This window comes from Myiozetetes cayanensis, unplaced genomic scaffold (assembly GCF_022539395.1).
Source record: "Myiozetetes cayanensis isolate MyiCay16 unplaced genomic scaffold, myiCay2020 scf9, whole genome shotgun sequence".
Taxonomy (NCBI): domain Eukaryota; kingdom Metazoa; phylum Chordata; class Aves; order Passeriformes; family Tyrannidae; genus Myiozetetes; species Myiozetetes cayanensis.
Window position 1 is genome coordinate 23,907,345 of NW_026088185.1, and position 576,716 is coordinate 24,484,060.

General features: G+C 42.0%; 9 protein-coding genes and 1 long non-coding RNA gene across 33 annotated transcripts; 7 read left to right on the forward strand and 3 right to left on the reverse strand.

Moving 5' to 3' along the window:
- Positions 1 to 1,571: 1,571 nt before the first annotated feature.
- Positions 1,572 to 40,941, reverse strand: SMARCAL1 (SWI/SNF related, matrix associated, actin dependent regulator of chromatin, subfamily a like 1). Of its 4 annotated transcripts, none has more exons than XM_050339765.1 (17): positions 40,819 to 40,941; positions 36,269 to 37,229; positions 35,542 to 35,592; positions 33,067 to 33,321; positions 31,824 to 31,874; positions 27,604 to 27,784; positions 26,535 to 26,685; positions 23,567 to 23,725; positions 21,787 to 21,852; positions 14,449 to 14,589; positions 8,865 to 9,083; positions 8,047 to 8,117; positions 5,767 to 5,869; positions 4,529 to 4,711; positions 3,932 to 4,032; positions 2,281 to 2,377; positions 1,572 to 1,891 (listed from the first exon to the last, which is right to left on the reverse strand). In XM_050339765.1, exons 2-17 carry the CDS (start codon positions 37,137 to 37,139, stop codon positions 1,685 to 1,687), a joined length of 2,907 nt encoding a protein of 968 aa, XP_050195722.1. In that variant the 5' UTR covers positions 37,140 to 37,229; positions 40,819 to 40,941; the 3' UTR covers positions 1,572 to 1,684. The 4 variants fall into 4 exon arrangements, with proteins under 4 accessions (XP_050195722.1, XP_050195724.1, XP_050195723.1 ...); XM_050339767.1 differs by lacking the exon at positions 40,819 to 40,941 and adding an exon at positions 38,150 to 38,207 and having other exon boundaries at positions 36,269 to 37,232; XM_050339766.1 differs by lacking the exon at positions 40,819 to 40,941 and adding an exon at positions 38,150 to 38,168.
- A 15,026-nt stretch (positions 40,942 to 55,967) lies between these two features.
- Positions 55,968 to 164,165, forward strand: MARCHF4 (membrane associated ring-CH-type finger 4). 3 transcript variants are annotated; one of them, XM_050339447.1, is made up of 5 exons: positions 55,968 to 56,870; positions 56,987 to 58,196; positions 127,674 to 127,835; positions 136,825 to 137,017; positions 155,680 to 164,165. In XM_050339447.1, exons 2-5 carry the CDS (start codon positions 57,741 to 57,743, stop codon positions 156,039 to 156,041), a joined length of 1,173 nt encoding a protein of 390 aa, XP_050195404.1. In that variant the 5' UTR covers positions 55,968 to 56,870; positions 56,987 to 57,740; the 3' UTR covers positions 156,042 to 164,165. The 3 variants fall into 3 exon arrangements, with proteins under 3 accessions (XP_050195404.1, XP_050195403.1, XP_050195405.1); XM_050339446.1 differs by having other exon boundaries at positions 55,968 to 56,314; positions 56,436 to 58,196; XM_050339448.1 differs by having other exon boundaries at positions 55,968 to 58,196; positions 127,674 to 127,829.
- Positions 164,166 to 172,753: 8,588 nt separating this feature from the next.
- LOC126652738 (uncharacterized) lies at positions 172,754 to 187,432 on the forward strand. Its single transcript, XR_007632036.1, has 2 exons — positions 172,754 to 173,119; positions 183,743 to 187,432. It is a non-coding gene; the product is annotated as an uncharacterized LOC126652738 (long non-coding RNA).
- On the reverse strand, positions 186,525 to 237,180 carry XRCC5 (X-ray repair cross complementing 5). Its single transcript, XM_050339826.1, has 21 exons — positions 237,117 to 237,180; positions 234,728 to 234,841; positions 233,991 to 234,174; positions 232,267 to 232,315; positions 230,633 to 230,755; positions 227,567 to 227,755; positions 224,571 to 224,685; positions 223,057 to 223,195; positions 220,951 to 221,063; positions 217,408 to 217,470; positions 216,574 to 216,711; positions 215,825 to 215,915; positions 214,543 to 214,670; positions 209,588 to 209,784; positions 205,219 to 205,312; positions 203,702 to 203,771; positions 196,632 to 196,741; positions 196,024 to 196,120; positions 193,956 to 194,023; positions 188,482 to 188,553; positions 186,525 to 187,685 (listed from the first exon to the last, which is right to left on the reverse strand). Exons 1-21 carry the CDS (start codon positions 237,132 to 237,134, stop codon positions 187,671 to 187,673), a joined length of 2,187 nt encoding a protein of 728 aa, XP_050195783.1. The 5' UTR covers positions 237,135 to 237,180; the 3' UTR covers positions 186,525 to 187,670.
- Positions 237,181 to 248,171: 10,991 nt separating this feature from the next.
- Positions 248,172 to 265,164, reverse strand: TMEM169 (transmembrane protein 169). Of its 6 annotated transcripts, XM_050339511.1 has the most exons (6): positions 265,019 to 265,128; positions 264,380 to 264,481; positions 261,547 to 261,660; positions 256,779 to 257,393; positions 253,567 to 256,685; positions 248,172 to 252,088 (listed from the first exon to the last, which is right to left on the reverse strand). In XM_050339511.1, exons 5-6 carry the CDS (start codon positions 253,868 to 253,870, stop codon positions 251,469 to 251,471), a joined length of 924 nt encoding a protein of 307 aa, XP_050195468.1. In that variant the 5' UTR covers positions 253,871 to 256,685; positions 256,779 to 257,393; positions 261,547 to 261,660; positions 264,380 to 264,481; positions 265,019 to 265,128; the 3' UTR covers positions 248,172 to 251,468. The 6 variants fall into 6 exon arrangements, with proteins under 6 accessions (XP_050195468.1, XP_050195465.1, XP_050195466.1 ...); XM_050339508.1 differs by lacking the exon at positions 256,779 to 257,393 and having other exon boundaries at positions 253,567 to 254,001; XM_050339509.1 differs by lacking the exons at positions 256,779 to 257,393; positions 264,380 to 264,481 and having other exon boundaries at positions 253,567 to 254,001; positions 265,019 to 265,164.
- On the forward strand, positions 265,162 to 282,338 carry PECR (peroxisomal trans-2-enoyl-CoA reductase). Its single transcript, XM_050339514.1, has 8 exons — positions 265,162 to 265,288; positions 267,460 to 267,593; positions 274,137 to 274,302; positions 274,978 to 275,059; positions 277,294 to 277,390; positions 279,582 to 279,692; positions 280,276 to 280,387; positions 280,510 to 282,338. Exons 1-8 carry the CDS (start codon positions 265,171 to 265,173, stop codon positions 280,596 to 280,598), a joined length of 909 nt encoding a protein of 302 aa, XP_050195471.1. The 5' UTR covers positions 265,162 to 265,170; the 3' UTR covers positions 280,599 to 282,338.
- Positions 282,339 to 287,338: 5,000 nt separating this feature from the next.
- MAP3K2 (mitogen-activated protein kinase kinase kinase 2) lies at positions 287,339 to 339,890 on the forward strand. 3 transcript variants are annotated; one of them, XM_050339428.1, is made up of 17 exons: positions 287,339 to 287,478; positions 306,918 to 306,987; positions 309,334 to 309,452; positions 311,039 to 311,079; positions 313,551 to 313,650; positions 315,486 to 315,599; positions 316,223 to 316,322; positions 317,261 to 317,391; positions 319,443 to 319,522; positions 321,427 to 321,494; positions 324,433 to 324,525; positions 326,982 to 327,188; positions 327,935 to 328,083; positions 329,719 to 329,850; positions 330,854 to 330,983; positions 332,067 to 332,244; positions 333,970 to 339,890. In XM_050339428.1, the coding sequence occupies exons 2-17, from the start codon at positions 306,984 to 306,986 to the stop codon at positions 334,193 to 334,195; spliced, it is 1,872 nt and encodes a 623-aa protein (XP_050195385.1). In that variant the 5' UTR covers positions 287,339 to 287,478; positions 306,918 to 306,983; the 3' UTR covers positions 334,196 to 339,890. The 3 variants fall into 3 exon arrangements, with proteins under 3 accessions (XP_050195385.1, XP_050195382.1, XP_050195384.1); XM_050339425.1 differs by having other exon boundaries at positions 287,340 to 287,478; positions 324,430 to 324,525; XM_050339427.1 differs by lacking the exon at positions 287,339 to 287,478 and having other exon boundaries at positions 304,693 to 306,987; positions 324,430 to 324,525.
- Positions 339,891 to 340,842: 952 nt separating this feature from the next.
- Positions 340,843 to 361,358, forward strand: ERCC3 (ERCC excision repair 3, TFIIH core complex helicase subunit). Its single transcript, XM_050339424.1, has 15 exons — positions 340,843 to 340,934; positions 341,031 to 341,236; positions 342,270 to 342,506; positions 343,148 to 343,197; positions 344,506 to 344,641; positions 344,855 to 345,019; positions 346,032 to 346,236; positions 347,249 to 347,563; positions 348,719 to 348,903; positions 351,687 to 351,889; positions 354,394 to 354,490; positions 354,666 to 354,783; positions 355,946 to 356,064; positions 359,828 to 359,980; positions 360,543 to 361,358. Exons 1-15 carry the CDS (start codon positions 340,916 to 340,918, stop codon positions 360,675 to 360,677), a joined length of 2,343 nt encoding a protein of 780 aa, XP_050195381.1. The 5' UTR covers positions 340,843 to 340,915; the 3' UTR covers positions 360,678 to 361,358.
- Positions 361,359 to 366,188: 4,830 nt separating this feature from the next.
- Positions 366,189 to 386,563, forward strand: LOC126652971 (cytochrome P450 27C1). The gene is made up of 9 exons (XM_050340281.1): positions 366,189 to 366,572; positions 370,989 to 371,179; positions 372,552 to 372,751; positions 375,044 to 375,253; positions 376,519 to 376,682; positions 378,600 to 378,766; positions 379,548 to 379,626; positions 380,635 to 380,838; positions 384,164 to 386,563. Exons 1-9 carry the CDS (start codon positions 366,255 to 366,257, stop codon positions 384,278 to 384,280), a joined length of 1,650 nt encoding a protein of 549 aa, XP_050196238.1. The 5' UTR covers positions 366,189 to 366,254; the 3' UTR covers positions 384,281 to 386,563.
- A 12,916-nt stretch (positions 386,564 to 399,479) lies between these two features.
- Positions 399,480 to 496,544, forward strand: BIN1 (bridging integrator 1). Of its 12 annotated transcripts, none has more exons than XM_050339432.1 (19): positions 399,480 to 399,646; positions 439,882 to 439,962; positions 446,858 to 446,912; positions 447,338 to 447,432; positions 449,244 to 449,339; positions 453,556 to 453,663; positions 456,250 to 456,342; positions 461,470 to 461,555; positions 462,861 to 462,936; positions 464,951 to 465,033; positions 467,719 to 467,769; positions 472,504 to 472,654; positions 476,747 to 476,875; positions 479,736 to 479,843; positions 481,811 to 481,834; positions 485,467 to 485,553; positions 486,328 to 486,438; positions 487,817 to 487,918; positions 490,908 to 496,544. In XM_050339432.1, the coding sequence occupies exons 1-19, from the start codon at positions 399,563 to 399,565 to the stop codon at positions 491,013 to 491,015; spliced, it is 1,728 nt and encodes a 575-aa protein (XP_050195389.1). In that variant the 5' UTR covers positions 399,480 to 399,562; the 3' UTR covers positions 491,016 to 496,544. The 12 variants fall into 12 exon arrangements, with proteins under 12 accessions (XP_050195389.1, XP_050195390.1, XP_050195391.1 ...); XM_050339433.1 differs by having other exon boundaries at positions 467,719 to 467,763; XM_050339434.1 differs by lacking the exon at positions 481,811 to 481,834.
- The last annotated feature ends 80,172 nt before the right edge of the window (positions 496,545 to 576,716 follow it).

Below are 576,716 nucleotides of genomic sequence, written 5' to 3' on the forward strand. Positions count from 1 at the left end.
CACCCAGCACAACTGCATACGCAGCCTGTGGGGCATTTCCATGACGACAACTGCTGAAAATGGAATAATCAAACCCTTCAATGTAGGAAAAAATATCTATTATTACCAGGTTGATCTTGCAGCACAAACATTTTTCTCCTCTGCTGTGGAAGAGAGATCTTTTTATCAGTGTCTGGTACCTGCACAGAGCCAAGCATGCCACCTGCACAGCATATTAGCTCCTGGTCTCCAGGAGCTAAGTGTAAGCCTTTAGTTTGCTTTTCCCCCATACCTCTCTACAGATTATGGCTGTAAAACATAGATAACTGATACATTTGTGAAATTATATCTTCTCCTGTACTCCCTGATCACACTGGCTTAACACTAGCCCATCTCCAAGTATCTTCTAGGACTAAGACCAGAAGCATGAAAGACATTATTCTGGGGATCATGCTACACCACACTGCCAATGATACACACCCAAAAAAATAAAGACAACCATGCAGAGATGCCTGAGAAGACCAGTTGTGATAAACAAAGCCACTTGCCTTTACATCAAGCCCACGTCAAAAGTGGCCTCTAGAGTTTTTGCAGAGGCATCACCTCTGTGGAGATTCACCTATAAGCAAGGTATCATGGGAGTTTTCCATTTGAAAGTTGATGTCTTTTAGAAAGCACAAAAAGGACATATCTTTCAGACACTGTAAGTACTTTTAAAAAAAAGTTAATATTTCCACTGCATCACATACTTCTCAAGCTTAAGGTCCAAATGGGAGATGAAATGCTAAAACAGAAAAAGTATCCAAAGCTTGGGAACCACAATTTAAAAAACCTTTTTATTTAAACAGCTCAGTCCAGAATCAGTTTCTTACAAAACAAGAGCAAAACTCTGCACGTCCCCCTGTCCTCACTCACCTGTAGAAATTAGTCTTGACTCTTGAAGACATCACACAACCCCTCCCTGAGAGGCTTAATCCCTGGCAGTTAGCACAAGCTTTACTCTCTCCTGACACAAGAAGCAAATGCCATGGACCACCTCTTAAGATTCAGCAGATGAGGTCAGAAATGAGAGTGCTCAGGCAGGTCTGCCTATCAGGCAATGCGCACTCCTGGCACACAGTTACACTGTTTAGTTTCAAGGTACTGACTGCTCTTTTCCCTTGTCTTCCCCACCTCCACAAAACATCAAGATCTGTCTGAATCTTTTTCCCTCATGGCCAAACAGAGTATCAGAAAGCCAGTTTGTGAGTGACCCAAGTAGAAGCTAAGTTTGCCAGTAAACCAACTCCTACAAACACAGGCTAGAACTCTTGGAGATGGAAGACTGATTGTTAAAAGCACTCTGCAGCTGCTGAGGACTTGGTTTTTGCAACAGTTCTGCCTTGTGGACAGACAGCCATTACGTGCTTTTTAAACCAAACAGCTGTGGAAGCCAACATGCTGAAACACAGCAGCATGCTACTTGCACATGGCCATTCAGTCATTAGCAAACCCAGACTGCAAGCCCTGCAGGCTGCCAGGTGTGCACTGCACATCTGTCACACAGTCAGACTGCCTCCTCATCGTTTGAGATGAAACATGCTAGACATACAGAAAACTTGAAGTCTTTTATTTTTGAAAACTGAAAAATAAAACCTGATTGGTTTTGGTTTTTCTTTTTTAATTAAAAAAGATCTCTTAGCTGCTGTCTCTTTTGCTGTCACCATTACACTTTAAAAAACTCCTCAATACGCCGCTTTTTTTGGGGACTCGCTGAACATGTTTCTGCTTCTCTATCTTGCAAGACACTGTCAGAGTCAAACTCACAGCCAGCATCAGCTGCCTCCAAAAGCAAAGCATCATCAGCGTCATCTCTGCTCTCCGAGAAGGTCCTCTGGAAAAGGTCATAGATGGTCTGCTGCTTTGGATCAGGCTGAGAAAACAGAACAGAAAGAGTCTGCATGGACATTGGCATGTAAAACCTAATGAGCAACAATCACAGGATGTTCCCCCCGAGACAGCGCATTTATGTGTATAGATTGTACCATGTATGATACACACACACATATATCTCATACATATGTATACACTCAAAGACATACAAATGCCATGGAGGCCAACATGTCTCCTTGCAAGCAGCAGGTTTGGAACATCTCTGTGGAGAGTCCAAGTCAAGGCATGGATCCTGGGAGGAGTTGGAGAATCTGCTCTGTGGCATTAAAGGCAGAACAGGTGTAAGGTCAGCCTGCCAATGTAAATGACACAAGCCAAAGACCATTCAGCCTCTCCCAGGGACCACCAATATTCTTTCAGGTCAATTACCTTAGGACAGTAATTAGTGGACTCAGCTGTTTCAGAGAAATTGGTTTCTGAAAGACCAGCTTCGCCCAGCACTTTGATCTTCTCTTGAATCATTGGCCTAGGAGAGATAAATGGATTATTATCGAAAGGAAAAATGTATCATCAAGAACACTGTCATTTAATATGTGTAGACGAAAAAAAGATATAACCAGGTATAAAGATGTTTCTTCTACCAATGCCTGTTAGTTCCTTAACCGGTCCTGCTCCTGTTTATGATGACTATGCTATCTTGGGGTATCAGCCAATGCAGTTTAAACAAGTATCAATCAATTAAATAAGTAACAAGAAGAGGATTTAGGGCTACAAATATTTGGAGAACGCACATATCTAATAGGGAAACTAGTTGACTAAAGCAACACTAATGGTATGAAGCCAGAACAAGAAGATGCAGCTAAAGGGACTCTCAACAGTCTGTGTGTTCAGTCTCCAAGGCAAGCAGTGGTAATCCCCAACAACAGACACATCAGCATTTCAAGGATAACTCCCAATGTAAAGCAGGAGGAAGAATCCGTCACTGGCCCAAGAGGCAGAGAGGTCCCAGCTGCACCTGCAGACTGGACACTTTGAAAGGCACAAAGGCCATGGCACAATTAATGCATTAACCAAATAGCCTTGTTGTCTTGATCTTTTTCTCATCTTTAAAAAGAATGCCACTGTCCTTTCAAGAGCCATATTTCCTTCCCATTAAGCACTAATAATGACTGCACAGACAGCATTTCACAAATAAAGGCAGAATTACTGTCATTAACTTTCCATGAAATTTGGGCAATGTATCAGTTTCCAGATCCCTGCATTGTAGGGTTATAATTATTTGCCATCATGATATTCTGGGAACTGCACAAGTTCACTGAGTTCATTTGTTCCTTTAAACAAGGTAATAAAGATGTAATTTTGGACTTTAAATGAACCAGCTGGTGGATAATTTCTTTTCATCGTTTGCAGGTCAGTTCCCTTGCAGCACTGAAGATTCCTCAGATCCTCCCCACCCCCAGATGTCAGCTTCCCCAGCCCTAAGGACTTGTGTCCACTGATGACCCTCACAGCAGCCAAAAAGACTCATCCCACAACTATCTAGAGGTGGGTCAGTAGCACTTTTTTAATCCATCTGAAGGGCTCTCTGAAGAGCAAGAGGATAGCAACAGTACAGTCCTTCTCCACAGCTCCCTGTCCAAGCACTCAGAAGCCAAGTTGCTCCTCAGACCGAATCTGCAATACACTGAACCATCTCCGGTGTCTGCTGACTTTGCTTGAAAATACTCAGCACTTTACAGTGCCCTAGCATAGGAATGTTCTGGGCTGTTATCTAAGACAAGTCCTTCTCCTTACACAGAGGCTGTAACGGTTTTAGATGCATCAGCTCCTCCAGAATTTCTCTTAAGAGCCTTTTCCTTGTGAGGTAACTACTTTTATTCCTCCTGCTTGTCAGCCACTTAGTCATGTCCACTGCAACCAGGCCATGTCACCAGCTCACAGCAGACCCGACTGGCACTTTTTGCTCCTCCCTTCACAGGCTGTGGAAATCAGCACTAACGTTAAGCACCTCAGATCACATATGTGACAAACAGCGGAAAGCAGGTGGCAGGAGAACCAAAGTGTCTTTCTCACTTCTTACCATAAGTAGTCATCTGCTGTGCCTCTGGCCACCAGGTAGTGAACGTTAACGGAGCTGGTCTGTCCAATTCGATGTGCCCGATCTTCTGCTTGGATCAAAATCTTAACATAAAAACATGACAAGTACCAAGTGAGAACTGCAACATCTAAGAAATAGTGTAAGCACCATAGGACGGGAAGATCTCATTTCTTGTGCTTAGCAACTGTTTCTTATCTGGATCCTGTTAACACCTGTATCCTCAAACACAGACTAAGCCAAGAAGTGATCTAGTACACCAGCTTCCCAGCATCTTTCAAAAGTAGAGGGTCAGCACTGATGATGGACCCTTTCAGGTCTTGGTTTGGTGAGCTATTAAGAGCTCAGTCAAATTAAGAAACAGGAACATGTTTCCCTTTCATGCTATCTTCTCCAAGCCAGCAAGCTGTGTAACCAGCTCTCACTGGTTCAAGCCCAGGCACCTGGGGTAGCAGAGATAGAAGACATCAGAGAAAGCAAGAGAAAAACCCTAGAGGAAGTCCCCTGCCCATTATATCTCCTAATCAGCAATGTGTCTGCTCTCCAGGGAGCATCCAACCCCTGTCCCTGCAGGACGCTTACCCCTGGGTTCCAGAAGAGCTCTGCAAACACCACCAGGTCTGCAGCAGACAACGTAAGGCCCATATTTGCAGCAGTGAGGGAAAGGACAGCCACAACCTGCTTCTCTGAGAACTGGAACTTTTGGCACAGAGACTGACGCTCGACTGAAGGAGTGGAGCCATCGATGCGAATGTAGTCAACGTGCTGTGAAAAGGCACAAGGTACTGTTTAGAGACTTTCTGTCCCCTTTCCCGTATACTCCTTCCATGTCTTAGTGGATACCATTTCCCTTCCTCATGGCAGAACCAGAAAAGTAAAAAGGCAACAGTTATATTTTTAAGACCTTTCCTCATCTTTCAGGCAGAAGCACTGTAGCTCAGTATATACAACACACCTCCCCCTCTGTCCAGTGCGTGACTTGCTCCCATGCCCATTCCTCTCCCACAGTCCAGCACAACAGCAACAACAGCAACAACCTCAGATACAGCGGAAAGGCAACTAGCTTAATACAAAGCTAAACACTGTCTCTGCACTGAAGTTGCAGCTGGTACCATGTCCCCAAACTCCCTAAATATTCCCCTATTTGCAGTGGGAGGAGATGTGAAGATATCTCAGTTGCTCCGTGGCAGGCTCAGGACAGGCATGGCAAACCTGTGTGATGCAGGGCCGTAACTCTTCAGTGTCCAATGCTGTCATAGAGCAAAGTCACCACTGCCACTGTGGTTTACAGTTTGGAATATTATCTTAAACCATTCTTCACACTGCCCCAGCAGGACCCACAACTCTTTAGGAGCATCCATGGAAGTCTCAAATGAAAAACTAGCCAAAGAACTTTGGAGTCAAGAGTGATGAGTTGCAGGTCTGCTGAGTCTCCCTACAGTGTTCCAGTTCAAAAACATAAGAGCACCACAGAGGTAAAGGCAGGAGCCATAGTGGGCTCAGGATGTCGCATTCTCCCTTCTGAGGGAAGCCTAGAGGACAAAGCAGAGAGTGCCACACAAGACGATAGTCCTCCAGGAATTCACAAGGTCCAGGGAAGATGATGGAGATTAAAGAACATTAATACAAAGTGCATTCTGTGAGGCATTCACCCTGACAGCTCAGCACCCTTGGTGAAGGGCACATTCAGATGCCCAGCAAGTAGAAATTATCTCTGCTACTAACTTTCATAAACTATCTGACCAGCCATAACTCCAGGGAGCTCTTAAACAGCTCTGAGGCTGGAACAATGATAAAGTTAAGGCAACTCAGTCACTTACTTTCTTCTCCAGCTCTGCAACTACTGCATCCAGCATTATCTTGTGATGAGCAAACACCAGGAATTTATTATTCCCACTTTCCAGTAACTCCAGGATGTATTCTCTACATGAAAGAGGAAAAATATGAAAACTCTATAAAATTATGTGCTGAGAGAATACAGACCTGGCTCACAACAAATTTTGAAGATACTACTCATCTACACACAGGCACTAGGACACCGTCTAGCATAAAGAAAGCCGCAGTAAAGTGCAAGTAGCAAGTCAAGTCTCCTATAGATTAAAAATGACATTGAAGGAAAATTCACTCATTTTTTGATCACCACACCTGAACAGCTGCCTACATTTATACTTGGGGATTAATGAGAATCAGTTTATTATATCCTACTTGAAACGTGACATCCCAGACCAATCAACTGAAGGTCATCTATACTTAATGACAATCTCACTCATCCATCTGTATTTCTAATTTTTAAACAATCACAATACAGTAAAATATGCTATATGCAATTATACTTTCTGTGTTTAGTAAGGATTGTTTTTATTTTAGAAGAAAAGATCTCTAAGCACATAGATCGGAATATCCTAAAAGTACCCTTCTCGCAAGGGTTCACACTGACAATTTACTCCAGCTTAACAATCTAAATACATCATCTATTTCTAGGAGTTATCCATATGCATATAGGCTAATGGCCAATGAAAGCCAACAAGTCTCCTTTTAAATGCAGTTAAGAGGTGTTAATTAAATGAAAACATCTGGCTTTTCCCATGGACTAACAGCAAATCTATAGAACCCATGTGGTAGCCTGTGTTGCAATCAGGTCAGCTGGAGCCTGTACAGATGGCACAAATGTCATCGTTTTTCTGGAATAGCAAAACTGTTAGGAAGATCAGGAATAGCGAGCTCTTTGCTATATACAACACAACTCAGGTCAGCAGCAACTGTCAGAAAGCACCAAGCAGGATTTCCAGTGCTGTATTAAGATTTATCAGTTCTTTCCAGACAACCCCCACGGTTCATGATGTTCAGATCCCAGTTACTGACAGCATCATTTAACAAAGAAGTCTGGGAGGGAAGTGGGACTGCTGGATTTTAAAACAAACATCAAAGCAAACATTCAGTGCAGTAAGCAGATGCCAACCAACACATCACAATTATTTTATACCTCATTCCCATATTCCATTTAACAAATGGCAAGTCATTTCAATGGAGGCAATGGAAGACCTGTCAGCAAGGGTAAAATACGGGAAGTGCTGATGATCATAGGACAGTACCATTACCTAGATGGTACTATTATCTTAGTATTAGCAGCTTATAGTAAGTGATATTTTAAATGCTCCTAAACCCCAGAAAAAAATGGACAAGTTCCTACCAGAGAGCCAAGTAAACAACACTTCATGGTTTTACATTCAGTTCATATTTGAAACTGAAATAAAAAGAAGAAAGTCTTCTAACTGTTCACTAACATAAAAGGAAGAAACTCTTCTACAGAAATGAGCACTGGGACACTGAAGTGCAGTTCTGTGCCAAACAGGCAAATTTTGCAACAAGGTCTGAGACTGTGAAACCACACAGTGCACATCAGCTGGTCCTTACATTCAGAGAGCTGTGGAAAGTAAACTGTTTTCACGTTATTATCATACTGCTTATTAGAAAGTTACACTAAATGACCTAAAGCAACTCCTTTGCATCCCCCGCAGAAAGGCTAAGGATGAATGGGCACAGAAAGTCACAGAAGGAAATTACTCCTAGGGAAGAGAGTTAAAAGCACACCTATGGTACAAAACTTGCTGCTGAGGTCCCATGTGAGCACTGTGGAACAGCCAAGAATTTCAGTAGGGGCTGTGAGATTCTTCGAGCACATTCCAGCTTCAGTTCAATCTATCTCAGAAGCTTTTTGATTCAGGGTTCCTGCTGCAGCAGGACTGCAGCATTTGTTTCCTCAAATTATTCTGTTGATATTTAAGTTTCATTGCTCCCTCCCTCCTTAAACTGAAATAGGGTCCGGATCAGGGAACTTGATCCAAGTCCCAAACACCAAGTAATTTTAGATGGTTCAAATGACAGTTTAGATCCATATCTGGAATGAAATCAGAAGACTTAGCCTAGGAACTCTGAGAGGAGAAAATGTTTAGTGCATTGTAATTAAAATCAATTTTTTCTAGGCTGACTTCAGGCTATGCTTCATGTCCCTGTACTGTTATCTCTAAGGCACTGTTTCCTGTTCTCAGCAGACAAACACATTTCACGAGGCAGGAATGGAGCAGTGACACACAGCTTACATGACTGAGCGGATTTTAGCTTCTGCCGTTCTGTTGAAGAAGACGAGAAGAGCTTCCGTCTCCTGTTGTTTCTGTAAAGAGAAAAGAAACGAATACAAGTCTCAAAAATGCCTTTTCTCCTACTTGCTTACAGATCTGGGATGTCTGCTGCTGCCAATAAACACTTTGCTAGGAAAAAAAAATCAACATAAAATGCACAACAATAGAAGCCTGGAGGGGGAAGTCTCCTACTCGCCTCTGGGTATGGCAGATACTCACACATTCCTGACACCTCCCTTTCTACCTCCTACTCAACTCCTACAAGTTGCATGACAAGTATATCACAAATGCAGCAAGGAAAAACTCCTAAGTTCTTACAGAACTGTATTAGCAACCTAGGAGCCTAGGACATGCATTTACCATCCATACTCGGAGAACAAACGAGAAGTAAAAACACACTCTTCACATTTTTGGCTACTGCTCTGTTCACAACACAGCTTTAACAAGGCTGTGTTTTGATAGGCTGAATGAGATGACAGGGCTAGACAGAAGAGTAAGTACGGATGCAAAAGATATGAAAGACAATTAGAAGTTATTAACAACAGAGAAAAAAAGGGAGGAAATGGTATTTCACACAAAGGGACAAAGCAGAACACTTACATCAAAAGCAAACCAAGATGAACAGTTTTGATTGTGCTGTACATTCACTTGAAACTGTGCCTTCAGAGAAGGTGTGGCCCTGACCTTCTTTGGAACTCAGGTACTGTTTTTAACTGATGTTTTTGAATTAAGGTACCTGAAATAGCAATGGCTCATCACAAAAATAGTTTCTGACTTACACTTTTATAGCCTTTGGCCATCTTCTTTGCTTCAGCTTCCAAGACAGCTTTGGTCTTTGCACTAAGGCCCTCAGGAGCCACCACAACCATTTTGCGTTGCTTTGCTGGAAGCTGGGAAAGCACATCTGATTTCAGACGTCGGATCATGATGGACTCTTCCAGCAAAATTTTCAGTTCAGTTAAGTTGGATGATCCAGAGTAGTCCCAACCCCATGGCATCTGGAAAAGATCAAAGCAGTTATCAGTGTCAAGCTTACAAGAGACTGGTCTGCAAGCAATCCAAAAGCAGAATAAATATCCAACTGGACAAGGCCACCCAAGGTGAAAAGGTTACTTACAAATTCCCCTATCTAAAAGTGCTCAGGGAGGTGCAGGGAAGAGGACTACACAGAAAGGTGGCAGGGATCCCTACTGCAGCACTATGCCCGGGTATTCATCCTCACACAGCAAGGTGCTGCTCTCCACTTGCAGCTTTGAGCAGGCCAGGAGAACTCACTGCAGTTCTGTGCATGCACATTAACCTCAGCTTTAAGCAGAGAGACACGTAGAAACCACCTCTAACAGCATGAGGACAAACATCCTTAACCCAGATGCCTTCACAGAGTTGTTACACTTGTCTGCCGTGCCAGGTCAGAATTGCCTATATTCCACTGTGACCTGACTCTTCATCCACTTCCTGATATGCTCTGTTTCTGCCATTACATGTCTGGTTCAAACTCAAGCAAAACCATAAATAAACTGTGGCCCAAAATACATCACTCCAAACATTGTCTCTTCAAAGTATCATCACCTCAAAGCTCCTCTGAACAAGCCCTTCATTTACTCCTTGAAACACTCCCCTCTGAACATGCCCTATCCTCTAAGATCCTGTCTGCAGGCAATACACATCTGTTCAATTAATCTCAGCTCATCACTTCTCCTACTTGTAATTCCACAGTCTATCATTTGTTCTCTGAGAAAGAACAACTAAGCTGACACACAGTGGCATCAAAATTGGTACATTTCCCAAAAGAAGCATCTGTAAACAACTTTCTTTTGGAGAAGAGGCCCATAAAGTTTTAATGCTCAAGCAAAGGCAAAAGAAAAGCCTTACTGCTGAAATTTCACAAGTAAGGGCAGGAAATACAGCTTTGGTAATACTAAAAACCAAGGTGGGGAAGGAGGTGAAATCTTCCTCACAGCTCTAATTCCAAGCCATACTGACAGTGTCCAAAAATACAACCTCTGGTCTTGGAATAACAATCCAAAGTAAACCACTGCATATGGATGCAAATTTGCTCCTGAAATGCATACAACGGAGGTGTGGGGAGCCTCAGCACCGACCCCTTTGATCTACTGCTCTACTCTTATTGTGTCACATTAATTGCTAAAACAGATTTAACCTTAAAAATCTATATCTCTTCTATTTGTTTTCCCCAAAAGAAACCTGCTGCAACACAGAAACGGAAGTAAACTCTGAAGTGTTCGCTGCACCCTCCGTCCTCTCACAGAATGTGTGAGACAAAAACCAAATCATACTAACCATGGGGTTAATCACATTTCTGACTGTATTAAGAGGTGGTGCTTTGATGAAACAGGGATGAGAATATGCTGTGGGACAGGAAGAGGACGAATCCAATAGCTTATAGGCAAGTAAGACCTCTCTGATATCTGGAAGTGAACATTTCTACTTCAGGTTGAGATAAAACAGGACAATCTGCAATTCTATTGCCAAGTTGTACTGATGAGAACCATTAACTGACTTCAGATTCTGGAACTTATGGCCACCATTAAAACTCATTTGACTTAATCTATTCCTACATAATTATGGTACCATCTGATTAGCTACAGTTGGTTCATTAAAGCAAGAAACAATTCAAACCCCAGACACAAAGCCATTTTAAATCTTGTAGAATTAAAACTTTGGCTCTGACAACAGCACAGTGGTTACAGTGAGAGGTAATAAACCCACCTGGATCTCAGCCAACCCCTCAAAAAGCCAACATGGGTATCCCTGCTCTGCTTCCCTGAAACCAGAAGTGCAAGATACATCCCTCAGGCCTGTGAAGAGCCAGCTCAAGTCTAGCTGGGCTTATTACCTTTAGGCACTCTGCAGGAAAGCTGACATTGCTAAGCCACAGTCTTTGTGCTCCTTTTCTGCATTTCTTCAGGCTCCACGGGCCCAGCAGAGCAGCTGTACAGAGCCAAGGAGGAACCCCCTGCACTGTGCCCAGCCCCCTAAGCCCACTGCCCACACTGCTCAGTGCACTGGGAGCTACATTGTAGAGATCACCTCAGATTAGGCTACTCAGCAAGACCTACTGTGGGGTCTGGACACTCCTCAGGCTGCCTCATTCTACTCATACAGCTCATATTTGTCCACTTTCCACTTCCATAACAAGCAAGTTAATACATATGCTTTGTGTCCATGTAGCCCAATTCATTTCAGAAGAGCAACATCATTGTCACAGAAAGAACAAGGCAAACACAGAGCCAATATACCATCTACTGAGATATTAAAAAGCACATACAGGCAGAGTCCCTACAGTACATTCAGATTATATATTTCTTTTATGGTCTGGAACAACTTGCAAACAAGGAAACATGCTAGCTCTGTGCTGCACCTAGCTAGTGGTAAAAAGATAATTATTTTTGGAATTATTAGAATTAAGTTTAGTATACCCTATTGTGGAAAAGAGGAAAAAAAGAGGGACATGTATTTTGCCAAAATACACATCTGGCTTTGATCCATAACATTCCAGAACACATGCTTCCAACTGTGATTTTCTTACCAAACTGTTACAGCATCTTACATGAGTCAGTAAACTTATTACAGTGTTAGCAGAAGCTGCCAAACTTACAAATTCAGAGCATGTGCTCAGATAGAAATTATTTAATATTCGCCAACATCACCCAGTTCGAAAAATGAATTCAGAGCATGTATTTTGGGAAACAGACTTGAGATAGTTTGTAAATAACAGGTGACGTTTCACTTGCTGTATTTTTAAGAATACAGATGCTGGGGGGTTGAATTACAAAATTATAAACTTCTGTATCTTTTCTAATAAAATCTGCCAGATATTTGTAATTTTCTGTCGTAAAATCTATTATCTTGAAACAGGAACCAGTCAGGCTTTAGTTTTAAGTTGAATGGTTCAGGTTCGCCAATTTTTCTTTAACCTTATAATGCAATCGGATTTATTATTAATACCAAAACATTTTTACATAGCACCTTTCATCCTGACAGATCTTCAAAAGCTTTGCAAAACCTCTCTGGCTCTGTGCAATTCCATCTCCACTCATAAAGCTGCTATTTTCAGGACAGAAAGAAGGACATATTTAAGTAATGACAGCAGAAATACCACAACAGTTCTACAGAGAGGATGTAACTCCTAACACAGTTTCAGGTTAGAGCTGCAAAAAGGAACGTGAGGGACACCCTACTACAGTCATGAAAGAACAACTCCAGTCATCAAAACACCTTTTAAATTTATTCATTGCTGAGTGGATCTATGGCAATCCAATATTCAGCAGTCCCATTTTTTCCTCTTCATTCCCACCAGCCCCACTTCTCCAAATAACCAAATTCTTTCAGTGTTCACTCTATCATTTACTGGCATTAACTGCAGAAAAATATCCCAGATGAGCATGGAGAAGACCAGCAACGTTCAACTGTCTAGCAGAGACAGGTCAAACAGAGAAACAAAATTGTACTAGAAACCCTGCAGAGGTTTTGAAGGGAGGCTGATACAGACTGTGACCTCTCCATGCTGCGTTTCACCACAGGTTGAAAACTCATTTACACAGAGTACACTGTTACAACCTGCATCACGTAAAACTATTTTATTTCTTATGTCCAATATCCTACCTGAGGTCTGTGTGCCTTATAACTGAAGAAACAAGTAGTCATGCAGAACTTTACCCTTAAAGGATTTATGAAACTCCAAACCTATTCAGACTCACATGCTGCAAATCAGCTTTCCTTTTTACTGCAGAAACCCAACAAGATTGAACTGTATCTCTTCATTTTCCTCTAGGAAGCATTCTGAACACTACTCAGGAATCTTTCAATAAAGACAATGAAGCTCAGCAGAAGATGTGACCCTCTCTCTCCATATGATTCCTACTGTGGATGGAGTCTAGGAACTCCACCTCTGTATCCATGATCGTGCATGCTAATGGCCTTAATCTAATAAACAGCATCAGCACACAAGTACCAAAGCCAATTAATTGCTCCTCTGGGTTGCACATTTGGACATACATAGAACAACACTACACTAGCTATGAAAGCAAAAGTAAGTGGGCATTCAGACCTAGGAAAAAAGGAACTCAAGAATTTTATATGGGACTGCAATAAGAATCTTCTTGAGGGAAACTTGGTATATGTTAGCTACCCCAAACAGAAAAGAAAACGAACACAAAAGCCCTACAAATAGCTGTAACTATTTTCATGGCATACACTGATGATGTTCAGTTCTTCAGTAAAAATTTTTGAACATGAAATGGTCATTCAGTGTTTCCAGCCACTCTGCTGAAAATTGTTTCCCAGTCTTACAGACAGTGAGGCACAAGAAGTTAAATGGATTACTCAAGAAAAAAGCAGAGTGTGCAAGTTTGTGCTACAGGTGCATCCTCACGCTGCCAAGCCATTCTGTGCCATGTGCTAACTACTCGATGTTTGTCCTGGAGGAACTGGAGAGCAAGACAGATTAGAGGGCTCTTGTTCCAAATCAGAACTCAGGGGAACTTTGGTTTCCTTTTTGTGTCTGTGCAACCAGCACAGAAGATCCCAGAGCCTCCTTGTACAACAAGCAGCAGCAGAAGCTGTTTTTTTAGCAGTGTGTGTTCCAATACACACAGCAGCCCTAGAGATGGAAATCCAAGCACAGCTGAGTTGCCCATACACTGGCAGCAAGGCAGACACCTGCCATCATGGCTGCAAATGCTGGCTTCCTGCAAAACCAAGATCTTGCAGTGGTTGAACTCAATGACTCTATGGAAACTACTGCTGAGCAACTAGCAGAGGAGTTATTTTCAAGATATGCTGGGGATCACACCCATTTCCTGAATTAGAAGAGCAGAATACAAAGGTGGACTAGAACTCCTCTTTTTTTAATTACTTAGAGGTATAAAATCCAAAATCCCAGGCAACACAGGCCTTTATCAAAGTGACTAAAGCAGACTAGAAACTGGAATTTTGGTTTTCTGATTTTTAACCAATTAGCCCAAACCTGCAGCTGCTTAGAGGCTCCATATTACTCTGCACATTTAAAACACTCTGGGGGCAAGATTTTATCAGAATAGGCTCCTTTCACCAGTTATGGCTGTATTTGCTTCTTTCTTCCAACCTTTTATTTCCATGGCTTCCATGGCAGATTTTGACAAGAAACATCACTGCCTCTGTGTCTCAGGCCCACCACTGCAAGTTCTAGATCTTCTCAGCTTAAGAGCTTTTAAAATGTTACTCTGCAGCGAGGATTTCACAAAAGAAAAGATGTAACATCAGGCAGAAAGAAGAAGGAAGAAAAGAAAAAGCCTCCACATTTTGAATAAAATACAGTGCTGTTTGCAGAGTCCCAGTCTGCCACTTTCCCCACTGAAGTACCTTTCTGGCATCACAGTAGCGTAGCCCAAAGGAGTGGAATTGTGGGAAAAAGGATGGCTGGACAGCCGCGATCTGCGTGTAGAGCTCCACTGGCCGTGACATGGCAGGGGTTCCTGAAAGCAGGATCACTCTCTTGGCAGCCTGGGAAAGCAAAGCAGCATCATTTTCATACAGCTTACAATATAAGGCAAATCTAAGTAATGACCCCAGTCCCCAAAAACCCCCAGACCCCTGTTCAAGGACGCTAAATGGAAGAGTATTTCACCTTCCACAGATACTTTCAGCCATCACTACCTGCAGACACTCAAGGACAGTGCTTCAAACTTCTAGGGAGCAGGACAAACCATACAGTTTCTTATTAAACATCCACATGCTGTTAGGGAAGGGGACATTCCATTTTTATTACAGTACTTTCTGAACTGTCCTTTACCCACTAAACACATTAATATCTTAAGCCTGGCTGAACATTTAATTTGGCATCAGATGTCATAGGAACATGACACACCCTCTCAGGTACATCCCCACCCCCAAAATAAATTCTCTCATAATAACGTTGCCACAGCAAGCCATAAGCAGACTGTCTTTCTAACAAAAGCAGAAGAGATACAAAGAGATAGGATTTTTTTTCTTACTTCTTTTTTCATTTTTTAAAATTCTACTACAAGGAGAAAAAGATGAAGCTGTCTGAAGCAGGACGAGAAGATCTGACAGCCATGATGAGTCCAGGCACAGTTGGCTGTGTGCTAGAATATGACTCAATAAACACAAATCATGCAAGAAGATTGTAAAACATGCTGTAGGGGAGACAGGAAGAAGGTGGGAAACCTGTACGTAAAGTAGGTGCTCCTAAAAAGTGAAGGAAAAAAATTACACTATAGACATGAAAGTCTCCAAGATGCACTTCTACTTTCATACTTTCACTATTACCTAATTCTATTATTAGATGAGAGCTATGAATTTCTACTGCTGTAAATTCACATATAATACTTAAATATATGCCTTGCAATTTCCTGCATGGTTTAATGCAGGTTCATTAAAATAACAAAGAAATTCTTGAGTGACATCTGTACCAACAGCTCATTCACATTTAAATGAAAAGGAAAATGAAATTCTTTTATCACTTCACTGAGATCAACAAGTCACCCAGCTCTATTCAGCTGTTTCATCCACTTGCCAACCCAATTTGGTGGAAAAAGAGTTCACAGATCAGCTACCGGAAATTAATTTCAGAACTCTATCTGCTATTTATATATAGGTTATGATCAATGTGGGACTTGCCTTCTCCAGTCATCTCTATTAAACAGATCAGAAAGAAATGTGACCACCACCAGGATCAGACAATTCCCATGAACATTAAAAAAAGGAGGATGTTTATTGAACTGAGTAAGAGAGGTCAAACCTCTGGACATGTCAGAAGGTAAGAGTTAGTTTGCCCAAGACAGAGGTGCCTATGCTACTCAAAGGAGGAAGGACTCACAGAGACCAGAGATATCAGATGCCACGAGGAAACAAAACGATCAGGCAGAAATTAGGTCAGTTTTTAAAATTAAGGTAACTCTGGAAAACAACTGAACAGAACCTAGACAATATCTGATGCCTCGCAGAAGCCTTTGAAGAGCAAACTGATACCACCCTGAGAAATCTGCTGAAACACAAGACAAGCGAGTCCCACGAGTACAACAAAAACCCCAACAATAACAAAAAAATGAACAAAACCCCCAAAAGAGAGTGACTCTACATGAGCTGGGAAGAAGTTGAGAAATTAATTCCAGAAAACTCTGCAACATAGGTGGTCTAACTCATTATCCCAAAGGTACCTTTCAGTTTTAAAACCCATGACAGATGGAGCTCAAGAAAGAACAGGAGAAAATAAATCCTAGGAAGACAAATTTCCAAGTGCTAAAGGCTGACTTAAATTTTGGATGAAAGAAATGGCTTTGATTCCCTTTTTTTTTCTAGTGGAAACTCATTTTGAATAGATGTCAATAAAAATCTGCCCTGGCAGAAAAGTCTCTGCTGATCACTGCTTAATTCTTGTTTCCTGCTGAACCTTCTGGGCTGCCAAGAGTGAGAGCTTAGCCTGTTCCTTCTCAGGTCCGTAAGAATAATATGGAACACCACCACAGAAAGTAAGATTGCAGGGACCAGAAAAGACTTTCTAGGAAAATCAGATCTGTAAGCAATTGATATGTATTTCTACATAGAAGAACTAACATTAGCTGCTCAGCTGAATTTAGGTATGGAGTTCACGGAGCTAGTGGAGACCTGGTCTGCAGAAAAATATGGCTTTGTAGCATTACACAATACATCAGCAAGAATTAATTCCACAAGTGTGAGAACATTTACAAAAGTCATTTTTGAAAGGCAAAGAATAATTCGTAAAATGATGGCACTTACTTTAGAGGTCAAAACGCAGCAATCAACCAATCTGAAACGGAATAGGTGAGGAGAAGGGGCTATTCGACAAACAAATAATTGAACATGCAAAGAGCCTCGTTAACATACAATGACTGTCTCTGTGTTAAATGAATTTCACAGCATGAGCTCTGCCATATGCTAAAAGACTGACATTTTTTTAAGTAAGTGTGTTGGGTTCTGGCTGTACAATAACTAATGTCCCCAGTTTTTGCTTATTGTGTCATTTTGAACTATTTAGCATAAGAATAGCTTATCCTCTGAAAAGAAATATCTGAGGGGGGCCATAATATAATAGAGATAATCACCTGATGAAGTAGAAGATTTGATAAAGGGAAAAAGTAGCAGCTGTTTTGAGGAATCTGTTTCTGTACTTGGGCAAGGTAGATAGGGCTGTGGATTTCATAAGATAATCCTACAGTAGTTATTCCAAAAAATATAAATACTTTTCCCTATTCTTAAGTGACATCTAGACAGACAATGTGTGTCAAACAGCAGTGATAAGCTATGACTGAAGCAAATTACACTACCTTCTTATTCCAAGAAGAAAGGGAAATTGCAGGGTAAGAGCAGATCTGAAGATGCAGCCCTGAGGGCTTCTTCAGTTTCAAGATGAAGTTCTTTCTCTCAGCAGGTGACAAGGAAAGGCTTATTTATCTAATCCATACAGATATGTAAGACTTAAAGACAACTGCTGTTTATTTCCCACTGGAGAGGGAAATTTGTGTTTTCTCCTCACCTTCTACCTTTAACACTGACCTGTTTCCCTTCATCATTTTTAAGTTGCTCTATTGAAACAAGCACAAAGGGTGCATTTGACTCCCATAACAAAACCAAGGACCTTTAACACTGCAAACATCAGGATGCACATCATGCTATTACCTAGAACAGCAGCTCAGTGGGAACAGTCACATTATTAATATTACTCAAATGTTGGAGAACAATGCCCATAGAGAGCACAATGGGAATAAGAATATTTAATGCTACTGGAATTTTTTATTAGATATTACCTTTTATTTCTCAATTTATATCCCAGTTCTTCACTAGTTACTGTCACGCTTCCATAAAACTCAGCCATTTTCCATTGGGACCTTCCCCAGTTTCCACTGCATTGCAGTACTCCATGCAACTACAGAAGAATAAAGGCCATGCAGCACTTTGGCTGGTCAGAAGAGGTAGAAAGAATCCTTTTCAATCTGGTCCCTAAGAGATCCCACTACAGACCAATGAAAAACTTCTGTTTTGCTATTTCTTCTCCATCTACATTGTTGAGGCTTTGCTGTTTTAAGAGACTGGTAGCACATATGCTCCCTCTCCTATGTTCATGTCTCTGGGTCAGTCTAATCTTGGAAGGAAAAAACAAAATACTTACAAAAGGTGTAACACCACTGTCACTCTCTGCCTCTGAAGGAGGCAGATGCAGGGCAGAGGTGAAGGGAGCAACCAGTATTGTCAGTATATCCAGGAGAATTTAGTCACAAACATGAGACTACAGAAAACAGCAAGATGACAAGTAGGTCCTATTACCAATTGCCATAGCTTTCAAAAGGGGCAAGAACAATCCAGGCCTAACCAGGCCTTTTGATGACTTAGCCAAAGCCCAACAGGATGAAGCCATTCTCACTCTGATGTCCATGGAAACAGGACAAAAGGACCACTTGGAGCACAGTAACTTCTAGCCCTCTTGAGAGCTGTGAGAGGTGCTGCAGCTGAGGACAGATCTCACACAGCTGCTGGAACAGACCAGCCAGTGTGAAAGCTGGCTGACCTTGAAAGCAGGGGTTTTGCCACACGATCAAAGGACTTTTTTCTACTACAGCTTTCAAACCATCCTGCTCCATAATTTCGCAGGGATGCACACAGACCGTGTACAAACTCTGCCACCTGCTTCCACGCAGGCAGATGAAGCATTCTCCCCCACGTACGAGTCTGCACACCCACAAGTTTGCACATCCACTGGGAACATGAAGGGAGTAAGAAATCTGGCCTAAACATCTTGCTGCTCCTGCTATTTCACCTTCTCTTACTGTTTGTGCAATTAAAAGTTCCTCTCAAAGTTCTGTCCAGTAACAATAAATTGGGCACAGCATGTCTGTCTACTTTCTAAACTAATGACAGCCTGGGGCAGGCTGAGGCAGTGAGCATGGCCACTGCAAACATCCAGTCATTATGAAAGTTCTTCTGGTCATAGCTCCCATTGTCTCAAGCAAAACTGTTCTAGATCTCTGTCAGGGTAGCAACCAAGTACGTCAGAAAAGATACAGAGTACTGCACACGCAGAGTTTGTGGCTTTTGTTAGTATTAAAAAAAATGTCCAGAAGTCCCCAACTGACAAACTTAGGTCACAGGTTTAATACATGGCTTTGCTTGAGAATTCCATACCACACTTTTACTGCAATATATACAAGAGAGCAGGAAAAGATGAATTATTATTGAATTTCATTTTGAATTCAATTATTATTGAATTTCATTTTGAAAACGGGTCAATGTCAGATATTAAAACTATAATGAGGCTTTAAATGCTGTAACCATGGGTTAAATACTTCAGAGGTGGAGGTTCAGTTTGGCTTTCTAACAAGACAGATTTGAAATTAGTATCCAAGGTAAGTCATCTTTATTACGAATGTACTGATTTAATCTGATTACTGCAAAGTTCTGTATGAACACTTACAACAACTTATGTATTTTATTTATTATTCAAATGGAGAAGTCATAAGAGCAAATTCTATCAGGATAACAAGTATGGATGGAAGTGACAGAAATATTTCTGGCTCAAAAACATTTTAACTTAGATCTGTCCAGTGTCATTATGGACTCATAAGTCTTTGTAGCGTGTAAGAACCAAGGATCACATTTCTTAGGTGTGGTTTTTTTTCTGTCCCTAAAAGTCAGTTCAAGGCTACGCTTTCATGCTTTAGGATGTGGGGAACCTCATAGGAATAGAAAGCAACTAAGGCAATTTCAGACAGTTTAAAGTAGTAAAATGCTAACAACAGTTAAAAGTAGCAATGCTTAAAAGGCAGACAGACAAGGCAGGAGATAGCTCCAGGGGCTCTGGATACAGCACTGGCACAGCTTCACATCAGGACCTTAAGGTAGGGATGAGGTGCTAGAAGCAGTTTACTTATCAAGGACTTGCCTATGGATATCCCTTTTTTTGGTCTCTTCTAAGAGCCCCAGTACTGCTCTAATCCTTTTAACATAAAGAAGGAAAGCAAGAATATTATCCACAGCAGCATGTTTATCAATGCTTCTTCTTCAATAATCTCAAAGAATCATGTAAAATACTGAAAATACTTCCATAGTTAACCCATTGTCAAATGAGAGTATAGTTGTTAAATCTAGTATTCAAGTGATGAAAGCTCCTGATATTTTGGCAGTTCTTTATAAACAAAAGCATTGGTGTGATGTGCTGTGCCAGTAGTGAACACAGCATCACTCCCTAGGAGCTGAAGACAAAGCTGCCAAAGGGGCTAGTTTTAGAGCAAAATCCCTATGTTGGAAAGGAAGGAGGGCAGAAAAGTGACTATTACAGCAAATACTCAGGTCAGAAGTTATTGTCAGCAAGCAGGAGAATAAAATTTACCTGAACATCTAACACAAAATATCTGGTACTGCATGCTGAGTGCAGGTGAGATAATGCATGATACGAACATGAAACTCAGTTTTGGAAGCATCAGTTCTCAATTCTTTAAGACCAGTGATGTGACAGCATAAAACTGTAAATTCTCAGTAAGTGCATATAGGCAATTAACCTCTGCCTAACAGCTACCATCTTTCACTCTCATATCTTGCAGCCTGCAAATAATTCTGACAAGCTGATCCTAACAAAGCTTCATGTAGGAAAGGATGAGGCAGCTTTTTGAGCATTTTGCAATGAGGCACATTTGTTATTTTCCACCACTTTCAGACAGATACCTTAATTACTGTATTTCAAACTGCTCTTAAAATTCGACCTCCTACTTAGTTTCCAAACATTAAAAGCCTTGAAGTGATTTGAAAACCAAGAGAAGACAAGAGTCAGGCCTTTAAGGAGAACAAAGAAATTATTCAAGGACAACCACCTTCAGTTTACCATTAAGAATCTTGCATATGAAAGTTGGTTGCTATAAAGCCATCACAGATCGAATCTTCTCTTTATACATACTTGCTGATTAATTGCTGAAGAGGAACTGCATGTACCTTCTTCTAATGTACAGACTCTGCAGTGTCTAGAAACTACTCATAACTTTAATCTGTATCTGTTAGAGGCTACCGGGGAGAGTTTGATTCTTTGATCCCAGGACAACAGGAAAACATTAGAACTTGCATTTCTTCTGTTATCACATAATTGACTATTGCCTCCCTTCTGTGGGCCACTTGTCTTGCTAACCTCACATTTTGCCATTTCCTAGTAGTTCTGTACGTGTAAGCAGCAGGAATGATCCTGAGCCCCAGCCATACAAATACATTGGAAGCTTGCAGTAACAGACTAGAGCCCTAAACCAAAGCCTAGGAAGGGACCTAGGCAATGTCATTCTTATAAACAGAAGCAATTTGTGTGCTAAGAAGTAACTGATGATTATTTTCATTAAACAAGCTGTGTTGACATCACTAGATTCTTTCTGCTCTCTCTGAATATATTCGGTAAGTTTTGATATTCCCTTTCTCCTGTCATAAAACTCATCAGTGGCAGTACCACAATGAGATCAAGGGAGCTTCTGAAGTTGTTTTGTTACGTCTTGCCATCTCATATTTGTATAGAAACAAGTAGTAAAGCCAGAGACAAATTTTGCTTTTGGATCTACACTATTAGCTGGATTTCCCCTTGAACAATGCAAGAATTCAGCTGCTGGCTCCTAAACCTGGTAAATGGAGCAACACTGCCTCAGGAGCCTGACCTCAGCAGTTTGACCCTTAGAGGTTTGGCACCAGCACACGCACCTTGAGTAGAGGCATGGCAGCTCGGCACCGTGCAGTTTTTACGTTCTTCAGGAAATGAGATTCATCCTGAAACAAAACAAGCAGGAAAGCAAAGTCAGTTCTGATCCATAGTCCAACTGCAGGTTACAGAACAAATTCCCAGTATTCTCAGCTATCTAGCGTTACAAGCCTCTCATGTCAGAGGATATTTCAGGCATTGGGATAGTCACATCAAATTCTAAACAAAAAGGCAGGATGGAGAGTAGCAGGCTTCCTACATTCAAAACTGCAAGCAAATGGAACAGAAACCAAACCTGGTAGCCATGAATCATAAATGACCACAAAAAAACATGTGAGCAGAGGGGGCTGGAGAGGGAAGGAGAAAGGAATATTATTTCCACCACTGGTACTCATTTGCCCCTATGTATCCTTTAAATGCAGCAAACATAGAAGGCCTCTACAGTGCCAGTTCCCTTAATAAGGGGTGAATGAAATTGATAAGGAAAAAAAAGAAATCCAATTAAGACCCAACTGTTCTGCTGATAGGGCTCACCAGGTGGGTAATAGTTTCCTACTTGAGACATCACCCTCAAACAGGCTTCATTTCTACTGCTGTAGCAAGGCAGAACTTAGACACAAAAAATAATCAGTGTCCTCCAAAGGTACATTCTCATCTTTCCACGTGTGTAGAGGCAAGCAACCATGAATGTAAAAACTGCTTAGCCTCTCAGGCACAGGTTTCTCCCCCGATTAATAAATAAGCTACATTAATGTTCCCAACCATCAATAAAAGATTGGAAATAAAAACGGGAAAGCTCAGTACTCAGTAGGACTATTCTCTTCTGTAAAAACATACACAAGGTCCAAATTTGAACATATTAACACAGAGAAAGAACATTCAGGGCTGGTAAAAAGTTCCAGGGCAGTAGAGCCCAATTCCACCCCCGGCCTACAAAAGCAATGTAATTTCTTGTCAGAGAGTGTGTGAGGAAAAAACGTAAAAGTGAAGTGAAAAAATCAATTCCCTCATGAGTAGTTTGGTCTCCAGAGAACTCCACCTATTACCACATTCTCATCTAATGCTGAGAAACAAAAGGATTACCATGTTCCAATTGTCATGATCTTTGGACAGGTGCATGTGTGCTGAAAACTAGACTAAGAACATCAAACACTCATAGTAAGCTACCTATACACTTTTGCTCTCTATTGATCCAAGCTGGATTTGAAACACTAGATGTTTCGAATTTTTAGTAACTGAAATTCAGAAAAACGCCTTTTACTGTGGCTCTGTAAAAGGATAAAAAATGGATTTTGAAGTAATTTACAAAAGAAATGATACAAGTGATCAAAGAAGGCTTAATGCAGATTGTCAGTGGAACACAAGCAAAGGGAGATTTTTTTAGACATTTATGCACATACTGATGTTGAGAAGTTATCTGGTTTACTGGATAAACAGTAACACCACCCTGAAGTCCAATCCCATTAAGAAGATACAATTCCAGGGCTATTGTATTGACACACCATATTAAACACCTTTCTCTCCAGCAGAGGACATGACAACCACAATGAGAGGCACCAGAACCAGTAAAAAATCAGGAATCAGAAAAAAAATTAAACTCCACTAGTTATTTCAAAAAATTTCAGAGAAACCTCCCTGTACTCATGAAGACAGCTATGATCAATGGAACAATTACAAGATAGTTTCAGTCTTAAATAAGGCCCACTTCACACTTCTCTGCTGTACAAAGGTCACCCCATTTGCAGCATACAATTAACTTGGAAATTTTAGTGTACCACTTACAACAATAACTACTTGGAATGTGCTCTCAAGTTGCTTGTCCATCTTGCTGAGAAGGTCAAAACTGATGATGTTGATCAAGCTTCCTGTTAGGTTGTCTTTGCCAGTCACTATGACATTAGTGCTATCTGGACTCAAGGACGGAAGCCACCTGTGAAATGCCTGGAGGATGAGGAAAGAAATTAATTGCATTCTGGTGCTTATCTTCTTTTTCAAGATCCCAAAGCACTTCACAGAATATCCTCATGAGTACTTAGAACTTGGAGCCACCCCATCCACCACAAGACATCACCTGGGAGCACAGTAAGGGTAAGCAGCCTTCCCCCAACCACCCTAGTAAAGGGAAGATCAAGACCAGAACTCAGGCTATAAGGCAAAATCTACCTTCCACAGCTAGGAAACCTCAAACATGCTCTAGTTCTTTCTTTTTACTGAAAAAATAAAAAGCAAGACAAACAAAAGAAAAAGAAACAAACAAAAAAATCCCAATAAAACAAACAAACAAAGCCCCTGATCTGTAGTAGAAATGTGAATAACCTCCTGACAATGTTACCTGCTATGCTCAGAGCCAGAGAATGATGCAACCACTACTTACAGGGAAATTTAGTTTTCCTACTCAACAGGAAACCTCAGGCTGTGAAACACAGACTTCTGAGCAGTAAACATCTATTACTATAGTAATGTTTACTCCACAGTGACGATAAAGTACAACTCAGCCAGATCAACAAAACTCTTCCACTACCTCTTCTTAAAAAGTCTACAGAAAAAAAAATTTAAAATTGCCAAACAAAAATAAAAAATGAAAAGATCGAGTTGACAACACACCAGATGCTCTATGACAGCAGCTGAAATACATGTGGTAATAGTCATTCAATCAACCTCTTGAAATGCTCCACACACCAGAGCAAGATATCCTCCCCCAAACCCATCTGTTAGCCACAGACCACCCACCATTTATTTCCCTTGTAATTTTGTCCCAAATGACACCAAGCTCTCTGCAACATTTGAGTTCTGCTGATGTTGCTCTGCAGAAAACTGTCTGAGACTTTGGCCATCAGAATCTGGTCCCTACAGAAATGTAACGAAGTGGTGATGAGAAATGGCATCTCTGTCTCTAGGCCCTCTGCCTGTGGAAATACCACAACCACCGTTCCCCTCCACTGTTCAGCAATCATTTGCAGCAGCAAAAGGAATTAGTTAGATGAGAGCTTCTCACATTTCTCAGTGTGTGAAAAAGTAACAATTAACTATGCTTCACCACTTACTGTAAGCACCACAACCAAAACAAGCCAACACAGAGGTTAGATCCCAACCAAAAAACATGTGGCTGGCGCCAAGTCAAAACTTAGACAAAGGCGGCAGCAAGAGGAAAGTATCCAGAAGCTCCTAATTGTACTGCCCTCTCCTTTCATAAAGGGTATGTGACTAATTCACACCACAAAAGTGACGCTGACCTTGGTCCACAAGAGGTGCTTCGAAACTGCCCTGACCATTAAATAATGAAGTTTCAGTACCGTAACTCTAAATGCACATGGCTGCAGCACTTCTCACCCAAGAGTACCTTGCATCTCCCCACTAGCTTCCTATGGCACCCCGAGTATGAAGTCACTGCGTGGCCTGAGCCCAGAAAACCAAAATAAACCACTGATAACTCTAAGATGAAGAAAATTTCTGCCAGTTTGGCTCCAGCGAGCTTCTACCATTACAGTAAAACACATCTGTGCAAGAATGAACTGAGTAGATTACAGACTATAATAAATCTCACCTATTTCCACTTTCTGTGACACATTTTTCTTACACCTGCATCCTTTGCATACTCAAAAAGCAATACATCTAAAGCAAATGACCTAACAAAACATCTACAACAGCCTCCTGGGGAGTCAGGACTAGGGAAAGGAAGAAGAAATCAAGCACTCAAACAAACAAACAAAAATGCCTCATATTGCTTAAATCTTTTGAAGCAGAGTGTAGAAATTTAGTTGCAGGTGCCCAATACTTCAGGAAACCAAGCCTCAAATTGTTCCTGGTAGATATCCCACAGAAGCGATGGATTCAGATTAGGTGTTGTCTCAGAGGTCTACAGGCCTTGAAATTTCAAGTCTGATGAGCATCACTCCCTTCTCCCATTTCCTTTTCTTTTCACCCTACATTTTGTTGCACTACTGGATGTGAAAACACCCACCAGGATGCTCTGACAACCTGGTTACAGCACAAAAACAGCAAATCCCAACCAATACTCTTCTCATCAATGCAATATTCCAGGAAAAGCTGAACTCCCATCCCCTCCTGCTCTGGCATGAATTTACTGACCTAAAACCTCTGGCTCACCTTCTTCTCCCACAGTGAGCATCTCACTAGCCTATGGCAACCCAACAGTGTACAGGCCATGGCAGTGATTTATTTCATGACACATTCCCAACTATCCAAGCTTTCTTGGGCTCTGATCAACATTAATTAAGGACTCAGAGAAGTCAGCAGCCTACAGTGGACAGGCCAAAAGACGTAATATGACACACACTTAATGATGGTGATAATGGGGCCTTTTGAACAGAGCAGAGAATCCCAGCATCTGGGCCCCTGTTCCAGAATGGGCGAATACTGCTACAATGGGCTTGAATACAAGACAATTGCTTGAATGTAACTATTATCTTTGACACTGATGAGTAAAATGCCCCCTTGGAGCCAGCTGACTCGTAGGAACAAAGTTAACAGAGGGTCAGAGGAGATACTTTCTCTAGTTCTCCCTCTTTCCAACAGATCAGCTGGACAACAAGAAGAAAAACGGACAATAAAACAAAATAGGCATATACCATATAGTCAAAATTCCCCCACTTCAAGTTTCTAAATTGGTATAATTTTTAGTTTCTTTGCCTTAATGCTTTCAAAAATGTAACTTGTACAAAGGGCAATACAGTATAACCATCACACAGGCCCTTTGCTGGCCACCTGCCCATGCTTGAGCTCACAGTACCTCTGCCCATGTAAACCTCACGGAAGAAGGAGTCACCACCAGCAAGGGCCATTCCTTTCGGTAATAGGCAGCAATGCAGATCGCCTGGATGGTCTTGCCCAAGCCCATGTCATCCGCAAGGAGTAAACGTCCGTTTCTCAAAATTGCACGACTGGGGAAAATAGAGGGAAATAAGGGTCAAGAACTGGGTCACTATCTGGCAACCAGGATAAGCACAAGTCATCACCAAGCCTCTAATGTGGATCACCTGGAAGTGATCTGGGTTCTTCAGTAAACCTGGATTTTCTCCCTTAGTCTTAACACACATGAGCGACTCTCACAGATCTCTCACAGCTTGGAAGCTCCTGAACAGAGTGGTTCAGCCCAGTCCTTAGAGACTTTGATTTCATATGAGAAGTAGTGTCAAGACCATACAGTTATTTAAAGCATATTCTTTGCATGGTATTACATTCTGTCCTAGAGGTCATCCTGGCTGAGCTAAGAAGTCATTACCAATAACAATGTCAATTTAAGGCCACTAAGAACAGACTTTCCTGGACTGGATATTGAAGTCAACAACAAACTATCGTATATGATCAGGACAGGGTCATTTAAAGAGTTTATCTTTACATACAAGTAGTCATTTTGAATCTGTCAAGGCCTAGGTCCCGTTTCCTGGTCCCTTCCCCTGTGTAGTTAATATTCAAAAAACAACAACAACAAAAATTATGCACTCATAAAAAAATATTTTACCTTACAAAATAAAAAATCATATGACAATTATGTACATACTGAATCACAAGAGGGGAATCAGAGATGTATCATTTGAACAATTTTTTCAGACTAGCAAAATGCTACTTTGCTCCTGACTCATGATGAATTTTATCTAGAAACAAAACAGATGTGTCACTCAAAAATTCCACAAAAATAAAGTCCCAACAAAATAAACCATACTATACCAAACAACCAAAAGCCCAGAATGCCAGAGTATAAGAGACCAAGACTGGAAGAGAATGCAACCTGGGCACCAATATCAACTAGGCAATTTTAGGCAAGGACAAGCCCTTAACAGCATGCAAAAAGGACATACTTCACACCTTCCCGCTGAAAGGGCATGAGGCTTGTCACAATTTTGGAGTCCACTACTGAAAGGTCGGCATCGGGAATGTCTGTGTGTGACTGGGAACTCTGAAGCTGAGCAGCAAAGGTCTGTATTACTGCCTGGGGCAGTGGCTCCACTTCTACTGACACGAGGCTCTGTAACACTTCCACTGCAAAGAACAGAGCAGTTTATTATTGGAAGGGGCAACATACACACAACTTACATTATGGATGTCAGGGCACAACCCTCAACCTCATCAGCAGTATTATCTCCTGTCCTGAAACAGCTCACAGAAATCACTGCATCATGCACAGGTGTTATCCTGGCCTCTTCCCTGAAGTCTATTTCAGAACCATATGATGAGTCACATCTCCTCCCCTCGTATTCAGACTTGGTTATAAAAAAAAAAAAAGAAACTCTGATGCCATCATTCAGAGATGATTGCTACTAATACAGCTGGAGCTGGATTATTCACACTGAGGGCAGCTTAGGGCACACTTTACAAAGAAATCAAAGTATGGATTTGAACAAAAGAGCTCCTGAAACCCAGAAGGCAGGGGCATGTTTATCTTGACCTTGGGATTCTGCATTAAACACCTCTGAGGTTTCCACCATGTCCAAATCACCAGGAGTGACCCCAGACAGTTACTTAAAAAAATATCATATGCGTTCAGCTTTGAAAACTCTCTTCTCCTCCTGTTCCCCAAATCCACACAGGTTGGGTTCTGTCTCCACTTTATCCCCCTCATTTACTACATTTGGGTAAGAAAACAGGAATTACCCCAAGAATCAGAGAAACTGCTCTTGTACCACTGTCAGCAGCACTCTAACAGCCATCCTTCAGTAACAACAGCACCTCCCTGCTCAGCTGGAGTCCACTGCTGTTCTCCTGGACAGAAGCAGCTTGCAGGTCAGAACCAGCCCACAGGCAGTCACTTGAGTTCTTCAATACTTTCATTGTTTCACCCATGAAACCCCTGAACTTTACCTTCCCAGCTGAACTAAAGGGATCCCCAGCCTCCATTATTCCACGACCTTGAGGCCTTCACCCATGCATCATAACAAACAAAGCATCTAGGCAATCTTCCTCCTGGATAACCTTATTTCAGTCCCTTCCAGCAGCCTCTCTATCCACACACCCCACCCCACCCCCCCAGATAAAAGTATTTCTTTTTAATCCAACAGTGAATTTCCATGAAAATAAATACCTGTTTAAAACATGCAGTGAACTGTGACCAGAAAAACATATTTAGTAATTTTTGACCAGTGACTATGAAACAAAAGATACCTCTACACTAGGAACACAAATGCATGTGCAGAGATCTTCACTGAAGGAAGCAACTTTCTTTTTTATTTAGTGGTTGGTTTGTATATGAAGTCCAGAAGACATTAAAAAAAACTGTTTGGAAAAACAACTGAAACAAGAACTCACTATACCAGCAGTAAACGCGTCAGAATTCAGTTAGGTATTTTTGTTTCAGTTATCTCCAAGAGGAAAGCAGCAGGATGGACCCCTGCCATATAAAGGGGAAAAGCAATTCCAAGAAATATACATATGAAAAGATTTCCATTTGTGGTTGGGCAATGACCAAACTTTTTAAACTCTGCAGTTTAATTTATACTTCTTCAATAGCAGGAACTCTCTCCACCCGAAGTACAGCAGAAGCTTGTTATTACACTCACAGACCGAGCTGTGTGTTAGCGTAATTGCTACAATTTGCTCACTGATAATTCTGTTGCTATTGTTCTGTACATGAGCTGGGAGAGTGATTAAGATATATCTGCCACCAGCATGATTCATCCAACATTTTTTAGTGAAGTGACCTTTATATAAAGATGATTGAGCAACTAGGCAAAGAGACATTAACCTCTACAAACAGTTCCCAGCTAACAGATCTCTCTGCTGGAAATGGCAACCAGCCTTTTTAAATTCTCTCCTCTTTTTTTATTCTGATGTAGGCAAATGAACAGGCAACAAAGCAAATGCTGCTTCTCTAAAAGGCACGTGCTAGAAGCCTCAAATGCCCTCACAAATTACACCCTGCAAGATTCACGGAATGTTTTTTTTTTTCTTTCCTCAAATCTGTGGGATTCTCAATGCTTCATGTAATGTATACAACTGCCAGCCAGCATGACTGAGACTGTGACAGACTGTGAGGTGATGTGTTTGCTCAGACTGCCTAGCGTGTGCTACAGGTTCAGGCCCTTTGCATGTACAGAAGGCCTTTTTAGCAAATTGTGAGTGAACACCAGCTCTCACTGAAATCAGGACCTGTCAGCATCCCAACCCTGCAGTTTCATAATAGTCTCCACCACAACACACTCTCTTGTTTTCAAGACCTGGCATTCCTACACAGCCCCACCGCAAGGCTTTCATCCCTACAGCCATTACTAATGTTATTAAGACATGCATCATAGAAGCATGCATATACTCAATTATTAAACATGCTTTGGAATCCCGTGGAAGGAGGAGCCCACGCTGGAGAAAAACTACTCTAAGCAACAGCCTTTCATCTCTGAAATGCTCAGTCACACTTTCTAAGGATGTGTGTAGAGCACCTTGCTTATTGTCTTCCTGAAGCTTACCCCAACCAAATTCCACAGCCACATACCTTCATACGAGTACCAAGGCAAACACAGCAGGTCGACTGGGATGAAAAATAGTAATTTAACACTTGGGACTTGTGTAATGCTATTCATCTCAAAGCACTCTATAAACCTAACTAAACACAGAAGACTAAGAAGCAGATGTGCTGGAAGCATGCTGCTGAGACTGGATTATTCTGCAAAGTTGCATCCATTAAAAAAATAAAAGAACACTGCAACACAAGGAACCACAGTCCTACATTTCAGTTCACCAAGTCACAGTTTCAGCAGGATTACACAGATGCATAAAGGCAAAACGCAGTGGGCAGAAACTGATGCACAGGAAGTTCCACCTGAATATGAGGAAGAACTTCTTAACTGTGCGAGTGACCAAGAGGTTGTAGAGTCTTCCTCGCTGGAGATATCCAAGAACCATCCAGACACCAATCCTGTGCCATGTGCTTTAGGATGACCCTGCCTGAGGGAGGCTGGACCAGATGACTCACGGTGTTTCCTTCTAACCCGACCCATTCTGTGATTCTGAGTCTACTGATCAACTTCTACCAAGACATTAACTCTGTAGTGACACTATGTGCTTAGATTCTACTTGAAAGGAAAAATATGATGCTCTCTTAAAAAGACTTTTTTTATTGCTAAGCTTTCTTTTAAGCATCCAAACAGTATCAAAACATTTTAGGAGAGTATGAAATTCAGCTTCAAGAATGCCTCTGCTTCAAGCAGATCTGCACAATTCTGCAAGAGCAGAATCTTCTTGTTTGCCTCAGAATCGACTCATCTATCGAAGCAATCCAAATTCTAACCTGCTGCAGACATCAATTAAAAACTTAATAATTGTGTGCTGCCTGCAAAGCCATTATTACCAGCAGTAATATATGAGGCTTAACAAAATCAACTAGACAGCACTCAGACTGTAACTGTGGATGAACTGGTCATTACAGAAGTCATCATCTGACTTGAAAACCTAGTGCTCTGACCTGAAAAACCAAATTTACTGGGTGTGAAATTAACTAGCACACCACCATGCAGATTACTAAGGAAATGGAAGCAGAACTGCCTGATACACGATTGTTTTCTAAGCCAGGGGTGGCTGTGACAGTGTATGAATTTATATACACACAGAAGGGTGCAAGGTGAGCTGGCACAGAGGGTAAGGGGAGCACAGCTAAAACAAGTCAGTTTGACAGAATTTCTGTAAGGACAGGTAGGCCTGGCAGCCGCCATGTCAACCTCTTCAAATGTGGTAAATGGAAACAAAGGAATCCATTCTCCCGTAACTCCTTAGTTCAATAGAGCTGCTTTACATTATAAGCAATAAAAATAACTGTGATAAGGAATAAGAAGTGGTCCACAAATTCAGTGCAAAATCTGACAAAAACTAAAGCTACATTCCCAATGGGCCCCTAAAGCACTGTCATGAATAGCACACATTAATAAAGTTTTGAGTCTGGGCAAAAAGTGTAAATATTTGACAAAACAGGACACACTGGCCTCACAGTTCATTAGCAACTTGTCTTCCCAGAGTGAAAATAAAGAACAAATAAAGTTAGAATTAATTTACCTCCCCAGACGATAGCCCTTACCAGGGAGACGCGGCTACTCACTTAGTTTGGGGTAATCCTCCAGCAGGAAATTCCACTTTCTGGTGTTCACATCTGCAATAGTTACAGCAAACACTGTCATAAGTATCTTTGAAAAAAGACGAAATTCTCTGTCCGTAAGAACCTGTCTATTCATCCACATTTTCTGATACAGATTTCAGAACTGCTTCAGAAGAATTGTTACCTTCTTCAAAATCAATTGTCCGCTGTTTGCATTCATGTTAAGCAAACAGTTTGGAGAAGATTTAAAATTATGAGCACACATCTAGAACTGGTATCACCAGAGCAAGCCAAGGTCAGCTCTCCAAATGAACCACTGTAATGAACCCATCTGCCCAAGGATTTTGGCAACCCCTTTCCTTTCACTGCAAGAAGGGATGGAGAATGTGCATGAAGGTTCCCATTTGTTAACAAACTCTGGCTTCAGTCAGTAAAACAATCACTTTCAGTTGTACATCTGTACCCTAGAGTCCCTAGATGCGCTCAGAAGGGTACAAAGGAAATTCACCAATTCATCAATATCCAAAATGTAACATCATGCCAGACCTATCTGGCAGGTTTATCCCTGGGTAGCACCTGCCTACAACATCCAGGGAAACAGAGTGAATCCGGAGTCAGCTGAACAGTGAGCCAGGTGAGGCCCTGCCCAAAGAACAAGCAATCCAGAATTGGTTCTCTATGCTGTCAGTGACCTGCTGTGACACTGTGCAGGTCACCTCATCACTCTGTGCCTCATTTCCCAAATTACAAGGGGAAAAGAATTATATTTACCATTGAAATCTGAATGCCAACATAAAAAGTGCTCTACAGTTACACTTGCCTCAAAAATACTGGTAAAACTGTGGGCAAACTAAATCTGCCCAGGCAGTTGCAGCCATTATACACCACAGTAAAGCAGGAGAAATAAGAGAATGTCCAACTGCATTTGATAATAAAGATGAGAACTTCACATGGTCTCTGCACTTTTGGCAAATTATCAGCACATCCCACCTCAACAGTAAATGTCATCATGCTGGGTTCTGAAATATCACCTTGGCTAACAGGCCCAGCAGACACGTTCTGCCATGGGATAAAGTGCTGGACACAGATACAGCACAATAACAGAACTACAAGAGCTCTCAAAATCTTCACCAAAGCACAATCTCATGCTCTTTCAGAGGGATATACTCTCACAATCTGTCTTCTCTGAAGCAAGAGCAGCCCCAACAAGGTAATTAAAAAAAGGCAGAAAAAACATGAGACTCACCATAATTTCTGGAATCCATCTGTTTGAACACTCCGATCACTTCTGCAGCATACCCAATATCAACCTCAAATCGCAAGCGAGAGATCAGCACACATTTCCCTTTGACAAGGGCTGAGGGTTTCTTCCAGTTCTTACACATCTCCAAGAGGGATTTCACATCAACCCCACTGCCAACAAAATGAGAGCCTGAGCCAACTGCATTTTCTCCTTCCAGTGGTGCCAGAACCACTGACGAAAGTTGATTAGCTGCTTTCACTAGGGATAGAAACATGAGATACAGAAAAGAATGAATAACAAAGAACATTGATAAGTTAAAGATGCACAGAATACTTAGGGAAGAAAAGGAACAAGAGGATAACAAACCATGCACCTTCAAGTTGAAAAGGAAACACGATTCCCTCCTTTCACTCGCAGGGTCAAAGACTAGAGAGAGGAATGGCCTGGAGGAGCAGGTTGGTGGGATTTTCCACAGAGAATGCAGTTGTGGCAAAGGGAACACGTGATAGTAGATGAACAAGGCCCTGTCCAGCATTGTTAGTGCATTAGGCTCCTTCTCTGTCAGCAATCCTAACAGGTGGCTTACTAAGCCAGGGCAACCAATCTGCAGAACTACATTTAGCAGTAAATTGCACACAGCCATACAGCGTTTTCACTTACAAAATCAGAGACAGGGGCATGGTGATCAATGATATGTGCCTGAAAAGATGGGAAGGTGCTTCTGTAAACAGTAAAGGAGAAAGACCTAAAAATACCTGCCTTGGGCCTCATGTCAATGCCTGATAGGCAATCTCATCTAGGAGGTAGTAGTGGATCAAGGGTTGGACTTGATGATCCCAGAGGTCTTTTCCAACCCAGCTGATTCTATGATTCTGTTCTATGAATGCTGCATATTCACAGTGCTGTAGGAAGGAAACTAGTCCAAGTTCCTAAATCTCTTTTATTACAACTTAAGTTCATCTCCCTTTATTCTACTGTGTCCGGCTAACTGATATGCAACAAAGTGTACAACATTTAAGTTCAGTGGTCAAGATCTGAAAAGGGAGAAGGAAATTCAGACAGTTTCTTCCTAACCAGTTAATAAATATACCATTTGTGTTTAGTCCAATCTTATTTTAAGATAAATTACTTCCAAAATAAATCCAAGTATTTGAGATTTCTACTCTAAATAAAAAGTTTAAGAGCATCCTATGAAAGTAATTCTTAAAGTAGAGGAATAGGAAACCACCAATTTAGACTTTCTCCCCCAGATGCACCAAGCAAAATATTTCCGATGCTACTGTTAGATCTCATCTCTACAAATAATACTGAAAGAAATTGGGAGGGAAAAAAAGCATATTTTATTCTTATTTCAACTAGGCTTGAGTTTCTAGGCTTGAGTGAGTTTTTAATTTATAGCACAAAGAAAGAAAGGTGATACAAGACCACATTATTCAGAACAACTAAATTAACAGTGGGAACTTCTAAAATAATTGTTTTACACTGTCATGACTTCAAGGCCCTTTTAATTCAGTTCCCTTTTCTCAGGCTATTTTTCCACAATTTCACTGCCCAAGATTGATCACGTTATTGTCTTCACATGTAAACAGGAACTTTCCACAGAGTACTCATATATTTGATTGCTTTAAAGAAAAATACCTGACTTCTAAAAACCATCCTCTTCATTTGCAAGCTCCTTGGTGCAGACTTTGCTCTCATCTGTACTTGATACACTTCAAGCAAACCAGCAGCATTTAAATTATAAATGTGTGGCAACCCACATGGGAAGCTAAAATACCAGCACTCAACTGTGGTTTTTCAAAGTGCTCAACACAGGCCTAATTCTGTTCCCACTGAAATCAATAGTGATTTATCACTCACTTCAATACAGTGTGCTTTTGAAAAGCTCACCTGAAGTGTTTGCCTCTATCATCTCTCAATCTTTCCAGAACAAAATGACAGAAGAGGGGAAAAAAGATAAAGCCATCCTTGTTATGCCCAAAAAAAGGCAAATCCATTTTCAGTCTCACTCAAAGCTCTGGAGAGTTACCCTTTATCCTTTTATGACACACAAAATTAAGAGGAAAAATGTTTCAAAAAGAGCTATTTAAAAAGAAAATACATGAATGGATGCAGAAATTAAGCATTAGCCACTGGAACACACTCAATTCTCAATACAAATTCAAATGAAGTACCAGCACAGCAGATAATTTTCCTACGATCTTCTTGGCTGCTGAAGAATTCAGCAATGGCAGAATAAGTTTAACCTGTGCTTGGTATTTAGATTACATGAAAAATGAAATTATTTCTAATCAACTACAAAGTGTTAGAAAAACGCTATGAGCTAGATGCCTGAAAGATAGGCATTACCTTTGAGCAGGACTACTTTTATTATCCGAGACAATAACAAAGCTGAATAATAACTATGGAAGGCAGGGGAAGGGGGGGTGGTGTCAAGATTTCCATCCTTTTTTACCATTAAACAACCAATTTACTTACTGAGACTGCTGTAATCTCTCAAGCTGAAATTCCATTTTTTCATAGCAGGATCTAAAACAGGGCAGAATATGAATCATTTGGGGTAGAAAAAAGTGCCAGTGTGCAATGTTCATGTGAGGTAAGAGAATTAAATCTACTCATGCAAACTTTTGCCACACATCTGAAAAACAGTTATACCCATGTTTGTAGCTGTGGGACACCAAAAAAACCGTAAGGCATATCAATATCAAAACATGAAGAATGCAGCTGCCATTCACAGGGATCAGCAACACGTGGGGGAAACAAAAGTAGAATGTAACAAATAAAGGCAGGGCAAAAGATCAGAAGCAAGCCAAAAGGTGGAGATTCCACTGCTCTCAGTAACCCAGTTAACAGAATCAGCTTATCAACTCTGAACTACAGCAGAAGTGACCCATTTTCCCATATCAATTTATGAATAACTTCCTTCACTCCCTAAAGACTCTGACCAGCTGCTGCCACTAAATTTCTCAGAGCACTGTTCATAAAGCAAGGCTTCTGATTTCTTTTCTAAATCCAAGCTCAAGCTATTTATACCCAGGATTTCTATCCCATTTCATCTGTTTTTACCTTTTTTATGCCCCATTAATACCATCTATTGCACCCCAGCAAGAGCTGCACTGGTAGGGGCATATAGCAACTACAGTTGCAGCAGATGCCAGAACTTCAATCCAGTGTAACATAGAGATAACAAACAATCAATTCTTACCATAGGCTTTGCTTGGTACCTTCTTAAACACAGCAATAAGTTCAGCATTATACCCTATTTCGACCTGGAATCGGTCTTCCCCATATTTCACACATTTTCCTTTTGTAACATTATTTGCTTTCTTGCCACAGGCAGCTTCAAAGGTAGAGCCCACACCAGCAGAGCTGGTTAGCTTCTGCATCCTACCAGTGGCCTGAGACACAAAACCTTCCCCTTTTCTTTCTGCCAGTCTGCTTGTGTTTATCAGCATTTCTGAATCACTTGGGGTGGCACTGCTTGATGGTAGAATATATTTTATGGCAGATTTGTTCAGACGTTGTAAAGTTTTACCACTCTCAGGGTGCTCGTTATCAATTAATCTAGGATGAGATGGTTCTGTGGAGTTTTTGAAAGCTGGGTTGCATTTGGACTGCCGGAAGGTTCCAAGATTAATTAAAGCTTGTTGTCCATGTTCCTGACCACCAGCATCCAAGTAATGTTTATGGGAATAACTCAGAGAATTTGAGATCATTGTAGAGAAATGCTTAAGGCCACTTGCTTGTTCCGAGTCCTCTGAACAATTCTTTTGCTGCTCCCTTTGTGAACCAGCCATCTGTTGGTTTGCAGTGTAATGGTTATAACCTTTCTGAAGATAGCTCTTCTGCTCCACAGGATTGTTTGGATTCTGTTGGTGCTGGCTGGTGAACCTGGCATGGTTGTCTTCTTCCTTCGAGTTGCCCTGATTGCCTGGACTCTGTTCTTTCACCTGAGGTGCAGCAATCCCCACCTGCCCAGCTCTCTGGACTGCCAGCCTCTCTGCTCTCCGAGCCAAAGCTATCCGCCGGTTCTCTTCAATCCTCCTCTTTTGCTCCTCCGTAAGGCCTGATGACATCTTCAACAATTCAAATAATAAATCTGCACCAACACCACATCGGGAATTAATCACAGAGGCACCTGCTTCTTTACAGGAACAGAGGCCAGTCTACTAAAAAAAAAAAAAAAAAAAGAACACCAACAAATAGAGACAGGACATTTCAGCTCAGTTCCCTCAAATGATTATTGTATTGAAAACTCAGTATTATTAGTGATTGAGCATTACTGTATCTGATCCTACACAAATATCTGGTAGTACAGCAAAGCTGTCAGACCAAGGCTGAGCCATTATCAGCAAGTAGATGGTGACAACCATTGCTGGGGCTTTGCATGCCAGCCCCACGTAGATAAAACATACAGAAAAAGGAGAAAACTCCTATCCCACTACAGTTCTGAGCACTCTTCTCTGCAAATCCCAGCAGAACTGATGAAACAGCAAAGCACAGGGCCACTCTGCACTGCAGAGCCAGCTCTGCAAAGGCAAACGCAGGCAAAGCAATACATCTCTGCACAGTGTTTGTGGAAGAGTGTTCTATTTCGGGTACCCATCAGCAAAGATGGAAAGATGGCCATCCTCCCTGTTCACCTTCGGCTCTTTGGGCACCTAAAAGAGCATGGCAGACACATACTGAACCCCAAAGGGCAGTCGGCTCCTGCCTTGAGAAAGGTCGGCCCGCAGGTCACGGATAGAAGCGAAGACGCGGCTCCCGCCCCATCCCCAGGAGCCGGCCTCGCTCCATCTCCTCCCCGCTTCTCGCCCTCCAGCCCTGCATTCCCGCACATTCCTCACCACCCTGGGGAGGGGAGGTCGCTCCCTGCCCGCCCCCTCCCACGCGCCGGGCGGGCTCCCGTCCCAAACTCCACGAAGGTCCCGGCCCGCGCCCCGCTCCGCGCCCCCCTTTCCCCATCCCTGCCGCCAGGGTCCCCCCCGCGGCCCCGCGGGGTCCCGGCACTGCCGCCCGGCCCCGGGAGCGGGGGCCGCGCCGCGGTGCCCGCCCGGCCCCGGGGGCTCCGCCGCCCCCCGCTCACCCGCCGGCGGACGAAGCCCGGGGACCCGCCGAGGGACTACAGCTCCCAGCAGCCCCCGCGCACCGCCCGGCGGCACCGAGCAACTGACCGCGCGCGGCACGACGGGAGATACAAGCGCGCGAGGAGCTGGGAAATGTAGTCTTGTGCTCACTGCGCCATACCGGGGGCGGTGCTGCGGTCCCGCCGGAGCAGGCAGGGGTCCGGGGGCCGCCCCCGCCACCCACTTGCCCCTTTTCGGTTCAGGGCCACATAGGGGGTGCGGGAACTCTGCTGCTGGCCACAGGCTGGCTGTTTGCCCCAGCCAGCACCTGGTGCTGCACGGGCGGGGCAGGGCACCCTCGCTGGCTGCCCCTGCTGTGTGGGTCTGGCACACCGGCTGTGTGGCCCTCAGCTGGAGTCTGAGTGGGGAGTAAAACCTGGAGTGATGTGTGAGAAGGGTGTGTGACAGCGCTTGTCAGCACTGAGGAGGGAGTCCACCCCTGGGTGTTAGGAGCAGCAGCTGACATTTGTGCAAGGCCACTCTGACATTTTTAAACAGTGGTGATCACAGAATCAGTTAGGTTGGAAAACATCTCTGGGATCATCAAGTCCAACCTATGACCAAACACCACCGTGTCAACTAGACCACAGCACCATGTGCCACATCCAGTCTTTCCTTAAACACTTTCAGGGACGGTGACTCCGCCACTTCCTTTGGCAGTCCATTCCAATATCTAATCACCCTTTCTGTAAATAAATTGTTCCTATGTCCAATCTAAACCTCTTGTGACACAGCTTAAGACTCTGTTCTCTTGTCCTGTTGCTAGTTGCCTGAGAGAAGAGGCTGAAGCACACCTGGGTACAACATCTTTTCAAGTAGTTGTAGAGAGTGATAAGGTCATCCTTGAGCCTCCTTTTCTCCAGATGGAACATATCCAGTTCCCTCCTCTGCTCCTCACAGGACATGTGTTACAGACCCTTCACCAGCTCTGTTGGTCTTCTCTGGACATGCTGCAGCACCTCAGTGCTCTGCCTGAATTGAGGGGCCCAGAACTGGACACAGGACTTGAGGTGTGGCTTCACCAGTGCTGAGTAAAAGGGGCAATCACTTCCCTAGTCTTGTTGGCCACACTGTTCCTAATAAGGGCCAGGATGCTACTGGCCTTCTTGGCCGTGTGGGCATACACACTGGCTCATGTTCACCTGCTGTCAGGTGAAAAAGGACCAACAGGTCCTTTTCCACTGGGCTGCTTTCCAGCAGCCCCAGCCTGTTCCCCCAGCCTGTAGTGCTACCTGGGGGTTATTGTGGCCAAAGTCGGTCTTGTTCAACCTCATGCTGTTGGACTCAGCCGATCGATCCAGCCTGTCCAGATTCCTCTGCAGAGCCTTGCCTGCCCTCCAGCAGAGCGGCACGCTGACTCAACTTGGTGTTGTCCACAAATTTGCTAATGGTCAGCTTGATCCCCAGATCATCGATAAAGCCCAACACTGATCCCTTGGGGACATCACCAGTGACTGGACAGATGAGGGGATATGCCTGGAGCTTGGAAGAGCTATCTACAAGCAAAGGAGAACACAGGAAACTACAGATCCATTAGTCTTACTCCAGATCCTGGGAAAGTAGTAGAGTGAGTCTTCTGAGAAACTGTCGCAAACCAAGTGAAGCAGGTGACTGGGAAGGCCAGCACAGATTTACTAAAGGTGAATCATGGCAGACTAACCTGATCACATACAGCAAAATAACATTTTCTGTCTACCTGGGGAAGTAGCCTCCTCATGGATGAACTGACCAGATACAGACTGGAGGGGTGGTCTGTGAGATGGATAGGAAATTGGCTCACAGGCTACATGCAAAAGGCAGCAATCAATGGGTTTTATTCAGGCTGGCAACCTGTCACAAGTGGGGTCCCTCAGGGATCAATATTGGTCCTACACTGTTCAACAAATTGCACTGGAAGAGGTTTCATCTTGATGTGAGACAGGAACTTTTTTCATTGAGAATAATCAATCACTGAAACAACCTCCCCAGGGACATGGTGTAGTAGTCCTCATCACTGGAGGTTTTCAAGATCCAATGGACAAGGTGATAGATAACCTCATCTAGGCTCTCTTTCCCACAAAAGGTTAGACCAGATGGTCTTTTGAGGTCCCATTCAACCTGGGCTCATTTATGATTCTGTAAACACCTTCATAATAAGGTACTTTCACTCATATTTACTTCAAAGTTAAAATAAAAGGGTCTCCCAGGGTTTTAATTATACATGGGGCTTGATTATACACAGCAAGATGCCCTTCCTGAACAGTCATGATCCCCATGTGCATGACCAGAGCAATAACTGGGGAGAAAGCAGAGAAAAGGCCCTGGGGAGCACCAGAACCCCCTCCCATCTCAGAATTTTACTACTCTGCCCAGTGGCAGGTCCAAAGCTGCTATCCCTGTCCCCAGATACCATTGTCTTCCACCTGACAGACCCTTTGGCTGGAGACACTGAAGCCAGCTGGCTGTTTCACAGTTTATTCATTCTTCTCTTTGCTAGTTAATTAGAAAAGGTTATCATTAAATTGCTTCCTGATTAAGCAGCAGTGACTGCCATTAGTCAGGAGCTTGTCAGCCCGAGAAAAACAAGGCAGGCAGCAAGAACGAGGTGCGACTCGACACACGCCACAACACTGGGAGTGCTGTTACTCACCTGGGAATTGCATACTCAGACGTGAGCACGTCACATCCACAGGGGCACTTGCAAACACACTGCTTTTAAAGAAAACCATAAGCTAAAGAGAGATTGGGTCCAAGGTTTCGTCCCAGCTTCACTTAAGAAAAAAGTCAAACCTTTTTGCAGGTTCCAGGTCCCCTCACTGCAGAACAGTTTGCTAGAAAATGATGCTCAGCCCCATGGTCTCTGTTCAGATCTTCCTCCTTTGCCCTTTCTTCCTGTGCAGACTTCAGCTGGCTACACAGCAGAGAGAGAAAGGAACGGACAAGAGACCTTTTTTTTTCTCCTTCTTGTCGCATTTTTAACTGCCCAAAGCTAAACCAGATCCCAGTGTCACATATGGGCGAGAGAGAGAACATGCAGAGCATAATCCTGCAACTGTTTCCAGCCACCTTTTCCCTGCCAGCAGCTATCGAGTTCCAGGTCTCTGTTGATGGCTCCTTATGCTTTGGGAGATTTACAGGGTGAAAAAAATAAACTTGGGAAAAGTGGAGAAAAGCCCCTGCTGGGGACTGTCCCCAACTCATGAAAATGTTGAGAGCAGAGCATCATTTGCAGAGAGCCCTTGGGTTGCACGGTCAGGCAGACACAGACAGACGTTGAAGCATTTGCTCCATATGGCACAACTTCAGCAAGACACAAGGAACAGCCCGGCCATGCAGAGAACAGACCTACAAAATGAGAGGCCATTTGTGAGCAGTTTGCTGGTAGCACTCCAGGTGTCCCTTCAGTCAGAACATGCTTCCAGCAGTGGCTTGGACTCACCTTCCACATACTGGGTCAGGGAGCAGAGATGCAGGGTGAAAATCCTGGGAAGACTAGGAGGGTTACTGCACCCCAGCTCTGCTGCAGAGGAAATGGTTCACCCCCGTGTGAAGAAATGCTCCCACCAACTTAAGGAAACAATATTCTCAGTGCAGTTCTTACCAGGATCTTGCTATCACTTGGATCATGCTCTAAACATCCCCTCTTGGGCTGGGCTGGCTTGAAATGAGCCAGAACTGCCTGTGTTGTACATCTTATTGTTGTACATCTTGCAGCAGCTAGTGTCTGGAATACAAGTCACCCAGGACTCCAGAGCTATTCTGGAATTTCATGGATTGTCCTTTGAGGGGTTTTGAGCTACTCTTTGAAGGTTCTCCTGCTGTCGTATTGAATGTATTTGCCCCACTTCACCACCTTGCCAACACACATTGGTGGTTCTCCACATGAACAGGGCTGACTTCCTTTCTCCTGGATGTGTGGCCAGCCGGCACTCTCTGCTGGGGCTGAATTGCATGCAGAGCTGCTGTCTGTAGCAAAGAGAGAACTGGAAATCAGCCCAGGCTAACGGCCCTGAGATGCCCCAGCTTCTTGCAGGGTTTTGTTGGCCCAAACCGAGCTCAGAGACACCATAACTGGTGCCCAAACGTACCAGTCTTTGACGAACTGTGGAGAACCTGTAGCTACACTTTCTAAAATAAATTCATCCCATGCTCTTGAGCCTTATAAGTTTCTTCCCAGCTAAAACCAGTCAAGTGGCTGGACTGGGGACATGCAGGTCAGCTCTTCAGAGAAGGTCTTGGGGCAGGAGGGTCAGAGAAAAGCCATTGGACTGGCAGAGCTGCTTCTGGTTGGAGAAGCCTTTCTTTTGGGCTTCTACTCTTTACAGGACCTGTCTTCTGTAGGCTATGGGCTTGTGCTTCCTCTACTCTGGTTTGGGATCCTCAGCAGGGTCTGAGCTGCCTAATGGGCAGAGCCTAATGGGCTCGGAGGGCCAGGACGTGCTTTGTTTTAGGAGATGCGGCCGCTGCATCCTCTGCCATTCCCTGGATTTCTTTTCTTGCATAACTCTTAATTCTTTCTACTTTCCCCCCTGCCACCGAGGAACATCAAGGACCATGGTCTGCTGGCCCATCTGACAGCCAAGGCCCTTTCCCTGAGCATCTTTGTAGAACCAAAGACAAAATGTGGAGTTTGCTGAATCCTACTGCTCTTGAAACTCTGATGAAAGAGGATCTGCAGAGGCTTTTCTGTGAGTTTTTCTAGCATGAGAAGGTTGCTCCCCTCCCCTGACTGCCAGCTCAGTGAAGACCACTTCTTTTCCCCTGCTTTCTGGCCACCCAGTGCAAGCAAAATTAGTCACCCTCCATTCTTTTGAAACAGCCTCTTTTATCTACACAGCTTGTTCTTCTCTGGCATGCTGAAACCTTCCTGCTCTTGTTTATAGTACAACCCCTCCAACAGATTGCAGGGTCTCTTTTCTGCCTTCTGTCCTTTTTGGCTGGATTCCTTTCCACAGCTCCAGTCCAGAGCAATGGTCTGCACAGCACATGGCCCTGCTTTGCTGCCAGGCCACTGCTTCCCTCACAGAGCTACTGCAAAGCTGAGCCGACTTGTGATCTTTTGTGTGATGCAGCCCAGGTGTGGGGGGCAGTTCACTGGCACCCAGAACAAAGATTTAAAAGAGAAAAAACCCCACATCCTACAGTGAGATGCAAGCAGTGTTCCCAAACCTTCTGTGTTGCCAGCATTTAACACAATGTGTGATCCAGCTGGGGTGAGGGCACTGGCAAATGTGGACTCTCTGATATCTTATGCTTAAGATGAGGGCAGAGCACGCCCCTGTGCTCCACACAACTGGTTGGGTTTTTTTGTCCAGATGCTGAACAGAACTTTATCTTTGTGAAACGCAGTTGAACTGGCAGAAGGATCCAAAGTTAGAGGGAAAGACTTGTGTGCACACAGAGACAATTTAACTGTATGGGCTGTATTTCTTTAGGAAATGAAGTTAAACAAAGCAACGTTGCATTCCTAGTTCTATTCTGGAGCTTAAATTACTAGACTAGTTTTCAAGCTCGGAACGAGCAGCTAATCCTATGGCCTCAGTATTGATATGAAGTCAACTTTTGAGGTCCTGTTTGGTAAAGCTAGCCACAGTTCTCCTCCCTTTCTTCTCCTGGTGCATGAGAGACCCGGAGCTGCAGAGAAATCATTTAAGCAGTAGAATCAGAGGTCACTGATAGTAAATAATTAACACCAATGTAATATTAATGGTCCTTTGCCCTTTCACAGGAGCAGCATCTTTCCATGAAGGATCTCAACGCACGCTCCAGACCAAGAGGAGTTGGCAAAGCAGCTCTGGAGTTGTGTGATGCAGAGTCTGATGACAAGGCTTCCAAGAGACAGACCCAGGCTTGTGGCATGCTCAAGATTTTCCTAAAAGCCCCAAGCTTACAGTGGGTTCTGATACAGTTGTTTGCCATCCTCTGCTGTGACTTAGATGGGAGCAACATAAGACCACTGCTTAGATTAGAAATGCAGAATCAGTGCAGGACTCTATTCTACCCCAGACTTCACTCAACTGGTGATGCAGGAAGGGTTGCTCTCATCTTAGAAACCACCATGAATGCAGCGCTTGGAAAGTGAGCCAGAATCTGGCCTTGACAAACAGCGCTCTTAAGCACATGCTCAACTTGAAGTGTGTGCTCAAGCTTGTTAAGCTTGCTCCTTCAACAGAGAAGACTTTCCTTTATGTTGGGAGTCTCATCTGCTACAGAAGGGGGAAGTCACAAGGTGATTTGTTTGTTACATTTTGTATAGCAGCCTCATCTAGAAAACACTTGCTGTCAGCTGCAGTATTTTGCTACCAGCTTGTCTCAGTGCATTCCACTGGGCTCCATGGGATAGCAATTATTCCACAACAGGGAGTGCTCTTGAAGTGTCAGGGCAGTGCACTCTCAAGGTGCTGCTGCAGTTGCCTGTACGTCTGTTATTATAAATAACAAGGGTCATAGGCAATGGGAATGCATGTGCTTTGTGTAGGGAACGTATTTCCCTGTTTTGATCACAGTAAAAATCGTGATAGCCAAATCTTGAGAAGCAGTTATAAAGGTTCTGTTTAAAAGAATGTGACTACAGAAAGCAGATGCCCATCAAGTTAAATAAGGAATTTAATTAGCCAGCATTTTATCTTGTTTTCAGTAATCTGATGACAAATATCATCTTAATAAAATAACATTAGGGAGCAGCACAATTCCAGTGCTTCAGGAAGTGAGAAGCAGTATAACTTCCCACCAGAGAAGTCATTCTCATTCAGAAATCTGACATGCTGTTAAGATGGATAGTGTTTTAGCAATATGGTCCTCTGGCATTTAGAAAGATTTACACTACTTTTGGCTTTAAAAGGCTTAATACAGTGTGGTGAGGGAGAAGGAGTGGCATGAATAGCTCAAGGGACTGATGGTGCAATTAATTTTTTTTATTCCTGTGGTGGCACAGGTATGCAGGGTTTTCACAGGTGAGTAGAACAAAGCTGGACTTTCCCCAGTGAAGTTATAACTAAACATAGATTTTATACATTATACAACAAGTTTAGTGTTTGCCATGTAGGACCAAAATTCAACTATAAGCTCACATGTTTTGTTGATGTTGATGTTGATGCTTTGTGTAACATCCATAGGACAGTTCTTGCCTAAGCTTGAGAAGGGTTCATGAAGGATCCACAGAAAGTTTGCTTATGTCGTGGTTTGAGAAAGTTTGTCTAAGTTCAACTTCTGGGACTCAAGAAACTACTGTTGTTTGGAATATTTATATCCAGTAAAAAGGATTACAAAGCACAAGAATTACAACACTAAAAGATGAGGAGATTTAGCTTAATAATACAAGAATAAAGGAAATACTTGTCCCATTCAGTATGGTTGTCCACTGAATCCTTTCTTTTATCTGTACTAGGCATCAGACTCAGGTTTTAGGTAATAGATCATGTGATCATGTGATTATCACATAGCTGTCCACTATAAAATGCACATTTTTATTCTGTGTGATATTGTGGGGCAATACATTTCCCTTGCTGATCAGATGTTTCAACAACAATTATTTCTAATGGTCTTTTTGACATTTTCCATCTTTCATATTCAGTGGTTGCTCCATAGCTCTTGTATTAGGAAAGGAGAAAAGTGCGAGAGTTGTCTGATTGGATCTCCTGTCATGCGAGGGTATCCTAAGTCATGAACCCAGGAGATTACTCTTCAGCAAGTTCATTTATCTGTATATACATAATATGTGCATGTGTATAAACTCAGTGTGCCTTCTGTTTGTGTAAGTGTGTACTAATCTGAAATTTTGCTGCTATTGCTGAGGACAGAAATGTCTCCAAAGTTTGTTGATGAACTGGGAGTTTTCTGCAGAAACTTGGCCTGCATTTAGTTGGGATGAGGGTCGAGAGCTGTTGCTCTCAGACAGCTGTTCATTCATGTATGTGAAATGAGTTTGTGATTCTTGATCCAGGTTCCAGAAAACAGGTGTCCATGCTGCAAACCCCACCTTTGGTATTTAGACCCTTACTGTCTAGAGGGATGGTGATGAAGCTCTGCTCATTGCTATGGGGCAGAATTGAATCAGAAGATAGTCAGTGCAGAAGTGTGGGTTGGGAGTGGGTCTCCTCTTTCAACAGACAAAAAATTCTTTTAAAGATTATCTTGCAGGAGCCTGATTTAAGGCTGACTGTGGAAGAGTAAGGTTTTTTTGTTCACTCTGTCGGGGAAAAAATTTTGAAATGTATTGACCTGGAAAATCCAAGCTCAGAAGCAGCAGCTGGGTTTTCAGCAAGTCCCTTGATTCCTTCCCTGTTGTCCATCTGGATTCACTGTAACGCAGAGAAATCAAGCATTGCCTCTGAGGTCAAGTGAAGTTTGGAAATGGCCACCATTTCCATGTAATTTTGCCAGGATGGGTGGTGCTGTCCCATGCTCTGAGAGTGCTGCTGCCTGTCAAGGTCTATAAGCAGTGGTAGGGATGACTTTTCTCATTTGCAGAGCTGTTTGCAGAATGGGACCCTGAGCCCTCCTGGAGCGAATTGTGAAGTAATGCACAAATCAAATCAAGATGCTGACTGAGGTTGCATCACGGCACAATATCGTGCTGACAGAATTTGAGGCTAAAAGCACTGACATTCATGTCTAGCAATGTCTAATGCATCATATGGTTGTAAAGTGACAACTGAGTCCTGGAGGACAAAGACTAACCCCCATATGCCCTGCAAATACTTTCCAGTCCACAGACAACTTAAAGACTGGGTCTTGAAAATCATTTGATCAGTGCCTGAACTTGATCTTTTAACACAGAACAGGTAGTTCCCTCTGAATTTGCAGATGCTGTCAGGTTTTATTCATGGGCATGACACCTTGCAGTATTAATGTTCCCTGTGGATGCAACCAACTTTTTTAAATAGATTTTCCAGACTTCCATTAATTACTTAATTGGCACACAGTGGTATAAGAATTGAAGTGTATTCCTATAGGGCAGTCATACTTGAGACAGGCACCAAGCTGTTTACAAGCAGAATTAAAAACAACTGGGAAAAACATTTCCAGTTGTCCCTGCTTCATCCCTGATTTCAGCAACAAACCTGATATATTGCCAGGTACTGATCCAACTACCTGGGATTTGTCCAGGTTGAGAACTTATTAGTGCTTATTTGAGGGAAGAGGGAGAGAGAGGGAGAACACAGCTTGTATAAATCAGATTAAAGTATTGACAACTCTTAAGTAATGCTCATTCCAAGAACAAGCTCACTGTGTGATACACCACTGCTGTAAAAGAAGTGCATTTTGAATGTATGCCACTCCACAAATACCTGGTGTTTGAGTTCTTGAGGCTTAGGTCCTAGAAGAGGAAACAGGATTGCTGAAAAAGTTAAGTACTCTAGATGGAGATTATCTGAATGATTTAGTATCTGAGAGACTTAACAGCCATTGGATCTTGCTTGTAGTTGATGATTCAGAACCATCTTGGATCACAGTAGAGTACAAATTATTACAGCTGATACAGACTAAATGAAAAAATCTGGGTCTTGGCCCAAGCCTAGTGAGCAAAGAACTCCCCTGTGTGCCATGATTAACCTTGGCTCACACATTCAGTGGGAAGGCATGGTTAAATGCAAACCTAGAACAAACTCCTGTTTCTCCTCACAGTGTGGTTGCTGGATGTCACGACCATGAAATATTAATAGTCAGTGTGTGTTAAGAGTCCCCCTCTCTGCCTGATCCACAGATGATGTGCATCTGTCTTTGATTTCAGCCACTGAGCTCGGCTCAGGCTGTGGACACAGGTGCTTTTCACTTGGGAGCCCCCAATGCACCCGGCAGCAGGGCAGCCTCGCCACTGGTGTTGAGTCTGGGCTTGGCAGATGGCTCCAGCTTCCTGACTGTAACCCTGGCATCTTGCAACAGCCTTAAAAAGCCCTGTGTTATTTTTATTTGATACGTTAGTAGTTTGTTTGGGTTTTTTTCTCCCACAAAGCAGAAGATGAGCAATGGATAGAGCAAGGTAGTAGGAAAGAAAGCGAACAGTTACAGTTGCAAGCAGAGAGCATTTCAGTGGCTCTACCAGTATCCCAACTCCTTTTCCTCATCCTTCTTTCACACACACACACACACACACACACACAGAGGGAGTTGAGCAGTGGCAGATGGGGAAAGAAAATAGATAAATAAAAGTGTCAGTAGGATGGATTGGTTTGCACTTGGTCTCCTCTCATCTCCCTGCATATGTCTGCTGGTATGTAAAGATCACACAACCAAGGGACTTAGCACTGACCTGGAAAATTTATACCACTGAACATAAAAATTAATCAAAAAGAAAAATGTAGGAAGGAGGTGGTCAGGGAAGAGAACAAAAGGAGATGATTTTTTTTCCTGTGTACATCAGGATTTCACTGGGACAGCAAATTTGTAGGAGCGTGTAGTGCCAATGCTACTGCAGGATCAGCTCTGCCTAAGAGAAAAGAGACTGGATGGGCAGTATCCTGTGCTGAGATCCCTCATGGTTTTCATTCTTATCTGCCTAAATGAAGGCTCCCCAAAGGGCGCCAGAACCAGACAGGCCTGAGCTCAGCAGAGTCCTAGCACATGATGGCTTCAGATAGAAAAGATGCCATTGCTGTCTTCAAGTTCTCCTGATACCACATATCCAAACCACTTCAGGAAGGGCAGGAGGATGTATCTCACGGTACTCTGGTCCAGTTCTCCTGTGATTTTCCATTTTTCCAGTAAGCCTTGATGCCTGGCATGGAAGCCTTATCCAGGACCACAGGCAGATTCAAGAGTGGAATGAGGTTCAAATTTGACCTGTGTTTTATGCGTGGAAACCCTTCTCTTTAGAACATGCTGGAAACTTTTTTTCTAAGGCACTATCTATCCTCCAGGGCATCCTTACCTCCTTCTCATTGCTAGTTTCTACACAAATGCAGGATCTTTGGTGCTTAGTCACTCTACTGTTCCTGCTGTTTATTGCCTCCAACGGGCATAATTCTCTGCTTAGGAGACCTTTGCGAGTTGCCGTGGAGGAGCCGTGGGCTGTTGTCATTCCGTTTCCAGGGGGCAATAAACAGCAGCAGTCAAATTTCCATGGAACAAAGATTGTGTGATTATTCAGTCATAAAGAGAGGGAAGAAAAATAGATATATACTGCATGTGTGCTTATTTGCACATCACACAAGGATGTGCAAATTGCTCTCAGAAGAGAGTCTTGCTATGAGGTAAAATAGATCCCCATGTGGCACTTCAATGCTGACTTGAATGGGGGAATTGTCCTGCCTGTGCCTCAGTTTCCCTATGGAAATCAAAGCTCTTCCCATCTAGCTTAAGTGCTTTCAGGGCCAGGAATTTATTTGTGCCCTTACAGGGCAGGTCAGAAAGGCAGGGATGTGCGTTTGGGGATGACACACAGAGACAGGTGTTTCCTGGGGTTAATGGCTTGTGTTTTCCCCCTCTTCTTGAATGAGAGCAAGCATTTGACTGGGAGGAAGATCCAGAGAAACCACATTAGACTTAAGATGGAAAGGACTGGTATTAGAGTCAGCCTATCAACACAGTCAGATGCCTCTGACGTGAGGGTTAAAAAAATCACCAGAGAGAGCCAAAGCCTGTTGGGAGGGAAACCCCTTTAACAGTGGGGAATTACTGCCTACATGCAGACACTGGCTCAGAAGCCAGTTATTCTGGGGTCTGTGAGACTGAATACTTCAGTCTAGTGGGACCAAGTCATTAGAAGCTGCATGACCCCAAGGACCAGAGGAGATTTTCAGATCACCAGCACTGAGGGTTCAACCCACTGGGAAACCCAGGCACTCAGCACCTCACGAAGGTGTTCTGTGCGTGGCAACATCCATCCCTAAAATACTCCCCCACAATAAAATGTAATTACAAAACTCTTTAACTACATAAGCTGCTAAATCAATTAAGTATCTTGGCAAGAAAATGTGTATGGATTTGAAATCTTCCTTTAATTAACATAAAGTACGTTAGGAAGCAGTAGATCTAGGCCATCACTTGGATGTAACAGTCTCTCATTTCATGTGCTCCTGAGGCCTTGGGAGAGTGTGTCAATGTGATGCTTAAGCTCCCTTTCAAATGCTGTGTCTGGGCCACATGCAAGGCCAAGACTTCCCTTTCAAAACAAGATTTCCATTCTGATGTACTATTGGGAGACCCTCCTTAGAAATGCAATGGTCAAAAATCAAGTCCTGTTCCCATAGGTGTAAATCCACTAACTTTTCCCACTCACAGTTCTTTAATTTCTCTCTGCTTTAATTCCCAGCAGCACTCCATCTCCAACAGCCCTGCCTTTAAATCCACACTCTCTTCCTGATGGAGCCTTCAGTTCATTCATCAACAAACATCGCACTTGTCCTTTGTGCAGAGGTCCAGGGTGAAGTCACCAAGGAGAGGGATACCTGCCAGTGAAATCTTTGTGTACTTTTTAGAGACAGCTGTGAGCTTTCCTGTATTTCTGGTATGCAGTGGAAGATATTCAGGGCAAGACAGAGAGTTGACATGGTATCTTAACAGGCTCTGGGTCAGCCCTGTGTTTTGTACCTGACATTTCCCAGCAGATCTGGAAGTCTACTGACTGCTCCTGCTGTGAAAATTATGTGGAGCTGGTGCATGTGGTGGGTGCTTCTTCAGCACAGGGAGACACTAGGATGTCCTCCTACAGCGTACTTCAGAGTGTTTCTTTCTCTGGTCTCCAGTGTCCCCTCCTTTCTGAAGTCTCACTATATGCAATGAAGGTCAGTTAGGAGACATGTAAAATGGTCTTCTTCTCATGTGTGGATTTTGGCCTCTGCCAACATGGAAATTCATCTACTACTGATGAAACTAAGAGGATTATCTGGCTTGTGACTTTACTGCCTGCATTGTATGTATGCAACACGTGTATATCTGCCTGCTGATCCAGAAACAAGCTGCCGTAGTTGAGGAAGTTACCTGGGCAGCCTAACATGTAAAATCCTAAGATATGTATTGGTAAGAATTTGGGGAAGCAGTCTCAAATGTCCAAGATGTTTATTATACTGAAGCAGATTTTTAGCTCGAGAGGGATCTCAGCTTATCAGAGGATTCACAGGATTCATCTCCTGGATATCCTGGCGTAATGTCACCACACGTGGCCCCCTTTATACCAGGAATGGGTCCTGCCAAGGACACACGTCCAGTCTTCCCATACAAAATTGCTCTTTTTTTCTGAAGTTGAGTGTGGCAGTGTTATGCTGCATGATGGTCCTAAGGGAAATCCTCAGTGTTACTGTGTCTGATCATGAATCCTTGTAACTAAGCAAATGCCTGATGACACACACCCTTTCCATTCACCTGGATTTGGAAAGCACGGCATATTTCTCAGGATCAGCCCCTACTGGGCTTGTTTAACAGCATCGTTTTTTCTCTAAATCTCCTGTCAGACAAGTGAGAGCTAGTTCTAGAGCTGTTGCATGTCGCTAAAATAACGTACATCTGAGAATGCAATTAGAGACTTGAAACAAATTTGACTTGACTTAGGAGAATAGTGGAAATATCCAAGGGATCTGTGAGTATATACTTTCTCTTTTTTTTTTTTTTTAATGTCTAATTTCCAGGTTCTTTTAGGTTTGGGATTTCATGACAATTACTACATTCCTGGATAGTTAAAACCACTCAACATTTGGCTAAATGCCTTCTGAAGATATCCTGAAACACACCATCTATTGCAGCTGCTCTATTCCAGTCACAGTTCTGACTAGTCATCCAAGGGGAGAAGGAATTCCTTTTGTAGGAGGTAGTGTAGGACTTGTTACCAGGAAAGCTCCATGTTTGAGGTTGTCTAGTCCTGAAGAGAATTGCTGTGGCATTGCAAGTTTGAATTTTAAATCCAGCGACTAAAGCAGGAAAGGTGGGGGCTGTCCTCATAAGCAATAGTATCCTCTTACTCACATTCTCCTGCACATTGACTAGCCTCAAGCCTGCTTGTAGAGAAGGCTCAATAAAATAAAGACCCAAATTTCTTCCTGAACACAAATAAAATGATGTGCAATTGTGCTGCTTTGCTTTGGATCCTGTTGCTGGACATGCCTGATTTTTCAAAAAAGAACCAGTCCTTTACTTCCCTTTGTAGAGAGCAAGCTGCCATGGAAGTAGAAAAATTTGCTCTCTGTCAACTCAGAGACAGACCATGATTCTTGCAGGAAGAGAGTGAGTGGATGTTCAGTCTTTGCTTGGGGAAAAAGCAGTAGCACAGAAACTCCCTATGTGCAGAGTGCCATGATTTTTGCTCCAAGGCAAGAGTCCAAGGCAGCAGATATACCAAGGCACAGCACTCCAGAAATTATTTCTGATGTCCTTTGAGAAGATCATTCCAATCAATACAAGGATTATTTCTGAATGCTGGGAGGATGCATAACCCCCATCTGATCAGCCTGGCTTCCCAGCAGCAATATCCTTTGCACCAGCACATTTGCAACTGCCCAGAAAGAAAGAAAGACCAAAGAAAACGTGACAGAGCTCCCTCCAGCACCTGGCTCCATCTGCCCACAAGCTTCCTCAACTGAGTTATGATAATTACATCACTTGAGATTTATTTAATATCTCCATCCGGGAAAAAGAACTCAGAAGTCTGGTTGTGACAAGCAATCAGAGGGTACTCAGCTGATGAGCAGCTCCCCATCAGTGAGAGAGCGGTATTAACCTTCGATGTATTGGATTTAAGTAATGGTTTGCCAGAGGGACAGGGCCCACGCCACGGCAATCAAAGCTCCTCTGCACCATTAAGGAGCTGTAAGTGGAGCAGGAGGCGCAGTGCAGCTATTGACCGAGTAGGTGGGCAAGAAAATGGGTTTAGGTAACTGTTTACTTCCTGAGAGATGGAAAACACAAAGGAATGTTTCTCTGGCAGCTTTCTGGCTCCCTGATCCTCACTGTCCAAATCAGCATTTATATTGTCTGTCTATCACATACTTGTGCACAATGACCAGTATGCTGTGTTCAGGCTGTTCTGCTGCAGTCCGCACAGTGCTTTCCTGCTTGCATTTGCCCTCTCACTATCTCTGCCATTTTTTTTAAATCCCTGACCTAACAACATTTAAAAAAATAGAAATTGCTGGTATGATTTTATATCAGGCTGTCACATAGGTGGATCAAGTATTGCTGCAGCTCTAGCCACCCTCTTTCTTCCTTCCTCCACCCCCTCTGCACTGAGTGATGACTTGTACAGAGAGGTGAAGCGGAGGCACATGAATAGCAATACTTCCTCCTTGTTGAGGCAGTAGCTGAGGGCCAATAGGCCCACACTCTGCTTTAGAAAGAGTTAGAAAGCATTAGAATGTCTGCTGTGAGACCAACCTGCAGCCTGACACCTGAATCCTTCCACAACAAACAGGCCTGCAGGTCTGTGCTGAGATGCCTGGGCATCTCCCCTTCTGATTTCCCAGTCAGTACCTTGGATGTAACCAACCAAGAGGAATCAGTTCTCCACTCTTAGCTGATCGATCCATGTCTTTTTGTTCCTCTTTCTGTACCTGAGGAGGACAGAGGTAGTGTGTGCCAGAGCTGATGTCTCCTATATGTTTCTTTCCTATGTTAACCTCTTGACTGTTAGTGGGCTCAAGAGACATAGCATCAAAACTCCCAGAAACAGGCCCTCCTGCAAAAGGAGAAGGCACTGCCCATTATTCGTTGCACATTGCTCCTTGTGGAGCAAATTTAGGAAGGCTGCACTCGCGTCCTGACAGCCCCTGACTCTCACTGGAACCTTGCCAAAGTGTCTAGGGCCAGCTCCTTCCAGTATTTTATTTCCAGAGAGCATTTTAAGCAAGGTGCCTTGATCCATACCAAGGGACCTGAATGCTGCATCCAAGTGTGAAAACATTGGCAGTTGTCCCATTTACTGAAACAGGAATAATAGTAGCCACTCACCTCTGGGAAGCATATGGAGCACCCCTGGTCTATTATTTGTTTTATTTATTTCATCACACTTATCAGCCATTCAACTCTCTGGGCATACAGCCCATATATTAAAATCCAGAGTGTAACACAAAGATCTCCTCTACCCTGAGCAGATCCTTTTTGTAAAACCAGGCGTGGGCAGGAGGGAAGGATGGAAGATACTTTACACAAGCAAAGGATGACAACAATATATTTTTCTCCAATTCTGTTATTGATGGAACCATTTTGAAAATGTTGGTGACATCAAGACAAGAAGATGGAAGCAATAAGAAGCAGGGGTGGGGTGATTGGTGGGAGCATGGACACAGAGACTCGGCCTCTAGCCAGCCTGTCGCACGCTCAGGAAGTCTCTAAAATGCTCTTTCCATTATTATTTCTCTAATGACCCCATTAGACACGTGTGAAATTCTGAGAAGCCTTAAATGTATTGTAGAGAGCCACACCAGTAAATCTGCCCAGCTTTTCTGAGGAATGGCAGGCTGCATTGATGAATGTTTTAGAGCATCCCAATGTGTAATTTATTTCCTGGAAATTAATTGCATGTGCTGGTTTCATTTTCCTGTAGTGAATAATCAGTTTTGCTCCCTTTTTAATTAGGTAACAACATAGATTCCTCTGCTAATCATGACACAGTGGTTTATGCATGTCACGTCTTTTTCTACGGGGAAACAATTTCAAATAATTGTCTAGGGCCCAGCACAACTTTTAAGAGACATGAAATTTTGTATCAGTGGTAATGCTTAGGTCACTGCCATTGAAGACCTCATGCACAAGACCAGTGAGAGAACCCAGACTGGGCACTGGTATCTGCTATGGCCTCCTGAAGCAGAAGTTTAAGGAAATCCTATGGAGAAACCAAATTAAGGAGCCTGAAGTTTCAAGATGTTGACATGATGTCAGACCCAGGCATGCCATCTGGAGAGCGTTCACTGGTCCCTGAGCTGAGACACTGCACTGGCACTAGCCATAATGCATACACTAGAAGCCTTCAGACCTTCTTTATCATTGAATACTTTTGGTCCTCATCAAACGCAGCACCTTTGTCAACTGTTTCTCCTGGGATGGCAAATATGAAGTCCCAGTGAGAACCTTAGTTTCTCCTTGTATTCAGAGGCTGGATGGGTCTGGACATATACAGGAGGACAATGTAGAGAAAGCCTCTTCTGTTGATGATTGCAGGGAAAAGCTAATGGCCTCCAGCAGCTGCTACTTGAAATTTTCAAGCAGGCTAAGTAAAAATTATCGGCCTTGGCATCAATTCGTTACTTGCAGCAAAACTCTTCTAATTAAGCAATAGTGTTCAGTCATATTTACCCTTCATTGGGCTACAAGGAACCCATATTTCTACTGCAATACGTGCTACTGAAAAAAACCACAAATTATCAGCCAGGAAACGCTGCTGGAGTAAAATGAAAAAATAATATCATATCTATTAGACCATAAAATCCTCCGTAACTAATTAATCTGTCAGGCAAAAGTTTGTTGGTGGGATTTCGGCTTCCTGCTGGGAACCTGTAAAGCCGGCACCACTGCCCGGCACATCACCGAACGCGCGGCCGCCGCCACCTGCCCCTGGAAGTTCCCGTGTTTCACAGGTCCCCCGCAGCGGCCGGTGGGAGGTGGAAACCAGCCTGGAACACGCCGGGGCGCAGCGGCTTCGCTGCCTTCCGGCTCCCCCGGGGCGGCGGGGCCGCGTCCCGCAGTGCCGCGCTCGGCGGGGCCGGTGCGGGGCTGCGGGGCCGCCGCGGGCGCGGTGCGGGCGGGGCGCGGGCCGGGGGCGCAGCGCAGCGCGGAGCCGCCGCGCCCCGCCCGGCGGAGCTGTCCGCGCCCCGTGGTGCTGAAGCCGCAGCGCCCGCCCAGCCCCTTCCCCCGCCCCGCCTCTCCTTCCTCCCCGGCGTCGTGGGCTTTCGCAGGCAGCCGACAGCCCGGGGCATCAAAGGCTGGGAAGGGCCCCATTCCTCTCTTGATTCTCCCCCTCCTCACCCTACCTTTTTGCTTCTTCTTGCCTTTTTTTTTTTTTTTTTTTTTTTTGAACCGGGGAGGGAGGAGAGCGCGGCCACGTTCCACCCCTCCCTTCCTGCAAATCCCCGCTCGCACTGCAAACAATCTGCCTTCCCCATTGCATCCAAGGGAGATAGCAACAGCAACATCATCACGGCAAGCCGGATGGGAGAGCGGAGAGGAGGCTGCTGCTGAGGGAGGAAGGCATACACGCACACCAGCTCGATGTTGCCAAAGCGGTAGGAGCCGCACGAAAAATAAGCCATGCTGCCCCATGTGTCTGGCGCATTGTGCTTTATCCGAGCCTTTTAGGAGGAAGAAGAGAATTATCTGCTCCGATTTTTTTTTTTTTCCTGACAGCGAGAGTGCGACAGACTTGCGATGGTTGAATGTCAATGCCTGTGAGAGAGAGCAACAGTCAGAGGAGGAGGACAGAAGGGGAGGAAAATGAAGGTGGGGACGGTGGTGGAGAGAAAGAAGGAGCCTCGTCCAATGCATCAAAAGGAGGTTCCTGCAATTGCTGATAGCGTCCTGGCCGCCTCGCCATCCACAATGGTCTGTACAAGCTGCCAATGCGTTTGATGACGTTCCTGTTTTGTGAAAGGAGGAAAGGAAACGTGACCATGTAAGATCCACGTTTCCCCGGTCAATTACATGCGAAGAATAGATTCGATTTCGACGGGTTTTTTTGGTCCAGGATGGTAACAGCTTAGGGAATAATACAGCCGCCTTCCCTCACCAATTTCGCTCTGATTTTTTTTGTGTGTGGTCCAGGCAGCTGCTGGAATAGAGAAGGTCAGAATATATAAATATATATAAAATATATATGATATATATATTATATATATAAAAATATATTTGTCTCAGTACATCTGGGATTAAGCTCATTGAATGCTAATTATTTCTTTCAGGACTTTTAATAATTACAATGAAATCTTTTAAAGGCAACAGTAAAATCTGAAGCCACCTGGGAGTACAGTGTTGGAAACGTAGGGTGTTTTCCCACAAACAATGTGAAGGTCTTTTTTGTCAAAGAGGCAATTTTGATAATAACAACAGCTACCAATTTTGCATTTTGATAGCCAGACCAGCTGCTATTTTGTCTGGGTTCACACCAGGATTCGTGTGATCAGGTTTTATTTTTTAATTGAAAGAAAAATAAATTACAAAATAGAAGAAAAAGGAAAATTACTTGAGATGCCAAATACTGTCGAGAGAACCATATTCTCCCTCCTCCCCACACCCACCGGAGACGTGGACCCTTCTTTTTTACAGGCTTAGGAGTTGCGAGAGCTGATCGGTGGCTTTTCTCCCGAGTCCGCTGCCTGCGCCCCTGGACCCTCGGGCGTGGGAGATTTATTTCCTCCTCCTCCCGCTGATTTCTAAGCAAACTTGTGGAGGGGGGCAAAGGATCCCCGAGCAGCACAGAGTCTGTTTTTTTTTCTGGTGTGGATTTTTCTTTCAGTGGCTATCCCCGCCGGGTTGCAGCGGGCTGCCGGGGATTCCGCCCCCTCGCCCTCCGGCTCTGCTTTTGTCCCTTCCCCGGCGGCCAGCGCAGCCCCCCCCCCGGCACTGCGGCCGCCGCGGAGCCCCCCGGCCGCGGGGAGCCCGGCTCCTGCCCCTTTTTTCTTTTCCCCCCCGCGCCCGCCTGCCAAGGAAAGGCACATGTTAATACCACCCGGCGCGGGCATTTTCTGCTACTGCTGCTGCGGGCTCCTCCGTCCGAGACAGATGTTGCGAAACCAAGGCCTCCTCAAGTGCCGCTGCCGCATGCTCTTCAATGACCTGAAGGTCTTCCTGCTGCGGAGACCCCCCGCGCCGCCGCCGCCCTCCCCGCCGCCGCCGCTCCCCATGCCCGGCGGCGCAGAGGCGGCGGCGGGGCCGCTCCGCCTGGGGCGCGGGCCCGGCTGGCGGGCGGCGGGCGGCGGCGGCGGCGCGGGCAGCCCGGCCGCCGAGGAGTGGGGCAGCCCCGCCGGGGAGCCGCCCGCCTCCCTGCCCAGCAGCACCTCCTCGGATGACTTCGGCAAGGGCAAGGCCGAGGACCGCTACTCGCTGGGCAGCAGCGTCGACAGCGGCATCCGCACACCGCTCTGCAGGATCTGCTTCCAGGGGCCCGAGCAGGTGAGCGGCCGCGGGCGGTGGGCGCCGGGGCAGGGGGGACCGGTGGCGGCGATGCCCCAGCCTGCGGGACACGGGGCCTGCTGCTTGCAGGGGTGTCACTGGTGCCCGGAGCAGGACCCAAAACCCACGGAGCCTCTGCCCTCTGCCCAGGCCCTGGGCTTTAGGATTTTGCACCTCGGTAGTGTTTCCCAGGGAAGTGTGGGGTGGAGGCCTGCTCCATCCCTCTCTGCTGCCCGGCAGCCCTGTCCCGGGAGCCCATGCCCAGCCTTAGAGCTGTACAGCTGTGGCATGGGAGGGACGCGCTGACGCCTTCATGAAGCAGAGTGGAGCTCAGCGAGGGGGGCTTTTCGTTGCTTTGTGGGTACCCAGCTGCAGTGATACCAGAAGTGATGCAGAGGACGAGTTTAATGTGCTGTTTGCTTTTGCTTTTAAAAATACAGCTTCAGTCTGTACAAAGACACGTGGCAGGAGACAGCCCCACTTCAGTGGTTCCCAGGGAACAGCTAGTAGGAGATCTGCAGGTGCTCCCCTGCTCCCATGCTCCCAATTGCATTAGCTGGAGGAGAAAACTGGCTGGTTACAACTCTAGCTGTTGAAGCTGCAGCCTTGAGATGCTCTTTGGAACAGACTGAAGTTAGGCCAGTCAAGTTTCCCTACACCACACAGGAGAATGAAATAAATGCAACCATGCTAGAACATCAGATGCCACCTTGGGACATTATTCTCCATATTTAATGACAATTTAAAGCAGCTCATGTATTTTCAGGCTGGCAACTTCCTTATAGTGATGTACCCAGCAACATTTGTACCTAACATGGCACAGCTTGCAGGTGGCAAGGAAGGCTGCAGACCTCTGTTTGTGGGATCAAGCCCATATATGGTGATAGCCTTTACTACTTGGGATAGTCCCATTAACTGTCTTAATAGGGGATCTTTGCATGGGAAAGGGTTAAGAGGTTCGGCTCTCCTGATGCTATTTCCATTTTGGGCACAGAATATGGCATGTAAGGTAATACATTGAAATCTTGAGCAGAATGGGGTTTGCCCCATGCCTTCTTTCCCCTTCATGGACCTGTGTGCTCTGCTAAGGAAAGCCAGTTCTCACCTGAGAGTGGCCACGCTCTGGCACACATCCTGCATTTCCCAGAGCTACCTATATGTGTAATGCAGTGATCATGCCTTCCCTTTTCTTGGTCTGAGGATGGTGGTGGTGGGGGCTGGGAGGTGCGGAATGGGCTTCCATTCTTCTCTGGGAGAAGCAGGGCCTGCCACCAACCCATCACCATATTCACAGCCTTGCTGCATGTGTCGTACCAAGGGTCCCATAGGTCACAGCTCAGTGCTCAGTACCCTTCTCTAACGGTTTATGCAGGTGATAGTTGAGACAGTTTTGACCATAGGCTTTTAGATGGGGATGGGAAAAATAATTCCTTTTTGGAGATACCATATGCCCTCCTCACTTATTTGTCTTCTTCGTGTCTCTTCTAAAAGTTGGAAGCCGTGCAATTGACTCCCTGAGAATTTGCATTATTCCACATTTCTAGTACTCTTCCCTGGCTTGCCATTCTGCCTGTGTACATGAGACGTAGCACCTGCAAGATTGGCTTACGTGTCAGAGCAAATAGAACCTAAGCAGAATTAAAATAAAGGTAGCTTGCTTCCTTGGAGAACATTAATGCTTGAAAATAATTGGATGCTAATTTTCACACTGAAAACCAGTGTAGGTTGCATTGTAAAAGTGAGACTATTTGCTGACCATCTGCCAGCCTACCTGAGTGAGAAGCTGAGCAGACGTGACTGGCATCTAATAGAGTTTCACCAGGATTTCTCTGTTTTTTGCTTCTCAGAGTTTCTGACCAATATAATAAGACACTTATGGCTGGATTCTGCCACTCATCCTTGAGCTTTACCTTATTCTGTAAATAATTTTTTCTTCACCAGCATAGCTTGAGGAGTATCTGAAACCCTTTGCCCTGCAGCAGCTGGGAAACACAAATCATTATGGAGGCCCAAAACATGGGGTTTTAAAGCACAGCCAGATCCCCAGATCCTGACACAGCTTCCTGGAAGCATGTTTCAGAATAACTGAGTGCTGAATCCATGCAGATGATGTCAAGACCTGCAATTTGGTTTACTTGGCCCTTATGTCAATAAAAATCCAACAAGGCTAGTTCCCAAATTCCTTTTCTTTGTTATTATGGTTGGTTACTACTGGTTTAGTCTTTATTTCCCATTTGTTTTCCAGCTCAACAGCTGAGCAAAGACTCTTCATGTTTTGGACTCTCGCAACTATAAAAGTCATAGATGCACATTATTTTATACCACCTCTGCCAAGACCATCATGAAAATTTATCTGCTTGGAAACAAAATATAATTGCTAGTTCTTTACTCTGTAGATTAATGACAATGACAGATATAAACAGTGTTTTATTTACCTGTCAAAACCATCTGAAACTGCTGCAGCTGTGGGCAAATTTGCAGGGTGGCATCACGCTACCAAGAACAAAAGGCATCATTATAAATTGACTGTTAGGCACTCTAAGCTTATTTACCCAGATAAAATGACAGTGAATCTCCAAAAGAAGTTTTAATCCTGTTTTGATATAAAAAAAAACCCCAACCAAAACAACAGCCAAAAAGGTTTCTTAGTAATCTGGCTTTGCAGTAGGTTTTACTTAATATCTAATGCAAAACAAAATCAGTAGGGATTTTCACTTTAAATTTATGATTGCCCAACATGCATGATATTTCAGGCTACTGAATTGCTTATATCTTAAGCTCCTCATGTTTGTTTGTGGCTCTTATGGGTAAGCTGATTCTTTCATTTGAAAATGTGCTGAGGACTGTAGGAAGGAGGACAGCTCATTATTGTGAAACTGTTCTGATCCTTGCATGTTACTCGAGAGAAATGCGAGTTGCAGACAAGAAAGAGTGGATCTGGTGACCAGGGGATCACAGCAGCTGGGCTCCCATTTGGGGGCACGACCAGCAAGCTCTACTCAGGTCTGGCAGTTGAAAAAGGCAACTACTTTCATTGAAAATGAGAGCTTAACATCATGAAAGCTGAGAGACTGAACTCTGCACTTGGTAATGGCATTGCCTTTCGGGGACTTGCTTGGCATTTTCGAAGGTTTCAATGACTGAACGTCCTGCACCGTTGTGTCAGGAAATTCTGAGAGTCTGGATTGAACGGCAAAGCTCTGGGGAGAAAGTGAGAAAGAAAAATGCTGGAGTATTTTCTTCTGTTTTGGGTAATGCTCAGTGTTTGCAGAATTTTGTCTGCTTTCCTGGATCTCTGACAATGTTCTGCAAGAGAAAGAAACGAAGATGAGCTCTGCTCTCACAAATGTTTCACAGTATTTGGTACAGTTCCAAGCTGAGAGCAAGTCATGGAGATGAGCAGGAAAAAACATGGGTGAAAAGTCCCTTCACATCAGCAGATAAACTGTTTGCCCATGTCACAAGGAGTTAGCAGTCCTGCAGAGTTTGGGATCTCAGAAGTGGTGCTAGCGGTGCTGAAAATAAATACAAAAGCATTCTTAAATAAAAATGAGATAATTTGGAAATCCAGATGTCTCAAGGATTGCTTGTTAGATTGTCAGCTAGAGTGTGTGTACATCTTTTCTTACATATCAGTTTCAGTCTTCATTTCTCTATTTCTCTGTTCTGGGGAAAGATGCTATAAAGACGGAGATTTGAAAAGTCAGTGCAGATAGATTTGGTTGGCTAAGGAGGATCAGAGAGACCAGTCTGTGGACTCTTTTACTTGCAGGCTTGGACTTAGCTCAGTATTCGGTAGAAATGCTTGAAAATAGACTATCCTTCCCACCATTGTTCCCTGTAGACTTTTGGGACACCAACTCCTTAATATGAGAACATGAAGACCTTCAAGGAAATTGGAAGGGAAGACAACTTACAATGGATATTAGGGCATACATTTCCATGTGATATGTAATTAGGCTGTGGAGCTCCTTGCTGCAGGACATCAGCAAGACAAGGAGCTAAAGTTTAATGAGTGATTGTAAAGCCATGTGGTTATTAAGAATACTTAGTGTCAGTACAATTAATGATAACACTTCTGAAAGTAAAATTCACACATCACATCTGAAGCCAATCTAGAGATCAGGGCAAGACTGAAGAGCAAAGCCTTGGGGCTGGTCTCTAGCCCCACAGCTCACCAGCCTCTTGTGCGTAACCAGTGAGATCCATGTCTGGATTTCATGCACATGTAATGTAATATCTTCATCATCAAGGCACCTGCCATGTCCAGGACTTCTATAGAGCTAAGATGATTCTAAATGACTCGGTCTGTATTAACACACATTCTTGAGGCCCTAGGTAAGATCAGTGAATGGTCAGTACTGTTGAATGGCTGGTCATTAGCATATTGAAATAAGCACTTGAAATAACCACTGGGAATCTCAGCCCCATTTCTGTTCCAAGCAGAGGCAAAAGGCCTCTTTAGCCCCCTGCCTAGTAGGATTTGCAGAAAAGGCATGAGCTAAGCCAGGAAATATTGCCAGTCTACAGACTGGTCTCTCAGCAGCACAGAGGAGTGCAGAAGGTCTCTGGGATGCCTGATTTCTGATTTACAACATTGTAAGATCAAGGAGAATCAGGTGCATGTTTTCTGGAGTGAGACAAAGAGGAAAAGAGGCAGACTGTGGCATAATGCAAGGCACAAGTGTGATAGTGAATGAGTGGAAGAAGAAACAACAGTGCAGCCATCATCACAAGCATGTCCAAAGCCAGGAAAACTTGGGAATGGAGATGCTGGTATTTCATGGGGTCTGTCCTAACTGGCTAGACCATCAGGATGCTCTTTTCAAACATTAAATCACAGAGTGACAGTGCAGGGTTCCCATCCATGTCCTTTCATAGGTGTATTCCCACAGGGTTCATTAACTTGGTGTTAGAAAGAGAATCATTCATTGGAAAACAGCCAGTTCTGCTAAAACTGAAGACTAAGAGATTCTGGGATGCAGCTGTTTAGATTTCAATCTGTATATTGTAATTTATGACAGAAAGGAAGAGAAGATGCTTCCTGTGACATTCAGTCCACCTCCCTGCCTTCCCATCTTTGAATCTTAATACCTCTGTAGTTAATTCTCCTGTTTCATCTGTCCCAGGATCAAATCTGTGCTGTGCAAGCAGAACATTCTTGGCTTTGGCAAAAGCTTTGCTTGAGCCATCAACTGAATGGAGCCCAGGATGCCATCTATTTTAGATTTAGATGCTGTTGCCACAGAGTTGATTGGCAAAGCTCCCATTAACTTCAACAGCAAAAGTGTAGGCATCCAGTAACAGAGACCTGACCCCTGTATTTCAATAATGTTGTGCACACAGCGGGGTTTCTATAAATAATAGTGAAAGCCACTAATCCCATTGACTTTTAATTGCTCCAGAAGACAGGGTTTTCACCTTGTGTGCTTGCTGAAACTCTGATTCCTGACCCATTTATTTTGGTGCCACTAGCTAGCCTGAGCAGCAGTTTTTCTTTTCTTCCACTTTTCCCCATATAAAAGGCTTCATGAAGGAACTTGTCTGTGTTTGTGTCACTGTTTCTTAAATATACATTTCAGGCCATGATTACCAGTGGCTGATGTCAGTTAGTGACAGAACAAGCAATGCAAAAGCGTGTAGCTCCATTGTTTGCATCTATAGAGTCACTGTTATTTCCACAAAGGCAACACTTGCTTCTGGAAGGGCTCTGTTCATACAAAACTGAATTGCATTCAGGTTGTCTTTCAAGCAAAAATTCATTCTCAGCAAGGGCCTCCTCTGTGGCAGCCTTTTGCTCTCACTTGTGTTTTTCCATTCAAGGCTGGCCCAGTCCTGAAGTCAGAAATGTGGTTGTGCCAAAAATCTGTGATTCTGTGTGTCCTGTGTGTCTGCTGCACGCGTCTCCAACACTCCTAGGCCAAGTAAGATAATAAGATAGACTACAGTTGTTACTGGTCTATATCTTTGGCCATCCCACAGGTAGCTGATTGCTAAAGGAATAAAGCCATGTGGTAGCTGTTAGTTTATGCTCATCAGCCCTTCTCTAAACCTACTGGCTAATTTCAGCCAATTTGGCAGAGAATAGAGATCTGAAAGGGATTAAATTCCTGTAAGTTTCATGAAAACTAGCTGGATGAAGAAGAGGAAAGCCAGAAATGTCCTGTTGTGGGAGAGATGATAGCATTTTCTGTGCTAGACACTATAGGACATGGAGGACAAAGCTTCAGATGGAACAACTGCTTTAACAGGAATGTGTATCCCATTAGACAAAAAAAGAACAACCCCATCATCATATGGTTTCCATGGGAAACCAGACTTACAGAATAGCTTGTTAACTTTTTATCTTTCTCCTTTTCCTTTGTTAATCAAGATTGCTTACCTAAAATGAATTGCTTGATGCTGAAGACTTTCTTATCTTCCCCCATCTTTTCACAACCTACCTTTTATCCTTTTCTGATTTATCACTGGTTGCAGTAGAACAGATTACATTCTTGGCAGTGGAGAGTGATGAGTGATGACTTTCTTCTGATGAAGAAAATAACAGCAAGACCTGGAAATGTATGTAGATTATAAATGGGCTGTCCCCATGCCCCTCTGTGAGAAAGGGTAAGGCAAAATCATGGTGGGCAGACTGATTCCAGTGGCCGGGCCCATACCCTGAAATCCTCACACATATTTTCTTCTCTCATGTCATTTCTCATTTACGCTCTTTGGTGGTTTTCTCTCACCTCCTCTTCTTTCTCTTCTTCTTGGCTAAAGTCAATTCACGCATCAGATCTTGGCCACACCCATCCTATCTGATTCTACTCTACACAGGTTTTCCTATGGCCTATTTACCATCATATCCAAGCCTCCTCTGTGTGCAGCTTGAACACTGATGATATGACTATGTTTTATTCTTACCTGCATCTAGTGCCTTGTATTTGTTGGAGAAACCAGGCTGTGCTTGGGGAAAATTGTGTAAACTCCATGGAGGATGGGGTAGCTCAATCTTGAAAGGAACCCTGAAAAAGCTTTGTCTCCTCTGTAGAAGAACTTCCTGACGAACTTCCATTATGGTTGGAGAATTGGACTGACTTACTCTTTACCATGGAATCACAGGATTTAGACCAGCAAGTCCACATACAAAACAATTTTGCAGAACAGGAGAGAAAATAACAGTTTGGAGGCCAGAGACTGCTACTGTCTTTGTGGTGTCCTTGCATGTTGTTCTTAGCAGAAGCTTATCACGGATTGCTTGACTGACCGTGTGTTTACGTTTAAGGTAAGGCTGTGGGGTCACCTTTCCCTGCAAAAGTATGTGCCATTAGCTAAGAGATGAGTGTTAGAGGCACCTTTAAGGCTTATAGTGCATAAGCATTTGGAGGTGTTTGCCCTCATGCCTGAAGAGTCCTGTGGCTGCAGCCTCTGTGAAGTTGTTCCTTGTGACTGCTGTTGTACCCCTGGTGCTATGTGGGTTTAGCTTCTGTTTTTTAATCCATGCACTGATCATGTCCAAGCACAGGGCATTGCCCAGGTCTCAAGAGAATGAGTCCACCCATCCAAAATCCTGAGGCTAATCTAACCAGTTCTTAAGGATGAGTATGGTTGGAGAATCCATCTTTCCTGCTGAAGCTCCTTTCTTCTTGCCCTCCCATTAGGAGAACAACTCATTATTTTTACCTTTACTTATTTTCCAAGAAGTAAGTAACTGAAGGCATTTTCCAGTCGGTACACAGTGAAAATTCATCCTTTCAGGACAAGTTCAGGTGACAATTGAAGCCATAACACTCCCTGTTCTTCTCTAGGCCAAACAATTCCAATTCTGCCTTTGCTCTTATGACCCGTTTTCTAGACTGCTAATCATCCTTGGTGTTATCCTCTGGACTCTCACCCAGTAGTCCATATTTTGTTTTAAATGCACTGGAAACAATTCTCCAGCTGAATCCTCGTCAGTGCTGAGCAGTGCAGAAAGGTCTTGAATCTTGTTTAACAAGTAACAGAAGTCATCCATTCGAGGGTAATGTTTGCTCTATTTATTTATTAATTTACTTGTTTATTTATTTATTTGTTTATGGAACAGCAGAAGATTATTGATCGTTACTCAACTCATGATCCCATATGGTCTCCACGTCCTTCAGAGCTGCTTCTTGGGCAGTTCTCCACCCTGGCTCTGTGCACTTGGCATCACTGTCTCAGTGGAGTAGCTGTATTTGGCCTTACTGAATTGTATCCCTTTTTCCCCAGTAGCAGCCCCTTCCAGGAGGGCCTGCGGATGCGCTGAGCATTAAGTCTGTTGAATCTTTCAGGTCATTAATGACTTGAGCTCTTCTGCCTTGCCTCCTGAGGAGACTTGGGAGGAAAAGCCTGGAGGAGCAACTGTGCTTTTCTTTAAGGATCCCTTGACTGCCGTAGATAAGACTTATGGCTGGGGCTGGTCCTGTCCCTGCCCGTTTATAGCCACCTGGAAGAGGAGCAGTGGATCCTCACTGCTTCAGTTTAGGTGTCTGCTCTCTGCCCCAGTTAAAGCCTCTCTCAGCAAGGCTGAATATGGCTTTCCTGACAGATTTAGGGCTCTTGCCAGTCCTGTTTGAAATGTTGCCCCCCACTTATCTCCTGCCTCTCCAATCACTTTATGGTTTGGGTGGCTCACATTTCCTCCACCGTCTTGTACTAATAGTGTCACTTGGGCATTAACCGTACCCCCAGCTTGAGATTCTTTTCTCTCATTTCCCTGTTCTGTATTCATGTTGTGCCTAGGTCTTCATTTGCTTACTTTGAGGTTTCACATATACTTTATCAGATCCTCGTTTCTTGCCTTCATTTCTGTGATCCCTCTTTCTCCAACTTTCTGGCACAGGCATTGCCCTGCTTCCCCTGAGTCAAAACCAAGCAGCTCCCTTCTTTGACTGGTATCTTGATGGAAGAAGTGGTTTTCCAAGAACTTCCATGTGCATGTCCCTGCCCATCAGTGTTCCCTGTCCTTACCAAGACAGATCCTGTATAGTTTTTTACTCCAATTCTCAGTCTTTGGGAAAGCTAAGAAAGCTGTGTGGAAGAATCTGTTGAAGACATAACACACAGTATCAGCACACAGGAATCCTGCTGACACTTCACCCACATCACATCAGCACCTACCCAGCAGTTTCATGCAGGTGGTGAACTAAAGCTCAATGGATGGTTTGCCCTTTCTGCAAGTTGGGGGGTGATGGGCTAAAGCTGCCCCTCCAAACACCCCACTGCTTTTTCTTGTATCAGGTGTTCTTCTCAGCTTGACTGATATGTTGCATGACCTTGCACCGTCTGATGAATGAAGCACTTCCCTCTTCTCCTTGTTAAGCACACTAGGACCTGTCAGGATTTAAAGTGCTGGAAAAGTACAAGAATATTATTATCCCATTCCAAGCGATATTAAAAGAACATTAAGACGGATCAGATGAGCATTCAAGAAAAGTAGGTAATAATAAAATACTGTATTGGAGAGAAATAGCAGTTAAGTAATTAAAGAGAGGGTTTGCACAAGAGGCAGAAGGAGAGTTATGGGTGCTCCTGGTCTCTAGACCATTCTTTATTTTAATACTATGGTAACCTTTACAGGATGTCAGTATGTCAAGCATTGCACCAAGAAGTGAAGCAAAGGCTTTTCTTGCCCTAAAGAGTTCACATTCAGGACATAAAAACCCAACATTTCCTTAACGTTGAAGAGACATGCAATCGTACAAGATTTAGGGCCAGAGGGAGTTATTGGGCCAGTCTAGTCTGAACCTCTCTATAATAGCAGTGAAATAAGTTCCCTGAATGAAATTCCTGCTTGAAGGTTAATAGCTGTACAAGGACTGGAGAAGAAATACCCCATCTTGATTTTCAGGTCTCCCAACAATGGGATATTGTTGCAGTGCCCAAGGAGAAAATCTGGGAAAACAAGAGAACTGAAACTGTCTTTGCATATCAACTTTTGTCTTTTCTGTCACAGAAAGTACTGTGTACTGTGTGCATCCTTAGAAACCAGCTTCAAAAACCCTTGGGCTAGCTGGCAGAGAAGATTTCCCTCATGGAAGAAGTTCTGTGTTTGAAGACAGTTTTATTCCACATCAGATTAAAAGCAAGAAACTTTCAGCCTGGAAAAACACTCATGGGATTCAGCTAGTTAGGAAAAACACAGTTCATAGCCTCCTCTGACATATGAGAGCAGAAGTGCTGTCACCTACATTTAACCCACATTTGGAAAATTTTCTTCATAGGTGAGATGGCTACATCATTTCTAAGAAAAACATTTCTACAGCCCCCATAGCCTGCAGTGAGGACTTCTACATAAAGTCCAGCTTGCTAAATTGTCATGACCTGGCCCAGCTGCCATCGTTATTCTCTTTCCTACTCCTTATGGTTAATTTCTTACCCTTCTTGCAGACACATGAAATCTGCAGGAGAGTCCCTGGCCTTCCCAACCTGCATCTATTCATAAGATTTCTTCTTTCACCTCTCTCTTGGCGACACCAGACAAGAGCCTCATCTCTTTGAAGGTGTGCTCAGGCATGTGATGCGAATGTCAGGTGATGATGACAATTCTGAGTATTGTAGCTCAGATCAAACAAAATCACACAACCCCAGAATAATTTCGGATGCAGAAACCTTAGGAGGTCATCTTGTTCAATGCCTACTCGAGCAGATCTGACCAGATCAGATACCCAGATACCCAGAGCTGGATAGCTCCAAAGACAATTATTCCATGCACCGCTCAGGCTCCTGGTTTAATGTTTGACCTCCCTTATGGTGAAAGTGTGAGGATTCTATTTTTTATTTATAATCATATTTCTTATGTTTCAAATTGTATGTTTCCTCTTGTCTTGTAACCATGCAGCTTGGAGAAGAGCCTGGCTTTCTTGCTGTACCTTTCTATGACGTGGCTGAAGACAGCAGTAAGATCTCCCCTTAGCTTTTACAGTGATTTTAGGAAGAGCTTGTGCGAAAGATAGGATTAAATGTATGCTCTAATTCCCCAGGATGGATTTGGACAGGGGCTGAGATTTTTGTAATGGTAGTCAGATAAATAACAAGGGAAAATAGCTTCCCCTCTATAGCTTGAAGAATGAGAACAAACATCGCTAATAATAGCAAAGGCTCAGATATTTCTCTTTGTCATAGCCAGGACACTTCTTGATCCAATAATGACTAAACCTCCAAGAGGTGATACTATTTCAAATCTGAGTCTTATAGAAATGCTGGCTGTAGAAAAGCTTGATTGAGCAAGAACTGTTTCTGTTTAAATTGAACAGAAGGATAAGCAAAAAGAGATCTGTAACTAAGGTTTTCAACTTTACAAAAGCAGATCTTGAAAAATTATGAATCCTCAAAAATATGCAATATAACTGAAATTTATTATACAATGTCTAATTACTGCAAAAACAGCCATTAGCCTCTTAATAACAAACAGAAGCATTATGTTTCATTTGCTGCTTTCTGGAAGCTTACAGCCGTTCTCCTTTCTACAGCCATTTTTGCCTTCTGCCTTCAATTAATTTGCCTGGAAAGCTGTTCAAAACCTATCCCAAGATGTGCTTTAATAAAAATGAAAAATATTCTTTTCTCTTTTTTCTTACTTACTTCCCTAAGCATCAGTACTTATCCGTGTCAGTTCTGTTTATAAATCCACAAGATACACTCTGTGACATTTAAGCTCCTCTGCCAGATTCACCCACCTTTGATAAATAAAGGCTGCAGAACCCCTAAGCTCTTATGAGGTACATGAAAATGTGTGGCCAAGGGGGCATACCCCCCCATATTGGGTTTGTGATGCTAGGGAGGGGAACTGTCATAAGAGGTCCACAGCTACTAGACATCAAAGAAGCCACTTTACTCCCAAGTTCAATTCAGGGGGAACCTACACATTATTTGGCTCCATTGCTCTGAGAACTTCTGGTTTTGCTGTTGTCTTTGTTCTTAATTCTCTTTACAAAAAGGCAGGAAAAAGATCCATCTGCCAGCAGAAGGTGAACTAGCAAGTTTGAACGCAGTACTGTAGTATTTCAGAAAACTGTACACTTTGGAAAACAAAGGAACTGCATAATAAAAGTTTTAGAGGCTTCTCCACTGACCCCAGTTCAAGATCTGTTAGTTCAGTCCGCCTCTTTCAAGGGCACTTCCCAACAGGGCAGTCACACACAGCTGAATGGTACTTGCCCTTCAGGCAGCACAGGCATGGAGGAGGCTGATGCAGCACTACTTGGGATGACATGAAAGCATGAACCAGTATCTTTGGTAATTGGTAGTTGATAGCAACACCTCTTCCCCAAGCCTGCAGAACCCTACGTGTTGCTCCATCACTGTAGCAAACTCAGCTGGATTGGAGAGCCAGGTGACCAGGGGAACAATTGTAGACCAGTTAAGTGATCATGAATGGCAGAGAGAATATCAGAAATAATTCTGTGCAACTTAACAAGAGGAGGAATTTCAATCAGAGGCATCCAAAATGCATCTGTCAGTAGGAAAGCGAGCTAAGCTGCTGGGACTCTTCAGAAGTTCTTATTGCTGTAGTAAGCCAAAGGGGATGCAGGTACTGCTGCAGGCTTATGGGTTTCTAAGGAGCACTCTGAGAGGCCCCACATCAGAGATGATTTGCAAAGGCATACAAATGTGTGTGTGTGTAACTGAGCTGCTCTGCGTGTGTTTGGGAGGATCAGAAACATATGGGGCAAATGTCGCAATCTCTGAAGCTGGCAGGAGGTTTGCTACCATAGCGTGGCTCTGTTTTCTGTTTGGGTTGGATCCAGCTATTTTTCCTTGTAATGGATGTGAGAAGGCTACTGAGATTGGGTTTCTGTGATGAAACAGAAGATGCAGGGGAATGATCTTGGGACAGACGAAGCTGGAAAACACATGCTCTGCTTCTCTGATCAGCACAAGGCCGTGTTGTATCTCATGGAGCCTCACTCATTCATTCCCATGGGCTATCCCACTGCCACCAAAAAAGCCCAATGCCATTCATCAGCTCCTTGCTTCTTTGTATCCCAGTTCAGCTTCTCCCCACATTTGTGTCTCCTTCAAATGGGGGTCAGGGATCTGTAACTCATCCCCTTCAGGTGATGTGTCTCCAACGGGGAATGTAACTGCCTTTTCTCACCAGATAATCCTCTACCCCTAAGCAATGTGATTGGAGCAGCGATACCAGCCCTCCTAGGCTACAGGGGGGATTTTCACCTTCTCTCAAATACATCCTGAATGTTCCCAGTTTCAGCATGCTCTGCATTTTGGCCTGATTAGGCTGTTTGTTCTGTTGTATTGCAGAGACAAGGAGTGGTGCTTAGGCACAAGAGAGTATGTTCTTTCTGTATCCTGTAAAATAAGAGAAAATGTGCTCAGCTGGAAATGAAACAACTTGGAGTTCAAAACTCACTTCCACTGACAGCTGTTTTGCATTTTCATACAGTCACCAACCACCAGTACAGGCCAAGGTCTTTACCCCTAGGTAAATGCTCCTAAGGTCCTTAGCTGTTTGTATGCTGGAGGTGCTGATGAGTCAAAAAGAGGCTGCACAAATGCATGGAGATTGGGAAAACCATCCAGATCCCTCCCATTTGGCCTGCTTTAACCATGTTTGGAACAAACATTCACCCACTGAGTCACCTTTCTCAGACTGCCCTGTAGTATGTGTTCCCAGGGTGAGGTAAAACCCATGAGTCCTTCTGGTCAGCACTGTTTGGTACCCTCTGACACAGCTTCACATCTAACGGGTGGGCTGCATCATGAATAATAGCCCTTCCTGTGATTTGTATCCTGTCAAGGGAGAGAGAGGGATTTTTGCCAGATACCTAACTACCTGTAAATGCTTATGGCACAACTTCTGGGACACATCTGCACTCATGTGACCATCTTTAATATGTTTCCTTTTAAATCACTGTGTCTACATTGCCTTGAGCTGTCTTCCTTCACTCCTGAAATGTGCAGAGCAGCATTGGAGGTAGGTATCTCCAGTGCATTGCTCTGCTTCTGGGCTTCAGGGCTTGTATGGGATGGTCAGAACACCATGAGGGTCAGGAACCTGAGTTCCCACCAGCACACTCCACAACCCCTCTGTCTTCGGAGGTTCTTCACAATCTCCAGGCAGCAGCCAGCCCCCAGGCACTGCTGCAGCATGTGCTGATCCCAGCGCTCACTGTGGAGCAGGGACTGGCTCTAAGTGTTTGTGGCAGTGTGGGAGAAGGCAGATGCCACATGGCTGAGCCAAATTGGATTGAGAAGGGGATTAAGTGGTCATTTGAGGGTCACGTTTTCCTGCAGAGGGCAGATTGATGGCATGGTGCACATCTGGGCTGTGGAGCAGATGCAGCAGAGTTTCAGCTGCTGCCAGGCATTTTCCTGGAGGACTCTGCTGAGCTCACTACAGGGTTGGAGACACAACACAGCAGCCAAGAGCTCCCCCATCCAGGGATGTCGCTGTGAGGAAAGTGTTCTTTTGGAATATGACTACTCTTCGCTGTTAGTGGTACATTTCCAGTTACAGATCTGCACTTTGGCTGTTCCTCCCAGTAATATGTGCATGGCATGTCCAGTGCTGTGTGGTGATTAGCAGTGCATCACAACTGTGCTGAATCACAATGGCTCACAGATCAGGCCTGCGTGTGTTCTGTTGTTTCAATCCTCTTATCATTGCTCAGTGTTCATCCATTGAAAAAGATCTTTCCATCTGACTGACCATCCAGGAAGTTCAGCAAGTCATGAAAGCAGGCTGACCTGGAAAGATCCAAGATACAAGGATGTTTCAGAACTTGATTTAGGCTTGAGCACTTTCTGACACTAGGATGTCAGGGCTGTGACCGTGAAAGAGTAGTGAGCCCTTGCTGGACAGTACAAGTGGCAAAGAAAAGTTCCTAGGCAGGATGGTATTCACCTCATGTTAGAAGATATCCAGGCAATAGCACAGTGTGATATGGAGGAAAACCACATGGCCTGCCTCCATGAGTGCTCGGAGGGGGCCGTCTCTGCTTCCTGCAGAGCCAGGGTTTGCCCTCCTGCTAGAGAAAAAGGACTAGAACAGTGTGGGGAACTGAGCAGCAAACACAGTCCTCTCAGGTGAGAGCTAACCCAGAGATCAGTACTAAAAACCTCCAGATTTTAGAATCAAGAGGGCAGCTTGGTCACTGGATAACAGGTGCCAACCAAGGTAGAGGGTTGCTCTCTGGCTCTAAGAGGAAACTTTTGGAGCAGTTCCCCCGTGGTGTTGGCTTGACTAGAGGAAGTTCCTCTTCCAGTTCAAGCGGATGAAAGAGGATGAAGAGCAACCAGAGATCTCAGCTTCTTCTCTGAGCTTTGTAAATAAGCCATGATTATGGTCACATCACCGAGGTGGGACACGGATCTGAATTGCAGACACCTCAATGTGAGTGTCGCAACGTAGGTGTCTGCATGTGGACTGGATGTCTAGGCAGTGAAAAATCAAGAGCTTGACTCATGCCTACGCAATGATTTCTGAGTGGAAAACATCTTGAGGTAGGTAATTGTGCCCCTAGTCAATACAGTCAGTGGAGCTGGAGAGCTAGACACCTACATTTGCTTAGCTGACTCACTCCCGGGGCTCTGCTGTCAACATTGACTAGACCTCCATCAATTATATGGGGACAAGGACATCCAGTGGGCACATAGCTGCTACATCTAGATATAGTCTCTCTGGACCTGGATTCACCTGTGGTGATACAAAGGACCCTTTCATGCCACCATGAAGCAGGACTGGAGATCTTCACTTCCTTCTAGGAATGCTGTAAGGGGTCCTTGCTCAACTGTGAAACACTGAAACCTCTTCAAAGCTAGGTGCTCTGCAAATGCTGACTGTTCACATTATTATAAGTAAACAGCAATTCAGAAATGCATGCATAACATCGAAGAGTAGTAAACAGATGGGAGAAGTTGCCAAGTAAGGCCACGCTGAAGCGGCGAGCAAAAATAAGTGTTAGAGACAGTCTGACATTTTTATAGCAAGACAGACGCAGCCAGGATTTGCAGCATATAGCAATGAAATGGGGTCAGGGAGGTGAGCTGCCTTTTCTTGGCCAAGTTCTTCTCCTGTTGGGCAGTCCCTTCTGTGATCAGACAGCAAACCCTACTTGTTGCTGGCCTGGCTGGGTGAAACACAGCTCCATGGGGCAACACAGCTCCAGTGGAAGAGGCAGGAAAAGTGATACTGTTTGTGGTGAGCTGCTGTGTGGGAGAAAAGAGACTTTAAACACAGCTTTGAAGTCACTGAGTTACACCAGCACTGGTCTGAGTTGAACTGACAACTACTAATTACTGAGAGAAAAATGACTCACTAAAAAACAATAATAATTGTCCTACATCTAATGGATGACTTACAGTCAAATAGAAAACTACAGTCTTGGCACAGGGGACACGCATAATGTGACAGACAGCCTGCAGCCTCACGTATCTCTTACAGAAATAGAGTTCAAAAGTTGTGCAAGACGTGCTGTATTTTAATTAACCAAAGCCCAGAAAAGCTATTCTGCAAACCTAGGCAGAAGCTGCACGAGGATACCTTTCTCCTGGCAAAACACTGGAAGTCTGGCTTCTGAGAAGTTCCTATTTTCCCTTTTCCAATATCCAACTGGAATTTCTTCTGGAAACTCTCCCATAGGGAGGAGAGAGCAGCAGCAGAGGGGGTCTCCATAGAGAAATAATGCAAGGGAGCAATTCTTGGAGACTGATGTAGTAAACGTGTGACAGGCACTCCTGAAAATTCATGTGTCTGTCAGAGATGATAGGACTATTTCCCATTGGTGTGATAAGAATGTATTAAATATTTGTCTGGGTTTACACAAGCATAGATTATAAGGAAAGCTCTTGTATTTTAAGGGATTACATACTTTACTACTGTATATGCTACCTAAGCGGTACTGAGAGCAGTTCTCATATGAGTCTGTGCTGCAAGGGAACAGTAAGCAAAATGGTTGATTGTTGTCTTAAGTGTAATTTGGATCAACTGACACAGTTTTCCTATTTTTGGCATTCAAAATGATCTTTCCACCTCCATGAAGTGGTCTGAAGTCTGTCTGGAACCTGAGCTGGTGCTGAGGCCCTCTTCATTTGGCTCTAAGTGGCTCCATGATGCTTCTTGGGCATAGGAGCATGGGGGATCTGTCTCTGGCTCTCAGCTCACTTTTTAACCAGCAGGTCATTTGGAATCTCCGTTTTGGGAGGGACAGTTCAGCAGACCTTGGCTCTGAATTTCAGACTACTGGGCCTTCTCAGCAGACAGAGATGTCTGCTGGGGAACAAGGCTCGCCGCTTCTCTGGAAACAGCACCATCAGTTCAATGTAATCTTTATTTTTTGAAGAAAAAGTTGGCTTGGTTGGCCTTTGAGTTACTGTTTGTTATTTTCCCATGCGTATGTTGATAATTCTTGTTATTGGGTCATTTCTCTTTGTAAAGCACTTCAAGTACAGTTCAACACCAGTGTGCAACATGCAACTCCCTAAGATGGTGGTGGCCTCCTGTTCGCCTCTCCTTCTCTTTTTCTCTCTCTCTTGCAATCACTTGAAAGTTCCCTTGAGCCCTTGCTTAGCTTGTTCACCCTGGACTCTAAATAGTAACATCCTTAATCCAGGGGACTTCTCTAATCCTGGGGTCAGAGTGGGAGGCATGAGTGATTGCTCTGAGCAGCAAACCCATTTATGCAAAGTGCTTCACTCTCAGCATCGTTGAGGAAGGATGAGATTAGAAGGATATCACTGGCAAAGTGACTAAGAGATTTATCTTATTCATAGGCTTGGCTTGTACTTAAGGAATTTACATTATTGGGATTTTTTAAAATCCGAGCTGGCTGAATCTATCCGTCTTCCAGCAGTGCCATAGATATCAAAGGCTTGTTGTTTCCTTCCTCGTTTGTACCTTGCAGTAGCTACACATTGCTCTCACTGCTTTCTCCACTGCTTTTCTACACCTGTTTCCACATGCCAGGAGTATTACCGCCACCCCCAAGTCCCTAAGAGATTATCATAAGGCAACTCAATGTCAAGACATTTTCCCAGGTATTCAGTCTGCTTTTTCTTTTGCTTAATTAATTTATTCATGATTTGTCTAGTTAACACTTGGGAAGGATTAAGAGGGGTGCATCTCCCTGCGACGCTGACATGTCTGGGTATTTATAATAAAGAGGAGTTAGATCTCCTTGCAACTTCTAAGTCAGAGATCCCCTCTAGAGAGGGAGTTGGACTGGGTCATAAAATGGAGATAAGTATTTCTGTGCATCTGTCCTGAGAGAAAACCCTTGGGAGCTCAGACCTCAGGGAGCCCCTACCCTGCCTGAGATCAGGGATACCAGCAGGAGAGCCCTGCCAGCACCAGGGCCCCAGCTCACAACACTGAGCCAAGGCCTGGAGTGCCTTTGCTCCACTGGGACTGTGTATTCAGCCAGACTACTTGGGAAAATTATATCAGCTAAACCCCACACTCCTCTGCTAATGAAGACTGACACCTTGCTGAGGACTGATTGGGGGGGGGTGATGGCTGGCACAAATGAGGTGCTCTGGGTAAAGGCTACATGAAACAAGACATGTAATGCTGGAAGGCAAAATATCCACCGTGAGCATAGTCAGGCTAAGGTCGGTTCAGAAACTGTATCCTCCCACCATGGTGTCTCCCTGCACAGCAATTCAGCCAGGAGCAACAGGGATATTCCCACTGGAAAGAAAAAGGTGTCACTGAAGTTGAAGAAGAGGTTGGTGTCACTGAAAGAAGGTGAAGTCTTATCTACAGACTTTTCTTCAGAGTAAGAGTGACTGTCCAGTCTCTTGGTGATGTGTGGTCATGAGCAAGCTGAGCCAGTCTAAGTCCTTGCAGCTATAGTGAGCAGCAGTCTCAGCTCTGCATTTCCACCCTTTCCAAGCCCTAGCAGCAGTCTCCATGCAACCAGGGACTTGATCCAACAAGAATCAACTTTTTAAAAATTTTAACTGACTTTCTGTTGAATCAGTTCCTCGGTCTGACCACCTGGTCACCAACACAGCACTGGTGAACAGGCAGGGCAGCACATCTGGCAGGGCAAGGGGAAGATGGCAGCACAGACTTAGCATAAACTTTGCATGGAATTGCATCCAGATACCAATTCCCTTCTAGCAACAATGAAGTATAAGGCATTTGAAGATATACTGCACCAATTTCAAGGGGATTATTCTATATTCAGCTCAGTGAGATAAAGCAAATTTTGGGCTCAGCTTTTTAAGAAAACAAGTTCCTTGCCTGGCCTGATATCTGAGTATCTATCCCAGGAGGGAGTCCCTTTTACCTCTGTAAAAGGACAGAGAAAGTCAGTGGCACTTTTAGGCACGGAGCATGCCATTTTTTATTCTTATACTTTTTGCTGTTTTTCCCAAGTGACACTGAAATCCAGAGACCTCCCAGCCTAAATACTGTGACCCTATGAAAACCACAGGATGAGAGGATTGAAAAGTGGTTGCAGCATCACTGCTCATAGGTTTTAACCCCTCTTGTTCTGGAGAAGGGTGTGGAGGGGAGAAGGTTCTTACACACGCAGAGATGTGAGCCCACCCACTTGCCTGCCTTCAGACGTGGATGTTCCTGCAGCCATCTCAGTGGTGTTCCAAATTCTGTCCTATTGACCTTTAAATGACTGAGCTGGCCCAGGATGAGAGCCTGCCCTAATGAGCACAGCAAAGCCATGGCCTCTTGAACTGGTGGCAGCAGTTGGCACATGACTGATGCCCAGAGGGTTCCTGTGCTTCCCACTCAAGTCAGGGAGGTTGGTATTGCCATCCTGCACTTGCTGCACTTTAGAGATCAAATGAACATAGAACCAGTGAAAATTTGGGCTGGAAAAGCCTGTACAGATATGCTGTCTATGCCCACCACCTGCCTTACCTGTACCTCTGACATAGCTCCTGCTCTATCCCTGCATCACCACCAATCTCCCATATCATCCTGTTTCTCTCCACCTTGTGGCCCCCTGCTGATTCCCGCACCTCTCACTCTTCTACTTGTTTCCTCTCCTTTTTCCTCCTCTCTCCTTCAGATCTGATACTCTGACCTGGACAGAAGGTCCCTTCTGTCCTCCTTGGGAACAGCAATTCCTTGAGCAGTTTCTAGCAGCAGAGTGGGACTATGGACAGAGCCACACTCCAGTGTCCACTTAGCTCCCATAGAGAGACCACCCTCTGGTGAGCATGAGACCAGGTTTGGTGCCTCTTCTTCCTCATCCCCTCCCTCTCAGCAGAGATGGAAATAATGTCCTCCAAGCCGGTGTTGCTTATGGGACCCTGGAGTGCCTGGACAAACTGTGTGTCTGTGCCTGTCCCAGCACTGCTGCTGCCATTTCTTCATCACAGAACAAACAGGGGAAAGCAGCCAGGAATGAGAAAGCCCTTCTTGGCCCAGCCTGGTTTACTGCAGGTTACACCAGGTCACTCCAGTGTAACATCAGACCCCACAGATTATCAATCACTCTACTTTCAGTATTATTCCCCAGCCCATCTTGCTAGGTTACCAGTGACTGTCGCCTTAGAACCACACTTACACCTCCACTTCCCAGAGCCCTTCCAAGCTCAGTACTGCAAAGTCATCACATTTGTGATCATCCTCACGCAGGGCTCTTTCTCTTTTGGCACATCCCCATCATATGCACATCTCCCCTTTCCCAGCCCAGCCTCCAGAAATGGTCTTGCTGGGTGCCTCCTTCATCTTCACCTTCCTCCCTGGCAGGAGTGTGGGTGGAGAAGGCAGGCAAAACCTCTCCCTTAGAGTGGGTGTGCTTCATTTGGTGTTTGTTTTCAGTGCTGTCTGCTCATCACTGCTTAATGGATTTCATTTGTGATGCTGAAAGAAAGAAAAAAAGAGATATGTCCCTGTCTCACTAGAGCACCTTCTTTCAAGGGAAAATAGCTTCCCTGTTTGCCCTTTGATGGTTGTTTGTGTCTGCAGGGTTCAGCTATCAAAAGGCATGAGCGTAGTCACCTGAAGCATGCATTGAAATGCTGCTTATTTTCTTCCTCATGGGAGTAGGTGAAAGGTTTTAAGTCTGGTCCTGTTCTGCCAAGAGAAAAAGCAATGCTAAAATGCAGCCTGCCCCAGTGGAGGAGCCAACTGAAGAGGGTGGCTCTGGACAGGCATGGGCTCACCTGAACAGGTCTGTTTACCACAGGAAACCTACGTGTCTTCTGAGCATAGCCAGCACCAGCAGGCCAGGACTTTCTTCCCTACCTGCTTTTTCTTGGGACAGACCCAGAGCATCTCTGCACTGGGGATGTCTGGGAAATCTTGACCAATTTCTAGACTGCCTTCAAATCCAGGCTACTTGAGACCTTTTTGGTTTTGTGTCAACAAAGTCCTTTATTTAACCAAAATCAGGCCTTTGCCCTCCAAACTTGTGAAATAATTGATTCATATTCCTTTAAATATTTACTAATTTCCTCTTTTAAAATTTCCCTCCTGTTCTCCTACACTGAGTTTGGATGAAGTGTCGTAATCAGCCTCTCTGTCCCTGGACAGGGTCAGCTTTCCTGGTCTCTGTGTGGTGTTTGGTATCATGCTGCTGTTTTGCAGAGGACCCATTTTCCCAATCGTGGCACTGGCTCTGACTCTTATTTAAGTTGCTGTGAAAGGAGAGGCCTTAGGGAACGGCTACCAGGCCTCCAGAGAGCCAGACCCAACCAGAAGTGTGAAACGTCACTGTGCCTGTGGGTGAGAAGGAAGAAAGTGTGTTAATGCTTTCGAGAAGCACCATCAGGCCACAGACTTTATTTCTCAGCCATCTACCTCACAGTCCTCTTGGCAAACCGCAAATAGTAACACCTCCCTCCATCCTTTCCTCCTTCCCTCCCAGGAGCTGGGAGGCAAAATTAACTATTGCAAAGCCCTCTGGGTGCATGAAACAGAGTCCAAAGTGTGTATGAAAAAGCCTTTCCACAATGCAAATCCTCACTCGTGACGTATTTTAGGCCTTTCATAGGATTAAAAATAAAGCGAGACGAGCCTCCTCCCAGCACTCAGAGCCAGGGATGTGTGCAAGGCGGATTTGGGCTCAAAGCAGGCTCTGCTTTCCACAGCACAAGTGACTTGAAGGAGCAAGCCTGGCCTCATGTTGTGCTTTTAGCACAAAAGGATGGATTTTGAGGCTCACTGGCAAGGAGTAGCACTGCCTTCCCCTGCCACTGTGCTCCTGCCTTCATTACGGCAGAGTGCGCTGCCAGCATCAATTAGGCAGAACGAGTTTTGTTCTCTCTAAGAGCAAGAACTCTCTCGTGGAGAGGTTGCTTCTCGCTGCTAAAAGATGGGTTAGCTCAGGAATTTGCCGTGGTTTTTGAGGGGGTGTTGCTGGGCAGGGTAGGACCAACTGGTTTCATTAGAAAGGGGCTGAATGCAAAGCCACAGAGGGACACCGAGGCCAGAAGGAAGGATGGTGCCAATGTGAAACCTCTCACCTGGCATTTGGAAGCCTGTGGCATAGATCTCTGCAAAGACCTCCTGTGTGTCCTCCAATGAGTCTTCGGCCTCACACCAGCTCCTGCCTGGGCACTGGGGACACTGTGTGCTGTCCCTTTTCCCCAGGGAAATATCAGGGTAAAAGGCATCAACAATTATACAGCCCTCAGACTACTGAAAGAAGGAGGCAGAGGCACACATGCCCAAGATAGCCACTATTAACCTTGCCTCATTTTATATATTTTTGCAGCTGCTGCAGATGTCTCAGTGTCTCCCTGGAGGGACGTTAGGTACTTACAGCCCTTTCAGCTCAGATAGAGCTGCCTTCAGGAGCTGACGGCTTTGGCCCTGGCTCCATGGGGCTCCCTCATCACAGGCAGGCTGATTGAAGTCAGTTGAATTGTCCCTGCTCTGAAAGGGACTTGCCTGTGAGAGTGTGGCTGGGTTTGGACAGCTGGGTCAGTGCTGACTGCCACTAACACAGATCTAATTGCAAGCTCGGGATGTAAATAAGACAGAGGATAAAAAAGAAAGGATGTGCTGGGAAGCCCCACAAGAGGAAATAAGGATATTATTATTGATTAATAAAGGTAACAACAGTAGTAGCTATTGACTTGATCTTGCAGCACCGGGTGCACCAGCCATGTTGTGCTAATGCAGGAGAAGCGAGAGGTGCAGCAACCCCTGCATGCGTCACACAGCTCGTTTGCTCCCAAGCTGAGCCAGAGAGAGCACGTTTGTAAAATGTAGCCTGAATATCATGAGCTAAAGTGACCTGTAGGATTTTCCCACTACAGTCAACAAGGGGAGCTGTTGACAGCAGTAGTCCAGAAGTATTTTTCCATGGCATTAGCCGAGAGGGTGGTGGCATTGCTGGGAAATGTGCTGCGTTTGGGGAGCTTTGGAACTCACTGGAGAGTTTTGCAGAAGATATTAGAGGAATTGGTGTTTGGATTCATGGCAGTGCTGGTTCCCAGTCTCAGGCTCTGTAGCAAAATGGTTTCCCTCTTTAAGCCATCTCTGGGCTCACTTTATCTCCCTGGGTTCAGGACTGGCACAGCCATCTGTGGAAATGCTGCCTGGTGGGATGTATTCACCCTGACTGGGCTCAGTGGGAATATCCAACACCCAGCCTTAGTGCCATGGCAGGGGATGCTCTCCATGGAGCTAAACACTAAACATATTAGTTGTCCTCCAGTTACCTCTCCACTGGCCCCTTTGCAAGACAAGTAACTTCTAACTGGGAAAAGAGCTTCCAGGATGTTGCAGTTGCTGCATCCCAAGTGGGAAAATGCAGAGCTCAAGTGACCCTCACCCACCCACAGGGCTGTGAGGTGGACGCAGCCCTGACCTGGGTAAGAGGCATATATTTGTTACGGTGAAGATGTGCCACTCTGCGCTGGAACAGCTCACATTTGCTTTGTCCTCTCACCCTCTAAATCTCATTTAGGGTGGCCTTGTCTGCGAGGCCTCCTGTTCCTTCAGTCTGTTTCCAATCACCCTGCTGGCCACCCTGCTGGTGGATGTATGTGTGTGTAGCGGCGTGTTAAGCCCTTTAGAGCATGAAATGCGATAGCTGTCCCTGCACGCAGTGAACTGGGGCTGCAAAGGGAGATGGAATTAATTGCACCAGCAAGTAGAAGTTGACTGACAGTCAGCATCACGACAGTGGGGAGGTGAGTCTGCAAAGTGCTGGGAATCGGCTTAATCAGGAAGAGTTTTCTTCAGCTGGTATCTGGGCAGAAAACACATCTGTTGGCATTAGTGCCTGAAAGGTATCCTTTGGGTTGGAGGAGTGCAGTGGGGGACCATGGTAGACACCTGGGGGCCAGGCTCCCCGAGCCTGAGGAGAAGGGATCCCAGGACAGTAGTTGGGATGTGATGCATGAGAAACCTGGTTTGATGTGACCACAGGAAAGAAGCCACAGACTAATTCATGGGATGTAGGCTGTCAGTGAGGGCTCGGGACTGATCTGAAATGCTAGATTTAAAAGTGAATTTTGGAGCTAGCAATTTTCAGAAGTAGCTGTCCCTTGCAACTGAGTCGGAGAATAAGGGACATTTAGCTGCTTATCCTGCCTGAGATTCAGCCTGGCATTTCTGCTTCCTGAGCATGGAGCTGCCATGAAACCGCTGTGCCAGGGCAGAGTAAAGCACAGTGGTAGTCAAAGTTGGTTTTACTGTATCATAGGCGGCACTGAGGCTAATCTTGAACCCCCTAGCTCATCTTCATAACCCTAAAACCAAAACTTTGTACAGAGTCCCCACTAGGGCCAGATCCTCAGTGATTCCAACTTGGCGTCTCTCCCTCCTCGGTGCCATGGAGAGGTTTTATTGCAGGCGTTGGAGATGTGAGCACCCAGGCTGATCAGTCCAAGGCTGATAGTCACCATAATGACAAATTACCCCATGGCTCTGCCTTTTGTTACAGGGCTATTGCTACCGTGTCTGTGACATAGAGATGAATCATTCTGCCCAGCGGTAGCACACGGCCTCCTCCAGAATGGCTGCTGGTTACTCATGCACAGCGCCAATACGTGCTGGCTTACTGCTCCAGGAGGGTCATCTCCAGCTGCCTCTTCAAAATGCAAGAAGGGAGTAATATAGACCCGCTCTGTGCCACAGCTGAGTAGGGCTGAGTCCCTAGATGGGCAAAAAGAGAGGCAGCAAATTGTCCCCGTCCTTCTGTGGGGAACAGAGTTATACAGAGTGTCTTCTGAGCATAAGGAAGAAGCAGAATTTCCATCCTTCCATTAGAGTCATTTGAGCTGATCTCAGTGAGAGGCAGGGCTGGGTAGAAGGGCCTCTGAGCCCTGTGTTCAGGTCGTAGCTGATTCCCTGCCTGACACAGGAGAATGAACTAGGGCTTGTCTGCACCAGAGAACTTCCCCCCTGCACTAATCTGGTCTGGCAGAGGAGTCAGAGTGAGGTGCCAAAATGCTTTTTTTTCCTTTCCTTTTCATCCTCTTTTTAAATAGCAGTTCAGCTGATGGGCAAAACACGATCTAGAGTAGCATTTCAGGCAGCAGAAAATTAGTTCAGCTTTTACCCTCATTAGCTGATTGCCAGTAATTAACATTTTGTCATTAGCTACAGATGTTTAGGGCCTGGAAGAGAAGTTTGGGTGTCTCCACACTAGCTCTCAGATGTGCACTGATTATCTCCATTTAATTGGCTGCCTGTGCCTCAGTTTCCTTATCCACTAAGGGGAAAAAAAGGTCATAATGACTCACCACCATCCTCTACTTTACATCCCAGCCTATAAGGGCTGTCAAAGGAAAATGTGTTGTCTTCAGATGTGGGTCTTTTTAGGGAGCTCAGCTTCAGGAAATGCAGTTTTTCGCTCTGCTTGCCAGCCCTTCCTGTTAATGAGCCTCATTGTCCAATAGATCATAATATCCTTGGCATTAAGTGACTTTTCATTGTGTCCTGGAGCTTTATTCAAACTATTATCTTCAAATAAGCATGGATGTGCACAAGTGCATTCATGCCTGTTTTTTGTTGGCACCTGGTTCTTTTGCAGCTGGTTATGCTAAGGTATCTCATAGAACCATGGCTGGGGATGAGGTGGAACACCCCACCCTGAAGACCCAGCTCCTGGTCTGAAAAAGCAGTCACAGCCCAGCACTTGAGTCTCAAACCCAACTGTGGATGGCTAGCACTCGTTCACACGATGCCTCTTACACAAGCTGCTGTATCTCCCTGGGTTTCAGAACAAATCCTTCCAAAGCACTTGTCTTCTCATTAAAATAAATGCATTTATGTAGAAACCTCTTCTGGAGGAGCAACCCCACAGTAGCAAATTCATGTGTGCAGCCTGGGATTTCAGAGAACATGATGTAACCAGAAATAAAGCCAGCTGGAGTTTCACCAGGAGAGCCAAAAGAAAGCTCCCTCTCTCCTCTCCCCACTCCTCATGCCTGGGGTGCTTAGCAGGGCCCCACACTGACCTGGCTGTGGCTCTTCTCCTTTCCTGTTCCCACTGCAGCTGCCATGGCCCTGGAAAACATGAAAGGCAGAAGCACTCGGTGCAAAAATGTCTTTCCAGGAGACTGCTCTAAGTGTCACTGAGTGAACAGAGAGCCTGGATAGGTAGGAAAAACTGGAAAATCATACACAGTACCCTGCCAGCTTCCCTTTGAAAGTCATTGCTGTTTATGTCCCCAGCATCCCCCTCTCCACTCCTCCTGCTGTGCTGGGAACCTCAGCGCTCTCTGCTTCCCAACCCTTCCTCCTCCTCTGCCTACGTAGCCCTCTACACCATTTGATGCTCTTTCTCCGAGCGGGAGGGCACAAAGCAGGGATTGACAACAGAGTTCAAAGGCCCTGGGGATGAAGCAGTGATGCTTCTCGCTTCTCGTTGCCGCAGTGACTCTGAGTCTCTTCCTGGTGGTTCCGTGCAGGGTTGTACACCAGTGCCTCTCCCAGGTACAGCTACAGTCTCTGCAGGTTGAAACAAAGGCTCTGGCCGTATCTGGAATCAGTGTCAGTCTTCAACAGGAGGGAAATATAGGTTTTCAGCAGAGCTAAAGGCATCTAGGTGATTTCTGGTTCACACAGCAGGCCCAGAGCTCAGCTGCTCTCTGCACAGGCAGAGAGAGTTTGCCTGTGCCAGCAAAATGCACATTGATGCAGCCTCACACACCAACCCCTCCCGTGCAGCAGCATTGGCTGCCGATGGTCCCCGTCGCTGTATTTATATCCCAGCCACGCTGTGAATTGGTGTCAGCACCAGCACCAGCAGATTTGATGGTCCCCAGGGAGAACTCATCTGAAGGATAGGGACATGAGGACATCACAGTAGCACAGGCTGGGGCTGCTAAAGCACAGGATGGGAATACTGGTGAGGGAGCCCGCAGACAGGCTGTCACACTGAGGGGAGGAGGTAGGAGAAATGGGGTTTATGCAGCACTTGCATTTTCTTGCCCTTACACCTCTTTAGTTTCCTCTCTTCCTCTAAGGATGTCACGTGTTGAGTTGTTAGCTCTGCTTTTCTGTGTGGCATGTCCCAGGTTTTCACAGATTAAATCCAAATGGGGCTGACAACCCATGGGGCAGCACTGGGAAAGCATGACAGCACAAAGCATGCCTTCTAGGAGCAGCCAAGACAAGTGAATTACTGGGCATCTGGATAAATCCAAGGGAGAGTCCAAGGATTGTCCTCAAGCAGGACAGAAGCCACGTCACAGCCACATGTAACACCAGCTCATTATGAAGGAGCAGGACCCCAGTGTCTGTCCAAGCTGTGCAGAGCATGTTTGCACACAGCAGGAGCTGTGTGTCTCAGAGCACTCTGCTCTCTGCATCCCAGTCAGGCTGGGGGCATGGGACAGTCATGGGCACCAGAGCAGTGACCCCACTGGGATGACTTCTAAGTCCCAATGGCTGTATTAGCTCTTGCTGGACCCCTTGCTCACTTTCCAGCTCTGCCTTGAGAGTGCTGTTCTGCTGGGGTGATTTTGCACAAGGCGGGAATCCCAGTCCCTGGATTTCCCTCTGCTCTTGGCAGACAGGCTTTTCTCCTGTAGTAAAACCCCCAAACACCCACAGGCTCCCTGTGGAGAGAAAACTCCCAGTCTGTCTTTTGGTGAAGTCTCTGCCTTCTCTGCTCCTCAGCACATCACTCGGTCACACAGAGTGACATAGCTGCCTTGCAGGCAGAGAGGGAACTCCAGAGAAGCCTGGAAAATGTGTTCTTCCTGCTTGTTAGATGTCTTCAAGATGGAGGGATCCTCCACCAAACAGCTTCAGAAAACATTGTCTCTAGTGCTGGCACCTGGTCCTAGCTCTGTGGTTTCCAGGAGAAAAACCCTGAGTCTTCAGGAAGATCTTGAAGAAAAGGTGGATCAAGGCAGATTAAGACTGCTTTCCTCTGTGCCTTCCAGTCAAACTCTCTGGTGTTCTAACCATGTGAACTAAAGCAATTTTCAGGACAGCAGGGCATTTCTGAACCTGTCTTTGTGTCCTCTCCACCTTGCGTGGGTACTCCAGAGTCTAATAAGGAATTCAGCTCAGTCCATTGATTTTCCTACTCTGACATTTTTTAATAAGGTTTCTGTCTTCTATGCATCCCCCTATTTTCAAGACACATAAGCAGTTTTATTTTAGAACCCTCCTATCCTTGCCAGGTTTGGCTGAAAGTGGCCAGTGATTAAAAAATGAGTTATCAGGGGGTATACACAGGCCCATGTATTACCAACTCTGCAGTCTTGTAAGTCTCATTTCCATTACAAACCATGATACAAAGGGGAGGAGCAAAACCTGGTAAGACTCTGTGATATCTGATGAGATGAAACAAGTCATAGTGGGGGAAGATGCAAAACTGTAGAGATGGCAGTGATGACAGAGGTGGGGTAGCTCTGACTGCAGAAGAGAGGAAAGAATTACATTCAGCAGTGCTGCTGATATAATTGGATGTATTTGACATGTGTTGGGATGATCCAGCAGTTCTGGCCAAAGGCTGATACTTCAGGTGTGGCTGAACATTGTTTTCAATTCCCCTGTGCTAAGTTCTTGTAGATTTCACAGAATTGAGCTAGAGAACTGGATGAACTGTTGGGGGACACTGGGAAAACTGGGGCAGGTAGGAACTCGTGTATACCTTTCTGCCTGCAATAGTGCACAAGCACGTTGTGTCCCCAAGGAAGGGCTTCAGGGCTGGGCTGCCAAAGCGTCTCAGAGGGTTGGACAAGAAGGTCTCTGGCAAGTGCTCAGTGTGCCACTGAAAATGGAAAAAGCCTATGGGACATGTCATTGCCATGAGTGCGGTAAGTAGGAAAGAAAGTCCTTGATTTTCTCGACAGTGCCCATGTGGCCCTTTGGTCACCAGATGGATACCTTTTTGCTTGTGGAACTTTTTCTGTTATTCAGAGTGTAGCAGCTTGGCCAGAAAAACTGCTTCCACGTGGGGGATGGAAAGGCATCTGGAACTCGGTGTGAGCCTGAGCAGCACAGAGCTCCTCCACATGCCCCAGCAAGCACAAAAACAGGGAGAAACACATTCCAAACTGGGAGCCAGATGTTCTGGCTGGGTCAAGATGCATTTGCAGCCTCTGAGAGCATCTGGGGGAGAGACAGGGAGTGCTTATGCCCAAGGAATTCAGGGAGAAAACAGTGCAAGATTTCAGCAGGGCAGTGGGCTGCAAGAGGAGGCAGAATATTCTGGTCATCTGCAGAAGTGGAGCAGAGGTCATGGTTACTTTAGGGCTCTTGAAAATTGAAGCAGGATAGGAGGAGTATGTGCAAGTGATTAAGAGCCTGATTAACGTTCTCCTGTGGAGAATGTGTGTAACTTCACAATGCACAACTCATGGGTGGAAGGCGACAGTTGTTAAACAGACATGCAGAAGCCTTTAGGAAGCAAAGGTAAATTTGTGTATTTTTTTAAAACAGTCTTTTATAAAGCAGCTATCCTGGTTTGTCTGAGTTGTGAAATTCTGTTAGGTTTCCCCTATTTCAGACCCAATGACACCTATAATTTCAAACATAACTAGGTCTTGATTAAGACTTCAGGAGTTGGGGGACCTAGTGCATCTCTCTATAGGTTCTTTAATATCTAATTGCTTTCACTGTTTCAAAAAAAAAAAGCATTTTATTTATAGACTGTATCTGCTCACCTTCATCTTCCATCTACTGGATCTCATTCTGTCTGTCTACTGGATTAAAAAGCCCTTCACTTTTAAAAGCCTTCTCCCAGTGGTAGTACTTAACAGATTACAGTCGCATCACGTCTTCACCTTCTCTTCATTAAGCTAAGCAGATTAAGCTTCTCTCTCTACTCACTAGAGAGACAGGTTTTCCCAAACACAGACTCACAGTTCTGATTTTCACCTCTGAAATTGTAGGAGGGTTGTGGGGTGTCAGGGTACTCTCCTGATGGTCCAGATGACCAGACTAACCTCAAGGCATGAGGATAAGGCGTAGACTGTGTTTGAGAGGCTGAACACACTGTCTGAGATGCTGATTTGCCAGACTCTGGTCCATGGATATGCAGTATGGTCTTGGAGACCTCTCCTCTCCACCGTATCCTCTTCCAGGTGTATTTACAGGAATTGGAGATGAAAGAACATTTTTCAACTTATTCTACTTAGAGCAGCTCCTCTCTGCATCTGTCAGTCCTTGGGTTAATCTTCCACTTGAAAGTTTACTGGTTTGCAGAAATCTCCCATGTATTTCTTGTGTGCACTTTGTTAAGGATAGGCCCATATGTCTTGTCTGCTCATCTAGTATGAAGAGGATTGACACAAAGGAATGGTGCCATCCACAGCCTGATCATATTTGGCATCTTTGAATTTGGCAGAGACTGTGGAGTTAGTTTAAAAAAGAAGAAAGAAGAAAAAAACTGTAAGATGCTGTCAACTCTGCTTTCCTAAACGGTTTATTAGAAAGCACAGTGTAAGAATCTGCTCAGCATTTTTGTGATTTGATCAAGAGTACCCAGGAGGGATGAGTGAAGCAATCTGGAAGGAATAAGAATTGATCCAAAGCTCAGCCTGAAACTTATTAGAAGTTTGTAAGTTTAAGCAGCTTCATATAACTGTTCTCATTGCTACTTTCATGATCTCTTACTTTGCTAACATTGGGACCAAGGTTCCATATAACAACTGTTCTAAAGTCAGGACATGTCCTGCCTGACCAGACATGCCAAGTCTTGAAGAGGATCTCTGTCTCTGGATTTCTGGTCAAGCCACACTCCTCAACTGCATGTTCCTGCCTCAGTGTAAATGCACCATTTTTCATCCTGGCAGTGTGAGGACATTCTGTCATTGATGTCACTCAGGAGCGGTGGGTGGGATAGGCCTCTGAGCTGGAGACTGAAAGATGTCCAATCCCCTGTCTTTGTATGCTGTTTTGTTGTGTTGTCTGTGAAACATGAATTCCTTACTAGCTGATTTGGTTTAATGTACTCGTTAATAATGAGTGCATTTGGTTTAATGTACTCAGATTGTTTTGTGTCAGGTCCCCAGAGACTTTCCTGTCCTCTTCACTCTGGTTTGTGGAATCAGGAAAGGGGTGTCCAGCTTTTCCAAGGACTGAAGAGTCCTTAAGACTCAGAAGTCCTCAGTGTGACACAGAAAGATTTAGTGTGGAGAAGACTAAGCAGAAAACAGCTCCAAGCTTCACAGGGGATAGAAGGAAGAGTAATTGTTGGAACTGATCCCAGTGTCACCACAATGACTCTGCTTGTGGGTTGGGGACTTTTCCATTCCAGACCCAATAGACTGCCTGAAGCAGTGTTACTGGGTTAAGGAGATATCTCCCACCTTCCTCTGGTCCCCAGTGTGATGTTAAAGTTTGTGTTTATCTCAAAAACTTGCTTTCAATCAGAATGGCAGTGCCTGTTCTCACTGGTGGGCATGAAAGTTCTCATGATGCTTTTGGAAAGGGCATCCAAAAAACAGTATCTTGGTGAAAGGGCATCCAAAAAACAGTGTCTTGGTGAAAGGGCATCCAAACAAGTGTCTGGGCCACTTGCCAGGCTGGGGAAATCACTGCTCCTGCCGTCTGCCTAGATCTCTCCTCAGGATTATGAAATTGTGGTAGGCCTGCCAACACTAGTGGCATTGAGGATAAATTACTACTTTTAGTCTCAGTCTACTGCCTCCCTGCCTGATCTCCCACATTTCCCGTTACCTGTACGTACACTTGCTCTACATGTGTCAGGTAGGTTAGTTGGACATTGAGCAGTACAATTGATGCCTTTAGGTGGCACCAGACTTCCCAGAGCAACAGGACTTCTCCAGAGGAAGAATCTGCTTTCCCAGGAAGGTGATATGGTGGTGGTTGGGCGGACACAAAAATGCCTCCAGTGTGTTGCAGTGGGGAAGTGGTTTTGTGCCTAATGGCTGAAGCTTAGCAGATAAACATACATGTTAATTGTGAAGTTGTGCAAATAATAGGGACCCAGTTCTCTTTCTGTCCTGTGAAAGGTCTTAAGTAGCAGATACACTCAGTGTTCAGACTAAAAATAATTAATCCTTATAAATGCTGAGAAAGAGTTTAAGGATCTGCCTGTCATTTTTGTTATAAATCCCAGCTAAATGCGTTTACCACAGTCAATCAAATGTGTAACTTAACACTGATTAAATTTCGTAGCAAGCAAGGAGATTATTAGGTGGCCAGGCAGGGAGACTGGATCAGAGTACTGACCTCTTGAAGTCAGTGTCCCTGTGGTGGTTAAAATGTCCCCTCACTGTCCCCTGAACTTCCACAAAACACACAAGATAGGGTGTTCAACCACTTGTACTAAAGGTCATGGGTGGTAACATCAAGCCTCAGGAATGCTAATCCCACTAAGACTACAAAAGGGACTGTTCAACACTGAGAAGATGTCTCATGCAAAAATCCTTTTCCATGCAGCAATCATGGGTGTTCACAGTATAGAATCATAGAATGATTTGGTTGGAAGAGACCTTAAAGATCATCTAGTTTCCAATGCCACTGCCATGGCCAGGAGTACCTCCCACTGCACCAGGTTGCTCAGTGCCCCATCCAGCCTGGCCTTGAACACTGACAGGGATGGGGCATCCACAACTTCTCTGGGCAGGGTATACATGTATGGATTCACATTTCTTTTTACACCTTAATAAACAAAGAGCATGAGAAGGTTGGGAAAACATGAGATGTAAAACTACAAGATAAGAAAAAAGGCAAAGAAAACAAAATTATGTGTAACTGAGAAAGAGCTGCAATCTCTTCAGCTTTGTCCATTTCTGAACACTTCCAGAATAAGCACCAGAACTGCAGCCCCCACACTGCTAGCAGAGCCCTAGCCATGACTGCTGGCACGGTGGGTTTTGCTTATCAGGTTTCCTGAGGGGCAGGAAAAGCCTAAGTGAAGGACAGAGTGGTTTGGTGGGCTGTCACTGGAATGCACTAATGAAATCTGCTGATGGCATGAGGTTCAGGACTTGTTTGTGGAGAGGAGAGTCGGAACCTCAGCTTTGGGTTGCTCTGAGTAATAGGAATGATGTGAAATGTATTTAGGGGTACAGGGAATAACAACCTGGACTTGCAGTGTTGCAGCTGGAAAGGGCAGTGCTGGACCTAGCAGACCAGGTGTTTCATGCAGACAGGGAAATCATGACCATGGCATTGGCAAGCTCTCCTGGCTCTCCAGGGCAGAGGAGGGTTTCTGAGTTGGCCACAAGCATGAAGACCCATTGGATGAGACAAAAACACCAGCCATGTGTTTAGCCTAAGAAGGCAAAGTCTGAAGGAGAAATGCTGGACTATTCCAGCTCTGCTGGAGGTGGGAGACCACAGCATATAAGAGCAAAGTACTCTCGCGGTCAGTGTGGCTCTCAAAGGACAGAAATTCAGAAACAGCTTTTCAAAAGGAATGACATGAAGAGAAAAACTACTTGTAAAAGACTGAGTCCTTTACTTAGGATTGAGGCTTGCCATGAGATCATGCAACTTAATCTATCCAAGTTCAAATCACCCCTGTAATAACAGTCAGTTCAGAAAAGTCTCATGTAAATCACCCACCATTTTATGTCCCCAAGTCTGTAATCCTACTGTTCTTCACACACCCAATGCTCATTTGCCAAAAATATAAATAAGGTGGTTACAGGTAAGAAGAAGGTGGCATGAAGCTTTATCTGGGAGTAAAGGACTTGAGATTCCAACAGTAGGTACACAGTTCTCTATGTGCAGTTTGTTAATCCCAGCTGGATTTGTTTGTTTCAGTCATTTGAGACTCAGTCTCTAGGAAACTAAAAATAACTTTGAACTTATGACTATTTCGTCATCTCTAGTTTCTTCTCCCTGCTCAAAAACTAGAACTATAAATCAGACAGTTCATCTTTGTAATCTACATCCAGTTAAAGAAATGTATGTTAGTCAGAGTAAAGCTTCCTCTGAATTCAGAATATTGAATTCTGAAATGTTTAGATCTCCACTCACACTTTTCATCCCACCTAAGTATCCAGGTCAGCTGTCAGGAGGTATAGAGAGGAGTTTTGCTCTGTCCAGCTCCTGCTCTCATAAGCAAGAACACAGCAGGCACAGACACCAAGACCTTGTCACGGCTTTGTCTCAGCTCACACAGCCTTGTAGTGAGAAGAGAGATAAGAGGTAGATCATTCAGGTTGGTATTTAAACTTCTGTTGGATTGGTGGATGTCCAGCGTGGCTATCTGAGGACAAACCCAACTGAACGGAAGGCAACTGGGATTGGCACTGGCCATAGCTCATTACCTGTAGCTAATACAGGCTGGTAATGACGGTCCCATTGTATCTCAGCCATCTGTGCCAGGCAGTGCAACCTCTCCAGCACCTGAATTTATCAACATACCTAATGCTCTCTGCTAGGAAAAGGCTCAGACACTACCAAGAAGTGCAGCTGGGGCTCAGGCTCCCTCCTGGGCCTGACCAAGGGGCAACAGGCTTTCCAGCTTGTGTTCAGAGGACTGTGAGAGACTATTTTTCCACTGAGAAATTGCAAGGTCTGCTTTAAATTGATAGCCTCAGCTTTCCTGAGACCTCATGAAAACATGGAAAGTACAAGTTGAGACAGTCATCAGGGTGGGTGGTCACTGCGGAAAGCAGTGTCCTGTCACCCCACACAATTTGTCAGACCTCTCCATCTAGAAGTATATCTACAGCCCTACAAATCAGGGTCTGAGAAAGGTGGCAAGAGGGCACCTGAGCAAGGAGGAGTTTGGCCATGCTTCCTGTTCCATCCCAGAGTGACTGCTTTGCATTTCTTCACTCAGAGGAGAATGCTGGCCTTCATCAACCCCAAGCAAACTTTGTATACAATTATTCCTTCAGCCTTCACGTGTAGTAGGACTCTTCAAATGCCCCCCATTCACTGTTCTCACGTAACAGCCTTTCTCCTGGTCCTGTTTACACTCTGCACATGAGAGTCCCAGCTCCTGCTGGGGGTCTCCAGCCTGCTCCTGCCCTGCTGGCACTGCCATCCTGGGGAACAGCAGACCTGCTGCAGAAGCTGCTTTGTCACAGCCCCAGTGCAGGTAGAAAACCTCCCTCAAGCCCGAGTGAGCCCAGGAAGCGGCCTCTTGTTCTTCACAACTGAAAACATGGTGGGTTTGAACACACCCTTCCTGAGCAACCTGCCCCGAGACCATGCTGTGAAGAAGCATAAATTACCCAGCCAGTAATGCCACCTGCATGGAGAGTATTAAATGACTCACTAGGCTTTTCTGCCAATTTGTTAGGGGGGTTAAAATGTTTTTACTATTATTTAGCTTCCAAAAGCATTTTTCATATTCTCTCATCTGCTTTTAATGGAATGCATTTAGTTTTCTTTTTTAACCGAAGATTAAGGCATCATTTTCTGTTTTAAAACCTGGGCTGGTCATTAACTCTGTCAAAGTTTTTGGTATGTCTGGGGTTTCATTTCTATGTTGTTAGAGAGAGCAGGACTTGAAGCAAGAATAGACATCTTACATTTATTCACTGTGCCTGCCATGAAAACCATTCCTGTTTGAAATGAAGTCTTGTTATCTCAAACATGCCTCTTATGTCTGTGGTGGCAGCTGCCAGAGAAAATGCATTACCCTTCCAGCTTCTGCAGAGAGGTTGTGGCTGTGTGTGTGGGAAGGGAGGAGTGTTTTTTCTGGAAGGACCCTTTACCCAAGTGCAGATGCCTTTCCATCACAAAATTCCTGCTCCTGGGCCGAGGGACACCAGGAGAAGAGAACATGGAGTTTGTTCCTCAGGAAAACATGGGAAGAGCAGTTGAGATGAATGGTGTGATCGTGTTGCATTTTTAGGCAGCCTCTACTGTCACTTAGCTCTGGCAAAGGTTAACGTGCTTTTCTGGTGGAGCAGAGGGCCTCTGAGAGGAGCAGCACAGCCCTCACTGCCCACCTACACAACAGCACATCAAGGTCTCAATCCCATCCTTTCCCAAAGCTTTTGCCAGCTCTGGAGATGGAGGCGTGTGTGGATGAGACAAGTGCCTCTCAGAGCAGCTCTCCAAGTTACGTCATGGGAGAAAAACAAGGAATGCAGGCAGGACTGAGGGAAGAGGGAGGGAGACAGACTGAAAGGGTGAACCCAGAGGCAAACAGGGGAGAGTAGAATGACAGGATCCCAGAAGCAGAGGCAAAAAGAGAGCTTGATGCTGTAAGCAAGCCAGGAGGATCAGGCGAAGAGCGTGGACATGCCAAGGACTGTGTGTGGCTGTGCTGAGATGTGTGGGTGTGTTCACTATCTGACAGAGATTGCAAAGCATCTTCATCATCCCTATCTAATATATTGATTGTGATTAATGCTATTACACGGCGTATCTGATTAATTAACAATGGCTTCCCACTTGCGACTGCTCGTAGCCCAGCAAGTGCATCAGCTTACTCGGCAGATGCTGGCACTGGTATTCCTGGTCCCCACAGTGGGCTCCCCACTGCACACCGTGGGAGCACAGTGGCCAGGGTACTAACAAGAGGGCTGCAGGGGATGTGCAAAAGCACCCTGTTGGTGGCAAACCAAGCTTTGCCACAGGAAGAGCAGGGTGGCTCATTGTGACAACAGAAATTATAGCAAAGGGGAGGATGTTCATCTGGTCTGATGGAGGAGGAGGCTTGGAGAAGTCAGAGTTGCCTATGTGCAGGGCCTTCAACTCCTCACAGACCCAGCTGCCATCTCTCCTTGTGACACTTTATTCATGGATGGTTTTTGATAGCTGATAACCTGTTTCCATGACAACCGGCCTCTGTTGTGACATCAGTCTTGAAACAAGCCTAGGTTGATGTTTTCAAAGTTCCCGCATGTCTCGAGCAGTCAGAGGGCTGTCTTTGTGCTCTCTGTTCATCACTGGCATACCTCTGGGGCCGAGAGGAGGAGGGTAAAGTTTCCCTTTAATGAGGGCAGTGGGTGCCTGGCTATATTTTCATGCATTAGTGAACCAGAGAGAGATTAAAGGAAAGAGGCTCCGCTAAAGGATTAGCAGATTTGGTTATTCAACTATCTCTTTAAATTATTATCCCTAATTATGAGTATGATGAAAGTCCACTTGGTGAGGGATTAGAAAAGAGCTGGATGCAGCTCTTGGGGCTCTTGTGCTAGAGCCTGGCTCTGGGGAAGATCTCCACGTCGTGCTTTTGTGTGCTCTACTCTGTTCTTTCTTGTTTGGTTGAAGAACAACTCCCTTAAAGGAGCGCTGCAGTCCTGGAGTTCTCTTTCCTCCCTTCTGAAGCCAGTGAGATGTCCCATGTGTAGGAGAAGCCAAAGGCAAGCAGGACCCCTGTCCCCTTTTTAGCTCTTCACCATCTCCATTTGCTTCCATTTCTGATTGCACATGGTTTCTTTGTGTTCCCACCTCACGACATGATCAGAACCTCCCCATTGTGTTGAAAACCCTTTGGTGTCCTCACGTGTGCTCCAGACAGAGAAATTATCAGTATTTTAAATCCACTCAGTCTTTTCTTCATACAGGTCTTTTGCATCTGCAATGTTACTTTCCACTTAAAGGGCTCCGAAGCGGTTTGCAGGGACAAGGCTTGGGATCCTGCTGCTGCTGGAACTTGTGGTGGGAGGGGAGAAGGTCACTGCCATCAAAGGCACAACAGATTAAAATGGGGCCAGGCACTCAAAGTCCTCTGGAAATAAAAATGAGCTGAAGAACAGGGACTTCTTCCTAGGAAGAAAGCTGAAATTTGGGCAGATGATAGGGACTGATCCACCTGTGCCTGGAAAGTGCACAGAGAGAGGGTTTAGGTCATTTTGGCTCATTTTGGGGGTGCTGAACCCTCATTTTCCTGGCAAGCTAGCTCGCTGTTTCTTGGCAGCCTGCAGGGCCTGGACTGAGAGTCTGGATTGAGGGCCTGGATTCAGAGCTGAGCACTGGGGACCAGAAGGGAGTCTAAGGTTGTCCTATTAAGCTCAAACACCCTCTGGGGAAGGGTGAAGCTGAGCAGGACTGGGGAGGGGGAGAAGCATCTGGCATACATGAGCCTGGGTTTTGTCTATCTTGAAGGTACTAATCCTGTGGGAGGAGCAGACCTTGCCAACAGCTGGGAGAAGGACCCTACAAGCCCATGTGAATTATGCATCAGGACAGCTCTTTGGGAGCCCCAAACCCAGCTGCAGCTGTCTGTGTTCTCTTGTGGCTGTGGTGTTCTGCTACAGATTTGATTGAATAATTTCTTTTTTGGGTGTTGGGTCTTTGGGGGTGGGAGAGAGTAAATTGCTGGCAAGAATTCGAAACATGGCAATTAATAGGCTTAAAGTGTCATGTTTTACAAGACTGTGTACACAACTTACAATAATGGGAAGTGTAATTATAAATTCTCCCAAATGACGAGGAAGGCGCAGCTTTGAGAGTTGAAGTGCCTTATCCAGCCCACCCCACAGCATCTCTTTGGGAAGAAATGAGCAGCAGAGCTTGGGAATGGCATTATTTGGGGGGAGGAGTTGTTATATAGGCTTGTAGAGGAAACCTGAGTAGTCTCAGGTGGGGGTTGGAAACCATATCCAAAACAGACATCATTATCACTGTGAGGGTCACAGACCTCCAAGTGACATGCTAGTAAACCACCCCAGTATTACCCCCAAACAGTGATAACTGTGGCTTTTCTGAGCTTCTTGCTGAGGAGAGAGGAGAAGGAAATCAGAGGGGAGGTGAGAAACTCTGTGTGCTCTGCCAGTTTGTGCATCTGGTAGAGTAAGATTGACTGACATGCAAGAAGATCTACATCATGGGGACAGCAGGGGTAGGGCCAGTGCCCCAGACATATGCCCACCTCTGTCACTGCCCTGTCACAAGGCATGGTAACAGAACGGTCCATGTGTCAAGGGGAAGATCTTTGTCGCATGCTCAAGGTGGTTAATTAGTAACATCATAATCATGAGCTAAGAGATGTCAGTAATTGAACTCTGCCATTTCATTTCATCTGCTGCAGGTAAATTTGGGGCTTCCTGGCACAGGGAGGTGCCCAGGAAAGCTGGGTTTTTGGAGGGTTTCAGTGTTGGAGGCCTCTCTGAGGTTGGCTGCAACTTGAACTCTTTTGGGATCCTGCAAGTGGCTGGCACCCAGAACTGGTTCTCCCGCACTGTCAAGGCCATGGGCTCAGTTGCTTCCCAGAAGGCTGTAGGAGACCCAGGCTCTGCATCATTCCCGGGTAAATGGCACATCCTGAGCAATGGTGTGTTGTCCCCAGCCTGGCTGGTGTGGGAAGCACCAGCTGGATAAATAAACTAAGAAGCTTGAGAGAGGTGATCTGACTGCTGTTTCTATAAGCATCATCTCACACCATTCAGCAGAGGCTGAATTTTACCTGTTAGTTTGCAGTCCAGGAACTGGTTTTGTGGTGGTGTCCTGGGGTGGCAGTTTTGGATTCAGATGGGCTGACTGAACCAAGCCCCCGTGCTCCACAGCATCATGGTGATTTAGACCAGTTCCAATGCCAGTGCTGTGGAAACAAACACGTTCACGCCAGATCTGCCACTTTTGTTTGTCTGACAGAAAGCAGCAGAGTTTCCCATAAATTGTTGCATCACACAGGAGTAGTCCAAAATGGTCTCACTTTTCCAGGAAAGAAGCCAGGATTTGGTTCCCCATAAAGAGCAGCCTTGACATCACCAGATCAAGAGTGTCAAGCCAGTCTCTACATTGCTCAGTACACCAGAACTGTGACCTGTGCATCAGTTTAGTTGCCAAATTAGAGGTTCTCTTAGCCAGTAGGGTCACAAAACCCTTGGAAATCCATTCCTATAAATGGAGCTGTGAAATGAACTCAGCGGTGCTCTAAGAAGTGGATCATCCATGAGAAAGTCTGGGTACAGCAGGGCTAGAAACTACCAGCACAAAGGAAGCTGAGACTGTCCCTGAGGGGTAACAGGTCCTGTTGGCAGGAGAGGTGGCACAAAATCAGTTTCCTTTCTTTTCTGTGGGAGATCCAAGCTACAGACAGGAGCAAAAATGTTTCCTTCACCTGACACCAATCATCAGTTACCAGGATCTTTATGTAAAGATCTGAGCAAAGGTGGTGCACTATTTGTGGGGTGCCAAGGGCATAGGGTGGGCTAGATTTACTCAAATCCAATTTAGGAGAGGATTTTGTCCTAGCAAGGACAGAACAAAGCTCCTGCAATACAAAGGCCTCACGGGGGAAAAAAAAAAACCAAACAAAAAACCACAAAACTACAACAGGTGAGCAGCTCAGCATGGGGGGCTAATTCCCTCTTGTCAAGGAAAGCTGGAAAGCAAACCTCCTCCAGCTACTGATGTGCACACCTTCCTGCCAGGCTGCTCTGTAAAATCTCTGCCCGCAGCTGAGACTCCTCTTCACTGTGTGCAGTTGTTGCTCCTGCATCATTCCAACCTGGACCTCTTACGTTGTGTTTACAAGGCACTGATGCAAGCCTGATTCATAACTCTCAGCTGAGGAGCTGGGACTGCATATGATGAAAGGGAAGAGTTAGGAGCAAATGTTGCCTTGGATGAGATCAATTGTTACAGTTTTATGTGTTTTTTTCAGCTAGATTTATGCGCCTGTCCAGCCCCACTGTGTGTCTGGGGATTACTGCTGCAAATAATTAATAAATAAGTGAACACCTGGGCTGAAATCTCTGCATGTAAGCATAAACCCACTCCCTTTTGGACTAACTTTCTGATGGCTGGCAAGGAACAGAACAACTCCAAACTCCCTGACCCTTAGGCTGAAGGCTTTTCCAACATGTTTCAGCAACAGCACTCAAAGTCACCCTCTTGCTGATTTAAATATTTCACAGCTTGCAAGACCTTAAATGAGTTGTGTGTTGTGAACAATAAATTACATCAGAGCATGTGCAATTGGTTTCAGCCCAAACATGAGCACCCCTTTACCTGAGTCAGCAAGTTTTCCTGGATAATTTCTAAGGCCATTAGTGTTGAAATGTCATCTGCACAGAGGATCTGGGACCTGTCTCTTTTGAATGCTGAGGTCAATCACTGCCTACAGAATGCCTGTAGAGCAATGAGGATTTTAGTTATGCACACGCCTTTTGCAGGAAGATTATTGCTTTGCTCACAGAAGTTGAGTGTGGTTGAGGGTCTTGATGGCTGGACTTCTGTATAGAGTCTTGAGTCCTGGGTTTAACTCTTAAATCACATTCAGACCCCTGAAGCATCTGCCCTTCCCGTGCCTCAGTTTCCCCAGCAGTAAATTGGAGATAGTTGTTCTCCTTACCTATGAAGTAATCCTGAAAAACAACTCATATGGGAGGGGTGGTATTTTCAATATGGTGCTAATAAATACTGCAATACGGAGCACGCGGTAGCCTTACATATAATTATATACCCTCCTTAATTATTGAAGAGCTGCTTTAATAAAACATGCAACAAATAATTCAAATCTATTCAAGGAAAGAGATGTGCAAAAATTCTTCCTGTAAATATGTACAAAAAATAATTTGCGTATTATTTAAAAATCAGAGGAGTCCTTTGCTCTATCTATAGAGAATAATTGAATAGAAAAATATTGACGTTAGTAAACAGCAAATTAATAATTCACGTAGTATTTACAGTCACAGTACACTGTATTTTCCACCAAGTGCATGTTTTATTTTCACCAATCAACCAAAGAGATGCTGCCATCTAAGACATTTGTGTCTGGGCACTTCTGTGAGCTGTTTCGGGATGGGGGGATGCTGCTGTGAGTGACTTATCAAGTCCAGTTGACACTGGGGCCAATGAAAACCTGCCAAGATGCAAAGCCAACCCCTGTCTAGAGAGCTGCAACATTTCAGCTGCAGATTCATGCCAGTAGTAATGATCTCATTTGCACAGTCTGCATCCTGGTCCTGTTACCACAGACTCAACCCATGAGATTAGCTCAGTTGGTTAGAGCATGGTGCTAACAACATCAAGGTTGTGAGTTTGATCCCCCTGTGGGCCATTCCCTTAAGAGCTGGACCCTGGGATCCTTGTGGGTCCCTTTCAATTCAGAACATTTTGTGATTTCATATTTTCTTTGCTCCTAGCTCTGCAATGGTCAGTTTTGGAGGTGATTCTCCTATGTTAACATTTATTCTTCTCTGGAATTGTCTGAAAATCTATTGATTACCCTGTACCAAAATCTGGATGTTGCTCAGGAGAAATAGGAAGTCATTTAGGGTTCTCATTTTAAGAAGAAATGGGGATAGAACCCAGATTTTGCCACAGACCCCACATGGGATTTTGGTGAATCACTCAGAGCAAACCTAAATTGTCACTACTGTGTGCAAATATGGGGGGAAAAGGAAAAATCTGGATGGCCTGCTTTCCTGAGACCCTATGCTTGTTCCACTAGGGAGCATGCTAAGAGGTGTGCATCTTCAGCATCCACATACTGGGTTCTCAGGGCTCCTCAGTGTTGAATAAATGCTGCTACAGGGGTGGCTTGAAAGATCCGCTCACGGCGGGAACATGAGATGGTGTCTCTGGAGCAGCTTGAGAGACAGCCAGGTTGTACCCCCAAGGCATCCCCACCCAGCAGTGGGGCATCACCTTTTCACCCTGTCCCCAGTCATGACAGGGGGAAGGTGTCCTCACGCTTCAAACACACAGTGGTGCTGGAGGAGACATCCCCAGTGCAGTGACCCAGCTGCCAAGCACCAGGTTGGGGATGCCACAGAATCACAGAATAGTTTGGGTTGGAAGGAACCTTTAGAGGTCATCTAGTCCAACTGCCCTGCAATAAGCAAGGACATCTTCAACTGCATCACATTGCTCACAGCCTCATCTAGCCTGACCTTGAACGTTTCCAGGGATGGGGCATTCACCACCCCTCTGGGTAATCTCTTCGAATATTTTACCACCCTCACTGTAAAAATTTGTGCCTTATATGTAGAATAAACTGACCCTTCTTCAGTTTAAAACCATTACCTGTTGTCCTGTCACAACATGCCCTGCTAAAGAGTCTGCCCCAATCTTTCTTACAGACACCCTTCAAGTGCAAGGCTGCAGTGATGTCTTTCTGGAGCCTGCTCTTCTCCAGACTGAACAACCCCAGCTCTCAGCCTGACTTCATAGGAGAGGTGCTCCAGCCCTCTAATCAGCTTCATGGACCTCCTCTGGACTTGTACCAGTAGGTCCATCTCCTTCCTTTGCTGGGGACCCCAGAGCTGGATGCAGTGCTCCACGTGGAGTCTCACCTGCTTGCATCTGCCTGCAGCCCCCCTGTTAAATCAAACTCCTGCAGCTCCTGCTGGGAGGCATTTGCTGTGGGTCAGACCTTTGTTTTCACCTTCCATCCCTACAAGATGCTGAAGCCCAAGAGTCAGACAGATCTAATGTGGGCAACCCTCCAGGGAGGGTTTCAGACCTGAATTCATCAGCTTTTGGGTCACTTCAGATCAGTTCCAGTCTTCCACTTATTCTAACAACACTGCTGTGCATATCTCTAGAGTTCAGTGCATTTAGAAATGCTCAATCCTGGGGGAGAGGGCCTTTTCAGAGGCTCTTTGAAAAGGTTTTTCTGAGATCTAGATTTATGTTGTGTCCCTTCCCTTTCTTCAGAAACTCCAGTGCTGCCTGATTTCTCCAGGAGTGTATCCCCAGTGTGGTCAGGTGTTGCTTCCTTTCTGAAAACCCAGAGCATTCACAGCTTCCATGCACTCAGGGGGCTGGAATCAGGAAGAAGGAGTGCTTTTTCCTTTCTAGCTCACTAGTCTAAATCCTGGTCAGCAAACACCCACATAGGGTGGCCCTCTAGGGAAAAAGAGCTGAACCTTGTTTCTTGTCCTGAGCCCTGGGCCAGGTGGTTTTGCTAGAGCAAGATGGCAAGGTGTTAGTGGGGCTGGGTTGAAGTCAGGGAGTTTTGGGGGGATTGGGAGTTTTTGTGAAAGGGGAACAAGTGGTAGGTGGCTTCCCTGCATGGGCCATGCTCAAAAAGAGGCCAGGAGCAAGGAAACTAAGCTTCAGCCAGGAGTTTGGAGGAATAAACCCTAAAGTCAGTGCTGAACGTGAAAAAAGGAGCCGCAGTGGCACTCAGACATCAGCCCTTAGGGTTGCACCTGGATCCTCTGATGAGGGTGGGGAGTTAATCAGGGGTTATTTCTTCAATCAGGTTCCTCCTATTTCTTTAATCTTTCCACCCGGGAGCCCCTGACTGACAGCTCTCCAGCAGGGATTTGTGCCGGAGCAGTTACGTGCTGACTGCAGCCTTGCATAGGACTGCAGTGGAGCAGGGGGTGTCTGAGGGACAGGAGGTACAGTTTACTCCATCTGTCATTTCCTTTCCTTGCTGGGACTTGCATGACTTCATATCTGATAAAGAGAGGGGTATTATCTCCAGCTCTGTGACCAGATTTTAACGAGGCAATTCTTTTATTTTTGCTTTACATTCATTGAATACCTGGATACAGAGAGGAGACACTGCACAAGGATTAAACCATTTTCAAACCTGCCAGCAGTGGCAAGCTGGAGCTGCCTCTATGCTTCCTGTCCCCTATCTCCCACAGAGACTGTGATGGCCACCTTTCCCCAAACTACAGTCATGAATTTCAGCAGGGGATGGTCAGGTGGTTTGGGGTGAAGGTTGCTCATGAAAACGATCTTCCTACCCTTAAGGGTTAAGACTATAAGATCATGAGCAGAAAAGGCTCCCAAGGTTGCCTTGCCATCTCATCAGGTGAAGGGTCTGGGTACAGGTTATGACTGGAGACTCCACTGGAGGGAGGCTGGTGGGACTGAGGGTAGAATGGTGCTCAATCATCCACTGATGCCGGCAGGGACTGGCCTTAGACTGCCTCAGATGAAAGCAGGGAACATGGGTTGTTACCCTGATAGTGTAGCATACATGTATGTCATGTCCATCCTGGCAAAAATTGTCCGTACATTTTTCTTGGACGCTCACATTAGGGAAAACAAAGGCCAGTGAAAGGATGGGATCCACATGGCAACACCTACTATTTTCACTTCTCCATTCTCTCCCACATTTTTAGTTCCCATCATCTCTAATTGCTTGCTCAGGTGAGGTCCTCAGTCTTGGCCTTGCTTGGTTACAGGGCAGTTCCTGCAGAGAGGTGCTGCAGAGTTTGTGTCTCCTGGTAGCCCTGCAGTTGTGCACTCATGGGTACAGTCCTGGTATTGTCCCATTCTCTGGATCATACACTGGCAGCTGTCTAAAGTTAGGGCCTGACTGTTAATGGAAGCCCTATCTGTTCTACCATCCAGATTCCCTTTTTTTCAAGGGGATGCTCTACTCCTGTACAGTTTTATCCACATCTCTATATCGTTATCTCTATTCCTTTATAATTTTTTAGAGATGGACTCCATTGCTACCATGATTCAGGACCTAATGGTCTTTGGCATGTATTTAATATGTTCAGCATCTGCTTCATGCTAGTGCTGCTGTTTTCTTTTGCTCATGAGGACACTAAAAGAAGAAGTGAAGTGAGATATAGATTTTCTTCTTCATTCTGTAGAAAATATGAAGGGCGTCATTCATGGTAAAAATATATTTAAATCAACTGAAACAGAAAAGCCTGTGTCCCCCCTCTACATACATATAATGCAATTTCAACTACAATTTAAAAATAAGAAAATTATCCTTATAATAGCTAATTATATTTAAAGATTATTAGTGTGAATGAGACATCAACTCATCAAAAATATTTTTGCATTTATAAAAAATTTAAATTCTAGTCAGCCTTATTGTGCAGCAAAAAGCCTAAAAATATCGCTTCTCAGATTTCTTGAGACATAATTTCTTCCTTGGAGATCAGAAGTTTCCAGGTGATCAGAGGAAGGTGAGCACACTGCACCCCACAAACCTTCAGAAAAGGCACGTTCTAGAAAGCAAGGACTATCTGCATGGATCAATATCAGATGTGGCACAGCGAGGAAGTGTCAAGACCAACTCATTTGCCATGGATAGTTAATGGTTACACTACAGCTCCCAGTCCAAGACTCTTAATTTACATCACTGTTGTCACATTAAAAAGCAGGTGCCCACGTCTGCCTCAGCCTTCATTAGACTGAGGGCTGTAGGACAGGCATCATCTACACCCAAAATATACCAAATCAGCCCTGTCCTCTCCTACCTGTCTTGACTCGACTCTAAACAAGGAGTCCAGGGAAACAACCTCAGATGGAGATGTCTGCACAGGAGCACTGCACACTACATGTGATAAATCCCACACTCTGTCTCTCAGTCAAACTGTATCTCTTCCTTTCAGTGCCTTTCTCAATGTTCCTCTCCATTTCAGGTTTAAAAAAAAGGCTGATGTTGCTGCTATCTATAGGTTATGCAAATGAGACATTTTCCCCCCCAAAATACACCACCTTTCTTTTCTGTGTTCCTAGAAAGCAAGAAGGTAAATAACTAGTTCACACTGGCTCAGCAAAGGAGTGGTAGTGGGAACTTTAGGCGAGAAAGCTATAAAATCCAGAATCAAGAACGTGGAACAGTTAATTACTCATTGCTGCTTCCAATACAGCTGCCAGAGGGTGCCCAGTTACTAGATCAAGGAAGCACACGTTATCAGCTGGGCAGCTCACTTCCTTGGGATGTTGCAGGAAGAAGAAAAGAATAAAACACCTGAAATAGGGATCAGGAGTTACTAAACTCAGTGGTCCAGAAGCAGCCCCTTTCAATGAGCTGTGATCTGACCCTGTTCTTATGAAGACTGTGGCTCTGAAACATTAACCCCAACCACTGTTGCAACCCCAAGAGGAACACTAATTAAAAGAGCTGTCCAGTGCAGGACAAACAGTGCCCAGTAGTGATGGGAGGAGATTCAACAGATACCGGTGGCCTTAGAGGCAATACCATCTCCTGTCAGAAAGCAAAGGGACCCATCTGGACTATAGGAAATGGGAAGCTGCTCTGCTGCATAGCCTCAGGAAAACCATTTCCTTGGTATTGCTCCTGACCCTGGTCTGTCTTACTAATATGATGGTCACCTCTGCAGGGCAGGCACAGTATTTCACTATCTGTCTGTTCAGTTCTTAGGAGAAATCAGTCCATCTCTAAGGCAGTGCTTGCAAGAGAGACCCAAATTGGCAATAATTATGTCTATTCTGGAAAAAAAAATAATCCATTCCACTGTGTATTTTACTCTGCATATTTGAAGCTGTTCCATTTACAGACACCCTCCATGTGTCACTCCACTTACAGACTCTGATGCAGATGGTCCAATTATTTATTAATCTGGTTTTAAAATATCCTCAGTGTGTTTCAGCAGGAGACACTTTCTTCAAGGTCCCAATTTCAGCAGTCAAAAAGAGGCTTGCTGTTGAATTTGCTGGAGAGGAAGATTGAGTCTTTTGTCCTTTCTGACCTTCCTTTCGCAGACTACTAACATCTCCTAGACCTGGGAGAGGCAGTTGCTCTTGTAGTGCATTCATATTTTTAAATGTCTGAAATTGAAGGGATTATGCCTTAAATCTTTGCCTGCATCCCCAGAGTGCCTTCATACTCTCACAAGCCATGGCAGCATGGATAAGAAAAAGCATTAAAAAAATATGTGAATTAGGTGTGAAGAGCTGAGGGTTTTGTTGTTGTTGTTTTGTTTTTTTTTTTCTTTCTGCCACATGTCCCAGAAGATTCAGAACATCTGGGATGTTGGCTGCAGGCCTGAATGAACTGGTTTTAGTGGCAGCTCCTTGGATTTTGTCCTCCCTTCTTTACAATTATGTGAAGCTGACCAGGTTATTAATCCAATCCAGACATCCTAGCTGAATTGGGCATCACCATGACTCAAGGTTTTCCCTTGCTGTGACATGGAAGATGTCTCACTGCAGAATAAGCATAGTCAGCCCATCCCAGTAACCAGCCATCAAGACACCAGCCACATTCACGGCCTACACTGAAACCCAAAGGCCGAATTCGCCCAAAACATGGGGGACTTGAAACATCAGCTTGGGATTGTGCCCCTCCTCTGCAAAAGCAGCAGGAGGAAAGTGTTAGGAAATGCATTCACCATCTTGTTGCTTTTCTAGCACTATTAGTTGAGCGCTATTGCTGTTGTGCTCAGGGGGTGATGCACCAAAGGGGTCCACTTCAAGATCTTGGCCTGCAACTGTCTTGACAGGATGAGGTCTGAGAATAGCCATAGACTTCAAAAGATGGCAAGCAGAAAATAACACACATAAGACTTTCCTCTTGTGCATCTTGTGAACCTGAGTTCATGGTATGACACTGCTATTGCCACAGCCAGCCTGAGCTCCCCTGGGAGAAGGACTGCCTTGTACTCAATGGTACCAAGGGTGTTTTAAATAGAGGTCTGAACCTCTACTTCCCATTTAGTGCTCTGCCCAAAATGTAGGAACAGCTGGAGAGGCACAGAGCAGCAGGCTTCCCCAGGACAGGTCCTTATTTGGTCTTATATCCCTGACCTGCCTCTCAAAGGTACCAGTCATTCAAATCCCATCATTGCAAGGTTAGGCTCCCTTTTGTTGCCCCAAGTGAGTAAATTTAGAAGCAGTTAGTTAATCAGTAGATTTGTCTTATACCTATTAAATTATTACACAGCAAACAAGGTTTCCCGGGAATAAAACTATTATTGTGGAAAATGAAAGGAGATGATGTTTGTTCAGTTCCTTTTTGTAATGAATTGTTTGGACAATGCAACATTTAAACTGATGAGCAGGAAACACAGAAATTCCACCATCGAAGAGAAGTGGAAGGCCTCCTAGCGCTGCCATCAGCAGGGCCATGCCCCCCTCCCAGCTCCATGGCTCAGTGTGTGGAAGTGCTCACTGTGCCTTGGGTCTTGGAGGGAAACACAGACAAGAGGGACACTAAAGGCTTCTGCTTTGCTGAAGAAAATCTTCAGCTCATCTGGGCTGTTACTGCTGTGCCCCTTCGTGCTTTTCCTTCATAGTTTTTGGCTTTTTGTAGCTAAGGGTTCCCATCATTTAAAGATCTTTAGGAGTAGCTCAGATCCTTACCCTAGTGCTAGAGCAGGCAGGATATGAGGGAGCAAGGTGGGGTTTAGTTCCAGATGAGACTTGGGCAGGTCTGGATCTGATGCAGTGTCGAGCAATCCCAAAGGTGTGGCATCCTGTTATAAAATATCTCAGTTGCTAATGCACAAATAATAAAAAATTGATTAACTTGTGAGGCTTCCACCTCAAACGAGCTGGTCTCACAAGTCTCTGGCGTATGCCTTCTGGTACAAATAATATTCCTGCATTTGCTACTGTAAAGTCCTGTACACATCAAAAGCAGAAAGATGTATGGTTCCTTGTGTCCAACCATTTCTACCCCTGGAACAGAGAGAAGGTAACTGAGCTCGTGGAGGAAGTCTGGGATCTGTGTGTCTGTAACACCAAGACTTGGTGTTGCTGCTGAACATACAGAAATTTTGAATGACCAGAGTGCTTCTGGGCTGAAAAAGACAAATGTGATCCTGCAACATGGTGGAAAACAGCCTCTCCCACTGTTGTCTGCAGTATTAATACCAGGGGAAAAGAAGCCGCTGACAGGGGACCTGATTTGTCCCTGTAAACACACAAGAGAGAAGTAACTCTGGGTAAGAAAAAGAGCTCTTCAAGCCACTGCCACCCCCACCCCCCAATTATTCTGCAACAGGAATATTTAATATAAATAGAGCTTGAATGAATTTACAGTGAAAATCACCAGCAAGTTTCTAACTGACCAAGTAGGGAGCTATTGGAGGAGCTGGGTCATTAAATTGAACTGATTTTATAATGAAGCAGAGCACATCTGAGAGCATATTTATGACATGCAATAACAGGAGGGTGGAGCTGACTGCTGAAGTGATCTCTTCAATCTTATCCTTCTGCTTAAAGCAGGCTTCAGTTTCCTAATGTAGAGGCATTTACTTCAGTTAGAAGGGAAGACGTGGCTGGACACCAGGACAAGGGCCTCACCCCATAGCCCGGATCTGCCTGCAGTGATCTACTCTCTCTAAGGAAATACTGTCAAGCCACTGTGAAAGGCAACAAAATTTTGGCACCAAAAGCTCCTTCATTTAAAATCAAGCCCAATCATCCATGCTCTCTTTCTGGAAGAGCCTCCCTTGAATGCATTTAATTTTTTTTTCTCCTCTGACTACAAGGATGAAAGGTGTGTTATTCCTAAAACAGAAGCAACCCAGAAAAGGCACACACAGAAACAGCAGAAGCATTGCAGGTCACAACTCATGACAGCCAGAGTCAATGTGAGGGGGAAACCCTTCCCAGCACAGAAGAGCATCATCCAGGCTAAGGTGGACCCTTGCCACACGGGGGATTTTTGGTCACTTTCTCCCATTGCTTCTCTTTACTAAATAATCACTCTCGCTCCCTGACCTGTCTTTCATAAGGCCACGTGCACAGCAGGGCTACCTGTGCCTTTCCAGTGTTTTTGCTGATTCTAATATGGGTATTCCCCTGTGCTAAATCCCCACTGGGTTCTGCAAACCTGAATCAGGACAAGCAATCCTCAAACCAGCCATGATCACTGAAAGCAACCAGCTCCAAACACACACACACACACACACGTGACAGAGCAAATAAACCTCAAATTAGCAAACAACTTACTGCTCATTTAACATTATTACTCTAAGCTCCCAGTTTGCTAATACATCTGGGTGATCTTTTTACAATTACTGTAGTATTGCAGAGGAGCATCCTTCAAAACAGTTCCAGGTAGATAGCGCTTGTCTGGCATATAGCTCTGAGTATCTCCCAAGTGAAATAAGTACTGTTTCCACCTAAATAGGATCTAATGAGCCATTCAGTAGAGTAGAGGGGGAAAAAAAAAAAGTGTTTGCCCTGAGGAAAAACATCCCAAAGAACTCAACAGCATCTCCAGCCTGCTGCTTGTCTCTCAGAAAACACAGGCTACACTAGTTTTCTTGAAGTGTAAATGAAAACACAAAATTGCAAGAAGAAAATTAAGGTCTTTGAGGTACGGGTTTTGTTCCCAAGAGTCTCAGTCTTCAGTTTCACAATGCCTTATCTTGTCACACTTGCAAAAGTGATTGTTAAAGATGGATTATGGTGGCCCAGAGACTGTTGCCTGCGTTTGCAGAGAGCCTGAGACAGCAGGTCAGAGGTGAGTGATGCCTCGTTGCAGGTTTGCAGTAATGCGGGTAGCAGTGTCAGCACTGCCAACCCACTTCACAACTCACAAAACAACAGAATTACAGCAAAATTAGAGAAATAAGTAAACGCCTACCTGAAAGGCTGCTGGGTTGCAGTGGCTTGTTTCTGTGAGCCTGGAGATAGGGCAGGGTAAGTGCATCCCCGTAGTCCACAGCAAGGTTTGCAGAGAGAGGTAATGGTTTTCATCAGCTGAAAAACTAACCTGACTCACAGAAGAAAAACTGCAGCGAGCATAGGCCAGATACAGAGGCTCTGCATTAATCTGGTTATACAGAAAAAGGTGAGGACAGGCAGCCCTGGGAGGTAGTGGGGTGTAAGAGAGGAGAGAAATGCTGCAAGCGCCAAATGGAGAGAGGGAAGAATGCTGAACACCAGCTGTAAACAGAGGTGAGCAGACCCATCGTTGTGGTCCTTAAACATGAGAGAAACAGTGAGTTGAAGGGCAGAAAACTGATTTTTAGCCATATCAAACTCTCGAGGTTCAGAGAAGAGAACAAAATATCAGAACTAGATCAGATTGGTGAAAAACATTCCCTCTCCATTGACTGAGGGTCTCTATTCAGGTTCATGATAGAGAAGCCAAGTCTGGAGCCTAAAATACAGCAAGGGTGAGCATGTTACACACAATCTACAATCTTTACATCTACAGAAGCCTCATTTTCTAGGATTGCTCTGTGCAGAGCTGAAAGTCTCCTCTATGGACTGGAGTACTGTGAGGGGCTTCTGAATCACAGATGCTTAAAGATGAAGTGTGTTTAGCATCAGGTTACAAAGCTCATGCCAGCTCCCTGATTACATTCAGCCATTAATTTGCTCTTGAGAAGCATCCAGAGTAAAGGTGGATGCAGGAAGAATCCCAGTCAGCTCAGTTTGAAGCTCATGTTTCCATTTGCAGCTGGATTCACTGTTGACCAGGACCAACAGATCTGTCCTCTAGGTCTTAAAGGAGCTGGGGCTGCTCAGCCCAGGGCAGGGGCAGATTCCTTGATGAGAAGTGATTTTAGGTGTTTTCTGGTCATCACAAGCTGCCAGAGGACTTTTTTTTTCTTCCCTGTGACAATAGCTGTGTTCTAGGAATAAAATTAGTTTGCATTTCATTATTAAATACTTAAAATACCTGGCTGGGAACAAACTCGGAGCACGTGCAAGCACTGCATGCCCATTAAGAGACAAGCAGAGGAGATGGAGAGGCTGAGAAAACTCAGTGGTACCTGCCCTCCACGAAACAAGACTGGTGAGCTAAGTCCCCCTAGGAGGGAGGTGCAGGCTAACATTGTCACTGTACCAGGTAAACCTTGCATGGCCCAAAGTAACATACCACCACCCACTAAAGCCAAACCAAGGCCATTACACTGCTGCCTAAAAGAGATCTCACCCTCTTTCCACGTGGCTCTTAAGGAAAGGTTCCCTTCTATAAATCACTATCTTCTCTGGCTGCACCAAAGACTTCAGGAATTCCCGGGTTGTTTTTCAGCAGAGCTGGTCATGGACACAGCCACCCAAATACCAGCAGCGACAGAGAGCCAGCAAAAGCTGCCCAAGTCCAGCCAGCTCTCTGCTTTAATAGAGGCTTAAAAAGTACCTCCTCACAGCTGCTCTGAGAGGCAATTCAAGCTATGGAGACTTCACTCCTAAGGATTCTAAGATTGCTCCTGGTCAGGTAGCCCAAGACCCCTTCCCCCCACCCAAGAAGAGACTCTGCTGTCTCATCCACCCCCCAAACCAGCCATGCTTTCCACTCTCAAAGAGTGTACACAGGTGTATCTCCTGGTGCCCTCAGGACTGTGGAAATGAACCCAGTGGCTTTCCACAGGTGTCTTTAATAACAAAGGTAAAGAGAAGGGTTGGGCAGAAGGCCTTGGGGGACACCTTTTGGAGAGGTGGAGTGCTGCGGCATCTGCAGGTAGGTTGTGAAGATGCTGTGGGGTCCTTGTGGTGGAGGTCTGAGCTGGGGAAGTCCCGACTGTATTTTTTGAAGTTAAGCTCCTGGAAGTATTTTTTACTTTAGCCAGGTTGCTTTTAGTTTTAATTCAGTATTAATACTTAAAGACTGTAATAGGACTGTTCCATGTTCTAGGACACTTGAGGATCCTTCCTGTGCTGCCTGGTGGGGACAGAGAAGCTTTTCTATGTGTGACAAATCTCCATAACCAAGTATCAGTGTGTAAAAAGCCTGAGTACACCCACACTGAAGGCGGATAATGGTGTTTCCCTTGTAAGCCCTCAATCCCTGTCTCTGTCCCAATTGCCCCATCACCTTTCACAGCTGTACTACATGATCTTCCTCCTGAGACAACAGTGCAGGTGGACATGACATAGGGTAAGCAGCTCTCTGTTGCCATCTCCTCCTGACAGTCTGGAATGAAGGAGGAGAAATTCATACACGTAGAGAGGCGTTGTAAAGAGCAGACAGGGAGGAAAGGGAAGGTTATGGCTGAGGCAAATTTTAGCGACTGCCTATGAGTATCTGAGCTTGCTTCGTAGTTAAGGCAGGGAAAGCACTAGGTTTGCTTCTGGAAAACAGTGCGTAAGGGTCTGTACAAAGCTGGGAACAGTGCAAAGCCTGGCACAACCCTGCTCTGAAGGGCATGTGCCCTGGGACAATGAGTAGGTAATCAGCCCCTGAGGTCCCTCTGCCCAAAGTCCTAAGGCCAGAAGCAGATAAGAAAGCATCGCCCACGTTAAAACAGGACTGGATCTGCTGGCAGTCTCAAGGTGGCGTGACTTTTACACATTCGGTCCTAGCAGCAGTTTATCCCTGCCTCATAGGGAAAACCAAATAACAAATCTCCCCGGGCTGCTGCCTGGCTGTTTCTGCAAAGCCAGCCCGATGGAGCGGGCAGGGCTCTGCGCTGCTGCCAGCCCCTGTTTACTCCTCGCAGTGCAGCTCCCGCATCTCTGTTTCCTTTGCAGTTTCACACCTCGCTTCCTTTCATCACATTCCACCGAGGTGACCGCTTCCCCTCCGCCTTCCCTTTCCTGTGCTCCAGCCCAAGCGCTGAGCCTTGCCTTCACCTGCCCAGGTTACCTGCAGGCTGTGCAAATAAAACCCTTCCCGTGGTGACAAAGATGCCCGTGTTTCCAGCTCACCTTGGGGAAATGCTCACTCAGCTTGTGTCCCTGTTTCCTTGAAATCTAATCAGGCAAGGAGGGAGGCTCCCCTCTGTAACGATGGGCAGATGTAATAGTTGCGGGCTTGGATTATTATTTTTTCCTATTAAGCAATGAATTTAACCAGAAAAGCTGGTCAGGAGGGACCTAGTCACCCTGCTTTTGGTTTGTAATAGAGCCAGCTCTGAAACACGTGGCAGTGCAGCAGAGCATGTTTCAAGACCTGCCCCCTGTGTGCTTGTGCTCATCAGTGCTGTTACTAGGCAGATTTTCGTCTCTGATATCTCCAAAGAAATTAAAGAAATTACATTAAAAAAAAAAATTCTCTCCTCCCAGCAGCAGGAGGACAAAATTTATGGAGATGCTGAACAGTGAAGCCCAGGACACAGGTCCCACCGAGAGATCTCATTCAGCTTCCCTGGCTGCTACCAGAGCCCAGGGATGTGGCCAAGCACAAGGAGAGGATCTGGAGGACACAGAAGCAGTGTATCCACCCCACAGGCCCTGGGGCTGTCAGAAGTCCTCCAGCTTCTCAGGGTGACTGCAAGTACCCTTGCTGGCAGGCACCACTGGTTTCATTTCATACTTGCTGCCCCTCAAAAAAAACCTCTCAGAGTTATTTACTGCCTGTGGAAATGTGTGGATACAAGAGATGAAGGCAGACTCAGCTTGGGCAAGAGCTGTGGATGCAGGTGGTGTGTCTCTGCCAGGGTACCTCAACCCTGCTCTGCCATCCCTGCAGCGAGGGACTGCTGAGCCCTGGCACTGCACAGCGGCTTTCATGGTACTTGGTGGTGCTCGTTTTGGAAACGAATTTCTGAAAAATCATCAGCCACTGCCCATTCCTTTTATCCAGACCACAGAAGTCAGACTGGGAATTCATGTGTAAAAATACTGAAGAAGAGAAGCCCCCTGACTAAGTGGATGTGCAGTAGTAAGATAATTCCTTTTTCCTCGAAGGCTCATGGAACACTGGTGGGGTTCCTCTGAAGAACACCTTCCATTTAAACACCCCTGCAAGTGAATGGGACTGCTGCAAGGGGTGGGGCCTTCCTCCAGAGCAGACATGGGCTGCCCCAGTGCTCAAGGCTGGGACACTTTCTGACTGTCAGAGCAGCAAAGGCACGCCAGTGAAGATCAATGTCCGTGCAGACAAGTGGAAAGCCACGTTTAATCATTTTCTCTTCAGCAGTCTTAGTTTTTTCAAGAAGTTTAAGCCCTTGACACATGCAGATAAATGAAGTCTCCAGTTGTCCATGTGCAGTGGATAAGAGTCATTACCCTGATACACAGAGCAAGGATCCCAACATGGAGATTGCCCCAACTCCAACAGTGTGTCATCAGCAGAGCTGCAGGGGGGAGAGCTGGGGGCAAGGCCCATTCTGCCCCTGCCAATCCCAGACGGCTGTGCTTCCCATCATGCTGCAGCCCATGAGGAGCATCTGTGGCTGCTGCAGGTATTTCCCATTCCTGGAGCGTCGCTGTGAAGGGTGATAGCTGGGTAATGAGTTTCTTTAGTCTTGCTTGAGTGACTTCAGCTCTGCAGACACAACTTCTCAGCGTTTGACACCAGAGAGCAGATGAGTAGCTGATTACACAGTTAGTGGGACTTCTTCCAGGTAATACACGTGTGTGGATAGTGATAATTTCTGTGCTCATCTCTACCAACCCCAGTTCTGCAAAGGCAAGAAAAAAAACAAACCAGGAGCTTTCTAAAACCTCTTAAAATCTTTCTGGCATAACAAAGCCCAGGAGCGCCGCACTAAAAGAACTCAGCTCTTGGGACTTCCAACCCTGTCTCTTTCTACCCATGACACCCAGGGCAAGGCAATGAGAACAGCATCCCTCTTTCCTCTTCTCTCTCCAGTGACCCTCTTCCATCCCAGCTGCTTGCAGCATGAACAATAGTGAAGGAGTAACTAATCTTGCCAGAATACAGCAGGTCACTGTCAGGAAAGCTGTCTGGGCATTTTCATGTTGTTCCTAGCTTGGTGCACCAGGAAATGGAGTAGCTGAGTGGATGTAAAGGACAATCCTGTCCTACAAGCTGAGTGCAGGTTAGAAAGACAATAAAATCTTCTTCAGTGGAGCTCAGCAACAGGTACTTGACCCTTCCTCTGTGAAGGCACAACTTGCTGAGGGAACTGTAAGTTGTTACAGAGGAGATGTGTTGGAGGAAGGCAGCCTACCCTTTAGCTAAAGGAGAATGCTGGAAGACTTGTCACAGCCCGGTCTGACTGGACATAGTTCACTGAATTAAACTAATCCAGGTGAGGTAGGAGGAACCTTACATGGCAGAAACAGGTTCTGTATCCAATACAGCAAATCCCACGTGTAGTGAGCAGGAGAACCAATTTGACAAAGCACAATAAAGACCAACAACAGGGAGGTAATAATTTATATTTCAATAGGGCATCTTTCGTGCTGAGGGATACAAATTATTTGGCCACTGTTTGAAATTCAGCCACCTCCGGAGTGGAACACAACCGTGCATAGCATCCGATGTTGCCTCGGTGTTGATGTATTTGTTAATATGTAAATTGCCAATCAGTGTATCTTCAAAAGGTTATTGCAGAGTCAGACAATAAATCATCCTGTGTAATGCTTAATATCTATATACTGACAGTGCTGAAACCTCAAAGCCTTGGCACTGTTTATATATACACATCTCTGTGAGTGTATTTCACTTTTATGCACACAATAAACCTGATCTTCTCCTTGTGCAAAAGGATGACTGGGAAAAAAAAAAGAAAATTACCTCTATAGCCCACTTGACTGATGTTATAGCAATTCTTACATTTATGTCTACCTTCTCTCCTCTGTTTCATACTTTCTGGGAAAGGGAAAGCTGGAATCCCCAGCTGGAGTAGGAAAACACAAGAAGGCTTTTCACCAGGAGGTGTATACAGGCTGAAACACATGGATTCATGCAGCTTTGCATACAGAAGGCCTTTGGCCAGGGCAGTGTTGAAAAAACCTAATTAATGTTGTGCAGCTTCCCCTGGGGACAGCACGGCCAATGCCATTGGTACCTTTGGCTCTATCCTATTGAGCTGCTCTTGACTGGAAAGTTGTCACGCGAGGCAAAGGGATTTGGGGATTAAGCTGCCTGTTCTCTTTTCCCACGGTTTATTTTTGCTGCACTTCAGCTAAGTGGGCCTATGGGTTTATGAGCTCTGGACCACACTCCTGCAGTGGTGGGGAGGATGGTGCTGAGTGAGCAAGAGCGTGCTCACCCACCTCCTAATCCCAGCCTTTCCCCAGGGGACTTCACCTACTTTCCCAGCCCCCAGGATGCCTTGAAAGTCAAATGCAAGCGAAAGGGCAATGTGACCACTCTTGTCATGACCAAGTGGCATGAGACCCCCTGCTTTTATCCTTTCCCTTAATCCCATCACTTGCTCTGCCTGTTCCATGCTGCCACTTGCTCTTCCATCTCACAGCCCCCTGACTCCCCCAGGGTGACCTTGAGCTGCCAGCCTTGCAGAGACTCCCCACCCCAGCCCCGTGAGTACTTTCCTAGATCCCACTGGAGAGGTGTTACTGGTGGTTTGGCATGCTGGGGTCCGGAGCGGCATCCATCCTATCTGCATGAGTGCGTCCTGCAGGCAGCTGCTCTGCTACCACTGGTAGGCACCTCTTGAAGAAACACTTTATATTTATGGCTGGTTTTTAGCTCACTGCCAGTAAAGGCAGTTCAGCCTCACTCTGTTGCTGCATCATTTCCAATGGAGGTGCCTCTGCCTCCAGTGCACGTTTTGCCAGCAAGCATCTTGACTTTCTGCCAGACATTTAAGTGACCTTATGGCAGGATTGGAAGGCAAGGCTTTGGAGCTCCACCTCCCCATGGTCCCTGTGGGTCTCTATTCTCCCTTCTGCTGCCTCCCTCATATATTTTGTTCAGTATCTCTGCTTGCAGCATTGCCTGAGACATTAAAAAGAAATGCCTCCACCACTAAGACAATGCGTAGTAATAAGGAACTTGATCTCACATACATTGGGATGTTCAGAGAACCATTTTAATTTCTGCTAATCGGTAGATGAAAAATGAATTACTTCAGATGTCATGTCCTATTGCACGAGTCTTGTAATGTTTAGAAAAACCATAACAGAGTTACCCAGTAATTGAAGGGCTCTACATGAGTGAACTTTGTAATTGCATATTCTTCTCCTTGAGTCTGGGAGGCAGAAAGGAAAAGCAGATCAGGCCACATCTTAATGAAACAGCTCAGTCCTGCAGTGCTAGCGAAGCTAAAAGTAAACAAACCACGCTCATTATTTTATATCGCAGCTCCCCGGCCCTGCAGCAGCCCTGTGTGTGTTGTGCTGTCTCCCACCTTACTTCTGCTTTCAGCTCTCTGCCAGGCTGTCCTCAGCCCCAGGGGCAGCCTTCACCCCAGGTGCACCCAAGGCCAACAGCTGCCCCCATTCAAGTGCTACCTCACCCCACAGGAGACACAAACACCTTTGGAGAGGGATACAGCTTTGGAGGGTTTCTGTCTCTTTGAGCTGCCAGTCCTGACCAGCCCAGATGGAGCAGGAAAAGCTCCTGCATAACTCTTCCCATCCAGACCGATTTGGACAGTCCTTCCTGTCACATCCTCATCTCCACTCCCATCTGGGGAACGCTGCCTTTGATTACTGGAGATGAGCTCTGTGCTTCTGTTTGCACCTTATTTTTGGCTTCCATGTGTTGAGTGTGTTCATGGCTCCCCCCGTTCCTCACCCCCCTGCCCTCCGTCCTGGCTGGGGCTCACTTGAGGGTACTGTGGCAAATGAGAACCCTCAAATCCTATGCTATTGTCATTTTCCACTCCCCTTCATTGATAAGCTGATGGTACCAGCATGAAGCAGCTCTTTAGTGCAGGTGCTGCACTTTTGGAAGGAGCATCTCACTGCTGTAAGGCTGCCAACAGCACCTGGCCATTTTCTTGTTTGTGAAGAAAGCAGGAAGATGAGGCAAATATTACAGAGTAAAGATTTTCTCAGCTTTAATGTTGAAGGGTTGTTCAGCTTTCTCAAAGAAAAAAAGAAAAAAGAAGAAAAAAAAGCCAATTGCTCTGTTTGTTTCACTGTCTTTAAAAGTGGGATTTATCATCTGGAGAGTCAACCCAGCATCCATTTCTGTGGATTTTCCATGGCTGCTACTCAGCAGCCGATGGCATAATGTTTTCTGAAATGGCCATTAGCTGAGTATCTTTATGAACAGCTTCCCAGGGAAGTAGCTGCAAAGTTCAATTTGATGAATTATGAGCACATCTCGGATAAGAATCGCATTATATGGTACTTGCATGCTGAAAGCTTTAACTTTATACTTTGAACTTTTAAAATACACATTGATGGATCTGATGAGGACTGAAGAAGTAGAAAGGTAAAGGTCCCCAAGGATTAGAGATAATAAGGAGTAATTGCTTTTTTTTTTTTCCCATTAAAAAAAAAAAAGTATATTTAGAAGAATTCTGTTTAGCTGAGGATTTTTCTAGTAAAAAAGCCATTTGTAGAAAAAAAAAATGGAAAACCTCTTTAATTGGTTGAAAATTTATTACAACAAACCATAACATAAGGGTACTTGATTTGTGCTGAAGAGTTGTTTGGCTTCATGGTGTAACATCAGACTTACCTGAGCATCCAAGGGAGCAAAGTTGAGTTCACTCTTGTATCTCACACAGGATAAATCTAAGTATTGTCTGAAATACTTGAAATTTAATTAAGAAAAGCCAGTGGATTCCTCTTTTGGAAGTAACTAGATTGTTCTAGCTCACAAAATGGATGGGATCTGCAGTAAATCTCCAGAAGTTTAAAGCCTCAGTACTTCTGGTGAAAGCCCAAGAGCTACAGACTAGGACATTTCTTCTCTGGGATGCTGAAACAGCTTCACTCTGTATTCAGGACAAGTCTGGAGTTGAACTCTCTCCAACACCCAAGTGCTCAGGGGCATTCAGGTATCTTGATTTCACATGCGCAGCACTGTGATTTCTATGCACTGAAGGCTCTTCACTTAATCGGTGCTATTATCACACCTGATGAGGCACAGCAGGTGATATTTGAGATGCTTACCTTTTGATTCCTTGCAACCGAGCAACATTTAGTAAGAATTACTTAAATCAGCTAATCAAAAACATGTTCAATGACATTAGGATGAAGTGGGCTGTAGAACACCTAAGTGAAGTTATTATTCTTCTGGAAATCCTGTAGAGAGAAAAGCAAATAAATACCAGTATGATCTATATATATTGTAAGCTCTCTGCTCCTTGGGCTGTTGATAATTTATTCCTGAAAATCCTTTCTTATTCCGTATTTCAGGTAAGATTTGTCTTTGCTTTAGTGGGACAGGTTTTCACAAAAGTTTCCTAGTCATGCTTTGGTGGCATAGCCGAGACTGGCCAAGAGCCTGTGTGATAGGTGCCAAAGCAAGGGCACACAGAGGTTCATCTGGGCTGTAGCTGGGCTCTGCCAACACCTCTATGTGCAACCAGGACAGCCTGGTGTCTGTCTTTCCATGCCAGGAAAATGGGACAATGGGACCATTTGTAGGTGGATCTTGATGGTATTGTATGTGGGCAGTGGTGTGGGTCTTTCCAACATTGGTCCACCAGCTCCCATTTCTGTTGAATAGGTTTATATTGAATCCCTTAACAAGGGTGTTCTCCGACTTCAGGAAATCAATTTCCATGGAGTTTGGCTACCCAAAAGAGGGCTGATGTTGAAATGACAAGCTGGCAGAGCTCTAAAGGTGCAAATTTTGAAGACTGGTTCAGTGGGCAGAGCAGGGGACAATTCACCTCCAGCCTCTTGTCACCTCTATCTCTGGAAGCTGGGCAAGCTCCTCCTATCCATGAAGAGGGGACCACAGCACTTTGTGCTGCTTTGTCCCCCTTTGTGAGGGACTGATCTGGTACAGCTGGGAGACCTGACTAAACTGCCTGGACTCTTCAAACTGAGGGCTTCCATTTTGGTGAGAAATGAAGCAAGGGACACTGCTGGCACAAACAGCTAGAGAAAAACACCCGTGGGAAGTCAGGGCTGGTGCTTTCTCCTCTCTGAAGTTACAGAGCCCTTGTGCTGCATTGCACAGTGTAGAGCAGCCCAGCCTGACAAGGCACAGGGCAGGATCAGTACCAGCTTCTTCATAGTGGGTTCAGTGGTGGCAGCATGGCCTTTGTTTGCTGAGGAAAGCTGATTTGCTCTGAGGACTGATTTGTTGTGATTTGCTCAGAGGAAAACTTGATGGATCAGGATTCCTGTTTAGAGGAGTCTCCTCTGAGAAGGGCCCATCTGTTGGCAAGACCTACACACAGAGATGGAGCTGATCTTTCCTGTAAGGTAAAGGGACCCTTAGGGACTGTCCTCCCCTCTCGATTCCCCAGCAGTGGCTGTCCCAGGTGAGAACTAATCCCCTTTCCATGCTGTCGCCCTTTCCCAGCCAAGTGGGACTTTTTTTTCACTGGCCTGAAAACAGGTGTTAAAATACTCCATAGCTCATCGAACAAAAAATAATCTGTGATTCTCTGTTTCTCACAAAAATGCATACTTTCTATTTCTTTAAACTACTTTCCTTTAAAGGAAATTGGTGTTAAGCTATGAGACACCTGGTCCTTCCTGAAAAACCTCCTTTTGGCCTTTACCAGTGGTGGCAGGGAAGCACCCAGAGCAGTTGGATAATGCCATTCTGTGGGCAAACACATGGGCAAGTTACTGTCAGATAAATATTGAAATAGCCCTAGCCTAGATTAAGTCCTTTTTTTTCCTTGTTATAATGGGAAGGGATAGGGTCACGTCCAAATATTTTACGTTAAACTCTGCAGCTTTCCTGTTTTCTCTTCTGTTACCAAGGCATTGCGTAAATGCACCCCAGCTCCCTGACAGTTCACATTAAGCTCAGTGGAGCTGTATTCAATCACCTTCCCCTGGAAATCAGTGAAGGAGCGAGGGCAGAGCCACACAGCAGAGCCACCACTCCAGAGTGCTCCAAGATGAGTCACCATAGCAAAGGCTCCTGTCTGGGGGAGCCAGAGCTGCCACTCTCTAATGCACTGGGTTTTCTGCACCCAGGAACTTCTCAAGCCTCTTCCTCCTCCTTTCTTTTCTTCAGGAGTTTTTATTCCTTGTCTTCATTTCTCTCACCCTCCTTCCTGCCCTGCAGAACTCCTTAAGGTTTTAGCAATTAAGGGAGGAAAAGAAGCCATCTTTTCTGATCCCTGGCAGAGCTGAGAGCTGATCTGTGCGCAGAGGAAATCCACCCCTGCTCCTGCCCAGCTGAGTCTGTGGCACCATTGCTTACTCTGTGGGAAAGGTGGAGTGCAGAGGTTGCTCTCAGGCTTTTCTGACATGGCACCCATCCCTGTTAATAAGCAGTGGGGATCCCATGGGGGCACATGGACAGAGCTATGAGGGGTCTTGCTTTTGAACACCCTGTTCAGAGGTGTCAGAGGAGGAGCAGGGCAGTTTGGTAAAGAGGGCAACCAACGTCATGATGCAGCTCAGGAGTCTTTTGGGACTTTCCTGTTCTCTGCTGACAAGGGCACAGCCCTGGGATGGGACCAGTCACATGCTTCTCCCCAAATCCCTGCACATGTTGTGGGGCATGAGGGCACAGAGGTTTCACCCTCTGTCTGCCTCCAACACAGCTGAGACTCTTGAGTCATCTGCTATAACTGAAAAAAACATTCTTTGACTTAAAGCATGGGCAAGCTTCACTGCTGCCCTGATGAGCAGCCAGATGAGGTGATGGTCCCTCAGCTTTGCAGTGACAGAGTCCCCAAGGGGAACAGTAATGCTCGGAGAAAGGAGTCTCTCTTCCCACTTCTCCATCCCACTCCCAAGTTCTGAACTGCCACCCGTCATTGTCTGTCTTAGCAGTGGTGACAGGCACAAAACACTGCAGATGGGAAGGAACAGAGATAACTTAAAATTTCCTTTGTCCATGGTAAGGCCAAAGGCTGTTGGATTCAGCTCAGCTGGGAAGTCATGTCTTTTGTGGTAGCAGTAGGATGAGTTTTCCAGCAGGAGGCTGCAAGGCAGGTCCCACCCTGCCCTTCTCACAGCTGTGGCTGCAACCTTTCATGTTTTCATCAGAGAGGTGCTGAAAAAGCCTGAGCAGTGTGGCAGCCTCGGCACTCCTCGCAGGTGCCGCAGCCTCCGTGGGCGGAAAGGCAATTTGTGCTGTTTTTGGAGGACTGGGAGCTCTGCAGACGTGATGGCTTTTCAGACAGGACTCGCTCTGGAACAAACACTGGGTTTCAGCTCAGGACTGTGTGAGATATACCCCTCTCCTGACCAGCACCTACATTTCCAGACATCACCAAAATACTCTTGATGGTCCCAGAGGGGTGTGTGGTGGTTTTGCTGGGTGCTTAAAAGCTGAGATGCCTGTCTACTTGCACCCAGCCTGTAGGCAGGGAGATGCCTGTGTTATGTTGTTTGAGTTCTCATTGCCCTGTCAGAGATAAGTGCCCCATTCACAGGGCTACCAGAACGGTAATATCATTGAAAATAGTGGAAAACCATAAAAAAGCAGAGCTGTGCCCCCTATACCCATATCAGAGCCCCCAGCCTGACATGCCCAGCTGTGGCTGCTCACTTGTACTGCTGAAGGGATGAGGAGCCCCAGAGGGCAACCCACACCTCTACCAAGCTGAGCCCTGCAGAGATGTGGTCCTTCCCCAGGGAGCTGCCAGGCCAAGAGCCCACATCAAAGACTGCAACCAGGTAGCCACAGGCTTAAAGCCACGTCTGAGCAACACAAAGAATTGTCCAGAGCTGGATTTTTCTTCAGTCCTTTAAGGGGGGGTTCATTTTTTCTTGCTGCTGCAAAGGTACTCATTGCACCCCAGGGCAGATCTTTCCTGCAATGGGGCAGAGCTGCCTCTGCATGCTGCAGGGATGCCCAGTCTTGCATAGGAGCTGTGGGATGAGGCAGTCCTGGTCACAGAGGTGGCAGAGTCTGGATGATTTCTTTTTATAGTTACTCACATAGGTTTTCCTATAGGTTCTCCAGGTTTTAGGGTTGTCCCCATGTGAGTCAAGTCTCTCAGCAAATTGCTGCCAAAATGGAGATTGAGAGATATATATATACACACATACACACACACATACACATCTATTTCAAGTCCCTTGTTGTCTGTTGCTGGCTGGCACAGTGCTTGCACATGTGAGGGTACTCACAGGAAGCATTTGAGCTGGTGGTAGTAACATACATGTTTAATTTCAAAGGATGGAAGGGTAGCTCTTGTAACTGTGCGTGAAGACAGACTGATCATTAGCAGATGTTTATTGAAGTTTACCAGCTCTGCAACAATGGGTTTCTCTTTGCCATCGGACTTAATTTGTTGGTAATTATGTTCCTAATATAGAAATCATTTGGCATTTATTTGCCATAATAAAACTTCCCATTGCATTTAAATTCAATGTGAAGACTTAAGTATTTTTAGGAGACACAGCTGAAGACCTGAAATTAAATATTCCTGGTTTCCTTTTCCAAACGAGACAAACTCAGATAAATGCTAGCAGTCAGATCCGTGTGTGAAGATCTGTGAGCAGAAGCAGCTGCATGTGCACACCCAAAGAGAGATGGTAGCCCTTGTCATGTGGACAAGTCATTTAACATCTTCTCATTGACCTGTCCAGGGCACTGGTTCCGTGGGTGATGTTCATGCTGCTTTGCCCACCTACTCAGGGAAAATGCACTGGTGAAGAAGAACTACAGGTCTTAAGATCACCATCAGCTATCTTGGTTTTCTGTACAGCTTGCACTTTTCAAAATGTTTGCTTTAATGGTTGTGGTAGCAGGATGTTGGTAAGTGGGCTGTTTCCAGCTGAGCTGGTGCTCAGGAGCAACCCAGGCAGCAGACATAGGTCAGCACAGCTGGAGCTGGGCCAGTCCAGAAGGCCCAGTTACACCTGGGCCGGTTACACCATTGTCCCCAGCCCTGCTGTGTTTAAAGACGACTAGGTGAGCAAATTTGCTGTACTTAATTTGCAGTTAAAAGAACAGGCCCAGGAAACACATCCCATGTCTGCCTGCTGGTGGGTGAGCAGCTGCAGCTGTGGTAGCAATGTGTGGATGGTCTCCCAGCTCTGATAAATGACAAATAAAATGGTCAGGTGAAGCACTGCCCCCAGCCCTCCACAGGGGTGACACCTCTCCTGACGTGGTTATTTTTTCCCTTGACATACTGAGCACCAGAAGCATGCACTGGCGATAATTTTTTTTTCCCATCCTTTCTCAGCACTCCTCCCAGTAGGCTTAAAATAGCAGTGGCTAGATAATCATTAACCACTTTGGTGTACTGCAATGGGTACAGATTGGGAATTCAGAAGGAGAGGACAGAGCTGGAACAGACCTGCACTCCTGCTTCATCTCCAGCAGTATTGTCCTCTTCAGGGTAAAGCCAGTTCAGCCTGGCCTTGCCCTTGCTGCTCCTAGAGACAAGCTCCCATTACAGCCAAAAATAAGAAACAATATTATATATAATTGCTTAATATATTACTCTCCCTAGAGGTAGGGAAGAGGAATACACAGGGAAGAGCATTTCCTGCATATGATGGGATGGTTATGGCTGAAGCCAGACCACACTTCCCTTTTTCTTAACTTTGTGGGGTTTTTTTTCTAATTTAGACTTGGATAACAGCAAAAAAAAAAAAAAAGTCACGTGCCCTAAATCCAAAGCGCACTTGGTTGTTTCAGAAGAACAAGATGGTACTGAGCAAGCTGAGGAGGAAGCTTGCAGCTGGGGAGCATTTCTCCATTAGTTGCTGACAAAGAAGAAATGCTGCTTAGGCTCATCCCAGTGATTGCAAAAATAAGTGTTGTGAAATAGGAAATAGACCCTTCAAAGGGTCTTTGGAGAACAGTCCCCAAAGGGAATTGTTGGGAATGCTGCTGTTTGAGCATTGGAGAATTTGTTGTGCAGAGCCATCTTCTACAAACCTGCAGAAGCAGTCATGGGGATTTAATTTCCATCTCTAATTGCTGTGATCTGCATCTCACTTTGGGCTTGCTTTTGTGTTCATGTAGCTTTTAGCAGCAGAACTCTCTGTGCAGCGAATCCTTCCTGTCTGTCACAGCCGATGGTCTGTTCCTGAGCTCTCTGTACAGCCAGCGATGAGACTCCTTCTCCTTTGCTGTACAAAGGATTTATTCCTTTAATATGCCCCTGGTGTTTGTTTTTCTGCTGGTACAGGAGTGCATGTGTGCATGTGGCAGTGTTTTACAAATGCCTGCTGTGGACAGAATTGGGCTTCACAGTATGCAAAAATAGCTGTGCACCACATGCAAGGATATAATATTTCACACGGCTGGAGAAAATGTGATAAATAGAGTTTTTGCTGGATTTGCAAAAATGAAGTAACTGGGGGATTCATCTCCACAGTTGAGTCCTGAGGTTAGAGGAGCTGGCAGGACTGCCTAGGTTGGAGCATCCCAGTTAGGGAAGAGGGACTGGGTCCCCATGGCAGTGTAGGATGTCTGTGAACATTTCTTGGCTCTGAAGAGACAAGCTCAGATTTCATAGATCAGTTATTACAGAGCCCAAGAAGTCAACGTGAGTCCAGGCTGCAGCTACAGTTTTTCTCCTGTGCCTTTGCCTTGAGGTTGTTGCTCTTAGTTCCTGCTCCGTTCTGCTCTGTTCCTGATCCTTCATCACTGATGCCTCCAGCTGCTCATTAGACAAAACCCAGGTCCTGCACTCACCACTTTGAGCCCTGCAGGAGACCCTGGTGTGCGGTGAGGTGGAAAGAAAGGCAGGGATGCTGCAGAGCTGGGAGGTTTCTGTGCTACCTCCTTGTTGCTGGGGATGCACTTGTATGCTGAGGAGTGAAGCTGTTGAGAAAATAAGGCACCAGGGTCTGAGATGAGAAGGGTACACCAGAGGCACGTAGCAGTGGTCCTTGTACCAATGGACCTTGGTATGGAAGAGGTTGGCAAGCTGGGAATCAGAGTAGCTGTGCTCTAATCATTCCCCTTTTGTATCCTATGTGGCAGAACGTGCCAGTGCTGGCTCCTTATCACACTTGTGCTGTTCCAGCAAGATTCCAGTCTCAGCAAAGGTCACAAACATGCACAGCTGAACGTGAGACCCTCAAATTGGACCTCACAAGGGAAGTTTAAATGTCAAATGCTCTTTCCCACATACCCCTTTCTCCCATCTAATCCTTTTCTGCTTCCCTTCTTCTGGTTTGTCCTGTTCCCCCTTTCCAGGTGAAAAAGGTTCATGGACCCTACAACCCTCCTTGTTCCCCGCTTCCTTTGCATCCCCTCCAGTGTGTAATGAAAACAAGTACCAAGTAGAGCTGAGGCTGATTTTGTAACTTATACAGTTATTTACAGTTTTGCTAAAATTTCATGGAAGATGACATTTCTAGGTCACCTAGCTGAAACAAATGAAACAATTAACATGTTTGCATTAGGTTTCATAAAAAGGGGTATTGCTTTGCCTAGTGTGATGCTCAGTTCCACAGGTCCTGAGACCTGATGTAGTGACCTGGAAGCTGAGACAGTTTCCCACCAGGGTTAGAAAGAGCAGGATCTGGTTCCTAACCCATGGCAGTTGGAATGGTGTCTTTTACCATATCCACCAGTGTCCATATCCAGGATCTGTAGTCCCAGTGCTCCATCAGTGATAACGATGGGGCTGATCTGTGGGTGTAGGAGCAAATATCCTCTCCCCAGCACTGAAAGTATGATGCCAGCCTTCCCTGTCCCATAGATATTATTCTGCCTTTAAAAGCTTTTACATCATGGAGCACAGCTAAATACACTATTGGGGTCTGTAGTGTGGCTTTTAAACACTAAGAGGTGAGGATTAAAATGTAATGGTTCTGTCCTTCTCTGAATAAGTGATGGCAAAAAACTGTAAAATGAGCTCCTGAGCTTGTGTGCAGAGAGGAATTTGGTCCCATGGTGAACAGGAAAATAGCAGATGGATCAGAATAATACTGGGTTTTCCTGGATACCTTGTTTAAAGCTATGCCAGAAACAAGTGAGCGAGCCAGGAGGTTCAGTGTTTTGGCCACCAAGCATAAATGTCTCTGTCACAATCCAGGATACAATTTGTCCATCTTGCTTGTTCCTGTGGTGCAAATAGCCAGCCCTGTAGGCTGTGCATTGGTATGACTGCCTGGGGGAAGTGGACAGAGGGGGGAGTGAAATTTGAGGACCTTTTCCTTGCTGGACTATGAGTACACAAAAACCTGGACCCCAGGCACACACCTGTCACCCACGGTCATGTTTGTCCCTCTGGGTCCAGGAGCACTGGGAAGGAGAGTCTTGTGTCTAACACGGCAAATGCCCAGTGCTTGCCAAGTCCTGGGAATTACCGCATGGCACTGGGCTCAGGCCAGTTCCCAGAGAAGGAACAGCACCTCCACAGCTGGCACGAGCCAGCCTGCACAGAAATTCCCAGGACTGCCACATCTGTGCTCACCCTCCTGCCTGCCTGGGCTTGAGGAAACCACCCTGGGCTGAGCAAGACTCCAGTCTGCAGCAGAGGCTGTCTCACAGCTATACCCAGCACCAACCTCACTTTCTAAAATAGGTAGTAGAGAAACAGAAACCTGAGCAGTGAACCAGTGATATCTGGTTGCCAGCAGAGCTGTGTCCACTGGTTGTGGTCTAGTGTGGGTCCTCTAGTGTCTAGTAAGAGTTGTGCTCATCTAGTTTTTCCTTCAGTGGTGATTAGGCACTCCTTATCTACCCAGCTGTCTCTTCCCACAAAAAAATGTAAGACCCAAGTATTTGAGACCATTACATCCCTGTCAATCTCTGTTCACATCAGCCAAGCATTATTAGCGGGAAAATGAAAGGAGGCAGCATGATTGCCTAAGCCAAACCAGGTAAAAAGGAACAAAGATCAAATGGGTGGACGATGGAGCTTCTGCCGTGCCATGCCGTGCCACGTTGTGCTGTGCCGTGCTGCACCATGCCTGTGAGAGGAGGGGAGGAGGGGAGCCTTGCTGATGCTGTCTCTCTCTTTCAGGGGGAGTTGCTGAGCCCGTGTCGATGCGACGGATCGGTGAAGTGCACGCACCAGCCATGTCTGATCAAATGGATTAGCGAGAGAGGCTGCTGGAGCTGTGAGCTGTGTTACTACAAGTATCACGTCATTGCCATAAGCACAAAGAACCCTCTGCAGGTAAAGGTACTAGAGACATTTCAAAGTCTATTTATTCTTGTTTCAGTTTTTGTTTCTGGGAGCAAGTGGATTTTACCTGTGTGGGTTTTCCTTCCCTGTGCACAGGAACTCATATGTCTGAGACACTTAGAAAGGGTTGTCAGGGGCTGGTCCACGGAGGCCCCATGTTCTGCTCAGTGGTTCCAGGGGCATCCTTCAGGAGTCAGCTCTTTCTCTCCTTGGCAATTCTTACATTCACTTGCCTTTTGTTGAAAATTCCAGTGTGTCCATGATAGTGCTGCAACCCCTCACAGCCACTGAAATGTGTTCATCCACTGGAGACCACAGGGATGCCACTGTCTCCAGGGGCAGAGCCATTATGGGATTTGCTGCAACAGAGGACACAGTCTGTGACAGTGACAGAGCAGTATGGTGATACTCCACTTGTCTATAGTTGTTCCATTAACCTTGATCTCCTCCTGCTGAGACTCCTCTGTGCTAGCATGAGGGATGGAGGAGGCAGATGGAGGGTTCTTACAGTTCTCCTCTTGCCACTTTTTTCATTTTACTGCTCTCCCATGATTGTGGCATGGCACAAGGGGTATTGACTCTGATACTCTGGTCTCTCCAAGCCTGATTCTTGATGGACTTTTGCAGATGTGCATACAACAGGTAAAGCACATCTTGAGTTAAGTGGCTGTGAAAGTCATCTGACGACCCACCTTCTTTCTCTTCTGAGTTCAAAAGCATTGTGGTTTTATAGGCCCCACTGCAGACTGGTAATTTAAAATCAAGATTCAGGAAGGGAAAACTGTGTGACTATTAAAAATGGGATAAGTTATCCTTAATAGCTATTGATTTATTGAGGGGGCAACACTTGAAGATGGATTAATGCCTCGGACATTAGGAAGCACATCACATCCAGGCACTACTGCTTAATCAGCATCATCTGGACTGGAGAGACATTACAGTGGTTTAGAGGCCAGAGTGATGTCTGTGGGGATGTCAGTCTGTACAGTTCTTGGCTCTCTGCAGGTCATTCTCTACCAGGAGGCAAGGACTGTGCTAGTGATGGTCCCTGGTTGTGCAGGGTTGAGGGGGAGTGCAAACTCCTTCTCTCTCCTTCAAAGTGTGGCCTCTGTGCGTCCTTTTCCAGCCCTGAGGTCACTAACCACAGTGAGGAAACAGGGACAACCCTTTAGGACTTCAGACTTAAATGAAGAAGGGAAATTAGAGGAGCATCATGGGGAAGATTTGCTATTGGGAAGGAAAAAACCTGCCTGGTCTCTGAGAGTCCCTACAGCTTCTGATTCAATTTTCCATGAGCCCTGGGCTGGAGATATCAGTAGTTTCATCCCAAGCCTCAGACCCAGAGTGTTTCAATTTTTTGGCTGTAGTAACTGAGAACAGATTGAAACACAGGAGGAGGGATGTGGACAAAGCAGCATTTGTTTATTTCTGAAAAGCTGCTCCTTGACTGCCCTAATGCTTCCTATGTCTCCAGTCAGGGATGTGATGCTGAGCAGCACTGAAGGTTTGTGGATGCAGATTTGGGAGCGTGTGTGTTGCCAGCACTGCCTTTAATGAATGACCTCCAAGTACTCTGCACTTTCAGGTGGTTTAGAGCAGTGACTTTCTTCCTATTTCTCACTCAGCTAAAATTTGTTGGAGCTGTTCACAGACAAAATCTCATCCTACATACATGTTTCAGAGCCTGTGCAAAGCATTGCTCTTTCTGGGCTCCCCTGTCAGAAAATGGCCTGATCTGCTGGCCTTTGGCATGAACACTGAGTGGCAGGAATAAGTGAGTTAGAGAGCTCAGCTCTGGGGAGCAAGGGTTCCAGAGGACTGTGCAGATCCCAGCTTGGAGCCTTCATGTTGCTGGCTTAGACTTCACAGCACTTCTTTCAGAAGCACTGGGAGATTTGAAGGGTGGGTAGAAGCAACTGGAGTGAAAAACCACTTGGTTTGGAATAAATGCAGCATGTGTAGAGTTACAGCTGCGTGCCTGGGTGCCTGTCTGGTGCCAGCACAAAGGCACTGCTGGGAAGCAGATGCTACACGAGCACTAGTTTCCAAAATCCTGTGAGAAGTGGCTGATGCACCAGGGCTGGACTTCCCATTGGGCCCCCCATAGGCCCATCACTACGCATGCCTTGTTCCTCAGTGGCTCTCACCATCTGTGGAAATGCTGGGAAATGGAGATAGAGAGGACATAGGAGCTGCAGTGCCCTGACACTGTGTCCTGTAACAACTTGTCACAGCATGTGCAGGTGGGAAGAACATCCTTTCTGCTCAGTCTTCATCCCCCATGTGCATAACATGGGCCAGCTGGACATAAAAGCATATCTCCAAGTAAAGCCTCAAAGTCCCTAACCTTTCTTCTTAGGGTCTGCTGGAACTTCTGCCCATCTTTATTCTTAGTAGAAATCTCTGAATTTCTCAAATCCAATTTTTGGAGCGCAAATGCTGTAAGAAGCCATGGTCATCTGTTTATTCCAGACCAACCATAATACAGGCAAGGACCCACAACCCTCATCTCCTTGTCAAATGAAAACTGTTTGGGTGATGGTGTGAGCCTGGCTGGATTCTAACCAACAACATGGCCTGCCTATCCCCTGTGTCCTCTTGTCTGATAGACTGCTGGAAAGCCAAATCCAGGCAACTGGCAGGTCCAGGGCTCCCTGAAGCATGTCCAATTGGTCTGAGCAGAGCAGCACATCCAACACCCACATATTCCCCAGGATCTGCATGTTTCTCTGCCCATTTTGACATCTGCACATTTTTTGGAGTGCTTAGGAGCACAGCATGGGCCAGATGTGTGTGGAAACTCATGGTGTGGGCAGAGAAGTTACAGCCGGGTTCATGCATAATTAACACAGACTCCTTCCAGCCTCCACGCTATTATGATGTTTCATACCAGAGAGAGACCTTTAGTCTGGTATTTTGGCAGAATTAATCTCTATAAATTAACCCACCCTGTCCTCTCTCCCTGGATTGCAGGCATTTAAGAGCAAAGGTCTTAAAGCAGCAACACTGCTGACCTGCTGAGACTAGGGGATTAAAGTTGTTAGACAACACGGCAGGTGTCCTGCCAAGCAGCAGTCAAACAGAAAATGAGTAAAAATATCCCACCAGCTGTGAGCAACCAGAAGATTCAGAGCTTTTGTCCATCCATCCATCCATCCATCCATCCATCCATCCATCCTCTTGCTCTCCAGTCTTCCAGTCACCAAGACAGGAGTCATGGGCATGACGGCTTTCAGTGCTCCTCTCCAGTATTGCACAATAGTTGTGCAAAGCCCATGATTTTAAAAAGACCCTGAAGACCCAGGGTTTTAGGAGCACATGATAGTACTGCCTGCACCCTCGGGCTGAGACATAGTGGAATAGGTATCTGCATGGTGTGACACTGCAGGGTATTTAATGTGTACAGATCTTTTATAGTCATTCCTGAGCCATGTCCACTCTGATGCTCTGTTTGCTTTTATTTGCTTCTATTCGCTTCTATTCACATCTTCTGATGCTTCTATTTGGCAAATAGAAAATCTATTTGAACCAACCTTCCCAGACCTTCAACTGTCTGCAGTCTTGGGTAGTTCAACTGATTGCAGTTGGTATCGCTGACTCTTCCTGTGTTGTGGGCTGTTTCAGCTCCAAAGATTCTCTGTTATCCGATGCTGGGGTTGGGATCCAGTCTCCTCTGGCTCTATTTTGTCTGTGGTGGTGCACTGTTAAGAGCTGATGAGTGCTCTTATATGACCTCCTCATCAGGACACTCACATCTGCAAGGAGGTGGCTGAGGTCACAGGGTGTTTGAACTTCAGCCTGAGATCCTGAGCTAAAAAGCTTGAGGGAAGTTTGATGATGTCTCCTGGCTGTCCCATCCTGCTGAATCAGTTGTGCTGAGTGTGAGCTTTGCCTGGTCCCTGCTGAGCTTCAGCAGTAGCTTGCAAGCAGTGGGTGCAATCACTGCAAGAGGGACTTCTGGTCTGTGTGTTATAATGGGAACTTTCTAGTATATCGATGCTGAGTCTTACCAGATGCTCTGGCGCATGGAAGAGAGGGTTTTCACCACTGCATGTTTCCATTACGTGGCTCTACTGGACCCTCTCTCCTCCCTGTTGCCTTTCTACTATCTGAATAAGCCACAGCATCTGTAAGTGTACAGCAGGGAGGCTGTGCCAACAGTGGTGGCATAACTTTGCTTGGTGAATTTATAAAAAGAAAAGCCATCCTCCAAAAGATAATTGAGGAGGATGGCCAGGGCCTTGGGACAGCAGCAAGGGGAGAGCCAGACCTAAGCAGTGCTGGAAATGATCCTTTCCAACCTTCTAGGAAAAAGCTGTTCTTGCTTGTGACCCTGGGTCTGAGAATTAAATCGCTGACTAGCACAGCTCAGGATGTTAATGATACGTATTAAGGGGACATGTCAGATACAGCAATAAAAATAAACTGAACTGCCTGAGGCAGGCATGGGGGAGCTCTCAGGGGAGTGTAGGAAGGCTTTTCCAGCAAACAAGGCTTCTTTGCAAGCTGCTGCAGTAAGACATAGACATCTTACGCAGGCAATAGCTGCCTTGAATCTGCCAGTGCTGGTGCTTGGGAACTTTTGAAGACTGCTGCTGCCAAAGAGAGAAATACAGATCAGGCCTTAAATATTATAGTAATGACATTATTCATCTGTGTTACATTAGCAGCTGCAGGTTTTCACTCACAAGCCTCCAAGCAGAAGCACTGAAGCAAACAAGGGAACCAGGTTTGTCCCAAGTACTACACGTAGGTTATGAAACAGCGCAAGAGAATGAGTTACATGAGTGGCAGGCACTGGTCCCAGCTTGGACCTTGGCTAAGGTCATCACAGATGTCAGACCTGGACTCCTGAGAAACCCTTTCTGAAGCATCTGGGTTGCAGAGCTTTGCAGTTTGGGCAAAATGGGGAAACTTGGGGAAATTGATCCAAGAGAGACTGGTGTATTGCACCTGCAGATCTGGGTGGTGTACCAAAGCACTTGGCCGAGGGAGGTGGTAGCAGAGGACAGAGAGACAGCTCCAGACAACTTTTTCAGAATGGATCAGAGGGCTGGAGCCCTTTTTCCAGCGTGGATAGCAAACCATCACAGAGAGCTGGTTGGGCATGTTCTGAAGCCATTGTGAGCCTGGAGCTCACAAAGCTGCTCCTGTTATCCTGCAGAAGCCTTCAAAGCTTTCTGGTACCACCAAGTCCTTAGTTCTGTCCCATTCTGCACTGGCAGAGCATCTGTAGAGCTTTCTACCTTCCTAAAGGTCACATCCCTGACTGACAGCCTGGGTGAGCTGCTGGTTGTTAAAGGTGCACTTCAGTGCAGCCCAGCAGCTACTGGGAACTCAACAGTCATTATCAGCTGAAGGAAGAAGGGCTCATCTTTAGGTCTCTCCCCACAAGGTGGAATTGCTTAACACTGTGATCTTGCTAGAGCTTGAGTATTTGAGCTGGAGATTTGGAGGGAGGGGGCCATGTATGCAGCCAGGCATTCAGACAAAGAGCTTTGCGGGTTTCAGATGTGCCAGTAAAGGGACACTGCAGTGTTGCTGAGACCTTTCTTTGCAGTTCTAGTGGTGACCCAAGGATTAACAGGGTCACCTGCCAAATCCCTGGTCTGCTGGTCATAATGACAGTGGAGAGGGGCTAAGAAAAGATGTGATTTTGTAAGGGCTGTTATGAAATCTGAAAGGCACAGTGCAGTGATTGAGGTGGGCTTCCAAGGCCAGAAATGCAGAGACACATCAAGCCCAGCTCCTGCAGCTGAAATTCATCAGCCCATTCCACCTCTGAACAGCTCTTGGACCCTTCTACCTGTGTACTCACTGGCTAACAGGCTTTATCTTCTATCTCACTCCTTTTCTCCTCTCTGTGCAAAAGCCTCATACCCTAAGTTGTGTAGCAAAATGGAATTAAAAGATGAAAAATAATTACTCTGGTTACTGGTGGCTCAAGCTAGATGTGGGACACTAAATTGCAGTTCTCAGGGTTGCCAGAGAAGAAATACAATATTTATTACTTGCTTTTATTTTTTTTCCTGGAAAATATTAAATTCTTCTGCAAGCTGGTTATTTTCCCCAGTGTTCAGCTCTGACCCATTTACCTCCTTGCCAGAGGGTAATCACATCCCAGTGCCATCTTCTGAACAGAGTCAGGACTGCCACTGTGTGTGTCAGTGTCACTTAGTGCCAGATGCAGGGGGAGAGCCTCCTACCCCCTGGCACGGCTGACAGACTCCAGCCTCTTCATTATCCCCACAGCGAACTGCCTCGCAACCACTGCCAGCTGAGCAGTGTCAGGCAATGTCCCTGCTGCTGCTCCAGCCTCTCTGTTTCCAACCAAGAGGAGCAGGGTTTAAAGTTTGCACCCAGATCTGAATTTTCTGTACTCTGAGCTCCGTCCCCTTAGACAGTGTATTTAGTACTGCACCTAAGCCTCCCTTTCTCTGCAAAACAGTGGAGTTGGTTGTCCATGGCTGCTAGTTGTTCTAGCCGTTCCTTCTTCTTTTTCTGTCTTTAATTGCTACCTTGGAAGGACCTGTTGCCAGCACAGGCCTTGCAGTGTGCCAGACAGATGGTGAGGAGTCAGTCCATTACCTCCTCGAGAGAGAGAAATGATGCAGAATGATTTGGCTGGCACAGGCGCACGCGGGTCAGTGTGAGGGACCTGCAGGAAAGCCTTCGCACGCAGCACCAGCCTGTGCTGCCTGCACTCCCATCCCCTTGGCATCAGCCAGTTACCAAATAGGGTGGGGGAGGTCTGGGGACAGCTGCAGTGCTGAAAGTGCAACCCCACACACATATCCCAGCTCCCTTCCTGGTACATGGATTTAGTCCTGAGCTGATGGCACTGCAGATTTGTCCTGCGTTGGCTTATCATAGTGCTGCTGAGAACAAAGCTGAAGAGCTGATGGGAGGAAGGCATGGCTGCTGATCTCATCCTCAGAAACCAAATTTGGGGGCAATGGGTGCTGGGTGGCCTTTGCTCGGTGTTGTGTCAGGAGAGGAGTTGCACAGCTGTGACCTTCCTGTGGACTCCAGCACCCATGCACCTTGCCTTGATCCGTTGGGACTGGTACCACCGAGCTTCCAGCCCTAAGAGGAGTCTGTTCACTACATCAATGTCTTAGTGGCACAAAGAGGCCACTTGTGTGGCTGGATTTGGTGGAGGCATGGAGCGGTTTGGGCTGTGGCAGAGTGGGAATGGGCTGTTGAAGGGATCACGGAGTGTCCTCAGTATTTGGTGTTTGCCTTTGGCTGGGCCAGCTTCTGGGGGAGATGGTAGGAAGGGGACTGGGACTAGCAAGCCCAGGGAGGGGATTGGGTTTAGCTGAACCCAGTCCTGCTTCAGCAGGGAACAAGCTCTCTCTCTGCTCAGCAGCTCTATGGCCATTTACTCTGTGGCCAACTACGAAGTAGCTGGTACCACCCACCTCACTGATGCTGCACATCCAAGACAGACGATTTGAGGGCTGTCTGGCCTTGCAGGATGTAAGCCAAGGAGCAAGGCTGGCAGAGGCAGAGCAATCTCCTTCCAGTTGCAGCCCGCAGACCTCAGCCTCAGGCTGAAGCTCTTCTCTGTTCCTCTCCAAGTCCAGCCCTTTTCAGAGGAGAGCATTCAGTTCAGGGGTTTGCTCTTTGGACTGGCAGCAATACCATGTATGCCTGTACCAGGACACAGCCACCTCTTATCCTTCTTGCACTTCAATCAGGGTTCAAAGTCCTCCTCATCTTGCAAAAAACATTCCTAATCCCTGTCTGACTTGGGCATTAAAGAGTAACCCAGCAACTGAACTCCTTTTTACCCTGCGGAAGGATGGGACAAGCTTGACAAGTGCCCTGCTGTCCTAGGATATATCTGACAATCATGCAGGGTGCTGAGGTCTCAGAAGAGATGACACTTCACGGGGACACTGGATTTGGGCAAAATCTGGGCTAAACATTTTCCATTCCTCTGAATCTTCTGTACCTGCAGGAGGTTGAAGTCCGTCTTTGTTTATCCTTCTGCCAGTCCCACTGCGATTTCAAGGGCATGTATCTCACAGCTAGAAGTGGCCTATATACTTGGATGCCAGGAGAGACTGCCTTTCCCCAGCCTGTTTACGTGCTTGATTTTTGATTTGAAGGAGAGGCTGTGGACCATGTCCCCAAGTCTTGTTAAAGACTCCTATTTCTGCTCTTGGTTTTATAGGGCAGTTTCCTCAGCAGTGTAAATCTGAGTGGGGAGGTTTTATGCTGGATGACAGAGAAGAGTCCAGGCTTAGGATATTTATAATGTAGCTTGTACGAAGCTATTTGACATAGTGAATGGATTTGGGAGAGTTATTTCTATTTTTTTCCTTCTTCTGAGGAAGGAGCAATGACGTTTACCTTGGAATACAGCCTGAATCTGTCATCACCTAAAGGCAGGGTGTCCTGACCACAGCAACTTGTGTTGTTTGCAGCAAGTTCTGTGGGATGTGCATTGCCACTGCAAGATCCTACCTAGGGCTGTGATCCTGTCAGATCTCACAAAGTGGCACAGAGCCAGCTCATGTGAGGCCTCCGAAAGAAAGCTTGGCTCTCTGAGACACTTACGTACTAGGATGCTCTGGCTGAGGATGCTGTCTGGCCTCTATTAGAGGGAGCAACTGAACTTCCTGGTTTGTGATCACCATCACAGATCTACTGTCGTGGGGATGTTATTTTTGGTGTGTTGCCCTCGTCTGTCATGCCTCACTCAGGTCTGTACGCTTTACTGGTGAGATGCAGGATTCCTCTCTACTCTTCATCAATGCTGTCAGGAAACATGGGGCCATGTGCTGGTGAACTACTGCCATGCTCCATCCCAGATGTGGACCAGGTAAAAGCACCTATATAGCTCACAGGTGCTCTTTGAGATCTCCAAAACCACCGTAATGATGTAAAACAATGATGTGCCCCAAATAACTAATGTCTTATCTTTTTTCCTTCTTCCCTCCCTCTTGTCCCCTCTCCCTGTTGCCTCCCCTTGCAGTGGCAGGCCATCTCTCTGACAGTCATTGAGAAGGTTCAGATAGCAGCGGCCATCCTGGGTTCCCTCTTCCTCATCGCCAGTATCTCGTGGCTCATCTGGTCGACCTTCAGTCCTTCAGCCAAATGGCAGCGCCAGGACCTGCTCTTCCAGATCTGCTATGGAATGTACGGCTTCATGGACATTGTCTGTATAGGTGGGTGATCGTGTCTCACAGCGCAGCCAAGGGTGCCCACTCGCTCACCTGTGGAGAGGAGCAGGAGATGACATGGAGAGCCAGCTGATGCAGCTTGGCTTGGATTGAGCATCCATGGCTTTTCCTCCTCTTTGCTTTTGTGACACCTTCTTTGCTGTCATCTCTACTCCTCTGGACGGCCCCAGAGTGTCTCCGTGGCTGGGATGGCAGAGGGACCTGCAGCAGCCCCAGAGAGAAACAAATCTCTCCTCAGATCAAAAGTGGATGGGGAGGTCTGGGGGAAGCTGGGAAGTATAAGGCTTTAAGGAAATTCCTTTCTGTCTGGAATAGCTAATTCAGGGACTGCCCTGTGAGTGGGCATGGCAGGGTCTCTCCACATGCAGCTCCTTGGCTCTCCAACCCAGTCTCTCTGCCAGGCAGAGGTGGCAGCCTCTTCTTTGGTCCACCAAAGCTGCAGGTTGCATCCAGGTCATGGACCAGCCTGGGGTACTTATCAGGTTACTAGTTCAGAGCAGCTCTGAGGATGAAGCCATGTCACTCACAGTGCAACTGCCCAGAGGGCATAGCAGACGCTGGCAGCCTGGCCCCAGAAGTCTCCCTGGGAGCTCAGGCTTTAGTCCCAGTGCAGTTCTGCAGGATGGGGGGAGGCAGCTGCCAGTACCTGAAACAGTTACTGAAACAGTCTGGTGAACACTGGCAAGCTCCAAGTGTGCTCCTGAGCAGTGTCCACCCAAGCACAGGCACTAGATAACATCAGTTCAAGTGACCCTGACAGGAAGCAAAGATGGGACCAGAGAGTTCTTCATGTCTGGTTCCTCCCATCACTGGTATAAAGATGGAAGGAGCCCTCCAAAACTCAGTGGAAAAGGCAATTCTCTTGGCTTGGTGGAAATGTGTGTGTGTGTGTGGATAGAGCCATTCCAGAGGGAAGGACCACAGCCCCTAGTTCAGCCCTCAAGAGAAGCAGGACAGAGCAGCAGTTGGTGAAATTTGGGTACAGAAGTAAAACAGACCCAGTGGCAGGGACAGAATTCTGGAGTGCACACCCTGGTATCTGGTTTCAAATGGCTCTTGGCTTCAGCAGCCTTCCAGCATGGGACTTGGGCCTTCCAAAACCAAGGACAATTCCTCCCACTGTTGCCACCACTGTGCTAGCAATGAGAGGTGAGCTTGGCCTGTAGAGATGATCCTGCTCCTTCATGAGATGCTGATGGAGCTACCACATCTCCCCAGGAACAAATAGTGGCAAAGGGACTGAAAGAGAGATGGGCAATAGCCACTGGTGATGTCCTCTTGTTGGTGGAACTGAAAGAGGAAAAAAATTATCCCTACACATGTGTGATGTGCATTTGGCGGAGGACAGAAGTGGAGAGCTCTGGCCTGGGCAGACATCAGTAACATGGTTAACTGGCTTTGATAAAGCTTCAAGAGCTGAGGGGAACTGATTAGCTCATCTGTCAATAGGAGCTAAATCCTCCCACACAGCAGAGAATAAACCATGCCAGTCTTGAACTGAAGGGGAACTGGGAAGACAGATTCAGATTTGAGGTTCTTTTTTGTTGTTGTTGTTCATTTTTCTAAGGATCTGGCCTCTGTTTCTCTTTTCCACCTTCTTGGAGGGAAAAATAGGCCCATTTGCATCTCCACAGATGTCACCATTAAACTTAATGCCCTAAGCTGAGAGCTTTGACTTTTTTCCAGCTAAAGAGCAAGCAACCATCCCATTTGCAGGAAAATTCCAGAGTCGTGACTTGGGGCAGCCCCCTGTCTCATGTTCTTCCCTGCGCAGCTGGGGTGCCAGGCATGCTGGCTTTCCCACAAACTCAAAAGCCAGTGGGAAGCATTACAGATGCAGTGAGTTAACATGTCTGTATGTGGGTTCTCTTGCCCAGCACTCAGAAACTACCCAGAGCTGGCTCCACTTGGGCTATGTGCAGCACGTCTGCCTGTGCTGCCAGGCAGCCCACCCATGCTCAACCAGGAGAGGTGATGTTCTGGACCACGTGAGCCTCTGTATCCATTTCTGTACAAATGTGCATGCTGCCAGCGCTCTGCCCCTGCCACTCCATGGTGTAAAACTTGCTTGTATAGTGCATCTGTGCTCTTCACAGTCCCAGCTGCTGCTGCTGCTGCTCCCAGCTCAGCAATGGAGAGGAGAGGAGCTCTGAGCAGTGCTAACTGAGGTCGGGTGTTCACTGTCCTCCCCACCTCCTCCTCCTCCTCTTCCTCTGCCCAGTTTGAACTAAGTGAGACGGGATCTTCACAGGGATCTGTGACTCCCTGGCTGTTCATGTGGTCAGGTCTCTCCTCTGAGGGACTTCTCTGTAGCCCTGCAGATTTCGGGAGGCTGAACTAACACAAACCAAAAGGCTAGTCTGTCCCATTTAGAGGCCAGGCCAAGTCAGGCCAGTGGAAGGGATTCATCAAAGGGAATTCTCTCCTATGAAGAAGGTCTGAGGGTGTTGGGGTTGTTCAGCTGGAGAAGAGAAGACTCTAGGGATACCAGTTTTCCATTACATAAAAGGGCCTACAAGAGAGATGAAGAGGGACTTTTTACAGGGGCATGTAGTGATAGAACAGGGGTAATGGCTTTAATTTGAAAGAGAGTAGGTTTAGATTAGATATAAGGAAGAAATTCTTCACTGTGGAGGTGGTGATGCAGTGAAACAGGTTGTCCAGAAAAGCTGTGGATACCCCATCCCTGGAAGTGTTCAAGGCCAGGATGGATGGAGTTTTGAGCAACCTGATGTACTGGAAATGTCCTTGCCCACAGCAGAGGGGATGAAACTAGATGATCTTTGCGATCCCTTCCAACCCAACCCATTCTATAATTCTATGAACACCACAGCTGAATTTAATTCCTCATTCATTATAGTTTTGTGCAACTGTGATGGATGCAGCAATTCCAGCTCCCTAGAAGGCTTGCAGTGAGTTCTTCACTGTGGATCAGCTAATCTCCCTTTCTTTATCCTTCTCCCAAACCTGGCTGCTTCATGCAGGGTCTTTTGAGCACAGCTGGGCAAAGCCAGCTTTGGAGATTGAAAGTTCTGCTCCTGACTGCCAGCATGGCCCAAGCCTCTTGTTACTCCTCCCTGGGTTTTAGTTCCACTTCTGCAAGTTCAGGATAAAACCTCTCATGGATAATTGCAGTGACAACATATCTTTAAACACTGGAGTGCTGTCTGTGCAATCCAGTGTCTCTTCCGCTGCAGTACAGTCCTTTTCCCCTTTTGCGATCCAGCCTGTGGGTGTGTAGGAAAAAATTTAGGAACTATGAAATGTTCAGTCATGGGGAAAGGGTAGGACATTAGGTGTCCTGCCTCAGATCACACACTTGTTTTTTCCAGCTAATATAACACACACGTTGTCTGTACATTGTTTGGTAACAGGCCAGGCAGCCTTAGCTAGCAGGTTATACTGTAGGTCCTACACTAATTCTGATTGTTTCTTCCTCCAGTTTGACCCCCAAGTTTTGCTTTCACTGGCAGAGGAGCAGAGGTTTGAAAGACAAGGTACTTACTAAAGAGCAGATGTTCTGAAACAGAGCTCCTTCAGCTGTCCTTGGATGCCTCACATGCATTGGGTAACCAGGGACATTTGTCCAGGATGCCGGGGTTTACACACTCTGTCACTGGAGGTGCTCAGCAGGACACTTCCTCTGGCACTGTGGAGCCTCAAAGCTGGAGAAGTCATTAAATCTGCAGAGACCTGAATAACGTCAAACAGGGAACACACACCTAGTCAGCAACTGCCCAGCTGTTTTGTGTGATCTCTCTACCAAGTCATTAAGGGACTTAGGTAGCAATTTGCCAAGAGAGAGGTATCTGTGGCAGTTTACATGGGTAATCCCATGGCAGCAATGGTCTTTCCGATGTGGAGTCAAAGTGGAGGGCATGAGTGCTCCCTAAGTACAGATCATTTTGTTGTTGTTACCTTCACATGAGCCATACTTGATCTGTAATAGTCAGATCGTCTCAAAGCTGAACTCTCAAAATACGTCTGTTAACTCAGAGACTATTGATCTATGCAACAAAATCCAGGGGTCCTGAGTTTGACCCTCAACCACTAGCATTCAGTAGGACACTCCTTTTCTTTGGACCTTGCTAGATCCTAGCGTGCTCCACAGAAACAATTGGAAGGGACAGATAGCATTTTCTACCTCTTCACCCACCATGGAAATGAAACTACAACCAAAATGCAACCATTCTGCTCTTCATGACCATCAGGACAGATGGTAGGGCCCCAAGGACCAGAAGCTACATCCATCTGGGCAAGATGTGCAAGAGGGTCTTTCAACATTTTTCTCCCCCGTGCTCTCAGACATTTAACAGGAGGGCAGGAGGAACTGGCAAGGATTGCTTGGGATTTGTGGGAGCCTCCAGTACTGGTTTTTTTTAAGAACCTGTTGGAAAACATATGTCAAGAACAGGTTGCAGAGAGATGATCCCAGTTTGTGAAGGAGGAACCGATTAAATGCTTCTTGGTATCCAGCCAGCCTCAACGTCTTTGATTCTGATCTCTTTCATCTGTGCTATCTCTGGTCACGTCTCTAGGACAAATATGAGAGTTGGATTAAACTAGAACCTGGTGATGGTGCCAGCATAGGTATTGCTCTTCTGTGAAGCCGTCTACAACACAGAGATTTGAAATCAAGGCCCAGGAAAGGAATGAGATGTGAAATGGGGACTGTCCATTTGATTAACTGTTCTCCCCATGGTCCATGAGAGGTAAATCCAGAAAGCTGACATGGAGATTAGCAGAAATGAGGTTATTGAAATGCACAGATAAATGGAATGAGCCTTCGTAGGCCTCAGTTACTGAGTAGGGAGAGAAGCAGCTAAGAGCTGGGCTGTAAATCCTGAGAGATGCCTGCCTATTAATTAAATTACAATCCTTGGAGGAGAAGGGAGGGGTTTGCCTTTCTCTCTGTCAAGGTGCAATTAGGGAAAGCCAGTGTTTGTAGATTAGGGTGTCATTTGGCATCAGTAGTACAGAAAACCATCTCTTGTTAAACACGGAGGAACTCTGCTAGCTAATGAGAACATGTCACAGCCTAGGCTCAGGCACCACCAGATCCGCTCCGACGGAGAAGCTCGTCCCAGGAGGGCCCATGGCAGGCTGTGTGTTCAGGGCTGTCACCATTAGGGTTTGTGTGTGCTGTCCTGCTTGGACTCACACAGGGCTGTCCCTGAGCTTGGCATGCTGGAGGGTTTATCCTCAGCAATGCAAAACTAATCCAATCTGCCTCTCCTTGGATCACTGTCTGACGGGGACTGTTGCTTTGTCCATGTCTACCAGTCCTTGCTCTCTGGCTCACCCTGCCTCGGTGCTGACAACAGTGCACTTCCATGGGGACTAAATCCTTGTGCCCTTTGAAGCTTCTCCCGCTCTTTTCCTGGCAACCAGTCCCTGATGGTATTTGCCTCCACAACAGCAACTGCACTGAAGCTCAGGAGTACAAGAGAGGCAAAGCAGGACCATTCATCCAGCCAACGATTTTTTTTGGCACACCATAGCAATCCATTACAGATCAGGAAGTGTCTGCCTGCTGTTTTTAATCCCAGCTGCCAGCAAGAATAATCAAAAGCATCCAGTATGTCTGACGGCATCTCAGCACAACCGTAGGTAATAACATAAGAAATCAATAGCCAATTAAAACTGATCCACAGCATTTGATCTTTCATAGTGCAATGGGAACAGTAATTAATGGAGCTTCCTTGAGACAGTGACAATTCAAGCTTCCTGCCAGGACTAGTGCGGTTTCATTTTAAATGAGCTTTGCTTCCTGGAGAAAATGCCAGTCTGTGGTAGCCTGAGGGTATTTTCTAGCCAGGTCACTTGGGCCCTCAACATTCAAACGATTTAGGAGACAAAACCATAACAAAATAAACTGAGAAATGAGGTGTCTTCAGGGTCTTAGTCTTCATCTGTATCGATCCAATTCTCAAAAGGAAAGCAGATGTTTTCTTTCAGGTTTGCATAGTTCCTCAAGGTACGAAGCAGGAAGAATTGCTACAGCAGCAGTAGGGAATCAGTTCTGAGGAAGCACCAAGCTCTTGTGTTGGCTTGATGACACCCTGAAGGCAGAGCACAAGGCAAAGAAGTTCAGCAAATGTCTGGAGGAGAAACGTGACACCAGCACACGCAGCAAATGTGTGTAGGCTTTGACATATCTGGAAGACACCCATGAGAATATACAGAAGTCTTCCATACCTTTCAACTTGATACACTGCTTGCCACGCTCTTCATGCGCTTCTTACCCAGTTTGCCTGTAAACTGGAGCTACCAAAAGCTAATTGAAGTGGCCAGATCCAGGTCCTACCTTCACAGCCAACAGTCAGGATAAAATCAGGCAGCCAGTCCAGCTTTTTTTTCACTGTGAACCCTGGTTTGCACATCTTCAGCCAAATGTGCATGCTTGAAAAACCACTGAGCAAATCATTGATCTTTCAGGTGTAAAGAGAGATGTGGAGACAGGAGCAGTCCCCACAGCTATGGGAACTCCCCCCCCACGTTATGGGGCTCTCAATCCAGCTGTGCAAAGTCCATTCCTGAGAGCAATTATTACAGGCCTTGTAGCTGGGCCGGCACCGGGAGAAGCGACGGCACAGCTGATCTGACAATGGACTCCTTGGCCGCTATCCAGGAACAGCGGATGCTCGGCAAAATCCAGACAGGCCACCCCTCTGTTCCTGAAAGATGGGATCTGTTTTTATCTAATGCTGCATTGATTATTCCATAAGAGAGTGGGGCAGCTGGCGTGCGTGCATGGGTGCTGCTCTGGCCAGCGGGCATGTCTGCAGAGCCTCAGTGTGCCCGCTGAACTCCAGTGCAGCTCTGGCAGCTCTCTGCAGAGTGAACATGTCAGTGCTGAGCAGAGCCACAGGGTTTGGACCTGCCTCTGAACGCTCTCCCTTTTTGTAGGCAACGAACTCAGCTTGAAGCACAATCAGAGCAGCACCTGGCCTTTCACACGTGTTTTCAGCTCCACACTCCTTCACCACATCTATCTCCGTGCAGGGTCCCACTGTTGCAACAGGGCTCCAGAGATTTATTTTGTCGTGAAAAACCATATGGTGCTCTTTGCTCCAGTGGATCAATATGTTTAGCATTTAATGAGGGCAACATAATTAACATTTTCTGAGGGGAAAAAAAAAATTCTTTTGCCTTGTGAATTGCACCTTGTGCTTTCAAGTGTGATACATTATAATCAGAATGATGCTTCCCTGTCACTAAACTCCATGCTGAAATGAAGTGCCTGGTATTCCTGGGTTAAGTTTCCATACATAGGCAGAGGCAGAACCACTCACCTGCCCGTCACAGCTTCTACACTATGGCAGGAAATTCCCTTGTAGGCAGCTGGTAGGATCTCCCATGCCAGCTGCACAAATTGTGCTGTCTACTAAAGGATGAAAAAAAGTCCTTAGCTCTGTGCCAGGCTGTGTTTTTCCAACTGCCTTCTGTCCCTTTGCTCCTCCTACTACTGCCTGCATCCCCACAGACGCTTAACTCCTGGAGGTGGGAAGCTGTGTTCCATGGCATGCTGTTGTGGCTGTATCAAGAGAATTCAACTCTGTGGTCAAAGATGAGACCACAGGACGTCATCCCCCATGCACGGTGATGAAGCTGCTTTTGGTGTGTCCCCAGCTCTGTGGGGAGCCAGAAGCAGACATAAGGGGAGATTAATATGAAACCACATTAATCCAGCTCTGGGATCACTTCTTAAAGACCTACCAACAGAGCCATCTTTCAGATCCAGAATACAACAGTCTACAAGGAAGGATTGCAAACAGGCCCATGGGCTAAGTTGCTAAGCTTAATTTTTCCTGGAAGTTTTTCTCTGAAGCAGTGCTTTTCTTCCTGCACCAAGATCCACTGATGGCAGCCATAGCCTGAGTCCCTGTGTGTCATGGCAGAGCTGGATCCATAATACCCATGTGACTGTGCGGTATTAAGTAAAATTGTTCAGCAGTATTAAATAACTCCAGGGATCCTGCACCCAATAGTCCAGCTAGCACTTTGCCTTCTCAACAAACAAGCCCACAGCAATGACATTCAGACAGTGTGGAGTGAGCACTCATCACTACCTGCTGAATGCAGAGAAGCCTGGAGAGCTGAAGGTCCAGATATTTACTGTGCCAGGTGGGACAATTCACTCTGGTCAGCCACGGCCACATCACGGACCTCTCGGTGTCCTACAAGGCTCTTCTGAAGATCTTTGCTGCAGGCTTAGCCACTCTTGGTTGGTTCCTGTCACTGATGTCATACTTGTCAGCTCAGCATTGGTGGATCACATAGGTGCAGGTGAATTCTTACCTGCCCCATTAGCCTCCATCAGCATTCACTCAGCTGGATATCACAGCTCATAAAGGCCTTCAGCTCTGGTGGAAGAAGCTTCTATACCCAGAGCAGGAAGGAAAAAGTTTTGCCCTCTTAGAGATCTTAGCTAGTAATGGATCAGAAATAATAGACCCTTGTTCTCTTGGCTTCTACCACCCTAATTAATTTTGAATAGTGCTTCTGTGGGAGAAGTGAAAGCCTCTCCCACAGAAAGGAGAGCAGGTGGGGTGAGACCTGTGAGGACAGCATAAGGAGCAGAGAAGAGAGGCTGCAGCACCCAAGGTGGAAGGCTTCTGGGAATTTCACAGAAATCCTGGATTTGCAATGAATGATTTTGTCATGGCTGTGCAGGACAGAGCAGCCAAACACAGGCTGCACCACGGTGTATCCCAGGAACACATTTATCCCAACAAAAGGCTAGCCAAAGAGCACCATGAGCATCTTCTGCCTGACATCCTTGGGATGCCTTCCTACACATCAGGGGGGAAAAAATGCCCAGATCTCACTCCAATGAAGGAGTAGAAAAAAATCACAGTGCACATGCTGACCTGTGGCTTCAGAGGCACTGTCAGGTTCATAAACTTAGCCTGTGTGCCCTGCATTTCCCTGGGGGATGTTAAGGATGATTTGTACTCACCTTTGTGTCTCTCCTAACTGGTTCCTATTCCTCTTAGGGGAAATGCACTGAGATGGCTGGAGCAGGATGGAGGAATTGGGCTCAGACAGGACCCGCATCCCTTAGAAAATTAAAAAATGTGAAACTATTCTCATTTTTCCTTACAGAATTTCATTTGCTAATAAAAGTAGAGAGGGAGGCACTAGTTCTACCTTCAATAAGCAAATGTCATGTTTTGATCGTTATTGAATAAAGCATTTTGATTTAGCATTTAGAGATGACTGCTCATGCTGAGTATTTTAAATTCAGTGTCAGATTCTGGAATACAACATTTAAAAAAATTCAAGTCCAAATGAAACATTTTCACCTGTCTGAAAATACACATGTATTCTTCCATTCTGGGGAACAATGTGACTTTTTCAGATCTCACTCCAAGCAAGTGTGAAGACAGATTCCCAAATCCTACACAGAACAGCGCTGTTGTCCAGCTTTGCCTTTAAAGAAGTGTCCTGGGAATGGCTGAGGATCCAGCATGACTGCATAGGCAGCGCTTTGGTCAAAGTAACATTAGCTATGGTATAGCAAGGCTCAGAATGCAGACCTGGAGCAATGACTGCCATCATACAAGCACAGTGAAATGGAAGCCATGTGCTTTTTCCCTTTTCACCATGACTGTTCAACTCCACGGACTTCTGTCAGGGAATGTCTGGAAACCTAAAGGTAGAAAAGACCCATAAAATCACCCAGAGATCAGGGTGTGCATTTAGCCAGTGCTCTGTTCAACCTAGCTTGAAATGATTATTTACTACCTTCTTTTAACGACCTTGGAGTATCTGTCATGCACACAATGAGCATCTTTCACCTGTTGTGCACAAAGCCTTTTCAAGATGTGGGGTGTTGCTGTCATGTCCATTTTAAATTTGATGAAAAAGCCTCCAAGAGGATCTGTACAATCCTAGCTACAAAATAAGGAGGGGAAAATTTAAGAGAGCAAGAAGGTGTATTAGTACTACCTCCAAGCCCTATCCCTCCTTTCCTGGCACAGTTATGGGTAGACTCACAAGTAGGAAATGCTGCTGGAGACACATAATTCAGAAGCAAGGCTTCTGCTGGTGGAGCTCCCATCTCTATTTATTTATTTGCTTTTTCCAAGAAGAGTCTCATTTATTGCTGCCTGCATAACTAGAGACTGCCCTTTAATCCTCTGCTTTATCGTTCACTGTGAACTAAATACCATGGGAGTGCAAGAGCCCTTAAGGGTACAACATCCATTTTGCTGTAGCTGTCCACAGCCAGCTGGATTTACAGAAGTACTTGAGTTTATGTTTTATCTATTGCCTGAGCAAGGATTTCTTTGGGTTACATTTTCTGTATTTTCACTGTTATTTCTTGTTTTGGTTTTGGATGTTTTTTGTCCCAGTTTTGAGGCAAGGGGTAAAAGTACTAGTCTGGAGAAATTAGTAGTAATTGGTGTTTTGTGTGCTTACAGCTGCATATATTTCTGTGTGCAGTTCCTGGGATCACCCCAGCTCCTCTGTCACAGACAGCATCCTGAAGACAGGCAGTGCTAATTTCCCATTGCAAACAAACCATGTGGGAGTGCTGAATTAAATTTCCTGTCCATTGGACATCTCCTGTCAGGTTCTTAATTTTACCAGACTTTCCTCATTTTGAGTCTTACCAGCTCAGCCCTACAGGGCCCAGTCAGTGTGTTGCAGAGGAGCCCTGGGTCAGCAGGGGACATGGTTGAGGATGTTTGCCCTGGGATGGAGGCAGCACCTCAGCTCCCCAAATGCTTCTACAACATGCTGTCCCCAGCTCCCACAAGCTCCACAAGCCCCATGACAGGCAGTCCTACCTGTCAACTCAATTCTTCCTGCTGGATAAAGCATTTGTCCTCCCACAGCTACAAATGCCATGTCTGTGGGATGGACTGCTCCTGCTTCCAAGAGGAGCCTATAGCATTCTGTGCACACAGGAGTCACTGCTGCTTGCTTGTGTTACATGAACTCATGACGCGCTGCAGTGTCACAACCTGGAAATTGTTCCATGCTGCGCAGCTCAGCAGCATCCTGCAGAATCACCGTGCTGCCTGGGGGAGAGATGCTGCCAGCTGCCACACCAAGCACTCCCTGAAGGAGCTGCCTCCTCTCCCCAGCCCCCCACGCTCTGCTCCATGATCATTCGCCTGGTGGAGCAGCAACTGTGGGGATTCTCTGAGATGCCAGCACACTGGATCCATCTCCCACCCAGCAGGACTCCTGCTGAGTCTGGGGATGGGTGTTAATGGCTGCAGAGAGCTTGGGACACAGCGTAATCACCCGCCCAGATGGGACCTGCTGCTCCCATGGCTCTGCCAGATGGAGCGTAGGAAGCAAGGAGGGAGAAGGGCTCTTTCTGCATTTGTGGGGGGCCCTGACCCACCAGGGGCTGAGGAAGCTTTGAGGAACAGCTGCCCTTGAACGAGAGGAGATAAGCTGTAATAAACACAAGGTTTTCTGGTTAGTCATCAATTGGAGGTTGTGGACTGGCCTGTTTGTGCTGTAATGACCCAAAATGGGTGAGTCCAAACTCCCTAAAATACCTCCAAGACAGCTGGAAGCGGCTTCTCTGTGTACACTGATGGGGGCTCTTCCCTGGCCGTGGAGGTCTCAGCCTCCGAGGCGCTCCATTTCAGTTTTGCCGGAGTCGTGGTCCCTGTGGCCTGAGGAGATCCAAGCAAGGCATCCACATGCTTCGAAACCCTGTGACAGTGAAACCTTGTTACAGTGAATGCACTTAGAGAGCAGAGGGAGTGTTTTATTTTCCCCAGACCCATGGATTCCATAATGGCACATGCCATCCCGTGGTCAACAGCACTTTAACAGAGTCTAGCCATGCACACATCCTAATACTGCCAAGCAAAAATACAGTCCAGATTCATACATAATCAGTCCTTGAGATACTAAAAAAATGTGCATTGAGAATGATTGATAAGAAAATGCCTGATTATAATCAGCTAATTATTTTTCCATATGTTAAGCATTCATTCTAGCCCTAATCATTATGAATACATTTTCAGTTTATACTATCTCTCATTTAAAGCTGGCAGTTGCTAAGTTTGCTCACCCTCCTGGTACAGTTCCAGTGTTATTCAGAGCAAACCTTTGCTAGATGTGTTCTGGACTATAGAAATCCTGGCCACTGGTCAAGGGTCTTGCAACTACCAGAAATGTCTAAAAGACAGCACCAGAGGTCATAAGTTGTCCATTATGAACTACTCCTGTGTGCAGGGTAGACTGTCCACCAAGCTCTTGAAACATTCCAGGGACAAAATTTACATTTTGGAAAGTGGAGATGGCAGTTATGAAGGAGTCTATACTTCCTCCTCGATTTCACCAGAAAGCAAAAAATCCCTCAAAATCTGAATGTAGCAGTGGTTTGTATGGAAAGTGACTGTTCGATGAAAGCATTCCTGAGCTGAAGGAAAGTAAGATGTGAGGATAATGGACTCCAGAAAAGCAGTGGCAGCAGCCTCAGGGGACCAGAGCAAGTAGTGTCTCTTGGGAAGAGAATTTGAAGGATAAAAGAGCTGTGAACAGCTCACAGCTGCCAAAAGGATGATACTAAAGGCACAACAGCAAACTGTGCCTGTGCAAGGGAAAGCTCAGAAGTGTGGGAAGAGAGCACTGAGGCTGCCTCAGGAACTCTTTGAGGACCCAAAATCATAAGCTGCAATCACACAAAAGGCAGAAAGAATAACCTTCAACTAACGAAAAGTCTCTAGAAATCACACAGACACGGGCAGCTATCAGGATTGGAACCCCAAGATGACCATCCAGGAATACAAAAGGCAAAAATAAATGAGTCCATAAGCATATGTAAAGAAGAAGAAGAAGGAAGGTCTAAGAGCTCAAGTAATATTTGATACACAGAGGGATGAAGAGTTAAATGTTGCCTTTGTTTCAGTCCTCAAAACTTAGCTAAAATAATTTTAATGTGGAGAAAGAAGCCCAGGGCAGAATCAGAAGAGAACAGCCTCAAATGAGTTAGCTCTGTCATTGTCAGCATGTCCTAATGAACTTCAAAGGAAGCTGCAGGAGAAGTCTCTGACCCATGACGATTTCATCATCAAGAACTTGGGTTGCAGGATGCAGGAGGTGCCAGGCAGCTGGGGAAATGCAAGCAGAGTACCCATCTTTAAATATAACCTCTATCATTAAAGAAAGGAGAATCAAGGAAATTAAGGGCAAAGCAGCTTAACTGATTCATAGAAAGATAGTAGAATATTTTTTAGCTAACCAACTGATGAGCACGAGGGTATAACTATATGTAATTTGGAAGGATCATTGTACTAGTGGCTAAGGAGGAAGCAGTTAGTTTGTTATGCTGTGACTTGGGCAATGCTTTTGATTCCTTGCCTTTAGATTCTCCTCAACAAACAAGAGAAATGTGCTCTGGATTAAATAACTATAATGCAGGTGTACAGCCAATGGTAAAACTGCTTTCTCAGTTGTCAGTAGTTGTCAGTGGTGTGCTGTAAACTGGAAACAAACTTCAAGTAGAGACTGTTTTGGACTCTGCTCTCTTCAATATTTTTATTAATGACTTAGATAATTATATAGGAAGTGCTGTTATAAAATTCACATGTGACACCAAGATAGGAAAGGCTGCAAACACTTTGGAGGATCAAATCAGCATTTGAAATTATTCTGGCAAATTGGAGGAATCAACAAGATGTAATCGAATAAAGGAAGTGTAGACACAAGCTGGACCAGGCAGTCACACTGCTGAAGACAGGAATTCTATGACATATCAGTTTATTTCATCAGGGAATCGAAAGGCAGGTGGGGTGTACGGTGCTGATTCTGCACCTCCATGATCTAGGGACTGCACCCTCCTGGGGACTTCATGTGCAGAAAAAGGGGGTGAAATGAAGATGTTCTAGAGATGATGAAGAGGAGTGAGGAGAAGGACCTCAGAGCTGACCAGGCTGGGAATGAGGTACACATTTCTCCTCCCAAATCAACCCAAGTGAGAGTCCCATTGGTGCCATGACATTATTTTCAGTTATGAAACTATCTCTCCCCACTCCTTAGTTCACCCTCTTCTCCATTCCCTGAAGAGCACAGCTCTGCAGCCTTGATTATCAGCTACAGGAGGATTTAAGTACACTAGCTTGTTTAAAGAACATGTCATGTTCAGCTGGAACTCACCTGGTCAAGATGTTGGGGAATGCCAGATACTAGGTATCCCTTTCCCTGCCCATATTTTCTGGAACAGATCTCTCTGGCTCTCTTTTCCTGGTTTATCATCAGCCACTTTCCTGCTCTTAGGTCAAGATAAAAGGCGACTAAGGATGGAGCAAATAGGATGAGATTAAGGCAAAGAGATAAGTGAGGGCTGAGCTGCTTGAGCCTTGGAAACAAAAGTGGAGAAACTTGAGATTGTCACTAAAGATTAAAGAATTTGCAGAAAGGGAGGGAAACGTTTGTGTATGATGTCAGTAGAGAGAAAGGCTGGCAATGAGAAGTGTTATCTCCCAGAAAGCTTGGTTTACCTTGGCCTGAGTCACCACTGCTGTGGATGCAAACATTAAGCTTTGATCACAGCTGCCATAATCTTCCCCTGACACCCAGTAATAAAAGCAACAGAAACAGGCTAAAGCATGGCAGCTGTCTGGCTGAGATGAAACTGCATTTGGAAAGGAAAACAAAAGAGCAAAGTGCTGCTGAAGGTGGAAACGAGGTGACAGCTGAGGTGGCAAGACAGGGCCTTTTTGAGAAGGTAACTGGCTGGAATAGACTCTGATTTTTCCTCCTGTAGATAACAGGAGTGTCAATGCAGGGATGATGTACCTCCCACTGTCAGGAGAAGCCCTGTTTTGGTGGTTTTTTTACTGGCAGAGGTGAAAGAGATGAAACAGTTCCTTTCCCAAGAATTTACCTGTTTCTTTCAAGAAAGTGCATGGTAAATGTTGGAATAAGAGGAAAGTTTTAATTAGAGGCTGAAAGTCCTGGTGAAAAGATAACTTGATGTCAGAGTCTGACCATGTTTAGGATGTCCCTGCTTGTAATTTCTGGGAAACTGCTGCTCCAAAGCTGCCTTGGATTGGAGGCTCACAAACCCCCAGTTAATCTCACAGTTGGTGGTACACGAGCTGATCCCCCCCTTCCTTACCCAGAGACATAAACACAGTTGTCCTTGTTACATCTGCCAGTGTTCTTCCAACAACCCTTCTAGCCATTTGTCTCGATCAGTTCTGTCATAAGTCTGCTGATCCAGTGCACCTCTATGCCTTCTAATCCAAGGGATTACAGCTTTCAACAACTTCCAGCTCAAGGAATTTTGTCCAGTGCTAGTCCAACCAGGTCTCTACATGAGAAAATGGGAATGAGAACAGCACATTGTCAGTGTCCACATTCCATGGGAGTTTCATTTCACCATCACCACAAACTAGGGATTTCATAAACCAGGCAACAGTCTGGACCAACAAGTTCTGTGTAAAATTTACAGACATTTTCCTACTGAAGAGGATGATTTTGACAGAGGATCAATTGAGAACAGATTTTGTGAAGCAGAAGAGGGTGAGGTAAACTGGGAAGGAGTGGAAAAGGACGAGGACACTACCAGAATCCATCTTAAACTCTCATATAGACAGACATCTGTGTGTTGACAGAGGGAATTGCACAGAGAGACAAGTTCACACCAACCTGCAATCTTACACACCCACACAGAGAATTTGACTTATGGAATAATTTGCTCTAGCTGGACACCTCAAGTTGAATGCAGTGCTTCCTGAAGGATTTCCCACTGAATTCTGGCCTTAAATTTGAAAGTTTCACATCTGTCAACAAGAATAATCCTTGAGGAAGGGTTTTTTTTTTTGTTAGGGGATGTACAGAGCTGAATGCAGGAATTCCCATCCTAATTTATCTCAGGCAGACAAAATTTGTTTCAGTGGGAGCATTAAACATCCTGCAGCTTGTTATAAAGGGATAGACTCTTGCTTACTCTTGGCATGTACTCTTGCAAATGAATCACTGTTACTTCCGCCTCCCTGCCCACCCCTCCACTTGGTTTCTTCTTAATTTTACAGCTTCCTGAGTTTGACACTGGGAAATCGATAAGTAATTTAGAGCCCAGTAAATACAGATGAAAACAAGTTATTTTGTACTTTTATAAATATTTGGAAACCAGAATTATCTAAGAAAACAGGTGCTCAGTTGACTCAGCAACCCATCCATCAGCATCACACAGTTAATTGCATAAGATCATAAACATTTATAATTAGAAGGCAAACAAACAAGAATTTTATAAACAGCCCTCTTGAATCAGGCTGCGCATTAAATATTTGTGATAAGGTAATTAAGAATAGATTTACAATCCTGGCTCAGTGTTTAATACTTCGTAGAATGGATTTGATTCTATGAGGAATGTTCTACAGCCAAAGAGAAAACATTTGATTTCAGCTCTTTTATCCCAAGCTCAAGGTGGCCTCCAAGAAACACTGGCTCTCTCATTGATCAGAGTGAAATTTCATTCGTTACAGATCAGACGGCTCATTTAAATGTATGTCTAATGTCCCTTGTCATGGGCTGATCCACTTCAGGCCTGCTTCAAAGCTCTGTCTCCTTGGCTGGATCTGCAGGCTCTCCTTGAGTCCTGCGTTTTATTGCTGATGCTTTGATCAGACCACGTCAGAATTCTCAACCACGTTTCAAAGCAGAGGGGGGAAAAACACATTTTTCTATTATGATGTCATGGTGTTCGGTTATGAAAAGACAGCACCACTGCAGGATTACAGCTGTGTAATCTCAATGGCCTGTGGGAACCAGAGGGTAGAGCTCTCTCATACTGTAGTTGCCCTATGCCATTCCCTGTCCCAAAACAGTCAGACCTGCATACTTAAACTATCCAATGTAATTGCTTCTACAGCCAGGGAGCAGGCTCAGCACCCCACTTCAGTGAATGTGAGTCCCCCTGAAGCTAATCTGTGATCAAGTCAGCAGGGCTCCTAGTTATGCTTAAAACCAGGCAGGCTAGAAATTCAGTCTGTACTGAAGCAGTGATTTAAACTCTCTAACATGTGATGCAGACCTTGAGAAATGGGGTGGCTGCATCCTATCAGTGAGTAATGGGGAGAGCAGCCCTAAGGCTAAGATGACCTTCAGGTATTTGGGGTTTTGATGTAGCACGGATTTACTCCAGCAATTATCTGCCATCAAAAACTAGAACAACCTAGAATAGGCAGGTGGTGGCTAAAGTTGTAGGATTTGATTCATTGGGAATAGCCATAAACCACTTTATTTTGTGGTGACCATCATCTCTGCACACATTGTTGGTCAAGTCAGCCCATTTGTTTAGGCATGATTTTGATTCTTATTTCTTGTGGATCTTTTGTTCTTGTAATTTTACACTTGCAACAGGTAGGTAAGAGAGCTACTCTTCCTAGAAATGTTTTTGATAATCTGATCCTGACTAAGAATGGTGAAGCCATAAGCATTAAGAACAACAAAGCTATCCATGTGCTAACTCACCCAGTCCTACCTGATGGTCTGGCTTTAGTTACGTGGAATAAAAAGGCACTTTCCTAAGAGACAGATGGTTGCAAAACAAGGAGACTCAGACCCCCCTCATTCCACATAAATCCCACTGTCTAGCAAAGCTTGTGGGGTAAATTACAGTGTGCCAGCTAATCTACGTGAGATGTTGCACCTTCCTCCAGCCCTAGTGGAGAAGAACACCTCTGTGTTGCAGCCACTGCTGGACCTAGTGCTTCCAAAGGGTCTAGCCAGAGCCTGACAACTTAATAATAAGAAAGCTTAATACTCAAGTACTGCCATCGTCTAAACAACTGAAATTATTTAATTCCTTATTCATCTGGCAAGGTTGGGGAGGATGATGGAGACAGCTGGGAGATGAGATAACCGCTGGGTGGAAGGGCCTGAGCTGCTCATTTGTTTTTGAATGCGGAGACCATTAGAAGTCAGGTGTCCTGCAGCCCAGTGCCACCCCCAGACATCAGCCCTGGTGAATGCAGGTGGGCAGCAGGACACACAGTGCACACACTGTGTGAGCTCATCTGCCCTTTCTGTCAAGCATGCTGAGTTCCCCCTTGAGAGGAAGCAATGATGTACAGTGAGGTACCTGCTCTGCAGATGAGTAAAACTTTGCCTTGGATAACAAACCACTTACAGGAATAGGCAGACCCTTTGTTTTTGCTCGATTGCTGCCTCTGGCCTGCACATGTGTGTCTGCTCTGCTGCTGTGTGTGCGGGGAGAGACACGGGCTATGCACACACATGACGCTGGTGCAGCAGCCGTCATTGACACGTCAGATCCAGTTACATCCCCACCAAACACACGCCATTAGCTCGGTGAATCATGCCTATGCGGCATGAAAAATTAGTCCAGCGACTGATAAACCTCGGGCATTTATTGGTAAACAGATACTCTGCTGCTGTAAGAGCATAACTCACTGTGCTGTATTTACTATCCTTTTATCGATGGCTGAGATAAAACTGCAATCCTTTTAATTCAGGGGGAAAAGGGATTCGGGAGAGGAGGAGCACCAGTGCTGTCAGTAATTAAAATATAGGATTTATCATGGAGTAAACACTGGCTGAGGGAGAGCTGAGCTGGGGGAAGGTGCTGGGGTAGGTTTGTGGTTCTTTATAAAGTTTTGTTTCTGTTTTATGTTTATTTCTTTCCCACTTCCCTCCAGGTCTAATAATACACGAAGGGCCCTCGGTTTACCGGATTTTTAAACGGTGGCAGGCGGTCAATCAGCAGTGGAAAGTGCTGAACTATGACAAAACAAAGGACATGGAGGAGCAAAAAACAGGGACCAGGACAAATCAGCGCCCCTCCTCCCAAACCACCCACTCGTCCTCCACTGGTGGTACAGCCACTAACTCCGCTCCAGCCGACAGCGGGGCACGGGCTGCCGGCCATGCCACAGGCACCCTCTCTGACCACCACTGTGCTTATACCATCCTGCATATACTCAGCCACCTGAGGCCTCACGAACAGAGGAGTCAGTCTAGTAGTAACAGAGAGCTCGTCATGAGGGTCACGACGGTCTGAGCCGAGGAATTCAGGAGGCCTTAACACGAAGCGGAGGAGACAAAGAACTCATAAAGCAGAGGAGCATGGTGTGCCTTTTTCTTTCTCTTTCCTTTTCTTTTTTCTCTTTTTTTTTTCCTCCTCTCCTTTTCTTTTTTCAGTAACTGCACAAGATATAAGAGGCGGCACCTGGCCAGCTGAGGAAAAAAGCAGGTGGAGGGAGAGCTGCACACTCATGCTAAAGAGGTTAATGTTTTCCAGCCTGTTTAAAAAAAAAAAAAAAAAAAAAAAAAAAAAGAAAAAAAAGAAACCAACAACACAAATCACAAAAAAACCAACAAAACAAGTGCAATACAGACTACAAACTGAGTAGGCAGAGTTCTGGGGAAGCAGAGGAACAGACGGTTTAGCATGTCTTACAAATCCTACTACCTGGAATAGGTAACGCTCTGTACACACCCCCCGTACACACACGCACGCGCACACAAACACACACACATAGTGTGAGATTTATAAAAACGTGGAAGGGAACGAAATATTTGGAGTGTTTTTATTTTCCAGACTGTGATTAACCAGGGCTATGAGTTGTTTTGTTTTATTAGTCACTGGAGCCTTGTTTGATTTACCATGGGGTACCTGAAGTTAAATGGCTGGGGATTTTTCAGTATTGGATTTACAGAAGGAGAGATTGAATCATCTCACCAAGAAATTCTTAAAAAAATCCAGGCATACACAAATTTCACCAAAAATCCTTTTTTTTTTTTTCATAATGTTCCTGACAAGGGGTTTGTGAGAGTAGAACTGGGAGGGGGGTGGGAGCTCCATGACCTTTATTCAACGTATAGGCATTTTTGGCAAATTTTGTACAAACGTTCCGCAGGTGTTTCAAGCACAAGTACTGGTGTGATTCATGCCTTCATAACCCCAAATCCAGCATCCAAATCTTGCCACTCACATACGTCATTTTCCATGCAGACATTCCAGGTTAATTTCCTTCCATTTTACTCCAATCACAAGATGACCCATCTTCGGTGGGTGTCTGCTCCCTTGCCAATTCAGACACTCATGCATTAGAGATGTACCTTTTTATTTTGTTGTCTGTATCCCTGCTGCTCAATTTGCAACAGTCTCACTCAGTCTTGTAGGCTGATCCTTTCACATCCAGTCTGTTAGTTTATTACAGAGTCTATTCCATTCAATCATCCAAAAGAGAGTTAGTCTGAAGAGGGAGCACAGTTGCTGATTGACTGTGTAACACTTCTAATAAGTCTCCTTCTCTGGGATATATCCTTGAAGGTACCGGTTGCTCTTCAGGAACATTCTCTTTCAATGCACAATGGCTGAATCATTTGTGGATATTAAAGGGACACTGTCAAGTACTTTTTAATAGTTTTTAGGGTTTGGGCTTTTTTTACTCTCCATTGTTTGTAATATTCTCTTACAAGCTTGAAAATAAAATTTCTTTCCCTACCGATTTTGTCCTTTTCCATTTGGGCACGTATGGTTCTCTCCACTCACTCCATTCCTTTCATCATCCCTATCCCTCTCCTCCCCACTTTTCTTCTGCAACAGGAGGAAATCCATATTGCTGATTTCCTGCTGACCATCCTGGCTCTGTGGAGGGTATGTCCCAACTCTCTGGTGTTGAGCTATTTTGCAGCTGCCACGAAGGAAGCATAAAAGCAAGAACCATAAAAATACAGAGATTAGCTAATTGAGGAGCAACAGCTCAGCAGTCCCAAAACAATGAATGTGTAGTGATCAAGCTTGAACCCAGCTCTCCCCTAAAATCAAGATAAGCACTTCAGCCAAACTGCATCCATTTAGCAGCAATGCCAAGCAACGTTGCACGATGGCTGCATTCAACTGCCCTCCATCATCGTTCCAGCACCTCTTACAGCTTCTATTGGAGACAGGGCAAACATGGGCTCCCAGCTCCTTTGGCACCCAGGCTGTCATAGGTCAGGTGTTTCTGGACCAGAAAAGGTGTCAGACCTCAGCCTCTGGGTTTGAGCGCACGAGCCATTCTGCAACGTTGAAGATGGAGGTTAGCATCTTAAGGCAAGGCCATATTTTTCACCTCAATTACTTGACAGTGTCCCTTTAAATATCAGGATGCAACAGAACAGGTACTTCTGTGGCAGAGAGTGTGGGAGGTGAAACACCATCCAAGGAAGCTGACTTACTGATGATCCATGTGCAACATGGTTTCTGAGGCCACTGTACCTTTATCTGACCAGATTTACTATCTACCAAAGAGTGTTTTTGGCAGAGAGGAGAAGGGGGTATTGGTGGGCAGAGGGAAAGGGAAGGGGCAGTTCCAGTCATCTCTGAAAGTAGCTATCCCCAGAAGGAAGGTGTTGCCATGAACAATCTGTGGAAGAACTGCTTCTGATCCACAGTAGAGAGAAACCTGGCCAAAGCAAGCAAACACAACAGCCTCTCAGCCCTATGCCTGTTCTGGAAGCTGTCCTCATTCCAAAAGATGAGTAATTATGGTGTTTTTGGGAAGGGAGAAGCATATGCAGATGAAGGGACAACTGTCACCCATGATGTTGTTTCCCTCCCTGCCCTCCACTCATTTAATATGGAGAAGTCAAATTCCTTTAATTTGGCCAATGGCTAAAAGTTTATGAGGTCAGAAGCACAACTTGCTGTGAAAGAGTGGTGTGATCTAGTACTCTGAGCACACAGGACTCTGCATACTCTCACTCCAGCTCTGCCACTGACTCTGTAGCCTTGGGCTGTTTGGCTCAGTCCCCCCTCCGCGCAAAGGGGGAATAACAATACATACCTACCTCACAGGGATGTTGTGAGAACCCACGTTGGTAAAGCCTGTTGAAGTGCTAAGTCTACCCCCGGTAGTCATGAGGTATGTGGTGGGGGTGAGCAGCGCTGCCCTTTTGCTGGTTACAGTCTGAATCACTCAGCAGGAGTTCCATCGGCCTTCTCCTGCTTGGAGATCCTCCTTGATCCGAAGCGGAGGGTGTCGTCCAAGTGCCCTCTCCTCCATTGCATGACATTTTAAGCGGCTGTGAGGTGCAGGGTAGTGACAGACATGAAGTCCTACTTGACCAGGGATTTGCTACAACGTTTTCTATATCTGTGGGGTTTGTTGGTTTGGTTTTTCCATATATTGTGCTTAGAAATAAACTTTCCACTTAGGGCTGGCGGTTTGGGGTCTATTCTGTTGCATGGCAATGTATACAAGTCTTATTGTCTGTCTTACTGTGCAAATGATCCCGCAGCCCAATTTCAGAGATGGGTGTGGTCTGAGCCTTGTCATAGCGGCGTAAGACTCAAAAGCCTGTCTAGACTGTTTAATATTTAAACAACACTATGAACTTGTCAATTGTATGTGTTCTGTGCAATACAAAGCATGTCATTAGCTGGCTTGATGGGCAGAGGGGCTAAATGGAAGGTCAAAACTTGTTCAGAGAGCTTCATACATGTGCCAGCATGGAGCCGAAGGGCTGCCACCAGCAAAGCAAACTTGGGGAAGCCATTGGAAACTGTTTTGAAAACAGTTTACTCCAGAACAAGGTACTTCTGAGTTTATGAACTTCTAGGCTGCCAGTCTGAGAGAACAAGTGCAAATTTAGTGTGGGGGTTGGGGTTTTGAATTCTCTTTTTCTTTCCTCCCCAAAGTATTGATGGAAGAAATACTGATGAAGATCTCTTCCTTCCACAGCACAGTTCTCTCATCTCCCACAATCTCCTTGTGCCATCCCCTTTGTGCTACTATGCAGGACTTTCAAAGGTGCAAACAGAGACAGTACACTCCCGAGACACGAAAAATAAGTTGTGTATTGGGGGATTCTTGCTGACAGGAGAGATGGGGCAGAGCTATGCCACAGAAGGCATCTCTTCTTCCCCATGTCTTTCCTCTAGTCTTGTCTGATGGGCCCCTGAAGAGACGTTCCCTGTATTTTGTTACAAAGTTGTCAGATCACCTTCCACTGACAAACAAAGCTTGCAGAGTTTGGTAGCTGTTTCTCCCAGTGAAGAAAATTCTGGGTCCTATCACTGTGGAGACCCTTCAGTTCCTGGGCTTTGTGGTCCTCTGACATTGTTTGGGGGTGGTCAGCATGGAGGACTGTGTTCAGCCATCATCAGAAAATGTGTGTGTATGGTCCTGCTGAATCTTGTGATTTCTGCCAGTCCCCTGATTTTTTCTGTCAGCTTTGACAGTTCTTTCCAGTAATTCTTTTCTGGTTATGCTCTTCAGAGGTGTTTTGCTCTTTGTCACTTGCCAATGCTATTCTTGCCTACTGAAACATCAGTGCTGGCCTCCAGCTCCCACAGCTCTTCCATTCTTGCCATCCTGTCTCTTGGTAAATACTCACTGCCAAGTTCAAACCCTCTTCCTCTGTGTCTGCAATGGATCAAGCGCACGCACTAACCCAAGGTCACACAGGGACCATTAAGAGTTTGTATCAGTAAGTCAAACTCTATAACCATCAGTCAGTCCTCTCTGATACGTATTTTCATTGCCAATCTCAGTGCCTGCTGTTAATTGGTTGCCACAAAAAACCACAATAATGCTAACGAAACCCATACATCCAGCTAACACTTGCTTTCTAGTTTAAAATGTAAGAAATGGTGGGCTGTTTTTCAAGTAAATCAGGTGTGTTCCCTGTTGTGGTTTCCCAAGCAAGGTGCTGAAGAGCTCCAAGTCTTCGCTTACTATAATGGATGACCCAAGGAAAGAGCAAGTCAGCAGCATAGATTTTAGTCAAGAGAAGTGTTGGCTATCCTGTTTTTACTCAGGGAGACAGGAAAACAGTGCTAATGCTACCAGGTCCCTGACTCTTCTCAAAGGCAGCAGTAAAACATCAGAGCCACTGCCCATAGCTGGAGGACAATTTTGAAGACTTTCCGGCCCTGAAGACCATCCTCTGCCCACATGTTGTGGTCAGTCATTCAAGCATCCTCTCTTTGTTTTCCTCGAGAGAAAACTAAAGCAAACTAAGCAAAGCACTACTACTCTTCAGTGTAGGAGGAGGCTGTTCTATTAGCACTTCCAAACCATGGTTCATCCACCAGGATTCCTGCACATCTCCTTATGAGAATGCACAGTCAGAAGACCTATTCCTTCCTCTTACTATTGTATGATGGGCAAACACTTGCAGGGGAACAGTCAGGAGTGCAATTGTCTTAGTGACTACTGGCTGAGTATCCTAATCTCCACTGTCACCTCATCTGTGACTGCTCCTTCTCATTCCTGAGCCAGCAGATGCCTCATCCACTCTGGTGTCCCTAGACTCCAGCCCTGAAGATTTCCTGAGCAGACACAGAATTCCTCACACACTAGTTTTAAAGTCTTCTACATCCTTCATGTTTCCAAACAGGCAACATCATTTCATTGATGAATAATGATTTATTTGAATAAGTGAGGGGGCAACAAGTGTAGGAGCTTATTGCATTGACCTCCACTTCTTCTTATGTGTTGAAGGGGATGGTGAAAACACTGATTGGTTTCCCCCATTCAGCAGCAGTGAATCAATGGCTCTAGGAATATTTCCCTCAATAATGCAAGTCTGACATGCTGCAGTTACTGAAGGCAGTCTTTGATCTCCTGTCTCCCATGCTGGATACAAGGAGTGCAGAAACTGACAGTCCTGTGCTGTTTACACAAACATCAAAAACTATTCTAGTTCATTATTCAGATTACCTTCAGGTCAGTGGGTGAATTTCTCCTTTGATGAAAGAATTATGTTTTCTCTTCCAGAACTGGAATTTCAAGATAAAATATATGTAAACATATACATATATATTTATAAATGTTATCCTGAAAAGATAAAGAAGAGAAAAAAACTCCTAAATAAACCTGAAAGAATACTTAACTGTACTGAATAAGTCCGACAGGAGCTAGGGAGTTACTGTGTAGAAAATGCAACATACAATTTGACTTCAGGCAAAGAGAAGACACAAGAGGGAAATGCTTTTATGTGACTTCTGGCCTATCTTTGGTTCATGCTCATTACTGTATAGCATTTAATTAAGGCAGAAGTATGTGGAAAGAGATGCTCAGCTCCAGCAGTGGGAAACAAACTGAAGACCCCTCAAACTTCTCTGAGCCATACTCAAACAAGCACAATGATGCAAAAGCACAAGCACCTGCCACCACAACTGTTTGAGAAGAGATGGATTTCTGAGTGGGGCAAGAACTCAGACAGAAATTCTTTTCCAAGCCACATTGTCAGTACTTTTTTCCCATATTTTTTATTTTTTTATTAATAACCCTTTTTTTTTTTTTTCAAGTATCTTGGGAAAGAAAGGGAAAAGGAAAAAATGGGAGGAAAAGAAAAAATAGAGAAAATTACAAAAGGGTTCTTATATCCAAGTCTTAAAGAATTAAATAACACTAGAGAGGAGGTACTAAGGGGAGATGCTCCTTTATGTGTTAGGTTACGCAGCCAGGTGTGTTTTATCAAACAGAATTAGGATACCACATTCAGTTGCCTGATTGCTCAGAGAAAGTCTGAGTAATCAAGTCTGCTCAAGGAACCTTCCTAGAGCCTTATACAGAGGACCACAGCTCCTCTTTTGATGGGATAGCCAGCATCAGGCTATTTGCCTACAGTTGCTTCCCTCTATGGCAGGATGACTGCCTGTTTTTAGCAAGTCACTGTTGGGCAGCATCTATCAGCTTATGTAGGTTTTGTTATTGATAAACACAAAGTTGCACATGCCCACTGTGCCCCTGCAAGTGACCTGTCTCATCCTTTCACAGCTCAAGTTCGTGAGAGAGCTACTCTGCTCTTTGCCCTTCATCACAGGACAGCTTTCCTTTAAAATCTTCTCTAGCACTCTTCTCTGGGAGTTTTCCCACTACGTTTTACTGAGATTCTTTTTCCTATAAGGATCAACAGACTTCTGTTCCAACCTACCTGATCTTCTTTTCCAGCTAGAGACACAAAAATTGATGTTCTCTGATCAGCTGATCTTAGTACCTATGTTCTTATGAGATTATATTCCCCCTCCCCTTTCACCAACTACTCCATAATCTTTGCTTTCCTTTGGAAAGGGGTGATTCATTGCTACTAAATGGTAAAACATCTCTCTGAGATGGGGGTGTGGACAGCCCTTCTACTCCTTGCTGACAGGCACACAAACCTTCCTCACATCCCTCTACAGTGATGTGGCCAGCACAACCCTTTTTCATGGAGTTTCGCTTCTTGATCCAGAAGAGCAACCACTTTCAAGCTATCGAGCTGTGGGATAATGGCATGGGGAATCTTTTGTTTCTTAGCCTCAGGGTAACTATAGCAGATGATGTACCTGAGCCAAAAACATGGTAAGGACAAATCACTTGTAGATGGTGGTAAACCTGGGTGAGGTCTGCTCTGATGACAGAGGACCAGGAATATTTGTCAGATTTATATGGTGGCAAATCAAAATGGCTTTGTCCCTCCTGTTTTTAGCTCATACACATCAGCTCTCAACTACAAACAAACCCTTTGTAGGCAATGCAGGCCAGGCTTGGTGGGGAAATCTTCCTCATTCCAGAAGCACAACCAGCCCATAGCTATGCATCAACCCCTTCAGGACTTTTCCCTATGAGAGGCTGAGCGTAAGAACAGAGGTAGCAGGAAGGGCAAGAACACTGTCCTGGATCTTCATCCCCAGTGGGCAGAGACCCAGTTAGGCTAATTTTGCATCTCTACATGTAAGTCGCCTTTGAAATCACTCCTAAGGACTCCTTCACTACTACAGGGTCTGCCCAGGAGAGGAAGCAGTGTCTCTGCATGGATCCTCAAGGTCTGTTGCTGGGGTCCTCATTCAGGCCTGGAAGAAATCACTCTGCTCACTGAGGGTTGAATCAATGGTGTGTCCATGCAGAAATACTCTCTTTGAGACTTCTACAGAGATGTCTGTGGGGTTGGGAGGGAGGGGGTGGTTTTGTCCAGGGCAGGAAGCATGGGGAAGGGAAGGCTGCAATGTAAGAAAAAAATCAGCCACAAGGGAGGGGTTGACTAAGAGGAATGACCATGTCAACTGTGTTACTGTCCCGTCATTCTCCTGAACCCAGAATGGAAACTTCCAAGTGCTCTTCATGAGCTTACGTTTATTAGAAAACTATTCCTGGGTGTTCAAGGTTGTTTTCTAATGAAAATATACATAATAAAAAAAGCAAATGAATGACTCTTGTTAATCTTTTTCTCTCCTCTGTTAACTTTTAACACACTGTGAAACTTACCTCCTTTCTTGTTTGTTTACTGTAATAAAAACTCTTTCTTTCTGGTCACAATTCACACAGGGCCTTATACAGTAAGCTTTCATCTTCTGTCTACACATCAGAGGCCAAGACTTCACGTACGGAGATTTGAACAAAATGCCATAGCTTAATGTGTTAGCACTTTGACTTATCATTTGTTTATGGCATTAAACAGCAAAAATCGTTTAGCAAACATCACTCTAAGGTTCTTGTGCTGTGCCTTCCCTTTGTGCCAAAGAGAAGCTTGAGGCAACCATAGTAAGTACAGGCAATCATTGAAAAAGTGCTGCTATTTTCAGAATACCCGCTCTGGTGTGCTAGGTCCTTCTCAGGGATGGTACAGAACTGCCCTCAACAGTGAACATCTGTCTTTGCAGTGCTGGAGTCAGTCCTTACTCCAGGGCTTTATCTTCTACAAATTGCTGTGTGAACTCCAAGACAAGGAATGCTCAGAGCAAGTATGCACAAAGAAAGGGAGGACAGTGGATGCAATACCAAAGGTGATGGTAAAGAGCTAGGCTAGATCTGGAGCTCCTCTCCTGAATGCTTGGCACATGACAGCAACCTCTACCTCAGGACATCTTTTGAGGCTGCCCCTTGCTTCTGTAGTGCCCACTGAATGCCTAGAGCATCACTTTTCGAGGTGATGTCCCTAGAAGCCCTACTGCAATTCCTACTACAATCAGCCACACAGCATTCCTGTCTCAGGAGAAAAGCAGGGGCAGTTTTTCATCAGCCAAAGACAATCACAAGAAGCTCTGAACACTCTACTTATGCCGAAGCATAACAGAACGTTTCCATGTTTGCACATGTGAAGATCCTGCTCCAGAAGACAGGCAGAGTCTGTTCCTCATCCTTCCCCTAGAAACCAGTTAAGTTATTTTTCTTTTTTTTTTTTCTTTTCTCTTTTCCTTTTTTCTTTTTTCTTTTCCCCTTCCCCTTCTCCTTCCCCTTCCCCTTCCCCTTCTCCTTCTCCTTCCCTTCCCTTCCCTCTGTTCCTTTTTTGTTGTTTTGATATAGATGTATTCAAATAAGTCTATTGAAATACACAGAGAGGGAGCAAGAAGGGAACAAATAGAGAAAATAAAATGCATAGGACAAAGAGCTGCTCTGAGAGAAACAGCTGTGCTAATCAGAAATGGATGACAAAAAACAAGGAGAGGGGATTTAGCAGTGGGAGCAGGGATAGGACTGGCAGAGAGATGGAAGATATGTGGTGTGAAGAGGTTGGTGGCAAATATTGATTACTGCAGCAATAACACTGATGGTTTGGAATAAAGAGGACAAGACAGGCCCTAGAGGATCCTCAGGGAGAGGAGAAAGGAGCCATTAAACATGGACAGAACTGGACTTCATCAAGTCCTCTCCAACCAGTCTTTCCATGAGTCCAGTACGAATACTGGGTCTTTCACAGACTGCAGCCTGACAACCAAACTTCTTGCTAGATCATAGCCCCTGATCAACAAAAAGCTGCACCACCCAGGCTAGGCAAACACAAATTACTGCACACATTAACTTACCTCTAACCCAACTATTTTTAACTAAACGTTAAAAATTTGAGGCAAGGTGGTGGCAGGAAGATGTTTTCACCGCTGGAAACACGGAAATATTTTGCTTTAGAAATGAGTGGAAATTTCAAAACGTAACCTACAATGAATGTAATGTATCTGAATGGGGAATATATTTACCTGAATCTTAAAGAGAACATAATGTGGTTTGAGAATTTGGAGCAGCAAATCAGTGTCTCCCATCCAGAAATGGCCACTTCTAGAGGCTGTACAACAGCTGTCTGCTCAATGGCCAGAGGATGCTAGTCCCTGACAAAAATGTCCAACAACTGTCTGCAATTACAGTGATAAAAATCCCAATGTAATATAAGTCTATCAGACAACTAGTTTATTAATTTTGAATGAGAACACCTAAGGGGCTGACATAAACCTGACTGAAATCAGCAGGATTTTTCCTCAGGCTTGAGTGGGCACATAAGATCAGGACTGTGCCCTTGGGGCATTTTTTGCTCCCAGCTCCTCAGGACTCATTACTTTTCCGGTTTTGCAATCCAGAAGCAAAAGCACAGGAGAGCAGTTAGTGGGTTGACTCTGCAAGGTCAACTGAGTCAGTCTTACTGCAGGATTTGTAAAAATTACTATTTTTACCACCCACCACCAAAAAAACCCTCGTCTTCCAATGAACTAATAGCCATTAATCTTAAAGCATCATCTTGGCAACAAAATTTGTGTGAATCTGCACACCTACATCCAGTCATGGTTACGTGTGTAAGTACGTGCCTGTGTGGGATGGCACTCACACTGCTATGGACACACACAGAGCTGGTGCAGGGCAAACCCAGGGGTGTGCAGCAGCTACGCTGAGATGGCTCCTGGCATGCATTGTCCCACTGCCCCACGAACTGGCATCAGCTGAAGTGGAAATGTAGTTGCCCTGCATCTACAGGGGAAAAAAGCCTGTTCACAGGCAGTTATGGTAGATTAGCTGAAACATTGTGAGTTCATTACCAAGATCACTTACTTACAGATCTATAAACAAAGCCTCACATCCCCAAAAATAGCCAGCAGTAGCCCCATGCATCCAGGCTAGACACAGTCACGGAGTTGCACTCCTTACAGAGAATAAGTATTCCACTCACTCTCACTTTGAGTTTAGCTGGGAGCAACAAGCAGTGATTACTTAATGTAAACAGTGCCCTGGTTATTTAATGCACTAAATAACAACAGACATCCATAAACTCACTTATTTTATATACTTTTTTAATGCCCACAGCCTCCTCTAATTTGTGAATGCTGTCAACTTTATTGCACCACTAAAGCCTTATCAAACTTCAGAGCTGTCTCAGGTCAGAGCATAATGGATCACTTTCAACACTATAACTGGAGTACAGGGAGGCTAAGTCATTTCACTAGAGTCCCACTTTCACATGCAATCCATATGTTTGTCTTTTCCATTCACATAAGGTTTCTTGGTAGTGAAAGATGCCAGATCTGGAGTTGTCTGTATTCACAGCATATGGAGTGACCCTGGAAGCTGTGTCTGTCCTCAGTCTCCAGTAACCACTTCTGTGAGCTGAGCAATACTTAAGACCATCTATTTCAATCTGCCTTTGTATTTAACGTGGGCATCCACAGCTACAGCTCACCCAAATTTATACATGTAAAGGCCACTTGTCACATTCTAAGCCGCCTTACTAATCATCAGAGAAAAATAGGTGCCTCCTAGGAATTATTCATACCAATTGTATTCAGCACCAAACTGCCTACACAGTTGTCTAGTATGATTTGAGATGCTTGACTGGCCTCCACTCTCTCAATTTTAAATTGACACCTATCTCTAAAGTTAGGAAAAAAGCACCCGCCCCTCTTTGGCACATGCTGGGTATCCAGCAGTCCCATCAGTCAACTTCCCCCCGACTTTTTTAATCAGAGGGAGCAGGTTAGGCTGCTCAGGCTAAAATGAGATGGGGTCCCCAAAGCATTTGTTTCTTTGCTTATCTTACTGAAAAAGGGAGAAGGAACCTAAGGGACTTGTGAAGTTCTCCTACCATCCACAGTCAGTATAAGACTTCAACTACCAAACCTCTTATCCCTGCAGTTAATTGTGCTTAAATGGTCTATAGCTTGATACATCTGTTCCTTGCAATGTCTCCTATTCTTAACTTCTGTTCTGAATTTGCAAAAAGCATGAAATAAAATACTATTCAACTTTTCCTAGAAATAAAAAAAACCAAAACACTTTCTAGACAAATTTAGGGCCCTAAAATTACTGTTACTTCCTGAAAACTCAAGCCTGAATTTCTAAACTTTCAGGGGAAACTCAGCATTTTTTAAACAACAAATTCTGCAAGGCTGTGGATGAAGCCTGGCAAAGAACTGTTCTCTAAACAGCAAGGCAATTTAGTCCTATGCCTGTCACCATTTGTGACTCTCATCATTACAGCACGTCTTGTAACAGAAGCATCTTTCGGAGTTTTGAGGAATTGTTTGTTTTCTTGTTTAAACACTGCAGTAGAGGGGAGAAAAATCCTGAGAAAACAGAAAAGAGAAGGTAGAAAGAAGCTGAATACACAGGCAAAATGGAGTGAGTACAGCCACCACAGCCAACAACTGGCCTGATGGACAGCAGAGCCTCATGCTAAAGGATTAGAAATCATCCCTGAAAATGTTTAACTAAGGCATTTGCGTGACAGCCAAAGCAAACAAGAAGAGGCATACAGAAGTGTGGTGAGGCTTTAAAATACTATTTGCAAGACTGAAGGAGATCAGGAACTCAACAAACCAAAGTTGTTGGTGCCCATTCTGTTTTCCAAAGTAACAGATCTAAGAAAGGAAATCACTCATGACCTCACACAACAAGCAACTGATGTTTTCAGGGAGAGCTCTGCAGCCAGCAGACATTCCTTGGACTGCTTTTCTCAGCTACCCAAACAGCAAGTGCTCTTCTCCCATCACTTGACCTGCAGCCTGTCTCAGAGTGCCCTCCAGGAAAGCCAAGACATGCTATTCTTCTGCAGGGCAGGGGCAGATGTCACTGGCTTCCCATCCCCACCAGCAAGTGGCCACTGGGCCTGGGCACACAAGCACCAGCAGCTATGGTGGGATCACTTCTATACTGCACATGGACACCGTCAAAGGGGACCAGCAATCATGTTCCTTGCAGTGGACTTGATTTGAACCCATGAGGTTATGCTAAAACTACAGCCCAGGAGGCATTTGAAACATTCACAGTGCATTCTAAGCACACTGTTTCTGAACATGTGTCGAATAATCCCATTACTTTACCACTCTAGAAAAAAAAATCCACTGTTGCCTTTGGCATCTGTCTCCACACCTCTTCCCCACTCTTCTCTGGCATGTGATGGTGGTGGTATTTGCTGCTGTTACTGAGATGCACGAGATTATGCAACTGTCTAGCATTTTGATTTAATCAGCTAGGGGAAAAAAACCTGCTCCAAATTCTATTAATAACTAGCAGCCAGCTCCCTCCTTCCCTCCCTCCTCAAATTCCCTTAGAGGGAGGATCACAGACAGATCCCTGCAAGAACAAACTAGCAGCCTGACTGGATCAATAACATCCACAGTGCCAGGAATTTGCAACGAATTCTGGGTAATTAATCTGCCAGGGAAAGACAACCTTAATTAAGAACAGCCAAGCTGTTCTTTTCCAAACCTTTAGATTAAAAAAGCCACAGTATTGGTTTGACCGAGGATTTTGGTCTAAATTTTAACGGGTTTTGTGTTCCTAACAAATGTTTTGAAAGCAACCATGCAGGCAGCAGTAAAGTCTTCACTCAACAGTCACAGGGGCAACCCCTTTACTTTGCTTTCTTGACACCACACTAAAGGTGAATGATTTCATGCTGGGGAGAAGCACTGGCTTCACAGCTGGGATGGACAGTGCCATGGAGAGCTTGCCCCATCCTCATATAAAGGGTCCAGAGTTGAGATAAAACTGTGACCTTCCCTTCTCTTCTTCTCAGGAAGAGCATCCAGGACAAAAGGTTTCCTCACTAGCCCAAAGTCCCTGCTTTTTCGTCCCTTTCAGGCAATCCTGGAAATACCATTTGGGAGCAAAGGCAGTTTGCCAGCACCCATATTAGGCTGCAAGCAGCTATTTGGATATGAGCAGTTGTACAGGTCACTCTGAAGTTCCTGAAGCAGCTGCTGTCACAAGGCAGTGAGAAATCCTCCCAGGCATCACATGATGATTCAGGAGGAGTATTGGTTATATTTCAGAAACATGGGATTTAAGTTCTTTGTTCTTTTGCTTCTGGTTCTACTTCAAATTCTTAATTTAATGCATTGTAAGTATCTATGGCAACACGTATCCTAGTATGCTCAGTGTGCTCAGGACCTTTTTCTGGTGCTGATGCCAACTGGTACAGACTCAGCCATGTCCAAACTCTTTTTCCTCAGGGCAAAAAGTCCAAAGGGTGGGCACATCCAAACTGTGTATTGCTTCTGATCTGTGTTAACTCCTGAGCCTTGCTGGGTGCTCTCATGGAGACAGCCTGGGCCAAAAGCATGTCAAAAGCTGTGCTAACAACTTACCAAGACAATCCTGGGAGTGTTTCCTGGGCATCCATTCATGATGGAGGACATGTCTCAAACAACTTAGGTAGGGTAGATGCAGAAAGTCCCAGGAAAATCCTCCCAAACCGGGCACTATACCCCAGCAAGGACTTAGCTGAGAGCAAAACCTTCCTGAAGCAATTTGCACATCCAGTTTTGAGGGCCTAAAAAAGTGTGTTCTTTTTATTTCTCCAAAGTAGAAAGGCTGTTTTGGTCTGTGAAACATGAAACAGTTGATTACATCTCTGCCTTAACACAGTGCAAACAAGGAGACCAAACAGTTCAGGACAGGATAGCTCTGGAGGCACTGGGTAAATCACAAAGAAATTCCAAAGATTTTCAAAGGGATCACTAATTTCACCAGCCCTGCTCATCTTTGCTGGTCAAACTCTACTCATCTGTCTGAAGCCAAGGAGGGTCTCCATATTTATGGGGGAAAATTAGCATTTTCCCTAATGGTATCCTGGATACAGGGTAATTATGGTAAAGACTGATGAAAATCGTTTAACTCCTACTATGGGGACAGCATGATGACAGCTAGATTAAAGATGTCCTTTATAAACCATCACAGAGCAAGAGAACATGATAATGAATGAGTTAATTACACTAGCATTTAAGGCTGATACTACCCATCTGCTGCTTTGATTAATTAAAACTCTGATGGACAACAATGAGGCCCTTCTCAGGTCTGAAAGCAATTAATTGCCAAAGTCCTCAATAAATCTAACAGCATCACTGGCAGAAGAGACCACTTCGAACAGCCCCAGAACAGAGGCAGCAGAGCATATCATGGAGTTGAAAGCGTCCCCACCTGGTGCATTAATCTTTTGATGTAACACTGGGAGCTGGGGCCTAGCAATTTTAATTTCTTGTTTGATCTCCTTCTCTCTCCCCTTTCTTTCTCTCCTCTCAACATCAGTGGAAGGTGCAGTCTCAGTAAAGGACATGAATTGCTGAGGAAATTAAGGAGGCTTTGGCCCTTTTTGTCCTCTGTCCAGACTCTCCAATCTGTAATGAATGGGTTAAATATTGCTCTTGAGTTTCTGTTCTCCTTGGAATAGTTGTAACCAGTCCTGACAAAGCAGGATTTTGGAAATGCAGTGGGGAGCTGAACTCTTCCAATGTTTCCAGTGTTCATCATTCAAAGAATGACAAAAAGAAGAACTAGTTGCTCAGAAAGTGGTGGCAAATTAAATTTTCCTGTGGGAACCTCAAGGAAAGACTCAGAAACCAGACACAGACTGTGTGCCCTGACTCAGTCAGGAGCAAAGAGAGGGCATGAGGAACAGAACCATAGAACATCCTGAGTTGGAAAGGACACATAAGGTTCATTAAGTCCAACAAGACGAATCTGATCAAAGGACTGTCTACTGTGAGAAATCCTAGACTCCAGGACCACTTTCCAAAGAAGTAAAAAGGGGAAATCCCTAATGCACAACCATTTAAATGGAAAAGATGTTGTCTGTGTACTGCAGGGAAAAATGGCCACAGCCAGTGGGAAGGAATTAGTCCTTTTCATTTTTTGCCCTCTGTCTGCACTGATCATCAGTCTTGCAAACTAAGCCTGGCTGGGACACAATGGGATTTTGAAGGAACACCATGAAAGACCATTTTCTTTTGCAGCAAACAGGGCTAGATGACACCTAGACCATCTTCAAAGCCAGCGCAGCTTATATGTGTAGTTTGGAGACCTTGCACTGCAAGGAGTTGCTTTTTTCAGAGGGAAAAAACCTTTTCTTCCATTTTTATCCTACTTAGGCATTGTTAAGCAGTTCTTGCATTTCACCTCAAACAGTAACAACTGAGGAACTAAGGCTTCTTCATACTACAGATCCAGGACAATGATTAATAACAATTATCATCAGTGATTAGTTAATACGACCATAATACAATAATCCCACTGACTGCCAGTCAGTTTTAGGCATCAGCGAGTTGAAGAACAACAGCTGTTCTCATTAAACACTGCCTCTCTCCTGAGGACAAGGGGAGAATCCTCCTTACAGCAGCAGCCTCAGCTGAGCATGATGCAGGCTGCAACTTCCCATAGCTTTCCATGCTGGAATGGCACAGGAGACAGTGGGATTAGACATGTTGAAGTTAATACAGAGATCACTGCTCTATAATCATAGGCTGGTTTGTGTTGGAAGCAACCTTAAATGTCATCTAGTTTCAATCCCCTGGAATGATCCAGAACACCTTCCACTAGCCCAGGTTGCTCAGAGCCCCACCCAACTTGGCCTTGAACACTTCCAGGGATGGGGCATCCACAACTTCCCTGGGCAACTTATTCCAGTGTCTAACCACACTCACTTTAGAGAGAGGGTGATTATATTCTGGGTCTTTAGTTCAGTAATTGAAAACAAACTACCTATTGAAGAGTAAAACAGGAGCAAGTAAGCAGAGGACAACAAGTACGGGGCTTTTGTTTCAAACTACAGTAGCTGGTTCTTAAAGTGTTTCAGGGGGGTTCACTATGGAAAGGAACTTTTAACATACAAGTAGAGTAAACAACAGACCCCTTTTCCAGTTACAGAAAAAGAGGTAAATAATTAAGGAAAGAAATAGATCTGAAAGGGCAGTGGTAGGAAGGCACTTTCCAACAGATGCAGCAGCCATTTCCAAATACTAATAACTCTTTGTCTCCATCTAAACAAAGGAGGGTGAAAGACAGATGCCACATCCATACCTAGATTTCCCAGGAGAAAAATGGAAGAGAAATTAGGACAGACCAGATGTTCAAAGGATTAACATTATTGAAGAGTAACCGAAACACAGGAGGAGCTGTCATTGCTCAGGTGAGCCCCAGCTGCCCCAAGGTATGTCTGTACCATGCAGAACAGAAGCATGCAGGTGTGCCCTGGGCATCTCAGAAAAGCCAGCTAGATCAGAGTCATGCAAGTATCTCTTCAGAACACCGGGATCCCCTGAGCCCAAAGGGCAAAAGAAAGTTAATCTTCTGCCAGTGCATTTTAAGCCATCTTCAGAAAGCAGATAATGCAGCATGTCTCTGCAGATCAGTTGACATGACAGATATGTACAGACATGTGCATCCACTGTGGAGTGAATCCATCACTCAAACTAAGATTTGGGTCAGATTTTCTGACTCCATCTGCAACTCAACTAAAGACCACTCTAAAAAGAGAGAGCAAGAATGGGGTAGGGGTTTGGGGTTTTTCAAATTTCTTTACTTTCAGTCCCTTCCCAGTATCACACATTTAAGTGATCTTATGCTCCAAATGTCCTTCCTCTCTTGTCCAGCCCCCAAAAGACTGCACATTCAGAAAAGGTACCAAGGAACTGCTCTCCAAGGGCAGGGATATTTTTTACCCCGTTTTAGGTTTAAGCCCACTTCACATACTGACTTTTAATGTTAAAGCCATAACTCCCTCCAAAAAAATCAGGTTAGAAGAAACAACTTTCATAACAACATGAAAGCCTTGCAGCATACTGCAAGCAGAACCATCGTTCCAGGCTCCCTGCATTGGCCATTACAAGGTAAGATGGGGATGTGGGTATAACTTTAGCTTCAAATTTCTTTCTTACCACTGTCAGTTCAAGGTAAGCCCCAATGTTATTTTTATCCACTGTATAGACCAGGTGCTACAGAAGTACTTGGTGTAACCTGCCACACTGCAAAACAAGTGTCATATTGAATTAGTGATTCTCTACTACACTTCTGTCCTGTTCATCCACAAACAGGCATGTAGTAGAAGTGTAATAAAAATCACTTTCTAACTCTCATTTTATAAATCAATTAATACCTACAATTACCCAGCACTATTGACATGGACAGTCAAGAGAAGCATTAATTAGACTGGCACATTAGACCCTTGTTAATTACATTCTCAGTTCTCAATGTCAGGAGAGTCTCTCTACCTTCAGAAGCTGTGAGAGGAGGAAGAAAAGAGAATAAAACCAACTCTTCTCTGATGTTGTGTAGTTCTTGGCTAACCAGCTGCTGTAGTGTAGCTGCCTTATTTTCACATATATGTAGTATCTGGACATGCAGAGGGACTGATTTTATCTGCAAGAATATAAAAAAATAAACATCTCTCTGCTGAAGTCAGTGAAACTGTATTGGTATGTAAACCAGCAAAAATACAATCAAAATGCAACACATTGGTCCTAGCATTTTGATTTTGGTCTGAGACCTGCAATCACAGATTTTGTTTCAGAGTATTTCACTCAAGTCTGGAGTTGAGCAGTTTGGTTCAGTTCAGCTGATAAGAATGCAGTTCAAGAGACGGAAGCACCATCAAGGTTTGAAGGAATTAGAGATAATTTTTGATTAAGGCTCCACTCTAACCTGACCTATTTTCCCCTCACCCATGTATATGGTACATCTTTTAATATCTTCCTCTCCAACAAAATTATTACACTTTTCTCATGCCTTTCCATCTCATGTCCTTAACACTGCATTTTCACACTTCCTTCACAGATGGCCTCTGAGCCAAATATCCCTTCTGAAGCACAGAAAGGGGAAAGATGCCTGTCCAAGAAACTGTAAAAGATGTGTTGAATTTACCAAAGGGCTCAAGAACTGCCCAGTAAGTTGGTCTCAAACAAAGGAGTACTGGAAGTTCATTGTTCCTCTTGCACAAAACCTGAACAAAGCAAAGGGTGTACCAGAAATGACAAACGAGGGCTTGTGCTGAGCAGTACTAAAAACTGCAGTTAAAGTCTTGCTCAAAGCTCTGCACAGACAATTGACCTAAACTACCTCCCCTGGGGGTAGAAACTCACAGCAAAACTACAAAGTAGAACTGATAAGCCCTAATTACAGGTACCACCAATTAACTACCAGCACATAAAATATGGCTGGTAGCACACAAGATCTGTGAAATCCTTTCATATGCTTCGATTTGCCAGGCAGACAACACCACCAACTCTGATGGCACATTCCTGCATTGTCTCCTCCACCAACCAAGCTGCAGCAGACAGCAAAGAGTGCACGAACAGCCTCTTGCAGAGAAGCAAGTGAGTTTGGAGCCCTCTTGGATGCTCCCACAGAATTAAGCATAAACAGATTCCTTTAATAGTTTTGCAAATGCTCTTTTAGACATTTTAAAAAGCAATCAAGGGAGTGAAGGCCTATTTGAAAGGGAGTATGTTTGTTGCATTTGGAGCGAGGATCTCAGGCAGCTGCATGAGACAGTGAACCCTACACATTGGGCTACAGCAGTGTCCTGGTTTCAGCTGGGGGAGAGTTAATGTTTTTCTTAGTAGCTGGTACAGTGCTGTGTTTTAGATTTAATATGAGAATAATGTGGGTAACACACTGATATCTTAGTTGTTGCTAAGTAGTGTTTACCCTAAATCAGAGCCCCACCTGAGGACTGTGCCTTCCCTCCTCTAACAGACAGGGCTGGAGTACCAGCTGTGCAGGACGACAGCACTGAAGTCGTGAATTTACAGATCCCCAGTTGTTGCTTGTAACACTGAGTAGTTCACAAGCCAGCTTGGTGCCAACAAATAAGGGAAGTTTCGTGATGACTTTTCTTAGGTCACCAGACCACCACATCGATCTTGCTAGATCAGCTAAGTGCAGGTGCTCTCTCAGCTGCACTATACAAATTCAGACACAGCTCCATCCAGGCAACACAGTGACCCCAAAAACCTCAGTGGCACGGACTCAGCTCAAGGCCATCTTTTTTGCTGAATAGGTGGAGCCAGCATCAGATGAGATGGCTGAAGCTTTTGCTTTAGGATCACAATTCTATGTTGACTTCTCTGCAGCCTGCACCAGCTTTCAGTCTTGAAAGCATACATGGGTGACGCTCTTTCCTTCCTCATGCTGATCTACAGATCAATATGAACCTCTTTATTATCTAATTATAGCTGCAGGGGGCTCTTCGCAGCTCGAGTACATTTGTCTCCCTGTGATGTTAATACAATCAGGCACAAAGATCACTTCATTAAAAGATCATCTATGCTCAGTCTTATTTGAGCTAAAAAAATCACTCCTTTGTCACACAAACTGTATGGAAAAAAGTGCAAAGCTGGATGACTCGCTGTAGCCCAGCGAGCAGAGTTCAGCTCCAAAGAGCAGCTGGAGGAAGAGCTGTCACTAAGTAAATGCAGCACTTCCACCATGATTCAGATGGAGGATCTATTCACTGCACAGATAAATGGGCACTCTGCAATCATGTATGGAAGTGAGGAGTACATTGAATGTAAGGTGCAGAGTATCTGTGGCAAACCCACAGCAAAGTTTAGCTCTCCTTTACTGTAAAATGATGTCTTTTTTTTTTTTTTTTCAGTCCACTCCCTTCACCTTTCTACTATATATCCCTCCTGAAGTGCAAAATACAGGGTTTGTTTATTCATAGTGCAGTCAGATAGACATTGTCCTCAGAGCAAAGAGGCTCTCAGAGCAAAGTAGCTGGTGGTCCAGAGGGGATGTTGCCTGCAAAGGAGGCTGAGAGCAAATGCAGCTCTAGGTTGGTGCTTCACAGTCACCTGGTAGATGTAGATGTAGCTTCCAGCTGGTCACCAAGTGAATATTACAGAATTACAGAATATACAAAAGAGCACATCTTCAGTGGTAAAGACTAAAATTAGAGATTAACAGCCAAGAGGAATGAGGTAGAGGAAGGATTTGAATTTGAAACTGTTAGTGCTAGAAAATGCTTTAGCCTCTTGAGTAGGATATACAATAAGGGGGTAAGGGAACAGCACGACCAGCTTGCCTTCACTAGATTTTTTTCAGATCTAACCTATTTTTGCAGACATCATCTGAGGACACCTACCCTCAAGGCCTGTGGTTGGAGAACAGTTTCTTTGTAAACTCTGCAAGGAAATCAATGCAGCCTTGGGACATGGTAGCATGCACAGATAATCTGCAGGCAGAGCACAGCCTTTGCTGCTGTGTCCCAGCACAAAATGGACATCTTAAAAATCCCCCACAGAAACAATCTTGCCTTGTCTATAACTAAATTTCTAGCAATACTGACCTATCTGTGTTCATAATACCCCTCTACATTATAAATTACTCATCTGAAAAATAGGAGCAACACAATCTTCTTTTGAAAACCTCAGGATGAAAGTAAGCTATTACAGCACTCTCTGTGCCACTAAGTTATTAATAAACACACAAAGTTCTGAAATCTTTTTAGCAGATTCTCACTGAGAAAACCCTACCACCTGTACATGCTAGAAATTCAGCAGCAGGGAAACCAGAATCCTTGGTTCATCATTCGTAGAAGGTTCTGGACATGAATTAAATACACCTGCTTAAGACCAGAATTGCTCATATAGCAGCACTATAATGCAAGTTGATTTCACCTTATCACCCAAAATGATTTTCAGGAACTAGTGATCACAGGAAGACTCAGGGAGATATAATTATCCGTCACCAGGTTGACACTGGCCTCAGAAAACAGAGATTAGTTGTACAGCAGAAATAAGATGAAAAGCTATAATGGAGCACCCTAGTGCTAAAGAAAATAAATTGGCAAGAGGTCTACCATGCAGCACTGGAAAAATAGCTGTTCCCAGAGATGGTGCCTTGAAACCTCCTTGGTATCCTTCTGGAGAGGTGAATTTTGAAAAGCCATTAACAGAAGGATTTGAGGGGTCTCATTCCAGCCCCCAAGTGGTTGTGACTCCCAAACCTGGAAGTGCAGCACACATTGCTGATTTCATCTGAAGGCAAGAGCTGAGACTGGAGCACAGCAGCAAAACAGACTGGAGGAAGCTGTCATATGGCTGGAGATGCATCCTAGTAAGAGGGCAAAACTGGACAGACACCTGTAGCCAAGTTCAGAAGTGCTTTGTACGTGCATATGACACAAGAAGGAGGCAGGGGGACACACTGAGAAGGTGCCATGCGTGGAAAGAGATAGAAAAAGAAAAGTTACAGTGCTTCCATGTGGGGTCCTCTCTCCAGAAACCATCATGTCTTCCCTTTCTGCTGACCAGTGAGGTGGAGATGGTTACAGCAAGAGCCTCCACACACTCAGCCTAAGGCAGTTTGTAAACCACTCCTTGCTTCTTACCCACTAAGTGTGATGTGGGATCTCTGCATTCTCAAACTCATATGCAAAAGCAGTGGGACAGCAGCTGTACAAGAAACCTAATGTGGTGAAGGTAAGAAACACAGAGCAGAGCCATGGCAATGGTAAGGGAGGAAAGACTGGACACTGGATACTGCACACAGAGCCAGGCCAGCTCACTTCCAACACCCCTCTGCTAGTTCGGAGTGGTGGCATTTCTGTGACGCTTCACAACAAAGCATGAAAGTTTGGAGCTGCTCAAACACCAACCAGTAAAGTCACTGCCACTCAACACGATGCCTTTCCCTTAACATCTCACAGAGAAGGATCACCCAGTTGAAGGGATTGCTTTGTTTTCTGTTCTGTACACAAGAGGCAACGTATGTGAACACATTTTGTGCCCAAAGGCCTGCTGAGCTTGGGATAAGTGAGACTATCCCCAAGTTCTGACAATAAATATAAAATATACCTTTCATCCCAGGGTGTTAACAGTCAGCTGGTCAGCAAATGAGCCTGTTAATGATCTCAGAGCACTGGTAAAAAAATATAAATCACACACACACAGCCTCTGGCACCTCATAAAGCACTAACTTCTTCTTGCTCCAAATTAAAACAGCATGCAAAGACAGGAGAAGACCATAACCCATTATTTCATATTTTAAAAATTAATTCAGAGGATGCCAGTGTTTGTCCTGTACTGCTATGAAACTGTGGGCTTGTATAGGAATATCTGTCACTTGTGCACATGTGTTGACACATTCACAGACATCACCACCATAGAAGCAACCTTTCCCAAAGGAAATGAAGAAAGTGAGAGCCTGACTCTGGGTTACCAAAAAGTTCCCACCATATTGAACTCAGAAAAAACAACTGCACAGGGAGTGAAGGCTGTTTACGTCATCATTTTGATAAACCTTTTTCTATATGTTAGTCTTGTTTTGCTGCAGGTGCAGCTTCCCAAGGATGGCTGCACAGGCAGGCAGGCAGGATAACCATGATACCCCACCCTGGATTCCCATACATGCACCTTTCAAGGCCTCTACAGGAATGCTGGCAAAAGTGACAAATTTGGCTTCAATTAGCCCACTGAAAGAATACAAGAGAATGGAATTGTCTAGTATGGAATGCATGACTGCCTATGAAAAGTCTGGTGTATTAGAGAAATTCTATAGCCCTATGTTGTGATTTTTTTTTTTTTTAATGCCCTCAGCAAGCAATGCAAGTCTGGGTAATCATTGTTAAAAGCATTCCATTAAGGAACTGCAGCTCTAAGACACCTGGGTGTTATCTACAAACAGCTAATGGGCATTAATACAGACCGGTTTATACACTACAAATATGGACAAGCTCCATGCATAGAAGCTACAAGAACTCTCTATTATCAAATAGCATTTTGAGCTGATGACACACAACTAAATCCCAAAAGCCACAGAAAGTCCAAGAAAGAACTTTTTTTTTCCTTTCTGCAGTACTGTGCTGCTCCTTAGGACCTGGGTGTGTCAGTTTGAATGAATCCTAAGGGAATGTGCTTGACGTGATTTGCTCACTTCTCATACTAAATGATATCCCCTCATCTATTCAATTTCCTCCCTCCTTGTCTTGAAGCACTACTTTTTTTCAGTTGCTATCTAATCCCAAACTGTGTATGTATATTTTGAGTTATCTTTCCCTTCTCCTCTCTCAGTTCCCTTGATGCCTTTAATTCATGCAGGGAGCAATTCGTGCTCTACAGACATGTCTGGTTTTTTGGGTACCAAACAAATCCCCAAAAGAGCATAGAGGAACAGCATTCACAGCAGTCATGCAAGCTTCCCTGCACTCTATTGCCAGAGCTCTTTAGAACCTGAGCCACCAGGCTGCTAGTTCTTGGCATGCCTGGTGATCTTGCCTCAGTATCCTGTGTGCAATCATTGCTATCCAGAGGAAAACTGTGGTACAACGACGACATCAACTTCTGCCCCACTGGCTGGTTTTGTGCTGTCTCTGAGAGCACACAGGAAATCCCCAGAGATTTCAGGAAATCTTTGTACAATGAAGGCTACAGACACGGGTAAGTTATCTTCAGATGCATTTGCTCTTCTAGGATTTGGAAGGTGGGGTTTCTTTAAAGAAACATGGCAGAGTGCTTCAACTAAGTGGCCTTTAAAGGCCACTTCAACTGAAACTATTCTATGACTTAAAGCCAAACAAAATAAAGAACCTCATCCCAACAATTCTGGTCACTCTGCAGCTACTGAGTGAATCACAGAAGCTTCAGTATTTTCTTCAGTTTCATTCATCCTGTAGAAGAAGTTTTGGTACCACTCTCAAACCATTTACAGCCTGGCCCAGAGTAATTTTTCAAGACCAAATACTGGCAACCTAAAGGCCAGATTCCATCACAAGGAAATTCCTGCACAAAAACTCTAGCAGTTAAACTGAAACAATTTGCTTTGAATACCTAACATATATTTCTCCATGTAGCTGTGATTTGTCTTTCAATTCTCTTTATCCCACACTAAATCTCTGAAACTGCTCACATCTTTTCTGTGAAGAACTAGATTGTCCGGAAGGTAAAGCTGGTCCTGCCTTCCAGCACACACTGGCTCTGAAAATATTTGCTTAATTTTATGTTCCCTTGATTTCCAGTGGTCCCCTTGGGTATGTGTTGTTCTTGTGTTTCAAGTTACAGTGAACTGTTGGTAGCGAAAGGTTTTTCTCTCCTCATTGTTTGTTCTTTTTCACATGCCCTCTGTTTCATCACAGTTCTTACTTCTGAGTCATCGTCAGCTTTAAGTTAAGGGGGATTATACACAATCTCATGTGTAGACCTTGAGCTGTGAGTCATTCAAATGCTAAAGCTCCCATTTCCTGAGGACTGCGGAAAAATCTCTTACGGACAAGCTGCAATCCAATTTAGTATTGTCTTGCCAGACTAACCCTATTCCTTCCACATTGATTTTGTCACTGCTGCCCGAAGGGAACTTTGTGACCATTTGCATTTTTAAATAGGTCAGTGTGTGTGTGTCTGGGAGAACTGTTAAGTAAATGTTCATTATGTAAAACAGCTCCTTCTTTCTGGACTGTGGAAGAGATATAGAAAGGCTGTTCTTTTTAATAATAAGCTTTGAAACCTCATCTGTTTCCTCTCCTTGCCTTTCAAAGTCATTAAGTGGAATAACTGATCCTTCATTCTTCCAGAATCTCTCGATCTTTGTCTGTTTAATGTCTGCCTCTCACATATTCCTGCTGCCTGTGGAATTCCCGCTGCTCCACTTCTCCTCAAGACTAATGATCATGTTCTCCTCATGTCCCAGGGAGCGCCACAATAACTTGCTATTTTCTTCATTTACTCCCACCTCCCAAATCTTTTGCCATAAAACTTTTGCACTGACATACCCTCTCTATATGAAGTCTCATCCAACTGAAGTCCCTTTAAAAGTCTTTCAACTGCCTTCCCTGCGAGACACCAAAAGTAAACAACTTTCCCCAATTGCAAAGGGAGGATAACCAAGAGGCAGAGAGATTAAGTGGTCCCAGATGAGTCTTCTGCAGAACTAGGAGTAAAACTCTAATGTTGCTGTCCTCCACTAGTGAACCAGATTAGCTCTCTTACATTCTTAGAAAATAAGACAATTAAAAAAATTTAATGGAGCTACAGGGCACACAGCTTATTTCTGTTTTACTTACAGGTTGATCTACCTCACTAAGGATTCTACCTGTTATAGAACACTCCTCATCTAAACTACCTTCCTAATCTCCCAAAAAGCCTGGCCACCACATCTCACAAATTTTCAAATCATTCCTTTTGATAGAGCCACAGGCCCCTTACAAACAACGTGCAGCAAACCCAACCAGCTTAGCTATGCATATGGTCCCTGCAAGGGCAGGTGTCCTCAAGTTTTTCATGTTTGCTAGCCAGCAAAAGTGCATTCAGACCAGGGCCTTCTGTGCTGCCCTGCTTGGGACCAAAGGAAAAAAATTCTCTCCCCGCTACCCCCTCCTCTTTTCGTAAGAAAAGGGTCCCTAAAGATTCTGATACAGCTCCTGTAACTCTAGTGAAAAGTCACAGAGTACAGGGGGCTATTTCTTCACATTGTGGATGCACTGACTCCATGGGGAGAGAACCTTTATCATTTGACTACTTGCATTAGCAGGCTGGAGAAGGAATTCTCATACATCCAAGCTACATAAAACTCCCATAATCAGGTACTAACAGCTATTTTACCTTCCTTTACCTAGCATTATGTCTGATCCACATGCTTCAGGCAAAAATATCTGCACCACAGCTGGTCTCCTCAGGGGCTTGTTCTCCCTTTATGCATTGTCTCAGACAGCAGATAGAAAATGTTTCTAGTTATACCCTACATTGGAGGCATTTCTGTTTTCTGTTAATATCTTGAAAGCTGCAAGATTCACTCCCTTCTGGAGGAAAAGAAAATGACAGTTATTACTGCCTATTATTGCACATTAAAATAGGAAGAAAGGATGAGACAGAGTTGGAACTCAGTAAGATTGTGAAGAAAAACAATCCTTTGGTTTGATACATTTAAAGCAACAGTAAATACATTTCTATGGTCAGCCTACTCATTCCATCAAAGACTTCCCAAACTCTCATAGGAGTGCATACAGTTGACCTGATGCATAGAGGGGTCCTAAAAATTAGTACACCAGTAAATAAATATATCTATATGAGTTTGAGTACTTTTTAGTGGTGTGAAATAATTCATTATTTGGTTACAGCAAAAAGTACTGTGAGTACTTCAGGTTGCTGATAAGAGGTTGTTTTGATGGTCAACAGTTGAGACTTGCATTGGTGAGGCATCAGAAAGCATAAAATTCATTTTACTATGTCTTAGTCATGCTGGCTTCACAAAGTTATTGGGAAGAAACAGCAGATTAATTTCTGTCCAACTTGAGTCACTGAAGTACAATAAATCTGTGCAGAGAAAGCCAGATGAGTGAAGGTTACATCGTAAGGTGCTCAGCTCACAGATGCACTAAGGTTATGCCTCGCCCATAAAAACTAGAAGAAGGGACAGGTTTTCTAGTTTGTGTTTAGTTCTTTTATTTTCATGAATGCAAGTACTATTCCAAAACACTAAAATGGGAAGGTTAGAGGGACATACTAATCCTTCTACTTAATCAAAACTTGCTGCATGGAAAAATATTATTAAACTTTAAGCTAAGCTATGTTCAAATGTTTTCCAAGTAATTTTCTTGTATAGAAAAAAGTATCTCTGCCTCTATTCCAAACTTTTATGGAGAGTTCAATGTGTTTTTTCATCCTTTGAGAAAAGTAAGAGAGGCTAAAAATCACAGCCTTGTCTTAATGTATCTATTTTAGTTCTCCATATCAGATTATGACTGTATTACAAAAGAAAACTATTCTAGTTTCCTTTATTTTCTTTACTACACGGTAATCCCTTCCTCTAAAACTTTCAGGTTCAGTAATCGCAAGAAAAGAAGAGTCCAAACTGACGCAGAACTTCTCCCAAAGCTGCCTTCAGAACAGTGCACATACATGTTACATCCATAAACTCCAACACCCAGAAAGACAAGTCATCTGTTGCAGAAAATGCTGCCTTCATTTCCCAGCACCTTTAAGCGGTGGAGCTTACAGAGAGAACTGTTCTTTTTATGCAGTAGTTCTTCAAAGCATTTAGAAATACAAGCGTGGGTGGGCATCCAGTCCTGTGCTAGTATTAGGAACATTTTGCTTTTTAAATAATCTTTGTAACCTGCATCTTAAAAGAGGGACAAGAAACCTCAGAGGCTTTCTACATCTCTGCTCCATTACTGTCCTGGCAGCAAGAGAAGAATGAAGATAGAAAGGAAAATGAAACAAAGCTAAAGTTTGGGTGGAAATGAATTTTCCTCTGTCACAAACCAACAGCTGAAGTCAACTGCTTATTTCACAAGGTGGAACAAACCTAAAACCACTCTGTTCCTTACAAGCACAGCGAGAACATCTATCAATGTATTTGTCAGTTTAACAAAATACAAGCCAAAACTCTTCTTTCCAGATTATCGCCAACCCACATGAGATCACAAGGGAACTCCTCCTTTACCTTCTGTCATGTTCAAATGCAGAATATAAAGATGGCCCCATTTGTAGAATTCACAACTGAAATAGATTCTCCACTCTTCCACACATAAATGATCGTCCTTCCTCATTTTCTAATTCCAAAGACCCTTCTCCAACATCAGACAGATAATTCTGTCAAAACCAAAACATCAGGGAAGATAAGAAGATGAAAATCTACCCTGGCCACTAAGAGACCACAGTGCAGCAGAACAGATCTACTTGCATTGAAGTGTTTTGATGGTATGTGCAATACTTCTATGCCACATTCTAAGGACAGAGATGAAGCTTTACTTCCAGAACTCTCCAAACCTGTTGCCACCATACTGTTGATCTGACATTCATTTCAAGCTGATTAGTATCACACAAATCACAAGTGTTCAACTATGTAATGTTTTGGAAGTTATTTTCCGCTACTTCTGTGGCATTTTTACAACTGTCCAAGAGCACAGATTGGGTTTTTGAATACAAAAATGAATGAAACCAAACTTGAGAACTGTGTTAGAGTCAGTAGACCCCACTACTCAGTGACAGGGCAACCACCTTCATTTGCAGAACTGATATGGCCTGGATACTTCAAATTCATGATACATTGTCACCAGAAGAGCCTGATTCTTCCTCTGTGACTCCCAAAACCAGTATTTTGTCCTTTCTGTGGAGTATTCAGAGTTTCATGCTATGATCCCACCTCCCTCACATATTAATTACACTTCCTGGTATATCTGGATACTTTCCACCTCCCAAAGTCCACACTGCAAAATATTGGGTTTTTGGTCCACACACCTAATTAAGGAAGAGAAGAAGGAAGAGGACCTGCAGACTAGGCAACACATGATAGAGCTGATGCAACACGACAATTAGGCTGTTGGCTGGTATGCTCAGCTACTGGGCCAGCCAAAGAAGAGGAAAAAAGGCTGAACTCTTTATTTCTTTCTCTTTCACCTCTTCCCAGCATCAACTTTCACAAAAAACTTTTAAAACATAATGCTGAAATCACTGCCCCTCCATCAAAGCTGATTCTGCCCAAAGAGCAAAAGAGAGATCAGAGCAGTAGATTAACAGAAGGACACAACAATCATAAGTTTGATCTTTCGGCAAACAAGAGGGGTTTTTCCTAACCAAGGTTACTGCCCCATGTCAGTAGCACCAAGAGCTTTCCAGAGAGGCCTTACTTACAGGGGAAAAGAGAAAATAAATCAGTAACATATAAAGAAATCACAGCCAGTCTTTTTTTTTTAAACACTTTGACAATTTCTATTAAGTACAGGATAAGGGATGCTCTCCTGCTTGCAAGAAAAAGTTGTGTGATGTTTCCTGTATGTTTGCTTTTGAAGTGGACAACTAACTGCTCTAGTGCTTCTGAAGACTGGCCAGTACTGCAATTCAAGATGAGTATTCTCAATGGAAACAGTAAGTCAGACCTACTACTAAACAGTAAGTCAGACTTTATAACTGAAAAATAAGCTTAATCTAAGTGTAAGATCTCTTCCAGTCACTGAATAAGAACCTGAAAGCTGGCCCTTTGCCAAAGAACAAATGTAAAATCGGGCTGCTATTTGATAGACCTAAGTAAGACAGATCAGAAGCTTCTCATAACTGATACTCAGAAGGCTGGGCAGAATCAAAGACACTTTACTTGTCTTTTAAGAATTTGCTTTCACTTGTTTTGAGTCATAAATTCACATCCTTCTCTTCAGTACTATCAACTCAATTAGCACACTGAGCCTACCTGTACATACCGTGCCGTACAGGCAGCAATAAGACCTATGCAGCACTGCTCCATGAACTAAATGTCTACTGCTTGCCAGAAGCAAAACACTCTAGAAATGTGGTCAATTGGTGCAAAAGAATCAGAAAGTCCTAATCCTTATTTTGATTTGCAAAGTAATTCTATCTCATCTGAGGTCTTGACCAGGATTTTTTCATCATCTCTACAATATGGTAAAAATGATTTTATTGGCTTGTTGTGAAATTTAACAGTTTGTAAAGAACAGCATAAGTAATTACACTCTGCTTCTGTAGAGGAATTTTGATATTAAGTGTTCACAATGTAGGCCCAGAACAGGGGCTTTAGATTGTTTCTCTTAGTACTTAATAGCTGGTCACCTGATTTTAGCAAACATGATTCTGAAGACAACAAGAAACAATTTTAAAAGTATTTTTATTAAACAAACAAACAAACAAAAATGAAGTGTAAAAAAACCCCCAAACAAACCAGTCCATGCTGTACTCCATAAATTGGCCTTAGAAGACAATCAAAACACTGATCAAATATTTCTTATTTACAGTTGAGAAATATAAAATGCTATAAAGGTCTACAAAGATCACTTACTCCCTGCCATCTGCATTTGAGAAACCCTTTCAATGAACTCACCTGGGACAGGATGCCAGAGAAGGGAGAGCAGGTTGCTGTCAAGGGAAGTAGAGGCAAAAAGCAATTGCTGTTTCCCACAGGGAAGCTGTTGGTCAGTATGAAGTGCAGATATTCCACATTTTGTAATTACAGGTCATGATTTTTTGTCCTTTTTTTATGATCTTAATACCATTTTTCACAGTATCTTTACACATTTATTATAATGGAATTAATCTGGTTGTAACAAACAAGCATGTATGAATGTGTCATTACTGTCTCTCCCATCTGTAATCAAATTTGAGTATCTCTTTCTAAGCAGTATTTGACTACTTTGGATTGCTCTCCTGGTTACCAGTGTTAACTATTATCAGCTGTCACAGGTGTTTTTTCCCTCCTCTCTCTTATTTGTTTTTTGTTCATTTGTTTTTGTTTTGGGTTGGTTGGTTGGGGTTTCTTTCAAAGCACGAAAATAGTAACTTTCTCCTTTCTGTAACAATAATGCTAAGGGATTACCTCCACTAAAGATTCAGTATGACCTGGTAACCTCACTGTGACATTTCTGTCTTCCTTCCCAGGCAATGTAACAAGAACTTAAGGCAACAGAACAGATTCTCATTAAATTTGGTAGTGTTTAGCTGAAAGCAATACCAAGGACAAGCTAGATCCAGTGTTTTAAAGGAAAAAAAAAAAAAAATAAAAGATGCCTTAAAGCTATTATTACTTCCAAAATACTTCAAATAATTTCAGTCTTCTGTTCTAGTTTTGAAAAGTCAGATGACATTTATACCAACTAGAAGTGTTTCTGGGATTTCTGCTCTCATTTGAGAGAATAAAGATGGAAGTACTATCTTCTCATTAGCATCTTTTTTTGTGCCCCATCTCACAGGGAGATCTCTTCCAAAACTTTGCTTGTATAGTTCCCATGTATCACCCAGTCACATCATGTCCAGCTGCAAACAGAAGAAACAGATTTGAAGGGAGCCACAATGGATTCAAGTTATGTCTTACATGTGTTTAGTGCTTAGAATACACAGCAAATTTGGAAATCATGTAACATAAATGGATTGCACAGAGCTTATTACTAAGCTTCTGTAAAGTACAAAAGCAAACCTAAAAATTTCATCTTCTGATAAACTTATGTACAACTTATAAATATTAAAAAGTACAATCCAAAAGTAGAAATCTGTCTGTTATTGAAGCTTCTTTAAAACCATCTACACCATCAGCTTAAGCTTTGGAGTCAAACAGATCCAGCCTGTAAAAGATGGCTAAAATATTTATTATAAAACCTCTTGAAATCCTTGAATTTCAGTAAGTCTATACAGAGAAGTTTAATTGAGAGAATTGAAACATCTTTTCATAAACAATTTTTAGTTTTCAACACACACAAATAGCTGATCAAGAAATACAAGCTTTGTTAAATGCTATTATAGTAAATTATTACAATCCACTATCAAATGAGCAGCCTCACTGGCTGTTTTGAAACACACCAGAGCACGCATTTTGCCTACGTAAACACCTATGTTATGTAGTAACATAGTATTTGCCATCATGAAATTACACACCTGGTTAAATTTTACAATAGCAAATAAGTAATTTCATGTGGCTCTTTTCTGATTCAATTCCTTTACTGTTTTTTAAGCCATGCACTCTAATCTATTGCTTTAAGAAGTACTCGTGCTCTCTCCTTGCACCTTTCAGTTACAGTTTAACTCTAAAGCCACATCATATCTTTACGGTACTCACCAAATCATCAACATCGCCACCTTCATCTGCAGGAGGCAGAGTTTCATTTTTAATTTCTTTTGGAGCCAAGAACTGAAAATACAAATGTATTTATGTGATACTGACAAAGCTGAGAGCATTTAAGTTTAAATTAACAGAATGTCTCATCTGTGTATCAAAACAAATCCACCTGAAATTAAAAATCACAAAGAGAGTTTTTTTCCACTCTCCAAAATCATCTTCAACTACAAGAAATTTCATAAAATTGCTTTTAAAGGGTTTTATGGTGAAATGTGTCAAGATCTAGACAAATGGATATGGTTCTTCAGATAACACATGGTTAAGGCTACAATAAGGATTCTGCAAATATTAGTCCCTAGTCTCAGGGGGAGTTGGAGAAACTTCATAGAATAAAAATAATTTGAAATCTACTAAGCTCACAGAAACAACCTCAAGCACAAAAGTTCTTGAGACATCAGTGGCTGGAGCCTGGGATTGTACATTTTCTCCTAGCCATCCCTTTTTGTCCTCTGGCAAACATGGGATTCTGGGTTAGATGGAAATTTTGTCCACTACTGTTTGGCCATGTTTATGCTCTAAAAAAATATAACTTTAAACTTTAAAAAAATGTAATTTTAAAAAGTAATATTGTATGTAGCTACAAAATACTCAAAGATAACAAACTGGCCCCCACTGATATAAATACATACACGAGCTGACCGATGACTTAAGACATTTCCTACATACAACGTTCCAGTTCTGTGTAGAACACGGAACTAGTTCTGTGTAGAAGTTTCCCCACTTAATTCAATTAACATTTAACAAATGAGCAAAGACATGAATTAAAAAGAAAAAAACAACCCACCCTCAAACATGCAAGAATGCCAGTCTTTAAAATTAGAAAATTCATTACGTAAAACTATTGCTGTAGCTGCTGATACAACTCACCATGTGCCCTTTACTTAAAGCATGACATTTATAAACAGAAGAGAAAGGTAAGTTACTCAGACACTACAACAACTGAAATCAAACATATAGACAATACCTGAAGTACTGCTACCTCTGAATTATTTTTCTCTTAGCCTAAAATAAAAAATTAGCTAGAATGGTAGAAAAAAATACCAATACTTGACTCTTACTTAAAAAAGCATCCAGTTGTCTACAAGGTTTAGTTACAATCTTTTTACCAATATCCTTAATATAATTTTTTTTCTGTATTAAAATGCACCAGAACAAACACACAGAGCCAGGAACAACCCTGCCCCAGACAAAAGATGGATGCAAAGCCAAGGAGGTAGAAAAGCCACATTCCGTGACTTTGAGTTCCATCATCCTTAAGTCAGAAAGAACTTCACTGTAACTCTAGATGATGGAAGAGAACAGCTAATTAGAAAATAACCACATTAAACAGGTTACAAATACCTGCTCAGAGTTAATGCAACTCTTTTGTGCAAACAGATGGCATCTGAAAGCAAACTGCTGTTCAGCTGAGGACCTGAACTGTAACAGCCATGGAGGCTGTGTAAGAGGCCATGGGATCCCTACCAGCACCACCAATCTCTGAGACAATGTACCTGAACTGTGAAAAGCTTAAACACTATTTTAAACAAATAAAGTATTCTGATCCTTCTGTAGAGGACTAGGGACAGCTTTAGACACGGGATAAAATACTGACGTTACCTGTTGCATCCCACTTGTGGGAAAGAACCAGCTATCATATGCACTAGGATGAAAAGCAAATACATTACATTTGGTTAACACCAAAGACAGAGGATGTAGACAACCTCTGCCTATTTGTCTCAGAACCCAAAGGTCAGACCTTTCCTATATCCTAAACAGCAACATCAAGAGGAATGTAGACAGCTCACTTCAGACAACACACGTTTTAACATGCTCAGTTCAACTTATCATACACATTTTGTAACTGAAAAAACAGAATGTGACAAGGACAGAAGGAATTAGAATTTCAAGATGTTATATGTCTGTGTATCCTTTTTGTTGGAAGAGTTCTTAATCTACTAATCTAGTAGTAATATAAAGCACATACTATGAAACTAAAAGCTAATGACATTGTCAGTTCTGAAAGGCTTTTTGTGCCAGATCAAATTTCATCTTTACACACTTAATTAGGAGTCAAATGGCATTTCTGAAAGCAGCACATTTTTCAAAGTTTTCAAAATTAGCTTTCTCACACTAAATTAGGTAAAGAAAGCTAAAAGCTAGAGAAATGTACGATGAAGATTTGCAATAAATTGAAACCTGAAATTTCCATCAAACGCTGAATATTGAAAGCTGGGGTTTTTTCCAAAAGCCTGTTTTACATTTATGCAAAAGGAAATTACATATAATAGCTGTGCTGAAATCCATTATCTTCCTCAAAGTAACCAGAAAAAGCACTTGACATTTCTGCTCTTTTAACCTATCATCCTCATGCTATAAAATGAGTACATCCACTATTATGAAAAAAGCAAACCCCAACAAAACTATCTAAAATCATTTTCTCAGTGATAGGAAAACATGCATGGATAACCTACCTTGTTATAGATGAAAAAAGCAGTTTCTAAAATACAATCTTTTCCTGCTCATTAACTAACTTGTGGAGAACCTACTTCCACTCACTTTTGGCTATTGCTACCTCAAGTAAAAAAGAAAAAGGAAATTTTACCTGTAACCTCTCTAATAAGCAGCCTTCCTTTCTCCTGCAGACAGCAACCCTATAAAACCTGAAATCTTATAGCCAAAACAGTCCTGAAACTACTATCATGTAGGAACCAGGACGTAAGAGAAAAGGCTTTTGTGTCACACAGGACCACACTAACAGCCATGCCTGTGACCTACAGGCTTGCACATGATCTATTACAGAGGTGAAGAAAACTTGCTTCTTACCCTATTGAGGGATATTTGAAAACTCCAATATAATCTTTTAGTGACAGATATTGTGTTCAGTACAGAAAACAAATGAACCACTTCTGCAATCTGCTATAGACCTACGAAAATGCTGACTTTGTATCACACAGGAAACCTGTGACTGGGTTTAACTGGACCAAACAGGACTAGATTTTAGACCAGCACCATAACCTCAAGATAAAATTTTCTATCCCTGAAGATCTTACTCCAAGAATATGCAGTCTTACAGTTTAAGTAAAAAGTCATATGAGCCCTTGATGAACAATGGCAAATAAGGGTTCTGGTTTTGTATTTGGACAGTGTGTGGGGAGCTGGTTATCTAGTGAGTAAGTAGGACTGCCAACTGCCTAGTTAGCAAAGAGATGCAACCCAATTACTCTGGAATTTAAGGTAACTGCCACGTTAGAGAACTCTGCTGCAGCGCTGATTTCTTGCACTCTCTCATTTCCCCCAGTTTAATGGGAAGATACGGAGATTGTATGACCTTCAATCAATCACAAAATAGTTTCCTCTACTGCAACATGTGGCTGATTGTAGGATGATGGTAAACAGAAATGTAAATTTGAAGTCACTCTACAAATGCTTTGCTACGACGGCTGATTTGGAGGGGGGGGCACCTTCAGGTCCTGGCTGTTACACCATTCTCTGGAGGTGTGATGCTCTCCCAAACAACCCCTCAAGCACGTGGCTCGATGAGCCCGTAAGCAGCTCACACAAACCACGCTGAGGGACGGACGAAAGAGAGAGTTTACTGGGGGTGGGGGTTTATATGGCTTTCAGGGGGATTGAGAAGGGACCAATGACAAGGTCAAGATACTACAGAAAAACCCAATCAGGTAGAGTTAACAGCCAATAGAAAGAGGTGAAACAAAGGCCAATGAGAAGGCCCAGAACACTCCTGCATAAGGGTCCTTTACAGGGGGGTGTCAAGAAGGAGACAGAAAGACTTTGCAAAATACAGAAAAGCCATCTTAAGATCTGTTTAAACAACATTAAAAACTTCTGTTTCTATAACATTTGAAGTGTTTTCTTCTTTTCCTTCACCATCCCATCTCTGGTAGGACTTCTTCCATTCCATATAGGGCAAATTCATTGCTACACTTTGCTCCAGCTTAGTCTGGCAGCTCCAAATTAGTCCTTGGTACTCTATAATTTGTGCTGCACTCCTATGCAGGCATAGTACTTTTTAGCTACCACAAGCTCACAGTTAAGATAACAGAATGCTGTAAGGGCTTGATGGTTAGTAGAGATATCCTTAAGGAACAGCTATTTCACACAGCATTAGCATATTTTTTGAGCATCAATGGTAGTTTCAGACTAGAAAGCAAAGTTCTCAAGAAGAACATTGTCTTAAGAAGTTTCCAAGTAAATTCACAGCACTTGAAATAAATAAAAAACCCTTGATACTCTTTAAAACCACCACTGGGGAAAAAAGTTGCTCTGTACATTTATGTGTAATGAGAAACAGCCAGTAGGTCCATCACATCTAGAAAAATCACCATTTGTACACTACACTTGTGCTCAACCTTCTGGACTCCTAGTTTGTTAGCTTTCCATTTTCATTTCTGTGCCTTCTTCACCTTGAGGTAAATTGTTACAGATGAAAAAAGCAGTTTCTAAAATACAACCTTTTCCTGCTCATTAACTAATTTATCGAGAACCTACTTCTACACACTTCTGACTATTGCTAATGGAAGGCCTGAAAGTTGCAAAAATCAATGTGGCATCTTTTATAAAAGCTACTTCTCTGCAAAATACTTAGTGATTTTAGCCACAGGTTTACCTTTGGGGGGTCTGTAACACAAGGACCTTCTTTCTCCCAAACTAGCAGCCTGATACAATAATTCCCATCTTACCCTCTCCACACAAATACAATTTTTGACAGCACTTCTGAATTCTGCTTTATTCCAAGCAGAAGGCACCATTCTGCCCGTTAGAATTCACATTTGTAACTGTGACATCCTTCATTCATCACTGCAGTTACTGAAGTGCTATGTATCTGTAGGAATTATATGTGCAATTACTCCAAAACTCTCATTTCCGAAAGGATCTCATATGATCACGAATAACACCAGCATCACACCTATGACATCCATCAACCACAAGGGCTGCATAAAGTAGAAAATATTGGTATCGTTGCATATTTTGTGAAAACTAGCCATAGCAAACTCAACAGCTGGAGGTCCCAACACGTTTAGGCAATAAAAAGTATTTGATTTTTGAGCTCGTGCTACCTGTGAGAAGACATTTCTTTCTATGAAGTTCAAATAGCGATCTTGTATGTGTAAATAGTATACTGCTGTTGCACTACACTGAGTTGGTGAAGTTTCTACTCTTTGTAGAGGGTATTTGCAGATAATGTCAAGACATGCTACTTTCTAAAGACCAATTAAAGTAAAACATCATGGTACATGCTAAGGAATTATTTTTGCTTTATATTGGGGCAATTTCAATTGTGTGGCAAAAGGACAGTCTTATTCCTTCATATTGATCTTGTTTCATTCATCTAAAGGTTTATCCATGTAAGAAAGTCTTCTGTTCCACAGCAAGGTCTCTATACAAACAGATGCTCATTAAAAAAAAGATACCTTTTCAGCCTCTTCACCGGTCACCGAACTTTCCTGTGCTTCATCTTTAGTGATCAAAGAAATTCTGTCTGAAAAATGAAAAAGATATATAAAAATATCATTAGAAGGCTCCCCAAAAATGCACCTAATGTTACAAATGAAAAACGTGTTCCAAATTCCAACTTCTGAATGTGTCATCATTACCAGCAAAAAAAAAAAAAAAAAAATTGCTCAAAGGAAAATGTGACTTGCATAAATGAGTCAACTATGATATAAACTACGATATAAAAATAAATTAATGAGCATATTCATAACCTTGTGGAAGTATCCATTTAGGAAACTGCTAATATTATGACAATCAAACTAATGAGACACTGAAATCATAGATCACAGATGAAATGCTGAAAATCTATTAGAAATTACACTTTCAGTCATTCACAGCATGCTATTAGGTCCTTAGAAGAAATTAACTCCTAGCATACGGACACTTATGCTGTGATTACTTGGAGTCTTGACTACCACAGTGCTGGTCCTGGCCCACCTGGCTCCTTGGTTGTGCCAGGACCTCCATCCTGTGCACTGAACCTGCCCAGTCCCCCTGCCCCCAGAAAATCTCCTCACCACTTGGCCACACAAACGCTTGTGCCTGAATAAGCAGCTGTGGGTGTGAGAGCAAAGAACTGCAGATTCCTCCTAAAGGTTCAGCAGCAGCACAAGTGTAACGCCCACAGACCCCCATGGCAGAGTTTCATGAAACAAGTGAACTTGTCAAACTGACCTGCCTTGCTCCTGAACCACCAACTCATTAACTTAACATCCATCCCCTTTTGGTGACTGCAGTCACTCACAACAAGGCCCAGTGCACACCACATTTGGTAGAAAAGAGGAGATGGGCCATGTGGCAAGGTCAGGGAAAACAGGACTTCTCCTCTTGGTAGCAGCAAGCAAAACACAATTTCAACTGCCTACTGAGAGCAGTTAGATTATCCATAAAGCACCATGATTTATTTTCACCATGCTCTCAGAAAAAGATACTATATTTTATATGAAAATATCATGTCTGTTTGTCTGGTGGGGTTTTTTTCCTCAAAAGTATATTCCAGTTTATCAAAAACTCTGATTCGTACTACCTAAAAATTATTCTGGCATGGTTTTGAAAGATCTAAGTTTCCTGCTTTCAAAGTTTATTGTTTTTTTTTTTTTTCCAATTTCTTCAGAGAAGGTCTCTTACAACACTACTGAATTGTCTTGTCAGTGTTGTCTTGTGCTGGTTTTTCGGGTTACTAAACAAATTCCCATCCTGCATTTTGCAAAAGTTGGATGAAGTAGACATTACAGTGTGCCTGGAGTTTATCACTTTGAAAGGTACTATACAAAAACACATTTTATACCATGCACCCTTAAGAGACATAGCTGGGCATTTAACACATTTTCTTAGCATTGGCTCCAATTAAAAACGTGAGTATGACATAAAAGAGTATTTTTTTAGTCTACTATGTTTTGTATTTGTGAAAATGTTCCTTTATTTATCACTTGCATAATCTTTGCATGTCTTTTAGAATGGCACTGCCTTGTATCTCCTGGTTTAATCATAGGTAGGTGTCATATTACCACATCTTCTGTCCTTTAGGTTACTTAAATACAAAATGATCAGTGACATATTTCAATGCTATCTATGACTTCGTGAAGCTTAAATTGGAAGAATCTTTTTAGATCTTTGCTGCATGAGTTTCTTCCATTTATTCTGAAATTCAGCTGAAATTGTGTCTCCTTCTCCTTACCCCGTAACATTTAATTTGTCTCTCTTCTTCTACAATTAATTTACCATTGCAACAAGACTTGGCAAGGCATTGTGAATATTGCTGATATGAAACTATTACTGAAGAAAGGGAAGCTGCACCATGAAAGATTTTTTAGACATTTTTAAACAGGCTGCAGGAATGAACCATATCAAAATACTGCTGTGGGGCAATTTAAGTGTCCCATTGCTAAAAAAGTTTTCCTCTTACATAACAGATAAATGGATGAAACAATTAGAAATTGTTGTGGGTTTTTTTTTTTTTGTTTTTTTTTTTTAATGCCATCCTACCTTGTATCATGATCTCCCAGAAATCAGCTAAGGCTTTATCTTCCAACTTTGATTTCAGGGCCTGCAGAAAGTCATTAAAGCACTGCACCTTGGACAGCTGAAAAAAAAAACCAGCAACAGTAAACAAGAAATACTTAAAACTACTAAAGAGCACTGCAAACTTAATTCTTCATGAGTCATCTAATACAGTGAACACAGAAGTCACTACAGAATTTGGTTTTATCTCTATTAAAACTATGAGTTCTAAGGAAAGGTGAGCCACAAAAACTGCCCTTCAGAAAGCTAGAAAGACTTCCTTGTAAATAGCTTTACTGAAAAAGAAAATTGTAGGATTGCTTATTTTTCTTATACCAGCACCAGGTCATAGGCCTTCTGTTCTATGTTTAAAAGAAAATGAACAACAGCAAATAATACCAGAGAAGCCAGTCCCCATTCCAGTAAGAATAAAACCCCCCATAAAATCCAACTCCTTCTAAATTTTCAAACATAATTTAATCTAAAAATCAATTCTTTTTGCTGCAGCAATAAATTATCAAGTTTCTAATACAGCAAATAGGCCCATCATGGCTTTAATTTGAAAGAGACGAGCATTCACATGTTAACATTACCTTCATGGCCTCCTCTCTGAAAACTCTGATACAATCGATCGCTTTCATGTAGTACTGTGAACCTTTATTTTCCAGGAACTGATCAATGCGGTTTATCAACTGCTGACTCACTGGAAGACAAGGAGAAATAAATAAATCAATCAAAGGATGCACACTTTCAAGGAAAAAAAACCCCACTTTTCTTTTACATGTTTCTTTCTGGTCCATGCATATCTAAATAGTTAATCATACTCACAATGCTTCAAGCTACACAAGTTGATTATTGGTATCTCAGCTACTGAAAATTACTTTAGACTCCCTGGAACAGCTAGATATTCCAGGAAGAACAACCCCAAGCATGTCCAAGACAAAAGTCTTTTCCCTGAAAGCCAAGATAAAAAAGCACTGGCCTCACTTGTTTGATAAAAAGTAAAACCATAAAATTCAGGATCCTAAAGTCCTTTGAAATAGATGCATGTTTCAATAAAAGCATTAAATTTACAAGAAAGGTGTAATAATGTCAAAACAACATCTATAGGGTGATTGCAGTTAAAAGACTACCTTATTTTTATTGACATTAGAGTATATCTTGTCTCTGTACAGGTAGTTCAATGATTTTTTCATCAGGGCAACACTTTATGATTATAGAGATAAGTATTATAAACTGTGCATGCTTGAGAGAAAGAAGCAGAGGTAGTGAGACCTGTACTAAAAAGAAGGGGAACACCAGTTTTATCCCTACTGTTCAGCTCCCAGAAGGTAGATAGCTAAGTAAAAATGTCACTGAAGAGTTCTGCAAGCCCTACTAATTTCTGCTGGATTTTAGTACTTTACTTTCTTCATGATTAATTACAAATGAGGAACTGTCCAATTTTACCCTCTGGCAGACACCTCAGCCTGGGAAATGACGAGTGTGAGGAAGATACAATAGCGATCCATAAACTCAGAAACATTCTGAAAAAGACGAATAGGGAGTTGATAGTTCCCTGCCTCTCTCGAAACATGAGCCAATAGTTGGGTTAAGAACCAAAAAAAAAAAAAAAAGGTATCTCTTTAAACATAAATCAGTTAACCCCTTCACCACAGGCTGCTGTCAGATGCTTGGGGTTTTAACAGCTTAAAAAAAATGTTGGACCAAGTTCTTATAACTCTTAAAAGAGGATCTCTATCAATGGAGATTACCAGTGATGTTGCCATTGAGGAAGAAAATTCAGGACAGCATTCTGAACAAGTCACAGCATCTGCCTGTCCTGTTCTTGTACTGTTAAAAACCAGTTACTGGATTAGCAGAACATTTTGCCCGACCTACAGCCCTTCCTGTGTCCAGATGTTATGGGCATAGTTGTCACTGCAAGTATTTCAGCTAAGGATACATCAACAGAGAAAATCATCTCCCAGAGTGGTGGAAGAGAAGGAGAAGTAAACACATTGAGAAGGAGACATTGTTTAAGTACTGTATTCCACTCTGCTCACTGTGAGCATACACAGCACAGGTTGTTATACTGTTTTCTATAAAATGCCTAACTGAACTGAATCTGAAGGACAGCATCTCTGAAAAGAGTGAAAAAAGGCATGTTTGATATTCTCCCACTAGTTTTTGACAATTTTTAGAAAAGGAGGCTGAAAATGGTTCTGCTCAACAGCAGCTATAGCACAAGAAACTGTGCTGAAGTGCCTACTGCGCTAGAGGTGATCAGCTCACTCTCTATTTATTTCACCAGTAGCTGACAAACTAAATTGAAGCCTCACTACTTAAGCTCCCCAAGTTAAGTCAGTCCATTTTTTTCATGGTTAATGATTTTCTCATTAAATGTTCTAATTTCTTATGAATTGCACTAATAAAAGCAAGTCCTGCTGGTGTTTTCAGTAGTGGTGGTGGTTTCTTAAACACTGCCTTTCCATTGATGTGTTAAATTAAAACCCCAGGCACGACGAGGGTGCAATAAAAGTCCTTATTGTCAGAATGATTCCAGCACATACTGTTTGAAATTATCAGACACTCTACCACTTCTTTTGCATTTATTTTTTTTTAAATCCCTTTCCATTTGATTGCCCTGGCAGCCATCAGAAGAAAAGACATCTTGCTACTGACTGTGAGTTGCCTTCTTTTGAAATCTGTTGTAAGGAACCAAAGGAAACCTAAAATGTTTCACTAGGCATTGAAAGACCATAATATATATGCAGCAAACAGGTTACATGGTAACAATATTTTAAATCAGATTCCTCTAACATCTTGAAACAGCTTGGCTAAAGCTGGTTCTGTCCATTGGTCTCCCTTAAATGATAGGCCAATGAATATCAAATAGAGAAAATTCCTGCGTTCTGATTAGACTACCAAATTATTTCAAGGGGCCAAAGACAATACCAGAGACAGTAGGATAAGGATTATAACTGTAAATTTGCAAAGTGGACTCTGTTCCTTTACACTTCTACGTCTGAGAACTTTGTTGATTTCCTGCTGCCTTTTCATTAGTCTGAATCTTTGGGGCTGGGTGTTGCAAAAAATAGATGTCCCTGTTTTTGGAGCAAGGTGTATTCCACATAAAGGTGTCTTTTTTTTTCCAACTAAGTTGTGATAATCATTGACTCTGATGTGTCCCAGACAAATTTCAGGCATTGAAGTTTTGAAGAGTAGGTCCTTGAGTTACAAACTGACAGCCTATTCAGGCCACTGCTGTGTAATTATAACTTCTTGCCCCCTAACTTACCTCATTCCACACACATATTTAAGGAAGTGAACTAATAGACTTCTACATTTTGCATTAACAGGAATTCCAGCACCCCTAATAACCACCACATTCTGCAGAACATCCCAAAAAATTTTAATCTTCAGTTTCCTCCTTCTACCATGCCTGACTGGGTAGATAACAAATGTAGCTATTAAAGGTTGGAGAATGGCAGGAAAAAAAAAATCATAGAAGATCTTTTAGTTCTAACAGAATTTAATCCCTTCCCCCTTGGCATTCAGATACATTTGCTACTCTAAAATACATTCAGTAGTGCTGTCATTTCTTGTGAAATATGCCATGAACAATTATATTCACTTGTTATCTCTGAACACTTATAGTACAAAAGTGCAGTTATATTTTCTTGTTTGTTCAGTTCAGTTCTTGGTCTTATTACTATGCCAACCAGATTACACAATAATAATAGACAAAACTGTCTATTATTACAGTCCAAGTTCAATTTCTTGGGGATTTTTTTCCTTCCTACAAAAATAAATCAGGTTAAGAAAACAGTTCTTCCTCATACAAAAGCGTCCTGTTTTTGTCAATCATTTGATTTATCTGCTGGTGATGGTAATGATTTGTATTCAAGGACAGTGCTTAAAGTAAGAAACACTGACAAATCAGTTAAAACACCTGATAATTATAAAATACTGCTCTGTAAGTATCACCTTTTTATAATTGAAAAGAAGAAAAATTCTGAACTGAAAACTGTCCTAATTTTTGAGGATTTCCATCATCTTTAAGCCAAGAAATAGGAATTTTAAGACTAAGAGCTGTTGAACTACTCCAATATCCTATGAGATGCTGTTCAATTTTGAAATTATCTCTCTAAATAGCCTGTGGGTATGGATCAGAATGATTTAAGCTGGATGTCTGAAGGACATATGACCCCAATTCGTGCTCAAAACAGGGTCACTGTGGATCAGGTGGCTCAGTGCTCCACAGACTTGAGCTCCATGTAGCTCCAAAGATGGAGAGTCTCCAGGTTCTCTGGGTCCCTATTTCTCTGTTTGAGTACCATCATCGTGATCTTTATTATCTTTTTCCCATAATGTCTAATTCAAATTCTGTTTGTTGCAACTCAGAGCTTTGAGTCTCACCCAATTGCTGTGCCCTTCAAAGTCAAATCTGGCTTCATCTTCTCTGTGAAGATGATACACAGAAAACTTCAAAGTGGTTCTATATACTCAAGTATTTGGTTTGCAAATACTCTTCTGATGACTGAATCATTTTCAAACCAGTCATTGCATCTGGCCTACCTAGCAGTAGAGCATGAATAGTCTCTGAAATACACAAAAACATCCAGTAAGATAAAAATGCAGACAAACGGCAAAAACATGTCAGCAAAAAATGAAATTAAATATTACCTTTTCTAAAAACTAACTTAGGTCCACAAAGGTAATTAACTATATCTATTTCTACAGAAAACCTTGCAACAAAGTATCATCCTTGTTCTTGTGCAATTACTGACTCCTTTAAGTATACTTTTCTAAAAGTGTCTAGGAGTAAAAATATCAACAAAATTTCTATAAATATAAAAATGAGAGTTTGGTACAGTTTGTCTCTGGACATGTTTTCTTACGTCCATAAATTGTTGAGTTGTCATTGCAGATTTCCCTCCCCGCTGACAATCAGTAAAATAAAAACAAAAACAAAAACAAAAAAACTTTTCAACTACAGGACTTCAGACATCATATTCTCAGACAGGAGTCCTGTAACATGCAATGAAATCTGGCCTATAAACTCACACAGAAAATTTACAAATCAAAGAAAATACTATGCATGTGTCAGTATCTTTTTTTTTACTCCCCTGATCCTTCTTCTACAGAAGCCTGTGAAAATACAACACACCACATCAGACACGATCTGATTTCCAGATGTGGATGGAAACATCTAAATAGTCCAACAGAATGAACTGGTAGTCATGTGGCTCCTCCTTTGGCATTAGAAAGATGGTACGCACTCACAGCATTTGAGAATCCTCTTTGCAGCCATAGCAGTGAAGAAACTCATTGTACATCCTTGGGAGCAATGATTAGATTCTACTCAGGTAAACTAATCTATTTTATGTGCATTCTTTGACAAAAACATCAGCAGGTATTATCAGAAGACATCTCTTTGTGATGACTGTGTGCTTGTAACCTGCTCAAAATAAGACCTGCATAAAATGACATCTCTCTGGCCGTGAATGCAAATAAGAAAGTAAAGGTATCTGGAGGGGAACACAATTCTAGTTACATGAGCATCAACATTAACAACTAAGTGACACCATATAACACAACTCATCGTGTAACCCTTAAGTAGGTCCCTACTGTAATAAACTCCATTTGTCAGTTAAAACCAAAGTCAATTACTGTTTCAGGAATTGAGCTGCCAGTCTCAGAAAACCTATCGCTAAGATCCTTAACAATTTGAAAATCTTTGACTTTCTAAAAATGTGTATGTACATATTAGTGGTCCAGTTCTCACTAACACTGAATGCATCATTTCTCCTGCTCTGGTCTGCTGTGGGACACAGCATCAGAAATGAACCAACTTGCACTTAGGCTGGGAATGGCACAACTCCTGATCATCAAATCCCAGTGAGGACATGGCAGGAAATGTATTGGTACTCATTTTCGATGATAAATACACCATCAGGACTTCCTACAGGCTGTTTAAAAAGACAAAAAAATCCCCTTGGCGTCCTCTGGTACTGCTAACCTTACAGTTTTGGTGAGAGACTTGCTGTGGACTGACAAGGATGTGTGCCATTAACCTGTTTACATAACCAGAGTGCAATACACCAAGCCACTAAAAACATGCCTGCAATGTTTTATGTATTAAGCTACCTAAAAGACTCTAAAGCATAAAAAGGATTAGCCAGAAGAAAAGAGATAATATGCAGAGCATGTTTTTATTTATAGTGGCTCCTATCTCTCCTTTAAATGGGTGACTGCACTCCATTCTGTTTAACTACACCTTATCATTACAGAGCAGATCACACAGAATAAAAGCAAATTGCTCAGAATTTCAGAACCTTCCAAACATGTACTGCAATTATCTATCTTGCACAGCTACCAAGTGGACATATACAAGCACTCTTTAGTTAAGCCATCTCCAAGGGTAATCACTATACTCATTTCAGCCTTAACTTTCCCACATGATAAAATTTATTACCGTAACAAAGTAGTCAACTGTTTCACAGTGTCTGTATTTTAATATGTTGTACAATGTTTTTTTACTGCATCTTAATACGTCTGAGATTTAAGAACACAATTCCAAATATCTTTTCAATAAACAATTTCTTCTGGATCTAATACAAATTCCATGTAAAAAGCTAGCTAGCTGGCTTACAGGTCTGGATATTCTGGAGAGAAATGGCTATGTAGGCTTTAACAGACTATATCTCAAGTCAATATATAACTCAACACACCCCTCAACTACATCTAAAAGGATCAAATGCCTTACTGAAATACCTTGTACCTCACTTAAGCACCTCTGCAGATCTTTCTTTGAAAAGAAATGCTACATTAGTCATTATTTGGCAGATCAAGTTTACGTTGCCACAACCTTCAAACCACCCTTTAACAGATAAAGGATCCCATCCATCTTGTGCATTCGTTTTAAGATACCTCTGGATTACATATATCTCTGTATAGCTATTCCACTAGGGAAATACCATACAAACAAATGAGAGTTCCATTGCATTTTCAGACTTGGGGCGTGCAAGACAGTGCCTGACCTGTGCTTTGTATTCTTTCTCTCCTCTGCATCAAAACCCTGTCTTGCTGTATGATGAGGATAGAGTCAGTGCACACAGGGCCTCCTCTCATCTTTCACATACAGACTACCTGCCTACAACACCCTAAAGTCACTTGTGCTTTCTCTTGCTCACAAGAAGTAAGAAATGATTTTTGCATGCAAAGATTTAAATCCCAGGCATCAGAGTCTGTTTTCTTCTACATGGAACAGAATAAGGAGACTGCAGAAGACAGGTTTCTCACACTGTGCATAGCCAACAGCCCTCCACATCGAGCCAGACAGATCCTGGGAAGGAGAAGCTGAGACTCAGTTTGAATGTGGCAGTCAATGAGTACCAAGGGATCTTCTGTTACAAACACCTGTGGGGTTGCTCAGGTGCCTCAGTGTAGCTGTTTAATGCTGTTTTACTCAAACACAGGTACCTGAGACTTTTAACTGGGGAAGGCAAATATTGACATGGGAATTACGGGGGACACCTTTCTTTGCTAAGTGGCACTAGAAACTAACCTGTAAATTCCAGAGCACCTCACATAGAAACTTATGTTTAGACAAAGGGATTGCATTTACTGAACCCTGAAGATGCCTCCATTATAATTAAGAGAGAAAAAAGTAACTTACCATCTTTGAAATCAGCATTTCTCTTCCTCACAAGAATTCGGAAATCTTCTGCTGGGTTAACACTGCCTACCTGCAAAGGTACAAAAATGATACAATTGTCTGCCAATACACATCTCTCTCTTCTTGCAGAGCAAAAAGAATCTTTTAATTTCTTTTAATTTTAATACAGAAACAGAAGCTCTACACTTCTCTGCATGCAGACTCATAAAATGTTACATCTTTCAATGTGTGTTAATGCACAGGACTCCCAGCAAAGGTTAGTTATGACATGAGCAAGATGAACTCACACTCACTACTCTGCACTGTTACCAGTCAGTCACGTTCTCTGGTGCTGAGAGGACACAAGGACAGTAATTCAGGTTACCTGCTAGTTCAGCTTTGAGACCTTCTGCAGCACAGACCTCTTAGACCTCCCTAATCCTGCCAGTTGCCTACTGAGGAGTGGGAGCTTCCATGCACATGAGTACAGAATCAGTGATGTGTCATTCCTGTAGCAAGCCCAAAATTAAAACCTTGCCCTCAAGTCATCTACCATTTCTGGCACAGTCTGACATCTTAAAGCCAAAGCTCTATGTGGATATATGGGTGCAAAAACCTTAGAAAGGAACTAAAAACAGGTCAAATATAAACCAGCACTTACTGAAAAACAGATGCATTAACTCTAATTAAAAAAAAACCCTACGTTGCTTAATACTTCCTATCAGGAATGAAAATTCTTTTATTTTTTTTTTTTTTTTATGCTTTGCTGTCAAAATAATTTGTGGACCTTTCAGTAAGCTTGCTTGGTCTCATCGTGTTTCTTCTAAATGTGGTAACACTACTTTTCAGGAAATACCAGAAATTTATATCAAGAGTACAGCATATTGAAATAATTTTAGATTTTAAATCTTCTATAAATATCAATAATGCATTTTTTAAAATGAACCTTAAAGAATAGGATGGTTGAAAACAAGTGAAATTATCTCTATACAAAATCTTTTTTTTTCCCATAATAGGAAAAAAACCTCAAATAAAGGAAGGGCACAGTTCTGATACAGGTTTCACCTATCCATAGAATTAAGTTAGATCTAGCAGCAAGATGAAGCCAAATTTCTGATTTAGAACCCCAGCTAATGCAGAGAACAGAACAGTGTCTAAAACCTCAGCAATACCTTTAATTACATATACAGAGGCAACTTCTATGTTGCACATGATATGAAAGACAGCAACCACTGAACTCCAGTTCTGAGATTGTTTTCTTCAGATCCTCAGGCTTGCCTTTTAGAGTTCTAAACAACAGGAAAGAATTCTGTCCTAAAATATCCAAGACTGACAGAAACCTGTGCTAACATATGCTTAAGGGTAGAGAAAGTTGTCTTTATAATCTCTAGCAGAGACTCAAATATACAAGTAGACCGTATTTCAGTCATGTTTCAGCTAGAAACCCTCCTTTTATCAGGAATTCTGTATATTCACTATAATACAATTAGAGAATTAATCTCTCCCCTTAATAATCAGATTTGTAAAAATATGCTTACAGAGGTTATATTGCCTTCAGCAAGTTTTAGGATGCTAAAGCTCTCTTCCTCGTCTTCAGTTTTTGGCTTCTTGAGGTGGGGTTCATCTTCACTGCTGAAAATGAGAAGGACAAAACTGAATATAAACACTTGAAGTAAACTGTCCTGCCTACTAACTAGGGAGTCAGTAAATTAATGAAATATGCACTGAAGTAAACTTCATCACCTAATTGTTCCAAACTCAACACTAAACCATGCCTCATTTTTCCCCACAGACTGCACAAAGCAGACAGCAGAAACAGAGATCAAACTTTATCTTAGCATAAAGCAAAGGCATCTCTTGTTGAAGGTATGAGATTATTCGTGCTTATTTCAGGTGTGAATTTACTTATACACTCCTTCACCTTTTTAAATACAAAATACCTTAAATCACTTTATTTGGAACCTGCATGTTGAGTTAACCTTAATAATTTACACTATATAACATGACATTTCATGTTCTCACTAGATTTGTTTTAAACATGAAATGGCAATGAAAATACAACACTTAGGTAAGCAATTAGTTTACTCTTCAGTCACTACCTGCTAGTTCCTGTCTTGGAATTTATAGCTAATACAAACCTGTTTACACAGTGGCTTTTGAGTCTAACAACCCCTATTCTTCATCTGCACATGAGAGCTTTATAAGATTATCAAAATCTGCTAGACAAATCCCAATTAAACACAGCACAACTCTCTTATGACACTTTAAGCTACATCTCAAAATGCTTTCAAAAGGACTATTTGTTATTTTAAAAAGCTAATTGTGATTTTAGGCTTCTTTCTCCCTTTGTCCTCACAGGTAATATATAACAAGGTGCACGTTCATACTAGGAACTTAACTGTCAGATGGAACATATTAAACTTTAGAGCACATTTTGGCAACAGGAGAAAAATCCAGATAATCACAAAAGGGGAAGAAAATCAGATATTATGTTCTGTGTCACATAATGTGACAGGCTACTGACACAGAAGAATTGATTTCAGTTTAAGAATGACTGAAAGCTACTCAGCAATCAAACTAGCAGGATTTGTGTTCAAGGAATCTCAAAACAAAGTAACAAGTTTTTATGAAAAATTCTGCTACTGCAGTGAAAAACAGAAACTGCTTGAGGACGTAGGGACAAAGCCAGAGATCCTGGACAAGGTGCCACTTTGCATTCTACAAGGTTAGAACTGATTGCAAAAATTGCATCGCACGTTACAGAAGCAATCAACTATTGGAAAGAACTTGTACAGTCTTTCTTTTTGCTTTCTGTAACACACTCCTCCCCTACTTTATAATCAGTGTCTATCTCACTTTGTTTCTGCAGTCTTCTCGTCCTTTACTTCATTTTGTCACTACTGAAATGAAATCCCTTCTCCTCAGCAACTCCTGTCATTCAGCATAACCTTACTTATCACTCTAGGAGGAATGATGACTTTAGTTATGCCTCAGGACAAGGATAGGATACCTTGTTTCATTCTCAACTCCACTGACTTTCTGACTAACCTTGAACAAGTTGCTTGATTGTTTTGAACAGCTTCTGTCTCTCTGTAAAATGGAGAAACTGATACTTATCAACACCAGTGAGTTTAGAACTTCTACTGAAACCAAAAATCTTGTATACTAATGTGGTTTGATGAAAGGCGCAAAGAACAATGAAAATTCTCTTTTAGAATATTTTTCTCCAAAAGGTGTGTGGCAATTAATTGGAATGTCTTGAAACCTTTTTCTTCCTGTATTATTTTTACTGATTCAAAATGCTTTGGGATTGTAGAAGGAGAAAATAAATGACGACACTACATTTAACTGCCTAGGACCAGATCTACAGTTGTCATTAATCAGTGCAGCACAGCAGAAACTAATGAATCCATACCCATTTATACCAGCCAAGGATCTGACATTTAGAATATGCACTGATTAGCAGTATTTTTAAACTGTAAAACGTGCAATTACTATTTGAGAAAAATTAATAAAATACAAGATTAATTTAAAACACCCACTTCTACATTAATATAGAAGCCTCTCACATGCTGCAAAGCTGGATGAGGTAACAGCATCTCCATAGCCAATCTAAGAAGGAAAAAGTAAAATGCTTTCTATTTTACTGGATTTTTTTTAACTAGAGAGCTTAGCAAAAGTGATACAAATGAATGCTGAATACTGAAATCTGTATTAAGATATGATGTCTATAACTATGCTGCCTTAGTCTCATCAGATCTCAAAAATTAAGGGGAGAAGAATCTGGTTAATATGATGATAGGAGACACAAATCAGTTTTAGGAAACAAAAAGAATGGTCAAGAGATCTTCTAGCCAACTTTTTCACAATACTTCAGAGCAAACTATCTACATATGATAGTTTTAATAGGTTGAATCTCATAGAATATAGAATTTAGAATCACAGAATGGTTTGGGTTGGAAGGGAACTTAAGTATTACCTCATTCCAACCCCCTGCCATGAGCAGGGACACCTTCCACTAGACCAGGTTGCTCAGAGCTTCATCGAACCTGGTCTTGAACATCTCCAGGGATGGGGCATCCACAGCTTCTCTGTGCCAGGGCAGAGTTGCACAGTGACGTGCTTGTCTTTATCAATTGAATAAGTTATATCACTCAGCTTTTCCCCAAACACAGAACAAAACCATACAGTTAGCACTACTGTTGTAGCAATGACAATACTACTGTTCCCATTCATTACTATAGCAATACCATTTTTATTTGCAATTTTTAAAAATCCCATTACCATTCATTCTTCTGTTAATAGTTGAGTTTGTATCCTTTCACTTCCTTTACAGATTTTTTTTTAAAATCATTTTAATGCCCTACATAAATTCCTATCTCAATTACTCTCAATTAATCTCAATTTCATAGCTGCTTTTATCACCTCTCTAAAGGAAACCAGTTTTTAAACAAAATAGATTTCCTTCTTCCTTGTCAATTAGATGCTTTTCGCAAGATATATTTTTAAGCAACTTCCAGGAACAGGTCACCGCTTCTTGTTTAAATTCTCTCTCTAGCTTGCTTGAACCCAAATTTTGCCCCCCCTTCTTTTTTTTTCAACTGGTTCTATCCCTTCTTAAAATACACATATAAATGTATGTATGTACACATACACAGAGAAATTGGGGCACAGAGTAAGGAAAAGAGAATTTAATCAGTATGAATTCACAGACACACCAAGGTAACACAGGCACGCACTGAAATCAAAAACAACAACAGAAAGTAAGGTGTTTCCCAGTCTGTATAGAGAAATGTGGTCATTAATCTTGAGTAGCAAAGTGAGAAGTCTTATGTCATGTTTTCCCAGAGATAACTGGGGAGGAGGCTCTAGGTAAAGGATATATGATAGCTCAGCTAAGAAAGAACTCAAAACACTTCAGTGACGTTGTTCCTAGTGCTGAAATGACTGAACCAAAAATGACAAAAAGAAGGGAGAAGGAAATAACTGAGAACACTCCAACAAGCAGGGCCCCCACAAGTTATATTACTGATTTCAATAAGTTAAGCTGTAAGAAGCAGATTTTATTTGAGCAAATTGATTTGGCTGGGATGACAGCAATGCAGCAGTAATTCAGCATTTATTCTTCCTATTTGCAGCACAAATAAACTAAACACAGGATATTCAACAACAACAAAATCCTATCTTGAATCTGTTCAAACAGTAGGTGTTCCAGGAAGAGTCCATTAACAGTTTGATTTTTTTTTCCAAGAAAACCACATTAATTGCACAGCTGATAATAATGAAGCTGCTTTTCTTTTGATTGGTATTCAAAATGAAAACTATAGCATGACCTAAATCATGCATGCTAAAATGACTCCACTTTATGGCTAATTTAAAGCTTCATGGCATTTATTCTAAACTAGACTACCTTAGTGTTGTTTGAACTACTTTATAAGCACCAGTAGGACAAACTGTCTGATCAAAAGACAGTAAGCAATGTAACAGGTTGCCCAGAGAGGATGTGCAGTCACCACCCGTGGCGGTTTTCAATACCAGACTGGATCAAGGCCTGTTTAGACCTCACAGGTGATCTTGCTTTGAGCAGCAGGTTGTACAAGAAAGCTCCTGAGGTCCATTCCAACCTGATGGATTTTGTGATTCTGTGACAGCAAATACAGACATGTGGAAGTTACAAACTGGTTCCTGGTGTGTCTAGCACTGTAATAGTATGACCACCACAACTCACAAGATACTCCAGACACACTGTGGCACCACAATATTCTCCATCTATCAGCACCTTTTCCAGTGTGTAACTCATTGATTTTCTGTTCAAAAGACTCTGAGCCTGCTTCATCCAGCAAAAGCAACTTGAAGTGTAAAAAAAAAAAAAGTTTCAAAAAAATCCATAATACATCTCCAACTTACTTGTCTTTGAAGATGTCTTGAGCAGTCTTCTCTTCTTTTTTCTTGCCAACTTCCTTCAGGGGGAAAAGTGCTTTCACTCTTTCCAGAGGAGCCTGACACCTTTCTTTTACCACAGAGGGCATCTCCAGCATCTCTAAAAGGTGTTGCTCTATTGGTGGCAATGGCTTGTCAGGGTGAAAAGCCTTATGCTGCAAACACTGCAAGAGACAAAACAGTTTGAGCAAAGTAAAACTTTCAAAAGTAAAACTTTTATGTGCTTTTAATATAATGCCTGTATGCCTGACACCATATGGTACATGCAAAATATCTTTCATAATAAAGAAACTACTTTTGTATTGCTAAAAAACATTTCAGCTCACAAGTGCATTGAGAGTCTATGATCAGCTGTTTAAGGAGATTAATAATGACATTAAATAAGAATAGTGATGCAGATGAGTGTTTCCACACTCACTGGAATGAGTTCCATGAAAATTATTAGGAAAATCCCAGGAATGAAACAATCTGCAAGTGTTCATATTTTTAACTTTTTCCTACCTTTAAAATGCAATTCTATTACAGAACAGTCACACAGGAAAAATTTCTACACCCTCCAAAATTAGGCAATGAGATATATCTCAACCATGTATTCCAGTTATTGCCACAGTCCACTGTCCCTCTCAGAAAATTTTTCTTCTTGGTAAGTAAAACTCAGTACTCTCACAGGAGAAACTTTCACCAGTTTAAGAGCAAATGGAAAGAGAGAATGCTAAATGTGCACAGGTGAGGCACAGAATATATGTATGTTTAGAACTTGGCTTTGAAAGGAGAAGGGAATGAAGGAGAATGACAGATGCACACCACAGTTGGAAGAGATGGTAGGAGATATAGAAAAGGCTCTTTCACCAAGTGTAAAGTCAGTGCACACAGTCAGGGAGCCAAACAGAGGGAGACAGACTAAGATTAATGAGGCGGGCTACAGAAATTCCATTGAGAATTTTGAAAGCAAAGTAGGTATCTTTACAACATTGTGAAGTGTGAGATAGGATTAGAGAGGTCTGTGCATTTACAAATATATACACAGATACCAGAGCAGACATACACATACATCAAAACATGTGATGTACATGGGAGAAAAATTTTTTTCCACTACCATTGTACTGGGTGCATTAGACACCAGTGTGAAGGAATACAGTAGATCTGCTCCCCTGTTGGCTGTCAGGCATGACATTAATTCAAAAAACAAAATCAAAGCAAGTAAAACCCCCTATTCACGTTGAAAAGCTGCCAATAAAGAAAATCCAGACCATATGCTACACATCAATACTAATGTGTTTTCATGTTGCCATTAAGATTCCAATCCATAATAGAGAACACAGTGTCCAAAGGAGGTAGCCGTATAAGGCTACCAATTTGGAAACACTTGTAATGATTTAAGGCATAATTATTTTGAAAGGGAGTAAAAATGTTGCTGGAAGCTGCAGTAATGGTTCTTCTGATACAACCCCCCCCACTATTAAAAAAACATTAGGGAATTGAATTAAACTGACAAAGCAAAAAAACTAATTCCCCTGTTGTGAATGTTTTTCAGGCTTTCATATCTGAAATCTTTATGTGTGCAGCTGTAAGAGCTGAGCAAACTGCCACGAATAACAACAGCCTCCACTTGTACCTGTTTTTAAAGTAGATGATCTGCGATAGCAGGTACCATCAAAACTCAGGTACTAAATGGAAATTAAGTTAAACAGACAACCTGGAGTTTCTAAACCCACACAGTCCCTCTTGACCTTGCTGCCCCTTCCATCTGTGCCCAGCAAGAACTATTCCTACCCTCACAGGCTAGAAGGCAACCCACACTGTCACTGCCTTCCAGACTCGCCATTCTATTCACATATGTTGTCAAACACACTAGCTCCTCATTGCTCTTCTTAATTTCCTTACGCTTCCACTTTAGAGACACAGCTAGCTCTCAGGAACAGAGCTCACACTAACTAAGCTACTGGTCAACAGATGTAATGAAGTGGGCTTTTCACATCATTGATTCCATGATAAGGAATGGCACAAATGCATGAACGGGCAGAAATTTACCGCAAGAAAGCATTCTGCCTTGTTTCCTTTCAAACAGTATCTAGGAAAACACTTCTGTAGAACCACATTTTAGCAAATCTATAAATTCTACTGGAATCTGATAGTACTTAAAGCCTTAGAAGATGGAAGAGAGATTCAGCTATCTAAAAAATAAGCATTTACTCTCTATCAGTCACCTACTCACTCTACAAAACCACAACTATCATGTACTTAAGATCTCCAAAATAAGAAGGATCAATCACTTGGCCAAAGTTCTTTTTTCATAATTATGGAATAATTTGGACATCTCAGTTTACACTAATTGGCTGGCTTTTGAGGTTAAACCTGTGTGAACTGCATCCTGACACAAACGTCTTCAGAGTTCAGTTTACACCCAATTTGGGATGATTTCAAAATGACCTTCCAACAACCATTCAACCGAAGATAAGATTACTTGTTGCTGAAAGCCCTCACAGACATTCATGAGCAACCTCACCTCCCCAGTTCCTGTGGGTTTTCAAAGAGAACATCCACACAGTCCAACCACTTATAAACCAGCTTAATCCTCTAAGGTCACTTACCCATGGTTTAATGAGAGCCATGACAGCACATTCAGACGGAGACTCTACAGTTGCATTCCATGAACTATGAAATGCTGCACGGCACCATCCCAACAAACCTCTCCCCAGGTCTGTCTCTGTACAGTCATTGTTGAACAACTTGTTTATTTGGCTAGCAAATAAAATGCACTGCATTCCCCAAGTATCTTAGGTGCTTCAAATCCCTGTATTTAAGAGGGACAACTTAAACAATAACGTTGGAAGTCTGTCACTACAAAAGCTATGTGGAAGTTCACTTAGGCTTTTCTGGAAGCAAGGAATAAAAGTTGAAACTCTGGATATAGGATATTCCTCATCTTCCACTCCAGCAAGCATTAACAACTATTTTCCACCCACTCTGTCATTTCCTAATGCCTACCACTACTTCCAGAGATATAATTTAGCTTGATGTTTCTGTTTAAATTCTGGCTCTTGTCACTTATCATTCCAAATATCTTCATGAGGCAACAAAGCAAGGAAATGAAGGAGGAGTTCATCCTTTTCTTCAGAGTTATTTTTCGAAACCACTTATAGGTCCTGTTCAGCCCAATCAATTTACTGGCTACAATCAAAAGATGGTGTATAATTTTTCTTCATGGTTCTTAAGGAACCAGCACTGCCACTTGGCCTAAGAGCAAAATACTAAAAATCTGGAACATTTTTTGCAGCAAAGGAGAGAATAACTTACACAGATTAACAGCAATTTCGTACTAAGACACACAAATGGGGCTGTTCATTGCCAAAAGAAAGCACTAAGAGGACTGGTAATTTACAACTTTCTAAACAGCAAGCATTGTGGACAGAAACTGTATCCTACCTTCTACATTCAAACAGTCCATAAATACTTTTTCTACCAATAGCATTCACCCTTACAAAATCCCATTATCCTCTAAGGAAACTGGTGAGTTACTCAGTCTCTTCCAGCAGCACTTGACTCAAATGCTGGGACAACGTCATCACACTGTTTCAGAAGACAAACAGCACACCTAAAGCAAAACCCTCTTTCATTGATAGGTTACATCCACTAAACCAAAAAAAATGCAAAACTGCATCTAGCAATATAACAGAGAAAATTCTATCCCCTATGTGTTTCATTTACAAGAAAAGCCGTTTTGTAACACCCAAGCTTAACAATCCTTCCTAAAATAAGAGTTGTGAAGAGGTCAATTCATTTTACGCTCTTGTCCTGCCATAACCCTCTACTGATCAAATCTTGCATTCAGTTGCACACTGTCTTGTCAATATGACTGGCAGAATTTGAAGAGAACAGTGAGTTCCTCAGGTGTCAATCAGAGTAGGATTTGAAGACTGGGCTTACATGTGTTCCTGAAACACACAATGAACTTTCAGATCCCTTGGCTCTTTTGAAAGTATTGAGGTAGCAGGGCTTTGGGAAGTTAGGGTAAGTTTTCTTAACTTAAAAAGCATCTTCTTGCTACTTGTAAACTGAAATAAATAATTTGGAATTGCTGAGACATGATGAACATAGTTGCTATAGTACCATTTTTGGTCAATTTTCAGACTCACACACTCAATATATCTCCATGGTTCCGTATACTACACAATTCTGCAGCTGCATAAACTGCAACATAATTTTCCTTATTTTTAAATTTGCTGTGTCATTTTTTGAACACTTGAATTCCAATGTATAATTAAGTCTCTCATCCTCACAGTTACAATGAAAGTCTTCATGATATGAAAGGATGTAAATCAAAATGTAGACAGCTTGATACAATAATTGCAAGAAGTGCAAACCATTCTGCTTGCCCATAAAGTGCATCAGCTTAGACACCCAAATGGAACATTTTAAATGTCAACAACATTAACCATTTACTACTGACCAAGTTAACCTCAGACTGACCTGTTTTGAAATCACTGCTAGATGCAACAATGCACAGAAAAGTGATAGGACACAGAATGAGAAGCTAAAGAGATCCACGATTTTCAGCTGATTTTTCTCTTTGCCCAAAAGCTGAAGATTCAGTCTATGTCCACACTGTAATCACCCCAATACAGTCTGGAGATTCAAGTTTTTATTTGTCTAGTCTAAGTGCCTGTGAGTATCACTGATGTTGCTGCAGAGATCTCAGCACAGCTATAATTTCTCTTGCTTCCTGGGAACTGGAAATTTTTTAAATAAATCTATGTCAGGGACAACATAAAAGTCACCAGTTACCTCATACTTAAAATGCAAAAGATTTTATAGCTGCATCTTCACAATGCAGATCTTTCCACTGTGAATCAGAGAAAGACAGAAAGATAAAAAGTCTTAACAAAAGAAGTTTTAAAAATATGTCATAGAGTTCACCTCACCTGATATAACCTCTGAAAGTGAGGGTTTGGGATTTTGCTGGGCTTAAACAGGTCCTCAAAAGTTTCTCCATCTTCATAAACCAAATTCATTGAATCAATCAATGAGTCAACAGCAGACAACTGATCCGCTAAGGCAGCAATTACATACAAAGAGAAATTAAATACACTTCCAGATGGATGCATTTCTTAAAACAATTTATAAATGAAGATTCGGTTCACAACGTGAGATTTTTACCAAGTCATTACATGCCACAGAATACACTGCAGTTTTAGATGTACCAATAAAGAATTTGGATAATGGACAGAATAATAAACCCCTTCAGTATTTAAGGACTGCAGTGTAAAGTCATAAAGCCTTTTCGTTTTTTCTCCAAGACCTCAATTATTGTTGCCTTTCTGCTTTAATTTGCTTTTCTTTTTCAAGATGTTTTCATTTGCAACAGAAGGTTTATAGGCCACTTAGAAAATAAGGAGAACAGTTGGTTTGAAAAACTAAATGGCATAATATAAATTTTTTAAGTTATGAATGTAAATTAACACAGTTCACAATAGCCAACTACTGCTTTGGTAAGACAAGTTTTAAATTTGTTCTCAAACTGCTGGTTACAGGCAAGAAAATAGAAACTGTTTCAGAAACAAACCAGCAGGCTATGTATACCCTAATGTGCAGGTGCCCATTCAATGGATCTCACAACAACTGAAAGAAGTAGGAGTGGATTTTAAACTACATCCATTTAGAGACTCATTGCTGTGCAAAATTCTCAGAACAGCGAGTCAAGCTTTGTGCAGCTGAATGTTCTATGGTTCTCCAAAGATGCCCTCCACCTGAATCTGGACACCAGTAAGTGCACACTTTAATAAACAACACACCACAGAAAATACAGTCTTTGTGCACTATATTAACAGGCCATACTGCAACTGACTGCAGGACCAGCTTTGCACCAGTGGAGCAGCTGTCTCTGTTCTAATTCTAGCCTGATAATCACACACTGTAGATCCCACAAGGTTTAGCCACTTAGTCGTTTAACAGGACAGTTTAAATGACAGCCTGCAAACTTCAAGTCTGCTGAGCCTGCAACTCTGTGGCAACGCTGTGATACACGCTTATACTTCAAGATGACATCACCATAACGGATGCCCAAACGGCTGGGATTTTTTTCCCCAAGGTAAAATAATGACATAACTTATGTTTTCATTGGACAGCCAAATATTTTAACTCTTAAAGAGCACCTTAGAAGATGACAAGAAGGTTACTTCTCCAGTTGACCAGCAAATACCTTACCTGTAGGAATGCATTTTTTATTGTTTTTCAAGGATGAAAATATGTACTGTCTTAGGTCTTCCATGTAGGGTAGTTGCACATAGATGAGACACTGAGCAAGAGCAAAGAAGAAACAACTGAGCCTGAAGAAAAAAAGAATCTGTATCCCCAGAGTGCCATATCAGGACAATATAAACATAAGATAAATTTGAAGACCTACTGCCTGTGTGTATTAAAATATTTAAATAAAATATTTACAGAGCAACAGTTTTAATCAAAATAAACCACACAATTATATTTTATAATTTACTGATGGCTGCATTCCTCATTTTTCTACTGGTGGAATAAAGATCTCCCAGGCCATTTGATCCCTTTTTCTTGTGCAGAGTTCCAACCAGCCATGCTTTAAATAACCCATATATTGGCGCTTTGGGAGGTTTTATCATAGCTTAGTGTGTTTCAAAATCAAAAGCTGGTTTTGGTTTTTTAACATTCTCTGCCTCATTTTTGATTTACTCAAATACCTCCTCCAGTTCATGCCACCCTAAAAAATTCCTTTCTGTCCTTTATGTTTATACCCTTCAAAAGTCTGAAGATTGTTGTGTCCGCCCCCACCTCCGTCACTGCTCAGCCATATACATATTTAGCTCTTTCAATAGTCTCTCGTAGCTAAGATCAGCTGAAACATATGCTGCAAAAATTCTGACATACTGTGTTGCTTCTGGGTCTCTCAGAAGGCTCTCTGCAGAAGGGTAAGAGTGAAAAATTACCTCATATGCCTCTTTGATATATGGAAAAGCTACTCCAATTTGCGGGTTGCTCCTTCTGTCATAAGCGTACCGCACGATAGCTACCACTTTCAACTCATCCAGTGCACGAACAAGGGCAGAAAAAGCAACTGCTGCATTCTGGGGAGAGTGGGGAAAAGAGGTAACAGAATCATGCAAGTTCTTATTCATCTGCTGAAATACATCTTTCACAGTGAATTCAAAAGCACCGATTTAGTCAAGACTAGTTCCCATTTCAGCTGTAACTTGAGAACAAGCATTTTTCACATTCAAAAACTGAAGAAGCAGAAAGGTCAAATCTCATCCTGATAGTGGATCCATTCAAAGCTGAGTAAACTTCAGATCCAGCAAATTCCACCTTTTTCACCAGCAAAAAAAGAGCTCTCAGAAGTATTACAAGAGAAAGAGAAAGGGAGGGAAGTCAGACCCTGAAAGGAACTCATTAAATGCACTACAGTGAGCTTTTTACCTCCAATACTTAAAATAATTTGGAGGTCTGTTCTAAATAACATGGGATAGGACACACTGTTGCTCTGCAGGAGAACGGACTTAAGCACCAATTTCAGGTTCCACGTGCCCTCACACAAACATAATATCTACCAGTTGCCCATTATTCATGAGATACTGTATTCATTTGGGGTCTAATCCAAATTCCTTTCACCCTAATGGGCAATGGAACAAGACTTCTGTAAGCTGCATTAAAAGTATTTATTAGTGCAAGAAGACAGGACAATCTCAAGTGCCACTACTATTCTTTTCTATTCCACAGCAAAATACCTTCAGCATTAAATAGCATTAAACTTCAGTTCACCTTACCTCATCATCTTTCGCTGCAAAGACCTTCAGAACCTGGTTGCCCATGTAGTAATGCCTCTGGATCTAGATGCAAATGGTCAAAAGTTAGCCTGATGTAAAGAAAATGTCACTAATGCAACTGGACCAATTAAATTACATAACAACTAACATCAAATTTTGTGGCTTCTCACTTGAATAATTACCGTGTAAAGAGGTTAAAGCCCTGTATGTTAAAGCCCTGTAAGCCCATATCTCCATTTATCACACAATATGGATATTCAATCATACTGGGCAGGATATTCTCATACCTTCCTACCGATGGGTAGGAATGAAAGACTGCTATCTGCAGCTGTTACCAGTCTGAATAATAATGCAGTAATTCAAAAGTCAGTGTAAAAAACCACAGTAGTTAATACAAGACCTAAGCCCAAATGACACCACATCTATGCCATTCATTTTTTTCTAGCAAAGATACATCAAAAAGGAGCTGAAAAATGTTGCATCCTTAATTAATAAACCTACTTTGACAGCAACATGGAGTATATACAGCTGTGCTGGCAAAGCAGCAGTTCTGTTAGCAGAGTTTATTCTGTTCATGAACATGGCTGGCTCAGAAACAAAAAAAAATAAGTTTCATGAAGGAACATCACTGGCATAGTTGGAGCTACAAAGACTGAAACACAAGCACAGATACCCTGCAATAGTGGAAAACCTGTCATAAAGACTGCACACTACTATGAATGCTGGTTAAATTGACCTCTCTCTGTTAAACAAAAAAAACTCTTCAAATCAGTCTCAAAACTAACTTCATTACATTTTTTTTTAAATTTTTTTTTTCAGTTTTTATTATATCTTCTTCATTTAGCAACTAGGTTTTGTAGTAAAATAGGTTTGTTGAAGTCAGTGACAACTGCACCAGAGCAGACCTATTTACTGTGTTACAGCACAATTCTTCAGCTCAGATTACTCTACCTGCAATCATTCTTTGCTTTCTGTCGTTAAAAGCTCAGGAAATTTTATATTCAGTATAGCATAAATAACTAGACGTATGTATCACTACACCTTTTTTGTTTGAAAAAAAAAATTGTCCCTTTGTAACATTTTTAAGCATTATTTCTCAATTTACATGGCACAGCTTATAAATTAAAAATCAAAGTTTAAGCGCCCTCTGATCTTCTTTCCTGAGGGATGTGAATAACTCAAGAAAATAATATAAGGTTGTTCTATTCCTTCTTTAATTATGTATTTGGAGCTGTTCCAGTTTTTCCAGTTAATAATAAATTATCTTTCCTCCTAAGTTTTAAAAAGAAAAAATTTTTATAAAACATATAGTTGAATAGTGTCAGTTGTATGATTCCAAACAATACAATTTAGGATCCAAAACTTAAGGAAAGCATAGGTCTTGAAAATTCCAGTTTTAGACAAAAAGTTTCTGATACTATCAATACACTGTAATTTTAATTCTGCAATCACACCTGAATAATTTTATTCCACTGAGGTATATGCTTCTACTATTGGTCATAACTACTCACACTCCTACCTACAGGACCAGAGCACACTTAGATATAATTTCTATTCATTATAAAATCCACAGACAACAAAAGTATATACTAATCAAAAGCAATATTTCTTTTTGCAAATATTTGCAAAAGCATATTTTGCTAACGCACAGTATTTTGTGCATGGAAAAATTAGAAAACCAAATTGTTAATTCTTCAATGCATATTTATGTGAATCAAAAATATTCCTAAAACTGGCAGTATTCCTACAAGTATTAACTATGTAGTTGGAGGTATTACTGCACTATCTGACCACTGGTGGGAAAATAAAAACCCATATGAGATAACAGCTCACTTACAGGAGCACGATTTTTCTCATCTGTTTCCCTTTTAGTTTCCACTTTCAATAAAAGTCAGATTTCAAGTCAAAAGAGGAGGTCAACCTCCAGCATAAGAAAACTCCATCCATGGTGAAATACATCTTAAGAATTAAATGAAGACAATAAGAGTCAGCTGTAGGTTAATGACATACGAGGAGATGCAAGAAACTGTTTCATCGAAACACTGGATTCAGACACATTTCCCTTGTTAGATCCAGTTTCTGGTGCAGGATTTAGCAGTTCTCAACACTTCTCTGTCTAATTTAGGGCACATAAGCTCAAGCCCAATACGTTTCCTCCATCAATTACTTGCAGTACACAAGCTCCTGTGTTTCTTAACAACTAAGTTCCCAAAGTCCTCAAGGAACAATCAGGTTACACTTTTCATTTAGGCTGGCTTTGCATTTCAATAAATCAAATAAATAAATCCTGGCTTCTCAGTTAATAATCTGTTTTTGAACACTGCACTGCAGTAGTCTTAAGCACACATCCAGCAACACACACGAGTCTCTGTGCCAACTGTACTGTAAAGTAAAAAGATGTTTAGTTACACCTGTTTGGGAGTAAACTCCCTCAGATACTTCCTATTCCATTAACATATTTCCTTCCTGGTAAAGGTAATGATTCCTCAGCCTTTAACAGGGGTTCTAGTTTGTTCAGGCACTGAGACATATCAAAGAGCAGGAGGGCTGGGAGCTGTCAAAACAGAAGGTGTAGAGCTGCCCTATGATTTCATTTCAGTTTTGACTGGTGAAGTGAACTGGGTGCAGACAACTCCAAGAAGAGTAAAGTTTCAGTCACCTTGTGCTGAAATATCCTGGAGAAAAAAGAGAGGGAGTAGCTAACATTCCCAGCAATTACTTGGCACTCACATCTCTGTACCTTCTCATCATGTGTCCTGCTTCCAGAATAGTTTTGATAAGCCTTTGCCTAAGGCTTTCCTAATTCCTAAGTCCTGGATTTCCTGCAGGAAATCACCTTGTGCTAGATAACTTTTATTAAGGTACTTGCTTAATGTAAGTTTCTTACAATTGTCAGGGAAAAAGAATAGCAAAGTCAATAGCCCAAGTACAGGTAAGTGTATACAAACACCAAGAATCTCATGGAAATATGGAGAGTTTTTGAATGATATTATCTTTGTCTAAGTTCTAAGAAGCCTTCGCTACATTTAGTTTTTTTAAAACAGTAGAAATAAGAAAGTTACAGTTCACAAACTAATCCTTATGAAACTGAATGAATGGACCCAGTTCTCACACTTTCTTTAACGATAATGTTAAGCTTCTTCTGTTAAAAAGAAACCACACTTGCGGCTGGACAAAGCCAGAAAGGCTGCTGCATGAGCTGAAGACAAGACAGACCATCTTCTGCTGCACGTCTGGCATCAATATTTAAGTTTGTGAGATGAAATGAGACCGCAATGCCTCAGTCTTCACTTTGCAGAGATCTGAGTTCATCTGGCTTCACCTGAGGGTCCAATAGCCACATTTATGAGCTTCTCTCCTTCACAAGACTACATACAGCTTACATGCACTAGAATCAGCAAGTCACCCCTGCATACCTGACTGCAGATGCCCAATTCCCAATACTGAAACCTAGTACAATACCTTGACTTTAGTGAATTCAAATCAAGATCAATTGTACTGAATAACCCAGGAAGTTGAATAGAAAGAAATTTAGTACCATACCTGAGAGGATCTAGTGAATCCCAAAACAGAAAAACATTTCCCTTCTGTTTTGTATTTCATTTGCTCTTCATCTTCCTTGGAAAAAGGAACTATATCACTCCCATACCGAAAACCTGGAGAACAAGAGAAGAGCATCTGGTAAGCATATGGGTCCACAATTTTAACACCAAAATTAGCTCTCTGAATATTTTAACAATGCATTCATGCCCCACAGCTACGTTCCACACATGCTCATCAAATTACTTTCCCTGTTAACAAAAAAAACACACACCCATATACACATTTTGTACTTCATGAACAGCAGTTGCACTCCTTGTACATCATTTTGTGTAACACAAGTACCCTCAGAGAGCAGGAATGAAAATAAGGGAACCGAACATCTTGCCCCAAGTTATGCTCACAGAATAGATTTCAGCAAACAGATTGCAACACTCCCTGCAAATATAATATGAAAAACTTCAAACATACCACAAATCATACCACAGGAGATGACACCTGAAAAGACTCAGGGAATAAAATGTATTAACAGTGGAAGCAAAATACACCCTCACACAATGGAAAACCAAAACACTCTCGTATGCAGAACTAGTCTTTCTATACATTTCTGTGTTTTACTTCCCATGCCTTACATTACAGGCATATCTCCACTAAGTAGGAAGCTGTAATTTCTCAGAGGTATCATCTGTTCCAACTGCTTATTCCCCTACCTCAAGCTCCAATATCCTCACTGTAACATCATCACTTTATTATACTGCCACAGACTAAGGAAGATATCCTCATGTGTGAAGAAAGTAGAAGGAACAGAGGTAAATCCCTGGAGGAAAAACCTACAAGCAGATATATTTTCCTGCAAACAGAAAAGCAATCACACTGGTAGAATGAACGAAATTTCAGTGTGGGTGCTGCAAAGACAAAGTATTCTCTAATTATGACATTTTTCAAATCATCTGCAAAAGTCCAGGAGGCATCAGCAGCTCTATAAAACATAAGAAATATCACACCACTGATAGGGAAATTTTTGGTTCTTTTGTTCACATTGAACTGTTCATAAGTTCTTTTTTACTAGTATCCCACAACTACTTACTAACATAAGCAGTCAGCAGATTAACTGAGGACAGTCACAAATGCTTCAAAATATATTCACTATAAGAAGTGGATTTTTTTTACACATAGTTTTCAAGTTATAAAACATAAATAGACTATTAGCTTTTAACTACCATTTCTACTTAAAGAAAATCACACTGTCATTGGGACTTTACCTGATACTGCTACAAAACACCTCCATGAATACTCCAATCAAAAAAGATTAAACAAAAAAACCTCAGTATTTATCTTCATTTTCAATTTATGTTATTCATTCGACAGCACTGTTATCTGAATAGTTCTGCCCTTTATAGTTAATATACTTGCCCTAATTGTGTGGGATTCAAACAGCAAAGGAAAGGAGAAAAACTAGTAACAAAATACATCTATACAATTGCAAAACATAAAACAGATTTGCTTAACTCCATTTTTAAAAATAAGTACATATTTCCTGCTGTTTCTGGGGCCTTAGTCTTCTAAAGAAATTAATCTGCTCAGAAAGAAGCTGGAGGTTCTAAGAGAAGTGTTCTGCATACCACTGCTTCAGATTGAACCTCTTAAAGCTAAAAGACTCTTGAACACTAAACCTTCCTTTGATGATTTCATCTTTCCAATTGCAGAATAACTAGAGAAGTTGCTCATCTAGAAAAAAGCAGTGCTATGGAAGCATTTGTGTTATCAGTACAGCAGAAGACCTGAAAACAGAACAAAAGTAGCAGCCCTACTCACTACAGAACTGAGGTATGGACCCCCACAGAGCATAGTTTAGGAAGCTATAGTGCCCCCCAAGTTCCACCTAGGGGGTATTACTATTATTCCTAATACTGGCAAAAGTAAGAATTTCTAAAATATGTGAAGACAAAGAGTCTCACACAACAGTTGCTGTGTTCCATCAGCCTGCAGAGTTCACATTCTAAGATCCCAGCTAGGCATCAAGGTATAAACTAAAAGGCACTTAAGTGACTTAAGAGTATAAGCCATTATCTTCAGTTTGTCTTCAGGGTGCACATAAAGATGTTGTACCTTGAATAGTATCATCTTTTGGAACCTCTGTCTCATCGTCATCGTTCAAGCAGTAAACAGTTTCTTTCTGCACATCCTCTCTTCTAAGGGTTTTAGCATCCACAACTGTCCAAATTTTTTTCACCTTCTCTTCTGTGACCTTGATATCAGAATTCAAAGAAAAGGAATGTTTAACATTTCAGTGGGACACAGAGTACTTACCAGAACAGGAAAAAAAAAAAAAATTCTACAACACAGTGCTGCACTGTTTTGCCAATAAAGGACCAATAACGACAGCCCCAAATATGCATCTCTGGTTGCTACCACAGTGCTTCCACCACACTGTTTCATCTGTATGAGATTCACATGTGAACTGTAGCACATTGACTGCATATTTCTCTTGGTTATTCATTAAACTCTTAGATTAAGTCATTTGCGGTAGTCTAAGTCACAGGATAACATGTAACTTGCTTGTTATGTATTTTACTTCCTATAGCCCTCTCTTTTCTCTCAACTTAAGTGCAACTGATGGCATAGTTAGTCCATGAGAATAAAAATGTAGAATAGGCAGAAATAGTAAATAGATTACGTTAGCAGGACTGCTGTATGACCTCAGGCCAGTCACTCAGTTCATGTTGCTTATTCTCCCAAACTTAGTTTATTTTCTGTGTAAGAACCTTTGGGAGGGACTCTTCCTGCATATTTGCACAGGTCTGGTACAATAGCCTAATAAAAAATTATGAATAAGTATAAATAGAAAGCTGGTCTCTTTCAAGGCTAGTATGCTTATCTGTCAGAAATCAGATATATTTCTACTTATATACCAGACTCCTAGTCCTGAGTTCAAATAACAAACCAATTAATCTCCATCTCACCAGATCCATCAATACTGCCACACTATATAGTTACCTATTTTACAACTGGAAGTTTGCACATTTTCTGTGTTTAAATACACTTACTTCTTCCTAGCACTGTGTGAAGGACCCATATAAAAATGTAAGGGAAACAGATTGGGCCCAAGCTCCACCAAACAGTACAAGACAAACAAGCTGAAAAAATGCACTTTTTTTTTTTTTCCAAGTCTGAAATAATAAGAGATAGGATTTGAAACAATGGCTGGTAAAACATTTAAAGCCACCATTTTACACACACACGTGCAAAATTCCTCTCACGCCTGGGGAGATATTTATGTCTTACTGGAGCTGCAGACATATCAGTGATGCTGAAAGTAAAGCTCCAACAATCACAGCATTCTTAATCAGGTTCGTGGACTTCAATACCATTAAGTGTCACAGCGTAGACAGCAATTACTTCTATTTCTGTACACTGTAAATTTTAGTTATTTAACACGTATACAATATGGTGAAGTTGCTGTGGGAACCACAGTTTTAGATGTACTGGCTTCTAAGCACATAGAAATCTCTATCCTCATTATCTGGTTGTTGTTTTATTTTCTTAGCTTTAAGGAAAAAAAGATGCAGCTGCACCTAACTTGCTGCCAAATTACACTAAAATATACGATTTTATGAACTTACTGCTTTGTAGGCCACAATCCTTATGGACAGATTAGAACCAATAGTGAGCTGGCAGGGCCAAGGCATAGGCCTTCTTTCTATTTTCTTAAACATTGAAAGACGTTCCAGACTCTCGCTAAAGGAAGGAATCAGGAAAACAAATGAACTCTGATGAACTGTAACAAAATATTTTAGACAATACACTCTCTTTAAGGAAATGCATAAGTCCAACTGTTTGTTTCATCTTAGACTGCATTAAGCATTACAAAACAAACTGTATCATTAAACATTGTCAGAAAAGAGAATGGAAAAAAGAGGTGGTACAGTAGATTATGCCCATGTTGAGCCTTTATGGTGTGGTGTGACATTAAGGCTTAAAGATGCTGTGTTAGGTCTTGTGGTGAAACAACACAATTGCTTACTATGCATTTCACATTTATCTGAGCTCACCCAGTTTGGACATGCAGCTATAGTTGAACCACACAAATTAGAAAAGGGTCTCTAAGTGGTAAAATGTTTTCTACACTGAAGGTGAAGAATCCAGTTTCCAGTAATAGGATTTTGTTCCTGTAGAACTTGACTTCTGACAATCTTTTAATACAGTACTAATGAACTCATTATTTTAAGGGCATTTGTCAGAATGAAAGAAGTTACTTTGACTATTTCTAGCCCCATCAGTAGACACACAGGTTCAAAAAACATACACAAAAAAAGAACTGTAATGATTTTATATTAGAAAGTGTTAACTTAATTCCACAACTTTAAGCAATGGAGTCCAACAATTAAAATTTCACAGTAATTTATAATATATCATTGTGAATTCAAATAGGTTGACACACCAGAACAGCTTTCAGCTCATACAAACTGTACTAGCTATTTTGCTGTAAAATTCCAACACAGAGAAAGCTCTCAAATTTTTCTATTGCATGATAAGCACAGATAAAACAATGCTGACCTCATCTTTTTTCACATTATGATAAAACCCTAAATCTACCTCTCTCTTGCTTAAAGCACTTGTCTGGCAGAAATCAAGATCAACTGCTAAAAACACCAGTACAGAATTCATTCTACTTTTCAGGTTTCTTAGGATGAGCCGGGTTTTTTTTTTAATTCTAACAGAAGCACAGAAGCACAATGAAAGGGGAAAATGCACTGGGATTTTTATAATGAGATCAACACTTTTATTTTTTTTCTTAGAGAAAGGAAGGGAGGATTTTTTTTTTCCTAGTAAAGATGCCAATATAGGATTTTAAAAAACAATCTGTTACTACATCATTAAAAGTACTGCAACACACAGATTCCAGGACAAATGTGAAAATCAAATACGTAAGTGCCAAATGCCTAAAAATGTAATTTAAACTCAATTCCTTAACTCCATCCTTTAATTTCTTATAGAAGAAAAATGCTGCCTGTTATCAAAGACAGCTCATAAAATCAAACTCTAGTAACTGTACATTTCAACTTGTATTTTAAGAACATGTCCCTTGTCCTGTGCTCTCCAATCCCCTCCCCTAGAGGCACAGGATATTCCTGTCCAGAATATCACAACTTAAAAAAATCTCAACAAAACTTCCTCACTTGCTTTCCTGGTATAGCTAATTTATTTTTACAAGTGTTGAAATATTTTTACCAGCAGGAATAATAACTCTTGGAAAATGGAGAGTGTATCTGAGTTGGTCAATTATCATGACAGATTTGCAAAGCTGGTCTCTTAAAGCTTGATAAGCAACTTAATTACATCTAAACCCTCACATATTCCTTAACAACTTTTTCAACTAAAGCTTTAATCTATTAGCCAAATGCCTATTTATTCAGAGGTTTTGGATTTTCCCTGAAAGTATGGCACAAAAACAGCTTTTACAGCAGCAACAGCCTGGGATAAAAAAAGTATAAAGAAGAGGCCAAGCCACATGGCAGCTTCATGCATATGGATTATCCTAAAGGATAAACAGTCCAGGAAAGATACCAATTTTCTGTGCAGTCTTTTGATGCAATGACAAAGCCTGCTTTTTTCTAGAGACTCAGATTGCTCTCTTGACTAGTATGGAACACATATACAGTGATATATATTTCTTCACTGTTGCACAGTAACACTCAAGTAGCAGTTTAACTGGCTGCTGAGGTACAAAGCCCATCCAGCTGAGCTGGACGAGGAAAGGAAACCCCACAAATAAAAAGATGAATAACAGTATGAAAACCTACAGGTACCATCCTTATATAAAAATTACACTGGACAATCACATTACAGTTATGGTCTGCTGAGTTTCCTGTGGTCTAAAAGACCACACTTCATAACTGCAGAAAAGAAACTAAGTCAGTAAGATCAGACTTCAATAAGGCATGTAGATGCATTTTGCCTGTTGCCCAAGTGAGACAACACCTATGTGGAAAAGTCTTGGATATATCATTAGCTACAGTTTTTCAGAGACACACATAAATTTTTATTCTTTCACTGGGGAAACAAGAAGTGAAAAACTGTCTTTCAATCCTTGCATTAGGAATGCTGCTGAAAAAATACATTGTCACAGTTGACTGTGGTTAGAGCGCAGGATTCAACAAACAACATTACTCAAAACATTTGTGGGAGTTTATCAAACCAGTGAGCTAAAAGAAGTCTGAGATCAAGGAACACAAGCTACCATTAAATGCAAATGTGCTAGCTGTACTACGTCACAAATTTCATCTCCTTCCATAACTCCTTCATGTTTTTGAAATGTCATATACAGAAACATTACCTCCAAAATCTTCCAACACTAAAGATGGAAGAAAACCATTTCTTTTTCTTTAAATATAGATACAGAAAATTCATTTTCCTCTGAAATCTGTAAGCTCTTCTACTTATTCTAAAGCTACTTAAGAAGCTGTATGGAAGGGACTAAGTGTACAATAAGTTATAAAATTCACTGACTTAACTGAAACAGTAAGTCAAGGCACTGATTACTTAATTAATTTCATCTTTCAGAGAAGAAACCAGAAAGTAAATTTATAATACAATAAATAGGATTAGCCAAGTTTACCTGAAAGTATAAATTTCTTCCAGCCCTCCTTCTTCATCCAAAGTATGCATGAGTTTCCTCACCACATCAATACCTTGTTTCTGTTGTTCAGTTAAACCCTTTATTGGAAATGAGTTTCTGTGCATATGGGAATGTACACTGGCCATTTTATCTCCACTTCCATCATCAATAACCACTTGAAATGGCAGACTAAGAACACAAGCAGAAGCAGTTAGTTTGATTTTTTCTTTATTAAAATAACCACTCAAAACAAAATTTTTATAAGGATAAATAATTCTATTTAGCTGCAGTCAGATGTATAAAGAGCCACATGGCTTGGAAAACAAATGAAGTAGTGTTTTGGGTCTAATTGGCATTGGTAACATCTTGACCAGAGTGATGCACCATTTCTGGGTATCATGCATCAATAAAGACATCCACATACAGGAATAAATCAGATAGTAAAGTTAATGTTGATTAAAAACCAAGATCTGTGAAAAAAGATTCAACAAAATAAAGCCCACAGAGAAGTGAATCAGATGGCAAGAAAGCCTTATGTATAAAAGGCTGTTGCAGAGAAGAAGGAAACAATGAGTTCTTCATATTCAGCCTGCACTCCAGTCACATCATGGAGTCAGGTCAGATATTCAAAAACCTCATAAAGGCATTTCAAACTATAATCTCTAAAACCAACTGCCTGAGGAGAGAATACAGTCTCCACTCTCACGGTAAATCTTTTCCAGAAGATTAGACAAACACTGGTCAGCAATGACATGCATACACCTGGCCCAGTCTGAAGTAGAGGACTGCTCTAGATGACTTGTTAAAGGCCATTCCAGGCCTATGATTCTGTATTGGCTCCAAATGTCAGCAAATGGGACGTTCTCTGCAGTGAGGCTATTGGGTATTTCTGCATTAAATGCTACTCTTTGAGATTTTAATAGCTTACAACACTTGGTGAATTTCTGACTGAAGATGACACATTTTCCTGTACTTCATGAATCAGACTTAAAAATGTAGCCAGGGATTATAGATAAAATGATTTTGCTGCTCTTCAAAATATAGGAGAGTTAACCAGGTATAATAAACACAGAAAAGAAAGATGTGCAAGATCCTCTACTCTGTGCGCCTCATAACACCTGCAGATTTTTCAAGTCTTTTATCTGATTCAATTTTGAATGAACCACGATGCCTTTTACCATGTTTCCACAAAGTAAAATAACTTTACTACTGTATTATGTTTTCAAAAAAGCAGCCTACAGATCCTTACCATACTTCCACCTCATTAGTCCTCACTAAACTTATCCATTAAGAAATATATAATAAGCAGAGTTAACAATACACACAATAATGTCACATTGAGTAAAATTAAAGATCAAGCTTCAGCCAAGTGTTAGGTACCTTTTTAGGAAGCAGTATCCACTGATAAACAGAGAAACTGTATTTTAAAGCTATTATGACAACAGCAAATAGTTTCAAACCTTTGATACGTAAAAGTTAGGCTACTTTCACTATACAATGCCTAGAGACTACTGTGATGAGAACTGCATGATACCCAACCCTACACAGTGCTCAGTGTGTGCCTGGCACCTGATAACAGGGAGGAAAAACAACTATCTGCCATAAGTTACAGCCTAATCTATAAACAGGGCCTAAGAGAGGGAAGCATGGGCTATAACAAAACAACAAGATTCAGCAAGAAATTATTTTTAAACTAGTACCTCAAATATTTTACATTTGTACATATATTTCTCAAATCAACCTTTACTCGTGTGGCTGGGAGACAGCGTGTAAATCTGCAGCCAATGCTGTAACAGCAACATTTCCCTTGAGTTTCTCTTAGCCCAGGGCCTTTTTCTTTGCTACGTTACAAAGAAAATGTAAAGATGTATCAGAAATCTCACAGAAAGAAACCCACAACATTAACTTGTGGTATCAGCATCTGTGTCAGCCTGCACAGCAAACAGGTAAGGAAACAAGGAAGCAGGAGCTAAATATCAGGTCTCCAAAAGATGTACTCTGACTGGCTGGAGGGTTCATGGTGTTGCACCTCCAGTGCCAACAACGGCTCAAATAAGCAGGAGGGTCATGTCAAGGCACATTACAAGCATACCTGCTTTTGCTGTGTCGACAGAACCTGACATTTTTACTTTCGGCCTCCCCTAAACATAGGCAAAAAAAGATCTTTTGTGGACAACCAGTCCATGATTTTCAGTCATGTTTTCCTACTTAATCTCTCTGTTATCTTGCAGAGGGGTTGGTAAATAGTTTCAATGAATTTATTAAGTTCAAACATTCTTCTTTACAGAATGCTGGATCTAGGTAAAAGTAAATACTAAAATGGCCAGAAGTAAAACTACAGCTTTAACTTTCTCCTGTGAAATTATTTGTTATAAATAGCAAACATTAACATTCACAGAGTTTTGCTTTTAAATAAATTTCTCCAGAAGGCCAGTGGCTTCCTATGTTACCATCACATGCAACAGCTAATACAGATCTCAGCACAAACACTGAATCTTCAGATCAATGCCCATACCATGACAATCACGGGACTCCTGTTATAACATGTAAGACATTGTTTCCATTTTCCAAGCCCATTGCTGTGAATATAACCCCTCTCTTCAGACTTGCTCTTCCACTGACACCAGAATCAGGCTATAAATATCTGCAACACAACCTCATTATTTTTTGCCAGTAAATTCCTCACCTAAAAGGATCTAGGCTGTTGCTGTGATAAACCCACTGTTTCTGAGGCTATTTCTGGCTCATTGTTTCCCCTTTCTCTGCTTATATAGATCTTTTGTCTCTCATTTTAGACTGTGGCTCTAAGCTATAAGCATAAGTGGAGAAGAAGCCATCATCTTCACATTTATTTGCACGTCACTTAATCAAGAGGACTTGGTCCAGAACTGGATTTCATGGCATGTATCAAATAAGTACTTATAATAATCACATTACTTACTAGTACACTTCTACAGAAACCATTCACCAATAGACCACCAGCTGTTTCAAGATCATTATAAAGAAAGAATAACAGTGTCCCTTTAAAGAAATGGCATCGTGTGTAACAGCCACTTTCATACTTACAAGAACTGAAGTGAAGTTCCTGTTTTCTTCAAGTTAGCAATGATAATATCCAGCTGATCCTCACTGACAGGACTACTAAGGTCTGTAAATAGTTCAATGTGTCTCTTCTCATATTTCTTTCCTCTTAAAGTACGAGAAAAAATACATATATTGAAAATATTATCTATAAGGCCTTTTGCTAAATATTTCCTTTCAAAACTGATACTTTACCAAAGTAATTAACTTCTAATAGAAAGAAACCCAAACAAATAAACCTACTTGGTAGTAGCTATTCTACCATAGGTTATCGTATTTATGAGAGGATTTTTATCTTTATATGATTGCCTCTATTCCCTCCTACCCTCTAAAATTGAGGACTCCAGCTCTGTGACTGTATAAATCGCTAACTCCATCTAAACAAGTGGAATTCTGCCAATTTTCACCAATGTAGATAAAATGCTAACAAAATATGTTAGGTTTCTTATTGGTTACACTGGATATTTCCTTTGCAGCTGTAAGTATGTTCTTGTGAAAATGTATTTTAAATGACTGCTGCTGGTGGGGATTCCATTTCAGTACTCTAATTCAGTAGATTCATTGGATAACAGGGACTTTCAAGATCACTTAATGTACTAAGAAGTAGTAACAATACACATCAGGAAGGTCTGCCAGTGACAGAACAAAATTCAGTTAAAGTGACACAGCTGAGACCTGCATATTCTTGCATAAGGGTGATTTCCTCGAATTTTTACCCTACAGTATTTTCTCAACTGAAGGCAAACTCCAGATTAAAGGTTTTAGCATATACAGGCACCTTCCTACAAAACAACAGAAGCAGTTGCTCCATAGATATTTAATACATAAATACAGTGGTTTTAATTCACAACTCAGTTTTAACCATTAAATTCATATAGCTTTCCACACTGATTAGATCTTATTCACAAAAATACAAATTGCATCACTAAGTCTCATCTTCTGCACTCACAGTTAGATCATATAACCTTTTTAGCAACATGTTCAAGCTCTGCTTTGAGAGGAAGTACAGTCACCTTCCCTTCCCTGGACCACTAGTTCGCTGAGTGTTAGAAACACATTTCCAGCTAAACACATTCACTGACAACTTTGTAACACTTGTCTCAATATTTTTCCTCACCTTAAACGGTATTTCATCCTACAAGTTCATTTCCCATAGTCTGCATATCTACAAAGTTAAACCTTACCTCCAACAAGCTTTAAAATGCTAGGCTGAACAAAGTCACCTTTCTTGTTTAATTTGTACCATACACAACATAAATATGATAGCCCTTTCCTAAGCATTTTAACATCTGAATTAATGCTTTTTGAAAACAGATCACAAAGAATGTGACAGAAAGTAAAGCCTTTGTGCCTTCTATAATGGCATGAACAGTCTCATGACTGTACTACAAAGTTACCGGTTGCCTCAGAAAGCTCTCAGATTGTCTGGAGAAGTCAGATGTCTCATGAGGACTCCAGAGATAGACTCCTTTAGCGTGCTGTTTATTTTTAATGTTTGGTACTTTAAAAAAAGCACTTTCCATATTTACACATACTGGATATGTAATATTGGCAATCCGATCAAATCAGCTTCAAAGTGCAGTCAGAATTGTGTAAAAGGCTTTGAGTTACATACTCACATTGTTTCCTTCTGAAGCAAGTCCATACACACAATAATTGCATCCAGAACTAAGCAAATTTAAGAAAAATATCATTTAGAACATGAACCATGTCACAAGTGGGGTTTTTTTTTTAAACAATTTAATGTTTTCACTCCCTCCCAAACACTGACAAACGTGCATTTTAGCTGAGGAACACTCTTCTGAGAAACTTTTAAAATAACTACTGTGCAAGAGGTTTCTATATAACTTGTCTGTTTTGCGATCTTATTTCTGCCTCATTTATCTGCTGGAACAGTAAAAAGACTGCTTCAGATCCCAGTCCTTTAACTGTCAATGAGAGGCTCAAGTCCAATGAAGGACAATATAATCTTCAGAAAATTCCTTTGAATCGACCAACAAATATATGATACCAATTTCTCCTGCAAGTTTTCCTTCAGACCACCTGTGTCTGACAATCTCTTGATGGCTTCCTCCTCATCACACCTGGGAACATGTGAGCCAGTTGACTGACTGCACACCTCTCTGAAACAGCTCTGACTACCTGAGTGGAGCTCACAGTAATCATTTTATGGCCAGAAAAAGGGAAGACAACCCAGGAAACTGAACTGTAATGCTCATGACACACACAAAGGAACACTACATAAATCACCTTCTTTTAAAACTCTACACCTCGTGCAACTAACAACAGAATACATTCAAATATGAACAACATTCAAAACAGGAAGTGATTTTGGTAATGTCAGAAGTATTTTATATGTTAATCAATCTGATAAATCTCTATTCTGCTTTGTCTGGGGTAGAGCTAATTTTCTTCACAGTAATTGGTATGGGGCTGTGTTTTGGATTTGTGCTGGAAACAGCAATGATAACATAGAGATATTTTAGTTACTGCTGAGCAGTGTTTGCACAGAGCAAAGGCTTTTTCTGGTTCTTGTACCACACTGCGAGGGAGGAGGCTTGGGGGTACACAAGAAGTGGAGAGGAGACACAGCCAGGACAGCTGACCCCAACTGACCAAAGGGATATCCCACACCACACGGTATCATGCTCAGCACATAAAGCTGGAGAAAGAAGGAGGAAGGGAGGACATTCAGAGTTCTTGTGTTTGTCTTCCCAGGTCTAAGGTCTGATGGAGCCCTGTGTTCCTGGACACGGTTGAACTGCTCACGGGAAGCAGTGAATGAATTCCTTGTTTTACTCTGCTTGCACGCATAGCTTTTATTTTACCTATTAACCTGGTTTGATCTCAACCCACAGGTTTTCCAGCTTTCACTCTTCCAATTCTCTTCCCATCCTGCTGGTGGGGAGTGAGCAAGTGGCTGCGTGGGGCTGAGCTGCCAGATGGGCTTAAACCACGACAGTCTGGTTTCTGGTACTTGTGCTGATACATTGCATAAATAATATTTTTATTTGATTAAAAAGCATAAACCAAATTCTGCAATGCTATTTTTAAAAACACATGGCTTATTTGAGGCCTAAAATGATATTATCTTTGTTCTCCTTAATTAGCAGAACACTTCATAAAAGCAATTATTCCCAAAGGCCAAGACTCCATCTGCTAGCCCAAAAGAATGTCAAAAAGCAGCTAATCTGCTTTTGGACAAACTTACAGCCACAAATTAGCTTAACTCTTGATAGTAGTTAAAACTTGGGAGGCAAATCTGAGCCCATTTCACAATGCTGGCCTCCTGTCTCCTCCATAGCTGAGTCTGTTCAAGAAGTGTTCTACAGCAAAAGGATACAGTCTGCTTGTTCAGAGCCTCCTTTAATCACATCTTGAATGTCTTCCAGCAGATCAAAATCTGGCAGCATTAGTGACCTATGTACAGTAATGTTTTGGTATTGGTCCCCACTGGCAAGGCCATTCCTAGTACCATTAGTGCCAAACAAAACTACAGCGACCTCATCTTTACTCTCAGAGAAAACCTGGAGACACAGAAAACAAAAAAACAGGTATAAAAACACAGGTGGATTTATTCACAACTATACGAGGCACATTCCAGCAACATGAACTAATATCAAATACAAGGGATTTACTTTTCCTTACTTCAATGCTATTCTCTCAAAATGCCATCTTACAGGGAGTTCACTAAGGGGAGATATAATTAAACTAATATATTGACATGAGGAGAACTAGGAAAAACAAGTAAAATTGGCTGACTCGGTCCATTAAATGAGTCTGCAGGGTGGGATTAGGAATGCTGAAAATTAGGAATGTTGTATCAGGAATGAGAGAGAGGAGCAGTTGTTTTCCCTAAAAGTTTCCAATGCCCTGAATAAAAAGAGTGACCAATCCAAAATCATGCACAAAAAACAAAGCTGAAACAAAGAGCACTGTTACTCCTGCATAAAAACAGATTAAGTCTTAATCATTTCTCATTTATTTCAATTACTAGTAAATGAGGAAAATATTTCATTGATGCTATTGCCTCTCCTCCCTTTTTAACAGTTTTTTTTACACACATGGAGTCACACATACCTGTCGTTGCACAAACTTTGTCATAATCTTCTTGGCTTGCTCAAGTGAGGACTCTTCACCAGGGGAAGAATTGCTCATTGTACAGCCCACATCCAGGCACAGCACTGTTGCCACCTGGAAAGGAAAGACAACACTGAATAAGAATGAAAAAGGGCCAATATAAACATAATTACTTAAAATGTTAAAAGGGTACATAAAAAACCTGAAAATCAAACTGTATCACTACTGGTTTCTTTTACAGTAACTCTTAATATGATACAATGGTGGAAGGCAGAACTGGTATAACTGCATTGTTCAGAAACTTATTTAATCCTGTACCATGTTCCAGACATTCCAGGGGAAAATACCAAAAAAATCCTACTTTACACAATCTGTCAAGGGGGCAATTTCTGTACAACCCCACAAATGTATTAGGGATCTGAGGGCTCTTCTACACTAGGAAATTAAACAGAGATATTTTAATTGAAAATTGCAAAGGATGAATTCCAATTTTAATTTATGGGTTTAAATCCCCCAAGCTAGCCTATGTTTTTGCATTTCTGATCATCACTTTAACTGATTTACACATAACACTGCACAAGTCTTCCCCTAAATTGATTTATACACTAGTATATGAATACAGTAAAATTGCTTCTTGTAACTTCTCTTGTTCAAGTCTTGCAAAGTTCCTCTAAAGTTCTTCCACAGACTCCACTTACCCTGATTAATCTGAATAATTTTATCCTCCATCTGAATACAGCTGCAAGAGGAATTCAGCAAAATTATGTCCAGCACCACCCAGGTCAGCTCAAATTTATTGTCACTGATTAAACCAAGGTTCCCTAAACATACAAAATCTTGCTTCGTGGGCTGCCAGTGGCTTAGATTACACTGCCTGCAAAAAATTACTGTTTGCCAGAACACAGGAAAGTTGGGTATTACTTAGACTGGAACCAGTCACCTTCTTTTAAAATACAAAATATATCCAATTCTGTAAGAAGTGAAGCTACCAAAACGACGTGGACAATAAATTAGAAGACTGTGAAGTGACACAAGATGCACAGTCTGCTTTTGCAAAGCAAAAGGAATGAACATAAAAAAAAGGTATTGGTCTAAGTTGTTCTGCATACGGCCTTGCAAGCAATTACAAGTACCTTTTCAAGCATCAGCCAAAAGAACACGATACATTGTGCACCTCCCCTGTCAGCGTAACAAACACTGGTTTAACTCCCTGCGTCCTCTGAGAACAGGAAGAAGGAAAAGAGAAAGAAAGAAAGAAGGCTGAGGAGCCTGAGTTGACCAGGAGGTTATACTCAGTCTTGGCACTCTGTTCCTCGTTCTGCCTCCACCAGTGGCCTGTCTGGGAGCCAGGAATGAATGTCTCTGGTGTCAGCTAGCTCTGCAGAAGCTCAGAGTGGAGCAGAGGCTGTAACTGAGGCTGCACTTCACTCTCACAAGAGCCTTGTTGCTGCTTACCTGCCAGCCTGGGGAATTACTCTATCAGCAACTGCAGAGCCCTGTTTTGTTGCTGTCCTGCCTCAGGACACACAGTGGCTGGCAGCTGAATCAATCCTGTTGTCCAAAACAGGTAAAATTTCCTTCACAGCTGGCAAGAAGACAGCAAAGAAACCAAAACCAGTGCAGGAGTGAAGAGCTGCTGTTTTGCTTACAAAAGACAATCAAGCGGCAAGTGCTGACATGCTCTTCTGGGAGGCAGCAAACTCCCAGCTCGGTGCCCATGCGGGTACGTGGAATCCTCCTTCTGTCAGGAAGAGGAAGGGAGGGGGGCAGGTCCTCTATTGGTAATCCTCCTCTGTACATCTCCGTATCTGTTATAACCTCTGCGCTTCTCACCTCCGAGCACCGGCAATGCCGCGTTCAGCTGACACTTTTAAGATGCTCAGCACGTGTGTCTGTAGCACAACACTGTCACTCCTGAGCCGAACCAACCCCCTTCGCCCAAGCTCCCATAACGGCGGACATGGAACAAACCTGCCTTTATCTCTGATCTCTCGGCGCCGAAGTAGTTATAATAAAGAGTTATTAAAAGACAGAGACGGCTACAGCAGCACACCTGCGTTAAACACACACAAACCCTCTGTTTAACTGGTACTGAACTGCCCCGTATCAGAAGAGGCCTCAACGCAGCTTTCACCAACACGGCTCCTTAAAACATAACAGGCGCGCAAACCGCATTTTCAAGGGGGCAAACCCAATTCCACTGTTACTTTAGCAAGCGCCATGGCAATCACTGCTGCGGGAAAACACCGCGCTCCCTTGCAGCTGCTCAGCTTTGCACCGGCAGCTCGGAGGCCGGCCCGGGGAGGAGTCACCGGAGTGAGGGACGGTGTTCCAGGCGCCCCCCGTTCCCCATCCCATCCCATCCCATCCCATCCCATCCCATCCGTACCTTGCCGCCGGGGGCCATGGCGCTGCTGCGGGGCGCGGTGCGCGCACTCAGCGCTCCGCCCGGAACACGGCGGCGGCGCCTCGCGTTCCGCGGGGGGGGGGCAGCGCCGCCTGGCGGCGGGACACGGGAAGGGCCCCCCCTTGGCAGTACAAAAAGCAGGAAAGGCCTTGGCTCTGTGTGAGCCCTGCCCAGCAACAGCAAAAACATCTCTGTGTTGTCAACCTCTGCTCAGAACAAATCCAAAGCACAACCCCATACCAGCCGCTGTGAAGATAATTCACTCTACACCAGCCCAAGCCAGCACAACAAACATCCCACAGGGCCTGTCCCCAGGGCTCTCCAGCCTCCTCCTCACGGCACTGCAGAGTCCCACAGGACACAGCCTGCTGGGGGAGCAGCCATTCCATCGCCGCCAGGACAAGGCTTTGGGCTGGCTGGAAGCGCCTCCCAAGTTGCATTCTGCCCAGGAATCACCAGCAGGTCAAGACTGTTTCATTAAACAGTAGATTTCCCCCACCATGAACAACAGAGAGAATTTGTGAACCACATTACATCCAGGCTGTTTGATTAAACTGGAACCCATTCACTCTAAAAAGTCCAAGTATAATGCATGTTATATCATGTATATCTTGGTGCTTGTTGGATATTAAATTATCAGAGATGTATGAGAATAGCAAATATTTCATCAGATATATTGAGTACTTCTTGTTCTGCATTACCTTCCCCATGCCCTTTGAGGGTATTATTACCAGTGTTCTTTCATTTCTAGATATATCTCAAAACCCACATTATTTTCCATTAGTATTCTCAAAACAGAGAACAAAGTAGTGATACTACTATAGCTACAGAAGAGTAAATCTCACACAAACACTTCAAAAACCTTGTACCAGAAGAACAACCCTGCAAACACAAGTGTTTCCTTTTTATATTGAGAGATGTCTGAAGACAAAAATCTCCTTTCCCTCCTTACTACATTGCCATGCTTTGGGAATATTGGTAATTGAGGGATTCTCTCTTCAAAGTGCTTTGCATATCAAAGAAACAGAGCAGCTTGGCAACATGAAAAACGTTTTAGAGGAAACCAGTAGACAAAAACACCCAGTCAGCTACTGCCAGAGAAAATCATGCATTGTCTTCCTGAATGTCTCTAAGGAGATTTCAGATTAATCAGCCAAGAAAATCAGGTCTGCTTACTATCATTATTATTCCTGATGTTATCTTAGTCCAAAAGCCCTCCCTTAGGCTCACAATCAAGGAAAACCCCAGTCCAACTGATTTCCAGCATAGCTTGCAGTCTAGGCAAGAGACACAGATGTGCTCACACACACAGAAGAGGGAAGAACAGAGAAACAAGAATTGATCAATTTCATCAGCAGTGGCTTTTCACACAGCAGCAGAAAAGTGCTTTGCAAGGCATCATAATCAATGAACATTTTATTTTTATGCTGCCCCACGTGCTGACATGGAATATTGACACAAACCCTTTCATAGTCCTCTCTGAATCCTAGATTTGACACAAAAGCTGAATCCCAGACTTTGGTCCAAACTCTCACAGCTAGAGCAGTAATTGCAAACATTATTCAAGGAAATCCAATTTGGGCCAGAAGTGGGAACCTCTGCTTTGCAGGAGGTTTGCATGCCCAGCCCAGGTACCAGCACCCTGTTGCTTTACAAAGTCTGAGCGAAACTGCAGATACTTGTAACCATCAAACTCCATCTGTGATGCTCCTATCCTTTAACTCTCAGTCTGACATTAATTAGGGCTTTTAGCTCTCTGGCAAAACACACAAACAATAAACTCAAACATTCCCCCTTCGCACCTTCATGCTGTCAGATTTCCTCAGAGCTGTTTCCACCATTCAAAGGAAAAACTATCTAATCATTCCTGATACAAACCTTAATCCCCACTTCCTTTTTCCTTTGCGAGTCTGCACAGAGCTCCCTTATAGGCAATCACCAGATCTAACTAATCAGCTCCATCTGGGGTCACTGGAGCTTGGTTAGCCTGGATGAAGATTTGAAGTTTTTGCTTGCAAAAGCTTGCCAAAAGATGCTTGTGATTAATTGACCATTTCCATTTTACAGAATGCCAGTCTCTGGGTATAAATGATAAATGTGTGATATCTCAGAGGACTCAGGATCCAGAGTGATCAGCTGTAATCTCATTTACACCAAAGTGAATCAGACCTCAGTTCCAGTTAGGTTCTCACTCATTGCTCTGCTCACTTCTTTTTGGATTATGTCTCCCTCAAAAAACAAGCCTGGATGAATGAAATAAGCAAGCTCTTGGGAAGCAGTAATGAAGGGTTTGTCTTGTGTTTAACTTCTCTCAATGCCTTTACAAGGCATCAAGGAAAATTGTTCCCCATTTTTGGAGGATTTTTTTACAAGTAGAAATGTATTATCCAGACAGTTATAGCTGAGACCCAGCTGCTTATGGCAGCTCTGAGCAAATGTGAATGGCTTTGATGTAAAAGTAGACTGATGACTTGGCCTTCCTCCTTCTTTACCCACAGGGTAAAACTTTGGATAAACGCCTGGTGGAAAGAAGAATACCATAGCCATATGGAATCTTGCCCAATAGTTTTATTGAAGGAGGTACGCGAAGTAGAACTTTCTACAGAAAAATAGTTTTAAGTTTGCAATCATTACGTACTCTTTGCCTGGGTTCATACATAAAAGTGGGCACTAACTGCAAACTTAGGAATTTCCTGCAGAGATAAACAAAGCAGGGCAAGGACACTTTGACACTTTGTATTTCCATCAGTACAAGCTTGGCAGCAAGCTGGAAGACAAAGTAGATGGGAAATTGGCACCCCAAATAAGGCAAAACAAAGCTTGGAAGCACATCTGTTAGCATCTTCCTGCACTGGGTTTCATGAGGTGCTCACAGTTGTCTTCTCCCAAGAGGTCTTTCCGAACACCTGCTTGCAAGCATATGCCAAAACTGTGGTGCAGACCAACACTAGTATTTATTATGCCTGTTTAGTGATTCCTGATGGTCTTTCCCAAGGGATGCAAGCCTAACAAACAGTCTTTCCTTAGTTGTTTCTGTGAAATACGCCCGCAGGGAAAAGATCTCAAACTGGTTCCACTCTCAAAAGCAAAACTGGTCTTTGACTTTGAGGATCAGCTGTAAGTGCCCAGGGCTTATCCTCTGTCTGTAACTCATGAACATTTGACACACTACAGAACTGTGCCTCTAATAAAGTGAAAAATAATTTTAAAAAAATCCTTCAGGGGGTTTAACAGCTCCCATCTATTCATCTGCCTGCTCTGTCCATTTTCAGCTTAGCTCATGCAATGGAAGGAAATTAGTCTATTAGGAAACAAAGAAATCTCTACAGTAGGAAAATTAGAAAGCTAAATAGGGTTATATCACATCATCCAACCTTGCTTGAAAACAAAAAAAGAAAAACATAACAAGAGGTAATGAGTTAGGAGAGTATATTGGTGCATCCTGCCAGGCACATTCCAACTGAGGGGCTCCTGAACAGTGACAAATGGGTGGATCACAGCTGACACACGAGCTACTTCAAAGTAGCACACCCAGAATTCATAATCCTACAGCACCACAAAGGAGAAATAGTTCCACAAATTCTTCTGCATGGAGCTGAGATACTCTGAGGCTCAGTGTTTATAGTTCCTCTTTGAAAAGAACATCACTGTTGCTTTTCCTCCTCACTGTCCCCCACCCCAGCTGCTGAATTTCCAGCTTCCTCTTTCCCTCCAACCACTCCCTTTCTCTTTTCCAGACTATGCAGTGACTACACGTTGCTCAGGCAGAAAGAAAAATTTCACTGGATGTCATACACCACCCTCATCAAGGGGCACAGAGGGGGAAAGCAAGCAAACTGTGTTTACAACCCCTTTTCTCCATATTATATTTACCCTTTGTACACAAGTCCCAGTTGATAATCATGGTCTTTTGTTGCACATACGTACTGTCCTGCAGAATGACTGCCCAGCCAGTAGTTCTTCCACCTGCTATTTGTTATCCTTGATGAACTGAATGACACATTTGTCTAAGAGGTTGAATCCTGGTTTCTTTCCTGATTCAGTCCATTCATGAAATTTGAAATTATAATTTTTTTTTTAGTTCTAATCTTCTCAGTCATTGTGCTTACCATCCCCCTCACTTTGGTGACACTTCCAGATTTCTTAAGCACCATTTTGTCTTCAGCCACATCATGAAAGAACAGTGTTCAGCCTAAGATGGCCACCTCTGCAAATAACCACTAGACACTCTAGATATAACTCTACACTGCTCTAGATATATCATTCTAGCTGCTTTTGCAGCTCTTTTATCATACACCAAAATATACAACACTTCCCAGCCTCCATATGAGCATGTAATTTAAACCAGCATCAAAGCCTCATTAAAATCAAGGTAAATAATTCCTATCTAGAAAGGTCCCTTCTCTCTCTCCAAATTAAAAACAAAATAAAACAAAGCAAAAACAAAACACCAACCAACCAAACAAAAACCAAACAAAACCCAAATGGTGTGGTATTATTTAACACCATTTGTCCTTTAAAAAAATCCTCATTTTTTTTTTACTTATTATTTTCTGAGCACCTATCAAAGGTTTAATTATTTGCTGTGCTACTTTCCAGCATCTGAAACACAAATAGTGTATAACTCCCTGACATCTTTGCACTCTCTCATCCTTTTTTAAAGTAGATGTTATGTTTGTAATCTCACACATCTTTCCAAGGGAAATTATTAATACTCCTGAGCTTGCTTTCACCAGTTTTATATTTACCTTGGAAGGAATTCATCTGGCTCAGTTGATTTGAAAACATCTCTACTATTTAAGCACTCTCTGACATTTCCTGTTTTATCTTGAGTTACTTTTTGCTGCTCGTGTTAATTGTGTTGCTGCCTCATTGCAGATGACCTTTGTAAATGGACAGTCTTCCACAGCTGTCAATTATTTAATTAGCTCAAAAGGCAAAAGCATATGCTGTGGGTCCAAAGTTTTCCTCCCAGCTGAACCTCATGTAACTGTCAGGAGGGGTCTATTTAAAGTAATTTCATTTTATTTAATTAATGCGGTTTTCTGTAAGAAGCAAAGAGAACATTAAAGGTGCAAAAGTCCAGCTCCAAAATGAGAGGAAATTCTGACATTAAAGTTTCTCTCACAACCTTAAGCAAATATTTTATTATGTTATTTTAGTTTAGTATGATACAGGTTCAACAATAGGAGCAGATACTTTCTGTCCTGCAATATCATAGTCTATTTCAATCCAAACTGGGATAAAATTAGGTCTGTCCACTGAAGGAGTCATGAGACTCTTGCCTCATTTGTTAAAAAAATTGGGAGACAGAGAATGAAAGAGGAAATTCTTATGATTGTGGTAACTGAATAGCATTTTAAGAATTAAACTCTCTAGTTTTGTTCAGTAGGTTCCCTGTAATCTGCTTTACAAATCACTTGAACCCAAGTCTCACACCAGTAAGCACTCATTGTGTGAGTCACATTTTCTTGGTGCTAAATTTGAGATGCAGTCAGATCTGGGTATGTGTTGAACCCTCACAGGCTTTCATGAATGGAGCTTCGCTTTCAACACAGGAAATGCCTTATTATGCTGAATATTCAAAAAAAAAAAATATAAGCTGTGAGGCATCTCAGAGGGGCACTGAGACTTCATACGCCTTTGTACCTTTTAAAATCCTTGTGCCTTTGCTGCCACGTATTAGTTCATCAGCATTTATGTCACATGCTATTGGAAATAAACATCAAGATTATTTTTGAGAAGTACTTACATGCTACAGTGGCATGTAATATTGAGAGATTGCTTTGCACGATCTCTGAAAATGGGGTTTGGCCACACTTTGACATATAGGGACAAACCAAAATGCTGTGTTGGCTTCTCATTAAATGTTTTCCCATACTCCACTATATAAGCCTGGTGAGCCAAAGAATAGCATGAAGTTCTGTGGATGAAGATTGTTCCAGATTGCATACTTACAAGAAACAGGGAGGGAGGGAATAATTTTATATCAATAAATTAAAAATTAGCATGATGTAGCTTCTTAATATTTTCTATTGCAATCTCATTGTGTGCAGACTTCTTTTGGATGCATTTCTAAAGCACAAAAAAAAAAAAAATACTGCAGTGGGCTTTTATCTCGATTTTTCATTCAACCACTGGAGGGCAACGTTATCCCAGCCACCAGGCAGAGGCAGCCCTGCAGCCCCCAGGATTAGGGAGCGTGCACCCAGCAAGCACCGCCGAACTGCAGAGGAATTTCTGCATATGGGTAAGCAGAAATTAGACAACAACAGCAGCAAAAAACATATACTCTTACATTGCACTTTTTTGGAAGGCAGATTTAAAAATTTCTTCCTACGTCTAAAAACTGGGTTTCTATTTAGGATTGCTTTGTGGGTTCTAAATCTGTGGATTAGCCAAAGGATTTCTGCAGGAGACGATGCAAGGCCCACTCAGCCTGGTACCATGAGAGCGAAGTATTTCCCACTGCTAGGTAAATGAAAACCTGAGACATGTTTCTACACTTGCAATAACACTGACAGACTTTTCTGGATTAGTTGTTAAATCTGTTACAACAGATTATTTGTTTATTATGTTTTATAGGACTATCAGTGGTGTAGGGTCTGATTTGCTTTAAAATTAATTTAAATAGTCGGGCTCAGCTGACTGCAGAGCACCTGGGTTCCTGGAGAAGACCAGAGAGATCGTGTCAGATATGTTTGCTTTGGGGAAAGCAATAGCCCAAGTATCAAATAGTGTTTGGAAAAAGTTAATACTGGTGTTTTAGGAAGAGGTAGTAAGTACAAAGTAGATACCAATAAAAATGAAATGGTACCTTAGAAACTGTGGGGAAATGTATTATAGGACACAGCAAACCCACAACATTTTTCCCAGAAGTCATGTACTGGCTGCTGCCAATTTCAGATTGGGGAATCGCTGCAGCAGAGTTGGATCCATCTTGTTCTCCACGTGCTCTTTGTTTCACAGTCTTTTTCTCTGTCCCAGCGCTGCCTGTGCAGTAAGTCTTTGTTTGCAGCCCTTGGCAATCCAGCTGTGTTTGCGGCATCTCTGGAAAGCGCTTTCATGCAGCAGGATTGTTCAGGACAAGACAGCCAGGATAACTCACTGTGTGAAGGATTTGCTTTGCGGATGCACAAGGATAAGCCTTTCGTATCCTCCCCGTTTCATCCTTCCCCCACCAGCATCATGCACGTATGCATGCACACACTGGCTAATAATCTAATTTAATCCTCACAGCACAGGATTTTGTCCCTTATCCCTCCAGCTGACCTGTGGGAGGGAATGAGGAGTCTTCAGCCACCAAACAAGGCTCTTTCCAAGCTGGGAGAGGGGGATCCCATTTTAAATTTCTATCTGTTTGCCTGCACCTGGATGCAGATTGAAATCAGAGTGACAGGCTGAAATATCGGATCTTTAGAGAAATACCAGCTTTGATGCACTTTAAAAATGGAGCTCTGCAACATGGAGGATGGGATGTCAGGTTTTAAATCTTTTAGTTCCTGTGTGTTCACAGTTTGTACAGCTGTGGGGGACAAAGCAGCAGTGTGAAGGAGGGAGCTGCTGCTTGAGAGGAAAGAAGGGATTAGATTTGGGTTTTATTTGCATAAATTGATGTTAACCCATGACACTAGCAGATATGTGACAGTGTCAGATGCAGAGGCAGAGGAAGAATAATTTCAAGCTTTCCTTGTCAGTTATTTTTTGTAGTAGTCCCTTGGAGGGAAAGCAGTCATCAAGATGACAATGATTTCTGCAGTTTTTTTGTGCTAGACATTCAAGGCAGACATTAAAATTTTTACAACTTCCTATTGAAACAAATGGCAAATTTAGCCATTGAAAGAGATTTGGCTTTAGGGTGGAATTGGAGCCTCAGAGCAATCCTGCTGTAATTATGGGGCTGGTGGAAGTCACCACCATGTCATGAAACTTTTGCCTTAGAGCCTGTTTTGGTATTAGAGTTCATCACTTCAGTGGTGTTTAATCGCATTAGAGAGGAGCCACTGCTATTATTGCTTTCAGTCACTGAAAGTAGCTCCACCAACACTATTTGGGGAGAATCGAGATGTCATTTAGCAATGACACTGTGTGCGCCCTGGGATGATACAGCTCATTATATGAAATATTTCACTTTTTGTCTTTACTACATGCAGATACTAGGAATTATTTCTGCTCCTTTCTTAAGTCACAGAGGAGCTCATTTGAATAAATTAATGAAGGTGAAAATTGCTTGTATTTATTAATTCTACATGCAACTTTGACATGGTTAAAGTGTTAAGAAAAATCTCCATTATGATGGAATGATAGTAATTGCCTGTAATTATAAGGGCATCTTGTTACAAATATATTTAAGTACATCATTAAAAGCTGACACATCCATACTTTAGGACAAGTAATGTATTTTAGAAAGAAAGACTGAATAAAAGGCATACTCTCCTTAGGCTGACTATCCCAGGAGCTGTTGGATTCATGCCCAGCACTGACACTGTAAAAGCCATTCAGTTTATTTACAATATTTGGTGTTGTTCAGATCACAACTGCAGGTGACTCAGCTAATCATGCTAGAATAAATTAAGCTGTATTTGTGTTATATCCCAATGAGCCAGTTTCCTGATTTCCTTACCTTATCACTGTAGGAGCAGAAAGCTCATAGCTTACAAATAAGGATAGTCAAAGGCACCTTCAAATATATTGGCCTTAATATACATCACTGATGGGGGAAATTGTAATAAACCAAGCCCTGAGGGGTTGTTGCCTGGGAGGTGGGTTTTTATCCTATTTGCAGGCAGAACATACTATCAAATTCAGTAGTTATCCTTTTTTATCTTGCAAAGTTGAATTTCCACCGGGAAGAAATGGCTGGGAAAAGGAGCCCTAAGACAGGGAGATCACATCTAAGTTTTGTATCTTAAAGGGCTCCAGGTCAAATTCATCCACTGCATATCTAATTTCAATGGATGCAAACCACAATGGATTTTAGCTGCTGTATTCTGGGGACAGGGGTTTATGTTTTAGCACACTAAAAGCAAGGGCACTTTTTTAACATGGGGAAAAATGCATTGTTGGCCTGACTCAGGCATTCTCTTTATTTTAATGCATTCTGACAGACTTCAGCTACCGTGTAATGACATGAAATTAGGAAAACTGAAAGTTAATGGAACTGGGTGACCAAGGGGGATACACGAGAGAGCCTCAAGCCGTGTTTCTCTGGGCTGCTTGTTTGCAATGCAGTCACACTTCAGCTGTTATGTGAAAGGATGTTTAGGGGGCTTTTTGAACTCTCTGGCAATTTACCTGGGTCAAATACACAACCACAAGCCCTCTCTCATCATTAAGTGGCTGCCTGTTGGAAGAGAAATCATGCTTTAGTAGTTAAGACAAGCAAACACGATGTCCCTTCTAATTCACCAAATTAATTGAAAAGTTGTATTTCCAAGTGGATTAACCTCCTGATTCAGCCTCTCAGCATCAACCTCTCTCTTTTCTTTTTGTGACTTCCCATTTACGTGCAGGGGAAAAATGTGCATGGACTAACCTACTCAGAAATGAAAACATATTAATCCAACTGCCTCCACGTTGCCAAGTGTTTGGAAAGAAGCAGGAAAGGCACTGGTCCCACAGATAATTCATGGCCTGGGATAAAAGGAGCTTGCATAAATTTTGAGCAAATTTGTGTCCATTACAGTGTAGGAATGTGGGCTGTGCATCCTTATTTTCTCTGTAATGCTAGTGTAATTGCATGCTTCAGTGTGCAACTAGTGGTTGCAGCTTCTAAAAGGTACCCATGGGGGTGGTTCCACAGATCCATGGAGCAGCCTCTGCTGATAATCTTTGAGAAATTGTAGGATCCTGGCCTTGAGATCTGAAGCAGTGTCATGAGGGATCAGAAGGGTGAATTCAAGGGACTAACTGTGGATAAAAGCACAGTTCATTCTGTGATTGCTTCAGTCCTCAAAGAAGGTGAATGGGCTGGGTAAGTCAGCAGGCAGAATTAACACGTTCTCTTGCCTCGATGAGGTACACGGTGCAGCCATACAGGTGTGTTTTGCCTGGTGCAGAGGTTTTCAATTGGAGTGTCTCACACTGCTAACAATTATCTTATAAAATTATTACCTTGTACCTCAGAGCTGAGAACTGCAAAGGATAATGAGCTAATTCTCTGGGCCCACTATCTCCATCTCACCCTGTCACACCAGTAAGCCAAGTGTCCTTCACTGTGTTCTTCACTGGAGGTGGAAAATTCTCCACATCTACCACACAGGGAATTCTGTTCTCTTGGCCGTGTTTGCAGCAGGCATAAAACCTAAAGCATCTTCTTGCTACTTTCAGCTGTTGCATTGGACATGGCACTGCCAGTTTGAGGAAATCACCTGCAGGTAGTGTTTTGGCTCAGAGAGCTGTTACGCTGAAGCTGTGCTAGCCCTCAGCTAGGAATTTCATTTGGGTTTTCCAAAGACACGTCTCCTCCTTCGAAGAAAGATTTCAAATAAGTGTTTTCCCTGTGCTAGCAGGAGGGTAGGACTGTAATCAGACTGTGTGGGAGAGCACTGAGGGTGGCATTTAATATTTTCACACCTTGAAGAACTCTACTGATGCATCCTCCTTTGACCGATCAGATATATGCCTGAAGTACTCAGGGATTGTAAGAAAATCTTCCCAGCACAGCTGTAAATAGCAGCTCCAAGACACGCAGAGCATGTTTGCAGCGTTAAAAGTACTTCCTATTTTGGCATAGAGTTGTGTCCCTCCCTGTAGACCCTTGTGGCTAAAGCTAAACAGACACCCAATGAGTGAAACTAAATCAAAAGTTTTCATTTGTGCACTATGAAGTAAAAACTAAGAACCCAGAACCCAGAGACATGACAAATCTGGACAAATACTGGTTAACAAGAGGTAGAACTGAGACCCATTTCAGACACACTTTAACATTGATCTTCAAATAGAATTAATTATAATCAATTACCAGCATAGAATGACTGTGTCAATCCCACAACATTGTTTTTAACCCAAATTCAAGCAGAAGCATGAGAACACAACTCTTGTAAAGCCACATACATCTTTATTCTCCACCCAGGCCAGCAAGGATGGGAAAAGGGAATGCAATTAAAAATAAAAATCAGCAAACACACACTACCTTTACTTTAAAAAAAAAAATCCAGACTAGAGCAGCCAGAAACACACTCGACAATCAGAGTAACTGGAATTTCCTGCAGTTGGACAGTGGCACATAAGCAGAAGTTACTTGTGAGTTTCTGAAAGCGGATAGAACAAGACAAGAATTTGTGCTTTTTTCTATTACAATAATTGAAAATTATATTGAAAAACGATTATTTTGCATCAGGCAAACTGCTACAAGAGGACAATGGGCAAGAGAGAAAGCTATTCAGAGTTGTTTGGAGAAAAGTTTGAATTGTACAAATAGCACCAGAACTAACCCCAAGCTTAAAATAGCCCCCACAAAAATCAGTGACAGAACACCTTGACTTTAGCAGGAGCCAAGACAAGCTTGGTTAAGTATAAACAAGTAGAAAACACATTATGGATTGTCCCAGTACATCCCCCCAAAGGGGACCTCCAAACCCAGAAGCACAGCTGCCATGGCAGAGGGAGGGTACTCTGACTCCTCTGACACTCCTTTGTGTCTACATAGCAGTAAGAGGCACAGATCTGGTTTTGTCTCCACTCCAGCGGGCTATTTGCAATCCTGAAAGCAAATCCTGCAGCTCAGCAGACATTTCACATGGCTGTATTCTGTAATGAGCTAGTATTTATCATTCAAGCCCTCTGTAAGCTAAAGGCTCTTTGTGCTACTGACCCCAGCCTTTCATCTAGCCTTGAACAGCTGCTGTTTGGCAGTGACAGCTGAATTGGGTTTTCTCCCTCCACAGCAATGCACACTTGCCAGCCATCCTTTCCCCAAACTTGTCTGCTGCATGTTGGGGCCAAGATACACAATCCACTCTTTTTATGCCAGCAGTGTCCCTTCAGGCAAAGCGTGAGAACACTTGCCAGTGGACCTTCCTTCTCCTTAATGCTTGTTAAGCATCACTTCTTTCCACCCTCTAGCCATGTGGGAGCCTGTGATTTCCATGTGGAGCAGTACTAAGCAGAGTGGATGCACTGGATCACTAGACTGTCAGCACTAGCATGACTTGCCCTCAGCTAATTCAGAAGCATATCAACCTGACAGATGTGTGAAAGGCATTTCACTGCTTGAACCAGTCCCCAGCGTAAGTCAGCCTCTTTGAACCCCACTGAACTACCTGACATTGTCTCACAGGTGGGAGTCTTTTTTTTTTTTTTTTTCATGGAAGTTGATCATTGCCTTGAAAGACTTCACCAGTAAAAACTGAAAGTAGGAAGAAGCAAACACAGCCTGGCTGTACCTGCACCAGGGAGCACCTCTGCTTTGTCAATAAAGTGTTGGGCCAAGCCTGTCCTTGATATTGGGCTTGTACACTATTCACATTGTTAATCCTCTAGCCAGTGCTAAGAGGCTCCTTTGGCCATGCCTTTTAGGGACCAAGAATGCAGCAGGAACTACTTATTTCTCAGTGTCAGGCCTAGAGGATCGGATGGACTCATTTATACATCACTAGTTCCCAGATGTTCTAATCAGGACAGACAGACAGTGTAGCCTTGAGGTCATCCTTAAAATGCAACACAAAGCATTAGTTCCTGTGAAATCCAGCTTCTGAATGCTTCTTTTTACCATCCTAAAACTAGAGCAGCTCTCCATCTGGGAGGGAGACTGGGAAAGTGAAACATCTACACAGACATGAGTGGCTGTGCAGCTGACAGACTGCACACCATGACTTACCTACCTACACACATGCAAATGGTGGGCTCCTCTGGGTTGGGGCTCAGATAGACTTTCTAGCAGCACCAGCTGAATGACAGCACTCAGAAAATAAATCATTTCAGATATGTAACTCTGTCCCCATTAGAATCCATTATAACTCTCTTTTACTTTTCTCACATCCTTCATAGGCCAAAACCCCAACAGTCAGTGCAGTAAAAAGAACTTTTCTGCTAGTCATTTCTTTAAAGAGACTATTAAAATTTCTCCAGGCACTAGCGGCCACATCAGCCTGGTCAGGAAGCCCACGATGACATGCAAAGTCCCAAACAAAGGGAAACCAATTATGAAAATGAGACTTGAGGGGAGGAGGATGTATGATCCATTGCTCTTCCATATAACTAACCAGGAAGAGGGGAGGGAAGAAGTGGACACAGATTTCCAGAGCTGAGGCACTAATAGACATAGGCTCTGAAAGGCTCCTATTCTGAAAGGGAGGTCCCACAGCTCTTCCATAAGAGCAACCTGAAAACCAGAATAACTTGTTTCAGTGAGACCTTCCTATCCCAAGTACCTTCAACTCCACCTCCCTAAATCCAGGCGCTGTCAGTCCGCACCTGCATTGCAGTGAGATGCAAACTGATCATTGTTCTTCAGAGCAGGTGTTTCTTCCCCATAATGCAACTGTTTGCAGTGCACATTGTGTACCACTCCCATAGCTCAATCCTTCCTAGCAGTGCACCTACCCAGAGACCAAATGCAGGTGTGTCCCAAGCACCCATCTATGCACCTACAGCTACCTCAAGCTGCTTGGTGACAGGCTCATCAGGTCCCCACGTGTTGCCTTACAAAGCAAGCCCTGCTCTTTCTTTGTGTGATGGGGGTGTTTCAGGTCAGCATAGAGCTCACAGGCCACTGCTGGCAGCTCTGCTTTCCTCTCCCAGTGAAAGGCTGGGCATAACTATTCCAGTGGTCTGTTTGTCAAACTCTGTCTAAGCAGTCAGCCTACCTAAGTTAGCTGCACTTGTTGGAAGGACTGGAAAAACACCGTTTCTAGGAAAACTGCAGGAACATCACATATTTTGCAATTTAGCCTTCACCTCTGAATGGAGTCCTACCTCCTGAAGTTCATCCCCTGAACAGAGACTTCTTTTCTGGGTCAGCGGGTCACTGTTACGCCCTAATTCTGAAAAGTAAAGTCTAATGTGGCAGAAGCAGACTTTGCATCATGTACCTCTGCCACTCCACAAACAGCCTGAGCCCTGCAAATCTGGATTTTCTTACCATTCCCAGAAGCTGTAATTAGATACAACAGATGACAATTCCTTGGAGAGCCATGCACCTCCCCACCCAGAGCACGTGAAGCTAGCATTCCTGCATTCTGTGACATTTAAAGAGCGCTCCCAGCCCAATATTTTATTCATTGTTTGTGTTTAAATATATATATATATATATTTGAAAAAAGAAAATCAGTGTGTTATTTTTTAGGTGAAAACCACTCCCACATGACCAACATAGTCATCCAGGACAAAGGCTCAAACTGCTGAGGTCTCAACACCCTGCGCAGAGCTCTTGCCAGAGAGACTACCTGAGATATTGTCAGAATCTAGCAGCTCAACAATGCTGTACGGAGAACAATCTTCCAAGCCCAGCTTGCTGCAGAGCCAGCCACAGAAGCCCTTCTCCATATCCCTGACAGCACGCCACCAGTACCCAAAGGACCATGCTACCTGGGCCACAGCTGAATACAGGCCTAGGGAAAAAGAAACCACCATAATTATAATTGGATAGAAGATAATCAAAAAGGGACAAAAGGTGATTTTGTGCCAGAAGGTCCTCTCTTCATTGTACACCAAGAAGATGTTGTACCATGTAATGGTTCCGTAGTAGAAAGAAACCACGAAGGACACTACAAAAATGATGGGGAGGCAGATGATGGTCCAGAGGACAACGTGGGGTCCTCTGTCCAACCCAACATCACATTTCTTCTTCTCAGGTACGTCCTCTTTAGGAGGTTCCTTTGACTTAGCCAGTTCCTGCAGCTCTTTGTCTGTCAGCGTGACATGGATGTCCACCATCTGACCCTTCTTCTTTCCCCTGGTGATTGTTCCAGTCAGGGTGACATATCGGCTGTCTAAAGGCATGTTCCAGACACCTACAACATAGATAAACTCATCTACATTAGATTTATTTTCTGTATGAAGTACTTTGTGTAAATCCTCAAAGACCCCAAAGACAATTAGGTAGTGCATACGGAGTTATAGTTAAAATAAAATAAAAAAAGATGGAAGGCAAGAAGCAATGCAGTATGAAGAAAATTATCATAGAGAAAAATGGAAGAAGAGCTAATGAGGGAGAAGACAGGAATTCCAGATGATAGAAATCACAAGGGAAAAGACTCCAACATCTCCACTAGAGACAATATGTGAAGGGAAAGTGCTATAGGAGTATATGAAAATAAGATGAGACAGAGTAACTGAACCAAAAATCATATGCCTGTTTTCTTTTTTTCCCCTCATGGATTTATTCCTGAACAGCATGGACACTTGGGATGAATTAGACAAATGTGACTGAGACTCTTATTCTGGAATAAGCACATCCACACATGGAGTTATACCTGAATAGCTAATATTTCACTTTACATTTGCACTGTATCTCATTTCAAATTACTTTTTGACATTTGGAAAAACCTTACAAACTGCCATATAATTATATTTGTATTTTAAGAGATCAATAAGCAGGATAGTGATGGTATATGTGCTGAAGTTACAAATAGACTGCCTTAGTGTTCAAGTGACATTGGTATAGGATGGTTCCTGCAGTGATACTAGGCATAAACTCTTCCATGGCGCTAAAATATGTTTCCTCTTGGTATTAATTCTGACTAGCTTGGAAGGAGGTCTTCAGAAACTCTTAAAAACAGGCTGAGCAGTTTGAAGTGGTCCACAAAAAGAAGGCAGCAGATAAGCCATGAGGATAGGGGTTGGGATCAAGGGGGAATCTGGTGCATCTGATGGACCAGGAGCTTGCACTCACATTTAAGCCCCTCTCAGTCTGCACTGCTGACTCACAAAAGTATTAGCCACAGGCCCTGCCTTTCACACTTCTTCCCTTCTTCCCTGAAAGGGTGACCAGGACAGACATCAGAAGTAAAAGTGGCTCCAAGGTGCCCCATGATGACCTTGTCAAATCATCACTCTTCAAGAGGAAGCTATGCTGAGAGTATGCAAACAAAAAGCAAATCCTAGATAATGAGTAAAAATCCCTATCAGGGGTAGAGCCACTAAATCCATCTGCTTCCATCCTTTCACTTAATAGGCAGTTGTTCAGCCATGGACAGCGTCTTGATCATAGAATTATTTGTTTAAAGCATGCACAGCATTTTTCTGGATCAACTCCAACCGGCACACACATTTAAAAAGTGTGGCAACAACCAAACTCTGCAAAGAACTGCAGGAGATGTCCCCAATCAGCCTGTAGTCCTTATTATTTCAGAGCATTTTCATGTATGAACTCAAACTCCCTTTGCCTGCAGCCTTGGAGAGGGTTGGTGCCACTGTCATTTCCATTTGACCTTAAAGAAAGCTGTCACCAAAAAGTTTATGGGAAGTGGGTGTTCCCAGGAATACATACCATCTGCCATAGACTGACCCAGGAACTTGGAGCCTTCCTCAGAGCTCCTCTCCCCTCCTTCTTCATCCGCCTGTTCTTCTTCCACCTTATTGTCACTCTCTGACCGATACACTATTATTGACTCGGGACGGGACTCTTTTTTCTTCCTTTTCCTCCGGTCCATAGTGGCTTCCCCATCAAAGGTGACAGTGGTTGCCACAGCCCTTCTCATTGTGCCAGAGCGAGGGCTCTGGCCTCCAGACTTGCTGTCTTTCTGCACCGTCTCCTCCATCCCGCTGCTGGTCTCAAGCACTTCGCTTGGCATCTTGTAGCACCTGTTTCCAATCTAACAGCACCAATCCTGCACTTAGAAGTCATTGATTAGACAACAGTGCCGTGGATGCTTTGTTTTGGCAAAATGTCCCCCTGCTGACATCCACGCACTCCATTCCCAGCCTAAAATGAGAGAGAAGTCTGAAAAAGTGTCTTTTTCTTACCAAGCAGAAAAAAATTGGCAGTGTTTTCATAAAAAGGGTTACTTCCAACTGGCTTAAATGCCATTTGAAGATCTCTACTACTGTCCTGAACATCAATTCTACTAACAGAATTTTTGTTGTATCTAATCTAATCTTGATTTTCAGTGTCCAATTTTAAATATAACAAATCAAAGCTACCGGAAAATGAAATAGTATTAAAATTTATAAGAAGGGAGTAAACAAGCACAGCTTGCTGGATGAATTTAACATTCCTCTGCAATGCTAGAAACAAACAGAAGACAATAGTTTGGGTCCAAATGCATGAGAATAAAGGACTAAAAAAGAAGTTGACCAATTTAAGGGACCAGATTAGAGACAACTGCAACAGGAACACTGCACTTGTCCGGTATAACAACAGCTATATTGGTTTCAGCCTTTCTCATTTTGAGCATCTTCTGATTTACTGACCATTGCAAGGATATTAAAAAAATTAATCAAATTATGTCAAAATTTGTCAAAATGATTCAAACCTTAGCAATTTAGCAATATTCAGTGTTGCCAAGCTTGGAAAAATACAGTACATACAGTGCATTTAAAGCAAAATTATTATTAAGATGACTTTGTTAGGGAGGGAATTGGGAACCACAGAAGTCTCCTGATTGTGCAGTGAAAACAACATAAATCTTCACAAATCTTTGTACAAATATGAGGGCTCCATTTTTTGCTCCTCATTCAAGTAAAATTAACAGTAATACCACGTGAAACTGTTATCTATGGGGAAGCTGCCTAAGTAAAAGCCACATAATTAAACATGCATTGAGGCAGACAAATCCTGTTCCATGAATATGGAAGACGCAGGATTAATGGTTCTCAGATTTCATAACATTTAAGAAACTGACTGTGCCAAGTATTCATGAAGTATTTAGGTACAAATCTGAATACACTGAATAATGCTTTAACATCTCTGAAGAGCTCTGTTGAACATTTACATGAACATTTGTATTTAAAAGAATGCACGTGACCAGTAATTAAGCTTCTACCTAGTAACTGAGTCATCTCTTTAACAGAAAACTAAGAAACAGAATTATCATAATTTGTAGCCCCCACAATGCTGGGGAAATTGTTTAACTTGAACAGATGCTATAAAAAAAGTTGAGCATTTTTATATTTGGCAATATGATCCTGGTCTTCCCACAGATCTAAGATTTTCCTGGTTTGTTTTGAAATTTTGTGCAGAACTTTAGATCAACCATTTATGTCTCATACACTCACACTTATGCACATCTCCCACACACAAAACTTTTAATTGTATCACCTTAACACCTAAGAATGTGATCAGTTGGCTCTATGGGGCTTTGCGGAACGCAACAATTGAGATTATTTTTTTGCATTATAGAAAATAAATCTTCCCAGGTGATCAGAAGACACATAAAATGGAATTTAAAAAAACCCAAGATTCGGTATACCCCAGAAGTCAGACTACTTCTAGATCACTGTGCAGAGAATGTCTTTGTCAGCTCTGCAGGAGGGCTGGGAACAGAATGTTTATAGATTGCCATCTCACCTGCCATCAAAAATGTATGCCTAAATTAGCAGACATACTGGAAAACAGAAATTCATGTAAGCTTTCATTCCGGGTATTTTAAAAATGCCTTTATGGGTAAATGGAATGAATTTATGCTATAGGATAAACTCACTCTTTGTAGTAAATTCATCCAGGAGGTACAATATGATCTAACATTTTTCTCTGAAAATCAGCAGTAAAACTTCAAGTTTTGCATCTATGAAATCCTAAAATCACCTGACTGATTCTAATGAGCCCCTGGAACAACAGTGAGATTCTGCTCCCAGAAGTGATGAAAACAGGCCTGGAAACACAGAGAAACCAAAAGCATCACTGCTGGGATAATCTACTACAAGCCTGGAGACAGAAGTTGATTGGGGTTTAGATTCCCAAAGTTCCTGGCTGTAGTTCCATGCTCAGTACCTACTGACTTGAGAAAGGGATGACTTGCAAATAACATTTAAAAATAACACAAAGCTAGGGGCAAAGATTTGTGGTTGGGCTTCTTTTTTTCTTCAAGCTGATCCAGCTCTGGCCTTGCTTAAACTCCAGTGGATGATAAGCTGACGTCAGTCTTCAGTGTGATGCCAAAGCCTAAAGGACTAGGTCAGCCTTGGCTGACATAGGAGTGAGGTTATTTTACTTTTGTCTCTGTCACAGAAATCTCTGCCACTGGAAATCTGTGTCCCATTCTTGTGCTCAGCAGTCAGGCAGAATGATGATTAATGATCAGAAGACATCTATGATCCCTGAGTTATTTTGCTATGCCTGACATTCCCACCCCCACTGTAGCAGCTACCCCCACTGTGAATTACAACCAGGACTAGAAACACCTCCACAGCAGGGTTATCAAAGGGTGGCAGCTCAGTTTCTTGTCATGTTGATAAAAGGAGAGGGAATGGGCAATAGGGGACAAGCCCCTAAGAAGCACTGTTCCTGTGGCTGAGTCAGAGCCCTTGGGATAAGGAAGGGAAGGAGCCCAGATTATTCTGTTTAAGGTACAAGAAGGTAAAATGTAATGTCAATCTGTCTACATCAAAAACAAAACCATGAAGGAGATCCCTCTGATCCAGCAGACGAGGATGCAGCAAGATAAAAAGCTGCAAGATACAAAAACAGGGCAGACATTAGGTAGGTGTTTTAACAAAGTGGGTAGGTGTCACTTGATATACATAACTGGATGACTGACATACCATCACTGGAAATTTCCAAATCTGGACTGGCTATCTAGGCAGCAGTTTGGTCACCTGTACTTGAGTAGAAGAGCTGTTAGTGTTGTGAAGTCTTCTGATTTGTATTAGGGAGCAGTCAGATCGTAGATCACAAAGATCCTTCTTGATCTCATGCTTGTTTTCACATCACGTTTATTTTTTTCTCATGTTTCCCAACGAAGCGGCTGAAATACCCTCTGCCAGCTGGTCCAGACCTTCTGAACACAGCACTTTGAAGTACCACCAGCAGCCCCACATTCTGCAGCAGGTGCTGGGAGTCAAACAGGTTCAGGCTCCAGTCCCGTGTTTCCTGGGAATATTTTCTCTGTAGTTGCAGACAAGAAAAGGGCTCTTGCAGAAATCACAGTAGTGTACACAAAACCTAATTTTTCTCTCTTTCTTTTTTTTACAGCCTCTAAGAATAAGGCCAGCCCTCAGCACTACACAGCTGTCCACAGCACCAGTTCTTTCAGCCACACACCAAAATCTTCACCCCTTAAAAGCCTTGCTGTGGAGCTGCAGCATGACAAAAGCTGAGCATCTTGTATTAGTGATGTATTCCACGTGGGAGCACAAGGACAGACAGGAATCTAATAACTGTGCATGGGAAGGAAGGGAAAGAAATGGTCACATTTCAGAGATAGCAGGGAGCAGTTTATTAGCCAAACAATTTGTTATTAATCTCCATATGAAAACAGATGGAGAACCCTGGGGAGGCAACTCTGCAAAAACACTCAGTAGAGGAATTTTTAGAAGCAGAGTCTTCTGTTACTATGCAGGAAAGCTAGTGCTACTTATGCTTCCCATGACAGGAATAGTCTTTGACACACAAAACAGGAGCCTAAAATCTTGGCCTTGCACCATTTAGGTCAAAGAAAGCTTCTTCCATTGGTTCTCAGGGCTTGATCCTGCTACTAACAGGAGACAAATTATCAGGTTTGAATGCAGACAGGAAGGAAGAGCCCTCCTGCAAGCTAATAAAATCCTTGATCTTAAATCCCTGCTACAGCACAAGTAACCTTTTTATGACTGCTCAGAGCAGACAGGAGAGGAAAAAATGTAGACGGTAAGCAGCAAGGAGCATCAATTTTTATTTTTATAGTCACATAAAATGTATAACATAAGAAGAACTGACACTGTATCTTCAGTCACATCATGCAGGGGTTGTCTGCAGAAACAAAAAACAACCGGTGCTTTAGAAGCACTGTGAGCTATGCAGGACAGGAAAGAGATAAAGGGAAATTTACCCCAGAGATACACCTCAAGAGAGAGCTTCCCAGCCCTGGATCTTCCTTTGCTTGCTGCTTTTACTCCATAACCACCGCATCCCCAATCCTATCTCCACCCAAGCCTGCCCCTGATTTTGTGCATATGCATGTATGTTTTTAAGCAGGCATGTTACCCAAAAAGATCTTTTCCAATCTCTAGTAATTTTTAAAGGGCTTATCTGCTGGCAGATTGTACACATGAGAAATAGATGGTATTAGATGCATCCAGCTGTTCAGGACAGATCTGTCTGTCACCAGTCAATTGTGTTACAACGAAGCACATTGGTCCAATGCAGAAATACAGCCCCAGACCCAATAAAAACATGTGCAAGACCTACGTAAGAAAGCACATTTAATTCAGACCTTAGGGAAAGGGCCAAATGGTTGGGCTCCCTTGACAGCTTTGTATCTGTTTTAAATACTTAATGACTCCACGCTATCTTTCACATATGCATCTTCACCTACTGAAACAGAGGATGCCTGTCTTCTCTTTATTTCACGGTGAAATAGCTCAAACTAGATTGCACAGAATCTAGCAAATACTCAAGGCTGGGATGAATGACATATTAGATGGTAAGGTAAGAACAGCCCCTCCCTATCAGTACTAGGTTCTGTGCAGCTTGTGGTAAGCTTGACAGGGGGATTTATCTCACAGAAAATAATAAAATGTTATTTTTAGCCAGGCGGATTCGCTCATCAGGTTCACTGTGTAGCTCCTTCTAGAGGAAAGAATGTCCAAGCAAGGGAGAAAAAACTACCTCTCCTGGCAGTGGCCCATTTTGAGGTTGCATTAAGTGTCTGTACAACAGCAAGATGTACAAAGAGGAACATCCGCCTCTGCCACCCCAGCAAGGTAAAAGAAAGCAAATGGCCAAGTCCATAGATAACACCCACCTTTCCCTCCCTGCTTAATCTACAGAGTTCAAAGCACTTTCATGTCCTGGAGAGAGAGACAAGAAAAATGACCATGATCTGGGCGTGCATCCGAGCAGGAGCAGACTTCAAGCTGGATGGCCAAAAGCAGAGAATGGCACTGAACACCCCAGCAGAGGGGATAGCACAGTAAGATGACTCATGCCATCAAAAACTTTATGGCTGTTTGCTAATGGAGCCCCTTCTCTGCTTCATGTCTTCTCCTCAGGAGCAGAGGGTGTTAAAAGCTCAAGCTAAAAGCGAAGGGAGCTGTGGGCAAGCAACACAACTTCTGCAGACAAGCACTGACAGACCCAAGTTTGCCCAGCCCTTCCAGTCTATCACTGGCACACAGCTCCTACCTGTAGCCAGGTGGAACTAGTGCCAGCCTGCATCACACTGCTGAGCAGCTACTGAGCCCATCCTGCTGGCACTGCGAGCCAGATCTGCACTGGCCAACTCAGCTGGTCAACCATCACTGAAGCTGCAGCAAGACTAGACCTGCTTGTGTGTGGATTAAGGGCTTGCTGGCTCCCAGGGCCATGCTGGGTTGCTTCCATCCTTCCATAAGACACCCAAATGCTTGCTGACAATATTCTACAGATACAAAAAAAAAAAAAACGTAGCAGAGAGAGGCACTCCAAAGTATTACTATATTGTTTCTGAATGACATTTTCAAAGGATTTTTTTTAAAGTCAAGGACATTTTACAGAGCATATGTTTTATGAATCAGGTCTTTTTATTTTCCTCTGCTGTTCCATAACTTTTCCAAATGTCACAGAATAATAACTGCTGTGTAGATCACTTATTACTGAAGACTGGAAGACAGCATAAAAAATAGCTGAGCATTTTTATTTTATATTAAATGAAATGCCTAATTGATTCCTTGCATACCAACTTTTTTTAAATCCTCAAACTGTACTGGTCTACCTTCTTTTAGAGCAAAAGCCTGAAGTGCTGTCCTGCCCTTGTCCTCCCAATTCTTTGTCCAGACTGCTAAAAGAAAGAAAAATTGAGACAAAGGACACAAAGCTTTCCTGTACCTCCACATGGATTATATTTGTTTCTTTATTATACAGCGCTAAAAATGTCAAGGAATGGCATGTGCACATTAGCCTTTAAAGACAACCAAGGCTTTCAAAGCAGCATGACTTGGAAATGGAAGTTGGTTTGAAATCTTCAAAGCAAACCAAGCATTTAGATATGAATCTTGAGTAAACAGAAGTCCCTAAATCTTCTGGGGAAAAAAAATGTCAACCATAAAGTGGAGAGACACTTTCTCTGTTCCCCTGCTCTACCCCTCAGTTCTGCATTTGCCAAAACAGGCCATCTTGCACCTTGAAACATCAGGTGCTGATTGTAATCCCTACCCCATCCACCAAGTCACTGTTGGATTACACCATACCATAGGAACAGCTGAACTTAGTCAATCCCACCAATTTTAGTCCAATATCCTGCCTCCACAGCAGTGCTTTTATTAGGCTAGGATCATGTGTAGCATCTATTTTTATTGGTGTAATACCCAATTTGTTCTATCTTGTGACTGGAAGATGCACTAGGAACTTACTGCATACAACAGACCAGAGGTGTGCCTCCTCCCCTCCAGGCATCCAAGCAGATGCCTAGAAAACAGTAACAACAGAGCTCCTCACCTCCCTTATCAGCATGCAGAGAAAATACCTTCTACAGAGTGTATACACACACATATGTGCAAGTAAAAAACACCAGGAGTTGCTGTGCCTGAAGCCTCCAAAGGCATGAAGCACCAGTGGTGGGTGTGAGACACTTGGGCTGACACAAAACATCTGCTACAGACCTGGCTGGTAGGTGATGTCAGTGAAGGACTGCAAGACCTCCATCATGCACTGCTCTCAAGAGGATGTTTTAATGCATGCTAGACTATTGTCTGACCTTGACAATAATTAAAAACAAGGATCCTTGTTGACATCTCAGGCTCTTTTTCCTTCCTCACTACTCAGAAGACCCCTGACCGTCTCAGTCCCCTTTCTTGCCCTGCTCTGTACTGGCAAGATCAAACACCCTGATGTTTTACTCAGACAAAATGAGGAGACCACACATTGAAATATTTGCAATTAGAGAGGAAGCAGTTGCAGTCATACAGCCTAATGGAAAATGCAGTCAATTGTAAATCCGGTCTGGAAAGGATCATCTGAAAAATACTGAGGTGAGGATACAGTCTATGATTCTTATTTAGGCAAGATATTTGGGGGCTTCAATCAGAACTTCCTCAGAGTAATGCCTGGCTGCAGCCCAGGAATTGCTGGAGAGCACAACTGCACAGAGAGAGAACTGGAAGATTCCCCTGGGAGTGATTCAGGATTGTTTAATGCATTGCACAGTAAATATAATCTAAGGTATTTAGACAGTATCTCCAGCAGCAGGAATTACTTGGCTCAGGGGACTTGCGATTGGATACAAGTGCAGATAGAGATCCATGATGCTGGGATATTAAAAATGCAGCACTTTGAATTGCGGACAAGTGAATGATTTAGTATCATTAGTATGGTATTAGCAGGGTGTGTGATTATTTAGAAAATCTGTCAACGTACCTGTTTCAAACTGTTTGATGCTGATATTCTACATCTTGCACCACTACGAACTCTACTTTGAGTGGGATGTCTTTCTTGGTATCTGCATTTTTTTTCTTCACTGGAATGAAATTCCTAGGGATAATGATAAAAGGCTGTAAAATCCTGATTATCTCCTAATTAGACTGAAATCCTCCAAGATACAGCTCAGAGTAAAGCACCTTTCCAGAGAGGAAGTCCCTAAAGAGATTAATTGACCAGAGAACCTGAACATCAGCTGGGGCTGACCAGGAGGCTGTTCTGACACGGAAATCAGAGACCACAAAACAGCAAGGCTCTCACTTGCTGGTGAGAAACAATGAAAGGAAGAACAGTCTCAGAGAAGAATGTACAGGAGGTGAAAGTAGCAGGGATTTCCAACGAGGCCTGTTGCATAATCCCACTGAAAGGTCCAGAGAGGTAAAGACACTGAAACTTACACTGGATTTCATTTGGTTTTGGCTCGATCCAGGCATTTCTTGTAATAGATATGGGGAGGGAAGAAATTAGTGTTGTTATACTTTGTGTAGTTTGGTATCCCAGGAGAAGAAACGAACCTGGAGCACCTATAAGAGTGGAGTTCTGCAAAAGCAGAGGCTGTTGCAGTGCAACTATGTTTTTTTTTGCAAAAACCCTGTGTCAGAAATGGTCTCTGACATTAAAATTTTGTTTCTGGCATTAAGATGCTTTTCATTAAATCTCTTCTGCTCTCACCTCCTTGTCAGATTGCTGACCCCAGGGATACCTCTCCTGGGGTTTGGATCCTGTGGGGGTTTCTCTCCTGTTTGGAGCCATCTGTTTTCTCACACCAGGTTGGTATTTAACAACTGTGAGACCTTCCCCCATGCCAAAAAGGATTACAAGCTATAGGAGGGCACAGACACCCTGAAGGATAGCATGATACAAGGAATTATTAAGGCAGTACATATCAGTGCCAGGATTTTTAAAGCATGGCAGAGTTCTGGACTGGCAGATGTCATCAGCTGAATAGCTGAGCCATAGGCTGGCAAAGTACATCAGCTTTGGACAAAAGTAGCCTTTTCTGAAAATGCAGAGTTTCCTATTCATCTCAACAAATTGAACTAGTTCATTCAAAGCCAAGATACAATCTGGGAGCTGTAAAAACAGGAAATCTAGTTTTTCCTCTTTGATATATAAATAAAAAAAGTAAATGTTCAAGAATGACATGTGCTAGTCCCAGAACTCCAAAGGAGATGACAACTGGAAAAAACTACAGATTAATTCTTTTTCCTAAATGTGTCATTTTGATTTTGGAATTTTAAAGTGATAGATATACCAAGGCAAAAAAAATTCAGATAGTTAACTCCAAAAAATGAAAATTTTGACTCCAAGGCTTTAAATGCAGATTTTCTTCCAAATTCAAGCTGACATATACTGAAAAAATAAATAAAGAATAAGCTGTCTAATCAGACACTATTTTCCAACACATAAAAATTCAGAATCTGAACATTAAGTTTATAGAGTAACATAAATATGAAAGAGCCTTCTGCTTACTAATTTACCACTATGGCTGCATGTAGTGACAGACCAACATGTTTTAGTGCTACCAATAAAATTAACATTCCTTTGTGATTAAGAAAGAACAAGCATATGAGAAGATTAAAATTGATTTTAGTTAATAAGATTTTCTCCCTTTCAGCTTAAATAATTTTGAATTTCAAGCCCTGGAGTAAAATCGAGTCACACAAAGGTACAGTTGGAATCCTTGGTTCAAAGGCAACCCACACAACAGTGAACAGAAGCCACTGCCTTGCTGAAAATGTCTGTGAGTATTGGTTATCTCAGCTCTATTCTTTGTGGATAAATTTTGTACCAGAAGGGGCTACCCTCCACTGGTGGCCAAGGAATGGATGTCTCCTTTTCTCTCCTTCTTCCTCTCCAGTCTGTATCCCTTTCCCCTTTCTCCTCCCACCCATCACTAACAGAATCTTAACCCACACATTCAGTCCCTTATTAATTGCATTTCTGTGGCTACTGAGAAATTCCAAAAAACAAGCAATATATCCTGATAGGGGAAAAAAAATCATTTAATAGTGAAATCAAGGAGGTCACATGAGCATAGAGGCTCTCTGGATTTCCTTTGGAGCCCTGCAGCTCAGTTGGGATGGCAGGCAGGTTGGAGTATGAAGATCTAATTCACTAGCACAGATGAGTGCTTCTCCCTGGGATTAATTAATGATCGCTCTGATACAGCCTGCCTGAGATATGTAGGGCAGCCAGAGACAGTTAATAGGGATCTGTGAAGTCTCAGATTGTGGAAGATAATTAAAGGAGGGGAATTTTTTTTTTTTTTTTTTTGCAGTGTCACTCACAGTGCTTCATGTTTTACCTCCAGAAAGTGGAGTGTTTTAAAACATTAAAGGATTCTACAAACATGAACCCACCCAAAAAGGGCAAATTTTTCTAATGGTTGTCTCACTGGCCTAAGCCACCATGCAGAAATCCACTCCTGTCTTGCCACCCTTTGCTGAATGAGCCTGGACATACTGCTAACTTCTCTATGCCTTCTCTTCCCTACACTTTAAAGGAGGATATACAGCTTCTGTCGAAAAACACTGAACTTCAGGATAAAGATGTTATCCTAAAATTGTCTCAGATTTAAAGTATTAAACCTCAGAAAATGTTTTGGGAAAAGTAAATAAATTTGTTTAACAAACGAGAAAACCACAACAGACTCAGTGATTCTCCTCCCACTTTACCTATATGTGTCTTTTTTTACAAAAAAAATCTCACTGTCTCCTCATATTAGCCAACTCTCCTAAGGCAAAAATAACGAGACAAAATTAAGACATACTTTCAAATATCTCTTCTATTGAAAAGGACAGAGGAGATGCCTGGAAAGACACTGAACATGCACACAGACGCTGCTGGGCACATCAGCGCTGGTTAATATCACCTGCAATTGACAAAGATGCTCTGTCACTTCACTGTAGGATAGAAAGGAAAATAATGTTGGCTGTTCTCTGTGTCAATTGAGCAAATAATACTGCGCTTAGTTAGGGCGATTTCTGGGGCTGGGGGGTGGAACACCACCACAAAGGCATCTTAGCCCCAAATGACTATAGTGGGGACACGGTAAACGCTACATCCTCAGCCCTCAGGGCGCGGAGAGAGGACTCCCCGCCCGCGGGTCCGCGGCCGGCGCACACCAGCACCTTTCCCTGCGCACTGTGACACCCCATGGGCATTCCCCCGGCCCGGGCTCCGCTCCCGCTGATCCTGAGGGTGCCTGCCCGCGTCCACGGGGAAGTTGACCCGGAGCGGTGCAGAAAAACACGGCAACCCGACCGCGGCTGGGGGCAGGTGGGCGCTCGCTGCAGCGGCGACCCCGGGGCGCCACCGGCGGCACCGACCCCTCCCCGGCGCTGAGCGGTGTCTCCCCCGCGGGGTCGGACCTGGGCGTTCCTGACCCCGCACAGCCGCCCGCCCTTACCTGCCGCCCGCGGAGCCGCGCCGCAGGACCCCGGGCACCGCCGGCAGCGCTGATGCCTCCGCTCCGCCGCTGTCCCCGGCGCTGAGCCCCGGGCGGGCGGGGCCGCGCGTCACTCGGCGGGGGCGGTGTGAGGGGACGGAGGGAGGGGGAAGATGGCGGCCGCGGGGCGCGGGCTGCTGGCGGCGGGGCTGTTCCGCGGGCGGGTCGCCATCGTCACCGGCGGCGGCACCGGCATCGGCAAGGCCATCGCCGCCGACCTGCTGGCGCTAGGTGGGCGCGGGGAGGGGCGGAGGCTCCGCGGGGAGCCCCGGTGGGGCAGCGGGGCGAGGAGGGTGCTGGGGGTCGGATGAGGTTTGAGGGACGGCCGGGGAGCGCCCGGCGGGCTGCGGTGCCTTTGGGGGGCTGACGGCGCTGCCAGGAGCGCCTGGGTGGGACGCTGTGACGGGGGCGGCGAGGGCCACAAGGTGAGGTTGGTGTGGGGCTGTGCCCTTTGGCCCGCTGGCACGTTAAAGGTTTTAAGCACAGCGGTCACAGTGAGGCCGTGTTAAACCCGGACCCTTTCTCTCAGACTCTGCCTTCAGTGAGTTTTCATCTTGAGTTAACTGGAGGATTTATGGGTTTGTTGAACGGAGCCTTGCGGAGCAGTGTCGTTTTGAACTGCTGTCCACACAGTAACATCAGAGACGTGGTGCTTCTCTCTCACTGCCTGTGACAGGCATGTCCTGAAGTTGAAGAACATCACTGTGTGCTGAGCAATGACACATAATGCCAGTCAAGAAAAAAAAATGAAGTAATGTCAGCTTGTGCAGTAGGTACCAAGTGTACCTCATGAGTCATAATATCTCCCTCTCCCAATTAGCATAGTTAGCAAAAATACAGTCTTTTACTGGTCTTTATTCTCTATCAGTGTGTGTATTAGTAAGCGCTTAAGTTGATAGATATAACTGTGCTATCCTTTTCAGTATTTGTGTTAATGGGTAATTATGTGTGCCATTTTAAGGACTCTGCGTTAGTCAGGTGGTTGTTCAAGTGACTGGAGTTCTTAATTTAAAATATCAGGAGACCTCAGAGACTACTATCTTTCCGTATGTTGTTTTAAGATGGTCACTGATTAAAGGTGAATCTCCCATTCCTAGGGATACGTAGTTGCAGCACTTCTGGAAGAATTCAACTAATTTTTGGCTGGTTTTTATTTTGGGGGTTTTTTTTGGTTGGTTGGTTTGTTTGTTTTGTTTTATGTATATTTTCATAAGACAGCCTGACTCAAATGAATAGCTTGCTGCTTCTTCCTCCCTCTAGTTATTTTGAGTTGATTCTGGTGTTTGATCACATGAGAGGCCAAATTCCACTTGGCAACAGAGGAGGGGAAAAAAAACCCCTACACCTGGCAAGATGTGAACTTTTTTTTTTTTTTTTTGACTGATTGCGGGTGTTGAATTGGTTTTTGTTAAAGCAGATAAGCAGTTGACCTGGTATGAGGAATGGATGACTTCTGCTGGGATACTAAGGTTATGGGAGCAGCAGAGCAAACTGGGAGCAAGACTTCCTTGTCTACTTGGCAGTGGGAGCTAGTAATTTGCTTATCCATGATATGAAATTTGCACTAGTATTTGCATGGATTTGCACTAGGAATTAATTCAGTGTGCTTTGGTTTAGTCTATGTGGTAGCAATTGTTGAATCCTTAAAGCTGTCCTGAGTCCACTGGTGTGACAGAAGAAACTAGACTGGTTGTAATGTGAGTGGTTGCCTTTAATTTGGCATTTGCATTGTTTTTTCTCTGTAGAATGAGTCCTTCTGCCTCCAAATGCTGAAAAAAACCCAGAATACTTGAGCTCCTGCCTATTTTTTCCCTCTCCTTTCTGCAGCTAGGATTCTGCAGTGCCACAGGAAAGCCTCTTCCTGCTGCCTGTAGTCTGCAGATAGGGATTAATCTCATGAGCCTATTATCCTTTCCTTCGGTCTCTGTAGGGTTAAAAAGCAGAGCATTACATTTGCTCACTGCTAGTCAAAATTACAGCCAGTCACACGGTAAGATTATTTTTGTGGCTTTAGAAGCAAGCATTTTTTTGTAATCAAGACCTGCTGAAACATCTTTAAATCACTTAATTGATAAATGAGGCAGCTGTGAGCAGAGGCAGCAAAAGTGATGTCTGAAAGCTGCTTTGCTGACTCTGCAACTCACAGGCTATCTTCCCCTCTGCAGGAAGGAGAGGGAGCCTTGTGGACTTTTTTTTTTATTTATTGCTCTTTTCCTGCCACAAAGGGATCTTGTTGCTAAGAAGCACCTGACATCAGTCATTTCTCTCTCTTGCAAGAACTTCAACATTGTATCTTCTAGTCAGTGACTAATGATGGTGCATTTTACCAGATATCTCCATTATGGTATTAAAAAAATAGCATAATTCCATTAGCTGAAGAATGTTTCATTTTGTCTCTACAGGTTGCAGTGTTGTTATTGCCTCTCGTAAATTTGACCGATTAAAAGCTGCTGCAGAAGAACTAAATTGTATGTTTTCTTCCATGAGTCCTGCCAAAGTGACACCCATACAGTGCAATATCCGCAAGGAAGAAGAGGTAAAGACTAGTGATCTTGTTCTGAGGCTTCATATGTCAAAAGCATATTGTGTATATAAATTCTCACATCTCCAAAGGTCTCTGCCCCCCTCAAAAGTAGCTTAGATCAGAGTATGTGTTTTCCGAGGAAAGACATTTGTTAGCCACCTGAGCAAGAAAACATTTGTAATTGCAGATGTTTTTCCGACCAGGCTTACATATTTCAGAAGTTTCTGGGAGAAGCAGGCCTTGGAACTGGCATGTTCTAAAGCAGAGCCAGAGCCCACTTAGTGTGATTGTTTGTCAGATTTCTGTGACAGAAGTGAGGGGGTGTAAACTTGTGAAGATGGAGACCTCAGAATAGTTCCTTCAAACAAGAAGGCATGAGATCTCAGTGCTTGTGACTTGACACAAGTGCCATGCATTTTCATTTTAGCTTGTATTAAAGCCAAAAATCTCCCCACAGATTTATAATATTTTAACCATGTTTAAATTTTGGTTACAGTTTGAGGTGTGCCTCATTGCAAACTTTATTACTATTCCAGTTGATTTTTTTCTTTTTTCTTCTTATTCCAAAAAATGAAAGATCAAGAGCCAAAGTCCTTAATCCAGATTCTTCAGAAGTTTGCATGCATCTCCTAATTTTTTATCTGTATAATTAAATATTTAAAAGTCCAACTTCAGGTTGGATTTTTAACTTATTGAAGACAACTAGAAAAGCTTCCAGTAACCACTGATTACTACATTTTTTTTAACCTCTCAAGGTCTCTGTTAAATAACTTACATATTAATGACCTTCAGAAGCTATGAAGATTCCGGAAATAACCTAATATATAACCATAAAACAAATAAAAAATAAAATTTTTCTCTCCGGGAACAGTGTGTGCCATAAAATATTTATAGTGATATACTCAGACTTTCTCTCCTGAAGGAGGTGAACCCTGGGGCTGTGCAGTATGTCACTTCACCTAGCAGTGAATTTTAGACTTGTATTTACTAGCATCAGCAGTGCAACATAATAGGTTATGACAGATGTCAGAGGGCAACTTACATGATTAAAGCTACAGGAAAGAAAAGAGGTAAAGAGAAAAAGGCTTAAGCCTTTTTCGTGTCTTTTTCTTGCAGAAAGTACTCTGGGAGGCTTAATAACTGTCTGCATGTGAGTCTCATTTCTGTATCAGTTTAAAAATGATTTAGTGGGAACTAAAGTGTTCAATGAGATGGTACAGGGCTTAATGGTGAAATGAGGTAGTCTCTGCTAAACTGCTGTTCCTCCTTTGTTTCCTTCTTTGGCTAAATAACTATTTGACAGGCTTAAGTGGCTTTGAAAATTTTTGAAGGTGCTTTTGAAGCCTTCTTTATAGTGCTGTGTAAAGCGTTTAGGCATTATTCTGTCTTACAGGTAGCCATGCTGATACTTGAAGAAACTTTTGTCTGTGCTATTACCCTGCAGTTTTATCACAGAATTGTCCTCTTTCCAGTTTAGTTTTAAGCTCTGTTCATTTAGAGACATGCCAGAACTTTCTTAAAACTTTTCATATGATATTGGTGAAGCTTCTATTGGGTGTCATCTGCCAGTGGAAGTTCTCTTTAACCATTGTCTTTTCAGGTCTGTATCTATTGAAGAAAGGGTTCAGAGGAATAAGGCAGATTAAACTCCAGTCTTGAATTTATCAGTTGTTGATCCAGTTTTATAGTTTGACTCACTTCAGTTCTTCAGCTGCTCTTACTTCTTTCTGTTGAACTCCTTTTCAGAAAAAAATCACTTTGAAAATTTCTTAAGCTCTTTGCTGAAGATTTGAATAAGGAATGCAATTTCTGTTGTATGTTAACATAAGAACTTGTGTATCTGTTAAACAAATATTTATCCATTCCAGATGCCCATCTCCAAGACCAGATTTTTTTAATGGTTAGAGACATCCTGCAATTTTTGTTCTTTAGCTCTTGGTTTTCTGGCTCTGTTCTCCTTTAGTTCTTCAATGCTTGAAATTCTCAAAGATTACTAAATCCCAACCACTTGTTATTTAATTTTTAAAATTACTATTGAACCAGAAATATGTGGACCATGTTTTCAGCTTTTCAATTTGTAGTGAGGATAGCACTTCTTTACACTTAGATATTTCTGTTCGTAAGTTGAAACTAGATAAGCTCAAATTAACAATCGTTAACTTACACTGCTGAAAACTGTCAGAACTGAGACTTGTGGCAGGTTTTCCACAACCCACTGCTTACTATTGCTTATTTATGATGTTTGCTAAGAACAGCAGTGGTGAATACTTTTTTCTAATTTGCACTTGGTTGCCTTGGGGAAACTAGAGGAGAAGTACCTTTGGGCATTACTTTGATTCAAACAGCATCATACATCCACTTTCAAAACCTACTCCATTCTTAACCTAAAGTTTCGTGTCTGGGACTTCAAGTCTTAAAACCAGGGATCAGTAAGAGATGTAGTGGAGGATTTTCTAGCCTCGGAGGTTAATCTTAAGTAGAGGCAACACAGTAACACAACTCACTCTACTATTTTCACAAACACAGAAAGCAACAAGACTTGTACAACTGTGTTGGCTCTGTATGTTACTCATTAATAGTTTTACAACTCATTGTCTGCTTTCAGCTTAGTATTAGTGAAGAGTATTTACCTCAGAAATCGAGGAGACACATTGTTGGGTAGAGAGAACAGCCTCTGCAAGGATTCCATGTGAGTTATTATATCCTCTTTCTCAGCTCTTATGCCGGGTACCAAAGAACTTGTGCGGGAGAAAAACATTATAAATGTTTCAACAAGGAAAAAAAAAAACCTTAGGAGTTCAAGCCCTCTTAGATGTCAGAACTGATCCATCACAAGCTACAAAGCCCAGGAAGCTTCCTGAGCAACTCCATAGTTCATTTAGTATATCCTTCTGTCTGACATCTCACTGAAGTCTTTCTAAGAGTAAATCTTGCTTTTTAAGGAAGCCACCATGATCACCTGTAGGAACAAGCCATCTGTTATTACTGTAACATGGCTTTTTTTTTTTTCATTCCTTCTTGTCCATCAGTTCTGCATTTTTCTAAAGGCCTCTATGAATCCTGTCCTGATTTTCATTTTATAACCAGGCAAACTGGAAGGAGGAACTTTGAATAGAGGAAATTTCAGAAAGATGAAGGTACATTCAAATTTCCAGATTATTATTTTTTTACCTCCTATTGCAAATCTTAAAGTAACTGACCTACTTTGAAGATGACACAGTTCATGCCTCTAGTTTGGATCTGTGAAGTTCAAGCACTGGAAGATTTATTACTCATCACATAGTTCAATATGTTTGTTAGAGCTCTTTCTGGCTTAGCAAGAGTCAAAGAAGGTGCAGTGAATTAATTGCTGCAGAAACTCGATGGCGGATATCACGGGAATAGCTTAATTAATTCACATTTTTAAGTCTCTAAATCTTCATCCTCAGAAGCCCTCTTGCTTTCTAGCAAAGCTTACTTTTCATTTAACATGCAGGAAATAATCCTCCTTGATGGAGGATTTTAAACCACTGCATAACCTGTCAGGCTTATTTTTGTCATGAGTTTGCTGCTGCTTTTTAGTAGTTTTCCATTGAGTGTTCTGTGAAGGATAAAATCCTGTTTTTATTTTTTAGAATGGACGAGTAGAGGGTTCTGGGATGCCAGGAAGAGGATCTGAGGCTTCTGTATTCTGTTGTTGTAGGGCCTTATCCTGGAGCAGTGGTTGTGCACCTCTCCCTTATCCTGTTGTCTGGAGTGTATGTAGTGATAGATGTTGCTTCTTAATGATTATGAAGCTGAAGTGATTCTAATTGTTTGCATATTTGCTAGCACTGCCCACATAACCTGTTGAGAACAGGTCAGTTTGCTCTTGCTGAGATGCAAACCAGACAGCTCTGTTGTGTGTGTGTCTTTTCCAACCAAGCTCTTTGTCCAAAATCCAAGGACATAATTAATCAATTTCACTGCCTCAGTGTAACAGTGGCCAGAGCAGAGAGGAGAGACCCCATCCTTTCTCCATTATGAAAAGAGCTGTCTGTTTACCTCTCTATGTGTTAGGAAGGGGAAGAAAGTGTTTGTGGGTCTTAAATGTTGAGCTATGATAAATCTATTGATGAGGCAAGACATGAGGAACTTTTACCCTTGTAAAGCCTTTTTGCTATCTGCCGTGGACAAACGTTTCTTTAACTGACACCTAGATAAGTAGAAGACATGTTTAGGTAAGTGGAAGATAAAAACTTGTACTTCTGGTAAGCCACTTCTGTTCTTGAAGTCAACAATTCAGATTTCTGTGCACAGAATTTTCACACTCAAGCTCCTGCTGCTGGACCAGACCCCGAGGGTAAAACCTGTCACTTGGACATCTGACAAACAGGACTTCTTCAGACAGACTCCATATAGTACTACTTAGCACATACCTTGTGTCTGAGTTCACTAGTAGTTTTTCTTTTCCAATAAAGCTGTAGCTTAGCATAGGCTCAGTTGGTTTATAAATGCTTAAGGCCTGTGTGAAGCCTGTAGTGGAAGACTGTGGCTTGTGGGGGAGTTGAGGGTAAGAGATTCCTGTTGTTGTACTTATAAATAACACAGCAAAAACATGAAGTAAAAATGTCTGTTACCACTGTGCCAGAATGCCTACTAGTTCCAGTTCCCAAATAGTAAATCTCTAACACTCTGTAGTGGGTTGTTTGCCTGTTAGTTTTACTTAAGTTCAGGGTGACCTGTGAATGCTTGTGGACATTTGTCCAACTGCTGTCATCTCAGTTATCTGTGAAAGTATGCTACTGCATAATACTTTTGAGTTGCAGTCACACACAAATGTCCCTTATTGAAGAGCTCCAATGTTCTGGTTATGTCTGAAATGCCTGATTTTGCTCCTTTCAGTCTTTTCCAGAAGAATGTCCTAAACTAGTAGGTCTACCTCTTGAGGCTTTGCTTTGCTTACAAAGAGAGTGTTCAGTAACTTTTCTAAGTGCATTTTGAAATTATAGGACTAGAAAAGGATCTTCTTGAGTTCTTGCTGTGATTTAAATGTGTTCTACCAGTCTCTCCTCCTCTCTGTACTGCTGGCTGCTGTCATGTTTACTGGGTGGTGACTGGGAGAAGCACTGCAATGATGTTTCTTCTACAACACAGAAGACATTGTGAAAATTGCTACATTTGGAGGCACCTGAGCTGTCACTAGAGAGCCTGCTGGCCATTCCTGGTTTTCATAAACAGAACTGAAATTTGAACAGTCCCCCCCCCACCACACACACACACTGGAGTTGATCTGAGCCTGTAATTATTATAATAATCCAGTGTATTATGGCTGTCACAGATGTTTTGGTTTTCTAGGGCTTTTTCCCCTGAGAAGTGCACCTCAAGGTGCAGTGACTGATGTTAGAAATAAGATGACATTCAGAAGTTAAAGATGGTAGTTTAAGTATCAAAATTATTTCCTTAAGGCCTTCTTTCTCAGCAGGCATTGGTCTTTCAGTCAGCCTTCAGTCACTCTATGTTTGTTTACATTTTTTTCTTCAGAGAGGTGCATCCTCACAGGATCCATACTATCCTGTTAAATCATCTGAAACTGTTAGCAACAAAAGATATCAGGCAGCTATTTATGAGACTGAGTTGCTGACATGGTGAGATGCAGATCATGCATTGCTTGCTCTTTTTTTTCTGATGTTTTCTACTGTTAACTATATACAGAGAAAGGCTGATTGATATCCTTCCCCTAGTCCAATCTGTTTGAGCAGCAGCATCACTGCAACTGTTTATTTTTCTGGTGGTTTTTTGGTCTGTGTTTTATTTAACCACAGATGCTAGTAACTTCATGTATGCTTGAGTAGGCAAAACCGATGCATGGTATCTAGTTATGACTGATGATGTAAGCAGGAAATGTTGTCCCATTTCCCATTTTTTGAGATAAAGGTTAAATTATTTATTAGCTGTTATGGAGTTCTTACTACTGCCTTGTAATAATATTTTTGCTAAAGAAGACAACTTGTATTTCCAGCATTTTTTAGAGCTCATGTTTTGTAGGGTAACTAACCTTCTTGGTCTGTGTAAGAAGATTGACTGTTGCCAACTCATATGCCATAGTTTTAGTGAATGTACAAAACTTCTAGGTAAGAATGTTAAAACTCCACAAGATGACTTACGTTTTCTGTTTAGAATGCTCATGTGTACTGGCCAAATAAAAAAACAGTAGTTACCCTCTATGGAGCTCTTCAAGCATCTGATGTGGACACCCCCACCCTTTTGAAAAATGTCAGGGGATTCTCTCGGTAAGACTTGTGTAGCTTCTGTGCGTGTTTGACTATACAGATCTTCAGCAGCTTAAATCCCCTTCTTCTTTCGGTGCTGGTATTTTATGTAGCACCTGCATTATACCAGCAAGGTTTCCTAAATAAACATGGACACAGCCCAGTCCTTCTTGGCTGACTAAACCTGTCATAAGGATCTTACAGCCTCTTTGAAGGCTGGACCTCCTCTTGTTCTGTGAAGGGGTATGAGAGAGAAAATACTGTCTGAGAGTGAAATTGGGTACAGGGCTTAATCAGCCTACCACACTAACAAATATTATTTCAGGTAGAAGCTTTGGTGAAGTCTACATTGAGTCTACATGGGAAGATTGATTTCCTGGTGAATAATGGAGGGGGCCAATTTGCAAGTCCATCTGAAGCCATCCGTGCAAAAGGCTGGAATGCTGTAATAGACACGAATCTGACAGGGACCTTCTATTGCTGCAAAGCAGGTAAGGTCTGAACATGAAGCTTTTTTTTGTTTTGTTTATTTGTTAACTTTTTTTACTGCAATACCAGAAGACAAGAAATATTTCCCTACCTTCTTTTTTCCACACTCTTATCTGACAGTGGGTATTTGTTTTCATGAATCTCATCCAAAGTTTTGCGTTAAATGATACATTACATTTGTTCATATATACAAAGATACATTTGGGCAAGTATGATCTTCTGGTTAAGGCCAGGTTTGGGGAGACAGTTGGCTTGGATACTCACTTAAAAGACTATAGGAAAATCACTTAACTTCTGGGGCCTGTATTCACTGTGTGTAACACAGGAAAATACTTTCCCTTCACAGATATAAATTTAAGCTTAAATTTAAGTATGGCACGTGACTCTCAGATAGTAGTTGGAATGTGGAAGTGAAAGTAATTTACATTACATAAATAGTAAAACCATGAAATCTTGATTTCCACCAAATGCCTCTTGACAATCATTGAGCCTTACCTGTACTAGACCTATCATCCCATAACCTCACCTCTGCCTTGGCAAGAGTGTGGTTCAAAGAGCAGATTTGGGAAAATGTGTACTGTGATTGCAGTTAGGAGTCCAAATTTGTCTTCCAATTGGCAAGTTCATTTGTATGCATTTCTTCTGATATTTATAGGTTATCTTCCTCCTTCATACAGTGTACAATGCCTGGATGCAGGAACATGGAGGAGTCATTGTCAACATCACTGCTGCTGTGAGAAATGGGTTTCCTGGAATGTCGTAATATATATTTTCTTTTTACATTTTCCTATGTTTTTCCCCTAGAAGTACTAGGTGCTTTTAAACACTTCAGAAAGGTGTGCACTGGGCAGCATCAGAGTATAGAAATACAGCAGTTTGGTCAAGAGAGAGCAAGAGTATCACTTGGCTGAATGTGTGGGGATCTCTTATTAATCCAGTAGGGACTACAGGAGTAAATGGCATCTCTGATCTCTCTCAACTGTTTTGTAAGAAACTATGCAGCACACCATTTCCAGTGAAGCTTTCATTGAAATGGTGTGCTAGTGGGATCTAGTTGGATTGAAATGCTCTTTGTCCAAATTGCTGGAAAGTTTGCAAGAACTTGGCACCAGTTGCTTTTCTCTTCTATGCTCAGTTTGCAGATCTTGATGGTGCAATGAGTTAAGGAAATTGGACCAGGAGCAGGGGAGTAGGAGGAACATTTCTAGTCCGTTACCAGATTTTGGCTTTGTCCTTCAGCTCACATAATGCCTGCCTTTCCTGTTTTCCTTTTTACTCCCACTTTGTAGTCATCTTTCTTGGAGAAGGTTTCTGATGCAAATAGAATCAATTCTATTTGCCCTGCTCCTTTCTTGACTGGGAGGAGGCTCATGGCTACAAACATACTGCCATGTTTGTAGTTGTTTTATACTGATGCAAATGATTACAGCCATGAAAATGTAGCATCCTATCCATACTTGTACATGTAATACATTTGTTTCTTTACCCTGAAAATGGAGGTGAGCAGGAGTTTTCCAATTTGAAACTTGCTACCACAGAAGTTCCAATGTGTTGAAAGGGAGTTATGCTCAGGAAATCAATTGTTTCAGTTATTTTCTTTTCAAAGGAAATTTTGAAGTTGTCAATGTGCTGCATGTTGACAGTTTCTTGAAAAAGAAATCTGAATTTCCTCTTTGAAACTTTCTTTTCCTCTTTTCCTCTTTTTTTTTTCTAACTTTGAAATTGAGTTTCTATTGAAGAAAACACAAAAAATATGATGCCTCAGAGCATTTAGGCAACAATATACTTTGAACAATGTGTTGCATTACATCTCTTTGTCCAGCATTGAAAGTTTTCAAAAATAACATGTTTTAAGGAGCAGCAGAATATTTTCTCTGTAGCTTGTTCTTGGCAGTACAGAATAAATGTCGAGATCCACAGGGTGGTGCTGAAGCTGCAGTTATTTGAGGTTCTCCACTGTGGTAAAATCTGCCTGAATTGTCTCAGCAAATATGCTGAAGCTACATTTGAGAGTTGAACCACAAGAAAAAGCTAATTCTGTGTAACAGTGAACAAATTTTCCTAAATAATTAATGTTCATAGATGTAGGTGGATAGACAAAATTACTTACAAATTAAATTCCTGCTGAATTGATACTCATTGTAGAAATGTACTATTGAAAAAGATTTGCCTTTACGATTCCAGCCACCACTTTTGCCGAAAGTCACCTGGTACAGTTTTCCATAAGTATTAATTTTTAACATAAAACTTGTCAAGTTTGCCCATAGTGTACTCGGGGGTTATTCATACGTTTAGACCAGAAATAAATGAGTTATGTTTCCTTACATTTTTCTTCAGGTTTTTGTATTCTTTCCCTGGTATTTGAGAAGCTGTTGTATCATCTCCTCTAAGTCTTTTTTTTAAGCTAAAGAACCTAAATTCTGTTTGTTTTCTATGAGTCCAACTGTCCACTATTCCTTATTGCAGTAATTTTGTCTGCATTTGTTCAAGCTTGTAATCATTTCAGACTAGTCTCCTATAGCAGCAAGGTGTATGACTTCAACTCTTGTTGTCTCTATCTCCATCCATCTAGAGTAACTTTTGAATAGTGACTGATTTTAATCATGTCTGTCAGAAGGTTTAAACTGTTTTTCAGACCACTGCCCTTCCAAATCTTGCTTTACCTCTGCAGCCTACAGGTAGTTTTACACAGCTTGAACTTTACCTCCTTGTTTCACATTTTATGAGCCTCCCTCTACCGTAGAGTAGCTGACCTCATGTCACACTGGGGGAGGGATTGTAAATATTTCCAGCAATGACAGGAAATCATAGCATAGCTTGTTGAAGCAGTGAAGCTATGGTCAAACTTACAAACTAGAGAATCGCTGTCTCTCAGAGGGTTGGTCCAGCCACAGAAAGCTACTCTGACTACCCCAGTGAGACTGCAGTAGAATTAATATTGGGCACTCCTGGCTGAGGGAACAGATGCTTCCTTTGCTTTCTTCTCTCAATAGGCACTCAGGAGCTGCAAGAGCTGCAGTGGATAACCTGACCAAGACTTTAGCATTGGAATGGGCCCACAGTGGAGTAAGAATCAACAGTGTTGCTCCTGTAAGTACTGGCAAATTATATGATTAAACTTAGCAATCGTACATGTTCATAATTAAAGCTTTCAGGCCAAAAGGGATTCTAAAATCTATAATCTGTAACTGATTTTGGATTGTTTATGCATTTATTTATTTGTAATCACCTCATCTGCGTTCTTCAGGTCATTTGAGAGTGTTTTGTACTTTCTGGATGATGAGTCAGAGGATGTGGGATAAAATTGCTTCTGCTTTCTGCTTTGACTTGGCACTCTAGGTTGTTTTTTTTGCAGCTTAATGAAATGATACTGGTACGAGGTGGTAACCTGTTTTACAAAGCCTTGACATGAGATTACTGAATGCTTTGTGTTTTGGTGATGGATACATTATTTCTGAGTTCATGAAGCTTTTTTTTTTTTGAGGTTCAGGTATGCTGATGGTTTCAACCTGTGTTTACAGAGTTACTTTAAAAATCTCTGAGTGTTAACATGGTGCCTTTTACTCTGTGTTGTACATGTTAAGTTAGACTTGCTTTAGACACGAAGAGAACGTATTTGGAGTGGACCTTCTCTCAGAGAAATCACATGTAAAAATATGTGTTCTGATTTTTTTTCTTATCAAATTCATGCAGACAGGAAACCACTATACAGGTCAGCTAAAATATGCCTGCCACATTTCTGAGGAAGTAGGCAGCAGATAGTTTTTTTAAATAACAGTATGGAAAGAGCAGCTATATTTTGTACAGGATAGTACTGCAGATACAGAGGTTATATGGAATCTCTAGCTTTAAATTTTGAGATTGTGTGTTTTGTTGTGATTTTTGTAATCTGCTCTTAACCACAATTTATTTTGCATATTTACTCTTTCGAAATCAAAAGAGGAAATGTAAATTTTGTGCAGCTACTTCTACATTCAGGAATTATCCTACCTCACGTAAGTGAGTGTCGTAAGTGAGGTGTCATGTTTGTTTAAGTGAACCCTAGGAAGGTGTTGCTACTATTTTTGTAGAATGTCTGTATATCCTGTTAAGCCCCTTGTCCGAAAACATCTGGCTGTCTTTGATTGGCATAGCAGAGAATGCTTAATGGCAGATGTGTGATGATCATTCAGGTAGTGGCTTTTATGTAGCCTTTGTGAGACCTAATTCATCTGGAGACTTGTTAAATATTAACATCTACTGGCTTGTACTTCCTGTTTATTTGTTTTTTCTGATTTATCAAGTCTTGGGGAAGTAAGTAATTAAGACAGCATTATTATGTGAATATACTTTTCAGGCATGCTAATTACCTAATGAATCATGGTGATTATACATTATAGCACATGTCAAAAGAAGTTTTTGACAAGCAAACACTTCAGGGGTTTGGCTCTTTCCTAAGTATTTGCTAGCTTTGTTACTGTGCTGGTAACAAAAGTCCATGTTGTAGTTACAGTGATACTTCTGTCACCTATGTGGACACACCAGGTCTGTGGTAACAATACAAAACGTTACTACTTTAGAGGAGCAGAGTAACCTGTAGGGAATCGAGTCTCAGAGAGGGAAACCTGCATTCTGAAGAAAATAGTTTTGCATAATCACATTATACAGATCTCTTAGAAATCTTAGTATGTACTTCATGGATGAATTCAAATTTTGTTATTTGACTTAAACTTCAGTCCCAAAGATTGTGTCCTGACGGTGTTCCCATTGATGTAGCCTTCATCTTCCCTCTCAAGACTAAACTGGACTGAATAATCATCAGAGCAAATACAGTCACCTTTTTCTGTTTCTACAGCAGCTAAGTAGGGAGAGTTGGAATTCTGACTGAAATCTGCTTCCATAGTTCGCAATAAATCAGTCTTGTGTTCTTACAGATGACAAGACGCTATTGAGAACTTGTTCTTGGGGCTTTGTAGTTTCCTGCTGTAAGCTAACATGAAATGCTTGTAATTTCAAAGCAGCCTCTGAGTTTCTTTATACTCCATTTTTTAGTTATTGAAGTGACAGCGGAGAATTGGAATAATCAGAAGTATTGTGCTTGAATAGAGAAGTGGCTGGCAGCCAAATTACCTTCTTGTATAAATTATATTATTCCATTACATTTAAAAACTTGCATTCAAGTGCTCTTTAGATAGTTTAATCCCACAGGAAATCAGTGATGACAACTTCACAATTTTAGAATGATCCATTTAAACATATGCAAGAGAACTTAATTTTTACTGTGCTGTTTTAAAATTACTAGGGACTAGTATTTTCGGAAACTGCTGTTGCAAACTATGGAGAGCAAGGTATAATGATGTGGTTAAAGAGCATACCAAAGGTTCCTGCCAAGAGGTCAGCAGTTCCTGAGGAGGTAATGTATTTCAGAACATTTGTGATATTTCTACTTCTGTGTCTCTATTTAGAAGCCATTTTATTACATGGAGAAAAAAAATACTTAATTCTGCACTGCGATGGAATATTTAAAAAGAAAAAAGCTTGTAGTAATGTGTAGTCATGCCAAGTGGGAGACTTAACCAGTAGTCACTGATATACTGAAAATTTAGTTCAGCTGCCTCTTACAGCTGAAGTGTTTCATGGTAGACATTAGTTCCTGAAGAAATTGATTTCCAGCAGGAAGGAATGAAAGAATGAATATTAAGGTGAAAAACATTGAATCCTAAAAGTACTTAGCTCTCTTCTACCAAAAATGTGCTTATTTGATAAATTGGTCCACATTTTTGTTTGATTTTTAAGCATTTGATGCTGAGAGCTTATTGTTTTTCTTTTGTTAAGTACTTGATGTTCATCTCTAGGAGGATGATTTTAGGACTGTTATAGTTTTCGCTGAGTAGAAAATATTAGTGTGTCTTACCTGTGTAAGTTTTTACAAGCCTCTTTGACATGTACAGTTCCCAGTGGTCTAAGAAAGATTAAAATTGTAATTCTTTTGACAGATCTCTCCTGCAGTGTGTTTCCTACTATCTCCAGCTGCTTCTTTCATAACTGGGATAACCATGGTTGTGGATGGTGGCCAAAGTTTATACAGCCATACCCTAGAAATACCTGGTAAGAAATGGGCTACAAAATAATGCCCTTCAAGTGACTGAAGTTAGGGAATGGGAGGACACAAAAGTAAAATGCCTGGTTTCTCAATCAACTAAATATGTTCTTTTATTTGTTTTCCTCAGATCATGACAGATGGCCTGCACCACCAGAAGGAAAAAATTCTGAAATGCTGAAAAAGCTTCTTTCTGGCGAGTTCAAGCCAAAGCTGTAAAAGAAGGAGATTTCACCTTATTCCCAGTTACACACTTGCTCATAATCTGACTTTGTGATTTGAACTTATCATTCTCATTAATAATTTTATTTCTCATATGTAATTACACTGAGTGCCTTGATTTTCATTGGTTTATATTTAAAACTTGAAAGACTGTACACAGTAAATATCTTCTTTGAAAACACTTGCCATTCAGTCTTTTAGGAAGGGGAGGTATAAAAGACAAATTGTCCATTTGCATAGGGATTAAGTAATGAAGAATCCCACCCAGAAGTGAATAGAAAGAATACTTATTTTGAAGTGAAGGGAGCCAAGAGGGAATGTTTTGGAATCCTTCAATTTAGGGAGAAGGTAATTTAAATATCTTGTTATTAGTTGCATCAGTAACCATTGAGGTAACTGTTATCTGTATGCTATTTCTGTTCAGCCACACACTGAGTGCTCAACAATGGCTTTAAAGACCAAGGACAGTAAGTATTTCTCTGAAAATAATTAAAAATAAGGTGGAATACTCTTATTAATATTTCAAATAAATTGGCATATCATATTGGGAATCTTTTGAATTGCTTGCAAATACAATCACACAATAAAGTTAAACTGACTGCTACTTAAATGTGATAATAGAATAATCAGATGAATTTAAACTTGAATATACAGTTAAAATTGGAAAGTGGTAGAGATTCAACTATTTATCATGAAGCAAAATCTGTGGTGTGTAATGCAGTGCTCTCTGCAATGTGCTATACTAGTAAAGGAGAGATTTGTAATCCTTTGTTTACCAGTTAAAATGTTTTATCCATATCTTACAATGGTAACAGAACTTTGTTCATCAGTGTCTCTAAAATAGATGTGATTTTTGTGAATAATGCAGAGATACCATTTAAAAACCAGAAATCTTGCAGTGTATCACTTGAAAAGGCTGTGTTTGTAGTTTTTCTTATTCACTTTAAGGCAAATGTTCCCATGTCTGCCATCTTTAGTGAAAATATAAAAAGTAAGTAATGACTGTGTTTGCTGTAACAACTGAAATTTGTGGAATCAAGGTACTGCAATAGAAGTGAACTTTTAATACTTCAATTTGAATGGAATGTAAGAGTCTGCCAGTAGCTTGTACTCTGCCAAGATGTTTGGCCTTCGTGTTTTTCAGTAAAATATAGGTTCTTACGTAGGTACATATAGATTGCTTTTCATGAAAATCTAAATTCCGGTTTTGGGTGGGACGAGAGGTTTGAGTCTAAATACGTGCTCTTTCGGGTGTATTCTCCTTCCTTAGTAACTGGATGATCATTTATGCAGTTGTGAGAAACTTGTTCAGAGATGAAGTCAGCTTTTTTCAAACCTATTGTGGAAGGTATATTTTGATTATTGCAAATATTAGTTCAGGGTATGCAGTAAGAGAATTCCTGGAAGCAAAAGCACATGTTAAATAACTAACTCTAGAAGTCTAGCCTTTGCATTAAATGAAATTATTTAGTTTATTAAGACATTATTTCTACTTTCTTAACATCTTTCTGGAAAAGAAGGTTAAATGTGAACGTGTGTGCTTGAGGCTTGTGGAATTTACTTCCCCTTTGTTTGAATGTGAGTTTCTATGATACATATGGACTGTGAATTTGATGTGAGATGGAAGTGAATTGCTAAAACTAAATTACTTTTATTATATCCCAGAACTGTTCACTGCAGAATTTGAGTATAAACTTGGAAATAATAAATTTTTCATCTTGCAAATTTCCTCTTTAACTATGCTGGAGTGTGAATATTTATAAAGAGGGGTCTTATATATGTCGTGATGGTGAAATGCATCATTCATCTCAGGAAATGGAATATTAGGAAAGTGAGCATTCACCTGTGTGGGTGATAGGTTCAGTCTGCAATTAATAAACTCCTTCACAAGTAAGAACTATAACAAACCTTTCTGCTTGGGATGAATTAAAGGACCTTTTATTTGATGTCTCCTTCTTCAGCTTTCAGCAAAGCAATGGATGCACCACGAAGATGAAAGCTAATTCTTTAGAGGAGGCTGTGGGTGCTTTTTCCCTAGCAGGAAGCTGAAACAGCCAGCATTTGCAGAGCCATGAAGTGCTGCAGCTTAGTACAGTAGGAAAATATACTCAGAATGCTCTGGTGTAAGAATACAGAAGATGCATCCTCAGAAGGACAAGGGGAAACATCAGTGTTCTCCACTTTTTTCTTTTTCCTTTTTTTTCCCCAAGTAATACCACTAACGTTCCCCCTACTGTGCACAACGTTAAAATGCTTATCACAGTTTGTTAGATATTAGGACAGTAACTCCTCGCTGTAATGGTTTAGCAATAATCACAGGCATTTCTTGTTTGTTGGTTGGTTTTGTTTTGTTTATTTGCATTTGTTTGGGTTTTATGTTCTTTTCTTGCACCATGAAGGACATGAAATGTTTAATTCTCAGAACAGAGATTTTATTTTGATCTTGTCTCTTTGGTCCGTTCTTATGCAGATTAAAATTATTTTAAAAGTTTTGCAGTGCCTTGCAGGAACCCAGTGTTGTGTCAGCTGGCAGCATGAATGTTTGTGCTGTTAGTGCTGCAGATAGTATCAGCTGCAGCAAAGCTCTTCCTATGCCAACAGCCCTTGATCAAAGGGCATTGAGAGGTTAAAAAGATGGGTGTGGTAGCAAAATATCCTCGACCTGTGTAAGATTTGGGTATCTGAAGTTCAGAGAACAGGGCTTGATGTTATTTTATTTATTTTACAAGGAAAGTGAAAGCAACTATGAGAAAAGGGCTGAGGAATCAAGGAAATACACTGAAACTTAAATGTTTGCTGCATTGCACAGTTGTAGTAGTGCAAAGAGAAGACTGTTGGAATGACAGTTACACTTGCTATTCTGTTAGAAATCCCTCTTTGGTTGCTTTAATATTTACCTCTGGCTAAATCTGTACCTATTCTGCCTATCCCTTACCAGATATTTATTTGACTGATGAATAGGTGCTTATCAACTGCTACTTTGTTCCACTCTCTGGTGTTATATCTTGAATATGTGTCGTAAAACTTTACATTTGTGACAGCAGTTTAGTTCAACTGTCAACTTTACTTGCCTTATGTTTTACAGATACTGTGTGTGTTATTGCTCATTCAGAGTACTTATTTAGCATAAAATGAAGTTTGATTATTATGTGGGTTTACTTAGTGTAAAATGAAGTCTGGGTTGTAAAAATCTTCATTCTTTAAAGATTTATAGTTTTTGTGTTTGCTAAAGGGAATATAGTCTGTGCAGTGTCATTCTGCAGTAATGTCCATTGTCTACCTTAAGATATAAATTAAAAAATATGAGGCAACCATTGCTTGTAACAAGCATTTGTGGCTATGTTTAGTCTTCTGAATAGTTGTATAGAATATCCCATATAATCTTTGAGAAAGTGTGCTCTTTGCCATGGTAATTTCATATACTTCTCACCAGCATCTCCCAGTTTCCTCTTGCCATCTCAAGTAGCAGACCTGTGTTAAATGGCTGAGCACTGCAGGCATTGGGGGAATTGTATTAATAAAGTCAAGAATGTCTGTGTTCAGGGTTACTGAATGTCGCTGAGTCCTAAAGGTAAATGAGTTGCTTCATAAACTTCAGTGATGGGGTTGGAGCAGAGAAACCTATCAGTACTGCTGCCCAGGCTCACTTAGAGTGTACAGTACATCTTTATGAATCTTCCAGCAGTGGTTTAGGACTGTCCTCCCCAAGCCATTTGCTCTTCCTCTCTTTTGACATCAGCATTCCAGTGATGGTGCATTGTATTGGGAGGAACTGGAACTGCTGAGATGCAGGCACATGTTTCTTTCTGACATGGAAAGGCAGAGGAGTGTAGCAGACATGACTAGTAAAGGTTTGAAATAATGCTGCTGTTCACTTAATGCATGTGAGCTGGATTTAAATTTGTAAACACTGTTGGCCCTCCTGCTGGTGAGGAAAGACTGGATCATGTTATAACATTCTGGCATCTCAAACTTTACACTACTTTTGTTCCCAGAAGAAGCCATTTTGTCTTCCCTTATCTGCTCTGTCTGCAGCAGCTTGTTCCTTTGCCAGTTAACCCCTCATTTGCTTAAATACATGTGAAATTAATCTCTAATGTAACCAGATTCTTTTCTGGATGTAGTTCAAAATGTGGTAATATGGTGCCAGCTATAGGAAGGAGTGGTGGGGAGGCTGAGAAACTTGAGGAGAAAAAGGAGGAGGATGGCATGGCTATGAAAAGGGGCTGGTTTGTTCCCATTTAAAGTTTAGAAGCTATGGCTGTAGTGTTGACTTATACAGGCGCTGGTTAGCCTCAAGCAATACATGTAGGAGGTGAGAACCTCTTACTGCAATGAGGTATTGATTCTGGAATTCAGGGAGAGCCATTCTGCCAGATTTCAGTCAATTGCCTGAGTACACTATCCTAAGATGTGCTTACCCTATAATTTCCACCCCCACACCTCCCAGTTTCTGTTGCCTGTACAGGATTTGTACTGAATGCATAAATAACTGATATACTTTATTGTAGCTCCTGTCAGCTATTTTTATACTGTTATTTTCCATATCAGCAATTACACTGTTTCTGTAAGCTTTATTTTGCTCCTGTAGCATGTCACCTGATCCCAGAAACATGCCCCTGGGTTTGGGCTGAGCTCAGTGTGAGCCACTGTCATAAGTGCTGGTCCCTGGTGTCGATAGATATTTTTTATCTCAAAGTCAATATTTAGCTATTTATCCTGTTCCTTATATTGAAAATGCTGTGATTTAGGGATTATGATGCTTTAGTACTGATGCCTCTGCAAAGTACTGTTGCGATGTGAGAGTGCTCTGAGCTGTGCAGGCTTTGTGCAGATATACAAAGGACCACATGGGCAGAGGAATGTGGGATGATTTTCCACAACCCTTGCTGGCTTCTTCTGAAGTGAGGGAACTCTGTCTTGAAAACAAACTGTTCACTAACCCCTCCTCCATTAGTGAAATCCATTTGCAGGGTGCTAAAGCTGACAAATGGCCATGAACTGTAACATTAAGGCAAGGGAAACACTGGATGTGTTTTCAGAGCTGTGTAAGCAGCTGTGGCTCATTGATCTTGCTTGATGGTGCAGGAGCATCACACATCAGCAGTTTTCTTGGCTCTATTTATTTCTTGGCCCTATCATTTGGCAGAAAAGGTCACCTTTTTAACTGTCTGGTTCAAGACTCGTGGTCATGACAAGTGTCTCATGAACACCGCTGACAATTTTGCCAACTGTGGAACAGAATGTCTTAGCTGTGGGAGATGACTATGTCTCCTTCATGTTGGCTCTGGAATCAGTGTGATTCAGTGCCCTGTGCCTTTCTTGGATGTGCTTCATCAGTTGGTCTTTCTTTAGCACCGTCCTCTTCAATGGATTTTTAAAACAATGCTAGTATTTGATTTTATCATTCTCTACAGCCTATTTCAGTGGAACATCGCAAAACAATCCAGCAATGGACCTGATGTGCAATTTTTTAGTTTCATATGTCAATTTCAATGGGAATTGACATGTACAGCTTAAACTTCCGTTCAAGTGTTTTTTCCCCGGATTTGTTTAGAGTGATCAAAATAACCCCCCAGCCCTTGTTTTGGGTAGGTTTTGAGGGCTTGTCCAGGCTTTACAAACCTCTAATTGTCTTACATTTTCAATACCTCTGAGCACATGACCAGAAAGCAGCCTGTGAGCAGCAGCTCAGCGGGGATTACTGTGCTCTGGAGTCAGGTGCCGCAGCACAGATCACAGATCGCTGTGCCTCGGTCCAGCGCTCTCCGAACACGCATGGCCTGCCAGGGTGTCTCAGAAGGGCGTTTGCTAAACATGCACAGGTCATTCGTGCATCTCGTACACAATGGTTCGTGCCTGTAAGGTTATTGTTAAACCTGTATAGAACTAATTACAGTGCCATGGTATTATTTACAGTCATCGGCTACTTAGACTTCAAGGGTTGCAGTAATAGCTGTCCTGCTACGTATCAGGGACTGCTTCCTCGCTGATTAATTTGGGATAGCATCCTTCTTCCTTGCGTGTGTTGACTTCCTGAGGGAAGCAGGTGGCTCCTGCAGAGAGAGCTCAGCCAGTCCTAGGAGAAACGGGCAACATGAAGGCGGCAGCGCCGTTCTGAATTGTCTTTAAAAGCGTCACCGGGGGGCTGAGGCAGCTGCCTCTCCGGGCCTGGCAGGGGCGACGGATTTGTTGCAGCGAGCGCTGGCCATGGTGGTGCCGGGGTGCGCGTTCACACGCTGCCCTTCAACGGCGCAGATCCCGCAGCCGCGGGAGCGCACTAGGCCGGGCCTTCCTTAGACTCGAGTCGCCTGGCTGGAAGCGGAGCAGGAGCCGCAGGGCCCCTCGGCCCGCGGGTGCCGCGGAGGGCCCGGCCCCGGCCGGGACTCGAACCGGGGGACCGGGGGGGAAGGGGTCCCGGCGCGCACGCGCCTCGGCAGCCCCGGGCGCGCGCCGCCCCGTCGCCGTGACGGCGCCGCGCGGTGACGCCTCGCGCTCCCTGCCCGTCACGGGGCCCGGCGCGCGCGGGGCGGAGCTCTCGGGCGGCGGCGGCGGCGCCTCGAGCCCCACGGGACCCCCGGCCCGGCCCGGCCGCACCGGCACCGCCACCGGCACCGCCACAGCCACCACAGGCACCGCTCCCGCCGCCCCCGCCACCACCCGCTCCCGCCGCGCCGGCCTTCGGCGCCGCCTGTCACCGGCCCCGCCGTGCCCCGGCGCGGGCAGGCCCTGGCCCTTCCCCGCCCCCGGGGGGGTGGGCTCCGCTCCGGAATCCTGGCCGCTCCCTCCGCGCCGCCCGCCCAGCCGGGGCTGCGCCCGCCGCCGCCGGGCAGCGCGGGGGGTCCCCGGCGGCCGCCCGGCCTCCGCCGTCACACAGGTCGGTGGGTGCGCGGGAGAGGGGCGGGCGCGGGGCGGCCCCGGGGTGCGGGAGCCCCGGCGGTGCGGGAGCCCCGCGGGCGGGTCTGTCCGGGCGCCCCGGGGGGCGGCCCCGGCTCCCGGAGATGCCCGGTCCGGGGTGCGCGGCCCCGGCCCGGTGCAGGTGGAGCTGCGCGGCGGTGCAGTTGTTTGAGGAGCCGGGGACACACTCGCTGATGTTCGCTGCTTAAATTGCAGCTGCGAAACCTTAAGTATTTTACGAGCTTTGCAAATATTCCTGTGTCCCCCGTAAACCTCGCCGCGATCGCGCGGTGATGCTGTGGGCTCTCGTCTTCAAATTGCTCTGCAGTGGTAGCGGTGCTGTGAATTGGGTATGTAGGTCAGATACTGCGAGATGTTTCTGTCAGGGGAAAAAGTGAATGTTGGATTATTTATTCCCCTGTTGTATTTGAAGTGCATTGCAGCACCCACGAGGTTGGGGTTTTTTTTTTCCCCCGGTTTCCTCTCTTGCTTCATAAATCTGGTTTTAGTTTTTGGCTGTGGAATTACTGAAGATCAAAGTGCTAATTTAGCTGAGCACTCCTAAGCTGTATTTTGTCATGAAGTGTCTACTAAGAGGGTGGTGAAAGATAGTAGAAACCTGCCTTGAAATAAGGGAGATTTCTAGTCCATGCAGAAAATGTCTCTCAACTACAACATTTCTCTTCTTTAAACAATGCAGCACGTTGCAGAGTTAGAGGCCTTCAGAACTGTGTTGCCGTGTGCATGGCAAAGACGTGTTTGCAGAATGAATGTCTGCAGGCTTGTCTTGCATTCTCTCATGGCAAAGCACTTACCAGCAGAATACCCTACAAAGCATTCTTTTCCTACGGAATTCCCTATGGATATTTTTCAGGGAAGGGGCATTGATGAGTTAGTATTTATGCCACACTGAAAAACCTTAGAAGGATTTTCTTGGTTGCTATTTTTTCCTGCTTTCACATATGCCCTTGCTTACAGTGGCCTGGTAATTAACTGCTTTCCTCGGAAATCTATTTAAAAATGAGAACTTGCTGTAATTCCTGTTTTCATTACGCTTTGTGTTCCATCATGATTGCCACTGAAATGTATTGAACCCAAATTTGATTCAGATATTGATTCAGGTAATGAGGCTGTATATAATTAACTTCATTTTCTTAAGGTTTTATTGTATTTTGATAAAACAGAATAGGAAGATAACATTTATCAGATTGAATCATTGCTGGAGAAAAAAAATAATTCTGGGTAGAGTTTGCCTTGATGAACTCTGTGTCAGTGTTTAAACAGGTGGTTTACCTGGCACTAATGGAAGACTATGGCAAAGAAAACAGATGTTTCTGAGTTGCTTGCCTTGGCTTGCTGAGATTTCTAAACTGTCGGAGGAAACTTTTTAAGATAGCTGTGGTGTTTGGTATTCTTGGGAGCTTTTATAGTATATGTGAGTAGGCAGAGAGCTGTGACAGGTAGAATTTATTAAAGTAGTGAAACAAGAGCATGATCTTGTTTAATATTGTGGTAGGGAGGCTTTTTTTGTTTGTTTGTTTGGTTTTATTTGCTTTACAATGATAAAACTAGCTAATTTATGGTAAAAATAAAGAACCTTTCAATTTTGGTCATAGACTTGTCAGTGGTTCTTTGTTGCGGTTGTTTGGAAAGCTAGTCAGTGCACAAGCTTGTGGAATTTAAAGCCTTTGAGGATAAATGCAGAAGAGATTGTTTTATTATGAAGTTTTCTTCTGGAGAAAGAAAAGAAGTTGATCATGCTGTAAATTTAGTACACATTTGTCATTTTTACTTCACGTTTTTTCCTTAACATTTCCTAAAATAAAGTGTTCGTAGTTAAGTACAAATCAGAATTATTGGTTTTTAAAACCCTATCACTAATAATTAGTATTTATGAAGAATGACTGGAAAAAAAGCTTTGCATATTTTAGCAATCTTAAGTTTTATTTTTTGTCTTTCATCTTTACTGCAGGCTGACTTTTTACATCAGCAAACTAAGTCAAAAGAAATGAGTACAAGTAATTTATTTTTGTGATAGGTTGTTCAGTGGCTTTCTACCTGGGCATTCTGTGAACTAGAAATAATGTTTTCTTATGAAATGCAACGTGATAATAATGGATTGATTTTGTTCATTTGTTCTCTCTCTTCCACCAAACACACAAACACGGGTGTTCTGATCTAAGGAGAGGTGCACATTTAGTTTGGAGTAATGAATGTATTTTCTAGTAATATCTTTTTAGGTATTTACTGTTAACATTATTTTCTGTTTAGATTACTATTTGGAGAAAAACAAATGAATAGTGAAAATGTGACTGATTTATGCAGTTAAATGCAGCTTAAATACATTTGCAGAAAATGTCTCGCATTTTCATATATATGACGAGCTAATGTAAATATGTATATGGACTAGTGACTCCACCTAGCTTTATCTAATTAGCAATTGAGTTTGTCGACCTGCAAGTTTAATTTCTAAATGTGAGCTTTTAACACTGAAGTAGAATTGGCACAGTATTAAATTAAAGAAAAAAAAATCTGTGAATTCTGTTAAACACAGCAATTTTTCTGTGGGAAGGAAGAAACAATCTTTTTTTAAAAGAATAAATACTGCATTTGCTATTTTAGTATTCTGGCATTTTGTAGTGCTAAGGAATAGGTCAAAATAGATCATGCATGCTATAATTGCACATAGCTTGCAGAATAACATTGGAAACATGTAATTGGGCAGTGGGAACATGTTCAGAATGCAGTGTGTTAGCTGTGATTCACTTCTCACTTCTGGATCTTGGCATGAGATCTTGATATGACAAATGCAGTTTATGGCTCTATGTTAACTCAATTTCTTAGGCTAAACATGCTTGTTTGTAGGTTTTCCTGGGATGTTTTTAATGTATTCACCCTAAGAGCAATTTTTTAGCTGTGGAAGGTTTGGTGACAATAAAAAAGGAGAAAGGGAATTCTGTGTTTGGATAGTGCAGGGATTTCCTTGGGAACCACCACTCTAGAGACAGTTTACCCACAAATACACGTATGGCATAGTTTAGGGCCCAGCATAATGAGGTTATTTGAAGTTGACCAAAGCAGAAGGATCTGTGTTGTCTTTTAAAAATTGAGAGTCAGGAATTGGTAACACAGGGAGGCCTGTAGAGACGTGTCTTTTTCTTGTCCATTTGTGAACTCTTACTAATGTTTACTTCTATATCTCAAATTATTGCATTTTTTTGAAAATATACCAGCGAAGTGTAACTTGCTTCTTCACAAGAGGAAAATAATTTTCTTTAGGCTGAAGTATTTTTTGTTTGCTGTAATTTTGTTTTCAGCCATTTTTTTTATTTGAATCCTTCACTGTGTCATTCTCACTTACTTCTGCTTTTCTATTTCCATTCATCATTTGTCCATTTCTGTGGATTGTCTGCAGCAGTAAAAGATGCTGCTTTTGTTTTTCTGAGATGTTTTGTGCTAAGTGCACTTACAATCTGACAAGAACAGTGTAATAAAATTCATAATGCTTCAGATGTTTATGCTCTACTTTTGAAGTTCAAGTATGATAACACTGATGAACAGTTCTCATTTGGATGGAGGAATAAATGATGGATATGTAAGAAGGGAAGGGATTTCATGAGGTCAGCCCCTACTCGAGGCAGAAGTAAATACACTGCAGTCGTGTCTGGCAGACATTTGTCTGATCTTTTCTTAAAAACTCAGAAGAGGGGAATACCACACCTCTTCACTGATCTATTTATAGCTAGTACATGACTATTACTATCGTTTGGAGGCTTTTCTTAACATTTAACTTAAGTCTCTGCCTTGGTGCTAGTTAAGCCAGTTAATACTCATCCAACTTTTATTACTCATCCGGGATAATGAGTTCAGTGCTCATTTCACCGTTTGCATACATGAAGACTGTTCCTCTGTCTCTTTTTATTTCAGACTTCTCTTTACTAAACTGTGCAAACAGGATTTTTGTTGTTCACTCTGACTGGACTCTGTGTGATTTGTCTGTATCTTTTTCCAAGTTCTCCAGACAAAGTCTTTGAGCAACCGAGTAATTGACTTAATCTGTAAGTTGCAGGAGAAGTAACGTGACAGCCTTGTTAAAATGTCATTCTAGGGTGTGTGCATACAGGTATGGTTGGGTTATGTTTTTGTTTTGTTGTTGGGGTTTTTTCCTTGCCAACAACATCGGGTTCTTGGCTCTTGCATTTGCTAACACAGGTGCTCCTATTAACATTTGTTAAATCAGGCATCTCTTTCTTCACATATACGAATTGGAGTTATCTTTCGAAAGAATACAGCCTGACACTCCATTGAATTCAGTCTTCATTTCACGTTAATTTTCTTCTATTAAGCTTTTCTAGACTTAGTAGAATCACTTTTCAGTAAGTTGTTCTACAGGAGAATGTGCAGTCGCAGCTCTTCCATATCTGTTTTCTAGCACATACAATCCCTGTGGCTTTTGAACGTAAGCCTGCTCTACAACAGGGAACCTGATTGAGAACAAGTTCTCCTAGGGTTAGATATGGCTTCTATTGGCAAAAATGTGTCTTTATTGTTCTGTGTTATACATGTGCTGCCTTTGAAGTGAATCGCATTGCTGCGGTAACTTCTGTCAGTGTAACTGTACCTGAACAAACCTTTTGCTGTTTTGAGATGTCATATGGTCCAGTGACATAGTAGAAGAAATTTTTATCCTCTAGGCATGCTTTACTGGAAGAATTGCAGAGTCAGCTACGGAACAGATGTGTTCAACATGTTCCCTGGTTTTACTCCATTTTGTCTGACTTATGTAAATGATTTTATCCATAATTTTTGAGGCTAGATCACAGATGGGACAAATTTTGTGATTCTTTCATCAGCACTTTCTTCACAAAAAAAAATGAAGCAGACTCCAGTAATGATTATTAAAGGAGACTTCTTTTGGTTTCTTGCAGGAAGAAGTATTAAAACAGTCAGTGTTGCTTATCTCTTACCTGTCCTCAAAATTATTTTAAAATAATTTATATAAGAGTTCTGTTAATGCCAACAGTTTGAATGCCATGTTACGAAAATGATAACAATGGGAGCCATAGTCTCACCTTTGAACAAAAATTTGAAAATTGGAAAACATCTTGATCAAGTTGTTGATTGACTTTATTAAAAAAAGAGAATAGAGAACTAAGACATTGCCACAAGTAGTAATTAAACTTCTAAAGAAGATATGACATTCTGTAGAAGAGTGTGAGAATTGTCACTCTAAATATTTTTATTAATGGAACTGCTAAAAACTGATTGGTAAAGGTCAACCTGTATCTAATTGTTGTTTTGTCACACTATGTGTGTTGTTAGCAGTACCACAATTACTATAACTCCGGCATGAACCTTTTTTATTTTTTTTAATAAAAATCAATTTGAGTAGCAACTCCCTATGTTTCGTTTTGTTTTGTTTTCTTCCCCCATATTGTCCTGATGATAACTGATTTGGTATCAAGTAGTAGTCAGGAAAGCATTTCTTGCACTGCTGGTACCAGTAAGCACAGTAACGTCAGGCAGGGATGAGGTTGGATCATGTAATCAGTGATTTCTTAAGCTGCCGCAGCTACTTCCTTTTACAGAATATCTGTTATGCCTCTGTGTCTGTGCTGTTGGCAGTATTGTGAATACTGAGTGAGACTTGAAAATGAAAATATCAATGTTATTGGTGAAGTACCTGGCAAGTTTTAGTTAAAATCTTAATCCATAGTGAAATCGAACAAAAGATAATCCTGTATTCTTCCCTCAGTGGTGAGCATGAATGAATGCTTATGGCAGACTGAGAACAGCGTACGCACATGTAATATTTAACTTGAATAGTCTTTCAATCCCAAACTATTTCCAGTAAAGGTTGGTTCTAAATCTGATGTGGTTTTTGTATAGTTAGTAACCTTTGGATTTTTATCCTCAGACTTGACCAGTCTTTTTTTTTTTTGCATGTAGCTAAATGCCTGGCATCCAAATATCCTTTGGTAAGAAATTCTATAGGTATACTATTTGTTCTTTTAAAATCTACCTTTTTTTTTTTTTTTTAACTTGTACTGGTTTCCTTTGGTACCGCATTTCAATTGGAGGAGACTGGACAATCCATCTCTGTCCAACATAACAATATATCTCTCTGTTCCTCATACAATTCTGTAGCCCTTTACCGCTTTCTCCCTCCACCCAAATCTTATTGAAACCAGGGTCCTAACTTGCCTATTTGTTTTCCCCTGGATGTCTTCAACAGATACCTTTAATAGATGCCCTCTTGCTTTGCTATATCCTCTTCTAGAGCTGAAGGGTTCAAGATGTGAAAACAGTGATCTGTTTCAGATTGGGTTTTTGTGGTTTCTTTTTTCATAATTCCTAACATTGGCTTAATTTCTGGGTACTGGCACTATTCAGTGCGAAGTCCATTGGTTTCTCTTGTGCAAAGTTAGAACCTGCTGCTCTCCTTCCTCCCCTCCACCCAAGTAGCATCACTTTCATTTATCTGTGCTGTCTGATAAAGACCTCTGCCTCTACTGTAGTCAGCCCTTTCCCTGCTCTCACAAATAGGCACTGGAGTGTTAGAAAACTTTTTACCTTGCTCCTCTTTCCTGGATAATTTAGAATATATCGAACAACACAGACTCTTGTGGAGCCCCACTGGTATCCTCCTTCCTTGTGAAAACAACAACTATGTCTGTCCTATGTTTTATATATTTTAATCAATTTATTCATGCAAGGGTGAGTCTTTTTATGCTGTGACTGCAAGAAATCCTTTGGTGAGACTTCTCTAGCACCAGAAATCCAAGTAGACCATGATAATGATTGAGATCAGTTCTTTATACACAGGTTTAGAGTGCACCAAAATTTGAAAGTCAGGATCTCTTCTTGCAACAGGTTTATTTACTCTTCCCTGTTCTGTTGTAAATATCCATATGTCCATTATTTGTGGTTTATTTGTTACAGGTTGCACTTAACTGTGTGTAGTTTCCTGGAATCCCTGTCTTATGCATGACTATCTTTTAAAGGATCTTTTTACAACATCCAGATATGTGCAGTGGCCAAGAGGGATGGTTCCAGCATGAGTTCTTGCTCATTTCTTTATGTCAGTGTTGGTACTGTAGAAGTGTGAGATCAATTAGATAAGCTGATGGTTAATTAACACATAAAATAAATATTTTTCATTTGGATCATCTACTTGCTCTGGATCTCCAGCTTGCCACTGGGATTCAGCTGGAAAGCAGCAGTTACTGTGGACAAGCAGGAGTACTCCCTCGACAGAAATGCAACCTTAGCAGTGGGACTGTTGTCTTAAAGGTGGTGATTAGGTGTGGGCACAGACATAGTAATCCTTCCTCTTGAACTTTTGAGTCTGTAGTTAGTTTACCTTAATAGCTGTATTTATGAGGGTTCTTACATTTTTATCACTTAAGGGAAAAGTATAATTATAAAACATCCCAGATGTCATTGTATCGGTTTGGTACCCACTGTGCTATGGGAGATGCACGAAAGAAGCATTAGGACAATACCTTGTTTTTGCATCTTTGCATTTTGTTTTGGAGTATGTTGACAAAACTATGTTTCTATTGTTATATTTTTGTTTAGATGTTATGAGGAATTGGGTTGAATAATGGGTTTTTTTCAGATTCATGAAAGTACAAAGGGACAAAGAGTTTGTGTATTTGATAGCTTAGCAATATCTTCATATGTTTGCCTATATGAGTCATCCAGTTTAAAAAACAGTGCCTACTGTATATGGATAAAAACATTAAAGTTTGTGCATTTAGACCAGTTCAGTGAGACCTGCTGGCTACAGAAATGCTGCACAGTCATGTTATGTGTGTGGTAAAAGAATATTTGGATTTTCCATAGTACATGTTATCCACAGATGCACACAAGGTTTTTTTCAGTTTTCATTAATGTATATTGGATACACACTTGTCTGTCTTCTTGGTGGTTTTATTAAGCTCTCTGTGGCGTTCCAAGCACGAGTGGTCCAAGTCTACCCATAACTGGGGATCCCTGGTTAAATTCATTGCTATTTGTTGTTGTCATTATTGAGTGTATAATCTTGGAGATTGATTCAGTAGTGTATTTTTCTATGCTGTTTTGGAAATCTGTATGGCTCATGAATGTCTTATCCTGCTTAAATATTCCGTGTTAGTGTGTTATGAGATTGTCCTGCATTTTATGCTCTTATTATTGAGGTTAGAAATAATGGAAGAACTGTCTAACTGAATGTACAAAGTTAATTTGAGTTATGATGGGGAGAGTAAGTGGGATACTGAACTATGAAGATGGGAGTGTGAGCCAGGAAAGGCATTTTAGGCAGAAGTTAAAGGTTGCGGTGAGTTAATGGCGTAGGAAAACATGACAGCAGGGTAGAAGAAGATGATAAAAATCATAGTTATATTACTGTACTCTGGATTTCCTTATTATATTGCTGCCTTGTGTAGTGTACAGGAAGAACTGTGCTTTGAGGAACAACTGTGCTTTGAGGAATGAGTAAGATAGTTTGTAGCAATGACTGTTTACTGAGGAGGATTCCTCCTTGATTTGTTGCAAAATTTGGAAGATGTGTAGTAAATGAGACTGAGATGTCTTCACGGTGAAGACACAAATATGGCCTTGGAGATTTAGATTCTGTTTTTGCTGGTGTCAAGCAAAATGCCAGGTGGATCATGTTAATCAGAAAGACTCATATGGGTCCTTATGTTAGTTTCTTTTGGTACTTGATTTGGAATGATGGTGGTGTGATTTGCAGCAATAGATAAAAAAAATGCTGTAGATATGGAGATTGGGTTTATTTCTCTGGCTTATTTCTGAAAATGGTCATATTTCAGTCCATCACAGTCACAAAACTGGAAGGTTAATTGAAAAGGATAGAACTAGTTACTGGAGTTTTAAGGAGGTGCTTTCTTATGTATATCCTCAGAAGCAATATCTGACTGATGATTTGTGTGTAATCACTCTTGTATATTAATTGAAATGCTTCAGTTGTTTGCAATACTCAGTTTCTGCTGGAAGCCTGCGTTTTTTCTGATGTACTTTGTTTTGGTTTGTATATATAAGAAGTGGTTTGTGATAGGTTTAGTAACCATTTTTAGTGAATGGTTACTCTTAAAATTCATTTATTTGTCAGTGGATGTAGCCTGGTCTTCTTAGAGTAGTGAAGGTTGCAGGAATTGCCAATACCCATAGTGCTGGTAAGAATAAGTTTACATACCATATACAATTAGTTATTTGACTGAACTTGAGTGGTGTCACAAGGAAGAGAGCTATACTGTGTTCTTTTAAGGTATGTACTGCATGTCTGTTGAACAAAAAAAACCCAAAACCAACCAACCAACCAAAAAAGAACCAAAACGGTTGTCTTCCTGTAGGATCTTGGATAGGGGACATGCAGTTACATATGTAGTGGGGAATGGTTTTCATTGTAACACCTTTAACCCTTTGTCACAAATATATTAGACTTTCTGGTAGTAAGTTTGGAGTAAAACTAATATTGATGCCGCTCATGACAACCTCAGCAGAAGAGCTTTCAATGGCAGCAACAGGTGCTGAGCTGAGAGTGCAACTGAGATATTTTAGAAGGAGAAACAGATGATCTAAATCTGATTATGATACTCACTGTAGTGCATGTTTCCCGGGATGCTGTGATTCTGAAAATTTCCTGCTCCTGTTTTGTTTGAGACACCTTTTATGCAGCTACTCAGTTCACATAAGATAGTAAATTAGGAAAAAGTTATGAACATCATGGAAGTGTTTTATTGTGTGAGTTTCTGGGCACTATGGTGTTACCTTAATATCTTGAGTTAGCCTTAGATGTTTTTGTGATGTGAATAGCCCTAAGTGGTTTGTTTAGCATATAGCTTAGTTAATGGTAAGGAATATGTTCTTAGTGTTGCGATGCTCTGAGACTTTCCACCACAGTGGTGGTGATAAATTTCCAAGACGCCCAAGTGCTCTGGAGGCAGTGATGCAGTTATTTCTAGTCCAGTGAACTGTGTCTATTACTTTTTAACTTACCTTTGTGAGAAAATCTGGTCTTGGATAAGAGTAGAGGAGTATGAGCAGTCAATTTGCAGCCAGTATGTTCTGTTGCAAAATTGGCAGCACTAAAGTATTTTCCAAGGTGCTGTTGTGGTACCTGTCTCCAAGTTTCAGCTGTTGTGACCCTTCCTCAGTTTAAAATTCATGTTTGTTTCATAATAATGGTGGTTTATTCCCTTGGAATCATGAACAGATCTTGAGAAAGCATCATGACTTTCAAGACAGATTTGCTTGATGTATCAGCAGTCATTCTTCAGTTAGATTGAGAAATGAGCTGTCGAGTGCTTTGGCTGCTGCCAAGGCAATGACAGATACAGGAAATGGAGAAGTTCTGTAAAACTTGAATTAGATGAAGAAAGAGAGATCTTGTTGAGGAAAATAGATGCTTTTCTGTTTGAAACCAATTACAGTCTTATCTTTTTTTGTGTACTTGAAGTGGAGTAGGCTTATGAAGGGTTAGGTAATAGAGGCTCTTGATACTTCTTGGAAAGAAGAGGTTCATTCAAAGCAGGAAACTTGCATTTAAGTGCCTTGAAACTCTCTAAATATGCTTATCTCTCCCTATCAACTGTAAAGGAAGTGTAGAGAGATTAGCTTTCCTAGACTATGGTTACTCTTTGTGAATATTGCTGTAAGTGCTAAGATATTTATCTCAAAAGCGTAATTTTGCTATAAACTCATCTTGAATTGCTACTTTGCATTTTTATGAGAACAGTCCTTAAAAACTGTGTCCTCACATGCTCAAACCTTCCAGCACATTTTAAGTTTTTCAAATCAAGATCATTGTTCATCAAGCTGATAAATATTATATGAATGTGTCAAATTACAGTTTCTAGAACAACAGTAACTAAAGATATAATCTGAGTAGGATGAAGTTTTACTGTTGTCACTGGGCATGTTGGATCCTTCAGTTCATTATGAAGTCTGTCTCTCAAGGTAATTTGAGAGAGAGCTGCATTTATGATGCTAGAACTGACCACACTGTTTTTCAAGGTCTTATCCTTCCTGGAACTGGAAGGAAACTATCCATAGAAGTTGTATTTTATGCAAGTCTCGTTTATTGTTTTAGGGTTGGTTTTTTGTTTGTTTTTATTTTGGGTTTTGTTGCTGTTAGTTTTGTTTTGGTTTGTGGTTTGGGTTTTTGTTTGTTTATTAAATTGATCTCTGGAAGGATTGCAGTTAGTAACCATTCTTTTCAGAAAACAAACAAATACCAAATCGTGTCTGTAACTGTACAGATGAGGCAAGTCTGCATGGTCGTATGGGCTCAGTGAGACATAAATTCACTTTTTTTGCTTGCCAGGAAGATTTCAAATGTCTTCAATTTAAGAAATCTCAAGTGTGCAGATTGTAGAGACACCTGATACATCTGACACTGATCAGCCATCCCACAATTGCCGTGTGCAGCCTTCCCAGTGCTCTGCACTGAGCAGTGTCCCAGTAGGTTGTGTACAGAAGCAAGATGGCTTCTGCATACACTACATTTTTATACACACAAGGATTCCATCATACCTCTTTAATGTTGTAATGCACTTATGTTAGATAATTACACATTGTGATTTAATAATTCTTCTGAATTGTTTCTTGCCAAACTGTCCAGTCTTTTAGCTGCAACTTTTTTCCAGTTTCCTAAATGATTGTCTTTGTGTCAAAATGCATTCAATGCAAAACCATTACTGAATAAATGTCATAAACTACAATATTTAGAGTTACATAAAATACAGCTTCTAACTATGGGCAGTACCCTCCTGGTTGCAGGGAGCATAAAAGTTCAAAAAGCAGTTCTGTTAATTTTAGCACCATAAATGCAGTTAATATATTTTTTTATGTGTTTAATGTTATTTTTAATTAATAATAAATGAAGGGAAACCACAATAAATTATTATGTGTGTTTCAAATATTTAATGGTGTTTAAATACATTTTGCTGGACTGTTTTCACATGATTCAGGTCATTTACTTAGGCCATAACTTATCTGTCCTGTTGTGCCTGTCTGATGATTGTTGGTCTCCAGGGGGCTGCACTGGGAGTCGTGTTCTCTGGTATTTTTTTTAAGCAGGAATATGTATCTCAAAGTATTTCATTTTAATCCGTCAACTGATAATTTCCTGTTAGTCAATTGAGGTTTGAAAGCAAAGAACTAAAATGTCATGTGATATTTAGCCAAATATGTTGGAAAAACCTAAGTAGGATGATTGCTGTAGTTAGTTCTGTTAACTAATCTGTAATCATTTCAAGAAGACGTGTTTTGCTTGGCAATGATAATAAACCTTGAAATCATGGGATTTACTGTGTTTTTTGCATTTAATACTGTGGTAGAAACCAAGCTAAGTGTTGCAATATTTTACTTTCAATTGATGTGAAGATAAACAATTGGCAGTTCTTGGACCCTTTCCTTTATCCTTCTCAGTTACTTATATAATATTTACAATCCACCAGAATCATCTTCTTTTCCAAATATTTAGAAATATTTGCAAGAATGATCTAGAAAACTGAACCACTGAGTTTGTGAAGAGTGTTAGTTGGACTTTTATAAGTCCCTGGATTGTGAATTTTAAATGTTTGATCTGAAGCATATTACATTCTGCATTGTATCTTTTTTTTCTTGTGGGTGGTGAAATTTCTATTCCAGTTACGCTGCTGTGGTTTGGACACAACCACTTGATTTTTTTTTCCAAAACTGGAACAAAAAATGGATGCTGGCTATTTCTTCCTGGTTTTTTTATCACCACTTGCTATTTTCAGTCTAAACTCAGTAAAAAAACAGGTATCTGAAGAGTTTTTTATCCCTTAATATATTTTCATTAGTAATTAAAAAATAAGTGTTAACTTTGAATGAGTTGGTTGCTATTATTTTATGAAGGCCATCATGCTCATAGAGGTTGCTGGCTCATGTTACTGTGTTTAAGGTTGTTTGGCCTCTGTACAACAGGTTAAAATAGCTTAGGGTGCTGAATGAACTGGTTTCATTATAAGAGAGTGAGAAAATTCAGGGTGAAATTTGGAAGTATATCAACTAAGCTACATGCAATCAGAACAAGGCTTAAAATATTTTTAAAAATAAGTCCAAGTACTTTTCTAGGAAATAAGCCAGAATTGTTCTTCCGGTAAAAAAGTATTTGATGTGTTTATGTTGCTTATTTTGTCAAACAGTCATTCTGGTGGTAGAAGGGTTTAGTTCAGTGGTTCAGGATGGAATTGTTGAATGATGGCAACTACGGAAAATCACACAGTGAGGTGCTCCTGTAGCAAGGTGGGGGTTGGCCTCTTCTCCCAGGAAACCAGAAATGGCACAAGAGGAAATGGCCACCGACTGTGCTCCCAGGAGGTTCAGATTGGACATCAGAAAGAATTTATTCACTGAGACGGTTGTCAGGCACTGGAACTAAGCTGCCCAGGGAAGTGGAGGAGTCATCATCCCTAGAAGTGTTCAAGAAGCGTCTGGATGTGGCACTTAGTACTCTGGGTTCATTGATGTGGTGATGTTTGGTCAAAGGTTGGACTCAATCTTGGAGGTCTTTTCCAACATAATGATTCTATGAAGTAAAAATAAAGGGGAATACAATTTCTGTCTGATGTTACCTGAGTCCAGGACAGGTAACTAATCCTGAATTACTGCCCTGGTTGTAAGAGACGCTGCTTTAGGTTGTGTGTCTTCCTTACTCTGGGCTGTCAACCGACAGAGCTTGGTTGGTTCTGCTGGTTTTACCAGTCTCTCCTAGCACAGCACAAGTGAGTGGGCCTTCTCAGTGTGTCCTATCCAGTGCAATGCATCTCCAAATTGGGATAAATTGAAGGAGGAAGAAAGTGCTTCAGAGTAGAAGGGGTTACGTGACAGAGAAAGAGCTAAGGAGGAGAATATTACTGCTCTGTGGCTCATGCCCTTGCTGACGTGCTAGTGATAGAGAAGATTCCTCCCTGCTGGCTAAGAAACATTCATTCGTTCATTCATCTATTCATTCATTCATTCATTCCCCTGCAGTGTCTTTTAATTTTAAAAGATCCCACTGTACTGTGACAGGAATAATATTTTTTACTGGGTGAATTAAAAAATAAACTTCTATTTCTAATGTTCCAGATTAGACCCAGTGAGTCTTATTTTTCATTTTGTTTTCCAAATGTTACCTTAATTTATCAATTATCATTGTTGTTGGCTTTTGATTTGGGTTGGTTTATTCTTTTTCTCCTTTTCCTACTTTTCCTGTGGATACCTTTTCCTATATATTATTACAATATGCTAAAGACCCAAGTTTTTCTAAAGCTGATCTCACATCTGATGTGTCACTCTTCGACTTTTTCTTGTTACTGCTCTTTGCTTCTGTTTTCTCAGTCCTTCATGATTTTATGATATTGCTGCTGCTTTCGTAGTCTTTGAAAAAACCAACTTTTTGTCCAGTGTTCATTTGTGTGTATTTCCATATAAAATCCTCTTCTTTTTCTTCATTTCTATGGAGTTACCTTTTTTTAGGTATCTGCTATGTCTTGTAACAATGCCGACTTCTATGCTTGTCACACTATGTAGTGCCATTATTGCCATTTATGCCAGCAGTTGCTTTGACCTATGAAAAAGACTACAAAAGTTCAGATTTAGGTGTTTCTGTTTGTCTTGTTAACAGACACTGTTTTGTTTTGTTTTTAAATAAAACCTGTGGCAAGCGGTGCTGCACATTATTTTGGTTAAAGGTTAAGTAGGTGTATTTGAGTAGGTGATCACTTCAGCCTTGCTTACTGTGATTTATTTGAGATTGGTTGTGTGAGACCAAGCATTTGATTCTTTAGGAATAACATTTTTAGAGTAAAACCATTTTGTCTGGCTCATTCTTCTGGCTATGAAATAAATTTTTATGGTCTTACTTTGTATTCTGATTGTCCATTCTACAGTCTGAAAAATTACCTGTGAATGCTCACTCTTGATTTTTACTTTGCTCTTTGCATCATCTGTTTTTTATAGAGAAGTGTGTGTCTGAATAGCAATGCTCACAGACTTTGATTTCTTCTTGTTTTGGTTTAACTTGCTTAGCTTGTATCTAATATAGTAGAAGTCTGATTTAATCTTTACCTGTGATGGAAATAATTACAATGCATCTTTCTTATTGAGTTTGCACAGTATCATTTTGCTTTGGTGTAAGAACTGGAAGCCATGTATTCTTGCACTCATTTATTTTAGAGAAAATTTATCGTAGGAAATTGATATCTTTGAAATTCTTGCCCCATTGTTAAAACAGGTTTGGACTCCAAAGGTGCAATGCACCTTTATATGTAGATAAAGTATTACTGTATAAAGTCTGAAATTCATACAAAATCAGGCTAAGCTAGATTGCTGGCTTCACTGTTTCTTTTGTTCTTGATTTGTAACATGAGCAGCATTAAAGCTGCCTTATGCTCTTAAGTGGTTTCATACTGCCTGTAGTGTTCTCAGATGATTAGTTTATGGCACTTGTTGTAGCCATAGCTAATTTTACTCTTTAAAAATTGTACTTCTCTTGTGAAGTTGAATGCTGCAGGAGCCATTTCATTTCAGCACACCATGTATCTTTATATTTCACAGAACTACAACACCTTTTCTATCTCACTCAATAAATATTCACTCTATATTGCACCTGCTTGGTTACTTCCTCTACTATGTGAGGTTAAAGCCTTTTTTTCCTAGCCTACAAGCTTTTGAATGTGACCAAGTCAGTCATGAGAGACGATGTAATATCTGTGGCAGTGCTTGTACACTTTTATCTGTCAGTACCCGAGAGGGCACCGTGTTGTGTTTATTACAGCAGCGGGTAGGGGCAATTAGCACGGGGTGTTTGAACAGCTCCATTATCGGTCGCATGACTTGCTTGCCTTCAGGCTTTGTTTCATTTGCATTGAGAAAGCTAAAAGCAGTTTCCAAGAATCACCTGGATATTTTCTTTCTTCGCTGGCTTTCTCAGATTCTGAAAGACTTCCAGGCTCTGGAAGGTGGCTGGTGGGAAGTGAATCATGAATATGAATCAGCGTCTCTCCACCCTTATTTCCAAAATGCTGTTGCTAGGATATTCTTCTTTGATGATGTGATAAGAGTAGCAAACACCTTTTTGAAATTCACTCTCTGTTATCCTTTCTTTAATTACATTCAAATTCAGGCTGCTTGTGTCTCTCTGCAAGACCTTGACATAATCTTATTCACCTTTGCATCTGCTCTTTGTGTTTTGCAGCCTTTGCTTCTCCTGAGTCTTTCTCTGAGTTCCAGTTTTTTGTTTCACTTCCTTTTTTGCCCTGCATTGTAATTTACTCTTGTGTGTGTGCACTATGCTGTCTCTACTGTGCAACTATGGAATTAGGGTATGCTTTTTTCCCTTTCTGCGGAATGTATATACTTCTGTTTGAAAAAATGGTGGGTTTTGTCAGCTTGTTTTTGCTCACTCTCCACAACCACTCTGTTGTTACAGCCCATTGTGAAAATGAGCAGTTAAAAACAGAAGTGTTTTCTCAATTCACAAGGTGAATTCATAAATTTGGATCTGAGTACTGTTTTTAATTGAAATTTTATTGTTGTTACTTGTTTTTGAAGTAACACTAAATGCTAACAGAAAGGCTGTTAAGCTGTTTAGTTGGTGATTAATGATATTTTATATTTGAACAGAAAGAATTTTGGTTAAAAGCGATGATAAAGTAAGACATATACAAGTTACTCAGAGAAATTTAATTTTCCTAAGTTTTTTTTTTTTTTTCTTTTAAGGAATAAGAAGGAAGTGGAAGAGAAAATAAATGAATGTTCACTTATTAGCTTATGTTCTTTTATGAGAGATGACACATAAATAATAAAGGATGAATTCTTGTAGCTGGAGCAACTTGGAGAAGATATTTTTAAAATGTTTCTTCTTCAGCCCCATATGAGCCCTGTAGCTCAAATATCTCAAGATTCTAAGTTGTTTTGATTTTTTTTCAGCTAGGTTTAGAAAGAACATCTGGAGTGGTTTTGTTTGGAGATGTAACTTGGTGTGGTTTTCTTCAGGTGTGGCAGAAGATTTAAAATGCCTCACAGAACCATTGTATTTCTTTGAAGTGTTTTCAAGGAAGTATTACAGAAGTATTTCATCCAAAGTCATGAAACATATTTTTATGTTTAATGTATTAAGACATAATTAAAACAGGCATAAGAAAATTACGTTAGCTCTCATTTAAAGACAGTTGAATCAAATACTGAATTAAAAAGATGTTTTATGAACATCTTTAATGAGTAATTCTTTGGGAGATCCCCCAAGACAACTGCTGATACAAAAAACAGCATCGAAAATAATTTCATGTATGTTCTGTTTGCTTTTTTGACTCTTAGGAATGCAAAGGGTGCAAAGAATCAGGCAAAAATATTAGTTGTGATATTTAAGGCTATAAAGGTAATCCCAGTTCACTAAGTAAACCAGTTCTGCCATCTTATGTGAGTGCAAGGTCCAAAGATGCTTTCCTTATTTTGAGTGATATTGGGCACTATCATTCAGCAAATAATTGAAAATTCAGCCCGTTTTTCTCTCTGAAGATTAGTACAAATCTGCTGCTTTTGTGTCTTCGTGTGTTTCCTTTTCTATGAGGGTACAACAGAAGCTTTTTCCTTTTTAGTTTTAGTTTTTACTTTGGGGTTTGCATTTGTTTGGTTAGTTGGTTGATGCATTTTTTTTTTTTAAACAGAATTTTTGTGTCTTCTGCTGTCGTGGCATCAAGGGGCCAGAGACCATGTAGTAGTAAAAGCAGAGGCTGTGGGCCACCCAGGCCAGGTTTAGTTCTCATACTCTTACAGACTTTTTACAAGGCATTAGATGGGAGTTTCTTTTCCACAATTCAGTTACTGTTTTGAGGCTGTCCATAGACTTGGGAGTTTGTAACTCTGAATGCACATTCATCATATTTTCAGATTTATTTTAGTTTGAATGTGCTCTTTTGTGTGCTCTCTCAACCAAACTGATTTCTGATTACATAGTGGGACCTCTGGGTCTTCATTAAAAGCCTGAGCTATTACAGAGCTTAAAACAGACAGTAGTAGGTGACTCACCTGATATGTAGGTAAAAGGCACTATTTAGGAGAGACCTTCATATGACTCTCAAGTCCAATGTAGGAGACAATGCCAGAATCTTAGATGCTGAACTGAAGATGCTCAGAAGTCTTTTGAACAACTATAATTAATTTGTTGTTAGATAGAAAATTGGCAGAATATTCAAGCAAGGAAACCTGACTGACTGGTGCTTAAAGAGCTCCTCCCCTCTCTTCTCAGCCATGTGCTCCCACAGGCTGCCCTGTGCTGGTCTCAGGGGTCGTTTGACACTCATAAGGAACTAAACCAAAGGAAAGCAAATTTTGATTAAAGAAGGGGAAAAAAAGGAGTCATATTCTATTAGTGTAGCTCCTTGAATGAACTAGCAGGGAAATAATTTGGTTTTATCAGAGTAAGGTAAATATTTTTTCTCTTGAGTCACAAGGAAGGATGGTCCACTGCAGTCAACAAAGGGGAGGAGGGACATGGGCCTTCCCTACTTAGTTACAGTGAGTGCTTAAGAAATTAGAATTTTCTTCTCTTGCATTAAGAAAATCAGAATTTTTCCTGTGGTAGCCTGTACTGCAGCAAATCTCATTGTTTGTTTGGGGATATGTCTTTCCGTTTTTGCTGTTAACCTCCATAATGACATCTCATAGAAAGATTATTTTAATTGGTCCTTCATTATTGGTTTTTTTTTTTCAGTTGGCCAATTCTGAAGATATTCTGACAGGTTTTTTTCATAAAAGTGCTCCTCCTTATGTTTCTGCTTTTCTGGATAACATACATTGTATACTAAAAGTTAATACTTGCTGTCTTCCAGAACCATTTACTTTCAGCAATGTTAGGATATCTATGTTATGATCTTGAATTATGGTGAAAAATAACACAAAGTTTTCTAGTTTATATAATCAGTAGGTATTGATGACTCTTGATTTGTGCTGTGAGTCTGATATGTATTTATAAATTATGGACCTTTTATATCTGTAGTTCTGAACATGGAACTTTACACACCAGATACAATGTGGAACTGTAGAAAAAGAATCAGTTTTTAATAGTCTGGAGTAGTGGGTATCCCACGTAGTAGAGTGTTATAGTTAATTAAACTACTAATCATCATTTAAGGATATAGGTAGAGTCTAAAATCAGCTTAAGTCTAGAAGAATATTTAGTTCAGGCTTTTGTGTCTTCGTAAAGTATGTACATTGCTCAGAGGCTGGTGAGGCTTTGGGGACAGTATCTGTTTTCTCAACACATTGTATATGTGCCTTATGCAATCATATTTGCTATGTAGAATATTAGAAAATCTGCCCATAAACAATGAAGAGTTGGCTGTTTTACATGGCTTTGAAAACTTCAGTAATTGTGGGGTTTTTCGTTTTGCTTTTTAGGGAATAAAACAATGCTAATGAAGCAACCCTTTCCTTGAAGTTTGAGTTTTCAGACTTGTTGCTGTAATGGGTAAGTTTTACATGTAACATACATAAAAATTTAGTTGAGATACTCTTCATTTCTATTGAGCACTAAAACCATTAATTTACTACAATTCCTAGGAAATGTGTGCTTTGGCTGTTTAACGCAGTGGAGCACCTGTATAAAAGGCGGTGTTCAGGAGCTTTGCAGTATTCAAAATATTTCTCTTTTTTTTTTTCCCTTGTAATATAGTACTTTTTCCCTCATTATGTGGTAACTTAAAGATTTAAATATAGGAAATTGAGATTGATGGTAATAGAGTACTGAACAGTGTTTACTGTGCTCTAAATGGTAATGACTGTTGGAAAAAACCAAACCACAAAGTCTATTTTAAAGAATTTTATGTTGTTGCCTTGTATCATTGCAATGCAAAGCCAGGACTGTGTAGATGGTCTGTTTTTCTAAATATGTGGCACATTTGTATTACTTTAGATTTTAGATTTTCAAGCTGTGCGTGCTTTTTAATGAGTTGACCACGTTGTTATTGTAATCATTTATCGGTGCTCCCTCTCAAAAAAATCCCAGCAAACCAACCAACCACAACACACATATTTTCATATTGCCTTTGTTCATCTTTTATTGTTATACTAATGTTCCTGACCTTATGCTCAATAATCAAGTTGCCTAATCTGGGAATACAGCACTCTTCAGATTTCTGATCTTCTGCAACATTTTGTGTGAGAGGAGTGACTGTTGAGTCAGGATGGATATTCAGTAAACTTTAAACACTTTACCACAGTTCTTTGGTTTCATGAAATATGCAACACAGTGACCACTGGGAATGAAACCTCCAATCAACTGCTAAAACATCAATTTATTTTTTACCATTGCTGAGCACTAGAATAGACTATAACACAATAAAATAGTGTAACTTCTTTAATTTTGGCAGATCTTGGAGTGTGTTTTAGTGTGAGAAAAGAATAACTGAGCTACAAGAACGCCTTCAGTTATACCATTAAATATTCCTAGTAAAACTTCCTTTTATAGATTTGCATATCTTAGTAGAGTTATGAATAATGACAGCATGAGTGATGATCAAAGGTACTCATTTTCAGACCAGCTTTCTGATCTGTTAGGAATCTATTAAATTAGAACACTTAAATCCCACAATTTCCTTGTATAATAGATATATTTGGTTGTATTTTAATAAAATGTGAAGGAATTCTCATGGTTGCTGAACACTTGGAATGCTTACTTGCTGATTTTAATGTGGAGCTTTTCTCAGGTCCTTGTTTGAGAAATACGGTTCTTTGTAAATCACAGCATTTAGCAGTGAATTCTTCAACAAATATTGAATTGTTCGCAATGTTCCTTCATTGTGAAGGAGCATGAAGGTCCACAATCAACACCTTTGTAGATAAATTTTGTCATCCAGTGTTCCAGATGCATGCTGAGTGCAGGTACTATTGCTCGGGCAAGGAATTAATACAAAACATTAGAAATAAATTTCTCTTAGTGATGGATGTACAGGCTTTTGAGCTCCTAAGTGTTTTCCTATCTAAAGGAGCATCCAATTTCTAGAGCAAATCTTGCCTATCATGGCCTCAGGCCATCACAGCTGCGGCAGATCTTCAGGATTTAGGGTTTTTTGTGAAATTGAAACCTAAGTTATGTAGCACTCCTGCCCCTGACTTGTCCCCTGGGTTCAGTGCTTCTTTTTCTCCTTATAAATTCTTCCTTTAAGCCCTAAGATCCTCTGTATTTTCAGTCCTGGAAAAGTTCTGTGGTGTTTTATTTTTGGTTTATGTGTTGTGTTTTTTTATTGTTGGTTTTTGTTTTAATTTTTCTTTTAATTACTTCATGGGCTATCAGCAGATGCTGAAGCAGTTGAGGTGTTCCTCTGGGAGTTTGTGTATGCTTCCAATGGGCATGATCATACCTGTTCAGGACAGAGGGAAAATGGTTCAAAAGTGCTTGTGTTTTTTTCTTATTTTCTGAGAGAGACGGGAAATGTAATTTCTAGTAAATGTCTCAGCCATGGATATTATTTGAAACAAAGTAGATAAGGCTTTTCCACCTACACCCCCTTTCTTTTATTAGTACAGGCTGCAGTTGTGTAGAGCTGAAGTCTCTGTTATGACTTCAGTTTTTTAAACTTGCTATTTGAGTGTGGTTACTGATTAAGCTGTTTATTTCCTTAAGCACTGTTAATGATAAATAAAATAAAAACATTTGCAACGCAGCAGCAGTTTTTTTTAGTTTGGCAATTATGTATTGGAGTGTAATGAGAACTTTTGGATTTTAGAATAATGCCTGCCTAATTGTGAAATGAGATAGTAATGCCCTTCAAATGTAACAGTCTTTTATACTCGTCTGGTCTTTTTCCCTGAGCAGATGAGCAGCAAGCTTTGAATTCAATCATGCAGGATTTGGCTGTGCTTCATAAGGCCAGTCGTCCTGTATTGCCCCAGCAAGAAACAGGAAAACCAAAGTCATCTTCACCTAAAAAACAGGTAATTTTTAATATCCTCACTAACCTACTGAACATGGAATGTCCTGCTGTGACTTCTGTAATTATTTTTCTTGCCAGACCAGTGAGCATACCAGAATGAGCTGTTAGTCTCCCACATGTGCTGCCATTTTCTTTGTTTATGTTCTTGTATTAGCAGCAAAATGAAATGGGGGCATTTGAGAGCAGATCATAGTATCTGCCTAAATAACTCTTGTACTGATAAATTGAAGATCATAGAGGTATTTTGACATTGCATGCAGAGTGTTTTTATAGTTGTTGTTATTATTATATTGGTACTATGCTATTTTAAAATATCAAGAAAGAATTTTATATGTTTAGTAGATTGTCCAGTTGTCACCTGTACCATACCAAAGAATGTCAGTACAGCAGCAGGAACATGCTTAAGCTGTTTTACTGCATCTTTGGCCTCGGTTTCTTGCTTGTTCATGTGCTGGAAATGTGAGTTCTTTTCAGCTGTATTTGTTTTCTCTAGATACTAAACAGAAATGGAGTAAGTAGTAAATACTTAGTTGATAGGTTTGAACTGCTATACTGAGAGATTAGGAGAGGACAAAGACTTTTGCCCTAATTGAATTAACTGTATGTTTATTTGATTGGATCCTTAATTTACAGTTCAATATTTAATGAAATTTCAGTTCATGCTTATTTTAACCTTTTAATATATATTCCTATATATTTGGCTTTTAAACTGTCAAAATCCAATGGCTGCATCTTTTTCATTGTGTGCTTTAAAAGTTGTACGAGTTCAGTGTATATCACAGTGCTGCTTTGCTGGTGTCATATAACTCATGTCTGAGCTGTGACTTTAGACATTGTGGTAAAATACATTTATGATCCAAAATGATTTGAGCATAATACATGTTTAGAAAGTTAGAAAAAATGTTTATCCTTCTCTTTCAGTTTATGAATTTTGAAGGTAATAATTTGATAATCAGTTGTTTTGGAAGAATGCAATGTTGTTACTTGGATAATGCATTCTTGGTTTTCCTGCAATAGGTGCTAATACAATTTGATTCTTAAAATTATTATTTTGCAAAAAGCAAATTTTATTTCTACTGCAAATATATACAGATATGGTTATTGGGAAATTTATTGCATGACTTTTGGCATAATTACATGTGTGGGTTTCTATGGTAATGCTTATGAAACAAGATATGTTTCTTAAGCCTGGAATGCTCAGCTGCAAAGTGTATGTAAAAACCTCTTTTTGGTAGCTATATCTACCTGCCTGTCCAGGATATTGAACTTTTTGGTAACCAGTTCCACACTGAATTTGAAGTCATAATAAATCTGTTATAATATTAAAATAAGTTGATAGAAAATAATGTGTTTACTTACAGAAGCATTCATTGTACTTCAGAATAAGTTTTTGTATTTTTTACACACTTTAAGCCTCTTCGGGTACTTCAGCAGAGGTAGCTTGTTTAGATACTTGTTGTACTGGAAAGGACAGAAAATAATTATGGAATTTAGTTCTGGTGTAGGATTATTGAATAGGAGTTCATAGCTTTCATTAAAGGAGATGTTAAAGAACTAATAGTGGTTCCTTTATGTCTTTTCGTACAGAATGATGTTAGAGTCAAATTTGAACATCGAGGTGAAAAAAGGTAAGGAAACAACCTTGTCTCTTAATTATTTATAGAGTTTTGTTGTGCTTCTATCATGAAGTTTCAAAGTGTTTCAGATCTCTAAGTGTATTTGGTTTGAGCTTTAATTTTTATGTGAAGATAATTTAAAGAGAATTAACTGTTTGAAATGTGGGCTCTAAGTATACATAAATGTGGAAGTATCATACTGTACCTATGTCCTATGGAGCATCCTTCATTTGGTTACCCTTCAGATACGTGTTTGTAGCCTTGATCAATTACTTAGATCATTAGAATAGTTTGAATAGACCAGAAAAAAATTTTTTTGCTTCATTGTGCATGCAATAAATGCATGATAATTTATTGTTACTGTAACACCCAGAGAAAGAGATCTAGATCTTAAATCTCAGTATTGGATTGTACTTTGAAGGTACCAGTCTGAGAACTGTAAGTGGAAAATTTATTACATTCAGGTTATTTTCATTTAATCGGTTAAAATTTATGTTCATGTTTTTTATGAGAGGTGGCTGATGCACCTGCCTAAAGTATACAAGAATCTGTGTATATCACTGCTCTAATGCCTGCTTAAAAGCCTTTACAGAATTCAGTGCACAAGTCCATGCAGAACTGGTTGTGGACAACTCATTTTGCCTGCCTATCTCTTTCTGAAAGCATAAAGTTTCATTCTGCCTGCAGAGAAATGGTTATAGAATAAGATCTTTGAAAATACTTAAGGAAAAGGGAAATAATATCCTGGTCATGCTGTTTGTCAGTAGAAATTGTAAATTTCTTAATTGCTTCAGAATGAAACCTATACTACTTCTGGGCAGCCCTTGGTGTGACGTGCAGTAGAGTGTGTCCATGCTGATTACAGTGTGTGCCCTCTCTGTAAATGGAGCAGTAAAGTAGCAGTAAGTTCCCTCAGTATTAACATTCCTCAGCTTCTTTCTGTCACTTCTCTGAACATCACACATTAAAGTGCATCAGTAATGGTTGAGTGCTGTAAGTAATTTGGAGGAAATAAGTCTTTTTGAAAGCTTTGAAAATTGAGGACTCTTCTACCTAACTATTTCTTGTGAAATAAGGGGAAGCATGAATTTAAAACAGAGAGATGTTTACTTGCTGCCAGTCTGCATGGACAGTGCATTTTGCAGTTTATCATAATTCACTTTCACAGTGGACTGAGTTAATCAATTCAATATGAATTGATTAACAAGCATAACATAAGTGTGTGGAAAGATACTTTTCCCAAGCTTTTATGCTGATGGGCCTAGCTCTGTTCTGCACCATCCCAAGTGACTTGAGCCTACTTGCCCAGAGGTTCTGAGCAACCCTGGCTCATTGCTCAGCATGAGTTATAATACTTTTGTTGCCTGAATATGTAGCTCTAAAGATGAAGTAGTGAAATTATGCAGGAAAAATAAGCTATGCAATGGCTTTCTCACTGGCTTTGAAAAAGAGAAGTGAAAACCAGAAGTGATTTCAAACTTGCTTTCAGTGGTGAATGTGGCACTTTGTTCCAAGGAGCTGGCAGTGTGATGGGTAGAGTTGTAAGCTTGTTGCACAAATTGTTAACTACAGTGAGAGTTAGTGTTAGTTGCTTTTGTTTGTTTTGGGTGGTTTTTTAAGTTTGGTTTTTTTTTTTTTAATAATTTTTAATTGGAAGTGGCCTGGCTTCTAGCCTCATTTCAGTGAGACAAGTTGTCCCCTAACCAGTGTAGTAGTAACTGAATCACTGAAGTAAGGAACAGTTACCCTTTGCTAACTTTTCTACTTTACAGAATTTGAGTGCTCTTTCTGTTTTGAATGTGAATTGGAAGTACCTCAATAGCCTAATCATTTTTAAATGCTTTTTTTGTTTAATGCTGTTGTATTTCAAAAAATACAGTAGTTTTCTGTAGTAAAAGGGCAGTTTGGGCTAACTGGTTTGATGAGACATTGAGTTAAAACAAAATCTGAATTGTTGATCTACAACTGCACCATTCTTACAGGAGCACAGTTGAAGCACAGTTAGTGATGGACTGGGCAGTTTGAGAGTGTAGTTCATTATGGTAAAGATGGTGACATTAAGTTACCTTCCTCAGGTAAGATAGTCTTTCAGATTTCCAAAAAAGGGAATAATTCCTTTCTGATGCTTATGCTTGTCAGCCTGTGGTACTGCACTGTCTTAGTTTTCTGGAATAGAAAATTTTAGAAGTTTCTAAGAATTTGCCTCTGAAATGGAGGCTTGCAGAGAATTAAGCAAGCCATATGGAAGCAAGTACAGTAGTCACAATGAAATCTAATTCTGTGCCTGATTAGCCCTTTTAACTTTCTCACTGCTTTTCTTTCTTTTTTTTAAAGTCTCAAAATATGAAGGACAGTGAATAAAGCATAGACTCTTATGATCTTTTTAGTCATAAATTTACTTCTAAGATAGTTCTTAAGTAATGAGTTACCAGATTTTCATAGGTAATGGACAAAAATTCTTTAAAACTTAAATTGTTTTTCAGGATCCTGCAATTACCAAGGCCTGTTAAACTTGAAGATCTTGCAGCTAAAGCTAAAGTTGCTTTTGGACAGACTATGGATTTACATTACAGCAATAATGAGGTAATATTCTGTGTCCTCTGAATTCTTACCTTGGACATTGATTGTTTTAAGGCTGAAATTTGCTCTCCTAAGTAGTGGGAACCACTCCTGTGACAAAACTCACTCCTGTGACAAACCCCCAGGTTTCTAGTGTGTGTTTTCTCAAATATGTAAGTCTTGTCCAAATTAGGATAGACAGGAAATATGTGAAATGTTTCATGAGTATCCTAATGAATTATGTCTCAGACTTGGTTAGGAATGGGTAAATTGTCCTTCTGATCTGCCACAGTCCTGTTACATGACTTTGGGAAAGTCTTTACCTCTTTGAGCTTTGTTGTGTTTGTAAATTTGAAGTAACATTTATCCTTTCTTGTAAACTCCTTTCTTTAAGGATTAATCTTGTTAGGTAATTACTAGAATGCTGCATTTATTTACTGTTTAGATTGGAGAAATAGGCTTAACTGTTACTCCTCTTAAAGTGGCTGGTTCCCAAAGATTTCTTGGAAACAGTGCCAGCACTGTCAAGCCACTTATGCTTGATCAGTATTACTTCCAGCTTTCCTTTAGAAGCAGAGATGGAATTACAACAAATAAACTTACAGATGCAGGATCCGTTCTTATGAATTACTTCTGGGTTTTGCCATGAGTCAGCAAAGTTCATAAAGGAATATTCCTGTGGTTATGCACAACATAATTGCTGTATCTAATCTGCATCTTTGCAGAAGAAAATGGCAGTAATTGCTGTTTGTTGGTAACATTACCAGGCACTTCTGCGAAACTGATCCTCAAAATGAAGAATTCCAACAGAAGGCTTTTGGAGATTAGGAAGGTCAGAAGCAATGGCCCTTCATAATGCTTTAGCCTCAGCTCCTTCCACTGATAGATTCTTAGGCATTTGAGTAGGTTTTCTTCTTGTCAACTTCTGCACTAGTTGACGAATCATCCCATCACCTTTCAGAAATGGGATGGTAATAACGTATCATTAACATTAAAACTGCAACTTAACAAATGTACAAACTCTTCATTTTATCAAGACCTTCTTCATCAATCCCATTTCTTTTTGTATAAAACTACTGTATTTTGACTGGTGGTGTATTTAAGCATTACTGACTGATTCTATTTACAAGTAGAATAGATTTAAAACTCTGTATTGTGCTGTTCCTTTGTTACAAGCAGAAGTTGTAAGGTACACTCCTGAAACACAACCTGATCTTATGCGTTATAGAATTCAGATCTCAATAGCACTTAACTGGTGTAACGTTTTCTGTTCTAAAGATACATGTATGCCAAGTTAATTCTAATTAATTAGATCCAAGTAAGATTCTAGTGAGGACTAGAGTTGTTGCACTAGATGTGGATCACATCTTCCTTAAGGAAGTAAGGATATACTTTCTTGACAAATTTTGTTTTTCAATGGAGAAATTTTGTTAGTGATGCAGTTTCAAACAAGTATAGTTGTAATATTTGAGATAGAAAAGTCTGCTTTATGCTCTATAAAATAAGACTTATCTTTATCTTACAGACTTGTGATAATTTAGGCAATGGTAAATACATTGACCCTGTTGCACCCGTTTCTCTGAAACTTGTAGGATGTTAAGTTGCATATATGCAAAATGGTTGTTCTTTGATTATGAAGACTTGTTCCACCTGCTGTAATTAGTGAAGACATCTGAAGGAAGAGTTAAGGTTGAACTTCAGACATTTTGATGCTAACTTAAGGGATCATTTAATAAATTTTATTTTTAAGTTGTTTGGTATGAAAGAAAGTATTCCCTTTATTTGTTTCTCTGCACTTGACTTTCTCATTTCCTTCTTGTATCCTGTTTAAGACTTTTTTTTTCCTCTCCCTTTCGTAGCTTGTAATTCCATTAACCACACAGGATGACCTGGACAAAGCTGTTGAACTGCTTGACCGTAGTGTACATATGAAGAGTCTGAAGATATTGCTTGTAATACATGGAAATACACAGGTATGAGTTGACATGCTAAATGTCTTTTTCCCAAGTTTTCATATTGAAGTATAATTTGTATCTTTTCTTAAAGATGGCATTTTTCCAATTAAAAATAATACTGATTGCTTCTTGATTTCACTTTAAACATCCATTAGCATTTTGTATTTACTCAGTTTTAACTCTTTCTTAGGTCCCTCTCTTTGCTTGTCTTCCCTACAGTGGTAGAAAAGTGTTCCTTAGTAGGATGATAAAGTGATACAGATTTGAAAAGCACATAAAAATTAAATAACGGTAGTTATTTGAAACTGTTCTTTAAGTCACACGTTGGTGACACTCCTTTGGGGGAAGTTCAGTGTTGTAGCAAAGAATAGTGGACTGTAGACTAAATGCTGAGGTATTTTGGTATTATCTAACAAACCATGGCATTGGTATTCATAGGATTTGTGTACTGGTACATACTGAAAATTATTTTTAAAGAGTAAGAATGAGCTACTAAAATAGATGGATTATGATATAAATTGGCAAGCTGCTTTTTTGACTGCTTGAAAAAAGAACTGTACTGCACAAAACCTGTAAAGCTTACAAAGTTTTTTCATTGTGAAGAGTAATAATGACAGGTTGTAATATTTATGCATTTTCAGTCACCCAGTGTAAATAATATGGAACCCTTGCCCTCACTGGAAGATTTAGATAATACAGTGTTCGGTGTGACAGACAGGAAAAGGCGACTGTCTGTAATAGGTAAGGTGCATATTTCAATAGCTTTAATTGTAAAAGGTTTTCTTTTGTGGTATTTTCTTCATGAGGATTTTACTCTCAACACACAGTATTTGAATTTCTCATACTCATCAATGACTCTAATGTAGAATTTGCACTTGGGGGAGTAGATTTGGAATTTAAGTCAAAAGTGGTTTAAATATATATAATACAGAAAATTACCCAAAAACCCCACAGGTAAATAAATGTATGTAGAATTATTTGAGGTAACTGATGGTAACCTAAGAAGCTGATGTTAGTACTCCCCTTTATTTTCAGATACAGGAATGAGCTACTGAAAAATCTGTTTGTATGGCAGCGTGTTTTCTTGCACACTTTAGGACCCTCATATTTTTTTAATGTGTGAACATTTTTGTAAGATACTTATTTAGGCATTGAGATAATGTTTTTGCTTGTTAATATTTTGAAATTGGTGTGACGTTAACTTCATAATTTAATTATGAAACTAGAAAGTTTCATGAATAATTTTCCAGACAATTTAATTATTATGCATTTATTATGAATATATGTATTCATGTTCTTACAGACTTAGTATTCTACAAAGAAAAACTGAAATTCTCAAGAGTTGGAAATGATTAGTTGACATAGGTGGAAGGGTTTGGATTTTGATTTTGTTCAAAAGAAGAAATTTACCCAACTAGATCTGTGAGCAAATTGGGTTTCTGTTCCTGTATAATGAAAATTCCTTTTAATGCCATTGAGGCAACTTTGCCCCAGATTTTTCATAGTTCCTGGATTGCAGATTTTAAATGCTGTACTTAAGTGTTGCATTGCACAGGCATTTGGGAAATGCCCAAAGGAAGAAGTGATTCAGGCAGGCTCAGTGCCTGTGAAGCATTTGAGTAAAACCCCTGGATTCTGGGTTAATGCAGAGACTCTGACTGGCCCTTTTCTTTCACAAGGTTCTAATACTCGTGATAGGAGTTCACCTCCCCCAGGATACATTCCAGATGAGCTGCATCAGGTGGCTCGAAATGGGTCCTTCACCAGTATCAACAGTGAGGGTGAATTCATTCCAGAAAGTATGGATCAGGTAGGTGTGTGATTTATTAAAGTTTTTGTTAGGTTGCTTTATGAAATACTACTTAAGGGTATGGAATTGTTTGAAAGAACAGCAAAAAAAAAGAGGCTAACTCTAGAAGACATGATTGGTGAGAGAAGGTTTAAATAATTGTGCTGTTTAGTTTTGTAGAACCCAGTTTATTTTCTCTGTAAGTCTCTTCAATTTATTAAATATGTTGCTACAAGGACAAAGATAGTATTCTTAATTCCCATGATAGCTCAGTGAGGTAGTGATAAATATAAGTAACAGCAGAAATGTCTACATTAGAAAGCACAAACCCCTTTATTTTAATGAGAAGGATATGTAAGAAAGACAGTTTTACCACTTTTCCAGATATTTGAAGGAGAATTTAGGAAAGAGTTTGGATTTGTCAGAGTTATTTGGACTTAACTGATGCTTAAGAATTGGACTTAATGATCCTTGTGGGTCCCTTCCAACTCAGAATGTTCTCTGATTCTCTGTGATACTGTGTTGAGGTAGAGGCAAGGGGATGGCAGTGGGCCTGGCATAAGTAAGCTCTGAAATACTTTCCAAAGTCACTTGGTTTTTGTGTAAAGTTCACAAATGTATGTTATTTTGTTGTTCTTACTCGCCTGCATTACTAGTGCAGGATATCAGCACACTCAGCAAGACTAAAAATCCTGCTCTCTGAATATCAAAATTGACCTTAAAAACAGCAGGAAAAGAAGCAGGAATGTAATGGCTCACAGAATTGGCAGTGGAGAAAGATGTTTTAAGGAGGAAAGAAAAATAATGCTGCATACCCAAATCACTTTAAGTTGTTGTTGACATTGGCACTGTATTTACAAATGGCAAGAGGCAGTGGTTTTTATGAGCTGACTAAATGAGAGACAGATGATAGAATAAAAACAGAGGCAAAGGGATTGTGCAATTTGTTGCACAATTTTAATCACTGAGCTGAGAATAGAGACTGAATTTCCTATTTTCTAGAACTGGGTGCTATTCTTTATCATAACCACATGGTCAGATCCATCGCAGGTCTAGATTCATTGAGTGAAATGATTACTTTTGATGTGGACCAAGTCATTTTTGGTCTGACCATGACTGGTCAGACAGATGATAACACCTGAGGCCTGGGATGTCCATTCACTCCTGAGTATTCAAGAAATATGTAATCTCTCATGTACGCATTGCTGTGTAAGCTGTCAGCAGGTTTAAATTAATGAATTTTACTTTAATGGGAAGCCAGGTTAGTTCAGCCTTAACAGCCTCAAGGGCCAGTTTCAGATGTTAGGAACTCACAAATTCTGTTTCCTCCCTCCCCACTAAAGTACCACATCACCTTGGCAAGTGTTGACCATGCTGCTTTTATCTGTCACAGCCTGCCTCACAAAGACAAGAAGGGAATTTGAGAGTGGAGGGCTTTGCTCTGCTGTTGATCTGTCTGAGCACAGCCATTCACACTGACAGCAGACCCCACACTTGTGCAGAAGAGATGATGGGTTGGGTAAAAGTGGGCTGCCATTTGGGCCATACTGCATTAGGTTATAGAAGTAATTATTATGGCAGCAAGTGGGCTTTTTATCCCTTTCAGGACCCACTGTTCAGCATGAGAAAAGAGGAGTAAAACTCCTGAACTTAAAAATGTCGTCCTCCCCAGTACAGAGTTATTTAAGTGTTTGACTCACAGAGTGCAAACTCACTTTCTAGACATTTCTTTAATAAGTCCTTGATTGGTGTTTGGCAAAGTGTATGCCAAGGACCTTTAAAATGCAGCACAGACCATAAAAATTGGAGGGGTAACTGTTTAATTTACAGCAAAAGACTAGTGTGCAGTTCATAGGAAATAATAGATGTTACATAATATACAAAAAACCCCTTCATTTTAGGAGGGAGCTTGTTTTAAGACAACAGATGAGCTTTCCACTCTGTTTTTACCAGGTCTTATCTGGTTTGGATTTTTTCATTAGCTGTTTCAAAGCAGAAACCTTAAAGTATTTTAAAAAATTTCAAAAAACATACTTGAACTTGTCGATCTTCCTCTGTTTGTTATTTATTAGATGCTGGATCCATTGTCTTTAAGCAGTCCTGAAAACTCTGGCTCGGGAAGCTGTCCCTCACTTGACAGCCCGTTAGATGGGTAAAAATTATTTACATTCATTATTTAGCTTTATTAGATTGCATAATTTATCAGTTGTAACGTATAACAACTCTCTAGTGACAGAATTTCTTCCAGAAATCCCTCTCTAAGTTACAGAACATTTATAAAAGCTTATTGAAACTTAATTGCTTACTAATACTTGGAAAATACATTAGCTTTATTTTTTTTAAGTAATTTGTGTTTGAAACAAAAAAAAAAATTAGACTTCACATCCTACAGAAATGCACTGAAGACTTTTACTAGATGTTGCCAGGTTTTACATATGTGTGAAGTATATTTCCTGGCAGTGAGCCACCCCATTAAATTTACAGTTCTAAGGCACTGGCATATGAAGGAGGCTTTCCTTTGCCAAGGCAGAGGGTACCCACTTCAAGAAGACGATGGAATCATTTAAAGACTCAACAGACAATCCTATCCTTTTCTAGGCGATCACTGTCCATTCCTCTCCCTTTTTTCCCACTGCAGGCTTTCCACATATTTTCCTTTGTTAAAGCCCGTCATTTAGCAAGAGGCAGCACGTACTGGGGAAGGTCTGTAGGTCTGTAATGGGTTGACCTCTGAAGGGATTCCTGTTTTGAGAGGGTCACTGTCCACCAGCGAAGCCAAGCAGAACATACTCCTGTTTGCCTTATGGTTGGTCAGGAAAATAACCTTGGGTGTAATGTTGTGCAGATTGGCTACTTGTTTATTTGGAACTCCTATACAAATAGCACTATTTAATTTAATTAGTAAAAAGGTAAAGAATTGGAAATCACTGCCTGTGGCAATCAAATCAGAGCTATAATATTCCATATTACTGTCTCATATGAGAAGGTGCGATTTGAGTACACAAATACATTTGGTCTAACATACACATTTTTGAGTTAAATAATGAGTCTTCATTTCACAAGCAAGAAGACAATAGATGTGAAAAGTATTTCGTGGTTGTAGTGTGATAGGTTATAAACACACAATATTTAATGTAGATCCAAAGAATAGAAATTCTACCAAATTGCCAAATTTTTATGTTTTTTGTGGAGTAAGGGTAGGTGGAAGAAGGGGAAACAAAGCAATCTTAATACAACTCATATTTCTTCTTCAGAACTTCTTTTGGTTGTTTTTTATTTACTTAATTTGTCACCTCTACTTAGTTTGTTTTCCTTTTTTTTTTTCCCCATTGAAATATTTCCTACAAAGACGTAGGTTTTGTGTCTCCATTTAGCTTCTGTTACCCATTAGAGAAATTCTTACCAGAAAAAGGAGGACATTGTTTTGGTATGTTTATGGAAATATACTGTAATCGATTGCTCTGACTGGCAATCCCATCCATTCCTTTTGGTGGCTGGGAGTTACATACCAACTGTAGGTAAGAAACAGTGTGATCACGTAAGAACCAAAAATTCTTCATTATTCTATAACTTAACAAAATCACTGTCTTAATCCTATGACTTTCATGGAGAGAAGAGGAAATATTTTTCTCATCAAAAGGTTCTACAATTTCTTTGGTTAAATTTCCCAAAGAGTTTTTGTAGGCTATATAACAGATTTTGCCAGTCTGTAAACCTTTGTGTTTAGCCATAAAGATGTTAAACATAACAGTGTTTCTTTGTGGCTTTACCTGTGATAATTCATGTTTTTACTAATATTATCGCTCATTAACAGTCTGTTGCTTTCTTACTACATTAAACTCCATAAGCTTTTCCATTGTTACTGATCTTCAGTTGTTATAGATACCTACTAGATCTGAGTTTCAGAATTGAGTTCCACCCACTTAAACTGGTGCAGCAACTTCTTCTATAGCGGTAGCTTTTCATTGGTTGTAAGGAATTGTGAGGCAGTAATATTAGATGTTGAAGCAGTAGATTAACAGCAGTTTTTAGATTCTGTATGTTTTACATTTCCAGGGACAACTATCCCAAAACTCGGATGCCAAGAGCACAGAGCTATCCAGATAATCATCAGGAATTCTCAGGTAGGTACAAATCTCTGGACATACAAACTTTCCAGAACTGTTCCTCTTGCAGCAAATAATAAGGCTGAGAAGGTACATTCACATCGAGAGCTATTGTATTACACAAACTTAGTGTGGTAGGAGAAGGCAAAGCAACAAAATCTAATCCGAATGAACAGAGTAAAAGATACCATGGGAACACAAGAATTTCTAAATGTTTTCTTCCAGATTATTGTGTGTGATGCCACTGTTAGTGTTCATAGTGTAACTGTCTGCTTCTGTGAAAAGAAAAAACCTTGCGGTGCATAGGGGCACACAGCAGTTGGTTAAACTGGACTGTAACATTCATCTCTAAGTTGGCATATAACTGTGTTAATTTATTTCATTTTGGGGTGCTGTGGTTTAACCCCAGTAGGCAGTTAAGCCCCACACAGTCGCCCACTCACTCCCCTGCGTGGGATCGGGGAGAGAATCAAAGGGTAAAAGTGAGAAAACTTGTCAATTAAGATAAAGATAGTTGAAGAGGTAAAGCAAAAGCTGCGCACGCAAGCAGAACGAAACAAGGAATTCATTCACCACTTCCCATCCACAGGCAGGTGTTCAGCCATTTCTGGGAAAGTAGGGCTCCATCACAGCTAATGATTACCTGGGAAGACAAACACCATCACTCTGAATGTCTTCCCTTCTTCCTTGTTTCTCCCAGCTTTTACTGTGGAGCACAACCTCAGACAGTAGGGGATATCCCTTGGGTCATATGGGGTCAGCTGTCTCGGGTGTGTCCTTCCCAACTTCTTGCGCCCTTAGCCTACTCTACCAGCTGGCAGGGCAGTGTGTGAAACAAAATAACTCCTTGATTATGTGCAAATGTGCTTCAGCAATAACTAAAATATCCCTTTGTTATCAACGGTGTTTTGGTCACAGGTCCAAAACATAGTACCACGGGAGGCACTATGAAGAAAATTAACTCTCTCCCAGCCAAAACCAGTATGTGGGGCCTTCATTTTCTCCTGTGTGAAATAATGATCACTTTGAAATGCTCATAACTTCTGTAGTTCAAAGCACTGCAAAGTGAAAGGATGAAGGAGAACTGTGTGCTGTGCCTATAAATTAATCATCAGCGCTAATGTTTTTTTCATACCATACTCTGGCTTGAATCCAAATTGCTGTGCAGGGTTCAGGCTGTGAAGTGCAGTGGGTAACCTTGAAAGTGCTCTGAAGTGTCTGTCATGGTCATGTCTCACTACAGAATTTTACTGTTGAACAATAATTAGTTTCCAGTAAATCAAAGGGGGGTTGTGTTTTTTTGGTCTATTACATACTTTTAAGGCTTCTTTTTATTTTGTTTGTGAAGCTTTGTCTAGGTAATTGTGCAATGGTGAGTTTTCCCTTTTAAGGATTCTAGAGTGTTTAACAGATTGCCCCACTTTTAAATGAAAATAAGACTAAAACTTTGTATAAGGAACGTTTAGGTGGCAGAGGTAAATACCAAAGAAGTTGGAAATGTCAGAAATTAGTTTGCCTTTCATGTAATCTTAATCTAATTTACTTGTGTTTATTAGGGTTACTTTACTAGTAGGATGATCTTGAAATATTTTTTTTTCTGTGAGTTTGTAGTTTTTTTCCTGTGGGATGCTCTGGTATGTTAACAGTGGGATAGACAGCAATCATTCATTCCATATTCAGTATTTATTCTCATGATTTGATGTGTAACAAAAGCAGAAAAAATGTCCATCTGGCCTAGTTTTTCCTCTTGCCACAACCAGTACCAGGCTTTTGCAGAGGAACATGTAGTATTCCTCCCTCAGAATATATTCCTAGTTGTGTATAGCTCTAGGGTTCTGCAAATGCAAGATATTCTTCTGTGATTCGCTGGATCTTTTTCCTTTTGCAAAGTTTTCCTGTCCCTATTTCAACTTGTATAAACTTTTTCAGCATCAACAGTCTGTTGCAACAAGAAGTTGTGCAATTTATTGTATTTTATGAAGAAGTATGCACTTCATGATTCCGGTTTTTGGGAGGTGTTTTTTTCATTAGAGTTTTTTTGGGGGGGAGGGGGATTGTTTTGGTTTGGTTTTTTTATGGACCTCTTTGTCTCCCTTTGAGCTGTTGCTTTTCTAGTATATGGAGGCCTACATTCTTTATGGAGGAATAAATCAAAACTTTGTTTAGTGTATCTTAATGATTTACAGCATTTCATTTGCTTCCTAGCCAATATAGAGTTCAGCTGCTGCTTACTGGAAGTCTCTATCACAAACCTTTATGCAAGCCTACATTTAATTTCATTTGCCACTTTGACATCCAGTCACATAGATTCTTAAGGGCCTTCTCTAATTCTGCAGTTGGCTTTATTTCTCAGAATCATTTTGTCACCTCGCTATTCATTATTCTGTACAGAGAATTCATACATAATTAAACTGCATGAGTTTTAGCCCAGATTCCTGTCAAACTGTTGACTGTTTCCTCCCTTCTTATGTACTTATCTTCTAACCAATTATTTATGCATGAGGGACTTTTTCCTTTATTTGGTGAATACTTTTCTCCTTTAATAATTTTTAAAATCAGACCTATTGATTGTAGTTCAGTAATTCAGGCTGTGTTGACTCATTCATCAACTTTTCATATTTATGCATCTTTAAATTATATTCTTTAGAGTAGTTTTTGCTCTAGAAACTACTTTTAAAACTGAAGTAATTATGCCTGCTGTAGTCCTCTGACTTTCTTTTAAGCAAATCTCTTGAGCTGTGGAATTCTTGATCCTTGGAACTTTTGAATGTCCTTTTAGTTCTTGTGGGTTGATGGATTTGTGGCTTTGTTCTGTAATCTGTTTTTGCTCTGATGTTTCAACTTGAAGCATATCCTCTGATATGTTCCCCCATGTTTAATTTTTTAAAGCCAAAGTGATGAGTTTAATATGCTTTTGTCACATTTTAATTTTTTTTATCTTTTTATTTTCTAGTAGAGTATGATATCCCAATATTTGAGAAATTTGGAAAGGGAGGGACTTATCCCCGAAGATACCACATTTCATATCATCAACAAGATTACAATGATGGTAAGTGTGAGTACTGCAACAGTTTAATTAATCTGTTTTTCTCTTCCTAAAATGTGAGTTAAAATAAATAGTTTGTAAAAATCTTAATGGATGAAAATATTGGAGAAATTGAAGCCTTACATTCTTTCCCCAAACTCACTTGCTAAACTTTGAATGTTTGATAGAGCTGCTGAGTAGTTTTACATCTGGTAAAGTTATGGATTACAGAATTCCTGACTCATATGCACAGCTGTTTAACTGTTCTCTATCTTTGGCCATGCACAAGTCATCCAGTATAAGCTTTTGACCTTTGTGACCCTTTTCTATCTGAAGTAGGTATGTCAGTTTGTCAATTCTTGTTCTGCTTTAAGAAATCTCAAATACAGTGGAATTCCTGTTAGGAATTTCTTAGATTAAAAGAATAAATAAAATCAAAGAGCAGTGATTTAAACTGTGAATTAACAAATAGCTGATGAAATCAATTTTTGGAATGCAAGGCAGCACCTGCTGATGTAGGTACAATACTGGTTTGAACAGTAATAAGATTAATACAGTTTTAACACATTAAATTTCTAAAGGAAGGAAAGAGAAGCAGTTGAAGGATTTTCAGAATTCTGGGTGTGTTGAGCAGTAGTTGAGAAGTGTTAAGAAGAAATTTCTCCCAAGACCAGATAGTTTCATTTGCAGTGTAGAATGAACACAACAATAAATGGAATTATGTTACAGAAATCACAGAAATATCAAATTGAAGGACTGCAAAGCATTTTCAGTCCAGTCCCTTGCTCTAAGGCAAGATTAAGGAGGCAAAGATCTGTCACACTGACTTTTAAGTAAACTCTAAATTGGCATTAACAGAAGAGATACTCACTTTCTTTATGTAACCAACTTCAAGATAGCTTATCTTATAACTTAACTTTCTCTGTCTCCTAAACCATTTTCCTGCAAATGAAGCTAGTAACTGGTTAATACATTTTAACACTCTTAAAAATTTGTCACTGACCATATTATAACACCCACATCTACATTCCTTCTACTCTAGCTGAGGCTTTTCTCATGGCCAGCTTCTGTATAATACATGCTATAGCCAGAACTCAGTAGGTAGCAGTCACATCAATATATTGCAGAATGACACTTTTTTCCTGGTCCCCCTTCTGACTGCTGCTCAGTCTGTGATCTGTTATAGTTTCTTTATCCTTTTTTACATTGCTTTTAGCCAACCAATAATTACACACTTTGTAGTTTCTGCATTAGATTTCTGTTTAAGTATATATGTTGCACTTCCGTACTGAATTTCATTTTGTTGATTTCTGATTCATCTCCAACTTCCAATGCCATTGTCAATTTTGATTTTTATCTTTAAATGGACTTTTAGCCACATTTAACATGACGTCATCTGCAATATTTCAGCACATTATGTTCCATCATATGTACATCATCAGTTAAAATAGTGTATGGAAGTGGACTGAAGGTAAACTACTCTGGATGTCCACAAAATTATCTTCCCCTTTGATGAGAAATAGTGATAACTGCTCTGAATCTGTCTCGGGTATACTCTATGTAGTAAGTTGGTCTGTGCAACACTTAATTAGTTGGCTTATGAAAATGTCCTGTTGAAATGGGGAAATTAGATTAGCTACATGTGGCAAACCAATTATGACTGGTTTATCACCTTTTTATCTTCTCAATTTTAATAACTTGTTTGCATACCTTTCTTGGAATTTAAATTGTCCAGACTAGTATATAAGTCTGAGTCTACTATTTCAAAGATATTTTATCTGCTTTCTTCAGTCCTCTGGGAACTCCTCCTCCAGTGTAATACCTAATGAATTAAAGACTCCTTCAGCTATTGCTGAGTTCTGTAGGATGAAACTTCGTCAACTGATGCTGTCCTAAAAATAGTTGTGTTATCTAAATAGATTAACATAAATTGCGTTAGCCGTCTAATTGTAATTAACATTTTGAAGATCAGTGCCCTTTTTTTTTTTTTAATTCTATTGCTGCAACCACCTCCAAATTAGGCATTGCTTGTGTTTTGTTTTCTTTTTGTATCTTTGTTTTTGGTTTGGGTTTTTTTGTTTTGTTTTGTGCTCTTCCTGTTGATTGCATGTGTCAGTCTTTCTCTGCATTCAGTTCTTACTGGTTTGCAGAATGAAGATGCCAGCCTGGGCACGTGGGACTGTAAACTTGTATCTTGTTCTCCTTTTTATCAGAAATTTGATATTTACACATTAATAGAGCAATAAAAGCAGAGGCAGGGTGTTTTGATTCAGTCTAATCCTTACATACATCTGTGATGAATGTTTATTTCCTTCTAGGTGGAAAGTTAAACCAGCAAATTTCACAATCATTGTGTCCTATCATATGCTGCGGCAGATTTGAACTAGATGATGCAGAATTCATAAATTATTTGCATACACACATTGCATAGCACTGGTTTTTTGTAGAGTGACGTTAGCGTTCTTTGTGTATCATTGAAGGTCGTAAAACTTTTCCAAGAGCCAGAAGGACTCAGGGGAACAGCTTCCGATCACCAGTTAGTTTCAGTCCCACTGATCACTCGCTGAGCACGAGCAGCGGAAGCAGCGTCTTTACACCGGAATACGAAGATAACCGAATGAGGAGGAGGGGAAGCGACATAGACAATCCTACCTTGACAGTCATGGACATCAGCCCACCCAGTCGCTGTAAGTGAAGGCATTTTGTCAACCCTGCTGTAAAATTCTTACCTTGCAAGTATATCATGTCAAAACTAAGCATATTATCAAAATACATGCAATTGAATAATGTGCTTTTATCTCTCTAAGTAGGAAAAATTCAAGACTTAATCCTCATCAGTATATTCATCAGTATATTCATTGCTTACTGTGCCAACCTTCATGTAGATTTTTATATGGAACTTACATCTGTGATAATAAAACATTGTAAAAATATTTTGAATTATTTATTAGACTCCTGAGGACCTGAGGGGGTTTTGTAGGTTGCAGTTACTATTTATTTTTGCATATGTTAGTCAAGTTTTCTGTTAAACTGTAGACCATAAGTGGTACTATTTCATATCTGTGGTAGCACATCAGGAGCAAATATACCTTGTGATGACTTCAGTAGCTGGTATATTTTAATCATGCCTTGATTTTTAACAAAAGTTAAGTTTGTTTAATGTGCCTTTTCTGTTTTTCAGATTAGCTGTTGCTTGTTTTAAGTATGTCTATCTCTACCACAAGTTATTTTATGAATAAATTTAAGTAGCTCAAGTTTTCCATCTTACAAGAAGTTTTATTGATCTTTGTAACTTATACAGGGAGGTTTAGGCGCACAGTCTCTGTTGTTGAGAAATGTAGTCTTTTAAAAAATTATTTTCTGTGTATTCCAGTTTTTCTCGATCAGCTGAATAACAAGCTCATTTGAAAACCAAAACATATTATATTTTCAGCACCACGAGCTCCAACTAACTGGAGACTTGGTAAACTGCTGGGTCAAGGTGCGTTTGGCAGAGTCTATCTGTGTTATGATGCTGATACTGGAAGAGAACTGGCTGTTAAACAAGTTCAGTTTGATCCTGATAGTCCAGAAACCAGCAAGGTAAGTGATACCAAAGGGAGACCTTGTAAAGGGCTTCTGTTGAAGTGGTTTGTTTTAAACTAGACTGATGTTCCTTTCCTTGAACAGGATGAACATGTTTTGAACATGTTTTAAACCATGTAGTGTTTTCATGTCCTTGTTTGTAAACCTGTTTTGTTCGTATGACAGATAATTAGTCTGCTTACCTGACTTTTATGTCCCATTTTTTAAGGTTCAGGCATCTGCTTATGCAGTGAACATACATAAAGATTTGGTGCAGTTTCTGTCTCTAAAATTAAACATTTTATTATGAAATGTGCTCTGAAACAGATAATTTTTTTTTTTTTTGGTGTTGCTTTCTTTAAACTATGCTCATCAGGACTAGCTGCTGTTACTCACTGCATTTCTCTCTAAACCACACAAGTTTCCTTGTCAGTTTATTTCTCTCTCTAAAATGGAGCCATCTTTAATTACTGGACGCTGTAGGAGAGAAACTATTTAAAAGTAGCATCAATCTTCTATTTCTTCTTTTCCCAAACCGTACTTGCTGCTTTTTACAGGATGGAAAGAGAATTATTACTTTCCCTGCATTAGGACTGCGTTCTGCACTGTGGGGAGCAAGGCCGGGGAAACAATGGTTGTAAGCATGATTGCAGAATTGAGTGGCTGCCAGTTATAGTTGCTGCTACTAGTGATGTAGGATCAAGGAAAAAAGTCAACAATCACTTGTGCTGTAGATTTCTAGTGTAGTTGTTGTTGCTACTTCTTTAAAATGTAACAGAACAGCTGATTATGCTTTGGAATTGTTAAATATAAAATATAGTAGTATCTTTCCTGTAGCAACAGTTTTGTGATTTCCTTTGCCATAACATTTTGTAATATGTACCTCTCTGTGTCTAAAAAATCTGTTTTCTTTCTAACCTCAGAAGTGTAAGGGTATCAGCCTGTGATGGATAAAAATGAAGTTTTGATGAAAAACTTGTAGGTGAAATTTGTAATCTAGTCAAATCTGAATTCATGGGTTAGTGTTTTCCCAGCATCTTACTCTACAGTACATTTCAAAATATCTTACTTCCTGTTTGCAAAATTTTAGTATTTTAAATAGCTCTAGAGAAAGCACCAGCTGTGTTAATGTTTTGCTTTGTTATGTTTCATTATTACAACCTCAAGTGGTCCTCAAAGGCATTTTTAAAGTATAGTCTATCATCCTGGAAATGCTAAGAATTAATGCTAATTATTCCGCTACAAAGATTTAAAGGGATTTTTTTTTCTGTGTTTTGTTTTTTTTGTTGTTTTCTTTAATCCAGTTGGAGGCTTATGACATGATCACTGACCTCACACACATATTGATATCTGCTGTGCTCTGAACAAACAAACATAACTTCAAAATAAGAGAAACAATGAAATAACAGCAAAATCATCCCAAAGATAATTTTATAGAAAAGCCATAGTTTGGTTTTTTTACTTACTGCAATTTAACAGTGATATTTTCTTGTTATAAAATGATAAACTTTACATAAGCTGCAGGAGCATTTTGTTACTTAGTTTGCATAACTCTTCAATATGTATATACTATCCTGCTTTAAAAAATCCAAACCCAAAACGTTATCGTTATCACATCAAGCATGGTAAATCTTGTCTGTTTTGTCCTTCCAGGAAGTAAATGCACTTGAATGTGAGATTCAGTTGCTGAAAAATCTGCTGCATGAAAGGATCGTTCAGTATTACGGCTTTTTGAGAGATCCACCAGAAAGGACACTCTCAATATTCATGGAGTACATGCCTGGGGTAAGCAGGAGAGCCCAGCTACTTCAGCCATCCTTTGTGTGCAGTGTGACGAGCACCCAGGCAGTCAGTTTTTGCATAAGTGCACACAGATATTTAAAATTGTCCAAGTTAAAAACAGTTGCCAGAGACAGCTACTGACAAGTGCTGTACAGCCCCCATCTTCTCCATTGCTTTCTTGTGTTTTCAGAATTACAGTGGTTTGTACAAAAGCTCCCTGTGTTTGATTTTGGCATAAGGAGTGCCTGGCAATATCTTTGAAAAGACAATACTATCATTAGTAAACTCTTGAATCTTCCTGAATTTTACTGTTTTGTCTTGCTGTGCTTCAGGAAAACAAGAAGTAGCTAAGATCAAGGTGGGAATAAGTGCATACAGAAAATAACCCTGGTGCTTGTTTTTTGTGTGGCACCTACATACATGCTGAACTGCTCTTCTGCTGCTTTGTTAGGAGATATTATAAGGTCAGAAAATGGTACATTTTCATTTTCTCAGCAAGTGGGGTCATCAGAGTTAAATAAAATGTGCTCGTATGAAAACTTACCTCCTAATTTTTACATAAAGCACTATCCTCCAGCATATGGTGTTTTTTTCTTGACAATGTTTTTTTCAGAGTATAAACTAACATAGGTAAAGGGCATGTATTGTGTCCAACTTGAGCATCACCTTTTAATCACCAAAGAGGTTGAGGGTGGTGTTGGAGTGAAAGTAGTGCTGTTCTCTGTTTCTCTACATTGCACTGGAACTATTCAGCTGCCTAACAGTTTTAAAGTTAATAGTTTAATATTTCAGTATATGACTTCTCTACCCAGTCTCTCTTTGGTCAAAGTATATATTTTTCTCAGTGGAGGTAAAACCATATCTGTACTTTTTAAGTTGATATTGAGAATGATTGTAACTTTAAATATCTGTGTTTTGGGCATAAATTTAGTTGAAGTTCAACTGTACTATTAGATCACCTGTGACTCTAGGTGTGTTAGTGTTTTATACTTCTTGTGTGCCATAGGGTTCCATCAAAGACCAATTGAAATCGTATGGAGCACTCACAGAGAATGTGACTCGTAAATATACGCGGCAGATTTTGGAAGGAGTTCACTATTTGCACAGTAATATGATTGTCCATCGAGATATTAAAGGTAAGGATAGTTCTGTGCACAGTTCAGTGCTCTTTATTACTGATCATTTTCCAGTCTTATGTGAAGTGCCAAAATGTAATTAAGTTTGAAATGCCAAAATTCTGACTTAAAATCAATGAGATTGCTTTCCATCTTTCAGTCTTGCCATTGTTGTAACCTGAGGGAGGAAAAATAAGCATCTTTGTGATGTTCTAGCAGACTTTTGACAATATTTCTGTAGTCTCTGTCTGCAAAACAATTAAGATAAAGTTCTTTGATTTAATTTTAGTACCAATAGTTTTAAATGCATTGGAGGATGATGTCATTAGAAATAGAATGTGGAGAGGAAAGCATCATGACTGGAAGGTTTATGTTTGCAGAGTTCTGTTTCATCAGTTGTATAGAGATTACCCAGCACTTCACTGGTACAGGAAGTGACTGGAAGACGTGACTTACCTGATCAAATGATTCAGACTTCTTCCATTTTACTGCCAGAAAACCTGATGAAACATTTATCTTTTGCAGCTAGATACAGGTGACTTGCAAGTGTTGCATAAGCAAAGTATGAATATGTAGGAAGACGGTGATGTGCAAAATAGGTGTATTGAACACAATACTGTTGTATTCTGTAAAATTTTTACCATTCTCCTGTTGCTTTATATCAATAGTATTTTGCTCCAAAAGAGGTTGAGATATCACAGTCAATTTGTACATGCTTGTGCAAGTAACTGTTTTGAACAAATCTGTAACGCAGTTTGAGATTTTGCTTTAATAGTAGTATGAAGACATTTTCAGTTCTGTGGAAACTCCTTTCTCATTTCTTTTTATTTACTGTGTATGGCACATTCCTTATTTTGCCAGGAGGCCTTTACAAAGTGACTGCCTCTTCCCAGAAAAGACCTAGGATGCAAACCAGCATGTACAATTCCTTGTTTTCTGAACTGCAGAATAGACTAACAGAAATGAGCAGAGAAAGTAAATTTTCTGGCTTGAAATCCTAGACTGATGTTGTGTTGTATCACTGAATCCAAACTTGTGTAACTGTTTTCCATACTAAAGCATTGAGTCTTTCATGAGTGTAATGCTGTGTTCCCTTCCTTCCAGGAGCAAATATTCTGCGGGATTCAGCAGGCAATGTGAAGCTTGGTGACTTTGGTGCCAGCAAACGACTGCAGACTATCTGTCTCTCTGGTACAGGAATGAAGTCTGTCACAGGAACTCCCTACTGGATGAGTCCCGAAGTTATTAGTGGAGAAGGGTACGGCAGAAAAGCAGACATCTGGTATGTTAAAAAAAAAACTACAGAAAAGTGTAATTTCATTTTCAACAGTGTTGGTGTTTGTTTTCTGAAGTTGGAATGTTTCATTCTGGGATTTAAGCTGAAGAAGATGGTAAAGGTGAGCTCTGACAATAGAGACCCTAACACTGAAATTTGTGGATTTTTTACCTGGCAACTTCTCAGCCCATCAGTTTAGAGATCATAAGAGAATCCTTTGAACTGACCTTGCATGAAGTTAGGATTACCAGACTGATTGTAAATTCTGGAGAGGTACTGGATGAAAACAGTATGTGAAGCTTTGAAACATCAGTTCAGTCAATGTTGTTTAATGAAACTTCACCACCTTTGATGCAAGGCAGAAAATTATATGCTGTTCCTTTAAAAGTTGAACATGTAAGAGTGAATTAACCAGATTTAAGTGGGAGTATCAAAAAAATTTGGTTTAAGTTTTTATTAAATACTTAAGAGGGAAAGGTAATTTTCAAACATGAATGGTAGCAAAGCATTGTGTAACGCCAATCTAACATGACTCCAGGCCAGTGAACAGATGACTGTAATGATTTGACTCCTTGCAGTGCTGGTGGTCTGTGAACATGGAGTAGTGGGCAGCAGCAGTACACATGCAGGAGTAGTAACACTGTTTAAAAAGGAAACACATTATATCCAACCAATGGCAATACTTTTAACCTCAGGGAAATTAAATTAGGCTAGTTCAGATCACTTAGTAATTACTCTGCTGTATTGGAATAATAGACCAGCCTTAACAGATTTCAAGCAGTTGACTAGTTCAACTTTGAAGTGTTTGTGCCAAAGTTAATGTGTGTGTTTTGGTCAAAAAAATATGGGTTAAAACTTAAGAAAAAATACTGAAGTTTGACTTCTGTCAGTCAGTAAATCCTTACCGTATAAGGCAACGTACCTCTGTCTAACAGAAAAAATTCTTGTAAGTATCTTGAAAAACAATCAAACTTCCTGAGAATTGGAAATTATTCCAGCCTATCCATTTTACAGTATCATTCACTTGTTATTGGAAGAGGCTGTCTTTCAGGACTTCTGGAACAAAGTTTCTCTGGCCATATATATGCCCTTCTGCTTTCCTAAATACTTTAAACATAAGGTTTGTATACAAAGATTGATTAGAGTCTTAAAATTTTGTTTGGCAACCTAAGTTTATTTTTAGTATCCTTGACTAAAAGAGGAAGATACCACAAAGGAGGGTGTTCAAAGTTTTCAACTGCCATATTATGTTTGCTCATTATTCACTGGTAAGAACTGGTGCATTTCTAATGAGCTGGCAACACACTCAGTGTGCTCGGAGCATTCCTGATGCTTTGCATTTCTGTTCGGCCTCAAGGAGCAGGAAAGTTTCCAAGTGCTGTGCTGCATGCATGGCTTTGTCAGCCTGCTGAGCACTGAATGCTGGCAGTGCCTTAACGCAGTTGGTGTTGCCTGGATAAATATCTAATTATCTCTTCACTGAGGTGTAGTGGCTTTTGGCCCAGTGAAGTAAAAAGGTGGAGATGTGGGTAGTGATTTGTGTAACTTTGAGACAAAGGTATAGCAGTACGTGCTATTTTTTTTTCAATGCCTGTTTTCCGATGAAGTTGCTCTGTAGTGTTAAGTGGACACTACTTATTTGTAGTATTTTAGTTCCTCTCTGCTATTTCTTGCTTTCTTAGAAGGGCATGACTGTTGTAACCGGCTGTTTCACTTCTGCCTCTGTTTCAGGAGCGTAGGTTGCACAGTGGTAGAAATGCTCACGGAGAAGCCCCCGTGGGCAGAGTTCGAAGCCATGGCTGCCATCTTTAAAATTGCCACTCAGCCAACCAACCCCCAGCTGCCACCTCACGTCTCCGACCACGCTCGGGATTTCTTGAAACGGATTTTTATTGAGGCCAAGCTGCGACCGTTTGCAGATGAACTGCTAAGACACACGTTTGCACACTATCACTAACACCTGCCTCAACTCAGCTTGCATCTACTGCATTTATTTTCTATTTGACTGCACTTTTATTTTTATTTTTTACAAAGAAAAAGGAGAAAAAAAGACAAGAGAGAGAATATTCTCTTGAATCTTTGTTTCACTTAGATTGTAAACAATCTAAATTTTGTATCTAAAATGAGAATCTTCTCTCCCCTCCCACCCCACCAGGACTAGAACTTTTTGTTTCTATAATGTACTGATGTGGTTGATGTAGATAAAGCACTTTAGTACATATTTGTTCCTTATTTAAAGGGGAAAAAAATGACAAATGCTTGGACAGTCAGGAACTGTGTGACTTTTTCTGACACCGCTGACTGACTCAGGGTGCAGGGAAAAATAGACATGCAGCTAAAGGACAAGAAGATTACTTCTCTATGATTCTTCTCTATGTTGTAGGTACTTGCAGCAGAGAGTTCTAAGTTCTTACTGTATTTTAGCGTTTTAATCACTTTCTGGAATTTACAGTTTAAGCTGGAATGTGCAGTTCTGAGAGTTAAATGACGAGGCTGGAAGAACTTGGAACTCTTTGTACAGCAGTATATATCTAACTGGTACTTCTATGTGACCAAAAGAAAATAACAAAAATGAGCTCAAAACTAGTTAGAGGTTTTGGTGTAGAATTATTGTATTATCTTAATAGGAAAATAATTACAGGTAAACAGATTACGGGCCCAAACTCCTAGGTACTACTATACTGCAAGGGGAAAATTTCCCTACTAGACAAGGGTCAGCTATTGGATGTAAATAGTTAGGAGAATGCCTCCTGTTCTATCTGCCAAAGAGAACCTCTGTTGCATAAGCTTAGAGGGAGACGGTTATCTTAGCTGATAAAAAGTAGTGATGTTGAGGGTCATTTCTCCTCCACAATCCCTTGAATAGCTGGAGGGGAAAGAGAGGGACGAATCCTTGTGCAGTATATGAATTACTTGATTCAGAATGAGCTATAGGAAATGTTTTCATAGCTGTTAAGAGGCGCTAGGATGGAATGTATGTCAACATCAAGTGCCTAAATAATAAAAAATTAATCCCGTTGTGCACTAAAAAAAATGGGTTTCGTAACGCAGGTCAGTCATCTAGATGTGTTGAAAATTCCTGAAATAAAGTTAAACATCTTTGAACGTCAGGAATAAGTCACTGAGAAAGGTAAGACTCCAGTTATATTTTTAATGAGGTAGCACTGATGAATCCTCATGAACAAGGAGGCACAGCACAGAGAACTGTATGAAGAATAGGCCACAAGTGCAAAGAGAGCCAGCAGTTAAATAACATGAGTGTGATTACTCCAGCCTGAGAATCCAGATGATTGGTGTTTGTCAAATTTCCAGCTGTCGTAAAGTGTACATTAATCACTTTTTCTATTTCTGAAAGAGCATAGTAAAAGAACAGAAGTAAAACTCTGAAATAGTGCTTCTCAGTCAAGAAGCCCAGGTACTGATCAGGTATAGTGAATAACTGACTTTTCACAACAGAAAGGTCAGGCTCTCATATTTTTGTAGAAGAACGGAACATAAGTTAAAGGGGCATTTGGAAATAAACTATTGGACTACAGAACTGAAATGATGTTTATTGTTTTGGATGATTCCTTGATTGCTTTTGTTGTTTTGTAAAGGCAGAGTGGGCTGGTACTGTAACCCTTGTCCACTCTGACAAGGCTCTACCTGTTCTGTATCTTTAGAGGACTATCAGAGCGACGAAGTGCATGGAGATAAAACAATAAGTTTACCCATTCCCATAGTCATTTATGAGATTTCTGAATTTATTCTGCTAAATTCCAAATCTTGTACCAGAGCATGAGCAGGAGTATGGATCTATCCTAATCACTTTACCTGTAGTAGAGTAAGAATGACTTTTTTGAGACCATCTCTCCTGCGACAGAGTGGTGACTTCTTCAGCTTATGTGAGTATTTTACCCAATTTACAATTTTCTCGGTCAGCGTACACAACTGTGCAAAGTTTCGTGAGCATGGGAAGAACTAGTCAGATCAGGAAAAGTGTAGGAAGCTGAAAGGAAAGTCAGCTTGTGCTGACTTCTTTTTTTGGTTCTCAGTCACTAGATAAAAGCTGTGAAGCAGTTTTTGTATTGGTATATACTCTGCTCTACAGGACCTTTGCTTTATAAGCAAAATATAAGGACAGTAGGGATGGGAAGTTTAATGTAGAACCTAATAGTTTATGTAGATAATTTAAAGATCATATAGTTGAAATGATTGATTTCAAACAGAGTAAGAAGGTACCAAACTCAAGGTGAAAATGTATATAAAAATCAGTAGTGGTCAGTGATATCTGAAAAGGTAAGGAAATTTTATACTACCAAAAAGGGACATTAAAGGGAAAATGTAACCAGGTTTATCTGTAGCATTCATAACATTTAGATATACTATTCTAAAGAGAAACTGCACTCTCTGAAGCTTGAAAATTTTCAGAATCTAGTTTTCTTATAATGTGTCCTTTCTGTGAGACAGTGCTGGATCATGTGTATTGCAATATCACTTCCTCATTGTGACTTTTAATTACTGAACAATCAAGTTTGCTGCTTTTGTGCCTTTTCTAAAAAATGGCATTCAGTCATGACAATGGTCGGCATTTTCAAGCCAGGAAAAAAAGAACTCTCAGAATGCATTTTTCATCGTGTCTTTGCATTGGCAGCTTTCTGACATGTCAAAGACTGTGCTGCTTAAATGAAGTGGACGTTTCCCAGTTCCAGTGATTCCTGTAAAATTTTATTAATTTCTTCAAGGTTAGGCTTGAGCTAGGTCTTTTTCACTCTGTGGAGAATTTCTCTACTGACTTTAGTTGCTTAACTTAAAGTAAATGAGATGTAAAGATCCCTGCTCACAAATTCTTGTATGTCATTTTAAAAGCCACCAGCATGTCAGAATCATGAATTAGTCCTAATTATTGAATTCAATTACAAGAAAATGCCAATGAAAGCAGTACTCCTGCAGGGTTGGTTTGCTTTTCTGTAACACCACAATGAAGCTGTGTTCTCAAAAAATAAGGATCGATGTTCATGGTGAGTATGTATATTTTCAAAAGACCTACTTATCTGCTAATGCATTTTAATATGCTGTCTCTTGCACATATTAAGTAACAAAATTTAAGCTACTTCTGTGGTGTGGTTTTAATGGTGTAACTAACAGTCCTGTTAGAGGGTGACTCAAAGTTTCAGTTGTGTTGTGGTAGAACAAGTTGTTTCTTCTTAATTTGGGTGATAGAAATATCCATACCAGAACTCAAAAAGGTATGGATCTAATAATTTCAAAGTTAAATCTGCATAGTCTTTTTTTTTCTTGACAATTTAAATATAGTCTTAAAACTGCAACTTGACTTTCAATGCGATTTTTAGCTAAACAGTCCTTTCAGTATAGCAAAATGAAAAGTTTAGGTTTTTTTAGCTAGTGCCTTTTTATCTGTATGCCTTAATTTTTATTCATGTTAGAACACCTTATCAAAATATGTCATACACTTCCATGTCACCAAAGCAGTCTTAGAGGATGGGGTTTTTTTCGATGTGCCCAAACCAGAGTTCGCCTAACTGCATTGAAAAGTGTACTTGAGTTATAATGTGCAGCAGACATTTAAATTCAGAATTTTAAAGTGATTTCTGGCTTCCTGTGTTAACACAGGTTTTGTATTTGCATTCTGGAGACCGTAGACTGATGCACATACCACAAAGAGGACTTATCTGCAATCACAGAAATAAGAGTCAGGATTTGCCTTCCTGGCTCTGGGTACCAGACTCTTCAGCGGAGTTTTTAATGGGCTTGAAATTGTAGTTGGTACTTTTGTAAGGCTGTTTACTTTCAGTGCACAGGAATATGGTATGTCCACGCAAACGAACAGATTTCTCAGTGAGATTAGCATGGTGCCCATGAAACTCTTTCCTGTGCCTTTTGGATAATCCTAATCCTGCCGTTGTCTTGACTGAAAGCCTCGTAGCACTTGTAGGTACAGTGCAGTACAGCAAGCCATTCTTTGGACAACATAGAGCGATGTCTAACTGCAGCTTCAGAGACTTGAGTAAATTGGTCAGATCTACAGTTATTTATAACCAATTTCTTACTTTTTAATCTTGAAAGACTTTGTCATGCATATAGAAAAGTATAATGTGTGTGCTTGAATGTAAGTTCTTATGATGTTTCTGGAAAAGCGAAAGTATTACTGCCGTTGTCATTTCTTCTTGCTGGTAACTTGCTGTCTTGTGTCAATGACAAGTCTGCAGTGTAGAATCACATATAATTACCAAAGCTTTTCTATCCTGTATACATATAGCCAAAAGTGATGTTTCATGGATTAGTACTGTCACTTATAGGTAGTGTATATCCACCAGTAGGCTGTTGCTGACTGAGTAAAGCAGGTACTAGTAAAAAGTGATAGACACTGCCCACGTTTCAGAGATCCATATGGGTGTTCATAGTTGCTGTTCTGATATGCAAAATTCATGCCCGCATTAAAAGGAAGAGTTTTCTTTTTAAAGCTCTTTCTAATTTAATCTTATTGTTGTGATTCTAAAACTAATGCATAAGCTTGGTGATTAAACCTGGTGACTTCTATAGCCGGGTTTGAGCTTTGGGACATTTAAGGAACGACATGAAGATGGATTTGTGACCTGACCTGCTTTTTGCGCCATAGTGAGAACATTCCAAAGCTGTTGGGAAGCAGTCAGTCCTCTCGACATGACAGTAAGATGTCACCCACAGTTACCTACCTGGGTGTTGGTGCTGCCTTCAGGAGGAGCCACTAATGCACACCAAAGGGTCAGACAGAATTTCTCCCAACCCGGGACTTCTGAATCAAAATCCTTGATCAGAAACAAAGAAGCTCCTTTCTCTGTTTATTTCCCCTACTTGGCCTGCACAATTTATTTTTCTTTCTAGCTGACAGAGCTTAAACACTGCATAGGTGGTGGCCACCAATAGTTCCCAAATAAGGTGTACGTACAGCTTTAGATCAGGGGTCCTGTAATTTGAACCCAGGACGCTGCAGCTCCCGGCTTCCTGGAGCAATCCTTGGGTTTTCTCTAGCAATATATACACACATGGAGTTGAGGGATAGATGGGATAGAGGAAATAAAAATTCTCACATTTCAAAGCAGCCATGCCTTGGCTAGGGCTTAGTTTCCATAAAGTTATTTTAAAGGGAGAGGAACTGGATTAAAACAGATAAAAGTTCTATCTCATGGTTCAGCCCTTATGTTGAGTCCACAGATGAGGACTGGAGGTCAGGGTCTTCTGCTGAGAGATAAGGAAAAGGATACTCCAACTCCAGGGTGGATAATCATGGGAAATAGAGCTTTTTTGTGCTTTTTACCCTGGAACTAGCTGATACTTTTCCCCAGAGATTTATATAATGTGATATAAAAACAAGGATTGCATTTTCTTTTCTGAACAGCCATTAGATTGTTGGTTCCCTAGTGTTTGTTTCTTGTTAATACCCGTAAAAAAGGTGGTGTCATCTTAAAATTGGAATGGTTTATTATAGTGTCTGTCATCTCAGACCTCACAGAAGTTGTATAAATGGAGTATCACTGTAAATATGTGGAGGAGACTTAGTTTAATTGGAACGTAGGCTTTTAGTTTTCATTAAGCTATGAATAAAAATTTGTAAATTTACTCTTGATCTAATGTACATTTTTATGTAGCCATTAAATTCTCTATTTAATCTATCAGTTTCTCACTGTAAATGTTTTTACTCTCAGTTGAATGCTGGGCACAGTTTGTAATGTATGTACACAAAGGTGTTTTTTTCTATCAACATTGACTTTTTTGCACATTTTTGGAAATATTTAATTTGTACACTGATTTAATACTCTGACCAATTGTCAATGGGTGTATGAGAATCACGTGTGTGTGCAATGTACTACTGTCTGGATGTATGGTTTTTTATTACTTTTGAGATGTTGATACCAGTAACTGCACTGCTGTTGCTGCTTTACATGGAATATCTTGTGTATAAAAAAAAAAAAAAAAAAGATAAAAAGAATTAAACAATTAGCATATGGTTATCATGATTGAGGAACTCAGGAGTTGGGCATTGCTTACTAGTTCCGTTGTCTTAACAACCTTCCAAACTTAAAAACGAACAAACAAACCCCCTTGTAATTCTGTGTATGCATTGAATGTGTGTGTATATATCCCAGTAATCTTATTCCACAGTTTCATTTCTACATTTTTATGAACTTGTTTTTTAAGGGTACTATGTTTAGTTAGAATAATTAAATATATAAAAGCTTTGAGAGATGATTTACTAGATAAATATATTTTCAGCTGGCTGATGTTCAAAATATTTTTTTAATTTTTGTTTTTAACCATTCGAAATGTATTTGTATTTCCAAAATCAGACACGAATTGTACTTAGAAATATATTAAAACACTCTGTAGGGACAACAGTGTGATTTCTCTTTTAAGAACTCGGTACTTCAGAACACTGCGCCATGTCACCCTCGTACCTCAATTTCGAGTTGCCCTTTGTATTGTTATTCACAATGCGCTTTGCGAAAGCCTCTATTTAATTTATTAATTCTTAATTATTTAATTTTTTTTACCTTTCCCTGATCCGAGGCTGCCCCCGCGCGTCCCCCCCGCGGCGGGGGCGGCCCCAGGAACATAAAATCGATGGCGGCTCGCCCCGCCCCTCCCTGGGCCGTGCGGAAGTGACGCGCGGGCGGGCGCAGCGCGGCGCGCGGCGGCCATGGGCAGGAAGGAGCGGGGTGAGCGGGGCCGGGCCGGGCCGGGATGGGGGCGCGGGGACCCTTTTGGGGGGGGCCCTTAAGGGGGGCTCGTCACAGCTCCCGCTCTGCTCCCAGATAAGAAGAAGTCCAAGAAGCGCCATTACGACGATGACGAAGACGAGGAGGATGAAGGTACCGGGAAGGAGCCGCAGGAGGCTGTGCCGTCGGCGGCGGGCAAGCAGGTGGAGGAGAGCGGCACCAAGGTGGACGAGTACGGGGCCAAGGACTACCGGCTGCAGATGCCCCTGAAGGCCGATCACCACTCGCGGCCCCTCTGGGTGGTGCGTGCGGGGGGCAGCGATGCCCGGGTCGGGACGCGCTGGGAGCCGGGCCCGTGGCGGGGTCAGTGCAGGACAGGGCAGGGTCCGGGGGTTTCGCCCATGGAGGAGCCGGGGCCGCTGCGGGGCCGGGCGGGGACGCCCCGGACAGGCTGGGATGTGGCGGGGGAGATCCCCGGGTGGCCTCGGGGCGCTGAAAGCGGGGTTTGCCCTGCGGAGCCTGTGCGGGGACACCCGGGATGGGAGCCCCGGGAATGCCCAGGGGATTGCTCCCACCCCAGCAGCCTCCAGGCAGGGCCCCGCTGCCGGGCCCCCCTTTCCGCGGGGTTGCCGTGGAGCACCTAAAGCCAGACGTCTCCGGGTGGGCTGTAGAACAGCCCGTAGAGGCGCGTTGGCTGATGACACGAGTGGGACTTACTGTTGCAGTGATGCAGCGACGGGATTTGTATGTGTCAAACAGCTTTAAGACAGGCTGGTCTTGGCTTCCGTAACTGGTGCTGTTTGTTTTCTCTGTTCTGAAAGTGATCTTAGCAAAGCAGCCCAAAGTCTGGCCAGTAGTGCAGCATCTAGAGAAGAGGTGGTTGCCTTGCTAGCGACTGCAGAGTGCCTGTTACCAAGTGCTGTGATACCTAAGTGCCTCCTTTACCCCTCCACTCATTCACTGTAAAATGAGTGAGAGGAGTTTTGTTTCAGGGGAATGGGGCTGGAAGCTTGCATCTGCTCAAGCCATTTGTTTAGGATTAAGAAAGGACCAATACCCCAATGTGTCAGCTGGGAAAAGCTTTATCAATCTGGGTGTGGTTTATTCTTAGTACCATGGAAGGGACATGGGCAAATCAACGTCTAGACCCTTTCAGAAGACAAAAGGTATATGTTTCTGCATCTCCTGTCTTCTTGTAAATTCATTAAGGCAAACCCTTTTTTTGAAACTCAGTAGTGTTGTACCACCTAAATAGCAAATTGTTACTATGTCATAAATCCCTGATTCATTCAACCAGTACTGCTGTGCCCTGAGCATTTCTTATTATTTCTGCAGGCTCCCGATGGCCATATTTTTCTGGAAGCGTTTTCTCCAGTTTACAAATATGCACAGGACTTTCTGGTTGCCATTGCTGAGCCCGTGTGCAGACCTACCCACATTCACGAGTACAAGCTGACTGCTTACTCTCTGTATGCTGCAGTCAGTGTCGGTTTACAGACAAGTGATATCACCGAGTATTTGCAAAAACTGAGCAAGACTGGTGTCCCGGATGGAATAATTCAGTTTATCAAGGTAAGGCTATTTTATTGGCATTGGAAATACATCCGTTGGTAGTAATGAAATCCTTTCCTTCTGCCTCTGCCTAATTGATTTATTATTTTTTAATTATTCGTTGTTTTTAAGTTTTATTCTGTCACAGTTTCAAGAGATCATTATTTTATCTTTTGTCTTCTCTATAGTATATTGTTGCATATACACTATTTCTATAATATATCCTGTGTGGGGTTTATACCTTTTTACAAAAAAATACAACCAAGTGTCTGTGTAGATACTTTCAGCCAGTTAGAATTGTACGTGGGGGAGCTTCCTCAGATTTGCTCTAGAGGAAGATTATGATTGTGGGAAGCAGTCTAGAATAGCTGGGCACTATAAGACATAGCCTGCCTTATCCTGCAACTATGTTCTTGAAGTCTTGGTATCCGATTGGAATTAGGTATAAAAACTGAGTACCTGTGACTGATTTCCTGCATGAGATGATGTGAGTGTCTTCTGAAAATACCTTTTCAGTTTGTTCCATAGTCAGAACAGCATTGCAAGTAAATGTTTTGTGGTAGTATGCTTCCCCACAAAGCCCTAAACCCATTGCAGCATTTGGTCCCAAACGTGGAATTGCTCTTTTGCGTGTTCCTAATGACTGCTGTGTTTGTTTGTAGCTGTGTACTGTCAGCTATGGGAAGGTGAAGCTGGTTCTGAAACATAACAGGTAAGTGGCTTCTACCATAACTCTTGTGCCAGAGGAAGCCCTCCAAACACAGACCAGTGCGTGAGTGAGTGCTCTTGAGTAGCTCTTGAGTCTCACAGCTCCCAGATGAGTGTAGCAGCTCTCCTTACAGGACCACTTTTACAGCTGCTGGAAGTATTTAATACATTAGCCAACAAATTCAGTTTGGGTGTCCTGAGCTGGTGCTGGTTATTGTTACATTTTTTTAAGTAGGCTGCAAATTTGATATTCTATCTTGTTTCTTCGTTGCTTGGACTTGCAATATGTCCTTGAGGTTTTCAGATCGTTGTTTCATTCTTTCCTTCCTAATTTACGTGAGCCTGGTTAGACAAGTTTTTCACAGCTGTCCTGCAGTCTTGTGTATTCTGACTTTTAATCCGTTACTCAGGAAGGATAAGCAAATTCACTGGCAAGAGGTGGGTGCTTGTGACTGGGTTGAATCTGATTTGTTTTAAACCTAGAGGACAGTGCTGGAAGAGACCTCGAGAGGTCAGCTCATGTATCTAAACCTGTGGTTCTGCAATAGGGAGGGAAAGGAAGGAGACAGCAGGAACCTGAAACCCATGTCTGTGTCTTGCCAGTGTTTCCTCTTTCACCTTTTATTTCTTTTCCCAAGTTCTCTGTGGTCTGACAGCCATGAATAAACCTCGGGACTATAATCTAATGCTCTGCTTGTGCTGCTGCTTTTTTGAACCTGCTGCTTTGGGTAGAACTAGCACTGGTATTACTGGGAAGCTTTTTCATTTCTGAGAAAAAGATTTCTCTCGTGCCACTTAAGTTTCTCTTGGCTCATATTTTAACTATGATCTCAAACCAGCGTCATTAGTGATGATTCTCCAGGATGCACTAGTTTTAAACTTTTTGGTGGTTTGTGTTTTGGAAGTTTTGAATTTTTGTCTTTTGGACTTTTTTGGTGCTGTAAACAGGACTTTAAAACATCACATCCAGTGTTTTCACAAACTTAGTTCAGTGTCAAAAAAATTGGCTTGTGTCAGAGTCACAAATAAGACACGTGAGAGCTCTGGGTAATTCTGCTGGAGTTTTCCCACTTATATTAGAGAACGTTTGAGCAAGATGGATAGCTGCAAAGTACATGATGCTTTTGGTATGAGGCATCTTTAAAAAAATTTTAGTTACCATAATGCCTCTGTTCTTAAATTAGCACGCCAAGATTGGATGCTTAAGAGTGCATCTGGGAAAGCTGTGTATTTAAGCATCTTTGCCACTCTTCCTATGAGTTATTCAATTGATTAGTTCATAAAAATGTTTTTCTTTGTTCTTTAATTTTAGGTATTTTGTGGAAAGTACCCACCCTGATGTCATTCAGCAGCTTCTGCAAGACCATGTAATTAAAGACTGTCGCCTGAGAAATGCGGAGGGTGAAGAAACAGAGCTCATTACGGAGACATTCACGAGTAAATCAGCGGTATGTTTGGGCATGTTCTAAAACTACTGCAGTGAGATCAAGGTAGATAAACTCTTGGGTAGACTTGAGTGGTTATTGTTTGTTCGTTGTATCAGCTTGGTTCTACCAGCAATAATCTGTGGCTCTTTAATGAGCATAAATTTGTGAGGGAGGGGAGGCTAGAGTAAGTCTCTAATGAAACCCTTGGTGAAAATTCGTGTCCATCTGTTTCAGATTGCCAAATCCAGCGAAGGTGGCCTTGGTCCGTCAACATCACAGGGAGCAGATACTCAGAATAAGCCAGATGTCCCAGCTGACTTATTTGAGTTTTACGAACAGATGGACAAAGATGAGGAGGAGGAGGAGGAAACACAGACAGTGTCTTTTGAAGTCAAGCAGGTATAGTATTTTAGTCTGCATTTGTAGCTTTGGGGAATGTAAGCATGAGAACTGAATGGGAAGTGCTGTGGCCCTTTGTTTGCTAGGGGAGATCACTGGGAGTCATTAACATTTCTTTCCTTTTGCCTTCCAAAACCTTAGAATCTTCCTACGGGGTGGGGGTGGGGGGGATGGCAGGCTGGGTGTTGTTCCTCTGCTGCCTGCATAGTGCTCACAGGCCAGAGAGGCTCAGGGGCTGAGGGAGGTTCCTGTCACATGGGCTGAGCGTTACTGTGCACAAGACAAGCAAGAATTCAGTGGAGGGCTGCTTTCAGAAAGGTTTTGTGATTCATGTTTGCAGAAGGAACTCTTGGTGGTTCCAAGTTCACCACTTAAGAAGGAGAGCTGGACATTGGAGCACAGTCCTTGCTTAACCTTCAGAGAGCTTTTGTAGGATTTCCTAAGTTGGTTTTGGACTTGATGATTCTAATGATACTTTACTGGGAAGAAAAGAATTTATAAAAGAAGATAATTTAGTAGCTGTTCTGTTTATTTTAAAAACACTCAAACCAAAACAACAACGTCTGGGTGATTGACTCAGCCTGTCATTGTGGTGGAATAACTTCCATACCAGGGTATGGAGGTTTTCAAGATAACAGATGTGCAGCTTTAGTAGGTCCTTCTGTGTAACACACAGAACCCTTTGTGTCTGTTACTGAGCTCATTGTAGGACTTCAGGGTGTAGTTTAGTCATTACCAGATAAGCAACACATCTGAGATGAATGTATTATGCTCTTCTATCTGCCTAAAAAGCCCTCTCTAATAATGACTATTGTTTAAAATGTTTGAGGGGGCAGGGCTGATCACAGATAAAGTTTCTGGAATAAACCTTAACTCTTGCAGACTTCGTAAGCATAAAAAATAGATATAACTTCACTTGGTGCTATATCATCTAGTTGTTTCTAGGGAAAAAAATAAAAGAATTAATTCAAATATGGAGAATTTACCATCTGAAACTTTCTTTCCTCTTCAGGAGATGATTGAAGAACTTCAGAAGCGTTGTATCCATTTGGAATACCCCTTGCTGGCAGAATATGATTTCAGAAATGATTCTGTGAATCCTGATATTAATATAGATCTGAAACCTACTGCTGTCCTCAGGCCCTATCAAGAGAAAAGCCTAAGGAAGATGTTTGGAAATGGGCGAGCCAGGTCTGGTGTTATTGTCTTGCCGTGTGGTAAGTTTCTGTGTTGGTGCTTAGGAGTTTTATTCTTTATTTACCTTTGGTAAAGGAAATTCCAAATGTGATATCTGCTTGGATTTCACACAGCAACAGGGACTGTTCTGGTACCAGTGTGCAGAGTCCTGTAGGGTTTTAGGAGCAGGTGGCAAGGCTGTACTGAGGGAGAGCCAGTTAACAGAGCTGTGTTCGTGTCCCTGCAGGGACTGTGAAGCTGGTGGGTGGTCATGGTACCTTCAGGTACCATGCTTTCATGCTTTCACTGCACCCTCTGTCAGCTCTGCTCATCTGCCAGTGAAATGTAAAGCTCTTGGCTTTACATTGGCATCATTTGTTCCTTGGCTGGGAATAGGGAGACTGGGGGGAGCCTGGAATGCAAATGTGGCATAAGGCAGTGAGGGTTCTGAGGAAGAAAAGAGCTCATGTGCACAAGTTCTGGGCAGAGGAAATTGAGGTAGAAATGAGGAATGTGCAGACTGGGACAACCTATGGGAAGCAATGGAAAAGGAGAGAACAGGAGACTGTGCAAGTGCCTGTGGTATTGAGGGTGGAGGAGGCACAATGGAGGTATGGTGAGGGCCTGAGACAGTGTTCAAGAAGAAGTGATAAGGAGGAATGGGAAGATCTAAGGACTTACTTTTGGGAGAATGCACATAACTAGGAGGAACAGAGGACTAGATCACCCTGGGGAAGCTTTCTGTAGCCACCTGTAATTGAACATGCTTTTGAAATTAAAAAACATTAAAAATGATTGCTTCTAATTGTCAAAACCATTGTTTACATTTATTTTCTTGAGAAAATGCAGTTACGTGTCCAGTAGACAACCCACCTGTTTCTTTTAGAAGCAAATACTCCATTTCTTTAAGACTGTTGCAGCAAAGAGACAGCAAAGAACTTGTCCTTGCATGATTTCATATCCTCTCACAGTTCTCCTCTGCTCTTTTTTTTGTTTTCCTCCTGCTCTCTACCTGAGAGATGACTAAGGAATGTCACTCCTCTTGCCCTGCAGGTGCTGGCAAGTCTCTGGTTGGAGTGACAGCTGCATGTACTGTCCGCAAGCGGTGCCTGGTGCTCGGGAATTCTGCAGTGTCCGTGGAGCAGTGGAAGGCCCAGTTCAAGATGTGGTCCACCATCGATGACAGCCAGATCTGTCGTTTCACCTCTGATGCCAAAGACAAGCCCATTGGCTGTTCTGTTGCTATCAGCACATATTCCATGTTGGGGCACACGACAAAAAGGTCCTGGGAAGCAGAAAGAGTAATGGAGTGGCTTAAAAGTCAAGAGTGGGGCCTTATGATACTTGATGAAGTACACACTATTCCTGGTAAGGAAAGGGCATGCAAACCTTTTGTGTTACGTACCATGTTAATGTCACTCTACTCTTTCAGAAGTGGTGGGGTTTTGCTGCTTTGCTTGTGGTTCAGGTAGTGAGTAAACCCATCCTTAGGTTTTGAGACAGGTAAACTGCCTCATTCTATTTATTTTTTCTTTTTTTTTCTTTCCCCTGATACTATGCAGTTTAGCTGACGGTTAGTTTTCTGAAATCCTTCAAATTGGACACCTTGTTTTCTATAATGGCAGTGTAAAGTACAAGTTCTGTATGGGTTGAAATAAGTGCTCTTAAAATAGATGAATTACATTTGTATAATTTTACTGTATTTGAACAGGAGAGGAATTAATCTGCCTGATTTTCTTCTGAGATGCAGTGGCACTGCAGGCTAGCTTTAATATCTATTTCTGCTCAATACAGTATGAATAACTATAGTGATTACGATCCAGAAAGAGCTGTTGTCTTTAAAATTACTATGTAATTGAGATTAATACTACTGGAAAGCAATAATGTAGTATTAAAGTGTCTGTAGAATAATCCTGGCTAAAAATACCACCCAGGATTCTCTTAGCTGCTCTACCTTAGTCTCATTTGAATATAATTGGGTGTCTACAGAAATAATAGATTTCAGAAGTAGACCTTGATGACTAACTGCCATTTTATTAAAGTAGCACAGTGCTGGTGCTGTTCTGTCACTTTTGTTCTCTCTTGGTTTCATAAAAATGAAGATATAGCACCTCCTCTGTGATCTCTAGCAATATGAAAGATGAGTAGTTCTGCCATATCCTACAAGTCCTTGGCAGTCAGCCAAGAGTCCTTGTGCCATAATTCTTTCTAGGAAATAACATAGACATAAATTAAGCCATGTTACTTCTGAATATATTAATTTTCTTTTGGGGGATGTGAAATAATACAGATTTCAGGTTTACGTGGATTTTCAGTACACTGACAATGCAAACTAAGGGTGCAAGCAGTGTGTAGTTTTGCTGTAACACAGATTTGTTAGGAGTGTATGTAAAATGGGGTACATTTACCCAATGCTGTGCTTGCTCTGTGCTCAGGAGTTGATGAAAGTGTTTTTTTAAGTTGCAGTATTTGTCTTCTAAAACCATTCAGGAAAGTAAAAAAACTTTGTCTTGCATTTCTTAGCAAAAATGTTCAGACGTGTGCTCACTATTGTACAAGCTCACTGTAAACTGGGGCTGACTGCTACCCTGGTCAGAGAAGATGATAAAATTGTTGACCTGAACTTCCTGATTGGACCAAAGCTCTATGAAGCCAACTGGATGGAGCTGCAGAACAGTGGCTACATTGCTAAAGTCCAGTGTGCTGAGGTGATGCTCTGCTTTTTGGTACTTCTAGTGTTTATTTAGTATGCTGATAACTTTTTGTTATTTTTCTAAGGAAGATGTATAAAATTGTAAGTATTTAACTGGGAAAAACAGCTACTCATATGACTTTTCACTTACTTTGTATCTTAGGCAAGGCTGTTGCTGGTCAATATGAACATGTGACAAATCCAGTAGCTACCTGTTCTTTGGAGTGATTTCAGCACTCTTTCTGTTAGTGGGGATTGTGGTGCTTGATCAGCTGTGTTGCAGTAAGCATTTGGAAATGTGAACAGTGCACTGCTGTAGACCTGGTTCGATGCAGTTGACGTTCATGTTCTCTGATTTGACTTTGCATCTTAAACTCAGTTCTCTGCGGTAGCTTAACCTCGTGTTATGATGAGCGTAACATCAGGTGCTGTGCTGGAACCTGCCTTCTGGAGACAGCACCTGGCAGACAGTCTGTAGTTGTTGAGAAAAATTCTTGCGACTCTTAAAACAAAGAAGGATAGTAGAAATTTTAAAAAACATAACACCTGCTTATTTCAAACCTGAACGTATGAGGGTGAAACTTCAAAACATAGGACTGGATCTCACCATTTCTTTTGCATATAATGTTGTGAACTCTGTTCTTTCCAGCATATGGGTGAGATGAAAATCTGGTATCAGAGAATCGGAAGTCTTTCCCACAGGCACATTAGAATGTTAAAGTAATTTCTGGGTCAGATTAAAAGTCTGACTTAATGTCAGGGAGGAGTATAAAAATAGGGCAAATGTGTTACTTTTCCTGTCATTTCTCCAAGCTCTCCATTATTTATGAGCTGTACATGGTTTCTGTGTAAGTATCAGGAGATTTCTTTTTGATGAACTTGTCCTGATTCTCACTAAATGAAAGTTTTAGCAACTACAATGTGCTATGGTACTTTCATAACTGTTTCTTATTTCTTTGGGTTTTGGGGGGATTTTTTTCCCCATTATTTGGGGGGATTTTCGTGTTGGTTTGTTTTGTTGTTTTGGTTTTTTTGTCTTGTTGTTGTTATTGTTACTATTCTTGTGGTTTATTTTAAGCCTGTCTTGCTAATTTCATGCAATTCTTCCTAGCTCTGGTACTGGAATAAAAGATGCAGATGCAGGTCAGCTGTTTTTGAACACTGTCCAAAGTGGAGGCTGCAGAAGGAAAAAAACCCACTGTTTTGAGCTTGCAGAAAGCAAGTGAAGGGCACCTAGAAGATAACAGGGTTGAAGGGAGAGCAACCAGTCCTCAAATTCAGAGTTACCCATTTAGGCACTTCGGGTAGTTTTGCCTCGTGAGCAGAATTGTGAAACATGGGCTGCGTTTTGTTTTGAATAATGGGAAAATTCTGCAAGTTTATATTCTTTAGGCCAATATTTTGAGCTGACATTGGATGGCACTACCAAAAAAGCAAATGATAAAAAACCCCCAATATTGATGGCTGATAAATAACAAGTCCAATACATGCATAACTGCACTGTATATTTGTTCAGATTTTCTTGATGTGTTGTTGAGCAGTAGCATCTTTACTCGACTTGGCTTGTTCTCCACAGCCAGGAAAGGCCAGATCTTACCCATTTTCGAATCCAGAAGAAGATGCAAATTCAAAATATGTTGGATTTGCCATGTAGTCAGAGGCATGAGCAACAGATGAAATTTTTTACTGCAGTCAAATATTCAGTACTCATATCTCATTGTTGCTTTGATGTCATTCTCTTCTGATTCAAGAATTTAAAGTCTTTCATACAGACAACACATGATAACAGAGCCTATTCAGTGCATAAGTTTGTTTTTAATGTAGTCAAGGAATGAAAAAAGCATAATCTAGCATTTAACTCACTGGAAAAAATGTTTTGAAACAAAAAATTAGTTATTAACAGTACAGAACAATTCATATTTAAAGAAACTGTAAATTTTCACTTAACTTTCTCAGCGGAATGGTCATTATTAAAGAGGCTTTTCTCTGCAGTATTTTGTTAGAATGGATATGGGAGAATAACCCATGTACAGCAGAGTGAATGTTTTCTAAATTATATGCCCTATGGATCGTGTCATTGTATACTATTGATAGTGTAATTTCATTGCCATAATCTTTTAAACTTCATAATTTCTTCTATTTTCATGCTACAGTAAAAAAATAAGCCTAGATTTGTGGAGTACTATGATAGTTATTTACATAATAAATTAATTGCTTAGGGAAGTCTGTTGAACACTTCTAATCACTCCTAGTGTTTTGGAAGTTCTAGACCCTAGCTGTTAAAATAAAGGTCACTCCTTTGTCGGTATATGAAAAAAGATTGGTAAATTTGTTCTGTAATGGAGACTAAATGTGTCTTAGCTTTCAGCATATGGAAAAAAGTTAATCTTTATGGAAAAAGCTTTGACTTCCATGACAGGGAGATTATACAGACAGTTCATTACTTTGATTGCTCTCAAACAAGTAGTAACGCTCTCTCGATTACATAAGTATGAAACATAAAGGAACTATCTTTCAGTCTCGTTCCAGTCCCACTGCCTGTTTCTGTCATGGGTCTCAATCCCAAAGCATTTGGGAAGGCTGAAATGTTGATGAGGTTAAACAGATTTTGGCAGTGCTAGAGACTACACCAGCTGATTGCTTTCATTTTGGTACAGAAATTACTGTGTTAAAACCTGCACTCTGCGCTATACAGAAAGTCCTAATCCATTATCATCCCAATATCTTTCCTATTCCCACTGGAATAAAGTGAGTAAATAACAGAGGGTTATTTTATGTGTGTGTGTTTTCTAATCATAGGTCTGGTGCCCAATGTCACCTGAATTTTACAGAGAATATGTAGCTATCAAAACAAAGAAAAGGATACTACTGTACACCATGAACCCAAATAAATTCAGAGCCTGCCAGTTCCTGATTAAATTTCATGAGCGACGGAATGATAAAATCATCGTGTTTGCTGACAATGTGTTTGCGCTGAAGGAATATGCAGTCAGACTTGGGAAGTAAGTGTTCACAGCCAATGATGGCACTGTTGTTTTCCTCCGTCCATGAAAATTTCCTTGCAATCTCACAGCTTTCAGTAGTCTTTGATATTTCTTGTAATACTTTCATTCCAATCCTTCTGTATAAAAATTAGCTCAGGGGGGTATTTTTGGGTGGATCTTACTGGCACTGCAACATTATTTCTGTGTAGAACAGTTTAAAAAGAATCTCTGTTTAGCACTTGTTTCAGAGGAGTTTACATCCAGTATTTCTGTGAAGGACAGTATTTCTCCATCTGTTATTATTTCTGTTGTTATTATCATCATCTTCATCATCATCGTCATCCAGTTGAAAAAGGAGGGGCTTCTAAAAATATTACTAGAACTGTTTTCTGTAAGGGATGGTAGCTTCCCCTGTCTCTGAGACATAGGTTTTCAAATATGCACACTCTGGATCTTTGAAGATCTTTTGGGACCCACGACCTTCCTCTTGAGGTTGTCAAAAGGTTTCAACCCTGTCAAAAAAAAACTAAGACAAGCTTTTTTGGGATTTGTGCTGTACCAGTGCACTACCTAGAACTGTTGTAATTGTTTAATAAACAAAAGGAAGATATTTCTCCTAAGAGCTTCTGGCTACCTTAAATGCCTGTAACGTGAGTGCGGTTATGGAAAGTTGTACAAATAGAGTTTAGTGAGGGGTCAGCATCAGCTTGTTTGTAGGGTTTGGGTAGGGATGATCAGGGAGAGTTTGCCAGGATCAGGCACAGTGATTATTGGGGAACATAAGCATAGAAGTTGGCCTCATCTTTTCTTTGACAAGCCCAAATAATGTCTTGCTTGCTGGAAGCTGTGGGGCATTTGGATGGTGTATGATTTAATGTCTAGGAATTCCAGGAGTACTCTTTAGCAAAACACAAAGAAGTCTTACACTTTACAAATTCCATTTTCAAACTTCCAAAATTCAGGATCAGTTCTGAGTGTAGTTTAAGAGCTGTGTGGTGCTGGTGTGCTGTGACATCAAAACAGCAAGCCGAGCTAATGGTGCTGGATGAATTCCAACACTCGTGGTCTCTTTCATAATTTTTTTAATCTGTCTGGACAGCGATTAGCTGTAATGATGCCTCTGGAATCTCCCTAGCAGTGATCAGTGCACCACAGACAAAGCCTTCAGCAAAGGGCATGCTGGGAGGGGGGATGCTACATAGCACAGCAGTTGTAAGCAGGGTAGATGCAGCAGAAGCGTGGCGGGAAAACCAGTTGAAGAAATAGTAGGGGCTCCCTTTCGATGTTCTTGAGTGAATTCTCTGTTTCTCCCATCATTCATGGAGCTCCAGGTTATCTGCTTGTCAGTGTTACCAAAAAAGGAGGCTTGCAGTGCTTGATGAAGGTGAGGGAGTCTTTGTTTTAACCAGAGATATTTGTATCGTAGTTTGCTGTGAGCAGCTAAAGCAAAGGGAACTGTTGTTTTGGGTGGGGCAGGAATTACATGTGTGCTGAGGAGAGCAGCCCAGCGGGTAGGAGCGAGTGCCGTGCAGAGTTTTAGTCAGCTGCCATTCATATATATGTGCAATATCAAATGTTAAATGAAAACTTTGAGATTGGTTCCTTGTGTTAGAAATAATATATGGAAATGTGAACAAAATATAAACTGTAGAACTTGATTCCTGTCGTTCAGAAATGTTTGTTAACCAGCATTTGGAAAAGCAGTGCAATAGATGACAAAGCAATGTGCTGTCCTGCATGTCTGATTTTTTTTAGGGGGGTGGGAGGCTTTGCTGGTTTTAGCTTTTTGGTTTTTTCAGCTCTGCTCTCAAAACAGCCAGACCCTGGGAAATTCAGAGTAGTCCAAGTTACTCATGAAGTCTGTAGGTGACTGAGAGCTTGTGTGAGCCTTCAGGATTGAGACACTAAATGTTCCGTGTGATTCATTATCAAATGTTAGAAACCTTAGGTGACATGCCACTGTGAGCTGCTCATGGAATGTTTGGGACCTTGTTCTCAGGCCCAGAAGATATTAGAAGGGGCAAGAGGTTAGCTTTAAAAGCAACAATAATTTTCCCAGAACAACATCCAGCAGCCAGTTTATGACACTTGGTGTATCCTTGATAGAGAAGCCTGGATTTTCAAGTGTTTAAATAGGAAGCAAAGGTTGCAGCTGTCACTGTGCTAACTCAGTACATTTGAGGAAAAAAATCTCTTTATTTTAACAGCTGCCTTCAGTCTTTCATGTAGGCTTAGCAAATGTATTCAATCTGTTTATATACAGCTTCATTGGTGATTGTAATTGCAAAACATTTGTGACAGAATTTATTTCTGGCTGACTGGGTTGCTGCAGAGAGTTCTACAAACCACTGGGCAGCTGCCATGAAGAGCCAAACAAGTTAAAAGTAAATTGAAAGCTGTACCAAAACATTTTGGGTTTGTATCTGTTCAAATGTGTACTGTTCTCCCAACCATGGTACCTCATAAAAGATGAGTGAGAAATCTTGAATTTATGTCATTTGCATATGTTTTGTTCTTTTCAGACCCTATATATATGGCCCTACTGCACAAGGGGAAAGAATGCAAATTCTACAAAACTTCAAGCACAATCCAAAAATCAACACTATTTTCATTTCCAAGGTAAGTGAGGACCTCATACCTGTTTTCAGGGCCAACTTTATTTAAGTTACACATGTGTGGTGTGCATTTAACATCTTCATATTGCAGCTCACAAAGAAAGGTGTGCTTTATATATATTGTTTGTTGGTGATATGTGGAATTAAGATCCTACTCAGAGGTGGTTGCTCTGCTGTAGGTGGGTGACACGTCCTTCGATCTGCCGGAAGCCAACGTTCTCATCCAGATCTCATCCCATGGTGGGTCGCGAAGGCAGGAGGCTCAAAGGCTGGGACGAGTGCTGAGAGCCAAAAAAGGTAAAGGAGGTGGTGGCTGGGCTCTGGGCCTTGGATCATGTCCTAGAGCAGCAGAGACACTGGATGTTCGTGGTGTTTCTTTATATCCTCCTTGGATTATGTTTTAGTCAAAGAGAATATGCCTATATACCAGTGAATGAAAATGAAGCATCTTCTGGGTTGGTAAAGCTTAGCGATGGGAAAATTTCCAAAGGAATAAAGCAAGCTGAAAGAAAATTAAGGTTTTTTCTTTGTCTGTTCTTTCACTTTTTCATTCCTTGATAATTTCCTCAAAATGAAATCATATTTAGAGAATCGTAGTATTGCTCTAAAAAGCAACCCTCTGGAAAGCACATTTTTGATACAACAGATTACTTGCTTGTAAAAATTGCATTTGTTTTTGGATCAGCATGTTTTTGCAAAACATGCCAAGGAGTTTTTTGTTTAGAAAACTGATTCTTAAACCGCTTTCCACTCACACTTAAGCTCTGCATACAATGATTTTATGTTCAGTTTGTGAATGTTACACGTGAGGCTTTGTTTGAAAATGCTTACAAAACGCGTGTTAGTGAATTAACAAGGTCTTAACGAAACCCTGGGTTTTAAAAGAGTATCCAGTGTTGTTGGAACAACAACACTGTTGGTGGAATAGACCTTAAGGACTGTAAGTTAAAAAAAATAAATGCTAAGCAGCCTGGTACATCCTGGACTTCAGATAGCCTTAGGAATTCTTAGCTAAGTATCTTTGCCTTAATTTTTTTAATACAAAATCACTGCAGATTTTGGTTTATATGGATAAAATTTTCCCTTTGTCTCTTCATTAAGCTTTTTTGACATGCATTGCTTGTGACTGCTTCTTTACATAATAGACTTCAAAATAATTTTATCTTTCACTTTGCCTAGCAGAATAAAGCAGCAGGTTCTTCTCAGAGAACCTGTGTGATTGTGTTAGTCTGCATTTCCTTTTCCTTTTTTTCTTTTTCACCTATTCTCAATTATTAAGAACAAGAGCAGGAGTTCCTACGCTGTGTTAATCAGTTTAGCAAGATCTGAGTGCGGCTTAACTTTGCAAATAGTTTTTGTGGAGAGAACTTATTTAAACGCCCATTTTCAGTATTTATTCCTTTTTTGTTTGCTCCATTGTTCCAAGTGGAACTAATCACTGAATGATTTTGTCTCCTAGGCATGGTTGCAGAGGAATACAATGCCTTTTTTTATTCTCTTGTATCCCAAGACACTCAGGAAATGGCATACTCAACGAAACGGCAACGGTTCCTTGTAGATCAAGGTTACAGCTTCAAGGTAACTTGGCCCTGCCATTTATTATGCTTGGGGTGTAAGAATGTAATTTTCATATTAATTCATGTTAGTATTCGATCAAATATTTGAGAATTCTGGTTGTGGAATGCATTAATGGAGGTTTTTCTTGCAAGTGAGAACTGTTCCAGTGTTGTTATTTCGTCTGTGAGGGCAGATACAAGTAGCTCAGTACAACTCCTTGAAAGGTAAGTGTAACTTCCAACCAGGCACCCACTGGAGTGAAGGGCAGGTCTCTTGCATGGCTGGTTGATGTTTTTGCTCTTCAGTCGTCCATCTGTGCAGGACTCCCATTACACATTGTCATACTGGTTGTACTCAAAGCAGTGTTGTTGGATGTTCTTGTCATAGTAGCCAACAGCAATTTAGACAACTTCCAAAATTTCAGAAGTCACAAATAATGTTCAAAGAGCCCCAGCCTCAGACCAGGATTTCACTATGGGGAGAAAATCTTTTTCCTAGTGGCTAAAGAGAACACAACAGGCATGGCTCATCCATCCTGCATTCACACATCTGACTCTGGGAATCCTGAGTTAGGTGACTGTAGTGTCTAGCAACCCATTCCTAAACAATTATCTTCCAGAGATCTTTCTCCACATGCTAGTCTTGTGCACCATTTCCACAGTGCTTCAGAGGCTGCAGTAGTACAGCAGGCCAGTCAGGATGCAGAGAGGTTGATAGGGTGGCTCTGTGTTCACAGAAACTGTTCAGCTAATTGTGATCTATGGACTGTGCTTATTTAGCCACCACCAGGAGTTTGGACTTCCTCTTTTAGTTTTCTCAGTGTGGAATGAAATTTAAGACCAAAATCACTGGGTTGAATGTTAATTGCTTTAAAAATGACAGGCAGAGACTTACTGCACCATAGAAATCTTCCTACCTACAACTTAAAGATAATCCTCCAAATGGAGAACATTTTCAGTGTTGACAGTGTAACAGAGCCAGGACTTGAAAGTCAGAAATTTCCCCTGTAGTCACTTTTGTGAAAGACTGAATACTGTCTCATTTCTCCAGACAAACTTGATTGGTCACCCCCTGTACTTCAGTTTATTATGTATCGCTGTATGTCATCTTCCTCCAAACATAAAATCTCATTTCACCAAAGCTCCTCTGTTTTATGGATTTCATGGAGTATCTCATTTAGCTTTCTTTTAATGCATGGGCTGCCCCATATACTCATCTGTTGGGCTGTTAAAGGCAGCAGAGTATCATGATAACTCTTGGGTATAGGAGCTTATTCCTTTACAAAACCGGAGCTTATTGCTCTACTTAGAAGGCTTCCCAAGGAGAAACATTGCTGAGGAAAAGAAGAAAATATAAGGCTCCCATATCTGGCTCTTCAAGAGGCACTGTGTGGGACATCCCCCTGAGCTGCAGCTGTGCTGGGGTAAATCACTGCTCTGTAAGGAGCAGCCCATATAGAGCTTTAAGGGTCCCTGACACTGAAACAGACAAGTCACAACCTTTATAGGTGAAAACCTTGTTTTGTTTTGTAGTGAATGTATTTTGACAAAGTTACAGATGAGTACTAAGCTGCAGCTAATTACAGCAAATGCACCTGTGTGGCTATAGCCAAAAGACTAGAGCAATCCCTTATATTCGAATGCTTGGAATTTTAGAACTAAGCAAGAGGTTAAAATAGAGGGATTTCATTTTGCAAGGAAGACATAGTCCTAGGGGCTTTGGTGTAAAGTGGGAGAAAAAGCAGTGCAAGTGGCCAGCTGAGTATCTGGAGCAACATTTTAGCTGATCAGTACTCAAATTTTTTTATTTGCAGTTTAGGAACAAAACATTGGAATGTCTATTTTTTTCTGTTTGCCAAACTTAGTCATAGCTGGCATCAAAGAATAGTAGGGCTGGAAAAAACTTCTTCATTCCAAGCAAGGATTAATTATGTGTATGTCATTCCCAGCAGATGTCTACCTTCTTATTCTTCCAGATATGGAGACTACCTCTTCTTTAGGTAGTCATTTCAGTGCTGATGTCCTCTCCTTCAGAATTTTTGTTCTTAAATTACTAAAAATTTGTTAGTCCTTTAAAAGGGTAACAGTTTTCACTTTTTGTTTAGGACTTAGTTTCTCTTGCCATGTCTCAATAGCTCCATTCTCTGCCTTTCATCAAAAAGAGTACTGGAGTAATGTTTTTTTGCTAAATATCATATTTTGTCTTTGCTTCTTAAATATCAGCCTTATCAACACATTTTACTGCTTGAAGTTGACTACCAGTGGGGTTTTTTTGTTAGCTAAACAGTTTCGTTACTCACTGTATTGTGTTTTTATTTAGAGGCTGAATATAGGATATACTAAATTTTAAACCAAAAGCAGAAGAACTCTGTATATCAAAGATTTAGGGATATCTTTTAATGTGGCATTTGTTGGACAGCTTAAAAAATGATGCAGTGGGAATTCTTTCCATTCTATGAATCATGTTAGCACTGTTTTGCAACCAGAACTGGAAACAGACTAATTCAATATAAAGTTGATTTTTCGACGCCTTTTGGTTTATTTTTGAGATTATCATAGCTCATATCCTTCTAAACAAAGAAGGACCATAGTGTTCCTTTAGCCGTGTGGGAGCACAGACTGTTTTCATGAATGTATTCTTAAACCTTGGACATTCCTCAGAAAGACATCAAATTAGAGCTTGTCATTAACAACAGCCCATGGCACTGATTATTCGTTCTAGTGTTTCCCTACCCCATTTTTAAAAAACGTTACTTTGCAGCTAATGTGGATTTGTTTTACCTTAAGCTGTATTTATATTTTTTAACTAGTTTTTGTGATCAGATCTAGCCCAGACCGCTGAAGTAATTAGTTTCTGATTGTATTGACTCAAGAGTTAAGCAGAAAAGATGAGGAGGGGAAACACTAGATAATCAATGGCGAATTAGAATGGCTTTTTCAAAACCTTGTGAGGTTGGAAACAGTAGGAAAACTGATTGTTATGTATAAACATGTGTTTACAGAATGCATTTAAAGGCAGGAAAAATTCCTGTGAAATTTTCAAAATGACTCTAGTTAAGAAAGCAAGCTGTCTATTGTAAAGCTTTATAACAAAAGCCTGAGAGCTTCTCAGTTCTTCAGAAAAGGTTTGTCAGTTAATGGAGTCCATGACACTGCATTGCCAGTAGATGGCACGTGCCTTGCACCCGCAGTTTTCTTACAAGAACTTCAAGGAGAACAAACCAAATTACTTGGTGTATAAGTACACAAAGGTTGGGGTCCTTTTGCTCTGCTGCTCATGCTCTCTTGCAGGTTGCTGCACTGTCTGTCAACAACTGATTGCACCCCTTGATTTGTTAGGGTTTATCCCCCCATGTTCCTAAATGTTTAGTGCTAAAATTCTTAGTCTCTGCAAAGCTAGTGGATTATTTTTGTTAAAGTACTAGTTCTTAAACCAACCAAATCAAGAGCCCACAACATGATGCTGACCTTGAAGTGAGTTGAATATGCATCTGAAATATATGTGCTTTGTTTAGCTGCCATCCTTTGCCCAGAGCTTTTCTTTTTAATTTTCTTTTTTCTTCCCCCAAAGGTTTGTATTTATCATTTCCAGCCATATGTATATGTATGTACACCACTGAGTAAGATTTTATATGTATCTGTGCTGTCTGTAGAGCTGTTCAGACCATTAATAAAAGTGGAAGGCAGTTCCAACAGGATATGGAGTCAGAAATCCTTGTCTTGGTTTTGAATAGCTAACAGTGAGGAGGAAGAGCCCTCACCTTGCACTGTACTCTGTTTCTTAGGTAATAACAAAGCTGGCAGGCATGGAGGAAGAAGAACTTTCATTTTCAACCAAAGAAGAACAGCAGCAGCTTCTCCAGAAAGTCCTGCAAGCATCTGACCTGGATGCTGAGGAGGAAGTAGTTGCTGGAGAATATGGTTCAAAATCAGCTCAGGTAATGAATTCTCTGAAAAAGATGTCCAGAGACGGGACAGAACTGGACCATTTAATTTCCATCCAGTTCTACATGTGATGTTGTCATTGATGACCTCGTATCTTTGTGAAACATCAGAGAACAGATTTGGTTTTTAAGCTGCATTAGTATTTAGCCATTGAAATAATTCACTTTTTGAGCACTAGGAAGAAATTAGATATGGAATTCATGTCCTCCATCATATTTGAAAGAGAAGATGACACATCTGTTGTACAGATCTTCAAGTATATCTCCTAAGTCACATGCAATGAAAATATTTTTAAAAACTTCAGGATACAAATATGTCACACCATATACTTTTTTTTGTGGGACACTGTGATCCTTGAATCAAGCCCTCATTGATTCATGCCCAGAGGGCAGAAGCATAAGGGCCACTTTATTTCAAGAGAGGAACTTGGAAGGCTTTTTGTCATTGGGGTCACTCAGTGGGCAGTGCTGCCCAGTAGCCGGGGGGGTCAGTAGGGTTAGAGCTGGTCTGTCTGATCACACACTCAGCACATGCTTATTTTCCTTGTACCTGCAGGTGTCCCGTCGAACAGGCACAATGAGCTCAATGTCTGGAGCAGATGACACTGTTTACATGGAATACCACTCCTCACGGAGTAAGGCATCGACAAATAAACACATCCACCCGCTGTTCAAACGCTTCCGAAAGTGACACCCTCCACGTGTGCGTTTTGTTAAAGCTGCGGATCCGTGGACCTGCTTCCGTAACTGAAAAGACGGAATTGAAATTTCTGACAGGCCCTTTAAAAGACTTTTTGTTTATGCATCTGTATAGCCACATATTTACTTAGCAGTGTATGTTCTCTCGTGGATGAATGTGAAAGGAAAGAAGGAACTAAATCTTAATGCAGGAATAGTACTATCCAGTGACTGGATCCTGGTTATACCTGTCTGGTTTTCAGGGTAATTAATAGATTTTATTTTTATCGGCTGAAGACCCTTTTTCAGAAGAATTCTGAAAAGGTTTTGTAAATGAAGTTTGTACTGATGTTTGAAATATTATTTATCTGATTATTGTGTTTGCTCAACAAAATACTGTTTTTTTAAATGCTTAAATAAAAATCATTCATTGAGCTGAACAAATCCTGGAAGGAGCACTTTATGTAATATTTTTAAACTGGGAGATAATTTATACTTACAACTTAACCTGTCTTAAAATTCTAACAAATTGGTCAGAAATATTTTGAAGTTTGAAGACAAGAAAGAGAGACTCTGTTTCCAAAGTAAACTCAAGGAAAGCATTAGTAAATACAGGTAAAGTCTGTGCTCTGTTTTCCTCATTTTCTTGTTACTTGTTGAGAAGTTGCTAAAATAAAAGCTGTTTCCCTTGTCATTTGTTTTCTATTTATTAACCATGCAGTAAAACCATTGTAGCTGCTAAACAGTGCAGTGTCACCACAGAAGTTAGTACTGAATCAAAATGCATTTTGACTTCTAACAAGGGCAGTTGGAAGAATGTGTGAAGGAAAAACCCTGAGTTTGGGGGTTTTTTTTAATGAAGACTGCAATATAATTCTAGAAAATTAGAGGAGGAATGATGGTTGGTTGTGGCTACAGAATGCTTTTTAAATAACATCTGCTTAATACTGTAACAGCTACACTACGTGGTGGTGTATTATGAGGTGGGGTTTTTTTGCTGATAGTTAGTAGAGCTTTAGGAACAACCTATGAAAGAGCATTGATCTTGATGTGTTTGTTCAAAATAGGTTAGTTAGTATAAATATTTACCATACTGGAAGGAGCGTATATGGTACAGCTATCCTGGTTATATGAAAAATGTGCTCCAGAAAAACTGATTCTGTTTCTTATTGCATGAATTCACAAATCGAGGGTGTAGAAATACTGGAAGCAGAATTCAGAACAAATGGTGCTTATTGTCAGTCTGAGAATCAGGTAATTTTGAAAAGGGAAACTGAATTGCTTCAGTTTAAACACTGTTTGGGTTCAGAGCCCTACCCTGTAACACATGATTCTTTCGGTTGTGCTGAGTCTTCTGCCTCAAACTGGAACGAGCCAGTGCTTGAGTGGCTTATATGGAAGAGGTGAATGTGCAGTATTGTGGTGCTGATTTCCTCTCCCCAGTTGAAAACATTATTTACTTCTGATGGTAGTTTGGACCAGCTCTAGTGGCAACAGTTAGTAGCAAAATGATAATTTAGTGTAATGGGAGGGCTTGTGACAGTGGGATAGCTGAGCAAGTCAGCCAGCATCCCTCTGCATAATTCTTTCTTAACAGACTTTATTAATTGCTTCGGAACTATTCTGCACCCTTCATACACTTGGAAAAAAACCTGCTAAATGTGGAAATGGTTTAATATCGATTTCTGTAATTGTAGTACTAGTATTAGCTGGATTTAGGACAGCACTCTAGTTCTTGTGTAGTAAATCATGGCCATGATGACTAATGATCTTACTCTTCTAAGTAATAGGTCTGTGTGGGATGCAGTACATTCACCATCAAGTAAAGCACAGTAATTTTATGAGGTATGAATGACTCCATTCATCAGTGATAGCATCTTGGTGTTCAAACTTTAAGATTAATTATTTTGATATGATTAACTGCAGTAATTACCACCTGCTGTTACTCCAGACTGAAGCTGCAAGTGGCAGACTGGTATGCATTTACTCACTGCAGATGAGTTGCTGCTGCACAAGGTAGCACCTGTGCTGTTCATCCTTGTGGCAAAGCACCAAGTGTGTCTGTGTGAAGGCATAAATGCTTGAAGGGTGCTGCTGTTACTCACTGAAATGACCTTCTAGACTAGAAGGGCACAGTCACCACGGGGTGGCATTTTCAGCAGCACTACAGCTCAGCAAAGACCAAACTACACCCAGCTTGTGTCTCTCTGGCTCCTTACACGCTCCTGATGGTCATCAATTTTAGCAGTGCCATACTTCTTTCTAGTGTGTTCAAAAACATTGGACTTCAAGGCAAGTTCTCAGGATAACTTAGTGTTGTACACCGTAGGAATCACAGGTCAAGGATCTAAACCTATTGAGAAGTCTACAAGTAGGGCTGAAGTCTTTACAGTTGCTTCATGGGGTTTTTGTTAAGTTCTATCAACACCTGGCACTGTTAGCTCTTTCTGATTTAAGTATCTTCATATTCAGTTAGTATTTCACATGTTAAGTTCAAATTCTTTCCCCTTTTCTGGAAAAAGCATGGGAATTTTAGAAAGCATTTAAAATTCCAAAGGAGTAACTTCACAACTTGAAAAGACCTTTCAGAAGATGGGTTTGAGGACAGTCAGAAATGGCAAAAATTGTGACTAACTGTGACTTTTTTTAGTGAAGAGGTGTTTTAAACCACACTGAAGATTTTTGCTTTAATTTCTGACATTTTGGCCCTTCTTCAGCTTTCCTTCTTTACAAACGTTCTGAAGAGCCTGTCTGTATAGTCTTGACTGAGGGTGTTACTTGGGCAAAGTTAAACACCTCTGATCAAATCTCCTTTACTTCCATAAACTGTATTTGTAGATGATTTATACTCGTAGGTATTTAAACAGTTATGTAAAACAGTACAAAATTTATTATACTGGATATCATAAAATGATGTTCAAATAATTACAAGCCAGATATAGCCAACACTGTTAAAAGGTGAGAATAATTCTAAAAAAAACCAGAATTCCTTGTAAGATGATAATGTAACCATTGACTCTGAATACCGATGTTATTGACACAAAGAGCTTCAACTGAACATTGTCAGAATTCAAGAATAGAGGAGGGCAAGTTTAATTTTGGTTTAGAAATAATTAAACGAAGGTAACAAAGTACAATTAAGCAGACCAGTAGGGGGTCTAGACCGAGAGAACAGCATGACTGCAGATGTGAAGACAAATTATCCAAAAATAATACATAATCTGAATAGCCAAGTTTAGTTTATACTGTGATCCCATTAGACACCAAAAGTTAACTAAAATTGAAGCGTATCTGCTGAGAAGGGGCATATGCTCCAACTTGTTTGAAATAATAAAAGACACAACTGACTTGTTACATGAAAAAATATTTTCAGACTCCAATGACCAACAGGCTGAGACAAATGTCATTGTTTATATTTAAAAAACTGTGAGTATGTTTCCGGGTCAGTGTTAAGACATCTGATAAGTGTATAAGCTGGTAGGTTGTAGGAGAAATATTTATCTTCCAAGTCACATGATCACACAAACAAACAGAAATCTAACAATAAGTAAACGACCTAGAACACTGAGTGCCAGTGGGGTTAAACAACACAGTCCCTAAACTGGGACTACTGCCACCTCCAGAAATTCCTCAGGGGGGAAGCAGGTACTGTTCTGGTGAAGTAGCTATAGGACAAAACCTCTGCAACTTGTTCAAGTATCTTGGATAGAAACACTCTGTCCTACAATAATTTTGATGGAAAACAGATAATGATGGGAAAATCATCAATAGTAAAGAATTCCAAATAGGGAATAACTGGGAAAAGGTACACCCAGAGAAAGCTACAATAGTTGCAAAACTGTAGCCTTTGCAACACGATGTATCTGTCTCACTAGCATATTAATACAAGCAGATGCTTTACACTATCCTAATGGTGTATGACAAAATAATAATTAATAAAAAAAAATCGACCATACTGATAGCTGCAAGCAGGAGTTTTTAGGAAGAGTTTGTATATTCCCTCCATCAATCTAGAAATTACAATATTAATATAATTTTAAAATCTGTGTAACTGTCTCTCGGAAAGCATCCTTAGACCAATATTAAAGAAACAACGTAGCTACATCACATAGAAAACTAAGAAGGAAAACTTCAGAGATAACCTAGACTGTGATACACCCAGAATTGCCTGACAGGTTCTTATGAAGTTCTTAGAAAGTTCCCTGATAGCAATTAACGTCCTGCAATACCTTGGCTATCTATCTGAGACATCCCAAAAATATCTGAGGTACCGAGGCTACTTGAAAAAGACACCAGAAATCTGTAGCTGTGAACTAAGCCCATTATTTTATGTTTTTCTCTCAGACATGCACCTTTTTTAACAAAAGATGTACAATCTGTAGGCTGTTGTCATGGTCCTGATAGTCCTCTTTTCCAGATTAAATAAGTTTCTTAACCTCCTGCTTACCTAATTTTTTTAACCTTCTCATTTTTTTTCCTGTTGCTGTTCTCTGGACCCTTTCAGGTATGATGAAGCCCCTTTCAAAGACATTATGTTAGCTTAAGTCAGCATATACTTTAACAGCTTTTAAGACTTTACCATATACCTTTTATTTTTGTAATATTTACAGTTGCATTTATAAAGACTGATGCACTTGCCTAACTCCTCAGTTATTTATTTCAATGGAGTTATTAGTGGCAAGAGTAAGTGTATGCACGGATCCTAATTGGATTGCAGCCTCAAAAATATAAATGAAGATAAATAAGGGGGGAAAACTTTTCCAGCAGTTTATTCATAACTAAGTTCTGAAAATGTGGATTTTACTTGAGACTCTTTTTTTCCCTCAAGTTTTACCTGAGCTTATTCATTTAAAAAACAAGGTGGGCTCTTCCACATAATTTCTGAAACTAATCAACATTTTACAGATTATCACCAGCACACCTGGAATTACACAGAAATGCACATAAAACAACACACTTTTGAAACTGTGCAGACTCCTACAAAGTTGACACAAGCTGCTTATGGAGTATATCACATCCCAAAGATAAATGATTATGCAATACAAAGAACATCCTTGCATACTGTAGTTTATGGGAACTGTTTGAAAGGTGACTGTGTAAAACCATTGCTACTCATATGTGGATGCACAAATGTTTTCCATATATGTTGTGGGATGATGAACAGTTCTAAGAGAACTTCTTGCAGAAAATATCCTGTTTTCTAACATACAGGGATGAATTAATACCCCAGAAAAAAATAGCCCTAACCCCACCTTCTTAATGTAGGAGAAAGATGGGATGAGCTTTTTGCCAAACTAAGCAGGGAAAGAGGGAAAAACCGAACTTTGGCTGCATGTATAATGGATAAATTTATCTGGTTTGAATTATACAAAATAATAGGTTCGTTCTATTCAAGTTTCATCCCAGACCCACCCCCCTTTTCCAGCCCTAGGGGAGGGAGCTCTAACTAATGGTCTATGTAAACTGATGCTCATGCAGTAAGAGTTTGGAGAAGTGCTGCTTGTACAAGTTAAAGCAGGCACTGAAGAAAGACCAAGCAAATAAAAACCAGCTGCAGGAGCAAAGTTGACCCTTCTGAAATTGAAAGACCATGTCCTTCTCCACCAGAATTTTGACGATGAAATGCAAGCAGACGATTGAATCCAAGAGGATGTACTTTTACCAGGCGCTTTTTGCCAGCAGCAGGTTTCCCGGGCTGCCCAGGCTGTGCAGCAGCCTGGCGGTGCGGAGCAGCCCGCAGGAAGAGGCGGCGAACAAAGGTGAGGGGAGCGGAGCGGAGCTGCTGGAGCCTCCCCGGCACCGCCTGGGCCGGGTGAAGAGCCTGCATGAAATGCCCGGACCAAGCACCCTCTACAACCTCTACGAGTTCTTCTGGAAGGACGGTTTCGGCCGCATTCATGAAATCCAGGTACAGCTCACTGGCTCATTTTAACGCTTTAATCACGGCAGGGTTACTTAAAACCTTTACTTTTCTCTCCGGGTCAATCACCGCGTTGGCAGCACCGCTGCTGGGCATCGCCGCGCCGCCTTCGCGCTGGTGAGAGCCGCGATTCAGGGGATCCCCCGTCCCGTTCCCACAACACTGGAGGCTTTGGCTTTGCCCTGGCCCCCAGTGCCCCGGTGCCTCCCGCTCCGGATCCCCCGGGCTGCAAGCGCTGCCCGCGCATCTTGGTAGGCGTTGGGAACCGCTGGGGCGGCGCCTCGGGCTGAAAGGAAAAAATCAGTTAAAAAAAAGAAAAAGGCGCTTTTTTTTTTTTTTTTTTTTTGGAACAGAGCCGTTTCACTAACTTGTAGAGGGCTTATTTTTGGCTGGTAGGGCTGAGAAGCGTGAGCTTCTCTGGAGTTTCGTACAGCGGCGCCCACCCGTGCGGTGAGGCTGTGCCGCTGCGGGTCTGGCCGCGGCTCAGGGGCTGCGAGGGGGGCCCGGCCCGGCCCGGCGCTGCTCCGCTGCTTTCAGAGACCATTTTGTCTCTGCTACTCCAGCCTCCCATTACATAAATACACTTCGCCCATGCGGGTCCCCTGAGGGGGCGGTGTTTGCGCCTGGCCCCGCTGCCGTCCCTTCGGCAGGAGGCGGGCGGTTTGAAACCTCCCGGGGGTGCGGGACAGGGGGCCGGGAATGTCGGCGGCTGGAACTGCCCCTCCACTGGCCACTCCACTGGCGCGGGGCAGGGGAGAGGACGGTGGGAAGCGGGGCCGGATTGGCGGCGGGAGGGGAGAGGAGGAGGGAGGATGAAGAGCGGCTCCGGTTACCTGGCGGGTGGGAGACGCTCAAACGAAGCAGAGCCGGGTGGGGGTGAAAAGCGTCCCCTGGTTTGGGCACCTCCTCTGCTGTGGTGTCACACAGATCATACCATGTCCCCTTCCCCGGTGGCACCTGGCGAGGGTGGGTGAGGCGCCGTCACCCCTGCGGGAGTTGGGTGGACGAGGGTCCCCCTTCCCCTGCGCAGCGCCTCGGGGATGCTGGCATGGGCAACAGTCTTACCGTAAGACTGTAGCTATCCAGAGATGAATTCTTTTGGTTGCTTGGCCAAACATGTGGGTTTCATTCCTAAAAAGTCACAGTGCATCTCCTGGGGCCCTTTCCCCTCATAGTCCAAGCTATTCTAAAGGAACCACTTGTGTGTGAAAGAGTAAAGCTGTGGTTTTCACTCTTTTGCAGCTGTGGATCTGTAATGCTTTCCACTGGCAGTACAGATTTCTCTGGGAATACCTCAGATGTGGCACTTATTATTTTGCTTTTCTTAGTTTTGCTTAGTTTGCTTTTCTTTGCTTTCCCAAATTGCCAGAAAGAGATTCAGAGTCAGCTGCAAGAGGTTCACTGCCTGAAAATTGCTGAAATTTAAGAAAAAAACCCGAAAACCCCAGATACAAGCAAACAAACAAAACAAAACAAAATAAAAAAAAGAAAGAAAGGGAAATAAAAACAGAAGAGGAAAACAAAAGAAAAAAGAACTTTAAATTGTTTGAGAATCAAAACTGGAAAGTTAAGATTTACAAAGGACCTGAAAGCACCAGAACGAGGCAGGAAATAGAAAATTGCTCAGCTTGAGTACTTGCTAACCAGGACCCATGCAGATGAAACTTCAGCACATCTAAAGCTTTTGTTTCATTCTATTCTTTTTTTTTTTTTTTCCTCCACCTCTGTGGTGGTGTACAGAATTTGAGGGGCACTCAACCATGATCTCGTAACACTAAAAAAGATGCTACCATTGGTTTCAAGTTCTTTCATTGTCAAAACAGTGAAAATTATCCAAAATATAAAAAGGAATGTAAACCAATTTAAATAGTATATGCTTTTCACTACCACTAGCTGATATGCCTATTTTCTTTAAATAATATTATTCACAGAAAGGAAAGTGTGAGGAATTATAAGCATAAGTTGCAATATAATACTAGTTTTTATTCTGTTTAAAGTCTCAAAAATCACGGGATACCCTGTTTGCATACATGCAGAATGCAAATAGGCATTAACTGGATTAATAACAGTCTGTTAAATTTAACAATACAGTGAACATCAGGAATGAATTAATCCAAAATCCTCTGGTAACCAGCACCGCTACTTAGACCATGTCCTTTGGCGCACACAAATATTTTTACCCTACATGCAGAAGGGGTGGGGAAGCTGGGTGCTTTTCACAAAGGAGGTTCTGTTCTCAGTAACATGATTCCAGTTAGTCCTGGCCAAAGTAGTAATGCCTACAGCACTTATGACAAAGGGAAAGTATTTTTAATTTGATGGAGTTAGATCTCTTTTTTCTTATCTGTGCTATGTAAGTGTAAAGAAAAGAAAGGTGAGAAAGGAGGGATTTGGGTGCTGGCAGTTTTAATTTCTGATGTGTGAAAGGATAACTGGTGTGAGATTCCTATGTGAGGCACTAGAGTGTAATATTTTTAAGGTGTGGAACAAGGGAAAGAAAAACCCATGTTGTGAAAGAAAATACAAAAGAGAAATCCTGGGCATTTCATTATACATAAAGTTGATAGAACAGATTTCAATCTGTTGAAAGTAAGAGATGTCCAAATACTTTGCCCCTGTTTTGGTTTAAAACTAATATTTAATTTATTTGACTGGATAGCTTGACACTGGATTTATTTACTGTTGAAATTTATTGTCCCATGTAAACCTCACCATCAATGGAAAAACCAAACTGCTCCATAAATAGCAAAATTTGTTGAACTTGTTTTTCCATGACTGGTGACCTGTATTTCCTCACTCTGCTGTTTTTCCCTTGCATCACTCACCTCCCTGTTTATACTTTCCTTTAAAGATGCATGCTCTCAATTATCTCCAAGTTCAGTATCCCTAAAATATCTTTAAGGCGAGAAATACTTTGGGGGTTGGGGGTGCTTGTTCACACATTCCTCTGCCTGTGGTGCTTGGTTAGGAGCAGACCAAGCAGAAATGACAATAGCTGAGTTTCTGCTGTAACATTTCCCTCATCAGGATGACTAATATGTGGGTTTCATTTGAATCCAGAAGCTGATTTTTGGAAAGGGTAAGAATATCGATGTAGGAGACCTTTAACTCTCTGTTTAAACCAGACTGAAGTTGGCCATTGTGTTCCAAAAGAAGTGACTGGCAGAGACCACAATTGCACAAATCTTGTTTTATTTGGAAATTAGGCAGAAAAAGTTTTATTTTTTTTAAGCACTTGGTACCGTATTCTGAAGAATGATTCATGAGTCTTAAGCTTATTGTAGGCAATTAAATAATTCATCTCTGTAATTAAGACTGAATTAAAAAATATTTCACATAAGTGAATCTTGGGTCAACGCTAGACTTTCACAAGTGTAGTTGGTGTCAAATTTCTTTGGTTTATAATCAACATAACTCTGTGAGCAGATGTCTTTGGCATAAACTTTGTTTAGTTTAACTTGTCCTAATACTTTAACCAGAAATAAAGACTTTAACATTTAATTCTGAAGTCTTAATATCTTTTTAATAACTGCTTTGCAGTTTTGGTGTGGTGTTTTTTTCCCCCCTCTGAAATGATGATGTACCTAAACTCCAAGTGAATTTGTGGAAATTATGTTTCACTTTATAACCATGTCAGAATTAAATTTATTTCAAATGATCAGTAAGATTTCATGGGACAGTGATAGTGCAATCTTACCAGAAAGCTTTTTGGGTTTCTTTTTTTTTTTATATACATAATTTAATGTTTTCCTGTCCTCTTTATTAATTGCCTGTTGCTTGAGTCATATGATTTGTGGATTAAGCGCAATAAACCTCACTGCAGGAATAAGACCTTACTTTTTCCTTTCTTTTGCAGAATTAACATAAGTCTTTCTCTGGTTTGCTCTGACAAAGCTGCCCCAAAATGCAGTTTTTCACTAAGCTGTCATTGCCCTCATTTACGTGTGAGAAACTTACATGTATGGTTTTTTTATAAGCAATAAAATTATAGAGTAAGTATTTATTTACAAAAGACATTAATTTAACCCTATGTGCCCACATGTTTTTCATTTTTGCAGACATTCTTTCTAACCTGTTTGATCTGAAGGGATGTGGTTTTAAATGCCCCAAGTCCTTTCATCTTCTCAGTATTTGGTTTCACTCACGCTTTGTGCCTTAGGGCTTTTTGTCTTCTCAGTCAGAGGTCCTGAGCAGTGTGACCTCTCTGTTTTCCTTGTGAATATTTCACAGTAATGCTTAGATTCTTTCTTCTGACACTTCAAACTGTTCCTTGACTGAAAGGCCGAGGATCAAATTTTAAAAGTGAGAGATTGATTCACTGCATGACAAATTGTCAGTTTCCTTTTGTGACAGTTTTCCTTAGTAATACTTCACTTCTCTTTCTCTTTGTTGGTTATATTGCAGCAAAAACACACTCAAGAATATGGAAAGATCTTCAAGTCTCACTTTGGTCCCCAGTTTGTCGTATCCATTGCAGATCGAGACATGGTTGCTCAAGTCCTGCGAGCAGAAGGTAGAGCACCACAAAGAGCTAACATGGAATCCTGGCAGGAGTACAGGGATTTACGAGGGAGAGCCACAGGGCTTATTTCTGCGTAAGTATTGTTGCTCCTTCATGTTCTTTGTTTTCTTGTAAAAGTTTGCTCATTTTCTGAAGGACTGTACAGGTCATCTGGATAATCAGGCTCTTCCGTGTGTGGAAAATCGCTTGGTTAGTGGTGGAAAGAGGGCAGGAATGTGGGGTGGATGCTGTGAATTTCTCTGCTTTGTGAAGTTTCCAAGGGATGGTAATGATGGTTAGTTTGAATGTGGAGGGAGATACCCTGCCTAAGACTTTCTTTAGGAATGTGTTTCAAAAAGAGTTGTCTGAACTGACTCACCTGCAAGCAGTTTTGCAGAACAAGGCTTACTAACTTTGGCTCTGCACTGTGCAAAAATGCTCAGGATAGTTTTAGTTTTATTGTTCACCAAAGTGTGCCCTCAGTAGATTAATGAAGAGAAGTCACAGTATGGTCAATTCACCTTGAAGTGCTTTTCCGTGCAGATATTTTTGTACACAGCTGGTTCTAGAGGAGTTATCTGTCTTTAAAGCTTGTATAACCTGGCACTGCATGTGGGTGTAGTTAATTGCCACTGGGAACTATTCACAGTACCCACTGACATAGTATGTTTATTTAGAGGGAAACTAATTTCCTGAGTCATGGACAATCTGTTTTTTTCGTGGTAGCAAAAGGCCTTACATATTGCACTGCGGGCTCAAATCTTAAGCTGCAGTTCCCACTCAAGCTAACAGTTCCTTGACACTTTGTGAAATCATACCTTAAATCAGGAGATAGTCAGAAAATATCTGTTAAAGAGATTAAATTATTTTGCTGCTCAGTAAGTTTCTGTGCCTTGCAGCAGCATTACTCCAGATTAAAAAAATAAAGGGAAATACACAGCAATTTAAAATAAACTCATAAAAGACAGTTGCCTTTTTTCATGAGGAACTGAAAGGCATCACTATTCCCAAATACTCTACTCATACAGAGCGTCATGCAGATGGTACAATTCAGATTTTTAGTGTTGAGCCCAAAGGTTTCCATGCATAACTCAGCTAAAGGAGAATCTAGCTGTAAGTTGTTTGTCTATAGGTAGGTCTGCTGTCCTGTTACTTTGTAGGTTTAGAATGAGGGTAGCTGAAAGTGATGTATCAGTAATGGAATTTATGGTACCAGCTGTCACTCAAGCCAGAGACTGACTTACACATGCACATACATGTTGCAACACTGAAATTTAATGAGGATGTGCAATAAATGCAGGATAAAAATGTAAGAGCATAATACCAAATACACATTGTTATAATTTTCATTTTACCAGTTGCTTTCATTTGAAATGGAAAATCACAAAGTTTCAATGCAGAGCTTTTACCCAGCTGATGATTGTTAAGGAAAATTGTGTATGGATACTATTAATAATTTCTTCTAGGGAGGGGGAGCAATGGTTAAAAATGAGAAGTGTACTGAGGCAAAAAATTCTGAAACCCGAAGATGTGGCTTTTTACTCTGAAGGAGTCAATGAAGTTATCAAAGACTTAATTAAAAGAATCCACACCCTCAGAAGTCAAGAGGAGGATGGGGAAACAATAACCAATGTTAACAAACTTTTCTTCAAGTATGCGATGGAAGGTAAGCCTGGGCTGGATCACATCTGTAAAGAAAATGGATGTAAAGAAGTGTGTTTATGGTTAGGCATTTCTATCAAATGACTAGTGTCTCACTGTGATTGATCTGAAAAGCGAAGCTTGATATTCTGCCTTTGTGTCTCTTAGTTAGTGCAGTAGGTATCAGTAGAATTCCTTTGTAGAGTCCAAAGAAATGATACCTTATATTAAGGAACAATTCCCATGGAAATGATGGTATATAGGCAAAGTGTTCAATCAAAGCCTTGAAAGTTTCAGTACTCCATATTTTTTTAATAATTTCCCAAGAATAAGGATGTTTGCCTTCTAGCAGTGTGAGTTCTAAGATATGTTAGTTGCACAATACACCAGCCTAATTCCAGGTGGGGAATCCCTGTGTGATGTATCTGTATTCAGTTCATAGCTCAGTGTGGAATACTGCTGTGGATACTGCTTTTCCCTGCCTACATGTGCCAAGTGTCGAGACCGTTATGCTTGCTTTAAAATCATCTGCCACTGGCTACCATTAATGAGGGAATGCTAAATGAAACTCTGGCCTGAGCCAGCATGGCATTTCCTGTGTTCTTACAGAAATCTAGTGCTGATTCATATTTCATGCATTTCTTGAACTGACTGCGTATAACCCAATCTTGTTATATGTAATGCCTTTAAAAAAATTGGGGACTCTTTTCTGACAGGCAGCTGAATAATTTGGGATTTGAAGAACTTCCAAATTGCTCGCTTATGAAGACACTGTATCAAATTGTGGCTGCCTGTTTGGTCTGTTTCACATTAGTTGTGTCTGAAATTGGCACTAAACTAAGAGTTACCAATTTTATGGAAATTTAAACTCTAAGCTTACTGATTCACTTTAACTGATGGGTTAGCTTAAATTCTTCACATTCTTTTAGCTTTTCATTTATAACTTGTGCCTGGCATGCACTTATTTCTGGGGCAAATTGCAGTTTTAATTAACTTAGACTGTAACTTTGTTCAGGAAACCAGTATGTAAGATCAAAGTTAAATGTTATTCTCTATTGTACCTGGTTTTAACAGGAAAAACAGAGAAAAAGAGACTGGAGTATCTAGAGTGGTTACTCTAATTATTTAGTTAAGCTATAGTATTTCTTGGAAATATGTGAACAAGCTATTAACTAAGAAATTAAAAGCACAAAATTTATTTTAAAATTTTATTTTAAAACATTTTATTTAACTCAAATGGCTTTGAGAAATTATCTTATTTCCTTTTAAAATTACTGAGTAACTCTACTAGCTTTTAGAAAAACTATTAAATAAGAGTATTTTGATAATAGGAATACTTTTTATACCATACTATATGATATTTTCACAAATAATCTAGGTAATATGATCTAGATTTCACAAGTTGGGAGGAAAAACTGCTAGAAACCTGTGTTCAGGAAGTGATTAAGAAATGGTTTGCTATCAAACTGAGAGAACATTTTGCCTAAGTCCAGTAGGGCAGTTTTTGTTTGAGTTCTGTCTAGTATTTAATAATTTGTGTATGTTTACAAAAACTGAGCTGAGAGACTGCAAGGACACTAATGGATGGGTAAGAATTAACTTGATAAATGGAAGAAATCGTCCAGAGTTCAGAAGAATAATAATTTAATTAAAAAAATAAATAAAGTACTGCTCTTTGGTGGTAGGGGTTGGGGTGGTGATGGTGGTGGTATTCTAGTGGAGCAGAAAAAAATCAGAGGAAATTACAGCACATCAGAATAAGAGATAGTCAGTGGTGTCACTTGTAGCAGGGTCACACATTTACTGTTTCTCAGGGCCGGGTGGAGTACCTTGTGTGCATTAAGAGCACTGTCTGGAGCGCAAGCTCTTTATCCACTTATACATATTCAGTATTCATTTACTTCCAGCTGCTGACAGACACAGCCACGGGTAGAAACTCCTGCGTTGTCACCAATTATCAGAACTGTCTTTGGATTTGCATGTCCTTGTGGATTCAGAGGCCAACGCGGCAGACTCTGGATTTCTAGTGCAATGCAAAACACAGTGAGCGTGCTGGAGGGCTTCTCTACTTCTGGTGGAATTCCTGGTTGTCTTCTCATGCAGAGCATTATTGACATAGCAACTTCTGTCTGCTACAATGTCTAGCAGGGATTTTTTACTGTCTTTTGAATTTCTGTTTTATCTGTTCCCCAACTGTAGTAATAATAACTAAACATTTCTTGTAAGGTGGTTCCATCATGTTAGTATTATAATTCCTTAAATTATTAATATGTGTTTATGCATGTGTATAGCCAATTCTTTGGTTTTGTATGTGCAGGTGTGGCGACTATTCTGTATGAATGCCGTCTGGGCTGCCTGGAAAACAACATCCCACAGCAGACTGTTGAATACATTGAGGCTCTGGAGTTGATGTTTAGTATGTTTAAGGTCACTATGTATGCAGGTGCTGTGCCCAAGTGGCTTCGTCCTCTTATTCCAAAACCCTGGAGAGAGTTCTGCAGATCCTGGGATGGACTCTTCAAATTTAGTAAGATTTAGTAGTAGAAAAGTTCAGCTGTATTTCTGAAGGTTCTGTGTGTATTTGAATGGGACAAGATGCATTTCTCTCCTAAAATTATAAAAAGACATTGTGGCAGAAGTAAGTTTCACATCAAATGCAGACTGGCCAGGGAACTATTATAAAAGATATTCCATCAAAAAATAATTTTACCAGTGCACTTCAAATACTTCCCTATTTTATGCTGTTGTTTTGTTATTTGTCCTCATCTGCTTCAACATCCAGTCATTGCTTCAGGTCCAAGTTCTTTGCCAAGGTTTTATCTTAAGTCACTCCAATTTTAATGAGGATAGTTTTGTTGACTTCAGCAAAATTTTAGGTAGACACTCCAACCACTAAAACTGACTAGAAAGCTAAAAAGTTTGGGTCTAGTAATGAATTAAACTCATTGTGAAGTTTATTTACATACACAGAAGCACATAGGTGACACAGAAGTACACTGCTGTACTAAAATATGGGGGTGTTTTTTGTTAATAAAATATTCCAGTCTACTTTATGAATCAACTTTCATGTAAGTTAATGTAAGTAAGAAGAAGGAGTTTGCACCTTTTATTTATTTATTTTTTTAATACTACAGAGTGTCAAACCCCCTGAATATTAGAAAGCTGCATGTGTTTCCATTTTTTTGTTATCTCATTCTATGTGGCATTAACTTTCGGAGGATTCTTCCCTGGTTGGACTGACAAAAATGTTTGTAGTCTCTAAAGTAAAAATGGGACTGTGGGTGAAATTTCTCAGCATGTCATCCCCTGAAGCTTTTCAATTTTTGTTATTATTTGATGGTCCCCGTCTTTGTCTTCAGAGTAATTAAATTCTGTGGCACCAACATTCTGGTTGCTGTTAATGTCTCGTAGCAGCCTCTGTACTGAGTTGCAGCAGGCTCTGCAGAGTTCACCACTTCTTGCAGAGTCATCAGAAAACGAATCAGGTGGGCATAAAACTTGACCTTGAGCTTCCTTTGCTCCCTGTTAGAAACTGCAGAGTCCTGTGTCCTTCCTTTGTGCCCAGCATTCTCGTGCTGTGAGCTCTTCCTGTCCACTCAGTCTTTCCTTACCATGAGTACCCAAGGACCTCCACCACCTCTCTGTTATTTTTAACTTGAGAAAGGAGATTCTCTTTTTTTTTTTTTCTTCTGGCTGTGTAGTGTAATGCAGCATGAGGGACAAATGTCATTATTGAATGGAACCAGCAGAAAAATAAAAATGGAGGTTTAACAATTTTTTTGAATCCCAAAGGTCAAATCCATGTTAACAACAAATTGAAGGCTATTCAGTCTCAGCTGGACCAAGGAAAACTAGTGAATGGTGGGCTACTTACATACCTCCTAGTGAGTAAGGACCTTTCTTTGGAAGAGATCTATGCCAATATGACTGAAATGCTTCTGGCAGGAGTGGACACAGTAAGCTTGTTACCATTTTCCTTGTGCATAGTTGTTTTTGTAAACCAGTATAATTTGCAGATATCTTCAGAGGGGTTACATTGTTTATAAGGACATAATTTAACATGTTTAAGTCACAACATCTTTAAAGTAATACAAAATACTTACTGCACTGTGTAATCTCTCTACTGGAATGGAGTCAGCTGTGGTTTACAGGGACCCATCAGTGGAGCTTAGTATTGATTGCAACGTGACAATCAGAAAACTCAGGAAAGATAAAAATGAGTTATTGTATATACAATGTATAGAGTTGTTTAGAATATCAGTGAATACTGTTATTGTCAATGATTGTAACTGAACAATTTTTTAAAAGGAATTATATTACTGGGATGAAGAAATTGCTATGTAGGACTGTGTTTAATAGTCTTGTAGAAGAAAAGTAAAAAAGTAAAATAGCCTTTAGGAAAAAACCCCAAACTTGGATAACTGAATTCAGTTTTTTTTTGATTTAAGAAAGTTTGTAAGGTTTCTAAAGAAAACAAAACTCCCAAAAGTAATCACTTCTGAATTCCAAAATAAGGAGCATACATAAAACTTCTTTATGTGCTGAATATTATTCCATTGATTAAATATCCCAAGGGCTTATGAGTTTGCAGAGGTTTTTTATGTTTTATTCCCAAGTAAAGTACAGTCATTAAACCCATTCATTCATTTTCTGATCTTTCAGACTATTACTTTTCCTTTTTTTAGTGTGCAACAGAGTTTTATTTAAACTAAAAGGACAGTGGTCAAGTTCATGCCAACAAGAATTTCTCTTTCCATTTTACTCAGCTTTCTCATCTGGCTAGTCTCTTTGTGAGAGAACAGTACTTCTAATTTCCTCATTTCCAAGTACAAAGCAAAAATTGAGGGAATCTTTCTTTCTCCTTCTGCTGTCAATTCAGATCTCATTTTATCAAAAAAACTGAAAGAGGTTTAGAGGATTATAGAAACTTTCGACAAAATTATAAGGCAGTTTTTGGCTACAAAACATTTTGGCTGCCCCTGAAATAGTGCTAATTTTTAAGAGGTTATGAAGGAGCTGGGAACTTCTAACATTTTACTCCAGTCTGAAGGCAAGACATAAAAGGTCACCGTCATGATGACATCATGCATTCTAAATTGATCTTAAACATAAGACCAAAATAAGGCATTTCTGGAAGCTGCTTTTTTTTACCCACACATTGTTTAATAACCTTGAGCTTTGTTGTACTATTTTGATGCCGCCCAGGACAGGCTTCAGTTGTGGGATGGTGCAAACCTCATGAAGTTCAACAAGGCCAAGTGCAAGGTCCTGCACCTGAGCCAGGGCAGTCCTGAGCACAAATTCAGGCTGGGTGGAGAATGGATTGAGAGCAGCCCTGACAAGAAGGACTTGGGTGTGTTGGTGTATAAGAAGCTCAACATGACCTGGCAATGTGTGCTTACAGCCCAGGAAGCCAATCATGTCCTGGGCTAAAGAAGGATTTTAACACTAAATAAATATTAGCATTCTCTTATCTTGGTTCCTGGGAAGTGTTTTTGTTGGGAGAAAGGTAAAACACATATTGAAAACTAAGAGTTAACTTAATTCATTGCTATTTAGAATGTTTGTTTCAATATTGTTTACATAGTTGCATTTGCATTTGGTTTGTTTGTTGCTTTTTATATTTCACTGGGAAAATATCAACATGGATTGTTTTGGCTTATGGGGGACTTTTAGATGGAAAAGGGATGAAGGAGGGGATGGTGAAGTCTTACAACATCTCACTGAATCCAGATATGAATCATTTTGAGTCTGTTATATAACTTTAAAAGTATAAAACATATAGTTGAAAACTGGTTGTTTTACTTGACTTGAAGTTATTTTATATCTAATTTTGTTGTACTTGATGATGATGATTGTGGTTTCTTCCTTAGACTTCTTTTACTTTGTCCTGGGCAACATACTTGTTGGCAAAGCACCCAGATGTTCAACAATGTGTTTATGAGGAAATAGTCAACAAGCTGGGCAAAGATCAAATTCCTGTTGCTCACGATGTCCAGAAATTGCCTTTGGTTAGAGCTGTGCTGAAAGAAACATTGCGGTAAGTAGCAGATAACTGTAATAATAACTTGAAAAATTTAATATCTTTTCTTTCTAATGGATTTTGAGTCCATGCTATGTACATAAGTTTGTATTCAATTTTTGTTACTGCTATTTGTTGCTTCTGCTTTTATTTATTGTAGCAGTATTGTGTCCAAGGATGCTTAAGTGATCAATATGATAGATTATATAAAGTTTAATCTTTGTGAGTAGGGTAACAGTGGTATCACATATGTGGGACGTGTCCGTTAACATAAATAATTGAAAGCTTGATTTTTGCCCTTAGTTTGTAGGATGAAGTGTAACAACCTCCTCCCCAACACTGGTAGTTTGCAGTGTCACTTCAATGATTTTAAGCTTCTTGATTTAAATTAAAGGCATGTGACATACTTTTGAAAATATATTTATAATAAATGTTCTTTGTGAGGTGAGGGGAATAAGAGAATTTTAGAGAAGGCATCAACAAAGCCTTTTCAGCTTTAGCATTAGTTCTAAAATATATCCCTCTTGACCAACTAATTGCATGCTTGGTCTATAAATATATAGACCAAATATCTCAACCTCCTGTTACTAGTAAATAACTTTTCTCAGGTAATGATCATATTCTCAGAGATGATTCAAGGTCTTTGAATCCCCAAGGTGTTCTGTACTTCTGAAGAATCTTTTTACTGTGAATGATTATGGCATTCATATCATGTATCTGTGAATACAAATTGGAATCTAAACATTTTTTAATTGCATTAGTCATTACTACTGAACTTCTGATGAATATTTCCCTCTAGGTTATATCCAGTATTGCCAGGAAATGGAAGAGTGACCCAAAAAGACTTGATCATTGGAGGATACTTTATACCTAAAGGGGTAGGGGTTTTTTGCAGTCCTCAGCAAAGAGCACAGTTTAATTTTTTGTATGAAATGTGATCTGCTACAACATATACACACTCCATTGATTTGCAAAAGATTTCACCAAGCTAGAACATTGAGAGGAAAATATTTAAGTAACAGCCATTTATATGCCATGAATGGATTATATAATTGGCTTGTTGTTGTTGTTTTCATATTTTTTAGTTGGGTGCTCACCAACAAATCAAACTTACTATCATGACTTGTTCTTAATGTTCTTGAGGGTGGCGCCTATTGAAAACATCTGTGTAGTGCTACAATTCAGTTTTAAAAGTATGAATTTTATTATCCTTGCAGTTTTCTAATTCTTTGCCTGTTAACTCTTCTTGTAGAAAGAGTTTAATTTCCTTTTTAAATTATCAGTCTTTCCCTTATACTATTCAAAGATTACACAGAGGTCAGGGTAGAATTGCATGGTTTTATTTTAAATGACAGCAATCCTGTGTTATAACAATGTACCTTTGAAAGAGTCAGGATTCCTTATTGGTAATATATTTATTTAAATATTATTCCATACACATCTTCCCCCTGATTCCCTCTCTGGATATAATTGGAAACATTGTGACATCAATTATTGCTGGGTTTTGGGGTCCCCCCCCGGAATGTTGTGGGGTTTTTTGATTCCTATCCTCTCTTTTTTCCTTTTCAATTGTCTAAAATCTCTCCTCCCTTTCTTTCATACCAGCTTTGTGAAACAATTTCTGATACTTGTGACTTTTGTTCACATCTCCTTCCCCACTTCATCTTCTTTAATATACCTGGCAACATTCAAAACACTTTGAAGATTATTTCATTTGATGAGTTGAGAAAGGGATTTGATTTTTCTAGATATCCTTTTTTTCTTCTAGAATTACTCAGCGATGCTTAATTTCTATCACCTCATATTGCAGAAATTACATTAATTGCATTTTAATTTTGTTATGCATATTGAAGTTAGCTAAATATGAGTATAATTTGTTTCCTCAGACGCAGCTGGCACTTTGTCATTACACTACTTCATACAGCGAAGAATATTTCTCAATGGCGAATGAGTTCCGACCCCAGCGCTGGCTGAGGAAAGATAACTTGGACAGAGTAGACAACTTTGGTTCCATCCCCTTTGGCTATGGCATTCGAAGCTGTATAGGGAAAAGAATTGCAGAGCTGGAAATTCATCTTGCACTGATTCAGGTTAGAACAATGTGACAGCATTACAGGAAGAAAAATAAATTGATATGATTTTTTTTTCTGCATATATCATTTCTGGGTGTCTTAGAGTGCTCAAAAACTTTGTTTTGGAGCGTTGTCTAATGTACTTATACTGCAAAGGCTTAGAAAATTGAAAACAATCGTGCTTGAAATGTAGCATTACTGTTAAACTACATTGCAGAAGGGAAAAAAATTATAGTGCACATGAAGTAAGACTAAAGGTAAGTTGGTTAAGGAAACATGGATTTGGTACAGAAGGTTTTTGTAAGTGCATTGGAAGCCTTTCTTAATGTCTATTAGAATGCCTACCTGCTCAGTTTCAGTATCTTAGAAGAATTCAGTACTTACAGAGATGTAAAATAGATTTTATATCCTTGTACTGATCACAGTACAACAAATGTGTGACAAGAAATCGTAGAATTCTTTTATGCTCCATGTTTTTTTGTCTCTTCTTGTTCTTTCTTCTAAATTTAATATCATTTTATGTATACACAATTTATAGTTATATAGGTAGTTAGTACCTATTGATACGTATTGTTTTCAATTGGCTCATATCATAAAGAAAGCATTCCTAATAGCTTTCTTTATTTGTCATTATTTGTCATTTACAAGATGCCCTTTAGCTCAAACAATGAGGTCAGACTGCACAATTAAAACTCAACGATTTGGAAACCATTTTTAGTTACTTAAGGATAAAAATACTTATACCTTTGTAAGTGTTCATAGCAAAGCTTGATTAAATTTGCCTTAGAATTTCCTTAATTAAACTCCTGGAACAATCTCTGAAACAATTAGCACCTGTCTTTCAGAACCGGGAGTGAGATAGCTCTCAGGGGGCTGGATAAAACAAACATGCTTGCATCTTTTAGAAAAGGAGGCTCAAGGAAGAAATGGAGAACCTGCTTTTGTTTTCTGGAAAGAAACTATTCCAAAATAGCCCACAGCCTATATACAAACACTGAGATGATACGTATGAGATTTAAAACTAGAAACACACAAAGCATGGAGGTCATCAAGGAGAAATTGTTTCAGACTAGTCTGATTTCTTTCTTTGACTTGATCACTTACCTAATGTAGAGGGTATAAAGTAAGTCATGTACTCTGACTTCAGGAAGTATTTTCACACATCCTATACATTGTTCTCTCAATTAGATTAATAAAATTTGTTCCAGATGGAAGTACCTATAAAATATATGCACAGCTAGTTGGAAAAAGGAAATAGCTGGAGGCAGTAACTATCAAATATTTGCTGTTGAACTGGAAAAGCATTTAATTAAAATTCTATAAAGGTCTGTTCTGCATTTGATTTAGGTTGGTATTTTCATTAACAGTGTAAATGATGGATTAGAGAATACTTTTAGAGTTTCCGTGGGATACCAAGCAGATGTGAATTAAGTTAAAATCAGGGGATATGAACATAAAATTATGAAGAAAAGGAGAAATGTTCCAGAAGCAACAGTAAATTGTTCACTAGGGACAGTTGCAAGTTAATGCTCTTGAGAAGAAATAAATGCACAAATACAAATTTCTGACCAACTGTCTGGGTAATTAGTACCATAGAAGCAGACTGGAGGGACATAGTAAAAATCTGATCAACAATAATGCTAATTCTGATAAGGCAATGTGATTCTAGGGTATATTAACAGCATTAGTGAGCATGTTGTGTGTCAGAAAGAGGAGCTAAATTACTCAGTCTTACAGAACACTAATGAGTCCTCAGCTATGCAATGGTATGCAACTGACCCTGTGTGCTGCATTTTAAGGACAATTTAGTCAAATTTGAGGAAATTTGAAAGACAAAGAGAATAACAAGAAACAAAATTTTGAAAAAGAGAAGAATTGGATGAAAATTTCCTCAAGCATGTAAAAATGAAAAGGAAGTTATGAATAGGAAAATAATGCATTGTTCATCATGCTTTTTAAGAAAAGGATAAGAGAAGATTACTTAGTTTATTGGAAAAAATGTTTGAGATTTCATATTAGGAAAAGTTGAGGAAGTTGTGGTATTTCCCTCCTGAAAGTTTAAAAATAGATAGCTGATGTAGTCTTTGTTCAACTTCAAAATGGGTGAGATAAATCTCTTGAAGTTTGTTTTAGCCCATGATTTCTATGATTGTCACAGTTTAATCCCAGGCAAAAACCAAGCCCCCACAGCAGCTCACTCACACCCCCACCAGCGGGATCAGGGAGAGAACTGGAAGTGTGAAAGCTGGAAAACTCGTGAGTTGAGGTAAAGACAGGTTAATATGGAAAGTAAAAGCTGCCCAAACAAACAAAGGAAAACAAGGAATTAATTCACTGCTTCCCGTAGGCCAGCAGGTGTTCAGCCACCTCCAGGAGAGCAGGGCCTCATCACATGTAATGGCTACTTGGAAGGACAAACACCATCACTCCAAACACTCCCCCTTCCTCCTTCTTCCCCCCACTTTAAATACTGAGTATGATGTCATATGGTTTGGAATATCCCTTTGATCAATAGGGGTCACCTGTCCTGGCTGTGTCTCCTCCCAGCTTCCCATGCATCCCCAGCTTCCTCACCAGCGTGGCAGTAGGAAAAGCAGAAAAGGTCTTGGCTCTGTGTAAGCCCTGCTCAGCAATAACAAAACCATCTCTGTATTATCACCCCTGTGTTCAGTACAGATTCAAAACACAGCCCCATACCAGCAGCTGTGAAGAAAATTAGCTCTGTCCCAGCCCAAACAAGCACACTAATTTATGTTTACAAGTGATTATCACAGTTTCATTAAGAGGTTTCATGCATAGAAAAATTGTGTGGTGAAATTATAGTGACTCTGCTCAGGAGAGGTTCTAATATTTGACTCCTTCATTAATGATTGTTTCACTTAGTGCACTGGACAGTTTTTTTGTCATTTTTGGTTTGTTTCCATCTGCCCAGGAAGAAAAATATGTCTGATGGGATTGGGACTCTTATTGCTTTCTTTATAATTGCACATACTGATTGATATTAAAGGAAGTGAAATCTGAAATACATAGAGATGAAGCTCACAAGGTTTGAAAAAGACCTTAGTTTCTTTGATAGCTCAGATTTTTACTGTAGTTACGTGGGAGTTCCTCCAAAAAAACTGGACCAGTCTTCCTGCAATTAGGAGGAAGATTTTGAACTATAATCTTTACCTTATAACACCTATTTTCTCTTTCCTGCGTGGGAATCATAACACTTCAACTTTGCAGAAATGGCAACACAAATTTTTTTTTTGTGACTGTCTGTTATGTCTTCTTTTTCAAAGGCTAATCCTCATCTGTAATTTTTCAGCTTTTCTAATACTTATCTTGTTTATCTTCACAGTTACTTCAGAATTTTGAGATCAAAATTTCTCCAAAAACTGAACCAGTTCATGCCAAAACCCATGGACTTTTGATTCCTGGAAGCTCCATCAATATGAGATTTTCTGACAGAAAGTGAGACTTGGATATTTTGGAAATACTTATGCAATTTTCATGGAAACAGACTTGCATCTTAGGGATGTCTAAACATGCTTGTTGGCTGGTTTGTAGGTATTTGGCAAAATGATGAAGTATTAAGTTTTGCCTTAGTTGTAGCAGTATGTAAGAGAAATTATCTCTCCTGTAATAGTTATTTACACATATGGAAATATATGCTGAAAAAATTCCTCCTTGCACCGGGAATCTCCTTTTACCTGGAAAGACTTCTAGTAATAACACATGCATTGAAAAAAAAAACCACAACAAACTCCAAACAACCAAACGTAAATTCACATGTTAATGTCATTGAATGGTTTTGTTATGCTGTTTTGTCATTGAAATCAACTACTCAGTGAGTCTATTTGAGAGCAAGGGGATTGCTATATAATATGTGAAAATTAGCTGCATTTGTAAGTTTGTGTTTTCCTGTTACCTGTCCTTCAGTGTTTTATAAAAGGCTCGACATAACATTGATGTTATTCCCTGCCTCCTCCCACACCAGAAAAAGGGAGGGGGAGAGTGCCCTTTCGTTGTAGGTACACAATACCCAGTAATTGATACTGGGGGAAAATTCCACCTTCTCTTTTCAAACCTGTAACAGCATGCACTAAAAAATTACTGCAGTAATATGAAAAGTAAAGTTAGAAAAAAGTACAACTTATATCACTTTGTTTAGACGTGAAATAGAGAACATATACAAATTTACCCAAATATCATCACCGTAAAATGTTTCTATACAGTTAAAAAAATTAAAATCTTAAAAATAGAAGTTCAGATGTCACATTGGAGAGTTTGAAGCCAGGCATTATCCTCATCACCAAAGCACAAGCCACTTTCACTGTTCTAGCTAATATGCCCAAACCAAATGTAAATAATAAAAATCAAGTAGTTGTTGCATTTTTATCATTTAATTAAAATACTACTATTAGCTATCTTCACAGTTCTTTGACAGCAAGAACTGGAAACTTTATATTTTAACTTGCTGAACCCATAGGCAAATACAAAGTTACCTTCTGTAGGATGAAAATGTGACTACTGAAGTATTTGGAGCTTTTTTTTTTTTTTACTATCTAGTGTCTAATACAAGGAGTGGACACCTGAAAGGTTTTGTGTGTTTGTTTTTGTTTGCTTGTTTGTTTTTATTTTTCCTGTTACAACTAACAGAAAATTGTCTCTTGCATGATACTTTAGATAACTTCAGTATCACTGCACTGATCTTACATTCTCATTTGTGAGAGAAACCTTATACCTTGGGTCCATGCTATGCCTTCAATAACACTCAAACCTGCATGTAGGATATGATACATACGTAATTATGTATAATTCACTGTTTACATGTCAGGCTCTGGCTGTTGTTTGGGAGGTAGTTTACATTCCAATAATCATAAATTTTTCAACTATAAGCAAAGTTAGCAAAAGTTGTGCAACTTGGTTTTTAAAATGACAACATTTTTCTTTGCTCATCCACCCATAAGAAGTCACAGACAGGTTAGAAACTAAATAACACACTGTACCTTTAATGGTGTACATGAAATTCCACAGAGCCAACTACTACAGTCACACATCCTTGTAGTATTTTGATTCCTTATTGTAGTGCCTTTTCAAGGTCTTGACAAAAGAAACCCAAAATGTCATTTGTATGGATTTGGTATATAAAATAACAACACTAAGCAAAATTGATCTGTTTTGTGAACGGTTTAAATGCTTATACAATGACTTTAAAATGTTATTCCTGTAATGAGTACATATACATCCTGTAAGAAAAACAGGGAATCTGTGAAGGGTATATTTCTTGAACAAGCTTGCCTTCTGATGCTGTTTTTTCAGGTTATTCCCTTTTTTCCTTTTCTTTCCCATTGTTATTTGCAATTGTCCCCATCTAAAATCTAATTAACAGAGCTGCATTTTCCAGAACCAACTGACATCCCAAAGGAGATGTTTTGCAAAGGTCTGTTCAAAAGTCTGAGGAAAGAGTATTTGACTCCATAACTCTGCCTGGTTTTGTTGATTTGGAGACCAAGAGCTCCTGCCTTGAATCCAAATTTGGATTCCCTGTGGTGCCCTCCTTTTGCATTGTCATAGAATCATTAGAAACACCAGCCATTGCTACGCTCCAGTACATTTGCTGCTTGTATCAGTGCCTTGGTAACACATCACTGTAGAAGATGGAAGAGGTATTCTAAAATGCTTTTTAAAACATTTGTATCTTTTCATGATAACAGAAAGCCTGTAATTGTTCTAATAGAGTATCTACCCATGTAAGTTGTCTTTTATACATAATAAAATATTTATACAGAATTTACAGGTTCTGAGTCTTATTTTAATGACTATTTATAATTGCATTTTTCTTTAGCATAATAAAGTTTTTAACTTGTTGTATAGAACTGGAAGGTTCACTGCTTCATGGGAAATTACTAGTCCAGCTAGAAAATACGGGGATTCTTTCAAGAATTGAAGGTGTGTCATGACCTGGCAGAAGGCAAGATAATATTATGTTAAGGATACTGTCATTCTGAAGGAAAGATACTGGCAAAGTTACCCAAGAAATACCCTAGGACTGACTCTAATGTTAATGTTTTGATTAATTGCTTAATACATAGAAGAGTATTAATGATATAAAGAATAAGAGTATGAAGTGTAAAAATAAAATCACACCAAACCAAAACAACAACAAAAATAGAACTCAGAATGTAAGAGAAATGGGCTGGAATTTAATAGCAAAAGATATGTATGTAGGGAATAAAAATAATTTATTTGAGGAGCTCAAGAGTAGAAAATGAAATGTGTAGAGGAAGGCCTAGGTAATCAAAGGTGACTAGAAACTGCAAGTGTGTTGGAATAATGATAAACACAGCTCACATTGTATGAGATGCAGTCTCATCTATTCTTCCCCAATCTCTATCAGAGATACTTCATCTTCAGTGCTCTGTACAGTGTGCTTAAGTGTTCAAGAAAGATGGAGTTTGATCTGAATAGGTTATAAAACACTAAGATTATCAGGTTAATAGTTTCCTCTGCCTCCCTTCGGTTTGCTTGCAAATCAAGCCCTGGCACATCTGGAAGCTCTGTAACCAGGGGCTTACAAGAACTTGTTTCTTTGGACACAAAACTGCTGAGTTGATTTTACTCCTTCCAATTGGATCAGATAACAGGTAGTGAAAATGTATCCTCAAAATTTTTCATGTAGTTAGTCTAGAAGAGGGAATATTGTGAGAGAACAGGAATGTTCTCTTCAAATACTTGTAAGTTAAGGTGTTTACTCATTGAGGTAAAAGGAATGCTTCTCCAAAACAAGTATGACCAATAGCAATGAATAAACTGGTGCAGAAAGCTTTTAGCCACCAGGAGAATGAGAGTTTAGAATAAATGTACTGTGAGACAGGATGAAGACCAAAAAAAAAAAATATTCCCAACCAACCACGAAATGATGGAACATGGTAAAAAGAGTTCCATAAAGTGGTTATTTAACTAAAGTTACTCTATTCAGTCAGTCTGTTCTGTTTTTCCTTACTGTCTTGCAGGTTCATAGATGTGACAGGGATCTATGGGGTCAGTGCTGAAGTTGTCACAACTGCAGCAAAATTGTATGCCAGTGGTGAATGAAACTTTGGAGCTCCTTAAATACCCCAGAAGTAATGAGGCTGTGAAAATGGAGAGTAGCATGCCTGGCAGCTGGGACCATGAGAGGAGCAGGCACTGGGGGTGTATTTGGAGTAGAAACAGAAAAGCTGTGCTGTTACATGGGACTGGGAATGGGAGTGGGAGAGCCACTCAAAGTGGTGTATGTGGGGCTATACCAAATATCACATGAGGTCAAAATTCAGGAACTGGAGAGGTGAGCTGTGGACTGCATGTAGGATGGGGCAAGCTGAGAGAAATGGGATGAGGCAAGAGCAGTTTGGGTGCCTGATGTGTGTACTATTCCCATGATATATATAAAAAAAGGCCACTGCTGGTTTTGATCCCTGAGGTTTTTCCTTCCTTTGCCATGTTGTCACATAATGCTCATAACTCTAAAAAATGCTATCATATAATTACTAAAGATTTACATATTTTGTAAAGCCAAACTTACCCTGTCCGTGCCCAGAGAAAAACTCAGAAGAGCTACAACAAATCCCCAGTTCTTGTGTTCCAGAACAATGTCAGTTTGCGCTGGCAGGCTCCCATGGCAGCAGATGCATTGGAGAGTTTTTCACCTCCTGAAGTGTCACATAAGTGTCAATAAAGGATTTACAGGGCCATGTGAAAAGCAGATGGTAGGATGATTCAAAGTGCTACCAAGTGATAGGCACAACGCTGTACAGCTACTTAGCACAGATGTAAACACATATGCCAATACAGTCACTGTGGAAAACAACTGGTTTTACACATTGAACCCTTCTGATTTTTGCAAAGTGATTGGCTCTGTTATGGACTGTATATATTGAAGCAAGATAAACTATGGCTCACTGGAATGTGTCTTGGAAAATATTAACTTGTCCAAAGCTGCTAAATATTTCTTATTCCTGTATAGGTTTTCATCTAAATCTTATACCTGCAGTATTAAATAATAAAGTTGGAAGAAAAGGTGTGAGTAGTAACTATTTTAATACTTGATCAATTAAAAAAATACATTTATATATATATGTACATTAAAAAGAAACATACTTTGTCCTCTGTGATTAATACATACATTCACATACCTTTTCGCCTTTCAAAGGATACTTGCAACAGAAAATGTGTACAGGTATACCAAGAGCTTGCAAACATTATTTATTCATGTTCTTGCTGAATTAAAAAAACCCCAACATGTAGATATCATGTAGGTATTCTAAAAATAATTTCATCTGAGGGTTTCTTCTATGTTTTCAATAGAATTCTCTTCAAGGAAGCCATTGAAAATACTATACTGAGGTTTTGGTACCACTAGGTGGTGCTGCCTTTATAGTATTCCTTAGTGAAAGTCTGGGATTATGTATTTATGGAAAAAGAAATTATACATATATATGGCTAAAAGAAATGTACTTACTACAGCCTCTTAAAAATAGAGTAGTTTGGTTATACTTGTTTGACAAGGATTCTTAACCCTTGCATGTGCAAACATGCTCAATTTGTGTTCATCTTCTGTGTATGCTTGCTCAGAATGGGAATTTGCATGTAAAAAAAAATGCAGTATGTCCAAAGTTTCATGTGGGTTTCCTTAGAAAAAAATCCAGCCTTTGCAGTGCTGTATTGCCTTCTGCTGGGATTTGTCTTTAACAGAGTTTGTTAATCATTGAGCTCTGACACTCTACCTGTTATCATGCAAAATTCAAAATAAAGAGAGTTCCCACTCTGAAGAGATCACAGTCTGGGTGAGATAATTGAGGGGATATTTGATGTTTTTCTGGCACTGTTGTGGTAAACATAGCAGTGAACAGTAGATCTTCTGACACTGTTTAGAGGGGATTGTACCAGGCTTAGCAATGTTTGAAATACAGTGTTTGCTGTCAAGTGTTTATCTAGTTGAGAAACAATTACCTTGGAGTGTAAACTCACTGGAGCAGCCCACTTCACTCAGATAAAAGGAAGGCTGCAGTCAGGGATTTTGGAAGAAAATGTCTAAGGGATAAACACTACAAGAGAATGTTTGCCACCACAGCTAGATCTCAGAATAAGAAATATTTAGACAAGTCTTTCTTACTCTCAATAGCTCAGCTTGTGAGTCTCTTTGTCTCCTTTATGCAGATAGGGACGAACACTTAAATTAGCTTGGAGATTCCCAAATACTGCAGAGATAGTCCCATCCCAGATGCAAAGAAGAAGCATTAGGTCTAGATGATTAGAGAATCAAAAAGGGGAATGAGTTACATATATCTGGGAGGGCCTGGTTAAAAATCTTCACCTAAGATACCACTGAAAAAGCATTCAGTAATTTACTATCACATTTACAGATACTTTTTTTATGGTCACACATTCATAAATAATATATGCATAGTAATCATGATAACTCTATCAAATACCAGTTATTTTCAAGTGAAGTTGTATGGAATAACATGCAATTATTTTCACACAGAAAGAAGACACCAAATTCATCCAAAAATAATTATTTACTAATTGCTAGTCAGCTTGTTTTTTCAATGTAAATAGATGCCGGTTCTGGAAAGTGTATTTTGTATTTTAAAGGTGGTAACTAAATATCCTAACTTTGCAGATTTCTACCACATGAATCTCACCTGGCAAAGCTTTCTAACTCATACTGTGATACAGCTGATCAATCACCTCATCAGTGGCTACAGTTTTCCATTTATTGGCTTTGTCAGATGAAGCTGAGGCAGGAAAGACCTAAAACAGCTATGCTGCTCTACCAAAGCAAATGTCTCTAATGCTTGCATGTTTTCAAGGCTGTAAATTTTGGGTCCACACCGAACAGTTCTCAGTGTGTTAAATTCCACTCTCTGTATTTTCTGAGATTGGGTCATCTTGACTGACAAGGCTTTATTGGTGAGTGTATAGTAGAGATTAATGTTTTAATCTGTCACGACACAGGGTCACATTGGAATGTAAGAGTAGTACTTGTAATTACTGCAGTTGTGTTGATGTATAATTTGGTATTATATACATTCATAATTATTTTTTGATGTTGTGTTTCACCACCTAATACTGTGGGAGAGACCTGATGAGATTTATGCTATTATTGGAGATATGTATATATTTATAGATATAAAATAATGTAATTATTATATAATTACAAATAGCACACAGTCATCTTTCTACTGGCATCAAAAGTAGTGGTCTGTTAATGAGTTTCTGCCATAAGAAGTGATAAAATATCAATTGTCCAATTAATGTAACATTAAAATGAATTAAATTACAAAAATATATAGTGGATGTGGAATAACCTTATGTTTCCCAGGTGATGGGTCAGGTCAGGGTCCTAAGGCTTTTCCACTGAACTGGTTACTTCTCAGAGGAGAAAATCTTTCCTAGGCCTTTGTTTTGCTTTTGTGACTATTATTTTAACTGCATAGTGTTAGGAAAAAAGAGAAAAGAGTTAATTATTTTTAAATGTCTTTACGATAAGGCAACAAATGAAAGTACCTTCCAACTCTTTATTAACATGTACTTGGTATCTAAAGTTTGGAAATGTAATGTTGGACAACTTGACTGTAAAGAGTGATGTTTAGCATCAGCACCAGGGAGCAATGAGAATCCATTATTTATTTCTCAGGAATTTGTAAAGAAGGACTAAAACAAGGAAGCCTTGTCAGGTTTTACTATTTTTTAAGGGGATAGTAACTCAAAAAGGGGTAAGAACTGCTAGCTAAAAGATACTTCCCTTGGTTGGTTTCTGTGATTTGCCTATTCCCATGATTCCAAAAGGTGGGGTTTTGAGAGAATATCCTGTAGTGCAAAATTCATAGTAAAGATCCTCAGATGTTGCAACATTTCCAGATCTGTGCTTTGGCTTTTAGAGTACAGTAGTATAAATAGTATACATTTCCATCAGCTGTGCAATGACATGTTAAGAAAATTTTCACAATACTTTTGGTTTATTTATCTGGTAGTGTTGACTTGTTTCACAATCGGGTTTGGAAACAAACCAGAAGTTTAGGCTGACATCTAAGTTTATACTTCTGGCATGCTGATGGCCTTGATAATTGTATGCACAAGGCTGTGACATATTAAACCCTTGAGGATGCTTACCTTAAGACTGTAAATGTTTTCTGCTGAATTTGGCAGGGAGACTTGAACATGCCAGGGCATTGCATGACATGTAAAAATGTCACAAAGTTTGTGAAGAGAAATATATCAATTCTAACTAAGTGACACTCAATTCCAAGACTCTATAATATTCCATTGTCAATCATGGATCAAATATTTGCCCATGAGTGGAAGAAAAGTGCTAATTTACCAAAGCTGGAAACAGCTAAGTATCTGCATCAACTGAGTATAGCATTTAGAATTTAGGTAAGAACTGAGTTTGGAATAACAAAGAGCTGTTCCCAGTAAAAACCATTTTGATGGGATTGTTTGCTCATTTCTCTCAGAATGGTTTATTCTTCATTCCTGCTTTTCCTACTGTGTACCATTACAATGCACGTTGTTTTTAAGGGGAAATATATGAGTGATGCAGATGGTATTTAAATAACATGAGTGATCCCAATGCATGAAGGCTTACTATAGTAAATATCTGCTTTTATTCTCTTGAGCCTGTACTTTCCACTAGAAATTGACCCTTTGGTGTTCACCAAATAATGAAATCACAAATAAATCACATGCATAAATTTCCCCAAAGTCCCTATAATACCCAGAAGCATTGTTTTTCTGTATAGGAATTTTTTTTACCAGAAATGCAAACATTTGTATTGATTCACCTTTAATAAAACTAGTGACTTTGAAAATGGCTTTTACAGAGAAGTACAGGTAATTTTTAAGTCACTTACTGTGGATCATTGATTCTTTTGAGGCCTTCACTGTTTTTCAGTGAGTCTTTATGAAAGTCTTAGAGAGTTGATATAGCAAGCTGGTGGAAATGGTTGAGTTGTACAGGTAAATATAATTGTTTTTTACATTTTTTGGTGCTTTATTTTCTGAAGTTCAGTCCTGACCAAGGATTAAGAAAACACTATTATAAATGTCAGTAAATATTAAATAGAATACATTGTACAGCAGTGGTATATTGGATATTGCAGAAAACTGCACTTGCCCAAACCAGAAAACCACCATCCTAATTTTCTGAAAAATTGAATCCCAGATCTCAAAAGCAAAGAGTTAGATAAATTTTAAAACTGAAAAAATCTGCAGTTGATAGTGAGCTTACAGTAATCAAAGGTGAGATAGTCATAAATAATTTTCAGTGAATAAGTCACTCAATTTTGTTGCCAAGGAAATGAAATGAGGCTCTTGGTAAAGGGAAGCAAGGAAGAAGACATTGGAGCTGGAGCAACTGTGACAATCACAAGTATGAAACCTTGTGGATGTATGTTTTAAAGAAAATATCTTACGTATTTCACTGATAGTTTGTGCTGTTATATGGCATCCTGATGATATGATATCCTTTGTGTGATTCCAGCAGATGGGCCAGGTGTTCTACCACAGTTACACGTGTGGATAAACTGGCCTATCTATTTGAGTATATAATGAATTTTAGTTTTTAAGATATTTCAATAAATAGTAGAAGGCTTCCAGAGTTAACAGAGTAATTTCCAAAGGAAGCACATGATTCACTTGCCTGTTTCCATGTTGATTGATGACAATGAAAAAATGGAAAAAAAAAAAAAATTGCTTTGTATGTGCCAAATCCCTTCTTTTCCTGCACAATGGGGCGCATAGGAATTTTGATAAACTCCTTGGAAGTATATCTGTGCACAGCTTATGGATCATTCCCATTATTTACTGACTTCATTTATTAATGAAGGGTAGCTAATCTGTCACAAATTCAGGGACAAATGTCACTTTGTGGTGACCAGATCCGCACAGGCAGAGAAAAAAGTAGCTACATGCAGCTGTATCAAGCATGTATCCAAACTGTCATGTGAAGGGAAGAGAAATTTGATCTAAATTTTGAAATTCAGTGAAAAATCTGCCGAAGTTTGGAGGTCCAAGTAAGATATATCGTGAACACCACATAATTCTTTAGAATTCGAGCAAGCTTTCAGTCAGAAGACAATCCTCAATGAGACATGAGACAAAGTTTTAATGTCATTTTATTTCCTGCCTCTCCCACTCTCTGAGTGGGTAAGTCTGAACTAGAAAGGCAAAGCTCTCAGCTTTGGAGCCTTCTCTTATCGTATTAGATGTTTTTTTCTGTGTTTGGAACATGATAAGAGTCACTTGGGCATCATCTTCTGTTTCTTGTAGCAAGATAGTGAAGAGATTGAACAGAAGTTGTGAGTTTAAAAGATGCCGAAGAGAACACCTTCTGTACGCTATTTTTAAATCAAAGTTCTTTCATCTTGCTTTTGGTTTAAAGGACAGAACACACAATCAAAAAGGTTTTATCTATTATTTTTATGGTAGAAACTTCCTGGTTCTTCCTGGCACCTTCTGTGGGAGAACAAAGAGCTTGCATGAGAATATAGTCAGTCAGAAAGGAATTCTAAGGCAAACCAGATAATGGTGAAGTTGATATCTGAATTACCCTTGATAATGTTATCAGGTTAAAAGGAAAGACAGAAGTCACCTTTGCAAGCTCTTTCTCGGAATGCTGTCCCAGAAGAATACATGATCTGCAATGGAAAAAAAAGGCAGGCAGGTTGTTTAAGGCAGTCAGGGTTGAATCAGAACTTAATTAGATTTTGCTACATACATGTTTTGTGTAATATGTTGTTTTCAAGGTGTTGGTCTTCAGTTAATCTTTCAACTGACATCACTAAAGCAAGAGAGCAGTGCTGGCAGTGAGTGATACCAACTGACCTGACGTGCTATGGCCAGAGTTGAAGACGGAACAGAGTTATGGATCCAAACAACCAGGTTGTTTAATATTTGAAATTCAACTTTGAATACAACAAGAAATTGTGATTGAAATAGACCCATCTTGAGAAGAAGGGCCTTAGAGTTCTTGGAATAATTTATTGCAAATACTATTACTTAGCATAAATATAAGCATTTTAGGAATTCAATAGTGATTTATTTGTATTTACCATAAACATCTTTAATTAACTCAACTCTCTTAAATATTTTTTAAAAACAGTAATTATACACTTAAAACCAGAACTCCTTACTGAAACGAAACAAAAATTAATTTAACTGGGTTTTAATCTTCTTAATAACTGGAACAGATAATATATACTTCTAGTTCCATGAATGGTGGAAACTACTGCTGGTTTAATTTTTTTTTTATTTAAATGATTTAGATTATACATGAAAGATTTTGCCACCAGTTTCAGGGAAACCAATATATTTTGATTATCACAGTTCGTAGCTCTAAACACATAAACTACAATTAAAAGGTTCAAATCACAAAAAATAAAACTATGTTAAAGAACACATTGCTGAAATCACTCTTTAAAAATTAAATTTTTATTCCAATTTATATTAGGAATCATGAAGAAAACATCCTGCTCCCAGATGGAAAAACTTGGCAAAACAGGAATAATAATAGTGAAAAAAAGAGCTGTAATAACAATTTGTGCAATGAAGGGAACAAATTGTACCTAAACTATAAAATAATAGACTTCAACCCAGTGAGCACTTAGTATATGTTTAATTGTAAACGGGTGAGCACTTCATCTCCCTTTAATGAGACAACTGAGAAGTGAAATGCACTTATGGGGCTGAGGCCTAACATAGGCATTATTGACTAGAGTATTAATTATGAAAGCAGTAAAAAAGCAATGGTGGTATGTACATGTTAAAGACGTGTGTTTGTGCTAGTGTGTTTGACAGATTTGCTTCTTCCCTATGAACTGTGTAAATGATTCATCCTGTCACCAGGGAGATGGACTACAGGTGGGTTTCATAACCCATCTGGCTTTCTTAACTTTAGCTATTTAAGCTATTCAGCTAATCTGCCTCTGTAGCTAAGGGGGAAGGGAGATGTTTTTGTTTTACCTTTTTTCATCCTTTGGAGGTACTGATTTCTCTCTTTTGACTATAAAAGGAGCCAAGGTGACTCAAATTAAACTAGGTATGTTTAGCTGGATATAGTCAGGTGAAATGAAGTGTCCTGGGGTCTAGTGTTAGAATAGATGAGACAACGGTGCACATATTGAACTTAATGGATCTCATTGTGGGAGGTGCACATAAGCACTGTCTGATTTCTTTTAACTTCAATTGTGCAGAATCTGTCATTAATGGCTTTCAAAAGGTTAGACATCTCTGCCTTACAATACCACAGAGCACAAACAAATGCAAGGAGAAGTTGCTATCCTGTATGTTTATTACTATGTGCAGTCCAGTTGAAATGATTTACATTTTTAAGGTTGTAAAAAGCTGTAAGCTTAAGGTCAGTACAATGGTGGATAGACACAAGAGTGAAGACTCTCCCATTCACAAAGCAACAATCTTCATATATTACCTGGTGAAAATGGTTTATATGGTCATTCAGATGCACAGCCACTCACAGTATGCTGGGTCATGTCAGGGGAATACATTTGCAACACACCTGGAGCCTGGTAAATGCTTTGGAGCTTAGGTGCTGATCCAATCAAGCACAGAAATAACTGGGAAATGACTCATGATGAGAGGTGGATGCTTGCTGTTAATCCCAGCTTTTAAAATGTACACAGTTTGTCATCATTTTTCATTGTGGTGAATGTGCGTGTCTGGATGCTTTTGTTTCACAATTGTCTGATATTTGCCATGGATTCTCTTTTCAGCTCATATGCAGCAATCATTTGCTTTTCACTTGAAAGGATGCAATCAGACAAAAATCCCTTCCAAACCCGTTTCACTGAAAAAAAGACCTAAGCAGGAGAAGTAAATATATGAGGTAGGATAGAGAGGAATGTGTTCTGACCCTGAGACATCTGCTCTTTTAAACGTTATATTACAAATGTTTAACCACATGTGCATCTTTCACCCTTAAAAGCTCAGCTAAGGAGGAGGAGATGGGGGTGAGGGACAGAGGAAATGGGATATTAATTATGTTCCCAGATGATACTGAGCAGTGAGGTGCTGCCAAATTATAGATGAGGCTGGAGAAGAAAAGTAATATGAAAATACCAAGGTCAAAAGTATGGAAAAAGTCAGATGCATTTCAGACACTATTGTTTATCTACAGATGATGAATACTAAATGAATACTAAATACTAATCATATAGAATACTAAATGTTAAGCCAGAAAGGAATTGAATGAATTTGCAGTTTGCAATACAGCGTGGCATCATGGGTATGCACATGCTTGAGTCTGTCTTGGATCACTGCACTGTTCTCATATACAACTGAAACATATGCCCAAGTGTTTTATTAAATGGGAATACTATGTCTACTAACATGATTGAAGTGTAGCATGGATTTAAACTGGTTTCTGAATTAAGATTTTGTCGTAAAAAATAAACCATTGTCCTAATAAGCAAGAAATGCAGAGGCACTGCCTCATGAAGGGTAAAAAAGAGGTGTTGACAGGTTCTCTGTCCACAGTTTCTAAGGCCTGTGGCAAGACAATTGTTTTTATTTTAAGTTCTGAATGAACAGAAACAGTACTGAAGCGGAAATGGAAACAATAAATGACATTTAAGTTGGAAAATCTGGCCTAGCTCTCCCAAGTTATCACCTTCAACATTTTTCTGTGGCTTTAGTTTGCAATAGTGAGTGCTACGCTACTCCCTGTGTGGATAAACTTGAGACAACAATCTTCATCTGGCAAAGTAATGGCTGTGTGAAACTGTCCTGGAACACAAGCAGGTTTTGGTGCCATCTTTCAGTTAAAATAGGTGTTAGAGATGACAGTCTCCATCTTAAACAAAGACAACCTTGTTAAATATCTAAATTTTCTGCAGGGCATTGGATTGGTCAGTGCTGTACTGGGTGCTGTGTGCACACTGTGTGCCGAGCTCTCACAAAGAGCTAAGGTGAGTGTGCAGAAACAGATGAGGAAGGAACTTCTCCACCACTTGTCCAAGCCCTGGTGTGTGGTACTGACGGAAGCTTTGGGGCTGAGTATTAGGATATGATTAACAGTGCTGAGGTGGCTTCCTGTATTCCAGGAAGCAGAACTTTGTGCTATCATGTAAAGAAATAGAGTTTCACAAAAGGTATTTGCCCAGTAGATCTATTAAAGCACAGCCAAAGCCCTGCTGGGGTGCAAGCAGTGGCATGACTGCGACCAGCCTTGCTGAAGGGGGACAAGGGCAGGCCAGGAGCAACAACTCTGAAAAGCAGTTGAGACACAGATGAAGAGCCATACCATACAGACTAAGGTAGCAGGAATTCAGGGAAAGTTATGTGTATAAAGCCCTCTGTGCATTCATGGTTGTTTTTCTGACAAATGCCCCAGCACCGCAGTGCGTTCTGCAGTGGAGACACACAAAGCACCTCCCTCCACTGTCACCACTACTCCCGGACTGGAACAGCCATCACATGCAGCCATGCTGAGTCCAAATTCTTGTGCAAATCCAAAAATATGTAAAAAAGCTTCTATTGCAGCACAAATGTACAAATATTAACTAAGCAGTCATCATAAGGTTCCTGTGAGACAAGCTAGCAGATTGATTATTCTAGTTTTCCAAGACACAGGCCTGAGGTGAAGGCACTTACCAGGGACACATAATAAGTTGGTACATACACAGACGGTGTGCCCAGGTGGCCAAAAAGGCAAACAGCATCCTGGCCACTGGCACCAGAAATAGTGCAGCCAGCAGGACTAGGGAAGTGATCACCCCTTTAGCTGGCATTGGTGAGGCCACATCCTGAATCCTGTGTTCAGTTTTGGGCCCCTCACTACAAGAAGGGCATCACAGTGCTGGAGTGTGTCCAGAGAAGGGCAACAAGGCTGGTGAAGGGCCCAAGTGGGGCACAAGTCCTATCGGGGCAGCTGAGGGTGCTGGGGGTGTTTAGTCTGGAGAAAAAGAGGTGCAGAGGAGACCTTATCACCCTGTACAACTGCCTGAGAGGAGGCTGTAACCAGGCGAGGGTTGGTCTCTTCTCCCAGGTAACAGGTTGAGAAAATATATTTCTTCATTGAAATGGTAGTCAGGCATTGGAAGAAACTGCCTAGGGAAATGGTGGAATTGCTATTTCTGGAAGGGTTTGAAATGTGTGTGGATGGGGCATTTGGGGATATGGTTTAGTGGTGAATGCAGTGATGCTGGGTTAAAGGTTGGACTCAATTATCTTAAAAGACTTTTCCAACCCTAATAATTCTATGATTTAGGGATGGAATCTCCTGAAATTTCAGCTTGCCTTTTAAAATCAGGTGTTTGATTAATTTCCAGATACCTTTCCTTTAAGGAAGTAAATTTCCCACTTTGTGCCTGTATGAATTTGGACAATCAGAGATAACAATTAGTGGTACAGATCTCTTAAAATAAAAATGTTGTTTTTCTGCAGGGTGAGAGACGACAGCAAACTCATACCATCACCTTAGATGAATCACTTGCGATGCTTCCCAGACTTTCCCACCCTGCCTGCCCCCCTCCGGGACAGGCGGCGGCGGGGACCCGGTGGGGGAAATTTGACCAAAACCTGCCCCCATCCCTTCTCCCTTTACGGCAGCACTATCCCTTTAAAAGGCGGCCGGCGGGAGGACGGGCAGGCGGGAGGTGGCGGTGACGGTCGGGCCATCGCCTGCCCGCCGGGTTTTCCCCCCCCTTCCTGACGGTCCGTCGTTCGCAGCCGCCCGGTAAAAAGAGGAGGCAAAATGGCCGAGCTGGGCAGCAAGGGGGTCACGGCCGGGAAAATCGCCAGCAACGTCCAGAAGAAGCTGACCCGGGCGCAGGAGAAGGTTGGGAAGAAGGGGGGGCATCCCCGGGATGCGGGGTTGGTGGGGGGTGCGGGTACCGGGGATGACACCGCTCCCCGAAGCAGGGATGCGTCTCGCAGTGGGTGCTGGCGGGGGGCTGGCAGCTGCCTTCACTGCCTGCGGAATTAGGGTCCCTTTGCATCCCGAGAGTGCAGAATATCCCTATTGCGAGCGGTAAGCGCTTACCGTACGCCTGCAGAAACATGGCATCGGATTCAGCCGGGAGCGGGGAGGGAGGACGGAGCGCCGCGCGTTTGTGTTGGATCTGTAGATGCTTATTGTTTCAGCAAGGAGGAGACCTTCTCTTTGTGGTATTTAGGTTGTGCTTTATGCAGCATTTTCACGAGCGGTTCTGTGTTTTACCGTAGCGCTAAACGCGTAACCTCAAAAGATGGTGAGGGAAAGGAGATGGGCACTGCTGCTTATCTTCTAACAGCAAAGCATAATAGTCGCTACTTAATGTACTGACCTTGAGCTCCTGATTTTGGAGTGGTGGTAAAGGCAAAGCCTTACGGCCTTTAAAGACTGTGCCGATGTCTGCTGAGAGGGGGGGAGATTTTTGAATCCCGGGGGCCCTTTCGCTGCTCTCCACCCATCCCTGTGCCAGCAAAAGGTGCCAGGAATATGCAATGGATACTTTTCATGTTCATTTCTCTGGCATGCTGCATCTGATGCCAGATGTCTGCTCTCTGTAGGGATTATCGGACATTTTACGCAGGGACATTGATCAGCTGCTTTTATCGCAGGCACGCTCGTCTTGTTTTTCAGTGGTTTGCTGTGAGATGACATTGACTGAATAAGGACTGGTGCATCTTTGAGGGAGGGAGGGAGGGAGAACAGATCTGCCCACTGCTGCTCTTGTTCCCCGGGAGTTATCTTTAGCAGCTAGATTAAATCTGGAAGGTTTGGGGCTAGGTGCAGTGCTGGCCTGAGCCTTGTATCTAGTCTCTGACACTTAAAAAAACGCTGCTGGGTTAGAATGGCAGTCCAGACCAGTTGGGCCTAATGTTGTAAATGCTGTATCCACTAGTTTTAGCTCACTTACCAAGACTAGAAGCATTATTTGAACTTGCCTGACTTCTTGGAAAACACCCCAAATGACTATCCAGTATGGAACTGTAGCAGCAAGGTCCTGGCTTCACTCTGTACATAAGAGTGATTGTGACCACATCTGTGGTTTTTTTTACCTTGCTGTGGTACCAGAGGGAACAGGACAGGGACTCTGTCTCCTGATACCTGGCCCACCCTGAACTCATCGCAGATGCTAACTTCATTCTGTGTTAGCCACCAGATGGCAACCATATTTGTAATTAATATTAAGGTAGGTAGTAAAGGCTGAGCTCCTTGGCCTGCTGATGAAGTTATTGTACTTACTGGTGCAGCTTGGAGCCAAGTGTTGCCTGCCAAGCCCTTCCCTGGCTTCTTATCTGGAGGCACACAGGTTCTTTTCCTAAGGATAATTTTCCACAAATTTCTCTCAACTGGGGATCTAGCTCACTTCCTCACTTTCCTCATTTACACCCTGGTGGCGACTGGGGATGCGAGAATGAGCACAACAGTAATAATCGAGTGTTTATCTGTGTATGGCAGGTGATTTCCAGGATCTGAAAACGGTTGTTTGTCGCTTTACACAGAAGAAAGCACAGCTTGTTTTCCTTTAAGGAGAAAAGGAAAAACCCACAACACTTGCTTAATAAGCTAACACAAATTCTAGGCCCTTCAGCTGTTGTTATCCTAATGCAAACAGAACAACTTTTCTCTCTGGGCTCTCAAAAAGAAAAGATGGTATTGCTTGCCTCATCGTCTGACTTGCCCCCTTATACTGCTACAGTATCATCTGTAACAATTCTTCCTTGGTGAAATGTTGGAGTTTTACCCATGTCTCTTAGGGACAGACTTTGACTGAAGAGAATAAGTGAACGTTAACTTTCAGGTGGTAAGGAAAGATACAGCTGAATATGATGTGATGTGGAAGGCATCAGTGGTTATGACACTGTACTGGTAATACTCTTGTGGTATTTAGTTTTTAACTGTGGTACTGTGTTTAGCAGGAAGGGTAAACCAAGTGTCAGGAGATAAGGACCAGGTGTTAAATAATAAGACAGAAGGTAAGCAGAAGTGTGCAGAGGTAGATCTGGGTACACAGCTTCAAAATGTATTAATTTTTTATGAAGGGATGCTGACTGGGTTGAACTTTTCCTTTTTTGAGGCTTAAACAAGCTGACAGTGTTCCCTTTACATATCTTATTTTTATTTGAATCTAGGATAAAAGTTCTTCCCTTTTGAATGATATCTCCCTCTCAACTTGAGCCCTGAGGCTTTGACCTCAGCAATTTCCTTCGTGGTGAATTTAAGCCTTGTATTAAGCAAAGAATGATGTCTTTTTGTTCAATGCAGAATTCACACTGAAACACTGTACACATCCTTTTTTCCCTTCTGAGATGGCTATTATGTAAACTATGTAAGATATTCCTTCAGAAGTGCTGTTTGTTTTGAGTCTTTCAGCAAAACTATTGGCTATTTTTGGAAGACACTTTAGCAATTCCACAGGAAATAATGGGGCAGGATGGTTGTGCTATTTGCAAATGGTCTGGGCACTCATTTAATCTTTGTGTCTACTCAGGGGTAGCCTCAAGTACAATACTGGGCAATAACTTGTCCGTTGTCCAGTGAAATGTATCAAATGAGTTGATGCCAGTGTCTCCAGAGGAACCCACCTGCAGAAAGGACTCACATAACCTTGCTAATTCCTATCCTATATCACCTTTAGCATCTAATTAGGATATTTAGGCTGGAAGTTGTGTTCTGTTCTATTAGCTGAAGGATTTTCTGAGATGTTGAGCTCTGGACCTTTCCTAATTCTAAACTTCCTAAAACAGAGTAAAATTTTAATGCCTCCGCTATCACAGTGTCTTAGAGGGAGCCTTGTGTTTGCAAGCTCTTTTAAACTTTGCTACTGAGGTTTATTCTTTATGTCTGTGATCCATCATCATGGTTAAATTTTGTGTTTCTGCTTTGTGACCAGTTTTTATCTTACACTTTTCAAATTTTAAAAATCTCCCTGATTTCCACAATTCTCATTTTCCTCTATGAGTGTCCTGTTTCTTGATGTGTCAGTCTACACATGCACATTTCTGCTTTGGACAAATTCAAACAGCATTTTGGTGACTTCACACGATCCTGGTGTGAGGGTAACTCCTCTGCGGGTTCCAGGAGGACCTCGGAGAGCAAAGGAATTGGGGTTTAGTAACTTTGACTGGTGGTGAAGGTCCTCCTCACAGGATCAAGCTCTTTCCTTCAGCACATAAGGCAGAGGTTCAGACTGGAAAGATTGTGTTGGCTGTATGTAAAGTTGACATTGGAAAGAAAGTTTTCAGGTTTTTTGTTTGTTTGTTTTCAGAGGGTTTGATTGTTTGTTTGTTTTGGGTTTCTTTGTTTTGGTTTTGGGGTTTTGTTTGGTTTGGTTTGGGTTTTTTTGCCTTGGGAGGATTTTTGTGTGGAAAGGAGTAGAAAGGGATGAACTTATTTTTATTTAGACTGAGCATGGGAAGTTTCTTGCTTATGGTAGTGGTGGTCTTTCACTTTTTGTTATATAGCTGGGCCAAATGAGGAGTCTGTTCTGTGGCATGAATAGATTGACCTATTTTGTCATGGGTTTACTCTTTTTTACATGTTTTCAAAAAAAACAAGGCAACCCTTTTTTCTCTCCATCCCTAACTGAAGGAGAAGGCTTTGTTTTCCAGGACGTGGCAAAGTTTAGTTTGGACATCCAAACTCCCTTGTGTTAGGGTGTCACATTTAGGTTGTAGACTCTGCCACCGAATTGCTGTGTTGCCATGAGATGTCGCTTCCGCTTTCAGTTCTTGGTTTACTTTATCCCACTGATATTTACCCACATCTGTGTTTCAGGCTTTCCTGGTTAAACCATCTGCCTGAGCAAAGTTCCTCTCTCCTCTGGCTGCACTGTCTGAGGAGGCTGGGCTCTGTAGTCCTGGTATCATGGATTGTGGTTTGGGTGGAACAGGGTTTGCTTGGTTTGCGTTTTGAGTTTGCCCTGATAAGACTTTTTTTCTCCTTCTAAGACAAGTTCCAATAGGTGGAGCATGGCAGGAGAGAATACCTGGAATGAAATCTCAGCCCTGTGGAAGCAGGTGGGAGTCTATGCTAATGAGAAGCACCCAAGAACCTTAAACCAAGTTTAAATACAGCTGTCTTCAGGCTATCAGAGGCTGCCTGATCTGTGGAAATTGCAGATGGGGAGAGAGGATTGTATATAAAAATGGTAGATGCAGAAAGCTCTATTATTGAGAAGTATCACATCTACCTACTTGGGAGAAGAGAACTTCCTTACTGGTTTTCCTTCAGCATCCTTCCATCTTTTCAAAGCTTCTGTGTTTTTTGCTTGTCTTTGCCAACAAATCATCCTACCCTGTGCAATTGGCCTTGCTGTGACAATGAAGTACAAATAGCCTGAAGGGCTACAAGAATTGTTCTTTTACTGATCTGGCATGAAACTTTTTGTGTTTTTCCTGAGGTATTCCCCAGATGACAAGAAAAGGGCTTTTTACTTTATTTTTGTTAGCTTGCTTTCTCAAGAATGCAGGGCTTAGGTGGTGGGTGGAGTCTTAAAGGTACTTTGTGCCTACGGGTTGCTGGAAAACGGGCACTGGATAGAGGAGAGAGGTCTGAACTAATGCCCCTAATGTACAGATGATTCCAGTATGAGCTCAGACTGTATTACTGGTATCAGATAATCTGCATGGGGCAGGGAGGAGGTGAAATAGGAAACCAGGCTCCACATGTTTCCTTGCCCATGGAATGGTTTGATTGGCAGGGCGCTTACAGTGCCCTGCTGAAGGTGCCCCTCTGTCTGGCTGTTGTTAACAAATTTCTTTTAAGAAGCAGAAATCTCATGGATGGATGAATTTTCTGTTTGGAAAAGGCCCAGCCCTATTCCTCGTCACTTTATGTTCCGTGTAAGTTCTTGTCTTGCAGCCAGTCCTCTTCAATGCAGTTCCTGTGAGATCAGGTTTATAAAGTGGGATCTGGAAGATCTCTTTTTAATGAGGCTCTAGGCTGGATAGAGTTAGTGTTAGAGAGCTCATCTCTCAGGAGGTGACATCAAACTTGTCTGGCCTCTCCATCCTGCATGTTGACTGTTAGGCAACGTTTGTGTTTCCAGGCAGAAACATTTCCTTTCCCAACATCAGGGTTGCTCTTGGCGTGTGACTTTCAAATGACATGGCTGGCCAAGCAATTGAGGAAAGCTGAGCGCAGCCAGAGATGTTCAGCACCTAGCTGGACTGGAGTCTTTGGGAATAATGCAAGTTTTACTTTATTCGTGGTTCTTTGGACAGAGAGACAAGACCCTGTTGCTTGGCATCAGGTGTGCAATAAAGCTCTGGTTCTAGAAACTTCTGGAGTTATAAGAAGGTGTCTTAGGTTAACAGGTATTAAAGTGGCTATTTTTTCCACTGTTGTGATGGTGACCAGACACCTGAGCTGCCCACTCTGTGAGTTCTGCAACTTTGCCAGGATCATCTTACAGTCCTGGCTGTCTACCTGTACCTAGAGGGATCAGTCTGTCTTCCCAGAAGTTCTGTACTGGCAACTTAACGTGATGATGAAGCTGGACTCAATCTGCCCAAGCAGAACAGACACATCTGTCATCTTGAACTGGCCACAGCTCAGGTCCCTAAGTGGGCTGGCCAACTCAGTGTGCAGACCAGCTTCTTCTCGTGTGGGATAAGACTGTATTGATGTTGACCAGGAGACTGTGGATTCTCTACCCCATAGCAATGAGATGGGAACAAATATTAAATTATGGATAAAGCACACTTGGTACACTCTGGGAGGTAGAATAGTGCACTAAAGTCTGTAATGACATCAGGCTGTGTTTTAGCCTTCTCTGGAGGGCCTGTATATTTGATTTACTCCAACACCTGCAATATTAAATGCACAAGTGCCAGCAAACCCGTACTGTTCTGGCATTCATACCACTGAGCTAAAAGGGGACATCTCTCACAGGAAAGGGTTGAGAGAGAGAGATTAATTTCCGTTGTCTTGCTAGTTAAAATCAATTTTAAATGTGGTATTAGTTGACTACTTAATACTGTCAGAACAGGAGTGAGGAACTTCTGCAGATATGCCTGAACTGTTGGCAGTGGTGCAAGGGATGAATAAATCTTGTCAGGTGTCTCTTCAGCAGGGGCATCCAACTGACTGATGGAGCTCAGACAGTTCAGTTTTCCCTTGGAACATGTTCTGGCTTTGCTAGCCTCTGAAGCTGTTTGATCTTCACAAAGCTGGCAAGTACTGCAGGGTGGGTTCTGTCCCACATTCCCAGAGAAAAATTGAAAATGTATTAATTATCAGCAAATAGGAGTGATGAGTATTTTTTGTGTTTTGGCTTACATTATGCCAACTTGCTTGCATAGTTTTTTTTCTTAGCTGCTACTCAGAAAATACCTCTCTTTAGATTTGCAGTTCTGTGGTCTGAAGGAACAGCCCTGGCACTTGGGGATAGAAACTCTTCAACCTGCTTAAGTTTTACAGTTGTTTTATTATTTTTTTCCCCCTTTTCTCTCCTTTCTTTTCTGAGTTTCTCCTTTATTATGTTGTGAGCTTGCATTCAGGAAGGGTTTGTAAGAGCAGGGAGTTATTTGTGGAAAACTTGGAACCCAGAACTTCTGGCATTCATAGACCTAAACAGAGGTCTCACAGAATCACTGTGAAGCAGCTTATGAAATGAGGAATAGATACTGTGTTTGCTCAGACCTCTGCAAGTACACAAGTATAACATAGATTTTTCTACTATGTAGGCTGTGCTGGAGTAAACTTTACTCAGACCTGTGGCTGGCAGGTTAAAGTTTTTGCAAGTTGGTGTTTACAGAGAAGTGCGGTTAGGAGAGTCATGAGAGTCACGAAAGCCAGACAGTGTCGCCTTTCTTTTTGTCCCTTTCTTTTCAAGAAAGGAGAAGTCTGGGTGGCAGTGTGTTCCTAATATAGGCTGCCAGGCAGGATGGAGAGTGCAAACTTTACCAATAAGGAGGAAAGCAGTGCCTAATAACAACTAATCCCTCTGAGGAAACCATGGGCTGCATTTAATCTCTTGATGATACACAGAAATCGAATTCTGAAGTACTGGCCTCTCTGCAAGGAATTGACATGCAGATTCAGAAAGCTGGTAACCTGTTCTGAAATAATTTATATTTTTTGGTAACTCTTCACTGATCACATTTGGTTTGCTTATTTTAAGTATGTTTAGAACTTTTTGTTAAACCTGCTTTAAGAGCCACACTGGTTTCTCAGTTGTTTTCAAAGTTAGCTCTTTAGAAGAGAGATTAGAAGTCGATATAGCTGAACTATAAACATTTTTCACTGGGCAATTGCTAATACTCTGCTTTGAAACTGTATTAGAGGGAGCTGAAGGCTTGTTTGCCATCAGGGATGGAAAGGGAACTTCAGTAGTACAGAAACTACACTGTTTGAAAACACAGCTAGAAGTGTTTACGCTTTTTTTTTCTTTTCCTTTGTACTACTTGGCTTGATTGCGCATTTTATCAGGCCAGAAACAGTAATCTGTGACTTAACCAACTCAGAGCTGAGTTTGATGGTATTTGTGGAGTGAAATAGCAATTCTATTGTATTGGATTTATTTGGAATGGTGCCAGTGACAGATGTAAACATACCGAATAAGGTAGAAAGACTGACATTTGAAGAAAATGTAGGTATTTGCATCTTTTTCACTTAACAGATATGCCAGTCCTGTAACTCTCTCCTACCCTTGTAGGTAAACTTAACCATTCTTTTGATCCTACCAGCTCCATGAGTCTTAGAGAGAAAGGACCAGACTTATTTCCATTTCTATTTCTTCAGTACTTATGGGGAAAAATGGGCAATACCTTGAGGGTAAAAAACAAAAAATATTTAAACCCAAAAAATATATAAAAAAAAAATCAGAGAATTTCTTTTCTGGAATTTGAATGTTCAGCTCGTTAATTTTGAATTTTCAGGCAGTCAAATGTTTTCTTGGGGAGATACTTTCTTTGCCCTCTGTGGGTGCAACATAACCCCTCTGGTCCAAATGTTGATTCTTATACAAGAGGCCCAAAATGGGTTTGAATTATTGTAGCAGGGGACAACATATTTCAAAGGTTGCTTGAAAATATATTTTTAGAAAAATTCTGTTGAGCAGCATGGCAGCTTCTGTAAGAGGAAGAGTGCTCATGAAGAGTTTAAAATCACCCAGGTGGAGAAATACCCTTGGGTTCTGCACAGAAACACTCCTTAAGGTACACCTTCCTCAGCAGAGGAGTGAAATAACTGTTCTGTGTATTGAACCAATCTCTACAGTAGGAGGATACTGTAGGATACATAGGATATATAGGAGGATACTGAGATCTTTCTCTTTTATGTTTAGGCTGAACAGCCATTGCAAAAGGCCAAGTTTAGCTGTGTGTGTTAACAAACTTGAGCCATTAAGAGGATGTATCCACTCTGATAATGTTTCCCTCATCATGTTTACAGACAGTATGATTATTTGTTAGTATCTGCAGTGTGATTGCATTGTGTATTAACAAAAAAGGCCATTCCCTATCCTAAAACAATTCTAATGTAAATACTGGATAGTCTTAGTTACTTAAGATAATTCTGGTTTGTTTCAGTAAAACTCTGCATTCCAGAAGACTTAAAAGGGTGTTCAGATGTTTTTGCAGAAGTTTGAAAAGGATTGCTTTGTAGGCAAGGGTGCAGGGCTATTTTTGAACAGTAAGATTTTTATGAAAATAAGCTGAAGAAATTGGAAAAATAGATAGTCTTTCTTTGTAGAGGAAGAACAGCTGTATGTACAGGGCTGGTAGGGGAGGGTATAGAGACTGACTGTGGTGGGAGTCAGAGACAGTTGGGGTGATGTGACCAGTTGATCACAGAGCCCTGTAGTGATGTGCTGCACGAAGTTGCTTGTGGTCTGGGACTTGTCTGTGAATGGGTATCGGAATCAGTTGCCAGAACTAGAATTTTTTGCCAAGCTGCAGGCTTTTGCTCTCCTTATTCCCTGACCCTTGGTGACCATAAATAACTCAGGGAGGAAGTGTGTGTTATCAGGGCTGGATGCCCTTTTGATGAGGCAGTGGGTTTAGTATGTTAAAAGAGCTGTTACCATGCTGAATGAAGGTGATCAACTTGGTGCTGGGGTGTTTTTAGCTGGAATGTCTTCTAAGCTGGCAATCCCAAGTCTCCATTTGAGGCCTTAATTTTTGAGGATACTCTTTGGGGAGCACTTTGTGGTGATTTTCTTGTCCAAAAACAGTGTGGCCCAGATTCTTAGCAAGTGCTTTGGCAAAGAAGCTGATGGACTTAACACTCATTCACAGCAGGAGAACTTAGTGTATCAAGCCCAGTTCTCCAATTTGCTGTTACCCATCTTCCAGCTCTGCTGAAGTAAAAGCAATCCTCTTGGGTGGAAAGGAAAAAGACCTGTTCAAAAGCCCCTTGGGAAGAACCAAGAACTGTGTTAATCCATATGCTCCCACTTTGATGGGACAAACCATACTCTCTAATCCAGCCTGAGGGCTGTGGAGTGCACTGTTCCTAAATCTCTCCCCCACATCTGATCCCTTGCAGCTATTGCTCTCCAGCTCAAGAATTCTCAACATCTTATCCAGCTGTCTTCTCTTCACTCCATTGTGCTTGTTATGTGTTCCATATCTGTCCTGCATTTGAGAAACTCCCATCCTTGCTCAGCAAGATGGTTGTGAACCCATACAGGGGCTTTCCCAGCTTATTAAGGCTCTACATCCAGCCTGTCCCTTCTGGAGTCCCTCTTCTAGCACTGTTTTGCCTTATAAGAGCTCCTCTGCCCCTCTCCCTCCTAGCACACACCTGCTCCTTTATCTCTTTCTCCAGTTCACACATGGCCTCAAATGCCTCTTATGTTTTTTCCTGGTTTGGTTGTTTCATTTCACATTGGGGCCTGCGTAAAAATAAAAATACTTCTTGCAAAAGTATCAGCGTTTAAAATGAGTGTTGCAGAGGAGGAGGCAGAGGAATTGAGAAGGGGGATCTGTGCAAACAGCACTATTTATACTGTCTATTCCTCTTGCTAGTGTTACTGTTGGCTATAGATAGGGTTTAATTAAGCGGTGTTAAATGCCTACCCAAGTAATAGACATTGATGTTGCTGAAGTCCTGTTGCCTGGAATGTCACACTGATGCCAAATGAATTAAGTGATGCCATTTGACCTTATTAACTACAGAGCTATGATGTGGCTACTATGTAGCTCCACAGTTGTGCCTGCATTTTTTAGTCTCTATTTGGTATCTGCTTAAACCTGGGCAGAAAGAAGGTAGGGTGGAAACTTACCCGCTTTCTTGAAGACTGACATTTCCTCCTTCTTTATTTACAGGATATCCATAGATACATATTCTCTACAGTTTTTGGTTGGCTGAATAGCACGAACGTGAGAATTCAGTGGTTTTAGCTACCTGTTTTGAATAAGAGCAAAATAACTAGAAAAAAATTACATGTAAAGTTGTGAATTAGGCATACAACTGCATATGGCTTGGTTACACCAGCACACCTAACAGCTGTCAGTTCAGTGGTCTATCTCTTGGGCATCTATGTTGGTAGAGTGGTAGACATGTGCAGCCTGTGAACCTCAGACTTGACAAACCAAGGCTGAATGGTCAGGATGACCCCAATAGCGCTTGTGTCTTCTGATGAAGCTGAGAGTTTTCAGCACCTCTGGAACTGGGCCATCTGCTTAAGGTGTCAAGGTTGAAGCATTAGAAGTCTGAAGCCATCTTAAGCTCTTAAGATTCTTAATCTCTCCCACTTCTCAAGGTAGGTGCCTGTTTCTGGTGTTGGGTTTGTTCTGGTGGAAGAAGTCACCACTTCTGAATGGTTATCTTGCTGTCCTGTCTTCTGCTCTGCACACTTGCTGCTGAAACACTTTGAGTCTCCATCCACTTGCCTGTAGATAAAATCTTGTCTTTGTCAGACTGAAGTCTGAACTGACCCAGTTACTCCTGCTGGGCCAGCAGTTTCACATCACTCTTAAACTACATCACCATGGAGAATATCATCTCCAGCTGCACCTTTTCTTCTCCTTTCCTTACGCTGCTGCCCCATTACCATCCCTCTGGTTGTGCTGATTTTATTTCATGTCTCTCTTTGCATAGGTACATTTGATAGTATGTTCCAGATGGGGCACTAGAGGGGCAGCAAAAAGTACAGAGACAGGGGAAAGACTAGCAATGCAGGTTGCTCAAGAGAGGATCTGTCCTGAGGTAAGGATGAAGTGGAAATAAGCCCAAAGTATGGCTGAATTGGTGACCACAGTGCAGTGGGGTGATGCCTGAGCTGGGGCATTGGCCTCTGTCCCAACTCAGCTTGCTGAGTCCATACCTTTCATCTGACTTCTTAATTTTACATTCTCTTTCTTTTATATTCTGACTCTCTGAAAACCCTGACTGAAGGATATAAATTAGAAGAGAAAAAAATTGAAAGTGAAGTTTAAATTGCATTTACCAGGATTTGCTTGGGTGGTGAAAAAGCAGGACATTTTCATGTTCTTCAAGATAAATGGGAGGATGAAGAGTAAAGGGTAAAAGTGCAAAATATCTGTGCTTTCTTTTTAACTGTGAAAATCTGTCAAGCAAAGGAAAAGGTAAATAAATAAACCCCAATATTTTTTCCTAATAAACTTTTATATAGCAAGGCAAGCTCATGTATTTTTGGAAGGGGGAAAAAATCCACTTAATAACACAGTGAGTTAGACCTGGAGGAAGATGATGTATCAGTCAAATGTTTGGGAGTGGGTGAGGAGGTGGGAACATAGAAAAATTTAAGGAAGAAAAAAGCAGGAAATAATTCTTGTTTCAGTTTCTTACATAATGTTTGTTATAATAGAGACCCAATCTTTGAATTAAGGCTAGAGTACAAGTTTAGTGCTTGGGCTGTAGCCACAGGGCTGGCATAATGCAAAATGACCTAAAGAAATCAGACAGAGAGGGGGAGATAGGAGTAACAGAACAAGGTAAATCAACCAATGTAGCAGGAGCTTTTAAAAAGAACCTGGTTTTGAAGGTGGTTGGATGGCCTAGGGGTAGGCAGACACTGAGCTGCATTACAAGTGTGTGAGTGTAGCACAATGTGACTGCAGAGACCAAGCATCGTGTCAGTGAGAAGGGGATTTGCTTTTCTCTGCTGTCTGTCACAGCACCACTCCTGCTGTATCATCACTTGATTTAGACTTGAGTGATGATGGAAGCTAAACTGCAAAACCTGTGGGTGGAGGAGGAAGAAACAACCTAAAATGTTGAAAATAGTCAAGAGACTAAAATCTTCATTTAAAAAATCCTGGAATGACAGGATTTGGGTCAGTGCTGGATGCACACTGGGGGCCCCAGCCACTCCAACATCTCGAGGCAAGTGCCTTCTGTGGGACAGCAGATGTTTGGTTTGAGCCTATGGCTAGGTAGGTAAGAGAACCTTTTATCTTAACTGATTGGCCATGTGCAAAAGTGGTGAGAGATAATGCTTGCAAAACATCCGGAGAACTGGGGATTTATTTGTGTCTTTTTGTAAACATGCCTTGAGAAAAATAGCTCTTGCATCCTGGAGATGTACTGTTTTCCTAAACTGCGAGTATGGCTGTTTTCTTGTGAAAAGCAATCCTTTTAAAGGCTGATATTAGAACTATGGAAGGTGCATTAATTTTCTCTTGCAATACAGATTTTAAAGCTAGATCTTTGCTCCTACTCAGGTTTCAGTTTATACCAAACAACTGATATTCACCTATTTCTGTGGCTGGCTTTTTGTTGCAGTGCTGTTGGGCCAGTCTCCTACTTGTACTGGCCTTTTTGTTGAGGGTGGTTTCAAAAAGGTCTGTGCTACATATCAGTAATTTCTGAAAGTCACTTGAGGGATTTTTATCTAAGAAGCCACATCCTTAATGTTAATGTCCTGTCTCAAGGGTAAAGCTCTGCCATCACCTCAATTTCTTTTTGTTTTGGTTTTAATCTAAGTGGCAGCAAAACTCAGTTGTTACCATAAAATGAAAAAATGTATTCTCTACCCTTGACTGCCAGGCTCCTGACTGAATTCCCTAAATCTCAGAGCTCGTTGGGCTGCCAGGGATGGGTGACAAACTTGCCCCCCCGCTCCAGCCTGTTCATGTGCATGGTGAGCTGACTGACTTACTGTGTAAAGGGGAGTAAGAGCTGAGGCTACAGCTGCAAAGATTAATGAAATCTAACTGGCTGTTCTCATGGGACAAAAAAGAAAGCAAAATGATGTTACAGCTCCTTGCCACCTTAATTTCAAGGTATTTTATAGATGCAAACAGCAGCTTTCCCGTTCTGTTGGTTCATGGTGCACCAGTTTGGGTTCTCCTGCAATGGGTACCAGAACCTCCTTTTCACTTCCTACTCCAAGGTCAGTGTTACCAGGGAGTTGGAAAAGCAGTCTGTTGTGATGGTGAAGAGTCCAAGTGGCTTTTCCTTCAGTATCCCAGTGTATTGACTTGACAACTGCAGTACAGTATGAATGCCAATAACCTGGACAAGTTACTGGGAAAGAAGGGAAAATAATGCTGCTAGCTCTTAAGGTGATTTTCTTTCACGCAGGGAGGAATGATTCATCTGAAGTCACTCTTAACTTAGGTGAGAAGATGTCCAGGGTGGTTGGGGGAAGGGAAGGAACACTTTGATTTAGGACTGCAGTAAGTTGCTGTCTAGCCAGGTATCCCTGGTATGCCAGGAAACTCAGCAAAAGTGCCTTTTCTGCAGTGCTCATGTCCTGTTCTGGGGAGCCCTCTCCACGATTGGATTATTTGGAGGCTCTGGAGCATAATGTTCCAACTACATTACCTGCAGGGTCACTGTGCCCTCTAACACAACCTGCAGCCAGAGAGTGGATTTGCCCTGTCATAGTTATGTGCTTAAAGAGCATTACTCTCATTATCCAGGAGGGTGGATTAAAGGGAGCTGATGGATACTTGGAGGAAGGGGGAGGTGCTCAGGAGGTGAATTTGAGCTGGCAGACTTGTTATGGAGAGCAGTGCAGTCTGCTTGTGAAAAAGTCAACCTGAGAAACAGTTCTGGGGAACTGTCCTTCCTTGAAGAGCTTGAGGAGGAAGATGGTGAGGTGCTTGTGTGGGAAGTTGAGTTATTAAAACTGTCACTAATGAGTTCTAGTGATGCTTGACGTACTAAGGAAAGCATTCTGGAAGAAAATATGGAAAAAATAAAGGATTGTTCTGTCCCTCTAGATCTTGACATCTTAATTGGAATTGCTATAAAATCTCTGTGTTTTCTAGCTCCAACCCTCTCCTGTGGTGTAAGGGAAACAGGATCCTACAAGTTGGGACACTAGGATCTCAAATGGGAGGCAGCTGGATGTTGCACAGCAGCTGGATCTCTGATATCCATGAGTGGGTAGGGTTGGTGAGGAGCCCTCTTGGTGGTAGACAGTGGAAGAAGGGAGTGAAGGAGTGACCTGGTCACTGTGCTGGCATTTGCACAGGCTGCTTGAGGAAGGGAATGGAAGTGGTCTCCTTGACACAAGAGAAGATCTGACAAAATTTGTTTTAGGGAGCTGAACAGAAACAGAATCCAACTGCACCCAGGAGTAATGAAGAACGGGAAGGAATGAGGGCTGGAGTGGATCTTCCAGAGGAGGAAATGAAACTTTCTGTAGGGGAAGTGACACTAGTGCCAGCTCTCCTCAAAAAAAGTGCTACTTTAGAAGGACAGGAAAGAAAGAGGTTGACAAAGAAATCCCTAGAGCGTGATGGTGTGCCTTGTCTTTCTGAAGCAGGTGTTTGTGGGGACTGAGTCCTGCCCTTAAGGCTCTTGCTGGCCTTGGCACGGGCTGTATGTGCAGTGCTCAGGGTCTGTCCTCACAGCCCTGCACACACAGATACTGTGAGTCCCTGATCAAGAACTAACAGTAACACAAGTTGCTTTGCTGTGTGAGTTAAAGTTTCACGATCGTGAATGGGGCTGTGAATGAAAACCAGGACGGGACAGTGGAGTGGCAGTGATTCCTTGGAAATAAAGCCTCTCTTGAGAGCCTGCAATACCTGCCTGCCAACCTTGGGTGATGGGCAGCGGGAGGCAGAGGGACAGCTGACAGCTCTGCTGAGGGTAGAACCCTGCAGCACATTCTTCAAGCCCAGGGATGGCACGGGTCCGAAGCCAGTCATGCCATAGATATGGAAGGGTATCAAAAGCATCGATGGGTATTTTTAGCCAGAATGAGTAGGGGGAGGGGTTGAAGAGCCAGAAAAAAATTAGCTATTCTTGCATCTTAGGTCTCCTGACAGTGAGCAACCAGGTGTCATCTTTAAGGGTTGACTAATTCCTTGTTTCATGGAGTTGAGAGCAGAAAGTAAAGCGTTTTTTTTTCCTCATCAGATGAAACAAATACTTATTTTTGGAGGTGAGTTTGTTGTGTTTAGAGTCTGCCTTCAGAGCTTCCTTCTCTGTTCCTCCTTGAGCTGTTAGTGGATCTGTGGCACTAAGAAAATCTTTGTAATGTAAACATCAGCTCCCTTGCACATGGAAAGTCAAAACACTTGGTTGATGTCCTTTTTTTAAAAAAAAAAAAAAAACACCACAAAACCAAAAATGCTTGGAATTGGGAGAAAACTGGTTCAAGCAGGGTGCATTGTTCAGTTGCTCTGTTAGTATAGGGTTGCTTATCAGAGCTGGGCACTGGGTGTTTATCCAAGTCCTTCCTGTTTCTTTCCTGACCTGTCCTCCCCCATCCTCAAGATCTTTTCTGCGGTGAATTTACTGGGAAAGATGCAGAAAGGGGAAAGCTGGGATCTGAAAGATGTTCAGACTCTTGTGCCATGCTAAAGCACTTACCTGTAAGGAGTCTCTGGATGATGAAGATGAAAAAAATGCAAAACAAGGTGTGCCAAGAGAACAAATTCTTCCTTCATTTCTTCCCCCTGCTGCCACCTTCCTTAGTTCTCTGACCTTCTGATGATATTTGTATTCATAGAATATTGTCCCCAGTAGTAATGGTAGCTCTTCTACTCTAACCCATGTGCATGTACCAACCTGGATAGATTATTAATGTGTTACCCTGAAGCTGTGGCCAGGATAAGCAGGAACATTAACAAGTGGTTGGCAACTTGATGAAAATGTATGAAAACAGAATCTATTTTCATGGTGACAGGCTGAGAGATGAAAATTCATGTATAGTTCTTTCTTCTGCCTTTGTTGTCTGGCTCTATGGCTTCCTTACTACAATCCAATGATCAGCTTTCTTTTTGTTCCTTCTAACTGTTAGTCATGCTTGAGTTGATTTTTTTTTTTCCAGTTTTGTAAAGAAAAGAAAAGGTGCAAGTTGGGATATCCTCTGCTAAAGTCATCTGTGGCTGCTCTGAGAGAGTCTTGCAGGGGGGAGAATAGGAGGACATGATGGTGTGGGGTCAGTCAGTCAGTTCTCCTGTCCTTGTGCTTTGTCCTTGAGGCATGCTGCACTGATGCAACTCATTTCTTTGGGCTTCAGAACTAGTTCTAGCTAGTAACATGTGGACAGCAGGAAAAAAAGAGGGTTAGAGTAACCATTGTTTATTTACCTCTGTTAGTATATCTTGGGACTAATATTTAAGCACCCTGGATGCATAGATAGTCCTGTCTCACTCAGGCAGTAAATCTCTCTTTGACCATCTGTGAATGTTCTTTTGAACCCTTTAGCTTTCATGTTTTTGTTGTTGGTGGTGTCCTTGCTTTTTAGAAGGAAAAAACCCTGTGTGGCTGAGATTCAGCCTATGCAAACCTGACTCAAGGTTACAAAAGTTTTTCATCCTGCCTTCACCATTACCCGGTGCTTGAAACCTGGACGGCTGAGAGCCAGGAACATAATATCTGTCTCCTTCAGCTACTGCTACCAGCTGGGCTTGCCTACCTGTCAGAAATCTTATCTTGCATATGTATGCTGCTAACACAATGGTCCCAACAATGGTAAGGAACAATGTTCAGGAGTTGTGAAATCATGCACTTGCTTTTTTTATCATGCTTCCTCTATGTGAGAATACTAGCCCCACTATGACAGAAAGGAAAGGTAAGGATATGGAAGGGCATCATGATTTGCACAAAACTATACAGTGCATCTGTGAGAGGCAATTTTTCAGTGCAGCTTTTCCTGGTTTTGAAAGGAACTGTAGCAGTTTCTCCATTCCTTTTGTAATAAAGGTTAATGCATTGGCCTTTTTAGCCATCAGCGTGCTTGTAGCAAGCGTGGGTAGAGCCCCTCTCAAATCTTCGTTCACGAAGCCTAGCCATGGTGATGATGATGACACGTAATTTAAGGTTGCTTTGTACCACTGTTGCCGACTCCTTGTACAGCCATGGGCAAGTTGTTCTGTAGAGGTCTCATTCTGACATCTTCAAATAATGAGGAGGAAGTGGTTCTGTGTTGGGGTGAGAAAAATCTTTGAGGACATGCATATGTGCACCAAGCCTTCACACACAGCCTGCTCTCCTCCTGACAGTGCTGTTGGACTGCAGGGAAGACTGCCCTGCTCTTTGTAGCAGAAATGTGTTAGGCTTGTGTTGTCTGTGGTGGTGAACATTGGCAGAAACAGAGGCTGCCTGCTTGCAGCAAGCATCTTTGGTTTATTTATGTCCCTGCTCTGGAGTCAGAGATGAGAAAAAAAGTGTTTTGTGCTTGCAGTGCATGGGGCAGTACCAGTGCGGAGTGTGATGCACTTGTTTCTTTTGATACTGAGGAAGGTTCTGGGTTTGTTTCAGAGGAAGATGTCCAAGAATTTCATCCACAGGTGCATGTGGAAAAATAGTTGCAGCTGGATACTGTTCCTTCACAAGAAACTGGTTCTCTACTGGAGATGGGCTCTGATTCTGCATATATTTCTGTCCTATTAACTGCAAAGCTCCTAATGTCTAGATAGCATCAGCTGTGCATCCTTAAAGTTCCTACTTCAAATCACATCTTCCTTTCGATCCCACATGGTAATCCCCAGCCATCACTGTACTTGGCAGAAAGCCAAGTGCTTAAGGCCTGGATACCCTCCTCAGCTACCAAGAAGGGCTTTCCCAGTGAGATCCAGGGGAAGCCCTAGAAGCCTGGTCATGTGGATGTGCTCACAGCTCCTTTTTATTGTCAGAAAAGGACAACTGTGGTGCTTTGGCTGTGTTTTGCTGCTCTTGGAAAGCCTGAAGCTATCACATCAGACAACTCACTTTTCAGATTTTTCTGTCCTCTAATTATAGACCAGCTGAAACACAGGCAACACTTCCTCTTCCAAGCTAAGACTTCTTTCTCAGGATTTGTGCTATTCCACAGTAATATCTGTTCAGTTCTTGTTCTAGATCCTCTTTTCTCCCTTTTTTTCTTTCTCCTCCCATAATCTTCAACCTTTGCCTGTGGCAGCTGTGCAGCCAGAATCCAGATAAAGCTGCCTCTTTGATCCTGGACTGCATTTAATAATAGGGCTGTGGTTGTTAGTGAGGAAATAACATATCAAGGTGCGTTGGCTCTTTTTTGTCGTACAAAAGTTTAATTAATGATTTGTGCAGTATACAGTACTATATATGCTCTGAAATTGGATGTATGAAATTAAGGATCCTGGATACTCAGGGGTGTGTTTTCTGCTCAGTAATGCCTGTTACTCTTGGTACTTACTATATCTAAATGAACAACATGTAGTAGATATGACAACAAGTTCATGTTACCCGTGAAACCTTGATTCTGAGTTGTGCCTTCCCAGTTTTCTTGTTTCTTGTGAGCATTTGATGAGTTCTGGTACACAATCCAACTAGTTTTGGCTGTCCCAGAGTTGAATGTTGTTTCTGTGGTACAGCTAGATGGAAGCTGGACACACAGAAGTGCTTTGGAGCTTTACCATTGTATTTTTTTTTTTTTTTTTTTTTTATCACTTGAATCTTGGTGAGAACTTGAAGCATTATAGAAAGTGTGTAAAAACTGAGGCTTGGAAATTATTCTTGGTGAGCAAAGCCAAAGTTTTGGGTAAATATAAACTAGTTCCTAAAACACTTTGAATTTGAATAAGTTTGTCTGAAAATGTGGCTGACTTACCTTCATCTTCCTTGTATAATTAAGAGTTAAAAAAAAATTTGAAATGCCGAGATCAGAATTCACCAGCTTATCTTGAGAAAGAAAAAGGCTTGTCTTTCTTTAGGAATGGGTGGGAAATCTTTAGTTCTGTTGAAATACAAGTTTGGCAAGACAGGTTGATTAAGTTGTCTACAGAAGATGGATTCCAGGTCTCCTAGCCAGTGCCTGAAGGTTCTTAGGATGGTGCACTTCTTAAGAGCCAGGTCCCTTTGGTATGCAGTCCCCTGCAGTGCAAGTCAGAGGTGCACAGAAGGTTGGAACAGCCCAGCCTCTTTCCTGCCCCATCCTGTTTCCTAGCGCTGTTGGAATCTATCCCTGTTGATTCTGGCACAGCCTGTGCAGAAGGCCACCAGGGGACAAAGGCTCCTTTTGTTGGGAGCTGCAGCCCTGAGCATGGACGTGCTTCTCAGCACTTGCCTCTTCCTGGGGCATCACACAGAGATTTCACTGCCTCCTGGGATGCACGGGTATTGGCTTGGACTCGCCACACTGGAGTGGCCAGAGGGTGTTTCCTATTGTCATACTCTGGGAGAGGGAGAAGGGAAAAGATTTGAGTGAAGTAGTGGCTGAGGTTTGCACAAGAGGAAGCTAAATGTAGGGTGAATGTGACCCTTTATGGCCAGGTGCAGATAACAAACAGTGACTCAACAAGGACAAACAGACTTTGTGCCCTGTTCTCTGTCTTCACTCTTAAAGACACTTTATGCAGCTAATCTCAGTTGTGTGTTTGTTTGTTTGGGGTTTTTGTTTTGTTTCCCTAAAACTTGTTTTTGTTCAGGCAATACTAATATTTAATACTTTTGAAGCTCTGCAGGATGCACATCACTGAAACTAAAGTGTTGCTGGGGAGAGGTGTTGAAGGAGCAGGTTGGGACTGGGGGCATGAGCTGGGGAACACCCACCCGGTACAAGAAGTTCTCTTTCCTTCTCAGGTTTTTTGTTTCCCTCTATGGGAACACTCCAGTTCCTGTCCAGGCTTGGCTGTGGTGGCAGAGCTGTTTAAGGAGAGAGAAGAGAAACCTGTGGCAGGATAGGATCCAACAGGGAGATTTTACTTTGTCCCTATGACTGGTGGGGAAGAGAGCATGTCTCTTGCCAATGAGAACTCAAAAGCTCATGTATTTAATATTTGAAACACTGTATCCCCTGCCCAGCAGGTATCTGCAGCATCATCCAGTGTGGTGGAGAGTGGAGCAGCTGCTGCAACAACTGCTGACAGCAGCCTCAATGCCTACCTCCTTCTTGCAGGTGATAGTAGAAGTATTTAGGTGTTGGTACTTGCCTCACGGGAATGAAGGCACAGAGAAGTGTGCACATGCCATTTTTGTTTTTCTGGGCTACCAGTATGGGTAGCAGCAGCCATGGAACACTTGCTATTTGCTGTCATGATTCATTATTTTATTAAAATCATACTGTACCAAAATTAGTGTGTAGGAGCTGCCCAGGAGACTGATGTGACTGTACCAGAAAGACATCTGTGTGGGTTAGCACGCGGTGTGCTGATGCCTGCAGTACTGAGGAAGGAGGTTTGTGGCTGGGTTAGGAGCCTTATCTGAGGTACTGGATGTATAACATGGGATGTGCCATGGTGGGGCAGCTGTACTGGCAGGCCTGGCATAGCTCTGTGTTTAAAGATCAAGAAAGTGATGTTACTCAATTCCCCTTACTTCTGTCTGGGAATTACAGAACACAGATAAACCTTTATAATGTATTTGGAAAGAAATCTCATCACTATGGTTTTCTTGTTTTGTACCCCACTCACTCCAGGTTTGTCTTTATTCATAATTGGGGTATATTGTGTTGTTAGTCTAATGAAGTGCTCTTTTGTCAGATACACTGGATACTGGCTCCTATTAGAGGTTTTAGACCTGGCAGACTGAGTTGTGTCTAAGGTAAAGGAGATTTTTCCAACCCCTTAGCTGAGTGGTATGTGAATGTGTCAGTGGGATTGAAGGAGGCTTTCTTAAAACCGTGATGAGGAATGTGCTTCAGGAAAAGTCTTATCCATGTTCTAGATGAATTAGAGCAGGGCTTCAAGCCTTTTCTTGAGTCATGGGGCCTTAATTTTCTTTTCCAGGGGTTTGGCCTTCTCTGTAAATGCCAAATATACAGCTTGCTTTCCCTTGTTGTTCTTGAAGTCTGCAGACCACATGCTGACAATCACGCGACATTCTTTTATGTTTATTAGCAGATCTGTAATTTCAACCCAGTATCTTCTGGCCTTGCTGTGTGTTTAATTCTCTGTGCTGTTTACAGTTTGTGATTCTAAGCAAACAGTAATGCACAGGCAGGCCCTTATAGTCCCTCCACATGTGCTTGGGTTGTCCTCAGCTTGCTTCACTGAGCAGAGTTTTCAATTTTCCTCTTTTGAAAGGCAGTTTAATGTAAAAGCTGAAGGCTTGGGTGTATGGCACTGATTCTGTGTGTCTCTTTGCCCCCCTGCTCTGAGCATGGATCTTGAGATCACTCTCAGCACACAGAACTTTTCTTCCAGTTCATGCAGGTTGGCTTGCAGATACAAGCTCTCCTCCCTTCACCTGTTCCTCTCCCACCTCTCTTTGTTCCAGGTGGCCTGTCACCTTGTCATTAGGACTCCATGGAAGCAGTAGCTTACAGGCAGGCTTTGGTTACAGGCTTCAAACGTTACCAGGCTGTAGCAGCATTTGATGGCTTTTGTGGTGCATATAATGTCTGGTTACTCATTGTGCAGGGGTCCTCAGGGACAGGCAGCCTCTCTTTCCACTGCTGATTCCACTGCCATTTTTCCCTCCAGGATACTTCTCTTCTTTCCCCTAAATTCTTCCCTTGTGGTTCAGCTAAAAAGGAATGAGAGAACACTGGAAGTGTCAGGTTTGCTTGTCCTCTGGTTAACAGGAGGTTTTTGAGTGTAGAGCTGGACATGGCTGAAGCTCTTGGCAGCAATATCTCTGGAAAATAACCTGATCCCTGGACAAAGGTGCCTCAGGGACCAGGTTGAAGGCAGACATGGAGTAGGATGTGAAGGTGGCACATGTCAGCCCTAAGAATGATGAATGGGAGAACAGCTCGGCTCCTTTGTCCAGGCATAAAGCTCATGGTGCTGTGTATCACTCAAGTGAGCTAGTGTGGTTTTTTGTTTGTTTGTTTTTCTGTGGGGTTTTTGTTTGGTTTTTTGGTGTTGTGTTTGTTTTTGTTGTTGTTGTTGTTGTGTTTTTTTCCCATGTCAAATTTCTATGTACAGCTTAATTCTGGAGGGTTTGTACCCTCATGGAAAAACCCCAACATTTTTAGGAGTCTGCAAACAGAAAAAAAGTCAACCCAAAATTTAGCATGACTGCTAAATGCAGAGTGAGCTCAGACCTTTATTTTGTTCCTAACATGATGATCTGCATCTGGAATCCTCTTGGCCCAGTCCTGCACTGATTTGTCTGTGGCAGTGGTCTTAAAGCTCAGTGGGGTTTTTCTCTCCATTCTGAACAAGTTAGATAAATGCTGACAGTGTATCTTTCATGTGTCCTTTGTATTCTTGGAGGAACTTTTTAAATAAAACCTGGTGACACTCACCCATACCATGTTGAACTACTAGAAGCAGAGTATGTTGGTGAGAGCTTAACATTGTGCCCATCCAAACATGGGCAACACAAAATTACATGCTCAGATCTGGCTGCCCAAGTAGTGAGGTGGCTTTGCACCAAACGCCTCCCTTGTCTCTGCTGAGAAGGAATGCTTTTTGGCTATTGCCAAACCACCACATGATGGAGATTGCTTGGCTGATGCCTTGTGTCTTCCTGGCTGTCACTGTTCATCTCCCCTCCTGGCTGACAATTGCTTTCAGGGGTAATCAGAGAAGGATTAACTTCTACAGCAACTCCCATGTGTCAACTGTGGCTGCTTTCTGATGCTTCCTACAGTGCCAGATCATCTGTTGTGGTTTCTGTCTTATTTCATGTATTCAAGCACTGCCCTTCCTGTTCCCCTGAAGCAGAGATCTGGACTGTGCTCTGCAGGGTTCGTTCTCCAGGCATTTAGTTTTCTGGATAGGTGAACAAAAACGTCCAATCAGTCTAGTCATTAAAATCTTAGTTCCCTTCTTTTGCTAATTCTGCTTCTTCCCTGACTTTAGCAGCACCAAGAACAGAAGCAGGATGGGGAACTACCAGGATAAGGGGACTGTGTCAGAACAAAAGTCAATTTCAAGTTGCCAGTGGAGCAAATCCACTGCAAGGAGCTGGGCAAATGGAGAAGTCTCTGTTGTATTTTGTGTTTGGGATAAAGAAGGGCAAAATGACTTGCACATAATTATCTGGAGTAAAAATGCTTTAAATGGTAACTTTATAGTAAAGATTCAAACGTGTTACACCCTGTTCCAGAGACAGAAGCTTTTCAAAAACCTGTTTGGGAGACTGATCATTACATAAAGTTGTATATGACTGTCTGGAGACAGTTAATGTTTAAATGAGGGACCTTTTAGAATACATAACTTGCCCTGCCAGTTGTAACAAAGCATTTAAATGTATCCTGTGGGACAGAAGCACAAAAGCTTATCTGGTGCTTTCTTGTTATTTGACTTTCATGTTAAATTTTGTGCAGCAGAGTGAGCTGGATGGAGTGCTGGCATTTAAGTGCTCCTACACCGGCAAATCTGCCTTGGTGCTTTTGTCACTGTGGTGGTGAACTGTACAGTCAGTAAAAATGAGCTGGGTTCAGAGCACAGCCTTACTGGTTAGTGGACGTGGTTGTAATGTATCAGGTATGAGATAGAAAGTATACTACTCTAGGTTTGCTCTTGTCCCCAGGTACGCAGCCAGGTCCTTGTGTTTTCCCTGCAGTGCCATCATGCCTTGCAGCAGCATGCACAGCCAGCTCTGGACAGAAATGGAGTCTGGCCACATTCCTTTTAGGGCTAACTTGCTGCAAGGCTGGGGTATCAGTGTTCATGTTGCTGCAGAATGAGTCCAGGACTAAAGATGTACTAGGAGGCTCTTGGGTCCAACTTTTTGAATAGATTATGTACTTGAATCCTTCCCAGTCATCCAGTATAGTGAAAGGTGTCTACTGCATGTCAGTTTAATGCTTGGTACTGCAAAGGGAATCTAGGAAAAGTTTGTGAAATACGGTAAAGTTGTCCTGATAGTGTTTTTGCAGAGCATGTTAAATGATAGAGGGGATTTCACAAAGCTGTGCTGACATGACCAAAGGTGGACAGCAGTGAATACACATGAGATCTACTGAATAGCAGTGATGTGGTTAAAGAGTCTTGCTGTGATCCAGAGACTGAGACTGAGTTGTGCCTGGACTTGCTGCCTCCTGATAACCCTTTGCAAATAAACTCTTGGACAAGAGGAGATAAAAGTAACTAGATGCAGTTCTGGCCTTCCTTTTGTGACTGCTGCTAGCTGCAGAATGAGTGGTTTTTAGCCACAGAAGGTCAGCAAGGCCTTCAGGCTCCAGACAGACATTATTATTTTATTGTTAGCCTGTATAACAAGATTAGCACCAAATGACTCACAGAACAAGTCAGGTGGTCTTTAATCTTCTGTATCTGGGTTGGTATGAAGACATTTTCATTATCATGACAAATGATGTGGCTGAAAACTGACAAAATAAGGTCTTCACTGAGAAGTGTTTTCTGTAGGAACTCTCAACTTTAATAAAAACAAAATATTGAAAGAGTGTATTGTTGTTTTAATTTTTCGTTTATATGTTTGTTTATTTATTTATTTACAAAAAGCTGAAAATTTCCACAGAGAACCCATGAAAAGGATTTTGTTGAACTTTTTGGAGGGAGAGGAAGCGATACTTTCTCCTTAGATCTGCAGTGAGTCCAGAGGTGGTCCTGGACTTCCTGACTGAGGTGACAATGAACATCACAGCTCAAGCTACAAGTTATGTGATGTTTTCTTCTGGAGTACAAGTTCTTTTCTGATTCCTGGGCTGCTTTCACTTGTGTACTTACAGAGTGCAAGCTAGTGTTCATAGTATTAATAAATAGGTGAATCTTTGTAATAAATAAACTCTATGCTAAATAAACTTTGTGTTAGCAACCCAGATATTCCCCTTTCTCTTAACTGCTCCTATGATCATGGCTGGCCTTTATACCACAAGACCACAGGGCACAACAGAGTTTGGCCACATGTAGGAGTGAAATAGGATTCAGGCTAGAATACTTTTATTTTTTCTTCATTTTTAGCTTCCTGTAAACAACACAATTGACACAGCCAAAGGAATAAAATCAGAGGCACCCTACAAATATCAGTTTATATGGTATCCTGAAATTGTTCTGGAGTTTTCCTTATGTTGAAGTGAAGCTAATCCCATTTTTTTTTTTAAATGAGAAACGTTAACCTATGTAAATACCAGGTGGCTTTAGCTTATCTGTACTGTGGTGAGATAGAAAAGGGCATTGTATTTTAAAAGTGGGGATCCTAGGCTGATAACGAGAATGTGACTGGAGTTAATAATTTCTGGCAAGGTAACTTATCCTTCTTGTAACTTTACATTTCTCCCCTCTTGCTTATTATCTGAGTGCAATAAGTTTATGGTTCTGCATTGGTAACAGCTCAAGAACTTTAAAAAGTACTTTGATTTGCACAACTTTTGTAGGAGGGAACAGACAAGCCCAGATTCTGATCTCTGAATTTCTGAGAGGCCCCTTGAGCCCCTTTTGAAAGTATGCTAAGGGTGAAGCCAACTGTGCAGGAAGGGTGAGAACTGTGTGCTTGACTCTTCTTGTAGGAGCTGGGACCACTTAGAACTGTGGCACTGCTCCTGTGCAGCAGTTGTTAAATCAAGGAGTGTGAGGATGGTGACCAGAAGATCACAGAGCGAGAGGGAAGCTGGAACAGAGTAGCAGGATGGTATCACTTGAGCATGTGGGTGTCTTAGCAACTCTTATGATTTTGACTGATATTAGTATCCTTTTAATGATGACAGAAAAGGACTGAAGGAATGATGATAATATCTGCAGATGATTTCTAGTGGATATTGGATAAACAGGAAGATGATAAGTAATGTGGTGGGCAAGGGGTGATCAGATGCTGGTAGCTGTAGTTCCAGTGATAAAACATGCCTAGGGACCAAGGCGTGGGGTATAATTCCCCTCCTTTAGGTACTGCCCAGCTTTGCTCCATGCAGAAAGCCACAAATGACATCTTCTTTCTGGTTACTCTACTTTTCCTATAGGGACTGTCTCTGCTCTGCTTTAAAAGGTGTGTATTGGAAATTTAAGGCCTGTAGTATATAACACAACATTCCCTTCTTTACACTCTTCATATCCGAGGTACAAAGCGAAGTGAGTGGGCTGGGTTTTGTCCACAAACACTGCTGGAATTATTCAAGCAAAAGCAATGGGGTTTACTCCCAGATCACTCAGTATCCACCTGTTTCCCAAATAATCTTACATTCTCAGTGAGTCCTTTTGAGGGATGAGACCGCAGGTACGAGGCTGCCTCCCTCTCACTCTGTAACAGGGTGTGACCGGGATGGCGCAAAGCAAATGCTACTTCTTTGCAACACCCACTTGAGTGATGATGCAGGTGCATTGATTCATATATAAAATGTTCTTGTTTTCCATGAATGATGCAGATCCACTTGCAATTTCAAGCCTTTCCAAGTGAGGCTGTAATATCAAGTGGTGGCATGTGGAACTGGGTCTTGGGAGAGCTGCAGGTTGCTGACAGTTCCCCTGGTTATTAATGGCCACAGCAAAGGCTTGCAGATTCTGGGAACAGACTCTGCGTTTGCTTTAGGGGAGACAGCTGGCAATGGTGTTTGATACAGCAATATGTGTCAGCCTGACTTTTGATTGACAGGAACACAAACTTGATCTCCTCCCAGCCATGGCTTAAACCTGGTGACATTTACAGCAGAACTAACTTCTCCAGTCTAAGTTTAGACGGTGATTTTGTGTTTGTCCGCATGTGTATGCTTAAGAAGATAAAAAAAAAGGGGAGAGGCCTTCCGCAAATAAAAATGGAACAGAAATTTTAAACCATGGCTGAATGTGAAAGAAGGAGGCGTTAAACCTTCATGGATTTTCATGGACTAGTTGCTGTAGATCTTTATTCAAGATATCAGAGTATAGAAGGGTTAATTACCTACTTTGGCACTTTGGGTTTGCTCTCATGAAATGTGTGGTAATTTTTCATAACTATGGGGCTGTCAGTTTGACTTGGTATTTTTGGGTTTTTTTTGGCAAGCTGAACGTAGTATTGGCTGGTAGCCTTAGCCCCACCTGTGCACAGCTAATGACGTGTTTTGTGGGTGTATGTCCATAAGCCATCTGGAAATAACTTGTGGTCTTAGCTGACTGTTAATTTCATTTCTTGCTCTGCACCCCTGTTATTCTTTCAGAAGCTTCTGTTAATGAACCCCTTTGCAAGGGAAGAATCCTTCCCCCTCCCACACCAGACTAGACCAAGAGAACAGAGCCAGCAACATGCTTCTCAGCCTTGCCTGGGAGGATAAGAACTATCAGGGAAGCCTGCTCCATTTGATCCTCAAGCAAGTGGTGCTGAAGCACAGTAAGAGTGAGAGAGGAGCAGATCCTTGTCCAGTGATGGCTGAGCCAGAGGTGTCCTGAGCTTGTGTATAACTGCTAAAAGGTGCTTGAGAGGGAACACCTCTTGATCAATATCGCATAGAAGGCTATTTCTGGTGAATGACCCAAAGGGGAATGGTTTTGCCTCCCATTGCAGTCCTTTGGTAAGCCTTCATTCTTTCGGGAATACGACTTTCTCTTTATGCTGTCTTCTCCCAGGCCTGGTCTGGCAGCAGGTTATATAACCCAAATAAATAATAAATAGCTTCCTCTTTGACTTGGCCCTGAGGGCTGGATGCTCCATATCCTCCAATAGATGCATGAAGGACTTGCACCAACGTTCCCCTGGCATTATGGTGAAAAATGTACTGTGAAAGCTGGAACTTGAATGTTTGTGAACATCATGAACAGCTTAGTGGCCACGTGTTTCTGGAGAGTTCAGCTGTGACTGCAGACAGAGGCACTTTAGGCAGAAGGTCTGATGTCAAGTAGTGTCCAGAGAGGCCACCTGTGTAAACCAGGTGAATTGACAACAACACCAGCATTTAGAAAAGTGATTTCAGCCATCCTTTATAGGGCAGGAAAGCTCCTTGGTTTGGCTCCTTTTTAATCTAAAATGAAGGTGCAAATGTGCAGTTAGGGCAGAGGGACTTGGTTCCATCAACCCCTTCAGAACCGCTCCATTGTGTCAGCAGTCCACATGTCTTTGTATCTACCTTACCTTGCTTCTGAGTTCCTTGTCAGAAATGATTGGTTACCTACGATGGGTGGGAAAAAATTTGCTGCAAAGGGTTTTTTACCATCCCTTTTCCACTCTGTTTCCACTTCCCTCACTCCCTGCTCTTCAGCTTTGCAAAACCACACTTATGTAAGCAGTGCTAGGAGTGTTACCCACTGTCACCTGATATTTGTTGAGTGAGCTGCATCTTTTGTCTGTAGGAGACTTGAGGATTTTCAGTTAAGTGTGCTTTGCAACCCTTCTTTCCTTTCTAAGATGGACACATGGTCCAGATTCATTCTTTTTAGTGTGACAATGCAATAGTACTGCAGCAATTCCAAAGGGTAAAACCCCAGAGTTGGGATCCCAATGTAATCAAACAAATCTGGAACAAGAGAGGCCTTTTGCCTTGAGGTTGCATACAATGAGCAATGATGCAAAGCAGACCAGGCTTGCAGCTGTACTGATGCTATAATCAGAAATCCTGGTTGCCTGGATTTGGGATTTTTTGGGGCATGGCGTAACAGATATGGGTGAGAGGGAGGAGTCAGTCCATCAGTACTCCTGTGAATGAAAGGTGCAGAGTTCTACTAACTGATGAATCTTATTATTTCAGTAGCTACATATGGGATAGTACCAAAATCCCTAGACATTCCATTTGACATCTATAAAGATATGAGTGGTAGATTGGTACTGCCTTTCTTGGAGGAAAATAGAATAGGAAGCAGTTTTTCTTTTCATACTTCATCAGATTAAAGAGACATTTTGAGCCATTTCTACCTGCCTAATGCGCTTCTTGAAACACTTTGCAACAGTTTTAAATTATCATTCCTGTATTGTTTCACAGACCTGTTTTAACGCTGATGAATGTATGGTGCGCAGCAGGAATAGAAACACTCTGAAGGTCTTCTAACAAACTCCCTCTGATCAATTTATACTGACAAAGTTTCCTCAGTGTACCTTTTTCTTGCCCTTTGGGAGTGACAGCTCATGTCCACTTGTTTGTAATATATTCAGCATCTGTCGACACCCTTCCAGCGTGGAGTTGAGCATAGAGCCATCTTGTCCAAGGCTGGTAACTGAGCTCTGAGACTGCCATCAAAAATAAAAGCTGCTGAGGTTGAATCAGATCTGGATATCTGAGAACTGGAAACTGTGTGAAGGACAGAAGTGTCTGAGTTGATAACTAGGAGTACTTCATGCTTTGCAGTGTACTCTGTTTAAGGATTTAGCAAACAATGCTGCTGCTTTTAACGTATGAAGGAGCATTCTCTCTTTAAAACAAACAGAAAAAAACCCCAAAAGTACCCTGAGGTGTCTCTCCCACTCTGGCTTCATATGCCAAACTCACAGATACAGATGCTCAGTGTCATCTGGTGCACTGTGAGACAGAACTTCAGCACAGCACCCTTTGCTGCCCTGTGGTAATATGTCAGCTGAGCTGGGCTCTCTCAACTGCCCTTTGCACCTTTTTCCACATAAGAAAAAGCCACTTGAGAAGTTTGCACGGCGCTGTGTCGAGGACATAGTTGTGATCTCCTGGGAAGAGGGAGCAGCTGAACTCCTGGTGTCATTGCCTACTGTGGGAACACATACGTGACTGGTAACATGGGGATAGCATCCCCTTTCACACTGCTGGTAAATCCATGCCTGATACAGGCAGGACAATGAAGTGTGGAAGGGCCCTGTTCTGCCCAGTGGTGCAGTCAAGCAATGTGTCCTTTGTACTGTACCTGGTATAGGTATGGTCCATGTCCTTGTGCCTTTCACCTTGATTTGTGCTTTTGGGAGAAGGCAGCAAGCATTCTGGATCTGACCTTTGTAGACATGAGAACATTTGCTGCCAGGCCAACCAGGTGGTGCTGGCTTAGTTTTTTCATGGTATCTTCCCTCTAAAGATCTCCAAGTTCAAGGTCCATCTTGCTGGTAGCTGATAGAGCAAATTTGCTTGGGGATGTGTTCACAGTAGTTGTTGGAAGGAGAGGGCTTGTACTTGGCAACCTGTTCTTAGACTGAATAAAATCTAGGGACTGGTTGTATGACCTCAAAAAAAAAAAACCCTACTGGTTTGTTCAGAAATGTCTTTTCAATACTGACCACTGGGAGGATGTTTTTGTAGGTCTTGTGTAAAAGAAGGCTTCTCTATTGCCAGTTTTAAAAGTCCTTACAAGCACATTTTGGACTTTTCCTAGGAGAGCTAATAAAAAATACTGTTTATTCTTGAAATAAAGGCCAGTTTCAGAAGTCTCTGTGCATTGTGCATGTTTTCACAGATCAAATGTTTTTGATGTATTATAATAAAGCAGCAGCAGGAAGCTACAGGGGTTTTGCAGGGAGTTGTTGGCCACTAGAGGCAGGACAGGTAGGTGTGCTTTTTTCCTGCCTATTTGTGTAATGCTTGTCAAATCAGATTGGATGTGAGTTACTTGTGTGGTCAAAGATGGGAGGATAAAAACGACTGTGTTATAGTAGCCTGAAAGATACTCCCACTGCAAGTATGAAGTTTTCAGAGAGAGGGAAAGTAGAACCTGTTGACTCATTGCTCTTGTAGTGCTCCAGGCAGTGTTGTCAATTAAAGAGGCAAAGGAATACTCAAACCTATGCTTAGGGCAGAAGAGGATCATGGAAATCAATCAGCAGACAGCCATGTCAGAACCACCCTAATTCCTGGCAAAACCCAGTTCTCTAGTGGATACTAGCTAAAATACTTGTTGCAGCTGTGTCTTGGTTTTTATTTCTAAGTGCGTAAGCCTTGGACAGTTGATTCCCAGTGCTCAGACCTGTAGGCAAGTGAGCCCTCAGGCTTTCAATAAGAATTAGTCCAGAGTTACAGGCAAAGAGATGAAAAAATGTTAAGACACTTGGAGACTGAAGATTTCAGGGTTCTCAGTGGGTTTTTAGTTTACTGTTTTTAATATATAGCTGCTTATTTCAAGGTTATGAGGGCTTTCCTGGTGTACTGCCTTCTTTTGGAAGATTTGTCTTTCTGAAACCTGGCTGGATAAGTTTTGAGACTGGCTGGAGAAAATAAATAGAAACACTTTGGAATCTGTTGGTATTATTCTATATAATGTGCTGAAGTATTAAGGCTTTGCCTTCCATAGTAGTTTGCATAACTCTCCATGGGTTTGTCCTTGTTAATAAGTGTTGACAAGCCTTCAATGCAGCTGGTATAGTTACTGGACAGGCTAAATTAGTATGATAGTATGTGTGTGTGTGAGTAACTACTGGTCTTTGGACTGTTTCTTGTCCACTGTCTTCTGTTAGCAGCCACCTGCAGTGGTTCAGGTTGGATAGGGTCCTGAGGTCTTGGGGAGTTGTACAAAAATACACAGATGTGAAAATATGCATGTTTAAAAAGCATGGGCAACATGGTCATCTGCCCAGTGATGGACTCTCATGGCGCACGGGATTTTGCCAAAAGAAAGGGTAGCAGAGTGCCTACATGTTGAACCTCAGGTCCTGTCTTTCTTTGGAGAGGTTGCCCTTTACTGTCTGAACAATGTGACTTGGGCTTGCAAAAGGTGCTACCTGTCCTGTATGCAACAGGTGGAAAGGCTACAGGCAGAATGTCGTAAATTTTGTTGATGAAGGAGAAACCTCCAACCTGGGTAAGTGCTCAAGAACAGGGCTACTGGAATTGTTCTACTGACTTGGCAGAGCAGGAAACAGAATAGGACTGCCAAATTTATTCTCTTCATTCTCTGAAATTGTCATACTTACCATCTGAATAAGGAAATTTGAAAAATTGGTAGAAAACGCTCTTCTCTTGAGGTGGTAGAATAGACTCCTTTCTCTAAGGAGGGATTTTGCAAATAAGTTTGTGCCAGCCAGGTATGGAGCTTTTAGCCTGTTCTGTTGTGCTGCTTATTTTCTTTCCTTTCTCCTTTTTTCCTTTACTTGTAGACAATGTACTATAGTTAGAGACAGTGTTAACAGATCCTGTTATTGAAGACTTCCCAGAGTGAGTGGCATTAAGGCAAAGAAATGTCAAAGCCCAATTTAGACAAGTGATTTGATTGGGGGGGGGGGGAAATTGAAGGCAAAGTGCTTAGTACCTCCCTTAGAAGGAACTGAGTGCTGCTAGTAGGGTGGGAATGGGCTGAGGGGAAGCTGCTCTATGTTCTACTTCAGAAACCATGGTACTTTTTATGTGGGTCCTCAGGGATGTTGGTCCTACTGAGACAAAGAATGGAGTCAGTAGGTGATATTGCAGGTTCTGAGAGCAGTAGAAAGAGAGGAAGAGGAAACCAGGGCAATGAAAATCATCCTGGTGTTTTTTCTAGTGCAGAAGATGAACTGGGATTCTGGCCCCATATACAAGAGGGCTTTTTGTCTTGGGTACATGAGTCTACTTATGGGTATAACAATTTTGACTTGCCAGATAAGACAGTTCTCTATCAGCAATATTGAGGACAGCTTCTTGAGCTCCAGGTGCAGGAACAGCCTGAGATCCGCTAAACCCATGGAGGTAGTGTAGGAGGAATGTCCAGAGACTGGGGTCAGACCTGATTCTTTTCACTGTATTTACCTATGGTCTTAGAACATTCACTAATGATGTCCTCTGTATAAGAGCTGACAACCAGTGCTGTGATGTGAATCCCTAGTTTGATAGCCTGTAACTGAAGAAAAGTGTCCCCAAACAGTGCCAAGCGTGGAAGGAAGCATCTAAAGAGTGAGCTGCACAAGCTTGTTCCAATTAGTCTTCATAGTGAAATATCATGGAGTAAAGTAAGTACCTTTACAGAACAGAAAATGGAAATATGAAGGTGCTATTCTCCCTGTTGGAATATTGCTTAACATGTTTCTACAAACTCTTGTTTTTGAGATGTTTCAGTGCAGCATCAAGCTGAGCCTTTGCATCTTTTATGGGTTTATGCTGGGTACTGGCTGCCTCACCTCATGGGGAGAAACTGAGCACAGTAACTTGATTTGCTTCAGGCCTTAGGTGAAGCTCTGGTGAAGTGAGGAATACCTTATGCTCACAGGGCCATCAGTACAGGTGTGTACTCTGTACATGCTTCAAGGAAGACCTCTGAGTTCAGATGGTGACTGTTACAGAAGAATCTGCTGCATCTAAACAATCTTCTTTTTATCCTTCATATTAAAAGGGGAGTCTTCAGCAGTGTATTCAAAGGAAAATGCTGAAATAACGCTGGCATTTTGAGGTGGACATGGTGCTTGAAATATGCAGCTTCAAAAGTGGGACAGTTCCTTTGTGTTCCCCCCTCCTTGGTGATATTACTCATGATTAGGCCTTAAAGAAAAGCTGAACATTGTTCCAAGCCACCACACTTTGAAAAAAGTCCTGCACCTGCTGTGCTTATTTTTGTATCTTGTCTTACATCTGGCATGATCAGAAACAGGGATATATTTTTATAGGTGCTGACTTCAGCCTGGTGAAACTTGTTGCCATGAACTCTCTCTGAGCCCATTATGAGGAAGCAGGTTTTCCAGGAAATAATTTAGAATGAGGAAAAATGGAGCTTCTTGTTTTTTTTCTCTATTGACTACAGAGTGAGAAGGATGAAACTTGAAAGACAACTCAATATGACCACATTGAGTCGATGTTAAACTTGAGCGGTGTGTCCTAAAGGTGCAGGTGATGGTGAGGCTGCTATTTAGTAGCGATCAGAGACAGCTATTTGAGTTGAGACCCCAACACAATGCAACATGACTCTGGCTCCTACAGAGATTTTGCAGTGTAGTGCCATTTAGGGACAGTGACAGTGATGTGTTTTTTTGACAATTGGCTATACATGCTGTTATTATCTGGTCACACTTGGCTGTGTGTTACACTTCTGACCGTAGTATGAAGGAAGGAGTGAGGTCTTTTTGTGGAGGGTATTTGTTCAGGGACAAAGCTACCTTCTATAGCTGTCATCTTTGGAATTTGGGAAGAATAGCTTTGCAAGGACCTTACAAGATCTGTCCCCTATGTAGAGTGGGATAAGTCTGGCTTAAATCACACTTGTGGTGCATGTCTTAGTCTTTTGTTAGCAAAGGATCTTCATGCAGTCTATCCTAATGATTTAAATTCTTCACTGTTAGCATATTTTTTGGGGATATGAACAGCAAATTATATTTTTAATTGTTTGGGGGTTTATTCCTAGTGAAGCTGGGTTTTATGATATGGCTAAGCATGCAAACTCTCACTTTAGTTGAGAAATCTGGGAAAATCAAACTCAGTGTGTCTTGAGCTGAGCACTCAAGATGGTCAGCTCATCTCTTTGTTCCTATCTGTCCTATTTGACAGCTGGAGATGTCAGGGATAAATCTGATGACTCTGTGACATGCTGAACAAACACTCCTCTTTACAGCTGGGTGGATGTGACATTGGACGTTGCTTTTCCAGGTCATTCAGGAAGTCTCTAACAAAATGCTGTATTGAATTTTCATTTCCCAACTCTTAGTTAAGTAATGGAGGCACCATCCTGTCTCTGTGGGATGTATTGAACCTTGTTAGCAAGTAAGAAGTAAACAAGAACTACTCTGTCTGCACCAAGTAGGACATTGCCCTTTCCCATCTTTCAGTGATCTGAGGGTCTTGGTGCTTGCTCAACCACGAGAATAATTTCCTCAATTTAAAATGAAGCGTTAATATGTTTGGAGTTACTTCCTCTCCACCCCCATCTTCCTTTGTCCAATTGTTTCAAAGAAAGACTTAATTGTGTCAGGCTTGCATGAGGAAAGCCAGACTGTCCCCAAAACCAGCCTAGAGTCAAGCGTGGAGGGCAGGAGGACGTGCCCCCTTCCTGGGAGGGTCAGAGGGGAAGCAGACTCTCACTGCTGCTCTTGCTTTTCTCCACATATCTGAATGCAAAAACCAGATTATTCCATGAGCACAAATCTATTTCACTGGGCAAGTCATATTTCATCTGGGCAGAGGAGAAATGAGGCTTAAAAAAGCTTATGAAACTTCCTTTGTTTGTACCTTATTAAGTTACATGGCTTTGTGCTTTCCATCTGACTTGGGCACTATTTTCTTCTCCTCCTCTTCCGAGTATGTATTCCATGGAATAATAGGCAGCAGCCTGAGATCAAAGATTTATTTGTTCTGTTTCTTGTTGACCCACTGGCGCATGCCAATTTATTGCACTTCAAAATTAGTCACAGTAGTTACTGGCTCTGTGCCCAGTTGGCACTTGGAGATTATCCACTGGAGTTGGCAGATACAGCAAAAATCAGAGGTGTTGCTGATGAGGGGTGGAGAGGTCAGGAGATGGAGTGATTTATGGGCACTGGGCCCCTATCAGTAAGATGTAACTGCAGTCTCTCTGTGATACACTAGGGAGTAAGGTGTGGACCTGCAGTGCTGAAGTTCTCTGGCTGTGGGCATAATGACTCCCCAGTCATCAGGGCTGGACGACCCTAAGTTCAGATATTTCAGAGGCAGGTTGAGCTTTGTTTGGGATCCACAAAATTAAATACATTTTTTCTGTCTTCCTATGCATCACTTGAGTTGTCTAAACTGGTCTTTGCTCTGAGTGATCCATATGCCATGAAAAGTAGAGGTTTATTAGGTTATTAGTTCACACAGTGAGTCTACATGGGGCCTGTTGAAAATATTTGGATTTTCAGGACTTTTTTTGTGTTGTGGCATTGATATTTCAGGAAGAAGTGAGGGAAGGTGCTGACTGAGAACTATGGATGCATTAAGCAGCTGGCATATATTTCTTTATTAGAAAGCATTAATATGAAACTGTTACAGTTGCTTTTTTGAGCAAAGTGGAGCTGCATTTTTGTCTGATGCTTCTTGATGCTTCACTGCCAGCAAGTGTTTGTCCTGAATGGTGATTGTTGCCCTACATCAGACACTTTGGTGGTTACAGGGCTGATCTTCAGATCTCCATTGTCCTCATGCCCAGGGCTCAAAGCAGAGCACTGGAGGCCCTATTCTAATCAGTGGGGGGGATTTGTCCTTCAGGAATGTTTCCTCCTGTAGACACCTGGATAAAAGACAGTAAACTGTAGCCAGATAAGATGCTTCCTTTTGACTGCTACAAAGCTGTGGTATTTAGGTAGTGCTCAGTCATCCTGTGAATCTTATGGTTTTATCTCTGATGAGAACCTGCAGCTTGGTTGCAAACTTTTTGCAAATTCCGAAGCAAAAAGTGCTTTCATTTTTCTGGGAAGAGCTGCTGGTTTTTAAACGTTATTTCAAGCCTTTACTTCTCTGACCATTGCTAGCAAAATGCTACATCTCTGGTATGAGGATTTCCGTATTTCCCTTTCACTTCTTCTGTGTTACTTTACTTCTCAAAGTATAGCAATCCAAGCTTACTGCAAGTAGTTCTGCCCACAACAACAGATTACAAAGACATCAGTGATATGAGAGGAATGTGATAATTTCTTTGTCTCTTAATAGCATCTTGCCTTCTAGGATCTTGCACCATCTTGAAATGGTCCCTATCCTTATGCAGCACTGGGACTTCTCAGGTCAAGGGCAGACCAAGGAGCCCAGCCATGGTTGCTGCTTAATCTTTTAAATGCCAGATCCATGCCGGCTGCCTGGTGTGGTTTGCCTCCAGACAGCAGCTGACAGATCACACCATCTCTGATCTGCCCTGAGATTTGGGAGCTGCAGTGGACTCCTGTCTCCTACCCTGGTAAATCTGCTCCATTAATAGCTATCAAAGAGCCTGAAGTTTCCATGCGAACTTTATCTGGCTTTGCAGTGAGCTGGAGGATTAAAAACTGTCGCAGGGGAGGGGAGGGAGCAGCCGTGGCTCACCCGGAATAGCCTGACCTATGACGGCACGTACCAGCCTGGGGAGGGGAGTTGTCCTGTGAGCTCACAGGTTATTAGCAGTGAGCACAGACATGTCTGCAGTCAGCAGCACACCCAGGGCCATCTGCTCCATCCCTGTCTAGTTCAGGGAGTCCAGAGGGATTTGTTAGTATGACTTGCCAGGACAGCTCTTTGATGGGAGAGCTGGGAATAGGCTTGGGGGGATGCAGCACTGTGGCGCCATCGTTTTATGCTGCTCAGATGACTTCGGGTTTGACCTCTGGGCTGTTTGTGTGGGGCAGATCTAGTTTTGAGGGAGAGCATTATGAGAAGATAACCCCTGCCCTGCTGCAGCCCAGGGCTGTTGTGTCTCTGCTGTGTTGTAGCAGGTAAAGGGATCAGGGGGCTGTATGGCTGGGACTCGCTTATAGGGCCAGGAGGTGTAGGGCACAAGTCTTCATCTACCACATGGGGAATAGTGTAGGAAGCAAGAACAGTTTGGGTTTTTTTGTGTAGCCAGGGATTCACTTCTTGCAGCCTCTCTGTTATAACTGGTTTTGTTTTCCTTGACTTGTTCCTCTGCTGACATCACCAAGTCATCTCTTTCACCCTTCCCTTGTCAGTGTGGGATCGTGCAGGGTTTCTTTTTGCTTCTTCTTTCCTCATCCAGAGCTGCTCCTCAGCTGAGCATCACTGTTGCAGCAGGAGCTTTTCCCTTAGAGATAGGCATGAGTTAGAGCCCTTTCCAATGCCCAGCTTTTTGCACGAATTGTGCAGAGCACCTCAGCACAGTGGAACATGATCTTCCCAGTGGCCAGATAACCCCAGATGCAGTGTGCATGTTGCCCAAGAGGCAATGGAATTGCAGATTAACTCATTGGACACGTGGGAAGCTGCAATGAGTAGTCTGTGAGTGCTACTCTGTGTTTTACACCAGGAAGCTCTGAGACTGTTCTAAACCTTTGACCTTAGTGGCATACTCCAGATTCCTCCTCTTTAAATGGTTTCCTTCCCTCCCCTCCAGGCCTGAAAGCATCACATCTCCTGATTAGCCAGACAGATGCATTGCCCCATAAAAAGCTCCTTTATATCCCCAGTAATTCTCTTGATCTGCACATTTGGACCATCATTCTGCTTTGGAGTTTACAGCTTGTATACTTTATTGTTATCGGTGGTGGGTGCTATTGGTGTGCTGGCTCTTTGGATATCTAGAAAGTCACCCAGAAAGTGGGAAATCCCTGCTCCATAGATCTGGTAGCCTGGGGGAGTAGAGCTGAACAAAGGGTTTTTAAGCAACATTCTTTCTGGGAGAGGTTCCCCATACCACCTGATGGGAAAGATGAGGCCATAGTGAATCCTTCTCTCCTGCTGGCATGGGAGAGGAATTTGCAGCCTCAGCAGCAGTGTTGCTGTGGGATATGCTCCCCTTTGCTGGAGTGGATGAATACAGGAAACACCAGTTTCTGGTGTACAGGACTCTGCCAGTCCAACCAATGCTGCTTCTTCCCTCTCCAGCAAATTCTGGAGGTTTTTGATTCAGCTCTTGGTCGCAAAGAGTGCAGTCTTCTTCTATCTGTCCTTTCCCTTCCTTTTGCTGACAGGAGAATAACTCAGCAATTCCTGGAGGCGAAAAGAAGATGTTGAACAGAGGGAGAATGAAAAACAGTGATTCCCTCCTAAACATTTAATCCCATCCTAAATAAGGGGACTTAGGAGTTGAGTGCTGAATGACTGCAATGATTTATCATGACTAGCACTGAAATCAGTTATTGTGGTCAGGAGCGAGATGGGAATATCTGTTCTTATATGGAGGAGAGGGGAATTGAGATTAGCCAAGTAGACATAGCAGATGTCCTCGACCTCCACAGTATAAAAAGATGAGAGTGGGTGATTGGCACTTGGACTAGATGATTGCTGTAGATCCCTTCAGACTGAAAATATTCTATTTTACAGCCTGTTGCATAGTCCTTTTCAACTCCACTTTGGGGACCAATCATGAAAATCTGATATCTGTTCTGCAGGGGGAAAATTATGTTTCCTGAGAAAATCCACAGTAATAGTTTCCCTTTCCAGCCAGGGCTATTCTGAGGTGTTCCCTCAGTACCCTTTCCCCCAAAACCTCCTGTGACTGAGGACTGGGTGGGCTTTTCTCTGGTTTTACTGTCCAAAAAAATGTGCCTTTTGTTTGTTTGTTTTATTTTTGATTAACAAAGATTATGTAATTGATTTTAATCAGTTATAGTTTACATCTCAGTATCCCTGCAGCTGGAGTTGCTTGGGGCATGACAAAGAGCTGCTGCCCTCTTCCCCAGCTGGGGTTTGCCAGGTTTCCCTTTTTGGGACAGACCTACCTGCCTGCTCAGAATATGAAGTGCTTTTTTGTTCGCTTGGGAACGATCCACTTAACCTCACTGAGAGGGAATTAAGAGAGAAGGGTGATAAGAGAAGGAGTCTGATAAGGATTTTTTTCAGGCTGTGGGGAGTTGTGCTGAGCAGGGAGGTGGTGAAAGGAGCAAGACTGGCTGCTGACAGTCTAATGTGACACTTTGAGTGTCACAGATTCATAGTGTAAGTTGCTCTTAGCGGCCAGCTCCTGCCAAGCATGTGCCTCCTGAGAAAAGGTGGAAAGAAGGTGGGACTTTCACTGCTCCAGCCACCTTCTCTTTCTGAGGAGATCTCTGTACAGGTTTCTGTGTTTGAGGGCACTCCAGCTGTTCTGGGAGCAAAACCCCACCCTGTCTGAATCAGAGACTATTGTTAAATCAGGGTAAGTGTAACTGCAGAGGACAAGGCATATTAGGGATGTGGTTTGTTTCCTGCTGGTTCAGGAGGTAAACAACCAGATTGCCGTTGTCTTGTCTGCAAAAAGCATTAGACCAGTGAAGGACAAACCTCGGTCATGCTCTTCAGTATAGCAGAGTATAAGAGGTCTGAGTTCTTCCTGACTCATCTGTAAATCTGTTTTCAAACTATGACAATGTGGAAAAGTATTCCAGAAATTCTGAGTGCAAGAATAAGGGGGACTTTTTAACTTTCCTTCTTTCAGCCTCAGGAGCGAAAACATGCAATTGTTTCTTTGTCTCTGCTTTGCTGTATCTGAGTTTGAAGCCTGTTTTCTTCCCTCTTCCTACAGGTCCTTCAGAAGCTTGGTAAAGCAGATGAAACAAAAGATGAACAGTTTGAACAGTGTGTGCAGAACTTCAACAAACAGCTGGTAAGATAATTGGTGATGTGTAATTACACCCTAGGTTTCAGTATTAGCTTCCAGTCATCTGCTGCAATATGCAATTCAAGCCCATTAAATTAAATGATGACATAAGCCTACTGAAGTGACCCACAACTCATAGCTGTTCACTTATGAGAAATTACACAGTGACTTCCAGTGGAGTCAGTGAGAGTGTAAGCTGAAAAATAATACTTGTTCTAGATCCAAGTTTAGAAAAGAAATAGCTCAACCAGAACGCTTCCTTCAGTTAGCAATTGCTCTGAAATGTGATTTTTCCTGCTTGGTTGGAAGCAGAGATATTAGAGCAACATTGTGTCTCTGAAAGATGGATAGGATGGGAAACAGGAAAAAAAAATTAAATGGAACAAGGCAGTTTCAGTTTCCTAAGTGAAGAGCAGAAGAGACAAAGAAAGCCAGTGGTGAAAAGGGAAGATCTTTTCATGGCTAAGACCTAAATCTGACTTCCTGTCCATACTTGCACAATCACTATGTCAGGCCTGAGTCATTAGTCTTCCACGTGTCTGCCTCATCCCTATATTTTAGTACACAGAAATATTTTAACAGTGTAGCAATTTCCCCCCACCCTCCTACTTCAACAGCAGTAGGTTTCTATCTTCAACTGGGTGTGTTTTGTTTTGGTTTTTATTAATTTTTTTATCTAGAGCCTTCAGCCACTTAGAGGAGGGGAAAACACCAGTTACATTGGGGGGTTTGCACCCTGGTCCTTGCTGTTAGGGAAACTATTACTTCTGTTTCACTGCAGAAAATGTGTGCCACACCATAGCTCAGGTGGTGCTGAAAAAATCTTTTACCCTCTTTGTGCCCTGACACATTTAGGACCTTTCTCTGAAGCTGTTAGTGACAGCTGCATTGTGTCTGTTCAGACTCAACAGATGTGGTTATGTGTCACAAAACCAGCTGAGAAGAGATTTGCCACAGCTGAATATCATGAAAATCCTTCAGTCTGACTTTAACTTATGTCTAACCAGAGCTGACTGCAGATTCCTGGAGACTAATGCTCATTCTCTTGGCAGCAATAGTAGCTGTTGCTCCAGGAGTTCATGCAACATGTCTATAGCTTGTCCAGCAATGATATTCTCTTGTACGCAGTGGAATATATTTTGGCTTCTTTCTGACAACATGAGATTATCAGGTGTGACTTTTTCTTTTATCATTCTTAAGTATCAGCAATAAGGAAATAACCTTTTGAAAGGAGAAATACCAAACCCCTCAAATCTAAACTTTAAGATGTGACTGCCTGGGATGGTTTTTCAATTTCCAAAGCCATGAGTTCCAGTGGTGCACTGAGAAGCCTGTTAAAGGAGCACTGTCTTGTAGCCCTTACATCTGAATTTCTTTTCCCATCTTGCAGGGGCAGACCATGAACTAAATTCCCCAAATAATTTATCAGAAAAGCTGAAGGCTGCTCTGCATTTGCTGTTGGGATCTGTTAATTTTGCTTTGGCCCTCAGTTTCCTTATTACTAAAATAAATGTAAACAATGCTTTTTTTTACAGGGCAGTCCATAAATGTGACTCAGCTGGATTGTTAGGATATGCAGGGCGGAGAAGTTATCGTGCTAAGCGGATTAGGGAAAAAAATTCAACTATGTATGCATAGATACACACCTGTTTTTATTTTTATGTGTATGAGAAGTGTGTGTAGTGTAAGTTATCCATGAGATTTCTATAGCCTTTCATTAAAGTCTATTCTAGTGGGAAATGTAAGTCTGGAGGAAAGCTGGTCTTTTGCTGCAGGCTGGTGACAGAACATCTCTGCTCTTCTATGGAATTGGCTGGGGTGTGACCAGACAGTGGCTGTGTTCAGTGGTTGATTAGAGGCTTCTCTGGCTCTAATGACTGTTTTGTGACACTTTGACACATGTTCCTTGTGTGGGCTGTCAATGAATGGAGTGCAGGTCTAAAAATCACATATGCATTTTTAACCAAGGCATCTTGTGGCTCTCTTAAATAGTAATTCAGTGGATATAAGGGAGAACATTGCAGTTGCCCGCTCTCTGTCCATCAGGTTCATATAAGAGTACCACTCTGAGGTCTCTGAATGGTAGGAGCTTTTTAGCTCAGACAGATGGATTTGTTTTGTGCTAAATGATCTGGACATAACCATGCAGCTGCAGGGCTTGCCCACATCTCTTGAAGGCTTGACAAGCAGCAGAACAGCCTCTCATATTAATCCCTCACACTAGATTATCTTTTTGACAATTAACCATGCCAGAAGTCTGTTTGAAGGCTCCTCCCTCCCTCCCTTTCCCAATGTCACCTGTGTTCAGGCACCAGCACAAGGATCTATCCTGGATATTATTCTTACAAACCTGGGAGTAAGAGGCCTATTGTAAAGGTGAAACTGCCCAAGGCATGCCACGCTTTAGCTTCTCTTGCCCTGAACTGAAATACTCACTGGAGAGACAGAGAGTGCTGGGCTGGTGGCAGCCCTTACACCTGGCACTGTGGTGTGTTTCTGCGTGATGGAGCTGGGTTTTTATACCCTTCATGAGCTGTCACTGGTGTGGAAGTTCTGGATTGGTTTACAGTGTTTCACACCAAACACACGAGAGGCAAGCTGCTGCTGGCATAGGCTGCATCCATCTCTGCCTATACTACACTGTGGTTGTCACAGAGCCTGCAGGGCCTGCAGTGTGGACTGAATCTTCACTCTAGTGGCGTGGGTTCCCATTAGAGCCAGTAGCTTAGAGAGAGGTTTTGTTTCCAGACAAGAACACTTCTTGCCCAGCAGTTTCCATTTCAGCCCTATGTGGCAAAACAAGCTTAACAGATTGTCTGCTACGCTGGGGTGGAGCTTCACACCAGTTGTTCATGTTTTGTGTCTTAGCAGTTCTAAAGTTTGCTGAGTGGGGGCTTATCTGGAGCTGTTGTTTCAGTGCTTCCCCTCACTCCCCTCCCTGTGATTACAGTCTACTCTTCCAGCTCTACATTATTGTAAACTGGAACCAGTCATCACCTCCTTCCCCTCTCAGGTATTGAACATCCCTCCTGATGCTGTTAAAAATCCTTCCTATTGGAACTGCGAAACCAGAGGAATTTAATGTAAAGGGCATGCAGGCTAATAATATTAGGATGAAATAATTTCTTGTGGAGATTGAAGAGAGAGAGTTTTAGGCAACCTATCTACTACCACGAAACAGCTCTACAGAAAATCATATACTTAGGGCTTGGTAGAGGCATTGCAAATAACAACACCCCCAACAAAACAAGAAAGCACAAAAAGATACCAAACAACAATTGTGTTTTTCTTTCATAGAGCTTTAAGTAATAGGTGGCTCATTAAGTCCTTGGAGAGAGAGAGAGGTCTTCCAGCCATCAAAGCATAGCACTTCTATTTTAAGATATCCATCTTTTTGTACATTCATATTATACTGAATGTCGTTGTGTTATAGGCTGATAGGGTTGAATTACGCTGTGATTGCAAGTATGGCAATATATGCTCAAACAAGATGACGCTTATGTGTTTGAACGTCTTCAGATTGAGCCATACCTCTGTAACTTCCCTCTGCACACTCTTAAACTCTTTGATAACTGGGAAGTGGATTAATTTTTCTGATTCCAGTTTGATAATTTTCCCAACTTCTTTACCTCTCAGTTTAAGAAGCATCTCTCAAATGTGCACTCAAGAGTGTTGAAAGTTTCTGTTCAGTGTCTAACTGCATTGCAAGAGGTATTTTGGAGAAAGCATTGGAACAGGCTTCCCAGAGAAGCAATGCCTGGAAGTATTCAGAAAACAAGTAGACACGGCACTAGTTTAGTGGGCATGGTGGTATTCAGTCAAAGTTTGGACTTGATGATCATGGAGGTCTTTCCTAGCCTTAGTGATTCTATGGTTTATGCAGAATTGTGGCAGTACTGGACAGCTCACTATAGGCTACTTGAAGAAACAGGTGCTGCATACATGGAGAAAAAACAGTGTTTCTAAAGTTTCCCCAAAGTTTTGTGGGAAAGCATTAATGCTTAAAATAATTTTTAAAAAGTCTTTGTAGAGAGGAAGATACTTTACTGGTGTACGAGAAATAAATCAATGGAAATGCCAAAGAGGGAACTGGACAGGAACCACGGGTGCTCAGGGGAGCTGGGAAAACAGTATTCAGGGCAAAGCTCTGAATATGGGTTTCTCTTTGGAAAGCCCTCTGCTTGCAGATCCTACAGGCTGTAAAGTCTGCTCACTCTCAGCTGGCAGGCTTAGTACCTTTAAGAGACTTAGCTAACCCCACAGCCACAGAGATCAGCTGTAACTCTGACTTTAAACATCAGCAAGAGGTGACTGACAAAGACCACTGCAGTTGCAGAATGCAGCATTGCTGGCTGACTGTACACTGTGGCAGGACAAGTGGTGTTGAGGATGCCTGGAGAACACATAAGGCTAGTTGTGCATTGCTGCAATTGCATGCTCCAGTTTTCAGGCCCTGATTTGTAGATTTTTTAGATAATCTATCTAAAAATCAGGATTTGACATTTAAATGTGATGCTGGTTTTCCACGCAGAGGATACTGCTGCCCCTGTGGCTTTGGAACTGGATATCTAGATTGGAAGGGTTCTGGGTTTGGCTTGTGTCATTTGCTGCTGTGGAAGGACTTGAGCAAGTATGGACACAATTTTAGAGGTGGCTTCTGTTTTCAGATGTTGTAATTTTGAATGTTACAGCTTTAGGCATCACAGTGCCTGAGTGTGTAGTAGGCAAGTTCTGCAGAGGATCTTCCCTGCTGATTAGTTTCTGATAACCTCAAAGTTGTGTGTTCAAATTTAGTCATTCTTAAAAATGATACAGCTACAGGATGATAATGTATCCATTGGAGGGACTTTGCATACTTTCTTCTGTGACATTTTTTCTTGCGTTCTGACATATCTTGCCAGTTCCAGTCTGTGATTTCTAGCATGAACCAATTCTAGGCAGACAGCACTGCTTTCCTCAAGACTTTCCTGCTTCCTGCACTGGGAACAAGCAAACATCTGTTACAGCTTGATTAAACTGCTACTGCTCAGCTTGGCCTCCTTGATGGCCCTCTGTATGTGTGCTCTTTTATTACTCTGGGACCTCTTGGTGGTTTCTGATTGCATTATTTGGAAAGTCTTGATGTGCCCAGGTTTCCACATTCACCTTAATTCAGCAAACAGCTCAACATTTATTTGCTCTGTGTTGTAAGAGCTTCTAGGAGTTTTGCAGCAGATGTGGTCATAATTCCTCTCCTCTTGTACCCCCTTTGTGTCAGTTCCCATTACTTCTCCAGATTAGGAGACTTTAATTTGTAAAACTGGCCAGCTCTTTCTCATCCCTCATTTCCTTTGTTGATGGCAGTAGGAAAAGAACAATTGTGAACTTGTCCAGAACTTTCGAGGCATGGAAAACAAATTGGGCCATGCTGTTGGAAGCAGATGGATGAGAGACACAAAGCTGTGCTATCACTGCCACTTCAACAGCTGGGCAGATTTAGCCTCTGCTTAGAGAGTGCAGCTGCACTGAGAGCACAAAGGATCACAGCATGAGCTCAGCTGAGACAAGAGGTGCCTGAGTGGTGGGGAGGGCTGATGGGAAACATCTGCTCTTGGAGACGGTAGCTCTGAGGCAGCTGTTGGAGATGTCCTGTGAGCTCCCCATCTCTGGAGTTGTCTTCAGCTGTCAAAATTCATTATGCTGGGGGCCCTCCAAATGGGACATGAACTGGGGAGGAGAAGACAGCAGGCTCTGAGGTGGGGGGGGGGGAGTTGCTTTCCTGCATTCTTGTTTTTACAGATAATTTTGGGGGATAGTGAGGATCCAGTGAGATCCCACAGCTTAAGAGAAACCCTTTTATAACAGAGATCTTTGTCTCTCTTTTCTCTACTTCTTGCATAGTCCATAGGTTGCCTACACAGGTGTCTTCAATGTTTACTCCTTCCCTTACTGACATGCTCTGTGGTGGTATTAGTCAACTTTTCAAGCCTTGCTTTTCTCTTAATTTCTGTCTATAATGTCACTGTCTAGGTTTGGGAGTATTTCCCTCTCTTCTTTGCACCACTGCTGATGACATATGGCAAGGTAGAGGGGACATGATTGACTATGTTTATCCTAGTGCAGGACTGCAGTTGTATAAGGACTTCATGTGGCTGTGCGTGCCTGAATCAATTTGCTGTAAAAGTTTCTGTGACCCTTTCTAATCTGAGTTCTTGTGCTACACTCAACTCTGTCATCTGAAGGCACAAACTGTTAAAACTCAGCCTGGTTTCTGGTTTTAATCCTTTGTTTTCCAGTACGTGAGATCTGCTGCTGGCAGGCCACGTCCACAGTAAAGCTAAAGATGATTAACTCTGTATTTGCAAGTCCTGCTGCACAGAACAAATCAGACGTGATGTTTGGGCAGGTCACAGGTCCTTTGTAACCACTTTGCACTGGGTTTTGCTTTTCAGTGTGGCAGGAAAAAGTAGTGAGCTAAACTGCTTCAAAGCCATTACAGATTAAATCAATTGCATCTGTCTTCTGTATCCTGCAGACTCCCTTCTGTTCCTTTTGTTGTGTGGACTCACTAGCCCTTGGCGTATAAACTAATTGTTGCCCTCAGGACCCTTTCTAGTTGTCTGTGTGAAACCAAGACATTAAAGCTGGCTCTGCTGGAAAGAATAGATTTGCCCACATGAGGTTGCTCAGTACCTTGGTGGTATTGTTGGCCAAACATGTCTGCAAGCCTCTGGTTGGGAGCTTGCCAAATCAGAGGGCTGTGTGGTCTTCCTGTTAACGTTTGTGTTTCATGTGATCATAGGACTGGGGGTAGCCCATCTGCAAGAACAGTTTTCTTTAATTAGAAATACTTGACTCCTTCTATTTCTTACACTGTCTTTATATGAGAGAATAACTGATGATCTTCTCCTTACGTTCACAGTCCGAAGGCACGAGGCTGCAGAAGGACCTTCGAACTTACTTGGCCTCCGTGAAAGGTAAGGTCTGCATAAGCAGAGGATTGTTTACCCTCTAGTGCTTACCTACACAGTGAGGTTTCTGCAGCCATCCCCTTCCTGGTGTTCCTCAGGTGTGAGTTGTAGGAAAGGTCAGCCTTGTCTGGGGATGGATCTTTCTGAATCCTTCAGGACCAGCTGGGAAGAAATGGGGTTGTGCTTTGATGCCAAATGTGGTGCTGTCTTAGTCGATAGACTTTATGTTCTGCTAGGGGAGGATGAACACAAAGGGTTTGATGCAACTGCATCCTTCATTCCTTTTTCCTTCTGGTTACCTTCCATCTCTGTGTTATAAAGGGTCAGACACTTAGTAAGTCTCCTGTGTCTCCATTCCTCAGGGCGAGGATTAAACTGTAAGGAACATACACTTTTCTTCTTTCTGTGAACAGTTTCCTCTTCTTTCCTAGCTATGCATGAGGCCTCCAAGAAACTGACAGAGTGTTTGCAGGAAGTTTATGAACCAGATTGGCCTGGAAGAGATGACACAAATAAAATAGCAGAGGTAAGACTTTGTCCAGGATGTGGGGATGTCCAAACTTGCTCTGTCAGCAGACATGAGTTTTGAAAGCTATGTCTGTGCACCACCTTTCTTCAGGCATGTGACTGCAGAAGAATTGGAGATAGACTCAGCATTGGAAAGAAAGGAAGGCTGAAAGGATATGGCCTGTATTTTTGCCTGTGTAAGACACTGTCCCAGATGCTTTTATGCTACACAGAGTGGTGTTCTTATTCCCACAAGCTGTTTGTTCTGCTGAAAGTGGCTAAACAGGGACAGAGGATGCCAGAAGAGTAAATAGAGTTAACTGGATATATTGCTTATTCTCTCTGCAAGAGAAAGGAGAAGATAAATCTGTGGCCAAAGCATGGTCAGAGCAGCCATTGTGTAGCTGCAACAACCTCTCACTCATGGCAGTACCATCAGCTGCCTTATTTCAGTTGCTGCCTTGTTTGGCTGAGCCATGTGTCACCCCAGCCTGCTGTTCTTCTCATCCCTTGGTGAGGTGATGCTCTTCCAACTTGCTCAGGTGTTTTCTGTGGAGCTTAGGGCACAGCCTGACATTTGAAAGCTTGGATCCCCCTTGGCATGTGCATGTGGTGGGTCCAGCTGGAGGTAGGAACTCTCTGCTGTCTTGCTCAGCTGTTCTGCTAAGCAACAGCTGTGTGGATCCATTTGCCATGAAGCTGCAAGATTGGGCTTATTTGCAGCTGCCTGTGGCATTGGAACAGGGGTAAAGGAATAGACAGGAGAGCAAGAGAAGGATTCTTTCCTTCCCCTTCTTTCCCCTGCAGAAAGTCTCACCTGAAATAACAACTGCATCTTGCACAGGAAATAATGACTTCAAAGCAGATAAATCAAACACAACATTTCCAGGTCAATTCTTGCATTAGTATGGAAACTTTGCATTAGGAAGTGCTGTTGCAGTAAAAAGTGGAGTGGTATTTCAGCTGGTTTGGCTTCACATTCTCTGTTGGCCTTGTTTCTTCCTGAGCTGCTGTGGTGCCTCCTGGGAGACTGACCCTTCAGAAAATTGGAGCCAGAGAGGTCAAAGGGAGCAGGAGTCCTGAAAACTCAGTTTAGCTACTCTTTGAGCCTGCAGGAATATTTCCAACCCTCCACCTCCCCCTTTAATGCCTTGTTTATATTCCTCTTGTGAAAAGATAGGTGAGAGAGAAGTGTTATTCCTGCCAAATAAAAACCATAAAGTGCTAATTTTTCCTGAATGTTTTAGCCAAAACCCATTGTTCAAGTGGAAAAACAGGAGAGAGGAGTGATTTGCACCTAATTTGAAGTGTTGATTGGAAATTACTGTGCCTGAGCAGGTCAAGGATAAAATGTGCATAGTTCAGGTACAAGTCTTGTCTGTGACTTCTGTTGGGCTGTGGATGCAGGTGATGTGAGAGTTGAAGACTGCTGTTATTGTTCATGATCCTCCAGAAAGCTGTTTTTTAGTGAAAAGCAGAAAATATTGTCTCGAGGTGTCAGGTGTCCCTTTTCTGTGGCTTCAGGGAGAAGCCTGACATTCATCTTCCCTTCCATTGTAAGGACTTGATCTAACACTCCAGGGGGAAAGACAGGTCTTCAAAGATACTGTTCTTGGAGAGGTCACCTGAATTAACAGCATCAGACTTTCTACATTTCTGCCAAGATCTCTGTTTTCACCTAACTTCTCTGCTCCTTAGTTTTTCAAAGAAATTGTTATTTCTTAAGAGCTCTGGGGGACTGAGATTGTTGACTGTAACAGTCACAGAGAAAAAGATAGAAATGTGGAGCCTTGTGTTCTTAATAGTTAATTCATTACTTTTGTTTTTCAGAACAATGATCTCCTATGGACAGATTTCCATCAGAAGCTGGTGGATCAAGCACTTCTGACCATGGATACCTACCTTGGCCAATTTCCAGATATTAAAGTAAGATTCTTTTTAAACCTTTTCATCTAGAAAGTAACAGCAGATAAAACCTCGAAAGATCAATCTCTTACATCCCCATCTTCTTTAGGAGGATGTGTGTGCTATGCTGCTCCAAGGTCTTCTTTGAGAGCAGCCAAGATGCTTGCAGCTCTGGGTTATGTGAAAATGTTTTGTTCTACTTTTGGGCTTAAAATGAGAGTGAAGTATCCAGGGGCAAGATGCTGGGAGAAAACATGAGTGTGAAACAGGAGGATCCATAAAATTCCTTATTGCATCAGAATGCAGGGGGGCAGTGTCAGCAATAGCTCAGAAGTTCAGTGTTTCTTTTTAGTCCTTTTGTCTTTTAACTTCCTTGTAAGCACAAAAACATTGAGGAAGAAGTTAGTGGCAAATGTACTTTACAAGTAGAGGCTGGTGTGGAAGGCAGATTTCTGTGAGTCCTTGAAGTCCTACTGTGTGTATAAACAGCTTTTTTTCAGGGAAAGGGGAGCACTGGATATCTTTTTGGAAGAGATTGTATCCAAGGACCTGGATTTGAATGAAGTCCTGTGACCTCCCCTTCCCCCACAGTTATCTCTCCATTCGTTTTGAGGGTTGTGCAGGAAATGTCTTCACCATATGGAAGCACTAATAATGATATCACCATATGGAAGTATCAGCTTGGATACTTTCCAGTGAAAACAACCCTTTCCCAACACGTGTCTCCTAAAACTTTTGTCAATATTTGTTGCTTCAGGAGGATTGTGCTGTGTCAAAGAGGGGCAGGTCACAGGCTCGTAAAATGAGCCCTGAACAGCAGTGTCCTTGTCTCCTGGGACTCCTTGGTTTTGCTTCATTTTCCAGCCTTCTATGCCCCTGGAAGTCTGAAGTGGGGAAGGGTGAAGAGGCTTTCTGCTGCTTTCCACCCACTGCAGGCTGTAGAGCTGATCACTCCATGTAGGGTGATGCCATGTGCCTCAGTTAGCACTGCAGAGCCTTGTGTGCTGCTTCTTCAGCAGGAGGGTTTATTTTGGGCTTGCTGTAGGCTCAGACTTTGGCACTGTTTTGGTCTAAATCACATTTTATCAGCCTCGTTGTCTTTGCACTGGGTCACCTCATAGTGTCATTTTCCCCATGTTGAGTATCTTCATCATTTCTTAAATCTGATGTGGTCCTGCTGAGGTTTTACAGTGGGATTTTAAAAGGAACACAAGATTTGGGACCATCCAAATTCCACCAAAACACAAGGTGTTAGGTACGGAATTTCCATGGATACTTTGTGACTTCTGCATGGGCCACTAAGGTGTTGATTACTGATATTCTTTCTCCATCTTCAGATGATGCTCTAGAAACAGAAAATGTTATATTATTGCATAAAAGCAACTTTATGCACAACTCGAGTAATGTTTTAAAGAGAGCCCTACTCACCTCTGCTTCCCTTCCTAAAATGAGTGAGAACTTGGCTTTATGCTGGTTCTTACAATAAGATATGGACATATTTCACAAAAGTTGGCTATTTCTTTCAAACAGACTTCCAGTGGTATGAATTTAAAAAGGTCAGTGTGTTTTTATTGGTCATTCAGCTGGATGCATCATGTTCCTTACCCCAGAGCAGTGAGAAGTGTTCATATCAAGTATATTTTCTTCAACAGTTAGAAACTCCTAGAAATGCAGGTTTTGAAGGTTGCTACACTTACACGGATGTGTAGTTTGGCTTCACAGAAGGAATTAAAGTTCTTGAGGTTGGCAGCAAAAAAACCCCAGTCTTATGTAGTTTACAGAATATTTGAGTTTCTTTTTGTTGTTGTTGTAATAGTTTTCTGGTTTTTGTTTTCCACAAAGTAAAATTTTCTGCTTTTCCTGGAATTCTGGCATTACTGTGATAACAAAAGATGATTTTTGGAGAGAAGATGATTTTATTTTAGTTGCGTGAAGGCCTGTTTTTTATTATTTTAAAATGTGTTATGGGTTAGATCATGCATGCATTAATTTTTGTTAAATTCTAACTTATTCTGAATTTGTCTTCACTTGAAGGGTTGGAAAAATTCCCTTGAATTTTTTGGACTTGCAAAGGGATCCATGGCAGGAATGTGAAAACACAGTATTCCTTTAGTAAGGGATTTTTTTTATGTTAAAGGGAATAATTTGTCCAATGTTGGTTGTTCACTCCTGAACAAAGCCTATCTATTTTCTCTAAACTGGCAAATGGGAATGCAAAACGTACTTTATTCTTTTTTTAGAAGTCACTGTCTGTACTTCTTGGAGTAAGACTCTTGCGTAATCTTTAATATTTCTGAGTGAGTTTTTGGTTGATTTTGTAGGATGTGCAATAAGAGTATAGGTCTCTGTAGTGAGCCCAGGAAAGATAAACTATAACCCAAGTTCTGAATAGCTGTGGAGTTGGTGATTTTCTGTCTTGCACTGAAACTGGTATCCTACTAGGTTTAAAATGAAATATTGGTAAAGGAGGGTGTGGTTTGGATTTTTCTTTCTCTTTTTTTCTCTCTTTTTTAATTTTCTTTAAGGAGGCTCAAATTAAGATGGATTTGTTGCAAGGTAGTAAACTCTGTTGGAGTTCAGCTATTACATGCAGTTAATGGTGGGTACCTTCAGTTGTCCTAGAGCTGTACAAGGAATTCCTGTAGCCTTCCAGGGCTGGGATAAATCCTGTCACTGCCTTCAGGCAATGGTGTGGACAGTGGTTACTCTGGGAGGGCTCACACACACTGTATTCATACTTTGCAGCATTTCCATGTACTCTACTGGAAATACGAGGGTGGGTTTTAGAAGATTGGGAGCTGCAAAAACAGGGAGGAGTGACCTTGTTTGAGAGATGAGTGACGTTGAATCAAACTCCCTGGTGGGGTAGCAGGAAAACCTGGAAGTGGCTGTTTGCTCTGTCAGAGGTGGGGAAAACTCCAGCTATCTCTACCAGTCTGACATGGGGGAAATAATCATCCCTCAAATTCCAGATCCGGCCACGCATTTTATCTGGTATGTTTGCAAGATACATTAACTAGCTAACACCTCAGAGATTGTCATTCTGCTGGAAGACCCCCGCAATACCTTGTCTCCTGGCTGGCAACATGATGTCTGGGAGGTGTCTTATAGTGACCTCAGCTGTGGGGTGGCTCAGCTGCTTCGTGATTTAGCTGAACATTTAGAAATCAGTTTGGGTGTGCGTGTGGCTGAGATCCTGCAGATCCGTTGTGACTCACTCAGAGCTGCACTGGCGTTTGCTGGAATTTCATAGGAGCGTGTGTGGGAGACGTGCAAACTGGTCCCAGCTGGTCTGGCAGAGAGATCAGCCCTGAGTGCAGTTTTGCAGCTTATCTGCAGGAGCCTGGGGAGATGAAATCCTACCTCCCTGCCAAGTGCAGTAAAGAGGGAGATTCTGCTTTTGCAAGTAAATCCCAATGCTGATTCCTCATTCTGCACTTTCTTTGTCCTTGGGTGATGTGGTTAATTAGAAGCCTTCCTGGCTCTTTGCCATGCCTTTTCACTCTGTTCTCCAGCCTGTCTCTGGACTGTGGATCACGGACGCTTGTCCAGGCTCTCTGAGCTGCTGGGGGTTAGGGTCAGACTGGGAAGACCTGTGCTCCAACCCAGATAGTTTGGGGTGTTTGCAAACAATGTGGGAGGCAAGGGTCTGAGGGGATGGATAATTCCTAAAACAGGGCAGCCCAGTGGGTCAGAGCCTCAAAATAGTGCATCTCTGCTGGGGAAGAGAGCTTGAGGCACCTCAGATGATGAAGGGTAAGGGAGGATCAGGCCAAAGGTCTGCCTGTCTATCCTGAGCTCACAATGGAAATGCCTTCTTTTGTTGAACTTAAACTTGTAAACTTCCACACAAAATAGTGAACCAGTTAGAGGCTGGCTGCATCCCTCAGGAAGCCCTGAAAATGATGAAGCAATGGGGCTTAGGAAGCAGTGAAGCTACAGTTCTGAAAACATTATCATCAGCCAGGTGTGGGGCCTGTTAGTTGGATCCCTTTACCTTCCCTGGCTTTGTCTACTTGCCTCCTGAGGAGCTCCCTTTAGAGTGGTGGTTGTCACAGGTGGCTGCCATGGCCACTTCTCTGGGCAGCCCCTATGGAGGATCCAGTGAGTGTCCTTGTGAGGGCACAGCATGGGGTGCTCTGGGAGTAGGGTGGAGAGGAGGGTTGTTTTCCTGAGAGGTTTTGCAGTTTTGGCTGCTGGAGAAGATTGGCATGAATCTTTTCTCCTTCTTTTTCAGTCTCGTATAGCGAAGCGAGGAAGGAAGCTGGTGGATTATGACAGTGCCAGACACCACTTTGAAGCCCTGCAAACTGCAAAGAAGAAGGATGAAACCAAAATCGCAAAGGTAAAGCAAATAGGAGCATATGCAGCCATCCTATCATTTTGCTTTTGCCTACTGAGCAGCTTTTAAGGGCACCTGTACCTCTTCACTGCGTTTTCATCGAATCAATTACATTGGAAAGGACGTGTAAGATCATTGCAGTGTTACGAACTGGTCAGGTTTTGCTAGGTTATTTCCTTCTTATTTGTTTAGCTCTCCTAGAAGACAGGGTAGCCTCTGCTGACTTGGTTCAGACCCATCATCATCAGTCTGCATCTCTTGGTGACTAAATGCATGTGCTTACTCCCATGCTACAGGACCAGTAACCTCTGGCTCAAAAGCCTGTGTGTCTCTTGGGGAAGCAAAACCTTGCAATGGCCCCTGAAAAATTTTCCAGTTTACCTGCTTCTTGGGACTCCTTCCATCTTAGAGTAGTGTTTGAGTATTGCTTGAGGTGGGTTGTGTTTGTGAAGTCCTCTGATATCCTAGGACAGAGACCCTTAGAATTACAAGTTCATTGATAGAAGTGCACTCTGTGCGCACTTGATGAATGTGTTCTGTTGTCTGTTGGTCACAATTACTGGATAATAAATATGGCTGTCACGTTTCTTTCATGCCTGTGAATAGCTAGATCCAGGGTTTACTGCAGAGCATATCCAACACTCGAGTGAAGGATTTTATTTTTAATGAAATTTATTTTAACTAAAAAAAGTTTACATTTTTTTTTATTGCAGCTGAAAAAAACGGTAGTGCTAACTTTGTTCTAGAGTAGGCGCATGGTTTGAGTACTGCCCAGAAAATGAGCTGTGGATTATTCTTCTACCCCAAGATATGTGAACCAAGATACTTCACTCCACAGGACAGTTTTTGACACAATGGAATAGTCCAGTGCTGGACCAACATCTTTAATTCTCTTCAGTGTGGGCCATGGCTCACTGGGACTCTTCAGAGTAGGAGCAGTGCAGGAAAGATTGGTGTCTTTTACAGGATGACAAGAGTTGTCATCCTTTGGTTAGGGCTATTTCTGGTAGAGGGAATATGGGCTTATGTGAGAGGTGCTGGTGTTTTTCCTGCATGGAAGAAATTAAGATGCATCTCTCCCTGAAGTGAAAGATGTGCTTTTAATGGCCACAATACTTTGATTGTTAAGCTGAAATTCTTCAGTCCTCTACACGCCCAGTGCATGCACTGTGACTAACCTTGACAGACAAAAGGGGAGAGAGATTGATGGCCCAGGTGTCATCGTATCATTTGTGTGGCAAAGCAAGTCTTGGTTCTGTATGCAAGGCATGAGGCTCAGCTAGTTCAAAGCCTTCAGTTCAAAGCAGTAATTCACTGTGTTTGTGGGTAAGAGCAGACTTTCCATGGGGTGTGTTATTTTTATTGGTGCATGTCTGTGTGGTCTTTGCTGCAGTGGGAATGGGTTTTGTAGGAATTGCTCGGGTTTGTACCTGGTGCTCTGCACCAGAGGCTGGCTCCCTTCATCATTGCTGCACTCGCTGTAGCCCCAAAACTCACCTAAGATGATATAACAAGTATGAAAGAAAGTGCAGTTTGAAGAGTGAAGTTCTTGAGATTTAGGAGTTGGTGCTCTGTTCCTGATTCATCTTGTGCAAGAGTCTCTTAGTACTTGATTGGATTCTTCTTGTGAGCCAAAATGTGCACTGGATCAGATTTTTCCACTATCTGTGCTCTAGGCCATAAGCTTATGCACAGGATAATATGTGACACGTTGCACTGTCCTGATCCTGCAAAGATGGGAGCACTTAGTCCCAGAAAGTTATGTTTGTATGGTCTTCCCAAGTGGGCAGTTTTCACAATCCCACCTGTGGTCTGACATTTGTGGTCATGCAGCTCTGTGGGGCTGTGGGCAACAGCCATGGCTAAGCGTGCACTTGGCTGGTGTACGTAATTCACCTCTGTTCCTGTGTCTGCAGTTTTGCTTGTATTACCTTTAAGGTAGGGTTTTTTCATTATAAGTTACTTTGGAATATGATGACAGGCCCCTAGGAAAGAGGCACAGCATACAAGTGGGAACTAACTTGATTGAGGTTCAATGGTATAGTAACAGAAACAGCAATACGAATATTTTTTGGCACTGTATGGTCTCTCTTTTCTAATATATGGATGTTCTTTTCTCACCCAGGACCCCTGTGTCTTATTGCTAAACTTACATCCTGCCATTTAAATAAAGCACTGTGGACTTCCAGCTGTTGCATGCAAATAATAATGATGGTTAATTAATCCTGACCTCTCTTTAAGGAGCTCCAACTTCACAGCCATGCCGTGGAGTAGAGTTGTCGGTGTGCTAGGTCACTAACAACTGTATTTGTTGCTCTTACAGCTGCCTGGCTGGTCTGCAGTATCCAGCCCACACGGGAGCATTAATTACTGCTAAACTTGGCATGCTTCAAAGGATTCATAACTGATCGGTCCCAGGATGTTTGCTTTTTTTCTCTCGCTTTGGTGATACTGATTTGGCCCAGCCTCTAAATACGCTCTCTGTTGTGATTTTAATTTTTTTTATCCTAAAAGATATATGTTTGTGTCTCTCTTGTTCTCTGTTTATTTTTTTTTCTTTTTTCACTCAAACATGCTCCCTCCCCCCAGCCTGTTTCGCTGCTTGAGAAAGCTGCGCCTCAGTGGTGTCAAGGGAAGCTACAAGCTCACCTCGTTGCACAAACTAATCTGCTCCGAAATCAGGTGACTGCTGATCTACCTGGCTCTAACCCTGCATGCGCTATTTTGGGCTCTAGATTGTACCATGCAAGTAATCTCCAGGCAACGTTCACTCTAGTCTTCTGTGTTACGTGTCCTTGATGCTCCTAAGCCACATGGAATACATGGAAGTTGCTGACCAGTGAATGAATTTGTGCCTGCCTAATTGATTTCTAGTCAGATGTGTTAATACTGGACTACTGTTTTCTCCTCCTAAAATGAAATGTGGAGGAAGAAAGGCTATGGAATAATGTTGAGACAGAGGGTGATGCAGTACACTTCCTCCAATTATTGCTTTCTTTTTCCTCTAAGAGAAGCTGTCAATTTTTATTGTTGCTGTTTCAAAAAAAAAAAAAAAAAAAGAAACACTGGAAAATTGACTTATGTGTTCATGTTTTTCAGTAAAACTGGAAAAAACCCCAAACAGTACAGTTTCTGTGGCTGCTGAGTTAGGTTGCAACATCCTCCTGTGGTAAAGTCCAAGTTTCCCAAATGGGCACTGTCCTGGCTCTTGGGGTTTAAAAGAGCTATTTCCAGATTCAGGGTTTCAATCTGTATAGGAGAAGAGGTGGGCCCAGACCAGGCAGGTTGCACCCTCTGTGATGTATTTGAACAGTTCCAAGTTGAGGTCATGGTTGCATCATCTGTCAAAATTTAAGTTATAGTGTCTTGAGGGACATGAGAGCAGCTCAGAGGAACTACAGGGAATAAAATTTCAATCCTAGTTGCATAGAAGTGTGACTTCCTGATGAAATCTCCCTCAGTGATTCCCTTGGAACACCTTCAGGGATAAGAGGGAGTTGACAGAAGAAGTCAGTGAGAAGAGGCTTTCAATGAGCAAGAGGTAGTAAATAATTACCCAGACTGGGAGAGTGCCAGTTACCTGCTCACAAGTTCCTGGTGAGCTCATCTGTTCTCATTTGAATGCTCCCATGTCTTCACATTCCTTGTCAATGAATGAATTGCAGTTTAGAAACACTGAATTGCTCTCACCTTAAGAAGCACCTGGGTTTTTGACAGTCAGTTTATGACTGCAGATCAGGGAAAAAACTAGATAATCACATCAGTAAAGCATGGAGAAAGAACAGCCTTTAGCAACCCTGCTTAAGATGTAGAGCAAAGGGAGGAAATATGTATTTATTCTTGATTGAAGGGAGAAGGACAGATGGCAAGCTGCCAGGGGCTTTTCTTATGCCTCTGCTGGTCCAGCTGGGAACTGTTTGCACAGTTGTGGTTCTTGGTTGGTCTGTTTGACTGGTGGGGTATTTCAGGAGGACTAGAAAGCAGGTATGGGAAGTTTCTCAAGCCACAAATAAATATAAAAATAAACCGGCACTTTGGCATTTTTTGTCTTCTCAGACTGGCTGGGGTCACTGGGAGTAATGCTACTACCCACAGATTGCCCAGTACCTTCAAGTGCCCCCTCATCCATGCACTCTGATCTTAAACATTTGAAGATTTCACTGTATGTGACTTTGTCCTAAAGCATTTGCAAGGGGCTGTGTAATCTTTCCACCCACTGTGGTGTGAGGGTGTTAATCTCCTAATACACAGCTTTAATATTTTCAGTGACCACAGATATTTTCAAATCAATTTAAGTCCTCCTTGAAGTTTTTTCCCCTTTCATTCTTGAGCTAAGTAATACTATTGCCCACTTGAATTTTTTGTTTCTACTCGTGTATTTTTTTTCCTTTTTCTCTAATTTTTATTTTTATTGGAAATGAACAAAAAACTCTCTCAATAAAGAAGGTTAGCTTGTATACTGAACCTGTAGGTTTTCCAGCTTGCCTTCCCTACAGGAGCAGGCAGTTTTTACATTTGTGTGACTTCAAGACTGAAGGTGTTAATGACAGCCCTAAATCTCATTAAGCTCTTGATAAAACTGGGAGGGCTGATGATACTCCATTTATTGCGAAGCTTCAGAATGCTAAGCCTTAAAAAAAAAAAAAAAGAAAAAATTATTTCCTTTTACCAGCAGCTGTGTTGCTGTCTCTTCTTGCCTGATAATTTTATAACCTCCATGCAAAATGGGGTCAGTGAGATCTGTTATTTCTACTGTAAAGCAAAGTCCCTCCCTCCAGTGTGCATACCTCTGGCTCTTTAGGCCTTTAGCAGATACTAACAAAAACAACAGTGGGGTTTTTTGTGAAGTCTCCTGGGGGAGTTGCTATTGCATACTCCCAGTTACAAATTTTAGTGACTGTGCTTTTTGAAACAAAGGGGAAAATGGCTTAGAACAGCAAATTCTTGCCTTTTGACTAAGCTCCATTGGTATGCTGAATCTAAAAAGCAACATCCTTGGTGCTGCAATGATAACAGAAACATATCTCTGTCTATAGGAGAAAGCCAGTAAGTTGAGTCCTGGGCGGTGCTGCCCTGCTGAGAGCTGAGTCTGGCTGGGGGGAGGCTCCCAGCTCTCCTCCTTAATCCTGCCTCAGGGATATCTAAACTATTTACTTAGGAGTACTTGATTACCACAATTCACAGCATAGTCTTTGAAGAGAAATGGTCACCAGATTGTCTGAAAGCACCAGGCTGGACATAGCCAGATATTCATGAGAGCTGAGATGCATGGTAATAGGAGAAACAGTGTGGAATAATTCCTCCCCTGCCCTCCATCGCAGCTGAACTGGTTGGTGCTTGGCACTCTGAGCCTTGGTTAGGTGGAAGGTCAGGAAAGCATTTGTGTTGTCCAGCTTCTACTCAAACCTTCCTCCTTTCAGGCAGGGAGAGGAGAGAAAGATTTTCTGAAATTATACTTTGTGGTCCTGGGCATTGTCTCCTGGCCTCAGTTTTCCATCAGGTTGGCAAGGGTGGCAGCTGAAACACAAAGTGCACGGCAATGGTAGCCGTGGGCTCTACTCTGAAACCAGTGTCTGCCTTTCCCCACCTTGCTGCATGAGCTGGCTTGTCCTCTAGCAGGCCTTTGTGACCATGTTGATCTCTGACTTTGGCTCTAGCTGGAAGCAGTGAGGGCTGTCAAGTGCCAGAATTCCTGCTTCTAAGCAAAGTAAATCCCACTGGTGAGAAAATCCATGGGCTAACAAAGGATTGAAGAATTAATTCAATGATAGATTTGGGAATGAGACCAGTAGCTGAGCCACAGGCACTGGATGGATTCCTGATTCCTACAACTACTCTAGAGTGAACGTTGCCTGTTGCTGATTTTGCCTTTGCCTTGGGATGTCACAATATTCATGCATTGCTTTCTAGGTTCTTTGACCTTATAAATGGGTAAACAAGAGAGGGAAAGAATGTTATTACTCTTCATCATATCCATAAAACTAACAGCATTCAATGGTGCCTCATCTCCCAGCTACTACATCTCCTGGGTTGATTCTGGTTCCATTATAGTTTGGAAATTAGAATAAGGTAAAGCCAGAGGGATGGACTGGGTTTTTTTTCTCCCTTTAAAATGGTTACATTAGAAATATTCATTCATAGAGGTATTTTAAGGCAGAGTGAGTCTTTATGATCATTATCTCTGATTCAGCATAAACTGTGTCTCTGTTTAAAAGGTTTTTTGGTGGTTTTGTGCAAACTCTTGAAATGTTAAGTTTTTCAGTGAGTGTAGCAGCGAAACAGGGGTTTCTGGGTGGAAGCATCATGACCCCTTCTCCCCTTGTCTGTTCCTCACAAAGTCTACTTAACTTTTGAATACTTCCCAGTTGTGTCTTTTTGCTGGGGAAACTTTCTCCTCTGATCTTGAGTACAAAGCCTTAGCCTTGCCTCGGGCAGCAATGAACAACCCTCTTACAGTTGGAGCTAGATGGAAAGCAGGAGCTTCTGTGGCTTGCTTATAAGTCAGGAGACAGAGAGTGTAAGAATCCTACACAATTCTGTGAGGAACAGGATTCTGAACTGCAAAATATTTTTAAGCCCTTTTGCCCATCAATCCTATTGTTGTGTATACGCGTCACTAAGGAGCAGTAAGCTGAATTTATTTAATTAAGCTGGCACAAAGAAGATAAAACTTGATTTCTAGAAAGGGTAGGAGGGAGATCCAGTTCCTGTGACTTGTAAGCTCTTTGCAGAGGCCTGTGGTGTTGTGACATTCCTGCTGTTGTCGCTTGTATAGGCACTTATGTTGACCTTCCTGATATGATGTGTTGTCAAGTTGCTCGTGCAGAGATTTTTCCATCCTGTAAGCCACTGCACAGGGTTATGGGAGAATGCTGTGCTGTTGTACATTACAGAATAAAACCGTTTTATTTAGAAAACTTTAAGTCAGGGCACTGAAAAGAGGAAGAGATTACCTGAGACAAATGTAGGAAGGGGAATGTGCTTGTTGCTGGTGTCTGCTGTCAGCAACAAACGAGGATCGTCCTTTTTGTCTGAAACCTGACAGAATTCATCCATCAGTGTTGGGATCTGTCAGTGTCCAGGTCCAATGAACAGGTCAAATTTAGACTCTCAGCTGGGAGAAAGAGGTCCTGTACGACTCATACTGCTTTTGGTGTTGGTGGCTGACAGCCAGCCAGGGATTGCGCTTACGTGAGACCACTGAAGCGTGCTGTTCAAGCCCTGCACCCTGGCCTCCTGCTGGCACAACTCATGCTTTGCATACTCTTCCTTGCTTCTCCAGTCAGCTTTGTAGGAGGGCTGTATCAGCCAAGGGTGCAGATCTCCTCCCTTCCTCAGAAGAGACGGGGCTTTGGCATGACCTTAGCCGAGCATAAAAAGTCCACATGAGGGAGGATTCTTTAATGCCATTTGGGATGGATTTCAACTCTTTTGAGACCTGGCAAGGGACAGGGACCCCTATCTATATCCAAGCTGGAGGCTGAACTGCCTGACCAACTCCATTCAGTTTTTGAAGCCAGGGAAATGTATTGAACTTAAAACACATTAGTTGTTGTTTGAATTACTTTCTGAGTATACAAATGGGGAAATCCATTGAGAGAAAGCCTGAGAGTAACACATTCACAATGAAGGGGCATCAGGTCACCTGTGATGCAACCCTGGTTCCTGGGAGACTCACTTGGGATGCTGATTACCTCATTCTAGAATTTTGCCCGGTCTCCCAAAGAAGTCAAAAGAGTCACAGTTGTCCCAGCCCTGCAGTGTACTTGTCTGTGCTGGAGCTGACAATCTCCCTTCTCTGTTATTAAGGCTGAAGAAGAGTTAGTAAAGGCTCAGAAGGTGTTTGAAGAGATGAATGTTGACCTGCAGGAGGAACTGCCTTCACTATGGAATAGGTGAGTGCTGGAAGTTTTCCCAAGGCCTGGTTGGAAGGAAGCAAATAGCCAAGCTCTTGGTCTGGACTGGGTGCGTGCTCTTCTTTTCTGGATCATCTCAGTTTGTCCTAGGATTTTCCTACCAACCAGATTCACCCTGTGCTTTCTGGGCTTTGCTTCATGATTTTCCTGAAAAATACAGTTTTACCACAGAGAGAAACTATGTTTCTCTCCTTGTCCAGTTAATCTTTTGCCCTACCAACTCTGCCCAACTTTACTGGAAAACTTGAGAGGCCATGAATTTGCCATACCAGTGGCTGTGGTGATGGAAACAGAGGTGAAAGAAAAAGACTGACATTTAGCTTGAAGGATGAACTGTAGGGCAGCAGATACTGATTTATGGGGAGGACACAGCGGAAACCAATCAAAATCTTCCTGGGAGCGTCCCAGTTTCTTAGTTTTGAACACAGCAATCACGTCTGGGTTCTCAGTGCTGGTCTGTGGGGGATGGAGAGGGGGTAGCAGCAGGGTGGGAAAGTGAAATGCGTCACTCCCTTTTCTGTCCAGCCCAGGGTAGGTATCCTTCCTCAAAGCAGCCTGCAGGCCTGACTGAGGAAGGAGCTGGGAGGGATACAGGTGTCTGAGTGTTTCCATGTGCAGAACCACGATGCTGCTGGCCTTGGTGACCATCTCCCTCTGGCTGTTGTTCCTTCAGCTGAGTGCTGGTAGAGCACTCTCTGTTGGCAGCTGGCAGGCTAGCTAGAGGCCAGTGGGTGACAGACAGCTGCTGAGATTTTAAGATGCCACAGGAAGTTCACAGGCTCCTGCTACACAGCTGATGCTTCTGCTTCCCTATTGCTTTCTGTGTCTATCCTGTGTTTTCATATTCTTTTTGCCTCTGAAGCAAACAGTTCATGCTTGTTTGCTTCCCTTGTTGCTTAGGGACTTCAGAGGGAATTAATATTTGTCATCCTGCTAATTCCCTCAGCTTTCCCAATACTCTGTCTGCATCACAGCCTCCATCCTTTTTCCATCTTCCTATACTACCACCCTTTTTTTTTTCCCCTCTCCCTTTAGCCAACACAAATTGAGATCCCATTCCTAGTCTTCTTCTCCCCTTGGACATGTTTGCCCTGTACCTAGCCTTTGTTCCATTACTCCCTTCACACTCTCCTGCAACCCCTCTCTTCCCACGTGTACCAAGACCTGACAGAGTTCGATTTGAGTGGGAGTGGTGGGTGGAACGTAGCAGAAGGGGCAGAATTGAAAAGTGTGGGGAGAGCATTGTGTCCATTAAGTTCTTCTGTCTTGTTTTTCATTTGGCAGTCGTGTTGGTTTCTATGTCAACACATTCCAGAGTATAGCAGGCCTAGAGGAGAACTTCCATAAAGAAATGAGCAAGGTAAGGCAACTAACAGTTTATCCTACTTATCCTGTCTTTACTGCTAGTAAAAAACAACCACCACTACCACCAAAAAATCCCCCAAAAACAAAACAAAAAAACAACCAAAAAACTGTCTGGAAAAAACAGCCCTGAGTCAGAGAAAAATATAAATCCTTAGTTTTTTATTTTGGACAGAGCTGTCTGACATAATAATTCAAAGGGATGGAGCACAGGGAAGACACTGCAGGGTCCTTCAGCAGTGGGAAGTGCGTGTCACTTGACAGTGCTTGTTTGCAGATCCACAGAGGAGACGGAAGTCACCCTCAGACCTATCTCTTGCTACCTTTTTTAGTTTGTCTCCATTGTGGATCTGTAACCTATAGCCTTGGCACACTTAGCATGGTATCTATTTTCCTCCTCCTCTGCTGCCTGGTAGCAGGTTGCTGTGTACCCTCATCCAGTCTAGCTGTGGGGTTGAAAACAGGAGGAAATCTGCCAGTCTGCAAGTTGGGTAAAGACCGAGACCTGCCTCACTAAAGTCCCTCAAGAAGGCACTTCCCTGCAGTACCTCTCTGCTTTGGTTTCTTTCCTGCCCTGTGACCCAAAAGAAGGCATTTGAGTACTTAGCCTGGCCCTTATATGGGCTACCAATTTGTCCTGAGTTGGGAATCACAGTGGTAAGCAGTGTTGTAAGCTGGTGGTGGCAAGCTGGATCCTGGTGCTCTGTGCCAGTACCTAGAGGAGACCTCAGGACTAGTCTGTGGGAAAGTCCTCCATTGCCAATATAATTTACAAATATGTTCTTGTTCTTTCAATTAAAAGCTAGAGAAGTCTCCTGAATTCCTTAGGTCTGTATGCTGCTTTTAGGAGTTGCACACCCTCTGTAAATGTTTCACTAATCTTGAGGAGGGACTGAGAGCCCAGCTGGAAAACCCTTATATTCACTCCACTCCCCAATGTCATCCTGACAACAAGGCAGCTGCTAAGCAACAGGAAACATTATAGTCCTTCAATTCCCAACAGCCAGGGGCCCTTCTGACTTGGCGTAATGAATCAATTTTGAACCCCAATGACATTTTATGGGGTCTTTTCCAATTAATAGCCTGCTCTTCTCCACTGAGAGATGAACTAATGTTAAGAATAGGGAGGATTCTTATAATTATCTATTTCTTACTGTTAACTTACATCCAACAAAACATGGAAAAGATGTTTGTTAGACAGGACTTCTCTTATATGAAGTCCGGATTTTTCTTTCTTGAGGAGTTTTGTATGAGAGCAGGGCTTTTGCTTTGTTCCATAATAAACATCTGTTGCCTTTTATTGCTACAGCATCCAATTAACTGCTGGTGTTGCCTGCAAAATGCCTCCAACACTGATTGCATGGGATCCCTCCTCCTACCAGTGATGAATCTGGAGTCTCATCTTATTTATGGATTGGCTGTTTCAGAGTAGGAGTGTCTGAAGTGACTCTTGCAGCCTTTGGTGCCAGGGAGCATTTAACCCCTAATCTCGGCAAAGATATCTAGGTCCTGCCTAAACCTAGGTGGCCCAGGCAGACTGTGAAGTTAAAGCTGTTGACTGGAAGTTCAGTTGCCTTTGTCTTCACAGCTGAGATGGCCATATCCCAAGCTTTGATAAGCAGGTCTGAGGAACAGCTTTTGGCTACAAATCCACAGTGAAGCTTCAGTTCTAGCACATAGGCCCTTAGATAAACATTCATCCTGCTTCTGCAGTGGCACCTGGCAGCACACTGCCAGGGCCAGGTGATAGAGAAGCTAAGAGGATGATCTGCAAGCAAGACAGAGCATTCCCATGAGGAATCAGCATCTCTTCAACAGTTCAATAGCCTTTCATACCCCACAGAGAAGTGGAAACAGATTTAGGGCTGTTCCCTCTTGGGATAGCTGAATATGTGTACATATCTGGGCACAAGCCTGTGTTTGGTCAGTCTGTGCAGGCCAGCCCAGACTCTCTTCTGGCACTTGTGCTCTTTTCTCATTCCTTTTCTTTCTTTTGTTTTTGTATTTTGCAGTTGAACCAAAATCTTCATGATGTCCTGCTGGGTCTAGACAAGCAGTACTCAGGCAATGCCTTCCCTGTTAAAGCACAGCCCAGGTCAGTAACTGTGGGTGGTGTCTTTCCCTCAACAGGGAAGGAGGGACAGGGATGTCTGTACCCAGGGGTGTTGAAACTTCCATGTTGTCAATTGGAAGTAATTTCACTACCTGCCAGTGCCCTCCTGAGACTTCCTAGAACATGTCCACAATTGCACTTAGCGCTGGGTGGCACAATACAATACCTCTTACCTTTCTAGGTTAGCATCTGGATGCCTAAACTTTCACTAGGTGCTGATATGTAGACAACTGATTCTCAGCTCTGCTTTTTTAAAGTCTAATTCCATGCAGTGACATGTGCTACTGAGCTGCCCTTCCTTCTGGGTCCAGTTGCCCAGCACCCATCCTGTTCTTTCTCTCAAAAGCTTCTGCCATGTACCTACAGCTTGAGCACCAAGAGCTCATTTAGTTCCCCAGCTTCCTTTTTGGTCCTCCAAACTTGGAATCACCGTTTTGCCAGAGCCTTATGCCCATCCTATGTACCCAGCTGAAGTGGACGATTTCCTTTTCTGTGTGTTGAGGAAGGAGTTGCAGCCTCACTAATATGAGGCCTCCTGACCTCAGGGCACTTTCAATCTGCATGTATGCAAGGACTGAGTGTCCTCTGGGCCTTTAGTTCTCTTTCCTCAGCTGGGTCCTATCCTGTATGGTTAAGTGCAAGTCTGCACATTCTCTAGCACTGAGAAGGGAGGGAAAGGTTGGGCTCTGGATTAGGCTGACTGGCTCTCATCCAAGTGTGTGAGTGATGAAATACCGTTGGGCTCTGGCTTCCAGCTGCTGCTAATCCTGTGTGCTGGGCAAGCAGGAGCACAGCCCAAGTCCTCAACTGGTGTACTGATGGAGGGAGGAGGTGAAGTCAGCATGAAGTAAGAGCAAGCTGTGGTCTGAGTGCATTGATTCAGAAGGGGTAGATCAGCTGTTGAGACCTCTGTGCTCCCTTGTCACTCCTCCCAGTTTAACCTTCTGTTGCAGTCATGCATAGATGACTTGTGTGCCTTCTTCCTCCAGTGACTGCGGTGTTTGCCAGCTCTAAAGAAAGAGAAAGTTTGAGTTGAATTTGACCCTTGAATTTTGGATTGCTGACACCAGATTTCAGAAATGCTAGTAGGAGTGCTACTTGTGAAAATGATGTCTTCTTCCCAAGTTAGCATGGGGTGTCTGTTGATCACCCCAACTCAACCAGACTGAAACCTTGTGTGGAGGCTGTGGTGCCCATCCTCTTGCTGCCATGGACCACGTTGTGTCTGTTAGTAACATCCTCCAGGGTCCTTGGAGGGGGATAAGTTAAAAGGACAGATAAAGGCTATAGCCATTGCTTTGTCCAGCTCCTTCCTCCTCCTTTCTTTCTTCCTTGACAAACTAATTGCAGGCTGCAATGACAGTCTGGCCCAGAGATATTCATTGCTGTTATGGCATGAAGTTTCTGGCCTGAAAGAGCTTTCAGTGAACAAATTACCTGTCCTCACGATTCCTACCCCCACAAACTGCTGGCTTCATCTGGGACTGTAATAGAGGTCTCAGCTGCAGTTTGTGCTCTTTGTCTGGCTATGAGACCACATGGCACCACAACCAGAAACAGAGCACGCACAGGGGTCCCTGTGTGGGGAGGAATCTGAGTGCTGCTGCTTCATCTTGCTGCATCTTGGCTGAGGTGCCAGACCTGCCGCAGAGCAACTCTCTTCCTCCTGAGAGCAGGGGAGCAGGGTGTTGTATGAGGAGGTAGCAAAGTTTTGCCAAGGTAGTAAATATGTTTTGCAGTGACCAGGAAACGCTGTGAGGCACTTCTGTCTCTGCTGCACATCTGGCCTCTCGTCGTGGCACAAGGCTGGAGTGAGAGTGTGTGGGAGGAAATCGCTTATTGTGGTCTGCAGTAGGAGCAGATGCTTCCCTAACCCTTTTCTACCGGGAAGGGGATTGGAGATTGATACAATGGCAGGAAATGAATGAGGAGGTGTGAGAAGAGAGACAATTATCTATACGCATCATTATGACATTCGTGTGAGGCTTTACAGAACTACTACTGTGGTTGATAAATCTGATGCTGGCAGTGTAGCACAGTAGCAGAGAGCAGCTGGTGTATTTCTGGGAACCTCAGGCATGGGTTTGGGATTTGTTTCTGAAAGAGTTTGAACATTCAGGGCTCAGATGCCTAAAAGAGCTAGGAGCTCTGTAGCGTTATCCTAGTATGATCGTACAAACTGGAAAAAAACATGGTAGGAAAGCTGATGATTAAGTTCCATGTATAAGACTGTGCAGATCACATAAGTAAAGGAGAATGGGAACTTGTTTCTTTTGCAGCAATATTCACAGCAGAGAGTGAGCAGCTGTGAAAAAAGGACTTTTATGGGACTCTTGGTGGTCTATACAGTTTCCTTTTCCTTCTTCTCCATATGCTCCATGGCCCCATGTTCCAAAGTGCAGGGAAAATTCTAGTTTACTTACATGTATATAGATCTTTCACAGGTGTAAAATCCCTTCTCCTACTTTCTCCAAACCAGGCCATAGCTTTCCAGGAATGAAGGGAAGTGTGTGTGTGTGTGTGTGTGTGTGTGAGAGAGAGAGAGAAGAGATCTTGTCATCTTAATTACAATGAGTTTTGTGGCACCACATAAATGGGTACATGGAAGCTTCCTGGTTTAACTGTGCCATCCTGTAACTGAAATGATTTGCGTGCCATCCTCAACAGAAAGAAAACTAAACTGTTCGCCAGGCTGAGGAAAAAGATGAGCAGGTACCGGTATGGAGAGCAGCATTTCGATACGTGTTTGATTTAGTTCCTAAAACTGGAGAGGCTGTTGCTGGACTCTAACAGCCTGGCACGTGTTAACCCTGTGGTGGGAGAGGGGTTCTCTGCATGATACGATGTGTTCATGGCCTGCTGGGTCCTGCTGAGATCTGTGTCTGGATAATCCCATTAACTGCTTGTGTGCCTGATTTGAATCCTTGCTTCTTTTCCTATCTAAGAAGGCAGTGTGAAAACTCAGGCATTGTCTGTCCAGTTGTTTTTGTGTGATGGAAAATGCAGTGCTGTGTTTTCCATGGGAAATATGATCAATTTTAGGATTTTAACACTTGTAGCTTTAACTAGTGGGTTTGCCCATTTGAACAGGTCTGAAATGCTGTATTCTCATTTCCTGCCTGGCCAGGAAGGACCAATAGACAGGTCTTTCACACTCATAAGTTCTGTCCTATCTACCTGTTGCAGCTGGGAGGATGATGAGGTGGGAGAAGGACACTTCCAGCTTTGCTCCTTACTTGCTCTGTTCTTGAGGATCCTCACTGTCTTGCTCACTCCATTTAAAATTTTGTGTAGGGCTGAAAGAAAAGGAAGTCTGTTGTCTTGTATAAAGACTAATGCCTGCATCTTGCCTTTCAAGACAATGATGGCATTGATTAACTGGATTGCTACAATGCCTAGAGTTACCATAGGTTGAGGACTCTGATGCAGAGTCTGGAGCAAAGTGGGAATTGCTGCATAATTCCTCTAATTTTCATTTGTTTTTACTCTTTTTGTTGGTACTCCCTTCATGGGGCTCCTACAGGAAGAAAAAAACCTAAATTATCAAGATGGTGTCCTGCAAGCAAAAAAAGCAAGTGCTGGTGGATTGGTATCCTTGCTTTTCTGATTCTGGCTTCCTGCTGCCTAGGGCAAGTCATGCCCTTCTCTTTGTCTCTGCCATGCATCCTTTGTAAAGTGGGAGGTTGAAGAGTGGAGAATGGTAATTGCAAAGGGAAGCTGATTTTTGATACTTACATCCTCAAATGAAAAGTAGTGAAGCAATGTCTTGTGTTGTTACTATTCTGAGGTTTTCTACTGCAGGAAAAGGAGGATTCACTGAAATACTTTTCTGGATGTCTGTCTCTGGCCTTGGTTGGACTGGTGGTGTACCTGCACAAGGCAGGAAGTCTAATATTTCCAGTCACTGAGAGCAGATGGATGCTACAGCAGAAGGAGAGCTAATAAATCTCATCTCAATGAGCTCTAGCCACAATGTCCTCCTGCTCTGCCTTGATAAAATCAAAGTGGCCCAGCAGTTAAGGTGCCTGACCTGGGCTCTAGGGATTTCTGCTGTCAGAGTAGCTGCTGGGGTCACAGAGAAATGTGCAATTCCTGGTGCAGGGAAGAAAGGCCTGGGGCTTGGTCAGTCTTTTATCTGCAGAAAGAATGTACCTTTGTGCCAGCATAGGTTTGGTATGTAGGGTATGTAGGTGCTCTATTTTCTTTTCTTTTTTCTTTCTTTTTTTTTTTTTTTAATTCTTCAGTATGCGGAAGGTAAAAAATGAATTACTTTTGGCTAAAAGGCCCTGTGTGAACCTTAGCTGAGATGCCAACCTTTTTTTATTTTTAACCTGAGAACCTGGCAGGAGGTAACTGGTCTGTTTTTACCATATTGGAAAGTAGATTTCATCCTCTAATGTAGGATTGTTACAAGTGCATGGGAATCCCATCTGCAGATGTTACCCTGCTCTTCCAGAACAAATGAAGCAGCCCCATGAAGGGTCTGGGATCTAAGCAGCACTAAAAGAGGCTGGGGGATTTTTACTTTCCTTTCAGCTGGAGTAACTGCATTAGACCCTGTTCCTAGCTCTCTATTTGCAGAAGGAAGTTGACACCGCCTTCCCTTCCTCACCTGATATTCCTGGATTTGGCATCACTTTCCAATTGCTCATGGGAAGGAAAAACACAGAGCAATGACCTTGTCTTTTTGGCTTGCTTTTACTTTGGTCAGTGGGGTAGAGTCCCCACACTCTTGCTTTTTCCTGTGTTTCCTGAAGCAAGCAGTTATTTGGAGACAGGGCTTTACTCTGTGTGGGCAGTGTGTACTCCCTGAGGACATGTGAAGGACAGAAGATCTTGGTGACTGTTTCTCTTGACACTGGTTGCACTGGCTAAATTCGTGCAACAAGTGCAGGAATGAAGGTGCTGCTCGGGGGGGCTGAAAAAGGCTCAGCCAAAATTAGCACTGGCATTTTCCTAGGGGGATTGGCCAGCACATCAAACAAGCTGTAAATAGTAGTGACTTAATGAAATCTTTAGTGTGGGGCCCTTACAGCCCAGTTTCTTCCCCTCATCCTACAAGGGCTGACTCACATGGGAGCCTTTTACCAATATATCTCCAAATTAAGTAATTGCCAGGCACCAGTAATAAGGCACTACAAAGCTGTTTCATGACCTTTAGAAAATAAGCCTAAACTTCTTTCTCACTGGGAGAAATGGCCTTTTTAAGTCCCTAGAAGGAAAAGTTTACTCTTGTCTTGGTAGGCCAGCTGATAACCAGTAGTCCCAGTATTCCCAGTGTAGTCTGGGCATTTGAGAGTCCTGGCAGTCAGGTGTAGATTACTCTGTCCCCCATCTTCTCCAAAGTGCTTTCAGCTCTGGGGAAGGTAAAGTGGTTTCCCCCCTATCCCCTACCACTCTAGCATCAGAGGATGTTTTCTGTCATTTCCTGCTGTTTCCTGGTTGCTCCCATTTAGATCAGGACTTCCTTACCTTCACCCTCCAACTGTTACTATTTTGAATCTGTAGCACAACCTTGTAAATTTTGCAGAATCCGTCACACAACCCACTGTATTGAAATGATTTCTGGGAACCTTTGAGGAAGGGCACTGTAGGCATATCCAGTCAGACTAAGAGCTGCAAGGCTTGGCCTACATGTTCTTTAGTCTGTCCCCTTCTCTTTTTCCTTTTCATTTCCCTCTTTTTCCCTTGGTGTGTGTGCCCCTGGTTGAGAGCTGCTGGCAGAGAACGTCATTGAGTTTGTTGCATCATGTTGGTGTGCTGCTGGCATCAGTGTCATCAGAAGTGTCCAACCTGCATGTGGACCTGAGAACAAGTGCTTTGTGGGCAAATGTGCGTGTGGGATGTGGATATGGGGAGAAAGTGGGGGGAATGGGTGAGGGCGAAGTGAATGAAGAGGGAACGGGATGGGGAGCTTGAAAACTGGAATGCTGACCAGGGTGAGATGCTTGCTTGGAAGGGGAGGTTTGTTGAAATGCCTTGCTATCCCTTCTTCCTTTTGCTGTCCCCCAGTTGTAAACAAATGTTTAGGAATGAGGCCATCATGCATGTTAGCCAATGACCAGCATAACTTAGGCATCCAAGTATGAGTGGATGTACATGTCTGAAGTTCTGAGCCTTCTTGAATCAGAGCAAAGAAATAAATTACTTGATGTCCCTTCAGAATCCAGTCCGCATTGCTCTAGTTCTGGTCCTGTGGCAGGATTTCTTATATCAAGTTGTAGGAAAGGATCTGTTTCTTTCAGCCTCTCCCAAGGCCATCAACTTTACAAGAAGTATGACTTTATAAGTGGAGGCAAATATCACATACTTTAGATGAGGTTGCACACCCTTTTTGCAACATGCTGTGATATTCTGTTTTCAGCTGGGTATAGTTTTGCCAAAGTGTAACCACTTCTGCTGAAATATCCCTCACCAGTGTGTGTACTTCTGTATGACTTGAGATATATTGATTAGTTGATTTTTGGGGGCTGAATTTCAACCAAGATGATTCAGCTGTTCCTGAGAATTTGGTTGAGAAAACAGTTTTACCTTCATCCCTGCTGAAATTCTCTGGTAACCAACATTTTGCTAAATTTTCATTATTCTGTACTTTGAAGCACTGACTTGACACCCAGCCAAGGCACCCCTCTAGGGAAAGGCGTGTGCCTCTTGCCATTCCTTTGAAAAATCTGCCCAAATCTGTCCAAGCTATGAACCAACAAATGCCATTGGCGTATGCCTCTTGCAGCTTAATTCCCTGAAGAATCTCTCTGTGTGTCAGAAACAGTCCTGGAATAAAGACCAACTGGGGAGACTTTTCATAATAGAGAAATCTCTATTAGCAGCTGGAACCTCACTGTTTCTTTGCTGTCTGGAATGATCTGTGAAACCTCTGGCTAGTTTGCCTCTCTTCTAGCTTAGCCAGTTTGTACCACGTAGAGGCAAATGATGTTCTGTGGTTACAGCCTTATTCAGGTATTATGAATCTATTAGTCAGAACCCATACAGGTGTCAGTAGCCCACTACACAGAAAAATTCTAATCTGTAGAACTTAAATGAACAGCAAAGAACTCCTTTCCCCATCTGTTTCCTCAGCATTAAAGGCTATGGTTTAATGTCAGGCACTTAGGTTAGAATCTAGAAAAATAAGTATGCCTGGATGTTTTGGGTTTTGTTTTTCTGTGTCTGAGGCAAGTATATCAATTCTGTAGGAAGTTAGTGAGTAGCCTGCTGCAATGTAATGCTGCTGCAGTGTGTTGGACTGCAAGTGACTCAGCAAAGATGCTTCTCAGAAGGTTGTTGAGGCTTCAAGTATCTTCATTATGTGTCTGGGCAGTGAAGCAAAGAGATAATGGAGGCCACTGATCTGGTCTGGTTAGCACAACTCTTCCTAGGCCTGGCTCAGACTTCTCTCTCTTTCTCTCTCCTTCTCTCTCCCTCTCTCTCCCTTTCTCTCTCTGCTTCCTTCAGTGACAGCACCCCAGCGAAAGCAAATAAAAGCCCCTCACCTCCACCAGATGGATCTCCCATCACCAGCCCTGAGACCAAGACTGTCAACCATGAGCTGGAACCATCCACTTTGGAAGCGCCTGGGGCAAGCATCCCAAAGTCACCATCTCAGGTAGTGTCCCCATGACATTGACCATGTCTCCACAGTATGACCGCTGATGGCACAAGCTCTGTGAGTCAAAGACATCCAGCAGTTGCTTTTTTGGACCTCATCCTGCTACTGAGAACACAGAATGTGACATGGTTTTTGTTCTCTTTCACTGGTTCCTGAGAAAGTTCCTGAGAATTCGAGTTGCTTCTTGGTCATCTTTATATCACATAGGGAAGAACTGAGTATCTCTGAATGGCTTTACAGGGTGAAGGCCCAGTTATATATTTTGCTGTCTGATATGATGGCCAAGAAGGATCCAGGGAGGATGGAGTTGTAGCTAGGCAAGGAAGTTTGTTCTTTACATTTAATTAACATGTGGAATTCAATGGTCCAATTTCTTCTCAAGAACTTCTGTAGCTGAAGAAGGTTAAAATAAAAAAGTTTATTACTGATGAGGAGAACATCTGTACTTTGGATGTTTTACTTTACTACCAAGATAACATATTATGCTAAAAATAAAGGAGTTGTATTCTTATGCTATGAGGAAATTACGTGAGTTACAGGAAGAAGATTGTCCATTATATGGAGTCTGATGCCTTCTATATGGGCTTTGTTAGGTCTTTCCATACACAGGAGATAGCCAGCAGCATGTTCAAAACAGTAGATGTAGCTACTCAGCATATCATATGATATTTTTGACTTTGGGATTTAAGGAAAATAAAACATTTAGTTCCCCTTCCTGTCCCTCTGTTGCTGAGTGGGAGAAAAGCTTAGTAGGGAAAAGTAGTAACTAGGCCAAATTTATGTTTGGCCCCAATCTTTGTATCTCAGTAAGTGGGACACTAGGGAGTAGTCTTCCAGGAAAAACTAAAGCTGAGAGAGGTTCTGGCCAAGCTGGTATGGGAAAACCTATTGCCTCTGAAAAGAGATGAGTGCAATCCATAACTTCTTTGCTGTTGCCATATGTAGCAGCATGATTCCAAATCCAAGCCTGTGGGGTAGGCTGTCTCCTGTTTCTGGAGAGCCTCCCAGAATATTTTTCTCTCCACTGCATTTTTGACTTTTGTGATTATCCAGGGACAGGAAGGGGGTGTTTTTGCATTGGCGAAAGGTTCCAGCCCTGTGAGATGTGTGGATGCCTGGCAGCGTCTTTTCAGGACTTCTCCAGGGTCTCTGTAGAGCTCAGCATTGCACAGCCTAGAGTGGCTTCACCACAACCCTGGCTAGGACCTTGGAGTAGGCTGTGTGTATGGTGAAGATAGTATATCCACAATTACCTTTCTGTTGTAGGTTTGGTTTTGATTCCCCCTCCACCCCCACCAGAGGTTTCTAGAACTTGACTAAAATTTTGAACAAGAAATTGTACAGATTTATTAAGCTGTTCACAGCAGACTTCACACACCCTGCCTGTGGACTTGTCTTAATTAGTTTGGCTTCTTCACTTTCCTTTAAATAGCACAGATAACCTTTGTTTTTGCCAGCCTGCAAGTGCTTTCTTATTCACTTGCTGCCTGCCTGCCCACAGGAATGGGGCTAGAAGCATCCCTTGCCAAGCAAGCAGAATATTCCAGTGCAGCCCTGCTCGAACCTTGGATGGGCCTCAGGACGAGACTGAAATGGTATTTACAGCTAATGCTGCCACCACCTGGCAGCTCGTTCCCAGTCTATATTTAATTCATCCCCCCAGGCATCACTACAGTGAAGAGCAAGAGCTCCACTCCATATTCACACTACCTGATAAGAGATGTAGCTGGCTCCAGAGGGAGGGAAGACAAGGGCAGGAGTTTCACACTCAGAGCCAAGCCTGGTGTCTGTATGGATAAAGTCTAGAAAGTGTGTCAGCTTGCCAGCCAGCTGGGAAACACAGGTGTCTGCTGTCTCAACAGTGTTCAACTTTAATACTGAAGTCTTCACAGGTATTATTGCTTTTGACCTCTGGGTAAGTGATTTGTTCAACAGTCCTCCAAGGGAGGCTGGGGGACCTCACCCTCTGCAGGAGGATGGACCAAAATGCAAAAAGCAAGAACAATTCTCTGGCCTCTTCACGTCTGAAATACTAACACAAACCACAAACAAAGCTGTGGAAAGAAAGATGGCAAAACAGGAGTGACCAAATAAATGCTAACTAAATTTTGAACTGTTCCCTATACCACAGAAAAACCCCAAACCTCTTTTACTGTCCTTTAATTCTTGAGAACAGTTTATTTCTGTCTTTAGGAAGAAATGAATGTTGTCAGCTCTCTGCATAGTAATTTGATGATGACACAGGACTTCAGGGAGTCCATGAAACTTCAAAGGTCAGACATCTGCTCTCAGTTACACCACTGAAATGCTCTAATGAGACTTTTGAAATCAGTGCAAGTATGTTGAATTTTGACAGGTAAAGCTCTGGGGGATCCAAGTCAGCAGAAAAATTTTAGATGATTTGCTTTATTCTAGGTAACAAAGCTTTTAGTGAGTGATTAATTTGTGGGTATAACCCAACATCAGTATGTAGTCATCTTGTCTTTGAAATGTGATTTTAGACTGCTACTGGAGGTAATGCTGGATAATGTGGAAGTGATCGTCTCCAAAACATTAATGCATTGGAAGGAAGGAGACTAACTATATTAGAGAAATAAATAGCAGAAGAGCTGTGATATTTTTGACTTTAGAGTTAGTAATTGGAGCCTTTCATTTCTGCAGAGGGTGGCTCGGTTCTGAGAATAGCTTTTCCCTGAAATTTCAGATCTCATCTTGCAAGCAGGGGTTTTTCAGGAAGGGTTTGTCCTCAGGGAGTATGGACACGCCACCTTCTGCAACCAGTGAAAAGTTGGAAGAACACATTATTTTTATTATTTCCCCTACTTAGCTATACAGGGGAAAATTGCGTGTTTTCACACACACTCACTCTCCCTAAAGTAGGTTAACCCTGTAGAAAAGCAGGCATGTTGTTAGGAATCTAAATAAATGCCTTGTAGAGCTCAGTTATAAGTTGGAGGAGTGTGAACACAGGACTAGGAGCCATGGATTTCTGTGTTTCAGATCTGGGCTTGATGCTGATAGACTGGGTGCACATTGCCAAGTTTCTGAGTCTTACTGCCTTGGGATCCTAGGTATGATGAGAAGATCAAGCAGCTGTAAAACTGCATTGTAAATGGAAAGTGTTGTCACTGCTGAACATTGCTTTGATGCTGGGAACTTGTATGGCTGCTTTGTTTCAATACAGTAGCAGCTCCTCAAAGTCTGATTTGAGCTAGAAATGATCATTAAGCTTTGAGCACAGGAAAGTATAAAAAGGATGTGGATGGGTTGATCTAGGGAGAGTCTACCACAGCTTCCACAGGCTTGTGAATGCAGTGTCAGGCTGAGTCTTTAGCGTGATGGTGGGTATTAGGTATTAGAGCTACTGGGTCAGATGGTTTTATGCATTCCCTGGGATCTCCATTTGGAATACATGACTTCATTAGTGTCAGTGCTCACTGGTGAAACTGAGAGCAGAGTTGGGTTCACAGCAGCCGTGGCTTCTCGGCAGTTTGAGATGTTCTTGTCTAAAGCTAAGATGCCATCAAGAGCTCCTTCAGACCTTTCTTACAGCACACTGATAATCAGTGCACCAGGGAGCCAGTACTGGGCAGATCAGCCTGTCCTCACGGTCACCTGCCCATAGTAGGACAAATTGAGCCTCTTCTCTCATTCCCGTAGGTATGGTAAGTACAGCAAAGGGAGGCAGTGCTGGCCTGTTCTGTTGGATCATGTTCTCAGTAACTGATCTGTTCCCTTCCCAGTGGTTCTTTTGAAGGTTGCACATGCTTTAATTATGTATGCATGTCCTGTCAATGCATATTAATTGTGTTACGCTTCTCCTCTGCAGAGGGAAACTTGCCCATGGCTGAAGTGTAACTAATGATGCCAAACCTTCTCTGGAGGCGTGTGGTTGTTTATTTTGTTTTGTTTCAATACAGCCCTTCACCCCCCACTCCCTCCCTCTTCAGGTGGAGTTGATTGGACCGTGCTCTATGCCAGTGATTGTGATTTCCCTCACCTTCAGTTTTTGTGACTAACCTGGTTCCTGTCTTTGGTTTTTTTGGGTGTCGCCGTCTGTGCTGTGGCTGTGTGCTCACTTGCATGCAGTTGAGGAAAGGGCCTCCGGTGCCTCCGCCTCCAAAAGTCACCCCCTCCAAGGAGATCAAGCAGGAGAACATCATCAGTCTGTTTGATGACAATTTTGTCCCTGAGATAAGTGTGACAACCCCTTCGCAGGTTAGCTGCTATGCCCTGCCTAATTTTTATCTGCCTCTGAACTTTTCCTTTCATTCTTTCTTCTCTGTGAAGGTGTTAAGTCATGAAACCTGGTCAGGTGAAGGAGGAAAGGAAGCTCAGCATTGCATCTTGGAGGGCAGTGAGTTAGATAGGAGGCTACCTTAAAGGGGAGGGTGGCTAGAAGGCAGCCTTGAGTAACACTCTGCCCTTTGAGAGCTTTCATTCATAGAGGAAACAGGAGAAATGCAGCTGGTCAAGATGCCAGAAAGTAATCACTACATTTGTTCAGCAGCAATGCACATGGATTACAGCTCTTTTAATGTCCAATGGTATGCTCTCTCCAGACTCACTGATGCCGCGTGTGGATGAAGGATGTCTTTTTCTGCTCATGTATGGCCCTAACTGCTGACCCAGGTATCTCTACCAGTTTTGGGAGATGGCAGTTTTTTGCTTTCTATACCTTTACATATGGATTTTGTGGCTTAAAGCCCACACCTACCTAGGAAAGACCAACTGGAACTGCGTGAAGTTCTTTTTGCAAAGAATAGAGGCCTGCAGTTAGATGGGCAGGACTGTGCCTGCTGTTGAGTTAGGACTGCTTACACAGTCTTGTCAGGTGGCACCTTTTGAAGCCCTGAGAAAGGAAAAACGTTTTCAAATTATATATTTTCCTCTTCACTTTCCCTTTTATTTACATCACTGCCAGAGAGGATGCCCAGGTAGGGAGTTCTGTGTTGAATCTAGGTGAATGGCCATCCTTATGTATATAAGAGCCTGACCAGATTTCTGACTGTATCATGAAATACTTGTATATATTTTATATATTTATATATATACATATGTATGTATATATATATATTTTTCTCCCTAAGTGCTTGTTAAAGCACAAATCATGTCTCTATTAGTGCTCATCTGTGACTCATTCCCTAACTTCTCTTTGCATCATGCTGCTCCATTGCCTCTGGTTTGCCACCTTCCATCCATCTGCTGAGGAGCAGAGAAGTGGGGAGGGAAGGAAGTCCATGTCAGATTTTGTGTTGCTGAGCGAAGAGATGATTTGACATCAGTGTTGGAAGGCGGGGACCGCAGGCAGCTGAGCAACTCTGTCATTTTCTGTGCTTCCTTCTCCTGCATTGTAATGGACAGCTCTGTCTGCTCCATGGTTTGTATCATGTATTTCCATGTGAATGCCAGCCCTTAGACAGATGTGCTCTTCTGCACCTGGTCAGTGCTCTGACCCAGGGTGGCACGTGTTGTCACTTTTAATTAGATGGTAGTTCCAAGGAAGGACTCTGATTGCCAAAACAATCTTCACTGAAGTACCCAACAGCTCCTAACACTCAGTGTGTTGCTCAGGGCTGTTCCTGTCAGATGTCTCAGTTCCAATGAGAGGTGTCTTAGTTTCAAATGAGCTGTCCTGTGGGAGATCTGGATAAAGGCAAGGAGTGCTAGCCCTTGCATTTAAATCTTGAATGGCAGGTAAGACTATTCTATGACTGCAGCCTTTGATGTCTCACTCCCAAACAAAACTAAAGACTGGGTTTGGAACCACTCTGATGGGTAGGCTGGATGTGTTGGAAGAGCATAGCAGAATGCCACTTAGTTTTTGCATACTGGTCAGGGTTTATATTGTGATATGAGAGAGCTTGATTCCTTGTCCTCATCGTTGTGGATGTCAAAAAGACATGTTCGTAAGGGAGAGAAAAATCTCTAAGAGAACTGGAGTAAGAGGAAATTAGAGGAGGTGAAGTGATGGTGGTGGTGGTGATGGTATTCAGGGAATTTCTCTTAAGTGGTGTGTCTTGCTACTTTACAGAAGTTTTTCCATTGTGGGGCTATGATATAACTGTGGAGACCAACTTGCCACATTTGTTGAAAAGGTCACTGAAACAGTAAGACCAGTCTCCTGGGAGATCAGAGGAAACAGGGGCAAATCTTCCTGACTTCCTGGAGAGAGCAGCTTCCTCTGAAGCTGAGTAGAAAGGAGTGTCTTGTAATGGTTAGATTACGTCTAAAACACAAAAATGATAGTCCAGTTTTGAATACTAATGACTCGTGTCCTTTGTAGTGACTGTTTTATTAATGGCAATCAGCAAATGTGCCATCATTGTCCTTAGGTAGAGCATTAATCATTCAAAGGGAGTTATTCTGCTGAAATTGTAGAGAGTAGCAAAGCTTCTCAAATTTATGCTTTTTCAGAAGACTTGTGTCTGTATATTTCTGGGTTGCCCAGAAATGGAAACCATTGAAAATGCCATTTTTGAACTTGGAAGGAATTCAAATATCTTACTAAGATGAGCTGCTGTATTTTGTGTTTCTGTCTCAGAAGGCAGGAGGAAATTAGGAGCTTTGGTAGTTAGCTCTGAGGTCTCTCAGATTTGCCTTCCAGCAGTCTGAGTGGTTTTCTCCCTGGATTTTTGTTGCTGAGTTAGGTTGTATAGATGGCAGTTCTTTTGTATGTATTTGAGGGAGTCCGTCTTGGTCTGTCAGTACAAAGACATTTGGATGAGCTGTGAGGAATAGATATAAATAGAAGAACAGCCTTTCTGACTCAACAGTGGCAGTGATCCTTTTGACCACAGCAGGTCAGGTGCTAACACCACGTCAGTTCATTTGGCCAAGTGGGAAGATGAATGAGTCCTGTGGAAAAGGCTCAGATTTGCTTTACAGTGGCACCCTATGCTACCTGCTTGTGATTGTAGGATCCAGGCAGTCAGGAGTCACATCAGGTGTTTGCATTGCCACCATGTCTTCTGCGCTTGCAGCTTTAGCTCTGGGATATCACATACCCTCCCTGTACTGTGCATGCCCGCGCGTGTGTCTAATGCTCGTACTGCTTTTCTTCCTCACTGCTGCCAAGTTTGATGCCCCTGGGCCCTTCCAGGAGGGAGCCAGCCTGTTGGATCTGGATTTTGATCCCATTAAACCAGATGCCACTGTGGGGAAGACCCCCACACCTGCCTCCCAGGTTGGTTCATATCGCCATTCCTTCTGCCTTTGTAACTGACTCGTTGCCACATGTGTTGTGACTTGCAGTCACCTGAATGATAATGTGGACCTGAGCTGTGGGTGGCTGGGCCTGACATGCGGGAGCCCAGACCTGGGCACTAGACACCTTGGTCTTCACTGCTGGATATGCAAGTCCAGTGAGAATCAGATGGCCACTAGCCTGGCCACAGTCTGGCACTAGGTGTTTGTGGGATGCTTGTGCTTTGCTCTTACGATCTACTGATTGATGCCTCGTTCAACTTAATGTATGCTATATGGATTTAAACTGTTACTCACTCCATGGATGGGAATTCAGCTTGAGTTCTGTGCTCCTGTTATAAATTGCTCTCAAAGGGATTTTTAATTAACAGACACTTTGATAATCTGCAGTGACTTAAGGTGAATAAAGCTGTAGATCCATATTCAAGTGATGTGAAGGCCTTCCTTTTTCTGTGTGTAACGTAGCCTGTGTTCATAGTTAAGAAGTAGCCTCCTCCTTGGTCACAGTGCTGCACAGTGCGGTATCAAAAAGCCCTAATTCTGGTCTGGCCTGTACCCAGTCCTGTCCACCATCAGAGGCAGGTGGACCGCACTTCATTTGATGTCTAAATGGCTGGAGGCTTTGAAATGCATCCTGAATTTTGCTGTTGTCCTCACTGAGATTTTCCATTTGATATGTATGGACTGCTTATTTTTTGAGGATGCCATTAAAATTTGTAATAAACATAATTGGGATGTTTACAGTATTTCTCCAGTATCATCAGGTCAAGGAGGTCTGTATGGCACAGATTTCTATAGGAATAAGACCTCTCTTATTAAAGAGATCAAACATTAGGCATTTGATTCTCCTAAATTAAAATACTGTATCTGCAAGATAGTAGTTATTATCATAATTTGATACACACCACTATGGCAAGCTACCCTTTTTTTGAACTTTAAGTGGGTAGATGGGCATTTTGTGTCTACTTGCCTTACAGAACAAGCTGAAAGATAAATTTACAGGATAAGATTTTTTTTTTTTAGATTTATTTACTAGGATTTTTTTTTCTTATTCAACAGTTATAACTTGGATAATTGGTTATACTGACATAGGATATGAGTATAAATTAGACTTAAAATGGAATTATTTGTTACCCTTTCAGCAAGCAACAGATATTACACTAAATGGGTTTTCCAAAACTGCTCAGCAATAGAATATTTGGTGTTCTAATCTAATTATTATTAGCTTCAGAAGACAGTAAGAGTCTGAAATTGATAATTTCTAATGGTAGCCAAAGTATACAACCTAGTGAAAATCACCTACTTATCAAAGCAGTGAGATTTATTTCCTATACAGTGGGCAGTATGGCAAAGAGGTTAAGATATTTCACTACTGATCCAAAGACACCATAGAATCATAGAACGTTAAGGGATTGGAAGGGACCTTAAAGGTCATCTAGTGCCAACCCCACATGCCATCGGCAGAGACACCTTGCATTCGGCCAGGTTGCTCAAGGCCTTATCCAGCCTGGCCTTGAAAGCTGCCAGGGTTGGGGCACCAGTTGATGTCTTGTTCTGAAATCATACTATGTTGGGTGTAGATACACGGGAAAACATTTAACCCTAATGGACTGCAAACTCATGAGTTTAGTTTGGGGTTTTGTTTGTTTGGTTGTTGTTTTTTTTCTATGTGATCTGTCACTGCTGACTGAATGTGGCTTGACTGTCTCCCTTCATACCAGAGGTAGAAAAAAACCTTACTCAAATGCCTTGCTGCTTAGATTTGAATATGCAGTGGGGATGGGTGTATAAATTCAGGTACTTTGTTAGTATTTTCAAAACATGCAGAGATAAGTGCTGTTGAATGTGTATGTCTGCTTCAGTCTGATCAGCATTTGTAATGTTTGTACTCACTGAAATAATCACGTATAAACATGTTTTATTTTTGTTGCTCTTTGACATGCTTAGTCTTTACCTTGGGATTTATGGGAGGTAAGAAATTCATACAGCTTTCATCTCTCATCATGTACTGTTCACATGCCAGTGCCATCTCTGCATACCTGTCTCCTTTCCCTCACTGCTTTTCCTTTCTGCACACCCTGAACCAAAGTTGCTATATGTGCTGCTGAACCCACTTATGTGCCATCTCTGAAGCCACAGGGGCAAACATGGGACATGTTTGAAAGTCAAGTCTGGCACTCTAACACTTATAATTCTACCAGTGCACAAACCCATTGCTTTTTCCTGCTAACTCACTTATCTTTCCCTTGGCATAATGCTGTGACCTTCACCTCATACTTAATACCACTGTGGCATCATGCTCACTCTTTACAACACAGTATTTCCTAAACTCTGTACATCCTGTTGGTCTTGTGTGCAATACATAAATATCTCCAGCTGCCCCTCATCATTACTGCCTGTACCATTGGGTATCTGCTCATCTGGAGTTATCTGTGGTGTTTCCTGTTCATCAACTGTCATTGTCAGAAAGGCTGATTGATGTGAATTAGCTCACCCTGTGTCTACACTGAAAGTTAGGTGCAGGCCCAAGACTCAACTGGCATCTGTCTCGACCTCAGTTTGAAGCTCGCTGACAAGGGAGACCCTACACATACTCTGCATCTGAACCGAAACCAGACCCTTATTTATGCCCTCTATATCCATCTGGTTTGGGAAGGTCTCAGGCTGCAGCACATTAGCCCTTTGTGAGATATTTCAAGCATAACTGCTTTTTAGTCCCTCTGGACCAACAGCCAGCACTTTGGACAGAAAACACTTGATGTGGGTATTCAAGCCTGCTGCTTGAGCTGTGACTGTATCTAATGTGTGAGCTCATGGCCTTGGCTTATGCTGGGGAATTGAGTCCTACCAACCTTTCCATTCCCCAGGCCCAGAGTGAGTGCGTGAGAGGGCATGACTTAGACGTGACGGAGAGCCTGGCCTATGGACCCTGTGGCTGGTACTCTCCTTCACATGAGCTTAGGTGATGTCAAGGAAGAGGTTTCCCTTGTGTGTTTTGTCAGCCATCAGTGTTCAACATCCATCATTCCTGTTTATGTGCATTGTCAGTCTGTCTTTGTGAGAGAGGAAAGGCTGGTTTAGCAAAGAAAAATCTTATTCCTTTTAAGTGGATGGGCAGGGGTGAGGTATGACTGTATCTGATTGAGCTGTACTTACAGTCTTGGGTGTAAAAAGTGTTTTGGGCCATAATTCCCTTCTTGGAAACTGATTTCACCCAAAGGACAATTTACTCAACCAGGGAATGCTACTAGTCGAGATGTTCTCGCCATACCAGTTCTCACCTTGGCATACCATATATGGTCAAAGAACAGAGCTCTCTATAGCTGAAGAATCTTCCTCTTCAAGCTTTCTGAAGTGCTTTTGATGTTGATGAGAGGAGACTTGTATGGTTATGTAGCCCTGTAGACCATGAGGTTAACAACTGCATAGAAACTTGAATGCGACAGAGCTTACTTAGTTCTGCAGAATGGAAAACTTGCATTTGGTGAATATGGTGCTGCTGTTGGAATAATCAAAGCTTTCAATCCTGGTAACAGCAGTGAGCATTTCTTCTTCTCCCTGTGGTATTTTTCCATGACTGTAAATGCTTTTATAGGCCTTGGGATGCCCCACAGGTGTATAAAATAGAAAAATTAGTAGCTGACATGTTGAAATGCAGGGGATTAATTTAGATTCAGTTTTTCTGATTATTAAATACTGGTTTTGCAAATTAGCTACTTTTAAGAAAGAAACCCTCATGCTGAGCTCCTTTTCACTGGTCCACATAAAAAACATGCTTGGCCAGATAGAGTTGGCCTGGCATCAGCCCCAATTCCAGTTTCACTGAATCCAAATAAAAAGCAACCTGGGAGTGAATCCAATTATACAAGAGAAGCCTTTGTAGCCTTTCATATGCATATATTTGCCTTAGCACTACCAAAGCTGCAGAGGGAATCCTCTGTTGGGTGGGAACAGCTCTGCTCTTTGTAATGTCTTCTGGCAGTATAGGCCTGTGGACATGGTGATGGGGAGACATGAGGAAGGATGTGATAGGAGAGGAAAGCATGTGTTAGATGACACCACTGGAGCAGCTGAAGGTACAGTAATGGATTTTTATCAGATCAAGGATATATTTCTTTGTTATTGCTGCTATTAGAATACTACTTGGAGCATTGTGCCAATGCGTGGCTAGTAGCCAGATGGGTGTATATTTAAGGGTTACCATGGTCATTGCTTTACACTGGGCTTTTTTAAGGTTGGGACTATGAGAATTGCAACATTAAGAAATCTGGACGATGCCCTGTTTTGAATATGATTGTATTCAGTGGTACATGTGTCATGGTTTAACTGCAGCTGGCAACTAAGCACCATTTCCCTGATAGCTTATTTCCCTCCCCTTGATGGGCAGAAAATTGGAAGAGTAAAAGTAAGGAAACTTGTGGGTTGAGATGAGAACAGCTTGATTCAATAATCAATTATCATGTAAAGGAAAATAACAATAAGATATAAATAAAACTCAAGAAAAACAAGTTATGCAAAGGAAAAACAATTGCTCATCACCACTGGTGCCCAGCCCATTCCTGAGCAGTGGCCCTTGGCCAGCTTTCTCCCTAGTTTATACACTGAGCATGATGACATATGGTTGGGAATATCCCTTCAGCCAGTTTGGATCACCTGTCCTGGCTGTGTCCTCTCCCAACTTCTTGTACCCCCCAGGCTCCTTGCCGTCAGGGCATCATGAGAAGCTGAAAAGTCCTTGACTTGCACTGGGCAGCAATAACTAAAACATCAGTGTGTTATCTTCTCTACTCTCATTCTAAATTCAAAATGTGGTCCTGTACCAGCTATTAGGAAGAAAATAACCTGTATCCCAGCTGAACCAGGACAACATATTTATCAAGTGTATGAGGCATGTAGGCATGCTGAAGCTGGTTATTCCCATGTATTAAAAATGGCAAATCTTGGGATTCTTCCCAGATGCTGCCTGGTCCATCTCCCAGTGGGCTGATCTACAACATTGATGCTACCAGATCCAACATACTTTCTACATTGCTGCAATGTCTGGGAGGGGCAAATGGATATCTTTAGTTTTGTGTTAAAACAGAGTTAATGTCATGTTGATGCTGGGTCCAGACTAAGTTCCATATCTGAACACATCACTACAATGCTCTTCTGTTTCTGGGAGGCGGCAAGTGCTTAAATATTCTGTGATTGTATCCTTGGAAGTAGCTTATAGAGAGATCCTTGTACTTTAGCATGCAAGAGAACTTGCATTAACATACAAGTGGGCAATCTAGATGTAACAGTAGATACTGTGCATGTGTAAAGTAGGTCTTCAGTTTAAATTGTGAAAAGGAGATGCACGAAATTTTTGGAGTTTCATTGATTTCCTGCTGTGAGCCTAGAGTGAGGGAATTGAGGCAACTCAGGATATGTGGTGATTTCTATGGATTGCAGAGAAAGAGGGAAGAAGAAATATAGCCAGAGCTTGCAGTGTCTCACCTGTTTGCAGCAGGTGGCAGCAGGCAGCAGCAGAGCACTTGAGCAGGCTGGCTGCACGTTGCTGCACACATATGTATCTGGAATGAGAATAACTTCCCACCGGGATAACTTTTGTATTGCAGCCTGCAGAAGCAGCCCATGCAAGAGCTGAAGCAGCTGGATCAGAAGCAGCAGCTGGAGCTGAAGCATCTAAAACTGAAGCTGACTCGGTAAATACCTGAAGGGACAGCAGTCCCTTTTCTCCATCACATCCTTTTGTTATACAGAAGATGTGGGAGACTGGGCTGGGAAAAGAGCTGCATAGCTTGGAAAGGCACATCCATGCCACCTAAGGAGTTACAATGCTCTTATTCAGAGGCTTAGTTGTCGCATTTTATCTGTGTAGTGCTTAGGGAGAAGTTCTGCTGGAAGATTCACTAAAAGAATTGTCCCTTCACCCATCCTGAGAAGCCAGTCCATGCTGTCCTAAGCTTGCATTGTCTGCCGGATTCCCCCTTGCTTGCAATTTATTTTATCTGCTATGTCCTCTGGGCTCTGCCTGTGTCCCCTGAATATCTAGGCTTCCTCTTTTTCTTGGTGACACTGCCACCTTTTTAGGGGACTGGAGTAGGTCCCAGCTCATGTCAGCTTGGTTCTTATAGGCTGTCAAATTTGAATTGTCTGTTCCATGAGGGCTCTGTATGAATGCATTGTGACCACAGCAAATGGGAAATACTGGGCATTATGGTCCCAGAAAAACTATAAATCATCTCTGCCTTTCTGCAGCCTTAGGCAGGGGAAGACAGCAGTCACCAATCCTGCCTTCTCACAACTGCCTCTACTGTCCTTTGGGGTGTTTTTGTCACTGTCTGGTGTGCTGGGAAAACCCACTGAAGCCATGGGGTGGTTGGGATGTGGATCCTCCAGGATTGACTTGGAGCTTCAGTTTTGGATTGTTTTTTCTCAATGGCTTTTTTCCTTCCTTGGCTGCCACTGCCTACCAGACCTCTCTGCCTGCTGTTGTTGTGGAAACTTTCCCTGCAACTGTCAATGGCGCTGTGGAAGGAGGTGCTTCATCTGAAAGAGCTGACATGCCCCCAGGATTTCTGTTCAAGGTGAGTGTTTGGTGGTGGGGCATTGAGTTTGTGGTGATTATCTTTTCTTTCCTGTAATGAATTAGTTGCTTTCACTCAGCATGTCCATGGGCTCTGCAACATTAAAAGGCATAAAGGAAGTTGAAGGAGAGATACACCTTCCTCAGTGCTGCATCATGCAGTTCCAAATGTTTCAAAGGACTGTGTAAGAGCATCAGTATCTAAAGGTGTTACTGTGCTGTGTAGGAAAACCCCTTCTCTCTGCTGCAGTTGTTTCTGTCTTGGTGGTGTGGTAGTGTCAGTCACAGACTCTGGATAGTAGATAAAAAGTTGTGCTCCCAACTTAAAAAGTTAAGCTTTGATGCAAGTGGTAATTGGAGAAGAGTTGGAAATACCAACAGAAACAGAGGACTCTATTTGGAGAAATGAGAAAGCCAGGATGAACAGAGGATGATAAAGGAGTAGGAAGGGAAGTTAGGTGGGTATTCTGAATATGTCAAAGACTACTTGCAGCTTTTTTCAGGGGAGTAGAGGAAGGAGTGATTCTGGGTGAAGATAGGCCGCAAATGTAATGTGTATAATGGAATATGGTAGGAAAACAGCATAGGTGCATCATGCCCTGAAAAGTGAGAAATTACAGCCTCCTGCTGTAGGACTACTTTTCTCTGCTTTAGTTGTGTCCATTGTTTTTTCCTGGGAGTCCTACTAAAATCAGAAGAATGGTGAAACCCTGATGAACAATAGGAGGCTCATAGCAGCTTGTTACAGGTGTCATTATAGGCTATAGTGCTCAAAGTGGAGAGTTGTGGTTTGAAGTAGAAAAGCTGTAACACAGATGTTGAAAGGCATTAGGCTGAATACAAAGAGAAAACATGGCAGGATATCATCATCCAAACTAATTGTCTTTCCTACATTTCCTCTCCCTGCTTGCTGTGACAGAGGTGGGAAGCTATGATCTCTAATAGCCTTGCACTCCAGCTGCAGAAAGAATACAGGGCACCATTCAAGTGGACACTGTCTTTCTACCCTGTGAGGTTTTTATGTCCACACCATGAGAATTCAATCCTCCTAAAGGACAGGGAGGTGCTGATACACAACAAATTGCAGGAGACTCACCAGGATGCTGTTGTGGCAAAGGAGGGCTGCATGTCAGGCTGTATGAACAAGCCTGTAGTCATTAAATTAAGGGAAGCAGTTATTCCCCTGGATGTGACATTGGTGATCAAAGCTTGCCCTACATTAAGCATCAGGTTCGATCAGATGCCCTCCAAATGTGCTTTCCAACCTGAATCATGCAGTGAATCAATGAAGAGGAAAGCCTTGTCACCTGTTACGGAGCTGGGTGAGAGAAGGCTGGGCTCACCCACCTCTCCTGTCCTCTCCTCTCCTCTCTCTGTAGGTCCAGGCCATGCACGATTACACCGCCACCGACAGTGATGAGCTGCAGCTGAAGGCCGGGGATGTGGTGCTTGTGATTCCATTTGAGAACCCTGAGGAGCAGGTGAGTGGGGAAGATGGGGTGTGAGCCTGGCCCATGTGAAGCCAACGGGATTTCTAGAGCTGCTTCTTTCTTCACTAACAGTCGGCTGGCTGGATGCAGAGCCATTAGTTTGTGGCTGGGAGCTGGCAAGAGAGATGATTGTCCTTGAGCTTGAGATTGGCTTCCTGCAACAGGGGGGAGAACTCTTCTTGTTACTGGAAAGTGGAGACATTATCCTGCATAAAGCATATGGAGTAGCCTTGGGTTCCTGTCCCTATCAGAACATTTCAGCCAATACTATGGCTCCTGTAATCAGGGAGTCCAACAGAGCCCATATTTTACCTCCTCACTGCCCCTTAAATTGATACACATTCCCTGTGATCACTACAGCACTTCAGGATGATTTTTTTCTCCTGTTTTGAGAAATTTTGGAGCTCCAAGAAAGCAGCTGGCAGTGGATGGTGCCTTGTACTTCACCATAGCAATGGCTGTTTCCAAACGACCATGTTTGATCAGGAGATGGCAGCAGAATCAAAGGCTGGAGCAGGTCTCTCAGCCCCAGAGAACAGACTTGCTGCCCATCTTCAACTTGAATTTAATTGGCCATATTTTTCTTTGAGTTATTTCTGGAAGCCTTGACTAAGTCCTCTTCACTTGCTGTGTTTGAGGGGCACCCAGCTGATAATCTGCAGCAGTATTACTTCTTCCACTGAGAGAGATGGTGTTTCTATAAAATTCATGGTCACATCTCCAGGTTTTTTGGAAAAGAAAGAAAATTCTCCAAATCGATTCAACAGTTATCAGCTCTTTGGGTTTGGCCAAGTCCAGACAAGATCTGGATTCCACAAGAGATAAAGGGCAGGTGAGGTAGTTCACTACCTCAGAAGACGTGGATCCTCTTTGTGGCTCATCTGTTGGCTTTGTGAATTATGAAGGCAGATTGTGCTGATGCCTGTGAAATGGAGCTATAATCTGCCAACAGTTCCCACAGAGCTAGGGGGGACAGGCTCTTTGGGGAACACACGGTGATTCCTTCTGGAGACAAGATTTAACTGAGTGAAACTGCCCTGCACAAGCATTTCTGAGCATTTCTTTCTCAGAAAGCTTTCTGGATGGGAAAAGACTGGCAGCTCCCCTAGTTTCTGTGGTAGGAGTTGGCGTTTGTGGAGCAGTTTTTCAACGCCCTGTGTTTGCACTCTAGCTGGATGTGGGTGCAACAGCCATGAACTCGAGACTCTCCAAGCTGCAGAGGGTGAGCTCTGAGTGTTGCTAACATAACACTGTAGCTGCACTGAAGCCCCTTAACCCTTCTACAGTGCATCCTGTGCTACAGCTCATTTCCTAACCTTGACTGTCCCCAGCCAGAAAATGCTGGCTGTTAACATGTGCATGAACTGTGCACGTGAGTGGAGGAAGCTTAGGATAATAGACTGTTGTCCATGTCCCCATCTTGCAGCTTAGGTATCAGTTTGTGGGTAAGTCATCCAGGCCTGGATTCACCTCTCTTGATAGAAGAAAGGGTTGAAGGCAGCAATGCTTTGAAGCTGGCACTTAAGTGGCATGGTTTAAAATTGTTAGGGCTCAGGCTGGGTCCTTGTGTCTAATCCCTAGAGCTGAGGAGACCCCTGGTAGCAGGATGTGGTGGGAGTGATGCATGCTGTATGGCACAGACGCTATGTGCAAATGGATGAGCTTTTGTGCTTGGCGTGCTGTGGGCTGGGAGCTGCCTTCCAGACACTTGGGCCCAATGTCTTCTGCCTAGTTGTTTGTCTTCCTGATTTATGGCATGTCAATCGTCCCACAGCCCCTGCAGCTGGCGGCTGCAGATGGGCTCCCATCTCATGCCATTCCCGTGACATCTCCTGGATGTTAAAATCTCAGGCAGCAGCAAGGGCTAAGTGAGCCTGCAGGCACCCAGAGCTATGCAGCTCTTGTGCCTCATGCTGCACCCTTAACCTGTAGGCTGCCCCACTGCAAATGGCTCACATGAGAGGGTACATTTGCATGCTGAAGGGGTGCTTCCGTGGTGGCAGCTCCAAGACATGTGGAGAATGGTGAGCTGCTGAGCTGCAAGCACAGCTGAGCTGCAAAAACTGTAGCCTTCCCACCTTGAATATCTTGTCTCCCTCATATGCCTAGGATGGAGCAGAAATCTTGATGCTAGACAGCCTGCAGGCAGAGGGTGAAAAGTCTGGTTCTCCTCATGAGCAGATTCTACTAAGCAGGACTCCATTTGACTCAGTGAAAATTCATAGATGTTTATAGATGTATAGGTTGGTGGCTAGGGAAGACCCTGCAGAGACCTTGAGTCTTAAATCATGTGCATCCAGAGTCTGAGAGTTTTGCTGAACTCACGCTGCATCAAGCTCAACAGACTGCTGAGTTTTGGGAAGATGTGTTGCGCTTCTCAGCTCCCAATTCTCATAGATCAGAATTTCAGCATGGCAAACAAGACTTATTTTGCCTGTACCACCTAATGCTAATCATCAGGCACTCTGACTGAAGCAGGGGATGAGCACTTCCAGGGACTCATTCTTCCTTTCTAGAGAGCTGTGCCCAAGATGAATGGGTTGAATTACACTCTGGAGGTGCCTGTCTCTTTTATGGCTATGGAAAATGCTGGACCCCTCATGTTTAGGTGGTGAAAGGTGAGATAGGTGATTTCCATCCTATAGCTCTAGGGTCCCTTTTGGCAGAATTTCTCCTGCTTTAGTGGGTGTAAATGACAATATGTTTCTGTTACACTTCATTCTTTGCAGTTTCACTGTGTCTGCACAGTCTGGGTCAAATTGGAGCTTTGGTACCAACTCTGGTGGGATGTAGCATTCTTTCTGTTTAAAACAGAACAAATGAATTTTTTCCTTCTTCCCCATACTCCTACTGGATTGTCTCCAAGCCAAATACAAGCATGGCTTTGATAATACCTTGACCCCTCCTTGGCCTGCACTCTGTAACAAAAATCCCTGCTCACATCTGTCCCTTATCACTTGATTTCTGTCTTCTCCTCCAGGATGAAGGATGGCTGATGGGCGTGAAGGAGTCTGACTGGATCCAGCATAAGGAACTTGACCAATGCCGAGGGGTTTTCCCAGAGAATTTCACAGAACGGGTGCAGTGAAAGTCCAAGCCCATCAGCTGCATTTCTGCTGGAAGAAAGCAAGTTTTCTGATAGAAAATTGAAAAAAGAACAATGGAAGGAAAAGAAGAGAGAATTTTAAAGGATCAGAAGCCTGAAAAAAAGTCAGCTTAAAGAGTGTGTTCTTCTCCAAGGGCAAGGTTTCAGAAATAAATTGAAATTCAAAGTGTTATTGAAGTATACACATATTAATAATAATAAGGCAATTCAGATACCCTCTTTCCCCTTTGGTTTAAACAGCATTTGAATTCAAAGGACTGTTGCAGAAGCAACTCAGTGTGGTTCTCTAAATACTGCATTGACTGAATTGGTGAGATGTCAGTCTGATCCCTGGAAAGGCAGTATTTGTCTAACAGCTTGAGAGTAGAAGGTCCATTTGCTCTTGAGTGGGTTAATCTGTTTTGTCTTGAAGGTGGCTTGCATGGCAACCATAAAAATTCAGCCTTCCCTACATGTTCAACCTACAGTAGGCCAGACTTTCTGTTATGCTGTTGAAAAAAAATGCTTAGTGTATAGTGTTCACCAATACAATGTATGTGTGTGTGTGTATTTTATTTTCTTCCTTTAAAACAGTGTTACACAAACTGTGATTTTGTACATGTAAAGATAGAAGAAACTACATGGAAAGGGCATGAAGAAGGTGAAATGTGTGAAGCTGTACTCAGTCCAAAGTTCTTTCAAATGCAGACACTTAAATTCTCACAGTAGTGTTAGCCTGTGAAATCCTAAGGGGAATGGACAAATTCAAGAGGAAAACCAAGGAAAACAAACATACCATTTGGATATCTCTGAAATTTAGGAGAGGAAATCCTCTGCCCTCCCTGCCCCAAACCCTATAGGCGATTTCAGAAAAGCTTAGATTCATGTAGATGGAAGATAGCTCTAAAATCTACTGGTTAGAAAATTTGCTTTTAAAGAAAGAGATAAGGGAATAATTTTATTTTTTTTCTGTAAGAATATCTAAGAAAAAACACCGAGGAAAAAACAACTTGCTTTCTGTGTTTTTCATTGGCATTGTTTTTTGTGGAATTGTATTACTTATCTTCCTTTGAAGCGTTCTGTAGGTGAAATGTCATTAGATCAGCTTTCTCCAGTGCTGTGCTGATGATCAAGTTAACCTCTATGAAAACTGGACTCTCGAAATGCTCGTTTAAAATGGCTGCGTGACTTCATGATATTTTAATAGAAAGGAAGGCAAGATATCAAAGTGTCAGTGTCAAGGAGACACTCTGCAGTCTAATACTGATGCTGAGTCCTTTCCTATACCTTCCCTTTGCTTCTGTTTGTTTTTGAGTTTTGTTTCTTTAGTTTAGACAAGCAGATGACAAGGCTGTTTCTAAGTGCATATTACACTTGTTAAAGTAAGCCGGTCTGACTCTCCAAGACTCTAAAGTCCCACAAAGGTACTTTAAACTTTACTTGAATACTGATGCAGCTGGCAAGCAAGTCAGGTTATTTTAATTTTTTATGGCTTCCCCTCTTCCCCCATGATAGTTTTGCCCTGAGGGATTTTTAACAGTGAGGTTACCTCCTGCTGCAAAGGGACAGGATTACTCTGAAATTATCTTCTGAACTGTTAGAGTTGGCTTTTGTCAAAGCTGCACAAAATGCTGACAAAGACTACTGAAAAGCCCACCTTTTCCAATCTATTTGGATTATTCACAGAACAACAGAAAAAAACATTGTAGGGCAAAAATTGTGGTTTTTAACAACAATTAGTTCAGAGGGACAGATCTGATCTTGATTAGCAAATATATTCTTATAAATGCATGAATTATTGGAGTTCCTGCTGTTTTCAGTCTGAAAGATGATCCATGATAGCTATTTACAGCAATTAATAGGCATAAAATCTGTTCTACATACACAAATCCACACAAATCCCTTCTCTCTCTCTTTTTTTTTTTTTTTTTTTTTAACTAAATGTGCAGGAATTTATTTTACATCACTGTTAGAAAACCCAATCATATTTAGGAGTAACTGCTCACAATACAGAAGGACTGGACTCCACAAGTTGTAGTATGGTGAGCTGTTGCTTTAGAATACTGCCCTGTTTGATATATATTTTTTTTTCTTTTTCATTAGGGTTGTCTTTATTATTACTCTTTTTTTTTTTTTCCAAAATATCTATTTTTATGCATTTGTGACTCCCATTACTCCTTTAAAGATTATTCATATAAAATATACTTTTAAATATACATAGAAATATATATATATTAAAAAGCGGGTTGATCCAATTAACATAATGCTGTCAGCTTAAAATGTTTATTTTTATGCAAAACCTGTGGATAATAGCTTTGGGTTTTTTTTTTTAAAAAAACAAGATTCTAAGTACCAGAGCTGTGATTTTTGTCTTGTAGTAAGTGTTATAGACCATTTAGAAAGCTGTGCTGATGCCTAATTTATTGTGGGGTTTTTTAGCTTTTGTTGTTGTCTTCTGCTGTGTTTAAACCAGATGACTGTCCCAACAAAGATCCTTGTAAGGCCTTTTCATTTTACTGAGCTTGCAAAGTAACTATCCAGTACTGTATTGTCCCTGCAGAAGCGGTAGCACTCTGCAAAAAAGGGATGTTGTTTTCAGGTCACGAGTGATGCTCCAATATTGCCAGTGGGGAGGGCCTTGTGCCTCTCTCCATTTGCTTCCCCCAACCCAAAAACCCCAAGCCCTACACTCCTTTGTTTAGAGCAGGTTAGGGTGGGTTACCTGGATCTTGCATGGCTCACAGATAAGTGGTGTCAGCACATCTCAGTCAGATTCTGAAAATGCGGGATCAGACCCACAGTTTATAAATTGCCTTATATGAGAATAGGATGGCATAGCTGTAAACTTGTAGATGGCTATGTTTTCTGGAACCCGGAGATCTATCTCCTGGGTCATATTGAGCCCCTTGTAAACAAACATGGCTCCTCCCATTTTCAGTATTTTTACATCTCCTAAATACCTTGATTCTGGTTGGTATTACCTGATGAAATTAATTTCCCATCTTCTTTGGCTTAGGTCTAATTCAAATAGAAAGAGGGACAAGTAAACTCCCAAGTAGGCTGTGCCCACAGTGGTTTTTCAGTTTGCAGGCTGAACTGAAAAATCTGAGGAAAAAAGTTGTAAGGGTGACCTGAGACAACTTTTTTCCCCATTATCTCAGTGGAATGAAAAAGAAAAAGAATGAAACAAACAAACAAATCCTTTCATGCCAAAATGAAACATTCATTTCTAAGGTTGCTTTTTAACTTTTAGAAAAATGTTGTGTCTTGGGCTATAACAAATTGCTTTGAAGCAAAAATGTGAAACCTTCTGTTCTGAAAATGCTGAAAGAAAATGTTTTAATGTTAGTAGTCTTTTTACCTTTGCCTTTCTTCTTAATCTGATGACTGGTTACAGTTAATTCTAAACTGTATTTTTTTGCGAATACATTATCCACTGAAGAGAACCCAAAGAAGCCTATTGCCCAGTTCTGCTCCACTGACAGGCACACTGGACACATTTCAGGGATTACCTGGTATCTGGCCCAGCAAAGCTGCTGTTTCCCCACTTAATAATCCTCCACTTGATTGTTTTACTGGGTGAACAATAAAAGCATCTCTCATCCCGTGCCATTGACTGGTTTTGTAGCCTGGCTTAGAAAGACATTCTTGCTCTGGTCTCAGTTTGGTCACAGATTTATGACTATAGATTTATGATACTACTCCAGTTTGAGCCTAATCCTATTGTGCAGTGGGAATTATCATTTGCTGAACTGATAAGAAAGAAATAAGGCATTACCTTTTCTCCCTTTTTCTGTCTTAGCAGTGTCAGTAGTATATCTTTATTAGATAGAATTAAGGAAGGTCCCAGGATAAAAATGAGTGTGGTGTTCCAGGCAAGACTCCTGCATATTCTGCTGTTTTCCATGGGCATTCCTCAGCTGTCTGCTTTTATCACCTTTGTGTTTCTTGGCTGTGAAGGTGATGCAGTAAAAGGGGTTGTGCAGGTTCATTCCAGCTGCTCTGAGCTGGTCCTGCTTTGTGTGATTTGGTTGCCACAGTCCTTGAAGCTTTGTTCACAGTTGCAGAACCCTTTCCTGCCCCACTGTCCAAAGACTGTGGCCAAGGCAGACACCCCCAAGTCAAAGGGGATCTGAAGTAGGAGTGAGGGCTCCATATTCTGCCTGGAATTGGGATGTCAGCCCAATTAAGTTTTGCAGCAGTCTCTGGAGGCAAAAGGCCCAAGGCCAAGGAGATACTGGGAGAGGATAGAGAGATGATCCATTAGCATTTTCATTTTGGGTTGATGTGCTGCCTCTCCTCTTAGTTTCAGGGAAGTCCAGAAACTCTTTATTTAGGGCTGAGAACAAAACACAAATACAGATGTGCATGGTCAATGTGATAACAGTTGCCTTTCACCTGCCAAGGGCACTGAGTTTAGAATTTCCTCTTTCCTGCTTTGTGCTAGACAAACTGAATGCTCTGCCAGTGTTGTAAATATTTTGGATGCTGTGCAGTCAATGCCCCAAAACAGGGAATAGTCTTTGCTGGAGGATACAGAGGTGTCTCTCCGCTCTTTCTAGGAGGACCTACAGATCTTCCACAGACAAGGCCTGTGTACATCTAACACAGTAACCTCTGATCTCAGTAGCCTGTGTATTTTCATTATCTGGCCTCACTCTCCAGCTCCTCCCACTTCCCAGCCTCTCCCATACTCTTTGAGGATGATGGCAGCATAGGCCATGTCCCACCAGCCAAAAGTGCAAAGCTAGAAGATGCACAAACATGTCCATCAGCAAATCCTACACCCTAATGCAGTTTCATAGTGCTGATATCAGGAAAACAAGCAACAGCTTTTTGTCTCTGGGCTGCCAAAAGGGAAGCTGTTCCTTGCCACCCTGGTACTGATGCAGACACCTTTCTGCATGCGTGCTCTGGTTCGGACATTACTGCATAGCAAACTCCTGATGGAAAGGGGCTCTGTGGTCCTCAGAGGTGGATTGTGCCACCAGTCTTCATGAAGCATCAGGTCTGTAGCTGATGCATGGGGTCTGAGAATTAGAAGGTTCTTTTGGAAATTTTGCTTATGAAACTAAATAGACAAGCTACAGCTGTGAAGACCGATCTGTATGAGCTTGTACTTTGATGTGTCCTATGGCTATAATTTCTTCACCTGTTTTGCAGCATATTCTGCTAATCCTGATGCTAGTCTGCATTTCATGTAGAAGGTCCCTACTTGAAACTTGCCAGATGCAGTTCTGGGCTTATTGCTTCTCTTTAACTGAATTAAATGGGAACTACTTTGGCAATGTATTAGCAATCTCTTTTCCTTCTGTTTGTTCAGTCTCTGAGTTTAATCACAATGACCTGAGAAATGTTTGAGGGTTGAGTGTGGGATTTTTTATTATTTTAATTTTTGTTTTGTTTAAACAAAGCTGAACAATTCCCATTGTATTCAGAGCTGTGACGCCCAGTTCCAGTGACAAGTGCTAGATGAATTTGTCCCATCTTGTTTCTTGGCGATGTTCAGAAATATAATTTGTGTCATCCTAAGTCTTGTGTCAGTTTTTCTCTCACTTATTTTCCTCTACCTTTATGTTAAGAAGCTGAAACAATTCAAGAATTTTTCTCCTCAGAGAGGTGAGTAGCTTCAAAGAGGTTTGGTGTCCAGGCACATTTAACACTGGGAATTCTTACAAACACATGGGATGGAGAGGGCGATGCTGGTCCTTCCATGAATGACTACTACAGTAGAATAAACTCTTCTAGTAGCCATCTCTGTTCCAGTTGATTGTGAGGACCTGACAGCAATCAAATGTAGTGTAGAGAAGGATTTAAGATCTTTACTTTTTAATAGCTACTGACCCCTAATTAACGTGAGCTTCATTCTCTAAGGCAAATCTGTTGTAAATATGACACTGCAAGGGCATTCCATCCCATCTGGCCAAACTTCTCCCAGTTCCCTCTGGCCTGTTGCCACACCTGCTCTCTGTTCCCAGGCTGGCTTTGGAATCTACTCTCTAATGGGGTAGAAAGGGGGTGTTGGTGCCCTTTAACCACAGTGATTTGGGACCTAAGAGGGACAGAATTGGAGGGATTCACAGTTCATAGCTGACTGTTTGGGGCCAATCCCTTGGATGCCTCATTCTAGACAGGCTTGGCACAGCTGGACACGAGACGTGTGTAAATAGCAAGTTCTGGCCAAAGGCCAGACTAGGATCTGATGCAAATCAGTGCCAGTTAGCACTTTGATGAATGGACTGCCAGAGTCCACTTTAGCTTTAGCACGCGGGTGCTCAAACCTCAGAGCCAGCACAGGGAGCTGGCCAGGCTGTGCTCTTACCATTCGTTCACTTAGTGCCTTTTACCCTCTCACCTCTATGCCACCGTGAGGGACCTGAATCAAGTCTTGTGGCAGAGGGGAAGAGGCAGGCTATGCCACTGAAACTATCGCTGCAGTTGGTGACTCAGGCTCTGCCTTAGTCACATGATGACTCCTACAACGCTGAGCTGGGCCAGCTCTGCCACAGCTGGAAGCTTGCGGGGCAGGAGTGAGACTGGGAGACATGGGGGCTCTGTGCCTGCCTTCTGTTTGCTCTTCCTCACACAGTTTCATTCCCATCACCCAGAAATACAAAGGAAACAGGAGGGAGAAGATGGCCAGCCGAGGGGAAGCAGTGAATAATTAATTGTCAGCCGCCTCTGCTCAGCTGCATAATTCATTCCTAGTGATGTTTTCTTTGCTCCAAACAAGCAGCACTTGGTCTCATTGGCCATGTGCAGACTGTGGTCACATAAGCCCCGGCAGCACATCTGGAACAGCATTAGACTCATGGTTCCCTGAGTCCAACCTTGAGAGCCCTTACCACACTGAGGGAAGAGCAGGAGCACAGCTGGAGAAGGAAACTTCTAAGATGGAGAATACTCTTGTGGCACCAGGTGAGGCCAGGATGCCTGGGAGCGGACAAGGTGGGAGCCACGGCATTATGTGCTGTAGGGGACTGGCAGTGACTGGTGTCGGTTCCTCCATGACATCCCAACATGAAGGGAGGAGTTGGGTAGCAGGGCTGTCCTTCGCTGGCAGCCAGTGCTGCCTGGAAGGACACTGTGGTGGGGAGTTTGAGCCTGAGTGGAGCTAGGAGTCATTTTGCATCCCTGAGGAGGAGATGAGAGTTTGGGGCAGCTCTCGGTAATTTCTTCAGTTTGCTGGGTGGGTGAAGCTGATGTCCTTTGCAGAGCAGGATTGCTGCTTCAGCAGGTGGAAGAGCCTCTGCTGCCCGTCTGCTATGTGGCCCAATCCGCAGAGCCATTAATAATGGTGTGGGAACAGGAATTCAGCAAGTGCCCATGATTAATTAGCTCATCACGGGCAGTTAATGGCCAGCCTGCTCCCCTTGGCCCCGTGGTGCAGGTAATGGAGTAGGCATCACTTCTCACCATGCAAGGTGCAGCCCCCTGCCAGGAGCAACGGGCAGAATCTGTGAGCTGTTCTGATGTACTGCTCATAGGTATTCAGTGAGATTGCTTTTTCAGGGGAATAGATGGGGGAATAGATCTGTAAGGGGACTTGTTAGTTATCGGAATCAGGTAGCCAACTCTCTGGCAGGGGCCCTGTCTAATATCAGCTTTCCTTTTCCTAACACTGGTGGTAACTCACTTCTTGTCTGCATTTTGAAATGCTCCCTCTTACTGAGGCTGACTTCTCCATATGTACTCTGCTTGTCTCAGCACTTACTCATGAATTAATATATAGAAATTCAGGTACCACCTATGCTGCATCAGGCATGGGGGAATGACAGAGCCATGCAGTAAGGAGGACATGCAAGCAAGGCTGCTTTTTGAAATCCAAGTGAAGAAGAAGCAATCCACTCCACAGATGACCCTGCCAGGGAGGGGGTTGAGCTCCACCAAGTTCAGGTCATCACCTCTGTCCCAGCTGCTTTGCGATAAGGTAGGAGAAAGTAAAGCTCTAGCAGGAGTGTAACATCTTAAAATTAAATTGCACATGTTCACATTGTTTGAGCAGCATGGCACAGCCCGAAGTATGAAATTAATGCAATAGTAACTGGGACTGCTGCTGTGCCAGTAAGGAGCACAAGTCTGTTGTTCTGTGTCCCAAAGGGGATTGTGTTCCCCTTTAGGGCACATTCTGTGACTGTCACAATGTTGGCTACTTACTGAAGTTTATTCAGTAACCCCTGTGCCACAGACTGTAATTTTTCCTATCTCCAATTCAGAGACCCCTGGAGTGACTTCCCCTCTCTAATGTCCAGGATTGCCTCTGTACGTCTCTATTAGAGGCTTCCAGGAGAGACACGACTATTGATTTTGCACGAAGTGCTGTATTAGCTGTTGAAGGTGATGCTGTGGTTAGGTGTGAGCCGGCCACATGGAGGCACTCGAGACATCTGTGAGCGCCTTACCTCAGTACAGAACATCCCGAGCGTCTGAAAAACGCCTTCCGTGTGCCAGACTTCTACCTGATCCCTCTGAGGAAATCTGAGGAAAGCTCAAACTGAGAGCATCCGTGCTGGGAGCAGGGTGTATTAGTGGCTGGGTCATAGCTTTGCACTTGATAACATTAACCAGAGATGCTTTCAGCCCTCTAAGAACTTTCCCTACAATGCACATGAGAGGCTGGCTTTGCTCCTCTGTGACAAGTGGCCACCTTCCTAAATCCTCAGCAAGTTTCCCCTGGAGCCATCTTGTGAAGTGTAATGTTCATCTTCTGCCTCCTAAGTCCCCTTTCCTGCCCCCCAGAGGTAGTGATGTACCAGATCAGGGGGACAGGTGTTTAATTTGCTTTGCTCTGCTCTATCTGGCAGCTCCCAGCATTGCTCACTGTGTCTCAGTCTGTGTCTGAGGCATTGTTGCTCTTTCCCATATGATGCAGATGTTTTTGCAGGACTGTAAATTACTCCCATCCAGTAACTCTTTTATGAAGCACTCTTTCTCCATACGGTAAAGAAAAATGCCATTGATGTTGGTAATTAAATGTTTACTGTTAAGTACTTTATATATTATATACTATAGATCATTCCATCCATTAAACAATCCATTTAACTCCATTCAACAACATTATTGTCTATTATTAGGTTAATCAGCATTCACATCCTGTAACTCTGCATTTGTATCTAATTAGCCTTTCTTTCTCACTTCATATTTCTATTTAATTAAACTGAGCATCAGAGCTGAATTCCCTGTGCTCAGCACTAGCAGAGGACTTGATCCTTTCAATGCTTGGGTGGGGAGGGGTATCAAGTTTTAAGCAGTCTCCTTAGATATCTGCTAAGGTTTTCTTTCTGGAGTCAGTCCCTGCTGAACTCCTGAGAAATTTTTTGTCCACGTAAGAAGTTGTAGGTTTTTCATGTTCTCAGTTATCTCAGATTATGGAAGAGGTCTCCTGTGTGTGATAGCCTCAGCTGGTTTAAGTGTGCTGTAATGATTGTGTGGAGCATCCAGCCACTGCCCATGGTATGTGTTGGATAGGGAGCTTCTTTACTTCATGACTGGGAGGGCAGGGAGTTTGTGTTGTAAGGATCAGCAGCTGGGAATAGCTGATATCTTACCTGACCAGGGCAAAAAAGTGCATACTGGTGCTCTTCCACTTGCTCCCAGGCTCTGGCTGTGGGTGAGGCTGGTGGGACAGGACACAGCACCTGCCTGTGCATGGGGGTTGTCAGTGTGCACTGCTTTTACATGTAATTCTCCAGGCCCCATTTGATTACCCTTTGCAGAGTTGCTCAGACTTTGATCTTCAGAGGGATGCACTTGTAACTGGTGTGCTAGTGAGCTGGTGGCTCTGGCCCATGAAATGGGTGGGTATGAGGAGACCCTGATACTGTGCACTGAGCTGTGTGAGGCTGGTCCGGGTCTGTGACACTGTAGTTCATATCAATTGTGCTTACTGATAATGTGCTCTTTTGGCATAAACATTTGCTCTGTTCTTTCAATCACTGAGCCCTGGGGTCTGCTACAGGAGGCTGTCAATTATAATCTCTCCCCTTCAATGTTTTTGGGGATACCCAAGGTGCCCAATGTGACAGCATCACTGAAAAATGGATTAAATAGCAGACAGGGAACACCTTGCTTGTCACCACTTAGCAACCAAGCTGCAATGGCTTTGAGGAATTGTCTGGGCCTTTCCAGAGTCCCTGAATAGCTCTTTTTGCTAGTACCAGTCCAGAGCAATCAGCAAATTGAGTTCTTTTTATTAACTTTAAAAGAAGACATTAGCCTCAGCTAGGAGAATAAAACCAATTTATGAGGCAATTAGCTCTGCAAAAACATTTCAGTCTCCCCAGAGCAGCCATCTGAGGAGCATCTTATTCCAGCTACACAGTTTCTTCCGGCCTTGGGTTTACAGCACACACCATTTATCATAAATAATAATAACGTATAAACAAATGGTTGCCTGATGAGTGTGTGACAGCCAGGAAGGTCTTCTCTGCCTGAAACTAGACTACACTGTTGGTTTCCTTCTTTCAGGTGCCATTCTTGTGGCTTGTTACTTGATTGTGGTTCATTTTGATGCTCAAGTTCTTTATAAGCAGCATGTGCTGGAAATTTGGAAAAAAAAAAAAAAAAAAAAAGGGGTCTTCCTCTGCCCTTATTGTCCTAATACGATAAATTTTGTGTGAACAAGGTGCTGCAAGAAGGAATGTGGATTTGAGTAGACACAAAAGTTTGATTTGATACTTTTGGTTTAGCCTGCAACTTTCAAATTTACCTTAAAAGCACATTGAGATAAAAAGTTAAAACTGAGTTTCAATGAGCTGATGCACAATACCATTCTACCAATCACAGAACTCCTATTTTCTGTATTTTCCTGTTTCAGCTTTTCCATTCTTATTATAAAGAGTGAAACTGAAAACTAGATAACAAAAACACTAAAACATAACATTTTTACTATAAATATTCTACAAAACTTTACAATTCTGTTAATTCAACATCTTTTTTGATGTAAGGTGATGCAGCTGGAGGAGTGCTGACCAGCTTTGTTTGCCTTAGAGCACTCGTTAGAAGAGCCCTGGGCTTGCACCATTTTTATCTCCAACAGCAGGAGGGAATCCTGTAGATCTTAGTGTATGTTAAGAAACCCAAGTGGAAAGAAAGTGCAATTGCTGTGATAGTATTAAAATATCCAGAAAAAGAAAGTGCTAAACTCCAAGCTTTTCAGTATGAATCAGTATGCCCAAAAGGCAGTTTTCTCTGGAGACTTTTCAGGTGTGTACTGTCTGTACCTCTGTTTCCCTCTAATCCTTGTTTCTGAATCTCAAGAAGGATGTACCCAGCCCTGAAATCCTATAGTCCTTATAGGCTAAAGAGCATGAAAGGACAGGGGAAAACTGGTGAAAGGCAATGTTCAGAGTCACAACCAGCAACAGTCCTGCTGGTCTCTGTGACTCCTGGATACAGCTGTGGATACATCGTAGGATATAGCAAGAATACCTTTAGATTAAAGATCTTACAGGACCCCTACCTCAGGCATGCTGGCTGCAAGGCCTGGGGAGGTGAGTTGCTTGGAAGGAGGCTGTGTGAGGAACCCAGCTCACTCCAGACTTTTGCAGCAACTTCCTGTACAGTTTCCAGTTGTGGATTTGCCTCATACTCCACACTGCAGATTAAGTGTGGGATTGCAGCCACTCAGAAGTGCTCCTATCAGTAGCCTGAGCAGCCCAAATCTATCAGAGGCTTTGAAGGAATTTTTCTGCTTTATTTTTTAAAATCCCCCCTGCTCCACTTCTTTCTCCATCATAGAATTAAAGGTCTGGTTAGCATCTGCTTTGAAATAGTTCTGCTTTTAAATTTTGATGACTCCGTGAGTCCATCCAAGGCTGTTTAAAAGCTTTTGACTCTTAGCTTTGGGAGTTTTACACAGTTAGTTAAATCTGTAATGACTTTTCTTCATTCTCACTTGAACTTTCTACTGTTCTGGTGCTCTTTAACTCCTACAAGGCCTCATTTAGGTTCTTGCAAAGTACTTGTATCAGGAGATGAACAGTTCTTCCCATACCCCCTTTTTATTAATGTGTAGGTTTATAAATGATGCTCCCACTGAATGGACTAAGCATAGCCTGAAGTAGACACAACCTCCTAAGGTGTGAGCCTCTCATGGCTGCATCATTCTGTATAGAGCCTGTAGCAACTGAACTGCATCCTTTGTGTGTGTAATAGGCCATGCATGTAGAGCACTGAAGTAATTCCTGCATCTGCCCTCCCTAGGCCTGTGCACTTTATTGTTTATCCAAGCAGTTTTCACATCTTAGTCTGTATGACCAGGGATATGGATGCTTCAGCAAGCCATTGTTGGGCTGGAAGGAAGGACTGGACTCAGCCTAGTTTTTAAAGCTGAGAGGTTGGTTTTGTGGTCAAGGCTGGTGCCAACCATCACAGTTGCTTGAGGAGAAAGATCTTGAGCTGCAGAAAACAAAATTGGACTCTACATGGCTAAAGGTGAAGGGACTCTTTGGCACAACAGTAGTGAAGAGAGCAACGTGTAAGCAGCAGTTCTCTGCAGGACAGGTAGCCAGGGCAAGCCTTCGAGACAGCACTGATGTTGACACCCATGGAGTACCACACAGCAACAGCACTCCTAAAGCACCTCTACTTCACTTGTCTTCAGCTGTGAGATAGTAACTAGGCAGTTGCTTGAGTGGCAAAAAAAGGAAAAACAAGGAAAGAAAACAGGGAGAAAGAGTGAATAAATACATTGTGTTGTAGCTGGAAACCGTCTTCTGTTATCTGTGTTATTACATGCATCAGCTTTGATAGGCTGCTTAGTCATCTTATGGCCAAATAGTCCTGTGATGATGTACAAAAGCTGTCCCACTTTGTTATTCACTCATACAAACGTAGGCACTGCTGTAGTGGAAGCAGCTGTCAGCTGGATAATTGCATGGAGGCTGCTGGTTTTCTGTGTTGATTATGAAAGAATTCAGACATCCTAGTGGGAGGCTACAGTGTGATGTTGGGGCTGGATTTTCTAAGGAGTTTAGGTGCTGGAAGATTCAGATAAATGCTTGTGGGGACTGACTGGGAAGCCTTTGTGCCTAAATCTTACTGAAATCATGTGTGTTTTGGTGTTAGAGCTGCCAAAATTCTTCAGAGAAGTCTCATTTTTAAGAAGAAACCTTGGTAACATACTTGTGTCATGAAGAGCTGTCAGTTACAAAAAATACCCAATGCCAAAGTAGAGTAAACAAGATAAATATATGTGGCAATGGATTTACCATATGTAGGATGGAAAAATTCCTGTCAAAGATGGACTGGTGAAGAAAAAGAAGAAAACAGCCCAAATGTTATAGAAACAGAAGTTTTTTATGTTGTTTAAACATATCTTAAAATGGCCTTTTGTATTTCTGCAAAGTCACACACCCCCTGCAAAAAACTCTTATCTCCCATGCAGGAATGTCCTGGGAAGATATCCTGAGGTCTTCTCATTGGCCTTTGTTAACCCTTTCCTATTGGCTATTAACTCTTTACCTGATTGGTTTTTCTGTAAGACCCTGAGCCTGTAATTGGTTCTTTTTAACCCCCCTAAAAGTCTTATAAACCCCCATCCCCACAATAAATGCCCTCTTTCATCCATCCCTCTGCGTGGTCTGTGTGAGCTCCTTACGGGTTCGCAGGGCCGCGTGCTGGGGGCAGGGTGGAAGAGCATTCACCTCCAGGGAATGGCCTAACAACCAGGACCTGAAGGTTCCCCCTCCAACTCATCTGTCGTAAATATATAATTTGATGTCCTTTCCATTGATAAAGGATTGCCTCTGAAAAATTAGAGATCATCTCTAAGAAAGAGTAGATGGGTCAGGAAAGGAAGTTCAGCTGGAACAGGCTTCAGGAAAGTGGCTTTGGTCTTTGCCCTGCTCCAGATTTGCTGCATAATCACAGGAGGTTATGGAATCCTAGGCTCTTAAGAACACAGCAACTGAAGCTGGTTTAGAGGTCTCTCACCCCGTGTCCTCCTTAGTCCCTGAACAGGTTTTGATGGCTACTCTATCCAGTTTCCATCAGAAACTACTAGCACATTTTTCTCCTTTAAATGTTCAGATAAGATTTTCTGTCACATCTTTCCGTTGTCTGCAGGGGGAAGCCCAGCCCATGCCTGAGCAGGCAGCAACCTGAGAAGCCGTTTTGCTTGTGAAAAATGTGCCATGAAAGGTCACATACCTGCACAAGAACCCTGTGCAGGAAGTGGTCTAGTGATGTATTTCACCAGTGCATTCAGGGGTTGTGTCTCAAAGTGGATGTGACATTCCCTCTGCTGGCACCTTCTGTTGTGGGTACCTGTTGTGGGCTGAGAGTGATGGTTATTTTCTCTCTGCTAGTTGATGTTGGGAATAGTCAGGGATTTCCTGTGGGATGAGATGGGCTGCTTCTCCTCTCCAGAAATAATATTATTCATGTTTTCTCAGCAGGAAACCTGTCACAAAAATCTGGTATTATGCTAGGCTACCATGATATGTCTCCTAGGGGTTGATTTTCCTTTTGGGACAGTCTGGAAGGAACACACCTCTCTTGTAAGAGCCACTGCAGAAATAATAAAGTCTCTTTCAATGTTATCAGAGACAACACTGTGTGACTTTGCTTCTTCAGATTGAAGGTTACAGGGCAGCAGACCACCTTCAGCTGTCAGACAGGGAGAACAAACAGTGCCCTCCTCTTCTGGCTTCTTTCAGACTTAATTCTCCCTTATGACATTCAGGTCTTATTCTCTTGCTAAAACCAGGGTCATGGCTGGCTCCTCAGCTGGGCTTTGACAGGGGTGAGTCTTTGCTTGCAAGCCATTCCTTTACAGCTCTTGTAGGACTTGTCACATGGAATTTTGGGCTTTTGATGTGACCCTACTGCTGCCACCATGCAGTGGTTGCCTCCTTAAGCAGACCTCAGCTCTGCAGTGTCTCAGCCTGGATCTGCATTTGGGGGAAAAAATTGGAGCAGGAGGGAGACTGTGGAGCCCCAGCAAGAGGCAAGCTCCTCGCATCCAGCCTCATGCTGTGGCTGGAAATTGTCTTGCAAGTGTCACTGGTCCATGGGATGGGATGGAGGAAAGCTAACAGGCCTCGTCTCAGCTGGGGAAAAGATTTTTGTAATTAGGATAAAGCCCTACATCTGCCAGAGCTGTAATTTCTTTTCTACTTTTTCACTACGGGGAAGTGAGTTGTGTTGCCCACTCCTCAGAGGATAAAAGTTCTGTTGTCTGAGGCTGGATTACACCCAGTGGTGTGGTCCAGCCATCGGATGGAGAAGGGCAGAACATAATGACAGCTGGGCAGGCTTTTCATCAGAAAATAGAAGACAAGGCCAACTTTTCTTATGGGGAGCTGGGGAGTGTGTGTTACAGTCATTAGCACAGACTTTAAAAGAACCAGCAGTGCCCTGTGTTTTCAAGTCCAGTCAGTAGCACTTAATAGCCCTGGATCTCTGCAAAACTCCCTCAGCCTGTTTGCAGTCACTCCCAGCAGTGAGACTGGTAGATTTATATGATTTTACAGGGGTACAAAAGAGTTGCTTTGCAGCACAGCACCGTTTCCCCTTAATGGACTCTGTGACAAAGCAAATTTTGGTGGTGTAAAAGCGCCTGGGCTGCTGGACCAAAGTACTCCATTTGCAACACCCCGTGGTGAGTGAAAGCCACAGGACTGGTTATAACCACGCTGAAAGGTTGTGAAAGCACTGATCACACCAGGTGCTTATAAAAGCCAGATTTATAGCACTGACCTGTGCACTATAAAGAATATAATTATTTTTGCTCCTAAATTCAGCCTACTGTAAAGAGTCAGTGTGCTGAGTGTCGCACAGGATGTTGCAGACAGGGCATCTCCACGAACCCTTCATGGAACTGGTGTGTTACTCACACACTTGTGCAAGGGTTTATTTCTTCCTTCCAGGTGGCTCAACTCCTGTGAGGAAGCAAAACAGTCCCTGTGAGGTGGCCAGGTCCCCTGGGAGCAGAATGATCTCTCAGCCATGGGGAAGTTGCAGGAGGCAGGTTGTGATCAGGGAAAAATGCTTGAAGGGTGGCCCTTCAAGGTAAGAGAGGAATAGCACACTGTGGGAAGAGAGAAGAGATTGTACAGTCAGGGTTGAGACAGCCACGGTTTGCAGGTAAACACACAGGTACAGGCCTTTATGTCACAATGCCAAGCAAAGTCTCTGTCCCTTAAACACTTGGTATTGCATCTGCTGTGTTTGAACTCCAGGATTTCTCCCAGTGATGAAGGCTGGGAGGCTCAGCAATGAGTGTGTCACAGGGAATCTGGATTGATGGGCTGGTGTTACAGCTGACACCTGACAGGCTTTTATCTACAGATCACAGATATGGGTGCCGTGCCTGGTTAACATGTTACTTGGACTTTAGGAATAAGATACATCTATACCACTTTGGTAGCTTATTACAGAAGGTGCCTACAGCTAAGCTGGCTGTCCAGTGCCCAAGAGGGGAGAGGAAAAGCACCTCATAGGTTACAGTACATTTTATCCGGTGGTAGATGCTGGATGTAGACCAGACAAAGTTGTCCCTGTTGATCAAAGAGGAATCAAGACAGCTAGTTCAGGTACAGACAGCACTGGCAAGTGAGGCTGGGTTAGTATGGGGAGCTGAGTTGCACCATGCGTGGGCAGGAATGGTTTGAGTTTTCTCAGGAGCCTGAAGGAGGATTGATGTCTGAGAGCCTGCAAACTGTGGGTAGCCAGGCTGGGAGCATTGAGTGCACCCACACTACTGCAACTACATGGGGTCTGGAGTCTCATTCCCAGGGTCTTACACAGTCTATGGCTTCTGGGATATAACCCAAAGGTGATGCAGAGAAGAAAGGATCTTGTTGAAGCCAGAAGCAGTTTGAAAGCTTGCTTCATGGCTATGGGAGCTGCTGCCTGAACCAGTCAACACAAAGATCCTGTTGCCTCATGCAGCTAAACTTCTTGCTCTGCCTTGCTGGTGTGCACATCCGCAGGAGCAGCTCAGGGTGGCAGTGCTGCCCCGTGGTTTGCAGCGTTCCGTGCACTGATTTAATTTCCTTGCTGACACACAGGGAGTTGTATTCCCAGAAGGAGCATCCGGGGTTTCATAGAAAAAAGCCCACAGATGCAAACTGCAGAAATCTGTGTCCTGCCATGCTGGGTTTAATTAAGGGCACACTGAAAAAGTCACTGTTTGGTAACACATCTCTCTCTTCAATCACGCTGTGTTGGAATTTAAGTGGCTTTATGGCAAGAGTGAGTTTGGGTTCACATCTGACAATATTAAATCACTACCCTGAAGGAAAAGAAGGTTATTTCAAATTTCTCTGTTTTTCTGAATTTCAAGTCACTACATGTGCCAAACAGACATTTCTGCTACAAGCGGTAGCAATGAAAAATGTGCAACCTCTGTAGGAAGCATCAGAAAAGAACAATATAAAATGCCATACCGTTGATCGTTAGCACTGTCTAGTCCCAAAGGAAAGTGTAGCCTTTGAATGACAGCACTTCATCTGGACATCATCTGGCTGAGAGGTAGCAGTAGCACATGTGTCTGAAACAAATACAACCTTGTGGTGTGCTAGCTGCTGTTTAATTTGTGCTCTCAGCACTGACCTGTTTCCTGGGGACGATTGGAAGAGTTTTACGTGTTTGGAAAACTGGTATATGGATGCAAAATCTGCCTACTAAATATATTGCATTTATTTTCCTATGCAATTTGTCCTCTGTGAAATCTATTTATTTCATATAACCTACCTACCTAATTAGATAAAGTTATATGAATAGATACTAAGGCAAAGGAATATTACATATTTTCCTAGGCGTGTCCACTTTATCCACCCAAAAATCATTGTTCAGCTTGATTTTAAGAATTTCCATTATTTTTCCTGCATATCCAGTGTAGTCTGACTTAGGGTACCTAAGCTGTATTCTTTTCCCTGACAACAAATCTGCTGTGTGGATGCTCTGTGGTTTTTATGTGAAACCTGTGGCCCATATGCTTAAAAGCATGTATATTTGTCCAGGGGCTCCCAGGCAGAAATAAGGCAACCCTCATGATGTATAAAGAGACATAGAAATACTTTTATGTATCTAGATATGAATCATAAATCCACCCCCAACACCCTGCAATTTACAGTGGCTTTCTGTCAGCCTAGTGGGGGAGAATTTCAGAAGCCCTGGTAGGAAGGTGTCCTGTCACAGGCATCCTACTGCGTGACACGGCGTTTAAGTGAATACATATGTATGTTGTGTGCTTCTCTGCAATGCATCACTCAGGATTGTCCCAGCCTTAGAGGTAACATCCCAACCTGCTGCAGTGACAGATTTAAGGTCTGAAATATCTTTGAAGCTTTGTTGATTTGGGAAGTGTCTTCACTTGGTCTAGACAGCATCAGGGCTTCCCATGACCTTTGGCAATGCCCAAGACAGTTAACTGGCTTTTGAATTATGAGTTCTGCTCCTCATCCAGCTGGAGGTTTCCCTCCCCACGTTTCCCTCCCTTGCCCTTGCTGTGCTTTGGATCTGTTCCTTGTATAGGTAAGTAATAACCCTGAGCCATACAGGGATTAGTTGTGTTTATAAAGCAGTGTCAACAGTGCTTGGGCAGAGCTGGTCGTGGTGGTGGATGACCATCTCCACTTGTTGCCAGATCTGTTTTCTGTATCTTTATGGCTATGTGGAATCAAACCTGGTGTTGCCCAAAGAGAAAGAGCTCCATCAGAAAAAAGATTTGCTTTCTGGCCCTACGGTCACTTCCCCAACCATAAACCAGTACGGATATTTTGCCAAGGCTACGGAGACTCTTTGACTTGAACTAGGAGAAGGCAGAGCGAAAGAGTAAGGAGAAGTAACAATGTGTAAAATGGAGTCAAACACAGTTTTCCAGGATCTGCAAACCCTACAAAATTCAGGCAGGGTATTTTATTCCTCAGAGCAGGGACAACAGTTGCTTTTTAGGAGAATGAGATATTCTGTTGACTGCCTGCAGCACAAGTCTCTACTATTGTGCCTCTCCTTCTGCTGCTAGAAAGGGAGCACAAAGGCTGCCGCTTAGTAGATATGGCCAAGAATTTCTCCAAAGCGTCAGATTGTCAAATCAACATTTTCAATCTCTTCTCTCTGCCTATAGTGTTTCTTTCACTATTTTCCTCCTTCTAAATCCTCCCCCTCCTTCTCCCAGATCAAACCCTTTCTCTCATGGCAAACATTACTACAGCAGGCAAGATGAAATATACCTCAGTCTACCTCAATCCCAGTGCAGACAGAAACCCAGGAGAGAAGGGCAAATAAGGAGGTTTGCAGAATACCAACGACAGCAATGACAGTGAGAAATACAAGACAGAGCACTTAACCACACAAGGAAATAAATGCTCCTGTGGGAAAAATCATACACTAATGCCTATTAGCTTAATAGCCCTGTGGTTTAGGCAGAGGGCTGACAGACAGGGTGTCTGTGCTCTGTGTGCTGCTGTCACTTGGGAGGCTGGATGCTCGCTTTACCCTTGGTCATCTTTCATTTCAGCTTTGCCACTTTCCAGTATAAAATGGGATCCAGTTTCTCCTGGGGCTGTCAGACACCGGCAGAGGTCAGTAACACCTGGAGGAACTCACACTGCTGGATGAAGGACTTTCCCAGGTGGGTCCACACACTTGTGCAGGGGCAGATCTCTCCCAGTGTATGGTTCCTCCTCTCTCATCTCATTCTCTGTCCAGAAGCTGGAGGTGAATGAAGGTCTCCAGCACTTCTCTTCAGAAAGAGATTACATGCATGGTGTCCAGTCCAAACCTGAAAGGTTCTGCAGGTTGTTAGTTTTTATTGGTTGTTGGGACTTTGGGGACTGAACCTCTGAGCAAAAAAGTCAAAGCAAAAAAGGAATGAAATGGAAGCAAATAGTAAAGCCAGTTCAATGGAGAGTAGGAGATAATCAGCAGTACCAGTTTACCAGGAAGGTTTATGAGGGAAGGAGAGCAAAGATTCCCTTGGAGAAGCGATAAAGAGGCAGATTATTACATACTTTACTTCATAGTCCTTCCAGAAAAAGAGCTGAGGGGATTGTTTTCTGCTTTAATATATTGTGTTAAACATTAAAGGGATGAAGGCAAGGAGCCTGACTAGCGATGAGTTAATCGGAAAAGTAAGATTTTTTTGGCCAGGGAGTAGAGGAACTTTATTGGTTATTATTAGAATTTTCAGCTCACAATGGACAAGTCAATATATTTACTTCTGACTGCTGCTGTTTCCTCCTTCAATTGCTAAATCCCCTCTGCCCAGAAATGCACTCCTTTGAAAAAGTCTGCTTGTACTTGGCAAATGGCCTGAGAAGGGTGAGCATTGAGTCAGTAGGGCACATAACTTAGTCTGAGAACTGCAGAGGCTAGATTTGAGGAGCTACTGGGTTAATAAGAGGTAAAAACCCTCTCTAGGTCTTAACACCAGGATTTGGGGCTAGAATGTATCAGATCCCAACACCCTTGGGAAGTGTGAGACCTTAGGGAAGATAAATAAGGGAATGAAATTCTGTGTTATGGGTTATGAATGTCCTGGACAAGAAATTTTAAAGAAGAGTGGTTGAATGGAGGTCCTACTACTAGTGACTCAAGCTATGAGACCTTTCTCACTTTTTAGCTTTGTAAGACTGTCAGGAGTTAACACAAAAGTAATTGTTGGACAGTGGGTAGATGATGGTGGTTAAGCATCCCAGGGGAAAGAGGTCTCTGATGATGAGGGTGTGGCCAAACACTGCAAAAAGCTTCATCAAGCCAAATATTACTATTAGCCGTTGTTAACTGCTGCTTCTTACACTGCTAAAGAAGGAAGGACAAGGTTCCCTATACCTGGAAACTTCTACCAGCATGGAAGTGAATTTCAAGTAGACATTTATAAAAAAGAGTAAAATTTTATACTTCTCCTCTTATGACCATGTCATGTCAGATTTAGTGCAGTGGCTGGCAAGAAACTTATTAGGAAATAATACTGCTACCTCCGAGCTGGGATATTAATTTTTAATCGATTACTTCTTTCTGATGATGATGAAAGTGGAATATCAAAGATGGGTGAATAGTGTAGTACGTACCCAGGCTGTTCTGGAAGCATACACTAAGCCGCAAGCAGTTCTCAAGGCTTTCCTTTCCTTTCCTTTCCCAGCTGGCCCAAATAAGATGCACAAGCCTTCTCCTGCATCCACTAGCTTGTGAACATCTCCCAGTCTCTAATGCATTTATTATCACTGTGTCACCATGGGTGACAGATGAAGAAGTGAGGGCAGCGGGAAGGGTTAAACCCTTTGGTTCCAGCAAGAATGAAACACTGAAAGATGGTTTATGATGTTTGTGGAAATGAATAGAAATCCCTGCCAGAGGAAGAAAGCAGAATTTGCATCACTCCGTAATCTGAAGGGGACAACCAAAGCGTGGCACAGGATACCCAGAATAGCTAGACTTGTCTTGGAAGGGGACTGCTATTTGCAACCACCACCAGAGAGACATGACCATGAGTCCCTGGCTCCTGCCACGGCTGCTGTGCTGACAGCCCAATGCCATTCACTTCTGTGTGTGACTAAGATCTAGCTCTGCCATTTGAGTCTTTTCAGGCTTTCCCACGAGGTGGGTACCCAAGGCTCCAGCCAGCCCCAAACAAATGCTCCCTGAGGACTTTGCTTGGAAATGGAGCTGCTCTTTCCCCCAGGCTGTGCTCTCTACCCACAAAATATGTTATGCAGTGCAAAGCAAAGCATCTAAGATTAGCTCTGTTGATTAGAGCATGGTGCCAATTAACACCAAGGTTGAAGGTTACATCCCTGTATGGACCATTCACTTAAGAGTTAGACTCTATGATCCTTGTGGGTCCTTTCTAAAACAGTATATTCTGTGATCTGTTGCATACGCATGGTGAGACTGAAAAGTCGAAGTCTGAGGATAAAATATGAAAGGAAAAAACTAGCTCCAGTTGCAGCTGCTGGTGAGGAGCAACATGTAATCAGAGAGCCTGAGAACTAGACAGAGAAACACCAACCCTCAGGGCCTCTCTGGGTAATGTCCCTGGCAAACCACATTTGCCACAAATGGTCAAATGCCTTGCTTTTAATATCCCACCCAAGGAAATGGCCCCTCTATGCCCCCACCCCCTCAAGCTGAAACAATTTGGCCATTAGTGTGAATCATGGATGCTATTTTCCCAGAGTGAGCCATGTTTCTCCTTAGAAACTTTATGAAACAGTCAGGAAGTAACAAACTTGGGCTTTCAAGACTAGGTACAATCAGAGCTTCTGGTGGTGGGAGGATGTTCATGTGTATACATATATGCAAACATGTTATTTACAAACAAATTAGGGCTTGTTTTCCAAATGGACTTAATGCCTTATTTTGGGTGTTTGGCTTTGTAAACTTGACAAATCTTTTTAAGGTAACTACAATTTTTTTCACAAAAAAGCTTTCAATCCCCCTTAGTCTGAATCTGTTATCTCAGCTGCATAATTGTTCACTTCAGCAGAGGCTGAGGAGCATGGTCCCCAGCCTTCTCTGTAAAACACAGGAGGAAAGAGCCTACTGAAGCTGATAGATAGGGATTGATGTTTTGTGAGTGTGTGCACCTATGTACACTTCAGCCTCAGAAAACACAGATCTGCCATCTGTTTGATGAAAGAAGTTTCAAGCTTTGAAGCTTAAATAGCAAATCAAGCAACAATGGGAAGTGTAAAACAATTTTTCCCCCCTTTTTGTCTTGTGGCCTTTCTAATTCATAAAGAAATTCTCCAGTCAGTCCTAGTGCTTTTCTAGAAGCTTAGTTGGCAAGGAAACCACAAATTAAAAGTAATGCAGTGAGTTGCTCTCTGAAGCTTGTTTCTATTCATAATAATTCTTTGAAATATCCTGGATTGTATGAATACAGTGTGTATGTACTGCATAAAGAATCACAAAGCCAGCTTTGCTCCCTTATTGCTGATATGCTTTAAAGGGTCACAGGTGGGGGGGGAAAGTTTGAGGAAAGAGTGCTTTCAGTCTCTCCTTCCATGAGGCTCACAGAGAGCACTAACTAAGATTGTGGCTCCTTGCCTGTTATACAAAACAAGTACTAGTGCCTCTTAAATTCTATGCAGTCAAAGACTTCAGTTTCAAAATGTTCCCCATGTGGTTTGTTGCAGCACAGGCAAAAGGGCACAGCTTGGGGATGCAGGACAATCCTCTGTGAAGGGTCCACCACACTTGGTTTCACCTGAAAAGGGACTCTTTTCAGGTGAGAAGAGCAGGTAACTTGTTGCTTTCGGTTTTCAAGAAACAGAGAGGTGGAAAAGGATTCCCGGTTCTCATCAGTCTTACCTCCTTGTCTGACTACTTGGTGTTCATTGAGGGACTTAAACAACAATGTGGAGCACCTGACCCCAGTGGGAGCTGGATTTGACTGCTCTGACTTAGTCGAGTTAGAATGTATCTCCTAGAAACTGTCTGAGGGCATCATCCATTACTGTCATGTTTAGGTTTGGGTCAATGAGTTCCATGTCTGCCCACAGGGACAAAGCTGTCACTGGTCAGTCTGGACTGGAAGAGAGAGAAGAAATCTGTAATTTCAGAGAAAAACTATCTACTGGCTGGAAAGTAAGTGTGCTAGGCTTTTCAAAAAGTAGCCCCTTTTAACCAATTCTTCTTCCTCTGAAGGATCAAAAGCAATTCAAGAACACAGAGAGAGGGAAAATAGAACTGGGACTTGCAAGTAAAAAGGGTCTATTGTGTATCAGGACTGAATCCATCCCCTGGTTTACATTTCCCTGCTCATCTTGGGGCAAAATTCAATCCTGAGGTTTGCCTTCTCCTCTGTACTGAACACAGTGATTATGTTCATCCTGTTCAGATTCCAGACTCAATTTTCCTTTTTCAAAGACTTGTGCTGTTATTTTCCATATATCCACTCTTACAGTTAGAAAGTGTACCTTTGGGGGGCTGACATGATTTGCTCTTTTCTCTGGGAATAATAGATGTCATGCTGTTTGGAAAAATGAAAAGAAAAAAAACCCTTTCTGTGCACCAAAGAGTGTGGGGACAAAACCATACTAAAAATCTGCATCCTAAATACTGTAATCTAGGGCTGACAAAAAGGGTCTTAGGCTTATTTTCTTCTTCTGGCTCAACCTTCCTTTAGCCTGTCTCTCCAGGGAGTATGACCAGCATTGCATCAAGCTGTGTACTTTCTCCACCATTAACAGGCAACATTAATGGAAGTTCTGAGTCTTTTTGTTAACGTTCTAACAAAATAGATTTTCCAAACAACCACAACTCTTTTGTCCCTTTCAGTCCTGTCTGATGCTTCATTGTAGGTGTCTGTGAAAGGCAAACAGACATCTGTGGAATCTAAAGAGGAGCTCTGACAATTTTACAGAGCCCCCCACTGCCTGCCTCCATAATCTGACAATAAAATTGGATTTTTGGTATCTCTTTAACACTCTAAAAAGTAAACTCCTTTCATAACATGTATCATTTTCCAAGGTAATTTGAAGAAAATACCTTTGACTTTCAAATTGCCCTTTGGCAGCTTTGAAACCACTGTTGTTTTGTGAAAGCTCTTGGCATTTAAAACTGCTTTGTAAGGAGGAGGAGGAATAATAGTAAAAAAAATTCCCAATCCTGGCTACTTCACGTTCCTTCTGATCTGTCCATAGCTTTTCAAGTGAACGGGAACATGCCGACAAATGCATTCTGAAGAAAATCTCATTTCGACCCTAAATGGTGCTTCACAATTTCCAATTCACGCTGTTGCCATTTTTGCAGGAATTGATGGCTGCCATTGTTATCAGAGCTGACAGGCCTCGGGTAGGTTGCACAATCAGCGCAACCTGCCCGAGCCTTTCATTATTCCCAAGTGGCAGGTTCTCATGATATCTCTCTTTTATAGGCATTGCTCATTTTTATTTTGCATTTGACGTGGCTCCTCCACTTGCTCACTGCTGGAGTGCTGAGATAAAATGGCTCCTCTGAAGTTAAAGGAACAAAGCCCCGACACACGCCGAAGGTGGCTGGCAGCTTCTGCCCTTCCAGAGTGCTCCAGATCAGAAGCTGCTCTGTTTGTTGAAATTAGCAGTTGGGTAATTTCCCAGCATGTGGGTCCATTCTGCTCAGCCTTGGCATTCACGCAGAGCTTTGCAGACGTGCAAATGTCCTCTAAAAGCAAATCCAAATCAAAGGTTTGGGGAGCTTCTGTGTTTACAGAAATAAGGAGGACAGTGGTTTTGTTGAGCTGCCCTTTTTCTAAAAGTCTTTCTCTCTGTATCTCATCTGGAAGAACCTGGCAGGTTGCTGAAATGCCCCCCAGATGACAAAACTGGTCAAACAGGATGAGCGAAGGAAGGATGACCAACTCTCCAGGAACATGAAGGAGTTGAATAGAAGATAAAGCAGCAAAGAGGTGTCTCCCTGCATGAGCACAATTCAGGTAACCTGAAAGGATGGTATCTCCTTCCTGTCCACATTTTCTCATCTATAAAACTCTAGCTAGAGGCTCTGACCCATGAGTTCCTTGTGTGACACAGACAGCACTAAAGGGTGAAAAAACGAAAGGCTTTTTGCCTAAACCTTCATACACCTACTTTTTTCAGGATTTTATTGTATAAGGTTTGCATAATGTCTGCATAATAATAAGTAGGTGATTCCTGGTAAATCTGATGTCATCTGTTGTTATCCCAAAGGCTTCCTGTTTGACCCTACTGGACTCCTGTAGCATTCTTCTCTTGTCTTTGCCTTCAACCCCAGCTGTGCTTTCAGCCTGATTTTTTTTTTTCTTTCTGTTACTTAGCCTGGAATTTAACTCTGAACCTGTCCTTTATGAAGATAACCTCTCTATGAGGAAACTGCTGTGGTTGCTGGCTGTGTCTATCCTGTTCCCTGCAGTGGGTTTCTCCCAGACAATGGACTTGGGGTCAGCTTTCTCAATGTATGGTGACATCTAGATTATCAACTGGTGTATGGGACCAGCTGTATAAATGTAGTTCTGCAGCTGTTATGTGCTTGTACTTACACAATTTAGATGCAATGTGAAGAGGAGGGATCTTTACTTCTGCACCAGACCTGGCTTCTCTAGATTAACCCAAACTCTGCTAAGTGTTGTAAATCCTGAAGAAGTTACATTTCTCTATAGGTGAATGCCCAGTGAGAGATGTGGGTAGGTGCAGAGTCAGTGAACACCATAGGCATAGGGATGCAGGGGAAAGTGGGACACAGACCCACAAAAACTGCTGTACTAGAACAAGAAAAAGTAACATCTCCCCCATCTTTTGGCCTTGCATCATGAAGGCAGCCAAAAACAGGGTCTTTCATGGTGTGAACCTTCTTTCCTGCTTCTGGTGCTTAGGATAATTGTCATAAGGGAAGATTTATTGCTATAGAAATAAAGAAGGAGGAAAAATCAGCCTTGCAGGTAAATTAAAAAAAATATTATGAACAAATAAATTCATGGCCAGATATTGACAACTAAATAACTCTACAACCCCTAGCAGTGTAATTGCCATAAATACTTGAGATAAGATTGGCAGACAGGGATAGTATCTTTTCTTATTAGATCAAGACCCATACCTAGAAAAAAATTAAAAATCGAAGGAACTGGTGGGCACAACAGCCCTTCTTTGGGCCTGAAATAGAAGCAGCAAACTTCCAGGTAAATAAAAGTTAAGGACAATTTGTCCTACTTTGATTTAATTACATGAATCAGTAAAACAATTAGAGAGAAAAGGGTTTCTAAAATCTCAGAAGCAGGTGGGAGCATTCAGGTTTGATTTCCCAATATAAGTTTCATGATGACACTGAGTCAGACATTCAATACCTTCCTTCCCTTTGCTGTTCCTGGTCCTACCTTTGCTGCACAGACAATCACTGTTTGTGCAAAGGTGCTGGAACATGGTCAGAGAACTGAGTGAATTAAAAAATAATTCATGAAAAAATTATAAGGTTTTTTTCCTTTAGGTCACAGGACAGCTGCAGAGGTAGAAGGAGAGGACAGTTGCTGCTAAAAATTTCAACTCATTCCGCTACTTGTTGCAGAACTACTGCCATGAATAGCTGATTTGTATTTGGCTCAGCTGGACCTGGCATCACTAGAAATTAGCAGAAAGTGGGAAAGGGTTGGCTGACCATTGTCAACCCACACAGGACACTCAGTGTTGTATCAAGGGCATGCTGTCCAATGTTTGTTATGTAAGCTGGAACCTAAATTGTGCCACAGAAAGAGCCTGAGGACAGGAGGACTTTTAACGGTGAACGATAGGGAAATAGATACATTTGGTATTTGTGGGTAGGGTTTAGGATAGACTGTTACTATTTGCTTTGTTAGAGCTGAAGAAAAATGGTCCTCTATGTAATTGGGACAGACTTAATTCCCATAAATGATTTTGGTATCACTGGAGACCAGATGTGCTGTGAGGATAACAGGTTCTTACCATATTATAGCAGTTTGATAAACCAGATCTTGCTCTTCTAATAAAACTCAGAAGAAAAGAACACCTTCCTGATGAAACAAGACATTGGATATGATTCTTTCTCAAGTAAAGATGAAAGATTCAGTGTGGATCATACTATTTCTCACCTGACAACAAGGTATGTGGATACCAACAACAAACACAGACTAAAAGCCTATAAACAATCCAGGTGGACAGACAGCCCTACACTGTATCCCCTGCCTGTTTGTTGTCTATGGAAATTTTGCTTGTAAACTTCCAAAGGACACGCTGGAGTCTCATAACCTGACAGAAAACTGGTAGAGGATGCTGGTTGCAGACTCCAGCTACCCAGGCACTCCACTCACATCCATGTTCCCTACAGTTCCTGCTGGGAGGTAGCATAAGTGATGAATTTCACACTGTTCACCATCACAGAACAAAGTGACAGCTTCTTATTTGATGCATAAATTATCCTCTTTCATTATGTTGGATGCTTAAACACACTATTTGAAGATGTGGTCTTCTTTGTTATAAGATATAAGAGGTTTCACTATTTTTAATGTGACAGAGGGGCTTGCTTAGAGGATAAATCTCTTATTTTGAGGATAAATCCCCTGCAGTGCACATTTGCCTGGAAATGAGAGAAAGTATTTTTTAATGTTCAGTTATCCAAATGCCCCCAAAGGCTATGGATACACATCCAGTGTGTGATTCCAGTCCATGATCATGAGTAAAACACAGTGACCAGAAATCTGTCGCTCTCATGGCCCTTTCAAAGCAGCTGCAGCAGTCACATGGCTGTTGTTCACTTGGTAAGTTTTGGGGGAAGGACAACCTCTGTGCTTTGTGCTTTTGTCCTTCCCCAGAGTAAAGCCCTGACCCAATTTTTATCTTTAATTCATTTTGTTGTGCTGCTGAGATGAAGGGAGACTTTCATGTCAGAGATTAGTTCTTCCTGTCTTGCTGAAGCCTTCTGCTATATGGGAAGCATTATTTAGATAAGTGACCAAAAGCTGATTCAGTGGCAGGAGTTTATCAGCTGTTACAGGTAAGGACTCAAACAAGCTGGTGCCATGTATTCCTCCTCCTGCGTGCTGATCCTTGCTTCATTCCTGGGAATTTGCTGTCATTACTGCTTGTCTTTGCTGCTTTCTCTCACTGTTAATGTGACTGATGGGCCATATATGAAGCCTGTTATCTCTTCCTGTGGTTTAAGCAACATAATGTCTAGGTTGAAATCACCACTGGGGGATTTTTTGAAGGAGTGTAATTTATGCTGAGCTAGAGGCAGAGTGTACCATGCCCTGTTGTCTACCTTCTCCTTGATCCTCAACCAAAATGATTCCTGGTTTGCCATCAAATACCAGAGTTTTAATGGCACCTGTTGAAAGGAGAATTTTTATGGGATGAAGCAGGTGCAAGGTGACATCACAGCCATTCTCAGCACGTGTTGTCCCCATGAGTCTGATTTTTTTTCCCAAAGCAACCTGGAATACATTTAGATAATTTCCAACATGATTCTGTGATGTCCCTTATAGCTCTGTGGGATTTTACCTTTGTTATCTCCAAGTACTGCTCATAATTCCTGTTACTGGTCATAGCTACACAAGAAATCCTGCCTGTCAAGTGCAGATCCAAATTTGGAGAAGGTACATTTGAAATATTTTGGCCTTGAGCCCAGTTCTTAAAGCCATATCCCTTTGACCTTGTAGCCAGTCATGCTGATGAAGGTGCTGCACTTGTCTTTGTGTGAAATCCAAGAGGTAGAGTGTTAGCTCATTTGAGTTTGTCCCATATTCTTTCTGCCTGATTTGGTATTTTGGGGAATGTCTGAATGGGAAATGGCTTTTAAGCTTCCTTCAGGCACTTTTAGACAAACCCAGGAGGTGTTTTTAGAAGATGTTAAATAGCACAGTTTAGCAGTGCTATTGTGTCAGTATATTACAAATATTAGCCCTTTGTAGTTACTGTCTTCAAAATGACAATAAATGAGCTAGATTGGAGCATCTATAAGTCATTTGCATTTTGTGTTATTTTGTACAATTATGTGTTTGAAGAGAGAGTGTTTTTTTCTTCTTTTCTTCTTCTTTTTTTTTTTTTTTTTTTTTCTTTCCCCCCCTCCCTCTTTCCAAAGCTCCCTTAATTACTTTCAGTTCAGGTTGACTTACCATCTTATTCTGGGTAATGAAAGTCAGATGGGAAATAGTGAAACTTAGTCTAAAGTCAATCAGTCTGTTAAGTTGAATACAAAATGCACTTATGGTTCATTCACTCCTGGTAGGGAAAAAGAGATGCAGATGATTCCCACTGAACACCAAGTGAAGAAATGGGAAAAAAAAATCATTAAAGCAAATATCAACACTGCAGATAGGAGAGAGAATACAATGTGTTCTCTGTCTCTGAAGTGCTGCTGTGTTACAAAAGCCTGGGAAATAGTTCACATGAATTTCAGAAGTTTTTATCTATTCTTTTTTTCCTGCGTCCCTTCCCAAAAGCTCCATCAGGCCAGATTATGTATGATGGAGTGACACAAAGAAATGGTACTATTGCAGTTTGCACGTTCCTGTGTGTGAAACTAAAGTGAAATCCCCATGACTTAACCCTTCTAGAGATTGAAATGGTTTTGTGTAGGGGATGGAGCTCCATCCCCTCTAGTTCATAGGCTGGTGCAGAGCTGAGAGAGGCTGTGATATTTTGGGCTATTGAAAATGACCTGTGTGCTCTTGTGCTTTCAAGTTCTCTTCCCTACCCAGAGGGCTGTAATTGATCGATAGAGGTCTTGGGCAGAGGTTGGCAGCTGCAGCTGGGCCTTGGCAGCTTGTGGGGCTGTTCTCACCATCAGCACGTGCCTGCTTTTGGCAGACAGCTTTCTTGGTTATTCCTGTCTCCCAGCTCCCTCTGAAGCAGTGTGGACTAGCAGGACTGCAGACTCTGCCTGCTTGTTCAACCCACGTCAGGTCAAAAACTGTGCATGTCCTTCCTCAGAGTGGGGCTCAGAAGAGACTGATTCTGTGTTTTGTGCCCTTCTGTCTGTGCTTCACTTTCCCTGGTTATAAGATGATGAAAAGGTTTCCAAACTTGTCCAAGCAGATAGTTCTGGACCAGCTGCATGCAGTGCGCCACAGTGAGGTTAACTGGGCACTGGCTTTTCTAATCTCCTCAACTCCTTAGCTGGAAAGATCTGTCTGAGCAGAGAAATCCTCATTTTCAGTTCACAGCCTGCACATTAAAGCTCCAGCAAAATTTCCAAGGTAGGGTGACATATGTAAAGTATTGTAACTGCTGATTTCTCTCTGGCTTGCAGGTGTTGGGTTTGTTTTCGGCTCATTGCCATTAATTGGAATGAATTTTAATGACTTCACGTGGCTCAGAATTGAGGCAGTTATAACTAATTCCATGTGTACATGCCAGATATATGTGTATGAGAAATCTCATGATCAAAGAATTATTTCCTTCTAGGAACAAAAGCTGACAGTGCCAGCAGTTACTTATCACCAGCCTGGACTATGCAGCCTGAATTACTCTGAGGCTGAAAAACCAGCTACAGTTATTCCTAATCCCTGAGACTAGAAGCAAGGTCTCTCATCATGATGCACCTCAGTTCCCGTTCTCTGCAAGGATGTCACTGCTAGGAGTCACCCTTCAAAAAGGTTTTTAAGATCATTTAACAAACAGTGCAATGTGACCAAACATGGCCATAGAATCATAAAATCATTTAGGCTGGAAGTCCAATCATTAACCCAGCACTGCCAAGTCTACCACTGAACCCTGTCCCTAAGTGCCACATGTAGGCAAAGTCACTCCTGGAAAGGGATGGCAGCTTAGCTTTCCAAGACCATAATTTAGTGGCATCTGTGAGAGGCAGAGCATGGGAGAAAACTATTCATCTCAACTTCTCTCATGAAGAGGGGTTCCATTTACAGTCCTGATCACAGTATCCTTTCCTGATATGACAAGATAGGGGTGGGAAGGTGGCCTTGTGGTGATTTTTCAGGCTTCTCCTGCCCTTTCCTAGTGTTTGATTTTTCCTTTTCAGATGCATGGCTTTGTGCTAATGAAGATTAAAATGTCTGTCCATCCTTCCTTGGTGCAGGCACAGAACAAGTCAGTCAGTGTCAGTATGGCTCTGGCTTTCCTCAGGCAGCTCAAGGTTTCACAGGGAAGAAGATGGGTAGCTGGTTGAAATGACCCATTTGTCTCAGAAGGCAGGTGTGTGAGAGGTTCCTGAATGGCTACAGTGCACACGTATTCTTCTTTTAGGAGCTCAAGTTTAAACATCCCCTCTAATAAGGATGAGACACTTACATTTGCATAAGTGTCGGCCTTAATGGACATTAAAATGGATAAAACAGCATAGGGATCACTCCTGTACAATCAGAGAGGCTGATAAGATGGCCTGTGAGGAGCAGTGCATGTCTTCCTGGTGTGGAGGGTAATGCCTGTGACTGTCCCCAGCACCTGAACAGGGCACTATTGGGAAGCTTAACAAACTGTGCTCCATAAGAGATGACAGAAGAGCCCTAAGCTACACAGGCTAACATAAGAAACAGCATCCAGTATGCATATTAAAGGAGACACTATGAAATATGGAGCTTAGACAATTTTCCAAATTAAAGCAACTCATTGCGTTACTGGGAGGCAGTTGTGCACTGGTGACTGTCCCTCTATTCACATGGTTTTACTCTGCAGCTGGAGCAGCATGGTGTAACCTTTTTTTTCCTGGGGATAAGCCATGCAGTATTATCTGAGATGTTACCAAGGGCTGGGGAGGAGGACAATTACTGTAGCCTAGCCGCTGTGTAATAACGTATTGATCAGCAACACGATGTTCTGCTCCAGCCTGATTTTGAGCCTGAGCTTGGAGTGTGATTTGGTTTGAGTGTCTCTTGGGTGAGCTCAGATCTTGCTGTATTTTAGTAAAGGGTGGGGAGGACTTTCTAAGAAGTATCTGTTTTCTCACTGCCCTGACGCTGTGATGTCTTTTTCCAAACTGCAGGATGTGAGAGCCTGCAGGAGAGCCACGGTGGCTTTGACATAATGAACCAAGACAGGTTTCTGCAGGGACACTGTAGCTGAACACTCTTGGCAATCCAGTATAGGAGTTTGTCTGAGAAGATGAGAAAGTGATTATCCACTGATGGCCAAGAGGAAAGGGTCTTAATTCAACTACAAAACTCTTTGTAACTATTTATGTCCAATTCCAAGTTACATCATTCTAGGACAGACTCTCTATCAGTCTTAGATGTTTAGATAGTTTATCTTAGGAAAAGGATCCCACAGAGCTGCCACAATCCCTCTAACTGGACACTGACAGAAACCTGACATTTTCTGCCCATGGCTCCTGCTGCTTTGACCTACTGCAACCCTTCTTTGTGGATCTCAGCAGGACTAGCTAATTCTGGCTCACCACTGAGCTAAAGCAGAGATGTGGTTGCTTAAAGGCTCTGGTAAATCGGAGGGTGGCCAGGGGGCTTGGATACAATCCAGCTGTCAGTGTAGACACACAACAAATAATATATTGACCAAACTTGTCTATGTCCCTTAGCAGAGATCAGATCTGGTTCCTGCTTCACAACTACTAACACTGCTCTGACAGGAGTGACTGATGCCTTTAGATCCAAGAGTCACAGTTCAGCTCATGTGCATGACCCAGCCAATGGACTGTAGCATGCCTTTTCAGAAAACTATTTCATTGCAGTCTAGACTCAGTTTCAGACTCTTACATGGGAATGCTAGTGCCTATTTTGTAGTTGCCTTTATTTCTGTCAAAGTAGCTCTATTTTTTTTCAGTTGATTCTGCTCTGTAACAGTAATGGTTATAAATTGTATTTGATATAACTTTCCACTGTCTTAAAACGCTACTCATCTGGCCCTTGGTTTAGCAAGGACTGATCCCACAACACCCCTTTCCCCTTTTCTTGGTGTGAGCAATAGCCCCATCAGGGCTGGAGTCTAAAAGGTTAATTGACAAAACCATAATTATTTAAAGTTTCATCTCCCTGGTGTGAGCTGGGGACATCTCACACTGGGGATGAGAAGTGAGTCCTCAGGAAAGAAAGCTGGATGGCAGGAAGACAGCTCGCTCGTTGGCATGGTAGCCCTGTGTGAGGTGATAGATTCCTGGTTCTGTACATGTTTTCGGGTTCAGCAGCCTGAAGAGGTGCCACAGTCTAATCCAGTCCTGCCTAAGGTCCAGATGGTCTACACACAACCTGGTCTTGCAGACAACCTCAGACTTCATGTTGATACCTAGTGGGTCCTTGAGGCAGGACCTGGTAGAACTGTCCAGCCTTGGAGTGCAGGCAGTCACTGCATTCCCTTAACCCTGAGTGTTTCTCTGGAGCACTTCTGCAAGAACATATGGAGTTATGGTGTGGGTTAGGATGTATGGATTAGGAGCCCAGCCACTGTGCTTTTCCAGATGATAGGCTTCCAAAGCATCAACAACAATTGGTACACTTGACTTTGTGATCTTGAAATGGAAGTGTCCTTGTAAGCTCTCCTTCTTCAGTGACAAGGAGTAACATGGTGTGATGCTACCCTGGGATTTGTGCCCAGCTACTGCAGAGAGAAATAAAGGTAATGCCTTAAGCTCTGCAGCCTTTCCATGTGGAATGGAGGCTGCTGGTTGTAGGGGAGATGCTGTCTCCCTGCTGTGAAACATTGGTCAGAAGTGGAAACACATATGCCTTTTTAAAAGGGAGTCTGTAGGGTGGGAAAAAAAGGGAGCAAAAGCACTCTCTATTATTTTTATTTTTCTTTTCTTTCTTTTCTTTTTCCTAAGAAGAGAAAAGCAGCTGTCTCAGCCCTGTAAGGTACATTTGAAATGGTTTTGAAAGGCACTGTGGGGAGCTGGACTTCTCTTTAACCATTTTCTGCAGCTAAATAAGAAAAAGTAGCAAAACATGAAACAAAAGCGAGGAAGTCCAGAGGCCTCTCAGAAAGTTTGCTGGTGAAAGAGAAGTTTTTCCTGTGACTAAGTGGGTAATGTTGGCCAGGACAACCTTTGAAGCATCTGAGCAAAGAGATAAGCATATGTGTATGTGTGCATGTGTGAATCCTTGAGACTGCTCTGAGTGAGGAAAAAAACCTCACTGAAAGTGGCAGGAGGCAGTGTAGGAGTTAGAATCATCAATTGCTCCCCCTTCTTTCTTTGAACAATCACACAAGCCTGTGTACTTCCCTCACAAATTAGAATGAAAATAATGGCTTTTCTAGTGAAGCCCACATGTGCTGAGGGAGACGTGTTCTATACGTACATGCATATTTTCATGCATAGGTACACAGTGACTTTACACATATAAATATAATCATATATGTATGTATAAGGAATATTAGACCATTTTTTGTAGTTTCTCTTTGATCATATATTTCCCTCTGCTTCTTTATGCTCTTTTTTATACTTCTGTTGCCTGTCTTTTCCCCAAAACAGAACCTGTGTGGCCAGGTCCTGTCTTTCTGCAACTAGCCCACTCATAGCCAGAAGTAAAGAAATACAGGGCTTTCGGTGTGTGAAAGATTTTCTCTTTTCCCAGATAACTGAAAATAAATAATGATTAGATTAAAACAAACAACCATGTGCTCCTATACCCCACTACTAAGACTGGACCTGGGAAATGGAGGAGATTGCTGGCGTGGGACTGTAGTAATCATAGCTTGGCATGATGGAGCACCCTTCAGGCAGAGAAAATAGACCCCCAGCTTGCTTTGTGTTTTATTGTTCCGATCCTGTGGAGCTGTGTTGATTTACCACAGCAGAAAAAGCTGTGTTTTTAGACGTGTGTTAGCAAAATCAATTCCCCCACTCCAGAGCGCAGACTGGTGGAGCTGAGCACAGCAGGGGCTCTGCGCCTCTGGCAGCAGGCAAATGCTCAGGACAGCAAGAGAGGGATGGACGAGGCAAACACATGCAGGTGACATGACTCAGGAGGTAACCAGGCAGGTAGGAAACCTCTGCAGTGATTCGTGGTGATGGCCATTTCCCTGCACCCTTGCCCACCTGATGAACATCAAGAGCTGCCTTCTATGTGGCCATTTCAGCCTGCCCTGACAGACTTCTTGTTGATAACATTATGACCTTGTGGACATGAACTTTGTAGCCTAATGTTGTAAGGAGAATTCCCTTCCAATTAGCACATTCAGAGATGGTCAGCATGAAGGGTCCCCAGCTCCTGTCTCATGAAGGAATGGCAGGAAAGGCATCAGAAACCAAAGTGATTGGAGGAAGCTGGGAGTGGGAAGTCTGAATAAATAAGAAATTTTGTGAGCAATAGAGTCGCTGAAATGCTCTCAATCATCTCTTTCCCCCTTTTCTTGTAACACTGCAGTCTGGGCAGACTTTCAGATATCTCCCTCCACACAATAGTATGCTATGGGGCAAGGAAGCATTAACAAGTATGGAGAGTTTTCTTGAGACAGGACCAGTGGAGTTTGCAAGTTAGCTGAAAGCACAGTGAAAATGCACCACTTAGAGAATGTATAAATAATTCCATACATTATTCTATAGCACATCAAAACACAGAGCCAGCCTCACACACTTCAGCAATTTTTGCTCCTGAGTGTTTTAAATGAGCTTGAAACCCTCTCAGATGCTTTTCTTCATAGGTGAATGGCTGTCCAATGTACCAAAAGCAAAAATGTAATTAAACTTTAAGCTCTTAAAATGCCAAGTTCCACTGGGATAACACACGGGTAAAACATAGTAATTGTTTATATTTACTCTACGTCTAGTTACCATTTCTTTTCAGGTGCCTGCCAGAAGTGCAAGCTTGGGAAAGGCAAAAAATGTAAGAATCAGTTCGTCTTTGTAAAGTCAGAACTTCAAAGTCTTCATTGACTTTCAATGTGGCGTGATCTCATTACCTGCGTGCTGAGAACAGTGCCCTACTTGATGCTGATAATGCAGGGGGGCTTATCTCCCACAAATTTCAAAGCCCTTCCCTTTCTCTAAAGCCCTGCTAGCACTGCATCCCATCTCAGAGGATCTGAGCATGCTGTGTGTCAGGCCTTGAGGCTTCACTTTTAAAACAGAAGAATGAGTATCTGCTCTCTTTCTCTCAAGTCCTTTTCCCATCTTCCCAGGGCTGTGACCACTTAGAGACATCGGAAACCTCCATGTCCTGGACATCAGACTAACATCTGTGTGCTGTATTGTTCCTTACAGGAAAAAGGGCAGAGGAAAGGGTGTCTAAATTGCCACACCAAGGAATTTTGTTGCTGCCAGGTCATATGTCAAATCACGTTATAGCTTTTAGAATCAAGTGTGAGGCCCTGTGTCTCAAGTGTGACAATATAGATGCATATGCAGCACCTAAATAATCCTACTAAAAGCTAAGGGATTTATTGAATTTACGAACAGACTTCAAAAAAACTCTGCTGTGGTTGAGAAGAAATGTTCATTCCATTTCCAATTCTGATTTCAATATGTTAACTATAAAAAATGTGTGGGAGAGAAAAACAAATATGAACTAATGCCCACCTTTCTGGAACATTGCAGATGGTTCATAGGAGGAGGTCTGAACTTTTCCTTTTGAAGGGGTTACTGTGTGTATAACTAGTAGGGGCTGTGTAGGGACTCTGAGGTTAGTAAACACTGCAGGGAATTTTTCCCTTTACAGTTTTTCCTATTGCAAAATAGACTTTTCCACTACCAATAAACCATGGTTTCCAAGTAAAGGTGTTATGCACAGGGTGCCTTTTTAACTTGGCCCCAGCTTGCTTTAGAGCAGATGTGAGTGTCCAATTTTCATACTAATGGGTGTGTTGAGCTTATAAAATATTCAAAAGAAAACTGTGATAAAACATCTTAGTAGCAATTGGGAATCTCTGTTTTTCCAGACTGCTCCAGTTTACTGATGGTTCAGGTGGTTCCATGAGTTCCCAAAAGATCTACCTTTGCAGAGCAGGTTCTGCTAATGCTCAGATATTTTGCATTAAGCACATTGTAGGCTGCTACAGATTGTATCTTTCCCTGTTATGAGGCACTGAAAAGGTTGTATACCAATCCACTCTAAAGATCAGACTTGCAGTGTATTGCTGTAAACAAGATCTCTGGAGTGATCAAAAAATTGGAAAAAGCTTTTGGAAAGTTTCTGAACTTCTGTGGAGGTTTGATTAATTCTCAAGATGAAAGATTTCCTTCTGTATCTAGACAATCCGTTCCCTCGACATTCATTCAAGTTCATCTCAAAGAGCTGATCACCTGGGTAAGGCAGCTAAAGCAAAAATAGTCCTTTTACTCCCACCCCCTCTTTTTAAAATGTGATAAAACGTTGCAGTAAAGACCAGTGTCATCAGCACTATAATGATAATAAGAGATTAATTCCAAACAGTTATGTGTGTTTGGGCTTTTTTGGTTTGTTTCTTTGTTCTGTTTTTTGTTTGGATTTGTTGCTGGTGGTTTATTTTAGGTTTTTTGTTTGTTTGTATGTTTGTTTTTTTTTTACTTTCTCCATTTTGCAGACTCCTGAGCTCATATGGCCAATTTAGCCACCCACACTGCAGAACCTACATCAGCCTGTCTGTTTGGACTCCCTTGGTGGTGAGGGGGAGAGACGTGCTTCCAAGGGTATTGTTTATGCTTCAGGGAGTGCTGCTGGTGGGAGGGATTAAACCAGCCCCATTCCTTCAGCAGCTTATGTAGGAAATATAAATTATAAGAGCACAAGGTTTCCAGCTGTGTGTTCTGGGAACCTTTGTTTAAATTTGGTAACAGTTTACCTCTAGACACATACTGCAGAGGCTGGAGAATGTGTATCAGTAACCTCTTTGCATGATCATAACACTCTTGGGGAAATTAGTCTTTCTAGGTGTGATCTCAGGCTATGCATGGGAAATGGGAAGCCAATTGCTCCAGAACCCTTAGTTAAATACCTTGGCACAGTCTTTTAGCCTAGATACACATGAAGGGTTCATGTGCAAGAACAGGCTTATTCCTTTTGTGAGCACTCTGCTGCAGGGTAGCCCTAAAGTCAATTGAAAACCAACCTGCAAAAAGGTGGTCAGACAGGCCAGAGAGAACTCCTTCCTTTTAGCACCAGGGAGTCTGTAGGCTTCCCATCCAATCCTGTTTGTTATTAACAGCCAAGCAGCAAGGCAAAAGCATCTCTGCCCTCTCTCCAGGCTGGGAGGTGTTAATGGATGGATGTGAGGTGAAAGGCGAGGAATCTGAACACATCCATTAGGCTCATTCCTGCCAGCTGCTCTGAGCCCAGTAAAGTGATCTAATCAGAGAAGGCAAACCAGCCAGATTTGAGGAGCTGTGTATCATCTGTATGTATTCCCTTTTGTGGGGGCCTGTAATGGCTGTGGGGTTTGGATTTTTAGGTGGAGAAGGCACCTGTTTGGGTCAGAGGTCCACCACCAGCTTCTCCTGAGGAACAAAATTCTTACTGTTCTGTCCCAGAAAAAGTAAGTGGGGAAAATGTCCCATATTTCAATGACTGTTTTGACTTTTTCTCTAGGGTTATGGATGAAGCAAAAGCAGAACCTCCTGTTAAAAGCCAGAACCAACCACAAACTAAGGTGTGAATACCACAGCACACTCCCTTGGTTTCCCAAAGGATCATGTCTCCTGGGGTTTGCAGAATTTCTTTTTCTTTGAGGGCATTAATTTGTTTCTTTCAGCTCTTCTTTCTCTTTCTATTGAAAGTTACTTCCCCTGTCTCTTTTCAAGTCAAATTTCTCAATCCTTCTTTTTTCCTTGCCTCATACTGGCTCTGTCAGGCCTCCTCTACTGAATCTTGCCCCTGCAACCATTCTTGTCCCTTTCCATGAATACTTGCCTGCTCCTTCTCCCATCTCTCTCAATCTCTCTACTTTAGTTTCAGTTCAGTCTGTCAGAAATTCTTTCTCAGCTTCTCCATGTCCTGTTCAACCTCATACCCTTCTATACAGCTTTCTTCACCTCACAGGTGATGAGTCCTCCTTATTTCTGTTTAATTTTAGGATTTCTCTCCTGAACTTCTTTTGGTTTCTGTCATATCCTGAGTTTACCTCTCCTATATTGCTCCATGGTAGGGAGATTTTGCAGGCCTTTTATTCATCAGCTTAGTCTTATCTTCTCAACTTCTCTGTAACAGCAGCCAATTATGTTCTATGTGTAATGTGGGTTGGGTTTTCTCTTACAATGCCTTTAAACCATCAGAGGCTCCATAAAGGTATACAGCATTATTCTATATTATGGCTTTACAATATAATCATGTTACCCAGCAGAAAGGCTGCAAAAATCTAAGATTACAGGGCTTCCTACCAGGAGGTGAATTGTGATTAGTGAACCCCATGGAAAAACTGGGTTGTTCCATTTAGTTCTGCTCTCAATTCATCAGCCTGAGAGTTAATCGCTCGCCTGCAGCCATGGTAGACTGAAATAGCACCATTTGTTCTAGCAAGTGGGCAGAGAGGCCAGGGCTAACCTGCTGAGCTTCTCTCTGCCAACTGGCTGCTGCTTGGAAATGTGGCCTGAAGTGAAGATCTGCTTGTCTGTGCTTTGAATCTAATTATGTTTGTTGACCTTCTGACATTTTTCTGTTGTGCATCAGATCTAAACCTGGGAGCAAAGTGCTATTTTGGTCCTCAGGCAGAAAGGGTTGCTTGGGTCCTACCTGTGTCTTTGTACATTTGGGAGTAATGATGAGTGCCTTATTTGTGTAAGATCACAGAATTAGCTGAAAATAGACACTAAAAACTTTTAGAAATATGTCTTGAAATAGTATAGGATTTGGCTCAATTAGTTTTTGATGAGGTTTCTATAATGCAAAGCTGCACAGACAGATGTTTCAGGATTGTTATTATCATATTTATTTCATGAGGTGAAAGGAGAGTATCTCACTTTCTCTATTTCTCCAGAACCTTAGATTTATTGAAAAAGCTAATATGGTTACTCACCTGGCTTCCAAGAATCATCCTGGGTACATCAGCAACATATCAAACGACAAAAGTTAAAAGACGATATCTGGACACCCAACTTCCCAGTAGCTTTTGTGCTTTTTATCACACTCTAAAGGTTTTAATCAGGGCTGAAATCCTGAGATATGCCTCTCTCTATCTCTGTGGCTTGGTTACTATTAGGTATGAGTGAAGCGACAATAGAATAGTGCTGTGGCATGCTGTTAAAAATTCAGTATAATCCTTTCAATTTAATATGGAACTTCTACTGGGGTAAATGGAAAAAAGGTTCAGACTCTTGATCTGCACAACGTTTATGCATTCTTTCTCTATAGCTTGAAAATACTGTCTTTGTTCTGCTTTCCATTACAGATGAATTGGGACCACTTCAAGCTGTCTGTTGTTCCATATTTTAAAACTGTTACTAGTAAGAGATTGTTATAATACATGCTATTTCAGCGAACTATGTTTGAGAGACAGATGAAGAACTCATCACTGTCAGTTGAAAAATACTAATGTACAAATGTGAATAAATACATGAATACATATATGTAAGAATGTTTACAAAGGCACATATATAGAAAATCAGAATTCCCATGTTTCATTCCTAATGGTACTGCTCTAAGGGACATTGCTTCTGCCATGTGCTTAAAAGCACATGGTTATTTCTGCATTTTTTCCATATCTCCCTGATTTTGTTTTTTTTTTGTCATGTTTCCTGATTGGTCTACCTTGTTTGAGTTTGTTTCTTGTCAACAGTCAGTTTACTTTTCTGTTAGCACATCCCCTCTAATTTTTCCAATAGTGCAGCATGAAATAACAAAAGAATAGCTATTTTCAGTTGGGATTTATTTCTTGCAATATTGTGGAAGGAATGGTAATTAAACAACACTGACTCAGAAAACTGAGCACTCAGTACTCAGACAATGAGTCCATGCAGTGTCTGAACACTCCATAGCATTAAGGTATTTATCTTCAAGACAACTTCTTTCAGGAGGTGAGAGAGCAGTATCTGTTTTTACTGATGATGAATGGATGCACTGAACTATTAATTGACTTCCTAATTGACTCTTTCTTCCATGGAAGGAAGAGTCACAAGCCAAACTTAGGTCTCTTAGCTGCAGAATTTTTAACCATAAGATCAAATTCCTTTCAATAACTCGTGTTCCATATTCACATTTAACATATCCTCTGCTTTCTGTTTGTGGGTCCAGCTGATACTGCTGGCAATAATGTTGGGGTAATATATTTTAATAATGGTAAATTGGAGGAATCTCAACTTCTAAAGGTTCTACCTATTTAGGAGTTTTTGAGTTTGGCATTATAGAAATAGGAATCAGCTACTTTCTGCCAATTACTTTTCCCAAAAAATGCAAATTATATCTTTCATACCCAAGGCTTTAGATTCATATTTTCTGTTAATTTTTTCAAATGGAATATATTTAGAAGATGGCAATAGGATGAGAAAATATTGATAAGATGGTTGGGAGGCTACTTGTTTAGACAGTCAATTTTTTGATAAGGTATGAATACACCGAGTAGCTATAAGAGAATTGGGAAAACATATTATTAAAACTTATGGTAACCTTAGTGATAATAAAAATTATAGAAGTACTGATAATAATGCAGATTAATTTTCAATGTATGCATGAGGAACCATCATATATATCTATGTATATAATGAACTAGTGCTTTATGGGAACTAGTTAGTCTAAGTTCTAAAAGGGCATGTGTGAGAAGTGGTTCTTTGGGGTTTTCCTTAGTATGAGATTTCTTTAATAACAACAACTAACCTGCTAGACTAAGAAGTCTAAGAATATGAAAAGATCAAGAAGCAGCTTGCAAGCTTCTTGCTTTATCAGACCATGATTTTTTTAAAGTATTATTTATTATTTAAATATTAAGATGGCTCTGATCATTTTGTGGCCTAGACTTTCTGCAATGAACTGGCAGAACCAAACCTAACCAAAGTAAAAAGCGTTAACTAAGTTCTGCCTAATGTCACACAATGTGATTGCTAGTACTCTGTTTTACTGTCTCCTCAACCTTTCCCTCATCCAAGCTCAGTTACTGAGCATATTGCATGCTTCTTCTTCAAAAGTCCCAGCTAGAGTCAGACAGTGAGTTATTTTATGGGAGAAAGGCACAAAGAAACTAAACATTTTGCCAGAGATCTAAAAAGCAAAGTGGAGAAGTGAACAACTCTGCCTACAAATCTCAGTCCCAGACCAGCATACAAAACATGGATATTTGGATATTGTTTATACACTGCTTCAAATTTTGAGTTATTCCGTTCACTGAACACCATAAGATTTCAAGGATGTTGTTTTCAGGTCCCAAAGACCCCATGCCCTTCATTAGTCTAAGCTGCAATTTATCACTGTCTTGCTAGAAAGCAAACAAACTCAAACTCTGTGGTGAACTGACAGGCTGGAGCACTTCCTTTTTCACTTGATTTTGCTTTTGTATTACAAATTACAAGCCTTTACAGCTGATGCTGAGCTTTCTGACACTGGTTTTCTGGAAGGACATGTCTGCTTTCTCCCACTTGGCTTTGTAAGAAAGTGGCAGTGCGTGAGCAAGGTGTGCTTGGTGTCAAGCCAAGAGGGTCGGGTGCAGGTGACAGCAGTGCCAGACCTACCATGTTGACACCAAACAGCTGATCTGCAGTACAGGACTGCGAGTCCCAAGCTCAGTACAATTGCAAGCCATCCTGCCGGTTGGTTATGAACACATTTAGCTGTGCCAGTGGAAGAAGCTTTCAAATGGGTCTGTGACCATGGGTAGTGACTTGGAGGAGAGACAGAAATGCATGGAGAGGCTGTAACACAATCTCAGGTTGTAAAGGTAATGACACTCATGAGGCAAGGTTCCCTTTGCAAAACCAGTCCTTCACTAGATGGAGTACACCTGTTTGCCACTACTCTTGGAGGACATTCCATATGGGAGAGGAGTAAATGAGAACTAGAACAAAGGTTCTTTAGCAATGGCATGAGTTTCTACTCATTGTAAAATCAAACAGGATAAGTTGGTGCCAACACTTGGGTACGGTAGTGCTCTACAATATCATCATATCTCTGTTTTCTTCCTAAAATATTAACTATTGTGTATCAGCAGAGATTTCTATGAATGTCATAGGTCTGCAAAACTCTGGTGTCATGCTGCACTGAGATTTGTGTCTAAATAGACATTAATATCAAGCCAAAAGGGCACTGTGGCTACCTGCTCTTCCATTCTGTTGTGTCACTGGTAAGCATACTATTCTTTTTTGGAAACTGTAGCTCAGGTGCAATTATTTGTTCAGGCAGCAACTGCTGTGAGTGAAAGCTGATGGACAGCAAAAGGATGCAGCGTAAGTGAAGAAGACACCAGGAAAACAACAGACAGATGAGCTGAGGTAGTGGTTCTGTGTTAAGTGCTTTTGTATTCATGACAACCTACTCATTTGCAAAGAGAACAGAAAATCAATCAAAAGCAAACGAAGAAATGATAAATTAATCAATGAAGCCATGGGCTAATCAAATGGCATCCTCCTCAATTACTCTAATAGAAAAGGAACAATTGCTGGGCTTGGCTCCTGATTTAGAATGACGGTATTTGCAAACAAGCACTGATTCAGACGTTAGTTAATTAAGTCAAGTGAGCTGTATGGAATAGGATTCACTTTGTGTTCTGGTTTGGTTTTTTTAGTTTACTTTCCCCCCCCACCCCCAGTTAATGAGATAAATGGATTCAATTTCCCAATTTCAAACATCTTCCCCAAAGACTGTAAAAAGCCATACACATGAGTTTATACACAGCTATATATTTTAAAGGCAGGTCTAGGACTACAGGTCATAGAAGAGCTCTGCTCCACTGCATAATCATACAGCTTTACACAATATAAGGCCTGTCATACAATCAAACTTCAGCTTCAAAATCAGTAATCTCTACTTTTCATGTTCTAGAAATCCTCTCCTCCATCTACTAGAAATAATTTCCTAGTTTCCAGATTAACTATGTCTGAACTACCTTGTATTTAGTCCTTTCAAAAGCTGAGTGTCTGGTTGTGTTATCTTCGCTTGTGTCTCATGCTGGGGATGCAATGGTGGGAATTTGTATCACAGAGAGAATCCACCTTGTCTGTCAAAGAGCAGGCTTTGGCCACTTTCTGGTCTAAATCTTTCTAAATTTACATGTGATACTCAGAACAAATACATCTTTTTTCATCTGCCATAGTATGTTCTGTTGTTCACTGTTCTACTATTAGCAAAAAAGCAGTGGGAATACTCTTATTTCAACTGATTGAAGTTGGGAAGGAAAGGATTGTCAGAGGAAACTTTTTGGATTTAGCCTCGGGCCGGTAAAATAATTTAGGGAAGGATTTTTTGCTTAGGTACACGGGTGATCATGCTATTACTTTGACCTTCAGCCTCTTGCAGAGGGCAAAGCAATGGATTTGATTCTGAGGTTTGTGTATTCTTTGGGCCTAGGTCAATACAGAGGTGCTATTTGGGTACTGCAATAAACTGTGCTTTGATGTCCTTTGCACTCTGGGGATGCTTTCAAGTAGGCAATGGGTGCTTTTACAAAGGGAGTCATCACTAGTGATGCTGTACCAGACTAATTGAAAGTGATTCCTGTTGTCTTCCCTTAGAGAATCTAAGACAGGAAACCAGCAGCAACATTTGCCTTCCATCTTGTCCAGAAACTCTGCTCCCACAGAGTTTTCCATGAGTTTTTTAGTTTTACTTTTTTTTTTCTTTTTTTGTGATAGTGAACCTTGAGTCGAGATAATGAGCTTCATGCATTCAAATCAGTGCTTGAGTGTTAATTAGGTCACTTTTACTTGGCATGATTTATTGACCTATATTCAGTATTAGCAACCCTAAGTTTTCCTCCATAGAGAGTCAGTGAAAATCACTTTCATCAATCTTCAAGACATTGATAATCTTAATTTTTTTCTCTATCTTAGATTTTCAGAGCAGATTAATAAATAATCTACTCTGAGGGTCTGATTGGGTAGTTTTTTAAGATGCCTCAAAAGAGAAAATAAGCCTTGATTTTTAGATTTTTCAAAACAGATTAACAAAGATCAGCTTTTGGAGACTGACTAACTACTTTGAGCTGAGCTGGAGGGCTTTCATTGATTCTAGTAGTCACTGGGTGACATTAAATATATTGCACATACAGAAGATGGTCCAGGTACTTGTGTGGGAAAAGAGCTTACAAAAATATGCAATGCCAAAATCAAATATCAATGATGTTTCACAGTGTGATGGATAGCTTACAGAAAGAGAGTTCAGACTGAGAACTTTTATTCCCTTACTTTCCCTTTTCTGGGTTCCAGGGTTTTTTTCAGAACTCTTGGTGCAGGGGGCAGGTAAACCAAGTATTAGTAACCTTCAGATGTGTTTGTATTTGAACACCTAATGTGCCTAGTGAGACACTGATGTTGGTCTCTGGAGCAGCCTGTAGGCCAGGTGCTTTCTTGTACTGGCTGGAATGATTTTTTAAAAAATTGATAAATTACAAACTCATGCCCTTTTCAATATGCAGACATGAAACTGTCATGACTTGGAGCAAACAAAAGGAAGTCATCTTCACAAAATGTACCCTTAGGCTGTGGAGTTCCTTGCTGCAGATGCTGTAGATGCTAGAAGTTTACATGTATGTAAAACATAAGAGGACAAATTCATAGAAAAAACATCCTTTGATGGGTATCTCCTTTGGTTTGGGAAAACCTTCAACAGGATTTCCTGAAGGCTGGATAAATACTCGAAGTATTATTGAGTGCTTACCATGTTCTAATATGTTTCCTAAAATAGCTGGCATTGATCAGTATTGGAGGGGAACCTTGAATCAGCTAATCCCCTGTTATGTTGTCCTTGGCTTATGTGACCGTGCTTCCTGTGTCTACATAGGCATGTATGTTCATCTTCTACCTGCATCAATTATTTTAGGAGGTTGAATTATCACCAAATATGGCAGATGGATAGAAATCTCAAATATAGCCAGGTTCTACATATTTTGTAAAAACAAGTGACCTGAAAGAGTTTAAGGAGAATTTTGCTGTGTTGTCTCCAGGAAAGGTTTGCAGAGAACAATCAAGCCCTGAAGTCCTTACATTGGAATACCTGAGTCCATAGGGAAAAATAAAGGCTTGTTCCAGCTGGTGGGCTAGGACTAACAAACAGGCAAGGCCAGGTTGTGCATCCTTTGTTTCATCTTGGTTAGCAGATTGCTCTAAAGTCCAGCTGAGTGAATGGAAGCAGTCGCTGCTTAGGCAGGAGGGACAGAAGCAGCCCTGTAATGAATTTGCTACAAGGAGGCAATAACTAGTTGCAGTCCTGGGACCTAAACACAGGCTTGGTGGTGTTCCATGTCCTCAACAAACCAAGCTGGGAGAACATTCTTGCGCTAATAGTTCCTCTTTGGAAACTGGTGCTGCTACATTGCCAATGCACTCTGTGTGAGCAGGGCTTAAAGGCAACACAGGATTTCTCAGGTGGGAACAGTTACTTGACAATGTGAATATATTTTCTGGTTTAAATAAAAAATAAAATCCACCTTTACCAACCCTCCTTTATCTCCCTTCACTTTCTAGTCCCATGGTTTCCATTCTAATAAGACCAAAACGGCACCTAAAAGTAATAAAAGATTTTTTTCTCTACTAGTGAGCTTTCATCTCCAGCATGTTGTTGCTCCTGATAACTGACCGTGCCTTCTTATTTATTCATGAGAGTGATTCTAGCCTACAGATCCACACAGCTGACAGCGAGCATCTCACTTCAGAGACATGAGTGGACAAGAGCAACTAATTGGTACACAAGGTTGGGGAACATTTGCAGTAAAAACTCTTCTCTGGGGAGGTTAGAAATGGTGAGAGATGTCATCTGCTCAGCATCTCTGTGTAAGAGCATGCAGATTGGCATTTAGTTAATAGGGAAACAAGGAGGAGAGCTCGGCTCTTTCAACACCAGTATAGATTAGCACTGACTAGTTATCATAAATTGACACTGACTTTGAGCCGCAAGAACTACATGCAGTTAGTTATTATGCAGAAATGAGAGTTACTGAACACAAATAAAATGCTAATGACTGCATGGAAGAAAGGAGTGTATAGGCTCACTTGACCTGTGATGGTCATCACTGATGTGCTGTGGAAGGATACCGGGCTGGACACTTGTTTAAACCCAGAATGGTTGTTCTTAGTTTCTCATATAACATAATAGCTAATAATTTTGATTAGAAAAATCTGTTTTCCTTTCATACACTTGTGTGGTAAAGGAGGGGGGGAATGAGACAGATTGAAAAATGTGCACAAAAAAATTCACCAAAATATGGAAGGGTTTTGGCACTGTTCTTGAATTGGAGATGGAGTCTTTTATTTTGTTGATGCATTTCTAGCTTTTTGGCCTTTAAAAAAGTTTCTAATAAAAGTCAAATCCCAAAAAGAGAGCAGCAATTTCTCAGAGGTGGAAAATAACATCAAAGTAGAAATGATTTTTAGAGCTGGCATTTCTGGGATGTTTAATGATAAGTCAAACTTTCCAGAACAGAGAAAAGCTGAGCTAATACACAAAAGTCAGAGATTTTTCTCTTGACTACCACATCGAATACTATCAACAAGCCTCCATATTGCCTACAAAGAGCAGGTGGGAAAGCATCAGTTAATGACTATATATACGAGCTTTGGAATTTCTCCCTTGCAAAAATGCAGATACTCCAGAGAAAAGTTTTTGATCATATGTATATTTATGAATAACTACTAAGTGAAGGTCAAATTCATTGGTCAGAATCCTTGCAAAGCCTCTTCTATTTATTGCATATGTTTACTTTACTGCTGTAGGAAGAAACCTTCTTCTCTCCTTCCAAATTTGGTGCTATTCAAACACCAGAGGAAAAATGGATGCAAAATTTGGTGGTGCAATCAGGAAGAAGAAATCTGAATTAAGAGATATAGGATTATCTGGAACAGGTCTGGCTTACTGATGGGTAGCAGGAGAGGTCTTGCAGTTGGACTTGGTTCTGGTCACAATCTGTGGACCAACTGGGAGTCCCATTGAGCACTTAGGTTCATTCCCGGATTTTGAGGAAGATGGCTAAAATCTTCCTGAACTCTTTATTGCTGCACTCATCAGAATTGAGCAGCCAACAGAGTTTAGGCCCCCAATAGACTTTAAATAAGGTGCAGAATGAGAAGAAACACAGAAAGAAAAGAACTTGCAAGCATGATCTGGAGGAGGGGCAGAAGGATTGCTCTGAACACATTCTTTTAATGCAGGGCATGAACTGGTCCCCATATCTGGCAGAGGTGTCTGTGCAGGCTCACAGCACCTCTACACAGGGAGAAGCCCAGAGCAAAAGATCTTTGGTTTTAATCCAAGGATTAGCAGAGATTTACCTTCTGGACCTGTCTCAAGAAACCTGGTCCTGGTCCTCACAGGTACATTCTGCTTGATAAAATAATAAAATCTTTTAAAAGAGAAACCTGTTCATTAAAAGGAGAATATGGAAAGGTCAGTTGTACATGTTAACTTTAAATAGAGATTTGAGGGAGGCAACCATTATTTTTGCTCTTGCTATTAACAGTGGTTTTAAGATTTCCTGTCAGTATTGGGATATAGTATATATTAAATTTAGCATCTGCTTCTGGTTTGTGTGCAGGACATACTGCTGGGTTAAGAATCTCATTAGCAATATTTGTTGAATTCCTATTTATTCCCAGAATCAATACTTGTAACATACTAATTAAATCATCTGTTTAGGACAGCTCCACGCTGTACCAGAAGGACCCTGTTCCCATCATGGCACATGCAATACAGCATTTAGTTCCCATTATTATTAATGAACACTGCAGTCTTAATTCCCGATGTGAGTCTCTGAGCAGGCATGCACAGCCTCATCTGTCTGCTGAATGTTTTAAGCAGTGCTTTTTCCAACACTCAGGGTGCATTAACCCTCCTGCTGTCTTTGCTTTGGGGTTCTGAATGGACTTCATCAGCAACTCCAAAACCACTGAAGAACTCTTCATTATTTTGGTGAATTTTGAAGGAGGGCCCAGTAGCCTTTACAAGGAAAGCAAAGGGTTAAGTTGGATATGGTGGACCTGTGGAACTGCATGAAAGAGTAAGAGCATTCAAATTTTCCCATGTTCCTGGAGGCTAAGTAATTTTAAGAGGAAAGTAGTGCTTCTGGCTATTGGTTGTCTTGCCCTTATGTTAAAATAATAATGATTTTAATGATTCCCTGTTCTCAGTATTCCTTACTGTATCATGAAACATTTTATGACTTTAATTTCTTTAATTGTGTGAGGATACAATTTCCTGTGCTGGAATTTGGCTACTGAACTCAGTCATTCCTCAAGGGCTTCTCACTGCTGGAAAAAGATGTGCACTGGTGTCTGCAAGTCCCAGCTTTCAGCTGCAGTTCCATTTCAAGACATGGATTTCTGCAGCACTTTTGCCAAACGCTGACCAGGAATTGCAAGGAACAGGTTGAACTTTTAGAGGTTATTAATTCATCAGCTCCAATTGCTCCCTTGCTGAAATCCAGAAAGTGGAGTCAAGTCTCTGCTGTAATTGGCAGAGGTTGGGTGGGTGTAGAAATAGCTGCTGACCTGGTACTTTCTTATCCCACTGCAATTCCTTGCTCTCTTTTGCCTTTGTCAAAGGGGGGTGGGGTGGTGTTTGAGAATCATTTCTTTATAGAATTTTGCATTTCACACCTGTAAGTTACAGCAGCAGGGATGAGTGGCGTCTTGCTCCAGGACATCTGATGGCTTTGAGGTTTCACTCATTATTGCAGCAATATAAATTCCTCTGTCATGACTAGACCTTATTTGACAGTGGGACAATTTATGTTCGGGACAAAGTGCACGTGGTTGGCACTGTGCTCATTAGTTCCTCTCCATCCTTCTTTGTTTCTCTCATATGTTCAAACAGCCTTTTGAGGGCTTCCTTCACAGTGGGACTTTCTTAAAGTGGCTGAGGCTCTGTATGTCTGGCAGATATGTTCTTCTGAGCTCAGGAGAAATCATGTACTGTTGTGGGTGCTTAGCCCAGGCAGCAAGTCTGAGCTGTGCAGATGTGGAAGTGGGTGTCCAGAGAGCCAAGGAATGGCACTTCCATGGCCACAATAGGTCTGAGAAGTACCGACTGGGATAACAGTGGTGCTGCCTTTGTGGGAGATGGGGACTTGGTGGGGCTGGCTGGAGGAGGAGAAAGAGGTGTGTGACTTGCAGGGTCTGTGAAATAGTGAATTTCCTCTTAGACTAAGCATGGTGCAGGCAAGATTTCTCCAGTGTTATCACAGGCATGCAGTTTCTGCTGTCCAGTTGGCCCTAATTAAATCAAGACTAACTTTAATAATCTAGTACGGGCTGTCCCGATGTAACAATTGCAAAATCCATGACTTTTGAATGATGGGCCAACAAGGAAACTTCAAAGTTAGGATTTTTCATTCTGGTTTTGTGCTGATTGCTAGAAAATCTGGAAAACCAGAAACTCAGCTAGAAGGGATACAAATACTGGGGGGTTGTTTGTTTTGGCTTGTGTAGTGCCTTTGTACGAGTGGGGGGATGTTTGTGTGTTTGTCCTCTGTGGTTTCTGTGTGTGCAGTGCTGAACAGAATCAGTCCCAAAATCCACTGTGTGTTAAATGCCAAATCTACCATTCCCTGAGGAGGTTGATCACTGCCTTTGATTAATCAGCATGACTGTCTGTCATGAGGTCATCAAAGGAGCTGGGGGCACCTGGTCATATTCTCTCCTGGGATTGCTGGGATTTCTATGAAGTTCTTCCTGAAGATCTCATTTCACTATGAAGAAGGTATATGAGGGAATGAGTGGATTTTTGGCACTTTTTCACCTTACTTTCACTGGTTCTTTTTCCCATTCTATCCCTCCTTCTCTTCTTTCACATAATTCTTAATATGAAAAAAAAAAATAAAATCTCCAGACCCAGCCCTGTCTGATGCAATTTGAGGCAAGGCTGGCACATTTTATTAAGCACTGCAAAACACTTAGTGGCACGAGGGTTTTCATGTGTAATCAGATATAGCAATTGGCTTGATTGCAATTGCTTCTGGGTCTGTTGCTCACAAGCACCTGATTAGATTTTAGCAGTGCTGCCAATTCTGGAGGAACCGTCAGCCTCATGACATGAATGGGCCTGGGGGAAATCCTGTACCTCGTCCTTAGTGCCACCACCTGGAGAAGGGAGAGATGGAACAGGCAAACGACTCAGCAACGACCTGCCCTCTAGAGAAGCTGTTGTTGAGTGGGAACACCAGATGAGTTTCCAGGTCCCCTGCCTGCCTCATTTAACACTGGGAGATGCTTTCTTGTTCTTCCTTCAGTTTTCCAGTGTCATCAAACAACTTTAGCCAGGCACTCCCTCCTTGACCGCAGAGCTCTATGGACTGTTGTGTAGTGTCTCTGCTCTGCTGTCACACTCACATCCCGGAGAGGTCTGTGAGCATTGCCAAGCTGGGAGGGACCCAACTCCTGGCTCTCTCCCTTCGTGTGGTTTGGGTAGCAGGCATCAGTGCTCACCTGAATCAAGAAGTGAGCAGAGGTGGCAGCATGGTGGCACCAGACAGCAGGCAAGGATGGTAAAGCTGAGCCCTTCATAGCATCCACTAATCATTCTGGGCCTTAGCATCCCAGTCCTATTGCCCCACCTGTAGATACTATAGGCACTATCTTTACAGCCTTATGGCTAGGGCTGTTCTGTCTACAGTCCTGAAATACAGGGGATATTTCTCATCTCTTCCTCTGCCTCCCCAAAGTGTGTCTCCAGTTGATCTCAGCAGATTTGGAGCTCTTCAGGGGAGTGAGAGAGGTGAGCACTACTTAAGAGGGTGTTGTGTTTCCAGACATGGTGGAGTCAGGTACTACTGCAGCTGCACTGCAGAAGTGCCCAGGAATGGGGCTGGGGCAGGTGTTTGCCCCCACCTCCCAGGCCATTCTGGGGACTTCTGAGACACAGTGCCAGTGGTGGATGCAGTCATTTCAACTAGAGATTGAAAAAGGTTTTTTAAAAGGTGTTTTTCAGCTGTGAGGAAAATCCAATTTTTGTTGAATACTTTTGCTCTGGAAAATCCCAACTCTGAACTATCAGACTGATGAATAGTGACATCTTTGATCTAAACAAATGCTGATGTTCTTGGCATTTTTGAAATGTCAGTGCAAAACTAAAATCCTCTTATTTGACTCTTCTTCACTAAAAAAAATAGATCATCAAGTTGAAACAAAGTTTACCTGTGAAAAATATCACCTGTAATTAAAAGAAAAAAGCAAACTCTTTTCTTTCACGAAGGAAGAACTTTATCAAAAGAATTCAACTCATGGTAGTGTGGTAAATTCAGTATTCTTCACATCAGCCACCACCCCAAGTGTTGTTTGAGGGAGCACAACTTCAGCATCAGACTTTTTGTTGCCCTTGTGGAGATATTTTAAGAAGACCAGATTTATACATGTGAAATGCTCTGAAAATCACCCACCTTCTGGCTGTTTCAGTTTGATGTTCAGAAATGCCCTGTGGCTCTGGAAACTCTTGATGATTTCCAGCCACTCAGTCCCATTCTGGGAACTCATACCTGCCCCTGCCAGTGAAACTGATGAGAATTTTGCCTGAAGAAAGTTTGCAGAATTGGACTTGCTCCAATTTATTTTCTGTCATGTCTAACAAAGTGCTTATTCACTTTTTTTTCACTTTTCCCAGCTTGGACAATTAAACCCCTGAGTCATTTTGCTTTTATTTCAAATGAGTTGCATTCCCTGGTTCGCTGACTTGCCCAGAGTTTTATAACACTTAGATACCAGAAGGGAAAAATGGCATTAAACCCCCTGAAGATGTTGAAATTCATATGTTTGAATTTACAGTGCTGCAGGGACTATCCATTAATTTGATGAACTGCTTGATTTCTCTGTATGTATGTGTGTTCTTATTAATATTTTTAGTAGCAGTGAGATATGTTAACAGTTGTTCACCTCTTGAGAATAAAGCTGTATCATGCAGCAGAAGCAGAAAGTGATCTCAGCCCAGGGGACCATGAAGTTGAGCAACATGGACAGCCTGAACCTGGGACACCAGATGAACCCTGGGTGAGATGTGTTGTCAAAAATGTTTGTGGGGAAACAGCACTTGAGCCCATATTTAGCATGGAGGGTCTGTCTCAGGCAAGTGATATACACATCTCATTCACATCAACAGAAATAAGTGAGTGAGAATTAGAAGGTTTTCTGGGCTGGGAGCACTTTTCCTTGGACTGGATTTAGTCCTTGGTGACCACAAGCATGGCAAAGATTCATACTTTCCCCGCAAATCTGGCTGCATCTGAAGAGGGCTTTAACCTCTTTCTTTCCATGGCTGGGAACATTTTCAGCACAAGGTTTTATTACATTCAACCAATAAGATTCTAGAACATTTAGTCTGAGAATCAGAAGCTGGAAGGCAGTACTGTGGAAAGGGACCCGGGGGTCCTGGTCGATGGCAAGTTGAATAGGAGTCAGCAGTGCCCTTGCAGCCAGGAGGGCCTACCATGTCCTGGGGGGCATCAGGCAGAGCAATGCCAGCCAGTCGAGGGAGGGGATTGTCCTGCTCTGCTCTGCACTGGTGTGGCCTCACCTTGAATATTGTGTGCAGTTTTGTGACCAGTGAGGTCACTTGGTCTGTTCAGCCTGTAGGAGACTGAGGGAGACCTCATTGCAATTACAACTTCCATGTGAGGGGAAGAGGAGAGGCAGACACTGATCTTTTCTCTTTGGTGACCAGTGACAGGACTTGAGAGAATGGCCTGAAGTTGTGTCAGGGGAGGTTTAGGTTGGATATTAGAAAAAGGTTCTTCACCAGGGGCGTGTTTGGTGCTGGAACAGGCTCCCCAGGGAAGTGGTCACAGCATCAAGCCTGGCAAATTTTGAGAAGCTATTAGATGACACTCTGGGGCACATGGTGTGACTCTTGGGGAAAGTCCTGTGCAGGGCCAGGAGTTGGACTTTGATCCTTGTGGGTCCCTTCTAACTTGGCATATTCTGTGAAGAGTTTACCAGAAACCTGCACATGGACGTCAGAACACAAGGATGGATTAGGTGCTCATAGCTTTATAAATCAAAAGCATTTCCAAATAGCTGCATTTGTTGACTTCTAAACATTTCCCATGGACACTGAAAAGACCCTCTGAAATTCTACATGTGGTTATTATAAAGCACATGTGACCTTCTGTTCCTTTGCCTCCTTTCAAAAGTGTTTAGGGAGTAGCTAAACTGTGAACCTTGTGATGACTGTGAATAACTTAAGCTTTCCTAGCTGGAGATAAGACTTAGAAATAGACCCTTTCCTGTATGAAGCAAATGGCAATAAAATATTCCTCTATCTTTTTTTTTTTTTTTTCCCAATAATCCCATATATTTATTGGTTTTGCTTACTTTGTTTGCAAGCCTGGATCTAGAAATCCTGTTTGAGGTTTGGCCCTTTCAATTCTTGTTACAGAAAGAAGAGATAACTGTGATAGGAATGATAACCAGCTTTCCATGTCTGGAGAAATCATGTACTAACATAAATATTATCTTGTATTAATCTCCAGAGCACCTAGAGGCTGATTGAGGGGATACAGTGCCCTGGGCCCAAATGTACAAACTCTGAACTCATGTAGAAGATGCAGGGGAAGACAGGTATGGACTAGAAGAGATAGACAAGGAGCCTGTGAGCCAGTACTGAGTGTGAGAATAGACAGGTGTCATGCCATGTCATAAGTTCATTCATAGGAATTATCCCTCCTCTTTCTCTCCTAGGTGTCTTTCAGGGTGACACAGAGTAGACTAAAGAGTGTGTAGGCAATTCTCGTTTTTTGTGTCTAAAACTAATGCTGCTGTCAGACATCCACGGGCACATCCTCCATCCCTGCTGGATTTTGAAGACAGGCTATGAGCAATTTTTCCCCTTTATATGTTGAGGACCACTTTTGGGGGGTAATTTAAGAGAGTGCTCCAAGTCAGTTTGATTCAGGTTGCAATTTTAAGGTCGTTCTTTCAATATAACCTGTTACTGAACAGGATAGACTTTGAAGCCAAGCCAATAGCCTCTGGAATAAACAACCTTTGCACCCCCAAACCACAGGAACTCAAACTCTGGGGCAGCAAAGCGTGGCCACAGGCTGTCATGCCATGTCAGGAAGCTCACTCAGTTTGCTGTGTGGCACAAGTGTAGCTTTAGTTACCAGTTTCCAGCCACGGAGCTGAAAGGCAGGTCAACTCCCCATACATCAATATTCTCATGCCAAAGGATTTTGCTCTTCCCCAGCAAGCACATTTTTATTGCCTCTCAAGAAAAAGCCACACTGTATCCACAGTGTTCTTGACCTTTTGACAAATAGCAAAGGGATAAGCCTTGGAATATGGACTTGCTGTGTTGCATCAGGGACTAAGAAAATAGTCTGTCTCTGAGGAGATGCTGCACATAGTATCCAAAGCCCAAGCAGTACAGTCAACCCCGGTTCTGGCTAGGTTACAAAAAAGCAGATAGTTCTTCATTCCTTTGATTTTTAGAGAACTTTAGCTCAAATTCTTTGCTGTGAGCACAGCATTGTAAGTATCTTGGTGAAAACTGGGTTTACAAACTACTCCCTCTTCAGTATGAGACACTTCATTAACTGCAAGGGAAAGACAGGAATGGTACAGGATAGATGAGAGGTAGGTCTGTGTTTCACTGATGGAATTGCAATTAGCAGCTTCAGCTGTCTGTAGGAAGAGAGCTTGGCAAGTTGGGATGTTTTCAGGGCTTGGTATTAGGAGGAAAACAGTAAGAGAGAGAGATTAAAAGAGGAAGAAAAAGGAGAAGTCCATGTCACAAATATAATAGAACATAAAGTCAGCATTTTCCACCTAGTTGTTATACAAGTCTTGTCTGTGCCTGACAGACAGTCTGTGCTGCTCCAAAACAGAAGTGACCCATATTACTTCTTTATTGTTTAAACAAAGAAAGTTGCCAATTAAAATATCTTAAGTTTATGTCAGCTCTTGGCTCTCTGGGAGCCTCATTGATTTGAAGGGAAGTCTGTTCCATCATGAAGAAATACAGTCTTTTCATGTACATCCTATTTACCTGGCTTTTATTAGGAAAAGTGTCAGATCACAGATATCAAAAGTATAGCAGAGACTCAATAGATCATCTAATCCTATCCCTCCACCCCAGAGGCTGTTCCAGGGTGGTGTTTTTCTACATGGTTCATAACAGCCTCTGCAAGAGTTATCACGCTCTTCTGAGTTACCTAGTTCCTAATTCTCCTGATATCGAATTTAAATCTTCTTTACCACAGTTTACACCCAGTGTTTTCGAGCTGTCTCTAATGGACAGAGGGGGATGTTATCACACAGAGTTGGGCAGCTGTTGGGTGAACAGCCTCCTGTTCAAAATAGAGCTAGCTCCAAAGTAAAAGTAAGAGGCTTTCTCCCCCTTGGTGACAACTGTTAACTTATTTGAATACTGTTCTCCCCTGTCCTGTAAGCAGTTTGGCATCAACTGTTTGAAACTTTTTTCATAGATCACATTTGGTAGTTTGTGTTTATTAGTAATTTCTGTGTTATTAGTCATAGTTGTATAACTGAGGGATGTTCTCATAAATATGTTAATGTACCCATACACAGCTAACTTTGATGACTAGATCAACAAAAGCAGAAGTCTATCCTTGGCAAAATGACTCAGAGTGAACTTAATTCTGCAAGCTGGGAGTAGCAGACTGAGTTGTGCAATGTGAAGTCCAATGAAACATTAAAGGGCAATATGCTATCCAACCATTATAAGCCATTATATTTTGTACTGTGATAGATGTAGCACGGTTATTGATATGGCAGCAGAGCCTATACTTGGCTTTAACCTGCAGTTAACCAGCAGTCCCTGGCGAAGGTGTCTCCAATCTCCTTTCAGAGTGCATTGACCTAGGTGTCTCACTGGCATTGTTGTGACTTTGACCACCAGTGTGATTTTAACCTGCTATCTCAGCTGGCTCTTCAGCATCCCTACATGCACTATTAACGTGATTTTGAGGAAATAGATTGTGAACAGGAAATGGTGGTTTTTGAAGGATCACCAAAAGGGTTGCACTTTGGAGCCTGGCTGTGAGCAACAGGGATCATTTCTATATGTCAACTGACAGGGCTGTTCGGGTATCAATGGACAGGAGAATTGGTTCATAGTAATCTGGCTGAACATAGCTCTGAAAACTCAGAGGAAAGAAGCAAGGAAGCCAAACTGTGGTGCTAGTTTATTTATACAGGAGTCACCTTATCTGTAAGGTCACCTTATCTGTACCCCTTATCTGTTCCTTGGCCCAGGAACCATGTTACAATGCAGCTACTTCTAGGAGGTAACAATATTTTAACATTTGCATGTTTGTAGTGTGGAGGAAATCCAGATATAGACTAGACTCCATTGTGTCAAGGGCTGTACAAGCACAGAGAAGGGAATTCAGTGATCACAAACTAAGCCCATATAAAGGATAATAGAATGATACAGGGGGACTTAGTGCAATGAAGATATAGATCTTGCAAACCAATGAAAGCTACTTAATGTTTACATTATTTTGGAGAGCTGAAGTGGCACAGGACTGTCATAAGAAGGACTCAAGGAAGGAAGATTAGGCAGATGCCATAAATTTAGCCAGTTCTGGTAGCTGTTCTGTAAGGATTGTATTCATCACACTTAAAACTTAGATTTTAAACAAGCTCAGACACATGTAGGATTACCATGCCAATGGTATATGGTCTGGTGTTATCATGCTTTTGTTGGGCAGTTATTTTTACTTTTATTTTACTCATTATATTGTTACTCATTATAAAGTGATTGGGACAGTGATATTCTACCTGTAGTAAGTTCTGGGTCTCTTCTAGAACATTCCTGAAAAGGGAACTAAGAAAACAAAGTTGATTAACAGTTGGCTTGAATCACTGCAGGGGGTTTCACTTGCTGCCACCAGAATATGCTTAGACCCCCACAAACTGAAAGAGGTTGAAAAATCACTAGTGTAGAATAAATAAGCAGGAAAGAGTTGAACTTGTCTTAATTTTACCCAGCAGATGTTTGGTTGCTGTGGTATCAGAGCACCGGGTGCTGGAAGAGGCGTTTATGAATGACCTGCTGTCCCGTATCGTTGCCTCTGGGGGTGCCACCAAGCTGGGCTGGAGGCACAGCAGCTGGTGTGTCTCGGCGGGGTACTTGGGGTAATGGCTGTTGTTTGCTGGATGGGTGCAAGTCGTGATGGTCTTCTGCTCAGTCACCACCTGGTCCCTGTCACATGCCATGGAGATTGATATAAATCAAACCCTTTCTGCAGTGGGGGCCTTGAGAAAACAAATTGGTGTTTTAAAGCATAAGAAAGGAAGTGTCAGAGACGCAGCCCTAACAGTCTGCCAGTGAGATGTGGCATTGTCTGCTGCTTGAGCTGAACTGCTGGAGGAAGACATGAACACAGGAGAACATCTCTGGGAGCATAATTGGAAGAGTAATCAAAGGCTAGGCCATATCAGAGGACACATCTTTGGTTCTTTTATATAGTGGTGGTGAGCTCTGGTCTTAAATAACAGCTAGGGAAGGTATGGTTTCTGTCTCTGAAGATATGGAGGCCAGATGTCACCCAAGAAAGCAGCTTGTAGTGAACAACCACTTACAGGTTTCCAGGAGACAGGAGACCTTTAAGCTCAGAGCCCCCAGTCATATGTCTCACTTTGAATTCATCGACTTTGACATGCAGATAGATCAAATGGTATCCTCGGTATCCTTCACCCTTTTTCGCTGATGGCCTAGATTTTCTTCTTTTCTTCATTACTAAATGTAGCCTCAAAGAGTGTCTGCATTGTTAAGGTTATTGTTTTGGAGTTGGTCTTGGTGATGGGAGAACAGAAAACCTACAGAATATTTACCAACCCGTTGGCAAATTCAGGGCAGATATGGGTTCTTGTGCCCAGTATTAAGCAGGACACTAAGAACTTTGTCTTCAAATTAAAAATAAAACTCATAAGGAAGCATTCTCTATGGAGTGCATTTTCCAGGACTCTCATTGTTCTGTGTGATGGCTGCTACCTGGAAACAAAATGCAAAGATTGCCTTATCCCATCTCTGGCAGGAGATTAGTCAGAATAGTCAGTGGCTCTGCTATGGATATTTCTACAAACACGAACAAAAGGGACACATGGTTCAACAGAAACCAGATCTGCATTCATTTTTACCCATTCTGCAAAAAAACCCCAACTAAAAAAAAAAAAAAAAAAAAAAGAAGTAAAAAAGAAATTTCTATATTGATCAATCTGGATTATTAAAGTGACCCAGTATAAATCACTCATGGAGCATTAATTTTTATGCCAGTCAAGGAAAATTAAGTGGCCTAATCACATTGCATGTTCACCACTTCAGGAACTGCAGAGTTTTTCCTGTATTTGGTTGGAGGCTATTCCATTTGGCTGGGCTCTTTTGATACTGCTTTGCCTATGTGTGCAATTAAAAGAATTTTTTTTTTTATTAACCAGTTTTTACATTATACTCAGCGGCCCCGTCACACAACTAAATGACCCGTTTAACAAGCATGATAAAATCCTCATTAGGGTCTATTATAGGATTTAGTGGAATCTTCCTGCTTCACTACAGCACAAGTCTAATCTAATTAACTCTGCCACTTAATTCTCTCCCTCCCTCCTCTTGCTGTTTATTGCGCTTTTTGTGGAAAACAGATCCAAGGAACACAATTAACGTAATTTATCCTGGAAAATCCCCAAACATTAGCAAGCTACAAATGTAATTGGAAAAGGCCTCACAGAGTTCATACATACTAGGCAATTACTCCAAAACTACAGCACTGCATATTATCATGTTACTTCTTACTATACTTTCCAAAGATGAGCAAGGAGGTAATTCTAACCAAGTGCTTTTAAAGCCTTAATTAAGGGTCATCTGTGGGTTTGAACAGCTTTCGTATTTAATCGAGGAAAAATGTGTGCGTTCAAGAATGAAGCATTTTGCTAGGATGTGCAGTGTGCAGAGGAACTGAACGTTGTGTTCTTGAACTCATTGCTATAAATGTAGAGCAGCTCAGCTATACAGTCTTGCACTGTACTTTGTAGCCAGATCTACCAATCACTAGAAAACAGGATTCATCCTCAAGAGATAGCTAGTCATTGTATTTTTTTTTTTCATGGCAGCAAGATGTATGTTTCATGAAACACAGGAAGTGTTCAGAAACGGTCTGTTGGCCACTTAACATGGGAGGGACACTTGGGAAGACAGCACCTTCCTGCCCTGCTCTTTTCAAAAGGGTGAAACCTTTAATTTGCAGCACTGTTAATCATTTTCCTAAGGGAAGAAAACTCCTAACACACCCCAAGACTAGTTACAGCCTAGTTACACTAAACCTGAGGTTGCCAGCTGATTCCAGAGATGGTCTGAGGAGTGAGGGCCTGACTTTGCTATTCAGAACTGAAGATGTGGACAGTTCTTGGGACTTCTAGTTAGATACCTATAAGGTGAGGCTGCTGTCTGGGTGAAAAACTTCTGACACTTCTGTGTTGCCATTACCTAGTATTTCAAATAGATGTAAAAGGTCACTAAGTTTCTATAAGAAATGAGAGTAACCTCCACTGATATGGCAACATAGTGCAAAATCCATGTGGGAGAGTGGTTAAGAGGTGGGTTGTGGTGTAGAAATGTACAGGTCTTGTCTAGCTCTTCATTTTAGTCTAATTTATAGTGTTTATATGTTTGTAAAAATGAGAAAGAAGCCAAATTAACTTCTTATAGATGGACAAAAGGAGACTAGCACAAAGGATTGCCCAAGTCATCACTTACTCAGAGGGTGTTGATTTTATGGGTATTTGTAAATAAACCATGTGGGGACCTCAACTTCCTCCTCCCAGAAGAAACTAACCAGATGCCCTGTCTAAACTGAGCAGCAGCCAAGTGTGACAAACAAATAACTGAAGTGTAGGATGAAGGAAAATTCAGTCCACATTTCCCATCTTTCTCTGAACTGACAGAGGAGAATTTTTTAGCTTTGTATGGATTTGGTCTATTTTGAAGTCGTTGAATCAGGGAAAGCTGCCTTTTTGGTGATGTGCTTTCATGCCACACTGAGTACAAGATGGAATTATCTCATTTGCATCATGAAGGGAGTTGGACAAGATGACATGGAATTTCCAGTATTTGATGGTTTTAATCTTTCTCATTACCTTGGGCCTTGGTTTTTGGAAGCTTTACTCCCAGGGAAGTTCAAATCTGATTTCCTTGAATGTAGCAAGCTTTTGAAAAATTTGACATAGTCTGTTGCTGCTGTTCCCTCTGGAAACCTCAGTTTTGGTCCATTTTCTCTAGTGCAGCTTCCTATGAAAGCAAGAATTTGGAAGGAATGCAATCTGGGAATAATCAGATACTGAAACTGCAGCAGAAAGGACCAGAAGCCAAGGCTGAGCTATACAACAGCCTCCTTACCCAGGAGCAAGGGAGTTATTGTTTCTGAGCCAAATTCTTTAATGAATCAATGCATTTCAAACAATAATAATTATCCATGTGGTGAAGAAAGCCCTTAATTAGTTTGCAATGATCTGAGAGGGATAGTGTGCCCACACACAGCTGCTCTGGCATGTGTGGTTCAAATCAAAATGAATGTCAGGCATTTCTTTGATTCCCTGGGGGACTTGGTGCCTAAAATGCAATTAGCTGCAGGAAAGATGCACTTCATATTGCCTGGCTTTGTGGAATCTTTGCTGACATGGAAAAGGATTGCTCCTATCACTTCTCACAGACCATCTCAGGACAGTGACTGAGGTTTGAGAGTCTGGTACAGAAGAGGTTGGTACACCGTGGGCAGGTGACAGGCACTTTGCTCTGCCTGGAGTCAAGCTCTGTCCTCCCCACTGATCAACCTGCTGAGCTTGGAGCACTGAATTTGCCCTGACTCGCTATTGTGTAGGCATGCACCAGAGTCAGAACAGGCATTCTGAGGCCAAAGAAAGACAGAGCTTATGTGCTCAGCAGTAGCTAGGATTGGTGACCTCCAGGGGTCTCATCCCACAGACATTTCTATGATCTTGGGTCTGTATTGTTTTGCCAAGTGTAGGCTCCATTACAACAAAATTGATGTCTCAATTTATTGTCATTGGAACAGGTTTCAATAATTTGAAAGAAAAAATGCTTTGATATTTAGAACCATTAAAGCATTCCATAAAAACGGGGTGGTTTTTTTTGACTTCCAACTCTGTTTTGTTTTTCTGGTTAAGTAAAATAGTGGTATGATTTCACATTGCAATGAGGTCACTGAAAACGCAGCTGTGGTAAGCCAATAGAATATGATAACATGAGTACTTTTGTGCATGTATACTTGCCACATTTGCCTAATTAATAATTATGTAAATTAGACTTTTAAAAGATAAAAATAATAGATGCCTTGGGTGGTTTCCTAGGGTGATGTCATAGGAAGTGCTGTTCATCTTATTTCTACTTTACTGGGGCTGGAAATATGAGAAAACTCACCTATCATTAGTGCTAAGGTTAATTTCAGCAGTAAAGGAAATTGGCTCATAATTTTGTTTGTTTGTTTTTTCCCCTTATAAACACGATTCCCTGTGATAACTCAGTGCGAGACTATTAAACAAACAGCTTAATAAAGAAAAAGAATTGGAAGCTTCCCTTAATGATGAAGTGGATCTGCATTCACAATCACCCTGGGATGGAGCATCATGGAGGAAAAACCTGCCAAAGGATGTATAAGTATTAAACCATGACAGCTTCATGCTTACAATATGGTGATGTTTGTTACCAGTAAGCAGGTGTGCTCACAATCTGATCATACTCTGGCTGAAGCAAGGCCAAAAAATACCCCAGTAATTTTTGCTGGAGTCATCTTTGAAGTGAGGAAGGAGGATGTCTTGGTTTATTATGGGTATGACTGCAGAAGAAAATTCCAAACAACACTATATCCACAGCTGGGCTCAGCAGGAGTGGGCTTTGCTCTCTCTGAAGTGCCTGCATGGTAATTACAACCTGGGTTTCCAGTTGGAGGGGCATGTCTCTGAGGCAGTGTGATCCTAGTGCTTGGGCAGGGAACTTCTTGGCAAGGAATGAAACTACCGTACCAAAACAGTAAGAAAAACCTGGAAGCTACAAGTAATACAGTCTTCTTAACCACCATTCACTGAGAAAAATTTTCAGGCCAGCCCAACCAAATCCCCATGCTGCAAGTATTGTGAGAGGCATCAGGTATGTGTGACAACCTGAACAACCTGGTCTAGTGGAAGGCATCCCTGCCTTTGGTAGGGGGGTTGGAACTAGATTGATCTTTAAGGTCCATTCCAACCCAAACCATTCTATGATTCTATGTTATTATCAATAATTGCAATCAATCAACAGCCATTTGGAAGGGAGTGGTTTCTGGGCTTTCTGGGATTTCATCTGGAGTCAGCTTTAGATTGCTGCAGAGCAGCTGGTACAGGAAACCACTGAAGCAACTACAAAAAACGAAAGAGGAAGCAAACTCGCTGACATCCATGACTGTCTCCCTTTAGGTGAGCTCAGCTGCAAAGCCCTGGGTAGAGTTGATGTTTGCTTCCAAGGCAGAATTTCATGTCTTTCTCCAAACTTTCCTTTTTGTGCTGGGAACGTGGAGGCATTCAGGTTTCAAATACAAGTAGAATGTAAGGAATTACTGAAAACCAGTTTGGCATTTGTTGGTAGACACACATAATGAGACATGATCTGCCTCTGCTGGGAACTATGCATCAGACAGCTGTGCTGGAGTGAACACTCTGGCTCCAGCAGGCTGGCCTGTGGTTTGTGGATCTAGATAAGTCAGCTTGGAGAGGTTCACCATTAACATGGACACAGGGAAATGATGTCCACACTGGGAGTAACATTGCCTTCAGCTTGGAAGACTGAGCAGATGGAAACACTTGTTGCTAATGTTGCTGGAGAAGGTGCTCTAAGAGGGTGATTTCCAGATTGTTTTATGCCTTTTATTCTTCTTGTCTGGGTGTTTCTTCATTCAGAAGGTTAAAAAAATCCTGCTGTAACTATCTACTCTGATATTTTCTATTTGGTGGACCAGATTGCTTCACTGTATTGACTCGTTTCATCCACAGCTTGACTGAAAAAGCTATCCAGTCTTGATTCCAAGTCTCCCAGTGGTAGAAAATCATCACAAGTGAAGGCAGTCATAGCTCTTAATTACCAGAACTGTTATGTGTTTCCTTCTTGCTATGTCACTGCAGTCACTATTTTTGGGATTGCTTTTGTACCAACCTACTGATTTGAAGAGTGCGTTAGCCAAGTATTGTTCCCCAGATAACCACTGAGAGAGACAATAGCTTTTGCCTTGACCATTCAGCTCTGAAGACTGACAGCTTGTCTCTCAGGTGGGAAGACTGAAGGAGGGCAATTAAGCTGCATAAAGGGAATTAAGGGAAAAGTGGGAAACAAATCGGTTGAGAGTGATATCTGCCCTTAAAAGGCAGGAACCCATGGTCAGGTCTTAACTTTTGCACATGTACTGACAGCCATCTGATGAAAATGGGTTGTGATTTGTTATTATAACTGGAGGGTAAATAAGTGTGCTCTTCATCATGCACACTAATTTTTGCAGTGCCAACTCAGCTTAATCTGCAATTTTCTGTGGAGATAACCGGGGCTCAGAAGGCTTTATATGCAACGCTGTCTTGGAGGACTCTGTGAGTATGTCTGAGGGAGGGCAGCTCAAGGTAAACCATTGCCCTGTAAAGAAAATGAGGACTGTTTTTCTCTGATCACATTTGCTAGAAGCACAGAGCTTTCTTGGCCCTGCAGACTCAGCATGGCAAGAAATTCCTCCACTGTGGAATCTCTTTCTGCTTTTTCTATTTCATTTTATCACCCCAATCTTGGTCTGACTAATATTTTTGATTTAAGCCCTCTGCATGTTTCTGTTTTCATTATGGCTTTTTGGTTTACTGTTGGCCAGCATTATAGCAGGGAATGACTCATGTTCTCTGTACTGTGAAGGATAGGAAGGAGGGAATGTGCAAGGTTTTGTTCCCACTGGCAGACTATGGAACACACAGTAATTTGAAGTTCTGTCTCCCAGAGCAAGAGTAGGCTCAGGCACTAGAAAAAAAAGCCAGTCAATTTTTCTGTTTAAAAATTAGCTTTTAAGAAACAAATGTGTCAGTTTTCTGGGGAAAAATAGTTTTTGATAAAAATGTGAGCATTGTAAAGACTGATTTCTTTTCTAAGTTAGCAGTATGTCTATGTTACCTCCAGGCAGCTGTACTTCATACCCATTTTTCTCCTAGGAGAAATGAGTTCAACTACATTTCCCATGATATGAAGTGATGGAACAACAAGAGTTCTGGAAAACTTGCAAAGGAAGGCTCAACTTGCCTTTTTAATGAGTTTAATCTATATAACTCATTTTGCCTAGTTGTTAAAATATGTACAGCCACTGTGCCACTGGGGTATTCCATAAGACATGGCTAGCTAAAGCCTGCATTCTGTTTTGGAGCTGCAAAAGGATGTTTCCTTGTCAGCAATAAGAACTGACTAGTAGACTCCTCAGGTTCCAGTTCCTTCATCCTGGTAATCAGTGTCTTTACTTTTCTTTGACAGCTGCCTTTGGAATACCCTAAATAATATCCTGTTAGCTGCCTAAAGCACACCACATTTGGGAAGCGTGACTAGGTCAAGGGAAGGCACCTCTAATGGTTTTAAACAAGCTGCTCTGAGTACCAGTAATGCTGTGACAGCAGGAACTTATTCCAGCCATTTGCTGCTTAGCATGGGAACAAGACCCACCAGGACTGGTCTGTCCCTTGGTGGCTCTTTGCTGTCCTGGGACAGGGCATGAATGTGCTGAGGCTGTGGCTAACAGGTGGGGAGGCTGGTCTGGATGTTCTCTCTGCTTGAGAGAGTATCACCCTAGAGACTTCCTCTTTGAGGCAGCCCATAATTGTGGCTACTCCATCTCTTCCACACTACAGGATGTGATTTTTCCTTTCCCTCTCAGTTTGCTGCCCTACCTGCCTACTGCTTTACTTTGCTGGAGCTCAGGACGAGCCTTTCCTAGGATGCAGCTTGGGCTGCAAAAAGTCACCCAGATGACATGGGCACTCAGACTGATCAGGAAAATGTCACTCACCTCTCCCTCTACAGCCCTGCAATATAGATGTATCCTTAGCGAACTTACAAATCAAATTGAATTTCTTTCTCCTGCTCAAGTAATAAGGAGATTTTGTTGTTAACTGGCAGGTGCCGCTTTGAATTACAGTGGTGAAGCTAAAATGGTTTGTATGTAGGTCAAGCATGGATTACTCCACTTACAAAAGTGATTTGGAAGGATTTCAGAAAGTTTTTCTGCATTTTGAGGTATATATAGGCATTGCCATAAGCTAAAATGAACCGAAATGCTGCCAGAAGCAGTGAATGAGGTGTCTAGAAACTGTTTCATAACTGCAAACAATTTTTAGATTATAAATAAAGGAGCCGCTTAAATGTCTCCCTGCTACCTGTATTCTTCTGCAATTCCTGTAAAAGTTCTGTAGAATAGTGGGTCTCTGTGAATTTTAACTCCCTCAGAAAGAAATGAGCAGCAGCTTTTTAATCTATCCAAGCATGAGAGAGACATAAGGAAGACAGTGACCATTTTGGTGGAAGAGTATCTTTTACAGAGTGCTGTTACAGAGGCAGCTCCTCGAATGAGAAGATGATGGGAAAAGTGGAAATTGTGATTTCATTTCACATAAAGGATGAATTTGTTCATATAAAAGGAGAGTTTTCAAAATCACCCAAGAGATTCAGGAGTTTTAGTCTCACCAATCTCCTGTTGGATAGAGGTGCTGGATGCATGAAAGGATGTGAGGAGTTTTGTATGCATGAAAGCTTGGTGTGGTGTTTTTTTTTTGTTTGGTTTTTTTTTTTTTTAACTTCATGAGTTGTCTAATAAGTCTTTATATTGAATTAGTCTTCCTGAAAACTGTTCCTTGTTGAGGTACAGCATCATATTACTAAAACTTGCAACTATTTCCAGTATATTCTATGTGCTAGTTTCTTGTATTGAAACATTGTACCACTGTTTACCTGGAAGCACAGATGAGTATTGGGATGGATAATATGAAATGGTTGTATGTTTCTGGACCTGCAAATGTTTAAGGACAAGTGAGACAAACCTCTCACAGGTGATGAACTATGTCTATTCTGTCCACTTAGTTGTTAAGAGGATGGAACAAATCCTTTTGAGCTCCTTTCAGCCATGAATTTCTAGGATCCCAGGCCTTTAGTTATGCGTTAAGTTCTGTAGCATCTGCCTCATGTGTTTTACTTTTTCCTTCTTCCTCTTGCTATGGGAAAGGTTAATATGAGAAGAGGTACACTTCTTATGAGTTTTACCTTTCTTTTTATTGCTTCTATCACCCCATGTCTCTTTTGGGGAAAGCAGACTGAAAGCACATACTTGGCACTCTCCAAAAAACTTTGAAATTGTTCTTGGTCTCGTGGGAGTCTGATCCAGCACATGCAGTCCAAGATAATTCTTGCTTCTTGCACAGATGAGATTTACAGCAGAGACACCACTGTGGCAGGGGAAAGCCTGAGGACTCTCTTCCCAGCTGAGCATCTGTTCTTTTCATGGGATATGGTTCAAGGCTTTTTGTGCTTAATATCTTCAGCAGCATTTGAAAGAATGGCAATAAAACTTTGTGGGATGTGTGAAATGTGGGATTTGTAACGCTAAGTCTGTGTGGGAGAAATAATGTTTTAAAACAATAGGTATGATTTTCTGAGTGCATGAGGCATCAGGATCCCAGGCATGGTCAAAGATGTATAGATGAAGACACTGGAATCCAATTGTCATTTCACTCTCATGTTAATACTAGGAAACTTTCTAATAAGTCATTCTAGATCCAACTTCAATGTATGGAGACAAAATTTAAAGAGCAGATATTGAAAGAAAAAGATTATATGTATGAAGATTTTTACCCTGAGTTATGTTTGTTTATTGCTTTTGGTAAAAATACTTTTCGATTCTTAAATTTGTAGCTAACAGTATCAGAGAATTATCAGACTATAATGGATTGCTTTTTTAATTCTCAAAGTTTTTGTTATTCTCTCAAGCATTGTGGCCACTTTGCCTGCTTTGAATTCCAAATATGAAATGTGCAACACATCTGATTTGAAAAGCTCTTCTAGCCATTGCAGAGCTGTAATTTCACTCCCAGTTTATCAACTGGCAATAGAAAAAAAGGTTCATTTTCAATTTGAGGAGTTCTGTTTAGTATCAAATTAGTCAGAAACTTTGGGGTTTACTTATTAAGGCAGTGAAGGGAAGCTAACCTCAGAGAAGCAGGTGTGAACCTTTGAAAAACCAAATTGTGTGAACAAGCAGTTGCCCAAATTGTAAGAGGCCTCTGATGAAACTTCATTAAATAAGAAAGGTTTTTTTGTGTCTGTGAATAGGGAAAGAAACTTGAAACTCATGAGTTTTGATTCAGCCAAAATGCATTGGGCTGCAATCCAGTGTCTTCTTCCAGTATTTGATGGCACTGAGCAGAACAGAGGAAGGGGTTTAATTAAAAAGGAATCAGGACAATTAAAATGAAGAAAAAAACTCCCTCTGTTCACAGAGGCAGTGGCAAAGGCAGGTGATTGGGTTATTTTTGAGGGTGGTTTTGGATTGTCGAAGGAAGATTAGCTCTTGTGAAAGCCTTGCTCTGGTTTCTGATTTTTAGTTTCTTCAAATTTTTCTTTACTCTTGATATGAAAAAGGTTTTGATTAGAGAACAGAAAAAGAAATGGAAAAAGACAGAGAAGTCGGAAGACCATGTTTAAGTTTCTGCTGTTACCTAAAAAGTAATAATAAAACCCTCACTATCTGTAAGTAGGATCATTACTCACCCCTCAACTATGATGTAGATTTGCAAAGGAACTGTTTATTCAGTGCTTGCAGGTGAATATCTGATAGATAAAGACCCAGATTCTATAATAAGAAATATTTTTAAGCATCTATTATTTCATATCAACCATGAAAAAACTTAATGTACTTTACAAAAGAAATCACTTCCATTGCTTCTGTTTTGCAGATGGACAAAAGTATGAAATTAATTGAATAGGGTCATACAGGAAGAAGTGAAGCCAAACTTTTTGGGCCCTATGAAAATACAGAAATCATCAAAAAGTTCCCCTGTGCTTTGTTAGAGGCATTTATTCTCACTGGATCCCAGCATGGTTTGGCTCTGTGAGTAAAGATGGAGAGTATCTTGCCCCTAAAAGGAGGTGGTGTCTTGGCAACCTGATGAGACAGGTGGAAACCTGATGGTGGTAGCCCAGAACTGGATTGAAGGGGACGTCTGAATCACAATGTGTCATATCCAATCCCATTTTCGTGTGGCATTTTATACATTGGTTGGTTCAATCTTATGAAGCTTAGAAATAGTCTTACAACAAAACTTTGGAAATCAGAGGTTTTGTCAGTGCAGTAACTAATAGACGTGTGGATTTTTAAGATCACTAGAGGACATTTTCCAGAATCCTGTTTAACTCAGGCTGCAGAATTATACCTTTTTTCTCCTCAAAAATGCTGAAACAGATCAAAGCTCTTTTCTTTCTACTCAGAAACCCTCTAGAGTTAGCAAGAGAGTTTACCATTTAAATGTTATCTCAAAGATAACAGTTTTTTCTGTAAGATGTGGGCAATTGCTGAAGTGCTAGTCAGCAAAAAACACTTCGGAGGATAAAAACTTATGAAGGGATCTTAACACTGAGTAGGAAATTTTTCCACCAACAGAGGTGAGGAAATACCCCCATGTACTTTGTATTCTGTTGAATCAAAAGGATATTACCCATCTGAAATTAACTGCACATGGCAATGTCCAGACATGCAGATGAAAGAAATATGTTGAAATCAAAGAAGATATGAGGCTACCCAAAAGACATCTTCAGAAGAAGTGGACTAGACAAGAAGAAGAGTGAATAACTCACAGAGGTGGAGCTGCCTGGTTTCTGCCTGGAAACTTATATTAGGGAAAGAAAGAAATTCAATGAATCAAGTGTCTGTAACTTTGGCATAAAGGCATGAAGAAATGGAGGAATCATGACTTCTTTTGGTTTGTTAGTGCTTTAGCAGCCATAACAAGGTTTAAAGGGGAATTTGCCTGTCTTTGGGATCCTGGTGCTGGTCCAGTTACCTCTCTGTTGTTACTGTTGTGTGATCCTCAAAAGACTGTCCATGTATGATGGAATGTCACTGTGCAGCTTTTCCACTGTATACCCACGGATGATGGTCAGGCATACCTGAGTGTTTCTCAGCTATGTTATAAAATATTAGTAAAATGACTTCACTCTGGATAGAGTCAACGGAACAGAATGACAACAGGGAGAGTCAGAGCAATTATTATTGCTTCTCTACCCTCTGTCATTCCAAGACATCTATGTCCTCTTTTTTTTTTTTTCTTTTCCCAAGAGATGTCTCATTTTAAACTTAGTTGAGCATGAGCTGATTTGAGCAGTGCATTGATATGGCTGGTTGTTTGGAGAAAGGTGCATATGGGAAGGAGAGAGGCTGAGCACATATCCTATGTTAAAGCTTGGGATGCTGATGTATAAAACCCCATCCATTTCTCTGATAAAAACTAAAGAGGCAGTGTTACTGGTGAAAAAGCACTCTGCAGTTACAGGACCAAATAGTAGTGGCTGCTTTTGTTCTGCTGTTCATAGTTACACATGATGCACATGACTGGTCTCAGCTCTTATCTTTGTAAGAAACAACTGCCAGCTCTCTGCCTCTGCTGAGTGGTCATCAACAACCATCCCTTTGGCCCTGGATGTCTCAGCTTTCCAGTCTATACAGAGTGGCAGAACTGGTCCCAGGCATCTCTGTGATGGTTAGTATACAAAGGAATAAAGTAGCACAAGGGGTTTTCTGCTGGAAGACTACGTCTTTTAAATGTTAGTATTTTCTTAGGTTCTGAATTCCTATCTAGAATTATAAGGCTGAGTGGCAATGACCTCAGGTTGTGCCAGGAGTGGTTTAGATTAGATATTAGGAAAGATTGTTTTTATGGAAAGGGTTGTCAAGCCCTGGAACAGGCTGACCAGGGAAGTGATGGAGTCCCCATCCCTGCCAGTGTTCAAAAACCGTGTGGATGTGGCACTTGAGGACAAGGTTTAATGATGGTGGTGATGCCTTGACAGTTGGACTCGGTGATCTTTGAGGTCTTTTCCAACCTTAATGATTCTATGAGTCTGATACAAGTCACCTGTCTGGAACTGCCCTAGATGAAAGAACACGGTGCCCCAAATAGAGGCTTCTTCAGTTTGCATCAGAAGGAAATAATGGTTACTTGACACCATTGGTAAATCAGTGCAGAGCTAGTTGTGGGAATTTAAATACACATGGATGTGATATTTATTAGCAGTAATTACTTAGCTTTGTTGATACAGTTATTTTAACTAATTTTCTAATTAACCATGGCAAGGTAATTAATTACCTACTGAATTTATGGAATGTATATGGAGACACCTCATGGAAAACTCTGGTTGGATGGTCATTTACTTCACTTTTATTCCATGAGCTGTTTTAAGCATTTATTAGTTATCACTAAGTTATGTTTCTGATACTGTCATTGCAGCTTGCCAGATGCAGTTCTCATGACTATCTTGCATTGTATTGTCTCCAGTAAAGTACCTGGATTCACTGAAGTTTCCCCATCTAAAGCACAATTATTCCTGTAGCTGCTCACTAGTCACTGTAGAGAGACTCTTTTAAGAGTAATTTCCATGCTTTTTGCACTGTACAACCCAAGAGGAGGGAAAATCCCCATGTGGAAATAGAAAGGGTTTCATGGGGTTTGTTGATGGATTGCTTCAGCCTTTCTCTGCTGCATGAAGCAGCAGAAGCCCAGTTTTGTGAGGTGAGTGGAGAGGATACAAATGAAATAATTCAGATAGTTGTAACTATTTTGATTTTAGATATAAATCATTCTCTATCACCTAGTATATCTTGCACAAAGAGAATGGTTCCCCAGATGGCCCAAAACTTGAAAGGATAATCTTAAGTTTTACTTTCTCAACTGAGGTAAAAATCCCACCGATTCTGCTGCATTCCAAGCTTGAGCTGACAAAACTGAGCCACGAGTCACTGTCAGACAAACCATGAACAAATGATTACTCATGCATCTCCTGTCACAGCCTATATACCACCTCAAGACCAAGAGAGAGAGAGGGACAGAAGTATACTGAAGGGAGAATTCACATCAGAGGCAACCAGTGACAATGAGCCCTTATGTAACCCTGTGCTGGAGTCAGAAGAGTGGAAAAAAATTTGAGTGAGTTACACAGGACTTTCAAACGCAATTTGGAGGAAAAAAATCCTAATGCAGAAAGAATCATTGCCTTTCAGACAGGGCAGACTGTTTCAGGAGAGCAAAACTTCATAGGGTGCATCATAATCAGTGTTTGATATAGGAAGAAGCACAGCAACTGCCACTGAGAGTAAAGGCAAACCAAGCCATAAAAATTAAACTGGTAGGAGAAGTTGTAGAAGCTGTAAGGTCTCCAAGCCTGCAAGGTAGAGCAGTGGAGTGGCAATGCATGGGGAGTGTGAGGTCTGGGGGAATGTTGAGACAGGTAATATGAGCTGTAGGAGAGGGAAATAGAGGACAAACTAGCTGTATTGCTAAACTCAAGCAAACAAATTTAGAGGATGCTTCACAGAGCGAATAGACAGATATGAAATGTACTTTTGGGCTGTGTACCAAAGGGGAAAGTGGAATGATTCACATAGTTGAGCAGAGTTGCCTTCAGCTGTCTTGGCATGAATAGTTTCAGAACGGAGGTAAGAACTAGGGAAACTACTTAGAAAGTCTTGAATTTGAAGGTCTGAGACAATGCCAGTACTTCTGACCTTGCTTTTACAAAGCATTGCCTGCTGAGCAAATTCTAGCCTGGACCTTCAAAGCGTAACAGTCATGTAATTCCTGCTGCTCCTGATGGAGATATTCTGCTGTCTGTTCTGAAGGCAGTTCACTATCTCTGTCCTGTGGTTTCCAGTGGCATTTAGATAAATTGTTTGGTACTGGACTCTGCAATGGCCCAGAAGTTATAGAGGAAGCCTACAGCAATTGCACTTGGGTATCTTCACTCACTAATCTGTGTATTTTCATTACGTGTCCAAAGTTCGGTGAAACTCTGTCTGGCTTTTTATATACCACCTAGAGAACAATCATTCTTTCTTTGAAAAAAATTTTCCCGTTTCGATATGTGACTTTTTCCTGGCAGTTTCCTGTCTGTGCATTATCTCTTAACACTTCTGAAGTGTGTTCCAAGGAGCAACTTGCCTTGAGACATTTTTACCTGCTTGTTTGTTCTTTCTGGACAGCTCCTATTAAATTAAACCATATATTCATTCATACAGACAACATCCCAACAACCAGGTCAATACACACTAGTCATAAATTATTACAGAATGGGTCCAAATCCATCACTGAGGCATCCATTGATTATCCATACAGCTACTCTCTGTAAGTGAACACTTTGTATGCAAGGTCACTGTAGAATCCAGCTATTTTTAAAAGGCCGTTAATAGCAACACGGAAGCAGGCTTTGATTGAACTGGAAGTGTAATTTTCAATTAAGAGCCTTCACTCAGTCTTCCTTCCATTAGGGTCTAATTAGATTTCAGGAAGACACGAAGTTTCAGATGCTTCAGCCGTACAGCCTCTCCATTAGCTGACACCATATGCTTTGCGGTTTCCATTGTGAAGTCCCGATTAATTTTCCAACGTTAATTTTAACTCTAGCTGAGATGCTTCACCAGGGACCTGATTAATGGACTAGCTGTAACCAGCCCATCCCTGCTTCTTTCTGTCATCAGTTATACTGTAATGAGGTTGGTGAACATCAGACTGATAAGTTTTTTTCTCTACTACTCTTGGAAATGCATGTATTTCATTTGGACTGTGTAAGGAAAGGAATGGTCCCACCAGATTGTCACCTGGATTAACTTCCTAGGTTACGGACCCTCTCTCCCAACTGACTCCTTCCTGCATCACTTTCTCCCTTTGATGTCTACAGTATCCAGACAAACCATGGATCGGTAAAGACACATTGGACAGTAATCCTTTAGTAAGTTTTCCTTCCTTCTGTTCTACCCTTTTCCAAATGCTTTGCTTGATTCAGAGAGTGAAGGTTTGGTAGGGTATATCTAGTGTGAAGCAGCTAACTTTACTTCCTCTATTCTGATATTCTTTCATCTGAAACAAATGCTTCTGGGACTGTGGTTGCTGATACAGATGGAACAAGTTCTTGTCAGTACTCCCAACAAATGCTGTTGATTTATATAAGGGTTGATCATAGCAAAAACAGTGGACATGGGTGGTCAAAGAAGCATTAGCTGGAGACCCATCTCATGTTGGTGATGAGATATGCAAGAGACCTGAGCTCATTAGAAGGGTTTTTGCAACACAGACAAAATACGACAGCAGCATAAATCAGCCTTGAGTGAGGACCAACTTTAGATGGGCACGCACCAGCAAAATTAGATCTTTAGATGATGGTTTGGTGTTTTTTACGCCTGTCAAACTGTAGGATTTGCACCACTTTTAAGTGACTCTATTCATTAGGCTTTCATGTGTGCCAAGATATGTAAAAAAAGTGTGATATAGGCAGATGGGTGATGAGATGCCCACCAAACTGATAATCTTTGACAGATTTTGCAGGCAATTCTCTTCTGTACTTCAGCTACAGAGCACATGTAACAGTTTTCTTGCTTGTTTGGATTTCAGCCCAAATTGCAGTAGCTCTTCAGCATAAGCTGGGGTGATCTGCAGTAAATAAAGAATCAAGTGAAGTAACTTCTGGTTTGAAAATAGTCAAATCCACCACTGAATTATAAACTAGTACAGTGATGTTCAGTCTGTGAGGATCTTGGCTATGGCCCACAGGGAGGAGGTCTCTAGCTGGCACTTCTATAGCTAGTGCTGCTGTGAAAGACCATAAGATCACCTAGGTTGAGCATCAAGTCCATCTTTATGACATTCAGATCCTCAACTGCTGCCTCAGACACTCCTGAGGGGATAAACACAGACCTCCTGTATTTAGGGGATTCCTCCTAGTCCCCTTCTTATTTCTCTGTGTAGTTTTGGCTGCCAGGCTTTCCTTTAAAACAAAACACGGCAGTAATATCTTATTGACTAGGTTTTATGGGAAAAGAAAGAGTTGTAATAACTTTTTATTGACATTGTTCTTCCAGAGAGACATAGAAATAAATCACCAGCTTGCAGAAGTCAGAATTCTTTTGTGCTTTCTGGGACCACAGTCCCTGGGTTTCACATCAGGAGCTACCCAACACAGAATCACAGAATATCCTGAATTGAAAGGGACTTCCAAAGATCAACTGGATATTTGCTGTCAAAAAAGTCCCTCACCAAATGTAATTAAAATGAGCCCAAAGGATGGAAAGTTGCTGGGGTTGTGACTGACAAGAGGACAGACCAGTAGTGCTTGGGAGCTGAGTCTCCCTCTAAGGCAACCAAAAAGCTAAGAAAGGGTTAAGTCAGCAGTGAGATATCCCACACAGAGAACCCATGTGAAACTTCATCAAAGTTGGTTTTTTTTCAGTTGATTTTAGATCTTTGCAATGTGAATCCTGGAGGGAATAAAGGAGTTGAGGGGGGAAGAGTGGATTATATCTTTTGGGTTTAAATCAGATAAAGAGAATGATTAACAAGTGTAGGTTTTTGCTACGGTATTTTAAGAACTCTGTCAATAACCTCCCTCCCTCCTCCCTTTCCATGTCTCGATGCAAAGGCTTAAAATGAGATAGCTGATTAAGGAGAGCTGCAAGGTGATCTAAATACATCAATCTTGCTTGTAATGAGGAACATGGTTACATTTCTGCAATGATGAACCTCGGGGCCAGAGGTGGCTGGATACTGAATGTTCTCTGTATTGATCTTCCTGTGCAGCCATTACTTCCCAGTGTTTCTGAATGGCTGAATTTGATCACAAGGGCTTTCTGGGAAAGGAGGCCGCTGGGGACTGAACTGGGATTTTTCTTTAACCCAGGGTGAAAGAGACAGCAGCTTTCTAGACTCAAACTTGTTTGCCAGAAAAATGGGCTGTCTCGTCCGTTTCCCCTTTACCTCTCACTAAGAAATGTGTAGCAAAACCACACTGAGAGGTTCACCTTGCCCTAGCAAGCCTTTACTTACAGTCTGTTACACTAAAAGCCACATCTTATGGTTCTTTTTAAAGACTAATGGCCCATTTCATGTGCCAAATGAAGAGCTTTTATTAGACAAAAAGAAGTGTCCTGCAGCAGAGAAGCATAAATTGACCAGAGTGAGAAAAAGCCTGAACCTCCTATAACAGCAAGAGGCGATTAAGTTCTACTAAACAATTTGATTTTTTTAATTATATCAAACAATATTATTGCATATGCCAAGCAAATTAAATCTCTTCTGGTCTCTAGGCCCTTTGTCTTGTGGAAAGAAACCACTCCTGACTGAAGCTCTTTTTAGGCCCTTGATACAGTTCAGTCACATCTAGTAAATCATTTTAGAAATGGCCTATGGACTTTCCTGTCCATATGTCCCTAAATGATGATTGAAAGGACAGGTAAATCCCAAATTATGGACCTGCAATCCTTATAAGTATCCACTTCAGCTTCTGTCTTAATATCACAGACTTTCTTTGCCTAGAGTTTGTAGTTTGTGAGAGAGCTTTCATTCCCCAAGTTGAGCAACTCCTTCTCACTTAAGTCAGAAAACTAATTTTCATCTGCTCAAGTTCCTGAGGGGAGCAGGAAGCTGTTCCAAAAGAGGTAGTCCCATGATCACCCAAATAATGCTTAAAAAAGGAGTTGTAATCTTATGCCACCCATGGACTCATCACAGAACTGCTTTGTTCCCAGAATTAGACCCAAAGTATTTGTCTGTTTTATCTTCTTTTCTGCTGTTTGTGCGGAGGAGCAGTTCCAGCAGACAACAGCACAAAAAGGGTTAGAGAAGAACATTCCACAGCCTTTTCTAAGGGCTGAGGATTCTGTGAGACTGAAAAGTCATCTAAGAAGGGAAAAGTATGTCTGTGTAAGCTTGCTGCTACCATTTGGTTGCTCGATTTTTTTCCTTATGCTTGGAAGCTGCACAGGGGGACATCCAAGAAAAACCTGCTCCTGGACATGAATCTGACACAGCCAAACATCACAACTTGCCAGAAGACCACAAGTGAGAAGACAGAAGAGAACATCTAGCCAAGAAAGATCCCCTTTTGCATTCCCATCTCTTGGAGAATACTTACAGTCACTTCAAATTTAAGGTTGAAACCCATTTAAATCTCTGCTTTCTCCAAGAGAAAGGACATCTACTTTCTGAAGCTTGTAGCAGTGCTTTCAGGCTTTGGGTGTCAGAACACATTTCCCCTGTTTGCTTGCTTCCCACCACTCCTGACTCTTGTGGTTTAATCAGTGTTTTAGGCAGGAAATAGGGAGAAATTCTGTGAGCTTTAAGGGCTCTGTAAAGAGAAGCATGGGGAAAAAAAAAGGTACAAGATCAATTCAGTTTAGTAGTTAGTGAGTTGTGTTCTTTTCACTCTTCTGTCACCAAAGGAAAGAGGGGGAAAAAGAAGAGGAAAAGAAAAGCTAGCAAAGAAGAAAGTGCACAGGTCTGTCAGTCCAGACCTAAAGCTTAAGGAAGGAATTTAGTATTCTGCATGATTGTTTCCTTCTTATTTCTTCTTCCTACAGTTGCTTCTCCACTTGCTAATTTATCTTAATTATAGAATATTTGGACAGCTCAGAGCAAAGTTCTCTGTTGACAGTGCTTGAACAAAAGAAGGTATTCAGGCTCATGAATAGGTGCTGTGCTGAGGAAATCTAATCGGCTTGCTGTGACCAGCAATGCTACAAATTACACAAGGAAAGGGGGCTGGTGGTGTGCCTGGATTTTGCACAGGTTTCCTCTGTTAATCTGTTCTCTTACTGTTCTCTCATATTCTCCTACTCTCCCTGTCTCCCTGCACGTTGCCTCTCCCACAGGGTGAAGTAACTGGGGTAAAAAGGAGCTTCAGGTATGTTGAGGATTTTAAGGGGATATTTAGAGACCAATGGAGGGTGTCCTGTTTCTGAACAAACCCATATGCAGCTCTGCTCAGTCTTGGAAATAGAGTATTAACATTAATATTAATAATATTAATAGCTTAATGTCTTGATTGCTACAGAAATAAGGTCTCAAGTAAGATGAGTTTAATGACTGGATAGCTAAACAATTTTCACCTTGGATCCACAAAAAACACTGGAGGGACAAATGGTGGGTCAGGTTCAGGTTACTATGAGTACAGAGCTGAGAAGCAGCACAATCCAATGTCAGGGGAGAAATAGGGCTTCCCTGCATCTCAGTGGATATTGCACTCCTTTGCTGGTGAAGATGATCTCTGCACACAGCAGAGATGCCTTCTGCTTTGGGCTTGGACATTTGCCTTGGAGTCACATGGTTCCCCTACAGAGGAGTGGGAAATATCTGATTTTAAAGAGGTTATTATCTCCCAGTGAAATTGCCACTCTTCTTGGAAATAAGCGGTGGTGCTTGAATGCCAGGCTATTCTAATGCATTTCAGTCCTGCTGGGAGTGACCTTCCAGAAACTTCTTTTCTCTGCAAGACATCTCACCCCCAAAGCCATCCCATTTTCTGCTGCCTATGTATGCAGAGCAGGAAGGAGGTTTTATTTAGGCAGTTCTCTGTTTCCACTTAAAGCCAATTACTTTTCTTGTGCAGAGAGCACAGAGTGGCCTATTTCAGCATAAGAAGATGTACCTAGATGGTTTTGAATGGTAAAAAACAAACGACACAGTTTATTTAAGAGGAGAAAATTTCAGGGACAAGTGGTCTAAAACATAGCCTGCTGCTTTATGTGATAATGTGGAAAAGTTTGTATTATAGTTTGTATTACACTTTGTATACCCTCTCCATCTCTTCCCCAGAAAGTTTGTATAAGGTGAAAAAGTTATGCATTTTTCAGTCATCACAAACTCCAAAGTCAACCATGAAACAGAGTCTGTTCATTCTTTGCAGTGCCCATCTGTTGCTTCCCATTACTCCAATGGCTTAGGCATCTGGTTATGCTCCTCTGCATTTATAACCACACTCTGAGCAGGAGAGCAAGGCCCTCCTAGACCCTTCCTAGTCACCAAGGCATGCCCTTGATAAAAAGTGAACCAGAACAGAGTGTAACCTGCTCACTATTCTGTTACTTAGCTAAGATGTTGTTAATATTAATGCTTTTATCACTGCAATTGCAATTTTATTTTAACAAATACAAAATCAGAAGCACTCAAAGGTCCAAATCTTGTTGAAAGTCTAAGGAAGTTGAGCAACTTTAGGATCCCCTTGAAATCCCAGCCTATGAAAGCAGAAAGTAGTGCTATTAAATTGAGCAGTGTCTTTTGGCACTGCCAAAAAAAAAAAAAAGTAACTTCTAGTGGCTGGAAATGTGGCTGAAAAAAGTGCTTCTAGGACATAACTTCCTCCAAGGAGTACCACCTTCTGAAGTACAAAATGCAGAGGGAAGTAACAGTGACACATCACCTCACCCAGATCCATCCTCAGGGTAGAACTAGGTTTACCCAAACCATTACTGAGAGATGTTAGTCTATTTCAGGCCTTGACAGGTTTTTCCTGATGTCTCAGTTAAATCCTCCTTGTCTGCTTTTAAGCCAATACCTTCTTATATCTACAGTGGACATGCATTTATTTATTTATGACTCACTCTGCCGCTACCTTCAGTGCATGTGAAATGTGCTATTCTAATTCCCCTCTTTTTCAATCATTAGATTTTCTAGATATCTGCTGACCCTTTTTGTTCTGCTGATAATTGTTTTTAGTTAGTTAGATTATATCTTTCTCAAAGAACAGTTTCCAAACTTGGATGCAGCACTGCAGCAGGGCAGAGAAGGAACATTTCACACTTATGTCCTACAACAATCCTGTATTAACAGGTGCATTAGGACACAATCTGATGTTTGCTTTTTGTGTAACAACAAACACAGCAGTACCCCAGCGCTCCGCAGAGCTCATTAAAATATTGAGAACCAGTAGTAAATACAATATGTGGTATTTTGTTTTATTAAACCATGTAAGTTTTTTTCATTGTATTTTGGGTTTTTTTTTGTAATGCTGAGTGAATAAAAGAGGGGCATACCCTCTTAGGTCATAGTGCTCGTATTCCTATAGGAGCCTGTGAGACAGAGACAACTTAATGTCTGGTTCAAGCCTGTTCTTATCTCTAGACCCAGCAGTAGTTCAAGCACTATCAACAAATAACTTTGTAGTAGAATTTTGTGTGTGTGCACAAAAAATATGTGTATATCTGTGTGAAATGCAAAGGAGTTCAATACTATATGAAATAAGATCAGTATAGATTAATAAGTATCAAAATAATACCTAAGAAGATAGAATACTTGAAAATATTATTCTGAGTTGGAAATGAACATTACCTTGTAAAGAACTTTGAACTTTCTCTTATGTGACCCTTTACACACTCAACCCAAGCCACCATTTTCCCATCTGCAAGCTTGAAGGCCAGTAACATTCCCACCAAGGGCTGTTGTGCAGCAATTCAAGTGCATGGGAACACTGTAATCTTTGTAAAAGACATACACGTATACAAATATGAATATATAGACATAAATAAATGTATATGAAATTTTGCTATGTGCTGCAATGGTTTTATACATACTGTTTTTTCCACTAATGTTTAGACATCACATAGCAGCAACTGGGCTGACTAGGAAAAGGTATGAGTAGTAGAGTTACCATATAGAAGGTAATAACCGTTTTCCTGGTTTCAGATTTATGATAGCTAAGTATTAATGTCTTGTTAGTATTATCTCAATAACAAACAAGCAGTAGTGTTGCTTTGTATGTTAATGTTACTGTTCTCATCAGCCTTGGTTGCAGGATACCATAATGCAGGTCACTGTGTGGGCAGACCAGTAAGGAAAGATATTGAATGATGTTTATAAAGTTCTGGTGGGATTGGATTCATATGTGCCTGGGATAAGAGCTGCCCATGACTGTATTTGGACCATATTGAAGTGAAAGACAGAATAGAGGCAAGGAAGAGAACAAGGAGAGGAAATATCCACAAAAGCAAAATATGTGTAATCAAGTTTTGCTAAGATAGGTGGAGAGCCCAATAAGATCCATGTTATCTGAACTACAGATAATCTATGAGAGGCTGCTGAAAAAGGGAGGATGAGACTGACCTTTGGAAAACCCCAGTGAATGCAGTGGCTCAGCAGCAGCTCCTTTTCACCAGATCACCTCAAGAACATTTTTCTACCTTGCCTTTTCTTTTCTTTGAAGTGAGGCACTGTCAGGATTGCTTGTACTTTTTGTTTCCAGCTGTCACCCAGTCCCACTGCAGTCAGAATTGAATGTATCAGCCCTGTCATGAAGGTGCAGCAACTGAAATAACTGCAAATAGGAAAGGCTTTGAGTACTGAGGCAAACAGCTCTGGCTGGATGGGCTCTCCTGAGAAACAGCATTCAGCTATAACCAGAAAGAATTAGGAAGCTGCTGAGTAGGATGGAGTATTTTCTCAGGAAAATGTGTCTTCCTTGTTTGGCTCGATTTGTGGCAGTTGGTGTTGAATGGGTGGACAGACAGATGGATGAATGGATGGCTGGATAGGTGGTGCTGTACTCTCCTTTCCTTAGTCCAGCCCTTTGGCCTGGCTCAGTCAGCATCACAGCAGAGGGAACTACCTTCTTCAATGGCTACCTCATCAGCATGCACCACTGGGAGGGCTTACCCTGAGCTCAAGGAATAGTTACAGTCCTAGTTTAGGTCTCCAGAAACATGTACCTCCAAATCAAGGCTATAGGATTAGAGGGAAAGCTGTTTCCTGCAATCCTGTTCATTCCACCATCTCTTCAGCAAAGCCCCTACAAAAGGAGCTTCCTTGGGTTAAGATGTCATGAGTAATTTTCAGTGGAGAATTCTGTGTGCTGAAACCTCTCGGTATCAGACTTTGTGCATGTTGCTATACCGAGGAAATGTTTAAATGCAGAAGTCAAACCTGCTGACCAGACTTTCAGGGGAGATGGACACAATAGCTAAAGAGGCTTCTCCACCTTGAGCATCCCCACTGCTTTATGATTGACTGATTTTTTCGTTTATATCTTCGACATTTCTGGAGGCTGGAAGCTCAGCAGAAAACTTGCAACTGCCCTTTCTCTTTGGAAACTCACACAGGGCCAAATACCAGCCCTAGCCACGCTTGGTAGGAGGGTAAAGTGCAGTGAGAAGGATATACCCCTCCTGTCTTCCCTATCGGTCTGGACTTCTGTATCAGTATTTTACAGTGCTCCATTTATTGGCAGCAAAGCTCAATGAGGTGTTTATTAAGGCTTTTTGTGGGGGAATGGCAAACTTTTTTTGAATGTCACTGCTGAAGGTGAGGAAATGGAAGCAGGTGGCAAAACAACCCCCTCAATGTATTTATTGCATGACTTGACTGAGAGGGAGCATCCTCAGCTTTATAGCTCTTGCAGCAGCTGCAGATGACCTGCAGATGTTGGCCTCTCAGAGGGACCCAATGGCTACCTGCTCCAAGTTGCTTTTCCCAGGAACTGGCTTGAAACAGCAGCATTGCTGATGGCTCTGTTGGAGCCTTTCTCATGATGGACACCTGACCAAATCCAGCTCAGCAGGGAGTGATTAGAAACTATTCATGCCACTCTCCTGTCACATGAGTGCAAAATTGTGAGAAACACTGTAGATGTCTATAGTTACCCAGGGGTAACTACAGAACAGGGAAGCAAGCAGGGATCCACCTACCAGTCCACTTTTTCCTTTGGAGCAACAGTGCTCAGGCAGGTCTGTGTGAAGGAGACTGCTCTCCTCCCACTGCTTCACTGTCATTCCTTTAAAGCTCTTCAGATGAGGCTCAAAAAGTGCTGTACATTATAAAGATAAGTTGTGAGGAGATGTAAAAAGAGCTGAGATATGCTTTGCTGCAACAGTTTTATTCTTAAGATTTTTGGGGACGTAACTCTCCATTGCCAGTTCATAGGCCAGGATACAGCACAGGAGTTGTTCTGGTTCCCTCATCTTAATGTAATTTAAAATACACAAAAATATCTAATAAGCCATATGTGTAAGTGTGTGCCTGAAACAGCAAAAAAAGAAAAGTTTTCCAGGACCCATTTGGTGAAATCAGGGCACTTGAGCTGTATTTGACAGGTTATAAACCTATTACACATTTACTATTTTACTCCTGGAATGAGCCCAGCTTTGTGAACCTCATGCTGTGCAGGGTGTCCCATTATGAACTGTGTGAAACCAGCAAAACAAAACCATCTTCAATCCTTTTTTTTCCCAATACCTTTGTGAAACTTGTTAACCACAAAATGCCTTGCATTTCCTGCATACTGTGGCAACAAATACAAAATGAAGTGAAAGAGGATGCTGATTATTACACTATACTCCTTAATAGATTTGATACCATCTAATGTCTAAATCATGCTGCATTGCTGAGACATGAACAGCTCTTCTTGATACAGCAGAGCCCTTTAAATTGAGGTTCTGATGAAGGAAAAGTCCCTCTATGGTAATACCTATTCAGTGTTTGACAGCATAATGCCCTATTATAATGGTAGGACACATATCTTCCTTCCCTCTATGGAACTGTGATTACCATCCTGGACTGAACTGAAATGGGCTTCAATAATTTGGACATCGCTTGCTCCTGCTGTGTTTTTCTGCTTTTAAATTGGAGTAATTTGTTGCAAATCTCTCCTATTCTTGCTGTCAGAATCCTCACATCAGAAGAGTGGCTAATTGACAATAGAACTGATCTAAAAAATATTAATAGAAATGGTCATTGAGGAAGCCAGCAAATGTTTACCTTTTTGGTTTAGTAACAAAATTTTAGCCACATTAGAAAAAGGGAAGGTTGTAATTATTAAACATTTTTCTGAAATAAATCTGCAGGAGTGTGGGTAATGAGATGAGTAATTGCCTTTAGAAACAAAACAGGTAGTGCCTTAGCACTCCATGCTAAAACTCAGATGGTGAAGGACTGCCAGGACTATGTGCTGCTTGCCTGAACTGTTAACTGCAGGAAATGCTCATGAGAATCAGGAAGCTTTTTTGCAAGGGACAAAGACCTGGTGGGATGATCCACTCCCTGTAAGCCCTGGAGATCTTATCCTTGTCTCTCCCAACCCACGGCAAAGAAGGAGCTACTCCAGACCTTGCTAGCATGAGGTGCAGCATCTGGGCTAGTGACGCTGCACAGTGCCAGCCCAGCCATTTTATCTGGTTCTGCTCACTTCCGAATTCCCCAAGCAGACAGCTGGGTGGCTTCTGACATGATGCTGTTGGGGGTGCTCCTAAGTTCTTGACCCACTGCCTTTTCCCCCTTTGTCATGGCACACTCTTGCTTCCTTGCTGTTTCTGTCCTTCCCTTCCTCCTTTACTGTACCTGCTTGTGCCGTTGCTGTTTTACTTGGGGCAATGGATTGCTGAGGTGTCTTTTGCTACAATAGCATTCTGGTTCTGGCTCACCTTTGTGTTAGCAGGGGACCGTGAGCAGTCTGACAGTCTGTCTCTTTGCTGCCACTGGCTCTGAGGTCTCTCTGGATTGTATTCCATGCTGTGGTGCAAACTGGCCTTAAAGATAACAACAGAAAGTTTTGGGGTTCTGGTTATAAAATTCATGTGATCACCAGATGCTTCATTTTTATTTGCTTACCTCCCTCTCTTCCACTGACATTTTTATGACCATTTATATACTTTCTGGAGGGGTAAAAACCCTCTCAGTAATATATTTTTCCATACTATTTTTATTAGGTCAATATTGAATTAAGGTATATTTATTTTTATTAACAGTTAATTTTACCATTCTTTTCCAGAACACAAGAGGCACCAGTAAGCAAGGCTGTACATCAGCTCATGACTGTATGTGCAAGTGTCCCTGCTGCACAGAGCTCCCTCTCTTGCTTTCTTCTGTGCTGTGTGTCACCTTCACACCACTGTCACCAGCTCTCAATCACTCCCTCTGAAGGAGGTCAAAGAGTACTTGCAAAGTCTTAAGTCTTTCTGGTGACAGTCCAAGGGGCTGCTGGAGCACTTGAGACAGGCTTCCTCTCCCTTTCTCAGCCCTCACAATGAAAGTTCCTTTTCCTGACCTTGACAAACTTAATATTTCTTTAGTCCTCTGTTAGCAACGGTGTCAGCTGGCAAATTGTTGCCACCTGGTTAGACTGACTTTATATGGGTTTATTTTTTCACAAACTTTCAGTGTAACAAAATCTAAATGTAATTTGCTATGTGATTGCCTCACCTTTACCAAACTTTCAGTGGGGATATACTGGAATGGCTCCTAAATTCAGCACCCCCAGTATTATTGGCTTCTGAATCACAACAAAGGATTTCATGGTAATGTACTGGATTATCACTTTACATGCTTGGTGACATA

Bases quoted from the DNA above. Each gene is read 5' to 3' on its own strand.
- ERCC3 (XM_050339424.1), top strand. The intron at 345,020-346,031 runs GTATAGTATTTT...TTTCCTCTTCAG, and splicing joins TGTCTTTTGAAGTCAAGCAG to GAGATGATTGAAGAACTTCA. The intron at 347,564-348,718 runs GTAAGGAAAGGG...TGCATTTCTTAG, and splicing joins TGAAGTACACACTATTCCTG to CAAAAATGTTCAGACGTGTG.
- XRCC5 (XM_050339826.1), bottom strand. The intron at 214,671-215,824 runs GTAAGGTATTTG...TTGCTGCCTTAG, and splicing joins TAAAAAATGCATTCCTACAG to CGGATCAGTTGTCTGCTGTT. The intron at 196,742-203,701 runs GTAAGTTACTTT...CTTGTCTTCCAG, and splicing joins AAATGCTGATTTCAAAGATG to TGAGTCAGCAGTTGATAAAC.
- MAP3K2 (XM_050339425.1), top strand. The intron at 309,453-311,038 runs GTAATTTTTAAT...CTTTTCGTACAG, and splicing joins CATCTTCACCTAAAAAACAG to AATGATGTTAGAGTCAAATT. The intron at 311,080-313,550 runs GTAAGGAAACAA...ATTGTTTTTCAG, and splicing joins GAACATCGAGGTGAAAAAAG to GATCCTGCAATTACCAAGGC.
- TMEM169 (XM_050339509.1), bottom strand. From the start codon at position 253,870: ATGCCAAGCGAAGTGCTTGAGACCAGCAGCGGGATGGAGGAGACGGTG. The intron at 252,089-253,566 runs GTATGTATTCCT...TCTATGTTGTAG, and splicing joins GGGTCAGTCTATGGCAGATG to GTGTCTGGAACATGCCTTTA.
- BIN1 (XM_050339432.1), top strand. From the start codon at position 399,563: ATGGCCGAGCTGGGCAGCAAGGGGGTCACGGCCGGGAAAATCGCCAGC. The intron at 453,664-456,249 runs GTAAAGCAAATA...CCCTCCCCCCAG, and splicing joins ATGAAACCAAAATCGCAAAG to CCTGTTTCGCTGCTTGAGAA. The intron at 481,835-485,466 runs GTAAGAAATTCA...TTTGTATTGCAG, and splicing joins TACCTTGGGATTTATGGGAG to CCTGCAGAAGCAGCCCATGC.
- SMARCAL1 (XM_050339765.1), bottom strand. From the start codon at position 37,139: ATGTCATCAGGCCTTACGGAGGAGCAAAAGAGGAGGATTGAAGAGAAC. The intron at 33,322-35,541 runs GTAAGTAAATTG...TTCTATCCCTAG, and splicing joins GAGAGATTACAGCAGTCTCA to TGAAAGCAGCTAATCAACTT. The intron at 26,686-27,603 runs GTATGTCCTTTT...TATTTTCCCCAG, and splicing joins TTTCAGCGGGAAGGTGTGAA to TCGTGCAATTTTGAGAAACG.
- LOC126652971 (XM_050340281.1), top strand. From the start codon at position 366,255: ATGTCCTTCTCCACCAGAATTTTGACGATGAAATGCAAGCAGACGATT. The intron at 366,573-370,988 runs GTACAGCTCACT...GTTATATTGCAG, and splicing joins GCCGCATTCATGAAATCCAG to CAAAAACACACTCAAGAATA. The intron at 376,683-378,599 runs GTAAGCTTGTTA...TTTCTTCCTTAG, and splicing joins TTCTGGCAGGAGTGGACACA to ACTTCTTTTACTTTGTCCTG.
- PECR (XM_050339514.1), top strand. From the start codon at position 265,171: ATGGCGGCCGCGGGGCGCGGGCTGCTGGCGGCGGGGCTGTTCCGCGGG. The intron at 265,289-267,459 runs GTGGGCGCGGGG...TTGTCTCTACAG, and splicing joins CGCCGACCTGCTGGCGCTAG to GTTGCAGTGTTGTTATTGCC. The intron at 267,594-274,136 runs GTAAAGACTAGT...ATATTATTTCAG, and splicing joins ATATCCGCAAGGAAGAAGAG to GTAGAAGCTTTGGTGAAGTC.
- MARCHF4 (XM_050339447.1), top strand. From the start codon at position 57,741: ATGTTAATACCACCCGGCGCGGGCATTTTCTGCTACTGCTGCTGCGGG. The intron at 58,197-127,673 runs GTGAGCGGCCGC...TCTCTCTTTCAG, and splicing joins GCTTCCAGGGGCCCGAGCAG to GGGGAGTTGCTGAGCCCGTG. The intron at 137,018-155,679 runs GTGGGTGATCGT...ACTTCCCTCCAG, and splicing joins CATGGACATTGTCTGTATAG to GTCTAATAATACACGAAGGG.